The sequence below is a fragment of the Engystomops pustulosus genome, chromosome 2 (genome assembly GCF_040894005.1).
Source record: "Engystomops pustulosus chromosome 2, aEngPut4.maternal, whole genome shotgun sequence".
In the NCBI taxonomy this organism is placed as follows: domain Eukaryota; kingdom Metazoa; phylum Chordata; class Amphibia; order Anura; family Leptodactylidae; genus Engystomops; species Engystomops pustulosus.
The window spans coordinates 128426638-129003353 of NC_092412.1; the positions used below are offsets into that span (position 1 = coordinate 128426638).

Consider the following 576716-nt stretch of genomic DNA (forward strand, 5'->3'; position numbering starts at 1 on the left):
TTGCACTCTGAGACACTTGCAAGTGCAATGCAAGTGCAATGCGTTTTTCACGCATCAATTGCCATAGAAAAGATAGAGCTCAGTCCTGAGTCCATTTCACGCGCGTTTTCTGCGCATGAAAAACGCATTGAAATTGCATTGAAATTGCATCAAAAACGCGCGTGAAAAACTGAGACACTGAACAAACTCTGACTGAAAACTGATTGCACTCTGATGCAAAATGCGCGTTTTTCACTGACCAAAAACTGATCGCACCCTGATCAAACTCTGACGTGAAATGCAACGCGAGTGTGGAAGGGGCCTTAGGTTAATAAATCCCCCCCCATTGTGCTATTAGCTCAGACTATCTTGGATTCTGTTGCATATTTATCATACGTGCGCTGCATTTTCGGAGCGGCATACATCAAGAAGCAAAAGTCGCTGGCAGCAGCGAATGCGCCCTCCGCTTAGCCAGCTGCGCCCCCCTCCCCTCACGCCCCACTGCAGGGAGGCAGGGAGGGCAAAATAATCGCAATTGCTAGCAATAAGCTGTATTGACTGGCTTGCGAGCAGTGTCAGACTGGAGTTCCTTGGGCCCACCAGATAAAATTATCCTGGAGACCCACTGTTCATCAACCCCGAAAAATAAACCCTAGTAGCCTTCAAATTTGATATCTTCTGCCAGACCTCTAGGGTCCTGTATTGGGTTAGAGTCCGGTCCCACCAGAGAATCCAGTCCAGTCCAACACTGCTTGCGAGCACCAAGAACTATTCAAGAATTAGACTACCATCCAATATACTCAGTGCCCTGGTCGACTTGAGACCAGACCCAACAGTCCTTCATTTTACTTTTCCTTTCCCTACTGTTCAAGATACCAGCATCTCTCTCTTATTTTTTATCTTAATTATATTCTATAGCGCTTAATTTCTTATCTAATAGAGGCATATAAAACTGTTTGATTTTACATTTAGTAATTAATCCTTGCACCATAAGGTCCACTATTGGTGGATTTTAGCTTATTTTAATTTCATCAAGTTTATTCGCCGTTATCAGATGTCTAATTTGAAAATATGAGAATAACATACAATTTAAGATACCAAACTCTTTTTTTTCAATTCATTAACCCTTTTACATTTATCACTTACAACTAAATGGATCTTATTTACAAAGGGTTGCGGATCGCAGGGGGCCTGTGTGAGGGAATAGAATCCATTTTCTGTTGTGTTCTCACACTATGTATCTTTACATTGCCTCTATGCATAGTACCATCCCCGCGCACACAGATCATCTTTCAGATACATCCTGTTCAAGGCTATTGGAATGTGGACATGCTCAGTAGGTTCCTTTGTACCAAGAACCTATAAAAACTCTCTCTTGACTAAATAAATTGGAATCCTCTCAAACACTTGTGAAGGTCTGAGTAATTCACCGAGAAGCTCGTACTATATAATAATTTGGACACACATCACATCCGAGAAAGGAGATTTTTCTCCAACAACCTGGTGCCGAGAAACCCGGAATGAGACTGGACCACTGCTTAAAGCTTACCGGACATTTGGGGATCATCCTTTTCAGGACAGACAAATCAAGCAGCTGCACAAATAAAAGGTAATAAGCTTATTCTTACAATTTGCTCTGTCTCTCCTTGTTTGGATTGTCCCACGTCCGGTGAGTTGCATTCCTATATTGCCCAGTCCAAAGAATCTTGTTATTTTATTTGTAAACTCCATTTGATGTGTGGTAGGGTATATGGGTATTGTGTGAGTTTGAACATGTGTGTTTGATAGTGCTTTATTGTGATACTGTACTGTACTGGTTTTAAGAAAGTAACATCCTAGAATAGCCCCCTATCTAAAGAGTCAGCCTTGAACAGTAGTTGGTGGATCGTAATTCACTTGAGACAAAGGAGACTGAGTTTGGACAGTCAGACTTTATACATTTTTTTGTGTGGTAGGATCCCAATCTGCTTGAAGGAAGGGGACTACGGTCATACTTGACGGGCAGTATGGTTTGGGAAAAAATAAAAATAAAATAAAAGTGGTTAAACTGCCCTAAGGAAGAGAGACTGTGAGTGTGTGCCGGCACTAGAGATATATAGAAAAGTATGGGAAAAATTGCTAGGTAGGATGAGAGGCAATTTGGAGGGAAACCAGCAGTACAAATCGTAAAAGAGAAAGAGGGAAAAGAGGCTGTAAAAGGATGTCAGAGAATGTTGGAAAAGAGCAAGTATATCAAAAGATGGTAGTTTGGATGTTAGTAAATGGAAAAGGTTCTTAAAAGAACAAAGGCTGGTTGCATGATAATGATACGATGGAAATTGCAAGTGGATAGAAGAAAGTTACAGAGGAAGTGACCAGAGGAGGTTATAAAGAGACAGCTACAGGAAATTGTGTGTTGTATGAGTGTTATGACGATGACGGACAAAAACGTTGGACAGACAAAAGACTAAGACAAAATTCAGGAAAAGTTCTACCTCCACCCTAAAATGGTGGATGAATTGCATAGTGTATGGAAACAAAGCCCCAGACTGGCAGGAGACATGTGCAGTGTGGTACCTAGACCCAACCCCCACACTGGAATATATCCGGTCATGACTAGATTAGAAAAAGTGCGGGCTCCCAACAAAGAACAAAGAAATAGTCTTCAGATGTTTCTCTTGTAGGGGGCATCTCACTTTGATATACATTAGTAGACCAGTGGTATGGTGAATAATGGATTGCCTAATGATCATTGGATTTGCACCCACAGTCCGCTCAGCTGCATTTAGCTGTATTTGGCTATTGGTGTAACTTTAAAGGACAACTAAGATATAGTAACCAGGGAATAAATGTGGGAGACTGTACCTGCTTATCTAAGAGTCACCTCTCAGAACTTCAAAGTCCAAAAACCCGGGTAGTAACATATTTGTTATGGATCTTGGACATCTGTGGGGAGAGCTCCTGGACGGTTGTGCAGTCCCAATTGGATTCTCTGAGCTGACCCTTGCCAGATACTGTAGATGTTCTATGAGTTTATTCCTTTATACAGTCCTGCAGATTATGGCAAAGATATAAATATGTGTTTTGTCTATATCATGTGTAGTGCTAATGGTATTTCATCAGAGTTACCAGATGTGAGAAAAGTCCAGCACACAATTGTGGACATTGTTCATTGCAGGTTTGGACCTGAGAAGTCCAGTGATGTATGTTTAATAACATCAGATATGTAGTGTAAAACTTTATAAATACACCTAAAGTTTGAAGGGTGTGGTCAAACGTTTTAGTAATTTGTGTACGATGATACAGTGAACTTAGATGTTACAATGGTGTGTTAGATTCCTTCTTTGTTCTCCTGGCATGCTGGGACACGTAGTACTACAGACAGCCCAGGGAGAAGGAGGGGGCTGCCTCCCCCCCTTGTCTAGGACTCAGTGAACACAGGAGGGGGGAGGGGGACGATGAGAATGTGTGTTCATTACTGAGGACTGATAACCCTGATGGCCATAAGCAGATTTTGGGTTTGATTCGCTGCAACTCCTGTAATTGTAATGGTTTAACCAGGAGTAAAACCTCCCTATGATACCATACTATCAGTTCTATTCAGCAGCTATGACTGAGATAATTATTAGGAGCTTTTTAGGCAGAAGCTATAACACCCCTAGAAGCTTCCTACGTCACTGGATCTAGTGATGCTTCTGCTCAGTAACACTGACCCTCAGCATGTGCCCCCAGTATGACTGTATAGTTTTATAATAAGGTCTAAGGAATTTGTATACTGTATGTCTCCTATTATACAGCATTGATACATCAGCATTGGTCCCAAAACTGTTTTTTTCTGGAGTATATTGTTCACTTTCTATTGTTCTCATTTAAGTTTAAGCCAAGAACCTTACTGAGGAGAGGAAACAGGCCAGAAGCTGTGCTGATCGTTTGTAACATGACAACTTGGACCCTTCTTTGTTTTGTATCCTACTGCTGCCTATGCATAAAAAGCTTCTGTAGTAGTTTTGGACTATCCTGATACTATTTCACCTCTTCATAACTAGAAACCTTGGTTATAATGTGCCCTTTTTATGATGTATTACATTGAATCCAGCTCCACTACTTTCGCTAGATTCAAAGGGGGGAGACATGAGGTACACGGATTGTATATAAAATTTTGTATTAACTTAATGATTAATGAACCAGTTACCTTTTAATATGTTAAAATTGAATATATCACTAATCTGCATTTTGAGTTTTTTGTAGATGGCTTTAGAAACCAGGAATGAGGTTAATTCTACATCAGATATGCAGTGGTCACACAACATGAGGTAATAAAAGCAGAACCACTCCTAACCTACCTGTCTGTACAGGAGGCGGAGGTGAAGGCACTGATGGAGTGGTGTAAAGAGGGTAAGAATATGAGTCTTTTGGGATTGCTTATGATTCCTGACGTGATCTAGTAAGTTCATCAACAACTATGAGACTTTGAAATAGCTGATAGAGGCCTTAGTTTTACAATAAAGGTCCATACTAGAAGGTAAAACCTATAAATCTATAACACATGGAGTGACCACTGGTTACTAGAAAGCCTAGGGGAAAGGAGCCTGGATCAGTACAGTCCGTGACCCTCACTGGCGCAGTAGTGTTATCTGTACTCCTGTTTTTATAGAAACCGGCTTCACAGGTGAGGAAGCAAGACTGGAGTAAAACTGGGACCCATGGATGGAGGGTGGACTACGGCAAAGAGGTGACAAGCAATGTCAGCCAAGGGCCCTTTACACTATGATGGTTCAGTGCACCCACAGGGTGAGACACCGGTCTACGACTCTATATGCTCCGTGATGGATAAGTATTGAGTATCACTTAGATTCACTTTTGCTACTGTCCATTTACACAAGTATGTTTATATATGCTTAGTATAATGTAGGTAAAGTAGTGAAAACACCAGTTAAACATACTCCGAAGCCGCTTTACCCCTTCCAGAGGTTGCAGATTGGCTAAGTACAGCTACCAAAGTTAAGTAGCTATGAACTTGTGTGGGTGGTCCTCTTTTCTGGGTAATCTGAACCCTATCCTGTAACTAAAGCAACTGTAAAGACTACAGCCAGGGATCAATGAATATGTTAGTCCACTTACTCTAGAGACTAAAGTAAAAATCTCTATTGGGAGTAATATAGTTGATGACAGCACTAGGGATTAAATAGGCTTTTCACCTACTGAGGTTGTTTTTAGAATTGCCCCATGGCTGAACATATACTTCCCTAAGGTTGTTTAGAGGTGTCATAGAGAATTGGTAGGGTGTCCAAAACCTGCAGAAACATTTTTTCTTAGGTGCATAACCAAGTATCTGTTTTAGTTCCAGAACCTGATAAAGTAGCTAGAGCACAGGACCTTCACCCAGGTGATGAGATGGTCCTGATGTGACTCACCTGAAGAGTCTTTTGAAGGGTCATACCAAGTACCTGTAACACATCAACGTGTAGAAACTACAGGGAGACTACGACAGCTGAAGAAGCAGAGTGCAGGACCCAGAGACTACGGAACATGAACCTGTGTATCTCGATGCTACAATGGACATTGTTACTCTTACCACTTGCAGCATCACTGGAGAAAGATTGTGATCATAATGTCTTGCAAAAGCTATGCAAAAGAAAGCTGTGACAGTGTGTGTGCTGTATACTATGTCTAATAGTACTCAGGGGTTGGTAGGGTGACATGTATAAGGATATAGACCAATAGGATTTAGAGATTCTACCCTTTACAATGGATTTACATGAATTGTGTTGTGATGTAATGTTCAGGATGCTCAGGAGGGAAGCAGGTGAAGTGATCAGATTAGTCCTGGATGTGTGACTAGCACATGTCAATGTACCACCTGAGCAGTTCTTGAAATTATTCACAAAAGGAATTGTGAGGGAATAGAATCCATTTTCTGTTGTGTTCTCACACTATGTATCTTTACATTGCCTCTATGCATAGTACCATCCCCCACGCACACAGATCATCTTTCAGATACATCCTGTTCAGGGCTATTGGAATGTGGACATGCTCAGTAGGTTCCTTTGTCCCAAGAACCTATAAAAACTCTTTCTTGACTAAATAAATTGGAATTCTCTCAAACACTTATGAAGGTCTGAGTGATTCACCGAGCAGCTCGTACTATATAATAATTTGGACACACATCACATCCGAGAAAGGAGATTTTTCTCCAACAGCCTGCCATTTGAAATAATGATGGCTGTGTGTCGTTGAGTTTGATCAGATCACGTTCGACTGAGGATTGAAATTGATCCATAGCAGGTACTCTGGAATTAACCGGATAGAATTCTTTATTAGATGTATATATTGGGACTGAATGTATGTTTCTCTCTGTGTCTGATCTATCTTTCATATTGTTTAGATTCAACAGAACACAATGGTCCCTAAAGTCCAAATCACTGTATTCATTTATCACATGTGGACTAGGATTGCTGAACATCCAAGGGATAGCACCAAAAATTCATTACATAATATATCAGGTGCATCTAGACATTTTTCAAGTATACATTCTGGAGATCTGTCTTCTTTCAGGTTTTTTGGTATAGAAAAAATCTATTCACCAAAAAGGGGTGGAGACAAAAGAAAAATCCTCTTACAAAGGGAGGCTTTGTGGATTTTCCGTTTAGGCACACGTTTGCCAGTAGGTCTAAATTCTAGAACTGATCTCTCTTACTTCTTTTGAGGAATAGTCTATATAATATATAGTTTCTATCATATCATCTTGTGCAGTATACTTACCCTGTATATTATCTTGTACATTATCTCTTATTTATGTATGTGTCACATTAATAATTATTATGAGTACTGTATATATCCTTTGCCATCAGCTTATACTTTTTGATCAAGAAGTATTCTCAGTATGTCCGTTTAGTAGCTTAGGCTGTTCTGTATGTGTAACATCTATCTGCAACCTTTTACGTATTTTGTAAACCAAGAAGCATTTTGATGTAACGATATGGGGAATAATTTTTCAAGATATCGTATTCATTTACCGGTTTCGTGTGTTTTGCGTGCCTCCTTGGATGCGGTTTGTCCCGTACACATTTTTTTCTTCATTTCCGGAGCGTTTGGCTTATTCACGCCATTTCTGGTTTCAGGACGCTTCTCCATGGTGACACACTGTATCACATGACGCCAGCACATGCCCCTTTGAAAGCGCATTGGTAGACGTTTCTTTTAAAGTTTTACTTTGATTCATTGTTACTATGCCATGACTAAGAGCAGGAGACTGCTCGAAACGCGTAGGCGGTAACACGTCTCATACTGCTATGCTTTTAAACTATCTTCAATAAAGCTTCAGGTTTTTATGGGTGTGCCGCGTTTTACAAGTCTTTGAATTTTCACATACTACACCTGCAATCCTGGCAGGCAACGCGATTGCACCCTCACCGTACCGGATTCAAGAGGATTTCATCCTGTGCCTCCACAAAGTATCTGGACAATAAGGACCTTGGAAGAGGTGAGCTGCACGTTACTTTCTCTTTTTCTTGATCCTACTTAAGGACACCCGACTTACAGACAACCCATATTTACAGACGGACCCCTCTGACCTCTGGTGAAGCTTTCTGAATGCTTTACTATAGTCCCAGACTGCAATGATCAGCTGTAAGGTGTCTGTAATGATTATTGATAATCATTGGTCCCATTACAGCAAAAAATGTTTAAACTCCAATTGTCACTGGGGCAAAAAAAAATTTTGTCTGGATCTACAATTATAAAATATACAGTTTCGACTTACATACAAATTCAACTTAAGAACAAATCTCCGGACCCTATCTTGTACGTAACCCGGGGACTGCCTGTACTGCACTTTCAGCTCCTGACATACAACTGACTATAACTCTGGTCTGTACACTCCTGTTCAAGACTGCTACTGCAGCCCCCTGCGGGCTATCCGTGTATTGCCTCCAGCCTCCTCTGCCTTATCGGACTCCTGCCCCCATCCCACTAGTATCGTGACAGGATACTAACACCTACAATGGAGTCCGTTGGGAAAGAAGCTTGGGAGGTCCGCTTCAAAAAAGTAGAAGCTGCCTTGGGTGCGATGTATGTGGAGGTCCAAGATATGAAACAACAATGGGAGTCTTTTGATTAGCAGATCACTGGTAAAATTACTATGCAAAGCCAAGCTCTGCAGGAATTGCAGGAGACCGTGAATACGGTCACCACACGCATTGCTCTGCTGGATACGCAAGGCCTGTTTCCCGCCTCTGTTCCATCTCCGAGATTGCCTCCATTTAGATTCAATGGTGACCGGGACAAATTCAGAGGATCCCTGAACCAGTGCAACCTCTACTTTGACGCACATACAAGCCAGTATCCAACTGAGAGATCAAGAGTGCTGTGCTTTATTATGCTACTAACAAACAAAGCTATTTCCTGGGCAAATCCGCTAATCGAAACCGATGACATCTGCTTAAATAGTTACAAAGACTTTATGAAATCCATGAAAGGGATGTTCGATGACCCCAACAGAACGGTTACAGCAGAGACTACCATATTAGCGTTACGGCAAGGCAGATGTTGCGGATTATGCCATGGAATTCCGAAGATGGATTGTGGATACTAGCTCGAATGACTCAGCAAGATTAGCACTTTTCAAGAGTGGACTTTCTAGCATTATTAAAGATGAATTAGCACGAGCTAAAGCACCCTCAGTTTTCACGGAATTTATTGATCACTGCATTCAGATTGATACTCGTCTGACTGAACGTCGACAAGAGAAATTGGGCTTTGCAAACCGCACAACTGGTCAGCACATCACCACAACACCACTGGGTTTTAAATGGTCATTTGATCAGCAGTCTCTTGAATCCCCACCAGAACCAATGCAAATTGATGCAATTCAGAAACGGGAGAATGCTGAGCGAAGGGAACATAGGTTTAAAGAAAATCTGTGCCTATACTGCGAGAAATCGGAACACTTCCTTATAAACTGCCCAAACCACTCTGCAAATCGCCCTCGATGGCAGCAGTTGTGGATCCTGATGCATCCAATGAGGAGTCTTCTGCTTCAGAGGGGGAACAATCAGTGGGAGAGAGTGTCCATTACATATCATCAGTGACCGCTCAGGTTGAAAAGAAGCCCCTCCCCCCACATACATATAAAACATTATATAATATAAAAAAGAAAAAAAGTTAAAATATCACAACACAATAGGTATCATCTCATCCCTAAATACACAGTTCATAAAAATATTAACACTGTTATTCCCGGCAGTACTCTTAGCCTATAGCAGTGATGGCGAACCTTTCAGAGATTGAGTGCCCAAACTACAACCTTAATCCACTTATTTACCATGAAGTGCCGACATGGCATTTCGAGCAGTAACTTATTGCTACCTGTTCTTCAACATCATTCAATTGTATTGGCTCTCCTAAGGCCACCAATGCAGCTGAAAGAAGGTGGGCACATTCAGACCATCATTGTAGCTTCTTTCCAGGTAGAATGGTGGGTCCAGCTGGATGACCTCCAAAGACAATGCAGTTCAGTCAATACCTTCTCACTTTTCCTGCAGTTTCAAACAGCCAGTGATGTGTCACTTTAAAATATCACTGAGAGCAGTATCCCTTAAGTTGCTTGGGACTGCAGGAAGATTTGGTGGATGTGGTCCTATTTGGTGAAATTGGGGGGATGGCCTGAGTGCCCACAGAAATGGTTCCGAGTGCCACCTCTGGCACCCGTGCCATAGGTTCGCCACCACTGGCCTATAGGAACTGCAGAAGCCTGCCTGTAATTATTAGGGACAGTGGTGAAGCTGAAATATGCATTATGTCATGTTTTCCTTTGATCTATAAATCAAGATGGGAACTTATACCTGTGATGTTTAGTGAGTAGGCCATAATCTATACTTGAAAGGTCTTTTAACTATTTTAAGGGTTGACATGTAATACTCCACTTCATGAGCAGTTGTCACTGTAAGGCTAGAATCAAACATGCATTTATTGGTGTAGTCTACAAATCCAAAACTAACTGTGGTTAAAAAGGGGAATATAAAGTAAGGACCCGTCTTCCTCCATAATTCTTTTTCCTCCTAATACTTTAGACTACAGCTAAAACTAATTGGATCAAAAACTCAATTTCAGCATCTTAAATGTATATTTGTTTAAACCCACCAAAAGCATGTGAATTAAATAGCAAATAAACCACAAGGCTTTACACGTATTTTAATTTGTAAGACTAATGTAATTAAAATGGAAAGCCAATCATAATATATAAAATGTAAATTTTGCTGGAAGTTGGTATTGATTGATAGGCATATAAAGACATGCCATTCTGAATCCATTCATTAGTAAAATGGCAATGAGGATTGATTTTTCCATCATTATAAAGGTCCATTTCAATAAAAGCAACCAAGGGAAGGTTACTACCCTGTTTCCTCTAAAATAGGACATCCCCCGAAAATAAGACCTAGTACTTTTTTGTTCAGGCTTAGAAATATAAGGCCTCCCCTGAAAATAAGACCTAGAAGCAGTCATTGCAGCAGCTACCGCGCCATACATTAGTATTAGGAAATCTTTTATATGCTGCAGAAGGTTGTGACATTGGGAAGAATTCATGGATTCAAGAGATTGGGGCCAATGATTCTAATAGAAATGGAGTCACAAGAAATACAGCAGGAAATTCAGAGTTTGGGGAGTCATAAGGATGTTAGAGAAGTAGATTTTTTGTTCAACGATAAATGTAAATTTTTGTTCATGGAAAAATAAGACAGCCCCTGAAAATAAGACCTAGGGACTCTTTAGGAGCAAAAATGAATATAAGACACTGGGGCACATTTACTTACCCGGTCCAGTCGCGATCCAGCGGCGCGTTCTCTGCTCTGCATTCGGGTCCGGCCGGGATTTATGAATGTAGTTCTTCCGCCGTCCACCAGGTGGCGCTGCTGCGCTGAAAGTCATCTCATCGCGCCGGAATTCACCACCTCGGACCAAGTGAAGGTAAGCGCTCCCCAAGCGACACTTTTTCGGTTTTTAAATGCGGCGGTTTTTTCGTTCGGCCACGCCCCCCGATTTCCGTCGCGCGCATGCCGGCGCCGATGCGCCACAATCCGATCGCGTGCGCCACAATCCCGGGGCAATTCAGGTACAATCGGCGCAAATCGGAAATATTCGCGTAACACGTCGGGAAAACGCGAATCGGGCCTTTAGTAAATGACCCCCACTGTCTTGTTTTCGGGGAAACAGGGTAGGAATGAACCACAAAGTAACCAAGGAAACTAAATAAAGAGATAGATGTGTATAATATACTAAATGACTTCCTATTCATTTGCAATGATCAGAACTTCATTTGTGCAATAGAAAGTTGCAGGAAAACATGCTATCAGTTTGGAATTATTTACAACAGTCAGAAGAATCTCCTCCAGTTTCTATCAATTTTACTGCATCAGGCTTGTGTCTTGGTAACCATGAGTTGCAGCTTTATTTAGGTTCTGTGTGAAGATATCATTTAACCCTTAACGCTCTGCGCCGTAGCTCTACGGCGCAGAGGTATAAGGGATGTATGAAGAGGGCTCACGGGCTGAGTCCTCTTCATACAAAGGTGGGGGTTTTTGCATAATGCATAAAACCCCCACCACTAATAACCGCGGTCGGTGCTAGCACCGATCGCGGCTATTAACCCCCCCGTTGCCGCCGGCAAAGTCGCCGGCGGCATTTAAAAGACGGTGGCGCGCGGGCGCCGCCATCTTTTTTTCGATCGCCACGCCCCCGAACTTCATCGGGGGGCGGCGATCGGTTGCCATGGTAGCCTCGTGTCTTCTTTTGACACGAGGCTATCTGGCAGCTGCAGATTCGTTACAATGAGCCAGTGGCTCATTGTAATGAATGTGCTGCAAAAATGCCATATATTGCAATACAGAAGTATTGCAGTATATGGTAGCAGCGATCTGACCATCTAGGGTTAATGTACCCTAGATGGTCTAAAAGATAGTGAAAAAAAAAAGTGAAAAAAATAAAAAAAATTAATAAAATATCAAAAATTCAAATCACCCCCCTTTCCCTAGAACTGATATAAAACATAATAAACAGTAAAAATCACAAACATATTAGGTATCGCCGCGTCCCAAAATGCCCGATCTATCAAAATATAAAAACGGTTACGGCCGGCGGTGACCTCCGAGGCGGGAAATGGCGCCCAAATGTCCGAAATGCGACTTTTACACCTTTTTACATAACATAAAAAATGAAATAAAAAATGATCAAAATGTCGCACAGACCTCAAAATGGTAGCAATGAAAACGTTGCTTCATTTCGCAAAAAATGACCCCTCACACATTTCTGTGCGCCAAAGTATGAAAAAGTTATTAGCGTCAGAAGATGGCAAAAAATTTTTTTCTTTTTTGTACACATTCGTTTAATTTTTGAAAATGTATTAAAACACAATAAAACCTATATAAATTTGGTATCACCGCGATCGCACCAAACCAAAGAATAAAGTAGGCATGTTATTTGGAGCGAAGAGTGAAAGTCGTAAAAACTGAGCCCACAAGAACGTGATGCACGTGCGGTTTTTTTTCAATTTTTCCACATTTGGAATTTTTTTTCAGCTTCGCAGTACACGGCATGTTAAAATAAATAACATTACGGGAAAGTAAAATTTGTTACGCACAAAATAAGCCCTCACACAGGTCTGTACACGGAAAAATGAAAAAGTTATGGATTTTTGAAGTTGGAGAGCGAGAAATGACCCGAAAAACCCTCCGTCATTAAGGGGTTAAAATTGTAGCAATCTGACAGCGTGATGGAGGGAAGTCTCTCAATACTGTATTTTCAGTCCTTGTGACTCAAACCTCACAGCCATTGCTCTAGTACAGTGGTGGCAAAGCTATGCCACATGTACCAGAGGTGGCACTCAGAGCCCTCTCAGTGGGAACTGGGCTTTTGCCCCATGAAAGAGTTTGACAGACAGGGATCTTCCTACAGTCCCAGGATTTGCCATGCTTAGCATTATTTTAATGTGAAGCATCCTGGCCTACTTGAGACTGCAGGAAGAGAGAGGAGGTATGGACATGGTCAGGTTATCATTGGAGCTCCTTCTGTGTGACCCCTGAATCATCCTATTTAGGAGGCTGTCAAGGGAAGCTCCAGTGGCAATCCAAATGTCTTCTCCTTTTGACAAAGATATTGGTGCCCTCAGGCCCATTGAAAGCTGTGGTACAGCACGGAGCAAGAAGATTGTGATAAGTTACTGCTTGAATTGCTGTGTTGGCAAAAAATATGCAGGTTTTGGGTTGCAGCTTGGGCACTGGACCTCTAAAAGGTTCGCCATCACTGCTCAACCTAACTGGAACCTGTACCTAATGCATCCTATATTAAATAAAATTTTAAATAAAATCCTGCATTATAAAAACTGTACTATCATATCTCCATAACTGTAAATAATTAAGACTTTGTGAATGAAAACAAGTCTTTATTGCACAATGTATTCATAAATTACATCACAAAATACCTGACTAAAAATACCCCATTAAAAAGGACCTAAAAACACAAAGCAAAACAACACGGACAGTGTGAACATTCATGGAGAGGCAACACATAAAACAAGAAATTACATCATAGGCGCTGGTAAAAAGATTTTCCAAAGTACTAAGGTTCCACAAAACAGATAAGCAATGCGGTACCGCATATCAAAATCACTCAAAGAATAATATCAAAAGTACAATCATGTACTTGTGCATCAGCACAATATTGCAAACCTAATAAATAATATGGGACCAAATTAAATACCCACCAGTCGCCATGTGGCCTAACCTAGTCACACCGTCCGACACTCCGACGCGCGTTTCGCACCCAGCTTCGTCAGGGGGTGTACGGACAGTGTGTCAGCCGTACTTTAAATGTAAGAATATCAGGTGGAATCAAATACCTCATGAATGCAATGGCCGCGCATGTCCGGGACTGTCCCTTCATGTTTTAGATCTGGAAGTGTGCAGTGAAAAGTGAGTAGGGAATAATATTGGTCAGTACAAAAATGCAACTGATCTATTTTCTGCTGCACGTCCCAAAGGTCCCACCGTCAATGAGGGTCAAGCAGTGCATGCTGTACTGTGGCTCAGAAACTATCATGGGAAGTGTCACCAGAAGCGCCCTTGCTATATTACAAACACAATTAAATTGAATTAAATTGATGTATTACTTATAACAGAAGTGTATTGGGAATGTTTTGTGAATACAACTGTCAAAACTAAAAACAAGTAAAATTGAAAACATGACACTAGATTTATTGATACTTTGAACAATATCATTTTTTTTTAAATTTTGGCAACATATGACTAAAAAGGAATATATCCGTATTTTTCAGACTATAAGGTGCACCAGATTATAAGGCGCACCATCAATAAATGCCTGCTAAAATGTCTAGGTTCATATATAAGGCGCACTGGATTATAAGGCGCACCTGATTATAAGGATGTATGACCAGCAGGTGGCAGATCTGTGCACAGTACAATGCAGCTGTTGTCTGTAAGTACAGTTCATATATAAGGCTCACTGGACTATAATGCGCACCTTTGATTTCTGAGAAAATCAAAGGATTTTTTGTGCACCTTATAGTCCAAAAAATAATTCTTTCCAAATCACTTTTAAAGTTCTTTCATCAACCTTCTTTTTTTAACTTTCATATAACATGTTGGGAAAGTCTAACATCTGCTTCTCCTAATATTAATATGCTGCCTGATACTGGTTGATCGTCTAATTGAACATTTTTACAATTATCTAATATTAATTACAGCAACACAAATCAAAAAAAAAAATTTTTAAAATTGGGAGCAAATGTCTCAAGGATTATAAGGTTGCTAAATCCATTTGCAAGCCGATTATGCACAGACAGTGGATAATTCATTTATATGAACTCTGAAGATATACCGCGCATGTAATGACTGGAATGAAAATGAGCCTAATTAATGTTCCAGAAATTGAATAGAAATACATTAAGACACATGCAGCAACATTTTCATAGAAATAGGTGACAGATAAGACATTGAACTTTTAGTTAATTAAAAAAGATCTTCTAGGGTGCAGTCACTGTCACTTCCAATCACTGTAGATTATTTTGCCAAATGTTTGTAAAACTTCAAAAATAATAATAATATGATTCCATGTGCTAATAAGGTTCATACAATAGACTTACTCACCTTTGTCCACCCACAGCAGTTTCCATGGTAATTCCACCACTGAAAATATGGCAGTATAGGACATGACACAATTTTTTACCCAACTCTCAAAAAAAAAAAAAAAAAAACCTACTGGAAAACCAACAATAAAATACACTCACCGGCCTCTTTGTTAGGTACACCATGCTAGCTACGCCCCGGAAGAAGCCGTGGTAGCGAAACCCTGGGTCGGGCGAACTAGCGAGTCTGGCGTCCACATGGTGGATTTTATATGCGCATGATTTTATTCTATTTTGTGAATATGTTTTAAGAAAATAAATTCCATATATTTGAACATACTACCCTATCTGCTGCTTAATCTCTTCTATAGTAGCTGTACACTATTTGGCTACAGGATGCAAGAAAACGCAGCTTAAAACTGTCTGAATAGCGATCTATTCCCATCCAAATACCATTTGTGTGGAAGTGTACTGAAGAATTTGGAACATAGTTGGGAAAAGAGTAAAATTGTCGATTTATCAAAGGATATATAAAAGGACACACAAGGAGCTCCGGTCAGACTGTTTTATTTTTACTAATTGCTAGATGTGGGATCCATGTGTGACTGTTTGGCAGCTCCTATAGGGGATAGTGTACATCACAAAAACACTTTTTCTTTTATGCTAGTAACGGGTTGGACCCCCTTTTGCCTTCAGAACTGCCTCAATTCTTCGTGGCATAGATTCAACAAGGTGCTGGAAGCATTCCTCAGAGATTTTGGTCCATATTGACATGATGGCATCACACAGTTGCTGCAGATTTGTCGGCTGCACATCCATGATGCGAATCTCCCGTTCCACCACATCCCAAAGATGCTCTATTGGATTGAGATCTGGTGACTGTGGAGGCCACTTGAGTACAGTGAACTCATTGTCATGTTCAAGAAACCAGTCTGAGATGATTCCAGCTTTATGACATGGCGCATTATCCTGCTGAAAGTAGCCATCAGATGTTGGGTACATTGTGGTCATAAAGGGATGGACATGGTCAGCAACAATACTCAGGTAGGCTGTGGCGTTGCAACGATGCTCAATTGGTACCAAGGGGCCCAAAGAGTGCCAAGAAAATATTCCCCACACCATGACACCACCACCACCAGCCTGAACCGTTCATACAAGGCAGGATGGATCCATGCTTTCATGTTGTTGACGCCAAATTCTGACCCTACCATCCGAATGTCACAGCAGAAATCGAGACTCATCAGACCAGGCAACGTTTTTCCAATCTTCTACTGTCCAATTTCGATGAGCTTGTGCAAATTGTAGCCTCAGTTTCCTGTTCTTAGCTGAAAGGAGTGGCACCCGGTGTGGTCTTCTGCTGCTGTAGCCCATCTGCCTCAAATTTCAACGTACTGTGCGTTCAGAGATGCTCTTCTGCCTACCATGGTTGTAACGGGTGGCGATTTGAGCCACTGTTGCCTTTCTATCAGCTCAAAACAGTCTGCCCATTCTCCTCTGACCTCTGGCATCAACAAGGCATTGCCGCCCACAGAACTACCGCTCACTGGATGTTTTTTCTTTTTCGGACCATTCTCTGTAAACCCTAGAGATGGTTGTGCGTGAAAATCCCAGTAGATCAGCAGTTTCTGAAATATTCAGACCAGCCCTTCTGGCAGCAACAATCATGCCACGTTCAAAGGCACTCAAATCACCTTTCTTCCCCATACTGATGCTCGGTTTGAACTGCAGGAGATTGTCTTGACCACGTCTACATGCCTAAATGCACTGAGTTGCCGCCATGTGATTGGCTGATTAGAAATTAAGTGTTAACGAGCAGTTGGACAGGTGTACCTAATAAAGTGGCCGGTGAGTGTATACGGTGCTGAAATCCATTGTGCTAAGCATACCTTCAAAGCATATGTCTCAGAGACAATGTCCACAATAGCAAAACCATCACTCCAGTGTGAAAGGGAGGGGGAGAAATAATAGATAGTGTTTACCTTATATGCCCCAACCATGATAAGATTTTATAATTTGTGAAGTCACATGATGATAAATTGCCTGACTGACTTCTCTCAGAGTTTTTTTTAGGAATGTTATGTGACATGTGCAGATAGAGGATGATTTTTGCCCACTATCTTATGTTAAGTTAATCATTGAAGATTGAGTACATTTTGGAGAATAATATATTAATATGAGAAAAATGAACTTTTAATATTTTAATTAAAATATGTGCTTACTCATGACCATGCTAACAAGTCAAAGAGACATACAACATAAAGGTGATTATAGCTTTGTATGGTAGAACAAGCACTGTCTCTTGTTGATGGTAATATCTAACTTGGGCTTGTGCCTCTAAAATCAGAGAATTACTGGCCAGTGTATATTACCAAGTCCTGTTACTGGGTTTAATGTCCTTTTTTGCAGCTGCTGCTTGAGGCTAGATCTTGTAGGCATGTTACTACTGTTGCTGCCCCTCAAAAGATAACATAAGATGCTACCTTGCTGCTGGGCATGCTACCACTAAGCTACTATATGGCAGGACATACTAACTGAGTGGCACACTACCATCAAGAGTGCCGTTATCAGTACCATTAGCAGCACTGTACCACTAAGTCTGCTTCTACTCTTAAATGGTGTCACCAAGAGTAAGTGTGCTCTACCTTTAACCCCTTAAGGACGCAGCCATTTTGTAGCTTAAGGCTCAGCCCGATATTTTTGATTCTGACTTGCGTCTCTTTATACGGTTATAACTTTTGAACACTGTTACTTATCAAAGCGATTCTGAGATTGTTTTTTCCCCACATGTTGTACTTCATTTTAGTGGTAAATTTTGGCAGATAAGTTTTGCATTTATTTACAAAAAAAAAGAAAATATGATACATTTTTGGAAAAATTTGCCATTTTCGAAATTCAAAATCATTGCGTTTTTAGGCAGATCGATTTACCACCTAAATAAGTTGCTGAATAACATTTCCCATTTGTCTACTTTACATTTTCATAATTTCTGAAATGTCTGGATAATTTATTTTGATGTCACGCGGCTTACAAATAGAATATCGCTTTTCCGGATTTTCAGAATTGACTATTTTGGGGATAAATACAGTTTGGAATGAAATTTTACATATTTAGCATCAAAACCCCCTATATAACCAACCCATTTTCAAATCTGCACCCCTCAAGCTATCAGAAACAGCTTTTACGAAGATTGTTAACCCCTTGAGATCTTCATAGTAATTGAATCAAAATGGAGGTGAAATTTAGAATGGTCATATTGTTCCCTTATACGTTCATTTAGCCCTAAAATTTACACATTTCCAAAAGATAAAAAGAGAAAACCCACCATACAATTTGTTCTGCAATTTCTCCTGAGTACAAAGACCCCCCACATGTGGCTGTGACTTGTGTTATGGGGGCACAGCGAGGCGCAGAAGGGAAGGAGGGCGCTGCAGCTGCCAGGATTTTAGTTTCCTCATTGGCCCCTTTTGAAGGCTATAAAATTTTCGCTTTTTCGTTATTGGGGCCATGTGATGCCATTTTTTTTGCGGGATGAGATGCTTTTTCCAATGTTACCATTTTGGGGTTTGTATCACCTATTGTTGAAAATTTAGGAAAGTTTTTTGAGGACAGGAGTAGAAAAGCATCAATTCTGTACTGGATTTTTTACTTCTTTTTTTTTTGGTGTTCACCATATAGACTAATAATCATGTTATCTTTATTCTATGGGTCGATACGATTACGGGGATACCAGACATGAATATATTTTCTTACGTTTTACTAAATTTGTCAAACAAAACCCTAATGTGGGGAAAAATCTATCATTTATGTATTGCCGTCTTCCAAGTGGCATAACTTTGTTACTTTTTTGGCTACGGAGCTGGTTGATGGCTTGTTTTTTGCGGGACATGTTGTACATTGCACCAGTATCATGTCGCAGTACATATGGTTTTTTGATCACATTTTATAGCATTTTTTGTGGGATTGAAAAGGTAAAAATCATAATTTTTGGAGGGTTTATAACAGTTTTTTTTACGGCGTTTATCGTGCGGGTTCAATAATGATTTACTTTTATTCTACGGGTTGTTACGGACGCGGTGATACTATATATGTGGGGTTTGTGTTATGATTTAGACTTTTTTTTGAGTTATATGTCTCTTTATATGTTTTGGGAGTTTGGGGCATTTTTAGTGATTTATGACTTTATTTTTTTATTGAATAACTTTTTTTTTTACTTTTTCACTTTTATACCATGGGACATGAAGAAGCAATCTTCTGATTGCTTCTTCATGATAATATTCTGCAATACTCATGTATTGCAGAGTATTATCAGTGTCAGCCTATGCACTTGCATAGGCTGGCACTTTGCCAGTAAGATGACGTCACAGACGCCATCTTACTGGCAATTCTTGCAGGTAACTCTGGGGTCCAGATCGGACCCCAGAGTTACTATAGCAACGATCGGCGCACCCCGAAAACGGTTCGGGGGGGCCGATCGTGGGGGAAAGATCCCCCAGATACATGTTAGATGCCGCGGTCGCGCTGACCGCGGCATTTAACGGGTTAAGCACCCGCGATCGGAGACAACTCCGATCGCGGGTGTTACACTGGGGTGCCGGCTATCAGTCACAGCCGGCACCCCGTCTTTCCCGATGCCGGTTCGGCTCAGATCTTGAGCTGAACCGGCATCAGCTCAGCGTCCGATATATCGGACGCTGAGCGCTAAGTCACTGCGCTCAGCGTCCGATATATCGGACGCTGAGCGTTAAGAGGTTAAATAAGAAGAGGGCTGCAAATTTACAGTCTTATTCTGCATGGTCTTGAACTCACTGAGAAGACCATTATATAGCTATGATGCATTACAAAAAAATACCCCTGAAGAAGAAAGGCTCAGACAGCTATGCATAGGGTCATTCTGTTATGTTATCTCTTTAGAGGCAGTAAAAAGGAGCCCTGCATGGTCTGTTAGGAAATGTTGTCATCTAGATATAAGTGATACTGTTCACTGTTATCCTAGTTATGCTGAAATGGGGTATTAAAGGTTGACATAAATGGGGAACCCTTTTTTATTAAGTATGGAAAGCTGTGGTGTTGGAGCATGTACTTGGGGACATGGAGTAAGTAACTGAATGATAATCCAGCCCCAGTCGCTTGTTTTCAGTTTCTTTCAGAATCTTAAAAGCCTTTGGGTACTGGAAACAAAGCAAAATATATATTATTTTAAAATATTTGACCAACTACATGCAATGATACATTCCTAAATACCTTGAGGCCCCTTTACCATGCTGTAGGCTATGCCTGGGCTGCGACTCAGATGTGGCATAGGTTTGGCTGGAAAAGGGGAGGGCGAGTGCGGATCATCCCTCCCACATCCGTAGGGAGGAGTGAAGGCTGGCCATATGTTTTTCCATCTACAGTATGGTACGTTGAGCAACGTTCCATTCACATTGAAATGAATGTGGCTGTATGATACCCATACCAAAACAGTATGGTATGTGTAGCATACAGCCAAAAATTTCCTTCAGTGTCCAATAGGTGTCTCTGTAACAGATAAAGATGCATACCACGGAAACCTTCCCAGTATTCAGAAATACCTACATTGGGGCAGAGTTGGAGGTGAAGTTTGTGTATATTTAATCTCTGACTGCAGCTTGTTTTTAAGGATCTGACTGTATCCACAGTATCAGAAAATGATACAGTTGATAGAGAGTTAATCATTTTACTTGTGCTATATGAATTTCTAGATGACCCTAGGAAACATTTTTATTCACATAGTAATACATTTCCTACCAAGACCTTCAATAAAAATAAATATAGGAGGGGAAGAATTACAGACAGAATGCAGTTATTTTCTTTCATTCCACTTATTTTGCTCAAGGACACAGAACACGCCAAAACTCTTATTTCCAGAATAACACACCCAAAAGCTGTTATTTGAAAGTTTAATATAGTAGTTCCAATTCAATTCTAGCTCTCAAACCTTCATTACATAATTGGATTCCCAGAGTAGTCGTTTGTTTTATTATATCACAGTTCTATATTTAATGCAAATGGAAATTAATTTTCTGGCAAACAGAAACAGACTCTAGTAAGTATATGGATCTAAGTATTAGTAACTCAAGGAGATCTGTTACAACAAAAAAATTGTCATGAGAAATCATATCAAATTATTAATACAGAAGAAAGAGAAACATAATAATGTGCAAATAACAAATAAGAGAATTAAACTTTAATTAGTTCAATTATCATCTACTAACTATCAGTTTAATGTGAGTAAACTTTGATAAGTCTTATTTCTAAGGCCCCTTTCACACAAACATATTAAAACAACCTTGTGTTACCTCTACCGTACCGTTTTCATACAGGTAGCATATGGCCGAATTCACTACAATGGGCAATACGGTCATGCATTTACATGGCAGTAATGCCTACAGTACCGTACCATGAGTGAGATGTAAAAAGATATACAGGCAGTCCCTGGGTTACATACAAGATAGGGTCTGTAGGTTTGTTCTTAAGTTGAGTTTGTATGTAAGTCGGAACTGTATTTTTTATCATTGTAATCCCAGCCAGAACTTTTTTGGTCTCTGTGACAATTGGATTTTAAAAATGTTGTGTTGTCATAAGAATCAATATTAACACTAAAGCTTCATTACAGACACCTTTGATAACTGTTTTAGCTGATCATTGCAGCCTAGGACTAAAGCACAATAAATTACCAATATCCAGAGGTCCGTTTGTAACTAGGGGTCATATGTAAGTCAAGTGTTCTTAAGTAGGGGACCGCTTGTAGAGCATGTCCCATTTTCTCATGTATTTTAATTCACTTTCACAGATCCCTATTTATAATGAGCACTAATCAATGATATAGGCAGATATAAAAGGGATGATTTACTGTGTACAATTTACTTATTGATGCAATAATATTTAGTTGGTATAAAAGATTCTATCTACCAGCGAACAACCTTTTGTTCATTTATTCCAGTGAGACTTGCTGCTTTCTGTGAACATTAATATTTAAGATTATTTCTTTCACACTGTGCTCTTATCTTTTTCAATATGGCCACCAGTGCAAAACTAAATGTTGCAGTGGCCACAGTTAAAGAGGACCTGTCACCCAGAAATTCGGCACTAGGAGCTGCTTTGTGGGGAGGGATTGTGGGCGGAATTAGGGGGGGTGACTGCCGCATGACGCACCGAGTCAATCACCGTCTAGCTGTGGAGCGAGTAGGCGGTCCAGGGAGGCAGCGCCTCGGACCACCCCCCTCACTTCAGTGGGCACCGATGCAAACTTAGAATGGGGGCCCCCATCCCGCACATAATACTTCAGAATACACACACATGTATATATATTTATTATTATTATATACAGGAGCCATTATTCCCTCACAAACACCCTCAATATATACATATATATGCCACTATTGTGTTGCACACAATCCTTTTGTGGGAAATCTGCTCTAGCTCTAGCCTCCACAAATTAGGGGCCGTTCCAGATCTCAGTCAGACCAAGCGCCGTATTTAACATGCAAAGTCTGTAGCACGCCCTATGTTAAAGGTGCCCCACAAAAAAGTTGGTGAACTCTCTCAGGCCAGTGCGGGGAAGTGCTAGATTTATGATTTCCGGTGCACATTCTTAAATCGGTCGCACCCAGCATTATACAGGGGCAGAGCACATTTAGTGGAGTTTCCGACTTTCTTAGTAAATGTGCCCCGTTATTTTTCCTTTAGTGGAGCTCTAGCCTGTTTTTCTCCAGGCCTAACTAATTAACCTTTGAGTAAATTGGTGCTTTGAGGGCATTTTTCTAAAAAAGAGTGATGCTAGATGTGTGCATGTCCTACATATAAAGCAAAACAGACTCTTTTTTTATGATATACTTACATAACATCTATTGTGAGCAGGAAGAGTTTCATAAATAATGGTGTTTTTTTGTGTAAACATGATACATTTTATTTAATTAACTAATTAGCTTGCCATGCCTTAAGAAATGTTGCATTGAATTAGAACGAGTACTTAAATTAATTGAGTTTACGTCCTCAAGTGATTTTGTAATTTCAGTGAGTACAACGTTGAAATGACTTAAAATGTGAAATGCCAGGGAAAAAAAAGAAAAATAAATAAAATCAGCTATCAATATGACAAAATTTGACAGAAATCATCAGTGTAATTAAGATAAAATACTTAGAAAAGTCATAAATTATCATGAGCTTGCCTGCGTAAATGAGCAGTAAAATATAGATTTAACCCGCTGGCACAAGAGGGGAAAAGGTTGTATATTATAAATCTGTGTGCAGTGCTCAAGCCGCAAGCAACAAGAAATCATAATATTTGCAGCTTGCTTTTTCTTCATGGAAAAGTGACGGCTGGAGTTTGATTAAAAAGAAATCACAAAGGAGAGAATTTTCATCTCCATACCCATCTCAGAATACACATTTCAGCCTCTTATTTTCTCCTATTTCTAGATTTTTCAGTCAAGTATAGGATATAAAACTTCAGATGTAATACATGGAATGGTCATCTTCCAGGCCTTCAACCGACTTTACTGTGTTCATGGTCTAATGACCACAGCATTCATCGCTGCTATTGTAAGCATTATCTGAAGTCAAGACTGAAATCACAATTTTTAAAGCAGGGGTGCACAACCTTTTTTGGCCCAAGGGCTGCATTGTCATGCTACCCTTCATGGGGCCACACTATAAACCAAAAGCCTAGACACGCCAAAAACCAGAGTACAGAGTAAATACCCCCCCGAAACCAATACTACATAATACTACATTTGTATTATAAGTAACATAGACCTCAGAGCAGAGTCCCCTCCCTGCCCCGAGTGCTAGCCCCCCTGCCACCAGTTCTAGCCCCCCTACTGTCCCCAGTTCTAGCCCCCTGCTGCCCCCAGTTCTAGTTCCCCCCTCCTTCCCTCAGTTCTAGTTCCCCCATGCTGCCCCCAGTTCTAGGAACCCCCCTCCCCAATTCCCCTGCTACCCCGAGTTCTAGTCCCCCCCTGCTTCCCCCAGTTCTGGTCCCCCACTCCCCTGCTGCCTCCAGTTCTAGTTCCTCCCTCCTGCCCCCAGTTCTAGTCCCCCCCTCCTGCGCTCAGTCCTGGTTTCCCTCTTCTGCTACCAGTTCTAGTCGCCCTCTGCTGCCCCCAGTTCTAGTTCCCCCCTGTAGCCCCCAGTTCTAGCTCCTCCCTCCTTCCCCTACTTCTAGTCCCCCTCCTACCCCCAGTTCTAGTCCCGCCCCTGCTGCCCCCAGTTCTAGTTCCCCCTCCTGTTGCCCCCAGTTCTAGTCCCCCACTCCTGCCTCGAGTTCTAGTTCCTCCCATCCCCTGTTGCCCCCAGTCCTGCCCCCGCTGCCCCCAGTTCTAGTTCCCCCCTCCTGCCCCCAATTTGAGTTGACCCCTCCTGATTCCCCCCTGTTCTAGTATCCCCTTGCTGTCTCCAGTTCTAGTTCACCCCTTCTGCCTCCAGTTCTAGTTCCCACCCTTCCCTGCTGCCCCCAGTCCTCCCCACCTGCCTCCAGTTCTAGTTCCCCCTCCCCTGCTGCCCCCAGTTCTCCCCCTCTGCTACCCCTCGACAGTTGCCGGATCTATGATGTGCTGTGCCGCCTGGGTTTACCTGCGCCAGGTGTGACCTGGTGTAGAGTTGCACCATAGTGGTTGTAGATAGTAATAAATCACAGTAAATCACAGATTGTACAGATGAATAATAAATAATGATGAATGTGCCCCATACTGCGTATACATACATATAGCATAGCATACACATCATACACACATAGTAGATTGATACACACCATATATCATATACACACATACAGTTTATATAGCATATACACACATATATACACTTATACAGTATATACACATATACACAGCATATATACTCATACAGCATGCATATAAACACATACAGTATATACACATATACACAGCATATATACACTCATACAGCATGCACAAACACGCATATATATATAAGTGTGTGTGTATATATGTGTATATATATCACATACACCCATCTAAAGATAAAATAGGTACATACATTATGGCGTGCTAAGTCAGGTGATGAGATTGGTGGGCGGCTGCCGATTGCGCAAGGGCGCAATCCACGGATGGTACAGGCCGCCAATGAGAGGGGCAGACAGGCAGACAGAACAGAGGGGCCAGGCAGCCACAGATACAACATGCGGCCCGGTGGCCGTGGATACAATATGCGTGCCAATGAGATTGATGATCCAAGTGGCTGCTGTTGGAACCCTCAGGGTGGTCGGCAGCAAATGTAGTGGGCGGCCACAAATGAAGCGGCCGAGTCAGGTGGCCGCAAATGAGGTGGGCAGACAAGAAGGGAGTGACGGCACAGGGGCCCTTATTACTACACAAGGGCATTGGTACAAGTTGCCTTCAGCAAAGTACTATAAAAAAATCTCCAACAAGTTATGTCTCCATAACCAATATTAAAGCTAGTGAAGATTGCGTGAGGTGCGTATTTTGCATTTTGCAGTACTATTCCGTCAAGCTTCTGGCACCAGCTCCGGAAGGGAGGAGGCACCAGAAGCTGTGGGTGTCAGCTGTATATTATAGCCGACACCCGTCTTTCACACCCGCGATTGGAGATTCCCCCAATCCCAGGTGTTAACCCCTTACTCCCTGCGGTCACACTTGACCGCGACGTGTAAGGGGCAACTCAAGTGATTTGGACCCCCATGGCGCTTACCGGGGTGTCTGTTGCCCGGATGGCAGCCCCGGGTACTGCCAGTGCCCCGGCGCTGCGCAATCTTCTTCTGGGAGCCTGGTCCTGCCTTCTAGCAGGACCCGATCGTAGCACACTGAGCATGTGCATCATGCAAAGCATCGCTTGTTTAAGCACACCTGTTAAAAAAAAATTTTAAAAAGTTTAAAACACTCAATAAAGTTTTTGTAATAAAAAGAATTAATTAAATAAAGTAAAAGTCCCCTAAACACAAACATTTCCTATACACATCTAATAAAGTAAAAAACCACAAAATCCTCAAAAACCATATTTGGCATCGCTGCATCCGTAGCAATCTGTACAATAACTCACAAACATTAACCCCTTAAGGACGGAGGGTTTTTCGGCTCATTTCTCGCTCTCCAACTTCAAAAATCCATAACTTTTTCATTTTTCCGTGTACAGACCTGTGTGAGGGCTTATTTTGTGCGTAACAAATTTTACTTTCACAGAATGTTATTTATTTTAACATGCCGTGTACTGCAAAACTGAAAAAAAATTCCAAATGTGGAAAAATTGAAAAAAAACCGCACGTGTCACGTTCTTGTGGGCTCAGTTTTTACAACTTTCACTCTTCGCTTCAAATAACACGCCTAATTTATTCTTTGGTTCGGTGCGATCGCGGTGATACCAAATTTATATAGGTTTTATTGTGTTTTAATACATTTTCAAAAATTAAACGAATGTGTACAAAAACGAAAAAAAAATTTTTGCCATCTTCTGACGCTAATAACTTTTTCATACTTTGGCGCACGGAGATGTGTGAGGGGTCATTTTTTGCGAAATGAGGCGACGTTTTCATTGCTACCATTGAGAGGTCTGTGCGACATTTTGATCATTTTTTATTTCATTTTTTATGTTATGTAAAAAGGTGTAAAAGTCGCATTTCGGCCATTTGGGCGCCATTTCCCGCCTCGGAGGTCACCGCCGCCTGTAACCGTTTTTATATTTTGATAGATCGGGCATTTTGGGACGCGGCGATACCTAATATGTTTGTGATTTTTACTGTTTATTATGTTTTATATCCGTTCTAGGGAAAGGGGGGTGATTTCCCTTTTAGCCCATCTAGGGATGGTCAGATCGCTGCTACCATATACTGCAATACTTCTGTATTGCAATATATGGCATTTTTGCAGCACATTCATTACAATGAGCCACTGGCTCATTGTAACGAATCTGCAGCTGCCAGATAGCCTCGTGTCAAAAGAAGACACGAGGCTACCATGGCAACCGATCGCCGCCGTCTTTTAAATGCCACCGGCGACTTTGCCGGCGGCAACGGGGGGGTTAATAGCCGCGATCGGTGCTAGCACCGACCGCGGTTATTAGCGGTGGGGGGTTTATGCATTATGCAAAAACCCCCACCTTTGTATGAAGAGGACTCAGCCCGTGAGCCCTCTTCATACATCCCTTATACCTCTGCGCCGTAGAGCTACGGCGCAGAGCGTTAAGGGGTTAAAGGACCTGCTCGATGAATGCAGTAAAAACAGAACCCCCAAAACTCGCCAAAAATTACAATTTTTCATAAAATCCCTTTAAAAAATGTTCCCAAAATGTGCACCAAAATGGTACAAAAGGACAGCTGAACACGTAAAAAATAAGCCCAAACCATCTCTGTCAACCAAAAAATATTAAAGTTATGTCTCCGAAAAGATGGCGATAGCGAAAACAAATGAGATTTTCTTTCTTTCTTTATTTTTTTCCCAGTAAAATTGTAAAAATATATTAAAAAAAACTGTATAAATGAGGTATCATGGTAAACATAGTGATCTATAGAATAAAGATAATATAATATACTGCCCCCCAAAAATACAAAAAGAAACTAAAACAAGCCAACGATTTTCTTTTCCTCCATACATTCAAGAGTTATTAAAATCTCATTAATAAGCTACAGACCCACTAAAATGAAGTATTTGTAAAGTGCATCTAATCTTGCAGTAAATGCAATTCCTGGAGTCCAAATGCAGTACAAGAACAATGAGATTATGGTCCCTAGGCATAATCACATAGAGACAGGTTAGCACAGCAATGAACAATCACCATGGGGTGGAGCTAACCCCACCCATATAAGCTCCCATAGGTGCATGGGCACGTTGTAATATTAAACAGCAATAATTTCAAACATATTAAGAAGGGAGGGAGCCTTGTGCTGCCTTTCGTGAGTAAATTCTATCATTCCTGATCGTCCTTAAGGCAGCACAAGAACAATGAGACTTACCAGCAATACCTACTGTGAAGGGTGGGTCAAGCACGCCAACTGCAACACTCTTTTGCCAAACTTAGACCCCTCTGCCACTAATGAGTCAAGCCTGTAGTGACGAATAAATGTAAAGGGTTGGACCAGGTTGCACCCTTGCAAATGTCATCCAGAGGGATATGGCCCATCTCAGTCGCTGTTGACCTGGTGGAATGGGCCCTGATCTTCAAGGGAGATGGAAGCTTCGTTAGAAGATAACATTTTTCAATGGCAGATCTAATCCACCTTGCTAGCGTAGCTTTGCTGGCTTTCTGCCCCTTGTTGGGGCCTCTTAGCTGTAAAAAGAGTGCTTTGGATTTACAGAAGAAATTTGTTCTTTGGATATATATCAGAATTGCTCTTCTGACATCCAGCAGATGCCCTTTTCTCTGTTCCTCATCTTGTGGATTTGGAAACAAAACTGGTAGACAGATTTCTTGAAAGATGGAAGAAATCCTGGCATGGTTCTTAGGATAAGACATTCTCCTAAGTCCCTTAAATATGGATCCTTATTGCACAAGGCTTGTAGTTCACTAACACGCCTTGCTGAAGAGATAGCCACTAGGAAGAGAGTTTTCACTGACAACCACTTGATTGGAGCCTTTTGCAAAGGTTCAAATGGTGCACCTACCAGTTGTTCCACAACCGTAGGCAAGTCCCAGGAAGGGGCTGGAGGTTGAGGATTTGGATCCATTCTTGAGAGAGCCTTGAAAAAATTTCTTATCAAGGGGTTTACCTGAGAAGATATTCTGCAATTGTGCGTTTATCGCATTAAATTGAACCTTAAGAGTATTGATCTTGAGGCCTTTTTGATGTCCTTCTTGCAGGAACTGAAGTACTGAATTCAAAGAATCAGGAGTAGTGGTGTTTTGAGCACACCATGACTTAAACAGAGACCAGACTCTATTGTAGGCTTTCACTGTAGAGGGTCTTCTTGATAATAGCAGAGTGTTTATGACTTCCTTTGAAAAACCTACATTTTTCAAGTTTTACCTGTCAGTCTCCAGGCCGCTAGTTGAAGCATCCATGGGTTCGGGTGAACCTGACCTCTCTGCGAGAGTAAGTTGCGGGAAACCGGAAGTTTGATAAGATCTTCTTTCGAAAGCGACCACGCGAGTGACAACCAGGCCCTGCGTGGGCGAAAAGGAAGGATGGCTATGGCTTCCGCCTTGTCCTCTCTGATTTTCGTCAGGACCCGTGGGATGAGAGCCACCGGGGGAAAAACATATATCAGGTGATGTGACCAACTGATTGATAGACCGTCCAGAGCCAGGGCTTTCGGGGAGCATTCCGCTTGTGGAAGACAATTCCTGCTGAGGCTGTCTGCCAAATGATTCAGACAACCTTTGATATGGACTGCTGTGATGGACGGGACATTGAGTTGTGCCCAGCTCATGAGCTGGTTGCACTCCTTCATCATGGAGCGACTTCTGGTGCCGCCTTGTTTTTTTATATAATAAACCGTGGCTAGGTTGGCTGACTGCACCAGAATCTTGAAACCGCGTAATATTGGCTGGAAATGTAAGAGAGCCAATCTGACCGCCTTCAGCTCTTTGAGATTCAAGGATAGGTAAGAATCTTTCTTCTTCCACTTGGCCCGGAACTGGAGATGATCTACATGGGCACCCCAACCCATGCATCCGTAGTGAGGACCTTCTTTGGCCAGGGAACCATGGACACCCCTTTGAGGAGAGAGGAAGGCGCCGGCCACCAGGATAAATCTGTGATCGTCTGTGGAGAGACTGTTAGATATGACTGAAGATCCTTTTTGCCCCGTCGCCAAGTCCTCAAAAGATCTCTTTGGAGGGACCTCATTCTTGCTCTGGCCCAAGGCACTGAGTCGATTGTCGAGACTTTCATAGCGAATCTGTCCGCTGACTTTTGAGATTGGAGACCATTTGTTGCGAGAGGGTGTGAGGTGAGACTTCTGATGGTTTATGAGAAAACCGTGATCTAGCAATGTCCGTAAGGTTCTCTGAAGATGAGACTCCAGAAGAGCTTGGGATGAGGCCTTGACCAGCCAGTCGTCTAGGTATGGGATGATGCATATATTCTGTAGTCTTAAGACTGAAGTTAGCACTATTACCACTTTGGTGAATACTCTCGGAGCCGGCGAGATTCCGAAGGGGAGGCACGTAAATTGAAAATTATGAATCCCCAGTCCATCTTTGACGGCATATCTCGGGTACTTTCTGTGAGTAGGAAAGATAGGAATGTGTAGATATGCATCCCGGAGGTCGATTTTGGCCATGAAATCCCCTTTCTGTAAAGTCGTCATCACTGAACGAATTATTTCAATCCAAAAAGCCTTCTGGACCAGGAAGCTGCTGAGGAATGACAGATTGATCACTAGTCTCCATTTGCCTTCTGGCTTTGGAACCGGAAACACACGAGAATAAAAACCTGTTCGGAGGGAACTGTTTGAACTCCAGTTGATATCCTCTGCATATCACTGGGGCATCTGACGATGTTTCTGACCATTGACGGCAAGTTTCCTAACCTTGCCCCCACCTTTGGTAAGGGACTCCTGGCGTCAAAGGCCCAACTTCAAGGCAAAGCCGGTTTTCTTACCCAAGGAGGGTTCATTTCCCCTTCTGAAGGAGGGTTGCTTAGGAGGAAGTTTCCCTAATTTGGCTTTTGGAGATTTTCTCCTTTGCAAACGGAAGAATCTAGTCTTTGTTTCTTCTTTTCAGGGAATTTCGCTCCTTTGTTTCCTTCTAGCGATTCCAATATTGTGGATAGCTGAGGACCAAACATCGAGGCCAGCTAAAAGGGTAAATTGCAGAAGTTAATCTTAGATACCACATCACCATTCCACATTTTGAGTCACAGGGCTCTTCTTGCTGAATTTGAGGCTGCTAGGGATCTAGATGAGCACTTGAGGACCTCAAGATGAGCATCAGCAAGAAATTCGACTGCAGATTATCAGCATAGTGTCTGATAACACCTCTCTGGGGGTACCTTCATCAATACTAGTGGTAAGATCACTTAGCCAGACCCTGAGGGTCAGGCTACTGGAATGGAAGCCAGGGAAGCTTTACAAGCGCCCACTGTAGATGTATATGACTTTTTCAAACTAGAATCTGCCTTGCGATCCATTGGATCCGACAAGAGAGAAGAATCTTCTGTAGGGAAGATAGCTTTCTTGGATAATTGAGCGACTGCTAAATCCACTTTGGGGATATTCTCACAATCTTTATATGCAGACTATTCAAGCTTGTAGAGGCTCTTAAACCTAGAACCTAAGTCCATCCTCTTATCTGGCTTAGACCAGTCCCTTTTCATCCAGTCTAACAGAACGGAGTGACTAGGGAGAACCTTGTTTTTTCGACACAGGAAAATAAAACCGTTGTTCCTTTTTGGATTTACATTTCTGTCAGATTCAATTGTATCCTTAACGGCTTTAAGCAAAGCTGGGAACTTATCCTTATTTAATACGTAAAAGTCCTCTGGATCTTCAGCATCAGAGGAAGGTACATTCATATCAGAATCATTGTCAGATGAATCATACAAAACAACTGAACCAGAGGGGGATCTCCCCGTTACCTTTTCCCTTTTTGCATCATTGAATGCGTTCGCAAGTTGATGCTTAAACCATGCAAAGATATCTGCCGATGGTTTATTGGTAGGAGGAGGTGGAGAAATACAGCTGTTACACAAATCGCCATCCATGTCATCTGACAGGGGTTGCTTGCAGTTAGAGCAGAGTCTATGATGAGAATTGAAGGATTTCTTGCGGCTTGTTCCTGAGTTAGAGGCTGACATCTAACAGGAAAAAACAGATAATTCAAGCAGAGATCAATATGCACATATTCACCACTAGAACGGTGCATAGCCCCTCACCATGTACTAACCACAGTAGCAGAGGGCTCCGGGCTTGATGGCAACCTGAGACTAGGCTCGAGTGAGTTTTTAAACTTACCCCACCTCCCCTTACTTCCGGTCATGCTGAGCGTGTGGGACGCTGATCCTGAACCTTTCTGCATTGTCTGCAGGGGAACACATGGGGAGATGCACATATCTGCCGAAACCGGAATTCGCGCGGGGCCGCGCAATGTCACTTCCGGTCTGCCCGGAATACCATCCAGCCTGGCGCTTCAGAGATGCCGAGGTCCCTAGAGGCCAGCCCACACCCGGATGGAATCAGGACTCCCACGGCATGCAACCACCGCAGCCGGATAAGGGAGGAAAGGGGGGGTATTAACCCGTGTGCCCCTCCGTTGCCCAGGAGGAGCACACCTTCAGAGCAAGGGACGCTACTACACAGCGTATACAATCCGGGTGTTAGGGCTCGGAACCCTTACTGCGTCTTACATCTTGTCTCTTGGGAGACCTAGAGAAAATAAAATACAAGGTGCCCATGGGAGCTTATATGGGTGGGGTTAGCTCCACCCCATGGTGATGGTTCATTGCTGTGCTAACCTGTCTCTATGTGATTATGCCTAGGGACCATAATCTCATTGTTCTTGTGCTGCCTTAAGGACTATCAGGAATAGGCCTTTATATTTCCAAATTGCCAAAAAAAAATAAAGATTGTATAGCCAATAAAAAGGGACAATGCATAATCTGCTCTGAATGGCGCAGCTTCCCTTTGATGCCCTGACGTGTGCCCATACAGCAGGTTATCACCACAGTGATATACTCAGTGTTATACTAGAGAGAGATTAAGTATCAAACTTTGTGGAGCGTTTTGGTATTTTATCCACTGAGAATGTGTACATTTTATGAAAAACTCATTCATTTAGCCATTTAGCCTGATGTAACCATTGTCTTGTGACTACATTTCACTCGGGCATGCTCGGGCACAATTTTCCAAAATGGGATGAGGTAACAAGTAACAGTTGTGTCATGGTGACTTGTGTCATGGTGTAGGATGGTGCAGGATGGAGTATAAAGGTCATGTCATAAGACTAATAACTACAACATGTCAAGGGAATATTTGTTTTTGTTTTTTTATTGCAGTCTTAGAGTTTCAAGTTTTTCTATGTTGATATATATATATATTTTTTCCTTAACACCTTCCTAAAATGCAGAGCCGTCTCCATACAAGTTATGGAGACACCTGTGTAACACCTGTGGTTGGTGCTGGCGCAGATCACACGCCTTAACCATTAACTATGGGTATTATCTGACCACCCCTCCCTTTCCTGTGAGGTCATTGGACTTCCAGGCCGGTAATTTGGCCTGATATCTAAGATACCACTAGTAAAGCTGCCATATATTGCAATACTGCAGTATTGTAGTATATGGTGGGGAGCAAAAAACAGAAACACAAAAATGAAAAAAATGAAAGTTGATAAGGGGTTAAAAGAAAACTGTATAAATAAGCAACTATTTAGCTGTCTTCCTGAACCAGACTAGAACTAGAAGAAGAAATATACAATTTATTATACAACAATTTATTACTAATTACTCCTGCCGCTGCAGAGGTATGGTATCAGGTTTTTTTTGGCACAGTTCTGTAGCATCAGCCAATATAAGTAGCTTCTTCTCACATTAGGACATGCTGCTTGTACAGATATTATTTACATATGCATCAGCGGACATTATCTGTGAAAGCAGCATCTACAAATTGGTGTCTTAAGATGCACTTCCTTCACTGTTAGGCAGTGTTCTCTGACAGATGTACTTCATTATCTTGCATTAACTGAAAAGAAAAGTCCCCCCTGGGTGAAGTATTAACATAAAGTGATGAACACAGGGTATTCATTTAATGGCTTTCCTTATTTAGAATCTCAGAAGTTCTAAGTTGAAGGGGAACTTTAATCCATTATTTGCATATTTCCCAACAAGAACTTGATTCAATATTAAGAATTCTGTTATAAGAGTAAGTAAGTGAGCACAACTCACAACATATTTTTGCAGAATTGAGGATATGAAAGGTTCAGGGCCCCAGTACACAACTAGATCTGTATAGACATTCAAACCAGTAAGCCATGTGTCTGCTGTTGGGTAATATCTAGAGCTTTTTCGGCAGGGAATTACAAATTTGCTCTGATTGTCTACCAACGTCCATAAGGTCTGACAATGGCACCCAGTACTAGTCAAAGAGCAGAATGAGGATCATAACCATCCAGAGTGAGCATTGAAGATGAGTAACAAGGAAAATATGGAGAAAAAATTTTGCACTGCTAAGTTGCATTTGTGATTCTACACAGACCTGTAATGGTAGCCTATGTAGTACATTTGAAATACAGGTGCCCTAGAATGGTGGTTCAGTATTAAAGAATGTATTTCATACTACTAACACTTTTGTTTTTATTACAGTAATTTGTTTTCAGTTATACAAAGAATACATAGGTATAGAGATAAAACTGGATGCTTCCGAACAAAGAATACATAGGAGCACAAAAGTACACAAAGTTTTGGTACATTGTTGAATATCTTACCACAAATGTCCATTTATGAGAGGAGTCAAACCAATTGTAAGACAGTACCAACGTTATCAGACAAGTTGAGGCCTTATATACAAAGTTGTGGTCCTGATATATCTTTCCAAACAGTATTTACAAATGTCAAGTAGCATAAAGTTAGACAATAGCATCCAAATAACAATAGTAACAACATCATCAACATACGGGCCCAATAGGGGAGAAAAATATTAAGGGCAAATTAAGGTTTAATGCTAGGATTTTTCTTCCAGGGATCAAGAAGGGAAGGGCTTGAAATGTCCATGACCAGGTTGGTTCCTCACCAATTACACCCAAATGATCATTTCAGAGTTTATCCCAGGGAGCCCAAATCTGGCTACCGTATATTCCGGCGTATAAGACGACCTGGTGTATAAGACGACCCCCCTACTTTCCTGTTTAAAATATAGAGTTTAAGATATATTCGCCGTATAAGACTACCCCTTTTCCAACGCATACAAAACACCGGTAAAAATTTAAAAAAAAAAACATTTGAATTTAACATGGTCCTTTTTTTAATGCAAATTCTTATGACATGCAGGTATATAGCAGGAAAACTGTCGCTCATAAACATAAGGCATACAACAACAACATTACCATTACAGCACAGCCCCCAGTAGTATACAGCACTGCCCCCAGTAGTATACAGCACAGCCCCCAGTAGTATACAGCACAGCCCCCAGTAGTATACCGCACAGTCCCCAGTAGTATACAGCACAGCCCCCAGTAGTATACAGCCTGCCCCCAGTAGTATACAGCACTACCCCCAGTAGTATACAGCACTGCCCCCAGTAATATACAGCACTGCCCCCAGTAGTATACAGCACAGCCCCCAGTAGTATACAGCCTGCCCCCAGTAGTATACAGCACTGCCCCCAGTAGAGCACTGCCCCCAGTAGTATACAGCACTGCCCCCAGTAGTATACAGCACAGCCCCCAGTAGTATACAGCACAGCCCCCATTAGTATACAGCACTGCCCCAGTAGTATACAGCACAGCCCCCAGTAGTATACAGCACAGCCCCCAGTAGTATACAGCCTGCCCCCAGTAGTATACAGCACTGCCCCCAGTAGTATACAGCACAGCCCCCAGTAGTATACAGCACAGCCCCCAGTAGTATACAGCACTGCCCCCAGTAGTATACAGCACTGCCCCCAGTAGTATACAGCACCGCCCCCAGTAGTATACAGCACAGCCCCCAGTAGTATACAGCACAGCCCCCAGTAGTATACAGCACAGCCCCCAGTAGTATACAGCACTGCCCCCAGTAGTATACAGCCAGCCCAGCATTAATAGAAAATAATAAACTTATATGCTCACCCTCCGGTGGCCCCGACCTGCAGCGCTGCTCCCCCGATGTCCGCGTAGGTCCTCTTCTGGCTTCGGCGCCCGTCTTCCGTCTTCTAACTTCGTGCCGGGCGCCGCCATTGTTCTCCCCTGGACGGCGCCTAGTATGACGCGCCGCTGCTGACGTCATACTAGGCGCCGCCCCGGGGAAAAGCATGGCGGCGCCCAGCAGAAGAAAGAAGACTGCGCGGAAGACGATCCGCGCGGTGAGTATGCACCCCGATGTCTTTTTGAGGCCATCGCTGTGCAAACACCCGCGATAGGTGCTAGCAATATGCAGCAAAGACTTACCGGCTATGGAGAGGGCTCAGCCCGTGAGCCCTCTCCATGCACCGGGACCCGCCGTATAAGACGATTACCGGCGTATAAGACGACCCCAGAGAAGACAGAAGATTTTTCTGTCTTCAAAAGTCGTCTTATACGCCGGTAAGACGGTAATTGTCTGGATATGAAGAATCTAAATGCTAAGGCTTTTTTGAAACCTTGTGTTGTTTCAATTCTTGCTATTAGTTGGGCTCCTAACACTTTTAATGTACTTCTGTATAAAAAAGAAGTCAATGCATGATTTCCTATATAAATATATTGCAATATCTATTAAAGAATCTTGAGAAAACAATAAGTTCTTTTCCTGTAGATTTCTAAGAAATGGTTCCAACAATATGAAATTATTGACAAGCTATCATAGTACGCCAAAATCTCTCAAAGCAAAACAAAGAATAAAAATCAAATAGAATCCATTAATAATATATAAGCTTTCCCCAGCAAAATACATCAGAAAGGAGTATACTTCTAAGCCAGTTCCCCATGCTTGTAACATAAAAACACCGTTGCCAAATGAAAAAGGGGAAAAATTGTTCCTTAAAGGGAACCTGTCACCAGCTTTTATACCACTAAACTAACAGCCTCTTAAGGTATAAAATATCATTTCTAGAACTTTAATACAACTTGCCTATTTATCTACAAAAGTCTATACCAAAGTCATATGCTATTAAGCTGACAAGAGGTACATTTTATATGTGATGGGTATCGCTTCAGAGTTTACTTGGACTCTGAAACAGTTAGAACCATGGCTTTCTTACATTTGGTGCTTCATGGCATAAATCTCCTTGGCCAAGCAGTTGCAAACAAGCCCTACAGTATACCACAAGCCCAATGGCAAGTATTAGATGAAGTGGTGCTTGAGTGCATTGTGCCAACTGTAAGATTTGGTGGGTTTGGAATAGTAATTTTGTTGGAAGCATATTTTTGCAATTTCCCATTTCTGTTATTTGCTCCCGACCTTTGAAAATCTTTTGCAGTTTTATTTTTCTCTGTACAGAGCTGCATAACAAATTGTAATTGCTAGTGGCAGAGTTCTTTATTCCATGCCATGAACTGGAAAGTTGGGGGAAAAATCCAAATGACAAAAGACAACCAAAAAAACCAAATGACAACATTTGCGCCAATCACTTTTTTTGTCTTTCACTGTGCACCCCAAATGACACTTCTGCTTTATTATTTGGGTTGGTATGATCAAAGGGATACCACATTTATATAGATTTTATTAGGTTTTAATAGATTTTTCAAAATCAAAACCTTTTATACAAAAAAATATTTCTTCATATCTCTTCCCCATATTCTGAAGTCAATAACATTCTCATACGTCAGTGTATGGACTAGTGTAAGGTGTCATTCTTTACAGGACAAGCTGACATTTTAATTTCTACCTATAATCTCCTATTGATCACTTTTTATTAAAAAAATTTTTATGTGCTGTGAAATGGTAATAGTGGCAAGTGGCGATTCAGACATTTGAGAGCCATTTACAAAATTCATTCCCATTCACCCCTGAGAATTTTTATTCTTTGATAGAGCGGAGTTGTGGGATGCGGCAATACCTAACATGTTTTTGTTTATTTTTATTGGAGTTTTAGGGAAATGGGATTTTTTTTCTCTTTTTTCAATGTTACTTGATTTTAGGGCACTGGTTCTCAACCTGGAGGTTGCAACCCCACTCACAAAGCTAACCCCCGCCCCCACCCCCCACCCCCGCCTCCGAGTCCCGCTACAGGATCAGCTTCCTACTGCTATCTTTCACGTTTGCTTTCTATCTGTGACATGGTGATCCACTCCTAATGTAAGACTGTGCCTGCATGATGAGTATAGACTTTTTGGGGTACAATACCAGCCAGAGACACAGTGCGAGCCAGAGCCACTTAGAGAAGATAGACACTTTGCAAAAGTGAAGAATGCCAGCACTATACCTTCAATATGCAGCAAACAGTCGGGCTCATGTAGAGGACTCTGAGCCCTCTCCATACACCCCTTAACACCTGCCGATGTAAGATGGTTTGTGGTAAGGGGTTAAGATTGGTCAAGGGAAGTAAAACAGCGCTCCTAGGGCAAAACACCCGTGTACACCTGGATTGGTCAACACAAAATAACTTGTGTAGTATAGACATGCTCTCAATACTTTTTTTAGCCTTATGTGAAGAGAGATATAGTCCGGGTGCAGTAGTGTACTGGACAATTGTCTCGTTCTTGAGTGCAAGTAGACATTGTAGAAAATCTTCCCAGGAGATTGGAGGCTGTTTGGCTTTTCATAACATAATATGTAGCGCCATCATATTCTGTAGCATTTTACAAATCATGGGGGACATATACAAATAAAATACTATATTGCAGAGAACAAGCAGTCATATGGAATAATAGGATGGAGGCTCATGGGAACCAGTTTCATATTCTTGCCTTACATTTGCCTTAGATTTTCAATGGGATATCAGAAAAATTCCAGTAGACGTCCCATATTACACTCATTTAACTATTGTCTGTCCAGGCAGAATCTACAGCTACTATTACATAATGACCAGGTTCTAGAACAGCTCCTGACCTGGAGAGGGTGCTATTTGCAAGTACTAGCATGCCTATGTATTGGCAGGGGTGTTGCACATGGTAAAGGTAAAGGTTATAACACCATCTCCAAGCAGCTTGATGTTACTGTGACTACAGTTGCACATATTATTCAGAAATTTAACATCTATGCCAACCTCCCTAAACTTTGCCACAGGAGGAAAATTGATTACAAATCAGAGACAAATAATACAAATGGTAACAAAAGAGCCAAGAAAACCTTCTAAATATATTAAAGGGGAGACTTCAAGCTCAAAGAACTGACAGGAAATGTTAGTTTGCACCCATTGTAATTGTGTGAGCCAAAGTGGAGTAAATGGGAGATAACAAGGAGAAGACCATTGCTGAAAACAAATAATAAAAATACAAGACTGGAATTTGCAAAGCTACATGTTGACAAACGACAAAGATTATGAGAGAATGTGTGGTCAGATGAGACTAAAATCAAAGTTTTATGCTCCATGTTCACAGATGGAAAAAATAAGTATAAGAACACTGTTCCTACTGTGAAACATGGAGGAGACTCTGGTGTTCTGGGGCTGCTTCACTGCATCTGGCACAGGGTCTCTTGAATCTGTGCCAGGTACAACGAAATCTCAAGACTATCAAGAGATTCTAGAGAGACATTTGCTGCCCAGTGTCAGAAAGATAGGTCTCAGACGCAGGTCATGGGTCTTGCCACAGGATTATGACCCATAACATACAGCTAAAACACCCAAGAAGTGGCCTTCTTTGAGCCCTAACCTAAATCCTATCTCTGGAAGGAGTTGAAACATCTGGAAAAGGCACCCTTCAAACCCGACAACTGGAGCAGTTTGCTCATGAGATGCAGAAGTCTCATTCACAGTTCCAGAAATTGTTTGACTGCAGCCAGTTTCATTAATTAAATTTTTTTCAAAGGTTCTGTTGAAGAATGGTTGAAAAGCAATGTCTGCCTTTTATTTGGCTTTTGTCAGATTCAACCTTTTTCTGTGTTCATTGTGGATTTTTCATTAAAGAATGTATTAACAATGTATATTTCTGCATGTCATTTTATCTGAAGATTTATGTATATAAAGGTCTACTAAGGATTAGACGTGTTTCATGTGCACTAAATCCACAGAATTTAAAGGGGTGTAACAACCGGTCGTCAAGTAGATTCAGACAGCGCTATGCAAGGTCCTAGGGAAGTGAGCTGGCATCAAGAATGTGTCAAGGTGAATGCTGTGCAAAATTGTCCTCCCTAAAGGTTTAAACTTATATTTGGTGACAAATTTGGCTTTACACAGGGCAGTAGATTTTAACAATGTAATGGCAGGGGGGAGTATGTACCCCCAGCAGCTTTAAACTATACTAAAATCAATGGCACTCACATCTTTAAGACACGGATCCTGGACTGCCTCTTAGGGATGTTTTTTCTGAGTTTCTGCGGGCACCCTCTCAGTGACTCGGGGAGAATAATGATATAATTGCTCTGCGTTCACCCCCATAAGAACCCAACTAAAAACTGTAAGATAGGTAAGTGACTATATTATTTACTTTATTGGGGGACTGTAAAGATATAAATTAATCGGCACTAGACTTTATATGTGTCAATTTGTTATGGAAGGATGGAACAGAGTAGGTGCTGTGCCTTTGTCTCAAAGGCCAAGATTGCTGGGTTGGGACAATATTTCTGACATCAAGTCTGTATTTTGCTTGCTTACAAATCATTCAATGAAAGCTATAATCAAAATCAAGTATGATAAACCAGCGATACTTACTCACAGACAGGGCTATAATTAGACTTGATGGCACCCTAGGCACTTACAACACTTACGCCCCCTATTGGTGTCATCAGCTTATTGTTTTTTTTGTCTAGCAGCGGCCTCCATTCATTAATAAAATGCCCAGCAGTGGACTTCTTTCACCAATAACATGTCTAGTAGCGGCCTCCCTTCACTAATAAAATGTCCAGCAGCGGCTTTCATTCACTAATAAAATGTTCTGCAGTGCCCTCCCTTAACTAATAAAATGCTCTGCAGTGGCCTCCGTTCCCTAAAAAAATGCCCAGTAGTGCCCTCCCTTCACTAATAACATGTCAAGCAGCACCTTTCCCTCACTATTTACATGTCCCAGCAGCAGCCTCCCTTCACTAATAAAATGTCCAGCAGTGACCTCCCTTCACTAGTAAAATGTCCAGCAGTGGCCTCCCTTTACTGATAAAATGTCCAGCAGCGCCCTCCCTTCACTAATAACATGCCCCAACAGCGGCCTTCCTTCACTAATAAAATGTCCAGCAGCGGCTTCCCTTCACTGATAAAATGTCCAGCTGCGGCCCCCCTTCACTACTAACATGTCCCCAAAGCGGCTTCCCCTAACTAATAACATGTCCAAGCAGCGGCTTCCCCTCACTAATAACATGTCCCAGCAGTGGCCTCCCTTCACTTATAACATGTCCCAGCAGCGGCCACCATTCACTACTAAAATGTCCCAGCAGCGGCTTCCCCTCACTAGTAACATGTCCCAGTAGTGGCCTTCCTTCACTAATAAAATGTCCCAGCAGCGGCCTCTCTTCACTAATAACATGTCCAGTAGCAGCCTCCCCTCACTAATAACCATTATCCCAACTTTTGGGCAAGAGAAAGAGGGACACAAAGCCCCTTCCCCTTTTTCTAAACTATGCCCATTGTCCCACCCACAAGCACAGTATAATATTGAACTTGATGGTCCCCACATGGTACAACTCCCCTTAATTTGGCCCTCCTTCCCGTGGACCAATATAATATCCCCTGATGCAACTCTGCAACATATAAAACCCCTCTTTAATTTTATCCTCCCATTACATTTAGTTTTTGCGCTTTTATTTATTTCCCCAAACTTACAGATAATCCTATCTGTACTCCTACCCCCACCCCGCCTCATATGTTACGTCCTCCTGTCCTCTAGCCTCCTCCTCCTGTTCCCCAGCCTCCTCCAGCCTCCTCCTTCTGCTCCCAAGCCTGCTTCAGCCTCCATCTGTCCTCCAACCTCTTCCTCGTGTCCTCCAGCCCCCACCTGTTCTCCAGCCTTCTGCTATATCCCAGCCTCCTCCTATTGTCCCCCAGCCTCCTCTAGCATCCTCCTGTCCTCCAGCCACCTCATGTCCCCCAGCCCCCACCTGTTCTCCAGCCTTCTGCTATCTCCCAGCCTCCTCCTACTGTCCCCCAGCCTCCTCTAGCATCCTCCTGTCCTCTAGCCTCCTCCTCCTGTCCCCCAGCCTGCTCCAGCATCCTCCTTCTGCTCCCCAGCCTTCTCCAGCCTCCTCCTGTCCTCCAGCCTCCTCCTGATTTCCCAAACTCCTCCTCCTGTCCCCCAGCCTGCTTCAGCATCCTCCTGTCCTCCAGCCTCCTCCTGATTTCACAAACTCCTCCTGTCCTCATGTATACCAAAGTTATGCGTTTTGTAATAATTTCATACTTTTACAAAAATTAAAACCTCTTCATTTTGCCATTTTCTGATGCTAATAACTTTTTCATACTTCAGTGTACGGAGCTGTGTTTGGTGTAATTTTTTGCAAGGTGAGACGACATCTTCAATGTTACCATTTTTAGAACAATACAGTCTTTTCAACACTTTTTATTACATCTTTGATTTTTTGCAAAATTATGGAAAAGTGTAATTTTTTTTACTTTAGGCACTATTTTCCATTATTGGTTTAAACTCTGGGAATAACCGTTATTATATTTTGATAGATTGGGCATTTTCAGACACGGTGATATAACTTTAGAACGCATCAACATATCAAAGTGATTTTAAAATTGTTTTCTCAAGAAACTTTATACTTCATGTTAATTGAAAAATTTTAATCTTTTGTATGTTTTGCGTTTATTTATGAAAAAAACTGATATTTACTGTAGGTTTGGAAAAATTCTCGATTTTCGAAATGCGGTAACGAGACAATTCCAAATATGTGGAATTTTTTCATGACTGTGTTTTTTGTACTTTATTTGGTAGTATAGGGAATTCTGGTGTTTAGTGGACTTTCACTTTAACTCTTTTTATTAAACAGTGTTTTTATTAAGTGTTCTAAACTTACTTTTTTCACTTTTACAGGTTGGCTTAAACAAGTGGTGCTCTGATCGCTTGTTCAAGCTCTTATTCCAATAACACAGTGTAATACAGATGTATTACACTGTGTTACAGCCGAGTCCTGCTAGGAGGTAGGACCCGCAGGGGAATCTCCAGGGTCTATGGCAGGGTCACATAGAAGCCGCTCTCCTGGTGACCCCCCCAGGATGATTCCTCCTCAGCCATCGCGCGGCACAGCTCACACAGGGGGAGGAGCTGGCTCGGGGGAGGAGAAGGTGCTGTGCTGTGCTGGGAGGTCAGGATCTGAATTCACTGCAGCTGTGCTGCTCAGTCTCTTGGTCCGGGACAATGCAGGGCACATCTCACCCTGCCGGGGCGGCAGGACAGAGGTAAAAAAACAGGACTGTCCCGTTGAAACCGGGACAGTTGGGAGGTGTGTAATAACATGTCCAGCAGCCTCCCTTCACTTATAAAATGCCCTGCAGCGGCCTCCCTTCACTAATAAAATGCTCTGCAGAGTCCTTCCTTTACTAATAAAATGCCCAGCAGCACCCTCCCCTCATTAATAACATGTCAAGCAGCGGCCTCCCTTCACTAATAAAATGTCCCAGCTAATAAAATGACCCTCAACTATATAATCAATACAAAATATCAAAATTTTATTAAAACATGATAATAGTACAAGAGCATCAATGTAAGCATAGAAATCACAAAAGCACATATCATAAGGAGAGACCGTAGGACAAATCACACTAACAATGACTGGCTAAAAAATGGGTAGATATAGAAGCTACCACAGCGTGAATGTGTACCTTGCAAGAGACTAGGGCCAAAGGACTATGAGGGCAATACCAGTTATAACATGTCCTCATAGGTGAAGAATTAATAGATAATAATGGCAAAGGTAAAACATAGGACAAAATAATACAACCCTACCAGCATCTGTAACAGCAATAGTCACAGCAATTGATTATATAGTTGCTGTACTCTCGCCCTTTTTTTGGTATGTAGTAGTGGCTTTTGAGCCGAGCGAGTAGGTCTATTTGGGTGATGACCCCCCTCTTTGAGGTTTCTCTTTTCTTTGGTCAGTTAATACAATGACATGTCCAGCAGCACCTTCCTCTCACTAATAACATGTCCAGCAGCGGCCTCCCTTCACTGATTAAATGTCCATCAGCGGCCTCCCTTCACTATTAACCTGTCCCAGCAGCAGCTTCTCCTCACTTAGAACAAGTCCAAGCAGCGAATTCCCATCACTAATAACATATCCCAGCAGTGGCCTCCCTTCACTACTAAAATGTCCCAGCAGCAGCCTTCCTTCACTAATAACATGTCCAGCAGCACCTTCCCCTCACTAATAACATGTCAAGCAGCACCTTCCCCTCACTAATAACATGTCAAGCAGCAGCCTCTGTTCACTAATAAAATGCCCTGCAGCAGCCTCCCTTCGCTGATAAAATGTCCATCAGCGGCCTACCTTCACTAATAACCTGTCCAAGCAGCACCTTCCCCTCACTAATAACATGTCAAGCAGCAGCCTCTGTTCACTAATAAAATGCCCTTCAGCGGCTTCCCCTCACTAATAACATGGCCCAGCAGTGGCCTCCCTTCACTACTAAAATGTCCCAGCAGCAGCCTCCCCTCACTAATAACATGTCCAGCAGCACCTTTCCATCACTAATAACATGTCAAGCAGCGGCCTCTGTTCACTAATAAAATGCCTTGCAGCGACCTATCTTCCCTCATAAAATGCCTTGCAGAGGCCTCTGTCCAATAATAAAAAGCCCTGCAGGGGGGGGCATGTACCTTATTTTTATGGTTGTTTGGGCAACTCTTCCCCAACAGCCATGGATACATAGTCCTTATCCATTTTTTGTGTGGGGGGTTGTGTGTGCCACAATATATACACACACCCCACCATCCGCCCCCAACCAAGAACAATGGATATGTAATATTTATATTCGGGCATATGTCAACCCCTCCCCACTCAATAAGTGTGTATTTATAAAAAAAAAAAAGAGGGTTCTTCCCTAAACCCCCACTCCCTCCTCAGTGCTACCCTATACTCCTTGTCAGAACCCCCTTTATGCTGAAAAGTTGGAATGATGTAATAAAACCTCAGATCTTTATCACAGCACATACAGTGTGACAGATAAAAAACTATCTTGTTGGATTCTTATTGCTGGGGGATACATTTACAAAGAAAACAGTGACACCTAGTGATTAAAATCTAAAAGTGCAAACTGCTAGATACCCAAGGTTCTGAGATAAAAGGTCAGACAAATATAAGATAAAGATAAATAAACAAAACTGAAGGGGGTCTAGGACTTATGTGACACCAGGACACCCACCATTTCTGAGATTTAAGGGGTCTTTTGCAAAGTGCTGATCGTGGTAAGGATTGTGCGGTTCTCTGTATTTGGAACTGCACAAATAATAAGATGATTTATTCAAATGAAATGTCATCTATTTCTACAAATTGATACATCCTCAGAATTACAGTTGTTCACATCCATGCATTACTACAGTTTGTTAGTCCTTTTCGCAAAGCCATTGTAATCTATAGTCGTTAAATGGATGACTTATCGATACCAAATGATGTTGTTAGGCACATAATGAATAGATATTTCTTTATCTAGGTCCTCTACATTCTTTAGTAAGACTTATAAGATCTGGAGGAGTGGTCCTTTGATACAATTATAAATCTAGCCTTAAACCGTCTGCTACAGGGTAAAGGGGGGGGGGGGTTGGAATGTTATGATGTTGTATTACTTTGGTCTTTTGTGTCATAGACTGTATGTTATAAAAAAAAAAAGTGTAAAAAACCACAATAAAAATGTTTTGATCAAATGGATGACTTATTTAACAGGTCATCTCATGAGACTAGCATAGCAAATTTCATGCATTATTTTTTTATTATTTTACCCATAATTGGAATTATGGCCGCTTCTAAGACCAAGTGAGGGGTGCAGCTGCCCAGGGTGCCCACCTGAAGGGACAACAGCAGGACAGAGAAGGTAGGCACACAAATTTTGGCATCCTGTAATTCATCCTCCCTCAAATTTTGTGGTCAGGAAACCTGAAGTAGCCTAGTAATTGGTGGAAATGACTGGAAATAAAATGAATTCAAAGAAGTTCCCAATAGTGTGTCTCCATAACAGTCCATAAAGAGGAGGGCATAAATGAAACACACAATCAGTACAAGGTCAGTAAATACAAAATGAAACAATATGGTGCATAGATCTTTACTGTAGAACACTCATGAAGGCATAATGTGAATACATTTTAGTGAAACATAAAAGTTCATTTTGGATTATAAAATAGAAAGAACAACTAGCAAAGCATTTATTACTGACTGCTGCATAGAAAGTTATTATCTCAAATACCTGATAATAAGAACTGACAAATAATCAAATTTGAAGAAAAAAACAGGCAAGAGCACCTTTCGTTGTTTCTTATACAGTGCATAAAGCAATACTGGCACTTCCGTAAATAAATGGACCCTACTGTAAAGTTCCATTATGTTCTGCCCCAGTTTCCAGTTTTAAAGCTGGGACTTTAAGATGGACTTTTTCTGTTGATATGAATGCTACCTTTTTCTCATAATATGCGGCTTCATTAATGAATGTTGGATAAACTACTGTTTCTCCATCGTAGAGCAAATCTTCTCCATTCATAGTGGTGAAGATAGGATGTCCAGGCTTCAAAGGAACATAATCCTTGTCCTAATTAAGAAGCATCATAAAAGTATTTTACTTATTAGATGTTTGAATATATTAAAAGTGCTTAAAGGAGTTTTACATAGGGGATAGGGGATAACAAGTTGATTGTGAGATTCTGACTGATTGGATGCCCACCAATAATGAGAACAGGTGTCCCTTTATCACTCATGGGTAGAGTGGCAGAAAGAGCATGCGTCCTGACATTCCCTTCAATAGTATGTGTGGGTATCAGAAATTGGCAGAGCACAGTACTTGACCATCTCTGACACTCCATTTCAATGTCTATTTCAGTGTCGGAGACAGCCTGTTGCTATGCTCAGCACTTTCTGACACTCCCATACTATTGAAACAAGCTTATAACAGGACTCTGGACTGCTAGTGGTTCCAGCAGATGGACCCCCCCCCCCCCCCAATCAGATTGTCCCTGACTTGAAAACTTGGGACAACCACTTTAAGCTATATGACATTTATTTAAAGGAAAAACGTATACAAACACAGCTATGACTAGGCTAATGACATACATGCACTTTTATTGCTGATCCCTTTTACTATGTACAGTGTACAGGAACTTTAGTTCATTTCTGTCCATGATAACGTTTGGCAGTTTTTGCTAATTTTCATAGAAAAATCTCAAATCTACTACAGCTATTAAAACTTCATGTGACACATTACTAAAGCAGTCTAAGCCACTATGATGCCCAAGAAGCTCCCAAGACAGTCTAAAAAATTGGCACAAATGATTAATCCCTCCATTTAGCTTTTTCCAGCTTTTAATGAAGAAGCATAAGCACCATACCTGCAGGCCACTGTGGATGAAAGCAGAGATTTCTCCATCAGAATCTCGTGGATAATCCACTCTGGATAAAACTCTGTATATATCTGTTTCAAAACTTGGAAACTCCTTTCCTTAAGGAATTAATATAACAAAAAAAACAACAACATTATACAATAAAAGGAGACAAATCAAGCAGGTAAACAGGTAGGGGGTAAACATGTGCAACACCCCTGCCAACGTAAAGGCAGGGTGGTGGTTGCGAATTGGCAGACTCCCCATGTCAGGACCTGTTAGGGAGATTGATCACCTCTCTAGGAAGTTTCAAGAACTGGGATATTGTGTAATTGCAGTTGCAGTTACTGCCTGGCAAAGCAACAGTTAATTGTTATATGTAATTGTCCAATGATGTTTCTGTCAGTTCTTAGGGCTGTTCAGTCTGTCTGCAGAGTCAAGCCAGAGTGAGCAGCACACTTCAGTGTTACCACAGCCATTAATCCCAGGAACTTCTACTGCCTCAGACCTACTGGTTAGCACCTAGACTTCAGCCCAGAACTGCCACCATCCGGACTCAATTCCTTCTTGTGGATAGGCTCTCCATGACTCCAGCTTAAGGATCTGCTGTTTTATAGTTTTGGCCGTTGCCTGCTGTTCAATAAAGAACTGTAAGTTCATTTGCACAATGTTGCCTCCGTCTGATCCCTGGATACAGGCTGCTTACCACCACGGGGTTGCCCATCCATTGCCCAGGGATTCAACCTACAGACATCTCAGGGGTTGCCCCAGGGAGAAATCATTGCAGCAACCTCTCCCTCCATATTTCTTGCACACCCCACCTGGAGATTTGCCAGGCTGTAGGTCAGCCCTCCGGTCCCCATACCAAGCACCATGACCACAGTGTGCCGGAGGCGGCACTAGCCAGTCACTCTGGTATTCTGGGCAGTGTTAGTGTCTGATAACTGTGGATGGGGAACAAGAGCCAGAAGACTGTAGGCGGAGGGTGCCTGATGGCTGTGGATCGAGGACAAGTGTTTTTCATAGGAAAATTTCCTTAATATTTTGTAATTAGGCAAGTAAATAATATTTTAATTTAGCAACCCTTTAGTTTATCTCCTTTATTGTGTTAACTCTAAAAGTAATTTCCTACCTTGATTAAAAAGGTCAATAAAGTCCAGACCACAATTAACTAGTTCTCTCATCCTAGACAACACATCTGCCCTGGTCACTCCTTGGGGTTGAGGTCCAAGTTCTAAACCTAAGAAGAAAAAAAATACACAAATGCAAATTTAATTCAGTTTTCCAGAGCAAATGTTTTCATCAACACCAGCTATAATTTAGGAGGAGTATAAATGCAAGTTTTTTTTTAAGTGGGTACTTAGAGGCCTTCAATTATGTAAAATGTATTGTGGGTCTAAGGCTATCTGTACATACAGCATAACGGATGTGGAAATCAGCAGATTTTCTTTTATGGGTTTTAGGTGATTTTGTGGTGACGAGGGGGAGGAGCTCAACCTTTTCACTGCTAAGGTTGATTTCCATATCAAGTTTTCTATGTACAAGCACTGAAACAGTTGCAACTTCCGTTGCATGACCAGATATTGCAACTATTTACCCCCTTATCCCAACTCCGCGCCAAAAAGGGCATAAAGAGCTGCTGCAGGGCTTTTCTGCTATAGTGTGTGGCAGGAATTGGACACCAGGCAGGACCTGCAATAGAATTGCTTGGCAGCGCAGCCACCGCTAGATACATTTAGAGTGCAGCTGGAGGGGTGGGGTGTAATTACACACATCAAGGAGGTTTTCTGCAGGATTTTGGCACCATAAACCAACAATTTTATTGCAGCTAGTGTTGGTTTTGCCTAGTGGCAGGGTCGTCCACAAGATGCTGATTTAATGTCTATGCTGAGGACTAAAAGCATTATATCTATAAAAACTGGACTGGACTATTTGGACTATCGAGAAAAACTGCACATGGATGACTATGCCTGATTAAAATGTTTGTCATTTTTTGCATTCCAAATGCTAATGAAAAATCATTATATTGAAATGCCAGTGTGCGAAAGGTTTATTTATATTTGAAGCCAATTGCAAAAAAGTTGAGGGAACCCCCTAATTAATAACATACTTATTTCAAATTAAATTAAAAAAAGTAATTCTCAAAATGTATACGGTTATTTGATTGACAAAGACAAAAGTTTGGTAAATATCCATTGCGGCTTCTTAGTGCATATGGGGGCTCATTTACTAAGGGTCCGTCGGACGCACTTTCGTTGGGTTTCCCGCCAATTTCCATTTTGCACCGAAATGCCCCGGGATTGTGGCGCACGCAATCAGATTTTGGTACATCGGCACCAGATTGCACGCGACAGAAATCCAGGGGCGGGCCCTCGGACAACCCGACGGATTCGGACAAACAGCAGAATTTTAAAACACGATTGTGTCGCAAGATCAAGCACTCACGTGCACCAGGAAGAAGAAGGTGAACTCCGACGTAAGTAAATCTGCCCCATGGTTTAAGAACAGCTAACTCCTAGTTACAAAATTCTCAGCCCACTGTGATCTCTGGTGAAGCTCTCTGGATGCTGGTAATTTACTGAACTTTAGCCCCTAGCAACATGGTCAATATAAGAGTCATCACAGGTGTCTGCAATGAAGGTTTATTGTGAAAGAGTAACTGTCATTTCAGATGAGTTTCTAATATGCTTCATTAAGAAATTCTACTTCTCTTGTAAAGAAATAGGCTGTAATCTGCCCCTTAGTTACAAGGTTAATTCTATGTTGCTATGGCACATCTGTCTACAAGATTGAAGACAGGTTATTTGCTTTATCCCTGGCTGAAGTATGCTATGAGCATTATAGTCAAACATCAACCTGTAAGTGAAGGGGTTAATCCTCCCATCTCAGTGCTGTATAAAAACAGGGAGATTAGATGTGAGCTCATGCAGCTTCCCCAGACACAGGCTATTCAGGCTGGAATAGGCATCTCTATGGGAGGGAGTAGCATATATTTTTTTACAAATTAATCTAAGTTAATGAAGTATATTAGAAAAACATTGACCACATCCCCCCACACACAATATAAAAATTATTATTATCTTAAACAACAGTTACTCTATAACCCCTTAACAACTTGGCCCTTTTTAGTTTTTTCACCTTCATTTTTCACTCCCCACCTTCAAAAATCTATAACTTTTTTATTTTTCCACATAAAGAGCTCTGTGACAGCTTATTTTTTGCGTGACAAATTGCACTTCATAGTGACGGTATTTAATATCCCATGCCGCTTACTGGGAAGTGGTAAAAAGATTCAAATGCAGTGAAAATGGGGAAAAAATGCATTTGCGACGTTTTCTTGTGGGCTTGCATTTTACAGCTTTCACTGTGCGCCCCAAATGACAGGTCTACTTTATTCTTTGGTTTGACGCGATCATGGGGATAACAAATTTGTATAGGTTTTATAATGTTTTCATACATCTACAAAAATTAAAACCTACTGTACAAAAATTTTTTTTTTTAATTTTGCCATCTTCTGGCCCCAATAACTTTTTCATACTTTGGTGTATGGAGCTGTGGGTGGTGTCATTTTTGCAACTTTTGATGGTGTTTTCATTGCTATAATTTTTCGCACTGTCCGATCTTTTGATCACTTTATTGATTTTTTTATATTTTTCAAAATGGCAAAAAAGTGCCATTTTCGACTTTTGGCGCTATTTTACGCTACGGGGTAAAAGGCAGTGAAAAAAACATTATTATATTTTGATAGATCAGGCAATTTCGGACGCGTCAATACCTAATGTGTTTATGATTTTTACTGTTTTTTAATATCAGTTCTAGGGATCTGAATTTTTAGGTTTTTTTATTATAATTTTTTTTTACTTTTACTATTTTACTATTTTTCAGACTCCCTAGGGTACTTTAACCCTAGGTTGTCTGATTTATCCTATCATATACTGCCATACTACGGTATGGCAGTATATGCGGATTTTCCTCCTCATTCATTACAATGTGCTGATAGCTTAGAGAAGGCAAAGATAGAATAGAGCAATTCTTACACAGTGAATGTTTTCCTATATTCTGGAGGTAAACATTATCCTTCTTTGGTATATCGATGAGGTAGTTATAACATGGCATAGATTGACTCCCACTGCTGCTCTAAAATAGAGAGATTTTAATAGAAACTACATAGTTTTTTATGGCTTTACATCACCATCTTGGATCACATGGTCATACAAGTTCAAGTACAATATTATAAATGTATTACATCTTTTTTACTATTATGTGTTATTATTAATCAGTAGATCTAAATAAAAGTAATCATTTACATGGAATTTCAGCATATATAGTGGGAACATGGTCCAACTTTCCATTTAAAAGAATTTACCAGTCTCATATATCTCATAAAGATTTGTGTCAGTGCACGCTCTCAACACAACAAGAAATTGCCAATCACTGACAATTGCAAGTACACATAGTCACTGCAGCTAGTAATTGTTTCCAGACTTTTCCCAGCTTTTTTTCTTATTTGTTGGGACAGAATCTTGGGAAAAGAATGGCTAATTGCTAAAGGAAAAATGTATATATACTTTATTAAATGGTGTTTTTCTTAAATTAAAAATAGAAACCATACAGTACTTCTTGGTTTCTAGCCTCCTTGTTGGGGGTCTTGTAACACACACTCGGGTCACATCCTCTATGTCACAAGTGCCTTAGACTAGAAGGACTAGAGAAACGCGGGAATGGGGAGTTTGTCCCCCCAGACCTCCCCAGAGTTTTCTAAATTTTTTTTTAAAACAAAATTCACATATCATGACTTGATGCACTTCTTTATTAAGAAGCTTATGTACCAGAACCATCCCCCCTATCTTCATACTAGAAGCTGGAGAAGATTTAAACTATAATTTATGCTGTTTACTAAAACATACTATCCAAGATTTGGTGGGTCGTGGGTGTCCATGCACCACCTCTTAAAAGAAATCTACCATAAAAATCAAGCATGATAAACCAGTGACACTCATAGATCCAGGCTTAATGACTGTGGTAATCTTCTTATGTTTGTTATCTATGGCCTCTTTCCTTTTAAAATCAACTTTTAAAATTATGCTAACAAACCTAAAGGGCTCCTGGAGCAGTTTCCAAAGCCCCCCCTCCGACTCTTTCAGCACTTCCTACCTCCATCTGCCTGATGTAATCTCACCACTGCAGAGGAAGTTTCAGCACACAGTGGGGGGGGGGGGGCATTACCGGCATAATGTAAAAGTTGTTTAGAAGGGGGTGTGGCAGGGTAGCTGCCACTATAGTAGTTTTTGGTATAGAATGAATATGTTGCTGGATGGATGTGGGAAAGCTGGCTGTTTGCCACTAATAATGATTAATTTGTATCCAGCTGGAAGTCCTGCATAACTACCTGGTGCTGACTTCTCAGATTGGCTCCACCCTGGGGAAGAGACAGACTACGTCAAAGGCCTGTGGAGCTGTGGCAGTGAACTGATACTGTGAGTTTTTGGGGTGCCTGTTGAGGTAGGGAACCTCGATGTTTAGTTAGTGCCGAAGAGGCTTAGGCTTTATTTTTGCTGTTTTGTTTACTTTGTTTTACTGCCAAATAAAACTGGCTGAGGTCAGTTGCACCCATGTCGCACAGTGTGGACAGTGACATTACTTGTGTGTTGGTGAATTGTGCCCGTCTACCTCGGATAACGTTTTAATGGCATTAGATTTATCAAAATGTAACATTAACATTAACATTAATGTAGAAATGCATATGGAGAAAGAATGTGGCAGGACAAGCAGGGACATTTGACCCTAATCATTGCAAAGCACCTATTGGTAGGTAGTGAGTGACATAGGTATAATGTATTCATATTGTGGTTTGCTATGAGATGATACCGCCCAGCAGGAAGTAACCACATCCTCTCACTGCCTTAGGCTGCATTCGCAGGTTCGCTGCCATGGAGAAGAGGAGTGGTGACCCCTACTCTCTCCGTAGCGATGAATGGCACACTGCGCTGTAACATCTAGTGAGCTTCCTGCTGACCTGGTGTCTTAATGTGATCAATTGTCACTGTCACTGTAGTCCTAGTGCCTCCTGCTCATAGGATATCAAAACGGAAAACCAAAACAAAGGGCAACACCTCCATAGACACACACAATGGGAGGAGTAGAGCAGGAAGGGAGAAAAGACATAGTAAAGAAAGGAAGAAAATGAGCAAATGGATGACAAGAAACCCATCGGTCTAGCCTAAGGCCCCTTAGTGACCAACGTAGAAACCTTGATGGGCAGCCACTAAGGGGTTAAACACGAGCAATGGGCCCCACACGTGCATATATATCTCATATGGGCATCTGGTTCCACTGCCGCTAATGCCTCCATGCGAGACAAAATCAACATCTCCTAAGCCTACTCCTTAATGGTCGAGCAGGCCATGGAGCGCCAGTGCCGAGAGTTCACTGCTCTGGCTGCAATCAGACATAAACGTGGTTACCTGCATACCTGTGATTTGCATATAAGCTGCAAACAGCTGGTCCCTGCACTGCTGGAACACACCACAGGTCCACCAGATATGCAGCATGTGTCCCCACACCGTGCCACAGCACCAGCACAAGTCCAAGACAGGTGGAAAGGCCATGTGGAGTACTGTCGACACCTGGTACTGTATAGATTCCATCTTGTATCCCTTCTCCTGGTACCCATTTCTCGCTCACAGCTCCTGACAAATGGAAGCTCTGATATGTCTGGTGACAGAAGTGAGTAAATCTGCGAGATGACATGTGTTGGAGGGGAATCTGACCAAAACATGCCCTAAAATGCTGTGAGGGGCTCAACTAAGGCCATGCTTGCGCCAGCACAAGCTATATAGGATCTGAGTTGGGAGTATTCAAACCATGATGGCTTACAAGTGTCTGGACGTGAATGGAAATCGCCAAGGGGGGGTAAGGGAGAGCCCTGCAGTATGTCGTAAAGCCTAGGATCCCCCAAGATTCCCCATCCTAAAAATGACAACCTAGACATTACCGGGGGAAACCCAGGATTTCGGAAGGAAATGGGCTAAATTGTCAAGAGAGCCTCCCTTTAGAGATTACCAATCTCCACGTCCTTAGAGTGTCTTGCACAAGTGTCAGGTTCTGTCTTTTCCCTGTGTACTGGGTGCCTATTGCTGTCTTTCGGGACGTATATGCTGCTGCAAACTTGCGGCCATATATGCGTCCCCACAACAGCAGTGTGAATGTAGCCTAAGCTTGATGACACATTTACCATTGTTTCACGCTATCTATAGTTCTCACCTGCAAGTAGTTAGCTAAATGCAATGACATAATGTCCTCTGCTGAGCAGCGTAGAAGTGTGGCCCCCATGTGGGAAGTTGTATTGTGCAAATCAAAGATAAAATCATACAGACACGATCCAGAGCCATATTTCTGATACAGTTCTCTCACTCGTATAAACTCATATGGATCACTCTCCGATTCTGGTGATCTGAAAAGAGAAGACATAAACTGGTGAACTGCTTTTTTCTTACAGAAAATTAGCTTTTAAATAGAAAGTTCCTGCTTACTACAGAAGTGCTGAAGGAGCAGAGGGAGGGTGAGCCTGTATAGCCAGATCACAGAGAGGCTAGGGGCTCATTTGCATAATTTCTATAAATTCTATTTAGAAGGAAGGAGATCATGGATTACTAATATAAGAAGATAATCACAGTCACTGTGCCTGGCTCTATGAGTAAGTATCCCTGGTTTATCATGCTGGATTTTGATGGTAGATTTAATTTAACTCCATAAAGGGAAATGTAGATAATAAATTTGGATTTTGAGACCCAATGGAGTAAACTAAGCACAGAAGAATACTAGAATATATATTGGCAGACACTTTGCATGCACATCAGGTAATTACACAAAGTAGTAAGGTTAAAGTGTAGCTTTCAATAAAATTTTGTAAATGAATAGTGCAGAGGATAATAATGAACCTTGTACTATACTTTAATTAAAAAAAAAAAGTTTAAATTTCTGCTTTTGTAAATAAAAAAAATACAAGGCACATCACCCAAATCTTTCAACTAGCATGAAGTACCATATATACTTGTGTATAAGCCGAGTTTTTCAGCTGAAAATTCTCAACTCGGCTTATACACGAGTCAATAGCCAGCCCAGCAGTTTAAAAAAAAAACTTCACCCTCAGGTGGCCCCGGTGGCCCCTTCTATCTTCTTCTGTCTTCTGCAGGGCGCCGCCATGTTCTTCTCCCGTCATACTAAGCGCCTGCAGGCCGGCAGGCGGAGCCCTGCGGGAGACAGAAGAGGACCCGGGCGGACATCGGGGGAGCAGCGCGGACATCGGGGGAGCAGCACTGCGCATCGGGGCCACCGGAGGGTGAGTATATGTTTTTTGGTGTTTTTTTAGTGCTGGGCTGGCTGGATACTAGTGGGGGCAGGCTGTATACTACAGGGGGCAGGCTGGGCTGGCTGTATACTACAGGGGGCAGGCTGGGCTGGCTGTATACTACAGGGGGCAGGCTGGGCAGGCTGTATACTACTGGGGGCAGGCTGGGCTGGCTGTATACTACTGGGGGCAGGCTGGGCCGGCTGTATACTACTGGGGTCAGGCTGGGCCTGGCTGTATACTACTGGGGTCAGGCTGGGCCTGGCTGTATACTACTGGGGTCAGGCTGGGCCTGGCTGTATACTACTGGGGTCAGGCTGGGCCTGGCTGTATACTACTGGGGTCAGGCTGGGCCTGGCTGTATACTACTGGGGTCAGGCTGGGCCTGGCTGTATACTACTGGGGTCAGGCTGGGCCTGGCTGTATACTACTGGGGTCAGGCTGGGCCTGGCTGTATACTACTGGGGTCAGGCTGGGCCTGGCTGTATACTACTGGGGTCAGGCTGGGCCTGGCTGTATACTACTGGGGTCAGGCTGGGCCTGGCTGTATACTACTGGGGTCAGGCTGGGCCTGGCTGTATACTACTGGGGTCAGGCTGGGCCTGGCTGTATACTACTGGGGTCAGGCTGGGCCTGGCTGTATACTACTGGGGTCAGGCTGGGCCTGGCTGTATACTACTGGGGTCAGGCTGGGCCTGGCTGTATACTACTGGGGTCAGGCTGGGCCTGGCTGTATACTACTGGGGTCAGGCTGGGCCTGGCTGTATACTACTGGGGTCAGGCTGGGCCTGGCTGTATACTACTGGGGTCAGGCTGGGCCTGGCTGTATACTACTGGGGTCAGGCTGGGCCTGGCTGTATACTACTGGGGTCAGGCTGGGCCTGGCTGTATACTACTGGGGTCAGGCTGGGCCTGGCTGTATACTACTGGGGTCAGGCTGGGCCTGGCTGTATACTACTGGGGTCAGGCTGGGCCTGGCTGTATACTACTGGGGTCAGGCTGGGCCTGGCTGTATACTACTGGGGTCAGGCTGGGCCTGGCTGTATACTACTGGGGTCAGGCTGGGCCTGGCTGTATACTACTGGGGTCAGGCTGGGCCTGGCTGTATACTACTGGGGTCAGGCTGGGCCTGGCTGTATACTACTGGGAGCAGGCTGGGCTGGCTGTATACTACTGGGGTCAGGCTGGGCCTGGCTGTATACTACTGGGAGCAGGCTGGGCTGGCTGTATACTACGGGGGGCAGGCTGGGCTGGCTGTATACTACGGGGGGCAGGCTGGGCTGGCTGTATACTACAGGGGGCAGGCTGGGCTGTCTGTATACTACAGGGGGCAGGCTGGGCTGTCTGTATACTACAGGGGGCAGGCTGGGCTGTCTGTATACTACAGGGGGCAGGCTGGGCTGTCTGTATACTACAGGGGGCAGGCTGGGCTGTCTGTATACTACAGGGGGCAGGCTGGGCTGTCTGTATACTACAGGGGGCAGGCTGGGCTGTCTGTATACTACAGGGGGCAGGCTGGGCTGTCTGTATACTACAGGGGGCAGGCTGGGCAGGCTGTATACTACTGGAGGCAGGCTGGGCTGGGTGTATACTACTGGGGGCAGGCTGGGCTGGCTGTATACTACTGGGGTCAGGCTGGGCTGGCTGTATACTACTGGGGTCAGGCTGGGCTGGCTGTATACTACTGGGGTCAGGCTGGGCTGGCTGTATACTACTGGGAGCAGGCTGGGCTGGCTGTATACTACGGGGGGCAGGCTGGGCTGGCTGTATACTACAGGGGGCAGGCTGGGCTGTCTGTATACTACAGGGGGCAGGCTGGGCTGTCTGTATACTACAGGGGGCAGGCTGGGCTGTCTGTATACTACAGGGGGCAGGCTGGGCTGTCTGTATACTACAGGGGGCAGGCTGGGCTGTCTGTATACTACTGGGGGCAGGCTGGGCTGTCTGTATACTACTGGGGGCAGGCTGGGCTGGCTGTATACTACTGGGGGCAGGCTGGGCTGTCTGTATACTACTGGGGGCAGGCTGGGCTGGTTGTATACTACAGGGGTCAGGCTAGGCTGGCTGTATACTACAGGTGGCAGGCTGGGCTGGCTGTATACTACAGGAGGTAGGCTGGGCTGGTTGTATACTACAGGGGGTAGGCTGTATACTACAGGGGGCAGGCTAGTCGGGCTGTATACTACTGGGGGCAGGCTGGGCTGGCTGTATACTACTGGGGGCAGGCTGGGCTGGCTGTATACTACTGGGGGCAGGCTGGGCTGGCTGTATACTACTGGGGGCAGGCTGGGCTGGCTGTATACTACAGGGGCAGGCTGGGTGTATACTACTGGGGACTTGCTGGCAATATACTGGGGGGGGGGGTCTGTGATCAATGCATTTCCCACCCTCGGCTTATACTCGAGTCAATGGGTTTTCCCAGTTTTTGGTGGTAAAATTGGGGGTCTTGGCTTATACTCGGGTTGGCTTATACTCGAGTATATACAGTACAAAGTGTCACTAGAAAATCTAGGTTACTACAAATCTATTTTTCTCATTTTGCTACATTTTTTTAAGTTTTTTTGGCTTGGAATACACATACATTTATATATTATGTATTCAACCACACACAGTTTTAGAGATGTCATTACAGGAGGAGGAAAGGCAATGGAAACATCCACATAGGAAGTAACTACTGCATGCAAATATTTAATCACTGTGTGTATTTTTTATTTGCTGTGACATCATTGTGTACTTTATCCCTGCAATGTGACATCACTAAATTTTAGGAGATCACTTTGTGCATTGACGCTACATTGTGACATCATTATTAACATTCTTCCTTCCCACATGTGGAGGTAAAAGTTCTGTGCTGCATGAAGTGAATAACCCAGACTGCAGAACTATCATGTCCAGCTTCTGGCACCGGCTCACAAGCAGAGCAGGTGCAAGAAACTGCGGGTGTTTCAGCTGCATATTACAGTGGGTATCCTCCCGTAGCTCTCAGTCAGAGATTACCCCAATGCACACCGCAGGCTGCATAATCTGTACGATGTATCCTACCGTCAGATCTCTGTTTCGTACTTACTGCAACTAACTGAGTATGCATTACAAAAAAAATAGGTTATAACCTTTAAAATGTGACAATGCAAATCTGTTATTAATGGCGCTCCTCCACTGCAATACCCTGCCATGTGCCCATACAGTAGTTTACCATCACATATCGAGTACTGGCACACTCAAGATATTGGTTATCAAACTTTTCAGTGACTTTTCTCAATTAATCCATGGCAAATGTGCAATCATTGAGACAAAATGAATGCATTCTCCAAAAAATATTCTAAATTGCACCTCCATTTTGTTTAAACTCCTGTGAAACAAGTAAAGGGAATTCCTAGAAGTTGTTTTATATGTGTTGAGGGGTGTAGTTTCTATCATGTAATTCATGGGGTTTTTGATATTATTTAAGCCACTCAAAGTCACCTGAAAGCTGACCGGTCCCTAAAAACAAAAGATTTGGCGAATTTCATGAAAATGTAAGAAATTGCACCCAAGTCTCATAACATCCTAAAAAAATGAAAGGATGCATAAAAACAATGACAACATAAAGCTGACATTCAGGAAATATTTGTTAAGTTATTTGATTGTATCACTATCTTCCTGTTTAAAATCAAATTTACATTTTTACTAAACGCAGAAGGTATCACATTTTCAACTTAAAAACTTTAAAATTCCATGTCTCAAGAGAAAATAATTTTGCAATCACCATGATATGTAATGGCATTCCATAGTTATAACCACATAGTAACACATGTCAGATTCTAAAAGTAGGGCCTGGTGTGCAAGGTGAAAACTGGCTTTGCTGTCAAAATACAATCTGGGCAGAATGGGGTGGGGCTTGGCCCGATTGCATACATACACTTCAACAGATATGCATACAATCGATAACGATCGCCCAATGTTTTGCCTGTAAACAATGCAAAACACTAGGTGATCATTACAGATCGCATACGTTTATGTTGGAAACATCTGGATTGCGTTTTGAATGCAGCCTGAAACAAGTGAGCAGAGCAGGAGCAGCTGCATGCACTTTTAATTAAAAATATGCAATGTTTTTGCAGGGTTTTCTTGCATGACAGTCAACAGGCAAGTGAAGATCCACAAGAAATCTACCAAAAATGTATATGTATGGGTATTTCATGCAGATATTTTCTGGAAGTGATGAAAGGGAATGAAAAACAATATGCAATACACAGACACAGGACCTGATTTATTTATGTTTGAGTATTTTTAATACATGTCTAATTACTTATTTAAATGAATTGATTATCCAGCCCCTGCAGTTCTTTTACACACCAGATTTTTGGTCAGACTTAAATAGTTACTGTATATTGGTGTGGGGCTCCAATAGCCTTTAACCTTAAAGCAAACTCATCTTATTTTTTGTATGATGAAAAATGATACAATTTTCCAATACAGTTTCGGTAACAATTCCTCACAGTTTTCTATATCTCTGCTTACTGCCATTCTATGGAAGACCTCATTGTTAACTTTAGTGGACAGAAGACTGACCATGGTCACACAGGCGCACGGCTCGTAGTATGACAGGGAGTAATCAGAGCTGTGTGATATAACAAGTTGTCCACCTGTGTGACCATGGTCAGTTTTCTGTCCACTGGAAATAAAGAATGAAGCTTCCTATAGAATGACAGCAAGCACGGATCTAGAAAACCGTGAGGAATTGATACAGAAAGTATATTGGAAATTTGTATACGTTTTCATTATTCAAGCAATATCAATTACTCACTGAAATGGGAATACCCCTTTAACATAATACACAAGTCTGCATGACATGTGTGCAGATATAGTGGACCTATATGAAGGACATTTGTGCCGCAATATGTGATGTAATAAAGGCTCACCTTAGTATTTCCTCTGAAAAGCAGCGATTAAGGTCACTGTCAACGTAACGCACACATTTCTCAACAGCAAGTGGATTTGCAAGGCAAGGTTCAGCCACAAATGTTTTCCTCTGCAACTCCGAAGGCTCTTTTAGCCAGTGTTTAGCCAGAGCCACGCCTGACATCTCATTTCCATGTGTACCTCCAAAGATTACCACACGCGAGACTAGGGAACACTGACAGGCGGAGTTCAACATCTCTTTCTAGAATACAGCAAAGCATGGAACCTATTAACAGGGTAAAATATATGGTATATTGTCTAATAATATATAATAAACTATTGTAATAACATGTTATCTAAGGATGTTTCAAGACATTCTGGGGGAAATTAAATATGGCTTACCGACCCGATTCTGACTTACAAAACGGCAAACCAGAACTTCCACCTCATTTATCACACATTTAGTATAGCTGTGTGGCAAATATATTATTTACCTGCGCCAAATTAACCCTTTCCTTGCCATGTGTTTCTGAAAATTTTGTTGGATTATTGGCGTGCAAATAAATCCAAAATTACAGAATAAAGAATTGTACTAAATCCCAGAGAAACTATATATTTTTAGACAGCAGACACTTGTCCCATTTTCAAAATTGCATTAAGGAGTTTATAGACATAGGCACATTCATGCAATTTTGATTAAATTTGTAAAATTTAACTAAAAATGCTAAATAATTTTTTGTGATAGCAGAAATTACGGTATCCCCCAAACAGGAAATAAAATTCCTTCAAACCTCCTAAATGTTATAGATGAACATGTGTAAAGTTCATAGATATCATATGGTCATTTGTCATAGTCATATAGTCAAATCACAAACTGCAATAACCAAAAATCTGCTCTTCAGCTAAAAATGTAAAGACAGTTACAACCTACTAAATATAGCAATAAAAAGGAAAATGCACCCCAAAAACATATGTATATTTATAAAGCAGATGACCTGATGTCTTGATTAACAGTTGACATCCCATACCACCCTGTGTGACTTACATTTTTTTTTTTAATGCATGAAAATGCAGAGGTTTATACACAAAAGTGGATGAAAAAATTATAAGTTAAAAACAGAAACAAGAATTTACACTCCCAAAAGTGTATGTAAAGCCATGCAATATTCTGTTGTAATCACAAGTGTGGTAACAAAACATACAATGCATAAAATAAAAAAGCTCCTATCCTTTCAAAATATTTTTTTCAGAACACACAGCCCATGTATACAAAAATAAATTAATATTCACCTTTATGCAAATTTTCAGCGAATTGTAATACAATTAAAAAATTACATGAAAATTCAAAATTTACTTTAAAATAAGTACAGGCAGTCCCGTACTTAAGGACACCCGACTTACAGACGGACCCATCTGCCCACTGTGACCTTGGTGAAGCTCTCTGGATGCTTTACTTTAGTCCTAGACTGCAATGATCAGCTGTAAGGTGTCTGTATTGAAGCTTTATTGATAATTCTTGGTCCCAATACAGCAAAAATGTTGAAAATCCAATTGTCACTGGGGCAACAAAAAATGTTTTGCTCGGAACTACAATTATAAAATATACAGTTTCGACTTACATAGAAATTCAACTTAAGAACAAACCAATGGACCCCATCTTGTACATAACCCGGGGACCGCCTGTACAAATCCATACTATTTATATAAAGAAAATGTACTTTACTAAATAAAGTAACAGTAAGATGAGAGGAGTTCATACATACGCCATGTGTATATTCACCAAAATATGCAGCAAAGATAATGTTCATTCCATTTTTTTCTAAAGATTGTAATGAGTTTCACATGAATACCTTATATACTCAAGTATAAGCCTAGTTTTTCAGCACAAAAAATGTGCTGAAAAACCCAAACTCGGCTTATACTCGAGTCAAAAAAATAAATCAAAACTCACCTTTCCGGCGGCCCCCTTAGATCTTCTGTGCGATCCATCCGCTACAATGGTATTGTTGTGCTGCACAACGGGGGGGGGGGGGGGGGGTTATATACACTGGGGCAGGGCCTATCAGGCTATATACACTGGGGCAGGGCCTATCAGGCTATATACACTGGGGCAGGGCCTATCAGGCTATATACACTGGGGCAGGGGCTGGCAGGCTATATACACTGGGGCAGGGGCTGGCAGGCTATATACTGGAGAGGCTGTGACCAATGCATTTCCCACTCCCGGCTTATACTCGAGTCAATAGATTTTCCCATTTTTTTGTGGTAAAATTAGGGGCCTCGGCTTCTACTCGGGTCGGCTTCTACTCGAGTATATACGGTATATCATTTTACACTCGATTACACAACTAAGTCAAACAAAAACGATTTCTCTATAAACCAAGCTAATGATATTTTAGAGAGGTGTGGTGATATGCGCCATTGTATTAGCAGCACGATTACAGAACACCATAACTTAACAAAAACGCCACGTGTGTCACTGGCCTCATGGTACTAAAAGAACGATTTCGCATCCCTGCAATAGCTTCCTTTCACTATACAGACGGTCCCTTACTTAAGAACACCCGACTTACATACGACCCCTAGTTACAAATGGACCTCTGGATGTTGGTAATTTACTGTACTTTAGCCTTAGGCTACAATAAACAGCTATAACAGTTATCAAAGGTGTATGCAATTAAGCTTAATTTTTAATCCTGGTTCTTATCATAACCCAAAAGTTTTAAAATCCAATTGTCACAGAGACCAAAAAATATTTTGGGAGGAGTTACAATGATAAAATATACAGTTCCAACTTACATACAAGTCATACAGTCAGGATTTGGTCCAGGAGTTGATTGAGAGCTGCCAGGGAGAATTGCAGAGGTCCTGAAGAAGAAGGGTCAGCACTGCAAATATTGACTTGCTACATTAACTCATTCTGTCAATAAAAGCTTGTGTTACTCATAATATGATTGCACTTGTATTTCTGTATGTGATAAAAACATCTGACAAACACACATAAAAACCAGAGGGCAAAAGATCACGTGAAAATATAATATTTGTGTCATTCTCAAAACTTATGGCCATGACTGTAAGCTGTGTCATGTATTCCAGGCTCCATTTCTCTTAACCTAGCAGTGGAATTAATTTCATTAGAGAAGCTACTAGATGTTCCGGAGCTCCCTAGGCCACTCACCAGTCTTATGCTCTCCTGCATTCAAAAGTAGTAGACCTTTTTAGAAGTTCTTTCTGCAATTAAAAGATTACATCTCAGACCTCTCTGTTTAGGAATGGAAGGAAGTTGAATCATCCTTCTTTGACTCTTTGGTGAGCACAAGGTACCTGATCCTGACAGAATTTCTCCATCGTATCTATTAGATTCCTGAAAAAGTTAATCATATAGGCATTATGGATAATGACATTTGTTTCCACGGTCAGGCTGCTAGAGACCCCTTTCTTCACTGTGTATGGTCTTGCCACGGGATTCAGCTATTCTGCTCTGAAGTAATGGAATTTCTCAAACCCCAAAGGTTTATCTCCTCGGCATAATGAAAGATCTAGTGCATGTTCTCTACGATAAAATTTTGTTCCGTTTTGCCCTATATTATGCACGTAAGGTGAATGTTATGTCATTGAAGGAACAAAATACCCCTATTTTAAATCAATGGATTCTCCTGGTTAATAAATGTGTCCTTCCTTACTGCACAGTTTATATCAACAGAAGCTGTCCCCAAAAATATGACTTATGGGCCCGTTTGTGTGAAACTTTCCATACGACTGTGCGTCCCTGTATTTTGAATCCACTGAGGCTGGGGCATTTGGGGGGTGGGTTGGTGCATTGTGTGCGGTCGTTTTTTGCTGGTTATGTAATCAAACCACAATATTTCTTTTTGTATTATATTTTAGCAATGTTCTTGCTATTATGCCTTTCTAAAAAAAAAAAACAAAAAAAAAAAAACACAATGCATAAAAGCAAATTATAGATCAAGAGTATTTACACCTCTGGTGGGACATGTGACATACTGACAAAATTACAGAATGGTAGCTTCGACATGGTTCAAATCGACGGTTACTCTGGGTACCAAGGAAGCTTGCTTTGTTGTGCAAAATTTCACTAGTTACCACACTGCTGGCTGATGGAGAGAAATATCAATAACAATCACAACCTAAGTAAACTCTCTTGGAAGGAAGATGTTGGCACAGCAATGTTTGAATCTGACAGTTGCCCCTTTTTTCTTTCCACTCGATTTCCTTGGATAGGATCTAAGCTAAATCCTGACAGTGAAACTACTGAAACGGAACTTCACTGTGCAGTCATGATTCTGTGAAACAAAGCAAACAGTTTCTATCCCTTTTCCATGGCTGATAGCTCTTCTATTCTGTTGAAAAGAGATTTGACATTACCGGTTAACAAAGATGGTACAAACGCTCTCATACACCTATTGATTTTACGCCTCATACCCGGTAAAGGGTCTTCTGATGCCCAGTAGAACCGATAAATAGCAAAGCTTGGCTGGGTCATGATATACAGTACGATTGTTGATCCAAATTGTGCCCAATATTTGCTCCCAAAAAGTCCTGTAAAACACACTCTCGTTTTGTGCCACCATAAGCAATGATAGGTAAAGATGAATTATCAATCCTCCTTGTACTGGTAATTTGCGCTGTCCATGCTGTCCAATGTTGTCAGTGAACACAAAAAGAACAGGTTCTAAACTGACCACTGATCAGTGAATGCAACTGAAGTGTGAAAAAGCCTATTAAAAGAATAGTTTAGTAAGGCATCAGTGATTCCAGGAAGAGAAAAACAATCTGCAGTGAAGAAACACGGATGTGAAAAAACACGCCAATGTGAATACACGCTAATGCTGGATGCAGGCTAATCTATATACAGCACCTTGCAGATACCCATGAAACATGCAATATGACAGCCTCGGCCTCTATAGTAAAACAAACATTGTTTATCTACATTTCTGCTTCAAAGCCTAAATCACTGCATGTACTTCCATGAGCGAGATTTCTGTAATATGATGAGCACACGCCATGCGCTGCTTACCTCTCTCCGTGTCATGCCCTCAGTATTTTTGGTTCATAAGGCAATTGAGGTTTCCAAGTGCATTACTGGGTTACAGACATAAGAGTAACAGCTTCCTGCTTCACTCCGCCTCATCCCTCCCCTATAAACCTTGGACACTTTTCTCCTCAGCTGCAAAAGTGCTGAGTCAGTGCTGCAGTTTATATACCAGATAATCTGACTGAAGTGCTAGCATGCAGCTCACATTACCAATGCATAATACAATGTGGTCATGTAGGAACATTATATAGTGACACGTAGGCCTAGCCAGAGCCACAACACAGAGCAGACAAGAGGTAGGCGACTGTCCGGGTCACCACCATAGCTCAGGCTAGGGAGGGGATACACAGCCTTCATAGTCATCATGAGTGACTGTACAGCCACAGCCTTCCTCTCAATGTCCTGTGAATCTGCTGCCCGCCCTCTTCACTGACTTCATTGAGTCATAGGAAATGAGTGCAGCAGTCAGCACGGTCACCCCCAGGCCTCATCTCCTCCCAGCTCTGCACCACAGTCCCCACACCTGCTATGCCTGCCAGTCATTTTGTATTGTCATGGGCATGAGTTGTGGCCCATGCCAATGCCAGACAGGCTCACAGCCCTTGTATAGTGCCCACAAACAGTTTGTGTGCAGGAGGTCTTAGGCTATATTCACACTGCCGTTGCCCGCCCGTACCGTACCGTAGCGGGCAACGGCAGTGTACGGGGAGAGGAGGAGGAGGTGAGCGCAGCTCACCCCCGCCCCTCTCCATAGCAACCTATGGCGCACGGCCCCGTATTACGGGAAAAGATAGGACAGGTCCTATCTTTTTCCCGGGTACGGAACGGTACGGTGCCGCACGTGTGCGGCACCGTACCGCTCCCGTAGGGTGCCGTGCGCCCATAGGAGTGTATGGGGGACGTATATCGGCCGTATATACGTCCCCCATACGTTCGTGTGAATATAGCCTTAGACACTTTTTATATGGTGTTTAGGACTGCCTTCTCTAAGACGGGCAAAACTACGCTAGGTGTGCAGGTTTTTCAAAATTATGCAGGCACCTCTACGCCCATATGGCGGGGAAGTGGCGTAGTAGCTGTAAGAATCCAAATTCTTGCAATAAACTGGCGAAGAAGCAGTCATAAATCTCTTCCCCCCCGTGTAAGTGTAGGGGCAAAGTATTAGGTAATTTACCAATATACAAATAATAACAGTTCAGCACAGCTTGTAAAGTGAAGCCTCTTAGTTCAGAAAAGCCTTTTACCTCATCAGCTGACATTCCAGTCTATTTAAAAAAAAAAAAAAAAAAAAAACCCCAGATGGAGGGTCATGTGATCCTAACTGTCTGCGGCCACTCATCCTTCCAGGACCTTAAAGGAAATCTACCATCAAAATCAAGCAGGGGACACTTACTCATAGATCCAGGCACTGTCACTGTGTTAATCTTCTTGTATATATATTTTTTTTTATCCATGCACTCTTTCCTTCTAAAATAACCTTTTAAAATTATGCTGAGATAGAAGGGCTCCTGGGGGGTTTACCAAGCCTTTCTTTGCTGCAGAATAACAGGCTATTACACTGTGCTGAAGGGACCAGTAACACCCAATGCACCCCTCTGGCATATTAGCATAATATTGAATGTTGATTTTAGTAGGAAGGCAGCCATGTATAACAAATATAAAACTATTACCACAGTCACAGTGCCTGTATCTATGAGTAAGGTTAATGAGGCTTGACTTTGATGGTAGATTTCCTTTAAGGTGTAACTCCAAAATCAATGATTTTTACCAAACTGTCATACGTGATTACCACTTTAGAAACAGAATGATGTCCATATTGTGTGCCCATAAGAATCAATGCCATCCGCAAAATAACAGATAGCATACAGACGTCTCAAAATGCCCATCTGTGCCGTAAGACTCACATTGGCTCAGTGATATCTCAAATCCGTGATTGTGTTTTGTTTTTTTCATCTTCACTGATGCCTTATTGAACCAACCTGTATGTGTTTAAACCAGAATGGCTTCAGTGGGAAAAACATCCTCATAGTTGTTAACTCATGACCACTATTTTTCCTACCATTTCCTTTTCATATGGACACAATATCAGATATGTCCAGGAATGTTACATGTCTCATGAGTAATGACTGCCAAAGTAAAGATTTGCCCCCACACTGAGAGGGTGCTGATTCTCTGGATCACAACTATCACATACAGCCAGGATCCCTAGGTGATCCTCTGAGTAATCACCATGACGTAAAAGTACATGATTGTGTGTTAACTACCCACACCTGTCAGGAAGAGGTTAAAATTCTCAAATCTCCACCCCCTAGTGGTGGTTAAGGCAATAAAGATCATTTTTAACCCTTTACTTCACAATGTTACTCAGTTTTATTGCCGTTTTAGCTCCTATAGCTCCTAAGGCTGCTTAGTGTAAAATCACAAGGTGTGGGCGGAGACTCTAAGCAGACACATTGGGGCAGATTTATCAAGCTGTGGGAAAGTCAGAATATTACTGGTTGCCCATGGCAACCAATCATAGCTCCCCTTTAAAATATTCATGAGCACTGGTAAATTGAAAGCCGAGCTGTAATTGGTTGTCATGGGCAACTAGAAATATTCTGACAGCTTGATAAATCTGCCCCATTATGATCCATCTAGTTCTGGGAGCTGAAAATGGTTAGATCAGGGTACAGGTTTATATACATTTTTATTTCGCTTCTGAACATTGTTCTAGTATCGAACAAAGATCGGACAGATCAGAGATCCCTGAAATTACACACTGTCAACACATCAGTTCTCCTACATTACTGCTATACCACAACATCAAGATCTGCTGTGCCTTCCTCCCCCGAAGAAATAACACCTGTCTGAAGCTTGCAATTCTCCTCCTGGTGCTTCTGACAGGACGTCAACGTATGTGTCACTGTGAGCTGCATCCTGGACAGCAGGGGGTGGGCTAGAGTGCAGGGAGAAGAGAGGACAAGCTCCATGAAGCCTCAAGCAAAATGGCTGCCGACCCAAAGTCAGAAGTTACAGGGTCGCGTCTAGGGGGGCAACAAAATTGTGTACACCAGGACTGATAATTCCATATTCTGTGTAATGCAGTATTTTTAGTTAACAGTGAATTAGAAGAGAATGTTATTTTATTATCCTGATTACAAATAAGAAACTTGTCTTCGTGGGAATACCCCTGTAAAGGATTCATTCACATATTGTCATACAGTAGCAACTTTTAAGGTAGCGGTCGATCATAATGGGTAAGAAAAGATTTCCCTCCTTTTTTCAATCCACTCCTGGTTTGAAAATAAAACTGAACGTGTTAAATCTGAACAAAATTATAATTATCTACATGTCAGAATTTTAGTGCAAATCCAATGCTATCATGATAGCAAAGGGGGCTTAAGATTACCTGCACACAATGAGGACTTTAGCTAGCCATATTTTCTACAGCTAGCACACATACTCATTCATTTCTATTTGCTCATGTACACAACTCTGAATTTCACAGCCCCATGCATGACACAAAAGAGAGCAGGTCCTATTCCTGCTGGATTTGCATCCCTGGCGTTCATTTTCACTTGTTATCGGTGCATGAGTGGAGCTCACAAACAGATGATTCACAAGATGAGAACAAAGAGACCCTAAGGTCTCCTGCACAGTGTACATTCCAGATGTATATAGTGACTAGACTGGCAGCTTTCCCCAAATAAGACAGGGGCAAGGGTTAATGTAAAACTTACTTGCAAAAAAAAAAAAAAAAAGCTGCAACACAGATAAAGTGAAGAAATCCTTTCATTCATCCAGTAACTTTGCAACACTTGGACTACACACAAGTCTGTCAAACATACTTTAGTCCAAATGTTGTTGTTACTGGATGAATAAAAAGGATTTCTTTATTTGATCTGGAGTTCTGTGGCTTCACCTCTTCTGCTGGTTTACCAAGAATCCTGGCACTGGGATGGTGATGCACATACCATTTCCTTCAGCAATTTGATGCCTGCAACTTTAACCTTGCCACAACTAAACTGTTTAACCTAAATTAGTAAATGATCCAAAACCACAAACAAGAGACATATACAAAGAAAAATATGATGTTTAATCCACAATTTCAATCTGCAACAGTATTTAGCTTTGTTGTTAAAAGCATCAATTTAAGTGCTGTAACAAGAGCACATACCATATGATGTGCCAGGTAAGGAGGAAACATTCACAGGAGGCAGCCATTATGGAGCATGAAAGACCTCTTTACAGCACATAATATAGAATGCTCTTTAAAGTGTCACATTTCAATAAGTTAATGAAAGTCGTATTTCTATCTAGGTCACATTTACTTGAAGTTCTTTGCAAACTCCTCCCCCTTTTTAATAGAAGCCTGCAGCTCTCCCATCGCTTCTGCTACCAGCTTCTCCTCAAAGGGAGAAATTTTTCCAAGACCCAGGTTCTTCTCAATGCCATTTTTCTATTAAAGAAAGGAAAAAAAAAAAAATTAGCATCAGGACAATGCAGAAGCTGTAGAAATAAAAGTACCATATATACACTCGAGTACAAGCTGACACTTAACACACACAAAAAAAAAAAATTATATGTTCTCTGTATTTGCGTCAGTTTCCTCTGGATCCTCACACTCTAAAATTATACTGTTTTGGCCAATAAACCCAGAATGGGATTTACCTGAACAAAAATACAGCTCTTACATTACACAGACAGGCTGCAATAATTGGCAGCTATAGCTGCCCAGCTTTTATTGGAGAGGGAATATGCCAATTGGCAGCAGTTGTTACTTGCACGGATCACGGCAGTTAGTGGCAACTGTCTACTGTATAATACAGCAGATTCCTGACCGCTATGGAGAGGGTTAAAGGGTTTTTCCTACGAAGGCAAGTTAGGCCCTATAAGGATAGGGCCTAACTTGCAGAGAGACCACCACAGATCGCAAAAACCTCTCATCGCTCCTCAGACTAATGGAGAAGACGCCATGCAAGACCATTCTATTCCATTAATCACTATGGAGCAGAATAGTCATGCATGGCCGTCTTCTCCATTAGTCTAAGGAGCGGTGAAAAGTCTGAGAGATCCCTCGTTTTTGCGATCTGTGGGGGGACTCTGCACTGAGCACTGATCAGCAAGTTAGGCCCTATCCCGTTACCTTCATGAGAAAACTGCTAAGCCGGCAAGTCCTCCATTTATCTTAACCTCTTGAGGATAAATATATACTACCAACAGTCGCTAAGGGGTTAAAGAGATTCACACTAGTTTTTAACATAGCTTGGATGTTAAAGCAAGAACATCACTACAGCATTTAATATGAATGTTGACATCCTAGTAATGTTATACATACCCCCAGCAGCAGAGGAGTTGAGAAATATTTGCTCTCAGTCTCTTCAGATCTAACAAATGAACATTCGATGACACCCTCTTTCCCATTCATGGCATCCAGCAGAGAAAAGACAAATCGTGCACCTGCATAGGCCATAGACAGAGTTGCAGACCCTGAAAAGATATAGAACAGCAAGTTTGTACAGTTTTCAATCACAAAAAAAAAAGACTGCTTAAAAACGTGCTGAAAATGCATTCAAAACGCCACCTGTGACATCACCCTTAGCATAAAAGCAATTTCTCAGATCCCAACTCACCTGCTCCTGCTTTCGCTTTGACCACTTCTGTTCCAGCCTCTTGGATCCTGAAGGTCAAGGCTTCCAATTGATCTTGAGGGAATTCTACTTTAGGTGTGCACTGGATAGGAAGGAAGAAATAAAGAAAATAAAGAAACACTGCAGCATAACCTTTTTATATTTAAATTTGCAGAACCATACAAATGCTTGTTATCTGTGGGACAAGTTGTACTTCCTATCGGTTACATTTAATATGCTTTGAAACACGGGCACCTATGCATTTTCTCTTTAAATCATGCCCAAAAAAAACCACAACCCTTTAGCTCTGCCATGAGGTGAGCATGTGGTGCATTGGAAGGAGAGTATGCAAGTTTTTTTTTTTTTTTTTTAAATATACTTTTGTACAAGCCTAGGTGGGGGGGGGGGGGGGGGGTTCTGCACTTTTTCTGCTGAACAACTTGGCTTATACAGCATTTCTATTTTAGGAACCAAGAGAATACAATATGAATCCTGGAGTCTTCTCAGTGATCCCATAAGCAGGGTACAGGTTACAATGAAAGACAAAAATATGCTTATTAGCCTTTGTGCTCTGTGTATGTCACTCAGGGCAATAATTATGAACGTCTCCTGTGTGACATCAGGATCCAACAGGGGATAATGTGCACAGTAGTATAGAACAAGGTGATAAAATAACCTACAATACAAGTGTGAAGTGATTGATGGCCTACCATTAACCATACCAATGTGATGTCTTATCACACAGAGCCTAGAGCAATGACTAGAGCCTCTTCACTGCCATTCCCAAACACACAGTTCACATTCATAGGGTTGGTTCACTGTAGCTCATAGCATGCCAAAAAAGGCAAGTAAAAGAAAGTGCTATGAAGTGCAGATGGACAACAAAACTACTTGTTTTGGTGTCCAAATGAATGGCATAGCACCCTCTCCCCCCTGGTATGCATCTTTTACAAGAATCTTGAATAAAAAAGGAAAAGAATATTTACTGAGCAGAAACAGGCAAGTGCCTCGTTTATAATGGATTTAGCACCACCTGCTACTGCATGAAGCCTTGTTCAACCACATATGCATGTTAAAGAGGGGATGTATAAGCAGTAGTCAACTTGGTGAGGTTCATACAGGACAATTCAGTCATATTGGAAGAAAAGTTTCTATGAAAAATTGCTTAGTGGCATTCATCTTCATATCATCATACCTGGGAGATCAGTGGAATAATTGTTTTGCCAGCATGGCCACCAACCACAGGAACATTAACACGAGCAGGATCCAGTCCCTGAAGATAAATATACATTACAAATATTTTATTAACATATTATAGATAAGTGATATTATTCATGCATATCTATTGATTTAAAATTCTATATTGCATATAATAAAGATGACATTATAAAATATTATGATCTACAATAATCTGCATGATACCATGAAGATCACACTGAAGAAAGTTTAATTGTTACAAAGGGTTGGGCTATTGCAGGGGTACTCAAGCCCAAGTTGAAAGGAAAAACCATAAAACGGAGACAAGCCACATCTACAGTTTTTGTATTTACGATCAACTGCCCCATGGGGTCACATACAAAGGAACGCAAGGACAAAGTATAACTGATACAGTGAAACCCTCTGACCTCCACCTTGACCTAACCTCGAGACTCACAGCCAGTATTCTGTATCAGTCACATGTCCAAGTATATATACTGCAACCTTAATGTCAATGGTCAAATGGAACATATTATATGAATTCAGAGTTTATGCGGTCACCCATGTAAAATATTTTGAAAGAATAAAGGACACATTATATAATTAACAATTACCTTTAGTTCTGCAACAAAGGTGTTGGCCCTTACAATGTCAAGTGTAGTAACACCAAAAATGTGGTTAGGATTATAAACACCATGCTTCTTGAACATTTCCGAAGTGATAGGAATTGTGGAGTTAACCTATATCAGGGAAAAAAAAAAAAAAAAATTTTGACATCAACAGTACATGGCTTCCTCCCTCCATTTCTATGCAAGCATCAAGAACAGCCAACCAAGCATAACTCCCATAGAAATGAATGTGATAACTGCTGAAGATTATGGTGAAGCATTCAATTCACTACAAAAGTACAGAATATTAATTTTTTTTCATAAACTTACTGGATTTGCAATAATGCAGATCATGGCTTCTGGACATGTTTTTGCACAGGCTTCAGTTAGAGTTGCGACAATAGATGCATTGGTGTTGAAGAGATCATCACGGGTCATTCCTGGATCGAAAAGAAAACATAGGCTGCCATATTACTGCAAACTACTATACGCATTATCTGTATCCGCAGTCACATTTGCAATTAAATTTAGAAGCGCAATGCACGTGCCAAGGGGAGGGGCTCAGCCTAATCACATACACATCTCCATTGTAAACGCCTGCCATCAGTAATGAGCACCTGGTGTTTTGTATTGGTTACCTATCAGATGCGTTTCAAGACATACACAATTGGACTAGGATCTTCCCAGTGGCATTTGCACTGCTTTGCGTAGAACTCACCAGGCTTTCTAGGGACACCAGCGGGGATGACTACTACATCAGCACCTTTCAAGCTTTCTGGTAGTTGCTCTGCTCCAATGTATCCTGAAATAATAGGGTCCATTATACAAAACAAAACCTACTGGAAAGAATTATCACTTTGACATTTTAGAAGACAGCCCAATATAGAAGGCCTGTGCCAATGACTGAACTGAGATTTATTAATCTACTAAAGGCAGGTGTACAATTAGTATCTACAAATACATAGGCATTTGTAATGCATACAGACACATTTTAGGAGAGGGGGAATACATGATTGATGTTTTCAGAAGCAGCACCACGGTTTAAAAAAAAAAAAAAAAAAAACCTGATGCAAATATGGCTGAACCTCAACATAAAACTGATAATTGGTCACACCCCGCCCCCCCTTTACAATCCAGGATTTGCTACTGAACGATTACATTTCTTTGCGTCCCATAGAGAGCGATGAAACTGGGCCATCCACCAGAGAGAAGTGCTCTCAGCATCAGAGCCGGCCTAATGGTAGGTTCCACAATCACTTCTCACCTATTAGCCTTTGAGGGATCATTCACCAATATCCAACAGTAATACATTTCTTTAGAATTCCTGCTTATACACAGTCACATTTGTATTTGTCACTTTACCTGTCACCTTAGCTCTGGTTTCAATGTGGCTCAGGTCTGCAGCTACGCCAGGTGTGTGGGCAATATCATAGAGAGCGAGGTTGTTTATTAAAGGACTGTTCTTTAGCAGGAGAGAAAGAGGCTGCCCGATTCCTCCGGATGCACCCAGTACAGCGACTCGAGCATTGTTCTAAAAGAGACAAAATGTTACATTCTGTTACAGGCAGTCCCTGGGTTACAAGATAGGGTCCAGAGGTTTGTTCTTAAGTTGAATTTGTATGCAAGTCGAAATTGTAGATCCAGACAAAAAAAAAAAAAATTTTGGCCCCAGTGACAATTGGCGTTTAAACATTTTTTGCTGTAATGGGACCAATGATTATCAATGCAGCTGATTATTGCAATCTGGGACTATAGTAAAGCATTCAGTAAGCTTCACCAGAGGTCAGAGGCGTCTGTCTGTAACTATGGGTTGCCTGTAAGTTGAGTGTCTAAGTAGGGGACGCCTGCATAATAAAACTCTGCATGAGAGGCATAACAGGGACAATACTGTATCTACCAAGTATGGATTTGTTATATCACCTGCAGTCAGCTAGGTCAGGAGTGCATGGGGCCTGAGGGCAGCACCACATGACCTTCACAGAAGACATTACTGTCACCTTTACACAAATCAATCCAGCAGACTCTGACCCGGGGAATTACTGGGAAGGGACAGGGCAAGTGATGCAACTACCAGTCATTTTATAGCCTACTTTATCAGATCATTACACAAGTTTCTTTTATAGCATTTATATAGGACACTGACCACATTAAGTTTGTTAAGTAGGAGTCTACGTTTAGACACCACATAACAGCCAACCGTCCACAAAGAGCGTTACATAGGAGTTTAGTGGAGGATATAAAAAAAAAAAAAAAAAAAAAAAAAAAATTGCGCTGCAATACCCTACACATCCCATGGACAGTGGTGGCGCTGCACACAAGAGTAAGCCAGGCCTGCCGCATTCGTGGTACGGGATACAACTAGACGCAGGCGAGGAAAGTCATTAGCGGGACATGCTCAGTGACATGAGGAGTAATCCCCGCCTGCACTAATCCCTATATACAGTGTAGTATAGGCCTGGATCACCAGCGCATGCCTGATGTATGGGGACTGCAGGACAGGCAGCTCAGTACCGGCCCTACCGCTCACTACATGGGGAAGTCCTTGTTCAATGTCAGTCTCCGGAGGAGAACACGGTAATGAAGTTCCCGGACACGCCGGCCATCAGCACAGCGCCTCCCAGAGTGTGCACCCTGTACGCGGGTACCTGTGCGCTGGTGGAGAGTCCCCGGATTAGGCCGGACGCGGCGGGTCTTGCGATACGGGAGAACATGATGGTCACAGGGGCAGAGACTACGAGCTGCAGACTGGGCAACCAGTGACTCGAACGACCTCCAGCAGCAGAGACAGCGCACAGCGAGGAGGCGGGGCTAAGCGGGAACGTCTTACGTCACGAATAACCTTCCGTCCGGCGTATCGCATATAAAGGCGGCTGCAGATGAGTGCGCATGCGTAGTGTACTGAATAGAGGCGGTTTTGCGTTCTGCTCTTGAGTCATGTAACTTTATGAAACACTGGCTTCCAGCTAAGGTCTATAATATCGACTCCCACAAACTGTAATGTTACCAATACAGTGTCTTATAAAGCCACTATAAAACATTGAGTCAGTGTCATGTGACGCCGGCGCAGGAACTCCTCCCATAACAACGACTAGGGCGTTCCTAGCGACAGCAGACACAGGGGTAGCTTGTGTCGATATACGAGTGGACGTGGGACCGGTGTAGTGTATCCCACGACGGTAAGTACATGGTTGTAGGGGCTACTGCACACTGAGCCTTGTACTGTATGTACCTCCATTTACTTCCAGATGTATTCTATAATACTTCATACAAATCAAACTGCAATGGTGCATCCTATAGAGCCGTGTATCAGAGGGCAGTGTGCTGGTCAGTGTTTCATCAGTATCTGAAAGCTACAGCAGAGGTGGAGAATAAACATGGAAGTGCTCTCTTCATCATCAGCTTTCTCTGTGTGGGCTCCACTACTAGTTTTGGAATATGCTGATCACTATACTGGAGTCTGATTAGGCTTTAGGATGACCTGTGAGCAGTGAAGGTATTAAGGAAAACTGACACTCTTATTGGGACCTGACAGCAGCTCCTAAACCACATCAGTGCATGGGCATTGTTAGGAGGTGGCAATCGACTACTACAGTATAATCCCTATTATGCCCTTCCAGAGAAGCAGTATATTAAGAATATATTTACAACAACATTTCAGAATATGGTATCCTTGATCAGGGCACTCAAAAGATAATAATAAACAATGTAAAAATTCTTAACATTTCTCTTTACTTGGTGACCAAAATTACTATGTCTTTTTGTTATGGGACCCAGGGGTGTAGTAAAAATGCTATACTCACCATAGGCCTCTGTTTGTAAATATAGAGGCTCAGCATCAACTTGCTCCAACAACAATTGCTTTAACCCCTTCAGGACTCAGCCTATTTTGGCCTTTAGGACGCGGCCCCATTTTTCAAATCTGCCCTGTGTCACTATAAGTGGTTATAGCTTTGGAACGCTATAAGATATCCAGGGGATTTTGAGATTGTTTTCTCGTGACACGTTGTACTTCAAATTAGTTTAAAAATTTGTATGATATCTTTTGTGTTTAGTTATGAAAAAAATGATATTTCGCCCAAAAAAATTCTAAATTCTCTACTTTTGAAGCAGATAGTCATAGCACCCAAATAATTTCATAACTTACATTTCCCAAATGTCTGCTTTATATTGGCATGGTTTTTGTAATATTCCACTTATTTTACTAGAATGTTATGAGGCTTAGAATTTAGGTGCCGTTTTAAACTTTTTTTGAAAAATCACCAAAACCCGTATTTAGATGGACCTGCTCAACTTCCTGTATACACTCAAGTATAAGCCGACCCGAGTATAAGCCGAGACCCCTAATTTTACCACCAAAAACTGGAAAAAAACTATAGACTCGAGTATAATCCGAGGGTGGGAAATGCATTGGTCACAGTCCCCCCCAGTATATAGCCAGCCTGCCCCCAGCAGTATATAGTCACCAAGCTCCCAGTAGTATACAGCCAGCCCCTGTAGTATTCAGCCTGTCCCATGTAGTATACAGCCAGCCACCCCTAGTAGTATACAGCCAGCCCCATGTAGTATACAGCCAGCCAGCTCCTAGTAGTATACCGCCACCAGCCCCCTGTAGTATACAGCCAGCCTGCCCCCTGCAGTATACAGCCAGCCTGCCCCCTGCAGTATACAGCGAGCCAGCCCCTAGTAGCATACAGCCAGCCAGCCCCTAGTATTATACGGCCAGTGTGCCCCCAGTAGTATACTGCCAGTCTGCCCCCAGTAGTATACAGCCAGCTTGCCCCCAGTAGTATACAGCCTGTCTCCATGTAGTATACAGCCAGCCTGCCCCATGTAGTATACAGCCAGCCAGCCCCCAGTAGGCCCCCCGCGGCTCTTCTTCTTTCTTCTGTCATGGATGCAGCCATGTTTTCTTCTAGCAGGCGCATACTATGACGTGGCTGCTGCTGACGTCATAGTATGCGCCTGATGGAAGAAAACATGTACGCATTCATGACAGAATAAAGAAGACAGAAGAAAGAAGAAGAGCCGCGGGGAAGAAAGAAGACGGGACGCACCGACATCTGGGAGCCACGTGGAGCATTGGGCCGCCGGAGGGTGAGTATGTAAGTTTTTTTTTTTTTTTAAGTGCTCGTAATAGACTCGTGTATAAGCCGAGGGGACGTTTTTCAACACATTTTTTGGCTATATACGGTAGTATATACGGTAGTATATACGGTAATTGACTGTGAGAGGCCTAAATACTAGCAAGAATAGTAAATTATCCCATTATGGAAACAACACACCTCAACACACTTCTCAAAAAAGCACTTTTAAGAAGTTTGTTAACCCTTGAGGTGTGTTAAAGGAATTAAAACAAAATGGAGGTGCGGTCTCAAATTGTAATATTTTTGGACAATACATTCATTTTGGGCGGAAAATTAAACATTCGTAACGGATTAAATAAAAAAAAGGCTCCGCAAAATGTAATACCCAATTTTTCCTGAGTACGCAGATACCCCATAGGTGCTGGTAACTGCTGTATGGGCGCACAGCCGGGCATAGAATTCCTTCAGAGCAGATTTGCATTGTCACATTGCACAGGCTATAATTTTTTTTTCTTTTTTAAATGTGGGTTTATTTTTTGCCACATGAGATGCACTTTTCTGGTATGTAATTGTCACGGGTGGTCCCGCGACCCATATCACCCGTGCTGCTCTGCCCCCGCCAGCGCGTCTCACCTGTCACCGACTGCAAGGGCGCTCGCGTGGCAGCTTCTCAAGATTTAAAGGGCCAGTGCGCTGTTAATTGGCGCTGGTCATATTGCCTAATTCTATATAAGCCTGCCTCTTCCTGCAAGCCCTGCCGGAACTTTGTGCCTCACAGCCTGAGAGAAAGCTCTTCTGTGATTCACCTGCGTTCCTGTGTTCCTGAGTCCCTCCGTGTTCCTGTGTTACCTGAGCTCCCCCGTGTTCCCTTCCTGTGTACCAGTGTTCCTCCGTGCTGCCGTCCTGTGTACCAGTGTTCCTCTGTGCTGCTGTCCTGTGTGCTGTGTTCCCGTACCCATCTGCTTGGACCTCCTGTTGCTGACCCCGGATCGGACTCTGACGTAGCTTCTCTGCCGCCTACCCTGACCCTGTGTCTGGACTCCGACCATGAAATTGCCTGCCGTTCCTGTACCTCAACCTTGGCTGCCACTGCAGACAAGTCACGCCTGAGGAACGACCTGGTAGTACCACGCTGCAGCTTGTCCAACCCGCTTTGCGGTGGGCTCTGGTGGAAACCGGGTACCACTTAGACTCCGGTCCCAGGTAGTAATATTGGGGCATCTATAGCTACTTGATGAGATTGTATTAACTCTTTGTCGGTGGAGAAAATGAAAAACATACATTTTTGGTAAGATTTTTTGTTTTTTTGGCCATTCAACACACTATGGGGGTCATCGGGTTACCTGAATATTACCGTTTTGCATCGATGTCTTATTTGCATGTTGTAGTATTATGATTATTAAGGATCAGAAGTTTTACAATAGCATATGCCCTGGAGCAAGGCAGGCACTTCAGCTGTCTCTATGCTGTTTTATATAGTGCTATGGACTGAGGTGGTTATAAACCATTAAAGGGGTATTCCGGGAATATGAACGTCTGACACAAAAACCCATGATGATATAAATAAATGAATACAACAATACTCAATGTCATTAGTCACAAAACGGAGCTTAAATAATTTGATTTTATGATTTACACAATTTATGGCCTCTCTAAAGTAGGTGGAGTTATCACTAAGATGGCCGCCACTGGAAACTACAAGTTCCATGATCCTTTAGTTCTCAGTAACTCCTCCTCCCTCTTATGCTCTGCTCCCAGTGATGATATAACAGGTTTTCTTGCTCTGTTACCATAGTAATGATGTGTAACTGCCATCACCACAACAGAGGCCATACTGGATGAACTGCAACCAACCGACTACAGCCAAACATAGTGGTGATCACATGACCCTGCCCAGGCAGGTGCAGGACATGTGATGTGGACATGTGACCAGCAGCCATCTTCTGTCCTGCAACGGACCGCCCGGAGGAAATTAAAGGGGTATTCCATGAATCGGCATAATTCATATACAAGTGGGCACTCAAAATATAAGCTAATGTGTAATTAGTTGTTATTTAAAATTTTGCTCCCCTTAGCAGAAAATGCTGATGACATAGACTGTAATGAAGAATTAAAATGCTACTGGCCCTTTAATCAGTCCGTTAATTTCCTCCGCGCGGTCCGTTGCGGGAAGAAGATGGCTGCTGGTCACATGTCCACATCACATGTCCTGTACCTGCCTGGGCAGGGTCATATGATCACCACTATGTTTGGCTGTAGTCGGTTGGTTGCAGTGCATCCAGTATGGTCAGTGTTGTGGTGATGGCAGTTACACATCATTGCTATGGTAACAGAGCAAGAAAACCTGTTACATCATCACTGGGAGAAGAGCCTGAGAGGTAGGAGGAGTTACTGAGAACTAAAGGGTCATGGGACTTGTATTTTCCAGTGGCGGCCATCTTAGTGATAACTCCACCTACTTTAGAGAGGCCATAAATTTAGTAAATCATAAAATCAAACTATTTAAGCTCCGTTTTGTGACTAATGACCTTGAGTATTGTTGTATTCATTTATTTATATCATCATGGGTTTTTGTGTCAGACGTTCATATTCCCGGAATACCCCTTTAAGGGACTGATCAAAGAGCCAGTAGCATTTTAATTCTTCATTACAGGCTATGTCACCAGCATTTTCTGCTAAGAGGAGCAACATTTTAAATAACAACTAATTACACATTATCTTATATTTTGAGTGCCCACTTGTATATGAATTATGCTGATTCCTGGAATATCCCTTTAACCGTTTAGATGAGGTAATCAGATTACAGCATCTAAAGAAACAGCTCCCCCAAGTGGATAATGGAGGAAATGTTCCAGTTCCTCAGCAGCCTCATGAAAATAAAATGCATTTTATTTTAGGAGAATCAAAACTCTGATTGATCACAAAAGGCAAAGGGTGTTTTAAAAAAAGAAGTATGTTCATAAAGGCATTCCATTAACTCAGTGCTACTTAATATACTGTGAACAGTGGCAGATTAAGTGTCCCATGGGTCCTTGTTCACAAGGGCCCATGGGACCCCCAGCATCCAAACCAACATGTGCCCAGATGTTAAGACTTAGGTACTACTCTATATACAGACGACCCCTAGTTACAGAAAGATCTCTCTGCCCCCTGTGATCTCCGGTGAAGCTCTTTGGATGCTTTACTTTAGTCCCAGGCTGTAATAATCAGCTGTAAGGTGTCTGTAATTGTTTTATTGATAATCCTTGGACCCATTACAGCAAAACATTTTGAAAATCCAATTGTCACTTTGTCACAGTTCTGACTTCTGACACACAAATTCAACTTCAGAACAAACCTAAAGAACCTATCTTGTACGTAACCACCTGTACTCTATATACTCTATATCCTTAATCTTGTACTGTGCATAAAAATAATTTAATGATTAACTTCAAACATGCTCTTATAACCCATCTATTTAGGAAAGCCAATCACATTCCCAAATGTCAACAGTAGAGCCCCCTTTAAAGAAATGTCCACAGCAGATACCCCTTTACAGAAATGTCCACAGCAGATGCCCCTTTACAGAAATGTCCACAGCAGAGTCCCCTTTACAGAAATGTCCACAGCAGAGTCCCCTTTACAGAAATGTCCACAGCAGATACCCCTTTACAGAAATGTCCACAGCAGATACCCCTTTACAGAAATGTCCACAGCAGAGTCCCCTTTACAGAAATGTCCACAGCAGATACCCCTTTACAGAAATGTCCACAGCAGAGTCCCCTTTACAGAAATGTCCACAGCAGAGTCCCCTTTACAGAAATGTCCACAGCAGATACCCCTTTACAGAAATGTCCACAGCAGATACCCCTTTACAGAAATGTCCACAGCAGAGTCCCCTTTACAGAAATGTCCACAGCAGATACCCCTTTACAGAAATGTCCACAGCAGAGTCCCCTTTACAGAAATGTCCACAGCAGATACCCCTTTACAGAAATGTCCACAGCAGATACCCCTTTACAGAAATGTCCACAGCAGATACCCCTTTACAGAAATGTCCACAGCAGATGCCCTTTTTAATGTAATGTCCACAGCAGATGCCCCTTTAAAGAAATGTCCGCAGCAGATGCCCCCTTTGAAGAAAATGTCCACTACAGAGATCCACCCTATTAACGAAATGTCCATAGCAGGGTCCTCCTGAAAAAAAAAACCCTCTATACTCACCTCCGTCTTCTCCTCTTCCTGCGTGTACACAATATGAGGTCACATGGCTGGACAACACCGTTCGGCTACGAAGAAGAAGCCGGAGGAAAGTTTAGATTTTTTTTAAAGACTTCATAGGTATGGGCGGCCAAAGCCAAAGGTGCCTAACGCCTGCCGATACCACCTATACCCATTGACCCCCATTGTGAAGCCAGTTGCTATTTGGTAAAATAGCTTCTTTTTATTTCCAGAAAAATGGCTGAGGTGATATTATGTACGGCAACAGAACTCTACAACATTCTCAACCAATCGACTAAATTCTCTAAACTTGCCGAGCCAAATTATTTGTGTCTTCTAGGTATGTATCGGAGACTGGTAAAGCAGACTTTTTTTAATCAGAACATTTTTCATTTTTATTGTGGTTTTTTAACATTTTTACAAACACACTGTTACACAAAAACCAAAACAGTAAAAGCATCCCATGACCCCCCCCCCCCCGCCTGATTCCCTACAGCAGACAGATAGAAGCCCGATTTTTGTCATTACGCAAGGACCAATTGTCAGATCTGTACAAAGCATATCTAGAAAGTAAGTGACCTAGTAGTAAAGCAGACTTTTAAGATTATAGATTGTTATTACAAGTTCATACAACCTCCACAGATGCCCCAGTCCATTTGGGACACTATACCAACTATACGTTACTTACTGCCCTGCATCGTATTGTTCCTACAAAACAATAAACAAAAAATTTTACATAAACATTGTGATGGGGTCGTTCAAAGTAACTGATTAAGCAGGGAGATGCCATCCCTGCTAATCAAGTGATCCCAATTTCCACAGGTCAAACCTGCACCAATGTGATATTCATGACCTATCCTAAGGACATATACAACCCAACAAATGTCAGTGTTATTCAGTATGGTATGTATTTTCTTTTTTTCTATAGATGCACGTTCCAAAAGAGAGTACAATGAGAGTCACATAATTACTGCAAAGAGAGCTAAGCAGGTACTATTAAATAATACACTGGGAATTTTCCATCTCACATCTCCTTTTTCTCTTCCTTTGCTCTATACTACTTGATTTTTTTCTGGAAGAGTCGATGGTTATCTGTTTGCTTGTCTGTTTTAGAAGTTCAATGTTGTTTTAACTTCATCACCCACTCCCTGAGTGTAATAGACAATTGCAGATCTTGATTTTTCTGCTTTTCATTGTTTGTTTAAGAGTTGTCTGGGATTTATTTAATTTTTACTATGGGCCCCTGGCAGTATAAATATAAAAACTCACTTCACTGCACTGCAGCATGGCAATGGTAAACAGAAACTAATTGGCCTGCTACAAAAATATCCTTTTTTACCAACTATCGATAGATAGTGATAGTAATAAAATCTTATTAGTATCAACACAAAGGTGAGTTAAAATCACATTTAACTCACCTACTTGTTGATACTAATAAGGTATTGTAAATAGCACTGTATAATATATATGTATATATATATATATATATATATATATATATATATATATATATACGATTATAAATAGTTGGTAAACAAGGATATTTTTGTCGCTTGACTATACCTCTTAGGATTTATTACCATCTGCTATTTGGGTCTACCTCCTGTGATGGCGTTTGTATATAGAGGCAGCGAAGCAGCATTAACAGTGTATGCACCCACCACACTCAAAGGCTTCATTCACGTGGCCGTTTGGTCACCCGGACCGAATTTTGGGTGTAGGATGCAGCCAGGTGGGGATGGAAGGGGAGTGAGCCTTCCCCTCTCCATTGCAAGCCGAGTGCCCACACCGCAAAATAATGCAATATTCCGGTGAGACACTGTGTGCACACCTCACCATGACCGTATGTCATAGACTTCTATTGTGGCTATGATCTGGTCACACAAAAGGCCACAATTACGACTATGTGAATGTACATATCCTGTATACCTTCTTTACACTGCCATTCAGGCTTTGTACCTGAGGTTTCTTTTTCAATTTTTATCATTTATTTCCAAAGGATGAAGATATGCATTTCCTCTTACCAGAGTCTATAGAGTTGGACTGCATGAGGTACTGTGTAGTATATGACAGTCGGACTGATTCATTGGATGGTGATGGTAAGAGGTTGATATTTAATACTTTAATAAAATACTACATTCATAAAATACTAATATTTGAACATTGCCATCACTTCACAGGCCAAGCTATACAATGTGCCAAGGTTATGTCACAAGTCACTCGTCTTCCAGTGCGTGTACTAAAAGGAGGGTATGAAGAATTTTCTGGATATTACCATTTCTTCAGGTCTCAAAAGGTTTTTTGGATGCCCCAGGTAATTGCTAAAGGAGGGTAAAAAAAATAAGCACAACCGGCTATGTCTATATGTACAGGTTACAAGCAGAATCTTCTAGTTCATACTCTTCCTCTTCAGCTGGCTGTTGAGAAACAGGTGTAGGCATAGCAGGCATTTTTGAAGTAGAAGGTTGAGGTTCTGAAACAGATGTTAACTTTTCCACTACATTTGTTAGTTTTTTAATTAGCATCTCAACTTGATAGAAGAGACATAGAGTCTTCCTGACCCACGTTCTCACCCACCCACGTTTTTTTACGTAATTGTTTTTTATATGATCATGATAACACTTTCCTACAAACTCCAAAAAACATACCGGTTGCTTAGATGGGAACAGGGACTGATTTGGCAAGCTCTGTGAGAGCTATATAATGATTTATTATTAATGACACATTTTTAAGAAGGCTTAGGAGCCTACAGGGTATAACAACATAAACAGAAAAAAACGGTTTCAAAATGGTAATCATAAACCTTGTCTCCCAAAGTAATCCAAAAGAGGAGGGACTGGCCAGACCTGGGGCTTCAGAAGGATCTACAGGCAGAGGTACATCAGGATTTCCAAAGGGGTAGAGATGATGACACCAGGAGCAGAGCTACATAAGCAGAAACCTGCTAGTACGCCAGTAGCCTTTTCAACCTCAGGGAGTCCCTCTTGCTGGATCCTGCACCCATGCCTGCCATGTTGGCGTCGGGTATCATGCTTCTTTCCTGCAGGGCTGCCTGCATGTAAGAAAGAGGAAGGCAGCCTCCCTGCACCTTGCAGGTGAATCCTGTAGCTGCTCGATCGTGCCATATCCTCACTACCAGGTTCTGCTTATGCTAAGGGACAGGAAACAAAGACCGGTGAGGTAAAAGGAGCGTCTGAATTTAAAGGGTTCCGGACTATGTTTCCTGTCCCTGGGGGTGAGTTGCCACTGTGGAGACGTGGAGGCGAAATTTTGTTACAATCTTTCTCTGTGCTACAGTCATTTCTGTTCTCCAATTATGTTTTTTTTGCAAAATGAAGGTTCTCTGTTGATATACTTTGGTTATTTTGTAAAACACTGTTCTAGTGGCATGGTATACCCTTTACAAAAAAATTATTCAAATGTTGATCAATGAAGATTACATTATTTCTAAAAAAAATCAAGTAAGCATACATTGCTCTCTAATTTTGATCTCCAGTGAACAAGTGTTTTTATACTTATCTTGGATGTCAAAGAAACACGTTAATAAGCAGGAAGCATCATTTCCATATACTGAGCATAGTAAATAGAAGCTGTAAGTTATATTTTCTTGTCTTCATTTATTACAGGAAATTGATGACTTTCGACCATATCCTATTGAAATTATCCCCGGATTGTTATTCCTTGGTGATCTACAACAAGCAAGTAATAGACACATACAAAAGGACTTGAAAATTAAATCTCATGTTAATGTGTCACTAGAGCCTACAAATCTGTAAGTAATAGGTGTAAAAGACACTACCTCTCACTGGATTGTTGCGCTGTTTTCTCGGATAACAGCAAATGCACTGTACAACAGCAAGTTTACCAGAATTTAGCCCTGTGAGTATATGGCATTGGCATGGGCAGTTTGTTTGTATGACAGATTTACATGTTATATAAAGTGCAGATATAACTGCTATATAGATATAAATAAATATACATGTAAACTATTTTATATAAATTAACATGCACACAGGGACATACTACAATAAGAAAAAGCTCTACCTTTGGATTATTGAATTATTTGATTATATTTAGCTGTTTGAACAGACCGGGTTTTTACATGCGCTGTACATTTTGAGGGTGCGATCACAAAAAAAATGCGGCGGTTTTTCCGAATCCGTCGGGTTTTCATTCGGCCACGAACCAAAACCCCCACTCCCCCCCGATTTCCGTCGAGTGCATGCCAGCGCCGATGCGCCACAATCCGATCGCGTGCGCCAAAATCCCGGGGCAATTCAGGGAAAATCGGCGCAAATTGGAAATATTCGGGTAACATGTCGGGAAACCGCGAATCGGGCCCTTATTAAATGACCCCCAATGTGTGAACGCACCCTGAAACAGTGGTGAAAGCGATTGTAGTGCTGTCCGCCTAACTGCCATCACAAAAAATTGTGTAAGAAAATCGCATGGATCTTTTCCTGACACATATTAGTACTTCACAAGTCCACTAAGGTGGTATTGAGAGGACTCACAGCTAAAAATAAACATATGAAATCATAAACATATTGCTACGTATTGCTGCGTCCTTAAATCCCCGACCTATCCACAAAGTTATTCCAACGTTGAACCCAGTAATGAAAAATATCACCCAAATAACAGCACTTTTGTGCCATCATGCAACACCTAGGTTTTTTTTTATATAAAGGTCATACAGTCCTCAAAATGGTAGCAACGGCACATCTAACAAAAAATTACAGCTTTGTACACCTAAGTATGAAAAAGTTGTTAGAGCAAGAAGTGAAATTAAGTCATTTGTTTGATACATAAGTTTTTAGTTTTTCAAAATGTATTAAAACAAAATGAAACCTTTACAAATTTGGTATCCCGGTGATCCCTCCCACCAAAAATTAAGGAGACGTGTCATTTTGAGTGCACAATAAAATATGTAAAAACATTTTTTTTCACCAGTTTCACAGTATTTGGAATTTTTTTTCCCACTTCCAAGTACATGGCATGGAATATTAAAATCTGTCGCTACAAAGTACAATTTGTTACCTTATACACCTCTTTACACAGAAAAGGCAGAGTGTCAGCCTATGCATGTGCATAGGCTGACACTGTTAATACCCAGCAATACATCAGTATTGCAGAGTATTATCATGAACAAGCAATCGGATGATTGCTTCTTCATGTCCCATGATGAATCAGGTAAAGAATGTTAAAAAAAAAAATGTTTTTCAATAAAAAATAACTTTATAAATCACTAAAAATGCCCATAAGCCCCAAAACATATAAAGAGACATATAACGCTCAAAAAAAGTCTAAATCATAACACAAACCCCACATATATAGTATCAACGCGTCTGTAACAACCGTTAGAATAAAACTAAATAACTATTGAACCCGTACGATGAACGCAGTAAAAAAAAACTTTAAAAACCCGCCAAAAATTATGATTTTTACCTATTGAATCCCACTAAAAATCTAAAAATGCAATAAAAAGTGATCAACAAAACATATGTACGGTACTCCAGAATTATACTGTTGTGATGCACAAATGATAGATTTTCCCCCACATTAGGGTTTTATTTGGCAAATTTAGTAAAACATAAGAAAAAATATTCATGTCTGGTATCCCCGCAATCGTATCGACCCTTAGAATAAAGATAACATGATTATTAGGCTAAGAGTTCCTAAATTTTCAACAATAGGTGATACCAACCCCAAAATGGCAACACTGGAAAAAGCATCTCATCCCTCAAAAAAAACGCCATCACAGCCCCAATAACGGAAAAGCGAAAATGGGCCAATGAGGAAACTAAAATCCTTACAGCTGCAGGGCGCTCCTTCCCTTCTGCGCCTCGCTGTGCGCCAATAAAACAAGTAACGGCTGCATGTGGGGGTGGGGCTCTGTACTCGAGAGAGATTTAATAACAAATTGTATCGTGGGTTTTCTCTTTTTATCTTTTGGAAAAGTGGACATTTTAGTGCTAAATGAACGTATAACCGGCAAAATTTGACCATTCTAAATTTCACCTCCATTTTGATTCAATTACTATGAAGATCTCAAGGGGTTAACAATCTTCCTAAAAGCTGTTTCTGATGGCTTGAAAGATTTGAAAATGGGTTGGTTATATAGGGGGGTTTTAATGCTAAATGTGTAAAATTTTATTTCAAACTGTATTTATCCCCAAAATAGTCAATTCTGAAAATATGGAAAATCGATATTCGATTTGTAAGCCGCGTGACCTCAAAATAAATTATCCAGATATTTCAAAAATTGTGAAAATGTACAGTAGACAAATGGGAAATGTTATTCAGGAAGTTATTTAGGTGGTAAATCTATCTGCCTGAAAACGCAATGATTTCGAATTTTGAAAATGGCAAATTTTTCTAAAAATTCATAATTTTTTCTTTTTTTTGTAAATAAACGCAAAACTTACCAGCCAAAATTTACCACTAAAATGAAGTACTACATGTGAGGGGAAAAAAAATCTCAGAATTGTTTAGATAAGTAACAGTGTTCAAAAGTTATAACCATATAAAGCGACGCAGGTCAGAATCCAAAAAATAGGACTGAGCCTTAAGCTACAAAATGGCTGCGTCCTTAAGGGGTTAAAGGACCAATGTCACTTTAAAAAATCTAACCGGCAGGCAGAGGTCCAAAAGCAGTCATAGAAGTCACAAAGAGTCTGCCTAATGATAAAAATCCTCAGAATTTGCAAGTAGAAAACAACCTGGAACCAATGGAAACATTGAAGTGTTCTCTTCAAAGAGTTGGAACTCCATTAATCTAAGCTGGTGGCCTACCCCTGGCATTTAAAAAACAGCTTTACCTTTAGATGGGGAAAAAAGTCACATGAAAGCTTGCTTCTCTATCCTACTCTAATATCAAATACTGTCTATCGAGGAGGATGGGTGTTGGAGGATCTGAAGGGATAAACACACTGCTCAGTGGCTCTAATTAGGGCTGCACAAGGTATCGAAACCTTGATACTTGTTCAACAATTTCATACATTTAACGGGCCAGCGGCAGACCAGGAACCACGTCATCAGGGAAATATCAGGAACTGGCCATATATGGAGTTTCTATATCTTCCAGGGCTTCCCCTGACAACAAGGTTTCTAAATTATTTTATATTATACAATTAAATATTTTCTTACCCAGACAGGATTTGAACTCACAACCTTCACTCTCTACCATGCCATAGAGATACAGCACCTCCATTCACCAGTCACTAATGACTTATTGGTTGTCAATGGGAGGATTTGATCTGACTAGAGTTTCCATAGAGTAACAAAAGCTCAATGCACTGGTATATAGAGATGGATATTCTCAGAGATCTCTCTATATATTACAACATTATCTTATTTTTTCCATAAAATTAATACAGTTGCATTGAATTTATAAAAATGTATAAGACACAAAATAAATTATACATTTCCATGGCAACCTTCACAATACATATGAAATGTGGTCATAAAATGTAAACACCCTTAACATTGAATCCAGATAATACTTTTATTGTCTTAAAAGTTTTGTATCAGTATCAAGTATTGTATCACACTCAAAATTCTGGAATCAGTGCAACCCTAGCTCTAATACCATACTGCTACCATATTGGTACATTGAAACTTTTTCTTTATAAATAAAAACATATGGAAATTTCAAGAGGCTGTATTTGACAATAACAAAAGAACACCAGGTGTCTTTGTTTTGTTGTAGCTGTTTTTTGTTTTAAATAATTTACATATTTTTGTCAGGCCTCCTCTAAATCAAAACATGCATTTCTGTGTCCACAAACAGGTCCACGGTCTGTTGTTTGCAGCCAGTGTGTCCTCCAATGATTGTAGAAACTGATGCCCGAGCCACAAACAGAAGTATAGGATTTGCTCTTAGTTTTAGGGCTGCAACACACATAGAAATGCATTGGTCCATATGGTAACTGTGAAGTAAGCAGATAGCACATGCATGTAATATATTAATACAAGAACTGTTTCATGTATTGTCCTAGTTTTAACGTTTGCTTTAAACTTGTATTTTCAGTGCTTTGCCAAGTGGACAAGAATTCCACATTCCAGTGCCAGACTCCTGTGATTCAGATCTTCTGCAGTTTTTTCCAAATGCTTGTAAATTTATAGGTACAATATATATTTTATACTACGACTGCCATTTACTGTTGTGATTTTGACAGAATGATAATTTTTATTGAAAGGCTTTGCTGTGGCAGCCATATGAGACACACATAAACCTGGAGATGTATGCTTCATGGCTGCTTAATTAACAGGAAGTAATTGATTGGGCATCATTGAGTATTATAGTCAACAAGAATTGAAATGCATGTGGTGCAACGCAATGATATTGTGATGTCATAAAAACAAATTGTGATGTCACAATCCCCATGGCATTGTGATGTCATAATTGTTGTGGTGTCACAATGGGGTAAGGGGATATTACAATGGAGAAATAATGTGTTACAATGGGGAATTTTGATGTCATAATGAGGCACTATGATATCACATTCGGAAATAGTGATGCAAAAATAATAATAATCTTTATATAGTGCTATCAAATTCCGTAGTGCTTTACAGATTCTGGGGAATATATAAAAATATCAAGACATTACAGAATAATAACAGTCACATGAGACAATAGGAGTGAGGGCCCTGCTTGCAGGGGGTGATAAAAGAGGTATAAGAGCTTGGTCCAGTCATTTTTATAAGGTAATGGAATGAAAATAATTTATTAAATAAAAATGCTGCTGCTTGAACCAGCCATCAGCCGCCATCTTATGTACAAAGTCAACAGTCAGTGGGACCGCAGCAAAGCCTTTTGTCCGTATATCAGAGAAGGAGAGTACCCAGAATTGGTTAATAAATAGTTAAAGTTCCATGCAGTTATTGAGTGCGATAGGCCTGCTTAAATAAATACGTTTTAAGAAACATTTGAAACATTGGGGGTTGGGTAATAGTCTGATAGACTGGGGTAGAGCATTCCAGAGCAGCTCTGGAGAAGTCCTGGAGACGTGCCTGGGAAGTTCAAATTTGCATCCGGTTAGAGTGAGCAAGACCGTTTATAACGGTATAAAGGAGAGGTCAGAGTCCAGCACAACCCCAAGACAGCGGGCCTGCTGCCTTGGAGTTACAGTGACATCACAGACAGAAATAGAGAGATCAGGGTTAGGTCGGTTAGTAGATGGTGGGAAGACAAGAAGTTTTGTTTTGGAAGAATTAAGTTTCAAGAAGAGAGAGGCTGTGATTTTAGAGACGGCAGAGAGACAGTCACTGATATTCGGCAGTAAGACAGGGGGCAGTATAGAGGGAAAAGAGAAGAGGGCTTAGGACCAATCCCTGAGGAACCCTGACAGTGAGAGGAAGAGAAAGGAGATACTTGAATGTGCAGTCAGAGAGATAGGAAGAAAACCAAGAGATTGCAGTCCGTCAGGCCAATGGAGCGTAGCATCCTGTAACAAATGCTGCAGAGATATCCAGTAGAAACAGGAGAGAATAGTGCCTTTTGGAATTAGCAGTGAGGAGATCATTGAAGACTTTAGAAAGAACGGAAACCAGAACAAGGGGGGAGTTAGCAGAGAGATAGCAGTTTAGTCGAGAATAGACCAGGAGTTTGGAGATGAAAGGGAGGTTACAGACTGGTCGGTATTTTGATGTCACGATTAGGCATTATGATGTTATAAATAACCATTGTGATGTCAGAGAAAGATTTTTTTTTATTATTGGAACTTTGATGTCATAATGGGCATTGTGATTATATGACATGACAGTGTGGTGACATAACAATTCCTTATTGTAAGGTCACAATGCCCTTTTTTAACATTGCAATGCCTCTTTGAGACATCACAAGGCCCCATTATTACATCACAATTCTTTCTGACATCTTAATGTCCCTTTGTGACACTGGGGTTGTTCTGATGTAGCCAGTATTGTGATGTCATGATTGAGCATTATAATGTCTTAGAAAGGCCATTGTGATGACCTTCTGATGTCAGAATCTCTATGCATAATCTGTGTGCGCTATATAAAGAATTATTATTATTATTAGGATTTCATCCTAATACGTTGTGTTTCTTTTCTTAGATTCTCATATGGCAACAAACTGTGCAGTTCTTGTCTTTTCCAAGTTAGGGATAAGCCGCAGCAGTGCTCTGTTAATAGCATATTTAATCCATTACAGAAAATGCACACTCCAGGTAATTTGAATAATTGAACATTGCACAATGCTAAAGAAAATATTTAATTCAGTATACAGGCGGTCCCCTACTTAAGGACACCCAACTTACAGACGACCCCTAGTTAAAGACGGACCCCTCTGCCCAATGTGACCTCTGGTGAAGCTCTCTGGATGTTACTATAGTCCCAGGCTGCAATGATCAGCTGTAAAGTGTCTGTAATGAGGTTTTATTGATAATCCTTGGTCCCATGACAGCAAAAAATTTTGAAACTCCAATTGTCACTGGGGCAAAAAAAATTTTGGTCTGGATCTACCATTATAAAATATACAGTTTCGACTTACATACAAATTCAACTTAAGAACAAACCTATGGAACCTATCTTGTATGTAACCCGGGGACTGCCTGTATTTCCATCCAGACTGGTTTAAACACTGATACCTTTCCTTTTGTGTGTGTTGGTATGGAATACTATGTACTATGTATATGTGTTCATCGATCTAATCTATCTATTCTTTGGATTTTTCAGGAAGCTTGGAACCACATTCTTAAGTGCAAAACAAATATGAGGCCAAACAGAGGATTTGTAAAGTTGCTGTCTGAATGGGAAAAAGCTATTCTAGGGCACCAGCTTACCGAAGTAGCTGACCCAACATTTTAATGATCCTGTCATTACAAAAACGTGCTCATTTGGGACAGACATCCCACTTTTCTAGTCACCATTATCTAGTCTATAAAAACAGGTTATAATGTACATTGGATGTAATCAATAACACTATAGAACAAGAAAGAAGGCAATCGATTATTACGTACATCCTGATCGCAGCAAGGCAATGTATAGCAGCAGATTGGAAGACGGCACAAAAATTAAAGTTAACAGAAGTCTGCAATAGAATAAATATGTACAGGCACTATGAGATCATGTTGGTGACAAATTACACGCACCTTCTTAGAATTAAAGATAAATGGGTCTTATGGGAGAAGTCCCCCTTCTTTTTGGACTGACTCTGGGCCCTGAAAGATCCCATAAAGTGTCAACCCATTTTGTAAGATTCCCTAAAGTGCTCAGCCCATCCTGTAAGGCCCTTTAACCCCTTAAGGACGGAGGGTTTTTCGGCTAATTTCTCGCTCTCCAACTTCAAAAATCCATAACTTTTTCATTTTTACGTGTACAGACCTGTGTGAGGGCTTATTTTGTGCGTAACAAATTTTACTTTCCGGTAATGTTATTTATTTTAACATGCCGTGTACTGCGAAGCTGAAAAAAAATTCCAAATGTGGAAAAATTGAAAAAAAACCGCACATGCGTCACGTTCTTGTGGGCTCAGTTTTTACGACTTTCACTCTTCGCTCCAAATAACACATCTACTTTATTCTTTGGTTCGGTGCGATCGTGGTGATACCAAATTTATATAGGTTTTATTGTGTTTTAATACATTTTCAAAAATTAAACGAATGTGTACAAAAAAGAAAAAAAATTTTTTGCCATCTTCTGACGCTAATAACTTTTTCATACTTTGGCGCACGGAAATGTGTGAGGGGTCATTTTTTGCGAAATGAGGCGACGTTTTCATTGCTACCATTTTGAGGTCTGTGCGACATTTTGATCATTTTTTATTTCATTTTTTATGTTATGTAAAAAGGTGTAAAAGTCGCATTTCGGACATTTGGGCGCCATTTCCCGCCTCGGAGGTCACCGCCGGCCGTAACCGTTTTTATATTTTGATAGATCGGGCATTTTGGGACGCGGCGATACCTAATATGTCTGTGATTTTTACTGTTTGTTATGTTTTATATCCGTTCTAGGGAAAGGGGGGTGATTTGAACTTTTAATATTTTATTAATTTTTTTTATTTTTTAAACTTTTTTTTTTCACTATTTTTTAGACCATCTAGGGTACATTAACCCTAGATGATCAGATCGCTCCTACCATATACTGCAATACTACAGTATTGCAATATATGGCGTTTTTGCAGGTCTTACATTACAATGAGCCACTGGCTCATTGTAACGAACCTGCATAAACCATGTAGCCTCGTGTCAAGAGAAGACCCGAGGCTACCATGGTAACCGATCGCCGCCCCCCGATGACGTTCGGGGGCGTGGCGATCGAAAAAAAGATGGCGGCGCCCGCGCGCCGCCGTCTTTTAAACGCCGCCCGCGACTTTGCGGGCGGCGTTTAGAGGGTTAATAGCCGCGATCGGTGCAAGCACCGACCGCGGTTATTAGCGGTGGGGGTTTTGTGCAAAATGCAAAAACCCCCACCTCTGTATGAAGAGGACTCAGCCCGTGAGCCCTTTTCATACATCCCTTATACCTCTGCGCCGTAGAGCTACGGCGCAGAGCGTTAAGGGGTTAAAGAGGTCAGCCCATCTGATGCAATAGAAGGGTCATATCTAGCCCGACTTGAAAATAGTTATTTAAAATACGTGATTAAAAAGATTGCCCCTCCCAGACTGCAACCGCAGAAAGTTTTTTAATGGTGTATTGTTATATGTTTGTAAATGTATTTGTAATTTTGGATGTAGCTAATTGTATTTTTGCATTTCCAATCTTTCTAAAAGCGAAAGCTTTTTTATTTCTCCATTGACAGACTTTTCTGTTACAGAAAGATATATCCACAATGTTTACTAAAATAAGTGGAAACTGAAAAAAGTAATATGCATAAGGATAAAAAAAAAAAAATTTTGAGAAAATCCCTACAAACAAACGATTTCTATAACTCTCAATGAAACTTCTGCAGCCGGTATTTTGAGTTTCAGCTGCAGTTTTATAAAATACAGTACGTAGGACACCCATATGTCTACGTAAAGATTGAAAAAAATGGTTCATTAAGGCATCAGTGAAAATTCACTGAAGTCCGGAAGAGAAAACCAATCTGTATGTGTCCATAAACCATAATGGCTTCAACGCTAATCCACTCTTAGTGAGCCATACCTGTATAAAATATAGTGGGCTGGCAAATGATGACTCAGTCTTGTCCTGCCCCAAATGTTCTGGTCTCTTAGTCAACCCACTCTAAATATGTGCCACCATATGGTTCACGTTCCTATAGACTTCTATTGGGGGAACGGGACAAAGTACAGGCAATAATAAGACATGCTCTATATTTTACGTTCTCTATTTATGTCCATCTCACAGTATGGTGGGCAATACGGCCATTAAAATGGATGACCATATTAAAGTGAATGTGGGATTATGTTACCCATATGAATATGGTACAGTACGGCTGCAATACACTCAAACATATTGTTTTGCCATTGCCATTTCTCAACATCCTCTCCTTTTATAAAAATAGAATTACCAGGTTACTACTGTATCTGTAGGAATTGCAGTAGCTGCTTACCTTCATATGAAAAGATGGGATTACTAGTAGTCATCAACCTTACTTGCCATGTAAAATACTTCATACTTGTTTCTGCTGCCGCTTAACAAAGTCCCATGTAAGTCTAAGTTCACGAAACGTCGGGGGGATTCCGACATGTCCTTCTAATGTATGGCACATATGTATCCCACTGTATGCTTGTACAGTGGGATACATCGCCTGGGGACCCCTCCTCCCCTCTGAATGCAGGGTAAGGAGTGCACAATGGCAACAGCCGGCAATTGTTGCTTCCAATGTGTGGGGTGTTTGCGGTGTTTCTCCAGTGATATCACTGTCCTTATATAAGTACTGACATCACTGGGACCTACTCCTGCTGAGCGACGTATGCAGTCAGCGAGCCTGCTGAAAGGATGCAATATGCTGCATCAGTTCCACATAGGCTTCTATTACCTAAGCTGGTCGCACACCTCCCCCTGCAGGAGGGAGCAGGATGAAAAGACAGAGCTGGCTATTTTTTTTTTAAATAATTTTCTTTATTTGACGAACAACAGAACAGATTACAATAACATTAGTTCACATAGTGTTTCCAGGGCAGAAGCTGTCAAGTAGAAGAAAATCTAAAAGCTAAGTGTCTTAGGATAAGTAATGACTATGGGATATAACACTGAAAGAGGTTTCCGCACATCATTGTGAGGTTTAGAATCAAAGATTGTGCAATCACGTTGAATCTGCCTGTCCATCCGACCATGATTCTCCAGCGAGGGGAGAGTTAGAACAGTAGGCCCCCGTGGCCCCATAGTGGCCTGCCAGGGGCACAAAGAATAAGAAGCAGAAAAGAATAAAGGAAAAGTTCTGCATTTTGCCGGGAAAGGCCGGCAAAGGTGCAGGGGGAGAATTGAATAAGGGTATGGGAGGAAGAGAGAGGTGATAAAAGAGGGGAGTGAGGGGAAAGAAAGGGGGGGGGTTGTCTCAACCAGGAGGGATGAGGGTCACGCAGTGCTTTACAGTAGCTCCCTATATTCGGGAGATAGCTTAAATTGGATCCAGGGTTGCCATGTTTTGAGAAACGTATCATGTGTACCATGCACAGAGGAGGTGAGATCTTCCATATACATCAGATCATTCACCTTCACTGTCCACATTGCCATCGTCGGTGGTACTGTTTGCTTCTATAAAAGTGAGATGCAGGCCCTCACAGCAATGATGAGAAAAACGAACAAGAGATTTCTTGTATCGCTGCACAGACATATCACAATGGTGGAGGAGGAAGAGGGCAGGTTCCAACACGATTGACTCTCCGCACAAGCGGGACATTACATTTCCCAGGTCGAGCCAGAACTATGATAGAACTCTGCAGGACCAGAACATATGTAGGAAAGAGCCCTCCTCCTCACCACATCTCCAACAGATCTCAGAGACTTGAGGAAAAATCGTGTGTAGCCTAGTGGGTACTCTGTGCCATCTTGCCAGTAATTTGTAACCTGCTTCCTGGTAGCGAGAACTGATCGTTGCGTAGTGGCAGAGTTCATAGATCCTGTCCTTTTGTTCGTCCGTCAGTGACATGTCTAGGTCTTCCTCCCAACGCTGGAGGTAAGGAGGACCTGGGTTGTTTGGAATTGACAGTAGGCATGAGTAAGATGAAGATAGTGTATGTCTCAGGCCAGTTGTGTTGCCACATAGGCACTCAAAAGAGGTTTTCTCTGTTGTGTACTGTTCGCAAGGGGGTAAAGATGTCAAGTAGTGTCTAAGCTGTCCAGCTCTCCAAATACCCAGGGGGCAGGGATCTGTTTGTGCAGTCAGTTCCTGGGTTGTGATCCAGGCCGTGTCCTTAGTGAAGTGTTCCGCTCTGAAATTCCCAGACCTCCTCCACTGTTGGAAGACTATTTCTTCACAACCAGGCAGGAAATCGGGGTTACCAAGGATCAGGGTAAAAGGAGATTTCAGTGGCAGCAGTCTCTCTCGAACTAACTTAGACTGGCATATCGACAAAGTAGGGCCAATAGTAGGGTGGCGTTTCAAGGGTAAGGTCTTAGAAGGTTCCAACCAAGGTAAGACCTGTAGGGGCGTTTGAGTAAAGGACTGCTCTAGTTGGGCCCAGGGTTTAGAGTTCTGATTACAGCACCAGTCAAGAACCCTCGCCATGTGTGCTGCATTATAGTAATTCGAAGATCAGGGAGTCCCAGACCACCCGACCTTTTAGGCCTAAATAAGGTTGCGCGACTGATCCTCGCTGGTTTGCCTGCCCATACAAAGCCATGTTGTAGGGCGTTCATCCTGCCTTTTTGGACGGATGCGACGTATAGTGGTCAGACAATATTGCCTTGTCTGCCACTATATGTCAATGTATACGCTAAGTCCATAGAGAAAACCTGATATGAACCCAGCCTAAAATAAAGCTCAATTTTTTTTTTTTAACTTGTAACAAATCATTCAGCTCCCTACCATACAGACTTGTAAAAATATATCCTATCATACATCACTCTGTGCCTGCACTGCTTCATATAGTCCCATGTAAAATACATCACTCCCGTCTTTTTAAGGCTCCCCTCCCAACATAAAGGCCCGAAAGAGGTTAATACACCCATGATACACATATGTTATACACAAATACAGTTTTCTGGTGTAGAAGCAGTGAAAGAATCACAAATTCTTGTGCAGTGAAAAAATATGTGAATTTAACAGCGACTATGGCTGGACCAGGAGTAGCTTTGCCTAAGCCTCTTGATGTACCTGGAGACACGGGAGGGGGGGGGGGGGGGCGTGGCAGCTATCATTCACCTGCACAAGGTATGTACATGTTATTATTACACATACAGTACATATTATATATACACATGTGTACAGTATTGCCACACCAAATACTCACAAACAGCATAAACACACATACATACAGTATATACACACCATACATATAGTACCACATACAGATATACAATAAACACATACAGAAAACATTAACCCCGTATCACCACTAATATACAGTCCCAAGTAAAATCCTGCCCCTGTATCACCACTAATATACAGTCCCAAGTAAAATCCTGCCCCTGTATCACCACTAATATATAGTCCCAAATAAAATCCTGCCCCTGTATCACCACTAATATACAGTCCCAAATAAAATCCTGCCCCTGTATCACCACTAATATTCAGTCCCAAATAAAATCCTGCCCCTGTATCACCACTAATATACAGTCCCAAGTAAAATCCTGCCCCTGTATCATCACTAATATACAATCCAAAGTAAAATCCTGCCCCTGTATCATCACTAATATACAGTCCCATGTAAAATCCTGCCCCTGTATCATCACTAATATACAGTCCCAAGTAAAATCCTGTCCCTGTATCACCACTAATATACAGTCCCAAATAAAATCCTGCCCCTGTATCACCACTAATATACAGTCCCAAGTAAAATCCTGCCCCTGTATCACCACTAATATATAGTCCCAAATAAAATCCTGCCCCTGTATCATCACTAATATACAATCCAAAGTAAAATCCTGCCCCTGTATCATCACTAATATACAGTCCCATGTAAAATCCTGCCCCTGTATCATCACTAATATACAGTCCCAAGTAAAATCCTGTCCCTGTATCACCACTAATATACAGTCCCAAGTAAAATCCTGCCCCTGTATCACCACTAATATACAGTCCCAAGTAAAATCCTGCCCCTGTATCACCACTAATATATAGTCCCAAATAAAATCCTGCCCCTGTATCACCACTAATATACAGTCCCAAATAAAATCCTGCCCCTGTATCACCACTAATATTCAGTCCCAAATAAAATCCTGCCCCTGTATCACCACTAATATACAGTCCCAAGTAAAATCCTGCCCCTGTATCATCACTAATATACAATCCAAAGTAAAATCCTGCCCCTGTATCATCACTAATATACAGTCCCATGTAAAATCCTGCCCCTGTATCATCACTAATATACAGTCCCAAGTAAAATCCTGTCCCTGTATCACCACTAATATACAGTCCCAAATAAAATCCTGCCCCTGTATCACCACTAATATACAGTCCCAAATAAAATCCTGCCCTTGTATCACCACTAATATACAGTCCCAAGTAAAATCCTGCCCCTGTATCATCACTAATATACAGTCCCAAGTAAAATCCTGCCACTGTATCACCACTAATATACAGTCCCAAATAAAATCCTGCCCCTGTATCACCACTAATATACAGTCCCAAATAAAATCCTGCCCCTGTATCACCACTAATATACAGTCCCAAGTAAAATCCTGCCCCTGTATCATCACTAATATACAGTCCCAAGTAAAATCTTGCCCCTGTATCATCACTAATATACAGTCCCAAGTAAAATCCTGCCCCTGTATCATCACTAATATACAGTCCCAAGTAAAATCCTGCCCCTGTGTCGCCGCTAATATACAGTCCCAAGTAAAATCCTGCCCCTGTATCACCACTAATATACAGTCCCAAGTAAAATCCTGCCCCTGTATCACCACTAATATACAGTCCCAAATAAAATCCTGCCCCTGTATCATCACTAATATCCAGTCCCAAATAAAATCCTTCCCCCTGTATCACCACTAATATACAGTCCCAAGTAAAATCCTGCCCCTGTATCATCACTAATATACAGTCCCAAGTAAAATCCTGCCCCTGTATCATCACTAATATACAGTCCCAAGTAAAATCCTGCCCCTGTATCACCAGTAATATACAGTCCCAAATAAAATCCTGCCCCTGTATCATCACTAATATCCAGTCCCAAATAAAATCCTGCCCCTGTATCACCACTAATATACAGTCCCAAATAAAATCCTGCCCCTGTATCATCACTAATATACAGTCCCAAGTAAAATCCTGCCCCTGTATCACCACTAATATACAGTCCCTTCCAGGTAACATTCCTCACTCATACGCCCTCTCTGTCCCATCACTTTCCGCTATCTTGTCCCTCTTCCATAGATACACGTGTAGGCAGACACTGCGCCTCCTATTACATGTGCAGTAGTGTATGAACCGCCGCCCCCTCACAGAGAGGCCCCGCCTTTTCCCGTGACATCACACCTACTAGGAGCTACACGCCGCGGATTGGCTGAGCACTAGGAGGTGTGCGCGACATTGTTATTGGTTCCAAACAATAATCAGGAAGTGGCGTGGTAGCCGCGCACTAGTCTCCAGTGAGGACAGCATGACGTCCGCAGCCCTACCAGACTGTGTGCGGGAGTGGGAAGAGCTGCAGCAGCATTACAATGACATCCAGGTGGGTAACTGCTGGGCCAGAAAGCTCCATCCACTGCGGGTAGTGGACCCTGTGCAGTGTGACACAGGCCCCGCCCTCGCCCTGCAGTGATTGGTGGAACCAGGGAGAGTGAGGTTTTCAATTGGCAAAGATGAGAGCATGTCATCTGAAGTGGTCGCCCTGGTAACAGTCTGAGGTCCAGCCTGAGCACGGCTAATGCGGCTCCTACATGTGTGTGTTTACATTGATGTGATCTGTCTGCGTCATCTGCAATCATGATAGTTCTGGGGCCGCCCAATGTCAGCTCTTATTTGTACAAGATGTACACTTGATCTCTCATCTCTCAACAATACAGCAGGCAAGAAGACAGACGAGAGCAGGTGCTCATGTGTGAAGGTGCACTCAGTTGTGGTTACTGCACACTGCTGCTGTATAATGTCTTTCTTGTATGTGTGAGCTGGCCTTCCTCTTCAGTAAGTGTATGGAAGACCATAGCAGCTAGCCAATATGCTTTCAGGGAAAACATATACACATATTGACCCAGAATCCTAGGTACCCATTTACAATCAGTGTCTTAATTATTGGACCTGTGTTTGAGCAGGGCATTTATTTTTCAGGAACAGGCAGTGCATGATTAGAACCAGGATCATGTGGAAATATTCTCCAGCTAGTGTTCAGCATAAAGATAAGAGGAACTATTACTGATGACTGTCATTGAGTCCACAGCTGTGATGACACAGCATACAACTTTGTACTTAATCTTAAAGGGAACCTGTCACCAGCTTTTACACCACTAAACTACTAGTACCCCAAGGTAGGGTGTAAAATGTACTTTCTAGAATTTCTTCTTTTATGATAAAATTCACCTCTTATACATAAAAAAAAAAATTACTTTCAGGTCATATACAAATGAACTAAAAGAGTCCAATCACACAGGACACTTAGGGACCTCATTTCCTGCAATCTCTGGTGCAAGAATGGCAGCTGCAACAAAAAAACTGCAAAATGTTAATATCTCTGGAAGGAACGACACTGTCCCAAATGTATGAAAACTGGTGTAATCTGTGTAACATGGCGCAAACACTTTATAAATACATCTGCAAGCTCAAAATACTTTATTTTAGTGCAAACTTAGACCCAATAATACATCCGGGCCGTTGTCAGAATCTGCTTTAAAACCAAGAAATCTCCTTTAAAAGCAATACTTGGTTTTTAACACCTCACCTAGCATAAAGGACAAAATAATGACATTTTAAGACATAAAATAGTGACATATTAAGCTGGTTTTAGCTGTCATTTAACCTTTTGGAATACTTTGCCCTCATTGAGACAACTTTTATCTTTTAGTTTCTTATCATGCTAGAAAGGATAGGAGGATGCGGATTAACCACTTCTTGACCTTACTAGCTAATAGTACACTTTAAAGGGATTGGCCACTTTGTTTTATGTTTTTTGTAATGTGTTAGTGTGGGCGGCAGGATATTAGGTAATTTACCAATATACATCTATTAAATGTTCTGCATCACTTTATTGATATGTAAAGTGAAGCCTCCTGTCTTTTATCTCATCAGCCAGACAGTACTGTCCATAAAATGGCCTCGGATGGAGGGTCATGTGATCTCTACCTGTCAATGAACAATCGCCCTGCCAGGACATTGATCTTATATTTATGAATACTATAATAAGGTCCTGACAGGGGATAATGACATGACCCCATTTTATGGTCAGGAATGTCTGGCTGATGAGGTAAAAAACAGATCAAAAAAAGTGGTGCCGAACTTTTAATAGATTAATACTGGTAAATTACCTAGAATCCTGCCCCCCACACTTACACACACATTACAAAAAACATGAGGTAAATTAGCCTTTAAGTTTCAACACTGGAACATGTCTGCTGCAGGCGCCCTTTGCCCTCATTAATATGCAGTTATGTGTAAGACTTCTCACAATGTCTTCACAAAGGGCAGCGAGACTGGCACAGATCCCCTGATATTGGCTGGTCTAGAAAAGTTGTTAAGAAGAGGTTCATCTTACACTTTGACTTTATTTAGCACAGGGCATATTTAGAGGATAATCACCTTATGTCTCATTTTACATGCACTGTTTCTATTCTGTGGGGAACATGTATCATTTGTTTCCCTTTTCCACTTTTTAAAGTTGCCTAAAGTCGGCAAACTTTAGCATTGTTATGTATGTTTCTAAATTTTCTTTTTCGCTGATTTGCTGGGGGTTTTTTTTGCAACTTTTTAGGTGCATGTATGGAACTAAGCATTGGGTTAGTCGTGCTTTGTTTTGCGCCTAAAAAGTCGCAAAATAAAGAAAACATCTGTCTTGGAAAGGTACATTTAGGAACACTGCAACACACTCAACCACCGGCTAACTTCTTAAAACACTGGTATAGTTGCAAAATGCAAAAAACCTGCAAAAAGAAGAAGGAAAAAAATGGGCAGGTAAGCTGCAGATAATTCCATACTTTTGGGGAGATTTATCAGTGCTTCTATGCCAGTTTTTTTAAATAATTGCAAATTCTTGCACAATACAAGAAATTATGATTATTATTGGGAGTACGCCACCTCCAGGCCATGTGGACTTGAAGAGGCACAGCCGCTGGTGAAGTGGGCCTATTCACTTTCTGAATCACTGAATGTTCACAGATTTTTACTCTGAACCTCGCTAGGTCGGACCTGGTGTAGTTTTGTCTGCCAGCGCAGAATGATATATCCGGCAAGGGGTGAAGCTTTATTATGGATGGAGCGCTGGTGTATGATGAATCTCCCCCTATAATTTTAACTCCCTGTATCTCCGTTTCTGTAGCTCTCAGAACCATGGGCCTAATGTGATTTGAGAGATCAGATTATCTTCATTGACATTAAAAAAAATTTCAAATATATATAATATAGCATAATATAACATATACATTTTTATATATGCCTGTGGGGTCTCTAAAAATAATAAAGAACTCATACTTGCCTCTGTTCCTGTGGTGCCAGTCACTTCCGGCTTGTGTGTGTGTATACATAGCCCAGTGGCCACACTCCTGCTTCTGCATGAGTTTCAGTGCAGTAATAGGAGCACGGCTGTATACGTGTGTCACCGCCAGCCTGGCACTGCCATTGGTGAACGGGAGCAAGGGCTGAGGTAAGTATGAATTTTTTTTTTTTTAGAGACCCCCCAGGCATACATTTAAAAAATTCATAATCCTGGACAACCCTTTTAATTTGACATAAGAACCCTAGTTATAAGTACTATGAACTCCAATATATCTAGATGACACTTCTTCTCCAGCTGTAGAGCCTGACTCAACACTGACAAAGGATTTCTGCTTTTTAAACATGACTTTTGAGAAGTGAATTCTAATAAGGGCATTTTATACCCTACATGAGGGTGCTAGTAGCAAGGGCGGATTAAAACTGTCATGGACCCTGGGCTGTATGAAAATTATATCCCCTACTAATTTGGAATTCACTTCCTATATTATGGATGCTAGAATCAAGTTTCTTGTGGAATGGAGGATGCGTTCCTTTTGCCTGCTTTCAATCTGTGGTTTCAGGACCTTTGGAGGACCTTCAGAAGACTTGAAATATGGCTTGTATAAATTTGTATTGAGATCAAGAACAGATGTACAAGGGTTTCATAGGTCCCAGTATAAATTTTTTTGGGTGGTTTAAGAAGCCGTAGGCCCTGGGCTACCACCCAAACTGCCTATATTATAATTCACTACTAGCTGGTAGTTTAGTGGGGTAGGTGACAGGTTCCTTTTTCAATATTTTATTCCCCATCTTTAAAAATCCACGCCTTTTTTATCATTCAGTTTTCAGAGCTGTATGAGAGCTTTTTTTCTGCCCAACAAATTGCATCTACTAGTGAGAGCATTTCATATTCCATGCCGGTTACTGGGAAGGTGAAAAAAAATATTCCAAATACCATGAAATTGTAGAAAAAACACATTTGTGCCAATTTCTTGTGGATACAGTTTTTACAGTACAGTTTCTCTGTACACTCCAAACGACATCTCTAACATATTTCTTGGATCGTTACTGTGAGAAATATCATATTTCTTTCCAGATGCCGTATTGTACACTGTCAGCCATCTCATGATACAGACGACACCATTTTGTGTAAACTGTTCAGAAATACTTTGTCCTTGCTGTTGTTTTCCTGTTGCTTTGATGAGTGGGAGCCTTCACTAGAACATTTAGTGATAAGCCCCTGTTTCCCTCAAGTCTAGTGTTTTTTCCAGAAAAAAATATACATAAAGTTCATTTGGGACAATAGCTTAAAGGGGAGGTTCTGGTATATTCAAGCTATCCTACAGCATTTCGGTATTTTATCACCTTTTCATGCCCTCTGCAAAGCGTTTTCTGCTTTCTATATACACAACTGCCTGGTTGGGATAAAGTGTAATTTGAGTGCAGCTTATGACCAGGTGTCTGTGCCTATTCTGTGCTACGTATCCCAGTGCTGGGAACAATGACCTATTAATTTGGTGATCACCTTACAACTTAGGGAGGGTTTTGTTGGGTCCCTGGATAAAAATATCTAACAGTACAATCACAGGGATACCAATTTTATACAGGTTATTTTAATAGGATTTGAAAAATGAAAAAAAATCTTCATTTTGCATACTTCCGGGTATGGAGCTGTGTAAGGTTTTTGTGAAATGTGATAACTTTTCATTGCTACAATTTTGGGAACTGTATGACTTTTTCATCACTTTTTATTACATTTTGATGTTGCATGACACGATACAAAAGCCACTGCTCCAGGGCCACAAAATCTCCATGGGGTCATTAGGTTTGTAGAAGTTTCTATCAGTATGGATATATTGCAGATAGGAAACGCATCATCATCTCCCTTGGTATACCATTCATAAAAGGGACAAGACTCCTTGTATACCCTTCCAGATAGTCCTCATTTTTATGACGACAAATATACTGGATTACCTTATCACAAAGCATTTGTGAAGATCCAGAAGTTTAAGCAGATCGTCAGCCTCCTCTGCATTGTCTTGTAGTGGCTCTTACAGACACCTTCACACCTGGTGCAGTTGTTGCTTGAGTGACAGCGGCAGCACCAAAAGTACATCCTCTGGTTTCCCCTGAATCATGGGAAGCAGCCATGGCCCCAGATGATGAAGAAGTTTGTCTGCAAATTGAGTTTTGAATACTTTTCCTGTTCTTGCAATTTCAGTTGCTTTCTCACAATATTTATCCATTAGTTCATCCACTGGTACCAGTACATTTTAAATTAAAACAAAATTATAATAATAAAAAAATAATAATAAAAATAAACAATAAAAAAACATGGAATTTTCAAATTAAACTTCAGGGCAAAGCTCCATGATGTCCTCCAAAGGCATCATATGCTCCTGTTATTAATGTGGGCGCTTCTTGGATAGCCAGAACCCAAACTGGTGGCAGCAACTGCACCATCTTTTCTGAACATCATCAACTCTCATGTATAAACCAAAAAACATACTTAGTTCCCCAAAGCATTCCAAAACGGCCTAAAAAAACCCAAAATACTCAGTTTGACATGGGTAATGCTGGTACTGTTGTCCCAGTCAGAAGGAAGCAGTTCCTTACAAATGTCCTGCCATGAGGTGAATATACTCATGGACTATCGCAATCAATTTCTCTATGTCCAGGGGTTGTAGCATTCTTCCAAATTCCCAAGAAAGAGCATCAGGAATGGCAGAGGAATTGTGCCGAAATGTGGCTCAAAAAGCAGAGATCCACTTCCTGGTTTGGTTTCACAGAGGTGATAGGTCAACATGCATTAAAATGCTATTTTTTTTAAAGTCACACATAGATTTGAATGGGCAACTTTTTCCTCAAACTCTGATCAAAGTAGAACATGCTCTACTTTTAACACATCATATCACAACAGAGACGTGCTACATGGAAAAAAATGTGTTTAGATTCTTTGAACAGCTATGTCAGTTTGAAAGAAAAATGCTATTAAAGGAGCTATAAAGGGAAACATTTAAACATTTCTCACAGGTGCCACAAATTAGAATCTAAGGACACCATGAAATTTTTATTTCATATTGTCTATGTCCACATAATTACAAAATATAACAAATCCATCCTTCTCTGTAATATTAACTGAAATGTAACTAAATATAAATATTGCACAATTTCCTCTAGTGCTTCAGACTAAAACCTCATTTAAATGTGGAAATTATGTGCATCCTGCATTTTCAGTTATCTCAAATTAAAATTATTTTAGAAATACTATGTACATTTGTTATCTTGCTAGTTTTTGCTGGAGAAAAATAATAATACTCACCTACCTAAACTCCCCGCAGCAGTCTCTTCGTCCTGTGCTCTTCTCTATGACCCAGGCACCATCCCCAAGCAACGATGGCAACTGGATCGCACATAGGAGTGATCAGTCATCAGCAGCGTGTGTCTTAGAGGCACACATCGCCGATAGCTATGCAAGCCAGATGTAGCCATCAAAAGAGCCACATCTGGCTCATTAGCCATATGTTCCTGATCCCTGGTTTAAACCATGGCTTTTCATTTTTCACTTCCCACATTCAATATTTAATATTCCTTGCCATGTACTGGGAAACATGAAAAATAATCTAAATGCGGTGAAATTGGTGAAAAAACATGTTTGCACCATTTTCTTGTGGGCTTGGTTTCCAGATCCAGAAAACAATCCTTCTGTACAAAAAAAAAAAAATCTTCGCCATGCTAATCACTTTTTCATACTATGGAGTATGAAGCTGTGCCTTTTTTTTTGCAAGATGAGATGACGTTTTCATTGCTACCATTTTGAGGCCTGTATGGCCTTTGTTCACTTTTTGTTACATATTGCAAAATGGTAAAAAAGTGCCATTTCGAACATTTGGGTGCTATTTTCCGTTACAGGGTTAAATGCCGGGAATCGCTGTTATTATATTTTGATAGATTCAACCTTTTGGGACAGTCTCTTGAATGATTTGTATTGTTTACATTTGCCAAATTAAGATCTGAGATGCTTTAAAAACTCTATGAAAATGTATGTCATATTATTTGAGCTGTTGAGCTCCTGCATATGGCCTCCTCATTCATCCGCTGTCTGTATTCAACTGCTGTATTCAACTGTCACATTGGATTTTAGTTACAAAGTTAAAAATTTTGTGTAACTCATATGTGTGCAATTTGTTTATAGGAGGCCCACCGCTCATACAGGCAGAAGTTGGAAGAACTAACAAAGCTGCAGACACGGTGCTCCAACTCCATTACCCGGCAGAAAAAGAAGTTAAAAGAGCTGTCAGTGGAGTTGAAGAAGTATGTAACATCCTTTATCATTGGGAATTAGCATATTGTTCACAACAGACAAAGACATAATCTCTATGCACACCTAGAACACAACACTGTAATAGTAATAAATAGTGGACTCTACTGCTACTGATGCCGAATGCAAAGTGTGCATCTCTAGTTCTTTCTTGTACTTTGTGTAACTGATTTATTAACAGGATGTCCTGGAATCCAGTTTTGGCAGAAAACACTAGGTCAAAAAATGTCCAATACTTTAAAGGGTTGTCAATGCAAGTTAGTTGAGAATGTAACTTTAATGATTACTATCCCTAAGCCAATTGCTAAACCATATACACAGGTTTTCTCCTGGTCCTTGCAGTCTCATACTTTTTACCATCCTTTTATGTGGTACAGTATTGAATGCCTTTAAAAAGTCACACAACATACACAGCCTCCCCCATGTCCAGTCTACAACCTGTCTCCTCATAATTGAAGCTGATTTAATAAGTTTATTTTCATTGAAATACTCCAGTTTAACATCTCCATGGAACACCCACAAGTATTGTTTCCCCACAACAGTTTAGGATTTGATATACATATTCATCTTTTATTATGTGATAGAGATATATATATAATCATAGCACGTAAAGTAGTACAATAAATCTGGAGGAAAATGTTTGTTATTTTATGCTTTAAAGGGTGTCTACCACATTCATTAAGCATTAAATTCTGCTGTTAGTATATTGTATGGAAAGACATTGTTATTTCCATCATACCGTACCTTTATTATTTCTGTCAGTTATGCCATCTGTATGTTAATGATGCAGTTGGTGCTCCAGGGTTGTGTCCCCAGCACCCAGAGAACTGCTATTCCTGTCTGGACCACTTTCCTCTTGTTCCAGTGTTGCCCCATGCTTTTCACAAGAAAAATATCATTTTTATCTGATGGAGAGGGTACTGGTAAAGGCAGGGATAGCAGTGCTTCAGATCAAATTATTACAGATCAAAATGGGAATTTCTCAGAATCGGCATAATGAACAGAAGTAATAAAGATAATTTTGTCTGTGAATGTTTCGCTGCTAACAGATTATAATGCTTGGGGAGGTGGTAAATTCCTGACAAATGCTTATTATTAATGTTTATTATTCTCTTTATCAAGGATAAAGAGCGCAGAAGAAAATGAAAACCAAATTAAGGAAATCAAGGAAACTATTAAACTGCGAGAGAAGGATTTCTTTGAAATGGAGTCTTTTCTCCCAAAGAAAAATGGGTAAGAAATGTGTTTTTAAAAACTCATATTTTTCTTCTTTAATGAAGTCAAGCCCCAATTGCTCAGTTAATTTAGTTTAAATTGTCTTCAGAGCTTGTATGCTGTGTTGCATACGTTAAATGAAATCACAGATGATGTCACCGATTACATCTATTGATCTAGTGCAAGGGTGTAACTACCACTATAAGAGCCATAGTGGCTGTTAGGCCCTGTGTACACAAATGTATGGGGACGGTTGATACAGCTGCATCACAGCCCCTGTAGACATCTATGATACTCAGTCACGGTGCAGCGAGCACACAATGTCTCACCACACTGTGACCAAGCTTGGCGACTGCAATGCAAAATATAGGAGATATCCTATGTTTTGCTTTATTACGGCTCAGCCTTTCATGTTTCAATGGAGAGGGGAGGGGTTAGGAGAGCTCACCCCTCCTGCACACCGCTCTATGCTTGCTATGGCCTGGGTGAGTATACGTTTGTGTGCATGAGGTCTTGCACTGTGCATGGAAAACTTTACACCACAGACCTTCAACAATGTTCATTTCAGCCGGAGATCTTTGATCATAGGTATAGAGGGCTCAGCCACCACTTTTCTGTTAGTTTAGTTGCTTAACAGTGATCTATTTCCTATCATCTGTTACCACAAAATGGAGATGCAGATGAAACTGCAATAGATCTCTGTTTAATACATGTGTGGCAGATGTATTGTGGAAAATGCTTCTCTTATCTTTTTCAGATTATACTTGAGCCTGGTACTAGGCAACGTGAATGTAACCCTCCTGAGTAAGCAGGCTAAGTAAGTAAATGGATATTTGATTGTGATATTGTCTGTCTCTTTCCAAAAACTAGATATAATTAATGTCCCACACAACCAGTCCTTCCACATGTATTTCTTGCTCCTTTACCTATCACAGTGTCCTCCCTGCTGATACTTATACTAGTGAACAAGCAGGGAGAACCTTAAACAGTGAAGCACTTCCAGGTAGAATTTCACAAATTCTCTAGGCAGAGCAGAAACCTACTCCCATGGAGAATCCCATCACCTTATCATATTAGGTAATCCACCATCAGCAGATGGTCAGTGTGACAGAATACAATGAGCATGGTAAGCAGGAGCATTACCAGTGAACTATATGTTTAAAGGGAATCTGTAGCCAGAGTGCTATTTTTATCAGGCGAAGTTGTCATTTATCAAATGACAACTTCCGTCAGCTCTATAATATATTCACTGCTCTCCTGGTCACTCCTGCCCCACATCTTCTCTTTGCACTGATATGTTGGAGGGAGAGATTGTATGCAGTGAGTTGACACGTCATCAAGGGGAGGGAGGGGCAGAAGTCAGGATTGACCAGGAGAGCATTAAATATATTACAGAGCAGACAAAAGTTGGCATTTTAAATTTTTACTTTATTTCAAACAACATATAACACAGACTTTTGACATATACAGTACTTTGGCTATAGCAACCTGTCCACTGACAAAAATAGCACTCTGGCTTTAAGTTCCTTTTAAAGGAAACCTACCACTTGAAGTGGCAGGTATAAGAGGGAACTACCGAGCACCAGCTCAGGCTGAGCTGGTGCCGGAGCTTATTTTTGTTAGTGTTTTAAACCGCAGTATCGCGGTTTAAAACACTTTTTAAACTTTATGGCCGAAGCTGCTTCGGCGCAGGGAGGTACGCGCTCGGCGCACCATGCGCGCGACCGTGCGCACGGCTCTCCTTCACTTCCTATGTAGCCGCGTGCACGGTCGCGCGCATGGTAAGCCCCGAGCGTGTACCTCCCTGCGCCGAACCAGCTTCGGCCATAAAGTATAAAAAGTGTTTTAAACCGCGATACTGCGGTTTAAAACACTAACAAAAATAAGCTCCGGCACCAGCTCAGCCTGAGCTGGTGCTCGGTAGTTCCCCCTTATACCTGCCACTTCAAGACTATAATTAATACAGTTTAATTTAATCAATAAAAATATGACACAAAATAAATTACACATTTTACATTGACAACCTTTAGAATGAAGTAAAGACAATATTTATTTACTGATGGTAGACTGTTCTCACTGTATTGTCCGTTACCTTAGGCTTGTGAAAACCAAGAAAAATACTTGTGAGCCCGAGGCTGGAAAGTGCATTACAGATTTGCTTTTATAATACCTTAGTTGTTCGTTTAATAAGCCTACTTTACCTGGCTCCATGCCGGCATCTTCCTGAAAGTGCTTAGGGCAGTTGAATTTCAAAATGTGATGTCCGCATTATAATTTTATTTCCTCAGTGTCCCGCTTATCTATATTCAACACAAACCTTCCCACATCCTTCCTCTACCCATCCCTCCCCCTAAACCCTGCACTTGCGCGTTGAGCCTATCTCGTCATGAGCAGTGAGCAACGAGGCGGCTTGCTGCGTATTGCTGCTCACTGCGCATGCGTCCCATTCCTGTGCTGTGTAACTAGACTAAGATGAGGTACGCAAACTGCGTAGGAAGTTTGCATCCCTCCACTCTGCCTAGTCATACAGCTTAGGAACAGGACGCATGCGCAGTGAGCAGCAAGCCAGCTTGCTGCTCACTGCTTATGACTGCATGCCTCCTGTACACACATCCTGCTAAGCTGCAGCACAGAAAGGGTGTGAATGATATGTTCGGGAGGCCTGCAGGGAGTGTTTACCAGAGGACAGAGGAAGAATGGGGTGTTGCAGCCTGACTCAGATCAGCTCGTGAACACCCTGCTGACTCAATTCATTGAATTACAATGCAGAGTGGGAAAAGTGCAGGGGTTCATTTTATATTTCACATGCGCCTCTGACTCATTTCAATATCATCATGCAGAGCAACTCACTACAGTAACTGAGATAGGACCTTCATTTTGGGAGGCTAGATGTGCCTGATGGTTTTCTTTTAAGGTGCTATTAAACATTCATCATTATGGTACTTTAACCTTTAAAATTGTTTTACAATCTTTATTTGTAAGGTTTGCCTATAAAGATGAATATGAGAAATTCAAGTTATACCTTACAATGATCCTGATTGTGCTGTCTTTTGTCTGTCGGTTTCTTCTGAACTCCAGGTAAGAATACTGTAGTCAACAGCCGGTGTACCCGGTATTGTATGCATATTTGTGGAGACTTAACTTAAAATGGTATTCTCATCCCAAACATTACAGGGGTTCTCCAGACCCTGTGGTCATGACGACCCCCATAGTTTAATATCTAGTGTGTGTGTGTGTGTTTAAACAGCGAAAAAGAACAAAATATATTACAAATAGTACCTTTATAAAATCCAGGTGTCCTTTTCCTCTCAAGATGGCGTTGCCGCGCCTCCTCGGAACTTCAAGTCCCATGATGCATTGCACATTACCCATGAGCGCAGTGCACTCACGATACACGCTGCTCAGTAATTGGCGGCGTGCCACACGATCCTGAGCGTGCACAATGCAGAGAATTCCAGCTATGCTTCACCATTTCCTGAGCCATCAGTTCGATGTGTGTGGGCGCGTTCACAATTGAAACAAAAAAGCGGCCCCACTGCGCCATAGTCATTACCTGGGATTTAGGTACACGGTGGAGACCTGGCCTAGTAAAAAAATTTTATAATATCTTCAGAGCAATTTGCCATAATTAGAGCCAATTGCTTTATTGCTTGTTTTTAGATTTTAAACCATATGAGGAATTATCTTAATGCCCGGAGAACCCCTTTAATGGCCCGAGGATATGCCTTAAGTGTCCATTGATTGCAGATGTCACCTCTCAGATTCAACCCACCTTATTGTGCAAACGCTTTTACGTCTTATAAAGTGTACTGCGTAGTGTAAAACTGTAGATATTTCGTAACACATGTTTATCAGATTAACATTTATGCATTGAATTTATCTTTCAGGGTGATGGATGCCATGTTTAACTTCTTGCTGGTTTGGTACTACTGCACTCTTACTATCCGAGAAAGCATTTTAATAAACAACGGCTCCAGGTCAGATTATATTGGATTGCATAATTTTTATAATCTGCAGTAGTAGTAAGTAATTATCATGTAATGTTTAACATTATTGTTTGTAACTCACTTTTCATGTAAAATGAAAGAGATTGGAGCTTATTTACTAAGGGTCCCTCAGCCACATTTTTGTTGGGTTTTCCGACTTTTCGGGGATCGCACCGGAGATCGGATTTTGGCGCAGCAGTTCCGGCTTTCATGCTACAGAAATTGAGGGACGGGCTGTTGGTCAATCCGACGGATTCGGACAAACCGCGGGATTTAACTTTGAATTTGTGTCGCAAGATCAAGCACTTACATGCACCGGGAAGAAGAAGGTGAACTCCGGCAGACCTGATCGGAGAAGCGACACATGCAGGATATCGGGCGCACGCTCGTAGTGAATCGCCGCAGCTGTGCTTTGGAGTCAGGGAACGCACCCGTGGATCGCACAGGGACGGGTAAGTAAATCTTCCCCAATGTGGCAGGATCACAGACTTGGGTTCAGGAAGGGAGCCTGCTGGGTGACACTGGACTGTCCTCTGACGGCTGTTTGCCCTCAAAATCTAAGTGATTTTAGCTTCCACCACTCAATATATATATCAGGCTGTCAAGATGCCTTGCATAGAATATGCTTAAATACAATATTATACTCTCTAATTAGGCAATGAATTTAGGTAATGTCTATCTGAGCTAATGGAATCGTTAGAACACAAGAAGGCTCTCGTTAACTCCTTACCAACACGTGACGTAGTACTACATCGCATGTCGGCTGTGGGTGAATGGAGAGGGCTCACCGGCTGAGCCCTTTCCATAGCCAGTAAGTCTTTGCTGTATATTTAACCTGTCAATCGCGCGGTGGCTTGAGAAAGATGGCGGTCGCCATGACATCCTTGGGGACCCGAGGCTGTCTCCTTTTAACCCATTCATTACAATGGGTCAAACATTGTAATGAATGAGGAGGAAAATCCCCAAATACTGCCATTCTGTTGTATGGTAGGGTCAATCAGGCAACCTAGGGTTTAAAGTACCCTGGGGGATCTGAAAATTAGTAAAAAAGTAAAAAATTTAAAAATTTTGTTAAAAAAAATCTAAATGTAATAACGGCTTTTCACTGTGTTTAACCCTGTAATGGAAAATAGCACTCAAAATCGAAAATGACACTTTTTTCCATTTTGAAAAATATAAAAAGTTATCAAAAGACCTTACAGTCCTAAAAAATAGAAGCATTGAAAATGTCATCAAAAGTTGCAAAAAATGACACCACCTAAAGCTCCGTACACCGTACGCCAGAAGATTTAAGAAAAATTTGTACAGTAGGTTTTAAAGAGGACCTGTGTTGTGAAATGGCCAGCTTTTCGAAAGGGGAGTAGATTTAGTAGGTATGTTTGGATGGGGGAACTAATTTGTTGTGAAAAGTCCTCTTTAATTCTTGTAAATGTATGAAAACATTATAAAACCTATACAAATTTGGTATCCCTGTGATCATATCGACCCAAAGAATAAAGTAAACATGTCATTTTGGGTGACAATGAAAGCCGTAAAATGCAAGCCCACAAGAAAACGGTGCGCTTTTTCACCAATTTCACCACATTTGGAATTTTTTTTTCCCACTTCCCAGTATATGGCATCAAACAAACTTGTAGGATCTTGCTTCCATCTTTTCCCTCATAATGTCAAGCACACATCCGTACTAATCATGATGATTCTACTGATGGTAGATGTCCAGCATGACGTTTTTGGGTGCATAAAGAAACCGCATATTTGTTGCTAAAACGACTGACGAAGCATTAGCGCTTCTCAGTATGGCTGGATTTTAATGTATTAATGCCGACCGGTGATGTCAGAGGGCCGGGGCGTGGAGAGTGGGGCGTGTTCTCTCTACTAGCTCCCCTGCCGGGTGCATACATAAAAATCCAGAGATGCCTCAGATTCATTAACAAATGTTTTAAAAGTCATTTCACTAGCAAAAACGCTGTTTCTATATGCACTAAAAAGTGTTCTGATTAGTGCATAAAGAAATGAGAATTTCATGCAGGGGGATCTACATGCAGGGCATCAGTCCAGCTGATGGTAGAAGTCCTTTAAATTTCAGTTAAATAAATATTTATTACATGTGGAAGTTAAACAGAATTTAAAGTAAAACACAGTACATAATAATGTACATCATAGATAACCACATAGTGTATCGCATATCACTGGTTCCCCTATGTGATATGTTACTAAAGTCCGAAAATAAAGCATTATATTCATGTACATTTTGCTCCTTTGGCATGATATACCCAAGAGCATTTCAGTGCATGAGTCTTCAGCAACTTTTCCATGATCGGACAGTGTCCATTTATATAGAAGTTTCTAAAAGATGAGGCTTGGAGAACTACCAAGTGACAGTGCTTTTATTCATGACCCATTGACATGAGTCTACTCTAATTTTGTCTGTTACAGAATTAAAGGTTGGTGGGTCCTGAACCATTATGTGTCCACCTTTCTGTCGGGTGTTATGCTGACCTGGTGAGTTCACAAAATGATGAATGTTTTCCATATTGTACTATGTTACTGACAACTTTCTTCAGTATCTATCTTATCTTTCTTCACTTTGGAAGTAATTTTCATATGTAAATGGACAACCTATTACAGACAAGAAAGGATCATTCATACCGCATGTGAGGGTGCCCTTAAAGGACACCTGTCATCAGGTCTCTGTCACTAGTCCTGTCACCTCTACCTGTTGGAGCAGCTCACAAGGATCCCATCCCAGCCTTTATCTAGTTATTTCATACATTAATCATTGTAAAATCATCTATTCTTTATCATATAAATGAGGCTGGTCACATGGTCAGAGGCAGTGATGTAACCCCTGTTACCCCTCCCCTCTCCTCCCCCTGCTCATGTCTGTGTGTAATGTATATTAAAGCATGGCTAGTGTGTGTGCTGCATCTGCTGACATGCTGCATCCTCCTAATATACAGGTGAGAGACACAGACATCAGCTACACATGAATCTGACATGTTCTGCTGTAACATGGCTGCCTGGAGCTGCTGTATCTCTCCTATATACACACACACATGCACACACAGGCTGCAGGGGGCGTGGCCACCAGCACCAGGAAGCACATCATTATACTGCCTCACATCATTATACAGGCTGTCAGTCATGCACTGGGGGTGTGGCTGTGCCTCCCACTCATGAATAGAGTGGACAGCTTGAATATGCTAATGCTTCATTGGACATTTCACAGGTCATTTGCATACAGCTTTAGGACCTCATTGCTTAGGTTTACAGGCATGTAGAGGGACAATGAAGGGATAGAGGCAATGCTCTCTAATGGCAGTTTATGAAAATATATTTAGTTTAGGGGGTTATTTTGCATGACGGGTTCTCTTTAATTTAGTGTGGTAAAAGAGCGTGACAGGTTTCCTTTAATATAAATGTTCATTGTAATCTAAGATTGTGAAGGGTTTAATGCCAACATCCCTAGTTCATGTGAATGTAGCCTGGCAGCTAGAAAACCACAAGGAATCATACAGAAAGTATATTGGAAAAATTTATAACTTTTCATTATACAAACAATAACATTAATTTGCTGAAATGGGAATACCCCTTTAATGGTCACTTGCTTACAAGATGTCAATCAGGCAAGTAACTCATGGGTCATTAATATTGGATCAATTTGGACCCTACTGTCACACATAGAATATACATTTGATAGGAGATGTGTCATGCAATATAACATACTGATGCCCAGTATCTTTCATTTGGTTAAGTTGCTCTACCAGGAACAGCCCCTACAACCTATACAGCAAAGTTTTAATGGGAACCTATTACCAGGGGATGACAGGTTCCTATAGACACTATACAGTAGATAGCAATAACATTTTTATCGAATGTGTGGCTTACTTTGCTAGCGAAATATGCAGTATCAAACTTTACCTGGCTCCCTGCCACCACCCACAGTAAATTCTACTGTCCGCCTACTCGCTGCATAATTGACTCACTCTAAGCCCCATTTTGCACCCAAACACCCTCCCATATCCTCTTGTGGGCTGTTTATTCCTCTCTCCTGTAGCATAGTTTTTAAAGCAATATGGAATAAAAGACTGATTTTACTTCAACTGCGGTGAGGCTCTTTCTTTCCTCTTGAATGCATTGTTTTCTAAGGGATGTGAGCTAGAGCACCCCCGCACACAGTTTGTTTCCAGATCCTCATTGCCTGGACTGATTGATTTCAAGTTAACGCACTATAAAATCTGCTGTGGGATGTTTTGTTAGCGCTGTGCCCCTCTGTTTTCTTCCTTTTGTGGCTCCCATATCCTCCCTGTCTTGACCCACATCGTAATGATGTCGGCTCACCTATAAGTTCATGCTTGTGCAGTGAGCCTTGTATTGCCTACATGGGCAGTGATTAGTGACGAGGCTCACCACACCTTACTACGGATGCGTAGTTTCCCTACGCACAGTTGCCTGGCAGTGAGGCGGTACGCTACTCATTACGTAGATTGAGTAGTTCTGGCGCCTCACTGACTAGCAACCATGTGCAGGAAAATGACACATTCATAGTGAGATGTGGCAAGTCGTGTTACTGCTCACTGCCCATGTCCGCAATACAAGGCTCACCACGCAAGCATGAAGTTATTTTGTGCGGTGAGCCGACATCATTAGGGTTGGGTCATGACAGGAAGGATGGGGAAGGGGGTTTGGGTGCATCATGTAAAAGGGGGAGCAGAGTGAGTCAGTTATGCAATGAGCAGGCGGACAGTAGAATTTGAAATGTGCAACCCCCGGGACTTCACTGCGGGTGGTGGCAGGGAGCCAGGTTAAGTTTGATACTGTATATTTTGCTAACAAAGTAAGCCACACATTTGATAAAAATGTTATTGCTATCTACTATATAGTGTCTATAGGAACCTGCCACCAGTGAAAAATACCCCTCTGGTGACAGGTTCCCTTTAAGGGGACTAGGCACATCATTTAGCTGATTGACAGGTACTGGGGTCTTATCTCATTGATGGATGGCCTATAATAAAAAAAAAAGGCAATTAATATAAAAACACATAGATAATCATCCAGGTATCACAACAGATTTTGCATTGCACTGTAAATCTGTTGCAGATTTTTGATGTACAAAATGTGCAGCAGGTTTGTAATCTACATTACATGTAAAAAGGCTTCTATAGCTTAGTTCCTGGGGTTACTTGCTACAGGTCTGTGCTGTTTTTTTTCTTTTTTTAGATGACTCAGGACAAGACACTCTGGGGGAGATTACCGTATATACCGGCGTATAAGACGACTTTTGAAGGGGGTCGTCTTATACGCCGGTAATCGTCTTATACGGCGGTGGTCCCGGTGCATGGAGAGGGCTCACGGGCTGAGCCCTCTCCATAGCCGGTAAGTCTTTGCTGCATATTGCAGCAAAGGCTTACCGGTAACGCCCGCGATCGGTGCTAGCACCGATCGCGGGTGTTTGCACAGCGATGGCTGTCGGCAGCCTCAAAAAGACATCGGGGCGCATACTCACCCTCCGTTGGCCCCGATGTCCGCGCTGTGCTGTCTTCAGTCTTCCGCGCCGTCTTCTTTCTTCTGCTGGGCGCCGCCATGTCTTTCCCCGGGTCGGCGCCTAGTATGACGTCAGCAGCGGCGCGTCATACTAGGCGCCTGCCGGGGAAGATCAATGGCGGCGCCCGGCAGAAGAAAGAAGACGGCGCGGACATCGGAGGAGCATCGGGGTGAGTATATGTTTTTTTTTTTTGTTTTTTTTTTAATGCTGGGCTGTATACTACTGGGGGCTGTGCTGTATACTACTGGGGGCTGTGCTGTATACTACTGGGGGCTGTGCTGTATACTACTGGGGGCAGTGCTGTATACTACTGGGGGCAGTGCTGTATACTACTGGGGGCTGGGCTGTAATGGTAATGTTGTTGTATGCCTTATGTTTATAAGTGACAGTTTTCCTGCTATATACCTGCATGTCATAAGAATTTACATTTAAAAAAGGACCATGTTAAATTCAAATCTGTTTTTTTTTTTTTAATTTTTACCGGTGTTTTGTATGCGTTGGAAAAGGGATAGTCTTATACGGCGAATATATCTTAAACTATATACACCAGGTCGTCTTATACGCCGGAATATACGGTAATATATATTTTCACACCATAGAAACAGCAAATTGAAAAATAAAACAAAATAGTATGTACAGGGGCGCACTTGTATGCCATGAATAACCCAGATTCAGCAACCAATTGCCCTGCCTGGTGTACGCCTTAAACAATACCAAGTTATCCCTAGAGCTGATGTACGCCACTTTTCTAGTTTATGCAGAGAACGATACTGAAACATCATTCTCTTTTTCCACAGCTGTGATATGGAAAGAGTAGAATGAGGCTTTATACGCAGGGCTGTGGAGTTGGTAAGTCAAACTACTGACTCCAGCTACAACAAAATGGTCACCGACTCTGACTCCACAGTCCTGGAAGTCTAGCAATGGATTCTTTCCGAGTGCCTTATTCAATTTTTGCAAAAAAATAGAACCCAAGAAACCAAGGAAATATGGGAGGACATAGCCTGCTCCAAAAATACCATATAACCCTGTGTGGGTTGTCGCACCTAGTCCACTGTCCCAAACAAACACTAAATATGCAACCTATTGTACTCCTTATAGAAAGGAGAAGCAAGGCAAGACTTAGACGTCCAAATGAAATAAGATATAATACAAATTTTATTAACACAAATTACAACATGGTTACATAGTTAAAAAAAAACATTAAATTGATGCAGAGTTACAGCAGTGGTATACAGACAAAAGGCAGTCATGCCCGGACATAGAGGGAGATATACAGTAATCAATGTGAAAAAAGATATTGTGTACAATGTGACCTTTACCATATTAATTGAATTATAGTAACACATTAATAGTTATTATATTGTAATAATAGTATATGTATCTATATTATTGGTTTTGAAAAAAAAAATGATTTCCATATATAATACAAAGTACGTTGCATTCACCTGATATGTTATCATAAGGCTTTGTTGTATATTATACATACGTCATTTATGAATTTTTATTTATTTATTGCTTCTCCTTTCTATAAGGAGTACAATAGGTTGCACATTAGTGCCTTATTCCTCTGATCTGTAGCACAAAAGCTTCACTACTGAACAGAGGCGTAACTAGCAAAGGCTGGGCCCCATAGCAGAATTCTTAATGGGCCCCCTTCATCTTAACCATGACATTCGCCACTGTAACTAAATTTATTAAAGCCGTTCCTGCTGAGCTCTTAGTCCCTTCCTCCCCCAATATAACTGCATGTTGCTGCAAAACCTTAAATTACCTATACTACAGAAAAGTTGCCAGTGCTATGTAGCTGCAAAAATCGTTTAAACTAGACTCCAAAAAGTATTTTAAGGTTTTAAAGAAACATGTGAGATATGTGTATGTTATATTTATATTTCTGGGTAGTTTCCATTTAATTTATATGCACATTTCATACACATATATTCATACACTCATATACACTTACATATGTACAGTACGTTTATATATACTCTTATTCATACACACATATATGCAATCATACACACGTATACACTACTATATACACACACATGTATACACTGCTCACACACTTATAGACTACTACTCCAATACACACATTTCTACACCCTGCCTACTTACATACACTGACACCCAGTCCAGCATTCTTCTCATTGCAGCTCTTCTTAAGCTGCAATGAGGTAAAAAAAGCCACATAAATAAGAATGCAGAAGAGTAGCAGCTAGGCTCACGGAAGAGGCAGGCAGCAGGACATTAGAGAAAGCATTCTGGTCACGCTGTGCTGTCGTCCTCTGCACTCCCCTTCACTCGCATTCCTGCACTCAGTGGAGCAGAGTCCGATTGCGCAATAACAAGTCAAGTTCGTAAGGGGCCCGGCCAGGCTCTGGCTTCCGAAACAATATTAAAAGAATCAAGAATGTGCTGCATAATATGTGCGATATCACATATTATGCAGCACAGCACATCATTCATTATTTTGATTTGTGTGGAACCTCTGGTACCTCAGCCTGATCGGCCCCTGAACCCACCGCCCCTGCTACTAAACATGTACATGTACAAGTGCAGCATACATTCATCTTAACTAAAATCCGAGAAGAGGGATGCACAACCCACGGGCTCATTCGGTTTGTTAAGCCATGAGTTGCACCCTGCTGACACTCCAGTAAGTACTTCCATAACTGATGTAACATAATTGAGTGCAGCTAAAAGGTCCTCACTGTTCATGGGCCCTCTTCCGCTGTTCCACTTTGTGTCACAACTCCTGCCACTGGTTGTATGCGTCGGGCTAAAGTACATCTATCACCAGATTACTGGTGATAGAGCGTCCTAAATAGACTGCTCGTTCGGTCTAGGGGATAGGGGGACCGTTTTTAAGACATTTTCTTGCATCCTTATTTGCAAAATATCAACTTTGTAAAAGTGATGGAGGCACTTATGCTGATGGCACCTCTTGACTTACCTGGCTTTAAATTTATGCACGACCCCCACTGCATCCTACTGCTCCCAGCTGGGGCGTGGAGAGAGCGGGGCTGTGCATATTCATATTTCGTAAATAAAGAGGCAAGAAAACTTCTTTAAAACAGTCCTCCCTCAACCCCCAAGACCGAACGAGCAGTCGAATTAGGACACTCCATCACCAGTCATCTGGTGATAGATGTCCTTTAACGACACTTGGCAGCATGGCCCCAGGAGTGTTAAGTAGTATTGTCTGCTATATGGTATTATCAGGGGTGTACCAAGCCTGTCTGCTGCCTGAGGCGAGCCATAGAGAGACCCCCCACCCACCCATATATGTAATATATCAGGGATTGTCAGGACCAGATCCATCATATTGGTTTAGTGTGAAAATAAAGCAATGTAAAATGCATACAGCATGCCGCCATGTAGCAAATACAATGTGCCGCTATATAGTATAAAATGCATATAGCGTACCGCCATGTAGTATAAAATGCATAGAGCGTGCCACCATGTAGTATAAAATACATAGTGTCCCCTCATGTCGTATAAAAAGCATACAGTGTACCACCAAGTAGTATAAAATGCGTACAGCGTCCTCCCATGTAGTATAAAATGCATACAGCGTGCCCCATTGTAGCATAAAATGCATACAGTCCCACCATGTAGTATAAAATGCAAACAGCGTCCCACCATATAGTATAAAATGCAAACAGCGTCCCACCATATAGTATAAAATGCAAACAGCGTCCCCCCCCATGTAGTAAAAAATACAGCGCCCCCCCCATGTAGTAAAAAATACAGCGTCCCCCCCCATGTAGTAAAAAATACAGCGTCCCCCCCCATGTAGTAAAAAATACAGCGTCCCCCCATGTAGTAAAAAATACAGCGTCCCCCCATGTAGTAAAAAATACAGCGTCCCCCCATGTAGTAAAAAATACAGCGTCCCCCCATGTAGTAAAAAATACATACAGCGTGTCGCCATGTAGTATAAAATGCATACAGTGTGTCGCCATGTAGTATAAAATGCATACAGCATATTGCCATTTAGTATAAAATACATACAGCATATTGCCATTTAGTATAAAATACATACAGCATATCGCCATGTAGTATAAAATACATACAGCATATCGCCATGTAGTATAAAATACATACAGCGTGCCGCCATGTAGTATAAAATGCATACAGCATATCGACATGTAGTATAAAATACATACAGCGTGTTGCCATGTAGTATAAAATGCATACAGCGTATTGCCATGTAGTATAAAATGCATACAGCGTGTTGCCATGTAGTATAAAATGCATACAGCGTGTTGCCATGTAGTATAAAATGCATACAGCATATCGCCATGCCAGCCGGCATGCAGGGGGGTGTGCCGGCATGGGCGGCAGCACAGGCGGCCCGGCGGACAGAAGCAGGGGCGGGCGTTCCAGCGGCAGCACAGGTGGACTGGTGGCGGCAGCATGGACAGGCGGGCTTTGTATGCTATGTAACAGCAGGAAATGTACAGTAAACTCTGTTGTTTTTTTAAGTTCTTTTGATGATCACTGTCCAGAGTGTATAAAATTCTGTACATTTTCTATTTTACGGACATCATGTCTGACAAAGAGATCTAGTATTCTCTAAACCTCACTAACAAATAGTTAGCCTCAAAAAGGATTTTCCTGATTTCTTCCAACTTCTTCTGCTCTCTATGGCACAAGTCTACACTATCATACTCTATCTTAAGAATATGTTCTGAATATTAATATTAAAGTGCTAGAATACCTCTTTAAGGCCTAAAATTGAACATCAATAAATAAAAATGGCCATCTGTTTACATAAAGATTTAACAATGTAAGCAGCATAGTAATTGTGTTTGCTGTTTTAGGCCAGATGGATTAATGTACCAGATGTTCCGAAACCAATTCCTTTCTTTCTCCATGTACCAAAGTACGTAAAGTATGCCATGTATTTATTTCTCATATTATCCTCCTGTCTGGGCTTTTGTAAAATATTAATTTTCTTAATAGGTTTTGTTCAGTTCCTGCAGTACTATTACCAGAGTGGTTGTTTGTATCGACTACGTGCTCTTGGGGAGAGGCATAACATGGACTTGACTGTAGGTATGTAGGAAAAACTGGATATTTATCCACGTAGCGTCCTGCATCATGTTAATATTAGCATATTTACCAATAATGGGGCCAACGGAGTTCCCGCAATACGGAGTGTCTGACGATCATGCACTCTGGCGTGATTCACTAAGATCGCGCGCCGATTTCCTGCATGTGTTGTTTCTCTGGTCAGGTCCGCCAGAGTTCACCTTCTTCTTCCCGGTGCATATAAGTTAGTTAAATCCCACGCTCAGTCCCAATCCGTCAGATCGTTTGACGGTACACCCCCTGATTACTGTCACATGAAAGCTGGTGCCAATGCGCCAAAATCGGATCGCGTGCAACACAATCCCGTTGGAAAAACCTGTCGGAAATGCGGCCGTGGGACCCTCAGTAAATAAGCTGCATTGTCTAGCACAGTATTATCATCAGGAATCTATTCTTGAAACACTCAGCAGAACCTTTGCAATCCCTTAGGTCAGTAATTGCAAGCCCTTTAGAGACCGGCTGCCCAAACTATAAGCAAAACACACTTATTTTTCAGCAATTAAGCAGTAACTTAATATTCCCTGGTCTGTCACAGCTTTCACTTGTATCAGTATCCAGAGGACTTCAATACAGTAGAAAGAAGGAGCAGAAATTTGGATTACCATTGTATATTCCCTCCAGGGTCCCCTGAACAGGTACCATCGTGGGGCCCATAGCAGGAGCTCCAATGATATTCCGGCTATGATTCACACCTCCTGCAGTTACAGGCAGCCATGGATAAGTTGCTTTAACATAGCACTGAGCACTGTATATCCTAGGCTGCCTGGGACTGAAGGGTGAAGGTCCTGTCTTGCGAGCTCTGTGCTATGGTAATGGCCTGGATGCCCACAGAGAGGGCTCGGAGTGTCACCTCTGGCACCTGTGCCACAGGTTTGCCACCACTGCCTTAGGTGATTGATCTGGCGCATAATTAAAGAAGTAGAGAAGTTTTGTCTCCGTTGAGACATACTATTTTTAAAGACTAAGAGAAACCATAGGTGATGATAAATCTCCATCTGCCTTTATGACTTTAAAGTGTAGCCATCATTTCAAAAAACTTTTGATATGTTGTAGGGCAGGTAATTTTAAGCACTTGGATTAGTTACCCGAATCCTGCTCCTTCCTCTTGTATTCTGTAGACTTCCCCTAGATGTCAGTGACTGCTCAGATAGCCGTCACTATGGACATTCCTTCTTCATAAAGAAGCCAGACTACGGAACAGAAGACATGCCCCCCTCTCCCTGCAATCAGCTGATTACCTCATGTCTCCCTGCACTCAGTCATGTGCAGGGAGAAGCCCTCACTAATGTAATAACCAAGCACCTGAACTTATCTCTCCTCAGCTTCCCCTACACCTGTATATACACACATAATCCACACAGACACAAGCTGCAGCCCCCCCTCCTCCATCACCTCACACAAGGAAGTGGCAGGAAACACTCTCCAAGCTTTCCTTTCATGTGCTGTGCACTCATGTGGTGTGCTGAAGTTTTACATAGATAGGTAGGTACCTGAATAGATAGATAGATAGATAGATAGATAGATAGATAGATAGATAGGAGAGATATGAGATAGATAGGAGAGATATGAGATAGATAGGAGAGAGATAGATACATAGATAGATAGATAGATAGATAGATAGGAGAGAGATAGATACATAGATAGATAGATAGGAGAGAGATAGATACATAGATATATCTATGATATGAGATAGATAGATAGATACCGTACATAGATAGATAGATACATAGATAGATAGGAGATAAATGGATGGATAGATATGAGATAGATGGATAGATAGATAGGATATGCATTGATAGATAGCTCTGGTGTCATTGGTCAGCAGCAGGCGCTTGTGATGAGGTGACAGGAGGCAGGCCCCGCCCCTCCATCTTGCTAATTGTAGTTTTTTGAGAGCTGGAAGCCCTGGTTGCAGGGACACCTGGAGCAGAATTATGTATTTTAGTTTTTTTTGTTCAGAATGACGGTTACATTGTCAGCATTCAATTTTCAAGGTTAAAAAAGCCTGCTTTACAACATACCGGTTTTAGTATAGTATTTTAATAGGTCAGTTTCTGCTGGTTCTCTTTAATCACGTACAGGAAAAAAGGGAGGTAAAGCATATAAATGTTTTTTCTGGTAGTGCTGTTTTAAATTTCTTGTTATAAAAATCTGTTTCTACGATTTACATGTTTCAGAGGGATTTCAGTCATGGATGTGGAGGGGATTGACCTTTCTTTTACCATTCCTTTTCTTTGGCCAAGTAAGTATCTGCATAGTGGTGAAATACGTTGTGATTATTGTAGTATTTTTGGATAAGGGGAATATGCACAAATTTCCAAAATCAAATTTGAATGGTTTACACAAAACCGAAATACACATGTCCAGTCGGTGTAAGAAAAATGTCAGTAGTGGAAAGTTAGACTAAAAGCTCATGTAGATGAGTAGTGAAGCGTACAAATATTTCTGTAAACTGTCCCCCTTCCGGCAAAGTGACAGGTACCACACCGCTTTAGCTCTGGCATAATGGCATTCCTTTACCCCTCCATCTCCCCAGTAATAACCTAGGTCAGTGGTGGCGAACCTATGGCACGCGTGCCACACCATCTCCCCTGCCGTTTATACATAAATCCTTACAACTCCCGGCAGGCAGGAAAAGCTGCTGATCGCTCTCTCTCACTGAAGGCTACGTCAGTGCCCGCCCCTCCCCCTCCTCCACTCCCCCTTCAGCCCGGGAAAACAAGGAGAGAGACAGGACTGCCGGAGTACACTGCATCAGCCAGCTCCAAGTAAAGATAAGTGCAGCAGGAGGAGAGAGGAGGGCTGGAGCTGCTCTGTGTGTATGTCACAGGCAGCAGGCAGGCAGCTTTGGGACACTAAACAACTATAGGTCCTTATTGTTTAGTGTCCCAAACTGCCCTGTGTGACAGCTATTCATGGCCATATATATATATACTGCCCTTGGCCCAGATCTCTTGTTGCTGTGCCATGCTGCCAGTGACCCTGGGGTGCACCACACTACCCTCACTGACAGCATGGCACAGGTGCCCAGAGCTTTCTATATATGTGGCCACAGACCTGTCATATGTGGTGATTTGATGGCAAATTCACCTGCCTGATTCCCTGTAACTTTGCTATTCCCTCAACCCCCACTCCACCCCACAACACACACTGTGCCCTACGAACCCAAATTGGATTCAACAATCTTTCATATTGCCCCTTTATGTGTCCGTCACTGTATGGCTGTAGTGTCCGTCACTGTATGGCTGTAGTGTCCGTCACTGTATGGGGGTAGTGTTCCTCACTGTATGGCTGTAGTGTCCGTCACTGTATGGGGGTAGTGTCCGTCACTGTATGGGGGTAGTGTCCGTCACTGTATGGGGGTAGTGTCCGTCACTGTATGGGGGTAGTGTCCGTCACTGTATGGGGGTAGTGTCCGTCACTGTATGGGGGTAGTGTCCGTCACTGTATGGGGGTAGTGTCCGTCACTGTATGGGGGTAGTGTCCGTCACTGTATGGCGGTAGTGTCTGTCACTGTATGGCGGTAGTGTCTGTCACTGTATGGCGGTAGTGTCTGTCACTGTATGGCGGTAGTGTCCGTCACTGTATGGCGGTAGTGTCCGTCACTGTATGGCGGTAGTGTCCGTCACTGTATGGGGGTAGTGTTCCTCACTGTATGGCTGTAGTGTCCCTCACTGGATGGGGGTAGTGTTCCTCAGTGGATGGGGGTAGTATTTGTGTATTTATATTTGTGACCTACCTCTATAGAAATACAGGTGGTCTCCTACTTAAGAACACCCGACTTACATACGACCCCTAGTTACAAACGGACCTCAGGATGTTAGTAATCTACTGTACTTTAGCCTTAGGCTACAATAAACAGCTTTAACACTTATCAAATGTGTCTGCAATAAAGCTTATTGTTAATTCTGGTTCTTATGACAACCCAACATTTTTAAAATTGTCACAGAGACCGAAAAAAATGTGGCTGGGGTTACAATTGTAAAATATACAGTTCCTACTTGCATACAAATTCAACTTAAGAACAAACCTACAGAACCTATCTTGAACGTTACCTGGAGACTGGCCGTAGTGATATGAAAATTTAAATATCACATTTTGTAGGGTGAACACTGAAATTAGTATGTATACCAACAGAATTACACTTGATTATGGTTCTTGATACTAACTACATTGTATCATGTTCAACATCATCTGTATTTTTAATCTTACCGTTGATGTTATCATTTAACTCAAATGTTGTATCTGACATTACATTTTAATATGAATTTAATCCGGACTGCTGTGATGGGATCTGTAGCAGACCCATCCTCATAGTACTAGTCATGTTCCAACATGTACACATGACGTAATCACACACACACACACACAAATAAACTTCTAGGGCATTTAGTGTGTTGATGTAGTCATTCGTGTATAAATGTAATCCTGATTGAAATGCTGATGTGTACTAGTCACATCCCAACATGTCCAGACATTTCCACACACAACATGTCCAAACACATTCACCAAGAAAAAGAACATGGGTAGATGCTTCAAAATTCAAGAACTTTATTGAACAAAATATATACATCATTATACAATACACCGTTCATTAACATCATCAGTATTTACAGAGACCAATATATTTACAGTGTTAGCCGTGTAGTTTGTAATAAGGGTAAACTCCCCTGTGTTCTTCTTGTTGCTGCAGTTGGACTAGACTGCCCACTGCGTGTAATTGTGAATGATCTGGATGGATCGCTGTTTGACATTTTTAATTCTTCCAGATTCTCTCCCATAGTTGAATTTCAATACAACAGTTGAATACAACTAGAGGGTAATATTTAATATTTTGTCCCAACCAGTAGGAATTATGTTTGTGGCTTTGAGTCGTACTGCGTATCAAGTCTATCAATTTAGAACCTGGGACAACATGACCCTTGTAAATAAAATCACCTATTCATTCCACGTTGTAATGTCACTGTTTTGGACTGGTCGGTTTAGCTAAAGGTCTGCATTTCTTTTAAAACGTGGATTGACATGACTTGCAGCCTCAAGGACAGCAGCGATTCGATTTTATCAGAGGTCGTATTTGGTACAATGGTCGAATGGTACAAATGTTAATTTTTACAAAGCCTACTACATCAGGTTTTATAATGGCAATTTGCATATACTCCAGAATGTTATAAAGAGTGATCAGCTTAACAGCAATTAATTGCAACGTCAGTATATTTGCCTAGAAAATGAACTTTTTCCCCAAAACACATTTCAACTTCATTGCAGGCCTGCCTTAAAAGGAGCAGCTAACATCGTTTCAGTGATTGCTCCATTAACACAGGTGTGGGTATTGATGAGGACAAGGCTGGAGATCAATCTGTCATGATTAAGTAAGAATCACACCACTGGACACTTTAAAAGGAGACTGGTGCTTAGCATCTTCTGTTAACCATGGTTATCTCTAAAGAAACATGTGCAGTCATCATTGCACTGCACAAAACTGGCCCAACAGGGAAGAGTATCGCAGCTAGAAAGATTGCACCTCAGTCAGCAATCTATCACATCATCAAGGAGAGAGGTTCCACTGTTGCCAAAAAGGCTCCAGGGCACCCAAGAAGGACCAGCAAGCTCCAGGAACGTCTCTTAAAAGTGTTTCAGCTTCGGGATCAGCGGTGCAGAGCTTTCCCAGGAATGGCAGCAGGCAGGTGTGAGTGAATCTGCACGCACTGTGAGGCGGAGACTCTTTGAGCAAGGCCTGGTGTTATGGAGGGCAGAAAAGAAGCCACTTCTCTCCAGAAAAAAACATCAGGGACAGACTGATTCTGCAAAAGGTACAGGGAGTGGACTACTGAGGACTGGGGTAAAGTCATTTTCACTGACGAATCCCCTTTCCGATTGTTTGGAACATCTGGAAAACAGCTTGTTCGGAGAAGACAAGGCGAGCGATACCACCAGCCAACTGTAAAGCATCCTGCAACCATTCATGTGTGGGGTTGCTTCTCAGCCAAGGGAATTGGCTCTCTCACAGTCTTGCCTAAAAACACATACATGAATAAAGAATGATACCAGAATGTCCTCAAAGAGCAACTTCTCCCAACCGTCCAAGAGCAGTTTGGTGATCAACAATGCCTTTTCCAGCATGATGGAGCACCTTGCCATAAAGCAAAGGTGATAACTAAATGGCTCAGGGAACATAACATAGAGATTTTGGGTCCATGGCCTGGAAACTCCCCAAATCTTAATGACATTGAGAACTTTTGGTCAATCATCAAGAGACAGGTGGACAAATAAAAACCAACAAATTGTGACAAAATGCAAGCATTGATTGTGCAAGAACTCTGCTATCAGTCAGGATTTGGTCCAGAAGTTGATTGAGAGCTGCCAGGGAGAGTTGCAGAGGTCCTGAAGGAGAAGGGTCAACACTGCAAATATTGACTTGCTGCATTAAGTCCTTCTAACTGTAAATAAAGCTTTTGTTACTCATAATATGATTGCACTTGTATTTCTTTGTGATAAAAACATCTGACAGTCACACATAAAAACCAGAGGGCAACAGATCATGTGAAAATATAATATTTGTGCCATTCTCAAAACTTTTGGCCATGACTGTAGAGGTTTTTTATTCAAATCCCTGGCTGGGTATAAATGTATTTAATTGAATTAAATAAAGACCTTGGGGCACATTTTCTTACCTGGTCCTGTCGCGATCCCCAATCCGGGCGGTCCGACGATGATGAAGTCGGGTGCAATTCACCAACATCGTGCGCCTGACATCCTGCATGTGTCGCTTCCTCACGGAGGTCTGCTGGTGTTCACCTTCTTCCTCCTGGTGTATGTGAGTGCATGGCTTGCGACACAATTTGCAATGTTAAATCCCACGCGTTGTGAGAATCTGCAGATAGTCCGATGGCCCGCCTCCCAATTTGTGACACGTGAAAGCCAGCGCCTATGCGCCAAAATCCGATCGCGTGCACCAAAACCCCTGTTAAATGCAGCGCAACACTGAAATCGTCGGGAAACCCGACGAAAATGCGATCCGCGGACCCTTAGTAAATGTGCCCCCTTGTGTCTGAGGAAGCCCTGGGAGGTGTGGAGACCATATATGGACAGATGGTGATATTTCCCTGATGCCGTGGTCCCTGCTTTGCGCTAACCCGACACATCTCTCAAAAGGATTCGCTGCCCGATGTCTGTATAAGCCATTCAGTTCTCCTAGTCCTGGCTTCGAAAGTATATACTAGGCGGAACACAGAGCCGAGACAACCCCAGCCAGTGCCGGATCTGGAGGGAATATCTGGGACAGCGGGGCAGAGGCAAAAAAACGGGACTGTGGCGCCAAATCCAGGACGGTTTGTGTAAAGTTCTAAAATCGGAAACTACCCACTTTGGAACAGCACTTCATTTTTGGAAAGTTAGGCTTCCAGATAAAGAGGGTTTGACAGATAATTGGCACCAGGTGCCAGATTTACACCAATAATTTGCACGTATCTGAAAGTGTTTTGATCAGTGTTCTTTTACTATAATCTCATTTACATTTTTATTCTGTGTATTAGAATATATACAATTTTTGAAATAAGTATAAAATACTTTTACTATTTTACTAATGTGTGTATGTATTCAGATACAACTACACTATGACCTTGGTATTTAGTAAATTGAGTGCAATTTTGATCTCTAGTGTAAAAATAAACATGAGTTGAACTATAAGAAAATAAACTTTCAACCCTCTACCAAATATGTGATAAAGCTTTTATAAAATTTGATCAAATTTAGATCAAATAATATATATATTAGATTGCATTATATATCATATGGCATGGTGGCTTAGCATTACAGCCCTGCACCGCTGGGGACCTGGGTTCAAGCTCAGGGTCAACTTCTGCAAAGATTTCGTATATTCTCTCTGTGTGTGCGTGGCTTTCCATCGGGTCCTCCTGTTTCCTCACACACTCCCAAACATCCTGGTAGGTTGAAAAGATTGTGAGCCCCATTGGGGACAGGGACCGATTTGGCAAGCTCTGTGCAGTGCTTTGTAATCTGTGTGCGATATATAAATAAAGGAATTATTATTATTATTAGAAATGATCACATGACATCCATTTACTATGTCATAAGTGATGTCGGTCAGGGAAGAAGATGACTCCTGAAGAAGACTTTGTCATCAAAGTGATGTTGCGCATATTCATTTTATGATACCATTTATGACTTTATATGACATCCATAGACATCTCAAATCATTTCAGTGTGGCCATACAGCACATGAATTAGTGGCATGCATAAAAACTTATTTTGGCATATTTAATGGAGCTTATTTGATGTATCATACAAATTGGTTTACCATCTTTTAATTTTTTAGATATTTTTATATACAGGCAGAGTACAAAATAGGCTCTTTAGGTTTGTTCTTAAGTTGAATTTGTATGTAAGTAGGAACTGGTATATTTTATAATTGTCACATGACATTACAAGTGCATACAGAGCTAGGATGGAGAGGAGTTGTTGGATTCAGCCGAGGAGGCCACATCCACCTCGACTCTCTGTAGCCGTGCTAAGATACCAGGTAAAACTATAAAGTTGAATATGTGGGGATCTCAGGGGAATCATTTTTAGCTAAAAGAAAGGTGTCAGTAAGTTACTAGGGCTCTATGGGAACCTGTCACTACCTGTATTTGTGAAAAATGTGGTGTCATTTTCCCTTTAAGTCAGGGAACCCCTGTATTATAAATACCATTCATGTGATGTTCATCAATACCATATTCTCAAAAGAGTTCTCTTCATTGTCCACTCTTATAAAAGGTAGGCATTTCCTACCATTGCAAAACAAGGTGTTGAATATATATAGTAGGTTCAAGAGATTTCAAAAATTGAAAACCTCAATTTCAGAAAAGAAACCATGTGGGCTGAGTATACTTCCTCCAGTACACTCTGCACAAGTATCCGATAGATGCTATTGCAAATCCTGATATAACTGCCCACTCCATTATTAGCATCTTTAGTGGCAAGTGAGTAAGGACATCCGAGTCAGAGTGGAATTATTGGGTTCTCCTAAGTTTCTAAATTGATATGGGTACAGAAGAAAATAAGTGTTTGTGTCTCTAAACCAGAGGTTTTAATAGATATGCTGTGTTTTTATTGCAGTTCTGGCAGCTCTATAATGCCATCACCCTCTTCCAATTAGCAAGGCATCCAGAGTGCAAGGAGTGGCAGGTAATGTGTCTACTTATCCTGGAGAGGACAGTCTTCTGCTGCTCGTTTATAGCCTTTCAATGAGAAGAAACATTTAGTAAATGTTTGATGTGGGATTTATCTTTTCAGCTTCGATAGTCTAATTATGAATGATTGATTTGGCGTAGTTAAATGTAAACTGTCATCAAGATTTCATATTTTGACCTAATGATCTAGTGAACGGCAAAAAAAAAACCTGATGAAAAAAATAATTTCCACAAACCCCTTCACAAAAATTTTTTTCTAAAAATGTATCAAAAAAGTTCTGTGCAAAATGATACAACTGAAAAGAACTACTCTTCTCAAGAAAAATAAACCCTCAACCAGCTCTGCCAACTGAAAACTAATGAAAAGTTATGCCTCTCAAAAGATGCCAATGCAAAAACAAATGCATTTTTGTTTTGTTCTTAACCAGCACAACTAGACAAATATTACAAAAAAAAAAAATTTTTTATAGAGATATTACCGTAATCGTAGGTATTAAATAACATTATTTTTATGGTGAAAAGGCCTTAAAAAGAAATGCTTAAAATCCAAAGCAAGAAATGATGATTTTCTCTTTCTGGGTGTAGTAAAAGTAAATAAAATCTTATCAAGATAAAGACGCCCCAAAGTATCTGTAAAGAGCATCTCAAATTATTTTAAAAAAAATAAGATTTCATATCCTGTGCAAAGTTAAAATGCAAATCTGCTCTGATTAGTGCTCCTTCCCTTCAATGCCCAGCCGTGTGCCCATACAGCAGTTTACTGCCACATATGGGGTATTGGCATACTTGGGAGAAATTGGGTATCAAACTTTGAATTGCATTTTGACATTTTATCCCTTGTAAATGTCAAAAACTACAATTTCTTAAGTGAATCTCCATTTTGTTTTAACCCCTCTAAAAGTCAATTGAAAGCTGAGCAGGTCCCTCAAAATGTATGTGTTTGTGATTTTAATGAAAATGGAAAAAATCACATCTATTGTTCTAAGCCTCATAACATCCTAGAGAAATAATGGATTAAAAAACCCATGCCAACATAAAGAAGACATTCAGTAACTGTTACTAATCCAGTTATTTGAGTGGTATGACTATCTGTCTGAAAAGCAGAATGCTTATAATTTTAGTCAAATTTCAGGGTTTTTTAAAAAAAAATTAAAATAAAAGCAAGACCTTTCACCCATATTTTTCAACTTATATTGTAAGTACAATGTGTCACAAGGAAACATTCTCAAAATTACCTGGGTTTGTTCCAGTTATAACCCCATAAAATGACACCTCACATTTGAAAAAAAGAGCTTTTGCCCAGAAAGTACAGAAATTTTAAGTCATTGTTATGTCAATTTTCCATGATGATGTTTCCACTAGCCTCTGGCATGTTGATATTAAAAAATTGCCTGTGTGATGCATCTGCATAATTCCAGCGCTTTTTAAAAATTGTTTCTTTAATGTTATATGGCTCTTTGCCAGCAGTGTGTGATGAGTCCCAGGGGAAGGGGTATCTCAAATGGCACAGGTTGTCTTTTCCTCAATTCCTCCTTAGCTCCTCCTCACTCATTGCCCTCCCCCTCTCTCAGCCCCTCTCTTTCTCCCTCCCATGCTCAGCTCACTGCCACAGGCTATTATCATTTGAACTCCCGGGGCCTCCAGGGGGCAGGGGCACCATCATACTCTGGTGCACTTAGCACCAGTTTATGATAAATGTGCCCCTATATCTCTCTTAATATGTGTTATGATACTGATTTCATGGTTTTATTTGCAGGTTATTATGAGTGGAGCACCATTTCTTGTTCACTTCATGGGAAATTTCTTTACCACCCTCCGAGTTGTCCAACAGAAGTTTCAAAAACAAAAAGAAGGGAAAGAGAAAGATGAGTAATACCAGTTTGCCAACGTAGGCAATCGGGGAACATAGCCTTGCCACTGTTTTGATCTGGAAATCCTTCCAATGACTGTACACTCCAATGAACTCTCACTTTTAATCAGCCTAATAGGCTGTTTTACATGACACAGAGAAGATGACCTGAAAAATGGCAATAGTTCTAAAACTTCTTAATGGTCTTCATACACTACACCACTGAATGAAACACATCCATTAGGACAATTCTACCCAGTTATGGTTGTCCATGTTAAAAGGGAAATGAACAATGATATCTAATGTCTGTATTGTTTTCTTCACAGCAGCCACTCAGGTTTTGTTAATTGACCTGTACTTCTTCCGTCCTTGTTTGTACCAACTGGATAATAAATCAATACTCTTTACATAACTGATTTGGATTGTCTTGTTTTTTATAAAAGTGTCAAGGATTGGGAGAAAAAGTTTTCGGTGCCACATCATATATAATTTTATGCATTCGTTATAACCTGCGCAAGTTCCTGGCAGGTTACAGCGCAATTCTATGGCCGGAAGCTTCTACAGAGTAATATATTCATTCTTTAACACCTATCTTCTTTCTTAACCCCTTCCCGCCAATGTCTTTTTTTAATTTCATGTTTGTTTTTTGCTCCCCTTCTTTAAAAATCAATAATTTTGTTTTTTTTTGTGTATAGAGCTTTATAAGGGCTTGTTTTTGTCCTTTTTATATTTAATGTATATTTGTATATTTATATATTTAATTTTTCATGCCATGTACTGGGAAGAGGAAAAATATTCCAAATGCAGTGAATTTCCCAAAAGCACACTTCTATGACATTTTTTTTTTATAGGTCTTTTTTTCCGGCGTTACCTGTGCGCTCGAAATGACACCTGTTCTTTATTCTTTGGGTTGGTGCAATTATGGGGGATACAACATTTTTATATGTTTTATTTGGTTTTAATTGGTTTAAAAAAAATTAAAAACTTTTGTACAAAAAAAATCTTCCTTTTCCAATTTCCGGCAATAATAACTTTTTCATATCTGCCACAATAAAACCTTTTAATCACTTTTTTATTTAATTTTTTATGTGTTGGCAAAGGGACAAAAAATGTGGCATTTCTGAAATTTGGGCACTATTTTCTTTTATGGGGTATTTCTAGGTACTTTAACCCTAGGGGGTCTGAGCACTTATACAATATACATCAACACTACAGTATTGCAGTATATTGTAAATTTACTGGATCTGTAAAAGAACCTGTTGTCAATGGGCTCTTTTACAGATCCTGCTACATCAGCCACAGAACAGACACCAATGTCAGTAGGGGCGCCATCATGTAAGTGCCACCATCGCTTTTCATGGTGGCACTTAAGGGGTTACCAGTAGTGCTCAGTGCCTGCCTGTTGTCTTTGGATCGTGCTTGGCCCACGAGTTCCATACATCGTTAACCGACATGTGATGTAAAGTGGTTAAGATACACCCGTATTTATAAGAAAATCTTTTATTTATTAGCATAATATTAGAATCATAAAGAAAGACAAGAGTCAAAAGCAGGTGACTAGCTATTTGGCACATGTAAAATTCAAATTTAACAGAAACTTACTTCCGGATTTTTAATTATAGTACCATCTTGTAGGTGTACAGAACTGCGATTCATAGGAACAGAATGTCAGCTCAAACTGATACTGCAAATGCAATGAAAACCCCATCTTCTGGCGCTAAAAACTTTTTCATACTTCAGTGTACGGAGCTGTGGGTGGTGTCATTTTTGGCGACTTTCGATGACGTTTTCAATACTGCAATTTTTAGGACTGTACGACCTTTTAATCACTTTTTATAGAATTTTTTATATTTTGTAAAATGGCAAAAAAGTGCCATTTTCGACTTTGGGCACTATTTTCCATTACGCGGTTAAACGCAATTAAAAAAGTTATTATATTTTGATAGAACGGGCATTTTCGGATGCGGCTATACCTAATGTGTTTATGATTTTAACTTTATTTATATTTATATCAGTTCTAGGGAAAGAGGGTGATTTGAATTTTTAGGTTTTATTTAAAATATATATTTATTTATTTATTTATTTTTACTATTGTTCAGACCCCCCTAGGGTACTTTAACCCTAGGTTGTTTGATCGATCCTAACATATACTGCCATACTACAGTATGGCAGTATAAGGGGATTTTCCTCCTCATTCATTACAACGTGCTGATAGCACATTGTAATGAAAGGGTTAAAACGAGACAGTCTCGGGTCTTCGGAAGACCCGAGGCTGTCATGGCGATGGATTGCCGCTCCCCGATGACGTCACCATCTTTTTGAAGCAGCAACGCTGACATCCGCGATCGACGACCTAGCACCCACGATCCGTGCTAACACTGATCGCGGGTGTTACAATATGGGTGCTGCAATATGCAGCAAAGACTTACCAGCTATGGAGAGGGTTCATCCTGTGAGCCCTCTCCATGCACCGGGACACGGCGCGTGTCGGTAAGGGCCATAACTTCCTTTTTTGTGTGAGCTTGCTTAAAAAAAATTTTTGTGCTGTTTTTTTTTTTTTTTTTTGCGACATATAGGGCTAATTAAGACATAATAAAGGTCTAAAGAGTTTTTTCATCTTTTAGTTTTAGTAGGGGTTAAAAGTGGGGAAAAAAGTGTTTTTTTTGTAATTTATAGTACATTTATAATGAATATGAATGTATAATAGGATTTTTTACTAGGAAATTAGATATTTTTTTATGAAACATTTATTAATATTTGTGTGTGTATTACGGAGGACAATTTCAATTTTGACATTTTTTTTTCCTTTTACAAGTTTTCTTTGGTGCATCTATAAAAGCCCCTTCCGAGGGCTTAAAAAAATAGCACACAAACACAAATGTGCTGCAAACCACATTTAAGCCGCAAATGCCATGTAAGCGCAAACACAATGTAAACGTCATGTAATGTAAATACTTTCACATCGCTTTTGCGGTAACATTACACTTAAGTTTTCATCACATCTGCGTTCACATACAGTTAACATCATGTTATTGTCTTTGCATTTACATTGTATTTGCTGTAACATCGCATTTGCTTTGACAGCAAATATGCATTTACATGGCATTTATATCACAATTTCATAACATTGTGTTTATGCATTGTGAACGCAATGTAAATAGAATATTAGAAAATTGTGTGTGAACATAGCCTTAAAATGAGCACAGAGAAATCAAATCTTTTTCTGATATTACCTGCTGATTGGACACTATAATAGAAGATTAGCATAACCCCCCCCCAGCCCCTCCTCTTTGTAAATGCACAGGATAAGAATGGTCAGATACTGGGACTGACATCTCTGCTATCGTGGGGGGTACATTGAGTTGTTTGTTTTTTTAACAGTGTATTTATAGCTGAAGTGTTGTATACATAACAAGATTGAATTTGACACATTCTAGACATTGTTTTTGAAACAAATTTGCATTTGGTGAATGTATATTGTATTATAATTGTTACAAGGTTGTTGTAAACCCACTCTGAGTGTGTGGTGGTGGTGGTGTTATACCTCATGTTGTAATGTCACCCTTTATGTATTACTCCATGTACTTTGATGAAAGCACAGATATAAATAATCACACACTAGCAGTCATTTTAGGTTATGCTGTTGGTGACGTCATGAGAGAGAGATCATGTGAGCTTCAAGGGGTTTTATACCGTTTGTTAAAGAAACCAAACATGAAGTCGGTTCCATTGTATTTTACATTAAGAAGCTCTTTGTGCCAGTGAAATCACCAAAACGTTTGCAGATATCCTCAAAGACGAGCCACAACGAACTATACCATTTTTGTGACTTGTTCTGGATTTTCGACAGTTTCAAGCACTACTTGAGGTTCAGGCACAGTATAATTGTCTGCTTATTTATAACAGTGCCTGCTGGCTGAGTAGAAGATGGGTCATGGAGCGAATTGTAACCTACAGGCTGTTTATGCATGAAAAAGGGCAGGACTATCTACAGCTCGCTGATATAGCCCGGCTTACCAGCCTTTTGTATTTTATAGATTTTATACTACACTTCAATGTACTGAACCATGCCAGAAACCCTTCCAATGCTGCTAGACATTTTCATTCCCAACATCATGGTGATCTCACAGGTTTTTACTTTAGCGGCATTGAAAGGGTTAAACCCAATAAGAGGAGGAGATTTAAGAAGAAAACTGTTAAACCGAGAAGGGCACTAGATTCTAATAAGAGATTGTATTTCCCCTAAAGGTCTCAATACTATTTTTTTGTATTTTCTTGTACCTCGAGAATGATACGTGACGTGCTGATTGCCTGGCACCTGTGAGGAAACTTTCACTTCCGGCTTGCTTGGTTTATCAGACCGTCCTCAACACCCAGGGACATGGGGGATTAAGGACCTAGGGGTCTGAAACGCGTCACATTTACAAGCCTATTGCATCTTATTCTTATACATTGTCTCATTCTGGATGAATAAAGCTGAACATTTTAATGGAGTTTGAGTGCCAATCAACTTTTTCCCTTCAGTTTGCATTCGACTACGAAAGTGGAACTCTCTCTCTCGGACTGAGCACTTGGTGGCGAGCGCACCTGTTTTTCCTTTTGCATTGCTATTGCCAGCAAAATAATATGACAATGAAACAAGTGGTAATTAAAGATTTAAAGGAAAATCCATATGTAACTGTCAGTTTGGCAGAGAAAGGGGGCTCCGTTATAGTCATGGACAGTGACCCTTATCAGAAATGTATTATGCAAATGTTGGAGGATACAAAGGTTTATAATGCATTGTTACATTCACACGAACGTGTGCCCGCTGCGTCAGTTCACAGGAGAGGAGGGAGTGAGTGAGTACTGGGGAAGGATAGGCATGTACTCTCTTTTCCCAGAGTATAGTGCCGCCATACTGCTCCGTACTGTTCCACGCGCCCATTGGCGGCCGTATATACGTCCCCCAATGGTTGTGTAAATGTAGGCTCATAATGTAAAACAGAAGATACTGTCCAGTGGGGTTTTACACAGAGAAAGCTGATTTTCTTGTTTCAGATTCACCCATATGTTCTGAATTTCATGCATTGCTTAAGATGCATAAGGGTGGATGTCTCCTGCCCCTATGCCAGATAAAGACTTGGTACTTGGCTAGATTCACATCTCCATCTTATTGTTAAAAAAAAAAATGCCATGCTTTTTACAAGACACAAAAGAAGAGTTGAAAGCCATGACAGACTGGATGTCTGTGGGTGATGTGTGATGTATACCACATGATAAGGATTTGTTAGTGTTGGAACATCACATGTTAAAGTACACAACGTATGATGCAGATATATCCTGGTAGTTACACATACTTTGCTAACAGATAATTTTTTTCCATTTAACAAAAGGCAATTACCTACAGGTTTAAGGATGCCCGATGGGCACTTGTCTTTTACCATCGCTACCAAATATTTATGTTTCTTGGTGGGAAGAAAGAACATTATATAATACTCTTAACCCTTTCATGTTAATCTGGCGGGGTGAAGAGAAGGATGTTCATTGCATACATGATGGTAACCGGTCTACATTAATAGTACCGTAATTAACCTCTACCCCTAGAGGTGGAGATAGAAACCACAAAGTACAGAATTGGGAGGCACTGTGGATCTTAAATCTGGATACTAGACCTAGAGGGTTAAATAACAGAACTGGCATCATGTATTTGTATTGAAGTGTGTGTCTGTCTATTTTGCAAGTGAATGTTTATTTTTCCGATTATATTTATTTTTCCTTGTATTGTTATTTTCTCTAGAAGAATTGGGATGAGCAATATATGCGTTTACACTTGTTCCACTTTAGGGTACGGTAACACGTGGCATTTAACACATGCGTTATAAATTGCAACACCACAGCTGAAGAGATTTGCATAATAAAATTTCTGTTAACCTTTGTATTTACCAAACTGTTAACACAATGTTAGCATGTGCACTAGCACACTATTGCATTTTTGTGAATGCAAATGTTAACAGCTACAATATATACTCGAGTATAAACCTAGTTTTTCAGCTGAAAACCCAAACTCTGCTTATACTTCAGTAAAAAAAAAAAAAAAAAAAAAATCTCAAAACCTCAGCTTTCCAGCTTCCCCCGCTGCTGGCTATATACTGGGGTAGGTGGCTGGCTATATACTAGGGGGCAGGGTCTGGCAGGCTATACACTGTGGAGGCTGTGACCAATGCATTTCCCACCCTAGGCTTATACTCAAGTTAATAGGTTTTCCCAGGTTTTTGTGGTAAAATTTGAGGCCTCTGCTTTTACTCGAGTATATACGGGTATTTTATAAGGCACTTTTTTTGCTGTGGTATAGCGTTTTAAAATGCATGCATTGAACGTCATATTTAACCGCTCCACAAGGTGTTCCTTTTTGTATTCCCCGAGATTATGATTAAGAACTAAATGTGTGTAGTTCAAAACATGTAGATCCATTGGGGAAATATGTACTTTTAGATTTTAAAGAATTTTTTCTGCAGCAAAATACTAGTGTTTTCTAGTTAGAAACTTGCAGAAACTGACCATTAACTGGTTCATTAACCAGCTAGACAAGCACATACATTACTAACGGCTCATTTTGGTGCAGCCTTGGTCACACCCACTTTCACCCAAGCCACTCCCCTATTTGTAAAAGAGTCCCTCTATAAATAAGGTCCAGTGTCCAGACCCCTTGTTCAGGGTCTTATTGAATTTTCTGAACAGTTCAGAGCTGACTAACCCTCCCAGTTGTTCTTTACCTTTAGCAAAGGCAGCAAGAGGCATATAGAGGTGATGCAAATCTAACACATGGGGGAATTTAAAGGAAAACTATCATCACAGATAAAAAGGGAACCTAAACATCCCTTTGCTCAGATGTAAAATAAGTACAGAAAAGGCAATATGTCGTCACAAAATATGATATTACAATACAAAGGAGGTTGAAACCAAAATGAAATACTTCACCTTTTTCTATGCTACATACTAAGCAATGTAACCCGCTCTACATACCCTTCATGACTTCTGCTGGAAAAGAAGATAAAATAAAGATTGTACAGTAGGTCACAGTAAGGGGGAAGGGAGAGCAGATAACGAAAACATCCCACTTCTTTTGCACCATAGTACAACTACAGGAGGCACTTGAAACTGGGTATTATAATGAAACAATTATTATTTGATGCGAGTCAAGCAAAAAAATGTGAGACAAACAAGTCAGATTATCAGAATAAATTTAAGATGTATATTTTATTTCAATGGTTAATGCATATTTAAAATTATTTACAATCATTAACAATTTTATTAAAAGCTTATTATGAAAAGGAAAATATATTGAAGGCAGTATAACACCTCACCATAGCCATGTTATCTGCAGCATGTTGTAGAGAAATGCACATATACCTTTATTATTTCTATCCATTATGTAGTTTTCTAGTCCATATTTCAATGAGTCATTGCACCAAGGTTGTGTCCTTAGCAACCAGAGCACAGAAATAATAAATGTACAGAAATCACATTACATTTCACTGCAACAAACTGGTAACAGATCATAGCGGTTGTTGGAGGGTGTAGACTTCCTTTAAGCACAATGCACACAGGGAAACAAAAAAGATTTTAAGATGGAACATTGGACATACATTACAAAGCACAAAAACATTGGTGATAAATTGCAATGCAGCCTACACCTACCCTGCCTATGTCTGTCTGGGATCAGGAAATATCCCTAACAGATGAATCTTTCTTTATTGTGACAAGATGAACATCAGAACAGATGACCGGCTACAACACTAATAAAATGATGCCAACTTTGTGAAGCTGCATTCATAACACCACATATTCTGGTCTGTGCATCACCTATGAACCCACCCAGTGTGTATATTTATACACAAGATACACGGACCAACATTGGGACAAGTGTGAATGCAGCCTAAATGAAAAGAAAAATAAAAAACCCAAATATTTTTACCCTTCAACCAAGAGGTCCTGTAATTTCTCCATTAACCAATGATGTCCACCACACTGCAGAAGAGCCATTTACAAACAACTTATATTACTGCTGGGAAATTGTCGAAAGTAACAAGTTATTGAACAGCAAACTGTTTCAAGACAATCTCTGGCAAATGAGGATTAAAAGATCATCCAGAACTATTCCGATTGCAAATTATTATGCAATAAATAAATAAAGTGCGGGGTATCTACAACTGCTTGCATTCTGGAATAATTGCTTACAAAAGCTAACCTAGGAAAACAGTATGGATTGCATTATATATCTGTAGAATCAAGGATTGGAATGAAGAGGCATTTGTATGAAATTAGAGGTCAATGCAGCTCTGCAAGTCATGTTGTATACCCTTGATCACAGTACTCATACATATCTATTGGCTTCATAGCTCAAGGCGGATGTCTATCTTACATCCCAAGAGAAATGAGTACGGTAGATAATACTCTACTGCCCAGGGAAGCTGCTATGACATTTGCACAGGTAATGTACTCTTTAATTACATATGGTAATGTAACAATATCCCCTGATGGAGTCCTATAGGAACTTTAGTTAAGGCACAAAATACAACAGCTTTTCCTGTACATTCCTTTAGATTTGATTTATTGTAGAGGCTGGGGCGTTACAAATAGAAGGTTGCCATTCTACATCAAATAATGGGAGCCCATCTAGATGAAATGGCTTCATATGTAACCATTTGTAATGCCGCACACAAAGAATTGTATATTTTATAGTGAAATTGTAAATAGTGAAAATAGTATAAAAAGTTAAAATACATTAGATGCATCAACGTAGAATATACATTGTTGAATGATAACCGATACATAATAGAAAGCAGCCACATGATATGAAAATAGTGTAATGTGTATAGAAAACTGTAGACCCAACATGTTCAGAATTCTGTTCCTTATTGTACTTCAAGCGAGACTTGAACTCTCCACACTCAGGGCAAGAGAAAAAAACCCACAACAACATGAAATAACAAAGATCTGATTTTTGCTTATGTGCACATCCTTTGACGAAAAAAAAAATTACTACTATGATAAAAGTCCATTTGCATCACACTGATTGACTATGAATAGCCTATTGGACAGGGCAGCTTTTTGACTGGCCCATCTGATAACATTATCTGAGAGGATTATATTCGGAACAGTTCTACAACAGGTTCCTGCATCTTTTATTAGAATTCCTAAAGAAATGGTCTATTCGATTAATGTAAACTGGCTCATGCAGGTCTCCAACAGTAGCTCTAGACAGTCCTCTTGTAGCAGGCTTTGAGTAGATTAACTCCACACATCTTGGGAGTAGCGGCCCTTGGTCATTAGTTTCTTGATGTAATCCACTGCCTGACTGTGCTCCATCTTACCATATTCTTCAACAATGTCATAGAAAGTGTTCTGCACATCACGGGCCATATTACGGGCATCACTGTAGAGAAAATATAAAAGCCAATCAATATGGTGAGCCATGGACTGAAGAGAATTTACACCAAGTATAAACACCATGTAAACCTGTCTCCTTCTGGATCATTTTGGGTTTATATCTCTTGTCGATTCAATGTTATATACCGTAAATCGACCTCTGTAGCCTGAATGTGCACCTATGGTGGCACCAAAATAAAGCAGTTTTAATGGAAAAGTCTATAACAATGTATCAGTAAAAAACTGACTGCACACAGATGGTGACCAAGCACTCCTAACTTGTGTATGTCTTGTGTGTGAAATTGAGAGTTTTATCTGCAAGTACAGACTGTCATTAAAAAAAAAAAAATTTTTAATACAATTATTCTGTTTAACATGTTACTGGCCAGTTGGTTACAAACACTGACATCACATGTGCAGGGACCGCTGCTGTAAAGCAGAATTGCTGCAATGGTAGACATAGCCTTTATGGGCGTTAAGCTCAGAGAAGTATATTTTATTTGACATATGATTATGATGGTTATTATCATTAGTAATGGGCTGTTGTGGCTCTTAAAGAACTATCTATAAGAGAAGATTTCAGGACAACAGTAAAATACCTCATCAAATTACTGGAGTCTGGGAGCTTCCAAAATAATAAAATTGGATATAAATAATAATAATCTTTATTTATATAGTGCTATAATATTCTGTAGCCCTTTACAAAGGGGATGTGTACAAGTTAAATACTACATTACAGAGTACAAAACAGTCTTGTGAATCAATTGTGAGCTCGCAAGAGCCACAGTCTATGAAGGTTTCAATATATTTAATACATTAATGGTTCCAGGTTATCCAATAGAAAGAAGAGATACAGCAAGTGGATATAAAAAGCAAGCAAAAGTAACAGCATGGCATTTAGCATCCACAGGGGTCACATCTTTAATGCATGGAAACCAAGAACCCTGTCTGACCTAAGCAGCCAACAAGTAACAATAACAATGTTCCCTAATGAAACCTGTGGTATGTTCCAACATGTCTAATGGTATAAATGACTGAGCATGTAAAATGTCATCAGTGAAGAAACCCAGGGAGAAGCTATCGTTTCCCTTATTTCACAGTCGTGTATAAAAGACACTTACCCACACACATAAATATGAGCATTTTCTTCACTTATCAGCTTCCAGATATTTTCCTTGTTTTTCTTTAGAAGATGCTGAACATAAACCTGCAGACAGAGAGATGGCTTTATCATATGCTGAAATTATAGCCAAAATTAATTCAAAAAAGTGTGTTTCCCTTTAAATTTGAGAAGCAAAGTCCAATAGTCTATTTATGCATTGTAATAAATTAGGGGTAAGGAGGAACCTTCCCCCCCCCCCCCCCCAGAGGAATTCACATTTGCCTTCTAAGTTAATGTAATAGTGTACAGACCAGGTGCCAAACTGTTTCCGCCCCCCCACCTCCGTGATTTTCCAGTCCCCATCAATAGAAAATGTTAACCGATTTCCAATGTCCCTTAAGGGTGTAGTCACGCGTTGCGTCTAACACATTTGTTTCAAAACGCATTGCAGCAGCTGAAGAAAGATTTGCCCATTTGAACAGCTGTTAATGCTAGCGTAAATGCAAATGTTAACAACTGATTAACTAGGCCGATCTCTCTCCAGCTGGTGAAATTAGTTCTGAAACGCATAGGTTAGATGTAACATGTGACTGCATCCTGAGTGGAATGTTGATTGACCCAGACTGACTCCAGCTTGCATGAGTTTTTGCAGTGTGCCTTAAAATGACTAAATAATAGCCAAATGGCAAAATAAAGAAAACCTTGTCATAAATGAAATATTTCAATTTTTTGTCATCAAATCTGTGATCAGCATCCTCTGATGTGCCTGTGGCCGCATTCACATGTTGCATTTTGTTTTACAAAACACATCGTAAATGTGATGTTAACACATGCGGTTTGTTAAAACATGCGTTAAAACCTACACAGTAATTTAATTAGGTTAATCACCTCTCCTGTTGTAATGAGTTTTAAAACTCAATGAAAACTCAACCAAAACGCAATGTGTGAATGTGCCCTGAGGACGCCTTCCCACGTGGCGGTTTTCTCACATTTTTAAACTCATCCAAAACGAAAGTGGGAGGGGGTTTGGTCAAAACATATATGTGTTTGCACTTTTGTTTTGGATGCGTTTATTTAAAAAAAAAAAAAAAAAAGGGCCACTTGAGAAGGCGCCCTCAGGTGTTGAACGCCAAGGATTTCAGAGTTGGGGAGCAAAGAAAATAGCTATTAGACCATTGGGCCAACATTTCATAAGGGTGTTTAATATTTGTTAATTCATGCTGGGAAATGTGCTGGGCATATCTTCTCCTTAGGAGATCCATGGAAGAAGATATGACATAATTAAGAAATTTAAGCATTATGCCTTTTTTGTATATTAAATTGTCATTGTGGGTCCCGGTGATCATTACAGCATCTAAAAAAAGTGTGTATGTGGGTGTATGTGTGCAGTCCTGGTGTGGACATCTCGTAAGCCGTAAGTGTGATGTAACTGTAAGTGCATGGTGTGTAGTGTCTGGGATTCCGATGCGTTTGGTTTCCCTGACAAAAGTGGTTTGACTGGGGGTGCCGAGCGCTCGAGTGTAAAAATTTGCGTAAGGACGCCATGTTGCGCAAGTGGGCAGAGCTTAAGGGCTAATTAGTGAGGTTTCTGCAGTTGGACTCCATGCATGTCATGAACCCCCCCCCCCCACACACACACACACTGAACGGATATCAAGGCCTTATTCAAAGCGGTTGTCAAGAAAGATGTGGTGCTGATCTTGGTAGTTAGCCCTGGGCAACCTTTTTTATTTTTCTGACCACCAAGCCATGTGGGCCCAAGACATGACAACATGGCAGGGTATTTATTATGAGTTTATGAGTTTTCTTATTAATCAAAAAAATACCTTCATAATTGAGTTTTTAAATATGTATATACATTTTAAAACTCCTTTGGCTTATTTTAGTGTAAGTAATTTACATGTACAGTACTGGAGATTTTGTTCCAACACACACACACTGCTTCCTTCCTCTTAACTTTTTAATCGCTATTAACCCTGTATTGAGAGAGCTGAGCCCTCAGCAGGTGTCTGCTGTAATACACAGCAAGTACAAGTCATTAATACCTGTGATTGGCCAATATAGTGTTCAAATGTTTCTAGAACTGCAGTCCACCACCAGATTTAAAAACTGCACATTTAGGTACTACATGGGGAATAGAAATCTGATCTAGAACTCCCACAGAACGTTAACTCTTTATAGCATTAACTAGGACGTTGCATCTGACTTTACCACAAATTTAACAATGAGTAAACTTTACTCACATTCTTTGATTCTTCATCTGCAATGACACATAGTGCCCTCTACTGGTAATACATACATTAACTTAAAAGGAACAACAGGACTATAAATTCTTTTGCTGTGTCCAAATAATAATCAAGTACATTACCTTTTCTTTTTGGTCCCGAGAGAATGCAACATTCAGCTGGGTAAGGACACCATCTTTATGAAAGTTCTTAAGTTCTTCCTTGTAAAGATAATCTTCATGTTCATGTCGACAGCCATAATACAAGACCGTTTCTCCAACCTCCTTACCTGTACGATATGTGAAAAGGTTACACACAATGACAGTACCAAAGACCTAAGCTCCATTCCTCAGGCTCCATCCACATTAACATTGTTGTTGTGTGTGTGCTACCCATTAATTTCACAATTAGCACAAAAAAAAAAAAAATAATGGACATGGTTCGGCTCAACAGTCGTGTACTCATCACATAGACTGCAAACAATGGACCGTAGATCCATTGTTTGCAGCCTGGGAATGGAACAAGTTTGTGAGCAGATAGCTGTATCATGGAGCCCTGGAAAGTTAAGAAGCGGACAAACAAAAAGTGCTGACACCTTTAGTTTCAGAACCTCTCAAACTAGTAAAACCTCCATCCTTGAAAGCATATTCCATTGTTCAATACTTGAGACATTTGGTTTTATTTTCCAAAGCCAACAGCCACGAGCTGCGATATAAAGATTAAACAAATACGCACAACAAGTTCTACACTAGATCTAGATTCATTATAACAACTGCTCACCTTGCTGCTTTAGCCATTCCCTCTCCTGGATGAATCCCACAAAGGGAGCGATACCTGTGCCAGGCCCAATCATGATAACAGGTGTGCTGGGTTTGAATGGCAGTCGGAACTGAGATTTGCGGACATACATGGGCACAGAGGACTTGTGTCCATTGTCAGTTGGCTGTTTGTTCCTGAGCCAGTTTGTGGCAACACCTTTGTTCTGTCGTCCAGTCTTGGTCTCATACTCTACCACAACTGCACACACATGTACAGAATTGGGATGAACCTACAACAGATTGAACACCGGTTAAAAAAAACAAACTAAACAAACATTGAGCAATAGAAGAGACTCTTAGCGCTCTGCATCCCTCATTTCCCCTGTGGCTTGAATAGTAAATTTTGGAAAACCCCATAAATCAACTAAAATAAAACTGAAATCAATGATGTTATTACACATAGTCCACATACAACTGTTTTACATACGTCCAAAGTCGCCATGATAATCTCCCCCAGCATTCCTTCATGGCCAAATTATAGTTGGATCAGATAGTTTTTATTAACCACTTAACCAATTTTCCATTATCTTAAAACAGATCCAGTACAATCATTACATTGTACAGACATCAATGAGACAATAGTTACCTTTGGAAAATATAAACAGACACGAAACAAACAAAGTACAATCCCCCAACCCTCAAGGCATCTTACTTTTGAAGAGGAAGCAATAGAGTAGTAACGGGCCTGCAGACGTGGCAATAATTCACAGAGATGATCAAGTGGAGGACGCAGTGAAGGTACATCTTCTAGAATTGCCAGAATATTTCTTCTTGCTTCCACAACCCAACTCAGATATAAAGCCTGGAAAAGGTGATATACAATCATGACTTACTTACAGTATCGGACCTGTATAAGTGTAGAGGAGTAGTGGCAAACCTACGGCACAGTTGCCTAAGGTGGCAATCAGAGTTATCTCTGTGGGCATGGAGGCTCATGGAGGCAGTTGCCATAGCAAGCATTTCAGTAGACAGGACTCAAGGCCTCTGCTTGCAGGAGAGACTGGAGGAATATCAAAGTGGTGTTGACTGGGCTGGAATATGATTAGAGATCCTGCTTCAGGCCACTACAATGATGATGGAAGTTCCCCTCCTACTTTGAGTCATATTGGTGTCTTCAGGGCATCAATATGACTAAAAGCTGTGGCAGAGCAAGGAGAAATAAATTACTGCTTGCATTTTCATGTTGGCACATTGTAATAAGTTTTGGGTGTAATATAGGTACTCAGTCTCTAAAAGTTTCACCATTTCTGGTGACTATACAACAGTTCTATAGGTTTATGGTAAAGGTAGATCCCTAATCCATTTACCCATTAACCCTGCATGGCAATATAATTGGTTTGAAAGCAACCAACAGAGGAGTAAAGTATTAATCTAACAATTCACTAGTTCAGTAAGGATAGTTTATTAACCTACCTTGCCGTCAGTTGCAGAGGAGGCCATTTTCCGCAGATTTTCTTGTTCTTTCGCATCAGTAGCATATTGAGCAAGCTCATAAAGTACATTGGTACGAGGTGGATTAGTAATATCCAAGTAATAGGTGAGAGCTGTGCGATAAGTTGTTGGACAAGGGAATGGATGCTTCTTATTTGATTCCTCTACAAGAAGAATAACAAATAAATTTTAAAAAATCAATGAACATACATTCCTAAGTGCAGTATCGGTTATATATTTTTCCAATTCTCTGATAAGTCCAGATAAAAAAAATGTTGTTTTGTCACAAAGCTGCTCAAATACATGTCGTCCATTAAATACATCTGGAAATGAATGCAAGATTGATGCATAGGTTGGTGCACAATTTATTCTCATAGTTTGTGGACGGCACAAATACAATCTATTTCAATCACCATTTTACAGATAAGCCCACTGGCAGGGCATGCATACGTCTGTCGCCATGGAGAGGAGGAAGGGTGACCCATACCCTCTCCATAGATATGCAAATTGTACAGCCGTGCACACAGGGAAAGACAGGACATGTCCTATCTTTTTCCCACGTGTACAGAGCGGTGCCACACGTATCGCTCTATGCCGCCATTGCAAGCTTCGCTCTATGCAGCCATTGCAAGATTTGTGCGTCCGTGTGAATTTGACTTAACACTGCATTTCCAGGCTAATGTGTGACATTATATATTCTGATTAGTTGTAGGCGTGCAGGGCCAAAGTTTACCTTAAACCTGCAGTGCTGTGAATAACTTACCATCAAGGTTGTTCAAAGATATCACAGTATCAAGGTCTACTCCTAGAAGTTCTCCTAGTTTGTTAACAATTGAGGATTCATTAGCTGGATAAACTGCCACGTGATCTCCCGACTCATACCTAAAAAGGAAAAAAACATTCCAACCAATCAGAATTTAAAAAATTAAACATCGGATTTAAAAATAAATAAATAAATAAATAATAGAAGAAATCTGCCCACTGCATCATTTATACGTAATAAGCAGGGTTGTGTAGTTGGAGTCTGTGACAATTTTATTTGAGTCAGACATGATAAAATGGACTGACTCCACAAGCATCATAAATTATTAAAAAAAAAAAAAAAGTCTACATTTCCTTTAAAACGTCCATGTTAAAAAAATCCAATTGTCACTGGGACAAAAAAATTATATATATATATATAACCCAGGGACAGCTATGGAAGTTCTCATTGGACGCTGCCAGCAGGGTGCAGACTGCAACTCATGGCTTGACAGGCTGCATGTGGCCTGACGGAGCAGCTTGTACATCCTCTTCTGGGCTTTTAGTTGAGATGATGTGTGCTGCCCTTTATGCACATGCTCATGAGTGAAGCTCCTCTGCTATAGATTAGAGGATTAAGGCTTTGGGAAGGAATGCTCGCATTTATCTCAAGCACTGCTAAAGTGACCAGGAAAACAGGACTGTGGAGTGGGAGTAATGACCATTTTGGTGGAGCTGGAGTACGGACTCCACAGCCCTGATAATAAGGCTTCATGCTTATAAGAACTACATGGTTCTCTGCTCCATAATGGTAAACAGCTATGGTCTTTGTCATTCCCAGTCATAATTTAGGAAAATGTGTCATAGGTCTAACTTTCTATTATAATGCTTTTGCCACAATAGGGTGGGCCATAAACTCCCCATTTATTTATACACATGTTGCTGAAGAGGCAACCCCTATTCTTGGGATGCAATTATCAGACATCAAGCTGAAGGTGGTTCCTGTCTTTTTTAACATTTTATGTGGTGTAACTTACAAAAAGTAGATGGTATTCTGCACATTCAACGCACAATGTAAAATTTAATTTTACACAGTACAAGCACAACACAAATTACCTGATTTTTGAGCCAGTAATATCAAGTTCCAGATGCATCAAATGTCTTTCTCCACCTTGGTTGAGCTTTCGGTTCACAGTTACATTAGCCAGGAATGGATTTTTAGCATCAAAAGGTCTGTAGAAAAGAATATTGTTCACTCCATAAAGAAAAGCTAAATTATTTCAACTTTTTTTTAATTTTACAGATACTTTAAAAGTCATTGTCCCACATTTATTAAAGCCCCAGCTCCATTTTTTTGTGTGACTTTGCATGTTATTTTCAGTGCAAACTGCTTGACCATGTATTTATACCCTACTTGACACAATATTCTGCACGTTCCGGTGCAGTCTGACCATAAGCCACATTTATCACGCAGTGTCCGGCAGAATTTTGTTGCACGCTCTAAAAAACTGTGTGTACTCCGTCACAGAAGTTTTGGGGGCACCAATCAGGTGTACTCTGCACACTACACAGGGAAATTGCACATAGTGCAGTTTGCACTATTTTTGATAAATGTGGCCCTGTATTGTCAACTACCGGTTAAACCTCTGCCCATAGGCTGGGAACAAGTTGAATCCACCCCAAAGTCTAAGCAGTTTATTCTGAATTAGATAACAATAAATGAATAACACTATTCTCGAAGGATGCTGGGATGTGGCGTGGAGTACAGGAGCCGATAAAGCCACTTGGCAGTATGAAACATAACATGAAGCAACTTACGGTTTTTGAGTCTCATAGCTCTTAAGGCGACCCATTTCCCCAGTGTAGACCTTATTCATATTCTCATCTGTGTGCACCACAAGTTCATACTGACGAATACTACAAAAAAAAAAAAAAAAAATTTAAAAAAGGGAATTTTGTTATTGGGTATCCATTCCAGATATTTGTCTAGGTTGTATCTCTAGAAGTAGATTTATTGATAGCAACAAGTGTGGTATGCCAACATAGACAAAAAAGCTTGCTTTGTGATTTGCCATTTATATAAGCTACAAAGTCATAGAAGAATGGCCAGGCAAATAGCGGTTGTAATAACCTACCTGGATTCGTCTCCTGTTGCTTCTACACCAAAGTGTTCACAAACTGCAGGCCAAAACTGCTCACGCCATGTGATAAAGTCTTCTTCCAGGCTGATAAATTGGAGAGAAGGAAAAAAAAAAACAACAAAAACTCATCACTCATGAAATATATATCATATTCCACAGAAAAACGCCTTAAAAAGGTTGTTTAGAAAAAGAAATTACTTAAAAATTGTCAGAGAAAGGGGAACAACAACAATACCTTGCTAATCCTATTCTAATGCAACTCAAAGCTCCTGTCTCTACTTCATTGGCCTCCCTAAACAAATGACTGCTCAGCCACCCATTGGTATACATTTTGAGAAATCAGTGGATTTTTTTTGTGTGTGTCAAGATGAAAACAGAAAGTTGAGACTAGCAATGACCAGAACAGTCCAATGGTAGTGGAAGGGTATTGGTGTTGTATACACCGTTTCTTTAAAGGAAAATCTACTGCTGGGTAGCTCCAAGTAGGGTGAATACAGTCCAATGTTTATTATTCGATTTTGTCTAGTAATTTTTATTAATAATTAACTTTGATATTTATTTAAATGAAGGGCATGTGCTCTGGAAGGTGTCAATACAGTCCCTATGGGCTCTGGCTATTGCATGCCCCTGGAGCACCTCGCCGCCACCTGGCCTATTCTATACTCACTTGCCATCATCATCTCCCGATCCGAGTTCAAAGATTCTTTGACCTCCAAGCTCTTCCAGTCTTTTATCTACATATTTGCCCATGGCATTAAAGTGTTCATAAGTCTTGTTTCCAAGGCCAAAAACCTAAGAAAAGTGAAAAAACATTGTGAAGTAAATGTGATAAAATACAAAAGACTTTAGAATGGAACCAAAAAGTCCAAGCTTAATACCACTTTGGTACATGTAAATACCTAAAGTCTACAGCCAATTAATTCACATCTGTATGTTTATACCTTGTATGTGTATGCTAGGAGCAGAAAGCAACAAAATACATTCCCATAATTCCTTGATGGTGTCCAAGCACCTCTCTCAATGCCTTCCATGACATGGGATGTGTCCTGCGTCATGTAGATAACCTTAACCTTGTATGAAATGTGATTTGTTCAGCAGTTATGGGAAAAACATAGGATCAGCAGGAAATTTTCAAACAGATATATATTAAAAGTTTTAAGTACAGACTGTGTATAAACAGTAAAACAGTAAAACGTTTCCCACTATATATCCCCTTTAACAATAGCACTCACTGCAAAATTTAGTCCAGAAAGATCAACATCTGTTTCTTGTAACCAATCATAGAAGTCCTGAGCATTATCTGTAGGATCCCCTTCACCATATGTAGCCATGCAGAACACTGCCAGGGAGTTTTCGATCTCTGTAAGCCGACTAAGATCCGCCTGCAGAATGAAAAAAAAAAAAAAATTTAGTATACTGTACAATCAATAAACGCATACTAAATATAATCCCTAAAACCGGCAACATCTGTTATTGAGTAACAAAGGGGGAAATTAAAGAAAATCTGGAAATCATTTGTCAGAAATATTCACAGAAAGGCATGGCATTCTGCATCTTGAATATCATGGACACAATTTCCCTATTCCCAGAATATTAAGACGTCCACAAAATTAAAGATTGCCGGGGAATCAGATTCTGGCAACCATAATGCACATGATTCCCACACCACACCAACGAAGCATGCTAAGGATTTAATAGAGTATGAAGAATGGTCGAGTCTAGCTTCTATTGTCTGGTTGGCTTCTTTAACATGAGAATAGGTGGCTATTGCAGAGCTTCAAGCTGCTTTTAATAATTCCTATTAGCTGGATGCACAGTCCTTTGGAAGAGCTTTGTAACCGATTAAACATGCATTAAGTGGCAGAGGGAAACTAGACCGCCCAAAAAAAAAAAAAAAAAAACCAAAAAAAAAAAAAAAAAAAAAAAACACACATGTCCCCAAGTAAAATAACCATTACACAGGGGAAAATGGTTAAAAGTAATGTACCCGAAGTGCCAAAATTTCCCTGAAATATTTAAGAGTCTCCCATTTAACATAAAATTGTCAACTGGATAACTTCTTCCCCCTTGTTCATATAATACCAACATAACCCAAAGCTCAAATTGTACAAGTCAATTCTGAAGAAAACTAGAAAATTGCTGATGCATAATTGAGTGCAAAACTTTATGAAAGTCACAATAAAATATATAAATAAATATAAATACCCTGCAATTTATTACATCTTTATTAGGGGGGTGAAAGTGTTGGTAAGCAGTTCTGGGGTTATGTACAAGATGGGTTCTTTAGGTTTGTACTTAAGTTGAAGTCGGAACAGGTACCTCTGACAATTGAATTTTCATAAATTTGTGCTAACCTGGGAAGGACTATCAATAAAACTTCATTACAGACACCTTTCAGATGATAATTGCAGCTTGGGACTAAAATAAAGCACCCAGAGTGTCGCCAGAGAGGTCTGTCTGTAAGTTAGGTGTCCTTAAGTCTGGGACCACCTGCATTACATTATGAATGACTTCTTGTAAATATGTTGTAAAAGCATATAATGATACATGTCAAATAACATAATAGGAATGTCATAGCTACGGGCTTAGATTGAATTCCACACTTAAATGATGTGGTTGTGGTCTCTCTCAATGGAAAGAATATCTATGGAAAAGAAAAAAAGACTCAAAAAAGCTTTATGAAGCTGTATTCCCACATGTACAGTTTAAATTGTGTGATCACAATAGTTTGAGTTCATACATATTCAATATTAAAAAGTGCTCAAACTTGAAAAAGATACGGATAAGGCTTCTATTACATGACCAATAACAATAAGCTAGTAGTGAATGCTGGTGCCCACTGACCTACATCGCTGATCAGGTGGCAGTAATATGGAATAAATACCTGCTGAAGAGGAATGATTTGGGTCATGTCATTTACTTACTAGAAAGTATAAGTGGAAATGGTCACAAACTCGCTCCAAACCCTATGAATACCACACTCACCATTTCAAATTCTTCAGGGTCCGCTGCCATACCACGCATACCATAGCGGTGTGCATCCTTCGCAAGTCGATTAGCAAATTCTTCTCCAGTTCCAGTCTGAGAGCCATAGAATACCACTATGTTTTTGCCCTAAAAAAATGGATGTTAAGGGGGTCAAAGACATTAAAGAAAACTATTTACAGCAGATTTAGTCAACAGTTTTTTAGCCGTATATATCTGAGTATAGGCAATATTAAAGGATAAGTTTAGTACATAGGGCATTGAAGTCTTAACGTGGCTCCATTACAGCAGTCTATCTTATCTCTATATTACTATGCTGCTGAATGTTAGCCATTGGTTCCTGGAAAAGGCTGTATCAGGCGGGGAAGATGCTGACTACAAGGTTTCTCAATGAAATTAGAGACAATAGTCCATAATACTATCAGCACTTGTGTCACACCTCAATGTGGTATCTTGTACTTTAGCTACTGACTTCAAAATGCATCATTCCATTAGGGTTACATCTATACATTTCTGTCTTCAAACGTATGGCCACTCTTAAATCAAGCTTCTAACTAGAACAAGCTATAACGTTACGGCTTTCCAGATAAGGATTAGAAGGCCAGTACCAGGGACATGAAAAAGCAGCAGACCAAAATTAATTAATGGGCTCCATTTGGGTAAAATGTACTTCTGTGATGTTAATAGTATAATTAAAAAAAAATAAAAAGATGTTATGAAAAAGCTTACCGTCTTTTTCATCTTTTCCACAAAACTGCTTTCGCGAGAGCTGGATGTTCTGCAAGTAAGAAAATAAAAATTTTAATTGCAGCATTATTTCTCTACAGGAAAAATGTTGCCAACTGCACCTGGCCAATATCCTATATGCAGTGGCCAATGAGCACACAATCTCAAAGGTCATTTTGTGAACACTGACCAATGGATGGCATGGGTGTTGGCTGACCGCAGTCAGCTCTACCTTATACAGCGTTTACCTTATAATCATATGGCAATAGACAGAGATAACGCCACTATACTATAACTTGGGCTGTGAATCAGATTAGCTGCTTGTTTATTTAAAAGGTTCCATCAAATCACCAACCAACAACCATCTACTAACAATAAATGTACAGCCCTACCTACACTGTCACATAACTACTTTTATATTATTGGGAGGAGCCATTGAGATACTTCCAATACTATATCAGATCTAATAGCCCACTGGGACTATCAATTCAATATTAGCTCTATCTGGGATTATTTAAATGGTGCTATTCACTTCTAGGATTTTTGTCTCCATGCATACTGCTGACATCACTATAGGTGTTTACTGATATAACCGGACGTGCTCTTAGGCAATGTGCTTTAAGCTTTATTGACGGAAATAAAACCTACAGAATCTTCATATATGGATAATTACCAATACTCATTCGAGGGTTCATTGTGTTTTTAAAACAGTTTGTTTATTTACCATAATTCCACCTATTTTTACTAGATTATTAAATAAAAGTTACATTTTAGTGTTAGGATATGGGGTAAAATGACTGTTCCTTCAGTCCTTTGGTATAAATGAATTGCTTTAGTACCCTGCTGAACACTGGTATACCACAGAAAATTGGACCAAACATTGGTGTTACACTTTTTGTAACACTAAGGATTGATTTGAAGCCATGAGGCTGTTAACAGAAAAACAAAAGTAAGAAACAATAAATGGTTAACAGTGTAAAAGAATGGGGAGGATGTATGGTTGTGCAGCAGGTGCCACCATCATGGCCACTGCAAATATCCTTATAACCTTGCATAGGTAAGTTGTATGCATCCCTTAGGCTTGTAAGCAGTAAAGAATGCGACACATTACTGGCTGTAGTCTTTCACATTGTATTTGTTCTCCTAGTTCCTATGTAGCTGCAGTTATAAGAGGCCGTTCATTGTAGGAGATTGTATACGTTGTAGAAGGGACAAAAACATTTCTTACTTTGCAGGAACAGATTTTAAAAATAGTGAAAAACTGACACCATCAGTGAACTAGAAAAAATGGAACAAATATACGTGAACATGGTCCCAGAGTTGTAGTTGGCTCAGATATGATAAAAACATGAGAAACGTTGCATGACCATGACCTCAGTTCCTGCATTACATGCTTTAGCTACACTAAGTGTAGACAGAACATGTGTCCCAAGCCTTAGACACTAACAAATTCATGAAAATGCTTCTGTAACAGACTAAAAGCACATTTCTGAAAGTTGCCGACTCGTTTGTCAGATCAGCCAGAACAGCAAGAATAGGCTTGTAGAGGGAGAAAAAAAACCAAACATTATATAAAAGAGAAGTGCAGTGACTGAGCATGTCCAAGCTCAACTCCCTAAGAGACGAAACATGAGACTGTAGTTCTCACGAGCAGCAAGTTCAAATGGAAACAAAACCAAGAAAACCTGTCTCACTCCAACTTTCTGAACCGTATCAATGCCTTCTCCCCACAATCTGCAGTACACAGAGCCACACTCACCCTACTACAATGACCTCCTCTTGTGGGACAGAGCTAAAGCATCCCATCCTTAAAGAGTCCTTCTTGGTTTCCTACTCAGTAAAGGCTAGATGAAAGCAAATGAACTCCTAGATGCCGCAAGTACACGGCAGGGCAGATGTTGCTTCATTCTCAAGCGTTCTGCTTTGTCCAGTAAAATTAACAGCAATCATGAATACAAGATGATTGTTACAGCTATTGACTTGTCAACTGCGAGTATATTCCTCCAGAGAAAAGACTTCTTTGAGAGCAACTCTGGCAGCACAAAAGAAACAGAGGGAAAAAAAAAGAAGGAAAAAAAAGGGAAAAGCAAAAGAATCCTTCACATCTGGCAAGAATGAAAAAAAGAATGGGAAGGGAGAATGAAAGATCCCAAGAACCACTGCTTCTGAGCTCCCTCTCCACCCCTCCTCCTTTCTTCCTCTTCTTGCTCTTTATCTGTGTGGAACAAGTAAGCCCACACTCCCCTTCCTTCCGCCGCCATCTGGTTTCCCAGGAAACTGTTTTGTATCACAGACGGGATCCTCATACTCTTACACACATACTACTTTCCTGACTTTATATCCCAACATTAGAACAGTTAGTCCTTACTTCAGAACAACCCTGTCAGACACAAACCCCATCATGAAAACCTTGGTGTCATCTTCTGTTCAATGAGAATGATGTGTTTAAAGGGAACCCGTCATCAGAAAGTGGTCTAATAAACGATTACCAGTATGTTGTTTAGCAACTTCCAGATAATGTTTCTACCATGGTCCTGCATGGTTCCATCATCCACAAAATCAGAATGAAGGGAGATGTAAATTGGTAGTCAAGCAGGCAGAGAGTTCATGGATGTTAAGCCCTCCCTGCCTCAGAACGCCTCCTCCCCTGTAAATTGACATCAAGTACAGGACTTCTAAAGATCTGGTTCGTGATCCGGGTTCGTGATCCGGGTGCAGATCCAACAATTACAGTGAATGCGGCTTTCTGAGCACGATAGAGCTTGAATTCAGTGTTAAAATATCTGCCTGCTTTACACAACCAATTTATATTCACTCCAAAATTGATTTTCTGGATGATGCAACCACATGAAAGAAATCTAGTTTAGAAGGTATTCAGTTGCTTGACAACATACTGGTAGTGGTTTATTAGGTCAATTTCTGCTGACAAGTTCCCTTTAAAATAAGACTAAAATAAGCATACTACTAAACAAATGCAGCTACAACACCACACAGAATAAAGAAGACCACCTAAAGGTTATAATGTATATTTTATACAGATGCAAAATGCTGACCAAAAAAACTTGGAGCTTTAACATAATAGGATCATTCACAGGTAGTCTATAATAGGTACAGGTCACCTGTCGATATGTCTGTGCCATTTTGGCAACCAGAAGCAATAATAATACACAGACACTTTGTTCATGAGTCTGGTGTATGCACAAGGAGTTGCTCATCACAACACTGTGACCTAAGGCTATCAGCCGTGAGCTACCCGCTAGGTCGTGTGCATGAGGCCTAACTGACTAAGATTTTAGAGCCTTTGTGTTTTTAAGCTTTTATGGGTGACTGGTAGACCAGACCTGTCGCTTTAATATGATACCTTTTCATAGGTCAGCAGAGTATCATGACAGGTCTGCCCTAGGTTCACTCTTCTCTACACTGATAAATAAGATGAAGATGCTGGCCATACCTAACGTTTGACAAGCAAATGTTGGTAACCACCATAAAACAATAAACTAAGCGTTGCTTAACTATTAGATCCCTTGCTGGTTCGGGGTGCTATTTTTGGGTCTCCGTTTATTGCGTTGCAGGACTGAAACACATTGAAAAACTCTTTGGCAGCACAGTAGGCAGTGTCTCTTTTTGGAAAACTTTTCATCAAGTAATTGCAATTTTTAAGGGAATTGAAAGGCATTGAATAATAATAATTGAGACTATAAAAATCTGATGTGATAAAGGAAAGTGAAGAGCTCACTGAAAACAGCATGTGAATGCCTTATAAGCCAGCTTTTAGCATTCCCACATCCTGTAACATGAGCTGCCTTTTGTGAGCCATTTATCCCATTCTGCTCAGAAGTTCACATCTGAACCTTCCCCACTGGGCCTCCTCACCCAGAAGGAATCCCTTACACAAACATCTTAAACAGTTCTGCTCCACGGGAAAGCCAATGCTCCTGATCTGAGGACATGTCTCTGTAACACAAGTACCTTCACAGTTTAAAAGTTTGATAGATGTAAGGGTACACCATACAAGCTGGAAAAGACAGGTAAATATTGCTGTTACACTTATGTTATCTTGGCATGTTACGCGATTTATCATGGCTACAATGTATAGGAGAATGTTTAACAATCTGAAAATAGGTTTACATAGGTTAGAAAAAAAAAAAGCAACTATGGTTTCTATAATCTTGAACAAACACAGTGTCACACATGTCCATGGACCAAGTCTGGTGTTGATGTTCAGTCAATTTCCCTTTAGTAGGCAGAAACCAGGTTTCTAATCTTTAAAGGAAACCTTCCATGTGAAATTGTACTTCTAAGCTTCAAATACCGAGTACGAGCTCAGGGCGAGCTGGTGCCAGAGCATATTTTCGTTATTCTCATAAACCGATGCATTGCGGTTTAAACACTTTTGTCATCTTTATATGTGAAGCTGGTTTGCCGCACCGTGGTACGTGCTCAGCGCACCATGCGTGACGTCACTGGCAATTCCTATTTAGGCGCGCGCACGGTCGTGCGCCGAACACGTACCACCATGCGCCGAAGCTGCTTCACATTTACAAAAGATTACAAACCGCAATGCATCGGTTTATGAGAATAACGAAAATATGCTCCGGCACCTGCTCACCCCAAGCTGGTGCTCGGTATTTGAAGCTTAGAAGTACAATTTCACGTGGTAGGTTTCCTTTAACTATTATATAAATACAATAAACCAAACCTGACAACCAAAGGCTTGGGAATAACAAAAAGAATCACATGAACTTTTGGTCTACATTCAACATTACTGGACTTGGGCTATGATCATGTATTTCAATCATTTAATTTTTGTTCTACAGAACTAGTTAAAACTACTTCTCATACATGTAGGCTAAAAACACTGGGCCAAACACAGTGCCAAGGATGGACTCCTTGTATCAGTATGCTGCTCAGAGTCCAATCCCCTGAACGGTTTTGGTCGGTGAAATCCAGCAGCTGCATTTTCCACGATTTACAGCCATGTGTTGTTAGCATTAAGGGAAATCTACCATCAACATACGTCATGATAAACCAGGGACACTAAGGCTCCTTTCACACGTTCACATGTGCTGGAGAGCGCTGCTCATCCTTCCCCTCTCCATAGCATAGCACGGCAGTAAACATGCTCAATCTTTTCCCTGTGCACAGTATGTGCTACACGTGTGCGTGCACTGTACGGTCATTGGAATATCATGTGTGATTTTGATGGTGCCCAGACACTACCATACCCCACCCCACTGTTGTCTGGCTTTACAGAGTGTTAATCTCACCATACCCTGCAGGAAGAAGAGGGGAGGGCGAATATGCGCAACAGTCTATAAAGTCAGATCACAGAGGGGATAAGGTAGTTCTCATTAGCATAATTTTAAATATTGATGTTGAAAGAAAGTAGGCCATGGATAACAAATATAAGATCACTACGGTCACAGTGCCTGGGTCTATGAGAAAGTGACTGGTATATCACGCTGGATTTTGATGGTAGATTTCCTTTAAACCAGTAAAGGATTACTGATGGTATACTGCCCTTAATTACATGTTCGTTACCAGGATGGCATTAGAGGAAGACTACTTATGTATCCGTCTGGTTGCCAAGGAAGTCTTCTTGCGCATGTGAAAGACTGGTGACGTCACTAACCAAGAGGGAACAATGGGCAAATATTGAGCGGCTGGGGGCATGAATAATTAAAGGTCACCTGTCATCAGGTCTGTGTCACTAGTCCTGTCACTACTACCTGTTGGAGCAGCTCACAAGGATCCATCCCAGCCTTTATCTAGTCAATTCATACATTAAAGGACACCTGTCATCAGGTCTGTGTCACTTGCCCTGTCACTACTACCTGTTGGAGCAGCTCACAAGGATCCCATCCCAGCCTTTATCTAGTTATTTCATACATTATTCATTGTAAAATCATCTATTCTTTATCATGTAAATGAGGCTGGTCACATGGTCAGAGGCAGTGATGTCACCCCTGTTCCCCCTCCCCTCTCCTCCCCCTGCTCATGTCTGTGTATAATGTATAGTAAAGCATTGCTAGTGTGTGTGCTGCATCTGCTGACATGCTGCATCCTCCTAATATACAGGTGAGACACACAGACATCCGCTACACATGAATCTGACATGTTCTGCTGTAACATGGCTGCCTGGAGCTGCTGTATCTCTCCTAAACACACACACATGCACACACAGGCTGCAGGGGGCGTGGCCACCAGCACCAGGAAGCACATCATTATACAGCCTCACATCATTATACAGGCTGTCAGTCATGCACTGGGGGTGTGGCTGTGCCTCCCACTCATGAATAGAGTGGACAGCTTGAATATGCTAATGCTTCATTGGACATTTCACAGGTCATTTGCATACAGCTTTAGGACCTCATTGCTTAGGTTTACAGGCATGTAGAGGGACAATGAAGGGATAGAGGCAATGCTCTCTAATGGCAGTTTATGAAAATATATTTAGTTTAGGGGGGTTATTTTGCATGACGGGTTCTCTTTAATCATTGTAAAATCATCTTTTCTTTATTATGTAAATGAGGCTGGTCACATGGTCAGAGGCAGTGGTGTCACCCCTGTTCCCCCTCCCCTCTCCCTGCTCATGTCTGTGTGTAATGTATACTAAAGCATTGCTAGTGGCTGTGCTTTATCTGCTGACATGCTGCCATTCCGCCTAATACACATCTGTGAGACACAGACATCAACTACACATTAATCTGACATGTTCTGCTATAACATGGCTGCCTAGAGCTGTTGTATCTCTCCTATACATACACAGGCTGCAGGGGGCGCCAGCACATGGAGGAGTCATTACACCATTATATAGTCAGTCAAGCACTGGGGGTGTGGCTGTGCCTCCTAGTCAGGAATAAGCTGGACAGCTTGAATATGCTAATGACTCATTGGACATTTCACAGGTCATTTGCATACAGCTTTAGGACCTCATTGCTTAAGTTTACAGGCATGTAGAGGGACAATGAAGGGATAGAGGCAATGCTCTCTAATGGCAGTTTATGAAAATAGATTTAGATTAGGGGGGTTATTTTGCCTGACGGGTTCATCAGGCTCATTTACATATTTTTATAAAGTTGATTTCTCCGGAATACAGTAGTTCATGAAAAAAAGAAAAAGGCGGCTTCCCCTAGTAAAGGTTACGAGCATGTCAGTGAGGGCAGTCTACCATCAGCAATTCTGATGGTAGATGTCCGTTACACTGTATCCGTCACCAATTTATGAGGCATAGTATTTGTTGTGAGGCAAGTGTCGAGCTTGCCATATCAGTTACTAGGTGGACTAAACCCCAAAAAGCATTTGAAAAATCAGAAGATGAAAAATAGTAAAAGCTTCTGTAATTGATTGCTATAACTAACAAAGACAAGTTACATACAGTCCGTCACATTATCAAGGGTTATCATTATCATAGGCTGTGTGTTCTTCAGATAACATTGCTTTCATGTGGCATGTACAGCAACATAGGCTATAAAAAGCATCACAAAAAAACTGCATAACAACCTTCAAGTGCCCCTCAGGATACTAATAATTTCTACTAATGATCAGCTGCAAACATCTTAGAAGAGCCTCATTAGAACTACCTAGAGGACGAAGATTCTAGCAAATGACTGCCAGAACAGAGGTCCAAAAACATATTCCTACTCTATGACCAATTGTTCCATCAAATAGAATGGAATATTCAGCATGTCCGCAAATTCCAGCATGACCATGGTATCGGTGATTAAAAACTACACCACGCCAGTGACTCCTAGCAGACGAACGCAGTGATGAGGATGGTGATAAACACAAGAAAAGACCAATTAAAATGTTTTCATGTTGTAACCATTTTGGTCACAAATTAAAAAGGATAGTCTCATCCAGTATATATATTAGTGAGGTCACAAGGCGGTACACATGGCCAGACTTTAATAGCTTAAGGCTGCGTTCACATGTGGCAGTAACGAATGCATTTTCAAATGCATCGGAACAGCTGAGAAGAGGAGATTTGCCGATTACATAACTATTAACAATGAGTTTAAAAAACGCATGCGTTAAGGCAGCATTAACAAACATGTGCGGTCTCTTCTCTTCTCAGCTGTTCTGATGCGTTTAAAACCGCACCGCACCCCAAGATGTTATACACTACAGTGTACTTCAATTGTCAGGCACAAGAGTTATCCAGTTAGGAGCTACATTAACTGGAACACCTTACCGTATTTTTCGGCCTATAAGGCGCACCAAAAATCCTTTAATTTTTTCAGAAATCAAAGGTGCGCCTTATAGGCCAGTGCGCCTTATATATGAACTTATACAGAAATGTACTACAGACAAGATGTACTGTACATTTACCAGTGTTTAATAGCTCCATCCCCAGAAATTTCCTGCACCTCCCCACACAGTATACAGGGTCCCTAGCTCCTGAAGTGCCCTGGCACCACAGCTAACATTGTGCCCATCCTGCCCTCCCCTAGCATAGAGAGACCGGAGCTGCCATAGTGCCGACCACGAGGCAATCATCATCATCAGTAAACAATCCCCAATACCTGCCAGCCCTGTAACAGGGGAAAGAGAAGGAGCCACAGGGAATCCCACAGAAATCACACCCTGGCTGAGGAGGGAAGGAGAAGGGGCAGAGGGAGACCGCTTAACCCCTGCTGCATCACCCTGCATTAACCCCCAGCAGCCCATACCTCTGAGATCGAAGCTCTCTGACACGCTGAAGACAAGTTTCCCTGGAAGTGTAGCTGGCTTGTACTGTGCACAGGTCTGCCACCTGCTGGTCATTTTTAGGTACTGCATTTGATCCTGCGCCTTATACTCCAGTGCGCCTTATTTATGAACCTAGATGTCTTAGCAGGCATTTATTAGAGGTGCGCCTTATACTCCGGTGCGCCTTATAGGCCGAAAAATACTTGTGTTGTAATTCTCCAGGATTTGTGTAGACAGGGATAAAAAAAAAAAAAAAAGGTGTAGCGGCCAGAAAGGGACAGATCATAAGGGCTAAACTCTTATACCAGAAGTCCTCCTATTATTTTTTTACTTCTGCAAAATCTTTACAATTTTACGGTCACCAGAATTGTTCTGATGTAGAGAATAAAGGTCATCATGATTATACATTTTAGTGTTATAATGGAGCACTCTTCTCATAAAAAAGGTTAAAATAGTTTTTTTTACATATGCCATTAAAATGCTAATAAACCCTATATAAAGAGCCCTCAGACGGTAGATGTCCAACATTAGATGCCCGTCTGTATGCACTAACTGGGGCAGTTTTTAGGGTAAAAAGTATATTAGCCCAGAAAATAACTGACGTCACCGGAGCACCTCTTGACTTCCCTGGGTTTTAATTTATTCCGATCCCTCTTGCTGTAAGCCTACTGAGGAGCTAGAAAAGAGCGCACGCCCCGACTCTGACATCACCGACCGGCTCCTAGCTCCTCGGCCGGGAGCAAGAGTAGGCTTACAGCAAGGAAAGGGGAGGGAATGAATTAAAACCAGAACCAGGGGAACAAGAGAAACCAGAGAGGAACTAAGTCTACCTCAGCCTTCCTTTATACACCAAAAAAACTGTCCCAGTTCGTACATATAGAAACGGCATCTAATTCTCAGTCAAACTGATGGTACATGTCCTTTAACCCCTTAATGCTGAGACACTTTCGTTTTTCCATTTTTCACTCCCCACCTTTAAAAATCTATAACTTATTTTTCCATTTAAAGAGCTCTGTGACTGCTTGTTTTCTGCGTAACAAATGGCACTTTATAGTGATGGTATTTAATATTCCATGCCATGGAAGCAGGAAAAAATTTCCAAATGCTGTAAAATTGGTGAGAAAAACACTTTTGCACCGTTTTCTTGTGGGTTTGGATTTTACTGCTTTCACTGTCCGCTCCGAATGACATGTTTACTTTATTCTTTGGGTCAGTACGATCACGGGGATAACAAATTTGTATAGGTTTTATAATGTTTTCATACATTTACGAAAATTAAAACCTCCTGTACAATTTTTTTTTCATTTTATGTGGCAATCTTTTCATACTTGTACGGCCTTTTAATCACTTTTCAATGAATATTTTATATTTATATATTTTTTTTTTCAAAATTTTCGACTTAGGGTGTTATTTTCCGTTACGGAGTTAAACGCAGTGAAAAAACATTATTATATTTTGATGGGCATTTTCCAATGTGGTGATACCTAATGTGTTTATAATTTTTACTTATACGACTTCTAGGGAAAGGAGGGTTGAATTTTTAGGTTTTTTTAATATAATTTTTTTTCCCCCCCAACTATTTTTGAGACCCCTCTACTTTAACCCTAGGTCAGTGGTGGCTAACCTATGGCACTGGTGCCAGAGGTGGCACTCAGGGCCCTTTCTGTGGGCACTCAGGCCATCACCAGAGATGTCTCCAGGTATCTTCCTGCAGTCCCAGATAGCCCAGGACTTGCTGTGCACAGAGCTATTTTAAAGTGACAGCTCTACCTGGGACTACTGGAGGAGTGGGAAGGTGTGGACAGATCTGGATCATCATTGTAGCTCCTGCTCCGGCCCTGACAATTCTTCCTGTTTATGGGACCCTGGAATGAAGCTACAATGATCATCCAAATTTCTTCTATTTTCTGCTTTATTGGTGTCCTCAGGGTGCTGGTATCAATTTAAGCTGGGACAGAGAAGGGAGTATAAATCACAAATTAAATTTCTGTGTTGGCACTTTACGATAAATAAGTGGGTCTTGGTTGTAGTTTGGGCACTCGGTCTCTAAAAGGTTCGCCATCGCTGCCCTAGGTGGTCCGATTGATCCTACCATATACTGCCATACTACAGTGTAATGAATTTTCCACCTTATTCATTACAATTTGCAAATCGCACATTGTAATGAATAGGTTAAAAGGAGACAGCCTTCGGAAGACCTGAGGCTGTCATGGCAACTGATTGCCGCCCCCCACTGACGTTACGGAGAGTGACCATCTTTACCAAGATGGCGACCACCATGCCAGTGACCCGCAGCCAACATGTGACGTACTACTATGTCACGTGTCGGTAAGGGGTTAAGCTATGGCTTTGGAACGGGAGGGTGAAACAAAACAAAAAATGCTTGGACATTTAGACCTTCATTGAAGATTATACATATTGTGAAAAAAGTAAAAAATTTAAAAAAAATCCATATTCTGTATGGCTAGACAATTAACCAACATGTGATAGAGAAAAAACACTTACACTGCGGGCTGAACTTTAAATTCAATGGTCTCCTCTTTCTTCTTGCGGAAGAAGAACCAATAAGTCAATAGGCCAACGATAAGCGACAGCAAGAACATGTCCGCCATACTGAACATAGTCTCCTCAGCAACGTTGCTCCCCTCCTCTGAATTGCACACATCTTGGTTAACACAGGAATCACCCATCTTTATGTCAGACACTAGAATGTACAAAAAAACAAAAAACAGTAAGCATGTCATAATAGAAAACATGAAATTCTGAATATAAATTTAGCTCGTTTGTCAGGTTTAAGAAATACAGAAATAGAAAATTCTTTGGAAATACTGTCAGAAAGAATAAGACAATTTTTTTCAAATGCCCTTTTAGGTGATATAGAAATGCACAATTGGTCATAGGCCTGCCTGCTTATTTTCCAACTATGCACAACACAGGAAACAAGTCTCAAGGAACAGGGTTTCAGAGGGAAAAAGCTCCATCAAAATAAAAGCTGATTACAAGCTGATTAGTTTTATAACAATGCTAAAGTTTTAATTTTGAACATTAAGATAAGCGTATTACGTTACAAGGTATTGCCAAATCCTGCCTTATAGGCAATGATCACCATTTTCCATGAAGATTAATTTCTTAATCTTTAATGAAGAGAGAGCTTTGTGTTGTAACAAATGTGTAATAAGTAATATACTTATTGTGTAATAAGTAACAAATCCCCTAATAGCCCGCTTTAAAAAGCTTGTCCTTATCCACCACTAGAGGGAGCAGAAGAGCTAACTGTGTATTGTCAGAATCTCGAGCATGGATTATGTACACATTTGCATTGGAGTATTTGGCATGTGGGGCTAACAGTCATCAAATCCCACATACAAGATAAACTTATTACTTTTGAATTAAATTAAGACAAAATAGACCATGTTGGATTAGAAATTGGCCGCAATGCTTCATTATTGGGTAACAAAATGAAATAATTGATTCAATTTTATTAACAAACAAATAATTAAAAAACAAGAATTAGAAAATACAAACTGGCAGCATATCTCCCCAGAATTTGTAAGTAGAAAACAACCTGAAAACATTGAAGTTGTCGCAGAACCTGAAAACCTGAAACAAAGAGTTGGAACTCCATTAATCTAAGCTGGTGGCCTACCCCCGGCATTTAAAAAACAGCTTTTCCTTTACATGGGGAAAAAAAAAGGTCACATGAAAGCTTGCTTCTCTATCCTACTCTAAAATCAAATACTGTCGATCGAGGAGGATGGGTGCTGGAGGAGCCGATGGGATAAACACACTGCTCAGTGGCTCTAATTAGAGATGGGAGACAAAACCCCCACAAATAAGCACTACGAGGGTCGGAAAAACACAAAATAGGGCGGCTGGACAGGGCATTGGAAACGGACTCTTCTTCACTGACACCTTGCTGACAGCTCAATTTATGGATAAGTTGCTGCGGCCACCTGCCAATCAGCTGACGGCCTACAATACTCTGCCTGGTTACAGCACTGCCATAGATCCAGCTGTTTACCAATAACAGCTGATCTTCACCTTCAGCGAATCAGAAAGCAGCATCTGTAAAACAACATCTGACAGGAAAGCACAGAAAAACCACCTCATAGAAAAAGCAGGAAACGCAAATCTTAACATTACCACAGAATGGCATTAACCCTTCCAATGCCACTTTACAACAACTATTCATAGACCCTCCTCCCGTTCAATAAGTTATCAGGGGCCCCTTGTCATTCACTTTTAACAAACACTATGAAAATGCTGTTTGGAGTCATGCCTCAAAAGGTAGGCATTAAAAAAAAAAATGCACCACTCAGTATACTGTGTAACACACTGTGGGGCTGGCATATTAAGACCTGCACTTTGCAATCTAGCCTTCATGTTGGTGCTCCTGGCACTTCGACTCTTAGGATTCTGACACAGCACTCACACACTGGAATTGAGATCTACACAATCCCAGGCTAGCATACGTTTCAGCCATAACCTGCGCAGGTTAGCGTAAGTGTGGCTCTCTAAGGCGTCCCCACTATAGTCGACTTGTTTCCCACCCACTAGGGCAAACCGAATTATAAAAAGGTAGAACATGTGGTGCAAAAAGTGGCAATTTCCATCTCATACCAGAAATTGCAACTTTTACATCGGCTTTTAGTAATTTTTAGAACAGTAGGCAATTATAGCCTTGCAGGGCGGGGGATCTGGGTTCAAGTCCCAGGGTCAACACCTGCAAAGAGCTTGTATGTTCTCTCCGTGTTTGCGTGGGTTTCCTCCGGGTCCTCACCCACACCAAAACATACTGGTCGGTTGATTATATTGTGAGCCCCATAGGGGACAGGGACACATTTGTACAAGCAATTTGTACAAATAGGCAAATGGTTTGGCAGAATGTGGTGTAGTCTGAGGGAAAAAAAAACACCTCCCTTCCACACATAAAACACTGGTGTTGGTCACATGACAAAAACAAGGTCAAGAAAGGAGTGGATAACTCCGTACAGCCTCCAGTAAAAATGTGTTTCAGTACATTTTACATCACATGCCTGTTTAGATGGACTAAATTTTTTGTGGAAGATTACAGTTATGTAACATGTATTTTTAGGCATCACACATATTGAAGGAGGCGCAGGTATGTTTCAGCGTAGGTAGAATCAAATGGAAAAAAAATACAAATGCCACTATAGATGGAAGGCCTGTCAGTGTAACCAGTTACACACTGGCAGGTTGTGAAATTTTTAAAAGAACAGAGCGAGCTAATTGTGTTCAAGTTCAAGGTAGTCCATGATTTAACAAATGGGCAAAGGTCATGGAACAGCTCAAGAGAAAACAAACTTATGTCAGCCAACAGAGTACAAGCCATGTGAGTCATCTCTTCTTTATGACCAGCATTGCACCATGTCAACATAGACCTGAAGATGGCCGATGCAAAACATATGGACAATCCAATTTTTTTTTTTTTTTAAAAAGTGTCCAAAATGAGGTTGGGGATACAATATAGAACGACTACAGGACCAATATTACACACCTAACGAAGCTTGGAGAACTGACATAAAATTGCTACCTACAGGGCAATATTTAGCACTAACATACAAACCATGGTCTCATGCAATCCTGAAAACACTAGTATTACCATAAGAACAGCATTTACACTTATTAGAAAACACAAATAAACCAGTTCTTACCATATATCGCGGCCAAGTCTGGCTTCACGTAGAGTGACAGATTGGTCACTACACACATCCACATATCACAAATTTGGGCTCATATCCCATGACTCAGCTAAACTCATGCGGGCAAAAATGACTGAATCATGCTGCATCTTTCAGAAAATTGGGAAGGAAGCCATACGACCACAGACCCAACACGCGTTTCCGCCTGACAACGCAATTTTCTATGGTAAACTACGTAGACAAGGATGTGATTTTTCACTGCAATCGTTACTCATCAAAATTGCACTGTTTATACCGAAGCGCAGATTATGGTGTCATAACACTTATGAATTAATATGTCAGTCCTTCCCGAAATGGAACACAGCACTTAAAGGGGACGGCCACTTGAAATATGGTTTAGAGATTATAAAATCATGCAGGTTTTCAAACTCGTGCATTAAAGCATAATTGTCCTTTATAAGTTGGTATCCCCCGTTTTGCAGTTTAGAGTAATGAATCCATGACACACAAACGTGCTTTTCATGAATCTGTGAGGAGAATTACAGTTAGTGGGAAGAGTTACTTATTTTATCCATAGGCAATGATTATTGTAATGTGTGTGGGATATTTATCATTCTTATTGGTGGAGCTTGCCTACAGCAGCATACAGTTACATTTTCCTATACATACATAATATACGAGCACACACCAACAGGTACCATTCACACTCAAGCATTTCACACTAAATTAAATTCACCTTACCTCCATGTGTCTTCAACCAGTCAGTGACCTCAAAATCCATTTTCTAGATTTATAGGGAAAAATTATCTAGAAGCTTAAAAGTCAAGGCTGGCAGCAGGCAGTAAATCACTTTTTTTCCAGGGTCTGAGAGATGCACAATGTCCTTCCAATCCCACAATACAGCGCCACAAAAATAAAGCCCTTCTCCTTCTCCAATATTTATACAGCAACCCAACCTCGGTGTGCCAAGAAGGAGAGACCCAAGGATTACCAAAGACAAATAAAGCCCATGTGCTCCTTGCCAATCTGGCACACCTAAAGAACGGATTTCACAAGCACACACGCATTATACAAGTACTTGGCATGTCCTCTTACATTCCCTTTGGTCCAGAAACACAAACAGGGTAACAATCTGTTTCTTAATAAGTTTATTCAGAAGAGTGATTATGGAGATGACTCAGCAACAAAACTTGCCTTTCAGAACAAGTGGAATTTAGCAAAAATCTCAGGCTTGGCAGACACTCTGGGCAGCACAGTGGTTAGCACTACAGCCTTGTAGTGCTGGGGTCCTGTGTTCAAGTCCCATCCAAGTCATTATTATTATTCTGATAGGCCCCAACCATCATGGTGTACAGGCTGCTGGTCAACTGTTTCAGTTGACACATGTTTAGGTGGCACAAAATTAGTATTATAATGCTGCATGGGATGTTTTTATAATTTTTTTTACTGTTGTGCAGTGTACTCCCAAGGCTCGTCTTTCCCAATATCATATCTGTAATGAATACGGAAAGTACAACTTATAAATACTTACAAAGGAGAGACCTGTCATTCCAGCCAAGCCAGTCGTGCCAAAGCTCTGCTCATTTCAACACTATGGTATGTAGAAAAGCACTGCTAGTGACAAATTCTAGGTCTTATTCCAAGACACTGAATAATATAGCCATCAAGTACCTGGGTAATTATAGACAACAAACCTTGACAAAGTGTACAAAAAGGCATGGTCAAATATATGTACTTTCTACACAGTATGGGAAGAAATATGATTGTGCAAATTGGATGCAATCTGACTGTACAAGCACCACCCACTGTCCTCAACGATACTCTAGCAACACAGTAACAATGCTGCTGCACAACCAGATTCCAGAACTTCTTTACCCCCAAATCAAGTGAACTGTTCAACAGAGCTCTGGGCTCTGGGACCAAGTGGCACTACTTCCGAGATGTAGCATGTCCCTTGATTCTGTATTTCCCCTGTGTCTTGACTATGGTTTACTTTACCTGTTCCCCAAAGCACAGGATTAATAATGTCGTATCATATCAGTTTTATTCCAGCTTATACGCAGAACACATTTCAGAAATTGAACTGAAATGATCTGTTACACAACAGAAAATTGGCAGTCTATCACATTTCTCCACCTCATTGCACAATATCACTTTAGTTCTGACAGATTGTGTGCAATCTGGGTCCTAAACTAAAAAAAAATGGGGAGGGATTTGACACAATCACATATGCGTTTCAACTGAAACGCATGCGATCGGTAATAAGCGCCATAAATTTAGCGTGTAAACATCCCACGTCTGTCATCTATACAAGTCCCTCCCCCACAGCCTTTATGCTGCATTTCAAAAATGCAACCCAAACATGGCATGCGAACACAGCCACAGGGTCTGGGTAACTGAAAAGAGAAATTCTGATGGCTATATATCTGTATCACAGCATCTCCAAACTGGTAGTTCTCCATAAAGCAAACACAGAACAGCCATAGAAGGCTATGATGTCTGGGCAGCAGTACAGTGTATGGGGAAAAGATATAATATGGGTGCCTTGCTTCTATATGGAGAGGGGAAGGTAAGCAGCGCGTGTGTGAAAGTCGCCTAAGTTGGGGGGAAATAGTAGTGGGCACCTTTAAGCACACCAATCACCAGGAATTAGATTTTTAGCTGGTGTCAGTTTCCAATAGCCTATCCTATGCAGATTTTAAAAATGCCTTTGTCAGAATTCTGATTCATATCAGTACTTTATACAAGTTTAATTCACATTACCCGATCCCTGCCAGCAGCATGTGGCGAGTCTCTGGGGTGGAGCAGCTGCAGCTTGTGCCACAGTTTCCTCATGCATTGTTTCTCTACACCATTTCAGTGCCCTCCCCTGCCTGCTCAATGCACATGACGGAGAGGGGGGTGAGACGAACACTAGCACACACAAGCTGCAGCTGCCGCCTCCCCCTGGACTCACCACATGCTGCTGGCAGGGAGCCAGGTAATGTGAATTAAATTTATATAAACAACTGAAATGATTCAGAAAGGCATTTTTACACTGAGTATAGAATAGGCTATTGGAATCTATCACCAGCTAAAAATGACATTCCTGGTGACAGGTTTGCTTTAACTGTTCCCACCCAGGCCCTCTTGTCGCTGGGCCATTAGCGTAGCCGATTCCATGACTGCTGCCACAGACCAATGCAAACAATTGGGTGCAGCAATGCAGCGATTTACATACGGCAGTGCTAGTACCTTGCATATTTTATCCTTCCCATTAAACCTCCCCCTCCTGCGCAAACTAGAAAACCCAAGTGCAAGATTGCAGGACGTTTTATGAGGTTTTGTGGAGTCCATGCCAGAATACAATACTTAAACGGTGGCTTAAGTGTAATAATTAGCATTTTCTATGGATTGGTCCTGCCATAACTTATTACCTTGGTCAGAACACAAGATTAGAAAAAAAAAATCACATATTGGTTTTTCCTTTTGCGGATTGGATCACTGCCTAACTATGCAAGCCTATAACAATTTATCTTTATCTTGAAGATAAAGAATTCATAGTCTTGTTAACAATGGCAAACTTCCCAGGTCTTAAGGCAAAAAAACAACCTCCACCATGATATTCATGAAGTGGAATCCTGTATTTACTTTATTTCAGACACACTGGTACCTATTGACTAAGGGAGTATCCAGCATTAAACAGTGTTTGGTAGCTTGTGAGGCCCTGGACTACAGGTGGTTTCAAAGTTGCTGCTGACAATTCCTCACTAGAATAATAACGCAAGTCTAAGGGGTGCATTCACATGTGTATGTGAATGTTAACAGCAATGTAATTGAGCAAATCTCCTCTTCTCATCTGTTGTATTGCATTTCATAATGCATGCGTTAATGCCAAGTTGTGGGTATTGGGACCTGACAGTTAAAATAAGGTTGGAAATGTAAGAAAGAGAGAAATATGCTCATATCTTGCAGTATCTAGACTAGAGAACCACCTGTTGCGGTAAACAATGTTAAAAGGGATGTTCCATACCCTACATAAGGGTGCCATTTCTTTGGGTTAATACTGGTGTTGTAAACCCTTTAAAGGTTTTCCAGATGCTACATATAGATGGCTTACATGTGATTGGTGATGGTGAAACCCAGCAGTCCTGATGAACAGATGTTTGCAGCACTTTCGGCAGCGTCCACTATAAAGGGAACAGCGCAAGAAGAAAAAACTGCTTATACTATTGTGTAGTGGCTATGTCAGCATGGCTCCCATTCAACTAAATAATAGTTAAAAATGCATTAAGGGGTTTAAAGGAAAGGAACCACACAAAAAAAACACAAAATAAACCTCACTCCGCTCCTCTAGAGCAAACACGCCAGGATCACCAAGAAAATAAACTTATAATTGGCAGCATATAGCACAGGGCGGAGATGTCCAGCGCTCCAGGGTGCTAATTATGCACAACCTCGCCACCTCCCTCTCCAATGCTGAGGGTGCGGTCACACGTTGCGTTTACTGCATGCGTTTAAAAGCGCATTGCTACAACTGAAGGGAGATGTGCCTAATTAAAGAGCTGTTAACACCTGCGTTTACAAAATGAATGCATTAACCGCGATGTTAACGCATGTGTTAACAATCGCTGGCGTTAACCGCGATGTTACCGCATGCGTTAATAATGCATTAACACTTGCGTTTTGTAAACGCAAGTGTTAAAAGCTGTTTCATTAGGCAAATCTCCCTTCAGCTGTAGCAATGCGTTTTTAAACGCATGCAGTAAACGCGACGTGTGACCGCACTCAGAGAGGAAGGTGACTTCACCTCGCTCTCTTATGCTCCCAGCATGGGAGAGGGAGGTGGTGAGGGTGTGCACAATTAGCAGCCCTGAGCGCCGGACATTTCGTCCCTGTCCCCGTGCTCCTAATTAAAATTTTCTTTTCTAGGTGATAAAGCGCTGGCATCAAGATGAAACGGAGCAGGGGGGTGTATTTGTAGGGTTTTTTAATGGTTTTTATGTGGTCAATTTATTGTAAAAGGGTTTAAAGGCAAACTTGTCATCAGGACCAGTGGTGTATTATAATATTTGCTGTCAAATTTATAACTCTCAAGGATTTGCATCCATGAAATCCTCATACATTTGTTCATTCTCTCAATACACACACAATGTACACAAGACCCATTTCAGGACCTCTGAAGGTCCTGAAACTGCAGATTGAAAGCAGCAGAAGGGGCGCATTCTCCATTACCCAAGAAGCTTGATTCTCGAGCTCAATCATTGCATTGCAAAGGGGCACAATAATCAACAGAAACAGCTGGTATGTCATTTATTTGCTGCGGATGAAAATCTGCAGGGAATGGGGTGTATGAGAATGTTATAAATTCCATGCTACTGTATTCCAATACAGATATACTATGTGGCAATTCTCTAATTGATCCCCAGAGATAGAACTTTGATAGCAGTGTGAATACAGCCTTGGACAGTTCAGCCTCATGCAACTCTACACCATATCAGATTCTTTTATACACTCTGGGCAGTTCTGTAAATATTAAAACTCTAACAGGGTTATATGATGTGAATAGAATCATGTCCTTGGCTGCACTTGTAACTCAAGAGTACAGAGAGCAAAAGAGGTGACGTGGGAGAAGATAACAGGTTATCACATGTTAGATCCACATCTCTTCATGTGCACTGCCAGTGGAAACGTAAAGTTGGCCAAAGATGGAACAGAGTGACCCAATAATGACAAGCATTGACAGGTCATTAGGGTTTGTGAATTGAAGGCAATAGATTATGTTCTCCCTTTCATCGCTATGCTCAAAAAAACTCCAGTCTCTCCCTCATTTAAAATACACTTTTAGTAATACAACACAGCACAGGTTGTATTACAGTAGAATAAATAACAGTAGTATAACAGTCCAGGAACCTATGCAATACTAGAACGTCTGTATAAAACCTATAGAGAAGTCAGCTACTTTCAGACATCCTTCAGATCGGGTCTCTACAGCAAGTGGTCAGACTCCATCTGCTGAAAGGGTCTTGGGTATCTTACTGCTACCTGTGTATTGTGGTTACACCGAGCCGTTCACATTTCACACCATAGGTTACTCCACATATAATGTCCCCATCTCCTAGCAGTTCAGACTGTCCCAGTTCTCTGCCTTCACCATCAGACAGCCCCACAGTTACAGAAAGCAAACACTTCCCCACATTTACTGATGTGCTTGCATGGATTAGGATTTACCGCGCTGGGAATCCTATGCCTACCATTGGGAATGTCACTTTGCATTTTATGTTACAAAGGCCATACAGACAATAAATAAACGGTGAAGTCTGCTGTAGTGTGGGAAACTATGGGGGACAATCCCTGCATGTGGTTATATAACTGTAAGCCTAGTGATTCTCAGTATAAGGTGATCACCTACATAGAATACACATATGTGTTTACACACCAACCAGCAGGCCCCTTTACTGTAAGTGCCCTCATCTTGGATCCTCTACTGGTTGGGACTACCATAAAGTGTCGTCCAGAGACTGAGAAGTGGAGAGCTGCACGCTCGGCCCTCATCCACACCTCTACTGTCACCTGCGGGCTCTCTGCTCAATATGGATCAGCCGGTGCTAGGACCCTGCAAGCACACGTGAGAGGTCCCGTCTCCACGACGCCCCTCACTGTAGTCAGCTTCTCTCTGAGTAGCAGGTGTAACTTACCGGTACCGATCTTTTCAGCGGCGCCGCCAGGTAGCAAGAACAACGAGAACTCTGTTCCCCGGCTTGACACCACAGTCACGTCAGCTGACTCCGGGCCGATGCCAAGTATGTAAGCGAGATAGGGTGGGGGGTGTCTGAGAATAGGTCAATCTACAATAAAGGCCTTTGGGTCGTCTTTATGTATGAAACGGAGTAAACATAGCAGACTGAAAACATATCCACCTTATTAATAAGCTCACGCATACAATCTTCTACTATTATAGAAAACGTAGAAATGGGCGAAATTGTACAACCCCGTTTTCGAAGCTCTACGGGTTGGTACAATCCTGGGACAGCCCACTTCCGTGGCCAGTCGTCTCAGGACGTAGAGGGCCTATAGTTGGGGATGCGCTGGGGGAATGGGGCGGTGCGTGTGGCTTACGTCATGTTGGGAGAAGTTGGGCAGAGGTTAGAGTCTTGTTAAAGGGGCCGTGAGTAATGGTAGGCGGAGAGGAGCCGCTGCATGCAATGCCCTGTAATGTTACTGCAGTGTAGGCACTGTGCCCCTCTGCCAGCCCCCCCCCCGCTGGCACAAGGTGGAGAGCAGGGGAACATTCACATGGCAGGATTCCCAATTCTAATCAGAAATTAATCCTAAACACACAAGTTCTTTCTTTTTACGTTGAGATTTTAAAAACTGTAAGATTTTTTTATTTTTACATGGATGTCTCTGCTTGTTTTCAATGAGACAAGTTGTACCTTTTACTTTGACCCAAGTGCTTGCTTCCACAGCACCAGAGTGCCCAAACTCACCTCCATATCAATCCCTGTAGCAGTATGGCACAAATTACCACAACATGTTCTCTGTCCACACTGGAGCCTCCTTATGTAAAAGAGGACCTGTCACCTGTAAAACGGATAATGAGTTAATCCCTTAAAGATGCAGCCGGTTTATAGCTTAACCCCTTAATGACCGCCCTATTGGGATTCTACAGCGGTCATTAAAGGGAACCTGTCATCACTATTTTCACAAATACAGCTAGTGGCAGGTTCCTATAGAGCTCTAGTAACTATCTGACACCCTGCTTGTAGCTAAAAGTAGTTTCCCTCAGATCCCCATAAAATCAGAGTTATAATCGTGCCTGGTAACTATGCTGCTTTGTAGTGAGTCCAGTGGACGTGGCCCAATGTCATGTGACCAGGGTGACCTCATCAAAACAATCACAGCAGCCTCCATGGACTTCTACTCCTCTCCATGCAGGCTGCTGTGATTTCATGTGATACAATATGCTGTGATTTCATGACATATATGCTTAGTGTACTGTTCCTAATGCTACAAAAGCTATAGGACCTGCAATGATGTCACCCTGGTCACATGACATTATAGCAGCATACAGCAATAGGGATGGAGAGAAGGTGCTGGACTTAGCCTGAGGAGGCCACTCCCACCTGGACTCGCTGTAGCCATGCTTAGTTACCAGATAAAACTATAAAGTTCAATATATGGGAATCTCAGGGGAATAATTTTTAGCTACAAGCAGGGTGTCACATAGTTACTAGAGCTCTATAGGAACCTGTCACTACCTGTATTTGTGAAAATAGTGGTGACGGGTTCCCTTTAAGGGTACTTCTTCTGATGCGACGCCTTTCTACGGTGGTGCGTCAGAAGTAGATTTCGGGTACTGATGTCCCGAAATCCCACACAGTGTGTGGCTGTAATGTCACAGTCCAGACCTGGCACTAACACCCAGGATCGGAAAATCTCCGATCTTGGGTGTTTAATCAAGCATGACTGTGGCGTCTAAGCGTTCCCGCAGTGGATCCACCACACCCCCCTCCCCCCGGTTTGCGTACTGGGGGATCCGATCCCTCCTGCCGCAGACTCGGGGTCCAGAAAGTGCCCCGAGGCTGCTGGCTCCTCTACACGCCGGGTTCTGCCTCCTGCCAGAAAAAAGTCTCCTAATCAGCCCAACTACTTATAAAAACCAAATTAAGTATATATAACACACAAATAAGTACAAAATTTGGTATCTCCATGTCTGTATCAATCTGTACTATAAATCTAAAACAGTATTGAACCCGCTCGGTTAACATCCTAAAAAAAAATAAACACGAAAAACTTCCCGTAATATACCATTTTTAATCAAATACCCTCACAAAAATCTTTCTAAAAAGTGATCAAAAAAAGTTACGTGCCCTTATATGATAGGACTGAAAAGAACAACTCTTTTTGCAAGGAATAAGCCCTCAACTAGACCTGTCAACAGAAAAATACAGAAGTTATGCCCCTAAAAAGTTGTTGATAGTAAAAACAATGCGAATTTCTCTAATATTGGTTTTCTCAGTAAAATTGAACAAAGATTAGAAAAACTATATATAAATGATGTATCATTGTGATCGTAGTGAACCAACGAATAAAGATAAAATGTTATTTTTATGTTATGGTGAGCAGGGAAAAAAATAGTGCTAAAATAAAAATGGATACTTTTGTTTGTATCCCACTTGAAATAGTTAATAAAATCTCATGAATAAGCTACAGACCCCCGAAATTAATTATCTATACATTGTATCTCATCCCCCAAATAATAAGCCTCATTTGTTCACATTACCAAAAATAATTAAAATTTTATGGCCGTTACAATGTGACAATACAAATCTGCTGTGAATGGCACTGCATTGATCCTATGCCCCGCCGTGCGCCCATACAGCAGGTTATCACCACAAAAGGGAACAATTGGGCATCAAACTTTGCAGAGCATTTTATCATTTTAATCATTTAGAAAGTGTCATTTTTGGCCTAAATGAATGTATTTTCCAAAAAAAGTCAAAAGTTTCTAAATCACGCATTTTGTTTTAACCCATGTGTAAAACTTAAAGGGTTAATAGACTTAATAGAAGTTGTTTTGCATACATTGAGGGATATAGTTTATATTGTGGGATAATTTATGGGGTCTTACTATAATTTAGGCCTTTCAAAGTCACTTGAAATCTGAATTGTCCCTCAAAATGTGAGTTTTGACGATTTTCATGAAAATTTTAAAAATTGCATCTAAAGTTCTGTACCTCATAACATCCTAGAAAAAGGAGAGGATGGATAAAATATCATTCTAACATAAAGTAGACATTCCGGAAATGTTAGTTATCTTTGAAAAAAAGTTATCTTTCAAAAAAAGTTAACTTTTTTTGAGGTCAGGAGTAGTGTTCACCTTATAGCCTAATAATCATGTCAATCTATGGGTCGATAGGATTACAGGAATACCATATTTGAATATTTTTTCTTGGCAATAATTTGGCAAATAAAACCCTAATGTGGGTAAAAATCTATCATGTTTGCGTCACCGTCTTCCAAGTGCCATAACATTTTTACTTTTTTGGCTTCAGAGCTGGTTGATGACTTGTTTTTTTGCATTTTTTGTGGGATTAACCCCTGTGTGTCCAAGCCATTTTATACCTTTAGGACCAGGCCTGATTTTTAAAATTTGCCCTGTGTCATTATAGGAGGTTATAGCTTTGTGACGCTTTAACATATCCAGGGGATTTTGACACTGTTTTCCCGTCACACATTGAACTTCAAAGTAATAGAAACATTTCGATTATATGTTTTGTGTTTAGTTATGAAAAAATTTCTAAAAATGATTCATTTTCAAAGTTCAAGATTTTCTGCTTTTCAGGCAGATAGTTTTGTGGTTCAATAAACTTTATGGAAAACGAGCAGGAAGCCTACAGAACAGGCACATGTTCGGGTCACAGCCCCATATTTAGTTATGTCATGACGTCATATGCATGTAGGACTCAAGCTCAGAAAGGCAAATAAGGAAATACATATAGTTTAACCAAACAATTAACTAGAAAAAAAGGGGGAGAGTAGGGAAGGAGGGGGAGAAAGGGGGTGGGGGGGAAGACAGATGTTCAATCACTAATCTCAAGGGTAGGGAAAGGCCAACTGCTGTTAGGTTAGCGAGTCTGACTGCTAAGCCTCCTGAATCCAAGGGAGTAGGGCGGGTGAGTTCCTGAATGTCTCCCATTTATACCAAGTTTTATGGAAAACATCAGATTGGTTGTTGTCTAATGCCCTCAGCTCCTCCATATGTCTAAGTCGGTCCACTTCTTCAACCCGGAGTAGTTTAGTAGCTGGGGAGGTGGATTTCCACAACCTGGTGATTACCAATCTCATTGCCAATATAAAGTGACGTAGAAGACCTTTTTTGATGTCTCTAAGACCTCCTGGGAGCATAGACAACGAGGCAATATCAGGTGATATGCTCCCTGTGGAGCCACATAGCTGCTTATAAAGATCCCAAATGGCATTCCAAACTGCTGCCACCACTCCACAATCCCAACAGACATGGAGCATGGTGCCCTTGGCATTTTGACAACGCCAGCAGATAGGAGAGACCAAAGGAAACATGCTGTGCAAGCGAGTGGGGGTCCTGTACCACCTGGTAAGAATCTTAAAACTAGTCTCCTGGATTTTGCTAGACACCGACATCTTGTGCGTTAGGAGGAGGGACTTTTCCCACTGTTCTTTAGTGAAAGTTTTGCCAAGCTCCTCCTTCCAGGCCCTCATGGAGGGCAGTGTCAGGACTTTTGGGGTAGTTCTACTTCCTGTCTGGAATGCAGAACATTTCAAACTTTGAAAATGAAGATTTTTTTCTGAAATTTTGCCACTTATCACTTAAATTTTACGATTATCTTGAAGTACAATGTGTCTCGAGAAAACAATCTCAAAATTACCTGGATATGTTAAAGCGTTTCGAAGTTATAACCAATTATCGTGACACATGTCAGATTTGAAAAATCGAGTCTGGTCATTCAGCTGAAAACAAACATCGGTGATAAGGGGTTAAGGCTCAGCCCCATTTTTTGGATTCTGACTTGCATCACTTTATATAGTTATAACTTTTGAACACTGTTACTTATCAGAGTGATAATGAGACTGTTTTTTCCCCACATGTTGAATTTCATTTTAGTGGCTGATAAGTTTTGCGTTTATTTACAAAAAAATAAGAAAAAAATGATTATTTTTTTGAAAAATTTGCCATTTGCCACTTTTTTTGAGGTCAGGAGTAGTGTTCACCTTATAGCCTAATAATCATGTCAATCTATGGGTCGATAGGATTACAGGAATACCATATTTGAATATTTTTTCTTGGCAATAATTTGGCAAATAAAACCCTAATGTGGGTAAAAATCTATCATGTTTGCGTCACCGTCTTCCAAGTGCCATAACATTTTTACTTTTTTGGCTTCAGAGCTGGTTGATGACTTGTTTTTTTGCATTTTTTGTGGGATTAACCCCTGTGTGTCCAAGCCATTTTAGACCTTTAGGACCAGGCCTGATTTTTAAAATTTGCCCTGTGTCATTATAGGAGGTTATAGCTTTGTGACGCTTTAACATATCCAGGGGATTTTGACACTGTTTTCCCATCACACATTGAACTTCAAAGTAATAGAAACATTTCGATTATATGTTTTGTGTTTAGTTATGAAAAAATTTCTAAAAATTATTCATTTTCAAAGTTCAAGATTTTCTGCTTTTCAGGCAGATAGTCATAGCACCCAAGTAACTTTATAAGTAACATTTCTGGAATGTCTGCTTTATATTGGCATAGGGTTTTATGCACCATCTCTCTTTTTTAGGTTGTTAGGAGGTTCAGAATTGTTGGTGCAATTTTTCTCATTTTTAAGAAAATCACCAAAAATTGTCACAAAGTATTAAATGACGAAAAACTCCACAAAGTTTGATACCCAATTTCTCCCGGGTAAACTGCTGTATGGGCACACGGCCTGGCATAGAAGGAAAGGAGCAGGGCAGATCTGCATTGTCACTTTTACAGGCTGCAAATTTTTTTTTTTTGGAATTTGGACATATGGGGGATTATTATTTTTTGGGGGATGAGATCCACTTTTCAGGTACGTCATTTACAGGGGGTTCCATAGCTAATAATCAGATTTTATTAACACTTTCTTGGTGGTGGTTAAAAAAATCATGAATTCTTTATGGTTTTAGCATTTTTTTCCCCAGACGTACACTGTACCATAAAAATAATGTGTCATCTTTATTCTATGGGTCATCACGATTATGGAGATATTCCTTTATGTGGCTTTTTATGCAGAAAGTTGTTTTGCAGAATATAGAACTCATTTTGTGAGAAATTTGCTTGTTTTTGCATCGCCATGTAACAATGGGCAGAACATTTATATTTTTTTGTTTACGGAGATGTTTTAGAGCTTATTTTTTGTGGGACAAGCCGTACTTTTTCTTGGTATCATGTTGGGGTAAATTTTACTTTTTGATCACTTTTTATGCGGTCAGATATGAAAATGTAATAATTTTTGTGAGTTTTTTTTGTGTGATTACTGCATGGGATGGGACTTCAGGGGACTTTTATTCTTTTTTAATAATTTTTTCAAATTTCACTTTTCTTTTTAAACTTCTTTTTTACTGTTCTATTTTGTCCCAGGGTGGGACATGAACAAGTGATCACTTGTTCATTGTAATATACTGCAATACTAATGTATTGCAGCATTAATTTACTTTAGTAAGCAGCTCTGAGTGCCATTTTTAAGAGTGAGAGATCTTTAACCTTAGTCATCTGCATTGCTTATGTCCAACAGGTTTGGCTGAATATCTCTAATGTACAGATTGATGCGCTTCATATATTGATTTGATAGTGGTTGGTACCCTGCATGTGACTCACTTTACCAGCTTATTACTAGGGGTGGTTTTGATCATACCTACTGTTAGAGGAGGTGTTTTGTTGGTCAACTTTACCTAGCTGAGGAAACCACTTGTATGTTATATGTACGTGGTTCATTTTTAATTTTTTTTTTTTGTGCCTACCATCTCCCTGCTGGAGTTATTTTTTTGTTTGAATAAAGATTTATCATAAACAGGCAGTCCCCAGGTTATGTAGAAGATAAGTTCTTTAGGTTTGTTCTTAAGTTGAATTTGTATGTAAGTCAGAATTGTATATTTTATAATTGTAGATCGAGACAAATATATATTTTTTTGTCCCAGTAATAACTGAATTTTCAAAATTTTGTGCTGTCATGGGAACAAAGATTATCAATAAAACTTTATTACAGACACTCTACAGCTGAAGTAAAACATCCAGAGAGCTTCACCAGAGGTCACAGTAGTCAGGGATGTCCATCTGTAACTAGGGGTCGTCTGTAAGTTGGGTGTCCTTAAGTAGGGGACCACCTGTATGTACCTTTTGTGCCTCATGACACAATCCTTTCCTCTTTGTATAATATGAATTCACGTATTGTGAATCATATATCATATGCTTGATTTGTTGTGGAAGGTCCAATGTTTGGTTGTCATAAATTTCATGATAAAAACCCATATGGCACAAAAAAATTTATTTTGGAAATAGTGGAACATAATTGGAGAGGAGAAGATTACATTAGGGAAATGAGCAAAAGAGAAGGTTATTGGGACTATAAATTAAAAACTCCACCTTCAGGCTTAACAACTGATTTTGAAATTAAATGTTTTTTTTATGAATAATACTATTATGGACATTTTATGTAGTTTGGAAATATCTGCAATATTTTGTATTTTATACCTTAAAAGTTATATATAGGTAGATAGAGAAAAATTGAGAAATTAATTAAACATTAATATGATGCATGAGTCTTGGGACAAATTAATGCACATTTGCACTTTAAATTAGAATTTTTGCAATATTTGTTTCTAAGGGTAACAATTAGGTATATAAAGGTGTCGGAAATAACCAATTGTACTTGATTTGTAATATTACGTACAATGCTGTCTAAAAGTCAGAATATTTCTAGTTGTCCATGTCAACCAATCACAACTCCCCTTTAAAATATTCATGTGCACTGGTAAAATGAAAGCTGAGCTGTGATTGGTTGCCAAGGGCAACTAGAAATAGACTTTTAGACAGCTTGATAAATCTGCCCAATGTGTTTTGATAAATGTGTGCACTTTAAACTATAATGTAGTTTGGTTATATGAATATGCAAGGCAAATTTTTGAGTATAAAAAATCCAAGTATGAATGAATATGAATATGTAAAGAATCCAAGTGTGAATTATATACGCCCGGAAAAAGGCGAAACTCAAGTTTCTATATGACTGTTACTCTGGAATTTTAATGGTTGTCGTTTTTGGAAGGAGATTGTAGTACATCTTTCTAAACACTGAATATTTATATGGGGCAGCACGGTGGCTTAGTGGTTAATATTACAGCCTTGCAGCGCTTGGGTCCTCGGTTCAAGTTCCAGGGTCAACATCTGCAAATAGTTGTATGTTCTCTCCATGTTTGCATGGGTTTCCTCTTGGTCCTCTGGTTTCCTCCTACACTCCAAAACATACTGGTAGGTTGATTAGATTGTGAGCTCCATTGAGCTCAGTGACCGACTTGGCAAGCTCTATGCAGCACTGTGGAATCTGTGTGCGCTATATAAATTAAGGAATTATCATTATTATTTTTATGTTTTTTTATGCTTTAGGCCTTTTCAATTGCTCGTTTGTGAGTATAATAAATACATTTTTACATGATATCTTTACCAGGTCAGTGTTACACTTTTGCGACTATTCTCAAGGAGATATCTGACCTGCGGATATTTTTCAATCAGACTCTGATTCCGGGAGGTATTCTTAGTTGGATGCACTCATACCTGCATCTGCAAAGAGGAATTTGGCGGTCAGAGTGTGTCTCCACTCGAAAGAAGAAAAGACTGTCGATCCCTTCTACTCCATTTCTCTTACCGGGAGGTACTGTGTTTGATCTGCTTTATCTTCCCAATCAATTGGAAGAACGTTGATAGCAGAGGGAAACTGTTCTTTTAGGGTTTTTATAATTTTATGGACAAGACTGACATAAATTTCCTACCCTCCTAGGTCCATTCTTCTATAGTTCTAATTTGTAGGTGGCTGTTGTGCACACACTTTGTTTGTAGAGTATTTGACCATGGTTGGTGCTGGGACTGCAGCTTAGCTGTATAGAAATGAATGTATCTTAAGCTACATTCACACGAACATGTGCCCGCCCCCTGCCGTAGCGTACATGTCTGGCGTGCTGGAGAGGAGGAGGGATGACCCCTCTACATAGAGGGCTGTGCACATGGGGAAAGATAGGACATGTCCTATCTTTTCTCCATGTACGGAGTGGCAAGGCACCATATCGCTCTGTGTGCCTATTGCTGTCTATGGGGGACGTATGTACTGCCGCAAGCTTTCAGGCCGAACATAGATCCCTCATAAGTCCTTCTGATTGAACCCTTAGGCTGGATTCACATCACGTTTTATGTATACACCAAGTGTATACATGCCTGAAGGCATACGCTTAGGTTATACATTGACAAATAGTGGCAGACGGAGGCAAAGTTGTAGCGAGCTACGTTTTTTCATCCCGCAGTCTCTGCCTGAGCGATGTATGCGCCCAATGAAGGCAATGGATGTCTCTCCTCACAGCCCCGCCAAGCCCATATGTTGCTCACCAGGAGCGAGGACCATGTGATGTCACTGTCCATGTGCTGCTGCCAATGTGCACTCCTTCCCCCACGTTCAGGGGGTGGGGGCTCCCCGGTTGACGTATAGGCATACAGTGGTATACATCTGTGCCATACGTTGTGATGACACGCCGGTATCCTCCTGACATGTCCTTAAAGATGTATAAAATAAAAGGTGATGTCGACTTTCGGTTCCGGCATGAGCGGATGCTAGTCTGTGAGCTCCACTAAGTCCCCAGAACTTCAGACCACGGTACCGCCGACTGGCAGTGATTCTGGCCAGCAGACACCTCCAGCTACCTGCTGCAACTCGCAGCACCTGCATGGACCGGCTGCGTTCGGGACCAAAGAAGTGATCTACAGCCCAGGAGCAGATACCTCGTGGAGCAGACTCAATAACTAAGATGGCCGCCGCAACCCAAAGCACGGAGGTGAGCTTTACACAAATAGCAGACACTGCAGGAGGGGCAAAAGTGGATATCTTCGGGGACTCACCTTTAGACATTCGGGCCCTTGCCATTAAAGTAGCCAGACAATTAACCCCTGACATACAGGAGACGCTGGCTGCTACTGTCTCTGCCACTCTACATGCTCTCCAAGAAATCGCCCCCGCCAGACCATTGTGCATTATCTTGATTACTTGTACAAAATGGAAGTGCTGAGAGCGTTTAAAAAGCACAAATCCAAGTTGTCTTATCGATATACATACTTTACTGATTTTTGGGGACTACTCCGTTGAAGTGACTAAGAAACATAAAGCTTTTGCCCTTCTGTGCTCGGAGTTATATTAAAAAAAACATCTGCTTTGCTGTGGAATACCCAATGGTACTATGTTTTTTTTTTTTTACCTGAATGGCGCTATGTCCAAAAATAACTTGCCTCAAGAGGTGCAACCTGCTGTCCATAAACTACTGGAATTTTCTACTGCAGCAGATAAACGAGAGGAAATTAGATCCGCTAGATCCTCTGAGGAAAGCTCTCCAAGACGCTCATCCCTGAAGTCCCAGAGGGCGCACAGACGATCATGGTCACGTATGGACTGACTGCCTATACACTATAGGGGGTCATGAGTAAACCTCATTCCCTTCTTTACAGGAAAGTTGGGTCCTTTACCAGGCACTATTTTGGCTCACATATTTTCTTTTGGAATGTTAGCATTGCTGGTTATAACTTATAATATACACTCACCGGCCACTTTATTAGGTACACCTGTCCAACTGCTCGTTAACACTTAATTTCTAATCAGACAATCACATGGCGGCAACTCAGTGCATTTAGGCATGTAGACATGGTCAAGACAATCTCCTGCAGTTCAAATCGGGCATCAGTACGGGGAAGAAAGGTGATTTGAGTGCCTTTGAACGTGGCATGGTTGTTGGTGCCAGAAGGGCTGGTCTGATTATTTCAGAAACTGCTGATCTACTGGGATTTTCACGCACAACCATCTCTAGGGTTTACAGAGAATGGTCCGAAAAAGAAAAAACATCCAGTGAGCGGCAGTTCTGTGGGCGGAAATGCCTTGTTGATGCCAGAGGTCAGAGGAGAATGGGCAGACTGGTTCGAGCTGATAGAAAGGCAACAGTGACTCAAATCGCCACCCGTTACAACCAAGGTAGGCAGAAGAGCATCTCTGATCGCACAGTACGTCGAACTTTGAGGCAGATGGGCTACAGCAGCAGAAGACCACACCGGGTGCCACTCCTTTCATAGTATCATAGTATCAGCTAAGAACAGGAAACTGAGGCTACAATTTGCACAAGCTCATCGAAATTGGACAGTAGAAGATTGGAAAAATGTTGCCTGGTTTGATGAGTCTCGATTTCTGCTGTGACATTCGGATGGTAGGGTCAGAATTTGGCGTTTACAACATTAAGCATGGATCCATCCTGCCTTGTGTCAACGGTTCAGGCTGGTGGTGGTGGTGTCATGGTGTGGGGAATATTTTCTTGGCACTCTTTGGGCCCCTTGGTACCAATTGAGCATTGTTGCAATGCCACAGCCTACCTGAGTATTGTTGCTGACCATGTCCATCCCTTTATGACCACAATGTACCCAACATCTGATGGCTACTTTCAGCAGGATAATGCGCCATGTCATAAAGCTGGAATCATCTCAGACTGGTTTCTTGAATATGACAATGAGTTTACTGTACTCAAATGGCCTCCACAGTCACCAGATCTCAATCCAATAGAGCATCTTTGGGATGTGGTGGAACGGGAAATTTGCACCATGGATGTGCAGCTGACAAATCTGCAGCAACTGTGTGATGGCATCATGTCAATATGGACCAAAATCTCTGAGGAATGCTTCCAGTACCTTGTTGAATCTATGCCATGAAGAATTGAGGCAGTTCTGATGGCAAACGGGGGTCCAACCCGTTACTAGCATGGTGTACCTAATTAAGTGGCCTGTGAGTGTATCTCCTGGGGGAAGTGGCTGGTCTTCCCACACGTGGAGGTATATGACTGCATTCCATCACAGCCAGTATTGCCTTATGCAGAAGAGAAGTCGTCAGCCACTATTTGTGAGTGTTGAGGTGGAGGCTAGCCCTCCAAGAGGGCACTTTATTCAAGAATTTGCCTAATTATTCTGCACAGTAATAGTTACCTGCACAAACCGATATCCTAATTATGAGTCTTTTGGATTGATTGAGAACATAGGTGTTGTTCAATAATAAAAGTAATCCTCTCAAGTACAACTTGCCTGATAATTCTACACACACACTGTATGTACATGCTCAGAATTGAAGATTATCTGCTATATATTAGAGCAATAAAGTGCTGGGAAGGAATGCCCACATTTATCTTAAGCACTTCTACAGTGATCAGGAAAATGGTATGTAGAAGAGATTCTATTATTTATGGCACAATTATAGTTTTTTTTTCATAGTTTTTATTCTACGTCATTTTCTGGAAGAGGAGAGGACTTCACTTTGTGACACAATTATTTGATAATGGTAGTTTTTATTTTCGATTGTAGCACATATACAAAAGATTTGGGGTAAGAACAGCAATTTAAGATATTATCAATTAGATCATGCTCTCACAATGGAAATGAATAAGCACTTATTTTGTGTGGTTTCTCATGATTAAACGTTTGCCAAATCAGGAATCCTTTCTATAATCTATAAAACTATTCTTAATGTCAGGATCAGGGGTTGTGGACCCACTGTACCACTAAAAGCGATGATGTAAGCCGACACCGAGCGGAATCTAAGTGGAAAGGGCTGGCTACTTCTCAGGTCAGGTGGCCAGCAGCACCAATTGGCAGCACACTGGACCTTGAAATCTCTCAGAACCAGCGCTTGATCTTGGAGAGGTGAGTGAGAATGCTCCTGGCGTGGAGGTGCACACAGAGGAGCATGGGTTGCAGGGGCACCCGTGACAGTACCTCCCACTCCTTCGGCCTCCCCCTTTTCTTGTACTGAGGATATCTTTGAATAAGACTGCAGTCCAGGATGTTGTCCCCGGCTCCCAGGACCAAGTTTGTAGCTGGGTATCTTCAGCTGGACATACCTTGAGGACAGCCACATGGAGAGAAGATCGGAGGAGGCCTGCATTTTTTGTCGGCCTGGGTCTTGGTTCGAGCAGACGCCTGTAGCAAGAAGAGTCTAATCTGATCCCAGATAGAGTTAAGATCTTGGACCAACTCTTCTACGGCAGAAACATCCGAATGCACAGAAAGAGGAAGAGGAGGGTGTGGGTGCTGTATATAGACAATGATGAAGGGAGCAGATACAGCAGATTCAGAGTCCAATAAATTGTAGGAAAGCTCTACCCTCGGCAACAGAGTGGACCATTCGTCCTGACGGGCAGAGATAAAACGATAGAGATAACAACCCAAGGTCTGGTTAACTCTCTCTTCTTGTCCATTGGACTGCAGATGCTTTGCAGAGGAAAAATCCAGTTTTACTTGAAGTTTGATACACAGGGGATCGCCAGGACTGGGAAACAAACTGGACCCCACTGTGCGAGACAGTGTGCAGGAGGAGTCCATGAAGCCGGAAGACTTGGAGGAAGAACAGGCTGGAAAGACGAGGAGACAAGGGTAGACCAGGCAGAGGAATGAAGTAGGACATCTTAGAAAACTGATCCGTTACCATCCAGATGACAGTATTACCGGAAGATAGTGGGAGATCCTGGTATCGGCAATGGCAGGAGCAGACCTTCTACCTTCTACCTGGGTACAGGAAGAGAAGGAGCTCACAAAATTTTGTACATCCTTGTCCAGTAGAAATGAGATAGAGTGAAAGATTTCTGCACCCCAGGGTGCACAGCCACACAAGAGCAATGTCTCTAAGTTAATATCCTCTTCCAAAGAGCTAGTGGGACATAGATCTTGCCAGGAGGAAGCTGCCATAGATCCACAGAAGCAGTGAGAACTAGGCTTTCTGGCGGAACAATGTGTCGAGGAGCAGGTTCTTCCCTTAACATTCTTCTATGCAGGACGGAAATGAATCAAGGAATTGAAGCGAGAGAAGAAGATGGACTAACGAGCCTGTCATGGATTGAGACACTGAGCAGTCTGGAGACATAGAAGGTTTTTGTAATCAGTATAGATACTGATTGGATGACAAGCTCCTTCCAGAAGATAATGCCACTCTTCCAAAGCAAGCTACATGGCCAGAAGCTCCTGATCTCCAATGCAGTAATTCCTCTCTGTGGTTTTAGAGAAGAAGCCGCATGTCAGAGTTCCACCCTTAGGCCCTTTCTGGGTGAGAACAGCTCCAACACCAACGAAGGAGGCATCAACCTTTAACAGGAACGGTTTGTAAGTATCAGGCCGGTTGAGAACGGGAGCAGAGGCAAAGGCAGACTTCAGCTTAGGGAAAACTTCTTCAGCCACCGGAGGCCAGAGTTTAGAGTTGGCGTTCTTCTTGCTCAGAGCCACAATGGGAGATACAAAGGAGGAGAAAGTGGTATGAACTGCTGGTAGTAATAAGCGAAGCCCAGAAATCTCTGGATAGCACAAAGTCCTACTGGGCTAGGCCACTGAAGTACCGCAGACAACTTGGCAGTAATATTGTTCGCGAAACTTTTTCAGCCTTTGACTACATTGGCTTCGTCCATTGTTGCGTGGCTCAATCCATTGCATTTGGCCCGCCCATCACTGGTGCGTGAAATGGTGACAAGATCTGTAGTTTCCCACACAGCGCACACTGCTAAATACACCATGCAATAATACACAGCATTCTTGTAAGGACAGGAAGTGGACAATGAGAGGACTTCCTGTCTGCCCAGGCCGTGAAGAGACTCTGATCTGTCAGTCAAAAGAAGGAGGCATGGTTCACTGGTAGCCAAGGAGAAAATTCAACCATTCAAAGGAAACCTTTAAAAAGTAGATCTGATGGTAGATTCCTCTTGCCTGCCTCTGCCCCAACCTGTAATTCAATAACCCTGGAACCTAACCACACTTGTTAAAAACTTTATTTTAGTAATATGTAAATAAACTGCAGAGGCTACTGGGATGTGTACTAGCCTGGCTGGGCACTGGGAGGTAAGGCTACTCCACACCCCAGTAGCCTCTAAAGTAAATTATTTAAGTAATATGTACATTATTAAATATACTATTATTAAAATGATTAAATTACAGATTAGAGCTTAGGCAGGCAGGAGGAATCTACCATCAGATCTACTTCTGATGGTAGATTCATATGGTAGGTTTCCTTTCCTCTTCTTAATCCATTTGCATATCAGAAAAATTGCTGTAATTAAGGTACAGTGCCTCAGTAGCTGATCTTTTTAGGTGATTAGGGAAGGGTGAGGGGTACTGGTGTGAGGGGTAAAATTGGGATGACAAGTCTTCTTTAAGGTTTTTTTTACCCTTAATACGAGAAAGATAATAAAAACACAAATATTTGAACCCAAGTTTTCTCAGTTCTTAGCAATAATTTAACAGATTATGAAGGCTGTTGTAATTATATTGTGTTACGCAGAGTCAGCAGATCAGTGATGAAATATCCTTGAAATCATCTCTACAGAGGGGAGGCACACACCCTTACCTGCCAATGCAGTAGAATCACATGACTTCCACAAAACATATCTACTCTGACCAGAGTTCATATTTGCTCTTGGTTCATATTGAGTAGAAATGCAAGGAAAGCAGAGGGAGGTATTTCACATGTGTGTTATGGAAGATCAATTACATTTATTCACCTTTTACTTAATGTTATAACACATATACAGAGATTAAAGCACATACTCATCAGGGTGTGAGTGTTTTTGCAATCATTTACTGCATTTATTTGTTACACTCTCCTATTTCAAATAGCTACTGATTCTCGCCCCACAGGTGTGCCTCTTGGGACCCATTAGGGAGGCGGTCTAAGGTCACTACAATATGATATTCTTTAGACAGTAACTCTTCTGTGCTTGCAAGATATTTATAATGATACGGAAGGACCCCAGCAGGCACACTTTACAGCTTTAGTTGCAGTTGATCAATAAAATATGACCTCCTTTTTCAGATTTGGGATCTAGTTAGTTTAAAAAGATATAGACAAGCTGGTTTGAGACTCAGCAATGTAGCTCCATAATTAGCAGCCTGCAGCGCCGGACATCTTGTAATTATAACTTTCTTTTTAAGGTCAACCAAGCGTATCAAGATAAGCAATGGACAGTGCCGGGATCAAGGTGAAGAGAAGCGGAGGTCAGTATTTGGTTTTAAAATGTGTTTTAGATTTAGGTTGATTTCCTTTAAAGCAAGAGGAGGTGCACATCGACAAGAATTTCAGATGTGAGTGTGATGTGACTCCCATCTAGGTAAGTATATATGTTTATTTTTTACATTGCCACACCCTGGAGCATAAAGGCTGTTTTAGGACCCTAAACCACATGACCATACGGACCTGTATTTAGTTTATCGTTCCAAAACTGGTGACAGGTCGTCTTTAAAATTATGCTCATGAACCAGAAGGGCTCTACAACAGTCTAGTTTTACAGATGGAAGAGGAGGGGGGAAACTGCTAGGGGTTGGGGACAGTTTATCAATTGTGAAGCCAGAACATGGAGGGGCTCTGGTAGAACCCCTTTAGTTTATTAGCTTAATTTTAAAAGGTGTTTAGAAGAAAGGAGGCCATGGTCAACAAAAATTAGAACATTACCACAGTCATGGTGCCTGTATCTGTTAGTAAGGTTCTCTGGTATATCATTTTCATTTAAAACCATTCTGTGCACTGGGCTGTAAAGAGATTGTGGACTCCCCAATGGTGTAGAGTTTTTAATCTGATGTTTAGTTTGAAAAAGATATACTGTACATTACCAGAACAAAGATTACTACATAGAAACAGCAAAACTTACTAGAACCAAGATTACTACATACTGTATATACTCAAGTATAAGCCGACCCCAGTTTAAGCCGAGGCACCTTATTTTATCAGCAAAAGCTGGGAATACTCGAGTATAAACCTAGTGTGGGAAATGCATTGGTCACAGCCTCCCCAGTATATAGCCAGCCAGCCCCCAGTGGTATATACCCAGCCTCAGCGGTATATTGCCAGCCAGCCCCCTTTAGTATATAGCAAGCCCACTGAAGTATGTAGCCAGCCATCCCCGTGTAGTATATAGCCAGCACTGTGTAGTTTAAGCCTGCCAGCCTCACCATTCTGACACCCGAGGCAGCTTCACTTCTTTCTTCATGCACAAACTATGATGTCAGCCGCTAGTAACAAGATCACAACATGGATACAAAACTGGGTCCAAGACTACATACTTTAAAAAAAATTAAAGGGTTATTACCATCTGGGCATTAACATTTAATTGAATTAATTTGCCAATAACATTTTTTCAATATATAACCATTTCTTCAATTATTTAATGATCTATTTGTTTAATCGTTTATTCATTTATTTATTTATCTATTTATTTTTTGGCTACTTACTTATTTATTCTTCCACTATTTATTTATTTATTTATTTATCTGCTGATTCGACTTGTTTTCCATTTAAACCCGAATTGCCATATGATACACCATGTTCTGACTATCACAGCTTTCACTGTGTTCATTCATTATTACCCACACATTGCTCTATAGCAATTTTATCCACAAGAAATACGGGTGTATTCACATATACTTACATATATCTACTTGTGGTTTTTAATTCCCATGTATTATTTAAATAATTAATTATTTTAGTTCCCCAATCTATTTACCCATTTTCCATCAATTTTTACCCAATTTATTAACACACACAAACCATCTAGATCATGTATGGCCACTTCATTTACATAGTATACGTCATTTACATATTCTGCAACCTGTATTTTACATCAAATTTTTTTTTTAATTTTCATGTTTATGTTTATGTAATTCCATATTGTATCATATCATACCCCATATATCCTTTGCTAACCAGGAGCCTTTTGTACCAACTCTCATTTATGTACGTGTCTGTACCAACTCCTATTTTTTGTATGTATACCTTTGTCCTCCGTCAACCAACAGATCACCTATTCACTTAGGGGACCACAGATCCCCGAAACGCGTTGTGTTTTTCCGTGTACCCCCCATGATCTAAATAAAAAGAAAACCTTCTGGAACAAATACCCAGTCTTGTCGTGCGCCTCCCGCTTTTGACTTCACTGCACCTATTCTCTGACTCCAGCCGATCTAGCATCTCGTGCCTGGAAAACCCAAAGACGCCGGCTGCACCTCGACCAAAACCCTTTATGCCTATAAGAGAGTTGTGCCTTACTTTGACGCACAACTCATCCAGGTAAGCGACTGTCCAACCACGTCATATTCCCTGAATCAAACGATATTACCCTATGAGTGCTGTTGTGTTTCCTGTCTGCTATCCTTCTACATTTCTTAGATGTTATTAAAAAAAATGTTCCTGTGTGAAGATAATTTCTCATAAATGTAGCCATGTTGTCCCTTAGAAACAAGATAGCTTCCCGGATATGACCACCTCACATTTTGGTGGCGGTGGCCTGACATGCGCTATAGAGTCCTGCCGGACCACCTGGCTTCAGCGTTCATTACCACAGGACGGCTGTGGGATATGCAGTAACTCCCCCAAACATTTCATATACAAATACTCTTTCTGTCTTTGTGCAATCCCTCCAACAGAGGTGGCCGTAAGCAAGGAGTCAGTCTGGTTTCTAAGGGACCAAATGACTAGATTTATGAAAAATTATCTTCACACAGGAACATGTTTTTTTTAATAACATCTAATTGAAGAAATGGTTATATATGGCAGATTAATGAAACTAAATGTAAATGCCCAAACGAGAATACCCCTTTAAGTTTTGGAAGTAAACAAGAGAAACCCAAAAAGAGAAATAAAAACGCTGTGGCGTTACGAGATTACATTTTCACATACCTCATATTTTCATATATTTGTCACAACTTAACATTGTAAATCAACTCCTATTGGTTTTATGATCAAACTATTTATGTCATTAACTTACTTTATCATTATTTTGGGTTTAGTTGCATGTTACTGTTATTCATATCATCTAATCAATACAATGGGGTTGAACACGGACAACTTAGTTTACACAGCATAATGCCAGAAACTTCTTTCAACTCTGCAATCCACATGGAATGTACAAATGATGATTCATTCCCCCCATTCTCAGGGCCAAGAAACTCAAGTCACCTCAGAATTCAAACTCAGAAACTCCAGAAGGACAATAAATGGTGCAAGCCAATTTAGATAAAGGTTTAGCCCAGGCCAAGTCAACTTCAGGTAAATGTATTAATTAAGAATAATTAATTCAGATATAGAAAACATTCATTCATATTACAGGGCATTGATGGAAATGATACATTTTAATGTTATATGTTACACAATAGCTTTTGGCGTGGGTAAGATGCCCATTATATGAGTATACTTGTTTAAAAGCTACTTCAGGATACTGGCACTTCTCTGAGGTCTTCTCTTTTGGCAAAATTACACTTATATTAAACTAACGTCCAAGGTATGTATTATTTCAATCAAAACCAAAAAGAAGTTAGTGCTCTACTCCAATATGCAAATCAATCCGAATTTGATCAACAGAACAGTCTCCCCAACTTTTGAAATGGTTAAAAATAGAGGAGTTCCTCGGTAATTCCTCCTGGCTTTCTGTGAATTTCCTGCAGTAGTCTCGACAGTGGACCTCGTTCCACAAAGATCCTGTGCTGGAAATTTGGTACAGATAGTGCAGATTACCGGGGTAAACAAGTAAAAATGTTTTATTATCTTATACTCACAAAAGTATGTCATTAGACATCAGGCCCTAGAAGAAGCCAGAGTGGGCGAAACTTAGGTCGGGCAAGCTGTTTGGTGTCCGAAAGGACTTTTATGTGATGCACGCTTTTATAAACATACTTTTGTGAGTATAAGAAAATAGGGGCCTAACAGATGCCTCAGTTACTGGATAAATGACCACCTGTGACTGGGGATTGTGATCAGAACTGGATTGTGATCTAATTAGACCCAGCAGCTCTGATTAACCCCTCTAGACCCAACAGTCACGTGACCGCCGAGTCTTTGTAGATGGCAGCCTTGCCGCCTCCACTCCTCTATGCATCGCGCTAATTCAGCGCAATGCTGTGAGGAGCAGAGAAGGGAGAAGCGGTAACTAACCCAGTCTCTGGGTGCCTCTGACACTCGGAGGCCGGGCCCAGCGACGGGTCCAGCAACATCTTTAGACTTCTAAAGTCAGCGGGCAATCCGAATAGCGTTAATGATGTATCCTGTGGTATAATCCCTGCTAGTTTAGACTCTCCCCTATGGATGAGGGGCCCTATAAGAAAATTTGCTATGGGGCTCTGCATTTTCTAGTTACACCACTAATTCCTACTGTTTATGATGCTCGACTGTTAGGGATAGTTGGAATTTTCACTTTAGAATCCCCAACCCTAACTCCTCGATTCTTGAGAAACCATTTCAATTTTAAGATGAGTTCCTTAATCCTTTCAGATTGGCTGGTGACAAGCTGTCTGCACCAGGCTTAGTCCACTCATCTCACGGTAGAGAGCTTTATTAGCATTTTGGCTACTGAACATATGCTAGTTTGGCTCTCTGCTCTAAAATGGGTTGTCCTGGTCTGGTGCAGACAGCCTCATACTGCCTATTCGACAGTAGCAGGTGCTCAGGAATGTTGGGGGCTAGTGAACATATTTCAACTACACCAGAATTTGAGGATGAGGGCCCATTAAAGTATGCAGTTATTTAGTTTGGTGAGAACGGTGAAAGGTTCTCCTTAAAGTAGTAATAGCAGTTTTTGAAAAGTTGAGTATAGTCTATTAAAGAGTAGAAAAATATTGCACTAGTTAAAAAGAAGTTCTTTTAATCTTCTTGGTAGAAGATTCAGTATAACTTGTCATGTATCCATTTATATCTATACTCTACGTTGAAACGTTGGTCGTTTCAGTGATTAAAAGCCACCTGAATGCACAATTAGAAAGGGGTTACTATCTATAACAAGCTGTCTTCTGATCATACTGATTCCCTTTAACCCCTTCCCGACATTTGACTTACTATTACTGCATGGCGGGAGGTGCGTTCCCGCAAAATGCAGTAATAGTACGTCATGCTTCTGGTGCCGGCTCCAGAACGGAGCCTGCGCCAGAAGCTGTGGGTGTCGGCTATATATTATAGCTGACACCCGCCTCTAACACCCGGCACTTACCAGGGGGGTCCGCTGCTCCGATCGCAGCCCCGGGACTGCCGGTGCCCGGGGCTGCGTGATCTGCTTCTGTGAGCCGGGTCCGTGCCTTCTGGCAGGACCCGGCTGTAACACACAGACCGTGCGCAGCATGCTCAGTGTGTTACCTTACACAGTGTAATACATCTGTATTACACTGTGTAATGTGAAGAATAGTTTGAACAAGTGATCAGTGGATCACTTGTTCAAGCTAACCTGTAAAAGTTAATAAAAAATGTTAAAAACACTACATAAAATCATTTTTTAATAAAAAGAATTAATAAAATAAAGTTAAAGTCCCCTAAACACAAATATTCCCTATACACATGCAATAAAGTGAAAAAACCACAAAATCGCCGCGTCCGTAACAATCCGTACAATAACTCAGAAACATTATTGGACCCGCTCGGTGAACGCCGTAAAAACAAAACCCGTAAAACACGCCAAAAATGTAAATTTTTCATAAAATCTCTACACAAAAATGTTCTAAAAAGCGTTATGTGCGCCAAAATGGTACCACTGAAAAGAACAACTCAACTCGTAAAAAATAAGCCCAAAACTAGCTCTGTCAACCAAAAAATATAAAAGTTACGTCTCCCAAAAGATGGCGATGCAAAAACAAATGAGATTTCCTCTATATTAGTTTTTATCCAATAAAATTGTAAAAATAAATGAAAAACTGTATAGATGAGGTATCACCATAATCGTAATCACCTATAGAATAAGATAATATAGTATTTTTAGTGAACGGTGTACGACCCCCAAAAAATATGAAAAAAAAGTAAACCAAAATTGACAATTTTCTTTTCACCCATACATTCAAGAGTTAATAAAATCTCATCAATAAGCTAATGACCCACGAAAATGAATTATTTGTAAAGTGCATCTCATGTCGCAAAAAAAATAAGCCCTTATATGTCCAAATTGCCAAAAAAATAAAGATTGTATAGCCAATAAAAAGTGACAATGCATAATGTGTTCTGAATGGCGCAGCTCCCTTCGATGCCCTGGCGTGTGCCCATACAGCAGGTTACCACCACATATGGGGTATTGTTATACAGGGATTGGGTATCAAATTTTGTGGAGCGTTTTGGTATTTTATCCACTGAGAATTTGTACATTTTTTGAAAAACATATTTTTCATTTAGCCAAAAAAGTTTACTTTCAAAATTGTATCCGATTTTGTTTTAACCCCTGTAAAACAATTAAAGGGTTAACAAACTTCATAAAAGTTGTTTTACGTACGTTGAGGGTTGTAGTTTCTATAATGGGGTAATTTATGGGGTTTTACTTTTATTTAGGTCTCTCAAAGTGATTTGAAACCTGAGCAGGTCCCTCAATAGCAGGATTTTGCGTTTTTTATGAAAATGTGAAAAATCGCACCTAACATTCAAAGGCCCATAACATCCTACAAAAATAAGAGCATGCCTAAAAAACCATGTCCACATGAATTAGACATTTAGTGAATGTTAGTTATTACATTTTTTTGCGGTTATGACTATGTATGGAAAAAGTAGAACATTTTGAAGTTCGAAAATCAAGAATTTTCCAAATTTTCACCAAATATCTGATTTTCTCATAAATAAATGCAAAACATACCACCAAAATTTTTCAACTATCATGAAGTACAAAGTGTCACGAGAAAACAATTTTAAAATCACTTGGATATGTTAAAACATTTCGAAGTTATAACCACTTATAGTGACACAGGGCAGATTTGAAAAAATGGGCCGTGTCAGGAAGGTGAAAAGTGGCTTCAGCGTTAAGGGGTTAATAACTTATCATACATCAGTTCAATTTTATACATTTGTATCAAGAGGATCCCTAATGCACAGAACCACAGTGCACACACTGCTGAATTTTATTAGGACAATTTAGCAGCATGTTGTCCTGCAGGATTCTGCCATAAAAAAAACACTTGAAAATGAGTATTGCTTGCTACCTCTGTCCAGGAAACGCCAAAGTTCTCCCAAAGCTTTTCAACGAGTCACTCACATCTGCAGGTTTCAGTTGAATCATGTTAAGGATTGTATTTGTATAAAGCCAGTCCACAATGCTGGTACTGTAGATTGCATAAGGATAGCCACTGGCAAATTTGTAGCGACTATCCTTTTGCTCTCTCGCCCTACATGTCATTACCTTGAGGTCGCATGCACACAAATGTATTTTGCCATCATTTATGTGTTCCAAAAATATTATATAGTTGGTCTTATATAATATTCTAATTTATTGAGATATGGGTTTTTCTTGGCTGTTAGCCATTATCATCAACATTAACAAAAATAAACAATTGAAAAAGTTCACTGTTTGAAATGACTCAAGAGTTTCACTTTTTGAATTGATTTACTGCTCACCCCTATCCATAGGAAGAAGGGTTGCACAACCATACTCACGGGGGAAGATAGTGGTAAGGTGTGGCCCGGCACAATGGGCAATAAGTTCATCAAAATGGAAGGACGTATTGCCCACTGAAAGGCATGTGCAACCCATACCACAATAATACAATTTAGGTTGCATATGGTTTCACGTGTTCGTAAATGCATTTGTGTTCCGGAGTAACTCCCCCTTATGTACTGTGTTTCAAAACACAGCCCGAGGGTGCATTAACTTGATGTTCTGGTGGCCATTTATTGCAGAGATTTTACACTAGTATATAGTAGAAACAAATTCAAGAAAATCAGCAAATATATTCTACATAAAATGTGTCATAGTAAAAGTTTTTTGCTTATTTTGGCTATATTTACATCATGTTTTTGCACCTTTTTGTAAGGATATGTTGGGAGGAATCTCTACGTATCTTTACCACACAGGGCAGCAGCGTATCCCAATTTATAACTTAAATACAAAGTTTAGGTTGCACTTCACCAGTTGTATTCTAAAAAGTATTATACAGCTGCAGAATCACCAATCCTAGTGGATTTAATATTAAAAAAATTATCATAAAACAATAACCAAAAATATGTAAAAATAAAATACATAGATAAAATAAGCAATAATATATCTGAGGTATAGCAGAATTCATCTTATGAAGATGCTACTGGCGTCAATAACCGCTTCATATATATATTCACTGTTAAAACTCCTTATTCCGTTGCTGACTCTGATCCTGTGCTGCCTGTCCTTACCTGTTGCTACGTCCCCGACTCTAATCCTGTGCTGTCCGTCTTGACCTCCTGCCTGTTCTTGACCACGAGTTTGCCTTACGATTCTGCACTACTCCTTGGCTGCCTCAGCGGACAAAGTCGCACCTGTGGAATGACCTGGTGGTACCACGCCGCAACAAGTCCAACCCACTTTGCAGCGGGCTCTGGTGAAAACCGGGTACCACTTAGACTCCAGTCCCAGGTGTCGGCTTACGTCATTGTCCGCGGTGGTACAGAGGATCTACTACCACTGATCCTGACGGTAAGATCCGGCTCCCTGCGCATTGAACTCATGCCCACACAGTTCATCACTGAACAGTCTAAAGTGGCTTTCATTATCAGCCTCCTCTCCGGGAAGGCTCTGGCATGGGCTACTCCCCTGTGGGTCAGGAAAGACCCAGTCACAGCTAATATCACCACTTTCTTCACCAAGTTCCGGTCTGTCTTTGAGGAACCAGCCCGGGTTTCTTGGGCTGAGACTGCCCTGATGAACTTTTTTCAAGGGGTCTCATCTGTCAGAGACTATGCGGTTCAGTTCTGTACCCTAGCTTCTGAGCTAGCCTGGAATGAGGCCGCCTTGGTCACAACCTTTAAAAAGGGGCTTTGAGGACAAATTAAAGACGCATTGTCTGCACGTGTCCTGCCGTCTCTGGCCACTCAGATCGAGTCTTGAACAAGTGCAAGGTCCGCCGTCTGCCTCACTTGGCTCCTGTCTTTCAAAGTCCGCCTCTGACCCCCTCCGGGTCTGATGCTGAGGAACCCATGCAGGTGGCTAAAGCTCATCTGAAACAACAAGAGGGGCTCTTGACGAAGACAGGAGAATCTTTGCCTCTTTTGTGCCAGCCTGGAACACTTTCTTGAGTCCGTCCTCAAGTGTCCAGGAAACGCACGTACCAAGGGTTCTTGGGAGGGGTGTCCCTAGGAGCTGAGAGCAAAGCTTCACCACAACTGAACTTGCCTGTTTCACTCAGCTCCGGAACAGGTACTCAGTTTCAGGCCACAGCCTTCTTGGATTCTGCAGGAAATTTCGTGGGTGCTGCCTTGGTCTCCCAGTATCACCTTCCTGTGGTTCACCAAGAGAAGCCGCTGGCTATCTCCTCTGTCAGTGGACAGGTGCTTAGTTATCAAGTATATTACTGCACCGGGCTTCTGTCTCAGCAAGTTGGGGCTATGCACAAGGAGAGACTGTTGTTTTATGTGCTTCCCCGATCTACGTCTGCCATTCTGTTGGGTCTCCCGTGGTTACAGCAACATGCTCGAATGGCAGGCTGGGGAGATTCTCCGCTGGGGTCCAGAGTGCCAGTCTCGCTGTCTCTCAATTCTTAGCCCGGTGTCCACCATGTATGCTTCAGTATCCTCCAAGCCTCTGGTGGGTCTTCCTGCTGTTTATTCAGACTTTGCCTACGTCTTATCGGAGACTCTGCGACCACACTGAGACTCTGCCACCTCGTTTCCGCCACGAGGTCGGGTATACCCACTATCTGTACCTGAAACCGTGGCTATGTCAGCCTATATTAAAGAGAATCTGCAGAAAGGGTTCATCCGCAAGTCTTCATCTCCTGCAGATTCTGGATTCTTTTTTGTGGCCAAGAAAGATGGTTCTCTCCGCCCCTGCATAGACTATTGTGGGCTTAATAAAGTTAACATGAAGAACCGCTACCCACTACACTTGATCACGGAACTCTTTGACCGCCTCTGTGGAGCTAATGACCTTCGGGGGGCATATAATCTCATCCGCATCCGTGAATAAATGAAAGACTGCCTTCAACACTCGAGATGGGCACTTCCAGTATTTGGTCATGCCCTTTGGACTCTGCAATGCGCCGGCTTTCTTTCAAGAATTTGTCAACAACATTTTCAGGGACTTGTTATATACCTGTGTCGTGGTCTATTTGGACAATATCCTGGTGTTCTCTACAGACCTGAAGTCCCATCAGACCCACGTTCGACAAGTTCTCAGCCGTCTAAGGGCCAATCGTCTATATGCCAAACTCGAGAAGTGCCAGTTCCACCAGAAGAGTCTTCCATTCCTTGGGTATATCATTTCTGACAACTTAGATGGATCCCTCTAAGTTGTCTGCAGTTCTCCACTGGCTTCGCCCAGTTGGACTACAACCTATGCAGAGATTCCTAGGGTTCGCTAACTCCCGGCACTTCATACCACACTTCTCCTCCCTCATGTCACCTATTGTGACTTTAACAAAGAAAAATGATGACCTCAAGCTCTGGTCTCCAGTGGCTGAAGAAGCATTTTCTAAATTGAAGTCTGCCTTTGCCTCTGCTCCTGTTCTCACGCGGCCTGATATGGAGAGTCACCTGTGCTTTCTTCTCAAAGACTTTTTCTGCTGCGGAGAGGAACTACTCCATAGGTTATCGGGAGCTTCTGGACATAAAAATAGCCTTGGAAGAGTGGCCTTATCTGCTGGAAGGAGCTCTTCATCCGGTCTTTATCTTCACAGATCACAAGGATCTCCTATACCTCCAGACCGTCCAGCGTCTCAATCCTCGACAGGCTCGTTGGTCCCTCTTCTTCTGCCGTTTTAATTTTGTGATACACTTCCGTCCAGCAGGGAAGAATGCTAAGGCCGATGCTCTCTCTCGTGCCTCTGATGTCATTGGGGAAGAATCAGCTCCTCGTCATATTGTTCCTCCAGAGCAAAGCAGAAAAGTAAAAAAGTGAAGTGGAACTCACCGAAGACATTTTCAAGTTTTATTCAGCAGAGTGGCATAGGGACAGACATGCAGCCACAGCAAGCGACGGGCCGTTTCGTGCCACGATTTAGCCAGAGGGGAATGCGCTATATGCTCGCCTCTTGTGACGCGTCCACTGAAAACATTGACGTGCTTCCGGGAGACGTGATTGCTGTCACTTCAAAACATGTTAATACGTGAGGAAGTATTAATAGATCCACTAAGCGAAAGAGGCAATTTTACCCTGTGTTAACGTTGACATCAAGGAACACAATCGCTAAAAAAAGAATGATAGATGAACATGATGATGACGGCGAAATGATCATCCATAAGATTTTTAAACAAAATAAAACAAGATAGTAAATCCTGTGTGCATTTAAAAATAGGGGAAAAAAAGAGAAATTTTAATTGTGCAATTGAAACTGATCCCCTTGACACCTAATTATTTATCGGGCAAACACTGTACCCAACACACTTGCAACCTACAAGATACCACATCTTCTTCCAATGCTCCTTAATTCCTTTTTTATGACATGATCCTAGTTTACATTTTGGACTGGAGGATTAGTCCTTACTTAAGAAAATACTCAAATCATTACGGTCATTGAGGCCCAATTTCCCCATCGCATCAAACCTGATGATGTGTGTACCTTTTCTAGCCCAGCGAATTGCAAGACCCACGGGTTGCCTCCCATGATGTTCTCTATTGTGCTCTATGACCCGAGGGCAGCCATTGCCTGTCTCAATAGATTTACAATGTTCCCTGAATCTAACAAATAAGTTAGATTGCCTATATAAAAACGTTGACACGGGCACCATAAGATATATACCACATACGTATTCCTGCAAGTTATGAAGGAATTCACTCTCCAAAAAACACCTAAATTGATGGATTTTGCCTGACTATTCTGCTTGCAAAAATTGCAAGAGCCGCATCAGTGGTTACCTTTTGGGATGTCTTTTTCTAGCCAAATTCCATGTGGTGTATAATAAACGGCTATTGACTAAATGATTTATGATGGTTTTACTCCTTCTAAAAGAGATAACTGTTTTTTGCGTGGTAACTTCCATTAATTGGGGATCTTCTTTTAGGGTATCCCAATTTCTCTGAATAGCGTCTCTAATAACGTTTTAGTGGCCACTATCCCTAACCACAGCCCAGCCACCAGCAGAAGCCCGGGAAACCAGGTGTAACTCTTATACGAGTGATGGCGAACTTTTTAGAGACTGAGTGCCCAAACTACAACCGAAATCCACTTATGTACCGTGAAGTGCCAACATGGAATTTTAAGCAGTAACTTATTTCTACCTGTTCTTCCACATCTTTGAATTATATTGGCCTTCTGAGGCCACCAGTTGAAAGAAGGAGGGCAAATTCAGATTATCATTGTGGCTTCTCTCCAGGGTCTCTCTGTAGAGGAAGAATGGTGGGTCCAGCAGTAGGACCTCCAAAGATAATGCAGTTCTGTCAAAACCTTCTCACTTTTCCCGCAGTTCCAAACAGCCAATGAAGTGTTGAATAGCGCTGAGAGCAGCATCTCTTAATTTGCCTGGGACTGCAGGAAGATTCAGTGTTTGCTGAACTCCGTCCTGGGGCGATGGCCTGAGTGCCCATAGAAAGGGCTCTAAGTGCCACCTCTGGCACCCGTGCCATAGGTTCGCCACCACTGTCTTATACTATCCCTAACCACAGCCCAGCCACCAGCAGAAAGCCCTGGAAACCAGGGGTAACTCTTATATTACCCCTAAAGACAGCCCAGCTACCAGCAGAAAGCCCTTGAAACCAGGGGTAACTCTTATACTATCCCTAGCATTAATGCCCTGAGGTAGCGTCACCACTGCAGCCCCTGTACACAAACTAAGAGCCGAGTACTAGCAGAGAGGGAGGGAGAAAGGGATTAGCTTATCCTTTACTTCACTGCCCCCACTAGTGATTAGAAATTCCCTTATCCCAGAATATTTCTATGTATTAGTAGGTGGGCCCCCAAAATCAATTTCACTGGTGGGCCCCAGTTACCCCAGTCTGACCCTGGTGGGAGACATGGCTGCAGCTTGTAGTGTTGGGTTGGAGACAGCACCGCTGCGGTAGGGTCTCCTGCATACTTTCATGTATTAATGCAGCCAATTGCTCTGTCAGCATCCTGCATGTTGCTGGTTTAGAAATCAGTATGGTCTGTGTGGGATTGTTACCTCAGGGTTTCATTGTTTTTTTTTTTCAAGTTTCTTTATCCCACCTTTCTTCATGCTCAATGGTCTCAATCTTTAACAATTTTATGGATTTTTGCTACTTGTATCAGTGAATTTCCAGTGTAAAAACATCCCAAAAATGCTGAAATTTGAGAGATGATAAACATTGTGTGACTGGTGCAGTCTATTCGCATAGAGCACACACAGTTGATACTCGCATCTGTAGGTATTTAACACTGCACATCTAAAGATAAATCTCCCCCTGAATGTGTATGCAAAAAAAAAAAAGTTGATGAAAATGTAGCCTTACCTTTCCTCTTTCAAATAGCCAAAATATATTTGCTCCTACAGATTTTATGCTGATAACCATTTAATTCTAATTACATCACACCAAATGCTAACAGGATTAATTTAAGTTGCTGTGTGTTTTGTAATATATTTGCAGCCCTGCCTTGTACAGTTCACAAAGAAAACATAGTGTACAGCAAAGAAACGGATTATAAAGTGGTTCAGCCAGTCTACGTAACTGATCTGTGTTATGTTGGTTGGTGTTTATGGATATGCCACATATTCATTAAAATGCTTTCATGCTCTGCTGAATTCACAATGAAGGTTGAGCAAATATTAAAGTTAACTCCACCCTTTATTCACATTGACTATAAAGGGAATACCAACAGGCTAACTTTATGGACATGATCCCTACTAAGTATCAAGTGCTTGACAATCAGGACCAAAGCCCATCTACCACTGTATACCAAAATACATCATGATTGGCTGCCTATGTCAGGTGACAATACAGTGGGAGCAGACTAAATCTATGTCAAATGAAGAGGTGAGAGGTGAAAATAATCCATCCTGATGATCAAAATGTAATCATAATAATAGTAAATCCACAAAAAAAAACATTATATATTATTGTTTATTCATTGAATTTTCAGAAAGAATATCATTATTGATGATAGTGCTCAATAGACAGGAGGCACTCACTGTTCTCCTGTCCTCTGCTGCGTCGAGTGTTGCTCTGCTTTGCAGACCCCTTTTAGGGGTAATGGATCGCCATCGGTAGTATGGACTCGCCAAACACTGGCAAGTCTGTGCTACATGAAAAAACAATTACGTAACTGATAGACAGAGTGGTGCAGGACAGCACACCCATATGCACCGCTCTGCAGGACACCGCTCTGCACCTCCTGAACATTCACAGATGGCAGCGATTTGCTGCTGTCAATGTTTTTCTTTATTTGGACAATTACATCACCAGGGAAATGGCTTATGTGCAGAAGAGGCCGAGGGGGCATCTACTGTGAACTGCGGGTGGGTGACTGTGGACAGGAGAAGGGGGGACTGACTGTGGACTGGGGGTGGCTGATTGTAGACTGTGGGTGGCGACTATGTACTGGGGGGGAGCTGACTGTGGACTGGGGGGTCCTACTGTGGACTGACTGGGGGACTATTTACATACTGAGGGGACATGCGCTTGGGCTATCTAAACACTAAATGGGAAGGTGCTGGGGCTATCTAGATACTGAGTGGGCACATGCAGGGGCTATCTATATTTTGAGTGGGCACGTGCAAGGTTGTCACGGTGCTCCCGCATTCCTTGTCACGGATCGCGGGTACACCCGTGCCCTCCTACGTGGCGCGGTGTCCCCCCTGCCTGTACTCACCTCTCCAGGCGCCTGGCTCTGCTCGGGTCCCGGCGTGTTGGTCGCACGTCTCCTTCCTTCCAGTTTCCCTAAGCTGTTCTTGAGGAAGAGAAAGCCATCCTGCTTTCCTACCCTTCCTATTTGTCTCCAGTGTTCCCATATAATCCTGGTGTCTCATGTGTCTCCAATGTTCCCAAACGCTCCTGGTGTTTCCTGTTTCTCTAGCGTTCCCATATGCTCCTAGTGTCTCCTGTGTCTTCAGCGTTCCCATACGCTCCGGATGTTCCTGTCTCCAGCGTTCCCAAACGCTCCTGTCCTCCAGCGTTTTCAGGCGCCTCCTGCTGTTCCTTCCAGGATTCCAGTCCTCTGGTTCCTCCAGCATTCCTACGCTCCTCTGGTGCCGACGCTACTGTGTCCTGCATCCTACCTTGACTACCACCGCAGGACTAGTCGCACCTGCAGAACGACCTGGTTTCGACTCAGGCCGCAAAAATCTAGAATCTGCCCTGAATAATATGGCTCCCTGTGTTAGAGTTACATAACGCTCAGTACAATAGAAGGATCAACTCTTATATTGCTTCAAGAAGGCTTTGAACATAATATGGTCCCCCGCCTCCATTTCGGGTAGGTCCAACTAGGAGCCCTCGAAAGTCGAAAACTGAAGGAGAACAAACTTTTTTCAACATCATAAAATATATCTTAAGCATACTTGGAGCAATATGGGAGTTGAGCTTTCCGACTTTAGATAAGATACGAGATGCTATATCTCCACCTGTTGTCTGAAAGTGTAATTGCAGCAGCTAGCTTTAGTTAATATTTTCTTTAGATGAGAATATACGGTAACACTGCGTAAGTAAGTGTTCTGTCAGAACAGGCAGACTTTTGACATAAGATAATTTCAGTAAACGCATGACCCAATTACTGGGAACTACTGTGCTATGGCTCACATTTAACAAAGATGACGCAAATTGGTCATTTAGCGCAATCATAAATTCACATTATAATTTGCATGCATATTTTGCATGTCACAACAGTTTCTCTTTGATCATTTTCTGAACTATTACATTAATCCATTACTCATCCACTAACCTGGCAAACCTGCTGTCATAAGATACAATGGGGGTCATTTACTAAGGGCCCGATTCGCGTTTTCCTGACGTGTTACCCGAATATTTCCGATTTGCGCCGATTGAACCTGAATTGCCCCGGGATTTTGGCGCACGCGATCGGATTGTGGCGCATTGTCGCTGGCATGCACGCGACGGAAATCAGGGGGTGTGGCCAAACGAAAACCTGACATATTCGGAAAACCTGGCGCATTTAATAACCGAAAATGTGTCGCTTGGGAAGTGCTTACCTTCACCTGGTCCGGCTCGGTGTATTCCGGCGCGATCAGATGCATTTCAGCGCAGCAGCGCCACCTGGTGGACGCCGGAGGAACTGCCATCATAAATCCCGTCCGGACCCGAATCCTGTTCATAGAACGCACCGCTGGATCGTGAATGGGCCGGGTAAGTAAATCTGCCCCAATATGTTAAAGTTAATTTTACTTTAAGAGGCTCTATGCAAGGGAAATGAGAAATATTCACCACTTCCCTGATACTCCATTACTGATGCAATGCTTCCACTGCATTGGGTGTCTCCCACCGGGATATCTTGGGGATGCCATGCTATGGTGCATGACTAAAAACAACTCTGAAAAGACAATTAACCCTTCAAATGTTTTTAATTTAATCAGATCACACCATATGAATTATTACTTAAACGATAGACAAAACTTTTGTTTATTAATATCATCTGTTTATTATATATGCATATATGTGTATGTTTTATGTGATTTTTTGTGTAAGCCTGTTTCCCTGAAAATGCTTCACAGGACATAGATTTTGTCACTAAGATGTGCGTTCCGGAGCACAGACTGCACCGGAGCATGCGCCACATTTAACATGTAAAGTCTGAAAGAAGTGTGTTGCATGCCCCATGTTAAAGTTGCACCAAAAATAAAGTAGTTTTACTCTTTCAGGGCAGTGCAGGGAGCACCAGATTCATAACGTACAGGCGCCACAATTCATGAAGATGATGCCCTCTGCACACTACAAAGGCAAACTGCAAATAGTTCAGTTTGCACCGTTTTTATTAAATGTGCCCCATTATATTCACACACATAATGATATGCATAATATACAGTATATACACAATATATACAAATACATATAGAATAAACACACCAAATACTCACATACTGCATAAATATGCAATGCGCATAAAGCGCCCTCTGCAGGTCAGGAGCTGTTAGGGGAGTCGCAAACCCTATATGAAGGTTCTGGAACCTGGTCATTATGTAATAGCAGCTGTAGATTCTGCCTAAACAGGCAATAGTTAAGTGGGTGTAAGTTATTGACCAATAAGTTGGCTGGATTGTAAAGTGGAGTGTGATTGGAGAGGTGCTACCACCTGACCAGGGGGAGTAATAAAACAGTGCAGTGGGAGCACAGGTCTCTAGACCGCATGGTCTGTCTACAGAGACAGAGTGAACAGAGAGAGACAGTGTTCAGTACACCTTCAGTGCTGAAACTTAACCTAATCCCAGGACCAGAGTCAGGAGACTCTAATCCAGAGCTGCAGCTTTCACAGTTTGGACACAACTCCATCTCCATTATCCCAGCATGCATCTACTATAAGGCTGGTGCTTTATTCCTGAGGACCACTCTCCACGACCACTCCAGTACCAGAATCTGCTGCTGACCGTTTAGGCCCGTTGCCGGCTACCTGTTCAGTAAAGAACTATGAGTTAATTTGCACAACATTGCCTCCGTCTGATCCCTAGATACGGCTGCCTACTACCCCATCCATTACCCAGGGACCTATCCTAAACACACTAATGAGGTTCACCAGGGAGAACCAGTACATCAGCCTCTCCCTCCATATTTCTTGCACATACGACCTGCTGGAGATCTGCCAGGCAGTAGGACAGCCCTCCAGTCCCCACACCAAGCACCGGGACATCAGCGCACCCTAGGCCACAACCGCCAGCCACTCCTGTATTCTGGGCCCGGTTGCCTCCAGGCCCCAAGAAAAGGCTAGGCTCTGGTGGGGGATGTTGCATATATAGCATATATACACATACATACAGTAATTGCAGACAGCTCTGATAATTGTTAAAGCTGTTTATTGTAGCCTAAGGCTCCAGTACAGTAAATTAACAAAATCCAGAGGTCCGTTTGTAACTAGGGGTCGTCTGTAAGTTGGGTGTTCTTAAGTAGGGGACCACCTTTATTCTCTCCTAGTTCTACTGGATCTCTCAGCAGTGTTTGATACTGTGGACCACCAGCTCCTTCTCAGGATGCTTCCCTTGGCTTGAAGGATACTGCAATCTCTTGCTGAACTCCCCCTGGGGCATGTATGTGACTACTTGGTAAACTGCCTCTGGTGGCTGGTTCTCAACATTACAGTAATATCTTGAAACTTCTTCCTTAGGTAACGTGATCTTCCCTGTGGGATGGGCTATAAATCTGTTTCCTGAACCTTTAGACTTTGTTAGAGTATTAGGTATCATCCATGTACTCAAGCCCTCAGGCTCTGTTCACTACATGCTTTCTGTGCACCCCAGACCTTTGCATTTGTGACCGCAACACCCTAACTTGATTATGATCCAGTCTCACTTGGCACTCTGCTCTGCCCTCTGCTCGTAGTCTTGTCCTCAGCTTGTACCAGTCACTAACTGTCCAACTTTTCACAACCTGTCACTTCCCTACAGGCTGAGCTTCGGGCTAGTTGTTAGCACTCCAGTACTTTTAAGTATTAAAGGTTGCTGGCTAAGTGAAGTTTCATTCCAGCGAGGCTAGAAACTGCTGCGACAGTGGGAGTGAGAAATGAAAGTGCAAAAATGTAACAGCTTATGAGAGGGTAAGGGTTGCCTAGGAGTTGAAAAACAGCTCCTCACCTGACCATGAATAGTGAATACTATTGCAGCTAATCTCCATTAATTTCTGTACGGCTGAGCTGCAAAACCAGCACAAACCATGATCAGATGTGGCACTGTTTTTGGATGAGAGCTACCTTGTTTTTCAACTGCTGGACAACCCCTTTAAAGTTAGACAGTTATGCCTTCCATTAAAGTAAGACCTTGCTATATCGTAGAGAGAGAATAGAAAAGGGAGGTGGTCAGGAGACTAGCTGCAGAAACTTCCTTGTATTGGTGTCCCGAATACATCTACCTAAAGTAACAAATCTCATAAATTTTTCCCCCTCTACTGTTGTATATTTGGATCCATATTTTTTCACCAGTATGTCTCCTTTTTCATACAGATGATTCTCAAAAAAATTGATTTCATAAGTCACAAATTGGGGCAGATTTACTTACCCGGTCCATTCGCGATCCAGTGACGCGTTCTCCGTGGAGGATTTGGGTCTTCTGGCGATTCACTAAGGTAGTTCCCCTGATGTTCACCATTTGTCGCTGCTGTGCTGAATTCCGTCGGAGTTCACTGAAGTTCACCAAGCCAGGCCTGGTGCAGGTAAGTGCATGTCAAGCAACACATTTAAAAAAAAAATACAGCAGTTTCTCCAAATCTGGCGGGTTTTCCGATGACCACGCCCCCCGATTTTCGCCGCGTGCATGCCGGCACCAATGCGCCACAATCTGATCTCATGCGCCAAAATCCCAGTGGCAATTCAGGGAAAATCGACGCAATACGGTAAAATTCGGGTAACCCGACGTAAAAACACGATTCGGGCCCTTAATAAATGACCCCCATTATCATAGTAAAAAAGGTGAGAAAAAGACTTCAGTCCATCAAGTCCAGCCTATACATTATATTGCGTTTATTCCCCTATATACTCCACATGGTGGCACAAGGAGTGCCTACAACTGCTTAACACGGGACTTTAGGCCACACTTTATGTTTCAAATAACTTGAGAGAATATTATCATATTTACTGATTTACTGTTTTTATGCTGAAATAAATACATATTTTTTAAATTACTGTATGCACATTTCTGATATAACCTGAGCCTAGAGTTAAAAATAAGCACAAAAAACAGACCAGGTTTTGTCAAGTGTCTTTGCTACCATCTACCTAAAAGGACTCACCGTTCAGTGAATAGAGTAAAAGAACAAAACAGATTAAATATCTAAATAAATATTGTGTTTTGTATGTGGATATATGATAATAGAGCCGGGAAATATCCAACCAATAAAGGTCATTATTTGATCAGGTGCCTCAATATAAATGGCTTGGGGACTGCTATTATTATCGATGGCTTGTACATTTTGTGCATCATTTCCTGTAGAGCAGATGAAGCAGCCGGAGCTTCAGTTACATTGAGGATTGCCCTAGCTAAAAAGATAAACATATAACAGCAGGAAGACTGGCAGCCAAATTCACGTAAGTAATGCAGAAAGGGATTGTTTATTATTTAAAAGCATCTTTTCGAAAAAATCCATACTCTTTATGCTTGTTACATAAAATAGAAGTAAATTGCTTTCAATATTTATATGTTTAGCCTCAGAGCTCAGCACATGCGAATCTATATATCAATAAAGTCTCCTTCAGATTGTCTTGAAGGATGGACTCACCCATCCTATATAAAAATAGTAAACTAATTACTTAATACTAGATGTTTCTCACTGCATGCATGTATACTGTATGTGGAAGTAGATCAAAAAGATAAGTTGCAAATTCTTTGGCTTAATTACAGGTAGAAAATATGCAACATTTACATTAGCACAAAATAGCACCAGTTTTTATCAAATCAAATTCACCCATTTAGGAAAATATCTGCCAGGAATCCAAATTGATCTCTGGTGTTGAATGTCCCTCTCCACTACATTCAGTGATTTCTGCAATAGATCTGCAATACAATCCACTTTTGCTTAATATTCCACTGTAAATCTGTAATGGATCTCCGTTTTATGTCCAATTTGTCTATATAAAGTTATTAACCCCTTATCACCGACACTAGTTTTCAGCTCAATGATCAGACTCGATTTTTCAAATCTGACATGTCTCACGATAATTGGTTATAACTTCGGAACGCTTTAACATATCCTGGTGATTTTGAGAATGTTTTCTCGTGACACATTGTACTTCATGTTAGTTATAAAATTTAAGTGATAAGTTTTGCGTTTCGTTCTGAAAAAAAGTGAAAATTTGGCAAAAGTTTGCAAAAATTCTTCATTTTCCAAGTTTGAAATGTTCTGGTTTCCAGACAGGAAGTAAAACTACCCAAAAAGTTTGATAATTAACATTTACAGAATATCTGCTTTATGTTGGGATGATATTTTATGCTTCCGGTCATTTTTCTAGGATGTTATGAGGTGCAGAACTTTAGGTGCGATTTTTCTTATTTTCATGAAAATTGCCAAAACTCACATTTTGAGGGACAACTCAGCTTTCAAGTGACTTTGAGAGGCCTAAATAATAGTAAAACCCCATAAATTACCCCACTATAGAAAGTTCACCCCTCAACATATGTAAAACAACTTCTATTAAGTCCATTAACCCTTTAAGTGTTTCACATGGGTTAAAAAATATGGACCTGCGATTTAGAAACTAGAATTTTTTTGGAAATACATTCATTTATGAATAAATTAAATGATGAAACGCACTGCAACGCTTGATGCCCAATTCCTCCCGAGTGTACTGATACCACATATGTGGTGGTAAACTGCTGTAAGGGCGCACGGCCAAGCATAGAATGAATGGAGGCACCATTCACAGCAGATTTGTATTGTCACATTGTACGACCTATACATTTTTATTTTTTTTGGTAATGCGATCATATGAGGGCTTATTTTTTATGGGATGAGATACAATGTATAAATAATTTATTTTGGGAGTCTAAAGCTTATTCATGAGATTTTATTAACTATTTCAAGGGGGACACAAACAAAATCATCAATTTTTATTTTGGATTGTTAGCATTTTTTTCCCCCCGCTCACCGTAACGTAAAAATAATATTTTATCTTTATTCTCTGGTTCACTACGATTGCGGTGATACCTCATTTATATAGTTTTTCTTATTTTTGCTCAATTTTCCTGAGCAAAACCAATATTGGAGAAAATCGCATTGTTTTTACTATTGACAACTTTTCAGGGCCATAACTTCTGTATTTTTCTGTTGTCAGATCTGGTTGAGGGCTTATTTTTTGCGAAAACAGTTGTTCTTTTCAGTCGTATCATATTAGGTACCGTAACTTTTTTTGATCACTTTTTAGAACATTTTTTGTGATGGTGTTTGATGAAAAATTGTATATTATGGGAAGTTTTTCGAGTTTTTTTTTTACGTAGTTCACCGAGCGGGTTCAGTATTGATTTAGATTTATTGTACAGATTAATACGGACGCGGTGATACCAAATATGTACGTGTTTTTGTGTTTTATTTACTTTATTTGCATTTTATGTGTTACTGGGGAGATTATGGGACTTTTATTTTATTTATTTATTTAATTATATTATAAAAAGATTTAATTTTTTTTTTTTTACTTTTTTACATTTTCTACTTCTTGGCTTGAATAAGCGATCATCCGATCGCTTTAAATAGCAAAAAAGTGCCATTTTCGACTTTGGGCGCGATTTTCCGTTACGGGGTTAAACGCAGTGAAAAACAGTTATCATATTTTGATAGAACGGGCATTTTCAGACGCGGCGATACCTAATGTGTTTATGATTTTTACTGTTTATTTATATTTATATCAGTTCTAGGGAAAGGGGGGTGATTTTAATTTTTAGGGTTTTTTATTATAATTTTTTTTAAACTTTATATTTATTTTTACTATTTTTCAGACTCCCTAGGGTACTTTAACCCTAGGGTGTCTGTACGATCCTATCATATACTGCCATACTACAGTATGGCAGTATATGTGTATTTTACTACTCATACATTACAATGTGCTGATAGCATATTGTAATGAATGGGTTAACCCGAAGTAGCTTCGTGTCTTTGTGAGACCCGAAGCTACCATGGCGATGGATTGCCGCTCCCAGATGACGTCACGGGGAGCGACGATCCTCAGAAAGATGGCGGCGCTGCCACCTTTTTGAAGCCGCCGGCACCTTTGCTGGTGGCGATCAGCAGGAAAACACCCGCGATCGGTAGGTGTTACCGGTAAGCCTTTGCTGCAATATGCAGCAAAGACTTACCGGCTATGGAGAGGGCTAGGCCCGCGAGCCCTCTCCATGCACTGGGACCCGGCATGTGACAAACTAATATGTCAGTGTCGGTAAGGGGTTAAAGAAGCCTTCAGGGCATAGACCTTTTTTTACGTATTTCCCTGCTCATATTCAAAAAGACAATTTTTTTTGTTATCTGACTTGGGTATATGGCTATTTTTTTGTGGTAAAATTTGTGTTTTCCAAAGGGTTAATTTTTATGGTAAAATATAGCATGTTGATTCAAATGTATTAACTTATTCCTGCAATGGAACAGACTAAAACAGCTGTTTTGCCACTTGTTTTATGATTAAAACTTTCACGCAGTTCACTGTACAGTATAATAAATGTGATAAAACTATTCTGTAGGTTACTACGATTATGGAGACACCAAACATGTACAGGTTTTCTTATGTTTTACTATTTAAGCATATAAACCGCAAGGAAACCGCATTTGTCTATGTGTCGCCATATTCTGAGAGCTATAACTTTTTTATTCATCAATCAAAAGAAGGTTATTAGGGCTTGTTTATTGTGTGAAAAAGTGCCAGTGCCAGTGCAAGATGATATATATCGTCCTAATGCGACAACAGTCCTCTAATTAGGATGATCTATATAGTCCTTCTTGACCAGTTGAAGAAGACCTTTCACCAGATTTTGACACCCCTGACTAACAATGCCTACTTACTGATAAAGGCTTACAAGTCCTCCCCATTTCACCTTAAATTAGCTGCCAGTGGGGCACTGTACCTTAATTGCAGATGTTTTTGGGGATATGCATATTAGCTTTTTTGACTGGTGTCTGTGACTCTTCTCCTCTTCCAGGCTGCCATTATTGTGACCGACAGCTCAGTGTCTCTTAAAATTTACTGCTCTGCCTTGTACTTAAGGACCATCTGCTAATATTCAACTACAGACACATAAAGTCATATTTACTTATAGGAAATATTGTGTAAATTTTTTTTACATGGTGCCTTGTTTTACATTCATGTCATGTGACCAGAGTGACATTATCGCAGGTCCTTTAGCCTTCTAAAAGTAGTGAAGTATATACCATGTATGCGATCACATGAAATTCCATCAGTCCATGAAGGATGAGAAGGATGTCCATAGTGGCTGCTGTGACTTCATGTGGTCAGATACATACATGGGGTACAGTTTGTTATTGTTAAGAGGATAAAGGACCTTGTCACAGTCTATGGAAATAGTCCCTTGGGACTAAAGTCAATGGACTCCCTGGGCCACCGCGGGAGATAACGATGCCAGCCGCAACCCGGGAGCGGAGTCTAAGTGGACTCCTGGTCTTCACCAGAGCTGCCGCAAAGCATGGTCTTACTGTGGCGAGGAACCACCAGGTCGCTCCACACGTGCAACTAGGCCCGCGGTGGCAGCCAAGGTAGAGACACAGGGATCATGGGAAGGCAGGACCACGGGAAGGCAGGATCACAGGACCTCTTACGGCAGGACCTCGGATGGCGGGACCTCGGACGGCGGGACTGCCACAGGATACACGGGACCGCCACAGGATACACGGCACCGCCACAGGATACACGGCACCACCACAGGATACACGGGACCGCCTCAGGATACACGGGACCGCCTCAGGATACACGGGACCGCCACAGGATACACGGGACCGCCAAAGGATACACGGGACCGCCACAGGATACACGGGACCGCCACAGGATACACGGGACCGCCACAGGATACACGGGGCCGCCAAATGATACACAGGACCGCAACAGGATACACAGCAAAGGATACACGGGAATCACCACAGGATACACGGGAATCACCACAGGATAACGGGAATCACAGAATACACGGGAACACCACAGGGTACACGGAGGCGTCTGGAAATGCTCAGGGACACAGAGGGCTTTCTCTTCAGTAACAGGACTTGAAGATCCGGCAGAGGATGCTGGGAGTCGCCAGGCTATATAGCCAAGCCGGGAATGCCAGCGCCAATAAGGAGGACAATGGCCCTTTAAATTCATGAAGAGTCGGACGTGCACGCCCTAGCTGCAGGAGCGCTCGGCCTGGAAGTAAGGCGGCGGGCGGACCACACGCTGGGACCCAAGCAGAGCCAGGAGCCTGGAGAGGTGAGTACAGGCAAGGGGAGCAAGGCAGCACATATGGGAGCACGGGTGCACCCGCAACTCCAGATACATGGAGATGATCCGATACATGGATCGCGGGATCACCCGTGACAGACCTGAGATGATGTCACTCTGGTCACATGACATGAACTGTGACCAGTAAGGCATAAGACATGAGGTAATGGGAGGGGCCAGCCAAGCAGGACACGCCCCCTTTGATTGCCAGGTAAAATAAGATAAAAGGTGATTTATGTGGATGTAAGGTAAACAATTTTTAACTGTCAGTTAATAGGGCTCTATAGAAACATGTCACTAGCTGTATATGTGCAAATGTGGTGACAGGTCCCATTTAAGCAACATTTCAGGACTTAGGTCTGTTTTTGTGTTTTGCAAAAACACATAAAAAGATAAACAGATAGTGAACCATTTGGTTATTTTAACTCCTTAAAAACGCAGTCATTTTGTAGCTTAACCGGTTAAGGACCAGGCCCTTTCCTGTTTTTTCATGTCCATTTTTCACTCCCCACCTTCAAAAATCTATAACTTTTTTATTTTTACACGTAAAGAGCTGTGTGACAGCTTGTTTTCTGCGTAACAAATTGTACTTCATAGAGATGGTATTAAATATTCCATGCCATGTACTCGGAAGTGGGAAAAAAAATTCCAAATGCAGTGAAAATGGTGAAAAAACGCATTTGCGCCATTTGCTTGTGGGCTTGGATATTACATCTTTCACTGAGTGCCCCAAATGACATGTCTACTTTATTCTTTGGGTCGGTATGATTAAGGTGATACCAAATTTGTATAGGTTTTATAATGTTTTCATACATTTACAAAAATTAAAACCTCCTGTACAAAAATTATTTTTTTGATTTTGCCAACTTCTGGCGCTAATAACTTTTTTATACTTCCGTGTACAGATCTGTGGGTGGAGTCATTTTTTGCGAAATTTGATAATATTTTCAATGATATAATTTTTAGGACTGTATGACCTTTTGATCACTTTTTATAGATTTTTTTTATATTTTTCAAAATGGCAAAAAAGTGCCATTTTCGACTATGGGCGCTATTTTCCGGTACGGGGTTAATCGTATTGAAAAACCGTTATCATATTTTGATAGATAGGGCATTTTTGGATGCATCGATACCTAATGTGTTTATGATTTTCACTGTTTATTTATATTTATGTCAGTTCTAGGGAAAGGGGGGTGATTTGAAATTTTAGGTTTTTTAATTATCATTTTTTTTTTTTAACTTTTTTTTAATTTTTACTATTTTTCAGACTCCCTAGGGTACTTTAACCCTAGGTTTTCTGATCTATCCTATCATATACTGCCATACTACAGTATGGCAGTACAGGCAGTCCCCGGGTTACGTACAAGATAGGGTCTGGAGGTTTGTTCTTAAGTTGAATTTGTATGTAAGTCGAAACTGTATATTTTATAACGGAAGTTCTAGACAATTTTTTTTCTTTTGCCCCAGTGACAATTGGAGTTTCAAAATTTTTGGTGTAATTGGACCAAGAATTATCAATAAAGCTTCATTACAGACATCTTACAGCTGATCATTGCAGTCTGGGACTATAGTAAAGCATCCAGAGAGCTTCACCAGAGGTCACAGTGGGCAGAGGGGTCCGTCTGTAACTATGGGTTGTCTGTAAGTCGGGTGTCCTTAAGTAGGGGACCGCCTGTATATGGGGATTTTCCTCCTCATTCATTACAATGTGCTATCAGCACATTGTAATGAAGGGGTTAAAACGAAATAGCCTCGGGTCTTCGGAAGACCCAAGGCTACCATGGAGACGGATCACCACTCCCCGATGACGTCACGGGGAGCGGTGATCCCAGGTAAGATGGCGGCGCCCATGCGCCGCTATCTTTTTGAGGCTGCCGGCAGCTTTGCTGGCAGCCATCGCTGTGATAACACCCGCGATCGTTGCTGGCACTGATCGCGGGTGTTACCGGTAAGCCTTTGCTGCAATATGCAGCAAAGACTTACCGGCTATGGAGAGGGCTCAGCCCGTGAGCCCTCTCCATACAGCGCGACCTGACCGCCGCCGTGAATACACGGCGGGCGGTTGCGAACCAGTTAAGGCTCAGCCCGATTTTTTTGCATTCTGACTTGCGTCGCTTTATATGGTTTTAACATTTGAACACTGTTACTTATCTAAATGATTCTGAGATCGTTTTTTCCCCACATGTTGTACATTTTAGTGGTACATTTTGGCTGATAAGTTGCATTTATTTACAAAAATAAAGAAAAAATGATGAATTTTTCACAATCATTGCGTTTTCAGGCAGATAGATTTACCACCTAAATAAATTGCTGAATAACATTTCCCATTTGTCTACTTTACATTTTCATAATTTTTGAAATGTCTGGATAATTTATTTTGATGTCACTCGGCTTACAAATCGAATATCGCTTTTCCGGATTTTCAGAATTGACTATTTTGGTGATAAATACAGTTTTGAATGAAATTTTACATATTTAGCATCAAAACCCCCTTTATAACCAACCCATTTTCAAATCTGCACCCCTCAAGCTATCAGAAACAGCTTTTTTACGAAGAATGTTAACCCCTTGAGATCTTCATAGTAATTAATTCAAAATGGAGGTGAAATTTAGAATGGTCAAATTGTGCCGGTTATACGTTCATTTAGCCCTAAAATGTACACATTTCCAAAAGATAAAAAGAGAAAACCTACCATACAATTTGAGAGACCCCCAACATGTGGTTGTTTCTTATTTTATGGGGGCACAGCGAGGGGCAGAAGGGAAGGAGCATCCTGAAGCTGCCAGGATTTTAGTTTCCTCATTGGCCCCTTTTGTAGGCTATAAAATTTTAGCTTTTGCATTATTGGGGCCATGTGATGGCATTTTTTTTTGTGGGATGAGATGCTTTTTCCAGTGTTACCATTTTGGAGTTGGTATCCCCTATTGTTGAAAATTTAGGAACTTTTTTTTTAGTGCAGGAGTAGAAAAGTATCAATTCTGTACTGGATTTTTAACTTTTTTTTTCTTGTTCACCGTTTAGCCTAATAATCATGTTATCTTTATTTTATGCGTCGATACGATTACGGGGAAACCATACATGAATATTTTTTCTTACGTTTTACTAAATTTGTCAAATAAAACCCTAATGTGGGGAAAAATCTATCATTTTTGTATTGCCGTCTTCCAAGTGTCATAACATTGTTACTTTTTTGGCTACGGAGCTGGTTGATGGCTTGTTTTTTTTTGCGGGACATGTTGTACTTTGCACCAGTATCATTTTGGAGTACATTTTGATCACTTTTTATAGCATTTTTTGTGGGATTGAGCCTTACACCGGTGTGACCGTGGTCTTTCATTCGAAGTAAACATGGAAGCTTTCTATAGAATGACAGCAAGTTGAGATGGAGAAAACCGTGAGGAACTGATTAAGAAAGTTTATTACATAATTGTATAATTTTGATCATACAAATAATAATATTTATTTGCTGAAACAGGAATACCTCTTTAAGTTTAATAACTAAAATGACTGTGGTTGCCTAAGCAAAAACACTATGCCAAATTTTTTTCATCCCTAAATTGTGGAATCCCTCTGTTAACCTATTAGAAGTTTATTTTGAAAACAAATTGACAATTGGTTGTTACCCATTGGAATTCTAAGAAAAAATGGCCCCAAGGTTTGGAGTATAAAAAAAAATGTTTTCTTCTGCTTCCTCTTTATTTCTGAAATGCAGATCTATTTACTCTCCTTCTTAGTACTGTATGCTCATATTGTCATTGGAGAAACACATAGATGGGGAATACAATTATTTACTAAATCATACAATTCCTTTTTAAGGGCTCATGCATATATTGCAATGTTCCCTGACCCTATACAACAGCCATGACCAGATTATAGAATGGGCTACAGAGGCACACGCCCCAGGGCCCCGACCGCTTTGCCCTTAAAAGGGCCACCACCAAGCGTGAATTCTGTACAATACCATACCTTAATGTACCAATCAGTCATTTGCTAACCTATTATGTTACAAAAATCCACAATAACTGTACATTGGATAACCATTGCAGGAGTCTGAATAAGAAAACAAACATCCATCTGCTTGTATACAGGATACCATTTGAAGAAATGACAAATCCAATCTTAGTTAAGTTTATCCAAAGGATAGGATTCAGGACACTCTCTTCATGCCTCACTTGTATTACAATTTTACATTTATACTATGGATTTGTTGGAATAAGATTTGGTGCACCTTGAGTGGTATACCCCTGCTTTAAAAACCTTAGAGTGGCTTGTCGATATTAAACAGGATCAAGGAGACATGCTCAGTTGCACAGTCTACACATAAAACCGCAATTCTGCCACCAAAGACACAAAGGCATGCTCCAGCAACTGTTTGCAAATACGCTTCTACAGCATTGCACTGGAACACCAGTAGACTGGAGAATTGGGTGACTCCCAGACACTGAGTGATCATATGACCATTGGGATCGGAGTTAGGAACGTAATCGAGGTCACAACGGGAAATCACGATAAACACAGAGGACGTAGCAACAAGCTTTCTCAATGGCAACAAGGCACAAAGATCTGGCAGGGAAGACAGGAAGGGGCTGAGAATTTATCAGAATTGTCAGCCAGCCAGAGGCAATTATCGGCCAGAGCCAGTGTGGAAACGCGGAGAGGTAAGCACAGTAGAGGGGGGACTGAGGGCACATATAGGAGCACGGGTGCGCCTGCAACCCAGGTCGTGGGTCACAGGAGCACCCATGACAATTGTGAGCACAACTGCTCTACAATACTATACACTGAAAAGCAAGTGAAGATGAGGTGAAGATAGTTTTCCAAAGCCAGAGTGGAAGAATGATGCCCAGCATCCTCCCACGTTTTTTGGTATACTGAATTTTGAAAAATTTCTCCCACTGTAATATTTTTTCTTGTTTTATTTACTTGCTTGACATATGGCAATTTTGAAGGGACACCACTAAATAGCAACACCCCCACCAAGCAACAACCTGTCCTTTTTTCTGATATTTGGTTGAAAAGCTTTTTCACATCTGACACCTGACAAAGCCTGGATTTGTTCCAGATTGTCTTGAATGAGCAGCTCCATGCATAAAATCAGCTGGTTATATAACAGCTGGAAATGTGCTTCGCAGTTTTGCAACATGTCTTATTTTACACTTAAAACCTAAAACAGCACTCACAAATTAAATATCTAAGTATGCCCTAACTTAACCCAGGTTTCCTTTAATTCTCACCAACCCCTCATGGCTGGTTGTCAGGGGCGGACTGGGAATTTAAAGTGGCCCTGGAAAAAACTGTAAAAGTGGCCCCATTCTGTGGGCGGGGTCAAAACAAGTAGGCGTGGCCTTGTGATGTGGGTGGAGTTACTAAACTCAATGCAAACTGTTAATAGATGGTCTAAATCAACATGTACAACGCAGAGAAAGAGACTATAGTATAAATACTATAATACTGCCACCTATGTACAGGAATATAACTACTATAATACTGCTCCTATGTACTAGAATATAACTACTATAATACTGCCCCCTATGTACAGGAATATAACTACAATAATACTGCCCCCTATGTACAAGAATATAACTACTATAATACTGCCCCCTATGTACAGGAATATAACTACAATAATACTGCCCCCTATGTACAAGAATATAACTACTATAATACTGCTCCCTACGTACAGGAATATAACTACTATAATACTGCCCCCTATGTACAGGAATATAACTACTATAATACTGCTCCCTACGTACAGGAATATAACTACTATAATACTGCCCCCTATGTACAAGAATATAACTACTATAATACTGCCCCCTATGTACAGGAATATAACTACTATAATACTGCCCCCTATGTACAAGAATATAACTACTATAATACTGCCCCTATGTACAAGAATATAACTACTATAATACTGCTCCCTACGTACAGGAATATAACTACTATAATACTGCCCCCTATGTACAGGAATATAACTACTATAATACTGCTCCCTACGTACAGGAATATAACTACTATAATACTGCCCCCTATGTACAAGAATATAACTACTATAATACTGCCCCCATATACAAGAATATAACTACTATAATACTGCCCCCTATGTACAAGAATATAACTACTATAATACTGTCCCCTATGTACAAGAATATAACTACTATAATACTGCCCCCATATACAAGAATATAACTACTATAATACTGCCCCCTGTGTACAAGAATATAACTACTATAATACTGCCCCCTGTGTACAAGAATATAACTACTATAATACTGCCCCCTATGTACAGGAATATAACTACTATAATACTGCCCCCTATGTACAAGAATATAACTACTATAATACTGCCCCCTATGTACAAGAATATAACTACTATAATACTACCCCCTATATACAAGAATCAATTAATGGCTGGCTGTAAGCTAGGTTCATCGATCGGACCGCAATGATACTCAGTGTAGCAAAGCTTTTCAATATTTTCCAAAAAAGCTAGAAATTTAGTGCAATAACTGGGGGAGGGCTAGGGAGATTCTTACATTAGTATGTGCAGCTATTCTGCTATAGTGAGACACGTGTCCTTTAAGAGAGGGAGCACGCTGCATCAGAGCAATGTAAAATATGGAGATTTGGAGTGCAGCAGTCTTGTGTAATTTATGCACAGGGCTGATGCACTTCATTACCCCATATTTTCTGAAGAAATACTGCAGCATGCTCCCCAATATTTCCTTCTGCTTTTCTCTCCATGTAAAGCAGAAACTGTTATCCTTTACACAGCACTGTCGAATTGTAACTCACAGGTGACGATCTACTCCATCGGCTATAGAACTGCAACGTGACACCTCCTTCTCACTTGTTGATGCATTAGTCCCCCTCAGATGTTGTCGGCTCCTTGCATCACATCTCCACAAAGCGATCCTAAAAATACCACAGTCACTTTCACTATAGTGTCACTAGAATAACAGTTATCTCCTAAATAATCATACCACTTGTACCACATCTGAGCACACCCTGAATAAATATTTAATTATGTGTAATATACGGAGCCCCCTTTAATTTACGATAATACATTTACCAGGTAAGTACAAGACCCTAATTTATTCACACATATTGTACTTATCCATTTCTCTGTAGTTTGCAGGAGCTCCAAACTTCCTGTCCAAGGGTTAACATACATTATTGACTGCATGGCCCTACTAGTCCATCCACTGGAAGACAGGAGGCTGCTGATAGTGGTTCACCTGTTACTTTTGCGCTTGACTTAGTAAACTTACTCATTAGTAGTCATTAAGTCAGGAGGGCTGCTTATACTATACATAATGAGGGGATGTAACCAGTAAAATATTATGTACACCACCCATTTGTTAATTATATAAGCTATAAATTGTCCAGAGCCCCCTCTGCATTAAAGGAAATCTACAGTCAGGAATTTACTGTGTAACATACAGGATCGGTTCTTTAGGTTTGTACTTAAGTTGAATTTGTTTGTAAGTTGGAACTGCTATATTTTATTATTGTAGCTCCAGGGAAAAAAAATTGTTCCAGTGACAATTGGATTTTCAAAATTTTGTGCTGTCATGGGAACAAGGATTATGAATAAAGCTTCATTACAGACACCTTACAGCTGATCATTACAGTCTGGGACTATAGTAACATCCAGAGACTTCACCAGAGGTCACAGGGGGCAGAGGGGTCTGTCTGTAACTAGGGGTTGTCTGTAAGTTGGGTGTGCTTTTTATCATACTCTAAATCCTAACTCCTGATTGTCACGGGTGGTCCCACGACCCATATCACGGGTCGCGGGCTCACCCTTGCTCCTCTGCCCCCGCCAGCGCATCGCCCTCACAGCTCACCTGTTCTGGCTCCTGTCTCGCACCTGTCAGCTGTGCGCACGCGCGCCAGCTTCTCTAAATTTAAAGTGCCAGCGCGCCATTTATTGGCGCTGTTCATTTCCTCAAAATTCTATATAAACTTCTTCCTGCAAGCCCTGCCGGATCTTTGTGCCTCACAGCCTTTGAAAAAGCTCCCCAGCGATATTCCGTGTTCCTGAGTTACCAGAGTCCCTCCGTGTTCCTGAGTTACCAGAGTCCCTCCGTGTTCCTGAGTTACCAGAGTCCCTCCGTGTTCCTGAGTTACCAGAGTCCCCCCGTGTTGCTGTGTCCCATGTGCCTGTGTTCCCGTTCCCATCCGCCTGGACCTCCAGTTGCTGACCCCAGATTTGGACTTCACCTTGGATCTTTGCCACCTGCCCTGACCACGATATACTCAAAATATACTCATAATCTGTGCAGTGCCAGTGCCCATCCGTCCCAATCCCCCCCCCCCACACACAATATACTCATAATCCCTGCACGGCCAGTGCCCATCCGTCTTAATCCCCATCCATTCTCTACTGCCCCCCCCCCCCCCCCCATTATACTCATCTGACTGTGGCTGTCCAGCTGTGACACCCCCCCCCCCTTTCAAAGAAGTAAGTAATCGCCTCACAATTCGTTTTATAAATAGTGGTGGCACTGTGGCAGTAATTATCCATATTGGCCACCCCCCTGCGGCTGCCCCGAGTACAAGTGGCTCAGCGCTTGTGAAAAATATAAATAAAAAAGTTAACTTACCTAGCTGGCACTGGCACAAGGTTCCGACTCCCACTCCGCTTCTTCCGGCCGCTCCCAAGCACTCCGCGCGCAGCACAGCACAGCCGTAAATTGACGATTGTGCGTGCCAGCGCGGGACGGCTTCACGCTCCGCACGCTGCTGAGCAGCCTGCGCAATGATGTCATTGCACGGGCTGCGCTGTAGCAGCAGCGTGTGAAGCGGCCGGCCTTGGCAAGGTCACAGCGGCCGGCCTGTGACAGCTGTGTACACCTGTTGCCTGGCAACGGCCGCGTTGCGGCCGCTCCTGTCAGCCGCCGGCCCGACGTGTAGAAGCAGCGCTGCGCTGCCTGCTAGTGCCTCCGTCCTCCTCATCATGTGTAAGTCGGCCCGACCGGCCTCAGACCGGCGGCACCGGCCCCAGATCGGCCCCGGACCTGTCGGCCCACCGGGAAAGTTCCCGGTGGGTTCAATAGCCAGTCCGCCCCTGCTGGTTGTACACATGTTAGCTTGTTCCAACAATCTGTAAACATGGGGGAGATTCATTATGGTTTCTCTGCCATAACCTCCAATTTTTTTTACCCCTGTAAAACACCTCACCAGTTAAAAAACTTCTTAAAGTTGGTTTCTCATACATTGAGGTGTGTAGTTTCTATACTAGGGTAATGTATGTGGTTTTACTAATATAAGGCCTCTCAAAGTCACTTGAAAACTGAGCAGGTGCCTGTAAATATAGGTTTTGGGGATTTTCATACAAATGTGAAAATTTGCACCCACAATTCTAAGCCCCAAAGCAAACAGGAAAAAAAATAGTAGAATGCATAAAAAACCATGCCAACATAAAGCAGACATTCGGAAAATGTTATTTATAAAGTTAATTGCGTGCTATTACTATCTACTTGAGAAACAAATAATTTAGAACTTTGAAAATTGAGAATTTTTCAAAATTTTTGACCAATTTCTTTTTTTTTTCATAATTAAACGCAAAAGATATCATCCAAATATTTCCACTAATTTGAATTTCAATGTGTGACGAGAAAAGAATCTCAAAATTACTTTGATATGTTAAAGTATTTGAAGGTTATAACCACTTATAGTGACACAGGGCAGATTTAAAAAAAAAAAAAAAAGGGCTTGGTTAAATTAAATATGTATGCCCAGATGAGAATGCCGTTTTAAGTCCTCATTACGTACCAATATCTCAATGACACTCAGTGATAATACTTTTTATGCCTGTTTACCCCTTTAGGGGTTTTTAGAAGGGCAATATGCAGGCATTGACTGGGGCTGCTAAGTGAAAAACAGAGAATAAAAAAAAAGCAAGGACAAAAGTGGCTATGTTGTTAAATGGTTAAACTAAAAGTACACTCCTAAATATCAATTTGCCTTTGGTTCTATATCACATACAGGAGTCTGTCAGAATGCTTTGGCTGAGCTAGAGGTTCAGCTTAGCTGGGGGCAAAACCAAGCTTAGCTTGGGGCCTCAACTTCGGTATCCCAATAATACCAACATACAAGAACCATATAGTGGTAGGTTCTATTTTTACTTATAGCTCGGCACATCTTATGAATAATCAAAGTACAATGTAGTGACTCAGTCACTTTGTTTGACAGTGTTTGTTAGACTGTCCATTGAACCAGACATTTTTTTAGATGATATCCTTATACACCTCATGCCACCTCACTCATTTTGTACCCCTAGATACAAACCAGGCTACATTTGGTTATCTGGAGCTGAATAAGTATAACTGCACCCCTGGTTGTATATGACCAGCATCCATAATTTTACAGACCTGGTCCACACCTGAACTCTCTACTCTTTACATCTTTTTGGACAAACTGACCTTTTTAAAATCCGCTGAACAACATACCAAGTTTTTTTTCAACACAGAAAAAGCTTTATTGTTCACATGCAACTAAATATCACACAATGAGACCCAGCTTAAAGAGGACCTGTCACTTGTAAAAACGCCACTAGATGCTGCTTACTAAAGTGTAACTGTCTGTTGTATCACTATGAGATGCTTACTTTAGTAAGCAGCTCCTAGTGGCGTATTAACAGGTGACAGGTCCTCTTTAATTTTTTTACTTGGTATCAGGATTTCCAAAGGGTGTGTCTACTGGCCCAACAAGCTAATTTCTGTGATCCTTGGTGTTTCTGAAGAGATGTTGTTGTTCCTCCCCCACTCCCCATTTCTTCCTCCCTGTTCCCTTTCTTGGCCATGCAGTACATTATGTGGAATATATCATTGCTTCTACACCAGTTTTCAGGCGTAGAAACAGTAAAATAATCACAAATTCTTGTGCACTGCAAGAATTTGTCATTATTTTGCAACTACGCCACATTTTTGCCATGTGGCAAGAAGGGGGCATAGAGGGGCACAAAACTATGTCTAAGCCTCTTGATGTATCCTTATGCTACTCCCACTGCGGTATCACTAATACTTATATCTACTGATTTCTTGAATTGCAGGTCTGTTTGACATTGTATAATTTTATGTTAAAAAAATACAGTGACTAAGGCCCCACGCTTAAAAACCAGGGTACATTTATGCAGGAGAGAAAGAGAAGGTGACCCCTCAATAGAGAAAAGCGGCGCACAGCCGTACACAAGAGAAAAGAAAGAGCATGCTATGTCTTTTCCCCGTACATGGCGCGGAACGGTGCCACTCATCAGTTGTCTCATAGACCGTCTGAATGAGTGTGTGTGCTGGCTGGAAACAACATGTCCGTTCAGGTGAGACATTCCAGCCAAAGGTAACTAAAGGTAACCAGGATGTGTCAGTTCTTTTGCAGATGTTTCTGCATTGTGTTGCTGGAGTGGGGAAGAGAGAGTGGGCCCCACTGCATCCAGACAGTCTGGGTTTTGGGCTGTCCATATTATCAGCCTACAGCTGTGCTGGGTTGATATAAAATTAATATAAAACTGAGTTTACTTCTGTTTATTGTTTGGGAGGCTGTGCGGTAGGCTTAGTCTCTGATAGGTAGGAGGACCTACGTTTAGTTAGTCGCCAGACGGGCCACGGGACTTTATTTTGTTTGTACTTTGTTTTTGCTGCCTTTTCTTTTTTATTTCCTTTTCTACATACCTTCCACAGGTACATACATCCCGCGGTCACAGCATTGATCTAACGGTTAACAGCCGTTCCAATCCGGACTGTTAGAGGACTGGCCTTCCCTGCAGACCTTAGGCCACTTAGTGACCAACGGAGAAATCCATATGGGCGGTCACTAAGGGGTTAATGAAATGTGCTGTTGCTATACTAAGGAATGGGAATCTGTATTTTAGTCCTTGAAACTTCTATAAAACGTTTCACAATTTTGTTTTCCAGCTGATTTCAAATATTCTGTCAGATGGCTTTAATGGCAGCAGTTGCAGAAAATGATGGGGATCGACAATTACTGCACAAGAAGGTATGGAAATAAAATGCATATTGCTAGAAATGGCTACTTGCCATTGTTCTCCTTTGTTTAAAGGAAATATACAAACAAAATCAAGCATGATAAACCAAGGCCACCTACTTATTAATATAGGCACCGTGACTATGGTAATCTTCATATCTAATATATAAATCTGAGTGTATGTGTGAGTGAGTGTGTGTGAATGTATGTATGCATGTCTGCTAAATTAATCTGCCCCGTCGCATTTACGATCACCAAATTTACGATCACCAAGTTTTGAGCTGAAATTTTCGTCCCACGCTTACCAAAATACACTTATTAACCATCATATACAGGAGCCATTTTGTGCTCATGTTGACTCATGATTGGTTGCTATTCTGCCACAAGTCATTAATATGACCTCTGAGTTTTGATTGGTTACTATAGGGAATGAGTATACGACAGCCTATGTGTGAGGTAAGATGGATAAGTATACAGAGATAGGGGGAGATTTATCAGAGATATTTGAGGTAAGACTGTTCCAGTTGCCCATGGAAACGATTCAGAGATCATCTGTAATTTTATAAACAGCTAAAATGCAAAAATGAAACTTCAGCTCTGATTGGTTGCTCTGGGCAACTAAAACAGTTCTACTCTCAGACATTTCTGATAAATCTTACCATAGACAAAGTGACCACGGCGTGTAAGTGTCCCCATCGTGGAGCAGACCCCCTCGGTGTGCTTACCGGGGGATCCGATACCTCCTCCAATTATTATATTTTTTTGCAATTTGCATGGTACTTACTATTTTCTACTAAAGCACATTGGGGTTAAATATTCATGCTCTTTGAAACATCAACATTCACAAGATTTTCCAAATGAACGTTAAAATTCTTCATATTAAAAAGACTACATTATTTGTGTTTTGTAGCAATTAGTGGGATGCATGCATAAATGTTGTTATGCCCTCTCAATACACAATTTTTTCATTGTGCAAATTTTTACAGTGGTTGTCCCAAAATTAAAAAAAATATATATATTTTTTTCATCCATGCCTCCTAAAAGCTTTTGATACAAGATAATGAATTTAAATAAAAGTTCCATGTATCCAAAAACCATACTACCAAAATCTCATACAATATGTGTACCCTAGCCAAAGAATAAATGGTCCTCACAGTGTAGCAAGAAATTAAGATTTCTTACATATAATGTAAAGCATTATTTTTATGTGGTAAAGAGAAAAATATTTAAAACCCAAAAAACAAGGCAAACACGTTTCTCTACCCTCCAAAATAAAGAGATAAATTTGTATGTTCCTCTAAATATGGTACCGTATAGAAACGTAACTGGTCCATTTTTAAAAATTAAAAAATGTTTTGGTCCTAAAGTTTAATTATATTTTATCATCTTCTCTTGCAGTCAAGAACTACATGCTGCAGCTGTTGTTACAGCTGTTGTTCCTGCTGCATTCACTGCCTGAGTGGATTCATTTTTCTTTTGGCAATAGCTGGCCTAGTTTTATGTGCAAGGATTTTTCTGGGTAAGTATGCTGTATTAAATATAAATGGTAGCTTTCACAATTTTGAGATTTGAGTCAGGATTATTGTTCTATGCTGCATCTACTGTTTTATTCTTTATATCTAAATAAAGAAAAGTTATTGTGAATAAAAAAACGAGGAGGTATAAACTCTCATCAAGTGTCTTTTTTAGCAAATAATTATATTCAGAAAGGTACAAATCTAGAGCATCACTTCTTAAATTTAGAGGGGTTTTCCCATGGGATACGGCCTAACTTGCTTAGACCTTCACAGATCATGAAACGAAGGGTCCGACAGAACCCTCGCTGCTCCTCAGACTAAATGAGCAGATGGCTGTGCATGACCATTTTGCTCCAATAATCTCTAAGGAGCTGACGAAGAGGAGCGCGGCGATTGGCAATTTCCGTCAGCTCTATGGAGCAGAACGGTCATGCACGGCCATCTGCTCCATTAATCTGAGGAGTGGCGAGTGGCTTCGGACCCCTCGTTTTCGCGATCTGTGGTGGTCTCAGCATAGAGCCTAACTTTAGTTTGTGGGAAAACCCCTTTAATTTTTACTGTTGGTAGGCTGCCCAAACTTACCCATATATACTCGAGTATAAGCCCTAACTCAGCTTATACTCAAATCTATAAAAAAAAAAAAAAAAAAGAACACTGTACTCAACTTTCCAATGCCCCCCGCATGTCTTCTTCTTCTGAAGCATCTAGTGGATGGCAGCGTCTCTCTTATGTCCCGGAACAGCCGATTCATCTTAAAAAGTCTTTATAAAAATTTGCAGATGAGCCAGAGAACCTCTTGGCTCTGCAGTCTGATAAAATATCTACATTGTGCATTGCAGCCTTATTCCACCCGTCACTCGGTGATGAAAGGAGCTCGATTTCAACAATATAGTAGAATAGTGAACTGAATGTAACTGAACACTTGGCATATAGCTGTTTTATCTGTGTAGGGAAATGAGTAAGGTTAAATTAAATGAATTTAAAAAGTTAGGAATATTTAGGAATATTTTTTGAGTATATGTATGAATACATTTTATTATCAATTTCCAGAGTTTCCAGTAATTCTAAACGGCTTCAGAAGCACTGTGAATGTAACAATGGAGACGATTGATGCGTTGATCTCTGACCCACAGGATTCAGCAAGTTCAACTAACCTTCCTGCTTCCACTAAAACTTGCAAAATGTTTGTGGGCTCCTTTCAATTATTAAATACAACAAACCTACCACAGAACATTGATACATCATCTGCAGACTTCCAGAACATTGTTCAAAGTGTTCAAAGTATGGTAAGTGAAGTATTATTAGACTTCTATCCGTAGGATATGCCATAAATGTCTTGTTAAAGTGGGTCTTACCTGTTGGGGGAAAACTTTCTCAAGGAGGGTAATAACCTTTCTACAGAGCAGTGAATTCCAAGTGCATGTGTGCAGGCTTAATGGCAGACACACTCTGCTGAGCTCTGCTCCCTCTGACGGCCCTGCGGTGATCACGAGCCTTCACAAGCACCGAACGGTGACAGCTAGCTCTCCCATGGGTGTGGGACAATAGATGGCAAAGATCCATGTCTGGGGGGAACCGGAAAAAAGAGACTGGACCTGGTGTTACACCGCCGACTCCAACGCGGGAAGAGACCACGTGTTCCCACCAGACCACGTGAGCAGCATAGCAACAGCCCATGTCCTGTTGCCGGGCAATAGGGGGACTCCGGACTCCCAAGTTACACCGGACATGTTCACAGCCTCCTCCCTGGACCATACCATAGCGGCAGCCATTTTTAGCCAGCAGACCCCTGACTCCATAGTGGACCCACAGCAGACCCCAGAAGCAATACATCCCCTCTATTAGCTCGTTTTCCATATATGCTACAAAGCGAATTAGCTAAAGCGTGCCTGCAAATAACATCTATACTTAAAGGGGACTTTCAATCAATAAGGTCCAGAATAATGGAAATTGAGAGCAAAGTGGAGGAAACTGGAAAAAGGGTGAATCAGAACTGTGATCGTATTGCTGAGATATACACCCAGCTGGAGGAAGACTCCAGAATAGGTCCAGAAAGAGCAATTTTCACGTTTGAGAAGTCCCTCAAACTTATACAGACCCAAACAAGGTGGTCCAAGATCTGTTTCAGCTGCTTATTTTGGACATGCCCAAGTCCTCCTACGATGTTGACAAAGTGCACCGTGCCCTGACTGCACCAAGAGCAGATGCTCTCCCAAGGGAAACCGCATTACTTTACAGTGAAAGAGAAGGTGAAGCAAGCATCTCATGATCTGGAATCTCTACTTATTTATGACTCGGATATACACGTCTTCTCAGACCTGGTCCCGCTGACCATTCAGAGGAGCAGATCACTCAAACCACTGCTGCAAGTTTTACAGCAGCAAAATGTCAAATATCGATGGGCATTCCCCTTTCGCCTGATCTTCCAACACCAAAATCGCTCTTATGGCTTTGCCACTTTTCCGGAATGAAAATCCCTATTATTGAAACTGGGCCTAATCTCACATGACCATCAGAGGCCATCAGCGTCCTCGATTTCAGCTACTGTGGATCCAGATGCTTCCATCCAGCCTCTATGGCGTACCAACACAGAGAGAAAGAAATTACATTATGTGATGACTGAAGGGTTAAGTTTTCCATGGTCACCCACTACCTTCTAAGAATTCTGTCGACCCCAACGGCTAAACCGATGGTTCCTTATCTCTACACCCACTGAAGATTGTTAAATATGTCACATGAGACTAGATACAGGGCCATCAACCCCATTTTTAGATGGCTTTACTAAAAAGTTTCAGTTAAAGATCTCTTTGCTTTATACAGAGTTCCTGTTTGGCCCAAGTGTAGGATATCAACCTTAGGGGTCGTATGCCCTCTCCTGAGATGTCAGAAGGGATTCGTGGCTGCAAGCTGGTTCTGAGCCATGGTTCCCCTGACTTTGGCTAGATCCGAATGCAACTCCAGAGTTTGTCAAACTGGGCAAAGCTTAAAAGTTAGATTACATTGTGTTGTTTTTCCCCTCCCCTTGTCCCTACCCACCTTTTTCCTGTTAGAGAGCTCCTGAGAAATCATATGCTCCTACACCCTTCCCGGAGGGAGATGGTTAAGGAATCATTTACTATACTTACCCACAATGTACAGGAGCTTAACAAACCTGCGAAAAGACGAATGGCGGCTAACTATCCACTTCTGTTCCTAGCACTGGCCAAAGAAAAGCTTTTTTTTTTTTGTCCCCTTTATCCATCATATTACGGTAGCGGACTCAGAAGGTCGTTTCATACTGGTTGCAGGTACCATCCATAAGCAGACGGTTTCCTTTCATAATGAGTATGCTCCCAATACTGACTGCAGTTCTTCCAGCGTATGTTTTAAAAGCTTTCAGCACACCTGCAAGGGGCTATTTTTGTGGGAGGCGACTCTAACCTTGCCTTGGATCATACGCTGAACAGATCTAGACCTCGCTCTACCCTTCATCCCCCTTCGCAGCTTAGTACCGATTTAGCCACTCACCAAGTAGTGGCATAGAAATAGCAAGAACTGACCTGAACCTCTGCCATACCGCTACAGCAGAAAAGAGCTAGAGATGGTCTCAATACCGTTTATTTTCTCAGGGGGACAAGCCATTATTGGCCAGAAACCTCAATCCCTTACCACGATCATACACAGTGAGTAGGTTGCGCATCCCTTCGGGTGCAATATCTCAGCATCCAAAGGAAGTGGTGTCAGAATTTTCTAGATTCTACTCAAAACTATATTGCAATAATAAATGAGGAAATGTTTAAATGCTTTACAATCCCTACCCTATCTGAAGCCCATATGGATAGATAGCCCAATCAAGCTACAAGAAGTAGAGGAGACTATTAAGGCCCTTAAGCCTTCCAAAGCGCTGGACCCAGATGGTTTTACAGGCTTAAATTTTAAAAAGCTTAGCCCCATCCTGGGACCTCACATGGTTAGATGCTTTAACCAACTGTTCGAGGGATGCCTTCCTTTGCCAGATTCCCTACAGGCAACGATCTTGGTTATACCCAAGCCTGATATTGAAGAAGATCATGGTCACCAGGATCAACTTGTTTACAGCGCAATATATACATCTGTAACACCCCTGCCAATGCAGAGGCAAGGTGGTTGTTGCGAATAGCGCCCTCTCCATGTTAAGAGAGACTTATCACCTCTCTTGGAGGTCTGTAAGTACTGTAGAACTTAGTAATTGCAGCTGTAGCCACTGCCTGGTAAGGCAAGAGTTCACTATACCAAATGTTATTGTCCAATGATGTTCTTCTAAGGCAAGCTGGAAGCTGATTGAAGAGTGCTATCACCTCACCAAGGGAGTATATAAACACCTGGTGGGCGATAGCACATGGTCTTGGATTCTAGTCAATAGAGGAGTCGGTCCAGTGTGCAGCTCCTGCAGAGCTGCCCTCCAGACTTCCTGATACCTTAAGGCAAGTCAGGAGACTTAAGCCCCAGAACTGAGGTCCCCATCTGGACTCAACTCCATTCCTACCAGCCCAGCCTGATGTTACTACCAGGCTGAGAATAAACTTCCAGCGGACCAGCTATCTCCCACCAGCTCACTGAATCTGCTGCTACTATCGTTTGGCCATTGCCTATTGTTAAATAAAGAACTGTAAGTTGATTTGCATAAAGTTGCTTCTGTCTAATCCCTGGATAGGGCTGCTTACCATCACAGGCTCCCCATCCATTACCTAGGGATTTATCCTACAGAAACCTCAGGGGTTGCACTAGGGAGAAACCATTGTATCAGCCTCTCCCTCCATATTTCTTGCACATACCACCTGCTGGAGACCTGACAGACTCTAAGTCAGCCATGCCCCATACCAGGCACAGTGACCACAGCTTGCCCAGGGCCGCACTAGCCAGCCACTCCGGTATTCTGGGCCCTGGCTGCCTCCAGGCACCAAGAAAAGGCTAGGCCCCAGTGGGGGATGTTGTACATCCTGATCAGGTGGGCTTCATCCCAGATCGCCAGGCTGGGGACCAAACCCATAGATTGATCAATCTGATCTCTCTTGTTAAGTCTGGGGGAGGGGGGGGGGCTACAAAATAACATCATGTGCCTCTCGCTTGACCTACACAAAGCCTTTGATTCAATAGACTGAGACTATTTGCTGTATACTCTGGGCAGATGAAGATTTGGATTATTCTTCCCCATCCACCAGGGTTAATGAGGCAGGCTATTTATCTCCACCTTTCCTGATATTAATAGGTACAAGCCAGGGTTGCCCCCTCTCTCCTATACTTTTTTGTATTGGCTATTGAACCCCTGGCTCAGCTGATCAAGATGAATAAAAATATTAAGGGGCTGGAGGTGGGGGGAGTGCCAAATAAGTGTGCCCTTTTTGCCTCCTCACTTCCTAATTTATACTAGACTTTAGATGTATTCTCTGTGCTATCAGGCTTGAAGGTAAACCACGATAAATCCCTGGCCCTAAATATCTCCATATCTCCCCCAATGGTTAAATTACTGCAATTGAACTTCAATTTTTCAATGGAGGGAACATAAAATTCCATACCCGGGCATGTTTTTAACCTTATCATTTAATACCCTATTCACAGCTAGCCACAAACCACTCTTCCATAAGCTGAGAGGGGACATGAATAAGTGGGCCAACCTGGGTTTATCATGGATGGGCCGAATTTCAGCTGTAAAGATGAGCCTGCTGCCGAAACTACTGTTTTCAAACATTCCAGATTGATGTACCCATTACTAACCAAACATCTGCAAAAGCTATGAACAGATTTATTTGGGGTACCAGGAGAAGCAGGATTTTGGCGACCACAATGTACACTGCAATCTCCATCAACTCCATAGGTCATGCGGGGCCATCTGCTTCATTAGTCTGACAGAGCGACCAGCACTGGGACCCCCACTCAGGGCCGGCTCCAGGTCTCAGTAGGCCCCTGGGCGACAGCGCCACAGTGGGCCCCTTTGCAGAGAACTCACGTGCCAGCTTTAAAAAAATTCAATAACTAAAAAACTGTCTCCTGTTCCCTGAAATATTCCCCAGTTTATCATCCCAAACAGCCGTGTCACGGTCAGGGCAGTTTTGAGGTCATTTAACCAACAGAGCGAACCTAAAAATGTGTATCCCACCACTCTGCCAAGTAATAAAACTGAAACTTCAACTCAGCTTCTGCGGAACCTCCTAATACGCACCTGAGCTGCTGCGGAACCTCCTAATACACACCTGAGCTGCTGCGGAACCTCCTAATACACACTTGAGCTGCTGCGGAACCTCCTAATACACACCTGAGCTGCTGCGGAACCTACTAATACACACCTGAGCTGCTGCGGAACCTCCTAATACACACCTGACCTGCTGCGGAACCTCCTAATACACACCTGAGCTGCTGCAGAACCTCATAATACACACCTGAGCTGCTGCAGAACCTCCTAATACACACCTGAGCTGCTGCGGAACCTCATAATACACATCACTGCTTACACTGAACCCTCTCTGCTTCTCATGTACATTTGAGATGATTAATATCATTCACACATCCACACATGCAGCAAGACATATATAGAGGCAGATATATACATGCAGACAGCTACAGGTACATGCATACAGCTACAAGTACATGCATACAGCTACAGGTACATGCATACAGCTACAGGTACATGCATACAGCTAGACAAGCATGGAGGCAAACACACACACACACTGACAGACAGATAGAGATACACATGCAGACAAACACATCATTACACATACCATACACTCACTGTATGGATCAGTAATACACATCCATACATGTCACATAACATCACACACCCTGTGCTGTCTGCAGCAGCCCTGGCATCACACAGAGGAGTCTTCAGGCTTCTTCTCCTCCTCCTCCTCTTCGTCCCGATCTCTAAGCTGCCGGATTTCATCTGTACTGCAGCTCCGTGTGAAGAGGTGATAGGGGGGAGGGGGGAGGTTAACCCATAATGTGCTGCACCACACAGGCAGTTCTGTAGATCTTTTATTTTATATAAAAGTAAAAAAACATAACAATACAAACAAAACATAATATACACTATATACAATATCTTACCTGCTGGTCCAGCCCCATTCACACCTAGTAAAAACAATAACTTACAATACACCGAAATGAATGAACACCAAATACCACAACCCCCACCCAACACAAGCCACACCCGCAAATAAACAAAAATGACTATAAATATACATAAACCCACCCTACACCCTCTAATAACAAACCACCCCACACAGATCACATCCCACACCCGTTTTTTTTTTTTTTTTTAAATATATAATACATAATACACACAACACTACACTAAACTAAACTAAATCCCTCGCCCGCACCCTCCCCTTCCCCCCAGACACTGGTCTAACGTCCAAAGTTTGCGTTAAGTAGTCCAGACCAGTGCCCAGGGTCATAGAGTCCAAGGTCAGTTCGTAAATCCCATCACCATCACCCCCCTCCCAACCTAACACTAATCCCAAACCCCACTATATACAATATATACAATATATACAGTATTTACAACACAACATAAAGAAAACAGAATACAAATAAAATCTCAACAACATAAATACAAACCACATAAAGCCCAACTTCGGTGCCTGCAAGCCCCACATCACTACATGCCCAGAACACAAAACAAAAATCTACAGTGTCAGCTTCAGCCCAACACCAGGAGAGGAGATGACAGACTAAGGGACACTAAAGGAGAACCCCCTCCAAAGGAGAGAGGCCCTCCCCGTGCCCAGCCTCTCATACTCCAGAGAGCGCACCTTCACCAGGTCACCCAGAATGTTCCTAACCACCTCATCCACCAGGAGGATTTTACGCTGCGTCGATACTAAACACCGTGCGTTCCACGTGTGGTACCTGACCACTAGGCTAACTAGGAATAACGTGCAGCGGTCCCGGCCACCCAGGCCTCTGAATGCTCCATAGGCCCACTCCGCATAGGAGAGACCGGCCAACCCGGGCCAATGGATGGAAGCGCCCACCCGGTTGTACACCTCTGTGTTAAAGGGGCACTGAAGCAGGAAGTGGTCCATGCTCTCCAGCAGGCCACCGCACTCCTCCCGGGGACAACCCCTTTCCTCAGAGCTCCTACACTTCAGATTGTCCCTCACACACAGCTTTCCATGGAAGCAGCGCCAAGTCACGTCCCAAAACTTCAAGGGGATCCTGATGGAATTCATTAAACTCAAACCCACCCCCAGATCCCGACTTGGGCAATCCCTGAGGGCCAGAGGCCTCTGGAAATGGGCAAACAGAACCCTTTTGTCAAGGACTTTCCTTGACATGGTCCTGATCTCCCACATTCCCAGACCCCACCGGCGAATCACCTTCAGAACCGGGGTAGCGTAAGCCGGAAGATGCCCATGCGGTGTACGGAGATCCTTCACTTGTCCTCCTGTCTCCCATTCCTGGAAGAAAGGCCTAAACCAGTGATGGCGAACCTTTTAGAGACTGAGTGCCCAAACTACAATTGAAAGCCACAAATTTTTCACAAAGTGCCAAATGCCAATTTAAAGTAATGTATTGCTCCCTGCTGTGTCACAGATTCATATGCATTGGCATCCTGAAAACACCAATACAGTAGAAAGATGGAGAAATTTGGATTGTTATTGTAGGTCCCTCTAAGGTCCCTTTAACAGGATGAATCACAGGCCCTGAGAAGGGGCTTCAATGGTAATCCAGTTCAGACCACTCCTCCTTGCTCCTCCTGCATTCTTCAAGTCACTTGGAGTCCTCAATGGTGACCTTTGTGCAGGGTGATGGCCTGGGTGCCCACAAAAAGGGCTCCGAGTGCCACCTCTGGCACCCGTGCCATAGGTTCGCCACCACTGGCCTAAACCATCCCCTACAGGAGTATACCCACGGAGGAGCCCTCTCTTTCCAGAGGTTTGCTACATTGATCTTAAGAAAGGTATTCACTAGGAACACCACAGGGTTGACCATACACAACCCTCCTTGTCTCCTCGTGCGGTAAGTAACCTCCCTCTTGATTAGGTTCAGCCTATTCCCCCATAACAGCTGGAAGAACAGACTGTAGACCCGAGTCCAGAGGGGTTCCGGCAACATGCACACACTGCCCAGATATATCAGCAACGGGAGCAGGTAAGTTTTGATCAGATTAACCCTTTCTCTGAGGGTCAAAGACCAACCCTTCCACTGGTCCACCTTCTGAGCGGCGATCTTAAGCCTGCCGTCCCAGTTTTGCATGGGGTAATCCCCCTGGCCAAATTCGATGCAGAGAACTTTGGCAGAGTCCTGGGGCCCTGGAAGAGTGTCCGGGAGATCAAAGCCTGGATCCCTCTCTCCCAGCCAGAGACTCTCACACTTATCCCGGTTGATCTTGGACCCAGAAGCCTCTGAGTAGCGGTCAACCTCTGACATCACCCATTGCGCCTCCCCTCCCGAGGACACGAAAACAGTGACATCATCGGCATATGCTACCACCCTTAGAGTGGCTTCCGGTGCTGCCTGATCCATCCCGACTCCCACCAACGGCCCACGATCAACCCTCCTAAGGAATGGGTCAATCGCGAACACGTATAAAAGTGGGCTCAGAGGACAACCCTGGCGAACACCAGACCCGACCTCAAAAGAGCGGCCAATCCAACCGTTCACAAGCGGGAAACTCTCTGCCCCTGCGTACAAAACCTTTAGCCAATTGACAAACCCGCCCGGCAGGCCATACCTCAGAAGGACAGACCAGAGGTACTCGTGGTTAACCCGATCAAACGCTTTTGCCTGATCCAAGGACAGCAAGTACCCCTTCCAGTTACCAGCCCTGCCCTGCTCCACTGCCTCCCGGACACAAAGCACAGCACTAAATGTACTGCGGCCTGGAACAGAGCAGTGCTGGGTCCCCGAAAGGAGCCGGGGTGCAAACTGCACCAGCCGATTAAACAGCACCTTTGCCAAAACCTTTCTGTCCGCATTGAGAAGCGCTATGGGACGCCAGTTTTCAACACGAGATCGGTCCTTACCCTTTGACAGGATGATCAGGGCAGACCTCCTCATTGACTTCGGCAGAGCGCCCGAGGAAAGACACTCATTGAATACCTCAGTCAAGAGGGGAACCAAGGCGTCCTTAAAGGTCTTATAAAACTCAGATGTTAAGCCATCCGGACCTGGCGATTTATTGAGGGCGAGCCCTTCAATCGCCCGGCTGACTTCCTCTTCCCTGATCACTTCGGTCAAAACATCAAGAGAGGGGTCTACTCCTGGCTCAGGGACAGTTTCAGCCAGGAAAGCTGACATCACATCCCGATCTAGATCCTTCCTGCCCAAGAGGTGCGAGTAGAAGGATCTGACGACCTCCAGAATCCCTGATCTGGTCCTTTTCAGGGATCCCGTACTGTCAACCAGTCCTGTGACAACTTTACCATTCACTGACATCTTGCAGTTTCTGTAAGGGTCGGGCGAGCGGTATTTCCCGTAATCCCTCTCAAAAACCAAAGATGCGTGTCTATCGTACTGACACCTCTTCAGCAAGGATTTCACTCTGGAGATGTCCTCACGACTACCTCCAGTCGAGACGAGATGCTCGAGTTTCCTCCTCAGGCACTGATACAGGCGGTACCTGTCCAGGCTCCTGAGGCTCGAGAGCTGGCGGAAGAATCTCGCCACCCTTTTCTTGAGCATCTCCCACCACTCTGACTTACTGCTACAAAGGCCCAGCAATGGTACCTGGCTCTGAAGAAAGTCCTCAAAGGATTGTCTTATCTCTGCTTCTTCCAGGAGAGACGAATTGAGCTTCCAGTAGCCTCTTCCCATCCGGGGGGTCTCTGTAACATTCAGAGAAAACAAAATTAAACAGTGGTCGGAGAACTCCACCTCAACAACAGAAACTGGTGAAGAAATGGCTTCCTCCTTTAAATAAAACCTGTCTATTCTAGACCTGCAGCTACCCCTATAATAGGTGAACCCCGCGTGGCCTGGGGTGTGCCGGATGTGGACATCCACCAGGCGAGCCTCACTAGCTATGCTATTAAGAGCGACGCTATCATAAGTCAGCTTGTCTCTGGAACCTCCCCTATCCTGGGACCTCGTGACAGCATTGAAGTCCCCTCCAAAGACCACCTGCCGACTTGTAAAAAGGTAGGGCTTGATCCTCATAAAGAGACACTTCCTGTTCCACTTGGACTGGGGACCATAGATGTTAATTAGGCGAAGTTCTTGTCCCTTCATGAGGACATCCAGGATCAGGCACCTCCCCATTTCTAACTCAATAACTCGTCGGCATTCTACCGGTGCGGTAAAAAGGACCGCCACTCCGTTATACGGCTCGGCCGCAAGAGACCAATAGGAAGGCCCGTGTCTCCATTCCCTCTTAGCTTTAAACACGGCCGCCAAATCTGGCAGCCTGGTCTCCTGCAAAAATAAAATGTCGGCTTCAACACGGCCGAGAAAATCAAAGGCCGCAAATCTAGCCGCATCAGACTTAATGCTGGCGACATTAATGGTTCTGTAGCCTCTACCTGTGCTGTGTCTGTCAGAGTGGGGGAGGAACAGTGCAGGACACAGCTCCTCATCACAGGAAGTGAAGATGTGAACAGCGTGTGTGGGCCCCCGGCAGCTCTCTGGGCCCCGGCACTTGCCCAGGTATGCCGGGTGCTGGAGCCGGGCCTGCCCCCACTGATCAGCAAGTTAAGCCCTATCCTGTGGATAGGGTCTAACTTTAGTTCGTGGGAAAACCCCTTTAAAGTGAAAACTCGCTGCATCCTTATGGGGTTAATAACAATCTAATGTGGATAATGCTAAATGACAAGCTTTATTATCTGGTACAAAATAAAATGTTTTTATTCAATGACACATGGCAGATGTAGCTCACATACCAGTCAAGAGTCTGAACCACGGGACACCATCTCTACTCCCATAAGGACCCCCCTATTTTCCGTTCCCTTCTTCCGTATGTTGTCTACCCTCTCCCTCCTGTCTATTATGTGTGATATAATATGTTGTATAACTAGAATTTATCCAGCAAGTTATTGTTTAGGAACCACAGGAGTGGCAGATCACGTCAGGTTACAAGGGGGTTGATCGTTTTGCCCTGTACTGTGCTACATAGTGCTTAAGATTTGTTAAAATTCTTCTGAATTAAAATCAGCATAAAAACTACAATGGGAGCTTCATGACATGGGTTTCCATGGCTGGGTAACAGCTCTTGCATCTGGTAGTCCAGACGAAAGGTCTAAGTCTAGTGAATTCCAAAATGTTAACAGCTGCACAAACTGTAAATGTTGGTCTTAGAGGGATAATTTTCTCGATTTTTCCATAAGCCTGTTATCCAGTAAAGGTAAACCAAAAGGTTTTCTGACATTAGCTATATTTATCCCTTATCCACAGGATAGGGGATACATATCAGATTATGGGGGTTCTTGGTTGTCGATGGAGCACAGGATTGTGGAGGTCAAATAGTTGAGACACCCCCTAATCTGATATTTATTCCATATCCAGTGGATAAGGAATTATTAAAGATAATGACACAACCCTTATAATATTTCCATGTACAAAGAAATTGGGGTGAATTTATTAATGTGTCGCCAGCTATTTTTTCTTGCACACATATTATTTCCTGCCCAGCCCCTTTTCCAGATATCACAACCCTTTTCCAAAAGCCACACCCTCATTGTCAGACAGGTCTTATGGTCTAAAATTTTTTATAAATATGTTGCAAGGTTTTTTTTGGCATAAATTATGGTAGAAGTCTGGCTAAATTCCCCCATTGTATTTATTTGTGAGAACAGTTTGAGGAAGACCTGTTTCTCTTCCGGCATGGCTGTGCTCCAGTGTAAAGGCAAGTTTGGGCGTTTTTGGTGTGTAATAGTCTGAAACACAAAACCACAACTTTAATCCCATCAAAATACCTTCCACTATGAAGAAATAAAAATGACGCTAGTCCCACAGCCAATATTAGTGGCTGACCTAAAAAATACTCTTCTGCTCACAGTCCAAAATCTTCTCAGAAGTGTGGAAGTATTTTTCTGTAAAGGAGGGAGCAACAATATTGACAATGGATTGAGAATGGGATGTCATTAAACCTCTTGTAGGTGTAATGCATAGATGATACTTTTGTCTGTGTAGTGTATAGTCCATTCTAATAGACCTTCATAAAATACGTAAATGTTTGACAACTAAAGACAGTATTTACTTTCTGAAAATTGCTCAATACTGAAAGAAAATGGATCTTTTGTGCATGTTTCTGGAAATTAATACCAGATTGCAACGATCCCTGCCATAAGCTTTCAGGGCAGAACAAAGAGACCCATCTGTGGAAATGTACCTGGCTATATAATACAGGCAGGTGCATTACACCCTTGTGAGCTCTAATAATCCTATCCAGCTTGTATGAACATAATACAGAACAGGACAAAGGGTACAATGAATAATATCTGGCATGTCTAGAACCAGTCACCTGGCAAACAGTGTATCCAGACTGACATACTTGTTCATTGTTTCAATCTATTTTATGAAATTTCTTTCAGATGAATACAGCGTTAAACAATAGTTCAGTAAAGGTGAGCTACAGAAACGCATCTGTCTTCTGGCCAAGGTAAATTTCCCAGTAGGCATATGCATGGCAGGGCCTGTATGTAGCAGTAGTTGGCTGACCAGTGACTTGTGCCATGTTTGATATTTCAGGCCTGATCCTACAATTGCTTATTTCCAGTTACTGTTCTGTAATAACAACTTCACAATGAGCGGGATTAATGCTGACAATGTTGTGCAGATCCTGAGAAATTATAGCATCAGCAATTCCAACATCAATATATCATTGAACGTCGACAGCCTGGCCGTTGGAGGTAATAACCCATTTTGATATCCAGGAATATTAGAAATAGAAAATGATTATGAGATGAATAACACTCTGCAGAAGCTTCTTTCCTACTTGCTTAAAATACCCAAATCTGTCAAGAATATTAATTTAACAGTCATGAAATTGAGTAGGATGTTGGCAGCAACAGTATCCAGCTCCATACATTCAGCACTGGATTCATACCTCCAAGTAAGGCCCCATTCACCAGGAGTTTTTTTTTTAATCACCGATTTTTCACTGAAACCATTTTGGCTTAGGGCAGTGGTGGCAAACCTATGGCACTGGTGCCAGAGATGGCACTCGGAGGCATCTCTGTGGGCACACAGACTGTCTCCCATGCAGAGTTTGCCAGACATGGCATCTTCCTGCAGTCTCAGGTAGTCCAAGTAGTGCCCTGCTATTGAAAAGTGACCAATCCTGTGCTGCTTGGTCCTGTCCAAAGAGTGAAAAGGTGTCGGATTGGAGCTCAAAGATTCTGGTAGCAATAAGTTTGTTACTGCCTAAATTGCTGGGTTGGCACTTTGGTAAAAGCTAGTTGTTTTTGAGTCTCACTTTGGGCACTCGATCTCTAAAAGGTTCACCATCACTGGCTTAGGGATTATTCAAATGGGTGTGTCCGCTGGGCATCTGCAAAAAATGCATACATGTGATGTCCGTTTTCAGTCCGTATTGTATCTGCATCTGTTGTTTTTCACATCCATATGTTATCCGTTTTTTTCACATCCGCCGAACTAGAAAATGGTTTCTAATCATCTATTGACTTGGATGGAGGTCCGTAATCTGCATGAGAGAAAAAAATAGTGTATGCTGTACATCGGTAAAATTTAAAGGACGGACCCATAGGAATCAATGGGACAGTATGCCATCCGGAAAAAAAACGGATAGCATATGGACATCAAAAATGCCCATTTGAATGAGTCCATGAACACATACTGATTGGTTTTCTCCTCCTGGCTTTAGTGATTTTTCCCAGATGCCTTAAGCCCCTTCTACACTGGCGTTTTTCACGCGCGAGTTCTGCGCGTGCATTTGACGCGCAGAACTTGCATTGCACTCTGTCCCATTGTATTCAATGGCTCTTTCTCCATTAGCGTTGTTTTTGACGCGCGTGCTTGCGTTCGTTTGCACGCGCGTCACAATCGCAGCATGCTCTATTTTTGCGAGTCACGCGCAATTTTCACGCCCCATTCAAGTCTATGGAGATGCATCAAGAACGCATTGCACTCGTAATCATTGCAAGTGCAATGCGAGTGCAATGCGTTTTAAACGTAAGGGTTGCTAGGTGACCAGAATAACAGTATTTCCCCTGCTCGCGAACGATCATTTAATTAAAAAAACACAGTGAAGAACAGTGAAGAATAGAATAAAACCAGTGAACACAGTGAAAACAGTGACCACAGGATCATTTAAGAGAAAAACACAGTGCAGAACACAGTGCAGAATAGATTACAGATGTTCGGCACATCTGCTTACTTGTCGGGAGATACGCGCGGAACGGTGCGGCCAAAATAGCATGTGAAGAACAATATATATGTGTGAAGAACACATTGCAGATGTATTTAAACATCTGCAATTTGTTCTTCACAAACATATATATTGTTCTTCACATGCTATTTTGTTCGCACCGTTCCGCGCGTATCTCCCGACAAGTTTTTCTCTTAAATGATCCTGTGGTCACTGTTTTCACTGTGTTCACTGGTTTTATTCTATTCTTCACTGTTCTTCACATCTGCTAACTTGTCGGGAGATAATATACACGGGGAACAGTGAAGAATAGATCGCAGATGTTTGCAACTTATCAGAAGACATTATTTTTTAATTAAATAACCCATTTTAATCCCAAACCATGGTCCCTTTGAAAAATGCTCGATTCTCCCATTGACTCGCGCGTGAAAAATGCGCCGAAAACGCAAAAAACCGCTAACAACACGCGCGTGAAAAACGCAAAAACGCTAATTACTCCAAGGAAGAATGGAACAAAAACGCAGCCAAAAACGTCAGTTTTTCACGCATTGCACCCTGACGTGAAACGCAACGCTAGTGTGGAAGAGGCCTTACTGAACCATTCTTTTCAACCAGCTTTTTCACACTTCCGTTTTTCTCCTCTTATCAGTGGACAAAAAATGCAGAACCCTGTCCTTTTTGTGTTTCCTGACAACATTGGATTAATGGAAAAAAACTGAAGTGTGAAAAAAGCCCATTGAAAAGACTGGGTCAGTAAGGCAAAAAAATCAATGAAGCCAGGAAGAGAAAACCAATCGGTGTCCATAAGAAAAAATGGGTTCACTGAAAAACCACTGAAAAAAAAAATTGCCAATGTGAAAGAGCCCTAAATAAAAGACCAGGAATTAGAATCATGTGCATTTTTTTTATCTCTGTATTTCACATATAGTCCAAATGCGGTATTAAAAGGGCCATAAACACATTATTGATGTATGGTGGGCCCTATTTACATCATCTTTATTTACAGATTTGAAGGGAAAACAAAACTTTATGCTTTGACTCCCAAAAATGATATATATATATATTTCTGTATAGCTAAAAAGAAAGATTTCATACCTGGCCCAGATGTATGTAACTTTTGTACACTGTGATGGGTGTTTTTTGTGGATTTGAACTTTTACATTACTACAGATATAACTTCAGTTTTTTTAACCCCTTACCGACATGTCGGCTGCGGGTGTGTGGAGAGGGCTGGCACTGACCACGGTTGTTAACCATTTAAATGCAAATAGCATTTAAAAAAAGGGTAAAAATCATAAACATGTTATGTATCGCCACATCCCAAAAAGTCCGATGTATCTAAATATAATAAATGTTATTCCCAGCGTTTAACCACATCACAAAAAAAAAAGCGGGCAAAGTCAAAAAGTCCACATTTTGCTATTTTGAAAAAATAAAAAAATTCAATAAAAAGTGATGAAAAGATTGTATGGTCCTTAACCCCTTAACGCTGAAGCCACTTTTCACCTTCCTGGCTCTATACTGGAGAGCACAGGCTGCTGGCTATATACTGGGAGAGGGGGCTATCTATATACTGGGGCAGGGGACTGGCTACATACTGGGGCTGGGAGCTCACTACATATTGGGGAAGGGGGCTGGCTATATACTGGGGGATAAGGGCTGGTAGGCTATATACTAGGGTGCAGGCGCCGGCTATATTATGGGGGGTTTCTGGCTATATACTAGGGGGCATGCGCTGGCTGGTTATATACTGGGGGGAGGCTGTGACCAATGCATCTTCCCCGTGAACGCACCGACCCAAAGAAAAAAGTATGGAGAAAACAAGCTCTCACACAGCGATTTACATAAAAAATTAAAAAGTTATAGTTTTTTGAAGGTGGGGAGTAAAAAATGGAAATGCATAATGAGGACCGCTGTATTACCATGCTTGTTGTCCCTGTTGTAAAGATTGAAAATATAAAAATTTTAATAAAAATTAAAGTTTAAAAAAAAAAATGGAAATGCAAAAACGAAAAAGGGCCTCAGCGTTAAGGAGCAAGTGATGAATACCAATAGCCGTACCCACTACTCTTGTAACCAATCCCTATACTGATCAAACAATAAATACCAACAAAAGTATACAGGACCAAAAACTGTACTCAAAAAACCATATAGTAAATCAATATAATATAAATCTTTATTAATACACATAAGGGAGATCAACATGGACATTAAAAACACACACGTTAAAATCCACAAGAACAAACTGCATGGTGGTGGTCAATCCATAATATACAGTACCAAGTATCCAATCATATATACATGTAACCATATAAATAAATAAATAAATACAGGATAGGGCTGTGCAAAGTATGCAATTATAATGTCTAACCCAGTAGTACCACAAGTGCCTGAATACCTTGCTTTCAGTAAATAAGCCCCAGACCACCACCACAGCAATCCGACGTACGTTTCGTGTCGCTTCCTCAAGGGGGTGGAAGGAGCAAGTGGATGGTATTTGTTTCCAAATATACAATTGTGCTGCTTCTATTTGCTGCTGGATAGCAGTAGGAAAAAAAGGATAAAAAAATGAAATAAAATCACCCTACAATCCCTGAAATATTTGCAACTCTGAAATCCACGGCAGATTGGAATGGTGGGGTGTGGAGGGGCATGCCCGGCAGCCTCTGTCCTGACATCTTTCACAACAGAAAAGCGGGGTTTACATCATACGCTGGCGCACCATAACGATTCTTCCCCCGCCCCCATTAGGTATCTCCACGTCCCCGCTTTATTAAATAATAAGAAAAATAATCTCACACTGTGAACAACCTAATGGGTAAAAATATCTAAATCTCTGGATTTACACTTTTTGAAAAAAATATTTATAATTATATAAATATTAATATTTATTATATTAAAATATAAAAATGTTTAAAAAACACATTCCACAGCTCTGTACATTGGCTACATATGTGTGATGTAAAAAGTGTCATTAACAGCAGGGAAGGTTTGTGAATTTCCCAGCATTTGAAACATTTTTTGTACAGGCAGTCCCTGGGTTACATACAAGATAGGGTCTGTAGGTTTGTTCTTAAGTTGAATTTGTATGTAAGTCGGAACTGTATATTTTATCATTGTAATCCCAGCCAGAACTTTTTTGGTCTCTGTGACAATTGGTTTTTAAAAATGTTGGGTTGTCATAAGAACCAGGAGTAACAATAAAGCTTCATTACAGACACCTGTGATAACTGTTACAGCTGATCATTGTAGCCTAGGACTAAAGCACAATAAATTACCAATATCCATAGGTCCGTTTGTAACTAGGGGTCTTATGTAAGTCGAGTGTTCTTAAGTAGGGGACGGCCTGTATAACATTTCATGGAGTATTGCATGGTGCCACTAAGTAGTAAATGTTTCACACAAAACACACCTATCGTACCTCCCAACTGTCCTGGATTTCGTACTCTGTCCCTGTCAGCAGAGGAGGTGTGCCCCGAGACATCAATTCTATAGGTATCCTTTATACACCAATAGAGTTAATTATAGTGGTAATGCAGAGAGCTGTCACTATGATGGGGAGCTGGCCTCTCAATGTTAGAGGGCCACAATGTGAGGGGGAGCTGGAGGACACAATATAATGGAGGCCACAATGTGAGGGGGAGCTAGAGGGCACAATGTGTGTGCAGAGTGAGGGCAGATTCCCACGTGGCAAAGTGAAAAAAGATATGGCACATGAAGGACGCTGCTGACATTTTCTTTCTACAGTCAGCCCAGCCTGTTCCCCAACGCTTACGGCATCTAAAATGGAGGAGGTTTGGCCAAATTGCATGTGCTTTTCCAATGAAACGCATGTGTTTCCTGGTTTTGGCCAAACCCCCTACCACTTGCGTTTTGAAATTCCACATGGGTACGTTGGGGCAAAGGCTGGGCGTCCAACGTGTGCCACATCTTCTCCCTTTCGCCTCCACAGATGTTGGGAAGTATGTAACTCTCAAATGGCATTTGGACTGTAGGGAGTAAAAATAGAGGACAAGTAGCCCAATGGCACTGGATAGTAGTCATCCTGTGGGTGCTGCACCCAATGACACACATAACACATGGCCTCTGGCCTCAGCAATCATGGGAGGGGACAGGGACCTAGCTATGGGTGCTACCATGGAACGGATGACAATGAAAAAGTGAGTAATGTCTTTTTTACTTTGCAATCTGTCAAAATCATCTTCTTCGCCTTCCCTTATAATAATTGTGCATGTACGCGGTGTGCATGTTACATGAGTCCTGGGCGCCCTGTTATCTCCTCCTGAGTGACTGCAGCATGAAGTCACGTAGTGCAGGACCGCGGATGTGGGAGAGGGCACTGCGCAGGACTGGACGCGCCACCATGTGGCGGAAACGAGAAGCACAGCCTGTACGCCACGGCTAATGGTTAGGTAATGGAAAGCGTCCTCCCACTAGATGTCTGCTTTATACACCGAGCACCGTGGCCGCTCACTAGCGTGAGGGAGGGATTTCCGGTGTAGGCACAGCTATCAGAACAAGGGCGTAGCTACACACCAGCTCTACCACGCATGTACAAACCAAGCTACTCCTTCACTATTGTATTCAGTACATGGATACCGTTGAGCTGCACGGCACTGCGCGACGCGCGCTCCTCTTTCCACACAGAGGCGCATCCACGAGATTACCTCCAACACGTCATGATTTACCCAACATGCACCGCTCCTGAAGGGAAGAGAGAACTTTGATGTGATTGGTCGGTAGGCGTGTTATATGCAGATTTACGTTAGCTGTGTACTTAGAGCATTAAAAATCTTGGTTATAAAAACCGTTTACCCTCCAGTGCAGTCAGTAGAAAGATAGTTTACTATAATGGGACCATGTTCCAATAATATGTAGACGATGAGTATGATAAAGTGTCCTCTCCACAATATCAAAGGGGAGCTCAGAGGGTGTGGAGTGTCATTGCCGGCAGAGGAAAGTTAAGACTATACTTTCAGGGATCATTTCTATAGTTTTTAACTGCGGAAATGTGCTCTAAAGTGTTCAAACCCAGCAACCATGAGGAGGAGCTGTAGTGATCTCTCCTGAGCGTGAAGTGAGCTCCCAGTTCTGCTTCATTGCAGGGACTGGCTGCTGTTGATGATCGTTCTCCTTCTCTATTACAGAGGAGGTGGAGGGAGAGATCACAAGCTGAGTGGTTGCTTTTATATATTGTTACAAAAATAGATGGAGTAGTGAATACAATATGAGCAAGCAGTGGCAAGTCTACCCCAGTAGTGCCCTTTCTATTAATTATAGAGCATACTGCATGGCACTAAAGTCTAATTGGTAATGGTCAGTGCTGAGATTTCTCACTAATTTTTCTACATGTCTGCAAATCATTAACTTTACATTAAATCTAAATTTGATATCTATATTACTTATGAAATGCATAGCATTTGGCAGCAGTAAAAAATTTTTTTACTAGTCACCAGGTCTTAAATTCCAAGCTCGATGACATTGACAAAAATAAAACACATTTGTGTCGTTTTCTTGTGGGTACTGTTACAATTACTTTTATTCTGTGCTCTAAATGACACCTCCTCTATATTCTTTGGGTTGATACGATCACAGGAATACCAAATTTACATAGGTTTTACTAGGTTGTAGTAGATTTAAAAAATTTTTTTAAATGTTTTGTACAAAAAAATTATTTTCCATTTTGCCAATAACTTTTTCACACTTTGGTGTATGGATCTGTGCAAGGTGTAATGTTTTTGCAGCATGTACTGGTGTATAAACTTATATCAATTTAAGACCTATATGACTGTTGGTGCATTTTTTACATAAATATTCATGGATGGAAAAATGGCAAAAAAGTGTCGATTCAGACATTTGGGCTCTATTTTCTGTCACAGTGTTCATGGCCAGGAATAATCTTTTTTTATATTTTGATAGAACAGGCATTTTGGGATGTGGCGATACCTAACATGTTTGTTATTTTTACTGTTTATTAACTTTTATGTGTGTTCTAGGGAAAGGGGGGGGGGTATTTAAACTTTTTTAAATTTTATATTTTTAATTTTTTTTTTTTACTATTATTTCTGACCCTCTAGTGTACTTCAACCCTGCAGGGTCTGATAGCTCATACTATATACTGAAATACTACTGTAGTGCACCAGGGATGTGGTTACCCCAGTTTTATTCTACAATTTACTTCTATGGGAGATGTAACACTGTGGGTGATGCAGTGTAGTAATGGAAAAAAACAGAAACACCAGCAGACAGACTCCTGGTGTAGCAAAAAGATTATTAGCATCACGATAAAATGGAATGGAAATGGCCTTGGATGTGTGAACAGTCTAACTTACAACAATAATGTGTTTAAAAGGATTCAGACCAACTGCCTTCAGTCCCTGTATTCTAGGTAACACAGGACATTGTGTACACTGGAAATATTTGTAAAGCTAGAGCCACAAATGTTCACTACTTTACTACTTAACTAGTAAAAGCCACAATGACAATGATGTGAGGCCACCCTAGTGTGATTTCTGGAATCAGCTAGCCATTTGTAGCAGTCATTAGACTGTAATTGTACGATTTGCTTGTTTTACAGCGGTGGCACCATGTCCAACATTTTTGAATGTGAGTCAGTCTTGGCCCTGGCGCGTTGTTCTGCAAGAAAACCAGGTGACTTTGTGCAGTGGCAGCTTATTGGGTAGTTTCTGGGTACTGATCACTGCTAGATGTGTCCAAAACAGGTAAGTTTCTATAGATTCTGAAAAATTAAAGTGCTAACAGAGGTCAATTTAGAGCCTTTTCTGGTGGTCATTTTAGGTCTTTCCAGCACCCTGCTAGCAACATACATTGAGCACCAGTATTGTGTCTATTCCCCTGAAGTTGCAATGGGGAACAGGATAATAAGTGTGTTTTTCCCAAATGTAACCAGAATAAGTACTGGAAGGGCTGGGCATACGCAGGGCTATGTCTTAAGGAGGTGTAGACGCACCCAGGACTAAGGGTCCATTTTTTCTTCCCAATACAAGAATACCAGTGCCCTATAAAATACTACACAATTGCAGATGGAATTGCACTGAATAAATAGAGCTCTGTATTATGCCGTCTCACATTGACAATTCTTAGTATAAACAATCGCATGTAGTAAACGTGTTATTACACTCTGGTTCTGATAAAGTTAAACACCACTTATACGAAATATGTTTCCCCTATAGCAGTGATGGCTAACCTTAGAGCCTCAGTGCCCAAACTTTAACCAAAAGCCGCTTATTTATTGCAAAGTGCCAGCACAGCATCTTAAGCAATAATTTATTTCTCCTTGTTCTTTGACAACTTTCAATCATTCAGCCTCCTAAAGACACCAACACAGTTGAAAGGAGGAAGGCAAATTCGCCTATCATTGTACACTCACCGGCCACTTTATTAGGTACACCATGCTAGTAACGGGTTGGACCCCCTTTTGCCTTCAGAACTGCCTCAATTCTTCGTGGCATAGATTTAACAAGGTGCTGGAAGCATTCCTCAGAGATTTTGGTCCATATTGACATGATGGCATCACACAGTTGCCGCAGATTTGTCGGCTGCACATCCATGATGCGAATCTCCCGTTCCACCACATCCCAAAGATGCTCTATTGGATTGAGATCTGGTGACTGTGGAGGCCATTTGAGTACAGTGAACTCATTGTCATGTTCAAGAAACCAGTCTGAGATGATTCCAGCTTTATGACATGGCGCATTATCCTGCTGAAAGTAGCCATCAGATGTTGGGTACATTGTGGTCATAAAGGGATGGACATGGTCAGCAACAATACTCAGGTAGGCTGTGGCATTGCAACGATGCTCAATTGGTACCAAGGGGGCCAAAGAGTGCCAAGAAAATATTCCCCACACCATGACACCACCACCACCAGCCTGAACCGTTGATACAAGGCAGGATGGATCCATGCTTTCATGTTGTTGATGCCAAATTCTGACCCTACCATCCAAATGTCGCAGCAGAAATTGAGACTCATCAGACCAGGCAACGTTTTTCCAATCTTCTACTGTCCAATTTCGATGAGCTTGTGCAAATTGTAGCCTCAGTTCCCTGTTCTTAGCTGAAAGGAGTGGCACCCGGTGTGGTCTTCTGCTGCTGTAGCCCATCTGCCTCAAAGTTTGCCGTACTGTGCGTTCAGAGATGCTCTTCTGCCTACCTTGGTTGTAACGGGTGGCGATTTGAGTCACTGTTGCCTTTCTATCAGCTCGAACCAGTCTGCCCATTCTCTTCTGACCTCTGGCATCAACAAGGCATTTCCGCCCACAGAACGTCATTGGATGTTTTTTCTTTTTCGGACCATTCTCTGTAAACCCTAGAGATGGTTGTGCGTGAAAATCCCAGTAGATCAGCAGTTTCTGAAATACTCAGACCAGCCCTTCTGGCACCAACAACCATGCCACGTTCAAAGGCACTCAAATCACCTTTCTTCCCCATACTGATGCTCGGTTTGAACTGCAGGAGATTGTCTTGACCATGTCTACATGCCTAAATGCACTGAGTTGCCACCATGTGATTGGCTGATTAGAAATTAAGTGTTAACAAGCAGTTGCACAGGTGTACCTAATAAAGTGGCCGGTGGGTGTAGGAAGGTTCTGTAGGAAGATTCTTTGAGTCCTGTCTGGTGAACTTCATGCCGGGGTGATGGCCTGGGTGCCCACAGAGAGGGCTCCAAGTGCCACCTCTGGCACCCATGCCATAGATTGATACTGATTGGAAGAAATCCAGCTGAGCACGAGGAGTCGATGAATAAGTAAAAATAGCAAAATTTATTCAGTCCTTTTTAAAAAAGTAGATTGTACAGCACAGTACATGGAAAGACAAAAACATAAAGGCTTTTTTAAAGTACAATCTACTTTTTTAAAAAGGACTGAATAAATTTTGCTATTTTTACTTATTCATCGACTCCTCGTGCTCAGCTGGATTTCTTCCAATCAGTATCATTCCTCTGTGTGCACCTGTGGCCAAGGTTATCCGTGCGGGAGCCAGTGGAGTCAGAGAAACCGCATTGTCTGGACTTTTTGGTGAGCTGATTTTCTTCTTTATTGAATATTTTCTTCTACATGCCATAGATTCGCCACCACTGCCCTATAGGCTACAAAATATACCTGATTTTTGTATTGAGTGAAAATTCGCACTATTTCAGACCTAGTGTGATCCGAGTGTGGTCCAAAGTCATGCACATAACTAGGTTCTGTAACCTGTAGGTGTAATAGAACATCTGATTTGTCTTTTCTCAGGGATTTCTCCTCACTCACAGTAATGGTGGGAAATGAATATAGCTCCTTAAGTATAGACACAATTATCATCCACCCCAACTTCACAGCCTCGCCTGAATTAAGCAACTTTGCCTTGATTTACCTTTCACATCCAGTATGGTTCTCTTCCACTGTTCTTCCCATCTGCCTCTCGCAAACATCACAGGACCCAGCTATCGGAAGTGTCTGTAGCACCTTGGTCTGGAATGCCTCAGTTAGTAAGTACAATAGACTTCCATTAGTAGAACTATTACAGAACCTATTAGTAGAACCTATGGGTTAATTTTTGCAGTTGTTTATGTATATAACCTATGTTAGCTCAGATTTTTTTGAGGGCTTCATATATCCTAACTAAGTCTGTTCTCTGTTAGTCCGGGTCGTCTTGTGAGCCACTATTGCACTGCTGTAGCACTAGGACTCTTTCAATGGGAAACTATCATATGACATAATGGGGCACATATACTTACCCGTCCGCGGAGTTCACCGAAAGTGCATTGTCTGATGATAATGCACTCTGCCACAATTCACTAAGATCGTGCGCCTGATATCCTGGGTGTGTTGCTTCCCTGTTTAGGTCCGACGTAGTTCACCTTCTTCTTCCTGGTGCATGTAAGTGCATGGGCTTGCAACACAACTTAAATCCCGCGCTCAGTCAGAATCACTCGGATCGTCCAACACAATCCCAGCGCAGACACCTGTTCAATACCTGTCAAAGCCATGCAAATCCTGAAACCTGCTAACAGTCTGATGAAAGTGCGGCCCACGACCCTTAGTAAATAAGATTCATAGTTCCCATTTACTGAAAAACAGGAAAAACTGGGTTCTCACCTGCATTAATGTGACATTAGATGTATTTATAGTTATAATTAATGCAAATAAATTGTAAACAGTTAAATAAAAGCTTATATAACCAAGCACCTTGTCCAAGTCAACTTCTAATTGAGCCTTTTACTCCACAGGCGGCTTAGCGGGTTTGTTTGGGGCTGTGAGCACTGGATTGACGTGCCTCAGTACAGCCAAGTATGAGTCTCTCTACATCCTGCCATCCCTGTCGAATGTTTTATTTAATCAGGTAAATATTTATGTTACAGCAGTGTGAAGCTATAGGACAACTTATCTGATATTTTGGTCTGTTATAGGATCAGCAGAAATGTAGCACTAAGAAATTCTTTGATAAACCACATTTGCAAAAAATGTGCTCACAGGGACATTTATCATAGTTTCCTTCTGTATGGTGCTGATTTGCGCCTGTTTATGTGCTCTTTTCCAGTCATATTTACCAAAGATTTTTGGTATTAGATCCTATTCCTTTTTATTACTGCAAGATATTAAGATGCAAAGCCGTCTCCAGAAAGAAAGTTTAAAAAGGAGTTATATGTGAAAAACAAATCAATCACCTATGTAAAATGACAAATGCTATAAACAGTCCAGGCTCGGTACACAAACCTTGACAAATTGTCTAGGACAACAAAATGTTATCATAACACTGCCAAATGTTTCTGAATATGGAGAGTCAAGCATAAAATCATCAAATTCATTAAAAAAAAAAGGCTTTTAGTATCCTTTTCAATAACCCTTTAGTTACAACCTAAAAACAGATCTGGAAGTGATGCTTGACATTGTTTTTGCCATGAAGGACACCAGTAGTGAGCTGGAGTGTTTTTGTGACTTATTTATCGGATTTGCACCAAAATTGCGACATTTACACATTTCAAACATCTAGAAACTAAAGAGAAATCTGGTGCAACACTGGAAAAAAACATAGAGAACTCTGTAAAACAAAAGTGGCAAAAATGATAGCCTCCCACAGGTTTGAGGAACAGAAGTGAAGCAGTAAATATAGTATATGGGTAAGCATTTTTGCATTTGATATCCCAAGCAGAGGTCGCAATAACATTTTTTTCCAGAAGGGTAATAATACTCCTATTACCATTTTTGGGGAGTATTTTTATTACAATTTGAGTAATACAAATATTTAACTCATGGCCTTATATATAATGTTAATAGACGGATATTTATACAAGAAAATCATCTTAGTATCTTCTGTGCTGAAATAGCAAATTGTGGCAGTAATATTACAGTATACAGTAAAAAATCATGCACGAAACAAGGGGTACACAACCTTTTTCTTAAGTCTTCTCAGAAAGTTCAACCAACAGACTATGGACTTACCCTGTCGCTGGTGAAAGTGGCTAATAACACTAAACACCCCAGACCAAACTGTGGCTCATGCCGCCAGCCCTCCCCCAGACCATCATCCAGACTGTGGATGATGTGGCTGACAGCATATTCACCGTTCACCGCACACGTTCACCATACACTCACTACACACAGCACCTTCACTACACACAGCCCACACACCGTACATTCACTGCACACTTACTCACCGCACACAGCACATACACTATACATAGAGTGCAGTGAGAACAGTGTGGGAGATGTACTCCCTGGATGGGGCTTGTTCTCACCTGGTACTGCTATCCGGTCCTGCCAGGATCACATAAACAGCAGCCCGCATGTCTCGGGGTAGGCGCTCTCGCCCCAGGACTCTTCAGTGATCACGCGGAGCACTGCATCACGTGTCCTGCTGAGAGGTCCGTCACTGTCGCTACTGATATTTCCCTCCTTTGCAGAGCTCGCCGGACTCCTCAGCCTGCGCGCTACAGGGTATAATTGCCAAGCATGCTTTTACACATGGCAATTATTTTGGGGGCCAATGGCGCCTAATCATGCGTCTATGATGCATGGTGAGGCGTTAATGTGACCTCTGATCCCAAGCAATCAATAGAATATCACCAATTCACTTCTTGGGCAAGTAACGATCATTGGAAAAGGGAACCCATGAGCTAAAAAGCTTCCAACTTTTGTGAGGAAAGTTTAAAATGGAGAATTTAACATCTAGGAGTCTGATGAAAATAAGCTGGACATTCATTTTGACATAGAAACAGGCATGTGATTAGCAAAAAAAAAGGCTACTTAGTTTTCTATTAAAACTGGGTCACTGCTTCAGAGTAGATGGGCTGATACCTGCTCTGTAATTGACAGACACAAAACTATTGAAAATTGAAGGAGAATTCCATTGCTGTGACTAACCTGCAGAATTATGACAGCGGTTTAGGAAGCTAGAATTATCCTAGTTTAAAGGACACTTGTCATCAGGTCTGTGTCACTTGTCCTGTCACCACTACCTGTTGGAGCAGCTCACAAGGATCCCATCCCAGCCTTTATCTAGTTATTTCATACATTATTCATTGTAAAATCATCTATTCTTTATCATGTAAATGAGGCTGGTCACATGGTCAGAGGCAGTGATGTCACCCCTGTTACCCCTCCCCTCTCCTCCCCCTGCTCATGTCTGTGTGTAATTTATAGTAAAGCATTGCTAGTGTGTGTGCTGCATCTGCTGACCTGCTGCATCCTCCTAATATGCAGGTGAGAGACACAGACATCAGCTACACAAGTATCTGAAATGTTCTGCTGTAACATGGCTGCATCCTGGAGCTGTTGTATCTCTCCTAAACACACACACACATGCACACACAGGCTGCAGGGGGCGCCAGCACCAGGAAGCACATCATTATACAGCCTCACATCATTATACAGGCTGTCAGTCATGCACTGGGGGTGTGGCTGTGCCTCGACCTCATGAATAAGGTGGACAGCTTGAATATGCTAATGCTTCATTGGACATTTCACAGGTCATTTGCATACAGCTTTAGGACCTCATTGCTTAGGTTTACAGGCATGTAGAGGGACAATGAAGGGATAGAGGCAATGCTCTCTAATGGCAGTTTATGAAAATATATTTAGTTTAGGGGGGTTATTTTGCATGACGGGTTCTCTTTAACTCACTTGTGTGAAACCAGGCTTATGTGTTGAATAGCTGTGTATCAGTATATGCTTATAATCTCTGTATTATTATGCATTGGCACAGAGCTAAATGTAGCATTAATCTTCTCTTCCCAATTTCCTTTCCAGACAGATACAGGGAATGCACTGGTGTGTAAAAATGCAGATGGAACCGCTTATCTTCAAGGAATTCCAGGGTATTCCTCCATCAGCAGCACTTGTCTCAGCTTCACTAGTATTGGAAAAACAATAAACTGGATAAACTCCTATTTACTAACCTGAGGGGAAAATGCCCAATACACTGAATACAGTGGTAACATTGTAACCATTCATTACAGAACATCTGTAGTAAATCCCTGATTATTTAGATGGTACTAGGTTTTCAGTATTCACAAAATATTTAACTCTTTAGTCTCCTTCACATAGGTATATTCAGCCTGCACAATATGGGCATTATTATAGTAGTTTTTCTGAAGCTGGACGATGCCAGAGAACCAATCTACTTGCACTGTAGGCCCTGCCTCTGGACTACTATCTCATACTGTAATTGTTAGAAAAATCTGGAGTCTGTTGAAGAAACCAAACACAAGAGTTTATTTTCTCACACGAGAGAGTGACAAGCAAGCAATACAGTATAATAGTTGTCTGTATTGCATAGGGGAAGCAGGGACTCTACGAATCATAGATGGCGGTGTTGCAAATTGGAATAATGCGATCATGTGTTCTGGACAATGTCCAAGTGAAGGTGGCCTTTGGCACAGTTACATGCTTTATAATATGTGAATATAGAGTACTACAAGATGTAATTTAATCTGTGACCGCACACCCAAAACGCAGATGGTAGTTTTTCCATAAGATGTTAGTGTAGTAATGTTGTTTTTTCCTGTTTTTGTGTAAACTAAAATACCTCTAGAACAATCAGTGGACAATGGTTGTTGTTGATGCTCATTTACTCAGGTCAGTTACCGTGATGAATATTCTGATTTTATGTACCGGAAGAACTGCTTTATATTAATAAGACTTTACACATAAATTGCAGCATAAATTTATATAGCTTGGACATATAGAAATTCGTATTAACTTAAATTGGGTCACTTTGCGGTCAACTGTAATAAGAATAGGACAAAAGGCCTCTGTGAGGGGAAATATGATGAAAGCTTTCTCCACGAACTGAAAGTTAACAGGTGGCTTGGTGGAAGTCATTGATGTACACATTCAGGCCACGTTCATTTTAAAGACTTGAATTGAGATCACATGCTGAGGTTACATTGCGTTTTAGTAAATGCAGTGGAAACGCAATGTAACCTTAGCATGTGCTCAAGGCTGCAGCCTTTGGAATGCGTTAAAAATGCAGCAAAAAAAGTGACACAAACGCATTGTAGGAATGCGCCCTCAAAGACTCCTAGCCGAAGTCAGCCAAGACTCCTTAAATCAAGGACCTTGAAAGAAATCCCAAGTGGAAAAATGTTGGCTGCTATAAACAGCCAGCTATTCTGTACTGTATCTAATGTCGGAGATAGGCATAAGTGTATTACCCTACTAACACAATAGCATGTACACAGCAATAGGTGAACACACAACTACAGGAGGACGATGATAACATTTAAAATATAGAATTTTATTATTAATAATGATGTATAGTCATCAGCATATAAAAATAAAGTTTATCCCATATAAATATTTAAAATTGAAAGGCAATAGAGGGAATATTTATCAATAGAAGTAGTTACAGTTACAACAAAAACTTACATAGCATTACAAAAAAGTCCTTTTTGTTGTGATGCACAGGGGGAAATGGCCTCTCCTGGTACCAATCATTTATACAATTATTGACATTCCCTGTAGAAAGAAAAATAAAAGGTGCACCAGAAGGCACTGCCCCATCCCTGGTACATCAAGAAGCTTATCTGCATAAAGATAGAAACTGAAAGGTTAATGAAATGACAAATCATTTGTAAATACAAAAATATACAATTTTTTTTCATACTTGTGGGTTGAGCTTAGGAACCATTTTCACTGCATTCACAATATTACTGGATGTCATTGAAAACAGAACTAAAAAAAAGGCAACTAAAAAGCAGTCGGTCATTGGATCATAACCCAAATGTGAAGACTACACTTTCCTAGATGTAAATCACAAGAGCAAGAAAGAGCAAGTACTGAGCTGGGTATTTTACCTCTAAAGAATCACAATGTAGAAAGTATACCTGGCTACCTGCCAGCAAACTGGATCAAGTCATGGATGCGTCTGTCATAATCCAGGGTCATCACAGCTCTGAAAGTTCTCCATCCTAACTGCTCCCTCGTCCCTCATGCAGCCCCTGTGCCGAAACAAAATCTACGGCAGCTCATGTCTGTATGAGAGGAGCAGGGAGAGCTCTGAATGCTATGAGAAGATAATGATGATGACACAGGGACTCTGACGCCCCCATGGTGTCAGGGAACCACAAGCTTTTATATACTTGTAAGACTGAATGGAACCAATAATGTTTATTAAAAGAGAAGATTGGTAATTAGTATTAAATAGCACATGGAAACCTGTCAAAATTTTAAATCCCGATGACAAAAACAACTCAAACACGAGGCAGGAAATAGACAAAATGGTCCCTTTAATGACATAAATTGGCATTTTCCCAGCTCATATGGTTCGTGTAAACTCCTGAAAATAATCTTATGCGCTCAAGTAAAAAAGTGATTCTAATGAAATATTGTTAAGAAAAAAGGCACCACAAGAGTTACATCCATTGTAAAAGTAGAAGTTATCAGTGCAAAAAGTTATATTATCAACCTTTACTAACAACAGGGAAAACAAACATATATAAACCACAACATACTATACGAACATACACTAAAGAGCGACCTCATTCAGTTAAAGTCTTTACTGTACTGATATTACTGCTGAGGATACTGAAATATTTTGGTTTAATATTACTCCCCAATGACACATCTAATAGTTTGGAGCCTTCGTAGAAAGAGTAAGGCACATGATTCCACCACCTTTGATAAAATATGTAAACACACCCAATGTTCAGTCAATAAGCAAGAACACATCTATTTACTGTGTCTGGACTTGCTGTAGTTCTGGCTGATCAGTTGTAGACCCAAGATCTTTTTGGGAGAGGAAGTGCATAGTTGGTAAAGAGTTATTAGCATTGCTAGCATTTCCATGGGCTTGTAGTTCAGACGCTGTTCCTGTCGGACATACTGAAGTACCCACAGGAGGCCATGTGCCAGGTGGCTTGGTGTGGTGATATGGAGAGTAGACATTGTTGAGGCCTTGAGGTGGCGTATAATACTGCTGGGTTGGGTAAGATCCTGGAGGTGGGTTGATCCTTCAAGATAAAGTTAGAAATCAGATTAGAAATCCTGTATAAAGTGTTAAATTTGACTAAAGAGGAGAGGTCATTAAAGAACATGATAAATGTTTGGGTGAAAAATTCTGACAATTGGGACTTCCTTCTACCAGTACAGTACAATATGATGGTTTCTAATATGGTCCCTCCTTACTTATCTCTATATCATTAGATAGGCCTACTCTCTGTACTTTCATGTCTTTATCAGTTGGTGACAATATATGGTTCCTGCTAGCTTTTGCCCTTCCCTGAGGTCCTGTGAGTAAACATTTTTAATTTTGTTCTCCTTTTTCTTTTAGGACTGTTTATTGTTGTTTGTATTTGTTTTCCCTCTAAAATGATTAAAGGACATCTACCACCAGATTTAGCGGTGGCAGACTGTCACCAAAGCAAAGCATGTTATCTTCGTCCACGTCTGCTACCCCGAATATAGCACTTTATAAAAATATGCCCATGAGCCGGCAGCTGAGCGCCGTCCTGGCTCTAGCCGATCATAAAATATGCACGCCCCCTTTCATCAGTATTCACTTTTCCGACCGGCCGCAAGTGCTACAGACAACCGGTGACGTCACCGGAAAAGTGAATACTGATGAAAGATACAAACTATTCTCGGGGCTAGGGGTAGTCCCTTTTTAACCCCAATTAACCCTCAACACACACACAAAAAATGACTTGTCAGGTTTGTCAATATTCATAACAAAAATACCTATAGTTCTATATATTTACAACTACAATGAGAAGTTAAAGCGTTGCCAATCATTTTATTAGATAATCATCTGTAAATAGAAAAAGTCTTACTTTCTGGTCTGGGAGGCGTTCCTTTCTGCTGATGTTGCTGGAATATATTTCCATATTGAGATCCTTTTCAATAACCTGAACGGCATCATCTGATCCATATGAGAAAGTAAAGATTCTGAAGGGTCCAAGAAAAAGCAGCCACCCATGCCATCTGTATTCAGGTTAAAGAATGCATACATAAGACAACATGTGAAATACAGTTCATTCAAAGACTTATCTATTTAGTATGAAAATATTTTGACCTCTTCTTGACATATTTTCTAAACGTATGGCAAGAGTTGGATAAGAGTATATGGTTGCTGTTAAACAGTCAACACTTGTCTGCAGCCCCAGTATGAGGGATAACTCCGATCATGAGCCTTTAACCCCTCAGATATTGACAGTTAGCAGCGGAAGCTTGGTCTCACTGATGTTACATGTGGACAAGTTTTGGAAAACATTTAATGTAGCGTAATTTCATACGCATACAATTGATACAGACCAGGTTGTTCCCGACTTGACAAGGTGTAGGGCTCGGTTTAGGGAATTCTCCGATTCCTCTCACCATCAGGAGGTGGAACCCAAAAATTCACTGTTGTCAAAGGTTTCATAAGTCAACCTTTCACTAGGACTTACAAACGAAATATTACAAAAAAATTTACCTACATCTTGCCAGATGAAAAATACCGGGCAGATTTATCATTACCTGTAATCTTACTCCACAACATCTGGATTTACATGATAAATCTGTACTAGGTAGGGAAAAAAAAAGTAGCAAATGTGGCTAAAATGGGGATGTGTGACATATCTGACCTAACTGCAATGATACATCCCCCTTGTGCATTATAGCCATAGTAAGGGTTGGTCCAGCAACATCAGATCACCCTGTAATGGATAGATTTGCCCAGATATAGGCCATAAGGTTACCACTGCATCACTGGAGATATAAGCTGTTTCAGTCAATAATAAAAAAAATGGAAATGACTACCTAGTACCCCAATTCTGATCAACCAATGTCAGTTTTTAGGGCAACTGTCATGCCCACAACAGAAAACTGATCAAAACCTGAAATAGTTCAGATTTTTCTTAATAAAACTTGATTAACGCAACGATTGAGTGAAACCAGACACTTTCCATTTTTCTTTTTTGCAGATATGAAAAACTAATAAACAATATTTGGTTACATTTGACACATAGACTGTAATATCATTCATTCTTAACAGAAAAAATGGATAATATAGATATTTGGTTGATGCAGGCAAATAAACCAAATAGCAGGTGATAGGTTACAACACTTGTTACATAATATCTGCTTATGAAAGGATACAAATAATTCCTACAAGTATACCACATATATTACTAAGGAGAGTGGCATGTGGTATAAAGAGAGCAGGGATAAGAAGTAACACTGGGATCATCTTTGTGGGAACCATGCAGCCAAAAAATATCAGTCTTCGCAAGTGGCTGCGTATTACAAAGATGCTGACCATTGAAAAGGCAACAGATGTAAATCCCTGGACTTTCCCACCAACCGGAATGCCAATAGCAATAACTACCAAATAGAAGAGTCCATTCCATACAGAAAACAGAGGTGTGAGGAAGCAGAACTTCACTGTACCGACATTCTCTTCAAAGCCGCCACCAAAATACCAAATAGTAAAGCAACTGCAGACTAATGTTGGAAGATCCTCATGGTAGTAAATATATGTGATCAATCTGTGGACTGAAATATACAATTATAAGTTATACATGTCAACCTACTGACATTGCAGACACATTAGAGGGTTCAATGCCCGTATAACAGATAATAGCCCCCTATGTTGGGGTACTGCTGGGATCATTCATACATGGATGCCCATTCATTGTATCCCTCATTCAAACTGGTAAATTGTACATGCATTTAATAGTCTGGATTGTTGTTCCAAAGTGAAGCAGGAACTCCTTGCATCATAAATCACTATGATACTAGGAGTTGCGTTAGAGGCACAGATCAAGCCCAGTTGCATGTTTTACTGAGTGCTGTGAATATAGAGTTCAGGAAAGTAGGGTCAATCATAAATGTTTTTATAAATATGTACAATGATATCTTAATATTAAATTGCCAAGTTTCATGCCAACCTGTCTAAAGCATAATGGCGGTTAGCAAATGGTTAAAGTATATTCTTAAACTGTAAAGGAAAAAAAAAAAACATGTCAAACAACAGAAGAACACTGCTTAGGGCCAAACTCGGACAAGCAGACGCGTTACCTAATGCTAAATGTCCCCCGATATCAACAGTGTAGTGGCTGCACACAGCAACAACCAATCATATGCCACCTCACATTTTAAGAAGCCTCAGGAAAATGAAATCAATAATCTAATTTGTTGTGACTGGCAACTACAATTGCAGGATGATTGATCTCTCGCTTATTGTTTTTAATTGGTTCCGGAAACTGCCTTATACATATACTGGCCCCGGAACCTGCCTTATACATATACTGGCCTCGGAACCTGCCTTATACATATACTGGCCTCGGAACCTGCCTTATACATATACTGGCCTCGGAACCTGCCTTATACATATACTGGCCTCGGAACATGCCTTATACATATATTGGCCTCGGAACCTGCCTTATACATATACTGGCCTCGGAACCTGCCTTATACATATACTGGCCCCGGAACATGCCTTATACATATACTGGCCCCGGAACATGCCTTATACATATACTGGCCTCGGAACCTGCCTTCTACATATACTGGCCTCGGAACCTGCCTTCTACATATACTGGCCTCGGAACCTGCCTTATACATATACTGGCCTCGGAACCTGCCTTATACATATACTGGCCCCGGAACATGCCTTATACATATACTGGCCCCGGAACATGCCTTATACATATACTGGCCTCGGAACCTGCCTTCTACATATATTGGCCCCGGAACCTGCCTTATACTTATACTGGCCCCGGAACCTGCCTTCTACATATACTGGCCCCGGAACCTGCCTTCTACATATACTGGCCTCGGAACCTGCCTTATACATATACTGGCCTCGGAACCTGCCTTATATATATACTGGCCCCGGAACCTGCCTTATATATATATTGGCCTCGGAACCTGCCTTATATATATACTGGCCCCGGGAACCTGCCTTATAAATATACTGGCCTCGGAACCTGCCTTATAAATATACTGGCCTCGGAACATGCCTTATACATATACTGGCCTCGGGACCTGCCTTATATATATACTGGCCTCGGAACCTGCCTTATATATATACTGGCCCCGGAACCTGCCTTATATATATACTGGCCTCGGAACCTGCCTTATATATATACTGGCCCCGGAACCTGCCTTATATATATACTGGCCCCGGAACCTGCCTTATATATATACTGGCCTCGGAACCTGCCTTATAAATATACTGGCCTCGGAACCTACCTTATATATATACTGGCCCCGGAACATGCCTTATACATATACTGGCCCCGGAACCTGCCTTATATATATACTGGCCCTGGAACCTGCCTTATACATATACTGGCCTCGGAACCTGCCTTATAAATATACTGGCCCCGGAACATGCCTTATACATATACTGGCCCCGGAACATGCCTTATACATATACTGGCCCCGGAACATGCCTTATACATATACTGGCCTCGGAACCTACCTTATATATATACTGGCCCCGGAACCTGCCTTATATATATACTGGCCCTGGAACCTGCCTTATACATATACTGGCCTCGGAACCTGCCTTATAAATATACTGGCCCCGGAACATGCCTTATACATATACTGGCCCCGGAACATGCCTTATACATATACTGGCCCCGGAACATGCCTTATACATATACTGGCCTCGGAACCTGCCTTATAAATATACTGGCCCCGGAACATGCCTTATACATATACTGGCCTCGGAACCTGCCTTATAAATATACTGGCCTCGTAACCTGCCTTATAAATATACTGGCCCGGAACATGGCTTATACATATATTGGCCCCACTTGTATTTATGCCCGACACAGGCTTCCGTACATGAAACACTCCCCAGCACTCCAGGTCCCAGGTCCAAGCTGCCTTCAGCAGGTCTCTCCCTCGCCACGGCCGGGAGCGATAACGCCAGGGACAGCGCTATAGTGAGGGTGGATCCGGGGGCGAGGTGCACCTCCGGCAGCCAGGACTTCAGCACTTTACTCCACGATCTCCTCTCGGGCTGCTCTTCCTCCATTGTTTTGGAGACTTACTAGCAACTAGTGTGACTTCGGCACAAGAGCCTTCTGACGTCAGGACGTCACGTGATAACTGTGGTCACGTGTTGCGCTGTAGTTCCTGGCATTGACTGCAAAGCAGCACAAAAATGAGTGACTTGTTGTAACAGATGGCATCTGTCATGACAGATGAACAATTCAGAGGCTAAATATCAGGTGTTGCCAAGGCTCACAGGGTAGAGAGTTATCTGCTGGCCCAAGCAGAGCTAATACCAGTAATACCTCCCAACAATGAGAGAGCTCCACTGAAAAACTCAATTGTGCCCTTTCTTATAATAACGACTTTTCTTTTGGCCCCCATTCAAAACTCTCCTTTTCTGCAGCCCCCAAATTTATAATGCCCGCTTTTCTATAGTACCCGATTTATGCCCCCATTCCTGCAGCACCACCATCTATAATGGCCCCATTTTAGAGCCCTCCTGTTGCCACTAGTGATGCGTCATTCATGAACAAACCAGCTCTAAGAGACGGCTCTTTCATGTGAACAATGGGAGCCGGCTCCCTGCAGTGAGCCGATGGCTTACTCAATCCCGCCTCCAATCGGCTCACCACACCCCCTTTACCCTGATAAAATTGGGTTAAAAGTGGTGTGGAGTGGGGGACTGGCTGTACTGAGGCTCCCTATTATATATTTAATAGGGAGCCAAAAGAGACAATGGTCCAGCTCACTAAAAAGAGCTGTAGTTCTCATCACAAGTTGCCACCTTTCCTGTTAGACTCCCTGTTAGAGATTTTATCCAGGGCTACAACCACCCTTCCTCAGTTGTAAGGTGATCTCCAAATTAGTTGTTGTACGGAAAAACAAAATGTCTGCCAGTACTGCAGATGACGGAGTATAACAGAAGACACTCAGGGGTTGTAACTGCACTCAATCACACTTTATTCAAGGAGCGCAGCCTTGTATATAGAAAACAGAAAGAATTTGCATAAGGCGTAACAGATGATAGAATACTAAAATCCTATAGGTTAGCTTGTATATACTTGGAACAGCTCCCAGAAACTCCCCTAGACTATTTTTCCATAATAATGCTGACAAGCTCTATGTTTCATTTTCTCTGAAAAGCAATGTTCTCCAGGGAACAGAAAATTATCACTATCCCACCCACAAATGTACTGTGAAAGTTCCCCAGAAGTCAAAACATGACCTGCAAGCAAAAGCTACAGAGAGACAGAAGCTACCAGGACAAGCTTCCACTGGGAAGATTACACAAGATGGTGGCTGAACATGAAATGGATCACAGTGAACAAAATGGCGTCTGGAGAGAAATATGATATCCATCACACTCCCCAACCCCCTTATTTCCTTTCTCTGCAGTGGTCTTCTTCTGCCCGCTCTCTGTGGTGGAGGGAGAGAAGTGATTAATGTCGTTCTTGTACCATTGTCTGTATATTTTAAAAATAATTTTATTTTCTTAGGGTTGGAAGGTTATGGTTTGTCTCCTAGGGTTTGTTTGGAAGGGTTACGGTAGCAGGTTTGCAAAGTTAAGATTAGTGGGATAGGGTTAGCAGGGTTGTGGCTAGGGTTAGCCGGGGTAGGGCTGACAGGGTTAAAGGAAACCTACCACTTGAAGTGGCAGGTTTCTCATGGAAATACCGGGCATCAGCTCAGGGTGAGCTGGTGCCAGAGCTTATTTTTGTTAGTGTTTTAAACCGCGGTATCGCGGTTTAAAACACTTTTTAAACTTTATAGCCGGCACAGGGAGGTACGCGCTCGGCGCTTACCATGCGCGCGACCGTGCGCGCGGCTACATAGGAAATGAAGGAGAGCCGCGTGCATGATAAGCGCCGAGCGCGTACCTCCCTGCGCCGGCTATAAAGTTTAAAAAGTGTTTTAAACCGCGATACCGCGGTTTAAAACACTAACAAAAATAAGCTCCGGCACCAGCTCACCCTGAGCTGGTGCTCTGTATTTCCATCAGAAACCTGCCACTTCAAGTGGTAGGTTTCCTTTAAGGTTTGTAGAATTAGGGTTCAGATCAGTCCAGTGACAAAGATAGTAACTTTAGCCTCTGTTTTTTATATGAATGCAATAACGTTGCATACTGGCCGACATTTAGTAAAGCCCACTTTGCAGTGCAAACTGCTTGTATATGTATTTATAAAGTGTGTGTACTGCAGCTGCACCTTGCCTGATGCAACACAAATTTCTGCACATAAAGGGGCATTCCAGTGCACTGGACTTTGCGCCAGCCCAAGGAAACCACACCCACCTCGACACACTATAGATATCCCTGGATGCTTGGTAAAGTTATACAGTTGATTATATGGGGATCTGAAGGAGACAATTTTTAGCTAAAAGAAAGGTGTCATTTAGTTATTAGGGCTCTATAAGAACCTGCCACAGGCTGTATTTGTGAAAAAATGTGGTGACAGGTTCCCTTTAAGTTCCTAAAAATGAATTAATCTTTGAAAAGGGGACATTTTATCATCTTTTTGTGGGCTAACTTTATCAGACATTTTTAAGAAGAACACACAAGCGGTGATGCTTTATTGGATCTTGTGATTTATAACAATGCGGAGATTGTCAGAAATGTCAGTGTCTGGGAAACCATCAGGAACAGTCATCATAACATAATTATCTTTCTCCTAAACTGTAAAAAGCAAATATAGGCTGTAAAATAATAAAAACATTACATTTTTTTTATCAATTCTGTTTTTATTAAAATTTTTAACCAAGAATGGATACAGTATACATTGGCACATTGGTTTGTACATTTCAAAGATACAGAGCATACCATGATAAGAAGTCTACTATTAGACGTGGAGGTGATAACGACCTCTTGTGGAGCGAAAGGTATGTTCCATAGTTGGGAGGAATTGAAGTTGTGCTCAAGACATTGTATTATTCAATAACCTAACACAATTTAAACATACTAATGTGAACAAATGTAAACAGATAAGATCAATTAGATCTGGTAGAGTGGTAGCGATAGATAGGGGTAGGGTAAGACAGGGGGAAGGAGGTCAGAGGGAGAAATTTGCTATAACGTGTGTGTGGGGGATGATTGGAAGGAGGTCAGGAGTTTAGATATTTGTTTGGGGAGTGCCATGCTAATCTGCTTACTAGTCGGAGGGCACGTGCTCCTGCTTCTCTCCACGGCAATTCGTCCACTATTAGCTTTTGGCTTTGTAATCTAACCAAGGTTTCCATGTTTTAACAAATTGCTCGTGTGTGTGAGATGCCCAGCTTGAAAGTTCCTCCATTCGACAAATCTGAGCCACCTTCTCTTCCCATGCTGATACTGGTGGTGCACAGGTTTGTAACCAGTATGTGGGTATCAATGCCTTTGCTGCAGCAATGAGGTGTATGCAAATAGATTTTCCATTTAACTTAGTGTCATCAGGCGCCAAGCCCAAGCAAATCAAAGGCAGTGAGATTTGAAGGGAAGAAGAACAAATGGTTCGTATTCTACTTTGTATCTCCAACTAGTATGTTTTGATTAGGGAGCAGGACCACCACACGTGTGTGTATGAACCTTATTCTAGCCCACATCTCCAGCAAACCCCGGTGGGGTGTAAGCCCCAGTGGAGCAAGGATTCAGGGGTTTTATACCACCGCAACAGCAGTTTAAAATGACTTTCTTGTAGCCTAACACAGCGAGAAAAATCATAGGAGTGTCTCAAAACCCAGTTTTTTTGTTTATCTGTAAGGGTAAGGCCCAGCTCTTTCTCCCTTGCTGAGATATAAAGAGGATAGTGAGGTGTTTTCTTTGTTAGCAAGAGATCATGGAGAAACAACACTTTCGTAGCTTTAGGGGCTCCTACAGCTAAAGATATCTCTAGGGGGGTTGCTTCCCTCACTGCACCATGGACCTTTAGGAACTCCTTGCACACTGACTTGAGCTGCATCTTGATAAGTGTCAGACAACCCTTCCCTTTTGTTCTATTCTTAAGTTCAACGTCCTGCAAATTGTCTGCTTTTTTAAGAAATTCCCCTAGTGTGAGATATTCAAACCCCATCCACCAGATGGGTACATCTGCCCAATTCTTAGAGACTGTGTATGGGAGGAGGCTAGCTGGCATTGAAGGGGACGGGAAAGGGGATATGTCAAATCTCTTGTTCACTTCATGCCACATCTGAAGTGTGTGCCTCGTCAGTTTGTCCAGACAATCTAGATTCTGCCCCGTCGATGTGGGAAGTACTGAGGGGCGACCCTGGGATCTATACGCTACACCTCTTGCCGCCTGTGCGGCCCAGTAATAGTATCTCGCGTCAGAGATACTTCTTCTGCATCAGCAGAGTGTGTGCTAACCTAGGGCGTTTCCCTCTCCATAAATAATTGGAGAACAATTTCTTGATTTTGGAAAAGAAGTTCCCTGGTACAGTTATTGGGAACATCGAGAGGGGATAGAGTATTTTTGGCAACACATAGGCTTTTAGAACATTCTTTCTGCCCATCCATGAGATGTTGGGCAGCTTATAGTCTGTCAGCATTTGTTGTATGGTATCTATTAGTGGTGTAAAGTTCAATTTATACAGGTTATGTGGTTCCCTTGCCAGTTTGACGCCCAAGTATTTAATAGAATCTTTCTGCCAACGGAGATGTTGGCTTAATCCTTTTAACCTGGTAATCTGGTAGGGATATGTTCAGGATTTCTGACTTGCTCACATTAACTTTGAAGTTGGCTAACTGGTTAAAGTACTCAAAGTGGCTGCAAAGTATTGGCAAAGCTTCGGTAGGGTTGGTAATCAGGAAAATTAGGTCATTGGCAAATGCAGCCAACTGACACGTGGAAGTTCCCATCTTAAACCCCTTAATGCGTTTGTCCTGTCGTACAAATTGTATCATAGCTTCTAAGCACAATGTAAAGAGGGAGGGGGATAGGGGGCACTCCTGCCTGGTTCCTGGAAGGGTGGGGACAACTCTGATACAGAGGGCGGAGGGCTCACTGTATAATGAAAAGATGGCATCCACAAAACCTGTCGGGAAGCCATATTTTAGAAGGACCTCCCTCATGAAAAGCCAATCTACCCTATCAAATGCCTTCTCGGCGTCCCTGCCGAGAAGGATTAGGGGAGTCTTCGTACAGTTAGCTGAGTGTATGGCTCTGAGAACTTTGGACACTTTATCTTTGCCTTCCCTACTCTTAACAAATCCTGCCTGATCTTCAGATATAAGACGGGGGAGCAGTGATGTCAGTCTGTGTGCCAATAATTTAGCCCAGACCTTTAAGTCTACATTCAGTAGCGAAATGGGGCGGTAACTCCCATGCTGTTCGGGGTCTTTGCCTGCCTTGTGCAAGATAGTAATATGGGCTGAAAGCATAGACAGGAGTGTTCGTTGACCTTTAAGCAGTGCATTACACATGTTTGTCAAGTGGGGGGACAATAAGGATGCTAGTTTCTTGTAGTATAATATCGAGAACCCATCTGGGCCCGGGCTTTTGCGGCATGGTATGGAGGCTATAATCTCCTCCAGTGTCACTGGTTGCATTAACGGATCTAGATCTGCCTCGTCCAGATGAGGGAGCTGTACCTTCCACAGAAACCCTTGTATATCTTCCAATCTATCTCCCCTATCTTGACTACTTTCTTGTTGTCTCAAATTATATAAGCCTGTATAATATTCTTGAAAGACTTTGGCTATGTCCTCCGTTTTAAGTACTCTATCCCCCGTTGATGTTTTAATGGAAGACACAAACGTACGTGAGTGTGCTTTTTTCAGAAGGTTGGTCATGGTCCTGCTACACTTATCCCCATGCGCATAGAATTTGTGTTGTGCTTTTAGGTATATCTTTGCTACTGTGATGTTGAGATGGTCTTTCAGTTGTTCTCTAGCAGATTTTAAGTCATCCTCCACCTGTAGGGCCTTAGAACGCTTATGTTGCCTCTCTAGGTCAGAGATTCTTTTAAGCAACCCCTCTATTCTCGCATTCCTTTTTTTCTTCACCCGTGCACCCATTTCCATTAGAAACCCTCTAGCAACAACCTTCTGTCCTTCCCACAAGGTCACTGGATCTAGTCCAACATTAGCGTTGTCAGCAAAGGATTTGGACATCTTAGTTAGTAGTTCGGCTAACAGAGATTCATCGCCTAGAAGCGCCTCGTTCAGCCGCCATGTCCATTCTTTAGCCGGTAGATGCGGCAAGAGGAAGGACATCAAAAGAGGTGCATGGTCAGATATCGTACCGGGTCCTATCTCCACTGACAAGGCCTGTTCTATTTGGTCTGATTGTACGAAAAGGTAATCTAATCTCTGCCATGTGTTATGAGGGACAGAGTGGAAGGTGTAAGTTCTGTCACCGGGGTGTAAAATTCTCCATGAGTCTAACAGCGAAAGGTCCCCCAGAGCCACCCTAATTCTCTTTAGAGCTCTGAAAGGGCAAGCAGAATGCCCAGTTGAGGAATCTTCTAGTGGGTTCAAGGTAACATTCAAATCTCCACCTACTATTAGGAGGCCTTATGCGAACAGCTTAATTCTTTCTAATACGCTACATAACCATGCAAATTTGCCTTTATTAGGCGCATAGAGCGAAACAAAAGTATACATCACTCCCCCTATTAGACCCTTGACTAGGATAACACGACCCTCTGCATCCTTATGTGTGTCTTTTAATATGAAAGGTACATTCCTATGAAACCCCATAGAGACACCCTTAGAAGCTGCTGAGGGGCTATTTCTGTGGTACCACTGATCATATGATTTAAGTGGTAATTTAGGAATTCTGTTTTCCTTAAAATGGGTTTCCTGAAGTAATACCACTTCAGTGTTGAAGTGCCGCAATAGGAGAAAGAGCTGGGATCTTTTACCAGGGGAGTTGAGACCTTTCATATTCCAGGAAGTGATTTGTAGAGTCGCCATCACATAAGGGAATCAGTCATGGGTGGAGACCACCATAGGGAGTTGCTTCTCTTAACTCTTCTCAGTTGTGTTACCTGGGGGAAAGAGGAAGACCAGGAAAGTGGCGGTAGGGAAGTATGGGGAGAGGCTACCACATTAGTAAGACGAACATATTCTAAGGAAAAAAAGAGATAAAACAGTAAATTAAACACGCAAACAAAAAGAAATGCCCACGATCTCTCCGTGGGTGTTTCGCAATGCAGGCGTACAGAGCTCCCACTTTTGGCGCGCCCACCTTTGTGGAGGAGGCCCATTAACAACTTAAATTGTCAACTAATGACAAGTGATACAACTTTATAACGGTCAGAGGGCATCCTGCCCAATTTTCTAGCGGCTTAATCCTATTGACCGTATCTTATATAAACTAAGGCAAATGGTGAGTGAAAGAATAAACTGTTCACATATTCATCTTGTGAAGGGGTGATAACACTTATTCTAGTTACCGCATGGTGGCTTAACATCTTACTAGAGATGTGAGATAGGAAAAAGAACACAGGTTAGAATCATTAGGAGTAAGGTGAACCTGTCCGGTATGAGTGTTTCAAGTGTCCTCCTTCCTGATTGCTCGCTTCTTCTCTCTCGCTGGTTTCAGCGGCGCTACCAACTGCCAGGGGGTAAGCTTTTTCAACGGAGGCAGCTCAATCTCATCAGCTTCTGGTAGCTAAGAGGGAATGTGGATGGGGTCGATCCCTAGAAGCTTTCACGCTTTCTCCAGGTCCCTCAGGTGTTTGATTACCGTGTGCTGGTTCCCCTTAGAGAATTGCAGGCCAAAAGGGAAAAGCCACTTGTACTGCAGGTTGAGATCGCGTAATTTGGTTAAGAGTGATCTGAAGAGGCGTCTTTTTGCCAGAGTGGATGCAGCTAAGTCCTGATAGAGGGCTACTTTAGCACCTTCAAATTCTAGGTCGTCATGTTCCCTCGCTTTGCTGAGGATCGCTGCTGTGTCGACATAGCTCAGGAGCCCGCAAATTATGTCCCTGGGGGGATCCGATGGGGCTGGTTTGGGTCTGAGGGCTCTGTGAACTCTCTCAATTACCACTTTCCCGGAGCAGTCTGCTCCTAATAACGTAGCAAAAATCTGCTGCATGATATTCGGCAGCGCTTCCGTAGCCCAAGATTCAGGGAGACCTTTCAGCCTAACATTTTTTCGGCGACTCCTATTTTCTTGGTCTTCCATCATCAGGAAGATTTATCTGATTGTCCTTAGCTAGCAGTTTGCCCCTCACTGCTTCAACGAAGCCCACTAGCTCTTCCTGCCCTGATTCCAGGGCCTCCACTCTATGCCCCACGTGGTGTACCTCAGCTTTGATCTCCAATAGTTCTTTCATGACCAGGGCCAGTGCTGACGTGACGTGTTTTTTGCAGCACTGCTTGGGATATCTCTAAGCGTGAGGAGCTGGTCTTGGGGTCCGACGGCATGTCCGAGTGTTCTGAGGCATCAGAGGGTGAGTGACTCGGCGCCATCTTGTGCCGCATGCAAGCGGGAACCTCTGGTCTCGATTTTTCTTTCCCAGCTTTGTGTCCGCTGACTGGCGGGCGATAGGCTTGTTCCCGGTTGCTTCTGGGACCGCTGCCCCCGTATTTCACCATTTGCCCGTGACTTCTGCCCAGTTTACTGCGGGTCTCTCATGTGTAGCGCGCAGAGCTCCAGTTCTATGCTGCCATCTTGCGCAGCGGTCAGCTCCGCCGCCCCAAAATATTACATTTTAAAAAGGCCAATCTCCCAAAATTAAGGGACTGCAATACAGAATATAGACTGGGATCAGATAATTGTCACATGATGCTACAGACAGGGTTCCTGGTCTATGGACCCTCTACCCACCGCGGGAGATGGTACTTCACCAGAGCCTGCCACAAAGCGGGATGGCCTTGATACGGCTGGGTGCCACCAGGTCGTTCCACAGGTGCGACTAGCCCATGGTGGCAGTCAAGGTAGAAATGCCGGACACAGCCCGAGCCCGGGGTAACAGCGGGAAAACAGCGAAGGAAGGAACACGGGAACTCACAGCAGGAACACGGGGCAAATGAGCAGGAACATGGAACAAAGGAACTGGAACGCAGGAACACTGGAAACACAGAGGGGCTTTAACTTCACAGGATATGGCTTGAATGATGGGAGTCGCAGGTTTAAATACCAGACCCGGAAGTGGCCAGCGCCAATCACATGTGTGACTGTCAGGGTTCTGGGTCTGTGGAACCCCTGGACCACCACAGGAGATGGTACTAGCCGACACCTGGGACCCGGAAATGTCCAGCGCCAATCACCTGTGCGCTGGCCCTTTAAATCTCTGAGTGCTGGTGCACCCTAGGGAGCGGGGCCTAGGCCGGACAGGAGCGTGGAGAGGTAAGTTCGGAGAGGGGACCGGGACAGTGCCACGGAGAGGGGCACGGGTGTGCCCACGATCCAAGACATGCTAGATTACATCCCGCGTGGCTTATAGCGACAGTTAAAAGGGCAATAAATTATAAAAAGAGGGCATTAAAAATATTAATTTGACGGGTTATCTGAATCCTTACACTTACAAAAATCTGTAAGAAGGAAATAAAGTCAGCTAAAATGCAAAATGAAAGGCAAAAGGTCGAAAATCAAGGACAAATCCCAAGAAATTCTTAAAAGGAGATTGCTCATGAAAGAAAATTCTCAAATTTCAATCCCCTAGTGATATTTATAGAATAAAGATCAATTTTAACCCCCTACTTTTATGATTTTTGTCAGTTTTATTGCTGTTTTATCTCCTATCACTCAGTGATGGTCAGGGTGTGCGCCGCCATGACAGGTATTTAACTGGGGATTGCGTCGCACACGATCGGATTGTGGCGCACCTGCGCTGGCTTTCATGCGACAGAAATCAGGGGGGCGGGCCGTCAGACTATGTGACTGATTCCGACTGAGCGCTGGATTTAAAGGGAACCTGTCACCAGGAGACCCATTTTTAGCACTCCCCCAGTCCCCACAGAGCATAGTACATACACTGTATTAAAAATTTGTTTTACAGAAAAAAACATACCATATATACCGGCGTATAAGACGACTTTTGAAGACAGAAAAATCTTGTTTTCTCTGGGGTCGCCTTATACGGCGGTAATCGTCTTATACGGCGGCGGTCGGGTCCCGGTGCATGGAGAGGGCTCACGGGCTGAGCCGTCTCCATAGCCGGTAAGTCTTTGCTGCATATTGCAGCAAAGGCTTACCGGTAACACCCGCGATCGGTGCTAGCACCGATCGCGGGTGTTTGCACAGCGATGGCTGCCGGCAGCCTCAAAAAGACATCGGAGCACATACTCACCCTCCGTTGGCCCCGATGTCCGCGCGGCTCGTCTTCAGTGTTCCGCGCCGTCTTCTTTCTTCTGCTGGGCGCCGCCATGCTTTTCCCTGGGGCGGCGCCTAGTATGACGTCAGCAGCGGCGCGTCATACTAGGCGCCTGCCGGGGAAGATCAATGGCGGCCCCCGGCAGAAGAAAGAAGACGGCGTGGAACACTGAAGACGAGCCGCGCGGACATCGGGGGAGCAGTGCAGCACATCGGGGCCACCGGAGGGTGAGTATATAAGTTTTTTTTTATTTTTTTAATGCTGGGCTGGGCTGTATACTACTGGGGGCTGTGCTGTATACTACTGGGGGCTGTGCTGTATACTACTGGGGGCAGTGCTGTATACTACTGGGGGCTGTGCTGTATACTACTGGGGGCAGTGCTGTATACTACTGGGGGCTGTGCTGTATACTACTGGGGGCAGTGCTGTATACTACTGGGGCAGTGCTGCATACTACTGGGGGCAGTGCTGTATACTACTGGGGGCTGTGCTGTATACTACTAGGGGCAGTGCTGTATACTACTGGGGGCTGTGCTGTATACTACTGGGGGCTGTGCTGTATACTACTGGGAGCTGTGCTGTAATGGTAATGTTGTTGTTGTATGCCTTATGTTTATGAGCGACAGTTTTCCTGCTATATACCTGCATGTCATAAGAATTTACATTAAAAAAAGGACCATGTTAAATTCAAATCGGTTTTTTTTAAAATTTTTACCGGTGTTTTGTATGCGTTGGAAAAGGGGTAGTCTTATACGGCGAATATATCTTAAACTCTATATTTTAAACAGGAAAGTAGGGGGGTCGTCTTATACACCAGGTCGTCTTATACGCCGGAATATACGGTATGTTATATTGTACCTTTCATTAGCATCTGCTGTGTGACTAGGCAGTTGCCTTTTGGGAGGAGCTGGAAAGGAGCAGTTTCCCCCCACCCTTGGGGAACAGCTTCTCCATGTGACCTTTTCTAATATATGAAAACACCCATCACTTGGCTTAGCGACGCCCCCTGCTCCTCTACAGCCAATCCCGAGTGTTGGGAGTTATTCATACATTTGAAAAGGTCACATGTTTCCCAAGGGTGGGGGGAAACTGCTCCTTTCCAGCCCCTCCTAATTGGCAACTAGCTAGTCACACAGCAGATGCTAATGAAAGGTACAATATAACATATCTTTTTTTCTGTAAAACCTATTTTTTATACAAAAACACTTTGGCAGTGTATGTACTATGCTCTGTGGGGACTGGGGGAGTGCTAAAAATGGCTCTCCTGGTGACAGGTTCCCTTTAAGATTCAAATTGTGTCACAAGACAAAGCACTTACATACATCGGGAAGAAGAAGGTGAACTCCGGCGGACCTGAGCGGGGAAGTGACACATGCAGGATATCGGGCGCACAATATTAGTGAATCTCGGCAGAGTGCATTATCATTGGATACTCTGTACTTCGTGAACTCCTTTGGACGGGTAAGTAAATGTGCCCTATTATGGTCCATGTAGTTCTGTGTGGTGACAATGTGATTAAATTATCAGGGTATAAGGTTTATATACACTTTTATTTACTTTCTGAACATTCACTGGTATCTAACACATAGTAAGAGAGATGAGACAGAACAGAGATGAGATGATGAGATCCATGAGATGTATATTACATGCTCATCTCTGCTGCATCTCTGTTTTGCCACACACACTAATCAGATCTGATGTGCCTCACTTCCCCCGGATAAAGAACTTATCTGTCTGTTATCTGCTTGTAGTTCTCCTCTCACTGCTGTTTGCCGTCAGGAAGTGAATGTGTATCAGTGAGAGTTCTGTCCTACCAGCCAGGGGCAGGGGGCTAGAGGTAGGTATCAGAGAACAGGGAAGACCTGATCTCAACAGCGTCAGAAAAGATGGCCATCGACCCGGCTGTAACACAATGAGCATGCGCACTATAACTTAATAAAAACACTTTTTAATAAAAAGAATTTATTAAATAAAGTTAAAGTACCCTAAACACAAACATTCCCTATACATTGACATACAAAAAAATAACAAAAGAAGCACAGTGTAACAGTTGTAGAATCTAGTGACAGTAATATTGACCAATGTAGCCAAAGGAAGGCCTCTTACTGATAAACTACAAAATACCAAATAAATAAAAACAAGAGGAAAGGACAAGGCTTCAATGCAACAACATAAAAGGGAAAATCTTTATTTAGTAAACAACAATGGGAATGCATAAAATAGACTGAGAAGCATCTCAGAAAAGATACAAAAAAGCATGCCAGGTAATATGTCCTAAAATACATGAACAAATGTAAAATGTACAATATAAGGGACCCAAACATGTAATGAACGACAATGGGTGTAAAGTAATAATGAGGTAGAGCCCTTATATAGCTAGCAGGTATACTGTAATAATAACAGAGGTCACAGACGCCAAATGATAAACATGGATAAACACATACAAATAGTGCAAAATGAGTGGAAGCTAGTGTGACCAAGAGGAGGACATGATATTACCTGGCGTGCACCCCGACGCGCGTTTCAATCGCAGCAGGTCTTTGTCAAGGGCTTTTTTGTATCTTTTCTGAGATGCTTCTCAGTCTATTTTATGCATTCCCATTGTTGTTTACTAAATAAAGACATTCCCTATACATATCTAATAAAGTAAAAAAACAAAAAATCAGCAAAAAATCCCCCCACATATTTGGTATCGCCACATCCGTTACAATCTGTACAATAACTCAAAAACATTATTGGACCCGTTCAGTGAGCGCTGAAAAGGACACCTCAACATGTAAAAAATTAGCCCTAAACCAGCTCTGTCAACCAAAAAGTATTAAAGATGAGGATACGAAAATAAATGAGATTTTCTCTGTATTAGTTTTTTTTCAGTAAATTTGTAAAAATATATTATATAAATGAGGTATCACGGTAATCGTAGTGATCTATAGAACAAAGATAATATGTTATTTTTATGGTACAGTGTATGGCCCCAGAAAAATCCAAAACAGAAAGGAAAGCAAAATTTACGATTTTCTTTTCCTACATACATTTAAGAGTTAATAAGATCTCCTCATTTAGCTAATGATCTACTAAAATGAAGTATTTGTAAAGTGCATCTAATGTCGCAGAAAATAAGTCCTTAATGTCCTGGCGCGTGCCCATACAGCAGGTTACCACCACATATGGGGTATTGTTATACTCAGGAGAAAATTGGTATCAAACTTTATGGAGAGTTTTGCTATTTTATCCACTGGGAATGTGTACATTTTATGAAAAACACATTCATTTAGCCAAAAAAATTAAAATTTTAAAATTGCCCACAAATTTGTTTTATCCCCTCTAAAACAATTAAAGGGTTAACAAACTTCATGAAAGTTGTTTTACATACGTTAAGGGGTGTTGTTTCTATAATGGGGTAATTTATGTAGCAGAACCACCATTCACATGTATTTTGGCATCTTATGTATAAAACTATGTATGTAATACAGGTGGTCCCCTACTTAAGAACACCCAACTTACCGATGACCCCTAGTTACAAACTGGCTTCTCGATATTGTTAAATTACTGTACTTTTTAACCCCTACGGGACTCAGCCTCTTTTGGCCTTAAGGTCTAGGTCCCATTTTTCAAATCTGGCCTGTGTCACTATAAGTGGTTATAGCTTTGGAACGCTATGAGATATCCAGGGGATTTTGAGATTGTTTTCTCGTGACACATTGTACTTCAAATTAGTTTAAAAATTTGGATGAAATCTTTTGCGTTTAGTTATGAAAAAAAAAAAAATTTGGCAAAAATGTGGCAAAAATCTTTATTTTTAACGTTCTAAAATCTCTACTTTTGATGCAGATAGTCATAGCTCCCAAATAAATTCTAACATACATTTCCCAAATGTCTGCTTTATGTTGGATGGTTTTTTAAGATTCCACATATTTTACTAGAATGTTATGAGGCTCAGAATTTAGGTATAATCTTTCACATTTTTTGTAAAATCACCAGAACCCGTATTCAGATGGACCTGCTCAACTACTAATTGACACTGAGAGGCCTAAATAATAGCGAGACAAATAAATTACCCCATTATAGAAACTACACCCCTCAACATATAAAAAACCACTTTTTTAAGAAGTTTGTTAACCCTTTAAGTGTTTAATAGGGGTTAAAACAAAATGGAGGTGAAGTCTGCAAATTGTAATATTTTTTCACAATACACTCATTTTGGGTGGAAAATTAAACATTTACAATGGATTAAATGAAAAAAGGCTCCACAAACTTTGATGCCCAATTTCTCCCAAATACACCGATACCCCATATGTGGTGGTAACCTGCTGTATGGGCGCACGGCCGGGCATAGAAGGGAAGGAGCCCCATCCAGATCGGATTTGCATTGTCACATTGTACAGGCTATAATTTTTTTATTTTTATTTTATTTTTTTATTGAGATGCACTTTTCTGGTACGTAATTTTGGGGCATCTATAGCTAATTGGTGAGATTTTATTAACTCTTTGTTGGTGGAGGAAATGAAAATCATCAATTTTTAGGAAAATGTTTATTTTTTTTTTGCCGTTAACCATACCATAAAAATAGTATATCACTTTTATTCTATGGGTCACCACGATTACGAAAAGACCTCATTTATATAGATTTTTTATTTTTTCCCATTTTTACTGAATAAAAAGTAATTTGGCAAAAATGTTGTTAATTTTAGCATCACTGTCTTTCATATGCATAACTTTTTTATTTTTCGCCTCACAAATCTGTTTAAGGGCTTATTTTTTGCGAGAAGGATTGTTCTTTTTAGTGGTCTTATTTTAGAGTGTGTAACATTTTTTAATAGGGTATTATTTGAAAATTATATTTATTCAGAGCTTTTTTTTTTTTTTTTTTTTTTTACGGGGTTCACTTTGCGGATCTAATAACGATTCTGTTTTATTATGCAGATTGTTACAGATGCAGGGATACCAAATATGTGGGGGTTTTGTGTATTTTATTCAATTGTACTGAACAAAAACTAGTTTGCTTCTGGTGCCAGCTCCGTTTGTGAGCCGGTGCCAGAAGCAGGACGTTATAGCACGTCCCCGTGCGCTTAGCATCTAGCCGTACTATAACGTCCTGGTGCGCCTAGGGGTTAAATCCAATTGTCAGAGAGACCAAAAAAATTGTGTCTGGGGTTACAATGATAAAATATACAGTTCCGACTTGCATACCAATTCAACTTAAGAACAAACCTACAGAACCTATCCTGTACATAACTCAGGGACTGCCGGTATTGTCTTATTTACAGAGAAGGGACTGACTACATGAGACAACTTCTTTTTGGAAGTCCTCACTGCTCCCAAGTCTACTCCTGCTGCTCTGCGTTTCTTTTTTATTATTATTATCAATTCTGTTTTTATTAAAAATTTTAACACAGTTTTAACACAATAAAGCATCCATTGTAGCGATACAATACAAAGTTCGTGGCACAGTGTACACTGTTTATACATTACAATAGTAGCAAACAATGCCTAATTCAGACCAGCAAAGTCTGGCTTCTATATCGAGGGGCATGCATTGCCGGCCTCTACCAGCTGGTTTCCCACATAGAGGCATACTCAGGAATTCCGCGAGCAGAGGCTCTCCTGAATTGTGTCACATTGGAAGCAATAAGTAAAGTGTGCGCAATGGATACCTGTAGTGGTCCAAACCACAACCACAATGCAAAACTTCACAACCAGGGAGAAGTTGAAGAAATGCAAAGATTACAAAAAATATAAAAAAATACAACATAATGTTAATGCGCACTTGGGAAGGGGGGGGGGGGTTGAGATGGGGTGGGAGTGTGGGGGCCGGAAAGGTAAGGAAAAGTGGGGTGGGAGATGCTTTTGAATCTAGCTAGCTATGGGGTTTGGTGGATAACGGTGAGGTGGGTCGGATGTTCGTCTAGATGTTTGTCCCGACCGGAGCGGATACCAGGTCTTAGTAAACCAGATCTTACTTTCTGTAATCTAACCATGGTCGCCAAATTTTTTCAAATTTCTCATGTGTGTGGGAGGCCCAGCTTGAGAGTTCTTCCATGCGGCATATCTGTGTACCCTTTTCCTCCCACATGGCAATGGAAGGTGCACTTGTTTGCAGCCAGAGGAGGGGTATTAGGGCCTTTGCGGCTGTGATAAGGTGTGTACTAAGGGAATTACCTGAAAGCCTGTCACCATCTGGCGTCAGCCCCAGACAAATCAGAGGTAGGGACAGTTTTACATTTGACATGCCTAAGGATTGGATTTTGCTCTGAACTTCCAGCCAAAAGGTCTTGATCAGGGAGCAAGACCACCAAACATGAGAGTATGAGCCCAGCTTGCGACCACACCTCCAACACTGGCCAGTTGGGTGAAGCCACAGAACACAAGAGCTTCATCACCCAGTAAAGTTTCATTTAGGCACCATGTCCACTCTTTCACCGGTAAGTGCGGCATCAGGAGTGTCATTGAGAGTGGAGCGTGGTCCGAGATAGTGCTAGGGTCTATCTCTGCCGACAAAACTTGCTTTATTTGGTCCGATTGTACAAAAATATAGTCCAATCTCTGCCATGTATTGTGTGGGATGGAGTGAAAAGTGTATGATCTATCCCCAGGATGTAAAGTCCGCGCCATGCGTCTATTAGGGAGAGGTCCCCTAGTGCACTCTTCAATCTCCTTAGGGCTCTGAAGGAGCATGCGTAGTGTCCAGTGGATGAGTCCTCCAGTGGGTTCAATGTAACGTTTACGTCACCCCCCAGCACTAAGACACCTTCTGTGAACATTTTTATCTTTTCCAGTGTGTTACAGATCCAGGTGCATTGACCCTTGTTAGGGGCATATGATGATACTAAAGTGTATGCGACACCTTCTATAGACCCCTTCACTAAGACTAACCTTCCTTCTGCTTCTTTGTACACATCTTTTATTGCAAATGGAATATCTTTATGTAATCCGATTGAGACTCCTCTGGAAGCAGCGGAGGGGGAACTACTATGAAATCATTGGTTGTACTGTGAGAGTGGTAATTTGGGTATCTTATTTTCCTTAACCGGTTAAGGACCGGGCCCTTTCCTGTTTTTTCATGTCCATTTTTCACTCCCCACCTTCAAAAATCTATAACTTTTTTATTTTTACACGTAAAGAGCTGTGTGACGGCTTGTTTTCTGCGTAACAAATTGCACTTCATAATGATGGTATTAAATATTCCATGCCATGTACTCGGAAGCGGGAAAAAAATTCCAAATGCAATGGAAATGGTGAAAAAACGCATTTGCGCCATTTTCTTGTGGGCTTGGATATTACGTCTTTCACTGCGCGCCCCAAATGACATGTCTACTTTATTCTTTGGGTCGGTACGATTAAGGGGATAACAAATTTGTATAGGTTTTATAATGTTTTCATACATTTACAAAAATTAAAACCTCCTGTACAAAAATAATTTTTTTGATTTTGCCAACTTCTGGCGCTAATAACTTTTTTATACTATGGTGTATGGAGCTGTGGATGGTGTCATTTTTTGCGAAATTTGATAATATGTTCAATGATATCATTTTTAGGACTGTACGACCTTTTGATCACTTTTTATATATTTTTTTAGATTTTTCAAAATGGCAAAAAAGTGCCATTTTCGACTTTGGGCGCTATTTTCCGTTACGGGGTTAAACTCATTGAAAAACCGTTATCATATTTTGATAGATCGGGCATTTTCGGACGCGTCGATACCTGATGTGTTTATGATTTTTACTGTTTATTTATATTTATGTCAGTTCTAGGGAAAGGGGGGTGATATGAATTTTTAGGTTTTTTCATTATAATTTTTTTTTTTTAACTTTTTTTTATTTTTATTTATACTATTTTTCAGACTCCCTAGGGTACTTTAACCCTAGGTTGTCTGATCGATCCTATCATATACTGCCATACTACAGTATGGCAGTATATGGGGATTTTCTTCCTCATTCATTACAATGTGCTATCAGCACATTGTAATGAAGGGGTTAAAACGAAATAGCCTCGGGTCTTCGGAAGACCCGAGGCTACCATGGAGACGGATCGCCGCCCCCCGATGACGTCACGGGGAGCGGCGATCCCAGGTAAGATGGCGGCGCCCATGCGCCGGCGGTTTCGGTGGTGCCACCAGTTGCCATGGTGTGCATGTTGTTAGTGTTGGAAGATCAATTTCATCAGCTGCTGGGAGCCATGAGGGGATGATGATGGGATCTATTTCCAAAGTCTTCCAAGCCAACTCTAAATCTCTTGGATGTCTAATTACAATATGTCTGTTTCCTTTGGTAAATTGAAGGCCGGACAGGAAAAGCCATTTGTACTGCATGTTCAGCTCCCTCAGCTTGGCTAGGAACGGCCTGAGTAGACGGCGTTTCGCCAGAGTGGAGGTAGCTAAGTCCTGATACAGGGCGATCTTGGCCCCTTCATATTGTAGGTCGCCATGTTCTCTGGCTTTGCTTAGAATTGCAGCTGTGTCCACATAGCTTAATAGCCCACAAACTATATCCCTAGGTGGGTCTGATGGCGCTGGCTTAGGCCTAAGAGCCCTGTGGACTCTCTCGATTATTACCTTCTCAGCGCGCTCTGCGCCCAGTAGAGTGGAGAAGATCTGCTGCATGATGCGGGGTAGTGCGTCCGCGGCCCAGCTCTCAGGTAGGCCTTTCACGCGTATATTTTTTCGTCGGTTCCGGTTGTCTTGATCCTCCAGCATTAGGAGAGTATGGTTCAATTGGCTATCTTTGGCGTGCAACTTGGCTCTTACCGCCTCCGCGAAGTTTACCAGCTCTTCCTGACCGGACTCTAGCGCCTCCACTCTGTGCCCCACGTGGCGGACTTCTGTCTTTATCTCCATAAGTTCTTTCATTACCGGGACTAGTGCCGCTGTGATGGTCTTATGCAGTACCTCCTTAGCGATTTCTAGCAAGGACGGCCCGGCCGCTTCAGAGTCTGATGTTGCATCAGAGTGTTCCAACGCTTCTGATGTTGGTGAGCGATTCGGCGCCATCTTGGGCCTTGTGGCGACGTGAGACTCCGGTCCACCTTTCTCCTTGCCTGCTTTGGGTCCGCTCGATATCTGCTGGCCGGAGTGTCCTCGTGTGTTTCCTGAGCAGCTTCCACCGTAATTCACCATCTTTTAGCTATTATAACCCAGATAGCTGTGAGTCTCCTTCATTAGGCACACGGAGCTCCTGGTCTAAGCTGCCATCTTGTGCAGCGGTCAGCTCCGCCCCTCCGCTGCTCTGCGTTTCTTGACATTGGTTGTATGCGACAAGGTCAGGACACAGAGCAGAGTACAAAGGAGAGGACCCAGGAGCGGTATGTAGTTGTCAGCTGTACTGTACTGCACCTGGGTCATCTTCCGCTCCTGGTGCACTTTTTTGCCACTTTACTTGCATTTGTTCTTGCCATAATGTAATGTATGTGAACCCCTTACTGATTATACAGAGCCACCTACAAATAGCACGGGTCACGGAGTAGAGCGGCACATAGAGGAGAAGCTGTACTGTGGTGCAGGGAGGATAAAGGTAGAAGGGGTGGTAGGTGGATGGATGGGACATGAATATGCAAATTTTTTATGCGACTTGGGGCGTGGAGTAGCCGGACATGAGGCTACTAGTCGCGGCTACTCCACGCCCCAGTAGCCACGTTACTCCGCCTACAAGGTAATCTTCGGCGCACAGCTCCTGGTAGCTGTGCGCCCTCGTCCGAGTCCCCCGGCTACTGCGCAGTAGTTCCGGCCCCGGAGCCGCGCAGCTGAAGGAGCTGCGTGCCGAAGATTACCTGTTGGCGGAGTAACGTGGCTACTGGGGCGTGGAGTAGCCGTGACTAGTAGCCTCATTTCCGGCTACTCCACGCCCCAGTAGCCGCATAAAAAAATTTGGATATACCTTCTATAAAGTTTTCTAAAAGACACCCGGGACGTGAGGATTAGCCCAAAAAAGGGCTATCATCACATCCCATCCATCCACCTACCACCCCTTCTACCTTTATAGGTAGAATCAGGGTGGTAGGTGCCCTTTAATGTTGAGCAGTATGACAGTGTTGCCCTTCGACCAGTAAATGTTGCTTACGTCTGACCTAAATCCTAAATTCAGGGATAGAACAGACATTCGAAAGAAAATTTAGAAATGTTTATAATTTACTACCATGTTTCCACAAAGATAAGACTAAGGCCCCTTCTACACTAGCGAGTGTGATGCGATGAACTCGCATCACACTCGCAACGCAAGCTGCCGGGAACGCACGGCCCGAACGCTGCACCGCGGGAGTGAACTCAGCATGTTAGTTCACTCCCGCGGTGCAGGGTTCGGGCCGTGCGTTCCCGGCAGCTTGCGTTGCGAGTGTGATGCGAGTTCATCGCATCACACTCGCTAGTGTAGAAGGGGCCTAAGTCTAGGTCTTATTTTCAGGGGATATCTTATTTTCAATGAACAAGATTTCACAATTATTGTTGAACAAAAAATTAACATTTATTAATATACTGTAGTCATTTCATCAGCATAAACATCTGACACCAATTTCTCATGAATCTTCCTTCAATGATCCTATTTCGGTAGCTGCTTGTAGCGCATTTGGCAATGCAACATTCTGTCATTTTATGCCATGAATTCATCACTCATGTCACAACCTCTTGCAGTATCTAAATGATCTACTAACCCTGCTAATAGTGCATGGATTTATGAGTAAGTGCTCCTGGTTTATCAATACTTGATTCTGATGATAGCTTTTCTTTATAGCCAAAGTAAAAACAATATGGCTGGGTTACTCCTTCTGAGTTCAACAAAATGGCTGCCACAACCTTTTATTGTAAACAAATAAAACATAATAACAAATAAGAAATAGAGAAAATAATTTCACTATGACCGGAGCTCCAAATATTCTTCTTCTCCCTCCTTATTCTATCTTAAAACATCGATGAACAGCACCAATCTTCAGTTTCTCCTGCTGAAAGTATGTCACCATTCAGACTAGCACCATCGCACTCTCATTCTCCTCCTTTAATTATATTTGTAGCTGGAAGAAAATATGCAGGCAGATGGTGTGGTACGTTCCAATAAAGTTAAAATTTATTTCAGTTCGTCATACTCACAAGTGTCCATTAAAAATGCGCATATCACAAATTCACATAACGGGACGCTAGCTTTCTATCCGCTCTTTTAATAACTACTTTTTTACCTTCTTCCCTCCTTTATTATTTATGAACATATATTTTGTTGAAAATTCTACGTAAATTACTTTTTTTTTAGTTTGACAAAAATGGTTGTAGTAGTACAGAGCAGGAACCAGGAGCTGTGGCATGTTAGATAAACTTTTTACCCCAGAGGGGTTCTCTAGGTGTTCTGGGAATGACACTCACTGATCCCCCACCATTCCCGACCTGACACTGCTGGAATTCTTGACACACAAGAAATGCTTGTTTAATCAATAACTGGTCTTCAATTTCAACCCACTCTGAGCGAATACCCTGCTTGGGGACCATATTTACCATGTTGTTAGTAGCCACAAATATTCACCACTATCCAAATAGTTTCTAGAAAGAATTAAACTAGAAAGAAAAGATTCTTCCACTCTCTTATGGCTCATTCACATGGCTGCTACGGATTGATCACTCTGCTAGGGACTGAACTCTGTCCATAATATTGATATACCATATATACTCAAGTATAAGCCTAGTTTTTCAGCACAAAAATGTGCTGAAACCCCAAACTCGGCTTATACTTGAGTAAAAAAATATATCAAAACTTACCTTTCCGGCTTTCCCCACTGCTGGCTATATACTGGGGCAGGCTATATACTGGGGGATATGGGCTGGCTATATACAATGGGGCAAGGTCCAGCAGGCTATATAAATGGGGAGGCTGTGACCAATGCATTTCCCATCCTCGACTTATACTCGAGTCAATACGTTTTCCCAGGTTTTTGTGGTAAAATTAGGGGCCTCGGCTTATACTTGGCTCGGTTTATACTCGAGAATATACGGTAATATGTTTCCCCAATATGTAGCAGAACCCACAGTACAGCAGAACTACGCGCATCATATATGAATATGATGCACTCAGATCTGTCCCCAGCAGAGTGATCAGTCTGTTGCATGGCACTTCTCATGTCCATGATCACAGACAACTGCGAATCCAGCCTGAGGGTGATGCCACACATGGCGTTTTTGGTCAGTTTTTGGTCCGTTTTTACCAATTATCTTAATAGATAAACAGGTTGTAAGCAGCCAAACGCATGGTAAACTGCCAAAAACGGACTGAAAACGGATGTTTAAAAACGGACCAAAAACGCCATGTGTGACATCACTCTTACCCATATGTTGTATGTGTTAATGCAGTTAAAGTGGTTCAGTTCGGTTCATTTTGTAAAACAAAAAAATGACTCATTTTCTTCTATTTTCAAGATCAGGGGTAGTAAAATTCAGAAATGGCACTGCAGACATTGCAAGATAAGACTTACCGTATATAGAAAATAAATATTTTCTAGAATGTCTAAAGAAACATCTGGAAGGAGACTGTTGAGACCTGCCACACTTACCAGAATCTAATCATTCTCCAAAACTAGAAATGTTATATTCTTTAGAACTGCATTATGTGGGAGACTACTGTACATTTTCTATGTCTCCTATTATTGATGATATTTTTCACATTCGCGTCATTTTTTTACATCAGTGATTTTGTACTGCAGCCATTTTGGCTTATGGCACATACAGATTGTTTTTCTCTTTCTGGATTCAGTGATGGGCATATATGTTTTGTATATAAATAACGCAAAACATGTGGAGCGTCTTCCCGTTTCTCTAAAAACGCATCTGTGATCGGGCAAGCCGCTGTCTCGCAGCCTTTGTGTTTCAAAACACACCACAAATGCTGTGTGTGAACACAGCCTAATTGATCGCATGCGTTTCATTTTCAAGCCAAATGCAAAGCCATGTGGCCTGCAAGGGATTCATGTTCACTACCTAGCCATTAATATTTGCTGAGGGTTTGAGTCTCTTTTTTCTGTTTATAAGGACAGTGTTAACTAGATTATGTTGGAATTGCCTGCTATTACAACTCTTTCCACCTGGTCTCATTCAGGTGTATTTAGACTATGAACAGTAACTACTCGAACCTGGATTTTACCGCTACTTTGTCCGATTAATGTTTTGTGGTCCCGGATACTGCGCAGTACGTCGACCGAAAAATCATATATTTTTAAAATCTCGCTTTACGCCTCTTTGCGACGCACATAGAACATAACCACGTGATGAATATCCCCGCACGCTAGCTGACGTCACGTGTTTCCTTCCGGGAGTCTTGTACGTGACAAGCATTACGCCTCCTCGCGTGGGGACGTACGCCTATTTCGCGCCGTTCTTACGTTCTCCGGCGTGACGTAATTCACGGGGCTGAGCGCAGTGCTGTTTTTCTGCTCCTCAGTGTCCTCCATATCGCCGCCATCATGTCAGGTAGGGAGACGGTGCCCAGCCGCGTGTTGCGGGTGCTTTTCCACGAATTATCTGTATCTGGGTGATATTATCAAGTTCCGGGTGCTCGTGGGGCTTGTAGCAATTCGCAGATCTCCTCGTGTCCTCATCTAGGGCGCAGTGTGGAAGGGTTTCTTGTGACGGCGCACATGGCTTATCTCCACACATCTATGTGGCCTCTGGAGGTGGCAGGGGATACTGTATTTTATCCTCAATACCCCTAGTCACATATTGGTAGCCATTACCTGACCCAATGGAAATAATGGGGCATAATGCCTCTACTGTCCCAAAAGTTTCATGCACACAAAATATTTCACCCTACCAATACTCTTTTTCTTTTATGCCAGTATCTATGCTTTTATTCTGCTAGTTTGTCCCAAAACCACATGGACTGTGATGGGGTCTGTTGGGGCATTGGTTATTTTACCAAACATAAAATTCCTGCATTCAAAATGCTTTTAATTTTTATCAGAATCTGCAAGCTGTGAACCTAGCCTTATTTATTATTTACCATGTGTGAGGAAAAACGCACATGGAAGTAACTTTGCACACCTATGAAAAACTGTTCCTTTGGTTGCATGCTACAAGCCAACCTTGTAACCCCTCCCCTCTCCATTGCGATGTATGGCTTCGTAACACTGGGAAAGATGGGACATTTCCTATCTTTTCCCCATGTACTGAAGTGGTACAGTACCGCACCGTATAGCTCTGTGCGCCCATTGCAGTCTATGGGGTCTAGGGGCCCCAGCCATTTTCCCTTCTGCCAATATCAGTAAGATTTTCTGAAACCCTATTGTATGGGGAGTCTTATAAGGTTCTGATTGCTAGGGGTTCATTGCTGGGACCTCCTGCGTTTATTGGATCAGGTCTCCTGAATAGTTGTGATAACAGTTAACGTGCTCCTTTTGTCAATGCGCACTGAGTAGAGACATCTCACTGTGCATGGCCAAAGGCGCAGGTGATGTCAGTGGTGAGCCTGTGGTAGGGAAAAGGGACTGAAGCATGTGGGCATGGAGGAGTGATCCATTAACTACTGAGATTATGTTCTGACTGGTAAATCCTGCACCTGCCCATAGTAAATTTTTCAGAACAAACTTGCTCTTGTACAGTTGGCCCTAGTCTACCCTTTGCAATTTTAAGCTATTGCCAATGAAATCTGCAATAGGTTTTGAGCTTCAGGGAGCCTTCCATACATGTCTTGTTTGAAATAAAGATTTTCCGTATTTGGTTTATATTATATTTCTGTATCTAAAGGGCATAACAACAATACTAAGTGTTTAACCTCTTAGCAAAATATATCGGACGCTGAGCTAATGCCGTCCCGGCTCTAACACCTGCGCTCGGAGTGGGCTCTGATCGTGGGTGTTTAACACGTTAAATGCCACAGTCAGCACGACCGCTCCATTTAACCTGCCTTTAGGGGGTCTTTCCTCCACGATGGGGGAACACTTAATAAAGTATAAAAAACACAAATACCCACATATTTGGTATTGCCGCGTGTAATAATCTGTATAATAAAACAGAATCATTACTGTACCTGCAAGGTAAACGCCTAAAAAAAACTGCAAAAAATGTTCATTTTTAATTAATCCCTTTCAAAAAATGCTCTGAAAAGTGATAAAAAAAAATGTTACGCCCTCTAAAATAAGACCACTTAAAAGAACAACTCTTGTCGCAAAAAATAAGCCCTTAACCGGATTCGTCAGCCAAAGAAAAAAAGTTCTGCATATGAAAAGATGGTGATGCTAAAATGAACAAAATGAGTTTTTATTCAGTAAAATTGAATAAAATACACTAAACCCCCACATATTCGGTAGCGCTACGTCCATGACAATCTGCATAATAAAACAGAATAGTTATTGGACCTGCTAAGTGAACCCAGTAAAAAAAAAAAAAAAAAACCCTCAAACTCTGAAAGAATTTTTAATACCCTTTAGAAGTGGTCTCTAAAATAAGACCACTAAAAAGAAAAGCTCTTCTGGCAAAAAATAAGCCCTTAAACAGATGTCAGACGAAAAATAAGTTATACATTTACTTTTTATTCACTAAAATCTATATAAATGAGGTATTAATCGTGGTGACAACTTTGCCGGCAGCCATCGCTGTGATAACGCCCGCGATCGGTGCAAGCACCGATCGCGGGTGTTACCGGTAAGCCTTTGCTGCAATATGCAGCAAAGACTTACCAGCTATGGAGAGGGCTCAGCCCGTGAGCCCTCTCCATGCAGCGCGACCCGACCGCCGCTGTGAATACACGGCGGGCGGTCGCGAACTGGTTAAATTTCACTTCAAGGTTGATGGAAACACACTGGGCTATGAAAGAAACATGATCTGTAAAGGTGACCTACACGTCACGTTTTTGGGCCGTGTTAAAGCATGCGTTTTCAGTCCATTTACAAACTTGTGCATTTTGGAATATTTACCTTGTGTTTGGCTGCTTTGAACCCGTTTATCTTCATTTCTTGAAGTGTAGGTAGCTGTAAAAACATTAAAACCAGCCAAACACTTGGTAAACGTACAGAAAAGTATGCGTTTTTAAATGGACTGAAACCATGACGTGTGGCATCACGCTAGGCAGTGATGGCAAACCTTTTAGAGACAGTGCCCAAACAACAACCAAAATCCACTTATTTACCGTGAACTTATTGCTACCTGTTCTTCAGCATCTTTCAATTGTATTGGCTGCCTGAGGCCACCAATACAGTTGAAAGGAGGAGGGCAAATTCAGACTCTCATTGGAGCTTTTCTACAGGGTCTCCCTCTACAGAAAGAATGCTGGGTCCAGCAGGAGGACCTTCAAAGATAATGAAGTTCTGTCAACACCTTCTCGCTTTTCCTGTAGTTCCAAATGACCAATGAAGTGTCACTTTAAAATGGCGCTGAGAGCAGCACCTTCATGTTGCCTGGGACTGCAGGAAGATTCAGTATTTGGTGTACTGGGGCGATTGGTTGAGTGCCCACAGAAAGGGCTCTGAGTGCCGCCTCTGGCACCCATGCCATAGGTTCGCCACCACTGCCCTAAGGTGTAAAGCTGCTAGACAACATACTGGTAGTAGTTTATTATTCCAGGCTCTGATGACGGGTTCCCTAAAAGTGAACTGAACCTCAGCTTCTTACACCATAAAGTACCTTGGTATAAGATTGAAGTATTAAATATAATTCATAATGCATTCCTCTTGAGGAATTAAAATATCACAATTTCAATTAATCCTTTTTTTTTTCTCCCGTTTTTAGATCCTAGCAATTATGGCAGTTACGGAGGGCACGGTCAACAAGGGTATGTATTAGCATAGCAACATCTACTGGAAGACCACCAGTACAATAAGCTGTCTTAATAGCAAGAACTGTGGAAGATTTTTTTTCCCTCTAGGCAATTTAATTAAAGGGGTTGTCCCATCTAAACAAGTTAGACCCTCTCCACAGGATAGTGCCTAAATTGCTGATCGGTGCTGTTCTCAGTGAATAGGGCATCAGAAATGTGGGCATTACCAGTTAACTTTTTTTTTTTTAATGCTGCATACTGACTGCGCTGCATGTGCAATAAACAAGGTTATTTAAAAGTCTTAATACAAGTGCATTTGTCTTTGCAGCTATACTGGATATGGGAATCCTGGGGGTCAAAGTTCTGCACCAGCAACACAGGTAAATAAAATGTTACTCTTAAAAAAAATAATCCAGGATTTAAACTGGACTCAATTGGGCTGGCTGTAGTCCGGCTATGCTGGGAAATTTTTTTTTTTTATATTTTTTATTGGAAAAAGGTATATACAAAAAGATGAGCAATAGGGACAATAAAAGTGTCTTTCATATTGTGGAACAACCCAAGGTTGACAGCAATAAATAAAACATTCCAATATACATGTAACCATCAAATTCTAAAACATCAACCCATTGTGTTTCCTATACCGTGAGTGTCTAACGTCTTCTTTTAGCCAGGAAAGTGTTTTGTCCATGGTAACGCTTTTATACTCAAAAAACATACGGGCAGCTCTTTCCATATATCATCCTGCGTGTAAATTTCTACAATTGATGCTGAGAAGACTTTCCAATATAGGTTTTTCAGCTGGCGTTCCGGTGCAGTATCTAATTATGTTCTCATTACTATACTTATCTAACGTCTTTCTAACATATACATGTGTTTGACCATACAATCCCTGTTAAACCCAAGATCCAAAATTTTTTACTCTGGTATCCCCCACTAACCCCATCCCCCCCCCCCCCCAGAACCACCCCTTTCCACCCCCAACCCCCCTGATTAGTGACAAGCATATACAAAACCAATTGTGGAAAACCTCTTTCACAATATGAGACAGCATGTGACCATCTGTATCTGATGGGCTATCCGGTGTGCTCCCAAAGACCGGTCTCCCAAAAAATAAAAACTCTATGTATTCACTTTACCGTGTATATCTGATGTCTTCCATAACAATACATACAGTTTTTCAGGAAATCCGCTTATACAAAAAAATAACCTAACCACGACCTCCTACAATGTAATTCTATATAACCGTAACAACAATCCATAATGATTCTTTCCAATGTGGATTTCACAACCGGTCTTACGATACAATAGCTCATTGTGTCGTTATATTCTCTTTACCATGCATGTCACTTATCTTTCTTATAGGTGTATAGAGTTTTTCCTACACTCTTTTATTCCCAAGTTCCACAATTTTTAATTGTATGATCCCCATGCACTCTCCCTACCCCCCCCCTTCCCCACCCCCTCGCCCCACAAACCTAAAAGACAAAAACAAAAACAAAAAACCAACAAAAAAAAAAAAAAAAGGATGGATCTCTCTCTCCCCTTAAGCCTTACCTCAGCCATCTCGTGCACCCAGTATCCTATCTTCCTCTCTGGAAAACTTGTTATTTATCCATGGTCGCCAGTCAGCTCGTATTTTTCCTACCCCCAAGTCCCCACTCAACGCTTTTGCAAAACCATCCACTAAGATAGTATTATTAACAACTCTCTGCCACATTCTAATTGTCGGAGTATCTTTAGTCATCCATTTTCGAACAAGACAAAATCTTGCTGCAAATAATAATTTTTTCGCAACATATGGTTTAATTGTCTTGTAACAGCCTGCGTCTAGAATACCCAAGACACAAGTCTGTATTGTATCGTGGATAGTGATATTAAAGATCTCTTTTATCTCCGCCAATACCCCCCGCCAAAAGGCCCTGATCTTAGGACGTCATGGATGTCATCTGCCTTTTCCATACCGCACCTAGTGCAGCTAAAGATCTTGGTCCCAAATCTTGACAATGTTTTTGGTGTATAATAAATTCGGTTTAAAATAAACAACTGGGTCTGGCGATGGGCGGGAATAGAAAAAACCCTCCTCACATCTAGGAACACCCTTTCCCAAACCTTGTCCTCCAAGATCCCCACCTCACTGACCCACCTATTTATTATTCTCTTTGAATTATTATCTTTCTCATTTGCGGGCCAACATCTTAGCAACTTATGGCTTTTAAATTTGGTGCCTAACAGGGCATTAAGACATTCCATGAGTGGGTGTAGTTCCTCTGGGGCACTCACTGACTCATCCAATGTTTGATTTGTAAGTATGTGTAGTAACCCGAGGAACCAATCCCATACTCCTGTTGCAGTTGCTGAAAGGGTTTAAATGCCCCATTGTCAAAGAATTGTTTAATATATTTTACATTATGTTTTAGCCATGGTTTTGCATTTGTATCTGGCACCTTCCACCTCCTATTACCCCACATAGGGGATATTGATAGGATACCTATATTATTGGATTGGAGCTTAAGCTCTTTCCATATTTCCAACATCAAATGTAGGGTAGGGGAGATGGTCTCTATTTTGGGTACTCTCCAGATTTCTGTCTCCAGAATTTCCAGGACATTATATCCATAGATCTTTAATTGGGGACTGCATACAAATGAGAAGGGGGTTTTGTCCCAGACCGAGATATACTTTGCCTGAGAGATAAGGAAATACTTTCTCAGATCTGGTAATCCAAATCCCCCCCTCTCATACGGCTGTTGCAGGATCTCCTTAATTCTGGGTTGTTTTCCCCGCCAAACCAATTCTGCAAGGAGGCTTTCGATAATTTTAAATAAAATTATTTAAAATTGGGGAAGCCGCAAGTGCATATAGCAACTTGGGAAGAATTATATCTTGATAACTGCAACCCTACCCATCATATTAAGGGGCAGACTTTTCCATGTTTTTACCTTCTTCCTAATTTCTGCCACCTTTGGTAGAATATTATTCTCCACAAAGTCTAAGATATTGGCTGAGATGTTAATACCGAGGTATTTTACTACTCCACCCTTGGGAATGGTAATGGTAATAAGTGCCTGTGGGGCAGGATCATCAGATTCATCGAGGGGCAACCATGCAGACTTGTGCCAGTTTATACACAGGCCGGATACTCATACTCCTCAAAAATCTGAAACACTCTGGACATAGACCCATATTGACCGAGAAATAACAGAACATCGTCGGCATACAAAGAGATCTTCTCGTGGGCTTCCCCCTGTCTGAAACCAACTATATCACGATCCCGTCTAATCCTACAGGCCAGGGGTTCCATTGCGATAGCAAACAAGAGTGGTGATAGTGGACACCCCTGGCGGGTACCCCTATTCAGTTTAAGTGATCTAGATACAACGCCATTAATCATTACCCTGGCCGACGGGTCGGCATATAGGAGTCTCACCCAGGAGATGAATCTCTTCCCGAACCCCATCTGGGACATCGTGTGCCACAAGAACCTCCATTCCAGAGTGTCAAAGTCCCTAGAGGCGTCCAGGAGAAGCAGAGAGCGCTGCCCAGGACTGGACGGCATGAGCTGCATGTTGAGGAAAAGTCTACGGAGATTATCGAGAGTTGATCCACCTGGCATAAAGCCATTTTGATCTGTGTGAACTACCTCTCTAATCACCTTTTTTAATCTCTCCGCCAGTACCTTGGCAAGGAGTTTATTGTCAACATTAATCAAAGAAATGGGACGATAAGCGTCTACCTTTCGGATATCCTTATCTGGTTTGGGTATTAAAATAATTAATGCTTCCCTCATAGAAGGTGTTAACATGCCTTTATTAAGTGAAAAATTCCATGTTTCTACTAGGTGCCCCAATAGCTCTTCCCCATACATCCTATAGAATTCAAAAGGAATGCCATCCAGTCCCGGGGTGCTACCCCCCGCCCCCCGTGAAAGCGCCTGTCGAACCTCTTCAACCCCTATATCTTTATCTAGCATGTTCTTACTTATCTCAGTTATTTGAGGAATAGATCCTGCTTCCAAAAATTCCATTATTTCCTCCAGAGGGGGAAAGTTGCGAGAGGTATATAGTTCCTCGTAATATTTAGTGACCACTTCCATAATCTCCTCCGGTTTAGTCGTGTAACCACCATCGTGTGTTTCGATACATGAAATATGTGCTTTCTCCCTATTATCCCTAATTAAATTGGCCAACATTTTCCCTGAGACATTTGCCTGCAGGCCACTTTTTCTAGCCTGAGCCGAGATTTTCCTGTCTGCCTGATTTTTTTAGCACCTCAGTATAGCACTGCGAGGTTTCCTCCCACGCCTGTCTATTAGCTTCTACTGGCTGTCTAAGGAAAACCTCTTCTAATTCCTTAACCTTACTTTCCAATTCCTGTAACTCCTTATTTAATTGTGATTTGTAGTAACATAATTGTGCTTTATATTCCCCCCTAGTGAAAGCTTTTGCCGTGTCCCAAACTATATCTTTCCCTGCGGAATCCGCATTACGTGAGAAAAAAAGTTTCAAATTATTAATAAATCGATCCTGTCGACCCAATACCCCTAACCACGTGGGCGAGATCCTTATCTCATATGATTTTTTTTATGTGTCCCTAGATTAATAAAGACTATCAGTGGTGAATGGTCCGAGACCCCTCTAAGTCCAAATGTAATTTTTTCAATTAAATTTAGGGCCTTGCTATTAGTTATCGCCATATCCAACCTAGAAAAGACCTGATGTGTTACAGAATAGCATGAATATTCCCTTTTTCCTGGGTTTAAGATATGCCAAGTGTCAAACCAATTAAATCCACTAATCAGTTGAAGTGATGAATTTTTGTGTGTAGACACCCTCCCCATCTTTATTTGTTGCGTGTCAATGTGGTAATCCATAACAGTGTTAAGGTCCCCTAACAGGAGTATGCATGGGTTCTCAATAGTGGCCCAAAAGGTATAGAACTTAATAATTACCTCTGGGGAATAGGGTGGCGGTAGATATATATTTGCTATCGCCCACCTCTTCCCTTCAAGCACCCCTGCAAGGAATATAAACCTACCCTCAGAGTCTATTTGGGCCCTGTCCTCTATGAAGCCGCAATTACGATGTATCAATATTGATACCCCCCTAGAAAATGAAGTACCATATGAATGGAATATCTTGCCTATCCAGGGTTTTTTCACCACATCACTCTTCTCCCTCACTAGGTGGGTTTCCTGGAGGGCAATTAAGTCAGGTCGATGTTTATATATAAGATCAAATACAGCCACTCTCTTAGACGGAGATCCCAGACCTCTTACGTTCCAAGACAATACTTTCATGTGACTACTGTGGAGATCCAGATGAATCAAGAAGGCGGGATTCAAGTGACCCTCGAACATCCGATCAGATGCCGGTGATCACCATCTCCTAGCAGCCAAGGACACCACAGGATCCCCTGTCACGGGTGGACCTCTCGCGTTCTTCTTACCAGGCTCCAGCGTTATGTTCGACCGCAGCTTTTGACCAAAGATGTAAAAAAAGGCTACCATATCCTAGAGCATCCCATCCGTTCAGCCTAAGGGTTCAACGCTCCCCGGTTTGCGGCCACCGCTATAATCAAAAATCATGGCTGTAGAAGCCTCAGGGCAGCGCGGGCATCGCGTGTAGCGTGGTCCCGGAGGCGCGCGGGGAAGCGGGCTGACGTGACATCACGTCCGCTCACATGCTCCTCCTGCCGGGTGTCCTATGCTGGGAAATTTGACAGTTTACATGTGTCTGCACTTTGATTCAGATGTCTTCCATTGTAATGTAATTGCCTACTAAATCTGCAATGGTTTTAAGATTAGGCCTCTGCACCACAATTTGTTTTACTGCACATGAATAGGTGACTGTAAAAACCCATTCATATTTTGTACTGTTCTTTTCAATTTGCATAAGGCTCACCTTTGTCCTTGTAAATTGTTAATGACTGCAATGCCTGTTAGAAGTGTTATTAGATTTTTTTAATTAAACCTTTATGGTGTATTGAAATGTAATCTGTTTTTAATTAGGACTACTCTGCATATGGACAGGCACCAGATTCATCGTCATACGGACAGAGCTATGGCGCTTACAATCCTGGATATGGTCAAAGTCAGTCAGGTGTGTTAACAAATGTCCTCTCTTCTATAATTGCATAGATACCCTGTTTCCCCTGAAATAAGACATCCCCTGAAAATAAGATCTAGTACAATTTTGTTTAGGCTTAGATATATAAGGCCTCTCCTGAAAATAAGACCTAGCGGCGGTCATTGCAGCGGCTCCCCCGTACCTTTTAGTATTAGGAAAACTTTCAGATATTGCAGAAGGTTATGACATGGTGAAGAATTCATGGAATTAACTCACAGGCTGTCGTGCTGCAAATGTGAGCCTAGCAGCCACCAGGATACTAAGGGTCATTTATGGAGAGAGTGGGGCCAATGATCCTAATAGAAATGGAGTCACAAGAATTACAGCATAAAATTCTGAGTTTAGAGAGTTATAGGAATGTTATGGAAGTTGATTTGTTGGTCAACAATAAATGTAAATTCTTGTTGATGGAAAAATAAGAAATCCCCTGAAAATAAGACCTAGTGCCTCTTTAGGAGCAAAAATAAATATAAGACACTGTTTTATTTTCGGGGAAACAGGGTAGCAGTGTCATGGCTATAAGACAGAGACCACAAAGTCCCTACACTGCAATGAAGGTGATGTTTACTTTTGGGTTTCTCTTCCATCTGCAAATCATATCACACTGCTTCTTATAAGGTGATATTCATCAATAGGGAGTTACATTCTTTAAGCTAGCCTCTGTATGCAGACAAAGGCCAGCAGTAGTAATAAGCAGAGGCACAGCTAAACAGGATAGGGGAGTATAAGGTCTTATTTGTACCCCTCCCCTCATCCATATATATAAAGAATTTAGTGTTCCCAGACAACCCTTTCAATGAGTTTGATTTCCTCTCCTTATCTACTGCATTTCTCAGTGTTGATTTGAAATTTTTAATCTTTAATTTATTGTGTCTATTACTGTGAATGTAATACTTGGCTTTACTTTAAACTTTTTGTGTACACTTTTTAGGATATGGACAGTCTTCTCATGCACCCTATGAAAGTCAGCAATCTTATGGTGGTTATGGACAAACTTCTGAGTTGCCAGTAGCCAGGTTAGACTTCTTAATTCCTTTAACCTTTCTGCAATGTGCCAAGAATCTGGTGAAAATTTCCATATGCAGTGAAATTGTCATAAAGCACATCTCTACCATTTTCTTTTATTTGGACTGCACAGTAAAAAAAAAACCAGTTTCAAATCCCTTTATTCCTGGTCAGTAGTATCAAGGAGATGATAAAAACCTATATAAATTTATGTTTTACACCCTTTTGAAGAATTCTAATCTTTGACATTGGGGGAGGGGTACTTTTATTTTGACACCCATTGCTTTCTTTCACCTATTGCTCTGTGTTTTGGATAACCTCCCCACCCCTTCCTTCCAGACCCACTGTAGTATTCATAACTTGCTTTGAGAGTGGTCTGACGTTTCCATTGAATTCCGCAGCGGTGTTAGATAGTGTTATCGGAGGTTTCTGATAACGCCATCATTGTAATACCGCTACATTAGTTTTAGCACTAGGAGCTGCTTACTCTAGTCGAATTTCCGGGTGACAGGTCCTCTTTAACCCCTACACACTCCGTGACATATATATCCGCCACGGAGCTATGAAGGGTTCAGCCCTCTATACAGAGATGGGCTTCGCTGCATATCGCGTTGAACGGTTGCCATGGTACCCTCGGGTCTTCGTGAGATCCGAGGCTAAATGGCTTCTGAGGATTCGTTACAATGAGCAAATGGCTCATTGTAATGAATCCTGTGCAAAAATGCCATATACTGCGATACAGTAGCATTCCAATTTATGGTAGGAATGATCAGACCATCTAGGGTTAATGTACTCTAGATGGTCTAAGAAATGCTAAAAAAAAAAGTTTAAAAATGTATAAAATATTAAAAGTTCAAGTTCTCCCCTCCTTTCCCTAGAACTGATATAAAATATAATAAACAGTAAAAATCACACACATTGGGTACCGCAGCGTCCCAAAATGCCCGATCTATCAAAATATAAAAAGTGTTACAGCTGGCGGTGACCTGTGGAACGGCAAATGGCGCCCAAATGTCCGAAACGTGACTTTTAAACCTTTTTACATGACATAAAAAATGATCAAAATGTCGCAGAGTCCTCAAAATGGTAGCAATGAAAACGTCGGCTCATTTCGCAAAAAAATTACACCTCCCCCAGCTCCATACACCAAAGTATGAAAAAGTTATTAGCGGCAGAAATGTTTTTTCTTTTTTATACACATTAGTTTAATTTTTGAAAATGCAATAAAACCTGTATAAATTTGGTATCACCGTGATCGTGCCGAACCAAAGAATAAAGTAAAGTTGTTATTTGGAGAGTAGAGTGAAGGTCTTAAACTGAGCCCACAAGAATGTGAAGCACATGCGTGGCTTCCCACTACATGGCAGGGAATAATAAATAACATTACGGGAAAGTAAAATTTGTTACACACAAAATAAGCCCTCACACAGCTCTGTACACGAAAAAATTTAAAAGTTATTGATTTTTGAAGATGGAGAGCGAGAAATGAGTGAGAATACCCTGCATCCTTAAGGGGTTAATGCTAAAATACTTTGAGAAAGAACACAAGGCATCATGGGATATGTGGGCCGGCTAGCTGGCCTCGGCCTGAGGGAATAGACTGACAGACCATAGTCTCCGCTCACATCACTTCTAGTAATAGAGATTTTTGTCAAACACTTTCAAAACAGAAAATGCCACAACTTTGAAAACAAAAAGAACGATGTCTATTTTGTGCTGCTCTTCCTTTTTTGATTTGACATTGAGTTTTTTTTTTCAATTTATTTTTATTTATATTTATACATAGAAAACCTCAAACATTCGTATTCTCGGTATACCCCTATGAGACTGCAGAATGTGCCCATCACTAATCAATACCCCCCTCCATCTTTATATGGTTTTATTAGGTTGTCATTACTGTGTCAGCATTTGATAGATTTCCCCTAATCGCATAAATTGTCAATGTCTAGCGGCTACACGTCCTTAGCCATAAAGAATGTTAATTCGCCGTACACGGTTATAGTCTTCCTATAAATGTTCCCTGTGGAATTGGAGCGTGTATCTTTTCTCTCGCACTGCTTATGTGTTCAGGCTTTGTTTATAATTTAATGATGCTTCATATTTGCCTTTTAGACCGAAGGACCATTTGTTTATGTACTGTTATATAAAGCCATATTGTTCATATTGTGTACCTTCCTATATTTCTCATGGTGGTTTGTACTAAAGAAATGTTTCCCTGTTAAAGGAAACCGTGCTTCTAAGCCACAAATACTGTGCACCAGTTCAGGGTGAGCTGGTGCTGGCACTTATCTTCCTTATGTTCTTAAACAGATGTAAAGCGATTTAAACGCTTTATTAATCTTTATATGGGAAGTAGCTTCACCCCACCGTGGTACGCGCTCAGCGCACCATGCATCTGAATAGGAAGTGGTCACCCGCAGGGTGCGCCGAGCGCGTACCGCGGTGCGGTGAAGCTACTTCCCATATAAAGATTAATAAAGCGTTTAATCGCTTTACATCTGTTTAAGAACATAAGGAAGATAAGTGCCGGCACCAACTCACCCTGAACTGGTGCACGGTATTTGTGGCTTAGAAGCACGATTCCAAGTGGTAGGTTTCCTTTAAAGGGAGCCTACCACCACGATTCTACCTATAAAGGTAGATTGGGTGGAAGGTGGATGAATGGGACGTGAGGATAGCCCTTTTTTGGGCTAATCCTGATGACCTGCTATCTTTAAGAAAACTTTAATCGGGGGATATGTAAATTTTTTAAAGCGGCTACTGGGGCGTGGAGTAGCCGGACATGAGGCTACACGTGGCAGCTACTCCACGCCCCAGTAGCCTTTTTTCTCCGCCTACCATTGCATCTTCGTCACGCAGCTCCTCGTAGCTGCGCGCCCTTGTCCGCATACGCAGAACGCACGCCTGCCGGTGTGCGGCCACAGCTCCGAGGCCAGAGCTACTGCGCATGCGCAGATACCGGGTATTCGGACGAGGGCGCGCAGCTACGAAGAGTTGCGCACCGAAGATGCATTGGTAGGCGGAGAAAAGAGGCTACTGTAGCCGCTTAAAAAAATTTACATATCCCCGATTAAAGTTTTCTTAAAGATAGCCACGATGTGAGGATTAGTCCAAAAAAAAAGGGCTATCCTCACATCCAATTCATCCATCTACCACCCTATCTAACTTTATAGGTAGAATAGTGGTGGCAGGTGCCCTTTAAAGAGAAAAATAGCTGCGTGTTTATAACAGTAATGTTTCTTGCACGAGCTTTCATTTGCAAATCTCGATTTCCTTGTACAGCAGCAAAGGTTCATCACATGAAAACCAGTCTGGTAACAGCCGACCGCAACCTCAAGATTCCTATGATCAACAAGACTATGGACAAAAGCAACGGTCAGGTTATGGACAACCGCACAATCAAGGATCCTATGAATCATCAGGATATAGTGGGCAACAACAGTCCTACTCCTCCCGGAAAGAGGGTTTTAGCCATTCCTCTCAAGGTGAAGTTTTAAAGAGAACCTTTCAGGGTGCTTTGGGACACTAAATCAATTACAGGTCCTTATTAACACCTGGTTTACGGTCCAAATTGCTTTTCTTGAGATCTCTACATGGCCTCTAGATGCTCATCCAGCCCTTCTCAACTAAGTACAAGGAGGCAGTGCAGTAATTTGAAGAGACGCAGAGCTGTCAGTCACAATAATGGGGCGTGGTTCACTGTCAGCCTGGCATGTTAGGAGGCATTGTTAGTAAGGGTGGTCAAAATCTGGTGACAAGTCCTCTTTAAGACTAAATTGCTGGCAAACCTTCCTCTTCCACGCTGTTAGCGTAGTATGTTCATAACATTCAAAGTTTATGCAATAAAATTTATACTCACAAACGATGATTAAAAATGCGCATATAAAAAACTCTACGTGGGACCTTAGTTTCTTGTTACTGCCGGGCGGAGAGTTTTTTATATGCGCATTTTTAATAATCGTTTGTGAATATAAATTTTATTGAATAAATCTTGAATGTTATGAACATACCACGCTATCTGCATGTGAATCTCTTCCAGCGTAACTGCTAAAAAGGAAGGTGTGAACGAAGGAGGATACACTGAAAAACGCAGCAGTAGATGTTTGAATTTATTCTAATTGGAGGATTTTGAGATTTGGACTGGAAGAAGAATATTAACTGTTTTACTGAAAAGGGTTGACTGAGAAACATTGGAGGAATTTCAATTTGGAGCTCCGGTCAGATTTGACTTTCTATTCTTTGAATTTTCTTTGGCTTATATTTGATCGGTCCTATGACTGTGAGTAGCTCCCAGGGACAAGTGTATGATACGTAATTAGTTTTTTTTAATTGTGTTTTTATTCTCCTCTGAGTACTGACGCTGGTTGTATGTGTCCGGCATCTGGAGCAAGAGAGGTCTCTGTAACGATAAGTACGGCTGCTCCGCTCTGCGTCCGGGTTCTGCTGCTTGGCAGAATCTCAAGCAGTGAGCACTTATGTTCTTACCGCTACCAGGACCCCTGCATAAACAAGCAATTCCACCACTGACCCTACTCTGCCAAGTGTGGCCCGTGGGATTCAGATCTCTCCCCAAAATATAACATGACTAAAAATAAGTTTTTTTACCATAGGGACTGCTTTTAAGATGTTGTAGCTGCACCAGCCTCTGTGCTGTTATCTGTCTGTCCTCCACACCATCCTTTCAAGGCTGATGTGCCTTTTGTTAACACACAATGCTAAAATGCTCAGTAGTTATTATATACAGTATACTAAAATAGTGCCACACTTTCATCTGGGTGATGTCAGAATGGAATTAATTGATAGAATACATTTACCTACTATGTAATCATCCCCTATGCTAACGAGCATCCATAATAGGACACTCTAACACAGATAATCTGGCAGTAAATGGCCTTTAAGCCTTCTACAATCCAGTGGTCCACATGGGTATTTCCTTATCTCAGCCAATCATGTGACTGCATCTGTTGCATTGTTGTACCTGCTTGGGTTTAGCTGCAGAAAAATAGAGCAGCAGGGATTTTAATTGGAGATTTTTTTTTTAAACATATTATTTCTCTATATAGATGATGACCGTCGTGATTATGGCAGGTATGGTGGTGATCGAGGATTTGGTGGACCCCAAAGTTTTGGTGGTGGTAGAGGTCGTGGTGGCCATGACTCGGATAGACAAGCTGGGATGAGGTTAGTGAATATCGTGGTTTACATTTTGGAAGCCTCTTTTGCTGTGTGTGTGTGTGTGTGTGTGTGTGTGTGTGTGTGTGTGTGGTCTGATTTATGAAACTCTCTGAAGCAATTAATCAGTTTTCATATTTTTTGCCACTAAGGGCAAAGATCTCCAAACCCCAGACAGTTTCATAAACCAGCTTCGTAATCCATTTATAGAAACCATGTTACACTGTAAAATGTGTTGGGAATGAAATATAGTGCTTAGTTTAAAACTCTTATTGCGTTTACTTGAGTAATGTACAGTATCAGTTTTACTGAGTTTAAAGGGCACCTACCACCAGCATTGTATTTAAATGAGCCTGAGCGGCCCAGGCTCCATATGTGTTGATGGAGGCTGTAGCCTCTCAGGGTCATTTGCAATACAGTCTTTCATCCTGGTGGTAGATGTCCTTTTAAAGAGAACCTGTCACCAACGACCCCACCCCACACAGTTTTTATACATGTTCCACAGAAGCCTCCATCCATGGGATTAGAGACAGAATTTTTCAAAAAAGATTTATTGATGTCCTCAGTTCCAGCCAAGGAGGAGTGAGATCTATAGAATGCAGTCCAAGAGAATTCCTGAGGGAGGGATGAGGAGGAGTTTGAGAGGTTCTGGTTGACTCTGCTCTGCTACATCATTAACCACTCCCTCAGGTAGGAGGGGCTTGAGATGCACTGACTGTGTGAAAAGAAATCAAACTTCCTCCTCAACCCTTCCTCAGGAATTTTATTAAACTTAACAAAGTGTCTCTCACAACATCCTCATTCATGAGGGAGGAGGGGGGTGGAGGAGGTGGTTATCAGTTATCAGTAATCTAGGCCAGTGCGGGCAGGGTACCTTGACTGTATGCAGGAGCTACCCTGTTTACATGACTAATCTTTAGTAACCCAGGGAATCCAAGTCATTTTTAGAAGAATGGTGGCTCTAATGCCATGGATAAAGCCATATAGAAGGTACTGTGTGTGGTTTGTTGGTGTGGGGGTACCCTGGTGACAGGGAAAGGATGACTCTAGAAATGTGCAAATGAGGCAGAAGTGCTTTGTTGGCTTTTAGCAGTGCACCTTGGGACTCCAGCTCCACAGCAGTAACATTACCCCTTGCTGCTCTTCCAGAACTGTCTCTCATTATTCCCCTATTAGCTATGTCACTCCTGGTGGAAGAACAGCAATGGGCGATGTTACTGCTGTGGAGCCGGAGTCCTAAGGTTCTCTCCCAAAGCCCTTCAGCCTAAGCTGCATATTTATAAAGTGCCATGGAAGGAGTAGCTGGAAAATAAAAACAAAGGTATGGGTGTCATTTGTGTGCATAGCGCTACATGACCTAGAAGTTTGGATTTGTCAATTGTGATGGATTTGCATTAAAGTTGCAAGGGCAATGAAAATTAAAAGGTATTTACCTTGCTCCCGTTTCTGCAGTGCAGCCCTCTGGTCTTTTGTTGACATGCCCACACTGGGCCTCAGAAGTCACAAGTTTAGAATGTATTTGCCAAATCCTACAAATAGAACTTTTTTTTTTTTTAACAAAGTATTGTAATTCCATACCTATTGTCAGCTATTACTGACAGTTGGAGTGAAAACTTTTCCTTAGAAATCATTAAGTATGCATTTAAATAATTGCATTTAATTACACTATAAGCAATAAGTTTATTTAAAAACTATTGTGAAGAGATGGGTGCATTTAAAAAAAATCCTTGCCGCTTATTGGGCAAAAAGATTGTTTCAAAGTTTATATATGGGCAATAACTTAAAACAAATTAAAGTCCTTTGAATTTGTTAAAATGCTGGTGTTTAGGTCCCAAACTATAAAAACAGTCCGGTGATAGTGCACCAATGTATTGTAGAAGATATCCAAATTACATACATTTCCCACTTTATAAACAAAATGACTCGCTACACAAGAAAATGGTAACTATTGAGACAATTACAATTCTATGGAGAAAATTACATTTTTGCCTGAAATTACCAGTATGGAAACAAGACACACAATAATAATTTTACTGGCCAAAGCAAAGGTTATTTATAATGGCATAAAAATACCTGTACGGTTCTAGTTTACCCCCAAATTTTACCACTCCTACAAATGTTTTGAAAAAAAAAAACTTGTGATTTTTGGAACTCGGGGGGGGAAATAAAATGCACTGGGTTAAATATATCAATCTGTCTACCCCAAAATACTGGAGTAATTTGCCTCTAAATTGGGGGCTCCACATTTATTGAAAGTTGTAGACCATTTTAGGCAACTAATCCAAAAAAGGTTGTGGTCTTATTGGAAATGGTCCCGTGCAGCCGAAATGTCAATATTTTGGCTCATTAACTAGACAAACTTACCAGTGTTCTACTGTACCGGATTAATCATCCAGCATTAGACACAATGACGCACCTGAGCACTATCAAGTTCTACTCTGCACTTGTCTTAAGGCCGACATGTATACATCTTCTCTGCGGGTTTTTCCATGTTGGATATTTCCTATCAACCTCTGAAATCTCAACCCTTGTGAGAAGAAAAGGATGATGAACTTGTGTCTCCTCTTGAATGTAATGGTGGTCAGACTTGCTCGCTCTTAAATTGTCGGTGCAGAAAATGGCATAGGGCACTTGGCTATTTTCACTGCTCCAATTGACTTGAATAGGGAGCATGGTCAAGCCCTTCTACCACTCATTTCAGGAAGCTAGTGAGCCTGAGGTCAACAGCATGTAATGGGTGTGGGTCCCAGAGATGTAATTTGCACCTATTGGGGAGGATGATGACCTATCCTGTGGATGTCATGTATACCTCATACTGAAAACCCCTTTTAAAGACTCAACTATTTGTTTTTGCTGCATGCTGTATTTTCTTTTTGGGGCTGTGTTTTATAGCTTTCACAATAGGGGAAATGTATTAATGTGTGCACAGTAGAACTAGACAGTTCTCTGCTGCATCAGATTAAGATGGCTGATACTGATTAACCCCTTAAGGACCAGGCCATTTTTGTTTTCATTTTCACTCCCCGGCTTTAAAATTCTGTGCCTTATACAGTGTCATTTTTTTCTGTGAGATGTGATGACGTTCACATTGCTACAATTTTGGGGACTGTATAAACTTTTGATCACTTTTTTTTTTTAATTAAAACTTTTGCTGTTGCAAAATGGAGGGGGAAAGTAGCATTTCAGACATTTGGGCGCTATTTTCCATTGTGGGGGTTGAACTTCCATTTTAACTTCTTAAGATTCTACGAATATTTGACACATAGTAAAAGAGATGTTCATCGGAGAACAAACTGAGCAGACTGGAAGACCTGCCTGACCAGTCAGAAATGCCAACCAAAACCCACAATATCAGTACTGATAGGAACAGGTTAGAATTGTATAAGTGACATGCTGTTAATAACATCGACTTACAGAATGTTATTTTGCCATCCTCAATAAGGGGGGGGGTATTCACACAGAGAAAATTCTTAAATAAAAAAAACACTATGGGGCAGATTTATCAAATGTGTCTTATAGGGAACCTGTCACCACATTTTTACAAATTCAGCTAAAGACAGGTTTCCATAGAGCCCCCATTAACCGAAACCTTTTTTTCCAGATAAAATTTGTTACCCTTGCATCACCATGAAATCAACTTTATGTGATGCTACTTGGCATCAGAGTTGGCATATCCTACTTGTCCGACCCCTCCCATCTACTCCTCTCCCATGCCTAATGCCCCCTTAGTATTCAAAATTTTATGTCAATGTACCAGGGTGATGTAATGTATGATCCCATTTCCCTTTACATTTGCAAAATGTACCCCATGCATGTAAGTATCTGATCACATGAAATCACAGCATGCATCCATGGAGGATGGGGAGGAGTAGAAGTCCATGGAGACTGTTTTCATTTGATCAGATACATACATGGTGTACATTTTGCAAATATAAAGGGTGTAGGACTTAAGATGACATCACCCAGGTCACATGACATGTGTAACACAAGACAATGTGTATTAAAAAGAAAAAAAGTGACGAAATTAATTATTAGTTTGTGTAGTTGAATATTGATGATGGTCCCTAAGTACAAGGAGGCAGGGCAGTGAATTGAAGAGACAAAGCTTTCAGTCAAAATAAGTAGTAGTTCACTGGAAGCCCGGGAGAAAAGTCATATCTTTGAGTCAAGTAAGCTAATTTGCATGTCAGAAAAATGTCTCTAAGGTGTAGCGCCTCATTGGCAGCTACTTTTAAGTCATATTGGGAGTACTTGTAACCCTTGACCAGCAGGCATTGTTGGTTTGGGGGTAAATTTATTGTCGTTTAAATTTAACTGCATGTCTTGCCTTAGACAGTCTTACATCAGATTTATCACTGTCTGATGCTGGATGATAAATCCTTTTAGAAGATAAAGAACCAGGAGGGGTTTTAATGTTTACCATGTGTAATATCTTGATTCAATAATCAGTAGAACAGGCATATCAAAATTGGAAAGTTGGATTCCAGCAAGCAAACTGTCAACTCCCGATGTGGCAGAACTTCGGCAGGAGAAAACTCAATACTGAGAAAGAGAGGCTTGCCGGCACTTGCGGGATTCTTCCAAACTTGGATAGGTTAAAAATAATTAAAGGAAATCAATATAGAAAATCGCTGAGGCACCGCAAAGTCACTACACATCAATCTCTTTGGACCCAAACAATGGCATCGGGAAGCGTGGCAGCAATGGCAAACAATAAGCAATCCCCGGTGGTGCTCAACTCTCAACCAGAGTAACCAAACGCACATGAGTAGAAAAAAGCAGTGGCACTTACCGGTCAGATGAAATAGGAAAAGAGCTTTATTGTTCCACGATGCAGTGCGGGGAGGATGCTGAACACAGCAGGCAACAGGCCGTTTCACGCAACTATGCCCTTTCCCAAGCCTAGGTCTTAGGCTTGAGAAAGCGCATAGTTGGTGAAACGGTCCGTTGCCTGGCGTGTTCGGCGTCCTCCCGCACTGCATCATGGAACAATAAAGCTCTTTTCTAATTTCATCCGACCGGTAAGTGCCACGGTTTTTTTTTTTCTACTCTGTCCTTCACTAGTCTTGACACGCCACGGTCGCCTAGGAAAAAAAAAGTATAATTACCACAACGGAGCGACACGCTGTCCTGCGCTCCAGACTGCTAATTATACAGGCCCCTGCACCTACCTTTCCCATGCTGCGAGGGGACTCAATTCAGGCCTCTCCTTTGACGTCAACTCCCTCCCATTTTCCCAGCGTGCGTAGTTAGCAGCCCGGAGCACTGGACATATCTAAGTCTTTGTTTTTTCAAATCTGTGTTTTTGTTTTTACTAGTAGTTCTATTCATAATGCGTCTTGGGCCTATTGCCCTTTTTTAAAATATGCAAAAATATATATTTTCTATATATGTATAGAAATTTCTGTATGTTTTCAACTGTGGCTAGCTTACATGTTAGAAAACTTATGTGAAAGTTGTTCCAATGAAGCCAGTTAGCTCTGACTTTTCTCATGGACTAACGCGAGGATAATCCATCTGGTGCACAGTATCAGTCCAATTATAGTGCGCTGGAATGAAATATAATCCAGATTAGGCCTGACTTAGATTTCAACTGTTGTCTGGGAAGAAATACAGCAACAATCCTGATGATATGAAAGATTGCCTGGGTGCTACACACTATGGAGTCTGAAGGCCCTGTGCAGCCTTTAACTTGATGCATCTCTGGCAAAATGACTGCTCTTTGCTCATTTGCATCTAGACTTTGAAGGGGCGGTTTTACATAAAATTCTTGAGTGGACAACTGATACCCTACCTTTGGGTGCTAGTAGTTTAATGGGGTAACATCTGGTGGTGATGTGCAGTTGCATAGTTTTAGACTTTATTTACTGCAGACTAATTCACTGCTTCATCATACAGTAACATATGGAATATGGTTATGCACTTAGATATATTCCACAATGTTTAAATCGGGCTTGTTAGTCTGACCAGCAAAAGTGTTCAGCTTGGGAATATGGATGTCTGTACCCACCCTTATAATCTGTGTCTGAGTGTTTGGTAACTATAAGAATATCCACCTTCTGCACTTTTGCAGCTCAGATTGTACAGTTTTCCCTCTACTCTTCCAATTGAACGATTTGTGGTACAGGCAGCTCTATCTGCAGGCTGCATGTAATTGATATTGTAGTGTACAGGGTCAATTATTCTTGCGTTCAGAGGTTAAATGAAGATTTTAAGTACTTCTGGATATCCTACTATACCTAGTCTGTTCAGTTCTTCCTGCTGAATCACGTGCCGCCTGAAGATAGACTGCATTTGTCAGGTCATAGGTTCCCTTTAAAAATGTAAAAAAGGTATAAAATCTGTTTTTCAATAATGTTCGTTATTAAGAGAAAAGCTACTCTGAGCTTGACAGCTTCTTTGGGTTTTTGAGTTCAGCAGCCCTTAATGATAAAGGGGGGCAAAAAAAATCATGTCTCCACTTTTTCCTCCGCAGCGGTGGCGACCGAGGTGCCTTCAAAAATTTTGGTGGTAAGTGCCAGAAAATAGATCCTTCGAGTGGAATTCCTGTTGCATTGAACAGGACTCGGCTTGTTTCAGGCCAGTAATAAATGCTGTCATATATCTGCAAAGATGCATTCAAAAGGCAAGTGGTGCTCACTGCTTCTAGGGTAAGGACTATGAAGGTAACACTCCAGGCCCTGAACGTTTTTTTCACTACTTTGCTTTCTTAAAGTCCCCTACTGGATTATTTGCCGCTTAAAGCAAGTTCCCTTAAAGGACATTTATCATCATTTTTACTAGCAGGTCCTGCTGACCAGTTCCTGAGGAACTTTTTTCCCCAGGACTTATTATAACACGTTATGCTGCGATTTAGCCCCTTACGATCCAAGTCTTCCTGTCCACATTGCGTGGAACAGGTAATGGACGGGACTTGTGTGGTAATGAGGGAGTAAATACATTAAAAGATGAGGCGCTCCTGTGATTTAGCCGGAGTGCCCAAGACTGTTTAGCTTAATTTTTATAATTCTATATTGCCGTTATCTCTGCGTTTGAGTTATAATTATAATATACAGGCGGTCCCCTACTTAAGGACGCCCAACTTAGACGGACCCCTCTGCCCACTCTGACCTCTGGTGAAGCTCTTAAGTTGGAAGCTTTACTGTCCTCCTAGGCTGCAATGATCAGCTGTAGGGTGTCTGTAATGATGGTTTATTAACAATCCTTCTTCCCATTACAGCAAAAAATGTTGAAAATCCAATCGTCACTGAGAAATTTTGTCTGGAGCATCAATGATAAAATATACAGTTCCGACTTGCATACAAATTCAACTTGAGTACAAAGCCAAGGAACCTATATTGTACGTAACCAGGGGACTGCCTGTAATTATAATCAAAGAAGTCCTGAGGAGCATAGTTCCTCAGGTGCTGGTTAGTGGGACACATCTACCATAAGTAAAACTGAAGCTAGATATCCTTTAACTACTTGGTTATTGCAATAAGAGGAAAAACATCCTGCAGTATTCTATACAGGAATGAAACGGTGGTGGTGGTTTGTCTAACTCATTGAAATAACAGATGCTTCCTAATATAAGCTCTGAACCACATAGAGCTTGTCACACCACCCTCACATCCACTGGGGCAGAATACTTTTATGGCTTTTCATACCCAAGTCTCTTCTTAAATCTCCAATTATGTGTTATGATTTGAATTATTGGTCAAACCATTCAATTTACACTAATACTATGTGCATAGTATGAAAATTAAAATTAACAATTTTTTACAGTTGAACTTTTTGTGAGTTAAGTGTCTTCTGGATATACGGGTGTCAGTGGTATTTACACTTTGTATATGCAGCAAACTGATATTATTGGGCTACGTATAAACTGAATCCCGCTTGCACTTCAACATATGCACCTGGAACATCCCTGGTAGATCAGCAGCAAGTTTAAAAGCTTAAAGCCGCCAATGCAAGAGCTCCATAAAATGGGGCCAATTTTTTTCTGTTTTGTAGCTGTGGAGTGTCACAAGTTTTATACAGCTTTAAACCTTTACTTTGCATAGATGTGATGGGTAAAGCTATGCTTTGTTTTTAAAACTGGGGATTACAGATCCAACATTCAGATCAGTTGTGAGATCTCTCTCTCTATGCCTTGATCGGTCAGTTTGCATCTGTTATTTCTTCAGGTTTTTTTTGTTTTGTTTTTTTGCATTCGTTTTTGTGAACTAAAACCAGTAGTAGAGACTACCCAGGACAAGTGCACATCTTTCAACTTTACTTCTCTGTGTAGTCTCTACTCCTAGTTTGGCAAAAAATGATGAAATGACGCTGATAATTGCCTTCCCTAATGGCAATTAATGGCCTATACGGATCCATGTGTTTAAATGTATGGGTGGAATACAGTATAAAAGTAGCCTCAATAAGTTGTGAAGTCCTCTTCATAAAACAGTTTGCAAAGGGATTCTGTCAATTTCCAAAGGATATATAAATATTTTGCCATGGTTTCTTTTATTTGAGGATAGATTAAGATTCCCTAAACCTTTTTTATTATGTAATCTGTTTTATTTTAGGACATTACTGGGAACCTATCATAAGTTTTTTTTTTTGTTGCCTTGCCTTGCTGGAGTCACACCATGCTATAGTACTTGAGGACGCAACTACTGTTGTTTTACTTTCCATTGGCCTGGGTCAAAACTTATTCAAGGCCTGAACCAGACCCCTAAACTTTAGGCGATAGGAACAAATGGAAAATTAGTTTGCCACGCTGTCTGACATGTTTTCTTGTGCACAGAGGGCACACAACCACTCCAAACCCTGTAACAGCCCTAGCAAATAACGCTTTTTGTCCACTCCATGCACGGCAGCTAATATCCCACAAGCTGCTCCCCTTTTGAGCGAGGCAGAATTTTAATACATTGTGCACACAAAGGTCATTCATAGGTCCTAAGGCAACTGCAGTACTAGGGTTCAAATGGATAGAGCTAGGTGGTAGTGAGTGGCAGAACAGTGTAACAGGCTGTCCTGTAAGATTTAATCTAGCGGCGGATATGGTCATAACATTTGACAAACCACTTTATCCATGGCTTAACAAGTGAAATGGGTTGCAGGACCATAGTAAGCTCTGACTGAGCTTAACCCCTTAACGCTCTGCGCCGTAGCTCTACGGCGCAGAGGTATAAGGGATGTATGAAGAGGGCTCACGGGCTGAGTCCTCTTCATACAAAGGTGGGGGTTTTTGCAAAATGCATAAAACCCCCACCGCTAATAACCGCGGTCGGTGCTAGCACCGATCGCGGCTATTAACCCCCCCGTTGCCGCCGGCAAAGTCGCCGGCGGCATTTAAAAGACGGCGGCGCGTGGGCGCCGCCATCTTTTTTTCGATCGCCACGCCCCCGAACGTCATCGGGGGGCGGCGATCGGTTGCCATGGTAGCCTCGTGTCTTCTTTTGACACGAGGCTATCTGGCAGCTGCAGATTCGTTACAATGAGCCAGTGGCTCATTGTAATGAATGTGCTGCAAAAATGCCATATATTGCAATACAGAAGTATTGCAGTATATGGTAGCAGCGATCTGACCATCTAGGGTTAATGTACCCTAGATGGTCTAAAAGATAGTGAAAAAAAAAAGAAAAAAAAAAGTTTAAAAAATAAAAAAAATTAATAAAATATTAAAAGTTCAAATCACCCCCCTTTCCCTAGAACGGATATAAAACATAATAAACAGTAAAAATCACAAACATATTAGGTATCGCCGCGTCCCAAAATGCCCGATCTATCAAAATATAAAAACGGTTACGGCCGGCGGTGACCTCTGAGGCGGGAAATGGCGCCCAAATGTCCGAAATGCGACTTTTACACCTTTTTACATAACATAAAAATTGAAATAAAAAATGATCAAAATATCGCACAGACCTCAAAATGGAAGCAATGAAAACGTCGCCTCATTTCGCAAAAAATGACACCTCACACATCTCCGTGTGCCAAAGTATGAAAAAGTTATTAGCGTCAGAAGATGGCAAAAAATTTTTTTTCTTTTTTGTACACATTCGTTTAATTTTTGAAAATGTATTAAAACACAATAAAACCTATATAAATTTGGTATCACCGCGATCGCACCGAACCAAAGAATAAAGTAGGCATGTTATTTGGAGCGAAGAGTGAAAGTCGTAAAAACTGAGCCCACAAGAACGTGACGCACGTGACGTTTTTTTTCAATTTTTCCACATTTGGAATTTTTTTTCAGCTACGCAGTACACGGCATGTTAAAATAAATAACATCACGGGAAAGTAAAATTTGTTACGCACAAAATAAGCCCTCACACAGCTCTGTACACGGAAAAATGAAAAAGTTATGGATTTTTGAAGTTGGAGAGCGAGAAATCGGCCGAAAAACCCTGCGTCCTTAAGGGGTTAAAAAGGTATTGTGTAGAGTTGTTGTTGCTGTCCCACTGAACATTTGTGCTAAGCCCTGAAAGTCTGTCTTCATAAATGCACTACAGTACAGCAGGTCTGCACAGACAGAAAATGCATGTACAGACAGAAAATGCATTGAAATGAGTTCAATGTGCAATAGTTTTGACTGCAGTAAGGGACTTGTCATATATTAAGAGGACACTAAGTGATGCCAGAGGTGTCCATTTCCATTAGGAATAAATGGGGATGGGTTGAAGAGAAATGCTCAGTAACTTGCAGCTTAGTAACATACCGCTTCACTACTTGGGTAAAAAGGCTGTCAACTTTAGAAAGTTCTTTATATGTTGATTATGTAGAGATTAACAGATCCAACACCCCATCAGTCATGTTGCTAGGACAGTTTAAATGCCAGATTGGCTGTGCAACAGTCAATCCTACAATATGTCCAGATCGCGTGGGGCGCACCAGAACGTGAGGTTAGCTTCCGCTCCTCTACGTAGATGGTGTGGATGTAAAAACTAATGGGTTCTCCCAAAGATTTTTTTTTTTCTTTTTCCCCTGCACAACCATTGAACTGCAGTTATAATGGTAGGCAGGTTAGCTTGTCAGAAATAATTTGTTCCGTGTTCAGGCCTAGGCTAAAGCTTTAGGTTGATTTTAGTCCTAGTTTTTGTTTTTAGTTATAACTTTATATTAAGTTTTTCATTGTTGCACTTATCTTTGCTTTAAAATGTTCCCAATACTTTGTTTTGTACTTTTTCAGGATCTAGAGATTATGGTAATAAACCTGAGTCAGGTAAGATACTGTTACACACACACACACACACACACACACACACACACACACACACACACACACACACACACACACACACACACACACACACACACACACACACACACACACACACACACACAAGCTAATTATTTATTTACAGTTATTAGCTCAACTTTCATTTTATAGATGATCAGGACAATTCTGACAATAACACAATATTTGTGCAAGGACTTGGTGAAGATGTATCTCCTGATCAAGTGGGTGACTTCTTCAAACAGATTGGCATCATAAAGGTACATTATGCTGTTGCAAAATGGGAGCCTTTTCAAGGGCTTTTCCATTACTAATGCTTTATCGCATTAGTAGATATCAGCAAGATCAGTCTACTTACTATTTTTGCAGATTAATAAGAAGACTGGAAAGCCTATGATAAATCTTTATACTGACAAGGAAACTGGCAAATCTAAAGGAGAAGCAACTGTTTCTTTTGATGATCCTCCTTCAGCCAAAGCAGCTATTGAATGGTTTGATGGTAAGATTTGTTCCAACAAGTACATTACATCTGCTTCTTGCAGACTGCTTTGTCATTTCACAGCTCCATTAGGATTTCAGTTACCATATATACTCGAGTATAAGCCAAAACCCCTAATTTTAACACACTAGAAAAACTTGAGTATAAGCCAAGGGTGGAAAATGCATTGGTCACAGCCCCCCCTTAAAGTCCCCTATAGTGTATAGCCTGTCAGCCCCTGCCCCCAATGTGCCTGTAGGAAAAATAAGTGTGCTCACCTGACGAGCCCTCACAGAACAGTTATCTCTGTAAGTAGCTGCACCGGTTCTGGTTTTTAAACCACTCCTGGTTTTGGCGTAAAATAAGTGAAGGAAATTACTGAAACAGATGTGAACTAGCCCTAAGGTAGCTTTCTGTACTTTTTACACAGGAAAAGAATTTATGGGTAATGTTATCAAAGTATCCTTTGCTACACGGCGTCCTGAGTTTATGAGAGGTGGAGGAGGAGGCGGTGGTGGTAGGCGAGGAGGTGGTGAGTAATAGAGTTCGAAATCTTTAAAGCAAATGTGTTTTTTTTTTTGTTTTTTTTTCCCCCATTTGTTTCCACCCCCCCCCCCCCCTTCACTTGCCCCTTCCTGTTCTATGACTTAGAGAACCTGCCACCAGATTTTACCCCATTAAACAACCAGCTCCCTTTAGTTAAGGGATCATATGTCCTTTCTATCATTTCCTGTTTTATGTGAAATCTTACCCATTTACCTGGAAATGAAATCGCTCCCCCCCCCCCCCCTCCAAGTCAGGCAAATCTGCCTCTTCTCATTTTCACTTTAGTTTTCTGTTCTATCATCTATCTCATGTTTTTATGCTACATCAGGCTTATTGCTTTATGAGCTACAAAACCGGAGATACAGGCAGCTAAAGACAATTTCAAATTCAAGCTACAGATAGATCTAATTGCCGCCTATTTTTTACCTTTAACTGGGTGTCATCGTGCAGTAGTAGTTTATGCACTTTGCCATGCAACCCTATCAAGTTGATAAAAGTTGAAAATATTGCAAACAAATCTCCTCTAAAAGTTTACAAGTTAATTTGTCCCAAATGTTTTCTTGCTAATCTCTTATCTTAAATTATTTTCTTAGGTCACAGGGGCGGTGGCGGCGGCTTTGGTGGGGGCCGCGGTTCTTTCAGAGGGGGTAGTGGTGGTCCTCAAGGTGGCGACTGGTTGTGCCCCAATCCGTAAGCCTTTTCAATTATTTAAAAAAAATAATCATGTTTAAAATTTGCATATTTAACGTCTACATTGTCTCGGTTATTATAGTTCTTGTGGAAATGTGAACTTTGCCAGAAGGGATTCTTGTAACCAGTGCAGTGAACCCAGACCAGAGGATTCTAGGCAAAGTGGAGGTTTGTTTCCTTCTTTTTATAGGAAGCTAAATAACGTTGACCCCTTTTGTTTTTAGATTGGCAAGAGAGCAGCTTATCTAACCTTTCCACAAACTTCAGAAATCAGTGGAACTAATGTTACCACTTATATGGAGACTGGGCCAGTCATTAGCCTTTATTTACCAATTATTCGCAATTTTTAATTTAAAAAATTCAATAAAACGTACTAAAAACCTGCAAAATGTCCGCATAGTAAGACAACATAATCAGGACATATCTTAATGACATAAGATCACGGTGATCCATCATAGCACCCTCTCTGGACTTCATTTATAACCAAGTTGAAAAGATCACTGACATTTATTCTTCTTAACATTACCAGTTTATATGATAGTCTCTTTCCATTCTCCCAAAATCTTCTCAAATTTCACCATTACTTTACTTTTCAGAAAGATCCCTTTCTTGAATTTAATTCCGGCAGGCATACTTAAGAAATAAATATAAAAAATATACATGTATGTGTGTAATTTTTTTTATTTTATTTTTTTTTATCCAAGATCGTGGAAGAGGTGGCTATGGTGGTGACAGAGGCTATCGAGGACGTGGAAGAGGTGGTGACAGAGGAGGTTATGGAGGAAAGATGGGTGGCAGGTAATTTTTAAACTAATATATTTTTCTATCTGCTATCATGTAAAATAAGCATGTAAACAATAGTCTCTACAAACACTCAAGATGAACTTCAGTCAAATGAACTTTTTTCTTTTTCTTTTTTTTTATTTTTTAATCAGATGTACCAAAAACAAATGTCTTAACATTTTAATTCTGTTGATGGATCCACAGCAGGAGATCGGCTGCTACATACAGCCTGGACCCTGCTGCGTATGCCTGACATGGAGATTGCTCCGTGCTGGGCAGTTTAACTCCTTCGCTGCCGCGTTTGACTGCGAACGTGGCAGCGAAGAAGAGAGATGGAGGGAAGAGGGTTTCCTCTGTCACTCCCCCGGCCCCTCGCAGCATAATTGAGGTGTGCCAGGGGATTGCCATGGCAGCCAGAGGTCTGACAAAGACTTCTGTGTCTGCTATGTGCAGTGGCCTATGAGATCCAGTGCAAGACTGGATCTCATAGGCAAAATGTCGGTAAAACACTGACAAGCACAATAAATTGCAGTACTTCTGTATAGGTGATTATGGTTTCCCCAGTGTAAGTTCCCTAGTGGGACAGTAAAAGATTCAAATAAAGTTTAAAAAAAAAAAAAATACATAAATAAAAGTAAAAAAAACCCTCCCATTTCCCTATATACACTTGTATATAAAATAATTAAAATTACCTAAACTTACCTAAACACAAAATTGGTATTGTCAAGCCCGTAGCGACCTTGTCCAAGCATCTATTACATTATTATACCTGTATTGTCAGGTGTCTAAAGAATAAAAAACTTAAAATTGCAATTTTTGTGCTTCCTACCTCCCAAAAGCATGTTATATCAAAAGGTCAGATGTACCGTATATACTCGTGTATAAGCCGATTTTTTTCAGCACAAAAAATGTGCTGAAAAACTTCACTTCGGCTTATACACGAGTCAAGAAAAAAATTAAAAACGTAATACTCACCCTCCGGTGTCCCGATCTTCAGCGTGAGGCTCCCGATCCTCGGCGCGGTACCAGACGGCGGCGGGTCCTTTTCTCTCTCCTGTAGCCGGCAGATCGCGTCCATGTGATCTGCCGGCGGGCGCACAATAAGATGCAGCGGTGTCGCGGCTGATGACGTCATCAGCTGCGACACCGCGGTATCCTAGTGCACGCCCGCCGGGAGATCACATGGACGTGATCTGCCGGCTACAGAAGAGAGAAGAGGAGCCACCATCGCCGCCGCCTGGTACCGCGCCGAGGATTGGGAGCCTCGCGCTGAAGATCGGGACACCGGAGGGTGAGTATTACGTTTTTTTTATTCGCTTGGCAGGGGGCAGGCTGTATACCACACGGGGGCAGGCTGCATACCACACGGGGGCAGGCTGTATACCACACCCTCGGCTTATACTCGAGTCAATAGGTTTTCCCAGTTTTTGGTGGTAAAATGAGGGGTCTCGGCTTATACTCGAGTCGGCTTATACTCGAGTATATACGGTACTATAATAGGCCTAGTACCCTAATAACCCTCTTTTTATTGAGGAATAGTTATAGCTCTTAGAATATGGCGACACTTAGGAAAAAGCAGTTTCCATAAAAAGGCATTTTTATTTGCAGAAGTAGTAAAATATAAGAGAACCTGTACATGTTTATCTCAACTGTACTAACCTAGAGAATAATTATCATGTTTGTTATACTGTATGGTGACCTGAGTAAATGTTTAAATATAAAACAAGCAGCAAAACAGCTGTTTTATTCTGTATGGTTGCAGGGAAGAGTTAATAAATTTGAATCATCATGCTATTTTTACCATAAATACAAACCCATAGGAAAATGCAAATCTTCTCACAAAAAACAAGCCCTTATATGCCCATGTCAGAAAAAAAAGTTATATTTTTTGGAATTTGAGCAATAAAAAAGTAATAGTCTGTCTCCTGAAGGCCATTTTTGGCCGTGTCTTTAAGGTGGTACAGTAATTGATCCTTATATTGGCTTCCTGGCGAGTGTAAACTTCTGTTCAGGAACCAGTCTCAACTAGCAGAGCTGCAGTGTAAAGCTAAAAGGAATTGCAGTACAGAAATCCCATAAATTGCCTGTGGCCGTTAAAATTGCAATTTGGTCCTTGAGCTGAGCTTAAGTATCAGAAATCATTATGCCAAAATACAGACTTTATTATAGTTAGACTTATTTCTGCAATCTCTGTTTGCTTGAAAAATTATTTATTTTCCTTGTAATGGTGGGTTCCCTGAGCTTTACGTTTAATCAATTACTTTTCTGTTCTCGTTCCAGGAATGACTTTAGAAATGACCAACGCAACAGGCCTTATTAGATGAGTTTCTTTCTAGTTTACTGCTTAACATGGCACCGGATTGCATAGAATTAAGTTACATGGTTTTGTTTTTTGTTTTTTCTTTTTTTTTTTTTTCTCCCCAGAAATGTGAGGTATTTTTTTTCCCTGAAATCCGTAAAATTACAGAGCTTTGTCCTGATTTCCTCAATTCGACAAACTAAAATATGAAATATTGCCAAATGTTTTTGTAATACAATAAAATGACTTCTTTTTATCTGCTTTGTTTTTTTTTTTTAACGTTATTTACTCTGAACTGAAGTTAGTGGCTCAATATGGTGATTTTGGAGAGTAGGTTTGCTTTTATAAGTTGAAACTAAATATAATTTAAAAAATAACAATTTTATTGCTTTCTATCAAACAACATAAACAATATACAGAGGAAAAACTTGGTGGTACCAAGTGTGTGTTTGTTAACTGTAACACGGCAATCTCCATCAGCGCCATAGAGATGAATGGAGCAGAACGGGCATGTGCACCTGCTCCGTTCAGGAAGCAACAAGACCCCCACGTTCAGCAAGACCGACCACATTTTAGGGATACTCATGGGTCAGCATGTAATCATGGCGGCATGCACAGGACTTCCATCCAGCCACAACACGCTGGGAGCCACTTCAACTCCACGGTCTGTGTTCTTGTGTTCACAAGCAGCATGGGAGGTGGTTCTGCAGGCTACTTGGGATGCGGAGTAGCTTTAGCCACAGCAGCTCACAGAAGCTACTTCATGCCATGAATAGTTTCTCTAGGTAATTTTGCAAATCTATCAAATACAATGCATTCTAGAAAATAGTACAAAAGGTATAGGAAAAAGTTAGATACGGCAGTCCCCCGGTTTACATACAAAATAGGGTCTCAGGAGGTGGAAAAACATGGCTGCAGTCTTCCAAAAACAGCACCTGACCATGTTTACTGCCAGTACTGCAGCTCAGCTGTATAGAAATGAATGGAGCTTAGTTGCAATACCACACACTACCCATGGTCAGGTGAGGCGCTGTTTTTAGAAGACTGCAGCCATGTTTTTCCACCTCCAGAGAACCCCTTTAAGTTGAATTTGTATATAAGTCGGAACTGTATATTTTATCATTGTAGCCCCAGCCAGGACTTTTTTGGTCTCTGTGACAACTGGATTTTAAAAATGTTGGGTTGTCATAAGAATCAAGATTAACACTAAAGCTTCATTACAGACACCTGTGATAACTGTTATAGCTGATCATTGTAGCCTAGGACTAAAGTACAATAAATTACCAATATCTAGTGGTCCGTTTGTAACTAGGGGTCATATGTAAGTCGAGTGTTCTTAAGTAGGGAACCGCCTGTATAGGCAATCTACCTATGGATCTACAAAGATAAAGTTGATTTCCATCAAGGGGTGGCGTTTGCATCAGCCAATCATTAAAGCAGAGTTCAGTTCCTGTGTACAGGCTTCTTTCTCTGTGCCCCCGAAGCCCAATGACCTTGGGGAAACCCTTCAAGAAGAATACCATGCTTCAGCAGACAATAAAATGACTTTTTAATGGCATGATATATTTTTCTCAAGCTCTAACTATGCTGAAAGCAACATGGCTAGTTGTAGAGACATTGACATTTTTAGGAGACCCATTTTTAGCACTCCCTCGGTCCCCACAGAGCATAGTACATATGCTGCCAAAGTGTTTTTGTATTAAAAATTGGTTTTACAGAAAAAAAAGATGCTATATTGTACCTTTCATTAGCATCTGCTGTGTGACTAGGCAGTTGCCAAATGGAAGGGGCTGGAAAGGAGCAGTCCCCCCCCCCCACCCTTGGGGAACAGCTACTCCATGTGACCTTTTCAAATATATGAAAACACCCATCACTTGGCTTAGCGACCCCCACTGCTCCTCTACAGCCAATCCCGAGTGTGGGGAGTTATTCATATATTTGAAAAGGTCACATGTTTCCCAAGGGTGGGGGAGGACTGCTCCTTTCCAGCCCCTCCCATTGGGCAACTGCCTAGTCACACAGCAGATGCTAATGGAAGGTTCAATATAGCATCTTTTTCTGTATTAAGTGGATTTAGTCATACCACACCGCAACGTTTAAGCCTCTACTGAAGCCTTTGTCAAGCTTCCCTTACAAAGATCAATTATATAAATATAATCATAATTGCAGATTTTACAGTGAATGCCTATACAAAATTCTATAATTCATATTTTTTAATACATATAGTGATAAAAACGAGGGAAAAAAAGTGGATTTCAACAGAGTGGGTAATATAGATGAACAACTTATCCATTCTTAGCTCAAAAAACTAAAGCCACAAAAATCTTTCCTCCATCAAATAGGATGTTTAAAAATAGACCTAAAATGCAGATATGAAAGTAACAAATACAGATAATACACCAAATATGTGCATGTGATGATTTTAACCCCTTAACGACCTGGCCCTTTTTTGCTTTTGCATTTCCATTTTTCACTCCCCACCTTAAAAATCTATAACTTTTTACACATAAGAGCTCTGTGAGGGCTTGTTTTTTTGTGTAACAAATTGCAATTCATAGTGATTGGTATTTAATATTCCATGCACTGGGCAGCAGGAAAAAATTCCATATGCAGTGAAAATGGGGAAAAAATGCATTTTTCGTTGTTTTCTTGTGGGCTTGGATTTTACGGCTTTAAGTGTGCGCCTCAAATGACATGTCTACTTCATTCTATGTGTCGGTACAATTACGGGGATACTAAAGTTGTATAGGTTTCCTAATGTTTTCATACATTCAAAATTTAAACCAATTTTTCTGGGGATTTTGCCATATTCTGGCGCTAAACTTTTGTTTTTTATACTTTGCTATATGGAGCTTTGGTTGGTGTCATTTTTTGCGACTTTTGATGACTTTTTCATTGCTACCATTTTTCGGACTGTGTAACCTTTTGATCACTTTTTATAGAATTTTTTTAGATTTTTCAAAATGGCAAAAAAGTGCATTTTTAAAAAGTGGATCACACCACCCAAACGCTGCAAACCAAAACTGAACTGACATGCTGAGTTCAGTTCCGGTTTGCAACGTTTGGGCCGTGCGATACGGGCAGCACGCGTTGCAAGTGTAATGCGAGTGAGAGATGCCTTAATGTGCACAATCAATTATATAATCATAAAAGTAAAAATGTCATTAATATGTCAAATTAGCAACATATTCATGAATATTTTAAATTGACCAGTGGGGGGCAGTAAATAATGTAGTTTTCATTCTCAGCAAGTCTGTACACTTGTTTCCGAACTGTATATTGTCTGTTGTACTCTTATTTCCCGGGGGGGGGGGGGGGGGAGGAGGAGGAGATGTCAGGAGAGATCTGCATTATTTCCCTGATTTCAGAGATTTTGTATAAGTGTGGGGGGCAGGGATATTAGGTATTTAGAAATGTAAATCTATTAATAGTTTTGCCCAGTTTAATTGATACATAAAGTTTAGAAATGTTGTTTACCTCATTAGCTGCCATTCCTGTCAATAAAATGGCCACAAATATAATCCTGTCCATGACCAATCTGTCTAGGACCTTATAATCGTGAATACGGTCCTGGAAGTTAGCAGGGCTGATTCTAGCATATTTGCTGCCTGAGGCGAATATTAAAATGCTGCCCCCCCCCCCTGCTGCTCCCTGTTCAGTAAATTCTGAAAACTTTACTAACAATTAAAATCCCCACAGACAGCTCCCTGACACTGTGTGACTGACTACAGGTTCTGGGATTCATTAGTGGCATCTGGTGCCTTATAGATGACAATCTCTTCCATCAGGAGGACTTTATTCCAGGTTCTCCAATCCATGGTGTATCACTGCTGAATTCACTACCAGATATCTTCAGCTCTGTGCAGCACATCTCCACCCGGCGTTCCTAAAAATACCACAGTCACTTACAGTATAAAGTCTCCTGGATAACAACACTGTGCTCCTAAATAATATATACCCCTCACAACACAACTGACCTCACTCTCCACACATATAAAACATCCCTTCATTATATATATATATATATATATATATATATATATATTCTACTGAAATTATAGCCTGCACAGCACCAATCAATATACAACACCCCTAATTTATTAATACAGACCCCTAACATTTGGTCTACATGATGCAAAGTAATCTATTGTATCCTATAACTAATATATCCCACCCTGTTATTATATTACATATGATTTTACATACAGTGCTCCCCTCACCAATGTAAATATATAGCACCCCCTAATGAATATATACTGTATATATACAATTTATTTTTATAAAGCCCTGCTCTCATATATTTCATGACCTTGTTGTTCACCCCCCAATTAAATTATATACAGCTCCCATATACAGATCCTCTCCAGTTTAGTAATATACTGTACTGTAATCTGCCCCCATATAAATATATACAACCCCCATTATAAAAGGATTATGGCCCCATATAAAATGCACAGCCCCCCCCAACAAAAGGATTATGGCCCGATATATATAAATATATAGAGAAAACTTCCTAACCCCTACACAGTTATATTAACTATATAATCCTATATTCCCCACATTTAATTAGTAAGGGGACATCAAAAATAATAAAACTTATACTTACATCCGGGCAGGGTGCTCCCACGGCTCCCATCTTCTCGCTGCTCTCCTGTCAGTTGCGGCTCTGATCAGAGACATCATCAAACGGCAATTTGCTGCACATTAGAGCGGCGAATATCGCCGCCCTTTACAGGGATCCGCATTCTTCCGCCTGAAGCAAGATTTTCATCTCGCTTCATGGCACATGAAGGTCATATACAGTAAGAGATCAGTAAGATCAAGTGTTGAGCCCTCTCCATACCAGGTGGGTGTTTGCTGCATAATGCAGCAAACAGAACTGCATTATCAGAATTAACAGAACTGCATTATCTATGGAGGTCATCCTGCTGGAACCACCATTCTTCCTCTACAGGGAATCCCTGGAGAGTAGCTACAATGATAATCTGAATTTGCCCTCCTTCTTTCAACTATATTGGTGGCCGATCCAATTGAAAAATGTGGAAGAACAGGTGCAATAAGTTACTTCTTAAATGTTGGCGCTTCAGGATGAATAAGTGGATTTTGGTTGAAGTTTGGGCACTCTGTCTCTAAAAGGTTCACCATCACTGCCCTAGATGGTCTAAAAATACAGTTAAAATTTAAAAAATGTTACAAAAACCTAAAATCTATGAAATCAGCCTCCTTTCATACTCATGTAACATACACTCACCGGCCACTTTATTAGGTACACCATGCTAGTAACGGGTTGGACCCCCTTTTGCCTTCAGAACTGCCTCAATTCTTCGTGGCATAGATTCAACAAGGTGCTGGAAACATTCCTCAGAGATTTTGGTCCATATTGACATGATGGCATCACACAGTTGCTGCAGATTTGTCGGCTGCACATCCATGATGCGAATCTCCCGTTCCACCACATCCCAAAGATGCTCTATTGGATTGAGATCTGGTGACTGTGGAGGCCATTTGAGTACAGTGAACTCATTGTCATGTTCAAGAAACCAGTCTGAGATGATTCCAGCTTTATGACATGGCGCATTATCCTGCTGAAAGTAGCCATCATACATAAAGGGATGGACATGGTCAGCAACAATACTCAGGTAGGCTGTGGCGTTGCAACAATGCTCAATTGGTACCAAGGGGCCCAAAGAGTGCCAAGAAAATATTCCCCAAACCATGACACCACCACCACCAGCCTGAACCGTTGATACAAGGCAGGATGGATCCATGCTTTCATGTTGTTGACGCCAAATTCTGACCCTACCATCCGAATGTCGCAGCAGTAATCGAGACTCATCAGACCAGGCAACGTTTTTCCAATCTTCTACTGTCCAATTTTGATGAGCTTGTGCAAATTGTAGCCTCAGTTTACTGTTCTTAGCTGAAAGGAGTGGCACCCGGTGTGGTCTTCTGCTGCTGTAGCCCATCTGCCTCAAAGTTCGCCGTACTGTGCATTCAGAGATGCTCTTCTGCCTACCTTGGTTGTAACGGGTGGCGATTTGAGTCACTGTTGCCTTTCTATCAGTTCGAACCAGTCTGCCCATTCTCCTCTGACCTCTGTCATCAACAAGGCATTTCCGCCCACAGAACTGCCGCTCACTGGATGTTTTTTTTTTTTTCGGACCATTCTCTGTAAACCCTAGAGATGGTTGTGCGTGAAAATCCCAGTAGATCATCAGTTTCTGAAATACTCAGACCAGTCCTTCTGGCACCAACAACCATGCCACATTCAAAGGCACTCAAATCACCTTTCTTCCCCATACTGATGCTCGGTTTGAACTGCAGGAGATTGTCTTGACCATGTCTACATGCCTAAATGCACTGAGTTGCCGCCATGTGATTGGATGAAATTAAGTGTTAACGAGCAGTTGGTCAGGTGTACCTAATAAAGTGGCCGGTGACTGTATATAGAAACAAATACAATCATAAACATGTTATGTATCTCCACTTCCCAAAATGCCTGATCTATCAAAAATTAAATAAAATTTAGTGCAGATTTCGCTTTTGCCCTTAAACCACATTTTACAGTGTGGAAATATTCACTTTGTTTTGTTTTGTTCCATAGTTCCATATTTCCTGCATCCATCATTATTGCACTCAGTTTAGCCATCCCACAGCATAATGCTGCCACCATGATGCTTCAATATGTGAGTGGTATTCATGAAGAGATGAGGAGTGTTGGGTTTTCACCATAGTTTTTTCCCATGGTAGCTGAACGTTCAGCTTCATCTGCACACAATGTGGAATAGCTGCAGAAAATACACGTCAGTACTTGTGAAGCTATTGGTGCATCAAAATCCAGTTGAAATGTTTTTTTTGCATGCATTTATTTTTGAAGATTTTTTGAAGAATATAAGGGAATTGGGAAACAATATAAATGTACAAAAATAAATTTGCAGTATTAAAAGTATAAACAGAAATTCTGAACTGTATATACTGTATAAACCATTTTGCACATGTCAAACTGTAGAATAGTAGGGGGAGGGAATAGTGTCAGAAAAAGGATAAAGAACAGGCCCCTTTAAGGAGCTTTTTAGGTTGTGTTTTAGTGTGAAAATAGAGAAAATGTACAATCTTGTACATGTACAAGATTGTATTGTCAAGTATCAATCAAAGTCTCTGATGTAAACATACGTTTTCAAAGTATTCTGCGTGTAGTACACCCGAGTTTCTCAAAAGTGCTTTTTACTTTCATGTAACCAATCCATAATTTTCGGGACTGTTTGGGTCTAACCATGCTGTAGCTATCACAATTTTGGCCACTCCTAGTAAATTCCTTTTTTATTAAAGAGTTTTAAGTTATGCCCGAGATTTAAAGGAAACCTACCACTTAGAATGGTAGGGGTAAGCTGTAAGTACCGAGCACCAGCTCAGGGTGAGCTGGTGCCGATACTTACTTTCGTTAGTGTTATAAACCGCGGTATCGCGGTTTTAACACTTTTTAAACTTTAGAGCAGAAGACGCTTCGGCGCTGCGTGCCTCCATAGGAAATAGCGGAGATGTTGCGCCAAAGCCCCTTCTGCTCTAAAGTTTAAAAAGTGTTAAAACCGCGATACCGCGGTTTATAACACTAACGAAAGTAAGTACCGGCACCAGCTCACCCTGAGCTGGTGCTCGGTACTTATAGCTTACCCCTACCATTCTAAGTGGTAGGTTTCCTTTAACAGAATTAACCTGTCTGAGAGTTGAAATGTGGTTTGAAAGAATTTATTTCGTATATTTTGTAGTGTGTTCCAAAAAGAGTGACTACAAAATGGGGGTCACATCATTAACTCCTTAACGCTCTGCGCTGTAGCTCTACGGCGCAGAGGTACAAGGAATGTATGAAGAGGGCTCACGGGCTGAGTCCTCTTCATACAAAGGTGGGGGTTGTTGCATATTGCAGCAAACCCCCACCGCTAATAACCGCGGTCGGTGCTTGCCGGCATTTAAAAGATGGTGCGGGCGCCGCCATCTTTATTACAATCGCCGCGCCCCCGAACGTCATCGGGGGCGGCGATCGGTTGCCATGGTAGCCTCGGGTCTTCGTTTGGCTCATTGTAATGAATGAGCTGCAAAAATGCCATATATTGCAATACAGAAGTATTGCAGTATATGGTAGGAACGATCTGACCATCTAGGGTTAATGTATCCTAGATGGTCTAAGAATTAGTGAAAAAAAAAGGAAAAAAAAAGTTTAAAAAATAAAAAAAATTTATAAAATATTAAAAATTCAAATCACCCCCCTTTCGCTAGAACTGATATAAAACATAATAAACAGTAAAAATCACAGACACATTAGGTATCGCCGCGTCCCAAAATGCCCGATCTATCAAAATATAAAAACGGTTACGGCCGGCGGTGACCTCCGAGATGGGAAATGGCGCCCAAATGTCCGAAATGCGACTTTTACACCTTTTTACATCACATAAAAAATGGAATAAAAAATGATCAAAATGTCGCACAGACCTCAAAATGGTATCAATGCAAACGTCGGCTCATTTCGCAAAAAATGACACCTCACATAGCTCCGTGCGCCAAAGTATGAAAAAGTTATTAGCTTCAGAAGATGGCAAAATTTTTCTTTTTTGTACACATTTGTTTCATTTTTGAAAATGTATTAAAACACAATAAAACCTATATAAATTTGGTATCACCACGATCGCACCGAACCAAAGAATAAAGTAGGCGTGTTATTTGGAGCCAAGAATTTTTCAACATTTGGATTTTTTTTTTCAGCTTCGCAGTACACGGCATGTTAAAATAAATAACATTACGGGAAAGTAAAATTTGTTACACACAAAATAAGCCCTCACAAAGCTCTGTACATGTAAAAATGAAAAAGTTATGGATTTTTGGAGGTGGAGAGCGAGAAATGAGCGAAAAAACCCTGCGTCCTTAAGGGGTTAATTTCTGTTTTACATCTCCAGCATATGTGTGATGTGTTATTATCTTTCTTATGTAACTTTTCAGGTGTGAATTTTTTGTGACTTTTGATGAAGTTTTCAATGCTACCATTTTCAGGACTGTACGACCTTTTGATCACTTTTTATAAATTTTTTTATATTTTTCAAAATGTTTAGATTTTTAGGCTCTATTTTCCATACGGAGTTAAAAGCAGTGAAAAACTGTTATTATATTTTGATAGGACTGGCATTTTACTGTTGATTTATATTTATATCAGTTCTAGGGAAAGGGAGCGAATTAGAATTGTCATGGCAACAGATCTCCGGTCCCCGATGAGTAACGGGGAGCGACGATCCTTGGCAAGATGGCGGCCCCCAAGCATGTTAGGGGGGGTTAGCCGTTGAGCCCTCTCCATGCACTCGCAGCCGACCCGTGACTTGCTATTACGTCACGGGTCGTGAAAGGGTTAATGGGGCCACCATCAAATGTGGGTGATTCAGGCAGTTGCATCACTGCCTGCAATACCCACAGTATGTAGAGGAACAATAAGTTTTCTTCTCAGCCTGACGCTAGCGATGCAGTGACATCACACACTGCACCGCCAATGCCAGTATGCTGACACCGAGAGGGGCTAGAACAAAGCGGTCAGCATGCACGGGGGAAGGTGAGTACAATTTGGTTATTTTGCCTAGGGCTGTATATAGTTATTATAGGGGGCTGTATATATGTATTATAGGGGGCTGTATATAGTTACTACAGGGGTCTGGATATAGGCATTACAGTGGACTATATATAGTTATTGTATGGGGGCTGGATATAGTTATTATAGGGATTGTATATAGTTACTACAGTGGGCTATATATAGTGATTACACTATATAGTGGGCTGTATATAGTGATTATAGGTGGGCTGTATATAGCTATTACAATGGCCTGTATATAGTTATTATATGGCGGTTGTATAAAGTTATTACAGTGGGCGGTATATAGTTATTACAATGGGCTGTATATAGTTATTATAGGGGGGCTGTCTATAGTTATTACGGTGGGCTGTATATAGTTATAAGGGGGTTCATATAGTTATAACGGGGGGGCTGTATATAATTACAGTGTACTGTAAATAGTTATTATAGGGGTAAAAGTATATAAGTTTCTTATCTGACCGGAGCTTCAAATGTTCTCTGAAGTTTTACTTCCTTTTCAAATGTTCACAGTAATTACTTTTACTCGTCCTTCATTACGTTCACAGCACAAATCCACAGATTCTCCAGATAAGAGTAGCCCACTGTGCAGACCAACACGAATGCGATTTCGTTCCTCCTGTTGCCACCACCGTTCAACACAGCGGACCACTAGAAGAAACACGCACTCAAATCGTGTAGAATGTCTTAATAAGAAATAATTTAATAAAATTGAAAACTATTTACAAACATTGGTAAAAATGCGCATCAAGATTCCACAGACTTTAATACAGATATATCAGATGGAGAGATATCCAATAATATCCAGCCAGTTAAACAGACATATGTGAACGGTGCCCAAGCACAAACATACAAGAAACAGGGTCACCAGCAGCAAAAAAACCAAGTGGGTCTCATCAACAAAGCACCTCCAGAAAACGTAACCGGCGAGGGGGGAAGAGACACGGGAAGAAACCAAAACCAATATCCGAATACAAGGAAATACAAGACGGCGAGAAAGTACAGGACATAACAGTTGTGAACCTTTCAGCCAACATATTGAATAACAACCAACTGAGAATACTACAAAAAGGATTAAAATTTGCGCCAGCAAGAAGATTTAACTTTTACAATACCCTCTTTGATGTCAATAAATTCATCAGGGCGCTTACTGTAAAAAGACATTTTTTACAAGAAAACAGTTTCCCTGCAGCAAATACAAGGATGTACACCATACATGATAATGAATATCAAAAATACAATTTTCAAGACCAATGCAATATGATACATCTACAAGAGCTACAGGATTTGAATGAACAAATACCAAAAATCAAAGAAGAGGACTTACCACCCATAATGACAAAAAACCCGGACTTTTATCCAGTTATGTCCCGAACTATAGAGATGGACAATTTCCAACATTTAGTGGAGAGAGATTTGAAAACACTATCTCTAACTCGAAAAAATGTCAAATTTAATTTAACAAAAGGAGAACATAAGGCACTCAAAGATTTACAACAGAATAAAAACATAATTATTAAAAATGCAGATAAGGGGGGGGCAGTGGTAGTTATGGACAGCATATTATATGAAATGGAAATAAATAAGATGTTGTCGGATCAATCAGTGTACAAAAGAATAACCAAAGATCCCACTGGGGATATTGTAAACACACTTCAAGGTATAATTAGGTGGGGAGTATCTTTGGGTGTGCTAAACCAGAAGGAATCTGAATTCTTGATTCCCAAACACCCTAAAATACCCATTTTTCATGCCACCCCCAAAATACATAAGAACACTTTCCCCCCTCCATTACGCCCCATAATCTCAGGGATAGGATCCATCACAGAACGCATTAGCTCATGGGTAGACAGACTACTCCAACCAATAGTAAAGAGAACACCAGGCTTCCTTCAAGATTCTAAAACGGTTATACAGATTATGTCTGAGATGGGATGGTCAGAGCATTACACCTGGCTCACATGTGATATTGCTGCCCTCTACACATGTATACCACACAATAGGGCATTGTCAGCATTACAATATGCTATTAGAAAATATACAGACTATACACAGAATCTGAGCGACTATATCATTACAGTAACTGAATTTTTATTAACCAATAATTACTTTTCGTTCAACAATACCTTTTATTTCCAAATACAAGGTTGCCCCATGGGCTCGTGTTTCTCACCGTCTCTTGCAAATATATATGTCTCCATGTGGGAGGAGAGCTTCATGTACTGTGCGGACAACCCCTTCCAAACCCAAATTCTATGGTATGGAAGATACATAGATGATATGCTAATTATATGGCAGGGGTCCGCACAGTGCATGGAGTCTTTCATCCGGTACACTAACACCAATCACTTTAATTTGACATTTACACATAATACAGAAAACAGTGAGGTACCATTTTTGGATATCCTCCTACAGGGATGTAGTGCCACTAACTCAATTAATACGTCCCTATATAGAAAACCCACTAGTGGCAATTCTTTGCTACATGCGGAAAGTGGCCATCCAAATCATGTTGTATGCAATTTGCCACTCGGGGAACTCATAAGGGCAAAACGCAGTTGTAGCAATGAACATTTATACAAAAAAGAGGAAAAAAATATAAGAGACAGACTCACAAGTAGAGGATACCACAAACAAATATTGGATACAGCAGCAAATAAAGTAAACAAAATGGATCGACAAACATTAATACATCAACAAAAAACAAAAACGAAAAACGATAATTCCGATCAGCTAGTCTTTTCTACACCATATAGTAATGACTATCAGGATATCGTAAAAATAATTAAGAAATACTTACCGGTCCTTACAACTGATGACAGATCATATGCTATACTTGACAAAGGCTGCCGTTTCGTGGCACGTAAACCTAACACCATAGGTGGTATTACATCACCATCAGTATACACCAACAAACCGCATCAATCACTAACATGGTTAACAACGAAAGGTTCATACCCATGTGGAGGAAATAGATGCAACCTATGTAAATATATGGCCCCCAACAAACATTTCTCATCATGTCATAATCAAAGAGACTACAATATTCATGCCATCATTAACTGTAACTCTAAATATGTTGTATATCTAGCCACATGTACCCAATGTAATGTACAATATGTAGGCAGCACCATACGTCCATTAAAAACAAGAATAGCAGAACATATACGAGATGCTACCAACACAAAAGAAGATGCTGGCCTTAGAAACATATCGTGTCTATCCAAACATTTCACTCATATACACGCAGGAGATATCTCATACTTACGCATCACAGCAATAGAAAAGGTTACGGCCCCGTTACGGGGGGGAGACAGAACACATAAACTAAGGAATAGAGAAATACACTGGATTCTCAAATTAGATACGCGATACCCACAAGGTCTCAACAATAGATCAGATACCATGTATTTCTACTAAATCAAGAATTTGATTACATTTGGTTATTATTTCTAACCTAACATATCCTCCTTTTTCGGACATACGCCTTCTCCACCCCATTACCTATGCGCATGTCTTCATTAGCGCCTAACACTATTGCACCTGACACTTTAGCATAAGAAGCACGCTTCATCCCAAAGCAGACAGACCATGAATAAGGGCAACAGACTAAGTTACGCCCGAAACGCGTAGGTCTGCTACTATGCACTTTTTAACAGGCACTATAATATGCACATAGCACTTTTGTGCATTCCATGATTTTTCCGTTAAGCAAAATATTAGATTTTTACATTTTTGTAACCAATAAAGTATATGCCTTTTTAATCAACTGGATCCACAAAATTTCCTTCCAAAAATGCGCATATACATAGAAAGGACACCAGCCTCACAAAACTGCCCGACCCTAGGTTTTGCCAAAGTCTTCTTCCGGGGGGTCATTAGGGGGCTGTATATAGTTATTACAGGGGGAATGTATAATTATAGGGGGTGAATATAGTTATTACAGGGGGCTCTATATATTTATTATAAGAGATCTATATATAGTTATTATAGAGGGCAGGATATAGGTATTAGGGGGGCTGGATAATTTTGAGGAGCCTCCACCACCCTTATTCCATCTCTGTACAGTGTTCTTGTTCTGCAGGGATGCAGGAACTGCTTGCTTCAGGTATGACAGCGGTGCTTGGAGTCCTGTCCCCTGAGCGGACCAAACACGTTCTGATGAGTAAGACCTTAATCTCATGTTGCCGATTTTTTCAAATTTTTGAAGAGAGTCAGCTCTTAGATCACCTCCAAGTAAGGCTTCCTGTTCGCGGGCCAAAAACAACTGTTATCGACTGAAATAATAGAAAAAGACTGCCCGTGTATGAGCTGACTGACTCGCACCCTGGACTGTAAAAACAGCACCTAGCACACGTTGAAAATTCATATTAGCGGTCAAAACTTTATAGACAGTGTGTAGACTAGGCCTTTTGAAGCCTATACAGGCAGTCCCCTACTTAAGAACACCCGACTTACAGACGACCCCTAGTTACAAACGGACCTCTGGTAATTAGTAATTTACTGTACTTTAGCCCTAGGCTTCAATGATCAGCTGTAACAGTTATCAAAGGTGTCTGTAATTAAGATTTATTATCAATTCTGGTTCTTATGACAATCCAACATTTTTAAAATCCAATTGTCACAGAGACCAAAAATAATTCTGGCTGGGGTCGCAATTATAAAATATACAGTTCCAACTTACATACAGACTCAACTTAAGAACAAACCTACAGAACCTATCTTGTACGTAACCCGTGGACTGCCTGTAAATGTACAGTTTTTAAAGTATGATCATATCAATGTACTCTGATTTAAGATTTAACACTTTAAGATTATCGCAAAAAACAATATTGGCAGTCATATAAGGGTGTTTGTTTTTTAATTTGGTCTGTTCTCAAGTAGCTTATATTTAATGTTTTAGACATTTGAAATTAACTTCAGGAGTTTTTTATAAATACAACCTAGATGGAAGGAACATATTAGAACATATTAAATAGTTTTGTAGGTCATAATGCAGTATAGCAAAGAAGACATTGAGAAGCAAGAAAGGGGTTAAGAAACTTTAAAATGATTCACTATATAAGCAGAGGAGAAACAAGTGAGTTTCCTGTGACTGTTCTCCTCCTGCTGATGACTAGCAATGCTGCTTTCACATGGACTCCTCCTGGCAGGGAGGTGCCTGGATCCATGTAATCTGTAAAGATTGTGTAGCTGCATATCCCAGCAGAGAACACAACTCCCATGCATGTGGATAACAGCTGGCAGGACTACTCCTCATCTCCTCTTTATGAAACAGATGACTGCAAGATCATGCCGGCCATTGTAACTTTACTAGATATGTGGTGATAGAGAAGGACTGCTTAGAAGATAAAAGGAACTTAAAAAGATGGATGTATGTTTCCAAAAGAAAAGGACACGTTTATGGGAATAATAGCAATGGACAGAAATCACTTTGGGAGATAGTCTACTTTGAAGAGTGGATAAGTGATAACTACAGATGTGATGGTATTAACATAAATGTGTTGCCTGGATCCCTGAGTCGTGGATGACCCATAGGAGAATGATAGCTGAAATTTGCTCTCTACTTCTCATTATAAGTCTCTGCTCCTGCATGGATCTAGGTGCTGAGGATGATTTGCAAAATGCTAAGGTAAGTCCAAACATTTGCATGGCCCTTCAAGGAGAGTTGTACCAGGCCAGGTGCTGACTTATTTCAGTGTAATTGTATATGACCGTCAAGGTACCAATACTGTCCTGAATTTTGTCATTACTTGGCCGACTGACTTTCTTACGATGTGAGGGGAAAGAAGGATCTTTGCAGCATTTTAATGCCCAAGCCTTTTGCTCATTGAAGACAAACCTCGGCCATTCATGACAGATGCCTGCTTGGCCAGTGAGTATGAATTTAAGCCGAATCTTAACCCATTGGTGCTTGGTATACTTGGATCCCACGATCCGTGCTCAGTGCCTTATTAGTACAGCACCAACCCACCCTGTGACATGTTGATATCGCAATGGGACTCGGGTAACGGAGGCAGGAAAACCTCTTTCTGACGTCACACGGTCAATCAGATTGGTCCCAGTCAAATCTGTCAAGTCTGATTGGCCAATTACAGTATTTTGGGGCAGAAAATCGAAGTTTTATCTTCTACCTCCTCCCTCCAGCGGCATCATTTTGGTTTGTTATCGTTGAAGAGAGGAGCTGAGCGTTTCTGTTACACCAAAATCACTATTACCATTATCTAACTTTTTCAGTGTGCCGGCTAGGGAGTTTATCCGTGTAGTTGGGTGCACATTATCTAATTTTTCTGGTGCACTTTATCCTATTTTTCTGTGTACACGTACACCATGTTAGAGGCATGCAATATATTGCCCTCTGACACAGAGTCAGCTAGTGGGGATAATGTCCCCTTTTACCTCTCATCTTCCTCATCTTCCAGTGACCTGCAAGAACCACCGAGAAGGCGCCGTAGGGTTTATGCTGGAGAAGTGCCTGAGACTTCTAGGGGAGAAGTGTCTGGGGCTTCCACTGACCCCACATGGGTAGTCCCAGATAATTATACCCCTCAGGTTCCAGACTTTTTCGGCCAACCTGGAATTAAATTTGATACGGAAGAGCTCAGAACTGTGGACTTTTTAAAGTATTTTTTTGATAAGAACCTATTGAATTTAGTTGTAGCCCAGACCAATCTCTACGCTGCACAGCATATTGCCCAAAACCCCACATCATTTTATGCACAACCCCACAGGTGGACCCCTGTCACTGCAGAAGAGAAGCATTGGGGCATAATACTTCTTATGGGGATTGTAAAGTAGCCATCGATCATGGACTACTGGAGCACAGACATTCGGTACCACACCCCAATGTTCTGCATGGCGATTACCAGGATGCGCTTTGAAGCCATCCATCAGTTTTTGCATTACACTGACAACACACAGTGCCCACCCAGAGGTGACCCCAATTATGATTGTTTGTTTAAGGTCAGGTCCAAATTAGACCATTTAAGCACCAAGTTTTCCCAGGCATATACCCCCGGGAAACATGTGGTGATAGACGAGTCCCTGGTACATTTTAAAGGGAGACTTCAATTCCACCAGTACCTGCCCGATAAGAGTGCAAGGTATGGCGTGAAGATGGATAAGCTGTGCGAAAGTACATCAGGGTATACCTACAAGTTCAGGGTATATGAAGGGAAGGACTCCACTATAGTGCCCCCAGAATGCCCCCCCTTCCTGGGTATTACTGCAAAGATAGTGTGGGATTTGGTGCACCCGCTGCTGGACCAGGACTACCACCTCTACCTGGACAATGTCTACACCAGCACTACACTGTTAAGCAGCCTGGCTTCTAGAAATACTGCGGCATGCGGCACTGTACGCAGAAATCAGAGAGGTCTCCCTAAGTCGCAAAAACTTAAAGCATGAAAAGCAGGGTACTATGCAGCGACTCTGTATCGTGTGTTAAGTACAAGGACAAGAGAGAGGTCCTTGTATTAACCACAATACATCGGCACACCACCACCCCTGTCCCAGTACGAGGTACCAGTACAGAAACCCCTAAACCTGACTGCATACTGGATTATAACAAGTACACGGGAGGGGTTGACTTGTCGGACCAGGTGCTTCAGCCATACAACGCCATGTGCAATTCAAGGAAGTGGTACAAGAAGCTGGCTGTGCACATCATGCAGATAGAACTATGTAATTCTTACATGTTATATCGATGTGCAGGCCAGAGGGAAACTTTCCTGGAATTTCAATAGTTGGTATATTCTCTTTGGAAACCAGGAAGGGGGGAAGTGCCAGCACTTCTGGAAGCGAGGCCACACGTACCAGGGCAGCACTTTCCAGGAGAAGTTCCCCAAACTGCCAAGAAGGGAGGGATACAAAAAAGGCATTCGGAAGGACACCATTTAACATTGTGAAACCAGCTCAGAAAAACCAGGACTATGTATGAAAGAATGCTTCCGTATTTATCACACATCCCTGGACCTTTAGATGTAGATTTTACCCTGATGTACTATGCACAGCTTATACATCATGCAGCACCTTCCCTTCTAAGCCCTGCTGTGCGCCCAGCCTGTAGATTAATGCCCCATAACGGGTTATTGCCGTACACGGGAGAACACATATCATGATTTTTGGGGTGTTTGTCTCCCGTGGCAGGAGCTGGGCACAATATGACACAATGGATATTTTTGACTATGCACTATCCATTAAGAATTTTATTTGGGGTCCACCTGTGGGGTTAAAATGATAACTATACCCCTGGATTAATTCACGGTGGGTGTTGTTTCCAAATTAGGGTCAGTTCTTAGGGTTTTCTACTGTACAGGTCCCTATTGACATCTACAAATGCTTAAAATATGTAAAATGTCTGTGCTCCAAATGCTGTGTCTCCATCCTGCATATTATTGCCAACCGACCCCTCGTCGCTCCATAAGAGTAATGGAGCAGATGGCCGCGCATGACCATTTGCTCCATTAATCTCTATGGAGCTGATGGAAATTGCCGGGGCGCTGCGCTCCAGGATCTCCGTCAGCTCCATAGAGATCAATGGAGAGGACCAGTCACGCGCAACTGTCTGCTCCATTAGTCTGAGGAGCGACGAGGGGTTGGTCGGACCACTCTTTCTCGCGATCTGCAGGTGTCTCAGCACTGAGACCCCCACTGCCCAGCAAGTTAGGCCCTATCCAGTGGGAAAATCCCCTTTAATTTTGAATTCAATATTTAAATTAGAAAATGACCCACCTTGTTCATTGATGTACTAGTCTTTATGTATTAAACCTAATAGGGCTGATTTATTGCTTCATTTCTGGTGTTGTTTTGGTGCATCTTCACAGACTCGCAAGAATCATGAAAGATAGGATTACCTCATGTATCTCACACGTTCAAAACTGGTGTACGACTAATGTCAGTGAACGTGTTGTCTGCACATTAAAAAACGCATTGAAATTGCACTGAAAACACCAAAAAAAAGTGTGAGTTTGTTCAATGTCTCATGAATTATCACTGAAACAGATTGTACTTTTATGAAATACAATGAAACATTTATTCACATATGCAAAGACAAAGGCCAATGCATTTCGGGGACGTATGACCCTCATCATCTGCCCTAAATTGGCTGATTCTGTAATAAGCAGCCCAAAACCTGCCTTCCACCATCACTAGCGCACATTGTAATGGCACAGAATATGTTATTAGCAAACACGTCAGGCTCATCTAGGGATAGCTGATAACTTTTTTAAACTTTGTATTTTACTGCTCTGTGCTGTTTTTAATTCTCGAAATATTTGAGGGTTTTCCTGGATTGCGATCTGTTTAGTGGGGTACAACACTCGCTTAAATAGAAGGACTAACTTCTTTCAATGAATCAGCTGATCAGAGTGAGAACCTCATGAAATGAAATTTTGGACCTTTCATATGGATAAATTATCAATATAACAATCCTGGAAATGCCCTTTGATATCTATGATTCTTCAAATACTGGTTTAAGTTTGGTCTTTGTTCAAATTTTATAGCACTATGCATTAATGGCAAAAGGCTAAATGCTGGTAACAATATTGACTTAGGGTATTAAAAAGTTAAATGAGATAAAAGGAAATACAAAAGTCTTTGGCAGACTTGGTATAGGTTTTTGCAAAACCTAGCCAGGCATGGGTTTTCTTCTTTGGAAGAAAAGGTTCCTTTCCTGCGGTCCTACAGGGCACAAACTATACTAGCCAGAAATTCCTGCAGTTGCTTTAACTGCACATGCAGTGGGATGGCTTCTGAATTTACACAGTGTTAAGTAGAAGAACAAACCACCCAAAATCATCTGATTTATGTCGCGGGTTTCATCCAATATACTGCTACTATATAACATTGAGTACTAAAATCCATGCAGAATACTCGTCAGGTGGACTGAATGTTGCTGTAGGTCTGTTGGCAGCTTCTCACATACATTTACTCCTCGTCTTTTCAAAAACTTCTTAGTCTGGGTTCACATTACGCTCAGCATATACGTTGGGAAAGCTCCTGATGTATACACTGAACATACTGATTGACATATACTGGCAGACAGAGGAATAGTTGTTGCATCCATCTGACCAGTTTATGTTGCATCCAGCAAAAAAGGCAGGATGAAAAGATGAAGCACGCTATGTCTTTCCATCCTGCTCATTCTGCTGACATATATGCTCAGCGAAGGGAAAAGAAGCCTATGAGAAGCAGATGAAATGTATTGCATCCCTCACCACAATCTTCTTCAGTGTGGTCAATGGAATACGCAATGCCTCTTAATGTTTTATTTACCCTTCTCCTGACTGATACCCTTTAACAATGAGATCCCTTTGATTGCATTTACTGATGCAGGAAAATGCTACAAGAATAGCTGAACCATTAATGGGGTTAATCACCTTAACTAATGGCAAATTATGTATACAACACAACCATATCCCCAATAATAAGAGGGTGTTCACACTTATACAACCACATTAATTTTGTTTTATTTTAATTTGCCCCCCTTTGAATTATTGTACTTTGTTATCCAACAGAATTATAGAAGTTTTTGGTCATATAATTTTCTTATATTTGAAAATTTGACCCTAAGACTTACTTTTTTTTAAAGTGACAAAAAACTGACATTTAACAGGGATATGGAGACAATTTATATCCACTGCACATATTCATTATGTGATATTTCAGTTTTTATTTTATAATAAATTAGCAAAAATATCTGTATTTCAGTTTTTTTCTGTCAAGATGGGGTGCGGAGTGTACATTAATGATCTTACCAATTGGCTTCAATGAAACAAAGAGTAAAAATTTAAAGGGGTCTGAATACTTTCCATACCCAATGTATCTCCAGTTACAGGCATCTGAAGGGACACTCGTCCTCTAGTCTTCAAAAGTGTCTTATCTGAGGCAATAAATGACTCTTCTCATCTTATTTGTATGAGTGTTTGAGACATTTTTTTTAGGTACACAGGTAAAATTTAACATAAAAGAGGGAATACTAGAAAGGATATTTTATGCCTTTGCTGAGGATGCTAGTAGTTTAAAAGGGTTTTCCCACGGAAAAGTTAGGCTCTATCCACAGGCTTTACCCCCACAGTGGCTATATTAAAATATAACTTTTAATTAGGTCAAAAGATAAAAAAAGTGAGACATACAGATCACACACACAAATAACAATGAATGACGCCGCTCAGCTATAGACCACCATTACTCAATAGAATGTAATCGTGTACAACCAGAACAAGAGTAGCATAAATTAGTACTCATATAAACAGGACACAGCTAGTTCAGCCATTTCATGAGATAATACAATCACACAATGCTCTTACAAATGTAATCGTGTATAACAAATGTAATCGTATATAACCAGAACAAGAGTAGCATGAATTAGTACTCATATAAACAGGACACAGCTAGTTCAGCCACAGGCACCGTTTATATGAGTACTAATTCATGCTACGATCTGGTTATACACGATTACATTCTATTGAGTAATGGTGGTTATTTGTGTGTGTGATCTGTATGTCTCACTTTTTTTTATCTTTTGACCTAATTAAAAGTTATATTTTAATATAGCCACTTTCTGCTTTTCAATATCTGATTTATAGTGGTCAGTACTTTGCAATCATTTGGTATCCACTAAAGTACTATTTTAGGTCTATAAACTGCGGTACCAATTGGAGATCACCTGGTGCATACAGTCGACTGTTGACCGTGGTGTCTCCTTAGAGGATTGTTTTTGTTGCTTATATTGCTTTACCCCCACAGATGACAAGAAGGAGGGGTCCTATAGGGCCCAAGGTAACTCTGTCAAACCTCCGTGCTCGGCAATCTCTGTCAGCTCCATAGAAATGAATGGAGCAGAATGGTCATGTGTGGCCGTCTGCTCCATTAATCTCGGGGAGCGACGAGGGGTCTGACGGAGGTACCTGGGTCCACATCGAACCCCTTGTTCTCGTCATCTGTGGGAGTCTCATCACTCAGACCCCAACCGATCAGCAAGTTAGGCCCTATCCTGTGGATAGGACCTAACTTGCTTAGTGGGAAAACCCCTTTAATGGGCTATAAAATCTGGTGACAATGTCCATTTAATATTAGCAATCAGAAAATGTTATAAAGCAGTTCAAAGAGGAACTTTGTCTTCTCAAAGTTCTTGTGGGAAATTTTCATTAAATAATTCTGTTGAACAGACTGACAACATGCTGAGCTTCTGAGTTCCTCAGTTTTAATGTGTTTAATGTTTATTGTATAGGGCTTATTCAGCAGGAAGTCTTTCATGTTTTCAATAACTGGGCTTTCTTTCAGGATTGTGGACCAACTGGGAGTTCAGTTTTCATTATTATTTAGAAAAGCTTTGTACACAGTAAAAAGCACAAACACGACTTACAAGAACAACAAATAAATCCTACTATGGCATGACTGAAACCCAGTAGAGGCAGGACAAGAAATGAACAGTTAGTGCATGCTAATTACATTTTTGCTTGCAATTTTGGTTGTTGATTGATCAGAATTTTTATTGATATTATATTTTGTGTTTAAGTGACAAAAGGAAATGCAATATATTCCTTGTCGCTTCTTAATTCCCTTCACAGCAACCAACTTATGGTTGCCATATTATTCCAGTTAACATTCTTGGAAGAAGCTAATTTAAAATATAAAAATATGTCTCCAATACTTGTTATTACTTTTCCAGAAATAAATCCCCAAAATTGAAGGTATTAACCCATTAAACTCAGATCCATGAAACACTGCTGGACAGTAACACAATTTATCCTACAAGAATGCCCACAAGATTCTATGGTCCCAATTTCTACTCATTTGGCAATTAAAGGGCACCTACCACCACGAATCTACCTATAAAGGTAGATCGGGTGGTAGGTGGATGTATGGGACGTGAGGATAGCCCTTTTTAGAGCTAATCCTCACGTCCCCGCTAGCGTAGCATAAACTTTATTGCCCTAAAATGTAAATTTAATTAAGCGGCTACTGGGGCGTGGAGTAGCCGGACACGAGGCTACACGGCGCGGCTACTCCACGCCCCAGTAGCCGCTTTCCCCGCCTACCCTGTGATCTTCGGCGCGCAGCTCCTGGCAGCTCGGCGCCCGAGGATGCGCGATCTCGGGAACGAGGCCGGAGTTACTGCGCATGCGCAGAACTCCGGCTTCTCGGACGAGGGCGCTCAGCTGCCAGGAGCTGCGCGCCGAAGATCACAGGGTAGGCGGGGAAAGCGGCTACTGGGGCGTGTCCGGCTACTCCACGCCCCAGTAGCCGCTTAATTAAATTTACATTTTAGGGCAATAAAGTTTATGCTACGCTAGCGGGGACGTGAGGATTAGCTCTAAAAAGGGCTATCCTCACGTCCCATACATCCACCTACCACCCGATCTACCTTTATAGGTAGATTCGTGGTGGTAGGTTCCCTTTAAACTTTTTACTTTTACCAGTCCCCTTATGTCTTCTCCCCAAATCAACTTCTTCATCAAAGATGCATTTCAGTTCTTCAAGAATTTCATTATTTTATCAGATGTTGGTTGCTGGCCAGCCGAGCTAATGCAGTTTCACTCTTGATGAATTTATAATTACTTTTCAAGAAAATCAAACAAGGAAATGTGATATTTCCCAGACACACATTTTACAAAAGAGAAGAGGAGACCATATAAAGGAGCAACAGAAGACCTCTAGCCATATGCCCAATTAGGACAACCCCATGACATCATTTTAAAATTCTTGCTTTAGTTTTAAAGTCTTTGGTTTTTAGTCTTTAGTTTTTCAACATTTATACAGCAAACAGTTGAATCATCAACTCAAAAAATAATAATAGTTTATATTAAAATATAAACAGTGGAATTCCATACCAACCCATGATCCTTCATCTGTTTTAAGAAAAAAGCAATTGTCAAAAGCAATTGTCAAAGCAATAGAATATAGGTCCAGCCATGAAAAGGTTGTAAAGAATGGCATTCAGTGTTTTTAAAGCTATTATGTATGGAGTGCTATGTTTGTAATGATAATTTTAATGAACTGTTGGCAGGCTATAAGACAATAGGTAAGTTGTGGACCTATCATGTTCTAATTATAAGAATGGAATGACCAAGGAAGTGTAATAGCAAGAGGTTTTACAACTAATTGGCCACTTTACATAGAAAGTTTCTGGCTGTATGTTTATTACTGGTGAAACATGCTAAATAAATACAGAAAAGTAAAAACCGTGGCCTACACAAGCATGTATAACTAAGCCAAATGACACATTCCAATATTTTTCTCATAGACAGTTGCAAACTTTTCGAAGTTGTATGTACATATATTACATGTCATAATGGCTTACAACTTGCTTTTATGTCAGTTATGCTGTAATGAACACCAGGATATTATCCAACATGTATTTTAAAGGCAACTGTTTTATACACATACCACAAAGATGTAGGGTTTTCCTGGCATCCTCCAGAGGAAATTGTGCTCTTTGTTTTATTTCTTGCATAGACACAAACAAAACAAACCCACATTGAACTATTTCTTGGCTCCCCATTCATTTTACAGGAAAATCCTCATTTCCCTCTGTCTTTACCAATATCCTGCAAAGTGGCTAGTGACATTAAGCTACTTCTGTTGTAATTGGCATTAGACACAATGAAACAGTTCAGCAAGTGTGAAAATCTTTTCTTTATTGTCTTAATCTGTTGAAGGGATGAGGCTATTGTGGTATATATTACTAGAAAAGATAAAACTGGTCACAGACGTGACATCAGTTGCTGTTAATAAGGGCTGCCCTTATGGTACATCCTCAAGTGACAACAGGATTATCATGCCGGATTTTATTTTAAATGGCTGTTCCCATCACAGGAAATAAAAGTTTTTCTTTGTATAAGGCCTATTTCTCACAAACAAATCTGATGCCATGCCAGTTCAGTTACGGTCGCTAAGCGTTTGGGCCGGACATTCCGACAAGCACTAGTTGCAAGTTTGATGTGAATTGGTTGCATTAGACAAGCTTGTGGGCAGTAGGCATAATGAAAACTTATACAGTTTTCTGGTATCCTTTCTCTATCAATTCCCAATGATTTTCTAGATCTCTGCTTGCTGTCATTCTATGAGAGGATTCATTGTTGACTAAAGGAGCATGGCTTGTTATAACTCAACTCTAATTATTCTCTGTGATATAACAAGCCATGCACTTGTGTGATATCACATGACCATGGACAGATCTCTGTCCACAAGAAGTAAATGATGAGGCTTCCTATGAATAATATTAAGCAAAGATCTATAAAAAAAAATATATATTTTTTTGCTGAAATGGGACAGCAGTCTGCTGCTACAGCACATACAAAGATATGGTTACTGCAGTGCTGTCACTTTTGTTCAGTGTATTAAAGCTTTCATAAGAGGTTCTGCAGTAGATGAGTTACATATACAAAGAATACATTACACACATAGATATACTTATCTATGGTATGGGTTTAAAAGCTGTTTTTTTTCTTTTGTCTAGGCATTTCTTGTGAAATATGGTTACCTTGAAGATGAAAAAGACTATAGCAAGACCCAGCTAGCTGCTGCAGTGAGGTAAACATAGAACATGCTGACTGCATAGAGGTGGACATTTATGTAATTAAGACGATGATGGAATCAATATCAGCCACTGCAACATAACAACTCTATTCCTGGAGTTCATAACAATTAACACTTAACTTTTCTACATTGAAATTTTACTTCTTATTGGCCAACATTTTATCATTTACAGAAATTGTGAAGAGACCCAAAGAATTTTTGGCTGGAGCTTTTATATTTTTTTTATATTTTCATACCTTCCCTATCAGTGTTTCTCATTGTGTACAGTCCAATTGGTCATACATTAGTTATCATATGTCAGCCTTCACTGTACAGCAAATTTTCTTCTAACTTTCATTCCCGACAATCACTCCCACAGTTTTCTCACATTCCAGCTGTCTCACTGCTCTGGCATTTTGCTTTTGCCATTCACTCGGTAACACAAATAAGTAAATTATTGCACCATCTCTTATACTTTGGTGTTGAAGTCCTAAAGTATATAATACAATTATACCATCTTTAGTGGTAAAGATTTATGCGAAAACTACAACTTTAATTTCCCTGGACAAACTGCAGCTACAGCTAACCTAAGCTTGCCAATTTTGTCCCCAAAAATTACTGAGCTCTATATTGGAAGTCATTCAAAAATACTAGCCATAAAGGCATAGGGTTGCACACATATAAAATTAGTGGCCTTTAATGGGACCCGTAACCAAACCCCAAAACAGCATAACATTAAAATATCTGCCGGCCAGTAGAATAACATACAGCTGGCAACTCTAATCCCTGCAGAATGCATATGCTGTAACTGTATGCAATATTGATTATAAACCAATTCCATATCTGACCCACATCCACTAACTCTGCTTCTTTGGAACTGCTAAGTTAAAGTCTGCAACACTGACCTAAAGCAGTACAATATTTACTCTCCCCTTTACATTCTGACATATGTTATAAAACACATATTGCATAGATCACATAAGTTTTGTGCATATGTTGAGAGTCCACAGTTATGGACACTTACAATTTTATGGGTGACTTCCTGTAGCAACAATGGAACTGTGTTGTACTGCTGTAGGCTGGCCAGCATTTTATGAGCAGAATACTTTGATTTGAGCACAGAGAACAGACCAGCTGTTTGGATCTGGCACAATAAAGGGCATTCATTGAGCAGCTGTGTATGAGCGAAGAGGCCATAGGTAGTCTTGAACACTTACACTAAATTTAGTGTGTATGTTTCTAAATGATCCTATACTGACTCAGATTTTCTCTAATATGATTTTGATTCATATAATGATTCATGCATGATTCAGTAACATGCTAATTACTCTGTTCTGGAACATCCTATGATTATAACCATAATCTCCCATAATATGCCTTATTATATAGTCAGAATTATGAAAATACCCATATATGCAATAGGTCTGGCTGTATCTCATACAGATATAAATATGTCAGAATATTATATGTGTTGCAATGTTAAATAATGGCAAGAAAAGGAGCGACTGTTGGGTGGAATCAATATGGAGTAGTTAGATATACTAAATCACATTAAAGGGCCCACTGCATATCAATGAAGTACTTTCTTTCTTGAAGTGCTTTCCTCTGCTATGCTATGACTTTTTTTTCTGCTTTATATTTATCATAGTGATACATAGAACTCTTTACTCAAGCTTTATCATAGTTATGTCCTTAACAGGGCCGGATTGAGGGTGGTGGGGGTCCCTGGGCGCATACTGGTGGGGGCCCTTCAAACAATATTTTTGGAAGTATATAGCCAGCACCTGTAGTATATAGCCTGCCAGCCTCTGTATATAGCCTGTCAGCTCCTGTAGTATATAGTCAGCCAGCCCCCTATAGTATATAGCCAGCAAGCCCCTGCAGTATATAGCCTGCAGCCCCCTGTAGCATATAGCCTGCCAGCCCCTGTAATATATAGCCTGCCAGCCACCTGTAGTATTTAGCCTGCCGCCCCCCACTAGTAAATAGCCTGCCAGCTCCCTGTAGTATATAGCCTGCCAGCTCCCTGTAGTATATAGCCTGCCAGCTCCCTGGAGTATATAGCCTGCCAGCGCCCTGTAGTATATAACCTGCCAGCGCCCTGTAGTATATAGCCTACCAGCCCCTGTAGTATATAGCCTGCCATCCTCTTGTAGAATATAGCCTGCCAGCCCCCTATAGTATACAGCGAGCCCCTGTAGAATATTGCCTGCCAGTTCCTGTAGTATATAGCCTGCCAGCCCCCTGTAGTATATAGACTGCCACCCCCTATAGTATACAGCGAGCCCCTGTAGAATATTGCCTGCCAGTTCCTGTAGTATATAGCCTGCCAGCCCCCTGTAGTATATAGACTGCCACCCCCTGTAGAATATAGCTGCCAGCCCCTGTAGAATATAGCCGCCAGCCCCCAGTAGTATACAGCCGTCAGTCCCCTGTAGAAAATAGCCACAAAATAGTAAACTTTATACTTACCTCACCTTCCCTTCCAGTGATCCTACAATGCTGCTGGCTCTTCCTCGCTCTTTGGGCAGCCGCCGGCCACTGGAGACACAGCTGCCATCAATGGGGGAGATCGCCGATGCACTGTTTGGGCGGCAGCATGTAGTGATCGGACACCGACAGCGTGACGCCATCACTCGCTGCCAGCGTCTCATCACAACCTGCTGCCACCGAATCAGTGCATCCTCGGTCTCCCCCAGTGATGGCAGCTGTGTCTCACTGACACAGCTGAGTTCCTAGACCCCTATGTGCGACGCAGGCGGCCACGTGCCGCTGCGCATCGCACACAGAGACAGTCAGCAACTCAGTCGGAAACTGGTGGGGGCTCCTTTAAAATTGAAAGTGGTGGGGGCCCCAGGGCTCGAATCCCGGGAGCCCCTCCTTTAATCCAGCCCTGGTCCTTAATATTTTGTTTGGTTCAGGGTTTAGTTCATCCATTCTCCCCTGTAAAGGAACTTCAATTTTGATCGGCCTCAATAAATCCTGAACAGAGAAACATTCGTTAATAGTCCTCTGACCCATTATATTAATAAAGTGAATGTTATACAATGCAAGCCCTTCTAATTTAGTTATTTTTGAACATGTAAACAAAATGTGACAGTTTTAAATTCGACAACCCCTGCCATATACATCTTTGCCAAAACACGAGAACACTAAATTTGGTTGTTAAATAATCAATGAAAAACAGTTTGATTCATTAGAGATCATTTGATTTTTTTCTTAGAGATTTTCAGTGGACTGCACATCTCCCAGTCAATGGAGACCTAAATGATGCCACAGTACTTCAGATGCATTTGCCAAGATGTGGTATGAAGGATGTGAGTCAAACAAAATGGCTGCATGGAGGTCCTTTTTACACAAATCACCGCAGGAAACGCTATACCATGAAAAGTAAGTAGGACAGAAGCCTCATTTTCATTCTAAAAAGGGAAACAACAGATCTTCAAACTTGTACTCTGCTCCTTATAGGAAAATGGTAAAAATAGATTTGATGCAAACATAAGGGTGTTAGTTTTTCCATTCTTTTATTAATTCAGTATTATGGTCGTATATATGGTGTAGTGTACTGCAGACACAGGAACCATTCAAAGAATTTATATTATGTAGGAAACTGAATACCCCCCCCCCCCCCCCCCCACATCTGCACTGAGAATTCTAAGGGGTTTTATTCTAAGAACTACGATATATTTAATCTATCACATGGCTGACTTAATTTGGTGCCAAACATTTTCCTTTGACGTATAATGTGGTCTTGTTTGGTCTCTGAATAATTTTTCTTTTAAATATAATGGAATTTCTGAGGGATCACTTGGGAACACAGTCCTAGAACAATATAGATGCCAGCAATTTTTACATTTCTGTATTACATCCCCAAATTCCATTAATCCTCAGTAAAATGACCCACAGTAGTAGAATTATAGGAATATGTGCTGGTCATCGGATGCATTTTATTCCTGTTTGCAGACATAAAGACCCTATTATGGTCTTAAAGGATTATGAGTAGAGATGACTGCCTATGTGCCAATGTGTCCAAGTTGCACAGGACGCATCTGATCCCTGAATCTGGACGGCAAGTGGTGGTTCGCTCATGTCTAATTATTAGCAGATATATATCTTGGATCTTTCACATGGAATTCAGACAATTTTGATATTAAAAGTGTTCTATATTGTATGCAGTAACATGATAGAATAATCAGTAAGAAGTAAACAAGCTTTAAAACAAACCAACAGGACACTTTACCTGTACAACTTCTCTACACAGTGGTCTCCCTAACAAAAAGCTAATTAGCATAAAACATAATTTCCTGTCAAATGCCTTGCAAAACAGGTATGATATTTTTTTTAACATGAACTACTCCATTAACTGAGAGTACAAGAAAATCTTTAGTTAGAGGGTTTAGGCCCACAAACCACCACCAGTTTACACAATGAGATAGAAGAGAAAATAGCACTCACCATGCAGTCCTTCTTCTTTAACCCCATATCATCAACACTAGTTTTCAGCTCAATGACCAGACTCGATTTTTCAAATCTGCCCTGTGTCACGATAATATTGGTTATTGGTTATAACTTCGGAACACTTTACCATATCCAGGTGATTTTGAGACTGTTTTCTCGTGACGCATTGTACTTCATGTTAGTTGTAAAATGTAAGTGATAAGTTTTGCGTTTCGGTCTGAAAAAAAAGTGAAACTTTGGCAAAAGTTCGTAAAAATTCTTCATTTTCCAAGTTTGAAATGTTCTGCTTTCCAAACAGGAAGTAAAAAAAAATGATATTTTATGCATCCTCTCATTTTTCTAGGATGTTATGAGGCACAGAACTTTAGGTGCGATTTTTCTCATTTTCATGAAAAACTCACATTTTGAGGACCAACTTGGCTTCCAAGTCACTTTCAAAGGCCTTAAATAATAGTTTAACCGCATAAATTACCCCAATATAGAAACTTCACCCCTCAATGTATGTAAAACAACTTCTATTGAGTCTATTAACCCTTTAAATGTTTCACATGGGTTAAAACAATATGGACCTGCGATTTAGAAACTTTTGAATTTTTATGGAAAATAAATTAATTTAGGCCAAAACTGATGGTTTCATAATAAATTTAATGATGAAACGCTCTGCAACATTTGATGCCCAATTTCTCCTGAGTGTACTGATACCCCATATGTGGTGGTAAACTGCTATATGGGGGCACAGCCAAGCATAGAATAAAAGCCGCGCCATTCACAGCAGATTTGTATTGTCACATTGTACAAGCTATAAAATTAAATTTTTTTGGTAATGTGAACATATGAGGGCTTATTATTTGCGGGATGAGATACAATGTATAGATAATTATTTTGGGGGGTCTTAAGCTTACTCGTGAGATTTTATTACGGTAACTATTTCAAGGGGGACACAAACGAAATTGTTTTTTTAGCACTTTTTTTCCCCCGTTCACAGTAACGTAATTTATTATCTGGTTCACTATGATTACGGTGATACCTCATTTATTTATGTTAAGTATGGATAACTCAACATGCCACACATCCCTGGCAGTTATACATATTCAAAAAAGACAGATGGGATGTGCAAAGAAAACGGCTATATTCAGTGGTATGTAGCAAAAAAGATAAATTTTATTTGAATAATACACTAAACACTAACATTTAAAAACATCTAAAAATGAGCACTTTAAGAGGTAAAGTGCTATCTACAGTGCATGACAATAACATGTGCTGTTCTCCCCCTACCTAAGATAATGTAACATCTTAGCTTGGTGTTTATAAACAAAATGATACAATCAATCATGGACTGTGCATTGACTACCTATGCGATCATAGTATAAGCAGTGTCCTAAAGTCAATATTTGAATGATACTCCAATCGGAACAAGCAATGCTACTTAGTCTAGTGAAAAGTATGCATAAAAAAATAATATCACCAAGTGGTTGGGTGGAGGAGATATCGCGCGATATCTCCTCCACCCAACCACTTGGTGATATTATTTTTTTATGCATACTTTTCACTAGACTAAGTAGCATTGCTTGTTCCGATTGGAGTATCATTCAAATATTGACTTTAGGACACTGCTTATACTATGATCGCATAGGTAGTCAATGCACAGTCCATGATTGATTGTATCATTTTGTTTATAAACACCAAGCTAAGATGTTACATTATCTTAGGTAGGGGGAGAACAGCACATGTTATTGTCATGCACTGTAGATAGCACTTTACCTCTTAAAGTGCTCATTTTTAGATGTTTTTAAATGTTAGTGTTTAGTGTATTATTCAAATAAAATTTATCTTTTTTGCTACATACCACTGAATATAGCCGTTTTCTTTGCACATCCCATCATCCCATCTGTCTTTTTTGAATATGGATACCTCATTTATATAGTTTTTCTTATCTTTGCTCAATTTTACTGAGCAAAACTAATATTGGAGGAAATCACACTTTCTTTTTTTACTATCGACAGGACCATAACTTCTGTATTTTTCTGTTGTCAGATCTGGTTGAGGGCTTATTTTTTGCGTAAAGAGTTATTCTTTTCAGTTATATCATATTAGGGAACATAACTTTTTGTTATCACTTTTTAGAACATTTTTTGTGATGGTGTTTGATGAAAAATTGTATATTACGGGAAGGTTTTCTTTTTTTTTTTTACGTCGTTCACCGAGCAGGTTCAATATTGACTTAGATTTATTATACAGATTAATACGGATGCGGTAATACCAAATATGTACTTTTTTGTGTTTTTATATAATTTATTTGCATTTATTTATTTATTTTTTTTACTTTTATACATTTTCCACCTTTTGGCTTGAACAAGCGTTCATCCGATCGCTTGTTCAAGCCTTCACACTGCAATACACTTGTATTGCAGTGTATAGTGTAAGTAACTGAGCATGCTGTGCATGCTCAGTTACATACAGCCGGGTCCTGCCAGGAGGTGGAACACGGCGGGGACAGAAGCCGGCAGCCTCGGGTCACTCGCTAGAACCCTGGGCTGCAGCAGGAGGGATCGGATCCGATCCACGCATGCTTGACCGCGGCTTGTAAGGGGTTAAACACCCAGGATCTAAGTTTTTCCGATCCCGGGTGTTAGTGCCGGGTCTGGGCTGTGATATCACAGCCCGACACTGGCACTATACTGACCCGATGTCCCAAAATCATCTTCTGACACGCCGCCATAGAAGAGCGCCGCGTCAGAAGAAGTACCCTTAATGACTGCTGTAAAAAGCCAATAGGGCGGTCATTAAGGGGTTAATAAGTAAAGCATAAAATCACAAAACACTTTGTGAATCAAAGGGGGAGATGATGGGGTGAGGCGGGGGTAGCGCCACCACTGGGCATACTTGCACAAGTGCTGGGCCCAGAGCTGCTTGAGGGGCGGGGGGGGCCCAGATAAGGCTGTACATAACCAATCCATGGGGGGTGAGTGGGGCTGTATCTAAGGAATCCATAGGGTGTGAGAGGGACTTTAAATAATATGAAATAATCATGAGGGAGCTTTATGATATGATAAACTAGGCTATATTTTAGGTTATAGTTTCAGAATTTTTAATGCTGCCATGTCAGTTCACTGCAAAGGGTCCCACTGAGGCGCTGTCGACCAGGGGCTTACTGACACATGTAGCCGGGTGAGGACATGGCTGGGCTGCCTTCAGCAGCGGTGATGGCCATTTCACACTTCCTCAAACTTCATTTGGCCCCAAAGTTGAAGGCTGTATGAAGTGGATGAAGTAGGACATGATTGGGATTATGTAACTGCCTTTTGTGAAATATTGTTATTCTGATTTATAGCCCTAGTCCTGTATGGCAGAGGTCATGCCTTTAGAAAAAAGTTTTTGTGGTATAAGCCATCAGAATACATTTTTTTTTATGTGAGCTTCATGGACCAGATGACAAACTCTCATTTCTACCCTCAGTGACCTTTTGCCAGTTTCAACAATTCCTTTCTTTATCCTAATTGCGTTTGTGTGGCCATGTAAAATGAGAAGCAGAAAATCCTTGTTTCAGACATGGTGACGTCTTGACCTCGCTGCAGAAGTTTACATCTCATTCCAGTGTGCCCCGCAACAATTTATTGGTCTCCTCTCCAAATAATACTTCAGTAACGTGAATTTTACCCACTCCACACATCTAGATGCTGTTCTCTATTCTTTAGCCTGATATCTATCATTGGTGGGGGTTATATATATGTTCTACAATTTGGGTTGTCCTTCATAAAATCTGATAGAAATCTTTTATTTATATATGGGGTCTCTGGAACCTTACTCACATACTATAGAAACATTTTATAGCAATTGTTGGCTTAGTTCAATTAAATGGCTTATGCAGATCCAGCTCACCTATCTTAGCCGACATCGGGTGGCAATATAGGATTTTTACCAGCAGTTCCTTCAATGAATATGTGTTGGATTAAAGCCATCATGTGTGAGGCATATAGTTTTAACTAAGAAAAGGTCTATTCCACATTTAGATCTATATTGTTTAAAGTATATTATATGTGGATGACGCTTACATTGTGCCAATAACGATAACGCTAGTGCCATTTTTCAGGGTGACAGGTCCTCTTTAACAAGCATAGTGACCAGGCTGAAACTCCAGCAAACATTGCTTTGTCACTACCTTCATAAGTGCTTGTGTCAAGGTGGATTACACAAAGATAAGACATGGAGATGTAAGAATTATCTCAAGTAGTAACAGAAAATTGAGCTGCATCAATGTTTCTCTTTTTCATTTGACATTTTCGAAAAAATCCAAGAACATTATGGCAAATATGCATCCTCAAATGACAACATCCAGTACATACAACATCCATCCATCCATCCATACAAAGCATGTTATTGTTGGGGCGGGGTGCAGTGAGTGGTCCTAAAGGCAATGAAAAAGAAATGGTTACATTTCACTCCAAAGCCTTCACTCCAATGTTTAAGGATCAGTTCCCTGGAGGCTTTGTAATTGCTGTCTGTTTTATCTGTCCTCCAGATGTTACACAAATCATAAAACATAGACTGGGTTTTATAGTGAACCATAAAGGTTAGGCTTTGTATTATCGTGGCTGGCTCTGGTGAAAACCGGGTACCACTTATGTCAGCTTACGTCATCGTCCGCAGTGGTCCAAAGGGTCCACTTATCCTGGAGCCTGCCAGTACCAACCCAAGGAATAAAGGGAAGGTGTCATTTGGAACGAAAAGTGAAAGCTGTAACTAAATAACTTACAAGAAAGTGGCACAAATGTGTTTTTTCATAAATTTTACTACCTGAATTTTTTTCCGGCTCTCAAGTACACAGCATGGAATATTAAATACCATAACTGGAAAGTACAATTTATTACACAAGCCCACACACAATACATGGAAAAAAGTTATAGATTTTTGAATATGAGGAGCAAAAAGTGCAAACTCGACAAAAAGAGGGCCAAGTCGCTAAGGGGTTAAAATAAGTAAATAATAAAATGTTTAAATTAAATGTATTAGAATTTTTATTGACATTTAAAGTCCATTCTGTTTGTAATCATTGCAGTCTCTCAGTCTCCTCACAGGTCATAGCTAAGTTTCCCAGATAGAGATGAGACAAGATGGTTGCTGCAATACAATATTTATTAACGGAAATACAAGACCCACCAGAAGAGATGAGTAGAGATGGGCTCTTTAGTTCTTTGGTCATTATCTACTGTTTGACAAAGGAAGGTCCAATATGGTTTCCATATTATAAATATATCAGTCCTTCAGCGAAAGCAAGTGATGGCCATTTACAGATTCTTCTTCCTTACACTCAATTATAACCCCACGGACTAATATATGTCTAATATGCTAACCTCTTTAACATGTGCCAACTAATCCAGTTCTGGAGCATGTATAATACCGTGCTTTCTCTTGCCACAGTGGCAATACAAATTCTATCCATACTTTGTACTTGAATAAGGAATTAGAAAAGTCTTTCAATGGCTTCAAGTGGCTTCAATTTGTGGTACCAAATATACTGGTTCAGGGGAACTAGTAACTGAGAAAAAATTCTTATGAGGTTCTTCCACTACAACTTCCTCCAGGCCGACCTACTCCAATCAGGTTGATCAGGTTCCTCCATGTTGTCCTCTGTCCGTTTATTAGCCCGGTGAATTTCGTAGCTGTGATTTGAAGGGAAAACTATTAGGTACATTCACACAAACTACTATTCTTTCCAGGACAGCTTAAAGATGGCAGAATACATGTTTGCTAGAGAGGGGTGGAATTAACTGATACTTTTCTATATGGATTCACTTTGATTCACTCAATCATTGTCCCCTGTTAATTGAACATCCAAAAAGGAGGTACTTTTGCGAACCCTATGTCTTATAGTCACTTCGAGGAGCAGGACCTTGCAGGATCAAGTGTCTGATTTCACTGCCTGTATATAGAGCTGAGCCCTCTCTATACTCTCCATCTTGTAAAAGGGTAATATTTGGGCCAACACCTTTAAGTACATCCCAGATAGTAAGGCTTCTATGTTTAAAGTTTGCTATGTTTGAAAGCTGTTCAACTAATCGACAATATACTGGTAGTGGTTTATTAGGCAAATCTGGGTGAAACAATATCCCTCAAGTCTACCTAGAGCAGACAGCAGATGCCAGAGGCTTGGTGTTTTCCATGTACAAGGCGATAATCCAGACAATCACTTCAGTGATGGGCAGCACGGTGGCTTAATGGTTAGCATTACAGCCTTGCAGCCCTGGGGAGCTGGGTTCAATTCCCAGGGTCAACATCTGCAAAGAGTTTGCTATCAAGCTGGCCTTTATTTTCTATATGCATATGGTTATGTATTTCTTATATGATGTAAGGGAATATAATACAACAGCATATGGAGTCCCAGTAGCATAAAGGTAGAGCCTTAATAATAATAGTATTAAGTATGATTCAGATATGTAAGCATACACAGCTGGCTTTGCTTAAACAGTAACATATAGTGTATGTGTTAAAACAGGTCCAAGTATTTAAGTTTTCTTTGTCAGCTGTTCAGTGTTGCTTTTAAACTACCTGCTTCAAACAGCCTTTTGTCTCAACATGAACTGAATAAACCGCACCCTGCGGCTTATGGGAATGCTCAGAAATGTTGAGAATTTTATCTGGAGCCTGAAGAGGATGACAGGGGTTTAGTGATTAATGTTTCCCAATGATAGAGTGTGAAGTCATTGCATAAGCTGTCTGTCATAGTCTATTCAGCCTAGGGAAACTGCAAAATACCAGACAGAGGAGAGTCCCTGGCTCTGACATATGTATCAAACGTCAATGTTACTGCACTGTAGATTCAATAGTAGCTGCACATACGTACAACACACACTAAAGTTATTAATTATTCATTTCAATACAGAGTAGAAAATGTATTGATTGCCACAGAATCATATTACCACATGATTATATCTTATCTGCCGCTAAACTTCCTATTTTACTGAGAGCTACCAGAAGAAGTCTGCGTATAGGACCAATTCTGCAAGCTCTGTGTAGCCCTGCATAATCTGTCTGCGCTATATGAATAAAGGAATTATTATTATTATAGGTCGAGTTCACTTTAGCTCTAGCATTCTTTTGCTTCTTGCCTGCTTGAGCCTAAATTGGTCACTAATATTTACGCTTTGGTGGAGCCCTTTAAGATTGACTACACTTTCTATGACGGTATCTAAGAGATATCTCTATGTAAGTGATAATAGGGAAAAACCATATAAACCCTAAAGTACTACAAATTTAATTCACATTGCTGAAATCCTCTGTTAAAGGGAAGATAAAAATAGTAAAATAATTTTAATGCTTTCATGCAGGATATAAATATAATGCAGGAGAGTCATAACGCAGTGTGCAGTAGTTTTTATAGTATATATGTAAGTTACAAAGATGCTTGAACAGAACATGTCAGATTCTTGCGCAGCATCCCCCACTGGGGCCTAGCCTTTTGTTGGGGCATGGAGGCAGCTGGGGCCCAGAATACCAGAGTGACTGGCGTTTGTGGCCTAGGCACACTGATGTCACGGTGCTTGGTATGGGGACTGGAGGGCTGTCCTACAGCCTGGCAGGTCTCCAGCAGGAGGTGTGTGCAAGAAATATGGAGGGCGAGGCTGAGGTGCTGGTTCTCCCTGGGGCAACCCCTTAGTGTCTGTAATATATGTCCCTGGGTAAAGGATGGAGAGCCCATGGTGGTGATACAGCCGTATCCAGGGAACAGACGGAGGCAACGTTGTGCAAAATAACTCACAGTTCTTTATTAGAACAACTGCAGGCAACAGGCCAAACGGTCTTGTTACAGATGCCGGATTACATGATGATTCCGGATTACTGGTAGTAGATGCAGGTTGGGATGTAGCTGTGTCCAGATGTGAATGCTGCAGCTTGTCCTGGGATTAGTTGTGTGTCTCTGCTAGTGGTTCACAGACACCGTCTCTGGTCACTCAGTGTGTCTTGTGGAAGATGTGCTCTCTGAGAGCTGCGTTCCAAGAGGTGACCTCTCTTGTAAGAGAGGTGTCTGGCATTAGGCCTTGCCCCTTCCTGTCCAGGGGTTTTTGTTAAACCTTGGTCAGTCGGTGGCTCACTCTCCAGTCACATTCCAGTTCACATGAAGGAATACAATTGGACAATAACTTTGGAAAGCTTAACCCTTGCCTGCACAGGCAGTATCCACAGCTGCTAATTACCTTAATTGACTGCATTACCCTAAAGGTGAGTTGATCAGACACCCCTAGAGGGGTCCTACAGGTAGACGGCCCTATTCGCAAGCATTCCCTTGCCTATACGTCGGCAGGGGTGTTACACTTATTTATCTTTTCCTTTACTTGGGCCAAGGCTGCCAAGCCTTGTATCTAAGTACTGCAGCCAAGGCAGGGGTGTTTATGACTTGAGAGCCTCAAGTAAGTGCACTCATTGCTCTAATTATAAGAAAAAAATTAAGTCCATGATCCATGACCTACCACCACATTTTTCACAAATACAGCTAGTGACAGGTTCCTATAGAGCTAAAATTTGTTTCCTTCACATCTCCAAAAAATCAACTTTGTTATCTTACCTGGCATACAGTCAGCTTAGCTGCTTAGCTGAGTCCAGCAGCTCTCCCCCATGTTCCACGCCTCCTTCTCACCATTCAGCACTTCATGTCATGTGACCAGAGTGCTGTCATCTAAGGCCCTTGATGCACTAACATATGCAAAAACTACCCTATGTAGGTATCTGATCATATGAAGTCACAACATGCCACCAAGGACTTCTACTACTCCCCATGCTACCATGGAGGCATGTGGCGATTTCATACGATCAGCTACGTACATGATGTAGATTTTGCAAATGCTAGTTAGTAAAGTAGCTTAGAAGACACGGTCACATGACCTGAAGCTCTATTAACAGGTTCCCTTTTACACACATAGACCTAATGCTTAGTGTTCACTTACATGGAGTATTATTTTGAAAAAGATAAAATAATAATGACAAATGTTTTTTCTTCAAGTTCCATGCTTTTTCAAGATTGTTCACAACAAAGGTCTATGGGCAGGGTGAGCTGGACTTGCCTTACATAAAGCTACATGTCTTTAAGTATCTTTCACATGAATGATCCATGCACTTATTGTTGATTTTTGTCATTTTTATGTAATTTATCAGAAACATTTCAGCTGTTGTACTAATCTACATCACTAACATACAGATATACATCACATACCAACACCTGTATGTACAACATCAAAAAGAGACTGTTCAGAATAGCTATGGGAAGGACTAAGCAATAGCTGTTAATTACAACGTGTATGATAAAGGGTAGTAATAAGTCCTTTAGATAAATGGGTGATAAACATTACCTGAGGGATCACTAGCCCACAGCAGGTTTACAAGCTAGCCCTGCGCTATGTATATTCATTGACAATCTACTGTAGTAGAGTTGGTTATTGTAATGAAATATATCCTATTTAACCCAAAGTTCAGTAACGCAGTGGGACCTTGTAACTGTCTGTTTCCTTGTGACTGACTGTCTGTATTATAAGATATGGATATTTACAGAACAAATTACTCATCAGCATTATCTCATTTTGTAGTGTGACCGAATTTCCTGTCTTACAATATTTAATATAAACAAAAATAAGATAAAACATAGATATTATGAAATACCATTATAATTTAAATCTAAAAATACAATGTATTTTTTTTTTATTCACAATAAAGAACTATTGATAGTGTTCACATAGGGAGATCAAGTATGCTAAATATACTTGTATATTCTTATATAACATCCAATTGAAGAAATGTATGTACAGTACATGGAAAATTAATTATATTAAATGTGAATGCCCTGATGAGAATACCCCTTTAATCATGAATTAGTTACTATGAATTACATAACTTTTGTTAATTTTTTGCATATTGTATTTATGACGAGACTAGAATAATATTACCAATTACATTACAATTTTCCTTCCTATGGTTTTTCCAGGCAGTTTGCATGAAAGCCTATGTACCGCAGAGCTTCCCCTCTAAATTTGTCAGTAAGATTCAGTTAGTCACCTCCCTCTCTCCCCTCATTCACAAGCCTCAGCTACGAGCTTCAGCAAGACAGATAAAATGCATCTTCTCATCACACTGCAGTCTAATAAAACTCAATCCTGCTGCTTTCTTTCCTCAGTCCAACCCCTCTCTGTGTGTAACACCCACTCACAGCTCCGTCTTACCTCTCCTATGTCTAGCAGTGTGAATGGATACAAGACTAGATCTTTTCATAAATGTCTTTCTGAACCGTTTTCACCCACCTGTGTGTATAATGGAAGTTAATGGGTCAATGAAAAAATTTACGATACACCCTTCAGAGTCATGAACCAGATATACAAAAATACAAAACTGAATCCATTTTTATAGGTTGCTTCTTTTACAATGAAATTGTATGAATATTTTTTTATTCTTGTATGAAAACTACATGTGTACAATTATACAGTAGAATAGTTTACCATATATACTCGAGTATAAGCCGACCCGAGTATAAGCTGAGACCCTTAATTTTACCACCAAAACTGGTAAAACCTATTAACTCCACATCATAGTGTGCGCCCGACAGCAGATCGCATGGACGCAACTCTGCCGGCTCGAGAGTAAAGAAGCCAGAAGCCACCGGGAGCCGCCGCCGGGGATCGGGGCACCGGAGGGTGAGTATTACGGGGTTTTTATATTGACTCGTGTATAAGCCGAGGTGAGGTTTTTCAGCACATTTTTTGTGCTGAAAAACTTGGCTTATACACGAATATAATAGTTTTCCCATAATTTAGATACGCTGGAAAGCTGGAGCTACTAAAGGCATGTTCTGCTTTCTCAATTGCTGGAATGACACTATTACTGAAGCTCATGTCAAAGTATGTCATGTTTCGTCATAGTACATGTGTCAAAAAGTATAGCCAAGATCTTAAGATCTTCAGTTGCTGTGACCAGACATGAATCATATAGAAGGATTAACTTTCTAATTCCATGCAACAGAAAAAATATTTATTTATGCAATATACCGTAATATGTTGAAAATGATTCAAGATTTACTAATTCTGTGCTAATAGAAAAGAAAATGTAAAAGCAACAGATTGATGAAAGTGATGCTGCATAATAAATCTGGTGCATATTTATACAGGCTAGTATAAGTTTATACCCGCTAATAGTTAGACCCCACCTCTGTGGAATGAGAAAAACAAACCAATGGCCCATATTTATTAAGGGCAGTGCGCCAGTTTTCTGTCTGACTTTGCCTGTTGTTTTCAGTGCAAACTGCTTGCACTGAGACACATTTCTGGTGCACGCTGCACTAGGCATCATGCGACACAAATTAGGGGCATTGTGGCGTTCAGTTGAACCGTGCGCCAGATTTAACATGCAAAGTTTGTTGCACGCCCTATGTTAAAGGTGTACCACAAAAAAGTCAGTGAACTCTGTCGGGCCAGTGCAGGGAACCGACAGATTCATGATTTCTGGTGCACGTTCTTAGTGAATCAGGCGCATCCAGCATTAAACACGGGCAGAGCACTATTAGTACAGTTTCCCACATTCTTAATAAATGCGCCCCATTGGGGCAGATTTATCAAGCTGTCTGAAAATCAGAATATTCTTAGTTGCCCATTGGCAACCAATCACAGCTCCCCTTTGAAATATTCATGAGCACTGGTAAAATGAAAGCTGAGCTGTGCATGGGCAACTAGAAATATTCTGGCTTTCAGACACTTGATAAATCTGCCCCAATGGGGCTCATTTACTTACCCGGTCCAGTCACGATCCAGCAGTGCGTTCTCCAACGAGGATTCAGGTTCTGCCGGGATTCACTAAGGTCGTGCACCCCATATATCCACCAGGTGTTGCTTCTGCGCCGAGATCCGCAGGAGTTCACCTTCTTCTTCTCGGTGCATATAAGTGCTTGATCTTGCTACACTTTTCGTTTGTTAAATTCCGTGGTTTTTCCAAATCCGTCTGCCGATTTCTGTCGCGTGAAAGCCGGCGCCAATGTGCCAAAATCCGATCACGTGTGCCAAAATTCGGCGCAAAACGAAAAATTTGGGATCCCTTAGTAAATTTGGGATCCCTTAGTAAATGAGCCTCAATGGGGCAAATTTACTTACCCAGGCCATTAGCGATCTCTGCGGAGGATTCGGGTCCGGCTGGGATTCACTAAGGCAGTTCCCCCGTGGTCCACCAGGTGTCGCTGCTGCGCTGAAGTTCGTCGGATTGCACTGAAGTTCACCGTCCTCCGCTGGGTGCAGGTGAGTTTTCCGAATCCGTCAGATTTTTTTTAACGGCCACGCCCCCCCGATTTCCGTCGCGTGCATGCCGGCGGGGATGCGCCACAATCCGATCGCATGCGGCAAATTCCTGGGGCAATTCAGGGAAAATCGGCGCAAATCGGAAATATTCGGATAACTCCTCGGAAAAACGCAAACCAGGCCCTTCGGAATTGACCCACCATGTGTCTATAGGTTGCTAAATGTTGTGTAAGCACTTCATACTCTTTGGTTTAAAAATGGACACCTAAAAGGAATCTACCACCTCCCGCCTCAATTAAAAACTGCAAAAACCTTTTCATCTTTATGCAAATTACCTTCTTCGTGAAGCAATTTAGGGCAGTGTCTGATGGTGTTCTTTATATGCCTTCTTTATGCATGGGGTTGTCAATGATTATGTAAAGGGATTCTTATGCTCATTGCTGGGCAATGAGAAAAGAAAACTGATGCGTCAGCAGAATTGAACTTGAAAATTATTTTGGTGGGCACGTATTTAACTGAGGATAAAGCCGTCTGGTATTACTAGGGAGAACAAGATCAAACAAGATAAATGATAAAGTTGAATTTTTTTAAAACAGAAAGATGCAAATCCATACCAGCTGTTGTCAGGCATAGTAAAGCTGTTGACAACTTTCTTCCAACATTTATTTAAAAAGTTGCAAAATCACTGAAGATTTTAACTCCTATGTATTTAAGGCAAAACTCTTAAGACTCATTTGACCAGAAGATAAAAAAAAAGGCCGGAGCACACAGCCAAAACATAAGTACATGTGTCCTATTGACTTGTACAGTACTGAATTGTGGGATATATGTGTTTGGCTTGTTTGGAAAAAAAAAAAGAGAAAATACAAAAAACTGTTTCATAATTAAAATAATTTCAGAGAATTTTAATAGGTAAGAACTGCATTAACCAGCAGAAAAGAAAGCTAAATTCTTGTATGTATTAATATGTCACAGCCTTTAAATCTTCACTTATCCTTTCTTTCTCTGCCCTACAGGTAAGTGGTACAAACGTCATCTTACCTATCAGATTCTGAACTGGCCTTGGTATCTGTCCTCACGTCAACTTAGGCACGCAGTTAAAGCAGCATTTCAGTTGTGGGGCAATGTCTCTTCCCTGACATTTTCAGAAGCAGCAGGAGACTCAGCAGATATTCGGCTGGCATTCTTTGATGGAGAGCACAATGATGGTGCAAGGCATGCATTTGATGGACCAGGTGCTATACTATTCCTTCTTGTAAGATTGGTTTATAAAAGTGTGTATTGTTATGTTTTAGTAGTATGTCTTACCGTTATATGTCTTCTTACATACAGTTCATAGTTTTAAGATATGGATACACGTATATGTATACATATGGATGCATGTATTAATGTCATTTTGGTGTAGAACACACTTGGAAAGATTCATTATGGCTGCTCCGCTAAAAAACTGACTCTCCGTCTTCACTCCAGTTGACGAGATTCTCCGACCCGCACGCCACTCTGGGCATTTCAGGGCATAGACCAGGTGGGGAGCAGTAGCAGGTGGAAGGTGGCCCGTGTTGTGAACGCGCAGCCCATCACATTTACTTTAGTCTCCGCAAGAAAGCCATAGAGACTATAGTAGAAAACTCTGCCAGTTCTGACCTGGTCTAAAGATCGGAACTAGCAGAGTATGCGCCCACTAAGAGGCCGGAGACTAGCATTTAGAACGCCAGTCCTAATGAATCCCACTCCCCACTGTTTTTTCTAACCTCACCTTTTAGACTTGTGTGAAAAGACACCAGTCTTGATAAATGCTCCCCACTGAATCATGGGCACCATATGGATCAGATTTCACTGTATTGTAAACATCTAGAATTTTTGCAGGATTGTAACTTTGCTTATTAACGGGTTTCATGTTTTTGTATAGGTGGCGCTTTGGCACATGCTTTCTTTCCAAGACGAGGAGAAGCTCACTTTGACAATGCTGAACATTGGTCCTTAAATGGAAAGGGCAGGAATCTTTTTGTTGTCTTGGCACATGAAATTGGGCATACACTTGGACTTCAGCACTCATCCTTCAAGAATGCCCTTATGTCTCCATATTACAAGAAGTTAGGCAAAGAATATGTGCTAAATTTTGATGATATCTTGGCGATCCAAATGCTTTATGGTAAATTTTCAGAGCCTGACAGACTATGTTCATATATGTGTTAGAGGCTTCATCTATTACAGACTCAGTCCTTCCACTTTGAGAGCTATTGAGACCAATAGATTTAATGGAAAACTACCATTAATAATAACACCAAAAAAAACATACACATACTAACCTGTCCTCCTTTTCATCCTGATGCTGGTTGTGGTCTTCTTTAATGTGGGATCGCCTGAAAAAAAAGGGCTAGAAAAATCAGGCCGGAGCACTGGGATGTGAATCCGGTGCTCAGGGTTGCAAAATTTTCATGCCGGATGCGCGAATAATTAGCAGCCCAAGACGCATCGACACAATGTCTGGCCTGCTTTTTTTAACTCTTCTTTTCAAGGCGATACCGACATGTCAACATTAAAGAGGACCACCGCCAGGATCCGCATCAAGTGGACCTTAGGTGACTATCTGTAGTTTGTTTTGCGTTATCCTTACTAATAATTTTCCTTTAAGATAACTAAAAGCTGAATAACTTGCTTTGTCATTAATGAGGCCATACTATTCAATTTTCTTTCCTTTTTGCTGTCTATTGCTGATCTTAGCTACAGAAGGTAATGATCATATATTTTATTGGCATAATAAAATCTTACAATATGCATAGTATATGATACAATATATATAATAGATATTATTATTATTATTGTAAAATATTGTTTTTGAAAATTCACACAGCTTTAAATTTTAAATGCAATTTGTCCTTTCAGTTTACAAGTAGCTGTTCTTGGTGAAATCGAATCTCTTATAAATAATCATTTGCTTGTCATCTAGATACAAGAACTCATTGGAGGTCATGTAGCAAGGATGGCAATTCTACCCCTTTGCCCTGGCACAGCATGTGCTTAATTGTATCCTATTAAGGTGGCATAGCCGCAAGAGTATTTTTACGAACACACAAGTGGACCAAATGCTACGCTTACAGTAGTCCAAAACTGAGCAAATATATGAAAACATTACTTATATTGATAATTTATAAATGGGTGTATCAAATTAATTTGAGAATACCTAAAGGAGTATTAAAAACACAAGACGTGTTTGACCACTGTAGATATATTTTACTGAGAAACTTGTTAGAAGTAATGTGTGTTAGTACACCACTCACACTCAAGTCACCACTAATCTAAATTAATATGTAAAACAGTGGAGGATAAGTATGTATCAATGGATGTGCAATTTACATCTTCATTAGTGAAATTGGTGTATCAATGTATCAATGGAGTAGCTGCTATATGTTTTACATATTATTATATCTCAAATGAAATTGGCTTGAGATTATGAGAATGTTTGCTACTGCAGTTTACACACACTGGACTAATCCTTTGCTCAAATAATGTCACTATTATAAATTGTGCCTCAGTGATATCAGGACCCTATTACTTATACAGAGTTAGGCTCATTTCACACAACCGCTCCATCTTTCCGTTCCTCCCCTCTGTCAAAAAAGTAAAGAATAAAGGTTTAACAGAGTTTTTACGTATCACTTAAAAATCCCATTGACATCAATGTAAATTTTATGTCATCCTTTATGTTCCGTTTAGGCAGGGATCCATTATCCATGCATTTTTTGGACAGAATAAATTACAAAGTCAACAGTACTTTTCCTCCGTTTAAAAAAAAAAAAAACGCATGGATAGCAGAACTGACCATGACAGCTTCCACATAACCTCCATTCTTCACTTTTTAAAGAAGAAACAGGAGGAATGTAGCTCTTGGGATGTAAAACAACTTTGCCTAATATCTTTTTTACCTATATGCAGTAGCGTCTTTGCTATCCCCCTTAGATTACCTCAGAGTTGCAATAGCTGCATCCTCTCCATACTCTCCTGGAGTCCATAGATTTATTTATCTGATGTTCATCAGACAGTTTCATGGGAGAGGAGGAGCTGCTCCCTGCTCACAGGGGAGGAGGTAATGTGACAGAGCTCTCTCTGTGTATGAAACAGAGCTGGATATGTGAATACAGATGTCTCCTGCACAGAATAGGGAGGTACAAGATCTCCCCTGTTCCCTATCAGTCCCTCCATTCCAGTCTGTGATTCTACAGAACTATCTCTGTCTGTCTATGCACCTCATGCTGCTCCCATCCTCTACCTTGTCATCAGATAGATAAACAGATAAGCTATTAACCCTTAGTGCTCACACAGCACAGGCTATGTGCATCATGTACTCATAATTTCTACCACTTATTCTCTGCTCCTCCATGTGATGGAAGCTGCCAAGCTAGTCACCATATACATCCTGTGCAGTGTTCAGTGAATTAACTTGTGGGAATCTAAATGGATTTAATGCTAAATTACTTTGAGAGAGAACACAAGGCATCATTGGATCTCTGGGGAAGCTCACTGGCCTCCGCTTGAGGCCATAGACAGACAGACATTAGTCTCCGCCCACTTCACTTCTGGTGAGAAAGATTTTTGTCAAACACTTTCAAAACAGAAAATGCTATAACTTTGGAAAGCAGAGAACAAGCAGCACAAAGTGGGCATCGTTCTGTTTGTTATCAAAGGAGGAATCACATTTAGTAATTTGGTAAAATCACTATAACTATATTGTTACACTTTACAACAAGTTACAGTATGTGTTTTAATCAGCAAGCATGTTAAGCTCACTCCTATAGGATATCCAGAACAGTATCATATAGGAGTGAGCTCATAGGGAGATGAACTTGTTTTATAGTCTTCCTATAATAATTCCAATCTTCATATATAAGGCTGCTGAAATGTGAAGCTACTTTTTCAAGACGGTACATTACTGCCACCTGCTGTTGGTTTGTGGAGTCTGATCCCTCTTTATTGACAATTTAAACTATAAATAATGTTGCACACTTGCTCTAATCAGATGATTAAAGGAAACCTACCAAGACAGATCGATCTATCTATCTAATGTATGTAAGGATAGCCCTTTTTAGGGCTAATCCTTTACTCCACTCTATCTTTTATAATCTTTTATTGGGGTAATATGCAAATTTTCTAAAGAGGCTACTGGGGCGTGGAGTAGCCAGATCTGAGGCTACACTGCGCAGGTACTCCACGCCTCAGTAGCCTCTTTGATCCTCCTACCCAGATATCTTCAGCGTGCAGCTACAAGGAGCTATGCGCACTTGTACATGAAGCCGGAGCTCTGCGCATGGCTTCAGAACCGAGATCGCGCAGTTGCCGGCCTGTGTTGTGTGCATGCCAAGAACTCCGGTTTCGTGGACGAGTGCGCACAGCTATGAGGAGCGGAAGATATCTGGGTAGGAGGATCAAAGAGGCTCTTGGGGCGTGGAGTACCTACACCGTGTAGCCTCAGCTCTGGCTACCCCACGCCCCAGTAGCCTCTTTAGAAAATTTGCATATTAGAGTGGATTATCCCTAAAAAGATGCACCTACCACCCGATCTACCTTAATAGGTCTTAGTAATAGGGTTCTGATATCACTAAGGGATTAGTCCAGAGTGTGTAAACTGTAGTAGATAATCTCAAGCCATTTTAATTTATGAGATATAATAATATGTAAAACATATATCAGCTACTCCATTGACATATTAGAAATACAATGTCACAAATTTGACTAATGAAGATGATGTAAATTGCACATCCATCGTTACCCCTTTTTAGGATAATACATCCTTATCTTCCCCTACTAATAAATAGCATATTAGTGTATGACTTTAGTGCAAGTGGTGCACCGCATTTGTTGTACTAACACACATTAGTTCTAACAAGTTTCTCAGCAAATTATATCTACAGTGGTCAAACACCTCTTGTGTTTTTAATACTCCTTTGTGTATTTTCACATTTATTTGTTACACCCATTTATAAATTATCAAATACAAGTTATATTTTCATATATTTGCACAGTTATGTAATCGCAATTTCTTGCAGTTCACGATAAATTGGGATTATTTCACTGCTCCCACGCCAGAAGCACTGCTAAATCTCCACCATAATGTCTAAAAGGTTATCCGTAGCATTTCTTTGCCCAATGTTTGTAGTTATGGAATTGGATGTACAGTATGTCATATTATTTGATGTCTAATGACTTATAGCATAGTGTATATGAAGTGTGTAAAAAATACATTTTGGTCTCTTTTGAAACAGGGGCTCCCTCTAATGGTAAACTTGTGCAACGCCCTGGAAAAGATTTTTCTATGTTTGAAGACTGGAGTACAGAGAATAGTGAGTCAAGCACTAAAAAGACAAGCTCGTATTGCCAGTCTATGTTTGATGCCATTATGTGGGGTAAGAAGTCATTTAATTATATACATTGATGTCAGATTGTATCAGCTATCAAGTATAAACAGTAATATTAAGTTGTCCTGCCCTCAACCACAAACAATACAGCAGATGTCGGAAATGAACCATCTACCTTTTCCGTACATTGCGGTCTCCTGACCGATTCCCATCTCAGTTATTTCATCATTTTTTTTAATTGTAAGCCAAAACCAGCATTGATGAACACATGGAACTGGAGTAAATCTTTTCATTTTCCTTATCTCTATGTATCCTCTATAACTTGTACAAAATAATGGAGATGTGAACAGACCTTTACCTTATTTTACATAAAATCACTTGTAGTTTTCCCAGAATATGCAAGACTATGTTCTGCTTGCTGTATTGCTACATGACTGAAAATATTTTATTCATTTTGCCTAGTTTGTTAATTTATACACAATCTATGCACTTAGAAGCAATTTAGAAGTGCTTTTCCTAGACCATCTTCATATTCTGATTAAATGTCCTGTATAAGGTTTTGCAACAGACCTAAGTGTAATGATATTGGTTAATAAATAGAGATGAGCGAGCACTAAAATGCTCGGGTACTCGTTATTCGAGACGAACTTTTCCCGATGCTCGAGTGCTCGTTTCGAGTAACGAGCCCCATTGAAGTCAATGGGAGACTCGAGCATTTTTCAAGGGGACCAAGGCTTTGCACAGGGAAGCTTGGCCAAACACCTGGGAACCTCAGAAAAGGATGGAAACACCACGGAAATGGACAGGAAACAGCAGGGGCAGCATGCATGGATGCCTCTGAGGCTGCTTAAATGCACCATTATGCCAAAATTATGGGCAACAGCATGGCCATGACAGAGTGACAGAATGAAGCTAGATAGCATCTAAAACATCCAATAATTGACCCTGACATGCAGGGGACGGCATGCAGAGGCAGCGGCAGCAGCGGAAGGCTAGAGAGTGGCATGGCGACATACCCTAAATGGACTCAGGCTTCAAACCAATGGGTAGCAGAGAGGAACCAAAGGAGGTGAGCAAGAAGCGCTCAAATAATATTGGTACATGATAAAAGTTTGCCAGTATATTTTGTGGATTACACAGCAGGGTGGCGACAAAGTTAACATGGAAGCCATGAAAACAATCCAAAATTCTGCCTGACACAGCTCGTTTGATAAGGGGACGATGTATGGAGGCAGTGAACTAGTAGTAGATTAAAGGTGCTGCAGTTAAAACTATGTTAGTTGGTTCTTGGCATGGAGCTGGCGCTCCGCTGCCAGGCGAGCTTTCGCCAATCCAAGCCCCTGTCTCTAGGCTACTCCCCAAACAGCACTTCTAAGAACCTTTCGGATAAGATCAAGTGTAGTAGCGTTCTTATAAGTTTGGGATATGGCGGGTGAGGGGAATGTAAACATCTGCGCAAGAAGCGCTGAAATAATATCCGTAAATGAAAAAAGTTTTCCAGTATATTTTGTGGCTTACACAGCAGGGTGGCGACAAAGTTAACAAGTTTGATGTGGAATGCCCTGCAATAGCTCTTGGGCGGTGTGCCTTTTATCACCTAGGCTCAGCAGTTTGAGCACCGCCTGCTATCGCTTAGCAACGGCACTGCTGCTGTGCCTAGAGCTACCGACTGATGGCGCCATGCCCACGGATGGTAATTCGGAGGAGGAGGAGGTGGAGGAAGGGTGGGAGGATTTGGAGGTATAGTAGGCCTTTGAGACCTGGACCGAGGTAGGCCCCGCAATCCTCTGCGTCGGCAATATATGACCAGCCCCAGGGTCAGACTCAGTCCCAGCCTGCACCAAGTTAAGTGTAGTAGCGTTCTTATAAGTTTGGGATATGGCGGGTGAGGGGAATGTAAACAGATGCGCAAGAAGCGCATGATGCGCATGGAGCTGGCGCTCCGCTGCTAGGCGAGCTTTCGCCAATCCAAGCCCCTGTCTCTAGGCTACTCCCCAAACAGCACTTCTAAGAACCTTTTGTATAAGATCAAGTGTAGTAGCGTTCTTATAAGTTTAGGATATGGCGGGTGAGGGGAATGTAAACAGATGCGCAAGAAGCGCTGAAATAATATCCGTAAATGGTAAAAGTTTGCCAGTGTATTTTGTGGATAACACAGCAGGGTGGTGACAAAGTTAACAACTTTGATGTGGAATCCATGAAAACAACCCAAATTTCGGCCTGACAAACCTCGTTTGATAAAGGGACGATGTATGGAGGCAGCTATATGGACGACTTTTGGAGGTAGCAATGGAGACAACGTGTGGAGGCTGCTATGGAGACAATTCAATTTGGATAGTGCCTGTATGTGGCAGTCCAAAAAATTTTTCAAACCAGAGGAGCAGGTAGGTGGCCCTCCAGAAAAATGGAATAGATTGAGTGCCTGTATGTGGCAGTCCAAAAAATTTTTCAAACCAGAGGAGCAGGTAGGTGGCCCTCCAGAAAAATGGAATAGATTGAGTGCCTGTATGTGGCAGTCCAAAAAAGTTTTCAAACCAGAGGAGCAGGTAGGTGGCCCTCCAGAAAAATGGAATAGATTGAGTGCCTGTATGTGGCAGTCCAAAAAAGTTTTTAAACCAGAGGAGCAGGTAGGTGGCCCTCCAGAAAAATGGAATAGATTGAGTGCCTGTATGTGGCAGTCCAAAAAAGTTTTTAAACCAGAGGAGCAGGTAGGTGGCCCTCCAGAAAAATGGAATAGATTGAGTGCCTGTATGTGGCAGTCCCAAAAAATTGTTTAAAACAGAGGACCGGAAAGGTGGCCCTCCAGAAAAATTGAATAGATTGAGTGCCTGTATGTGGCACTCCCAAAAATTGTTTAAAACAGAGGACCGTGTCGGTGGCCCTCCAGAAAAATTAAATGCATAAAGTACTATACCTAGAGCCAGTGGGCCCTGTCAAAAAACAGCCAGTTTCCTCTGCTTTACTGTAGAAAGAGGAGGAGAAGGAGGAAAATGAGGAGGAGGAGGAGTGGATAAATTATTCAGGTTGAGCTTCCTTCACCTGCTGGAGATTTGAAATTAGGAGAAATCCATGCTTTATTCATCTTGATAAGCGTCAGCCTGTCAGCGCTGTCAGTCGACAGGCGTGTACGCTTATCGGTGATGATGCCACCAGCTGCACTGAAAACCCGCTCTGACAAGACGCTAGCGGCAGGGCAGGCAAGAACCTCCAAGGCGTAGAGCGCCAGTTCGTGCCACATGTCCAGCTTTGAAACCCAGTAGTTGTAGGGAGCTGTGTGATCATTTAGGACGATGGTATGGTCAGCTACGTACTCCCTCACCATCTTTCTGTAAAGATCAGCCCTACTCTGCCGAGACTGGGGACAGGTGACAGTGTCTTGCTGGGGTGACATAAAGCTGGCAAAAGCCTTGTAAAGCGTACCCTTGCCAGTGCTGGACAAGCTGCCTGCTCGCCTACTCTCCCTCGCTACTTGTCCCGCAGAACTACGCACTCTGCCGCTAGCGCTGTCAGAAGGGAAATACTGTTTCAGCTTGTGCACCAGGGCCTGCTGGTATTCATGCATTCTCACACTCCTTTCCTCTCCAGGGATGAGAGTGGAAAGATTTTGCTTGTACCGTGGGTCCAGGAGAGTGAACACCCAGTAATCGGTGCTGGAATAAATTCTTTGAACGCGAGGGTCACGGGATAGGCAGCCTAGCATGAAATCTGCCATATGCGCCAGAGTACCAACGCGTAAGAATTCACTCCCCTCACTGGCCTGACTGTCCATTTCCTCCTCCTCCAACTCCTCCAACTCCTCTTCTTCTGCCCATACACGCTCAACAGTGTAGGACTCAACAATGGTCCCCTCTTGTGTCTCGCCAACATTCTCCTCCTCTTCCTCCTCATCCTCCTCCACCTCCACCTCCTCCGATATGCGCTGAGAAACAGACCTAAGGGTGCTTTGGCTATCAACAAGGGAATCTTCTTCCCCTGTCTCTTGTGAGGAGCGCAAAGCTTCCGACTTCGTGCTGACCAGAGAGTTTTTCAACAGGCCAAGCAGCGGGATGGTGAGGCTGATGATGGCGGCATCGCCACTGACCATCTGTGTTGACTCCTCAAAGTTACTCAGCACCTGACAGATATCAGACATCCACGTCCACTCCTCATTGTAGACTTGAGGAAGCTGACTGACCTGACTACCAGTTCTGGTGGAAGTTGACATCTGGCAGTCTACAATCGCTCGGCGCTGCTGGTAAACTCTGGATAACATGGTCAGTGTTGAATTCCACCTCGTGGGCACGTCGCACAACAGTCGGTGAGCGGGCAGTTGGAGGCGGCGCTGCGCTGCCCTGAGAGTGGCAGCATCTGTGCTGGACTTCCTGAAATGCGCACAGATGCGGCGCACCTTCGTGAGCAAATCAGACAGATTGGGGTATGTCTTGAGGAAACGCTGAACTATTAGACACATGGCACATGTGTCAGTCTGCCGAGTTGCAGAGCCGCCACCAGGTTATGGCCGTTGTCACACACAACCATGCCTGGCTTCAGGTTCAGCGGTGCCAGCCACAGATCAGTCTGCGCCGTGATGCCCTGTAATAGTTCTTGGGCGGTGTGCCTTTTATCGCCTAGGCTCAGCAGTTTGAGCACCGCCTGCTGTCGCTTAGCGACGGCACTGCTGCTGTGCCTAGAGCTACCGACTGATGGCGCCATGCCCACGGATGGTCGTTCGGAGGAGGAGGTGGAGGAGGGGTGGGAGGAGGAGGAGGCATAGTAGGCCTCAAACACCTGGACCGAGGTAGGCCCCGCAATCCTCGGCGTCGGCAGTATATGACCAGCCGCAGGGTCACACTCGGTCCCAGCCTCCACCAAGTTAACCCAATGTGCCGTCAGAGATATATAGTGGCCCTGCCCGGCAGCACTCGTCCACGTGTCCGTGGTCAGGTGGACCTTGTCAGAAACGGCGTTGGTCAGGGCACGGATTATGTTGTCTGACACGTGCTGGTGCAGGGCTGGGACGGCACATCGGGAAAAGTAGTGGCGGCTGGGGACCGAATACCGAGGGGCGGCCGCCGCCATGAGGCTGCGAAAGGCCTCGGTCTCTACTAGCCTATAGGGCAGCATCTCCAGGCTTAGCAATCTGGAGATGTGCACATTAAGGGCTTGGGCGTGCGGGTGGGTTGCACTATATTTGCGTTTCCGCTCCAGCGTCTGGGGTATGGAGAGCTGAACGCTGGTGGATGCTGTGGAGGATCGTGGAGGTGACGATGGGGTTTTTGTGGCAGGGTCCTGGGCAGGGGGCTGACTATCAGCTGACACAGGGGAAGGAGCAGTGGTGTGCACGGCCGGAGGTGAACGCGCTTGTTGCCACTGAGTGGGGTGTTTAGCATTCATATGCCTGCGCATACTGGTGGTAGTTAAGCTAGTAGTGGTGGAACCCCTGCTGATCCTGGTTTGGCAAATGTGGCACACCACAGTCCGTCGGTCATCCGGTGTTTCCTTAAAGAACCTCCAGACTTCTGAAAATCTAGCCCTCGCCGCAGGAGCCCTCGCCACGGGAGCTTCACTAGTTGACACATTTGGCGCTGATGCACCAGCTCTGGCCCTGCCTCTCCGTCTGGCCCCACCACTGCCTCTTCCAACCTGTTCTGGTCGAGGACTCTCCTCCGTCTCAGAAGCACTGTGTTCACCCGGCCTCTCAACCCAGCTTGGGTCTGTCACCTCATCATCCTCCGATCCCTCAGTCTGCTCCCCCCTCGGACTTCCTGCCCTGACAACAACTTCCCCACTGTCTGACAACCGTGTCTCCTCATCGTCGGACACCTCTTTACACACTTCTTCCACTACGTCAACAAGGTCATCATCACCCACAGACTGCGACTGGTGGAAAACCTGGGCATCGGAAAATTGCTCATCAGCAACCGGACAAGTGGTTTGTGACTGTGGGAAGGGTCCAGAAAACAGTTCCTCAGAGTATGCCGGTTCAAATGGCAAATTTTGCTGGGAGGGGGCAGACTGGGGGGGAGGAGGCTGAGGTGCAGGAGCTGGAGGAGTGCCGATTTCGGTGACATGGGTGGACTGCGTGGAAGACTGACTGGTGGACAAATTGCTCGAAGCATTGTCGGCAATCCACGACATCACCTGTTCGCACTGTTCTGGCCTCAACAGTGCTCTACCACGATTCCCAGTAACTTCAGACATGAACCTAGGGAGTGTAGCTCTGCGGCGTTCCCCTGCTCCCTCATAAGCAGGTGGTGTCTCACCCCGCCCAGGACCACGGCCTCTGACCCCTGCAGTAGTTGGACGCCCACGTCCCCGCCCTCGTCCTCTACCCCTAGCCCTCGGGTTAAACATTTTGAAAATGAGAGTTATAACTTGTATTTTTTTTTTAACTTTTTTTTTTTTTTTGTTTTTTTTTTGTGTTTTTTAGTTTTTAAAACCAAACGATGCTATCCTATTGCTATGGCTATTTTCTAGCCAAGTATTACAGCACACTACTATGCCAGATGAGATGACGCTGAGTTATGAAAAAAATAAACGTAAAATAAAAAAGGAAATGGCAGACTGTGCCTAGTTGAAATACAACCCCGGGCCCTAATAAATTTTCCCACTTCGGTCTTTGCGATGGATATGTGCGTCACTAAAACACAGTGGTCGCAAGTCTGACTCCAAATTGCTCCCAATTTGATAGTAGATGCACTGCAGCAAGTACAGCCACCAGCAGATCAACCAGAAATCAAATATATATAACGCTACTGTAGGCGTAATTAAGACGTTTGTATTCTCCTATGGCTATTTTCTAGCCAAGTATTACAGCACACTACTATGCCAGATGAGATGACGCTGAGTTATGAAAAAAATAAACGTAAAATAAAAAGAAACTGGCAGACTGTGCCTAATTGAAATACAACCCCGGGCCCTAATAAATTTTCCCACTTCGGTCTTTGCGATGGATATGTGCGTCACTAAAACACAGTGGTCGCAAGTCTGACTCCAAATTGCTCCCAATTTGATAGTAGATGCACTGCAGCAAGTACAGCCACCAGCAGATCAACCAGAAATCAAATATATATAACGCTACTGTAGGCGTAATTAAGACGTTTGTATTCTCCTATGGCTATTTTCTAGCCAAGTATTACAGCACACTACTATGCCAGATGAGATGACGCTGAGTTATGAAAAAAATAAACGTAAAATAAAAAGAAACTGGCAGACTGTGCCTAATTCTACTCAAACCCCTAATAAATTTTCCCACTTTGGTGTTTGAGGTGGATATGTGTGTCACTAAGAGCTAAACACAACGGTAGCAAGTCCCCCTGCTAATTCCTCACAATATGGTACTAGCTGCAAATAAAAAAAAAAAAAATTATAACGTTATTGTAGCCCTAAGAAGGGCTGTTGGGTTCTTTTAGAATCACTCCTGCCTAACAGTAAGCTAATAGAACACCCTAACGCTTTCCCTGAGCAGCAGCAGCTCTCTCCCTAGCGGCATCCAGACAGAGAATGATCCGAGCAGCGCGGGCAGCGGCTAGTCTATCCCAGGGTCACCTGATCTGGCCAGCCAACCACTGCTATCTACGTGTAAGGGTACCACGTCATGCTGGGTGGAGTGCAGAGTCTCCTGGCTTGTGATTGGCTCTGTTTCTGGCCGCCAAAATGCAAAACGGCGGGAGCTGCCATTTTCTCGAGCGGGCGAAATACTCGTCCGAGTAACGAGCAGTTACGAGTACGCTAATGCTCGATCGAGCATCAAGCTCGGACGAGTATGTTCGCTCATCTCTATTAATAAAGAATGCAGGGTTTTGAAGTACTTACATATTCACCAGATACTATATACAGTGGGAACGGAAAGTATTCAGACCCCTTTAAATTTTTTACACTTTGTTTCTTTGCACCAAATTAGTAAGATCTTTTTTTGCTCATTAATGTACACTTTGCACCCTATTTTGACAGGAAAAAAATTGAAATCTAGATATTTTTGCTAATTTATTAACCCCTTTCTGACCTAGTTCATTTGTGCCTTGATGACCAACGCCTATTTTTCAAAACCAGCGTGTGTCACTTTATCTGGTAATAACTTTCGAAGGCTTTAACCAAGTGTTTTTTTTTTTGATCGACGCAAATCCCTATTATTAAGGGAGGCATTCTCGATTTCCAGTTAGCTACCAGGTCCCCCTCAGGTATAAATATCAGAACGGATATCTTTTTTTTTTTTTAATTGATCCTTGTATGCTCACATGTTTACATTTAATATAATACATATACAAGTGCGTTTCGATATTTATCTAAGTGGACCTTGCTATTTTTTCATGTTGTTCAGCCAGTGGCTTAACTAGGAGAAGCAGGGCCCCACAGCAGTCTTCTGCATGGGGCCCCTCCTTCTCACTTAATAAAAATATACATATTTGTATACTCACATATACAAGTTACATTCACACATTTATACATATAGAGCATACACTCACCGGCCACTTTATTAGGTACACCATGCTAGTAACGGGTTGGACCCCCTTTTGCCTTCAGAACTGCCTCAATTCTTCGTGGCATAGATTCAACAAGGTGCTGGAAGCATTCCTCAGAGATTTTGGTCCATATTGACATGATGGCATCACACAGTTGCCGCAGATTTGTCGGCTGCACATCCATGATGCGAATCTCCCGTTCCACCACATCCCAAAGATGCTCTATTGGATTGAGATCTGGTGACTGTGGAGGCCATTTGAGTACAGTGAACTCATTGTCATGTTCAAGAAACCAGTCTGAGATGATTCCAGCTTTATGACATGGCGCATTATCCTGCTGAAAGTAGCCATCAGATGTTGGGTACATTGTGGTCATAAAGGGATGGACATGGTCAGCAACAATACTCAGGTAGGCTGTGGCATTGCAACGATGCTCAATTGGTACCAAGGGGCCCAAAGAGTGCCAAGAAAATATTCCCCACACCATGACACCACCACCACCAGCCTGAACCGTTGATACAAGGCAGGGTGGATCCATGCTTTCATGTCGTTGACGCCAAATTCTGACCCTACCATCCGAATGTCGCAGCAGAAATCGAGACTCATCAGACAAGGCAACGTTTTTCCAATCTTCTACTGTCCAATTTCGATGAGCTTGTGCATATTGTAGCCTCAGTTTCCTGTTCTTAGCTGAAAGGAGTGGCACCCGGTGTGGTCTTCTGCTGCTGAAGCCCATCTGCCTCAAAGTTCGCCGTACTGTGCGTTCAGAGATGCTCTTCTGCCTACCTTGGTTGAAACGGGTGGCAATTTGAGTCACTGTTGCCTTTCTATCAGCTCGAACCAGTCTGCCCATTCTCCTCTGACCTCTGGCATCAACAAGGCATTTCCGCCCACAGAGCTGCCGGTCACTGGATGTTTTTTCTTTTACGGACCATTCTCTGTAAACCCTAGAGATGGTTGTGCGTGAAAATCCCAGTAGATCAGCAGTTTCTGAAATACTCAGACCAGCCCTTCTGGCACCAACAACCATGCCACGTTCAAAGGCACTCAAATCACCTTTCTTCCCCATACTGATGCTCGGTTTGAACTGCAGGAGATTGTCTTGACCATGTCTACATGCCTAAATGCACTGAGTTGCCCCATGTGATTGGCTGATTAGAAATTAAGTGTTAACGAGCAGTTGGACAGGTGTACCTAATAAAGTGGCCGGTGAGTGTATATACATATATATCACATATATGCTATTTATATGTTATGCTGTACAATGTGCAGCATAATATGTATATAATGGTGCATATCCTCCACTCTTTAGTATGTCAGGTAGGATGACGGGGCCCCCTAACACTGCGGGCCCCATAGTGGCTACTATGGCTGCTACCACTGTAGTTACGCCCCTGTGTTCAACAATGTCCTTCTATCGCTATATTTGTCCGGTCATTATAATCTTATACTAAAAGGTACTTGAATTGTTTATTTATGTATCAAAGACCATATTTTGCTTGAAAAGAAGGGTGTGTAATTATCCAAACATAGTGTTATACTCACCTGGGTGATGTATCAATTTCTGTGTGTTTGTCCACAACCCCTTTTCTTCCAGCGTCTGGATTTGTCTGTTACCATGAAATATAATGACAGTCCCGAAACTGAGGCATATGTCCTGTCTTAAAGTGAGTTTCCTGGAGAAGGAGGATCTGTGCCCTCTGTCTGTGCATCCCATATGTAATCTGCGCCCTCTTCTGGAGTAGGGGTTTGGACAGGCAGAGAGGGAGAGCGAAAATAGCTCAGGGAAAGGAAATAGATAAGGAAAAGTAAAGAGGAAAGTGTAGAAAATTGAGATAAAGTGAACACAGATAACCTAAAGTGTCGACTAGGCACAAGGCCAGAGTAGACAGCACCAGAAAAGTGGGGTAGGACTAAAACAAGTTACCTTCAGGGCATCTGACTGCAACACCCTAAGGGGACAGTGAGTTTCCATGGAAGTGGCTCCCGGGGCGGGGCCCAGAAGCTACCGGCTGGTGGATCTGGAAGAACTGCTAGAGGATGAGAAGTTATAGACAAAGTGGTATATAATTAGCAATATGCACAAGTTAGCAATAAACATGTATATAAATACTGAAAACAAGCAAACAATAAAAATAAGTCTATAAGAGGGGTCTGGTGACCACCGTGGAGCAATCTGCTACCTGTACAACACCTCTTGGTCGGGGCAGGAGCTGCATCCTCTGGGTGCTGTTGGTCATGTGAGCGCCTGTGTTGCTGATGTCTTGGATTTCTCAACAGGTTGCCCCTGTTAAGTTTCAGGAACAAAGATTGGCCAGTCATGAATCTCTCTGGTGGCATAAAACCAGAAAGCAACCTTTTTGTTTCACCTGTAGGCGAAAGGGAAAACCCCAAGAATATGCCAGTGCTTTCTAGTGAAGAAAATCCAACAGGAGCACTTGGTTCTGTGCCGCTGGTTGGCTGAGGACTGTGAACCGGCTGAGAGGAGTGGGGGTTTCTCCGGAAACCCTTATTGCGTCTTGCGCCTGTAAAGGAGATGGTTTTAGTGTTAGTAAGCGTGCCAAATAGCAGGTTTTCTAGGCCCAGTGCCAAACCATGCTGCCTAAGTCTGAATGCTTATGATATGTGATATTTCAGTTTTCTTAATAAATTAGCAAAAATATCTAGACTTCTGTTTTTTTCTGTCAAGATAGGGTGTAGATTAATGTCCAAAAAAGGACTTTTTTGATGCAATGAAACAAAGAGTGAAAAATTTAAAGTCTGAAAAATACTTTCTGCCTTTACCCATTGTAAATATAGATTGCCCCACTTCATAATTATGTGAATGTTTTTTTGCACAGATTTGAAGCAAACATTGTACATCTTCAAGGGTCGCAATTATTGGATGATTTCCCCCAATGGCAATGTCTCTGAGCCTCAGCTTTCACAAGAAAGGTGGAAAAAATTACCAGCGTTCATTGAAGCTGCAGCTGTGTCAGGATCAGATGGAAAATTCTACTTTTTCAAAGGTTAGTAAAACATCTGATAATTGAGTGGGATTTTAGTTAGCAAAATGTGCTAGTTTTCTATTGTAAATTTTAAAGTTAAATAACATGAATGTGTTAGGGGGCAGCAAACTGGGCATTTGCCCAGGGCTCCCTGTCCTAAAGGGGCCCCCTGCATGTGAACTACCTATTATTTATCTATCAGTCAATCAATCGATCCATCAATTGATCAGTCTTTTATCTCTCATATCTATCTTATTTCATCTATCTAGCTATCTGTATATAAACTACTTATGCATCTATATTTCTATCACATATCTATAAATCTATATCACCTTTCATATTTATCTTCTATCATCAATCTACCTATTATCTGTCTATCTCCTATAAAATTCTCCTACTGTCCCTTATTACAGATTGTCTTACCATACTATGGTTTGTAACACTACAAAGTGTTATTATTGTTCAGGACTAATGGAGCCTCTCACGGAAAGTGACTGTTCATAAAATAGTTTTACTTTGGGGTCCCACTTCTAGTTTTGCCCAGGGCCCCACCTTGTCTATGACCAGACCATTTGGTAGCCAGATTTCATGGACTGAGCGCTCTGTGCATCACAGTGATATGAGATACCGTTCTTTTCTGCAATACTGCAGCGCTGATCTGTTATCTGTTATTATGATTACATCTGTGGTGATGTTCTTCTAGGAAGAAGACATTCCTTGAATCATACATCACTATGATGTTCAGAGTCCAGTCCTTGGCACTATGTCCTGTCCAAAAGAGTGACATGTGACATAAAGTGGTGAATCGAGTCGGCCCCCCCTCGGCTATCCTTCTGCAACATGTGTTGCAGCTCAGGGCTCAGCGCTGGAGCATATCTTAGTTATTTCCATAATGCGCTATAATGCTTTTAAACACTTTTCTAATCTTTATATTCGAAGCAGCTTCAGCGCACGGTGATACGCGCTTGGCTATCATGGTAGGTTTCCTTTAATCCCTTTCCGCAAATGCATGTAACTGTACATCTGTTTTTCAAGTGCCCTGGCTCAAATGCACCTACAGTTACAAGCAGCTTCTGACACCAGTTTATCACAGCTGGTGATATGGTCGGTGCTGCCTCTGCAGGTATTAACCCATTATACACTGCAGTCAAGCATGACCGTATTGTGTAAGGGGTTACCAGCTTGCTTCGACTAGTGATCGAACGACACTGTTCGATCAACTTATGAGGGCATCCGATTCTCTTCATGGTAGCCCAGGGATCTGATGAGTGCCCCAGGCTGCCCGATCACTCCCACAGTAAGTACCTTTCCGGGGCTGACTGTAAACTGTCTGCACATGAGCTTGCATGCTCAGGCAGTTTACAAAGCTCAGCAATACATTAGTATTGCAGTGCAGTGACTTGCGCTTCAGAGCATTGCTGGTTCAATCCCAAGTGTAAAGTAATAATAAAGTGAAAAAAGTTTAAAACATGAATAAAAATAAATTAAAAAACATACAGCAGAAGTCCCTGTATAAGTATGAAAAACACAAATAAACAAAACCTTTAGTCTTTGGATTTTAAAAAGTCGCAAATTCACTAAAGTCGCTAAAAGTTTCCAAAAGTTGCATTCAGTTCCCAGCTAATTTCTACGGATGGTCAAGGGCCTTTTTCAAAAGTTGCAACTTTCAAATCTGGATTCAGGTGATAACTCTTGGAACTGCAGAAAACTAGACAATGTTGAACTTTGAAAAGAAACTATTTTAGGCGCAAAAAAGTCGCAAATGAATACATGCAACATGAAAAGGAAATCTACTATTTGTTTTTATGCATTGTGAACCAAACACACCTTAAGAATGATGTAGCTACACTGATGCAAAAACATATCTTGTTTATCCCTGTACCAAGTGGTTTTGTCAAAATACAATTATAAAATTCAGAAAAGCTTGGGAAAGCTGGGTTGCATGCAGGCTGAACTGTCCAGACAGGACTAATCAACCTGAGCTGGATGATTAATACATAGCAGCTGGGGATGGTGTAGTGATTCATCACTTTTTTACAACACAGTGATTACATCATTCTCTGAAGCAGTGCATAATTGGGGTAAGAGGAGATGCGCCGGGCCAGTCACAGGAGCGACAGAGCCTCATTATGATAATTTTATAATTGTTTTTTGAGCAAAAGTTCAGGGATGAAACAAGTTAGGTTTCTGCATCAGTGTAGCTACAGCATCCTCAAGGTATGTTTGGTTTATAATGCATAAAAGCAAATTGTAATTTCCTTTAAAGAAAAAGGCAAGCCAAAAGTTTGATACATTTGTCCCAATGTGTCACATTTTTTTGTTTCATTACTTGGCATTCATGGATCATGGCATTCACTTGGCATTACATGGGTCATAAAGAGATTTGTTAAAAACGCAGGCAAAAGACTTTCACACCACTTATGTAGGGATATATCGGGAGGATTCCGGACATATTGGATTGTATGCTCATACAGTGGAATACGTTGCCCGGCTCCATCCCCTCCCCCTGAAATCGGGAGTAGGAGTGAACATCGACAGAAGACAGTGATGGACTACTGATGGTGTTCAGGGTTGTTTACCCAGTAATGCAAATGTTGCTATATGGACAGTTACATCAATGGGGATTCCCATAGTGTACCCTCAGTGGAGGCCTGGGGTGGATGCATCTGTCCCCCATACGCTGAATGTGTCCATATAACTTTGTGGGGTGTAGATTAAAAATTTTGCATGCTGCCTGTGACAATTTTGTATGTGCTTTTGTTGCAGATTGTATCATATAATACATTGATGAATCATCTTTTGGTTTATTTCTATCACATTAGTGATTAATAAGTATAGTTTGGGTTGATTTCTGAACTTCTGCTCCTTCACAGAACAAGCTCACGCATAAACACAGAGAAAGAATCACTCATGCAGACCCTATGCACACGAGACACCAGCCACACAAGACCAAAGGGTGCTGACACCAGTAAGAAAAACATTAGGTGTCATGGGAACCAATCCTAATTTTACTTTCCCTGAGAGGTCTTTGTTGTGGTCACCAGGAATAAGGAGAGTCTATTGTGTGTATGAAATTAGGTCGGTGTAAGAGATGTCAAAACTATTGATATACCACTCTCACAGTAAATGCAGATATCACACAATTTCTTTGCCTGCGTGTGCATAACCCAATCGTAATTGTAAAAGTTGTGTAGTAAAGCACACACAGTACAGGTAACAATATACATTAGCTATTTATCTTAGCAATAGAAATGTGCCTTTAAGACACCCCTGATTTTGTTTGTTTAACTTTCCAGGCGGAAGATGTTGGCGATATAAAGGTTCCAGATTAGAGGTTGGCTTTCCTCGTAAGTGCAGTGATGATGGACTCCCACGCCACCCTGATACAGCTTTATATTTTAAGCCACTTGGACATTTGGTCATTTTCAAAGGGGACAAATACTATGTTTTCAATGAGAAATCACTGACAGTGGAGCCATATTACCCACGAAGTCTTCAAGACTGGAAAGGTGTTCCTCACAACACTAATGCAGCTCTAAATCATCCAAACGGCTTCATCTACTTTTTCAAAGGTGAAAACTACTGGACTTTTAACCAAGCAAACCTGAAAGTTTCTACATCTGGGAAGTGGATGCAAGATTTATCTTGGCTTGGCTGCCAAAATTCTTGATATATCATAATTTGTAGGTAGTGAAAGATAAATTCCAAACACCCTATGTTACATTTAGATTGACCATCCACAAAAAATATACAATAAAATCACAATGGTTACATTTCCTGAAAATTTCTTTTTAATTTTTATGCTTTTGCTGATAAATTTCGAGCGGGTTGGTTGAAATTGTGGTTCAATGGGGCACATTTACTTACCCGGTCCAGTTGCGATCCAGCGGCGGGTTCTCCGACGCTGATTCAGGTTCTGCTGGGATTCACTAAGGTCCGTGCGCCGATATTCACCAGGTGTCCGCCGAAGTTCACTTGCTTTTTTCTGGTGTATGTGAGTGCTTGATCTTGCGACACAAATGGCTTTTTAAATTCTGCGTTTTTTCCGAATCCTTCGGGTTGTCCGGTGGCCACGCCCCCCGATTTCTGTCGCGCGAAAGTCGGCGCGATTGCGCCAAAAATCGATCACGTGCGCCACAATTCCGTGAAATACAGCGCATAGCGGAAATATTCGGGAAAAACCCGACGGATTCGCGGCTGCGGACCCTTAGTAAATGTGCCCCAATGTGTTGGTCTGAATTTCACATTAAAATTCGGTTCGTGACTTGGACGTCATACTGAACTTTGGGCCAAACATGAACTCCATTGAAGTTAATGGGGACCTGGGTGTTACAAACAAACACCGCAGTGTAAGAAGGATAGCGTTACCGGAAACATCCGGTAACGCTATCTTACACTGTGGCGGAGTGCAATGTGGTTAGGGGCGTGGTTAGGGGCGGTGACTGCGGCATGAGGCGCGGCAGTCAGCGCCACCCTATGGAGCGAGTGGGGCGGTCCGGGGAAGAGGCAGCACCTCGGAACGCCCCCCTCATGAATACATCTGACCGCTTTGCGCCGCAGTATTAGATAGCATTACCGGAGGTTTCCGGTAACACTATGCTTCTAACACTGCGGCGTTTGTATAAGCACTAGGAGCTGCTTACTTTAGTTTTATGGGGTTTTACTTTTATTTAGGCCTCTTAAAGTGACTTGAAACCTGAGCTGGTACCTCAATAGCGTGATTTTGCATTTTTTATGAAAATGTGAAAAATCGCACCTAACGTTTAAAGCCCCAGAACCTCCAGAAAAAGGAGAGAATGCATAAAAAACCATGTCCATATAAAGTAGACATTCGGTGACTTTTTTTATTATTGGGTTTTTTTGCTGTTATGACTATGTGTGGAAAAAGTAGAACATTTTGAATTTCGAAAATTGAGTATATCTATTCCAGAAGGAGCAGATTCCCAGCACTGTTTTGATCTGGTTGGGTCTCTTTCCTACAGTGTAGAAAACTTGTTTTGCTGTGTGAGAGGCTATTGACTAGGGTCAGGAAGTTACGGAAGTCTTATGGAGACTGACAATTAAAGGCTAAATGAGGTTTGGTTTTCCTTATCCCATTTTGGAAAACTTATTTCCATCTTTTCCCAAAATCTCCTAGTGGAGCGTCAATGGCTATAAGCCTCCACATACCTACAAGGTGACCTTAATTGTAGGCAAGGGGTGTATTGTGGGAAAACCTCTTTAAGTAACACCTGTGCTCTTATGAACATCGCTTTGGATAATACTAGGCCATTTAAAGACTAAAAGGGTTGGCCACTTTACCTCAAGTTTTATGTAATGAGTGTGTAAGGGTGGGGTAAGTATTAGGCAATTTAATACATTTATTAAGTGTTCTGCACCGTTTTCTTGATATGTGAAGTGAAACCTCCTGTCTCTTACCTCATCAACCAAACATTCCAGTCCATAAAATGGCTGCAGATGGAGGGTCATGTGATCTCTAACTGGCAATTGTTAATGGACAGCTAGAGATCACATGACCCTCCATCTCCAGCCATCTCCAGAATGTCCGGCTGATGAGGTAAAAGACAGGAAACTTCACTTCACATATTAAGAAAGTGATGCAAGACTATTAATAGATGTATATTGGTAAATTACCCTACCTCCACACTTACACATTACAAAAAAAAAGATTTACATTGGCCAACCCCTTTAACTTTAATACAAAGAATATATATTTGTTCATGTTTTATGAATAGTGAAAGCCTGTATGTACATACCTGTCTGTAGGTGCACATAACTGGTTTTGACAGGTATGTTCAATATGTTACTTAATCAGTTTTATGCAAACAGAGAAATGAACGGATATGGAAACCAAAGTAATGTCAAGTTACTTGTATGTAGAAACAAGTGTTTGTAGACTGTAGGGCAGAGATTTAGCCAACAATACATAGGCAAGCTTAGGCTTTTCTTTCTTTGAACTATAGCAGTTTGTTAGATCAAGATATAAAGCTTGTCTTAGTGAATGTTTTACCAATATGTTTAGTAAGCATTACTCTTTCAACTTCTCTTTTGTAATTCCAGACAGGTATGTGGCCATTTTAATAGGCTGACATCTAATCAATCAGCACACCATTTTACAATCTAGAGACTGTCATATGAGTCTACAATAAACCATGGTGTAGAAAATACCATAGCAGCTTCATTTTATTAAAACTTGCTACCTATGTTATATTAAATAAGCAAGATAAGGTTATATCTCACATAAAATTATATACATACAGTGCAATAGGCTATTGGGAGTATAGCATATAATTTACGCCTTTTTCTTCCCCTCCTAAATAACAAACCTCTTTATAAGAGGCCTATATGTGCCCTGAAAGTTCCCTCACATTGATAATTGTTGGAAACCATATCCCACTTAATGACTCAGTCCAAAGGGTTTTTCACATTGGCTCTATTTTTCACATCTGTGGTTCAATGATTTCCATGGATGCCTCACAAAGCCATTGTTTTCAATGCGTATATTCACATTGGCTTGTATTATCACAGAAAAAATTCTGAAACATGTCCTATTTTTTCATGGATGCAGATCACGGAAGGCAATAGAATTCTATGGGTCCGCAAAAAAAAGGAAGAAACATCTGTTTTGTTCATTGATGAGGATGAAAAACCAGGTGTGATGTTTTCAAAGAAATGTTAAACTTCCATTTTTTTTGGGGGGGGGGGGGGGGCGGACACAGAGACAAAAGGTATGCATCACAGAGAGAAAACAAAAGAAAAACGGAGACACAACAGAGACAAAACGGTATGGATGTGTAACTGAAGCTGAACGTCAATGCCAATATGAAAGAGCTCTAAATGTTCTTTGTCTACTTTGGCTGTGTGAGATGGTGCTCTTGTTCTGTGTAACTTTTTTCCTTCCAGGGGATACTAAGGATTATAGGATTATTAAATTGAATTTCACAGTGCGGATGAAATATGATGTGATAATACTGTTCTATTGCCATAGGAACAGAGGAGTAGTGTACAAGCAAGAGCATATCCAGTGGTTTGCCTCCAATGACGGTAGACCATGCACTCTCTATGGGGCCCGCTGACCTGATGGGTAGGGCGGAAACACTAAACATACAAACCTTTATGGCAGGTCCATACTGTGTAAAGAATCAGTGGTTTAGAGAGTTGTTCAGCAGAGAGACATCTACCTGCACCTTTTCTATTACACAGACGGCCTAATTACATCATCATACCAACTGTGTTTCTCTATAAAAGCCACTTAGAAGCACAAAGTGTTTTTATTGGGTAAGGGGTTTGATATGGAGTGACTTTATATTTAATTGCGCCACAAGACATGGTGGGTTCTCCCGGAGAAGTGCAGATTCATGAAGAACGTGTGACACATTTTATGAATCTGTCACACACTGCACCCTCTACAGTGGTCTCAAATCTTTTTGTATTCGGGTCCCAGCCCCCATTGCTGATTGCACTAGTTTTGATAAATGCGGACTAGTGTGTCCAAAACTACAGGAGAGACAGACTAAGGAGCTATAGCCAATGAGAATAGAGGAATGGGGCATGAAATATATAGATGAGGGAACACAGTGCTTTGTAGTGTTTAGGAGTTTGAGCATATTGCATAATATATACTAGGAGTGGTCAAAGTTAGATATAAGACATAATTTTTCAAAAGATTGTGAAGTGGGAGCTGTGACCGATCTCCTAGAGCCTTTTACTACATGAATGACCCGGACACAGAAGAATTTCTGTGAGAGACTAGGGGCTCTCAAAAAGTAGTCAGTGTGTTCCAGCTATGATGCCAAGTCTCTGACAATGGACTTGGTGAGAAAACTGGGACACCCTGAACATGGATCTAGCAGGAGAAATGGCAGGTCTCAGTCATGAGATCCTGTTTAACCTCCTGGTGTCCTCTCCGGTAAAGGCAGGGGCCTTATACTGGTGGTAGTAGAATTTCTGTGAAGAGCTGGAGGATCCCAAAGAGTAGCTGCCCTTCTGGAGGTCCTCTTGCTCCAAGCGGAAGGGTGCCACTTGGTGGAAGCTGTGGCCATCTTACTGTAGCCTTGACCTGGCTTCTCTTTGATAGCCTCACAGTCCTAGCATAAATTCTGCTGCAACCAGAATGAAGTTCCAGGCCATGCCAGAAAGGGCTTCAAGAGGGCAGTCGGAGCCTCCAAGACTCAGACTTCATTACCATGAAGCTGCCGGAAATTTGGATCCACGACTATTCAACTTTATCATGAAATTCATAGTGAATTCCGCTTTGTCATATGTGATTCTCTACTCATAGTATAATACGGTGGGGAGATCCTGTGACCACTAGATGTATAAGAAAATTAGACATGTGTATGTTAGTTGTGTGAGAAGGGGTAATCGGGTGGTATTGGTTGTATAAATAATAAGATGACCTGGTGGTGTCTGCTGTGTGATCAGGAGGGGGATATGGGGATGCTGGTTTTGTGAGAAGAAGAGGAAATGGGAGTGCTAATTGTGTGAGGAAGGGAATCTGGTGTGATAGCTGTATGAACAATAGCAGGAAAAGAGAGAGTTGGCTGTGTGATAAAGAGAGGGGCATAAGGATGTTGGGTTTGTGGGAAGCAGAAAAGGGGGTACTGGCTAAAAAGGATGGGGCATGGGTTTATTGGCTATATAAAGAGGAGGGAGACCTGGGATGAAGGGGGGGGGGGTGGATGTGAGGATTCTGCATGTGTGAGGAGGATGGAGTATGGGAGTACAGTTGTTGGAGGAAGAAGATCTCCCAATCAATAATCTCCTTCCATCCCTAGAGAAAAACCCCCTCATCCTACCATTGATATCTCTCATACTGTATATGCAATATTCCCCACCAGGGCCTAGCTTTTTTCGTGGCTTGGGGGCAGATGGAGCCCTAGGTACCTGAGTGGCTGGTGGAGTGTGGCCTAGCACTCTTCTGCAGTTGCAGTGTTGGGTACCAGGGAACAGAGGCCATATCCACAACCTTGTAGGTCTCTGGAAGGTAGAGGTGGGAGAGGCTGAAGATGTAGGTTTCTCACTGAGGCAACCCTGATGCATGTGTAGGGATCCTTGGTGGTGGTTAATGAGATGCCTGTGGTGGTAATGCCTTATACAGGGATCACTCAGAGGAAGAGTTTGTAAAGCATTTAACCTACGGTAACAGCCACAACAGCAGAAACATCTGCAGAAGGTGGATGTCTGCTTGGGGCTTGGTTCCCCACTCACACCAAGTGTGTCAGGGCAGTGTGCCACAGACACATTTGCTCTCAGTCCATCCTGGGCAGTAAGAGAGCGAGCTTCCCAGCCACAAGGGGTTTTATAACCTTCTTTTGTTTGATTAGGCTTTTGCATTGATTAGGCTGTAGAGAAAACCCTATTGAATAGAGAAGGATGTTGATATCAGTCACTAGGTTAACTCTGCATTGGCAGGAGTGTTGTATATAATTTGCGGCTCAGGCATTTCGCTCATTTCGGTCCATTGAATCCAAGACCATGGGCATATCCCATAGCAGAAAATGGAGACTCCCAGAGCAGAAAGCTGATGATATTGGAGACTACCAAACAGACAAATAAACGTGGAGACACTCAGATCAGACAAATAATATTGGAGCAGAGCAGGCAAATAAAAGTGGATATACTCAGATCAGACAAATAATACTGGAGCAGGGCAGGCAAATAATACTGGAGACACCCAGAGCAGACAAATAGTGCTGAAGACTCCATAGCTAATAATGGATAAAATAGAACAAAAAACAAAAAAATCATCTCTTGTCGCTCCCATCCTCATCACTCTGAACATGAATCTATACTCCAGGTGCTGCCCTGCTCTGCCTCCTGATGCTGGTTTTATGCTCTGGCATCAGGAACGGCACCATTTCTTTGCTGCTCCAGGCATGACTATGCTCTGCTTTCTGGATCATATTTGTCACATTAGGTAATGTGTGGAAAATATTGAGGATGAGGAACTCCTCATAGCAACTCCTCCTGCAGAGCAATAAGTAGATATAGTGTACTTTATACAAAAAAATTGTTATCAGTTACATAAATAATTACAAAAACCGTCTTGAGACGGCATAGAAGAGCCCATATCCGGACAATAGAGAGTGGCAACTAAAACTTAGCTTTTATTGTTATATAAAATAAATTATAGAGTAACCACTTAGTGCTCAATTCAAGAGATATATATTAAAAACCTAGATGCCCCAGGTAGGGTGGGCTTCAGGTGTTGTAACTTGGGACTGTGTCAATATGTCAAAATTGGCTGGAAAAACTGCCCCCAGTAGGAGGAGGGGGGAAGGGTTAACACCCTAACCAATGCGAGTGATGGAGTAATAGGTATGGTGTTTCAATAACTGGTAAAAAAGTATTTGCTAGTGCTAGGAAAATACAAACCTGAACGCAATGAGTTATTATCATTTAAACCCATGCATTGATTTCTGTGGTATGGGATCAGTCCGATCCCAACCTTGTACAGAAACCTGTTACTACTCCCTCAAACGTAACCCTAAATTTAACCAGCCAAATAGATGAAAGTCTCACCCCAAACTGGGTACACTGCAATTTAAAATGAAGATAGAGATTAGCCCCCCGACATGTTTCGCCAGTGACCTGGCTTCATCAGGGGTCGGGCTAATACTGATCGGCGGTGCTGTCACGCCGGGTATATAACAGTCATAGTTCCTCCCCTCGGGGAGTATTTTGCCCAATGGATGGAGTTGCTGGTGACCATCTCCTACTGCCCCGGTTAAATTGATATGTTGCGGGGGCGGAGAGGCGTTGAGCAGCTGGTGATGACACTCACCAATCGCAGTGAGCGCCGTGATCGCCCTCGAGTTGGTATCAACTAGTCACATGCAGGCTCGGCGGCAAAGGTGACTGCGCATGCCCAGGCACTCTGTCTCCGAATGCAGCCCTACAAGCAAGTCAATGTACGCACATCTGTTGGATTGGGTAAGTATGCTACAACGATCATTACTGCACATTGCTCATGCACTTGTACTGTATGTTTTGGTTACCTACTGCTATTTGTATCTCAAATTGTAAATGCAACTAAATAGTCGTAATGTAATTATGGAGGTAACCATAAGCATCAAGGGCGATGGGAAAAATACTTTTAATCTCGGTGAGTGTATTTCTAATAGACGATAGTGGAACCTGGATAATGCATACAGTGAGTGATGCATATGTAACCATGTTCCTTTGACATTACCAGCCGCCTACGCCATTCAATTGGTCAGCAACTAAAAGGATGTGCTACATCCAAGATATCCTTTCTATATTAGATAAGATCAAGATGTTCCTAGCCAAATAAAAAGGTACTATGATAAGGGGAGGGGTACAGAATTCTGATTTCTTGATTCTTGATGAGCATGAGGGGTGGTAGTTGGCAATGATTTTATGAAAAAGTAAACAGTTCTTCTTTCTAGTATAAACAGCGAGGAAGAAAGTTAAAGTGCACGTATATGGCCCATTAAAGAAACGCTGCAAAGGTAAAACCTTCGTTTAGACCCAATGGGCTTAAAGATTCAAGTCGGTGGATCCACCTGGCTTCTAACTGTAGAAGCTTACGGTCAATATTTCCCTGTCGGGGTCCCATCTGGACCTGGTCAATGGCCCAGAAACATGTCTAGAGATCGGAGTATCCTTACTTGTCGTGATGGAACTAATGTGGCTGGAGATCCTCCTGCGGAGCTGTTGGACTGTTTTGCCCACATACAAACGCGGGCAAGTACATTGCGCCACGTATATTACAGCTGTACTTTTACAATTTAAATGGTGTTTAATCGTATAGGTGGTATTATCCACTGGATTAATGTATGTCTTGGTTTTTAACATAAGGGGGCAAAAAGAACAGGTCCCGCAGGGGTACGATCCATGTACAGTGTTCCTTGGTCTCTGGACTAATTCCGAAGTTTCTCTAAAGTGACTATGCACTAAGAGATTTCGCAAGTTCGGGCCTCTGCGATAGGTGATAGTAGGTCTTGCTGTCAGTTTTTATTCCAGGTCAGGGTCTGCAGTAAGTATTGGCCAATAGCGAGGCATGATATTCCTAATGGTCTCGGCGTATGCATCATATGTTCCGATGCACCTGACAGTCTGTTTGGTTGGATCTCGGTTTCTTTTGGTAAACAATGTATCTCTGTCAGTATTTTTGGCTCTTGCATATGCTTTGTAAAGGCATTTTTTAGGATAACCCCGACTCCTGAATCTACGGTAAAGGTTGTCACATTCCTTTTTAAAGGATATTTCGTCTGAGCAGTTTCTGCATGCCCTTAAGTACTGTCCTATCGGGATGCCTGACTTAAGTGGTTGCGGATGCCAACTTTGCCACTGCAGAAAATTATTGGTAGATGTCGGTTTACGATATATATCAGTTTTGAGACGTCTCAAAGAGTCTATGCTGATTGTCAGGTCTAGAAAGCAGATCTCACTCTCATTGATTTCTGATGTAAATTTCATCCCGATCTGATTACAGTTAAACTGGTTGACGAATTCCTAAAAAAACCCTGCCTGACAATTGGTCCAACCTTTGTAAAAATTGATTATCAGTTACATATAACGTCTACTACCAGTCCTTAAGTCAATTGTTATCAATCATTTTGTAAACAGACATGAGCTCTGCCACTGTCACCTACGGGAAAATCATGAAAGATAACCTCAGTACATTCTTTGTTCATTATGTAAACATAGCCATGTGACAAGCAATGTGCTATAGCAACTACTGTTAGTAAAGAATATATTGCCTAAACCTGGCATGGGATGGGTAAAAAGTTGGCAAATACAGTATTATTGCAAAATGCCTATGTACTCTTTCAAAACGCATACTAGTCAATATATATTTTATAACACACATATATTATTGCATTTGCTAATTGAATGTCAGCCTATTGTGAGCATTCTTATAGCAAGTGGAAGATTTTGAATATTATGGTCATTCGTGTTTCATATACTTGTTGAAAGGGCTTGTAGTAATAAGTAAACATACAGGGGGCCTTTATTATTTTTGGTGCTAGGTATTTATTGGCTCCAGATTTTAGCAGTGTTTTGCACTGCTTATATTGCGGCACACTGATGCAATGTGAGAACACATGAATGAATGACAAGCTACATTTATGAATGGATTTAGAAGTTGGTAGACTTGCTGTTCGTTGGTGTCAGAACTGACTGACAAAAAAACAGGTGACTGATAATTTGCAAGAGATTATATTTTTGTTATGTCACACTAACACAGACCAGGCAAAGTACTGCATATACTGGAGTATAAGCTGACCTGAATATTAACTGAGGCATCTAATTTTATCACAAAACACTGGAAAAACATATTGACTCGATTATAAGCCTAGGGTGCGAAATGCATTGGTCACGGCTTCCCCTCACTAATGAAATTCCCAGCAACCTTCCCTCACTAATGAAAGACCCAGCAGCCTCCCCAATAATGAAAAGCCCAGCAGCTTCCCCTCGCTAATGAAAGTCCCAGCACCTCCCTCACTAATGAAATGCCCAGCAGCCTCCCCCACAAATGTAATGCCCAGAAGCCTTACCTCACTAATGAAATGCTCAGCAGCCTCTCCCAGTAATAAAATGCCCGGCAGCCTTACCTCACTAATGAAATGCCCAGCAGCCTCCCCAGTAATAAAATGCCCAGCAGCCCTACCTCACTAATGAAATTCTCAGCAGCCTCTCCCAGTAAATGCCCAGCAACCTTACCTCACTAATGAAATGCCCAATAGCCTCCCCCAGTAATAAAATGCCCAGCAGCCTCCCCCAGTAATAAATTGCCCAGCAGCCTAGTCTAAAACTAGATGACAGTTATCAGATATCTGTACACACCGAGGAGTGAATTCATTAAGTTTTAAATGCAAGTCTTAATATTCCCCATGCTAAAGCTCTGGTGTCCACATTTATTAAGTGGCTCTGGCGCGTGTAGATACAGATGCAAACTCCGACAGTTTTGACCTAGTAAGCTTCTGGTGGCGTTCATGCTCCCCTTCAGCTCCTTGCTCTACTCTGTATCCTGAAGGGCAGGCATCAGAACGTAGAGTAGAGTGGCACCCTCGAGCGATGAGTACATCTGACCAGTACTCACCACTCTCGTGTCCTCTCCTGCTTTGGGTGACACTCTGCTCTGGATTCCAGGGCATACAAGCAGCATCAAGAGATCAGCAGAAAAAGGACCAATGAGTACTTACATTCAGATGTGTACACACCGCTACTGATATACATACTCATGACTGACACATGCACTATATACACACTATATATATATATATATATATATATATATATATATATATATGTACACACATATAGATATATATGTATATATACATATATATTTATATACACACATAACTGACTCGTGCTCTACATACTGCATACACACACATACATAACACTGACACTTGCTCTATATACACACGACTGACACATGCTCTACATACACACACACCAGTTTTCTGGCAAAGAGTATCCCCCTGTATATATGTACACATACACTCACACATACACACATAACTGAGAGCACACATGCTCTCTATATATAGATATGTATACATACATACACATTACTGACACATATTTTGCATACACACAAATTACTGACATATGCTCTACATACACACACTATATATAGGTATATATTCACACACATTACTGACACATGATCTATATAATTCTGTTAATTGAAAAAATTATAGCTCTTGGAATGTGTAGGAAAAACAAACGTACAAAAATTTACATTGGTCTCTTCTTTAATGAGTAATTTCAAAACAAACTGAAACAAACTGAATTTTGATATGTGTTGCATTACAGTGAATGGGAATCCCACTTACAGAAGATGACAATAATTATTTGTTTTTATGACAAAGTTTTTTAAAGCAACACAAAGAGAAGAAATACAAAATAAATTGAGAGAGGAATAAAAAGATGAGAACTTATGTCAATTGTATATGAACTTATGACAAATCACTGCACTTTAGATTACAAAGAAATAAAGCCCCAACCGGTAATGAATACTTAAGTAGGTGATCATTCACTTAAGCATCTTACTTATACAGACAGAGACTGTAAATGCTGGTTACACTTTACAAGCTTCCTTTTAGTTTAGGGCAAATTGTTTGTTCCCATGCAGAACTGCAAGGCGTGTGGCTCTATGAGGGTTAAAAGGGAGTGTTTGTAGCAAGCTTTTTGTCACCAAGGAGAAATGTGTAAGCTATTGGTAAGGAAACAAAACACTTAGAAGATCCTTCAGAATAGCCATTTCCCCCCACTGTCTGTTAGGGGAATACTGACTGTATATGACACTACAGAACATCCTCATGCTCAGCAGAAGATGACTTGCAAGCTTCATAGACTGGATACTGACAGGTGGTCTGTCCAAAGAATCATCAGGTTTGTATCCCATAAGAAAATAATTGAAGTAAGCATTGGAAAAAGTCAGAAATAACATAATTGCTCAAAGAAAATATTACCAACTACTTTATTTAAGTTAGTAATAAATCTGTAAATAATAAGTGTTAAAAGTTTCTCAACTTTGCATTTTTAGTTTTAAGTACTTTATTGTTTGGTACAATAGTGAAGGAGAGTTTGCAGCATACACTAAAATATAATATAAATGAAACTATCTTACAGATATTACTTTCTCTCTATACAGTCTGCAATTACATAGGTAAATATATCAGTGCATAAACCCATCCTAGTGGAAGACCATGTTAATAATCTATAAAACTTGTTTGAATGCAGCCTTGCTTTCCAATGCACTATGGTATAACTAGAATAAACCAAGATATATTTGTCCATATCGGAGACACACACATTAGAAACCAAGCATTAAATATAAGGAAAACAGATGCTAATATATGCATCCAGATATATTTATCACACTAATTCTGCATTGTGACAGTGCTTACTTTGGAACCATTGAGTATCCTATTACATAAAATGTTATATCTTATATCAATTATGAATGTATTGGTTTTCCACTTATGCATATTCAGTTGAAGTAGCCTAAACTATAATATACAGTGAACAGAAAAGTACAAAAAAAAATCAGGAAATACTATTCACAGAATCAGTCAGTATGTGAGATAAAGCACATATTTTTCTTTTTACTTTAACAATGAGAGCCCATAATTAGCTGACCCTGCCAATTAGAAGGACTGGAAAACAATCCAATGCAGATTTTTGTCTAACACTTGTCTAACATTCATATTTGACCTTAGTTGGGGGTAGAAGGATTGGGTATGCTACACTTTTTTGTAGGATAACTAAAAGTGGTGGTTAGTTATCCTTTATTGTTATATAGCCTTTTCTTGACCTACTTCACAGGTTGAGTACAACTTCACATAAGAATTGTTTTTGTGTTTCAGATATTTCAAAATGGCTCTGCAATAGCTTCTGAACCGCCATCCACTACTTGATAAAATGCTTAAATAATCTTTGGAATTATTGTGTATGTGACCTACAGTAGCATCTTTTGGATGGATACCTTCAGAATGTCAGCCCATCAAGGGGGCAGTGTGCGCAGCATCCGGCCCTACAAGTCCAGTGAACAGTACCTGTATGCAATGAAAGAAGACTTGGCAGAGTGGCTTAAGGATATGTACAATTTGGATATAACAGTAGAGAATTTTATTGAAGTCTTGGAGACTGGAACTTTACTTTGTTATCATGCCAACAATGTGACTGAGACAGCACACAGATTTTCTGCAGAATATCCTGACTTGATCAAAAAGTTATGGCTACCAAAATCAGGAGTAACCTTCAATGCCTCAGCCCAACCTGGAACATTTTTGGCAAGGGATAATGTTTCCAACTTCATTCAGTGGTGCAGGAAGGAGATGGTTATAACAGGTACCGTTAAATCTGATATCATCATGAAGATACATGGCAGAGCTAAACTAAAACTAGATAATCTTATATCCTGTTGGGCCTAGTCTAGCTTTGCAATCCTGTATTAGTTTTACAACTGAAAGCTCCAAAATATGTGCACTGTAGTTTAGGCCACACCCACTTTTTTGTTTCAATTATTTTGGGGGATTTTTTAAAATTTTATAAATATGAATTAGCAAGATAAACTTGCAAGGTATATTTAGTCACAAAATTAATAGAAAGAACAGCAAGTCAATGTCACATCACACCACACTGTGACTGTAATAGGAGCATATACTACATCTAGTAGTACAAATCAGACAATCTGGTATTGCTACAAAGCAATAACTTGTTAATATATGATTGAGCCAAATAATTTACTGTAGTTAACTTAGATAAAACAAAACAAGGAGGTAGAAAAGTCAGGGGTATACAATAAAACATAAGGTTAGTCAGCTTGGTCAGATACATAGGTCTAAGGGGGGGTTAGAGATGGCCGTACAGAAGAATGATCATTTGTTAAATCCTTAAGAATGCTGAATAATGTGTCCAAGCTTCCCATATGTTAGAAAAGTTTGTCATACTGCAATCGCCCCACCCAATTACTGTTGCATAGCTATATGTGATATTATTCTTCTGCTGTAATATTTCTATGCCTGCTTGGATTGTATATGCTAAATTTTAACCATTTCCAAATAGCTTTTAACCCAGAACTTGAAGAGACTATCAGTACCCACACCCCCCTCAAGAGGCCATGCCTTTTTGCTATTGGGTTTAAACGCCTCTAAAAATGTAAACATTTAAAAAGGTTGTGTAAAGCATAATATACTGTTTTTTTAGTGTAAATGATGTCAGAATTCTGGTGTAAGTATCTTAGTTTAGTACCCCTATTATATACAAATAATTTACATGGATTTTGTACTATACCCTTACAAATGATAAAGTATGGTGATAACAAGTTCACATAAAGACAAATATGAAGACTTACAGTAGGCATTAAAGTAACTATACACTTTATAAAGTGACCATGGGGCCCCCATAAAAAATCAATTACACCCACCAGACTTTGGATAAAATTTAATGTTTTGACATTGAGTGCAAAAAAAGAACAAAAAATACATGGATGCCTTGTAACTGTTAACATTTCTTTCACATGTGTGCTGAGCAGCGTTACATTGGTTTGCTTTGGGCTTATGCTCCATAACCCCTTAAAAATAGACTCTGTAAACCTTTAAATTGGGTTGTTGTCAGTCAGACTCCTAGGAACTTAATTATGTTAGAGTCAGTCCGACTAGACTGGTGCAATAACCCTTATGTTAAACAACCAGCCTCTCTTTAATATGTAATAATATGTAAGCATTGAGGGAATTTATTTCAAGTGATTGAAACTGTAAAAGCCTTAAATATTTTTCTGTTTCCTTTGTTTTTTGTCCCTACTGATGTATCAAGAAAAACATATAGGCCCTTAAGTCAGTGTTCAGCAATAGTACAGTGCATACAGTGGGATATGCTGCTGCCATCCGTTACAAAAGAGGAAATAAAACGAGATATGAATTTCTCCAAAACAACATTTAGTAATATTTATCAGATACTTCTGTTTACAAAATTTCTTTAACTTTATGATTTTTTTCAAACAGGGGAGGAGGTATGGCAGAAAGGGATACAGTTGTTGAAAATTAATACTAATAATTCCTTTATTTATATAGCGAACACAGATCATGCAGCACTGCACAGAGGTTGCCAAATTGATCCCTATCCCCAATGGGGATCACAATCTAATCAACCTACCAGTATATTTTGGAGTGTGGGAGGAAACCGGAGGACCCGGAGGAAACCCACGTAAACACGGAGAGAACATACAAACTCTTTGCTGATGTTGACCCTGGGACTTGAACCCAGGTACCCAGCGCTGCAAACAGCCTTGCTAACCACGAAGCGGCACCGTGTCACCCTACTAAGCCAGTGTGCTGCAGTAAGGCTTAAAGAGGGTTCCAGCTTTAGAGAGAAAAACAAAAAAAATCCTTAATGCTTACCTTCTCAGTCACTGCTGTGTAAAACAGGGGCACAGCAATGACAGGCAGCAGCGCGGGACAACAGTCACCCCCAGACGGATATATAGCTTGTTTTAAAGGCTGGACAATCCCTTTAACATGAAACATTGGGAAAATGTTACCATACACAGCATCTCTCTGTGCCAGCAGATGATGAAGCCCCTCCCTGGTGAGGTGGTTGCGCTATTCTGCTATTGCTGGCAACCTTTCAGCCGTGAATGGTTGTGCCAATAACAACTGAGTTGATATATGTGCCTACTGATATCACTGTACTGGGATTATTAATGTATTGGTAAATGAGAGTACTATACACAGCAACAATGTTTTTTTTAGAAAATGCAGCACAGTTAAGGAACAGTGAATAGATAATACACATTGATAGAATGGCTATGCAGGCTTTCCAAGGTATAAGGCTCACTATACTTATGCCTCTGGCAATCTGCCTCTTCTCCTTTACAGGTAATGTACATTGTAAGGCCATGTTGAGACTAGCCTAAATAGCAACACACATTGTCAGTGTGACAGCATATCTATCAATCTGTTTATGAAAGAAAATCTGTCAAATTTGCCACATTTATTCTGTGTGTTAAATTTTTGGTTGTTACAGTTTTTAGACAATACAATAAATACAACAAAAGGGTTGTCCAACTTTGCACCTCCTAATAGTTGGCTTAGGTTACAACATTTTAGACAGAGTACCTGTGAGTAGATTTGTAAGATGGTACATGGAATAATTTCATATCAGATTTCAAATTAAAAACATATTTTCCTAGAATTGAGTGGAAACAGTAATACAGTGAAGCCTCACATTCTTCTTAGGTGATCTTACCTGACTACACTGACTACAATTTATATCCATTTCTATAGCATTTCTACCCATTGTAAGGGAAATTAAACTTAGTTAATCAATAGACTTGTGTTTTTGCAATAGGTTTTGTTTTGTAATGTAGAATTGTGTAGCTGGCACTGTCATGCACAATCGTACTACTACAGCTGCCTCTACATATAGAATAGTATCAGATAAAGTGAAGTCTGATACATTTAGAGAATCTCTTATATCATTAAAATGTGTTTTATTTAAAGGAAATCTACATGAAGCATGTATAAACCAGGGGCACTTACTTAAAGACCCAAGCACTGTGACTGTGGTAATATTCTGTTACAATGGAAGAACATGTCTCCTCCTGCCCTCTCCCCCATTCCTTTGGCTATGTCATCTAGAAGCAGTAGGAAGTTCAGGGGAAGAGGAGACCTGCTCTGCTCATTGTAACAACCAGTGAAAAGACTCAGACTCATTAGCATAATTGTAAAAGTTGATTTTAGAAGGATGAAAGCCATGGATAACAAATGTAAGAAGATCACCGCAATCTCAGTGCCTGGATCTATGAGTAAGTGTCACTGGTTTATCATGATGGATTTTGATGGTAGATTTTCGTTTAACACTGGAAAAGAATATTATAGTCCAAATGCTACAAAAAAATATATGACATCACATCAAAATAACAAAATAAAAACAGTCATTAGTTTATACAGAGCTGATAAAGGGTATGTATGTATATATATATATATATATATATATATATATATATATATATATATACATATATACATATATATCACAGAGTGTGGCAGCACTCAAGATACGGCTGAGAACAACTCAGGTGCACATTTCAGGACCTAGACCAGGGTCCATCCACATACAAAAACATGAAAAAAGGGCAGCACTCCGAGATTCAAAATGTGGCAAAAAACGTACTTGTTTATTCATACATGTGTAAAGGCTACATTTCGGCTCCTTACACCTGGAGCCTTGAGAAAGGCCCCCTCCTGCTGTGCCGGATACATCATGAGGCTTAGAGCTCATGATGTATTCGCTGGTCGTTCTGGCTGTCGGACAAAACTACGCCAGGTCCGACATGTCGTAGTTTTCAGTAAAAATCAACGGTGAAGGTTTTCAGATTTTTAAAAATTGTGCAGGCACGGGGAAGAAATGACTCATGTTTTATCACTCCATCAGCAGCTGCACCTGCAAGTGGCTAATCACTGTAATCATTGCAATTTTTTTGCAGTGTGCAATTGCAAAAAAAAAAAAAAAATTATGTTTATTCCAGAGTCTGTTGCGCTTCTGATTCCCACAAAGTTTTGCAGTACTCACAGATTGTGGCTTGTGTCCTCTGTAGTAAATAGGTATGCCGGATGATATATGCCTCACTCAGAGTCCCAAGTGTCGTATGCCGGATCCAGAAGATTTTATTTCATTATTTTAATTTAATATGGGTGCCTTTATATCACCAAAACCTAGAATGTATACAATGTTCAATATAGATATTATGGGGGAACGTAAATCTTTAGTCAAGACATTTGTGCTCTGTTTGTGTATTTTGGACTAGTTTAATTTATCTAAGAGGGTAATAGATCAGGCATGTGTGGCAAGTGATTTTTTTTTACTTTTGTTTGCATCTTTTTTTTTAAAAAAATATTTAAAGTCCCACAAAATTTGTGAATTCTCCTGCAACCCCCTCCAGAACTTTTGCCTATGCCTGCTTGGGACCGGAATTTATTTGCGGCAAAATTGTGATTTTTTTTTTTTTAAAACGTCTTTATCTTGCTTTTAAAGATAAATCAGGAGCAACACTGGAAAATTCTTGCATGTCTTACTTTACTAATTGAGTGGTGAAAGCACAAATTTTGTTGTAAATATGCAAATAAATACATAAACATAAGAGGAAAAAAAGAGACACCTAAGATAAATTACCCCCTATAAGTGTCACAAGCAAACCTAAGCCTCCATGAACCCACAGCTCTACACAGAAGCCATTATTGGGAGATTAAAAGGTGTCAGATATAGTGGCTAACCCAGATGAAATCGTTTTTGCTGTGAGCATTACTTTGATAAGAGCTGCTGGAATAAGGGAGTTTGCTGGACACTACATATAACGTGTATAAGGAGGTTCTATGAGTATAATTCTGTGTCGCATACATGTGTAATCTCAAGTGTAATTTGCGGGACAGGGGTGGTACTGAGAGTTTAGGTATATGGGGGCCCCGACCCAAAGTGGGGGCCCAGTAGAGTCTTGTTACACCACTGAGTACCAGTGTTATTTATATTTGAATCATACCATACTGTGTTATAGTACCAGTGGTCATACTGTTTGCATCACATATACATTCCAGCTTTATAGTAACAGGATTATTAAGTGTCGGCACCACCAGTTTTAGCAAAGCCACAGGGAAATGGCTACAGGCCAGAAACATATTTGTCTGGGCAAAAGAACACACACCACTGGGGTGCTATGGACTGTGATAAGGAGTAAAGAGATAAGTGGTTGTTGCCACTGAACCTCTAGCCCAGCAAGGTGGAGTGCAGCAATGACCAAAACCTAATGGCAGCTTTTGCCTTAAATATGTGCAGAACTGGTAGTGCAAAGGTCACTGGCCAACTACACAGACCTGCTGGAGTCGGTGAATATGGTGCGTGGAATTTTCAGCATTTACACCCTGCTGCTGCTCACCCATCTGGACTTCAGAGGAACTTTGGCATTCCCACCCACCGCCTCATATGTGATGTAGCGAGTAGGTGGAATTCCAGCATATGCTGGAAAGGCTGTGTGAGCAGCACCAGCCGCTTGTTGTTTTCCAGCTCCAGAACACCAAGGTTAATCCAAGCAGCGACCAATAGCACTTTACCACTAACAACTGGGCCTCCATGAGGGACATTCAGTGTTGCCCTGCTTCCATTTTGCCACCAATATGCTTCAAAAAGCGCTTCAAGCCATGTGGCACATGAGAAAGAAGAAGAGGAACAAATCCCAGGCCAGTCCACACTAGGCTTGCAGGGTGGGTTGCTGGAGCTGTTGTCAGGTACTGCACAGACCAGCCAGAGTTTTCCTCCAAGCATGGTGGCATCCAAAGCACCTCACGGACGTCACTGCAGTGTAGCTGGGTAGTTGCAGAGGAGGAGACACCTCCCACCGAGGGCAGCTTGTCCTTGCCTCTGGGCAGCCTAGCTCACATGACCCTCTATAAGCTTCAGTGCCTGCACAACAACACCCAAGCTGCCCAGATACTCAACAGTGCCAGATATGGGTGGCTGAATCAACGCTGCAGGGATAGTGTAGCATCCTTCATTCCACCACTAGAGATTGAGAGAAAAATTACAGTACAAGTACAAGCGTGCTTTGGTGGACGCACTACTGGTGGAATTCCCATCTGACATTGAGAACACCAGCACCAAAGCAGGAACACCAGCACCACCTCAGGAGGGACAGTGAGCATAGTCACCATGTGAATCACCATGTTTATTTCTCCTCATCCTTCCCCACCTTTGGATATGGCAGACTGTTACACACATGGTAGAAGATTATCTGCCCACAGGTCTCCTGGTACTGAAGGATGGGTCTTTGAATTTCTGGGTGGGAAAATTGGACACATGGCCATGCTTGCTCTCTATGCCTTTGTGCTAACCAAACGCATGTTCAGCACCACCGGGAGTGTCACAACTGACAAGAGGATCTGCCAGTCCACAGCCAATGTGGACATCCTAACTTTCATTAAAATGTAGAAGGTATGAATCCCATGAGACTTGGTTATGCCAGCACCTGAATGTGCATCTGAATAGGAGTCCAATCAAGTCAAATTCCGCATTCACTAAAAATTCTGCATTTGCTGGATTCAAAATTTAAACTAATAAAAATTCTGCATTCGCTAGATTCAAAACTTAAAACTATTAAAAATTCAGCATAAGTTGGATTCAAAATTTTAACTTTTAAAAATTCTGCATTTGTTGGATTCAAAATTGAAACGGTCAAGTACAGCAGTAGCTGGACTTTAACTACAGTGAGAGGAAGGGTTCATGGTTTTTGCATTGTTTCTTTAATCCGCTATGACCTGAATTTTTCACACCCAAAAATGGCAGAAAATGGGGGTTTGTTAGACAAAAATGGGTAATGGAAAGTACTTAACATAACATTAAAATTTAAATAAAACAAAGAAATTATTATTAAAAATGTATAAAAAATAAAATGTTGTTAATCTCAATAAGGCTAAAGGCACTCTGGGTGTTCAGACCCAATATCCTGGACCGTGATCTCCTGCAGAGATTCCTCCTGCCCAAGAAGAGGGGGAGGCCAAAGGGGGGATACTGTCACGGGTGTTCCCGCGACCCATGTCTCGGGTCGCCGGCTCACCCGTGCTCCTCAGTGTGCCCCAGCACCCAGCATTTCGTATTCACCTGTACTTATTCTTGCCTCTGGCGCATGCTTCCCCATCTCCTAGGGCGCACGTGTTGGCTTCAGAAGTTTTAAAGGGCCAGCACACCGTTTATTGGTGCTGGCCACTTCCTAGAATCATTATATTCCAGCCTCTCCCTGCACACCCAGCCGGATCTTCGTGTTTAGTGCCACTGAAAAAGCTTGTTCCCTGATGCCCTGCATTTTTAGTGTAATTTCCAGCTGTGACCACAGTTCTGTATTTGACTTTAATCCTGTTCCACTTGCTCAAACCTGTCACTTTGTCTCTGACTCTGATTCCGTGCTGCCCGTCCTGACCTCCTGCCTGTCCCCAACTACAATCCTGCTCAATGTCTGTAAACCTTGCCTTGGCTGCCACCGCGGACAAAGTTGCACCTGTGGAACGTCCTGGTGGTAACACGTTACAACAAGTCCAACCTGCTTTGCGGCTTGCTCTGGAGAAAAATGGGTGCCACTTAGATTATGGTCCCAGGTGTCGGCTTAAGTCATTGTCTGCCATGGTCCAGTGGGTTCATTACCCTGGACCTGAAAGGTATCATCATAATCATAGTGATTTATAGAATGAAGATAATGTATTATTTTTATGGTACAGTGAACGGCCCCAAAAAATAGGAAGCCATAGTTGACAATTTTTTTCCCTCTATACATTCAAGAGTTAATAAATACCCATAAATAGCTAAAGACCCAATAAAAAAAAAAATTAAAAAAAAAAGATTATTAGCCTTTAAAATGTAACAATGCAAATCTTCTCTGAATGACACAGCTTCCCTCCCATGCCATGGTATGTGCTCATACAGCAGTTTACCACCACATATGGTGTATTGTTATAATCGGAAGACATTGAGAATCAAACTTTGTGGAGCGTCTTAGTATTTTATATACTGAAAATGTATAATGTTTTTAAAAAATACATTTATTTAGCCAAAAAAATTTACATTTCAAAATTGCACCTGATTTTGTTTTAACTCATGTAACAATCAAAGTTAAAAAACTTCAGAAAAGTTGTTTTAAATAGTTTCTATAGGGGGAGGCGGGGCTTGCTGATGGCTGAGTGAGGACGCACTTCAGCAGAGCTCCGGCGCCCATACCACTAATACACCCTACTGTAGGCAGCAAATACAGACCGGTGAGCAGACATGGGTCCTCGGAAGCCAGGGAACCGCCGTCTGAACCTCAGAGATGCGGTCCGCGGCTCGATCGTCCAGTTTCTGGACTCCACACAGGATCCCGGACCGGCCGCGCATACAGCCAAGATGGCGCCGGACCACGAGGCGCCGGTCACCCCGCGCTGTGAGAGGGAGCCGGGACCAGCGCCCGTGCCTATGCTGAGCACCGCAGGCACACCAGATCAAACCACTCAACAACACCCTCGACCCAAACACGCGAAAATTGAGGAATACTTATCCAACCATGGGCCCAAACCTATATCACAAGACCATTCTGAGTTATTAGAACAGGATTTCAACGAGCATGAAATTAGAAGGGTCATAAAAGACTTGAAATCCGGTAAGAGCCCTGGGCCAGATGGCTTCACGGCTCGGTTCTTCAAGCTATTTGGAGAAGACATCACGCCTATACTCCTGCAGGTGTTTAATGCAGCAGCTAATGGTACCCCCTTCCTGGCTCAATCCTTGCAAGCAATTATCACAGTCTTACCCAAACCGGGGAAATCCTTAACCACATGTGGGGACTTTAGACCCATATCATTACTAAATGTGGATGTAAAATTGTTTGCAAAAATGATAGCCTATCGCCTCCAATCTCATATCCCAAACCTTATACATTTAGATCAAGTGGGCTTTGTTCCAGGAAGGGAGGCAAAAGACAATACGGTAAAAACAATCTCCCTGATAGCGAGAGCGCGAGCAATTGGTAACAAATTATGCCTTCTCACAGTAGACGTGGAGAAGGCTTTTGATAGGGTGCGATGGGATTTCCTGATGGGAGTTCTTAGGAAGCTCGGTCTAGGCCCCAGGACCATGCAGGCCATTTTGGCATTATATCGTGATCCCACAGCCCTAGTCCGAGTTAATGGCACGCTATCAGATCCACTTCGCATCACAAATGGTACGAGACAGGGTTGCCCCTTATCCCCCTTTCTTTATCTTTTAGCAATGGAACCCCTGGCTAACGCTCTGAGGTCTAACTCTGACATTCGTGGTCTTCTAGTGGGCGGGAAACATTGCAAACTTTCACTATTCGCAGATGATCTATTATTATACATCACCTCCCCGAACACGTCCTTACCCGCAATAACGAAGGAATTCAGTGTCTATGGAGCGGTAAGCAATTTTAAAATCAACACACATAAGTCAGAACTTCTAAATATCTCCCTCCCCGCAGTTGAACAGGCATGGTTACATCTAACTTCCCCTTCAAATGGGCGACTGAATCTATACACTATTTGGGTACACACATCTCCTCGGACATGTCCTCGCTTTTTGACCTCAACTATAAGCCTATGCTCCATACCATTGGAAAGGACCTAGAAAAATGGGCACAACTCCCCTTATCGTGGTTTGGCAGGATCAACGTCCTAAAAATGGAGATACTGCCCCGAATCTTATATCTCTTCCAAACTATACCCATTCCCCTTCCCAGGTCATACTTTGATAAGCTCCGACGCATAACTCAAAATTTTGTATGGCGACATAAACTTGATGGGGGAACAGGGCTCCCAGACTTCCACAGCTACTATAAGGCAACAATTGCCACCTATATCCTAGACATCTTCCACAAGCGTTCCTCAAAACTCTGGGTAGAGATGGAAATAGAGCAGAGTCCCACACAAGCTCTGGGAGCATTCTGGTGGTCTTCACTGCCGCCTAATACAGACTTTTCTCCTCTTCTTACACTCATCCTGACCTCATGGCAGAAATTTGCACGCACCTCAGGACTAATCAAAATCCCAGGTCCGCTCACTCCACTAATTGGTAATCCAGCTATTGCTGGACTCTATTCATTGACACAGGCTGGCCTCTCATGTTTCCCTAGAATGAGAGACATTGTCACAGACACAGGAATTAAGACCCAGAAGGAGGTGACGACCTTACTTGGCGTCCCACCCAACAGATGGCTTCTATATTTCCAGATTCGTGACTATGTCTCTTCACTGGGAAAGGTGGAACAATTATTGACCAACACCTCATTTGAAGACATTTGTCTTTCAACCTCTGCACCTCCACACGCGATCTCCTTGGTCTATTCCATGCTGACACGGCTGGATCTGGCGGACACCCGCCCGGTTTGTGCAGGAGCTTGGGAGAGAGAACTTAACAAATCCTTCACTCCTGCACAATGGCAAAAAGCGTTAATATTGACGCATAAGTCGTCCATTTCCTGTCGTATGCAGGAACTGAATTACAAAATTTTAACCCAATGGTACAGGACTCCAGTAAGGTTACACAAAATGTTCCCCTCTGTCCCGGACACATGTTGGCGATGTGGAGCGGGAAGGGGCTCCATGCTTCATATTTGGTGGGAGTGTGGCCCCATCCAGGATCTCTGGCGGGCTGTCTTTGACCTCTACAACAGTATATACAAGAGAAGTATCACTCCAACTCCTGAGGTGGCGCTTCTGTCCATGTACTCTGGAACTATCGCAAAATATAAAAAAAGAGCTTTGCGCCACTTTTTTATGGCCGCACGTCAAATAATTCCTAGGCTTTGGAGATCGACTGAAGCACCGACCAGGTTGCAATGGATAGAGGCGCTAGATGTAATCAAACAAATGGAGGAATTGAAGGCGAGTGATGAAGGTAGATATGACCAATTCAATGCCATATGGTCTGCTTGGATTGACTACCGGGACACCCCGGCTTTGCGTGATTGGTTAACCTCAGGTAACAAGATACACGTCCCTTAAACTTAGGTGTATGTCGGAAAGTGCGGTACGCCCCTCCCCTCCAAATCCCTAAACCCTCGTATGTGCAGTCTTGTATTATGTTTGGCTCCCACTCCCAAGTTCTTCTCCCCAATTACTCTTGACAGGCCACATGGTCGTCTTAGCATTTGTTGATGTTCTGATGTTTCTAAAAAGTTAGCTTTTTTCACCAAATATGACGTATACCATCATAAAAGTACATATGCACCAATGATACAAATGTATACACATTTCTACTTGTTACAAACCAAATAACATGTTGCTACACTCTGTATTTTTATGTAACAGTCAATAAAGTTTGATGTTGAACCATAAATAGTTTCTATAGGGTGTAGTTTCTATAATGGGGTAATTTTGGGGATTTTACTATAATTTAGGCCTCTCAAAGTGACTTGAAATCTGAGCAGGTTCCTCAAAAGTATAATTTTGCTATTTATGAAAATGTGAAAAATTACATCTACAGTTCCTAGCCTTATAACATCCTACAAAAATTAGAGGATGCTTAAAAAGCATGTTAACATAAAACAGACATTCGGTAAATGTTGGTTATCAATTTATTTTGCTTAGAAAATGTTGAAAATTTTTAACTTTTCCAAATTTTTGCCAAATATCGGGGGGGGGGGGGGGGGTTTGCTGGTCACTCTCAAAAGACAAATGCTCTATCGTTAATCGCTTCAACTCTGCAGTTAGAATTGCTCACCAGTTCAGTACCGAACAAGGTAAGTATCTGTTTTATCATACAGTATCTCAATGTTTTAGAGCATTTGGACTAAAAGCCCACTTTGCAGTGACAAAACCTCTCATTAGTAGAATGAATCAAAAGGATTGATTCACCTTTGCTGAGGAGCATGCTGTGTGGACAGAGGAAAAGCGGTCAACCCCACTAAATTACAAAATTTTTGTAATTTTTTGGGGTCTGATGGGAAACTTTGGGGGTCATTTACTAAGGGCCCGATTCATGTTTTCCCAACGTGTTACCCGAATATTTCAGATTTGTGACGACTTTCCCTGAATTGCCCCAGGTTTTTAGCGCACACGATCAGATTGTGACGCATCGGCACCGGCGTGCATGCAACGGAAATCGGGGGGCGTGGCTGAACGAAAACCCGACGGATTCGGAGAAACCGCCGCATTTAAAAAAAAAAGTGTCGCTGGACACGCGTTTACCTTCACCAGGAATAGGATCGTGAACTCTGGCGGACCTCGGCGGACTTCAGCGCAAGCGCGACACCTGGTGGACGTCGGAGGAACTGCCTTAATGAAGACCCGAATCCACCGCAGAGAACGCGCCGCTTTATCGCAACAGGATCGGGTAAGTAAATCTGCCCCACTATGTTCATTGACAGACTGGGAAAGATTGTATGCAAAGTATGTAAAGATGTCTGTGAAAGGTGCTAGAGGAAGTGTCATGGTTTGAAGAATGTTTGCTGCTGCGGGAGTTGGAGCTCTCATACAGCTACATGGAAGAGTGAATGCACGTGTGCATTAGAACCTTCTTCAAAAATATGCGGTTCCTTCCTTGTGTTCATCAATCAGCCATCAATTTTTTGAAGGGCAATTGCTCCCTGTCACATAGGAAAATGGATACAGTGGTTCCTTGAAACAGAAAACATTGAAACTATGAAATGGCCACCCCAGAGTCCTGACCTAAACCTTGTGGAAAATCTTTGATGACAAAGTTATGGCCAAGAAACCGACAATAGACACAGAATTGTGGAAGAGACTGGAATCACAGCAGAGCATTGTGAGAGACTAGTGATGTTCTAGTGCTGCAGATGTGCTAAATTCATTCAAAGAAAAGACTTGTACAGTTCCTACTGATTGGTGACTGTTGTAACCTTCAGAAAATTTACTTATAATCTTTCTCTGTGCTACAGTCATTGCTGTAATCTAACACGCTCTAATAATCAACACTTTTTTTTCCAAAATAAAGGTTTTATGTTGATCTATTGGTATGGTGTACCCCATACGCAAATTCTTAAAATATTGGTCAATGTAGATCATACATTGTTTTCTAATTTTTATTTACAGTGTATAATTTAGCTACCAAATAGAAAGTGATGTATGTCCTTTATGAAATATTTATAACATTTTAAATATTTCATCTTTTCAGATGTCCTAATGTTTGAGACAGAAGATTTAGTTTTACGGAAGAATGAAAAAAATTTTATTCTCTGCCTGTTAGAAGTGGCTCGACGGGCATCTCGTTTTGGTATGAGTGCCCCAATGCTCATCCAGATGGAGGAGCAAATTGAGGAGGAAATCCGTGAAGAACTGGAACTGCCACCAGTAGAGATCCCTCTCCCTAAACCTCCAAGCCAAAGAAAGCTTTGTGACTTAAAAAATTTGGACCAAATGGTGAGTTAGTATCTTACTATAAAGATATCACATAATGACTATATGTTGTGTATAGGGCAAAAAAATGTAATCTACATGTGACAAAGTCATCACCAGATTCTGTATATCTTGCATTCCTGTTTCAATATAATGAGGATGCTTGTGATACGGACACATTGATTAGAACTACAACCCATTATAATATGATTCAAAATAGTTATGAATGGTGTAATCTAATTGATGGCCATAAACAGGTATTGATACCAAGGGCCAACATTCATTATTTACAGGCGGTCCCCTACTTAAGGACACCCGACTTACAGACAACCCATAGTTACAGACGGACCCCTCTGCCCCATGTGACCTCTGGTGAAGCTCTCTGGATGCTTTACTATAGTCCCAGACTGCAATGATCAGCTGTAAGGTGTCTGTAATGAAGCTTTATTGATAATTCTTGGTCCAATTACACCAAACATTTTGAAACTCCAATTGTCACTGGGGCAAAAGAAAAAAATTGTCTAGAACTTCCATTATAAAATATACAGTTTCGACTTACATACAAATTCAACTTAAGAACAAACCTCCAGACCCTATCTTGTATGTAACCCGGGGACTGCCTGTATTTCTATTCTTTCTATCAACACTGACAAGAAAAGGGTGACGATGTCTTGGACTTTTGAGTTTCAGGCACTATATCTCACCTTCCACTGCAGCTTTGAAGGTGATAATACCATCATGTTATAGACAAGCATCTTGGATATATCTTACATAAATTAGACTTTAAACTATTTAGCATATGCTTAGTTATGCAGAGGATTGTATGTAACTGTATTGACTTTCAACATTGCCAGAATGGGTAAGCTCTCGACCAGATTCCAGCATGTCTCGGCTGAAATCTGATACCATATCTATGCTACACACTCTTATTATTGGCTATACATGGCCATTAGTGGATTATAATATAGGTGGTATTGGGGGTAGCCCAGGGCCCAAGCCTTCTAGTACATCTCCTTGTACATATGTTACTGCTTTACTCAAGAGACATTTCAGGACCTTTCACAGTCCTTGAAAAGTCCTGAAATTGCAGACGTAAAGCTGGCAGAAGCTTCTAGTACAATATGAATGAAGTGAATTCTGAAATTGTAGGGGTAATAATATTCATACAGCCCAGGACTCATGGCAGTCTTAATCTGCCCCTGTATAAGGCAATGGACACTGTTTTTTTCTCTACCCACAAGTTTTGATTGGGGTGAACTTTAGGGATTGTGGGGGCAATCCATTAACAATTCTTTAATGTCATTGAAGCATTTCTTCACCGGTCACATAATGTGCTTCTGTTGTTGTCGATTTCATAATACAGGTGGTCCCCTACTTAAGAACACCCGACTTACAGATGACCCCTAGTTACAAACGGACCTCTGGATGTTAGTAATCTACTGTACTTTAGCCGTAGGTTACAATAAACAGCTACAACAGTTATCAAAGGTGTACTTAAGCTTTACTATTAATCCTGGTTCTTATGACAACCCAACATTTTTTAAATCTTATTGTCACAGAGACAAAAAATGGCTTGGGTTACAATTATAAAGTGTACAGGTCCGACTTACATACAAATTCAACTTAAGAACAAACCTACAGAACCTATCCTGTACGTAACCCGGGGGATGCCTGTACTTGAGTATACAAACAAACTCCTCTTGCAGCAGACTCACATATAGCAATGGCTTGCGACACAAATTTAAATCTTAAATCCTGCACGTAGTCTGAATCCGTCGGATCGCCCGCCCCCAGATTTGTGTCACATGGAAGCTGGTGCAATTGCAACACAAAACAATCACGTGTGACAAAATTTCCAGCGAGATCCCCAAAAAGTCAGGAAAATCGACGAAAATGCGTCCGCTGGACCCTAAGTAAATAAGCCCCAATGAGTTATTAGGGAATATGAGAAGAGGTTGTAAATTGTAGAAGAAAATAATTGCTCCACCACCAATAGCAAAGCGGTAAAAATGCAGTTACATGACAAGAATCTATATAACTAAGCATATGCTAAATAGTTGCAAGTCAAATTTATGTATAAGATAGCCAAGATGGTTGTCTATACAATTATGGTAGTTTCACACTCAAAGCTAGCTGGCAATCTTTGTTGCATACACACTAGTCACAAAAAGTTAGCGAATTTAAGCAGATCAGGTTTATTATTTTATTGTTTGTCAATTGGTGAGAGTTTGCTATGGTTTAAGATTAAATATAAACAGGCATTTCCTTTGGTGCTGCAAAATATCAGTGCAGAATTATTCTCATATTTATGAAGGATAAGATGTCATTAAAGTCATTTATTGGCTAAAGTTGAGATGATATATTATATTGGTACTCAGTGCCTCTGACCACAAGGTAGTTTTAATTGAAATCTACCACTAGCGGGTAGACATATTAAACTTCAAATACTTACCTACTCTCCTCTTGATGTTGATCCCGCCGGTGTCCTTTTCTAAGCTTGACACGCCGGGATCACCTAAAATAGAAACTTATAATTAGCCTGCAGCACGGGGACGAGATGTCTGGTAATTATGCATGCCTCCTGCGTGATGTCACCTCCCTCTCCAACATGGGAGAAGAAGGCATCTGCCATGCAGGAGGCATGAATTCACGCCTCTCACGTGACCTCACCAGTTGAAATTTACAAACACTATATAAAAAGACACATATGCATGTTTTTCTCACTATCTGACTTGAAATCAGAATAATATTTTCCCATTTTAGATCAATTAGAATTAACAAAATTATTTATATATGCCAAATGTCAGAGAAATGAGAGAGATCATTTTTATTACTTTCTGCAAAGTCAAAAGTTTACATACATTAGATTACTATTTGATACTACTACCCTTTAACTGTATGATTATGATTTGGATATCCTTCCACAAGCTACTCACAATAGTTGGTAGGAATTTGGGCCCAACAGAACTGGTGTAACTGAGCCATATTTGCATTGAGCTGCAGGTGCAGCATTTGAAGACATTAATCTGGCTTTGTTATGCTTCTTCCTTCCTGGCAGAGTGGCCATTCAGCTGATGCTGATACAATACATGTTTCACTGTGGATAATGACACTCTCTTACCAGCTTCAGCCAGCATTGTCACAAGGTCTTTTACTTTTGTTCTTGTGTTGATATGCTCATTTTGTACCAAATCACTTTAATCTCTGAGGCACAGAACATGTCTCCTTCCTGAGTGGTGTGATGGCTATCTTGTTTGTACTTACATATAATTGTTTGAACAGATGAACAAGACACCTTCCGGTATCTGGTGATTGCACCCAAGAATGAACCAGACTCTTCCTGATATCCTGTCAAATTTCTTTTGATTTTGCCACGATTTTACACAAAAAAACAGTGTGGTTCAAGTGTGCCTTAAAATAACCCTACAGATGTGTGTCCAAATAACTTAAATTTTCCAATAAATCAGAAGTGGCCAAAATAAATTTAGAAACACGCCATTGTCATATGGGTTGTCCCAAATTAAAGTCATAGTAATCACAGTATCTGTAAACTTTTGATTTTAATGAAAGTAATAAAAATGCCTAAAATTATATCTCTCATTATTCTGGCATTTGGCAAGCATAAATAATTTTGGTTGTCCTAATTAATCTTAAATAAGAAAGGTTTATTTTGATTTCATGTCAGATGAAAACATGCATATGTTTCTTTTTATATAGTGTATGGAAACTTCTGGTTTCAATTGTATTATATTTGTGTTCAAGTCTTTATCTGGATGTAAGCAGTGAGGGTGCATAGGTATGCATCTATTTCATCAGATTATATGGATATATTAAGTGTGTGTATATTGGTTTAGTGAATGATATAATGTACACAGATAAAGATAAATAGACAAGGAATAATGGAAATACTTGTACCAGTTCTGTGTATATGGTTAATCAAGGTTTTGGTTAACAATAATTGATTCAGAAAAACAATGATATAACTGATACTTAAACTGCCATTGTATTGTGCTCCTCTCCTAGCTAAAATCCTACATATACCCATATCCATCTACGGTATATGAGCCATATTATGCATAATCAACCCATGCACTTCATATACAAATCTTGTACTTTTTTGTCTTTTTATTAATAATTAATGTTTCCCATTTGACTCAATGTAAAAGGTGCAGCATTTGGTAAGCAGATGTACATGCCCAGTGCAATTCTGTATGATTAAAGTCTCTGAAGGAAAATACAGAGTTGGAGAATCCAGCACTCTCATCTTTGTTAGGGTAAGTGTTAATTAAATTTTTAATATATACTATATTTATATAAAAACAACTTTTAAGTGGCTGTAAATTATGATTCTATTCTACAGCTCACAGCTTGTTTATAGTCACAGCTTGTTCATAGACTCTCAGGATTTTCAACATTTTGTAGGTCAGTGAACAGAAATACTTTTATTCCACAGACAATGGTTGAATTCCAATCCTCACCTTAAAGGAAACATACCACCAGGAATCTACCTATTAAGGTAGATCGGGTGGTAGGTGCCTCTATTAGATGTGACGATGTCTCTTTTAAGGGCTAATCCTCACGTCCCCGCAATATTTTTATAACTTTTATTTGCCTAATATGCTAATTTTCTAAAGAGGCTACTGGGGCGGGGAGTAGCCGGAGCTGAGGCTACAAGACGCGGCTATTTCACGCCCCAGTAGCATCTTTGATCCTCCTACCAGCATATCTGGCATGCAACTATGAGGAGCTGCTGTTTAGCTTGCATTATCCTGGAGATTTGTACCTTTAAAATACCTATCATCTTGACAATGCAATTGTGGTTACAAATAAAGACAAAACAATAGTGCGATACAATTCAAAACAACAAAAACATTATTGAGACTTTCACAATAGAATTATGTGTAGACAAAATTTACTGTGGCATTATCAATATGGAATATTGCTGTAAGAACAATAGTGACGTCTTCATCTGTCCAAAAATAAAGATAGATTTAATTATGATATTATAATCTAGTCTATGTTTAAAGGTAAAAGCTATTGTGACATAATCTGAATGGAAGTTCACATGATAATGGGATTTTGTTTGGCATAAAGCCAAACTGTTTGTCACGGGTATTCCCAGATCCATGTCGCGAATCACGGGTACACCCGCGCTACGCAGGCTGCCTGTCCCTGTCCCCCTGCCCACAATGGTTGGAATTATATCTGTGAAATGCTGTATTTTTGTTAATAACATTAAATTAGAGAATGTATTATTTTGTTATCCTGAGTATATTTCTTGTCTATATGGGAATACCCCTTTAAGTGCTGAATAGACCACTAGTGCCGGGCAGAACCATTTCTGTCTTGTGACAGTTGGGCACCTGTTCTAACAGTTAGGATCGAGAGGGAGATCCGATCTGGACTGCTTTACCCATTTAAATGAGGGGGGAGATTTATCATTAAGTTTCTGAGGTAAAACTGCTCTAGTTGTCCATGGAATCCAATAAAATTTCAGAGTTCAGATTTAATTTTATAAACAGCTGTGGGAAAATTTAAGCTGGGCTCTGATTCGTTGCCGTGGGCGACTAGAACAGTTCTGCTCTAAGAGACTTATGATAAATCTTCCCTGAGGTGTCTATTAGGTTGCTTGTAACTCTAAAATACACTGCAAATTACATGTATTATAATATAATATACAAGCCACCAAATGAATGCACATAAAATTGTGGGAGTAAAAAGTTTACAAATTGCGGTTGCCCTATACAAAATGGATTTTTTATTGTAAATGTAAAGTAAAAAAAATATTTGGTATTGCCATAATCACATGAACTCTGAGAAAAAAAATATCTTAAAGAGAACCTGTCACCAGGTTTTACCCAACTTAACTACAAGCCCCTGAGGTAGGGTATGAATGTCCTTTGTAGAAATTCTCTCCTTTATGTGTTATCTCACTCATTTACCTATAAAATATCTCCTCTGCAGTAAGGCAAATATGACTCTTCTCACCTAATTTTCACATGAGATTAATCAAATTTAGTGGTTGCAGGGGTGGTGTCAATTCAGAAGCCCTATTTTTTTGTCTAATTTCCAGAAACATAATATATGTGTTATATTATATATATAAGGATATAATTTTCAGGCACAGTTTGCACTTAAATAATCTGCAAACTGATTGCACATAATATTTGAGAAGGCCAAGAAAGATGATGCGTGGCTATCGCAAAATATCAATTTTATTTCAATACAACATTAAAAAGATGAATAAAACAGTGTAAAGACAAACATATTTAACAATTGGTGAAATGTATAGACCACACAGAGGAATAAAAAACATGTGGCCTACGCTTATTTGTCATACTTTCTTTTTTGGTAAACTGATTGCACATGTTTAAGTGCGATCAGTACGTTTAGGGCGGCCAGATAATTGAAGAATGTGCAGACTAATGATAAATCTGGGCCATAGTTGGAAATGTAATTTGCAGATAAAGTTCCAGATTAGAGATGAGCGAGCACTAAAATGCTTGGGTACTCGTTATTCGAGACAAACTTTTCCCGATGCTCGAGTGCTCGTTTCGAGTAACGAGCCCCATTGAAGTCAATGGGAGACTCGAGCATTTTTCAAGGGGACCAAGGCTCTGCACAGGGAAGCTTGGCCAAACACCTGGGAACCTCAGAAAAGGATGGAAACACCACGGAAATGGACAGGAAACAGCAGGGGCAGCATGCATGGATGCCTCTGAGGCTGCTTAAATGCACCATTATGCCAAAATTATGGGCAACAGCATGGCCATGACAGAGTGACAGAATGAAGCTAGATAGCATCTAAAACATCCAATAATTGACCCTGACACTATAGGGGACGGCATGCAGAGGCAGCGGCAGCAGCGGAAGGCTAGAGAGTGGCATGGCGACATACCCTAAATGGACTCAGGCTTCAAACCAATGGGTAGCAGAGAGGAACCAAAGGAGGTGAGCAAGAAGCGCTCAAATAATATCGGTACATGATAAAAGTTTGCCAGTATATTTTGTGGATTACACAGCAGGGTGGCGACAAAGTTAACATGGAAGCCATGAAAACAATCCAAAATTCTGCCTGACACAGCTCGTTTGATAAGGGGACGATGTATGGAGGCAGTGAACTAGTAGTAGATTAAAGGTGCTGCAGTTAAAACTATGTTAGTTGTTTCTTGGCATGGAGCTGGCGCTCCGCTGCCAGGCGAGCTTTCGCCAATCCAAGCCCCTGTCTCTAGGCTACTCCCCAAACAGCACTTCTAAGAACCTTTCGGATAAGATCAAGTGTAGTAGCGTTCTTATAAGTTTGGGATATGGCGGGTGAGGGGAATGTAAACATCTGCGCAAGAAGCGCTGAAATAATATCCGTAAATGAAAAAAGTTTTCCAGTATATTTTGTGGCTTACACAGCAGGGTGGCGACAAAGTTAACAAGTTTGATGTGGAATGCCCTGCAATAGCTCTTGGGCGGTGTGCCTTTTATCACCTAGGCTCAGCAGTTTGAGCACCGCCTGCTGTCGCTTAGCGACGGCACTGCTGCTGTGCCTAGAGCTACCGACTGATGGCGCCATGCCCACGGATGGTAATTCGGAGGAGGAGGAGGTGGAGGAGGGGTGGGAGGATTTGGAGGTATAGTAGGCCTTTGAGACCTGGACCGAGGTAGGCCCCGCAATCCTCTGCGTCGGCAGTATATGACCAGCCCCAGGGTCAGACTCGGTCCCAGCCTGCACCAAGTTAAGTGTAGTAGCGTTCTTATAAGTTTGGGATATGGCGGGTGAGGGGGATGTAAACAGATGCGCAAGAAGCGCTGAAATAATATCCGTAAATGGTAAAAGTTTGCCAGTATATTTTGTGGATTACACAGCAGGGTGGCGACAAAGTTAACAAGTTTGTTGTGGAAGCCATGAAAACAACCCAAAATTCTGCCTGACACAGCACGTTTGATAAGGCGGGCATGTATGGAGGCAGTGAACTAGTAGTAGATTAAAGGTGCTGCAGTTAAAACTATGTTAGTTGGTTCTTGGCATGGAGCTGCCGCTCCGCTGCCAGGCGAGCTTTCGCCAATCCAAGCCCCTGTCTCTAGGCTACTCCCCAAACAGCACTTCTAAGAACCTTTTGTATAAGATCAAGTGTAGTAGCGTTCTTATAAGTTTAGGATATGGCGGGTGAGGGGAATGTAAACAGATGCGCAAGAAGCGCTGAAATAATATCCGTAAATGGTAAAAGTTTGCCAGTATATTTTGTGGATTACACAGCAGGGTGGCGACAAAGTTAACAAGTTTGTTGTGGAATCCATGAAAACAACCCAAAATTCTGCCTGACACAGCACGTTTGATAAGGCGGGCATGTATGGAGGCAGTGAACTAGTATGTCAGGATCCGAACCCAGAACCTCTTGTATCCCAGGCAGTAGCTCTTCCCACTGAGCTACTGGCCTTCTGGACAGCTCCAGTTCTGAATCAGTTCCACAGTTTTGTTCCTTGATCCATGCCTTGATTACCTAATTGACCACAGCCTTGAACTGCCTATTTAGTGAAGCCTTGACACTCCCTCTTTGCCAGATTATTGTGCATCCAGCCATAGTCCAGCAACTCTCCTGAGCCTCCTGCAACTGCTATGTTTATCTGTGTACCGAACCTGGACTGCTATTGACTACGCCTCTGCCTTATCCTTTAAACTGCTCTGCTTATCTGTGTACCGAACCTGGACTGCTATTGACTACGCTTCTGCCTTATCCTTCAATCTGCTCTGCTTATCTGTGTACCGAACCTGGACTGCTTGTCCACGCTTGCTTCAGCTACTCTATCTGCTGGATTGTCAGCCACTGGACTCCCACCTGCTTCCAGACCTTGGCGATTCCACATACAGGTGAGCAATCGTATTAATATCCTTACAGAATAATCTGGCCAAATTATGGAGTCACCTATCAAGAAAAATTTTCTCAGTTACAAACTGTGGTACATAGCCAACAAAGAGAGATTATTGAATTAAAACGACAAGTGTTGGAGGTGCGCAACTCAGCTGGAGACCCTCGTATGCCATTGCCATCAAAGTTTGGTGGTGATCGTCGTCATTTCCGAGGTTTTCTTAATCAGTGCAACATATATTTTGAAATGCAACCTACCCCATTTACTACTGAGAAGAAAAAAGTGCTGTTTATTATCAATCTGCTGACAGATGAAGCTCTTGCATGGGCCTCTCCATATGTAGAAAAGGAAAGTGATATTTTAAGCAATTTTGATGACTTTATTACTGCTATGAGTCAAGTTTTTGATGACCCCAATCGATGTTTCACAGCTGAAGCCAAACTGCATAATTTGAAGCAGGGAAAACGTTCAGTTGCTGAATATACGGCAGAATTTCGTCGATGGGTAGCTGATACTACATGGAATCCAGCAGCCCAGAAAAGTCAGTTTCGGCGAGGGCTTGCTGAACAAGTGAAAGATGAACTTGCCAGAGTGGAAAATCCAGTAGATTTGGAGAAATTTATTCAGCTGTGTATCAATATTGATCAGAGACTTACTGACAGAAGAAGGGAAAAATTGTGGGCATTGGAGAATAGACCTGCCTATTCCTTCAGTCAAACTACCCAGCGAAATACAGAATCAATACCTGAACCAATGCAAATTGATGTTATTCGAAAACCACTTTCTATGGCGGAAAAGGAGAGACGATTTTCAGAAAATCTTTGCCTTTATTGTGGAGGATCAGGGCATTATGCATTGAAATGTCCAAACAAATTCAACAGAACGATTGCTGTCACTGACATCCAAGAACAAATCAAGTCAGAAATCTCTAATCAATCAGACTCAGGAATAAATTCTATTTCTCCTTTAGCACTGAATGAGGACAAAATATTAATACCACAGTCTCATTTTATTGTGCCAATTCATATCTGTACGGAAACTCAAGAGATTTCTTGTTCTGCTTTGATAGACTCTGGGGCTGGTGGAAACTTTATGGACGTAACCTTTGCTCAAGATAATAATATTTCACTGTTAACAAAGTCAGCACCTGTAGACATGGAAACGGTTGATGGATCACCACTGTCGTCTGGACCTGTTACTCATGAGACTGTGCAACTTCAAGTTTTCTTCAAACCTGATCATCATGAAAGCATTCAATTTTCACTAATTGCTTCTCCAAAGTTTCCAGTGATTTTGGGTATCCCTTGGCTTTCTATTCATAATCCAACCATAGATTGGAAAACACACACTATACAGTTCCACTCAGAATTTTGTCAACTAAATTGTTTGCCTAAACCTAATTATTCATTGCCTGAAAACTCCTCAATATCTGAACTTTCCACTAAAGATTTGCTACCCCCATCATATAAAGAATTTCAAGATGTTTGTGATAAGAAAAATGCAGATAAGCTACCTCCACATCGTCCATACGACTGCCCAATAGAACTGTTACCTGGTGCTAAAATACCTTTTGGTCGTATCTACTCCCTTTCTGAACCAGAACTGAAGGCATTAAAGGAATACCTGGATGAAAATTTGGAAAAAGGATTTATTCGGCCATCCACGTCTCCAGCTGGGGCACCATTGTTCTTTGTGGAGAAGAAAGATTCCACCTTAAGACCCTGCATTGATTATAGGGAACTTAACAACGTCACAGTTAAAAACCGATATCCTCTGCCTTTAATCCCAGAATTACTTGAAAGGCTTCGTGCAGCTAAAATATTTACCAAGCTCGATCTAAGAGGGGCATATAACCTTGTTCGAATCCGTCCAGGAGATGAATGGAAAACTGCTTTCAGGACACGTTATGGACACTTCGAATATCTTGTAATGTCCTTTGGACTTTGCAATGCCCCAGCCACCTTCCAACACTTTATCAACGATGTTTTTAGAGACCTACTTGATCAATTTGTTATTGCTTACTTGGATGATATCTTAATATTCTCTGAAAATCTGGAGCAACATCGTAAACATGTCCGCGCTGTACTTCAACGACTTCGAGAACACTGCTTATATATCAAACTTGAGAAATGTGAATTTGAGCAGACGACCATTCAATTTCTGGGGTACATCATCTCACCAGAAGGTCTGAGTATGGATCCTGGCAAAGTCAAGGCTGTTGTTGATTGGCCAATTCCAAGGAATGAAAAAGAAGTTCAGAGATTCATTGGTTTTGCTAACTTTTACAGAAAATTCATCAGAAATTTTTCCAAGATCATTGCACCAATTACTGAACTCACAAAGAAAACAGTCCCCTTTTCTTGGACTCAAAAGGCCGATGATGCTTTCACACAATTAAAGACTCTCTTTATATCGGCACCAATATTAATTCATCCAAATCCAGACTTACCATTTACTGTTGAAGTTGATGCGTCTGTTTCAGCAGTAGGAGCTATCCTGTCTCAGAGATCTGGAGATAAGATGTTGCTTCACCCCTGTGCTTATTTTTCTCGTCAAATGTCTTCAGCAGAAAGAAATTATGACATTGGAAATAAAGAACTTCTAGCAATCAAATGTGCATTTTCTGAGTGGAGACATCTATTGGAGGGATCTCCTAATCCTGTAACTGTATTTACTGATCATAGAAATCTGGAGTTTATCCGTGGGTCCAAAAGACTGTCCTCAAGACAAGCTAGATGGAGTTTATTCTTTTCTAGATTTAACTTCATTATTACTTACAGACCTGGATCAAAAAATGGTAAAGCTGATGCTTTATCCAGGATGTTCGCAGAGCCCACACAAGGAGATAAATGTGAAAGCACCATCTTACCTGAGAAGAACTTTGTTGGGGTTACACATTCTAAGGAGTTCCTGAATTTACTTAAGGATGGATATGCAAATGACGCAGTGCTAAGTCACCCTCCAAGGAATATTAACCTCTGCTTCACAAATGGATTCTGGAGAAAAGACCACCAGTTATACATACCAGAGAGTGCACGACTTGCTGTTTTAAGATTAGTTCATGATTCTAAGCTGGCTGGACATTTAGGCATCAAGAAAACTCGGGAACTTCTATCTCGTTCCTTTTGGTGGCCAACCTTTAGGAAAGATGTCAGGAAGTATGTTTCATCATGTTTAATTTGTGCTCAAAATAAAACTCCCCGTTCTTCTCCGTTAGGGTTGCTGCAACCACTTCCTGTACCCTCTCGTCCCTGGGGATCAATCTCTATGGATTTTGTGGTTGATCTACCTCCTTCCAAGGGAATGACCACCATCCTTGTTGTTGTCGACCGTCTTACAAAGATGGCCCATTTCATACCAGCTAAGGGAATACCTACTGCGGAACAAACTGCTGATCTTATGATTCGGGAAATATTCAGACTGCATGGAATTCCTGACAATGTGGTTTCTGATCGAGGTGTGCAATTTACCTCTAAATTTTGGAAAAGTTTTTGCTCTGCTCTAGGCATAGGAGTAAACTTGTCCTCTGCCTTTCATCCTCAATCAAATGGACAAACGGAAAGAACCAATCAAAGTCTTGAGCAATACCTTCGTTGCTTCATAACGTATCTTCAGGATGACTGGACTGATTATCTACCCACAGCTGAATTTGCATACAACAATTCTGAGCACAGTTCAACATTACAAAGTCCTTTTTATGCCAATACAGGGCTTCATCCAGTTTTCATTCCAGATTTACCAATTTCAACCACACTTCCAGCTGTAACCGAACGTCTAACTCTATTGCAGAAGGTTCAAGAAAAGATTGTCGAGAACTTGCATGATGCACAAAAACAATTTAAACAGGCTGCTGACAAACATCGAAAAACTACCCCTATTTTTCATGTGGGGGATAAAGTGTGGCTCTCTACAAAAAAATTTAAAGCTGCAAGTTCCTTCTCCAAAACTTGGCCAGAAATATATTGGGCCATTTCAAATATCCGCTCAAATTAATGACGTCACCTTTCGATTAAAACTACCTGAATCTATGAAGGTCCATCCTGTCTTCCATTGTTCACTCTTTAAAGTTTATAATGAAAATACCTTTCCAGGTCGCGTTTTGCCTCCTCCACCACCAGTAACTGTGCAGGGTGAAGAAGAATATGTTGTTGAAAAGATCTTGGACTCGAGAATTCATCGAAATAAGCTTCAGTACCTAATCAAGTGGAAGGGATATGGCCTTGAGGAAAATTCTTGGGAACCAGTGGAAAATGTTCATGCTCCTAGACTTGCCAGAGAATTTCATCAAAGACACCCTGACAAACCAGACCCTAGGATGCCCAGAGGTCATCCTGGAAGAAGGGGAGTACTGTCAGGATCCGAACCCAGAACCTCTTGTATCCCAGGCAGTAGCTCTTCCCACTGAGCTACTGGCCTTCTGGACAGCTCCAGTTCTGAATCAGTTCCACAGTTTTGTTCCTTGATCCATGCCTTGATTACCTAATTGACCACAGCCTTGAACTGCCTATTTAGTGAAGCCTTGACACTCCCTCTTTGCCAGATTATTGTGCATCCAGCCATAGTCCAGCAACTTTCCTGAGCCTCCTGCAACTGCTATGTTTATCTGTGTACCGAACCTGGACTGCTATTGACTACGCCTCTGCCTTATCCTTTAAACTGCTCTGCTTATCTGTGTACCGAACCTGGACTGCTATTGACTACGCTTCTGCCTTATCCTTCAATCTGCTCTGCTTATCTGTGTACCGAACCTGGACTGCTTGTCCACGCTTGCTTCAGCTACTCTATCTGCTGGATTGTCAGCCACTGGACTCCCACCTGCTTCCAGACCTTGGCGATTCCACATACAGGTGAGCAATCGTTTTCCAGTATATTTTGTGGCTTACACAGCAGGGTGGCGACAAAGTTAACAAGTTTGATGTGGAATGCCCTGCAATAGCTCTTGGGCGGTGTGCCTTTTATCACCTAGGCTCAGCAGTTTGAGCACCGCCTGCTGTCGCTTAGCGACGGCACTGCTGCTGTGCCTAGAGCTACCGACTGATGGCGCCATGCCCACGGATGGTAATTCGGAGGAGGAGGAGGTGGAGGAGGGGTGGGAGGATTTGGAGGTATAGTAGGCCTTTGAGACCTGGACCGAGGTAGGCCCCGCAATCCTCTGCGTCGGCAGTATATGACCAGCCCCAGGGTCAGACTCGGTCCCAGCCTGCACCAAGTTAAGTGTAGTAGCGTTCTTATAAGTTTGGGATATGGCGGGTGAGGGGGATGTAAACAGATGCGCAAGAAGCGCTGAAATAATATCCGTAAATGGTAAAAGTTTGCCAGTATATTTTGTGGATTACACAGCAGGGTGGCGACAAAGTTAACAAGTTTGTTGTGGAAGCCATGAAAACAACCCAAAATTCTGCCTGACACAGCACGTTTGATAAGGCGGGCATGTATGGAGGCAGTGAACTAGTAGTAGATTAAAGGTGCTGCAGTTAAAACTATGTTAGTTGGTTCTTGGCATGGAGCTGCCGCTCCGCTGCCAGGCGAGCTTTCGCCAATCCAAGCCCCTGTCTCTAGGCTACTCCCCAAACAGCACTTCTAAGAACCTTTTGTATAAGATCAAGTGTAGTAGCGTTCTTATAAGTTTAGGATATGGCGGGTGAGGGGAATGTAAACAGATGCGCAAGAAGCGCTGAAATAATATCCGTAAATGGTAAAAGTTTGCCAGTATATTTTGTGGATTACACAGCAGGGTGGCGACAAAGTTAACAAGTTTGTTGTGGAATCCATGAAAACAACCCAAAATTCTGCCTGACACAGCACGTTTGATAAGGCGGGCATGTATGGAGGCAGTGAACTAGTAGTAGATTAAAGGTGCTGCAGTTAAAACTATGTTAGTTGGTTCTTGGCATGGAGCTGCCGCTCCGCTGCCAGGCGAGCTTTCGCCAATCCAAGCCCCTGTCTCTAGGCTACTCCCCAAACAGCACTTCTAAGAACCTTTTGTATAAGATCAAGTGTAGTAGCGTTCTTATAAGTTTAGGATATGGCGGGTGAGGGGAATGTAAACAGATGCGCAAGAAGCGCTGAAATAATATCCGTAAATGGTAAAAGTTTGCCAGTATATTTTGTGGATTACACAGCAGGGTGGCGACAAAGTTAACAAGTTTGTTGTGGAAGCCATGAAAACAACCCAAAATTCTGCCTGACACAGCACGTTTGATAAGGCGGGCATGTATGGAGGCAGTGAACTAGTAGTAGATTAAAGGTGCTGCAGTTAAAACTATGTTAGTTGGTTCTTTGCATGGAGCTGGCGCTCCGCTGCCAGGCGAGCTTTCGCCAATCCAAGCCCCTGTCTCTAGGCTACTCCCCAAACAGCACTTCTAAGAACCTTTTGTATAAGATCAAGTGTAGTAGCGTTCTTATAAGTTTGGGATATGGCGGGTGAGGGGAATGTAAACAGATGCGCAAGAAGCGCTGAAATAATATCCGTAAATGGTAAAAGTTTGCCAGTGTATTTTGTGGATAACACAGGGTGGCGACAAAGTTAACAACTTTGATGTGGAATCCATGAAAACAACCCAAATTTCGGCCTGACAAACCTCGTTTGATAAAGGGACGATGTATGGAGGCAGCTATATGGACGACTTTTGGAGGTAGCAATGGAGACAACGTGTGGAGGCTGCTATGGAGACAATTCAATTTGGATAGTGCCTGTATGTGGCAGTCCAAAAAATTTTTCAAACCAGAGGAGCAGGTAGGTGGCCCTCCAGAAAAATGGAATAGATTGAGTGCCTGTATGTGGCAGTCCAAAAAAGTTTTTAAACCAGAGGAGCAGGTAGGTGGCCCTCCAGAAAAATTGAATAGATTGAGTGCCTGTATGTGGCAGTCCAAAAAAGTTTTTAAACCAGAGGAGCAGGTAGGTGGCCCTCCAGAAAAATTGAATAGATTGAGTGCCTGTATGTGGCAGTCCAAAAAAGTTTTTAAACCAGAGGAGCAGGTAGGTGGCCCTCCAGAAAAATGGAATAGATTGAGTGCCTGTATGTGGCAGTCCAAAAAAGTTTTTAAACCAGAGGAGCAGGTAGGTGGCCCTCCAGAAAAATTGAATAGATTGAGTGCCTGTATGTGGCAGTCCAAAAAAGTTTTCAAACCAGAGGAGCAGGTAGGTGGCCCTCCAGAAAAATGGAATAGATTGAGTGCCTGTATGTGGCAGTCCAAAAAATTTTTCAAACCAGAGGAGCAGGTAGGTGGAGCTCCAGAAAAATTGAATAGATTGAGTGCCTGTATGTGGCACTCCCAAAAATTGTTTAAAACAGAGGACCGGGTCGGTGGCCCTCCAGAAAAATTAAATGCATAAAGTACTATAGGTAGAGCCAGTGGGCCCTGTCAAAAAATAGCCAGTTTCCTCTGCTTTACTGTACAAAGAGCAGGAGAAGGAGGAAAATGAGGAGGAGGAGGAGGAGTGGATAAATTATTCAGGTTGAGCTTCCTTCACCTGCTGGAGATTGGAAATTAGGAGAAATCCATGCTTTATTCATCTAGATAAGCGTCAGCCTGTCAGCGCTGTCAGTCGACAGGCGTGTACGCTTATCGGTGATGATGCTACCAGCTGCACTGAAAACCCGCTCGGACAAGACGCTAGCGGCAGGGCAGGCAAGAACCTCCGAGGCGTACAGCGCCAGTTCGTGCCACATGTCCAGCTTTGAAACCCAGTAGTTGTAGGGAGCTGTGTGATCATTTAGGACGATGGTATGGTCAGCTACGTACTCCCTCACCATCTTTCTGTAAAGATCAGCCCTACTCTGCCGAGACTGGGGACAGGTGACAGTGTCTTGCTGGGGTGACATAAAGCTGGCAAAAGCCTTGTAAAGCGTACCCTTGCCAGTGCTGGACAAGCTGCCTGCTCGCCTACTCTCCCTTGCTACTTGTCCCGCAGAACTACGCACTCTGCCGCTAGCGCTGTCAGAAGGGAAATACTGTTTCAGCTTGTGCACCAGGGCCTGCTGGTATTCATGCATTCTCACACTCCTTTCCTCTCCAGGGATGAGAGTGGAAAGATTTTGCTTGTACCGTGGGTCCAGGAGAGTGAACACCCAGTAATCGGTGCTGGAATAAATTCTTTGAACGCGAGGGTCACGGGATAGGCAGCCTAGCATGAAATCTGCCATATGCGCCAGAGTACCAACGCGTAAGAATTCGCTCCCCTCACTGGCCTGACTGTCCATTTCCTCCTCCTCCAACTCCTCCAATTCCTCTTCTTCTGCCCATACACGCTCAACAGTGAAGGACTCAACAATGGTCCCCTCTTGTGTCTCGCCAACATTCTCCTCCTCTTCCTCCTCATCCTCCTCCACCTCCACCTCCTCCGATATGCGCTGAGAAACAGACCTAAGGGTGCTTTGGCTATCAACAAGGGAATCTTCTTCCCCCGTCTCTTGTGAGGAGCGCAAAGCTTCCGACTTCATGCTGACCAGAGAGTTTTTCAACAGGCCAAGCAGCGGGATGGTGAGGCTGATGATGGCGGCATCGCCACTGACCATCTGTGTTGACTCCTCAAAGTTACTCAGCACCTGACAGATATCAGACATCCACGTCCACTCCTCATTGTAGACTTGAGGAAGCTGACTGACCTGACTACCAGTTCTGGTGGAAGTTGACATCTGGCAGTCTACAATCGCTCGGCGCTGCTGGTAAACTCTGGATAACATGGTCAGTGTTGAATTCCACCTCGTGGGCACGTCGCACAACAGTCGGTGAGCGGGCAGTTGGAGGCGGCGCTGCGCTGCCCTGAGAGTGGCAGCATCTGTGCTGGACTTCCTGAAATGCGCACAGATGCGGCGCACCTTCGTGAGCAAATCAGACAGATTGGGGTATGTCTTGAGGAAACGCTGAACTATCAGATTTAACACATGGGCCAGGCATGGCACATGTGTCAGTCTGCCGAGTTGCAGAGCCGCCACCAGGTTACGGCCATTGTCACACACAACCATGCCTGGCTTCAGGTTCAGCGGTGCCAGCCACAGATCAGTCTGCGCCGTGATGCCCTGTAATAGTTCTTGGGCGGTGTGCCTTTTATCGCCTAGGCTCAGCAGTTTGAGCACCGCCTGCTGTCGCTTAGCGACGGCACTGCTGCTGTGCCTAGAGCTACCGACTGATGGCGCCATGCCCACGGATGGTCGTTCGGAGGAGGAGGTGGAGGAGGGGTGGGAGGAGGAGGAGGCATAGTAGGCCTCAAACACCTGGACCGAGGTAGGCCCCGCAATCCTCGGCGTCGGCAGAATATGACCAGCCGCAGGGTCACACTCGGTCCCAGCCTCCACCAAGTTAACCCAATGTGCCGTCAGAGATATATAGTGGCCCTGCCCGGCAGCACTCGTCCACGTGTCCGTGGTCAGGTGGACCTTGTCAGAAACGGCGTTGGTCAGGGCACGGATTATGTTGTCTGACACGTGCTGGTGCAGGGCTGGGACGGCACATCGGGAAAAGTAGTGGCGGCTGGGGACCGAATACCGAGGGGCGGCCGCCGCCATGAGGCTGCGAAAGGCCTCGGTCTCTACTAGCCAATAGGGCAGCATCTCCAGGCTTAGCAATCTGGAGATGTGCATATTAAGGGCTTGGGCGTGCGGGTGGGTTGCACTATATTTGCGTTTCCGCTCCAGCGTCTGGGGTATGGAGAGCTGAACGCTGGTGGATGCTGTGGAGGATCGTGGAGGCGACGATGGGGTTTTTGTGGCAGGGTCCTGGGCAGGGGGCTGACTATCAGCTGACACAGGGGAAGGAGCAGTGGTGTGCACGGCCGGAGGTGAACGCGCTTGTTGCCACTGAGTGGGGTGTTTAGCATTCATATGCCTGCGCATACTGGTGGTAGTTAAGCTAGTAGTGGTGGAACCCCTGCTGATCCTGGTTTGGCAAATGTGGCACACCACAGTCCGTCGGTCATCCGGTGTTTCCTTAAAGAACCTCCAGACTTCTGAAAATCTAGCCCTCGCCGCAGGAGCCCTTGCCACGGGAGCTTCACTAGTTGACACATTTGGCGCTGATGCACCAGCTCTGGCCCTGCCTCTCCGTATGGCCCCACCACTGCCTCTTCCAACCTGTTCTGGTCGAGGACTCTCCTCCGTCTCAGAAGCACTGTGTTCACCCGGCCTCTCAACCCAGCTTGGGTCTGTCACCTCATCATCCTCCGATCCCTCAGTCTGCTCCCCCCTCGGACTTCCTGCCCTGACAACAACTTCCCCACTGTCTGACAACCGTGTCTCCTCATCGTCGGACACCTCTTTACACACTTCTTCCAGTACGTCAACAAGGTCATCATCACCCACAGACTGCGACTGGTGGAAAACCTGGGCATCGGAAAATTGCTCATCAGCAACCGGACAAGTGGTTTGTGACTGTGGGAATGGTCCAGAAAACAGTTCCTCAGAGTATGCCGGTTCAAATGGCAAATTTTGCTGGGAGGGGGCAGACTGGGGGGGTAGGAGGCTGAGGTGCAGGAGCTGGAGGAGTGCCGATTTCGGTGACATGGGTGGACTGCGTGGAAGACTGACTGGTGGACAAATTGCTCGAAGCATTGTCGGCAATCCACGACATCACCTGTTCGCACTGTTCTGGCCTCAACAGTGCTCTACCACGATTCCCAGTAACTTCAGACATGAACCTAGGGAGTGTAGCTCTGCGGCGTTCCCCTGCTCCCTCATAAGCAGGTGGTGTCTCACCCTGCCCAGGACCACGGCCTCTGACCCCTGCAGTAGTTGGACGCCCACGTCCCCGCCCTCGTCCTCTACCCCTAGCCCTCTGGTTAAACATTTTGAAAATGAGAGTTATAACTTGAATTTTTTTTTTAACTTTTTTTTTTTTTTTTTTGTTTTTTTTTGTGTTTTTTAGTTTTTAAAACCAAACGATGCTATCCTATTGCTATGGCTATTTTATAGCCAAGTATGAAAGCACACTGCTATGCCAGATGAGATGACGCTGAGTTATGAAAAAAATAAACGTAAAATAAAAAAGGAAATGGCAGACTGTGCCTAATTGAAATACAACCCCGGGCCCTAATAAATTTTCCCACTTCGGTCTTTGCAATGGATATGTGCGTCACTAAGCGCAAAACACAGTGGTCCCAAGTCTGACTCCAAATTGCTCACAATTTGCTAGTAGATGCACTGCAACAACTACAGCCACCAGCAGATCAACCAGAAATCAAATATATATAACGCTACTGTAGGCGTAATTAAGCCGTTTGTATTCTCCTATGGCTATTTTCTAGCCAAGTATTACAGCACACTACTATGCCAGATGAGATGACGCTGAGTTATGAAAAAAATAAACGTAAAATAAAAAAGGAAATGGCAGACTGTGCCTAATTGAAATACAACCCCGGCCCCTAATAAATTTTCCCACTTCGGTCTTTGCGATGGATATGTGCGTCACTAAGCGCAAAACACAGTGGTCGCAAGTCTGACTCCAAATTGCTCACAATTTACTAGTAGATGCACTGCAACAACTACAGCCACCAGCAGATCAACCAGAAATCAAATATATATAACGCTACTGTAGGCGTAATTAAGCCGTTTGTATTCTCCTATGGCTATTTTCTAGCCAAGTATTACAGCACACTACTATGCCAGATGAGATGACGCTGAGTTATGAAAAAAATAAACGTAAAATAAAAAAGGAAATGGCAGACTGTGCCTAATTGAAATACAACCCCGGGCCCTAATAAATTTTCCCACTTCGGTCTTTGCGATGGATATGTGCGTCACTAAAACACAGTGGTCGCAAGTCTGACTCCAAATTGCTCACAATTTACTAGTAGATGCACTGCAACAACTACAGCCACCAGCAGATCAACCAGAAATCAAATATATATAACGCTACTGTAGGCGTAATTAAGCCGTTTGTATTCTCCTATGGCTATTTTCTAGCCAAGTATTACAGCACACTACTATGCCAGATGAGATGACGCTGAGTTATGAAAAAAATAAACGTAAAATAAAAAAGGAAATGGCAGACTGTGCCTAATTGAAATACAACCCCGGGCCCTAATAAATTTTCCCACTTCGGTCTTTGCGATGGATATGTGCGTCACTAAAACACAGTGGTCGCAAGTCTGACTCCAAATTGCTCACAATTTACTAGTAGATGCACTGCAACAACTACAGCCACCAGCAGATCAACCAGAAATCAAATATATATAACGCTACTGTAGGCGTAATTAAGCCGTTTGTATTCTCCTATGGCTATTTTCTAGCCAAGTATTACAGCACACTACTATGCCAGATGAGATGACGCTGAGTTATGAAAAAAATAAACGTAAAATAAAAAAGGAAATGGCAGACTGTGCCTAATTGAAATACAACCCCGGGCCCTAATAAATTTTCCCACTTCGGTCTTTGCGATGGATATGTGCGTCACTAAAACACAGTGGTCGCAAGTCTGACTCCAAATTGCTCACAATTTACTAGTAGATGCACTGCAACAACTACAGCCACCAGCAGATCAACCAGAAAACAAATATATATAACGCTACTGTAGGCGTAATTAAGCCGTTTGTATTCTCCTATGGCTATTTTCTAGCCAAGTATTACAGCACACTACTATGCAAGATGAGATGACACTGAGTTATTAAAACAATAAACGTAAAATAAAAAGAAACTGGCAGACTGTGCCTAATTCTACTCAAACCCCTAATAAATTTTCCCACTTTGGTGTTTGAGGTGGATATGTGTGTCACTAAGAGCTAAACACAACGGTAGCAAGTCCTCCTGCTAATTCCTCACAATATGGTACTAGCTGCAAATAAAAAAAAAAAAAAATTATAACGTTATTGTAGCCCTAAGAAGGGCTGTTGGGTTCTTTTAGAATCACTCCTGCCTAACAGTAAGCTAATAGAACACCCTAACGCTTTCCCTGACCAGCAGCAGCTCTCTCCCTAGCGGCATCCAGACAGAGAATGATCCGAGCAGCGCGGGCAGCGGCTAGTCTATCCCAGGGTCACCTGATCTGGCCAGCCAACCACTGCTATCTACGTGTAAGGGTACCACGTCATGCTGGGTGGAGTGCAGAGTCTCCTGGCTTGTGATTGGCTCTGTTTCTGGCCGCCAAAAAGCAAAACGGCGGGAGCTGCCATTTTCTCGAGCAGGCGAAATACTCGTCCGAGCAACGAACAGTTACGAGTACACTAATGCTCGATTGAGCATCAAGCTCGGACGAGTATGTTCGCTCATCTCTATTCCAGATCCTATTTTTAACTGCCTATATGTCAAGTTCTGTACCTCACAGAACCAAAACCCTGATGTGAACTGAAAGATGAGATTCTTATCTTTAATATTACACAATAAGCCAATGCATAGGGTGAGGTAGGTGTTGCAAAATTGTCCCACTCCATGGCAGGAGCTGTCTAGGGAGACTGATCACTTCTCTACGAGGTCTTCAAGGTGGAAAACTTGTGATTGTAGCTCTGCCTGGGAGGTTAGGAGTTTATTGTTCTAACTGATCATATGCTCTGTAATTGCTATGAAGGAAGGAGTGTGCTGGCTGGACAAGTTCTTTCCACCTCATAAGGTGGAGTTGATAAAACCCCTTGTGGGTGGGAGTACATGGTCTTTCTCAAGAGGTCTTTCTCAAGGAAAGTTCCAGAGGTGCCCTTGGTCAGAGTATTCCAGAACCTAGTCCAGTGTGCAGCTCAGAGCTGCAGAGTCTGTGTTCCAGACCAGGAAGCAGAGGTGTCTCAGGCAAGCTGCCTGACACCTTAGCCAGTCAGGAGACTAGGGTAGAGCAGAGGTCCACCACCAGGACTCTGATCCATCTTTACTAGCCCAGCCTGAAGCTATTAACCAGGCTGTAAGCAAACACCTTCCTGCGGACCTGTACTCCGATCAGCAATCTCACTTCAGCTGATGTTTGCTGCTATTAAGGCTGTTGCCTGCTGTTTGCTGTTCAAATAAGGATCTGTAAGTTATTCTGCACCAGTGTGATCCCTGGATTAGGCTGTATCCCTACATACACATCAGAGTTGCCCCAGGGAGAAATCTACTGTCAGCACCTCCCTCCATTTTCTTGCACACACCACCTGATGGAGACCTACCAGGTTGTGGATGAGGCCTCCGCTACCGATACCAAGCCCCATGATCATTCTCGTGTGCAAGGCCGCATTAGCCAGCCACTATTATTTTTTATAAGTAAACAGGTAAGATTTCACATAAAACAGGGAATTTAGAAAGGACATTTCATACTCTACCTGAAGTAGTTTAGTGGGGTAAAACCTATGACATTCTTTTAAAGAATAAAAATGTTTTCTGAGTGTTGGATGCTACAAGTTATCATAAAAAATGGCAATAAGATTGTTGCTGTTTTTCCTCATTTCTCCACAGAAAGAGTTACTAAATGTATCTGTAAACCATTGCCCAAAGAATAAACCCAAATACAGCTATATTGATGGAAATATAAGAAATGTATTGCTCTTGATGTGCTACAAAGAATAACTGCAGAAAAGGGACTTGGTCATTAGGGCCCAAAATAGACTGGTCACTAAGGGGATGAACTTAGTGCTGGCTATTGTGACCAGGATTTGCTGAAGGTTGGATGTTGCCCTGGGCAGAACCTGACACTTTGTGAAAAACAAACAGGCAACATATCCACTTAAGGTCTAACTTTGGTATTAACAACATATTAGACATTTAGTAAAAACTGAATTTGCACTACCTACATACATTTCAGACTCTACTGGTTAATATGTTGGGAAATGCAAATATGACATTGAAGAAGTATCGAATAATGTACTGCTCCTGTGTATTCAGGACCTTGAAATTAGAGGATCAATGAACTTTTCTAATGTAGTTGCTTGGATGAGTCAAAAATCACAGAAATTGCGTTTTTAATTTATTAATTTTTTTACAGATTCTGCGCAACCATGTGATGGTGAGAGTTGGAGGCGGTTGGGACACACTGGAACATTATCTGGATAAACATGACCCCTGTCGCTGTACATCATTGTGTATGTAACATTATTCTGTATATGCTTGATTGAGCCTTACTTGATATCAAGGAATGATTGAAAGTATAAGGAGCCTCCATTTTAGCATCCATATTATTCCTAGAACATCCATAGTTCTCAGACAATGTACAGTCTATTGTGGACATAATATAAACAAATAAAGTTGTCTGTATTCACACTGGTACCAATACTTAACCACTATTGATCTGTGTGTATTAGAAAGGCTCAAACATTATAGCCCTAAAGGCTTTATACAGCCCTGGCTATAAATATACCTATATCAAGCTGTGTGTAGCAAAGCCAAATTTCTTCACACTTTATCATTTGGATTGATGGTATAATTTATTATGGTAGTCTTGTATTTATTATGACAACAAATGAAACATTGTCATATAATTTTCATTTACTATTCAAGCAGACTGACAAAACAGTATTCTTTCCTTTCAAATGACAAAACTACTTAAATCAGGAACCCTCATGCGTAGGTGATATATATATATATTTTTTTTTTTAAAAGGCCCAAAATTTGCAACTTTTACAGACAAACCCAGCAATTACCTGCCAGAGTCTTTGAAAATCAATTACTTCAGCTAGGTCATTGTTGTGCGGTAGTAATGACAGTGTGACAGGTTGCTTCAGTGAGCCCATCTAACCACTCTCTAGCATCAGTCACCTGAAATGCCTCATTTCATTTGCACACTACTGCTGTCACTCACTCCGCACTTGGAAGGCTGCCAGCAGCAAGCTCTATTCTGCTAGAGAAGGTACGAGAGACAATCAAGTCTCTGCATGGTCCATTACCTCTTTACTGTAATGTCACTTGTCCCTGATACTTGTGACATTAAGTCTGCAGTATTCTATTTTTATCTTTTGTGAGACATTAACTGCCTGTCCGCTGCTCAGGTTTATATAATATACAGACCTTCTGTCATTGCCAGATTTTCTTTTTCTACAGCATGGAATCTTGTTCTGGCTCTCTGTATAATTAAAGTAAATCAACCACTTGGGCAATGTTGTTGCTTATATATCAGCATCTTAATGCTGATAAGGATTCTCATTTTCATTAGTCCCAAAACTCTGCCATTGTAGATGCCATTGTAGAAAGAAAACTCTTTGTAAAAATATGCAAATTAGTTTTCGGCACTCAAGGGTGTCACAGACACGGTGTTCAGTGTTCCCTCATTACATAATTGTGCACGCCTCTTGCGTGTGCTTCTTCCCTTCCTCTGAGAGCGTGCTAGGGCTTTCACCTGTGCATGCACCAGACTTTCAGACAGTCAGCTGATGTCACTGTCTCTGGCAGGGGTATGGGAGGGAAGCACATAACACCTTATCGGACACACCCTGGAATGCCAGAAACGAAAGGATCAGTGGTAGTGGATCCACTGGATCACCGTGGATGATGACATAAGCCAACATCTGGGACTAGATTCTAAGTGGTACCCGATTTTTACCATAGGCCGCAGCAAAGCAGGTTGGACTTGTTGCGGCGTGGTACCACCCGCAACCAGGAACACCACAAATCGCATGAAATAAATTTTTTACAGGCACTAGGCACAAATATCCGGCGGGGAATGATGGGATAGGCTGTCTTTTATCATTTCCCAGGAATGTCCAATTAGCGGTGCGCTGGCCCTTTAAATCTTCGAGTGCTGGCGCGCACACATCCCCATCTCCCGCTGGGCTGCCGGACCAGGAACGTGGACAGGTAAGGCAGAGAGGGGAGCCGGGGGCCGCGGAGAGGTACGGGTGTGCCCGCGACCCCGGATGTGCGTCATTGAGGCACCTGAATGGCAAGGGGCAGGGGTGTGCCCGTGAGCCACAACGTGGGTCGCGGGGGCACCCATGACACAATGGCACAGTTTTGGGGCTAATGAAAATAAAAACTGTTATTAGTATGAAAACTCCAATATGTGAGCTCAGCTTAAAACAGCAGTGCCCAAGTGGTTCATTTCCTTTAAAGTGGAAACTAAAAAGAAATTCTAGAAAAAGAACTAAAAAAACAGAATAAAATATAATTAAAGGATTTTATATATAAAAGGATGCCATTTTGAAATAGCATGGTCTGGCTGTATAACCTGCTTACCTGCTATAAGAATATCAGAAGAAACAGAAGAATAATTACAATAAAAAAAAACAAGCTTACACATTCTAATACAGATTCTTATTTTTGTATTGGCATAATGGCAAATGAAGAGCTAAAGTGTTTGTGTCAAATGTCAATGTGTCACGTGCGCAGGGGGAGGGGAAGCAGGTTTAACATCATGCGCTGGCATACAATCCTCCCCTTTGTGTTGATAAAAGTTTCTATTTATTCCCATGGCAACATCCAAGGAGAGGGTGCATGCAAACAGCTAAATAACCAGTAGTTACAGATGGAAAAGATGCCAGAGCAAAGAGACTTTTACAGCTTTGTTGTGACCATCTATAATTATTATTTATAATAGTTTAGCAAAACTCTGTGGCCAACATGAATCGAAATGAGATATTATACACAGGATGATGAATGCACAAGATAATATTTATTTTAATGACACTGTTATGCATAATTAAAATGTATCTATTTTAACATTTCCTCCGGCAGCTCACAAACAAATTTCCAAATCAGGCCATCAGCAGAAGACAATAAATCCAACTCATGAAATAAAGACTCTCTTAACACCTCGATCTGATGATCCTAGTAAAACTCAAACAACATTATTAGTGAGCAGATCTCAAAGTCCACTGCCCCCTGTTGATTGGAGAACATACACATCTAGCAGCAGTAGAACCTATTCCTTATCATCCAATAGCCCTGAAAGTACAGACAAAAGTGCTGCATACAAGACCCCTGCTGGGCAATCTGACCTCAAAAGGAGTTTTGCTTTCAGGTAGGTGACATCATACATGTATATTCTTACATGCTTAAATAGAATGTCATCATTTAAAGAGGTATTTCCACAAATAGAAGAATTTTAAATACCGTATACTCAGAATAACAAAATAACACTCTGATTCAATGTTATTAACAAAAATACAGCATTTCACAGATATGATTCCAACCTGTCTATATCAGTTCTGGTGTTTACATTTTGGTTGGCCCTAGATATGACCATAAACTCCTGATTGTGGTTACTATGGCTGCTCTTGTACTGCAAGGGGAAGGGGCAGGAGGCAGAGAGCACTACAGACAGAGGCACTTCCTGACCAGTAGCAACATGCTTTCACACTTTTCTCAGCAATGTGTAGAGGAGACTGAAGCAACTCTACAGATAAGATAAGGTCTTGATCTGAGGAGAGAGGGTGACATGGTAGTGTTGACTGTTTGGTATATATGTGATGTATGATAGGGGAGTGTGTTATTGTGTCTTATATCCAATCTCATAATCGTCATAGAGGACCATCACACAAAATTCACAGTAATATAATAGGGCAGATTTACTTACCCGGTCCATTTGCGATCCAGCGGCGTGTTCTCTGCGCTGGATTCGGGTCCGGCCAGGATTTGTTAAGTTAGTTCCTCCACCGTCCACCAGGTGGCGCTGCTGCGCTGAAAAGCATCGGAACGCGCTGGAGTTCACAGAGCCGGGCTGAGTGAAGGTAAGTGCAAGCTCCGTGACAGATTTTTTTTTTTTTAAATGCGGTGGTTTTTCCAAATCCGTCAGGTTTTCGTTCGGCCACGCCCCCCAATTTCCATCGCGTGCATGCCAGCGCCGATGCGCCACTATCTGATCGCGTGCACCAAAATCCCGGGCCAATTCAGGGAAAATCGGCGCAAATCGAAAATATTCGGGTAACACGTCGGGAAACCGCGAATCAGGCCCTTAGTAAATGACCCCCAATGTGCTAAACACATGAAAGAAGCGTATGCAAAATGAGAAAGACCATGTGTCATGTAGCAAAAACTGAACAATCATTATTGAAACAATATACAGAAAACATGTGCATATACACCAGACAAAAAAAAAGGTAAAAACAATTAAAATGGATCCCCCACCCCTCGGAGGAAACCACACAAGGTGGCGATACGCTCCATCAGCCTCTCCCACATTGTCCTCTTTATATGGTTGGTATAATATAGTGGTTGGCATAATTATGGTCACATTTCTTACATCTATTGTTGGGCTCTGTCTTTTTCAGATGTTATAGGACCAAAACAGCAACAAGACTGAGTACAATTGTAAAGTGATGAATTGTAGGCTTGTACTGGGGACCTAGCTTTAGGTGCCCCCATTTTAGTGTCCAGTGTGTGGGAGGTTGGGGGCTTTACTGTTAAATAATACCAGAATAAAAAACAGCTTGTGGAAGCATGAGTATTCTTTTTTTCAATGCTCTTCTGTTCCTTTAATTATATTGGTTTACCCTACAACAATTTTTAATAAATAATATGTATGCCTCTGATTACTAGTGCAAACTAGCAGAGATCCCATCGCTCCCACCCACAAAATTCAGCAGATGTGATTTTTAAGTTGTTGAGTCTTTCTTTTGGTATTTGTTGCAATGAATATGTGAATATTAATTTGTGAATATTATGTGTTGCAATGTAATTTTGTTTTATCTTCTTAATAGAGGGCAGGAACGACCAGTTACACCATCTAGGAGACAACTGTTAATGGAAGATGGTCAAACTAGACAGCAGTTTCCCTTTTCACAATCTAGCCGTGATAAACATAACTTTTCCCAGTCTTCTACAGTATCCCATGTTACTGAAAGTGAAGACGGCAATTCATATTCTTCAGATGTCTTTATTGAGAGTCACAGAGGAGGACAAGAAGTAGGAAAGAGTCCTGCATCTCATAGTAGAGAGGCAATGATGAAAGATATACCCCAAACTCACATCTACAATACTAATGTAAAAACACATGCAGAGACCGAAAGAGACTACATTCAGAATGATTCAAAACCTAAAACTCCTTCTCGCTTTTTAAGACCACCTAGTCCCTCTAAGTACCTGCTATACAATCAGCAAAATAAATTATCTGAATACCATCCTAAGAACACTTCAGATATAACAACCAGATCATGTTCTCCAACTAAACAACTCAGCACACGTTCTTCATCTCCATCTAAACAGATTTACACACGTTCTTCATCTCCATCAAAACAGCTCAGCATACGATCTTCATCTCCAACTAGACAATTAAGTGCACAATCTTCTTCTCAACCTAAGCAACTGAACAATCGGTCTTCTTCTCCAACTAAGCAACTGAATATCCGGTCTACTTCTCCAACCAAACAATTAAACCAGCCAATAAAACAAGAAGTTAATGGTGTCAAACTAATGTCTACTTTAAATAGGCCTTTTACTCCTAGTAGGGCTTACCATGATGACTCAGAATACAGAGATAGAGGTAGATCAATAGGAAATTATCTCAACAATCCTCACAATAAACTTACTGCAACAAGAAGTGTTCCTGCTCATATTGAACAAAGCAAAAATATAACAAATGGTAGAAGTACTCCAACATTCCAGCTTCATAGAAATGGCACAGTGATAAAAGAAAATAGTTCTGCAAAAAAAACACAATCCAATAATGCCAGTTCTTTGGAAGCCTCAATTTTGGCAGATAATTTGGAATCCAATTATAGATATAAACCATCACCAATTGGTCCAGATCAAGAAAAAGAGTTGTTTCAAAGTCTGGAGGATGAAATTCTTTCAAACATAAAGGTTCTAGAGGGAGATTCAGATGAAAATAGCAACCATGAAAAAAGGCGCAGAGACTTTACAGATAGCATTGCAAGTGACGTTGCTGTTCATGATTTTGACATGAAAAGGACATCAGTATCTGCTTTATCTTTAGCTCGAAGCAAATTAAAGACACCTGATGGAGAGGTAGAAATACCCAGAAGTGGTGTATATATAAACACCAAATGGCCATCAGGAGGAGGAAACTTTGATGATGTCATCACAGAACTAACAAAGAGTCCTGTAAAACTTAATAGGGTGGATGTAGAAAACTGGATCTCAAGAATACCTCCAAAAGCTAGATTAGGAAGAGATACAAAAGAAAACAATCTGCCTCAACAGACTGCAGAAACTAAGGAAAAGAATGAAAAAACACCACAAATACAGAAAATTCATAAAGAGACATTAACTTCTGTTGCAAACAATAATAAAAAAATGAAACAGCTGCCATCTCAAAGACTGAGGCAGCAGGCATTAGAAGCCAAAAAGAAAACTTTACAGGCTATAGATGACAACCAAGATTCATCAGTTTCAACATCTAAAACAGAAGATGCTCAAGAACAGTCCAAGTTACCACAATCATCTAAACCAAAAAGGGCTCTGAAGAAACCAGAGAGAGTCCCATCAATCTATAAGCTCAAACTAAAGCCAAAAATACGTCCCCGAAAAGATAACAGACCAGAAAAGAAGCCATCCAAAATTCCAACACCAGTGTCATATCGACAAGGACAAAGCAAAACAAAAGCAAAAAAGAAAACTGCCACACAACAATCTGGCAACCGAAGCCTAAATGAGTCGCAGAGTACAGTTGTAAGTACAGAAGATTTGGATACTGATGAAGGAACATGGTCCTCAGAACTATCCTTGTCCTTGGAAACCTCTAATTCACAGAAGAAAGAAAACATTGATACTGATAATGTTAGGACTGAAGAAGAAAAACAACATGAGGCAGACGGAGTAGAGGAGGATAATGAAGAGGAAGAGACATGGGTTTAAGTATTTTAAATGTGAATTTCTGAAGTACATTAACTTTGTTACAATATTTGAAAATGCTGATCGTTACAATGGCCCACATAAAGGTCAAATACATACAAATTTGTTGTGCTAAAAGGAATGTATTTATTCAATTTTGTCTATTAAATTAGAAAAGAATGCGCAAAGAAAAGCAGGTACGCTGCACTCAGCTTGAGACACTATTTTCACTTGCTTTTTTTCACAAAAAATAATGTCAATTACTGTATGTATAAAAATAAAAGGCTACTGCTGATTTTTGTAGGTATAAGTTCAATACATAATCTTTTTATTTGCTGTGTTATGTCTGGTTAGTCTATAAAAGATTTGTGGATTTGTGACCTGTCCAACAAAAAGCCTCTCAAATCTGCTGATATCAATAGCAAAAACACTCGGGCAGATTTACTTACCCGGTCCATTCGCGATCCAGCGGCGTGTTCTCTGCGGTGGATTCGGGTCTTCCGGCAATTCACTAAGGCAGTTCCTCCGACGTCCACCAGGTGTCGCTGCTGCGCTGAAGTCCGCCGAGGTCCACCGGAGTTCACGATCCATTGGTGGGTGAAGGTAAGTGTGTGTGTTCAGCGACCCTTTTTTTCTTTTAAATGCGTTGGTTTCTCCGAATCTGTTGGGTTTTCGTTCGGCCACGCCCCCCGATTTCCATTGCGTGCATGCCGGCGCCGATGCGCCACAATTCAATCGCGTGCACCAAAATCCCAGGACAATTCAGGGAAAATTGCCGCAAATCGGAAATATTCGGGTAACACGTTGGGAAAACTCGAATCGGGCCCTTAGTAAATGACCCCTATTGTGTTTGGTGCCAGAAGTACATGGCTCCAAACAATGCTAAGTGACTGAGATGTGTTATGCTAGTTCAAGTACCTTTCAGCCACAACACAGAAAGCAGATCCGATTGCTTCTAGTAGCTGCAGATGTTCCGTGGTACAGGTACTGGGTGTCTCACCCTCTCCAATCTGCTATTGTTGACCTGTTAAAAGTATTTAATATAAAATCTAGAAAAACTCCTGCAATAAACATTTAGACCTATTAATGCACTCTAAAATTTAATGATAATAAATTGATTTCTCATAGAAAATCATTGCCTTCTTAAAATATTGATGACTGGAAGCAGGAAAACATACGCAGCGCTGTACAGCGATTGCCACATCGGTTCCTGTCACCAATGGGGCTCACAGTCTAATCAATCTACCAGTAGGTTTTGGAGTGTGCGAGGAAACTAAAGGAAACCCACACAAACACAGAGAGAACATACAAACTCTTTGTGGATGTTGACCTGGATTGGATTTGAACCCAGGACTCCAGCGCTGCAATGCTGTAGTGCTAACCACTGAGCCACCGTGCCGCCCATTAGAGTTTTGTAAACCACAACAGCTCCACACCATTTTAATTCCATAAGAAGTACACGACAAATCTCTTGAAGCCTCCCCTTGGCTTTACGCATATCACTGGTGATGTTAATCTTCATAGCTTTCAGTACCGTTACTGGTGGGAAAGGCTAAGCTTGTCAAGTAATTTTCTTATTCTTATTTGGTTTAAATCATTTAAATTTCTCTATTCACAAAATGTGATAAAATAAGAACAAAAAAAGCTTAAATCTTCATTTAAACTTTTATTTTTAAACTGAACCATTACTATATCATATGAATGATTATTGTTGTCTTCAATAAGAAAAACTTTGGAAGTCTTATTATAAAACTAAAATAAAATCAAGTGTATGTCACATATACGACTGTGTTTCCTACTTTCATAAGAAATAGAAAATAACTGTATTTCTAAATTTGAAATTGGAGGTGCAGTATAAAGGACATGTCTGCTCCACTTACATTCCATCAGAAAAAAACCTGTGGAATTTAGAGTATTCTGCAGAATTTAGAACTCACATATTTTTGAATGACATATTATGGCTCTCTTATTCATCTGCTTCAAAGTGTCCAGACCTATTCACTAAAAAGGGAACCCACTTTGTAGAAAGTTCCCCTGTCTTCTAAAATCTTTCAGAGCACTTGTAGGAATAGTTTTGAGGGTGGCAGCGATCCCTATAATCTTTATTAGCTTTATGAATGAATGAGGTACAGCATCGCTTTGCTATTATTGCAGGTACGCTTGAACATATTACATTGCTTAAACATGTTACGTCCCTGCGTAGATAAACATATATGAATTTTTACTATTTGCCAGGCTGCATGTGTACTTGACACAGTAAGCCTATTATGGCAATTAGTAATAAATTGCTTGCCTTTACGTGGCAAAAAAGGATAATGGACACAGCTCACCGGATGTAGACAGCAGCATGGACGCAGGCAGCCTGCAGAGAAATGAGAGACCCCGCATGGAGCAGAAGACACTGGGGCAGATTTACTTAACTGGTCCATTTGCGAAGAGCACCGGAACGCACTCAAGTTCACTGGCCTATTCCTAGTGAAGGTAAGTGCAAGCTCCGCAACACATTTTTTTTTTTTAAAATGCGGTGGTTTTTCCGAATCCGTCGGGTTTTCATTCGGCCACGCCCCCCATTTCCATTGCGTGCATGCCAGCGCCGATGCACCACAATCCGATCGTGTGCGCCAAAATCCTGGGGCAATTCAGTGGAAATCGTTGCAAATCGGAAATATTTGGGTAACACGTCGGGAAAATGTGAATTGGGCCCTTAGTAAATTACCCCCACTGAGTTGCTTCAGGTGAAAGATCCAAGGTTCCAATGAAGAAAAAAGGGGGGTTGCTCCAGCAGGTAAGTATAAAAACAATGACACTTATCTGCTGGAGCAAACCCCCTTTTTTCTTCATTGGAAGCTTGCTTGCCTTTACCCCTACAGGGATTCTCCTTTCTTAATGTTTTCTACTTTTTTAATATTTAAGTGCTCTCAATCAGATTACATGTTTAACTCTATTGACCAATCCAAAGCAAAATGTGTCTTACTGGAAACAATGGACATCTTGTGATTATAGTTTAGGCAACACAAGCTTATTTTTTCTGCCTCATCTTGGTAGTAGTATCTTTTCACATTGAAAGTAACAGTCAGTACTTAAGCAGTCTTCTAAAATGTAACCAGCAGATGGCATTGTCCAAAAGTAAAATAGAAAATATAACCATGATATCACTGTCAATAGAATAAAACCTTAGTGCATAAACATGTTAAATTCTCTTTTTAATAAATCAGTAGTTCTGGAGTTTGGAAAAGAGACTAAAACCAATGTTGTAATTTTTTTCAGCCAAATCTTATAGCTCAATAGTGCAGAAGAAAATAGTAAACTTTGTAATATACATTATTAAAGGAATATATTTATTCCCCCCTCTTCATCCTTATTTAAGCACTTTGTGTAAATCAGCTTTTTGTTCTGTACTCAATTGACAGCATGAGAAATAAAGGAATCTGATAAAAATGTCTTATGACTTAAAGGGGTATTCCCATAAAAACAAGTTTCTTATATATACTCAGGATAACAAAATAACACATTGGGGCAGATTTACTTACCCAGTCCTGTTGCGATCCTGCGGTGCGTTGTCTGCCGCGATTCACTAAAGTCATGCGTCCAATTTCCTTCATGTGTTGCTTCCGCGATGAGATCCGGCTGAGTTCACCTTCTTCTTCCTGGTGCATGTAAGTGCTTGATCTTGCGACATAATTACGTTTTAAAATTCTGCGGTTTGTCCGAATCCGTTGGGTTGTCTGATGACACCCCCCCCCCATTTCTGTCACATGCAAGTTGACGCCGATGTGCCACAATCCAGCGGCAAAACCCGGGGCAATTCGGCAAAAAATGGAAATATTCGGGAATCCTGACAGAATCGCGGTCCGCAGACCCATAGTAAATGAGCCCCATTGTCTAATTCACTCTTATTAGCAAAAATGCAGCATTTCACAGATATAAGTCCAACCTGTCTCTATCAGTCTTGGCGTACACAATTTCAGTTGCCCCCTAGACACGACCCTGTAACTTCGCAGGGTCGTGCCGCCATCTAGGATTTCTGTGTGAGATCGTGGAGCTGAGATTTTTGTGTCTCTCTGCTCTGAGCCTGTAGCCCTGCCCCCTGCACGGAGCTCACAGACACTCACTGATTAAATTCCTGCCAGGAGATTGTGAGCAGAGAGAGGCTGCAAACTAGAAGCTACTAGTAGATAAGTGATCGGGGGAAGGGGGAGGCAGGCACATATCGGCGAGATGTAGCAGAGCTGAGAGTATAACAGTGTAAAAGTCTGCAGCCTCTGTCTAATCTCATGCATCTCTGATCTGTCTCATCTCTCTCTCTATGTTTCAGTGTGTTACTACAATGTCAGAAGCCAGATGAAAGTGTATATAGACCTGTACCCTGATAATGTAACCACATTGTCACCCCACAGATCTAGATGGATTATAATATGTCTGCTTAGAGATGCCCCGCCAAAACCCTGGAATTTTACACTGAGCAGCCTAGGGAGTGATAGGAGCTAAAACAGCAATAACACTGAGTAACATTGTAAAGTATGGGGGTTAAAATGATCTTTATTGTGTTAACATCACTAGGGGATTAAGATGTAAGAATTTTCTTTTGTGGGAAAAACCCTTTAACTGTTTAAGCACAATCACTGGATCGTCTTATCACAACAGAGCTAAATCATCAAGTGATATATTTTCTGGGCATGGAAGAGTTAAAAATCCTGCCTGAATTGGACAGACTTCAGAAGGCTTCCATATACACTGTTAACTAAAGGAGAAAAAAACTGAAACCAGACAGAGGTGTTTTACCTAATGAATTCTGTTAAAAATTTACTATGATGACCTGCACCATTAATTTCTGAAATTTTAAAATGATTCAAAGGTTTAGTTATATAAAATCAATTAACTTAGTAGTACTGCATGTACACTTAATCAAAAGTATAGAACAAACAGGCTAAATGCACCTATACACACATGAACAAAAGCAAGACCCACAGTGGTCACATTTTCTATGAAAATTACTGTATATGCTCGTCATATACAAGCCGAGTTTTTCAGCACAAAAAGTGTGCTGAAAAACCTCTCCTTGCCTTATACACAAGTCAATAAAAAAACGTGGCTCCTGGCGGCTCTTCTATCTTCTATATGCTGTTTTAGCCGGCAGAGACGCGTACATGCTATCTGCTGTCCGGCGTCATAGTGTATGTAATACAGCATATAGAAGAGGAGCCGCTAGAAGCTGCGCTGAGGATCGGGAGCCGAGCGGAGCATCGGGGCGCCGGAGGGTGGGTATGTAAGTTTTTTTTATGTTCTAGGCAAACAGTGGGCTGGCTGGCTGTATACTACATGGGGGCTAGCAGGATATATACTACTGGGGGCTGACTGGCTGTATACTAATGGGGGCTGGCTGGCTGTATACTATATGGGGCTGGATGACAGTATCCTACATGGGGCTGGCTGTATACTACTGGGGGGTGACTGGCTGTATACTACTGGGGGCTGGCTGTATACTACATGGGGGCTGGCTGGCTGTATACTACATGGGGGCTGGCAGGATGTATACAACTGGGGGCTGGCTGGCTGTATACTACACGGGGCTGGATGACTGTATCCTACATGGGGCTGGCTGGCAATATACTACATGGGGCTGGCTGGCTGTATACTACTGGGGGCTGACTGGCTGTATACTACTGGGGGCTGAGTGGCTATATACTACATAGGGGATGGCTGTATACTACATGGGGGCTGGATGTATACTACATGGGGGCTGGCAGGATGAATACTACAGGAGCTGACTGGCTGTATACTACTGGGGGCTGGCTGGCTGTATACTACATGGGGCTGGCTGGCAATATACTACATGGGGCTGGCTGGCTCGATGCATACTACTAGGGGCTGGCAGGCTCTATACTACATGGGGCTGACTGGCTGTATACTACTGAGGGCTGGCTAGCTATATACTGGACTGTGACCAATGCATTTCCCACCCTTGGCTTATACTTGAGTCAATAGGTTTTCCCATTTTTGGTGGTAAAATTAGGGATCTCGGCTTATACTCGGGTCGGGTTATACCCAAGTATTGTGCTACACAAATTAAATGTGCTAGTCAAAATAAATGCTTTTCAACCATGCTTCAACAGAATTTTTTGTTAAAAAATAAAAAGCCATCATGAAACGAGCCTAGGCATAAATGATGGTACCCCTGAAATAAATGACATAAATAAATATAATTTATTCCCTGTTCCAGGGAAAGCGATGCCATTTGCTTATGTGATGCGCTTGTGATAATTTACTAACCAGTGAACATTACTTCTCATTTCATAACTAACCAAGCCCAGGTCCTGTTCCATTAGAAGTTTCTGTGTAATTCTTTGTGACACAAATAAAGCATCTCACATCTGCCTAGCCTTACATAGCACCAGGTTTCCATTATACCGCGTCCGATATATATCGGATGTTGAGCGCAGTGACTTCGTGCTCAGCGTCCGATATACCGGGAAACACGGTGCCGGCTAAAAACAACTCGTTAAATAACCCGTTTAACATGCCCTCCCTCCATACCCCGAGACATTTTTTGGAGGCAACGATCGTTGCTAAGGCAGATGATTGCTGGTGGAAATCATAGAAAAGTGTAAAAAAATAAATCAATAAAAATGCCCATAATCCCCACAACATATAAAGAGACATATAACGCAAAAAAAAGTCTAAATGATAAAACATAAGAAAACGTAAGAAAAAATATTTATGTGTGGCATCCCCGTAATCGTATAGACCAGTGATGGCAAACCTTTTAGAGCCCGAGTGCCCAAACTTCAACCAAAAGCCACTTATTTATTGTAAAGTGTCAGCACAGCAATTTAAGCAATAATTTATTTCTCCTTTTTCTTTGACAACTTTCAATCGTTTAGCCTCCTAAAGACACCAACGCAGTTGAAAGGAGGAGGGCAAATTTGCCTATCATTTTAGGAAGATTCTGTAGGAATCAACCCAACCCCAAAATGGTAACACTGGAAAAAGCATCTCATCCCGCAAAAAAAATGCCTCACATGGCCCCAATAACACAAAAGCTAAAATTTTATAGCCTACAAAAGGGGCGAATGAGGAAACTAAAATTCTGGCAGCTGCGGGACACTCCTTTCCTTCTGCGCCTCACTGTGCACCCCTACAACAATTGACAGCCATATGTGGGGGGTCTCTGTATTCAGGAGAAATTGTACAACAAATTGTATAGGGCTAAATGAACGTATAACTGTAAAAATTTGACCATTCTAAATTTCACCTCCATTTTGATTCAATTACTATGAAGATTTCAAGGGGTTAACAATCTTCGTAAAAGCTGTTTCTGATAGCTTGAGGGGGGCAGATTTGAAAATGGGCTGATTATACAGGGGGCTTTAATGCTAAACATGTAAAATTTCATTCAAAAAAATGTATTTATCCCCAAAATAGTCAATTCTGAAAATCCGGAAAAGCGATATCTAAGCCGCGTGGCATCAAAATAAATTATCCAGACATTTCAAAAATTATGAAAATGTAAAGTAGACACATGGGAAATGTTATTCAGCAACTTATTTAGGTGGTAAATCTATCTACCTGAACGCAATGATTTCGAAAATGGCAAATTTTCAAAAGATTCCTCATGTTTTCTTTTTTTTTTGTAAATAAACGCAAAACTTATCAGCCAAAATTTACCACTAAAATTAAGTACAACATGGCAGAATCACTTTGATAAGTAACAGTGTTCAGAATCGCAAGTCAGAATCCAAAAAATGGGGCCGAGCCTTAAAGTGGTATTCTCGTCTGGGCATTTACATTCAGTTTGATAAATCTGCCATATATAAACATTTCTTCAATTAGATGTTATTAAAAAAAAAATTTCCTGTGTGAAGATAATTTCTCATCAATTTAGTCATTGTATCCCTTAGAAACGAGATGGCTTCCCCGGATACGGCCACCTCTGCCTGACAGATCGCACACATAAACAAAAAGGTTTTGTATATGAAATGTCCAGGAGTTACTGCATGTCCTACACCCGTACTGTAGTCATGATTGCTGAATCCTGGTGGTCAGGCAGGACTCTATAGCGCATGTCTGGCCACCGCTGCCAGAGTGTGACGTGGTCGTAACCGAGGAAACCATCTCGTTTCTAAGGGACAACATGGCTATGTTTATAGGAAATTATCTTCACACAGGAACATTTTTTTTAATAACATCCAATTGAAGAAATGTTTATATATAGAAGATTAGTGAAACAATGTGAATGCCCAGACGAGAATACCCCTTTAAGCTACAAAATGGCTGCGTCCTTAAGTGACAGAAATTATTTGATTGTGCAACAAAATATTAACTTAAAGGGAACCCGTCACCACTATTTTCACAAATACAGGTAGTGGCAGGTTCCTATAGAGCTCTAGTAATTATCTGACACCCTGCTTTTAGCTAAAAATGGTTCCCCTCAGATCCCCATAAAATCAGAGTTATAATCTTGCCTGGTATCTATGCAGCTTTGGAGCGAGTCAACTGGGGCGTGGCCTAATGTCATGTGACCAGGGTGACATCATCAAAGGTCCTTGAGCTACTTAATATGAAAACTATACCCCATGTACATATCTGACCACATAAAACAATCACAGCAGCCTCCATGGACTTCTACTCCTCTCCATGCAGGCTGCTGTGATTTCATGTGATAAAATATGCTGTGATTTCATGACATATATGCTTAGTGTACAGTTCCTAATGCTACAAAAGCTATAGGACCTGCGATGATGTCACCCTGGTCACATGACATTATAGCAGCATACAGAGATAGGGATGGGGAGGAGCTGCTGGATTCAGCCTGAGGAGGCCACGCCCACCTGGACACGCTGTAGCCATGCTTAGTTACCAGATAAAACTATAAAGTTGAATATATGGAAATCTCATTGGCATAATTTTTAGCTACAAGCAGGGTGTCAAATAGTTATTAGAGCTCTATAGGAACCTGTCACTACCTGTATTTGTGAAAATAGTGGTGACGGGTTCCCTTTAAGAGTTTAATCATTTCTGCCTAGGCCTGTATCATAAGTTTTTTTTTTTTTTTAATTCTATTGAATCATGGTTTAAAAGCAATGTCTGCCTTTTGTTTGTTCATTTTCATTGAAATTTAAATTTTTATTTTTTTCAGATTCAAGTTATGTCTGTGATCATAGTGGGTTTTTCCTTTCATTAAACGAAGGGTACCAACAATTTTGTCCATGTGTGTGTATGCTATGGCTATAAAAACAGCTTCTGTGTACATTGGAAGGTGGTCACCACATGCATCTGTAATCCCCAGCTATGAAATTATCTATACACAGGGATCACAAATCTGTGCACAATCTACACCAGTGATGGGCAACCTTTTGAGCTTGGTGTGTCAAAATTCGTCAAAAAACCGAGCATAACTCGGGTGGTGTGTCACCTTGACAAAAAAAACATAATTTTGTTATATTTATAGTTTAAATAACTATATGTATGTAATATGTATAATTATTTAACTTCTAGGGTTCTTTAACCCTAGGTAGTCTGATTGATCCTACCATGTACTGCCATACTACAGTATGGCAGTATATGGGGATTTTCCACATGATCTATTACTATGTGCAAATTGCACAATGTAATAGATTGGCTACAATCAGACACGTGTGGAATTGCTTAGTAACCTGCAAACTTTCTGTCATGAAAGTTCACAGGTTATAGCGAGGGCGCAGGCGCCGCTGTCCACATCTCCTTCATGAGGAGCAAAATTATCGCAATGTCTGGCGATTTGCAAGGTGTTGCGATTATTTCAGGGCTTGTACATCACAAAACTGACACACAAGCCCTGATGACTGTCTTTCATCATACAGTACACTGACATTACTCACTGTATGACTGGAGTGGTTGTCCTCCCTCATCCCTGCTGTGAAGATGGTCAGTGTAGCGGTGGCAGAGGTACAGTGAGGTACAGTGGCAGAGGTACAGTGAGGTACGGTGGCAGAGGTACAGTGAGGTACACTGACATTACTCACTGTATGATGGGAGTAGTTGTCCTCACTGGTCCCTGCTCTGGAGCTGGTCAGTGTAGAGGTGGCAGCTGCTGGGACATCACACACGGCAGCAGCAGTGTAGCCTCTGTCTGTGCTGCCACCCTCCACAACACAACTAGGAGCTGCAGGGGAGTCTCCTATGGCCAGATCACCTCTCCTGCTGTGCCCCGGGATGACACACAGCTCACACAGGGGGGAGGAAGAGGAGGAGGAGGATGGGGAACAACTAGGAGCTGCAGAGGAGTCTGCTATGGCCGGGTCACCTCTCCTGCTGTGCCCCGTTCTGATACCTGGAGACACGAGGCACAGCTCACACAGGGGGGAGGGGCCGGCCCAGGGGAGGAGGAGGAGGAGGGGGGAGTGCTGACAGTCTCTCAGCCTCCGCTACTGCACCGCTACTCAGCGGTGTAGGAGCCGAGGATGAAACTCCCGGGCGGCCGCGTGTCAGTGAAAATGGCTACGCGTGTCAGCACTGACACGTGTGTCATAGGTTCGTCATCACCGATCTACACTATTCCTTTTTACTTTCTTCAAGACAAAGTGTGACAGATAAAGCTATAACATCAACAAGCTGAATAGGAATCTAAGAAGTCTCCAAGAAGCACCACCAGAGTATAAATGTAAGTGATGTATTATTATTTCATGGCCTGATATTCAAAAAAGGCCAAAGGCCAAATGACAATAAATGTGTTTTTCAGTACTCATTTGCATCAGCCTTTGCTACTGCTTTTTCCACAGTACACTGTAGATTTGCTTGCACACTGTAGGGGGGCTCCTTCCCCTATAAAACTATACATATTTGTACACTCACACTTTTATACACACATTTATATGCTTAAATACACGCACATACAGTTCTACACTTATACAAACGCATTTATACACTATTACTCTCATGCACACACATATGCATATCATATAGACATTTATACACTTATACATACAGTATATACACAGAGCAAATATACATTTATTATTATACATAAGCTAGCTTTCTCATTTTGGCTTGTGGAAATAAATGGAGTTTAAACAAGTAGATTTTGTGGAGATAAGTGCCTTGCTAGAATTTTTCTATTTAAATAGCTTTTTTTCCCTTTCTTTGCGGGGTCTGCTGAGGAGGAGGGATTCATGTCCAAAGGTGATAAATTAAAGGATAGCAACTCAGTTTTGAGATTGCTCATTTTGGCTTGTGCTTTTAAGTGGCTTGTGGAAATAAGTGGAATTTAAACAAGCAGCATTCGAAAAAGAAGGAGTTCACAGAACTGTAAGTGCAAAACCCCTGCCCATGCAAAGGGGTTAATAGGTGTTGCGTACTTATCCCTCTCCATGTCAGTAGCTTGCTGGTTTGACTGATCACCTCACTAGGAGGTTGTTAGCATGGGAAACTTGGTAAATACAGCTGTAATTCTCTGCCTGTGAGGTTAAGTGTTAATTGTATTATCCAATTATATGCTCTGTCATTGCTGCGAGGAAGGAGTAAGCTGGTTGGACAAAGGGTTTTCTACCTCACAAGGATAGGTTATAAAACCCCTTGTGGGTGGGAGTACATGGTTGGTCTAGAGCAGTGGTTCTAAACCTTTCTAATGCTGTGACCCCACAATACAGTTCCTCATGCTGTGGTGACCCCAAACCATGCAACTTGCAGTAAAAACACAGTAAAATTGCGGCTCTGAGTAATCTTCATTTTAGATCTCTTGAGTTAAATACTCTTCAATGTTTTGTAACTAGGATATGGCTAGCAAGATTGGTGGAAACCCCAGGACATGCTCTACCACATATATACATGCTGCAGAATTGTTTCCACTTAATCCATTCCCTTCCTTGGTTGAACCTGATGGACATGTGTCATTTTTCAACCATATAAAACTATGTAACTATATACACACCATATCTCTACATGTATACAGTATTAACACACCACATACAAACATACAGCATAATCATACGTACTTACATTAAATACATACAATATCTACACACATACATACAGTACCATATACAGACACAGTAAACACATACATTATATACACACAATGAACTATATACAAACATACAGCATATACATACAAGATATATACATCAATAAATTTATACACTCATGCACACATATGTATATACTCTACTTCATGCAGCCCAGTAGCTGCATAATGTGTGGGAAAAGTAGACTGCAGAAAGTAGTAATGAGAGATTCCTCACCCTTTTGTCCTCTCCCCCTCCTGAATATTCTTTTTATCTTGGCTGTGTACTGTGGAACATATGCACTTTTATAACAGATCATGCTGTGCAATATGCTGCATAATGGGGATCATCTACTAATTGCTGCGTGCTGCACTTTTGTCGGATTGTTCACCTTTTTTCAAGCCTTACATGGCTTGCACAGGTATTTAAGAAGTGTTTGCGCTGGAAATGTGGCGCACAAGATCCTTTTGTGGTACAGCTGTGCTGGCTTCCATGTGACACAAATTAGGGGGCGTGCCATCTGACTGTCTGACCGATTCAGACTGAGTGCAGGATTTAACTTTCAAATTCTGTCGCAAGCTCAAGCACTTAAATGCACCACAAAAAAGATGGTAAACTCCATAGAACCTGAGCGGGGAAGCGACACATTCATAACTTCAGGTGCACAATCTTGGTGAATCACCACATACTGCATTATAGACAGACAATACACTTTCTGTGAACTCCAGCAGCAAATTAAGTAAATGTGCCCCAATATGTATATAATGGTGCACATTCTACATTCTTTAAATGTGGCAGTTTGGGTGGCCGGGCCCCCTGACACTGCAGGGTCCCATGGCAGCTGATATGAGTGCTATGCCTGTAGTTCTGCCTTGTCCTTTGACTGCTTTAATTATAGAACTGTGTAATCATCTGTGAGCAGTTATGGCTAGTGCCCATGGGGATTCCGAGGTAGGCTGAGACACGCCATTGCTCATCATTGGTTCAGGTTTCAGTTTTTCCAATCCCTGTAAAGATTAAAGATTGTTGAGGTAGTCACTTGACAGGCTCTTCAAGAAGTCAGTTAATGGGGAATATATATTCAATGCATTATAGTGAAAACTATTAAACCATTGAAAAGAATATTATAAGCTATAAAATTGCACAGATAATATATAGTGGCACGTTGACCCACCGTTCTTTATGACCGAGGCGCCACTGCCTAAGCAATGACGCCCGCGGTGAATGGGTTGCACAAAGGACCCAGGCAGTAATAACATCACAGCCTGGGTCCAGTGATCAGAGCTGTGTGTGTCCTAGTCGCACACAGCGCCGATCACTATTAGGCTACATTCACACGGACATATAAAAACGTCCGTATACGTACCGTTTTTTTACGGGTTACATACGGCCACATTCATTACGTTCAACCATTTATATTGCCGTTTTTGACACTGGAGCTTACCGTATACTAGCCATATAAAAATATAGAGCATGTCCTATTTTCTCCCGTATTTCAGTTCTGTATGCCCTAAAAGTCTATGGGCATGTATAAAATACGGGTTAAATACGTGCTGCATACGGATGAAAAATGTCACGTATATACGGGCTCATATGGCCCGTAAATACAGGACTGGAGAAATCATACGGTCGTGTGAATGTAGCCTTAAAGAATTGTCTCTGAGCCAGATATTGCCATCTAAAGAACCAAATCAGGCTCGTGAGCCATATTTTCCTGACCACTGGGCTAAACATAACATTACATTAACATTGCTTTTAATCTTATGTTGATAGAATAATGGCACTAATAACAGAGGGCAGATAGATGACATTAGACATTTCCTTAGAACTCTTTTCATAGAACTTAATAAGAGACCCTTTGATCCACCACTATTAGATCTGGTCAGATATGATTGTCCTACTGATGCGCAAAGGCCATCTGATATGAGATTGAGCTTTTAATAAAATGGACTGTGATCTAGACTGTACAGCACTTCATATGGCTGGAGACTCATGTTGTGCAGAACAATTAGCAAACAAGAAACCACAATGATGACATATAGAAGCAATATCTACATATAATGGTAGACGCTCGACTTAAGTCAGAATTAGTACTGAGTGGATCACTGCTTTGGCAGTGATTCCAGATCTCACGTGCCATTTATTCTGATGTATGTGACGTCAACACTGGAGACCAGGAGCTTCTACTGGATCCAATGAGGTGGGGGGGGGGCTCCCAAAAGGTAGTAAATATATTTTGTTTTTTTAAAAATAACGGCATAACTGGATTTTTCCGAAAACACTATTTACCCAATTAGGAGAAATGGGTTTTATAGATCTTGAGATTGTTGTGCAATTATCCTCATATGTAGATTACTCTTTAACTGTTTCTGATTTGTAATAGTGGGTGGTAAGAGAGAGCCGAAATATCGTACACAAATACAGTTAACAAAGGACCAACATATTCCACAAATACAAGGGATTGTACTGTTATAACCAGGGCCATTGTAGGTCAATTACAAGGCCTGGCTATGAAAGGTGGCTTTATTTTGTTGTGCTAATACAAATTATTATACATATATATTCTCTACAGGTGACCGTAAGAAAAAGAAACAAAATACAAATAATTTCACCACAAATGAGCCCTCTGCTGCCAAACGAACTGTAAAACATCTCTTAGCAATGTTCTACCTTATCTCTTGGCAAAGACAAGACTACAGTGTAACAAATACAATAACAACAAGATTTGTCTACTGGAATAAAAGTTAACCTATTAAATGCTGATGGTTTCCATGAACAATGTTTTAACAAAAAAAAAAAAAAAGTGATGCAAAGTGCAAAACATAACCAATCATGTTATATAGGAGACATTTATGGGGGTAATTTTAGCGACTGTTGTACAATGATATGTACTGTACCCTGTAAGAAGAAATGGAAGAGTGAGATCAAAACAACAGCACAGGTAGCCAGAGATATTACAGAGACCCAAGAACAATGGTCTATCTGCCTGAGGTTTAATATTTAGCTACAAGTGGCTTAGCTTAAAAAAAACCTTCTTTGAAGTCAATGTTAGAATCTATTCAAATTGGGACATAAAACCCAGGCTGGAAGTTAATCTGAGATTCACTATATTGAAGGTTGCAATTAGCAATTAAAACACATATCATTCCATCTAGGTTCATAGGTAATCTTGTGTCAAATGAAGAACTAACCAAGGATTATGCCACTATTAATCTTGTTATGAAAAGGGGAAAGCTGGTAGTCACAGAAGAGGTCATTATATCCCCATGTCCCACTAAAAACAAGCAAGGGAGGACTATGCTATCAGGTTAATGCACTGAATGTGGCAAATCTCAGGATCCAATCACTGGGACCAGAGTCAATATGGTCTTGTTGGACAAGTGGGAAATGTTCATTTATCCCATAACAAAAGATACTTGACCAATTATTATTGGATTTCCATGAAAGTGAATGCTGTGCCATCACATGATAGAACACCGGTTGCGACGTAGTGCTCCTTGAAAGCGTATAGCAGCATGTACATGCTTGCATCTTGCACAGCCAATGCTCTTAAGTAGTTCACTGAAAAGTAGCAATATGTGCCAGTTATACTTGGCAGAGCATTCAATGTAGCCACATTTCCAGGTCTTCTTCACGAGGTGGGACACATTCCAACGTGGGATAACACGTCCTCTTTGCAAGTCACGCTTATTCCCAACAATAATAATTGGAGTTTCAGATGTGCCGATCACTCTGTAAAACAAATTTACACAAATGAACATGGCTACAAATTTCCTTTAACTTCATATATTCACTATAAATCCATCCATGTCAGTCAATAGACTTATCAGGTTAAAACATGAACAATTTGTTATTCAGTCCGTAGCAACAGATCAAAGGTATCCTTGATATATAAAAATCTCTTCCAATCGATAGAAATCTGTAGTTGACACAAGGCAGAAGGCCTTTGTGGAACAGTTATGGATGCTTTTATTTGGCACTTTTCAATTATGCTGAAGGTTTTCCCAAAACTGATTTCTTAAAACGAGACCAGTTACTGTAGAGTCACGATTGTTTTTCCATGATATTGCCAATAGGTATGTAGCCAGGAATATTGTTGCCTAGCTACACTATTAGACTTTAATAAACAACAAAGAAGATGTGGATATGAATCTATGTTGCTATAATGCAAACATACACTTAAATATCTGTAGAATAATAATGGGAAATAACACACACACAGTATGTGATCAGATCACCATTTGGCTACATTTCTTATAACAAACTTATAAATTTTACTGCATCGGAAGAAGTCTATTTACTATTGCTCCACATATAGGAAATTATACAGAACCATGCATAAAACCTGCAATCTAGAATAAAAATTTCAAATCAACAATATGGCAAAGTAATCGATTCTTGTGGAGGTTGTATGGTCTCCAAACTGTCCCCAAAAAATGTATCAGCGCTGTATTAGCTTTTTTCAATAAAATTGCTTTATTTCTTATAAGAGTAGGTTATCATAAAATCAATAGATGATAACAAAAATCAATAAGAGTGATTACATAATATAAAGACTAAAAAATGAGTTTAGAAGATGGGATCAATACACGTTTCAAGTCCTTTCCTGGACTCTTCCTCAGTTGCTATCGACAAAGTAACAAGAGTCATTTTAAAGACATTCCACTTCTATCTAAATGCCAAGAAGATTCTTGGTGCAAAGGGTCCATTTCCATAAAGCTGGTGAACAGTTTTTCTTCTTAAAAAATATTTAAGTGCCCTACTCAATTCTGTTTTCACCGTAAGGGTATTTTGGCAGTTGGTTTTCCATTGACATTGCATGGGTGAGGGGATTTGGGAGCTGGTGGACTCTTCATATGTTCTTTATCGCAGAGGTGCCTAACTGCTGGACTACAACTGCTTCCGATTAAACCCATCCAGATGTATGGAACCGATTTTCAATATCCGAAATTTCTACAAATCTTACCTTTTAGTCTTACAATGGGACTGTTGGTTTTTTTTATGCTCAGAAATAAAAGAAGCCAAACACCAACCCGCAGGTTCCCTATTCCCGCAGTGTGACTTCTGATCACCCTGTTGATGTTCCCAGCATGACTAGTAGTCACTATATCACCATTATAACACAGGTTGCCATTTTACAGCAATACAGTACAGTCCCCCAAATGGTAGCAAAGAATATGGTGAAAGAATACATTTTTAAAAAATCTCTTAAATCATAATAAAACCTATATACATTTCGTATCTTTGTGATCATAGTGATCCAAAAAACAGAAGATGTCATTTAGACTATTTTCTTACTAAAAACATTGGGGCACATTTATCAAGCTGTCTGAAAGTCAGAATATTTCTAGTTGCCCATGGCAACTAATTACAGCTCCCCTTTAAAATATTCATGAGCACTGGTAAAATGAAAGCTGAGCTGTAATTGGTTGCCATGGGCAACTAGGAATATTCTGACTTTCAGACAGTTTGATGTATCTGCCCCATTGCATTTCATCTCAGAAAAATATGGGACCAATTGCTCTTGATTACTGTGGATGCAGAATAAATTTAGACTGCACTGAAAGCACTGGAGTGACACCTACTGAAGAAAGCAAAGAGAAGATGGTGACAGTGATATAAAAAGTTTTAAAAAGGCATATGTGTCATAGTCTATATGAAGATTAGGTTGTTAATGTATATTTATATATGACACTATTTTCTTGCATATTATTGACCCACCTTGTTTCCAAGATCTGTTGCCTTATGGTTTTGATGTATTCAAAGCTGTCAAAGCAACAAATGTCATAGACGAGGATGTAAGCATGTGCACTTCTGAGTCCCCGACAGCAGGAATCTGCCCACTCCTGTAACATAGAACATCATGATATTTTTTAGCTGGAATAGCAGGGCACAATATATTTTTCCAGGTGATGGTACCACTGTAAGTTACTATGACAGAAATAGCTAAATAATTCATAGATTCAGTATGAAAGTAAAGAGGTTTTTTGTGTTTTGTTATTTTAGAGTAAAATGTATATTTGCAAAAATGATTGATACAAGTGCCTGAAATTTCAACAAGAATTTTGGGAACACTTTCTATTGCTTGGTCTATTTTCTTCAATTTAATAAACATTTCTAACCACTGCCTTTCTTTTCCATTATTTAAGTTTGGGCCCTTTAGTTGTGACACATTATTGACACTATAACAGACACTGCATGTCATCTTGGACAGATGCAGAATGGAGTGGAGTTAGAATCCGTCCAGCAGGTCTATGCCGTGTTACATAGATGCTGTGCAAATAGGCACTAAGAATTAGTGATGGGAGTTCATCACTAGTCAAACAATGTAAGGCTACATTCACCCCAACGTGTCAAAATGACTGTATATGTGGCCATATATACGGGTACCATATGAATATGGCCATATGAATGGTCGTATTGTGCACCGTATAGTTTTTGAGCTGTATAAAAATATAGAGCATGTCCTATTTTCTCATGTATTTGCGTCCGTATGCCCCATAGAAGTCAATGGGAACGTATAAAATACGGGCAGCATGCGGTTGTGCATTGTATGCTGTCGTATATACATGCAGTACCCAAAACCAGAGGGAGGTGTATTCTGTCAGTCAGCCAATAGTCTGCCATCCATTTTTATATGAGGAGAATTTATTTAATCCAGAATAAACTGTATAGCAATCCAACAAAAATTATTTGGAAAGGAGAAAGGATTGCAAGGTATAAGTAGAAATGGAGAGGAGATTCCGCGTTATAACCACTGGAGCGCAGGTGGAAAGGAGGAAAAGCGGTGTGCTCATGTCTCCAGCAGGAGCACCCACTTTTCCTCCTTTCCACCTGCACTCCAGCGATCATAACATGGCATCTCATCTCCATTTCTACTTATACCTTGCAATCCGTGCTTGATGAAGGTCTGAATTTATAAACCCAAAACTTTGCAAAATAATAATTTTTGTTGGATTGCTATACTGTTTATTCTGGATTAAATAAATTCTCCTAAATTTTTAAACTATAGTTATGCCAAGTTATCTTTTCTCTATATATATGATGTAGTAACCTACTTGTGCACCCATATACTCCGAAACATTGAGTGACGTGTATTTTTTTTCCCAATCCATTTTTATATGGACACTGTGCCATATTTGGACATACGGATGAAAAATGTCACATATATACGGATTCATACAGCAGGGAAATACAGGACTGGAGAAATAACACGTTTGTGTGAATGCAGCCTAACAATGATCCAAAATAACCATCTGTCAAGACAAATTTTCATTCTATCAGTTTATGAAAACTATATACTGTGTTTACTTTAAGCAGTTATTATTTCTAAAATAAATAAAATGGATTTTGAGTGCAGCCTGGCTAGCTCTGAAAAGCTGCTATAAGAATTAGTATAACTGTTGCAGTAGACAACGTAGTTACATGTTTGGCTAGAATATGTCATATAAACTGCACATTTATTTTAAAGGACTGTGGTCCCCTGTATTTGTAACACATAAGGCTACCTAGACCGGATCTCACCTCCAGCACAGACTCATAAGACCTGCTAGAGCAGATCATTAGATTTTTCCATATTATTCAGCCTTGCAATTACAGAGAGTGTCCTACATCATTCTTTTCTTCACTCACTCCCCCTGTCACTATATCCCACGCACTCCTCCTTAACAGGCATGCTGATGAGGGAAAGGGTCATCCCTGCTGCCTCAGGGTTTGTAGCACACACATCTCAGCGTGGGAAGTTGCTGAGGGATAGAGAAACGGGGGTGGCAACTTCAAAGAGTGTGATGCGACATGCCTATGGCGGGATTCCCCCTGTCTGAATCTGCAAATGTTATGTAACCAGTCAGATCATAGACAAGCTAGCTTAGGAAAATATTACAAGGTGAGCAAGGATGGGAGGGGGTACTTGAAAAAGAAACGAAGATATTTACTATGAAAAAACAGAGATGTGTGGTGCGTGCACACAAACTTGCGGGATGTGTCAGCTTCTACACTGTGATATTACATTGGGGGGAAGCAGAGATGAATGATATTATTATACTCTACACACCTAGTTTCTAGCTCACTCGAGCACATCTTTTTACAGAATAGTAAAAAGAATGTCACTTATGTAACATCTCATAATCAATTTATTTTGGTTCAGACCCGATACTACATTTTCTATTTGCTAGGATTTTATATCATCATTTATATTAAGTCTCTATTATCTGCATAAGATTGTAAGTTCTTGTGAGCAGCGCCATCCAATTTTTGGACTGATTATTTTATTCTGTAATGTGTATTTTCGTTTATGTACCCTATGATTTGTAAAGCGATGCAGAAAATCTTGGCACTCGATAAATAAAAACCATAGATTATTTTCAGACTATTTAGAGAATAGAGAATGCGTTCTATCTTTCTTCCGGTTTCCCATTCCCTTTTAATTCATTCCTTTTTTTAACTCAAGAAGTGTGATTCCTGATACTATTTTCATTTTGTAAAGGTATTTTTAGAGCCATCTTTGAAGTTCTTTAGTGAAGTCTATGGATAAAAACCATCATGGAGCAGCACGGACCCTCAACATAAGAAAAAGCTGTGAATGTTGGAATATGTTATTACCGACTTAAAAAAAATGTTTGGTAGCAACAATTAGAAACTGTGCTTGCACACCGCTAAATACTCTCCAAGAGCCATGGAGTGGCCAAATCCACTGTACCATTACAGTGTTACTCCGCCTACCAGGTAATCTTCGGCGCGCAGCTCCTGGTAGCTGTGCGCCCTCGTCCGATTCCCTCGGCATCTTTGGCCTTCTGCGCATGCGAAGTAGCTCCGGCCCCGGATCCGCGGCCGCGCAGCCGAAGGCCTGCGTTCTGCGCATTCCCAGAAAGCAGGGGACCCGGACGAGGGCGCGCAGATACCAGGAGCTGTGCGCCGAAGATTACGTGGCTACTGGGGCGTGGAGTAGCCGCGACTAGTAGCCTCATGTCCGGCTACTCCACGCCCCAGTAGCTGCATAAAAAAATTTGCATATACATGCAATAAAGTTTTCTAAAAGACACCCGGGACATGAGGATTAGCCCAAAAAAGGGCTATCCTCACGTCCCATCCATCCACCTACCACCCCTTCTACCTTTATAGATAGAATCGGGGTGGTAGGTTCCCTTTAAGCTTGTACTAACAAGTTTGGTATAAGGGTGCATGCACATGGACGTATGGGGGGCGTATATACGGCTGCAAATTTACGCCCGTATGTCTATGGTGCCCGGGCTCGGTACAGTGAGCACAACGTGTGCTCGGCGCACTGTGCTGTGGCCGCAAAAAAAGGCGGTGTGCCGCTATTCACCACGATTCACCATTGCGCCACTATTCTGTATTCTCCTCCTCTCCAGCGTGCCGGCCGCAGGTGAATGGACACACGTTCGTGTGTATGCACCCTAAGATTGTAATCAGAAGTTTACTTCAACAGTAAGTAAATTGTTACTCTAATCTATACTATAAAGCAACTACATACATGATTGTTTTAATATGACACTACTTTATCACAAGTTGACTTCGACCTCTAGGGCACCCAACGATTAAGAGAATGGACTCACTGTGAATGTGCAAAACCCCAGGTATGGAGCTACCTCTGCAGAAAATTCAATCTCAGCATCAAGGAGGTCCCAGAGGTCATGAACACATAGAATATCATATGCCATTACTTAGGAGGAGATTAGTGCAAAGGACCTGTAACCAAGTCCAAAATGCTGAGTCACAACACTCATTAGATTCATGCTGTACACTTGATAGCAAGAGCTAATTTACATAAACTTGGGGTGGGGCAATCTAAGTAGAGTGAATAAATCTAAACTATATAACAAAGAAAAACACCTCAGGTTTCAAAATTGTTATAGATATATGAAACTGTTTCTGTTGATGACAATTACTCAATAACTAGCCCAGGTTACCAAACTTACTTGAAGGGTGTTGACTGGAAAAGATGATATGGGAGGGAAGTCCATGATTTGAAGTTCGTGGACATGGCCATTCATGACAACAGCTGGTAGGAAGACACGACGAGATTTGGTGGGGACACAGGTCTCGCTGAATTCGTTGTACATAAACTGACGCACAATTGCACTTTTCCCCACTCCTTGGGCTCCGAGTACCGCAATCTTGAAGGTCGTAACCATGCCTCCCTGGGCCGGTGGTGGGTAATTCCCTCACACGGTCCGTGGCGTTGGCAAAATGGTTGCACTGCGGCATATTCCAGAGGCTGCAGGCTCAGCCACATTCAGGAAGCATCTCCTTGAAGAAAAGGAGGCTATAAAAGCAATAAAAATAAAAACAATAATAGAATTATGCTAGGGAATAGCAGTTGCATTTTATACATTACCAGAGCAGGTGTTGGACCTCAACCTGGGTGTTTAACCCCTTGCTCATTTTGGTAATTAATAGACCTCTGTCGCCCATTGGCATGTTAAAGCAATGATACAGCGTTTTTTTGTATGACAGACTATACTAGTGTGATACACTAAACTAGAGAAGTGTTGCAGTGTATTATTTGAGCAATCACCTGATCACATGTGAGTGTTTGTGGGACAAAGTAATTGCGTTATATTACAAAAATAGGTTTTATGTAAAAATAAAGTTTTTTGTAAATTCCACTATATTTAGATTTTTTCCAGCTTCCCAGTACACTGCAAATAATATTAAATTGTACCACTAGGAAGAAATATAATTTATAATATAATAATAATATAATAATAATAATAATATTATAATGCTATAAGTAATCCTCCACAAACTGAGGATGATGAAGGTAGTATCTACGACCGAAACGTCACTTTTTGGATGTTTGCTATGGGATTTCAATAGAAGATCCACTTTTTGCATAACAGTGTGACTTCAGTTACATATTCTTCTATAGTACAAAGGATTTGGTCCTGTGAACTTTCTAAAAGCCATTGTGCAGTGAAAACCCTATTTCACCTTTCATATTAGTGTGCTGGATGATAAATCTGTCATAATTTCACATGGTCTAGTTGTAATTTGCACCGATTTGTTGGTTTATTTTTCGCCAGAAAACCTGGACAAAATTCTGTTGAGTCAGCGTTATTTTTTCACAGACTACACCCCTTTTGTCGAACGTGAACAGGAAAGGTGTACAGTGTAGCTGCTCTACACCCTGTTTAACATGATGGGGCTATGAATGTAAGGAGTTCAAAAGCGATACAGTCAAAAGGACCGGTCGATGGATCATATTTGACATTTTTGTTTATTTACATGGTTTTAGGGAAAACAGAACATGTGATAATAGGTGATAAGTGAATTACACTTACGATCAGTCTATTGTCTTTCGGTCTCTATTGCTCAAAGCAGGAAATGTCTAATAATTCTTCAACGTATTCAAATTGAAATCTGCCTCTCCTTCCCAACCTCTTAATCCTCCCCCTTCCATTCACAAATGAATTGTAACTCGGAGATTACAAACTGCCAAGGGCCCTAGGCTGTATGAATATTATAGCCATTTTAAGGCCGGATACTAGAATCATACTTCTTGGAGAATGGAGGATGTGTCCCTTCTGCTTGCTTTCAATCGTTGGTTTCAGGACCTTTGGAGGTCCAAGGTCCTGAAATAGCTCTTGCGTACACGTGTATTAAGAGCAGGAACAGATGTACATGATTTCATGGGTAAAGGTTTATTAAATTATATTTTAAAAATTTGGTGGGCGATTTAAGTGGCTATAGGCCCCCTAGAAGGCTTGGGCCCCAGGCTACTGCCCCACCTCCTACATTATAACCCACGGGAATGGCTAGTGAGGAGTGTCCACCTCTTACCCTCGGGAAACCCCTCTGTAATGCATTGATTTCAAATTTTAAAAAAACCTTCCATGTCACCCATATCTCCTCCTTCCATCACTTCCATCTCAGGACGACTGCCCACTTGTCACTGGCCACTCCCATGGGACTAGAGATGCAGCTCTGCATACAGAAAGGTAAACTTTGATCCAACCTTTCTTTTGTTTGGAAAAAGCCAGTTTTACTATAAAAACTATTTGGCAATGTGCACACTATTCTCTATGGAGACATGGGAGAGCCAGAAAAAGGGCTCCTGGTGACAGAATACTCTCTTACACTTAAAGGGAACCTATCAGTACTCAGAGTCTCAACCTACATATTAGTAGTACTGCATCAATTTCCACTGTATCAGCTAAAATTACACTCTGAACTGCACATCATTTTCTGCAAGTTTGCCCAAAGGCGAGCACCTACTGCTTGTGCGCAACTGGAAATCCTTTCCTGATCACTTAAATACAGATGAAGAAAATGGCAAAGATTTAATGATAGTAAAGTGTTAATTTTAAAGTGTTAAGTAAAGTGTTAATTTTATTTTGTTTTAGGTGTTCATTTAAGAAGAAAACAAAAAAATGGTAGACAATACCCAGAGCTAACGTTAGGAGGGCATTTGTCCAGGGCCCACTGCATGTGGACTTTTGTGGGCAGAGGATGTAATTGCTCTTTTAATAACCCTTGGTTGAATGTCCCAGGGAAGATGCCTTTCATCCTGTCTATATATATACATTCACCGGCCACTTTATTAGGTACACCTGTCCAACTGCTCGTTAACACTTAATTTCTAATCAGCCAATCACATGGCGGCAACTCAGTGCATTTAGGCATGTAGACATGGTCAGGACAATCTCCTGCAGTCCAAACCGAGCATCAGTATGGGGAAGAAAGGTGATTTAAGTGCCTTTGAACGTGGCATGGTTGTTGGTGCCAGAAGGGCTGGTCTGAGTATTTCAGAAACTGCTGATCTACTGGGATTTTCACGCACAACCATCAGAGAATTGTCGGAAAAATAAAAAACATCCAGTGAGCGGCAGTTCTGTGGGCGGAAATGCCTTGTTGATGCCAGAGGTCAGAGGAGAATGGGCAGACTGGTTCGAGCTGATAGAAAGGCAACAGTGATTCAAATCGCCACCCGTTACAACCAAAGTAGGCAGAAGAGCATCTCTGAATACACAGTACGTCGAACTGCGGCTACAGCAGCAGAAGACCACACCGGGTGCCACTCCTTTCAGCTAAGAACAGGAAACTGAGGCTACAATTTGCACAAGCTCATCGAAATTGGACAGTAGAAGATTGGAAAAACGTTGCCTCGTCTGATGAGTCTCGATTTCTGCTGCGACATTCGGATGGTAGGGTCAGAATTTGGCGTCAACAACATGAAAGCATGGATCCATCCTGCCTTGTATCAACGGTTCAGGCTGGTGGTGTCATGGTGTGGGGAATATTTTCTTGGCACTCTTTGGGCCCCTTGGTACCAATTGAGCATCGTTGTAACGCCACAGCCTACCTAAGTATTGTTGCTGACCATGTCCATCCCTTTATGACCACAATGTACCCAACATCTGATGGCTACTTTCAGCAGGATAATGCGCCATGTCATAAAGCTGGAATCATCTGAGACTGGTTTCTTGAACATGACAATGAGTTCACTGTACTCAAATGGCCTCCACAGTCACCAGATCTCAATCCAATAGAGCATCTTCGGGATGTGGTGGAACGGGAGATTCGCATCATGGATGTGCAGCCGACAAATCTGCGGCAACTGTGTGATGCCATCATGTCAATATGGACCAAAATCTCTGAGGAATGCTTCCAGCACCTTGTTGAATCTATGCCACGAAGAATTGAGGCAGTTCTGAAGGCAAAAAGGGGTCCAACCCGTTACTAGCATGGTGTACCTAATAAAGTGGCCGGTGAGTGTATATCATCTGTCTAATCTATGAATCTATATCATCTTTCATAATTACCTTTTATCATCAATCTACCTATCATCTACAACTCCTATAAAATTCTCCCACAGTCCCATATTACATATTACAAACAGTTGTATGGTAGGGTAAAGTGTTATTGTGCAGGGCTAAAGGGAGCCTCTTACTGAATGTGACTGTTCATAATATATAGTATTATTTTGGGACCCCACTTTGGTGATTTTTTTTTTTAGGGCTGGTTTTGGACAAACAAAGAAATGATCATAGCCGTAAATAGACAAAATGAACATTCAGAAACAAGAAGAAAATGAACTCACCATTACAAATATTACTGTATACTTGCAACAATAAACCAAGATTGTCAGCCAAAGAACGTCTTGTAGAGATTGGGAAATTCTTAGCAAATATGGCAAAAGGATCTTGCTGTCAAATCAGAGCAAAATGTTCTCTAATTTCATGAGGATTGTAATCTCTCATACAGGAGACTTTCAGTTTGACTCAAAGGATGAAAAACCCCAAATAGCTCTATATGACAGCTCGAAGCGCAATAGTATAGTCTTCACACATATTTCCAAGCGTGTTGCAGCAATACTTCTTTCTCTCTTCCCAGTCCTGACATTGATTCTCATATAGATTTGTTCCCTTCGTACTTTGCAGGATTTTCACATCCAGATGTATCAGATAATTCAATACTTCCGATATGTATTGTTGGAACAGAAACCAGTCCAAACAGGATGAAAGACCCTCTATTTTGCTGAGGAAAGAAGAAACATTATTTCAGACATGGGTACAGACAAAGCCATTCAAATAGCTGTGTATGACACTACTGGTAGACTTCTACTGTCCTGCTCCACTAGTATTTTATGCATGCATAAAACCGTAATGTAGGTCATCTTTATTTTAATTTTAACACTGAACATCCTCCATCCATAAGTACAACTTCATTGTATGTTGCTTTGATGGATTTACTGGTGGTGTATACACAACCTCCATTGAATTGTCTTGTAAATTGATTATTAAAATGTCCACAATTTCTCCTTAGCAATCCAATGTATTATCAGAAGAACATGAATACCAAATAAGTTAGTACAGAGTAGCATGGCAAAGCAATATAAAGTATTACAGAGCAAATTGTTAAAAAGAACTTCCTTCAAATTTAACTCTTTAAAAAAAGACACTGCTATTTTGATTCTTGTGGACCAGCCTTCTCCTGGTAACATACAATGATGTCACAGAAAAGGCATGGAGCATAAGGAGAGAGGTGGGTGGCACTGGAAAACAAGAGCAATGGGAAGGCATTGTAAAGCTGTGCTAAGGGATCACAAACTAGGAGATTTGCATATGGCTACAAAGTTCTTTTTCTGGCTAATTCCTGGAATCTGAGTAGGGGCATCTACTTCACAGGACTGGTAGCAGTATAATTTGCTGAGGAGGTGGTAGACAACGTTTAAATTGTCAGGATCAGAGAGGACTTTGATACCAGAGGTTAAACCCCTTCGATAATGAGGTCAATGTCGACTATGACATACATATGGTTTACAGAGGAAGCCCCTGCTCTAAACTTGACATAAACCGCTTGATAGACTGACAGACAGCACGTATGTATTTTACAATGGTATATATATTATTAAAGCTATGCCTGACTCTCCACTTCAAACAAAGATCCAGATGGTTTTTATGTCCATAAATTTCCATGTAACCTAATTGCAATGGTTTTGGTAAACAAAACATTAAGAAGCATTACATACAATAATTATTACCCAAGTAATCTGGAATTATAGATGAGAGCGCTTCCACATTAAACAGATTCATTTTATAATGTATCATCTGTGTGTGCTGTAATATTTCTTAAAACGCTTTGTAATCACTAGAAACACTGTGCTGAGTGGGATATTAATATGTTGGAAATTACATATACGGCTTTGTCATCCAATAAACACCACATTCTGGGCTCTGTTGTGCTGGCAAACTATGGAGTTGGGTCACTGGTGGCTGATGCCAGGTCACTTAAAGTGAGATGTGACAGCTTTTCACAGTCACAGCTCAAAGCCCACGTAAACGTAAGAACATGATGATTTCATTATAGGCTGAAGAAGAGCCAAAGCGGAACACAAACTGGAAGTACACAACAGTTGGTCTGCAATTCTTAATTGGATTTTGGTGGCTAAGCTGAACTGACATTTTCAAGCTTCTAGTACTAACAGGACGCCTGCTGGATGTTAACCTTATTCTCTTGTCATTTTAAACTATTAGTTTTGGAAAATATAATTATATTTTATTCTCACAGCAGCTTGGAATGATTACAGAATGCAGAGGACTATAGCTCAACTCTTCATATACTGCTGCAGGCTGCTACTTAGATAGAAAGATATCTATGTCTATAGATCTTAATAGGGCTCGCTTTAGGGAGAATGCACACAGCAGAGTTTAAAGTGGGAAATCCAACACCAACCAGAGAGAGCACAGCTACCTTTATAGTCACATGCAAGTTTTAGATATTTCAATGGTATCCAAAATGGAACATTGCAGCAGTATATAACAACGTAAACAATAATGGAAGCATTGATCTCCAGCAATAGGTAATCTGCAGGGGTCCTATCATTTCTAAGAAGTCAGATAACCCCTTTCCAGGATAATGCATGGAACATGCATTAATTGATATAGGCATTCTATGGACTCATCCTTTTTTCAGTATTACTATCTGTGAGTTTCACACGTAGCATACTAACATTTTATTTTCTATATACCCATTCATGTCCATTTTTTCCAAAGACCTGGAACAGCATTGTTTTAACTTTCAAAAGAAGAGTCTGCAGTCTGCTTTTCCCTCAGGTGGGAAACCCAGTGTTTTTTAAATTTCCTATTTTTTTTTTTTTTTTTTTTGCAGATGTGGAAAAAAAAAAACCCTGACGGCTGCCATATAGATAAGAAAGAAAGAATGGTTGGGGACACAATACTGACACAAAACAGACTACATAAGTTAAATAAGAATTTTCAGACTGTCCATTGACGATAATAATAGGCAGAAAATTGCTTAAATTCCCCCTTCCATTGATTCTACATGCCATTTTTCTGTCACATACACATTTGTTTTCTCTTCTTGCCTTACTGAACCATTTGTTTTTCATACATTTTTGTGGTCAGTGGAAAATAAATTTAGTAGCCTGTCCTGTTTTGTTACAACATTTCTTTCTTTATTGTTCTTTTCCTAGTGCATTTTTGGCAGGGCAGCTATCCAGTTCTAACCCCCATTTTGCAGGCCTTTACCACTTACTAATCTAATTTTAGAACCATTTTTGAGTGTTAAAATTTGGGTCCACTTGATTTTAATGGGGTTCAGGGCCAAGTTTGGGTCAAGTTCTTGACCACGCTAAATTTTGACAGACCCACTCATCACTAACTGTGCCAAACAATAGTATATACACTTGTGCAAATAGATGTAAATAATTCTAGTGTCAAATGTCAACAGACAATTATCCAGCTTTTATTTTCTTAAATAATGTTAAATTTCCCATTCCAGGATCCATATTTGGCCTAGTAGTAGACAGAGCCTAAATCAGGTATAGCCAAGTTCACACTACTGTTCAAACCTCGGTTCCTTAACTCCATTATAAAAAGGTTTACCGTATCAATTTAAATTCCCATTGACATGAATGTAAATTTTATGTCATCTGTTATTTTCAGTTCGGCAAGTAACCATTATACGGCTTGACGAAGCGCAGGAGTGCGCGAAACGGCCCGTCGCCGAAGTTTTTCTTGTGCTGCACCTCCCTGTCACATGCACAACGCAGAATAAAGAAGATTTCTGGGTGAGTGCCGCTATCTTTTGTCTTTATTTGTATCAAGTAACCATTATGCATGCATTTTAATCAATACTTATAGGAATGCTGAGAAACGTACATGTATAACTCAGCTTAGAATAAACCCAAGGATTTTAACACTAAATCATGTACCCAACCAAAGAAATCCAAGACAGCACACAAATACATTGTCAGTAAAAGTACATGTTTATTTGATAAATCTAGAATCACATTGAAAAACACATGAAAAAGAGGAACAACGCACAGAAAATACAGGGCCCACAAAGTCAAACAGAGCTGAGCAAGAAGACATTATGAAAGTATATGAATACAGACCAAAGGAGCCGATCCCAGACACGCCGCTTTGTCAAGGCTATCTTGCATTTTTTTCAAACAAAGAAAAAGTACTACAGTCAGACATTTTTTCCTGTAAGAAGAAAAAAAAAAAAAAAAAATGCATGCGATACCTGCCTAACTGACTATAACGGATGACATAAAATTTACATTGAGGAGATTTTTAATTGATAGGTTTAACCTCTGTTACTTAATTTTTTTGGCAGAGGTAAGGAATGGAGATTTGAACGGTATTATCAACTTAGCCTAAGTGTTTTGATATGCACGTATCACCTCATTCACATTGCACATGAAATTACAATAGGAGACATCTTTATTGCGTTATTACTGACAATAGGCGATGTAACATCTTATTTACAGAGAATTTCTATAAAAAATAGCTCCAGATTATTGCTACCAATGGCTATGAGACTTCTGTTATGACCACATGCTGCTACTATAGCTCAAGAAAGAGGAAGGCCTCCGTGGGCATTGATAGGAAAAAAAAAAAAAACAGGAAATAAAAATGGATAATAAAAAAACTGATACATTTTTCTATATAGTAATAATTAATCAGTTAAAAAATTAGCCATAGATTCACTTTATGTAAATTTAATGTTATGTCCTTGCTTCTTCCACAAGAGCCATACTGCCCCCGCCATGATCTGACAGTGTGGGAGATGCTATTCACTTTGGTTAATAGATGAGAAAGAAGCATCTAGGAATCTTTCTAGTAAGTTGGTGCTCATTTCTATCCAAAACATTGTTCCCCTAAAGGACATTTACCATAGATCAGTGATGGCTAACCTATGGCACTGGTGCCAGAGGTGGCACTCAGAGCCCTTTCTGTGGGCACTCAGGCCATCAGCAGAGATGACTCCAGGTATCTTCCTGCAATCCCAGACAGCCCAGGACTTGCTGTGCACAGAGCTATTTTAAAGTGACAGCTCTACCTGGGACTATTTTCTGCTTTATTGGTGTCCTCAGGGTGCTGGTATCAATGAAAACTGTGACAGAGAAGCGAGTATAAATCACAAATTAAATTTCTGTGATGGCACTTTGCGATAAATAAGTGGGTCTTTGTTGAAGTTTGGGCACTCGGTCTCTAAAAGGTTTGCCATCACTGCCATAGATGAATCTTACTTCGTTTATAATAACTATGTAAACGCCATGATTTTGCAATAAAAAATATGCTAATTAGTCTGGGTTGCCTTGGCTATGTCACCGGAGTGCCTTGTCTTATTATTTACTTACACCCCCTGTTCGGATACAAGTCCTGCCCGTCCACAGTGCATAAAGCAGGTGACAGGCCGTAGTGTGGGTGATAAATGTATCGGAACAGGGGGAGTGAAAAATTAAAAAGAAGAGGTGCTCCAGTAACATAGTTCAAGCACCTGATTAGCATAATTTTTATAACTTGGGCATCATGGTGGCTCTGTGGTTAGCACTACAGCCTTGCAGCGCTGGGGTCCTGGGTTCAACTCCCATCCAGGTCAACAAGAGTTTGCATGTTCTCTCCGTGTTTCCGTGGGTTTTCTTCGGGTCCTCCGGTTTCCTCCCACACTCCAAAACATACTAGTAGGTCGATTAGATTGTGAGCGCCATTGGGGCCAGGGACTGGTTTGGCAAGGTCTGTGTAGTGCTGCAGAATATGTGTGCACTATATAAATAATAATAATAACAACAACTATTGTGGCGTATAGAGTAATAATAAAGAAGTCCTGAGGAGCACAGTTCCTAATGAACTGATTGGAGATGTCCTTTATATGTTTACAACTTTTGTAATTTCCTTAACCCCTTAAGGACGCAGCCATTTTGTAGCTTAAGGCTCAGTCCCATTTTTTGGATTCTGACTTACGTCTCTTTATATGGTTATAACTTTTGAACACGGTTACTTATCTAAACGATTCTGAGACAGTTTTTTCCCCACATGTTGTACTTCATTTTAGTGGCAAATTTTGGCTGATAAGTTTTTCTTTTCTTTTTTTTTTTTTTTGTAAATAAACGCAAAACTTATGAATTTTTAGAAAAAGTTGCCATTTTCAAAATCATTGCGTTTTCAGGCAGATCGATTTACCACCTAAATAACTTGCCAAATAAAATTTCCCATATGTCTACTTTACATTTTCATAATTTTTTAAATGTTTGGATAATTTATTTTGAAGTCACGCGGCTTACAAATCAAATAGCGATTTTCAGTATTTTCAGAATTGACTATATTGGGGATAAAAACTGTTTTAAATTAAATTTTACATATTTAGCATTAAAGCCCCCTATATAATCAGCCCATTTTCAAATCGCACCCCTCAAGCTATCAGAAACAGCTTTTTACGAAGATTGTTAACCCCCAAGATCTTCATAGTAATTGAATCAAAATGGAGGTGGAATTTAGAATGGCCAAATTTTGTTGGTTATACGTTCATGTAGCCCTAAAATGTACACATTTCCAAAAGATAAAAAGAGAAAACCCACCATACAATTTGTTAAGAAATTTCTCCCGAGTACAGAGTCCCCCCACATGTGGCCTGGATTTTTTACTTTTTTTTTTTTTAATTCATGTTTACCGTATAGCCTAATAATCATGTTATCTTTATTCTATGGGTCAATACGATTACGGGGATACCAGACATGAATAATTTTTCTTATGTTTTACCAAATTTGTTACATAAAACCCTAATGTGGGGGAAAAATCTATCATTTTAGCATCGCCGTCTTCCAAGTGGCATAACATTGTTACATTTTTGGCTACAGAGCTGGTTGATGGCTTGTTTTTTGTGGGACATGTTGTACTTTGCAACAGTATCATTCTGGAGTACATATGTTTTGTTGATCACTTTTTATTGAATTTTTAGTGGGATTCAATAGGTAAAAATCATAATTTTTGGCAGGTTTTTAAAGTTTTCTTTTATGGTGTTCATCGTACAGGTTCAATATTTATTTAGTTTTATTCTATGGATTGTTACGGACGTGGTGATACTATATATGTGGGGTTTGTGTTATGATTTAGACTTTTTTGAGCGTTCTATGTCTCTTTATATGTTTTGGGGCTTATGGGCATTTTTAGTGATTTATAAAGTTATTTTTTATTGAAAAACATTTTTTTTTTACATTTTTTACTTGATCCACCATGGGACATGAACAAGCAATCATCTGATTGCTTGCTCATGATAATACTCTGCAATACTTATGTATTGCAGGGTATTAGCAGTGTCAGCCTATGCACATGCTTAGGCTGACATTGTGCCTTTAAGATGACGTCACAGACACATCTGGCTTCAGGCATCTCTGGGGTCCCGATCAGACCCCAGAGATGCAATAGCAGTGATTGGCACCCCTAAAAACGGTGCATGGGCACCGATCGTGGGGGAAAGACCCCCAAAAGGCAGGTTAAATGCCGCGTTCGGAGCGGATTACCGCTGACATACTGCGACCCCCGATGCCGGTTCGGCTCCTGTGCTGTACTGTGCTGAGCGCTATTCGCAGGACTCAGCGCAGTACAGCAACGGCGCTGAGCGCTAAGGGGTTAACGAGAATTCATCAAATTCACTTTTGCATTGTAAACTGCAATGGACATTTTTTCTAAAGAGACACATCTTCAGACTTGTTCTGTTACACATCCCTGAATATATCGAGTGAATATGTACATCTTCTAGAGCAGCAAAAATATGCTAGTGTAGAACACTTCACACAACAAGATTATGAGATAAGACTAGACATGTTATACAATCTCTCTAAATCATCACCACGTACTGAATCCCTGTTGTCTGCTTATAGGAACTGTTCAATGAATATAACAACCCCTGTTAGATAAAAACACATGAGCTGGTCTAACAGGAAAGTGAGTGAACTGCATTGCTCTCAACTAGAAACCGAATGTTGTGCTTGATGGAAACCCTGAAGGACAGAATAATTCATGGCTTACACACTATATGACGTTAGTAGAACCAGCCTGATGAATTAGGAAAGATTATTTCTCCTCATCCTATCACTTCCCTGCACTCTTCTTTATTACTTGTCAGCCCTGAATCACAACAGAGATTATTGTTCTGTAGTAACTCATTCACTCCTGCAAATCAATGCTGATATCGTACATATGCTGAGCAGCAGGGGTATAACCAGTAACTATGGGGCTCCATAGTACAATATGGAATGGGGCTCCCCACTATAAGATGACAAATCTCAGCAGCACATTTTAAAATGCTTAGATTATGTATACTGTGTATGCTGTGATCTCACAGAACAGAGATTCTTAAGACACTGGAGTAATAAACAGGAATAATAAACACCAATATCATAGTACAAGGATATAATAAAATATAACTAACAGTACATAGGTAATAAACACTGCAATGTGTTGGCATATGTATTTTATATTATCTATTTTATACGTGCAGGTTTAGATACATTGATCTAAAATGGAAGGATATTTTAGCATTATTACAATCACCTAAACTTATGTAACATCCTTTGATTTGGTTTACAATGGATAGTTATTTATGACTGCTTACAAGTGGTGTTGGATGTAAATAGGAACAGGAAAAGATAACATCTCCTTGAGAGGATGCAAAGAGTTAGCTTTAAGACTACCTCCAGCGAGTGGCTTAAATAGGAGAAGCAGGGCCCCACAGCAGGCTTCTCTAAGAAATATACATATTTGTATACTCACACATTCAAGTTACAATCACACATTTATACACACAAGGAGTGTACATTGGTCAATGAATGGGTTTCCCCCAGTGATGTCACTGTCCTAATAAGAACAGTGACAAATCACTGGGTCCTTCCTCCTGCCAAGCGACGTATGCTCTTGGAGGGCCTGTGGGGAGAGATGCAATACACTGCAGATGCCTCCGATGTTCATTGCCTCCGCTGAGTGCATAAGTTGCTCAGCCAGATACTACATGATGAAAAGGCGATGCTTCCTACGTCTTTCCATCCTGCATTTTTTTGACAGAGAGGTCGTATAGTGAACAGAAGGAGGCAACAACTATGCCTCCGTCTGCCAATACGCTAAGCGTATACGTTGGGTGCTTTCCCGACATATGCTCTTGGCGAATACAAAAAACGTGATCTGATCCCACAAGGATACTGAGGTGAGAAAGGAATGGATGCAAGACTGAGGCAAAGGAGGGCTGATTGCTATGTGGGTCTGAATGGACAATCTATAGATGAATGGAGGTATAACATCCAGGTATTGTGGTACATTCATCTATTTCTGCAAGCCAGAGCTATCACGATTGTCATTTTCTGGGCCTGAAATCTAATAAAGGACGTTTCACCTCTGTAGAAAGAGGCGAGGTTGTCTGTCGTGGATTATGACCTGGTTGAGTGGTATAAAGTGGGCTGGCGATTCAACCTCATAATCATCATATTATTATTATTTATTACAACACAATTTAACATTTCAGGGATGATATACCCAGGAACATCACTGTACAAAAATAATGCTTGCAGATGTTACAGTACTGAGATAAATAAAAGTGATGTTAAAGAGATAATACACATAGTGATGTCACAGTACAGGAATGTTGCCCTCGGTGATGTCACAGTACAAGTTATTTGCACACAGTAATGTCACAATACATCAGTGATACAACAGTCACACCACAGGCATAATCTGCACCATGATAACAGATCTCTGAAATGATGCAGAAAAGAAACTGTTATACCTAACTGCTTCCTATTTGGGTGCTGGTATGGACCCTTGGTTGGTAGGCTCCACAGCTCTGCCCTGCTACCTGGGTAGTTACTTAAATGCTTGGTGCACATTATAAAGAAAAATTGCACAGCAAAGGTTTCTAACATGGCAGCTTTAAATGGCATATCATTTTCTAAACCAGCTTTTAGGACCCCTCTGCTTGATAGTGATGGGAATAATGAAAAAAAAAAATTATTAAATATTTCATGGATAATTTAGATTTCAATACAATTTAACCTTCCCAATGCTTAGAAGGGCGTTGTCATTTATCATTAGATTGTAAGGACCATTGGGACCCCCACCAATCACCAGAGCAAAGGCTGCAAGGCTGCAGTGACAAGGCTAAAGATTTGAATGTAGGTATGGTAGAACATGTACATTGGCACCACATTCAGTTTAGAAATCTAGCCTATGCATGTTAACATTTATTTGAACCCTCGCCGTATTGATAAAGAACAGATGCAGTTATTGCTTTTGTACTGTAATTAGTGTTGTGGACTAATTATAACAAGTGATGTTCTTTGATCATTATGGTAAATGGCACTACATATTGTTGGATCCTGTGCAAGTGACACCGAATAATTCAAAGAGGTCAAACAAATTAATTATCTGTGTGATTCATGATCTTATAATAAAGACAACAAGTGCGCTGCAATGGATCCACATAACTGCTGCTGGAGCTTTTAATTCTGCATCAGTGACTCACACTTGTTGTGTTGACACCCTGACACAAATCCATACCCATGATCATGGATTCCATCACTAAGTGTGACTGTATCCTGTCCTCTCACAAATGCTAATGACGATGAGAAATAGCTCAGATGGAAATGCATGTGACTGCTGTTCCTTTATCTACATGCAGGCCACCAATCATCAAGTTTATTTGCTTGATTCTTAAAGAAAATTAAAGGAAATCTACCATCAAAATCAAGTATGATAAACCAGGAACGCTTAGATCCAGGCACTGACTGTGGTAATCTTCTTATATGTGTTATCCATGACCTTTCTCTCCAAAATAATAGGGCTCCCCTAGTCCCTACTTGATCTGGCTTTAAAGGCTGTTAGATATAAAGAAGCGCATAGCAGAACGTCAAAATTGACCTGAACATTCAGGCACCAATGACCATCAGTAACAAAGGGGGTTAATCTACACTATTTCTGACTATAGTACATTCCCTTACAGCCTACAAGTTATTGAATGGCGTTAGACAGTTTTGACATTTAAAGAACAGGAAAAATAAATAAATAAAATACAAACTACAGGGTTAATATTTCTCTAGTAGACAGGTAACCAAGTAACTGAAATGAGAAATCCAAGTACATATAGATCAGCCTGCATTCAGCAGAGGTTATGCCTTCCCCTATGATTCACTGGCAAATAATTGCTTTTATGATATACATGTATATCATCATACAGAAGAAAAAAAAAATGTACGCTGGTACAGAGATTGCGAGACTTCTATAATATTTTAACCTGACTGTGCACTTATCCATGACATGATAACAACGAAGCAGAAGAAAATTGTGAATATATTCATTTTACACTATTTTATTGTTTGTGTGCATGTCCTGGTTTATAAACCTTAACTTTTTTCTTCCTAAGTGCTGTTCATAAAACATTTGATTTTTATTTGTTTTCATTTTCTTTATGCATAGTACTATGATTAGTAGTTCTTCCAAATGACACTAAAGAATTAGAATGGGTTTCCAGTTTTGCTTATTTGATTTGTACAAGACTTAAGTAAGAAACTTGTGCTGTGCGTTTGTAGAGTATGTTTTTACCATTTTTATGTGTATTTTCTTTAACGGTTTTAAACTTGATACAAAAAAAATGTATTTTCTTTTTTTCCTTTTTTTTTTTTTAAACAAAGTTTAATATAAACAAGTTGCCATAGATTGTCAACATGACATCACTGCTGAATCTCAAAACTTTGCAGTGTCCCCGCAACAGTCTTTGGCTGTGGCATACATCAGAAGACAATTTGAATTGAATCCAGGGTGGCCATGTTTTGTGGAACCTGTCATGGGTCCCATGGACAGAAGAAGGGAGGTCTTCCATGTACATGAGGCCATTGACTTTTGCCTCCCACATTTCCATGGTTGGTGGTAGTTTGTTTCCACAGCAGCGAGATGCACGCTCTCGCAGCGATGATGAGGAACCGGAGCAGTGATTTTCTTGTATCGTTCAACAGACATATCACAATGGTTAAGGAGGAAAAGGGAGGGCTCCAATCTGATTCTCCACACAGTCGGGATATAGTTCTGCCCAAGTCCTGCAAAAAAGAGGACAGGACGTTGCAGGACCAAAACACATGTAGAAACGAGCCCTCTTCCCCACATCTCTAGCAAGTATCCGGAACCTTCGAGAAAATTGTATGTAGTCTGGTAGGTACCCTATACCATCTTGCCAGCAGTTTATAGCCTGCCTCTTGGTAGTGGGAGATAATGGTTGCGTAATGACAAAGCTCAAATATCCTGTCTTTTTGTTCAACAGTCAGAAAATGCGCTCAGGTCTTCCTCCCATTGTGAAAGATGGAGAGGGCCCAGGTCGTCTGGGATTGACAGTAAGCATGAATAGGTTAAGGATAGCGTGTGTCGTAAGCCATTTGTATTGCCACATAGACACTCAAAAGTAGTTTTCTCCTTTGTATTCTATTCACAGGGAAATAGGGAAACTAAGTAATGTGTAGCTGACCTGATCTCCACACTCCTAAAGGACAAGGGTCCGTAAGCTCAGTCAAATCTTGAGACGTCATCCAAACTGAATCTTTGATGAAGTGTTCCACTCTGAACTTACCAGATCCTCTCCACTGCTTGAAGACTAGGTCTTCTATACTAGGAGTAAAATCCGGATTACCAAGAATCAGAGTGAGAGGAGACTTTAAGGCCAGGAGTCTTTCCCGAGTTTGTTTAGACTGGCAAATTGAGAGTGTGGGACCAATGGTAGGGTGGCGTTTCAAAGACGCAGTCGTGGAGGGTTCCAACCAGGGCAAAACCTGAAGAGGAGTTTGCATAAAGGACAGCTCCAGTTGGATCCAGAGCTTGGTATTTTGATTACAGCACCAATCCAAGACTCTTGCCATATGTGCTGCATTGTAATAATTCCAGAAATCAGGAAGTCCCAGTCCACCAGTCCTCTTGGGCCTGAACAAAGTATTGCGGCTGATTCTTGCAGGCTTGCCTGCCCACACAAATCTATGCTGGGCGGTGTTTAAGGAGCGAAAGAAGGCCGTGGGTAAATGGATTGGGACAGCCTGGAACAAATATAGTAGCCCTGGAAGGATGTTCATTTTGAAAATGGCACATTTCCCGAACCACGAAAAAAGACCCTTGGACATCTTGAGCAGTCTCTTTGAACATTTTGAAAGACGGGTGGGAAGTTCAGAATGTATAGTTTGGATAAGTCCGCCGGGAGGAGAATTTCAAGATATTTGATATTTCTGTTAGCCCAGGTAAAACTTGCTTGTAACGTTTCTTTAAGAGAAGCTGGCAGGGATACATTCAGGGCTTCCGACTTCGACTAGTTAATTCGAAAGTTAGATAGCAGAGAGAACTGCTGTATTTCCCGCATGAGGTAGGGCAAGGAGATCTGTGAGTTTGAGATGAAAGAGTCGGTCGTCTGCATAGGCAGATATTTTGTGAATTGACCCTCTAACGAATAATAGAATAATAGAGGGGGCAGCCCAATCGGGTGCAATTTTTAATGCGAAACTGTCAGACAAGATGCCATTCACACGTATCGAAGCCGATGGAGAGGAGTACAGGGACAAAACACAGGCAAGCATGCGGTTTCGCAGGCCAAAATGGCGAAGAACTTCAGACATAAATAGCCAGTTTACTCTGTCGAATGCCTTTTCTGCATCTGTAGAAAAAAGCATTAGAGAGTTTTTCTAGGCGAGCCTTCTGTATCATATTTATTTCCTTAGTAGTGTTGTCGCTGGCTTCTCTCCCCAGTATAAAACCGTCCTGATTTTAGTGGATGGTACATTTCCACAGGGGGGCCAGTCTTGTCGCCAATATCTTAGAGAATAGCTTAAGGTCCTGGTTTAACAATGAAATTGGTCGGTAGCTAGAACACCGAGTCGAGTCCTTCCCAGGTTTAGCTATGACAGTAACTGTAGCTTGGAGAGCTTCGCTTGGAAGTGCGGAGCCAGAGGCTGTAGAGTTAAAGGCCCTTGTTCAGTGGGGTTCAAGTAGTTTAGCAAACATCTTGTAGTATGGCAATGAGAAACCATCAGGGCCAGGGGCCCTGCCGGTCTGCGTCGCCTGCAAGGCAGTCTGGAATGCAAGCCCCGTTATGGGGGTCTCAAGGGCCTCCGCCTCCTTGTCTGACAGGGTCGGGAGTCTGGATTCAGTTATATAGGACTGCATTTTTTGTTTGAGTTCTTCCCTGACGCGTCGAGATGTTGGTTGAGGTAAATTGTATAAAGACTGGTAAAAGTCTCTAAAGGTGGCTGTTATGTCTCGACTGAGATGTAGGGTCGTTCCTGTCGGGGAAGTAATTTTAGGAACATAGGTATGGGATCGTTGTTCCCTCAAGGCTCTGGCCAGGGTTCTACCGCACTTATTACTGTATTCGTAGACAGGTGCTTTTAGCCTTATCCATCAGGAGGGATCGCAGAGATTCCCTAGCCGAAAGCAGAGCAGACCTGTTATCAGATGTGGGGGATCTCTTATGAGAGAGTTCCAAAGAATTAATGTGACTCAGTATAATCGGTAACGCCTTGAGCCCTTTGCCTCTTACGGCGTCTACCATGGGTAATCAAGATGCTGCGTACATTAAATTTGTGTCCTTCCCACGCTATACAGGGATTAACGCCCTCAGCTGTGGTCCTATCAAAGTGAGAAGATATCGAACTTTTAATGTCGTCTAATAATAGAGGGTTCTCTAGGAGGGAGGCATTCAGCTTCCACTGCCATTGAAAGTCGGCAGGGTTCAGAAGAGATACCTAGATAGAGATCAGTGCGTGGTCAGAGAAGGTGATGTGGTCTATGGTAGCCTCGTAGAAACAAGTAGTCCAGTCTGGAGTAATTGTTGTGCGGGGTGGAGTAGAACGTGTAGTCCTTGTCAGAGGGGTGCATCAGTCTCCATGTGTCTATTAACTTGTGGTCATGCAAAAGGCTTTTTATTCTGCGCAAGCTAGCATGTGTCAGGGCCGAAGACCCCGCTGATGTGTCCACTACAGGGTCAAGAGCTGCATTAAGGTCCTCCCAGTTACCACTATGCCCTCCACAAATTCATCCACCATTTCGAGGAACAAACTCATAGCCTGAGCTTGCCCTGTGTTCGGAAGGTATAGAGAGGCAAAGGTGTATACACTGTCTCCTATCTTGCCTTTTACCATAATTAAGCGGCCATCACCATAGCTGCGAGAGTCCATGAACACCCACTGAATCGTATTTGATATAAGAATGGACGTGCCTCTGGACCTTGCGTCATCTGAATAGCTATGGTAGGTATGTGGAAACCATCTGTTCATAAAATTGTAAGGTCTCGTTTCAGTAAGGTGGGTCTCTTTAATGAAGGCTACTTGGATCTGTCTACGTTTAAGTAGATTGAACAAGATAGAGCACTTTTTGGGACTATGAAGCCCTTTTCCATTGAGGGAGCCTATGGTCAATACGTCCCACCTTCTGCCCAGAAGAGACATCTCAGCCACCCGTGAAGGGGAAGGAAGGGAGGGAGTGGGAAGGGAACAAGGGGGCAAGTATGGGGGAAGCGTGGGAAGGTGTAAAAAGTCAATAAAAGGAACGAGGGGTAGAGTAAAAGAGAAAGCACAGAGAGTAGAAGAGGAAAAGTCACGTATGCAAGGGGAGCGAACCCCTATATCCCAAATGAGTACACAAGGGAACACCTAAAGTTGGTGTATGTGGGAAGCATAGAAAAGCATGAGCAGAGCTTACGAACTAACAGGCAGTAAATATCAACAACAAACAGATAATGTGGCCCAGCAACATCATACCCATGTGTGCAACCTATGTGGGAACATATCCGGGAGGAGGAGGGGGAAGTTCTAACTTAAGACACTTTCTCCGTGGAGGAGGACAACATAATGGCAAAGGAATTCATATTAAAGGCATTTTCGGTAAGCATTAATGCCCGATTTAGAAACAACTAACCAATTTGACCAAGATTATGTATGAATGTTTAATGGGCAGGACTGGGTCCTGTGCTGGCTTCGCACCGGAAGACCACCAGGGGGCAAACATCACACCAACTCATCTGACCGTCAGAGAGACTGGTGGTTTAACCCAAGGGGTCGATGCAACCCCAGTTCAGGCTCCCATACGGCCCATGCTAGAATGGAAACAAGTTAGATACAATTCTGTAATTACGTTAAAACAAAAAGAAGGATATCATAACGAGTAACCTTAAAAGGGCTGTGGCCAAAGTCCTATCGATGAAGTGAAAGAACAATCTAGACCAGGCCTGAACAGGAGAAAAACCATGTTTGTCCAACAGCTCCGCAGGAGAACCGAGCCGTATTAGAACAGGAAGGAGGTTGATAGCAGGAATCGCTTTCTCAGGCTTCCAGAGGGAGAGGCGCAGATAGATCTGGTCCCATCGTCGTACCGTTTTCCGTCCGTTCCATTATAGTTGGAGCGAGTATGGTGGCAGGAGGTGGAAGTCTTCTCAAGGAGGCTTTCCTTCTGACAGGCATGGGGCCTAGTCGCATGTTGTCGAGACTGAGCCAATTAGGAACTTCAATAGGAGGCATGTTTAGGAACAGAAATAAATCTGGGAGGTCTTCTGGCCTCAGCAAGAAGAAGTTATGGTCATCGTGTCTCACAATTAGGTGGAAGGGGTGACCCCAACGGTAGGTAGCCCCTAGCTCTAAGATGCCGTGGAGCAGCGGTTGCAGTGAGAGTCTAATGTTTAAAGTGCGGGTGGAAACATCCGGGTGTATTTCAGACCCCTCTATCTGGACAGTATCCTCAGACCATGCCGCTCAGATGATCTTTTCTTTATCGGAGAAGTAATAAAGGCGACAGAGTAAATCTCTGGGCATTGGAGAGGCCGCGGTCGTCATCCTTGTCACTCTATGAATGTGGTCTATAAGTAACTCTGGGGAATGACAAAGCAATTTGTTGAAGATGGATGTTGCCCTCTCTGATAAGTTATCATCAGGTAAGCTTTCAGGGAGACTTTTAATACGATATTATTTCTCCTGCCTCTATTTTCCTGGTCGTCTAAGAGGAGCGCCAAATGCTGCATGTGTTGTCTTGAGTAGCTGGCTTCCCGCTCAAGGGCAGAGACACTCTCATTTAGGGAGACAGAAGCATTTTCAGTGTGCACAGTACGGGCTGTAAGTGTCTCAATATCTCTAATGTCCCCTAGGGCCTGCTGGTGCGCGGCCTCCACCCTCTGGATCACAGAATCTAAGTCCTGCCTTGTGGGGAGAGCCTGTATCAATTCTCGGGGGAGGAGCTGAAACTCAGTATAAATTGTGCTCCCTTATGCATCTGTGGGGGGGTGGGAGCAGCCTGGACGCTCTGGGGGCTCCCATGTCTGCTTACCCATCCTGGGCTTGGTGACTGGGCCGGCTCCAGAATTGAAGGGGAGCTTGGGCCTTCATATGAGGCCGACATCCTCCTGCCCTCTGCGCTGCTTCTGGCAGGGACGGGCGCCATGTTGAAATAGGGCAGTGGGTCCGGATTCTCCCGCCACCCGTGCTGGTGACCTGCCGCTGTGCCTGACGGCTCCTGAGGGTGAGTGGAGCTGCATAGAGCAGAGGTGTCTCCACGGCGGTCACCTTTGCCAGCTCCGCTGGGGGAGAGACGGGCGCCATGTTGGAGATGGCAGGTGGGTCTGACGTCTCCCGCGGCTGGTGCCGAAACCTGTCCAGGCTCTGCTCCAGTGCAGGGTGCTGCGGTGTCGTGTTCCCGGTCCGGACCACACTCCTTCCCCTCCTTCCCGACATATTTTGAGCCGGGTATTAGCGCTGCTGGGCTCGTAAGGGCACCTGTGAGAGCGGAGCTCCTGAAACGAGCGCCCTCACTCCGCCAAGTTTAAGCCACGCCCCCACCAGTAATCTAATCAGGGGCGTTGCTAGGGTGCTAAAAGATCTGGGGCACAGGCCCCAATGCATGTCTATTTCAGAAATGCCCACTCCTGTACATAACCCCTCACATTTGGTTGTGCCAATAACAACGTTACTTCTGGTATATACAGCTACAGAAAACACAGGAGAAATTCCTACTTGTCCTACTTGTCACATCCAGTGCCTGCAGGTGACCTCCATCTTCCCCATTAGCACATCACCACATCTTATGTTCCTCATTGTCCCCATCTTCAGACTAAAAGCACACATTTCATATCCCCTAAGGCAGCAAATCGTTAATGTGTATATGCTAGTGATCAATCAGCCCTATCCAGAACAACACGTTCTTGTGTGTAATAATAGCATCGGCATTACCTTTCATTATTATTTATCTATTATTTATTTATTTTTATTTTTTTTCACACACTACTAATATATAAAATACATACTCACATAGTTAAAAGCAGAATTTTACAGACACTATATAAAAAGATACATCAGCAAACATACATATATTTCATATAGCTGACATGAAATCAGAAGAAACGTTTCCCATCTTAGTCAATGAGGAGTACCAAAATTTGTTATATTTGCCAAAAGCTAGAATAATGGGAGTGTTTCCAGGAAGAAGCCTATACCCCCATAAAAAAGAGATTAATGTTTGCAAATGTACAAAGGAATAAAAAAAAGCTAAATATTGAAAGACATATCCTGAGGTCTGACCAAACTAAAATCGGCCATAATGAATTTGGTTATATGAAAATACCATTCCAACTGTGAAACGCTGGAGTGGCTGCATCATGTTTTGGGGTTGTTTTTGCTGCAGGAGGGACTGGTGCACTTCACACAATAGATGGCATCATGAAGAAAGAACATTGGGGCAGATTTATCAAGTGTCTGAATGTCAGAATATTTCTAGTTGCCCATGGCAACCAATCACAGCTCCCCTTTAAACCATTCATAAGCACTGGTAGAATGAAAGCTGAGCTATGATTGGTTGCCATGGGCAACTGGAAATATTCTGACTTTCAGACACTTGATAAATCTGCCCCATTATGTGACGAAATGTTGCAACACTTCAAGACATGCAGCGCTCACCCCCTCCTCCTCTCCCCGGCCTAATGTTTGCCCACTGTGCTACGGTGTGACGAGCACAACGTCATGTGAATATAGCCAAAGGCTGCATTCACACGAATGAATGAAAACATTAATTTCAATGGAAAATACTTCTGACCATTTACATTTCCTTTGTTTATACCATATCGTACCGTATACAAGCTGTTTAAATATATAGAGCATGTCCTATTTTATCCCGTATTTCAGTTCTGTATGCGCTTAGAGGTCTAAATACGGGTTAAATGCTGCATACGAATGAAAACATCGCGTATATATGGTCTCATACGGCATGGAAATACGGGACTGGAGAAATGACACGTATGTGTGAATGCAGCCTTAGGGCAATATTACAAAATCCTAATGAAATATAAGCTTTTTAACTTTGCAGAAGGGCAGTGCCAAAAAACTGTCTCTTATCTCAACCTATCTCACACCTCCCTATTTATATGGAGGAGGCCTAAAGGTAAATCCAAGCATAACGTTTCTCAAAAGTAGTATGAACTTGAAAGTGCTATACAGGCAGTCCCCGGGTTACATACAAGATTCTGTAGGTTTATTCTTAAGTTGAGTTTGTATGTAAGTTGGAACCGTATACTTTATTATTGTAACCCCAGTCAAAATTTTTTTGGTCTCTGTGACAGTTGGAATGTTGGATTGTCATAAGAACCAGGATTAATAATAAATCTTAATTACAGACACCTGTGATAACTGTTATAGCTGATCATTGTAGCCTAGGGCTAAAGTACAGTAAATTACCAAAATCCAGAGGTCCGTTTGTAACTAGGGGTCATATGCAAGTCGGGTGTTCTTAAGTAGGGGACCACCTGTAATTATATAGCAGAGTAATAATAGCATCGGCATTACCTTTCATTATTATTTATCTACAGGAGCGGTGTGTGTATAATATATATATATATATATATATATATATATATATATATATATATATATATATATATAGCTCTCAGAGGAAAGAAAATAAAATAATAAAAAGCTTGTAGTCAAAAATGACGTTCTGAACCCCTTCCGCCTTCGACAACACACCCTCTTCCCCTGCTGACAACATACAATTTCTCCCTCCCCCACTGACAACACTCACACACAATGCTTCCCCACTGAAAACATCCAAGAGATCCCACATTGACAGAATACAAGCTCATCTCTCCCCCTTTTCAAACACACACACTCCCCCTTCCCCCACTAACAACCAAGCTTACCCTCTCCCCAATAACAACTCCTACACACCCTCCCCCACTGACAATACACACTCCCTCTGCCCCCAATGATAACATACTCACCCCTCGACCCTGAAAACACACAATTCCCTTCCTCCACTGACCACACAACCCACTGTCACTGACAACAATGAAGCTCCCCCTCACTGACACACAAGCTCCGTCCTCTCCCGCTGAGAACACACACGCTACCCCTCCTCACTGACAATACCGACGTCACTGGTTTCTGGTTTCTCTCCATATGCTGGGCAGGTCTCTTGAGGCTGTGCATCTAGGTTGAGATGGTGCTGTCAGCCCTGCTGCGTCAATCCAACTTTGGTCCCCCCCACAGGCAGAGCTGAAATGGCGCCCTAGGCGATTTCCTACCTCTGCCCACCCACCATTCCGTCCCAATACCATTCCAATAATTTTCATACCATGTCTTCCCGAGATGGGAGAGTCTCAGGAATTAGTTGCAAACCACCCGTTCTACATTCAAAAGTAGGATGCTGCTTGGCTTTGATGCTAAAAGGTCAATTTTATGCAACAGTTTTTCTAAGGAAGTATTGGGCACTCTATTTACTAGTAGGAAGTCTGTGACTTAAAGTATATACCTCAGGACGAGAAATCTATTTAAGAGGCTCTGCAGTTCCAAAATTTATGATTTACTTGCTTTACCGCAGGAGAGCGCAATAAAGGGTCTTTCCCTAGCCACTAATATTCTGTTGCAGTTTTCACTGCTCGTAGGGTATAGTCCATCCCACTGGAATAAAATTCTCAGTTTCAGACTGGCCCATTGGAGGATCCTCTGATGGACCCCGACACTGAATGTTTATGTAACCATTAAAAAATGGCTTAAAAATTCTCTCATTATTGTGGCATTTGGCAAATATTAATAATTTTGGTAATTCTAAATTGACCTACAATAGAAAATGTTTATTCTGATTTCATGTCAGATAGTGAGAATTACCTGCATATGTGTCTTTATATAGTGTATGTGAAAAACCTGGATTTAATTGGATTTTATAATTATAAAAAATAAACTGAAATGTGGGTCATGTAATATTATCCGTAATATTATCTGTATTTATTATCCATATAAATACACCTGCTATGTGATAGTCTCAGGGTTCTGCTTAAAGCACACAGAGCATCATGAAGACCGAGGAACACACCAGGCAGGTCTGTGATACTGTTGTGGAGAAGTTTATAGCCCGATTTGGACACAGAAAGATTTCATAAACTTTAAACATCCCTAGGAGCACTGTACAAGCAAACATATTGAAATGTAAGGAATATCAGACCACTGCAAATCTACCAAGACCTTGCCGTCCCTTTTCTTCAGACTGGGATGGAGATTTGGCTTCCAACAAGACAATGATCCCTGAATCCAATTGAGAATCTGTGGAAAGAGCCAACACAGACGCTCTCCATCCAACCTCACTGAGCTCAAGCTGTTTTCCAAGGAAGAATGGGCAAGAATTTCAGTCTCTCAATGTGCAAAACTGATAGACATAACCCAAAGAAACTTAAGGGTGGCCAAATAATATTGCACGCCCCTTTTCAGTTTATTTTTTTTTTTACAAAACTTTAAAATATACAATAAATTTTGTTTCACTTCACGATTGTGTCCCACTTGTTGATTCTTCACCAAAAAATGACAGTTTTAGATCTTTCTGTTTGAAGCCTGAAATGTGGCATAAGTTGTAAAAAAGTTCAAGGGGGCTGAATATACCCTTCTCTATAGTTGAGCGATCTTAGGAATAACATGACTTTTTGTACTGTCCGGAAGTCAAAACCTTACTTCATACATGATGAAACAGCAGAAACGTGTAACATACAGCTCCTATCATAGCTGATAGAGAGCCAGTTATAATAAAGAAGTTTAGTTTGACTGTATACCAACGGACTGCAAGACCTGTAAGAGAATATAGTTGACAGGTCCTCTAACTCTGCAAATGTTGGTATATTACTATTATCATATGCACTATAAATTTATAAAATTTGGTTGAAAGTTTAGTTGCACTTAAAATTAAAATGCTAAGGAATTTAAACTGTCCTTATTTGCGGATGACATCTTACTTACCATAACCCAACCTCTAATCTCTTTACCCAACTTACAGGCACGGCTGCAGCAGTATGGTCGTCTTTCTGGCTATAAAGTAAACACTTCAAAAACGGAGGCCTTGCCTCTTAATCTTGACCAATCACTGGTAGACCAACTGAAAACCACATTCAGATATAATTGGAAAGCAGATGCCATTAAGTATTTGGGGATATTATTGACCCCCTCTTACAATACGCTTTATGTGCAGAACTTCCCCGGCAGTTTCCGGGAAATAAGGACTCTGCTTGACAATTGGAATAGTCTTCCCCTCTCCCTTTTTGGTAGGATAGCAGCGATTAAAATGACCATCTTGCCCAAGCTGCTTTACCTCTTTGAAACCTTACCAGTCCCAGTCCCGTTGGGTTCTCTGAGGTCTCTGCAAGCATCAATAGTACACTTTATCTGGGCAAAAAAGAGACATAGAATCTCCAAGACTGTCCTCATCGCCCATAAATCGAAGGGTGGCCTATCGGTACCGGATATAACCAGATACTACTGGGCAACACATTTACGGCGCATCCCAGCATGGTCCAACTTGCTGGCATTCTCCAAATGGATGGAGATAGAGAAATTGTGGTTGGCTCCTTTTCACCCTAATTCTTACCTTTGGCCTAAAGAGACGCCTGCGTTACCTGACTCCCAATTAGGTCCCATCTCATTCACAATTAAATTGTGGAGGGCCTGTTTGGCCAGGTTCCCACTGGTCTCTCAGTGCTCTCCCATGCAATCTTTCTTACACACCCCCCCTTGCAACAGGCAGGAGCTGGGCAGGAACTTAAACCCTGGCACGAGAAGGGATTGTTTAGGTTTGCAGATATTGTGGACTACCGAGACAGGAAGATATTACCTTTCACTGCATTACAGGATAAATTCCATCTCCCGCATACGGCAAACTTTCACTACATTCGAATTAGACACTTTTTACAGTCCCTGAACAGTACTGAGATGGTTTCGATACCCACCACATTTGAGCATATTTGCAAAATTGCCACCCACACTTCTGGCCTTATATCTGACATCTATATGATCCTACTACACCCAAGCTAGGATAAACCTATAGCACACCCGTATATGGCCAAATGGGAGAGCATAGTGGGGAGGCCAATATCCCAAGACACATGGCAATTGATCTGGAATAGAGCGGCCAAAACCTCCTTGTGTGCTACACATAAGGAGAATCAGTACAAACTAATGTTGCAGTGGTATCATACCCAGTCCTTGTTACACAGGCTATTTCCAGATACACCGGACACTTGCTGGTGATGTGGCTCGAACGGGGGAACTCTTCAACACATCTTCTGGACGTGTCCATTGGTGCAGCCTTTCTGGCAGGAGGTTAAGTCTCTCCTCTGGGAGGTTGTAGCGGTGGACATCCCACTCTCCCCACTATGTTACTTGCTGAATGTCTTTCCTCAACCCATGGCCAAGACGGCTACAAAATTGAGCCTGCACATACTCACAGCCGCAAGGTGCCTGATAGCACAATTCTGGAAAAGGCAAGCCCCCCCCCCTCCCGAATGGACCTTCTCTCTAGGGTGAGGGAGACTCGTAGTATGGAGTATCTGACTGCCTCTCTGAATAATCGTATCCCCTTATTCGATAAGACTTGGGACCACTACTGGATAGAGGAGCGAGCAGGGGAGGAGAGTGATATGGTTATCCCCTTCTTGTTTTTACCCAATTGTTAACTGTTGTCATGGCGAGTTTGTAGGACTGTCTCGTTGATATCCCCCCCCCCCCCCCAACCCACCTCAACCGATTAGACGTAATGCAGATGTCATCCTGGACAAATGTTTAAATACTAGAAAAATACTGCACGGTCAGGCTTAGTGTCCTGATACACCAATGGAAGACCCAAGCTGTTGATATCTTTTGGGACAAAACTTGTCTTTCGGTTGTATTGTTGTTGAAAAATTTTATTGTAAAATATGTACGTGTTAACTTTTCTGTTACATTTCTTTGAAAAATGATAATAAAAATACAATGATATAAAAAAAAAATTAAAATGCTTGCCTGCTACAAATGTACACCTGTTGTTGATTATCATGAGAAACTTTAAAATATTCTACTTTTGCCTCTGTAGTACACGCTGTTTAAAATTCTAGATGAAAAAATTTCAAAACTCCACTTTTTAGTGATAAACACCAAAAGGGACCCCTCAAGAGTCAATAGGTTTTTGATGTCCATTGTGTAATCAAACAGTTTCCAGCTATGTTTCTATGATGGAACAGTAAACCAGATGTAAACCTACCCGTGTGTCTAAAATCCTTACTGGCTGTAACCTACTCCTTGACAAATTCATCAAGGGTGACACTGTTAAAATAAACTTTTATGCCATTTACAGAAATTTAAGTGACACTAGAACCAGATAACAAAAATAACAACCTATAATGTAAACCTATAATCGTACATTCAAGAAAAATTAGTAGGTGCTGCAATATGGCGTTACATGTGTCCGTCTCTAATCTTTTAATTTCCTTGTTGTTCCCATCTCTGTATATCACATTCAGATGGTTACCTATCAGAATTGTGAATCAGTCTCCAGGGACACACTTTCTTAACTAGTATCTTGGAAGAGCTACCTATACTTAGACTACTGCAATAATTGCGCCAGGACTGGCTTGGCTTGTAATGCAGCATCATGTGATCTATAGCAAAGCAGGGAAGTCTAAAAACGTAATTTTTTTAATTTAAAGGCAATAAACTCCACTGTAAAATGTACCGTATATACTAGAGTATAAGCCAATCCGAGTACAAGCCATGGTCCCTAATTTTAGCACCAAAAACTGGGAAAACCTATTGACTCGAGTATAAGCAAAGGGTGGGAAATGCATCGGTCACAGCCTCCCAGTAGTATACAGCCAGCCCCCTTTAGCATATAGCCAGCCCCCAGTAGTGTACATCCATCCCTCTGTAGTATACAGCCTGCCCCCAGTTTGCCCAGCACAAAAAAAAAAAAACTTACAGACTCACATTCAGGCGGTCTCAATGTTTGGCACGGCTCCCCGATGCTCGGCGTGGCCCCTCTTCTGTGTTCTCTGCGATGCTCCGGTCCCCACGGCTCCTCTTCGGTCTGCTGTAACAGCACACAATATGATGCGGCCGCTGATGATGTCATAGTATGCGCCGGCCGGCATAGGGCATCGAGGAGAAAACAGAAGAGGAGAGAAAAAAAAAAGGGATCCAGTAGACGGCACTCCTCACACCATAATTAGCAGATACATTTGGCAGACAAATAACAGGAGACTAGGTGTTAGGCAAGTCCAAGCAGCCAAGGTGCACATCCAGTATACACAGTCCAATGAAGCAGAAAAAAAAAAAATGCGTACACACGCGCTTTCAAGCCTTCACAAGGCTAGAGAACGCGTGTGTGTACATGCGACACGGGCCGTCGCCTTGGCGAGGCAGCTCCTCATTCTCTTCTGTTACCTCTGCTACAATAAAAAGAAGTTTGTCACACACTACTCCGGTGAAGACAGAAGAGGAGCCGCGTCAATTGTCGGGGAGCCGGGTCGAGCATCGGGGGTGTTGAAAGGCGAGTATGTAAGTTTATTTTTATTGACTCATGTATAAGCCAAGGTGAGTTTTTTCGGCACATTTGTTGTGCTGAAAAACTCGGCTTATACACGAGTATATATGGCAAGTTAATATGGTTTACAGTGGAATATGGGACGTACGCATAGGGATAGGTGGGTTTCCTTTGGAGGTCTTTAACATGGAAGGAATTATCTTGTGCTATTGCAACATGTAAAAAGTTATTTATTAGTTATTTTGCTGTTACTAAGTTTTAGTACTACGTTTTTTTCAGACTCTCACTTGTGTATACCGCTGCATAGAAACTTTGGAATTGCATTTACCCACTTGAGTGAATAATAATGTTCAAGAGTTAGATTTTACTCTCTCTGATCTATGTTTTCCTCACATTTTAAGGAGGGATCTAATCCTTTTTATCCTACATAAACACAGCATATAGAACTAGATAGTATAAGGTACCTTTTGCTTGAAACATGTTTTATGCATTAAAGGAAATCAATCACTAGAAACAAAAAAGGGCAACCGCTCCTCTTCTCCTGGATCGCAGAATTGTCTGTCGCTAATCATCAACTTAATCGTCAACTTAAAACTTAAACTTTTATATCGAACAACTTAAAAAGGTTTTCCTTTGTGGTTGGGGAAAGGGTTAGAGAAAATATGCATACTTACCTTATTCTGGATCCTAGTTCAAATGTTGCTTCAATACTTCTGAACACAAGAACGTTCTGTTCCACCGAGTTTTCTCCTTGGAGATTTTTCCGTGGACAAAACACGAAGTGCCATTGAAAACATTACAGGTATCCCATCTGAGGAGGCCTCTAATTTGATGAAGTGGGTCAAGTGAGCCCCAAAGAATTTCTGGTGGGGCACAGTGCCTGAAACCTAAAGTATTGGAGTGACACAGAAACCAGGATTCAAAGGGGTTAAGTATATTGCTGGGGGGGTTTTCTTACCCTAGTGGCGGTCCCACATAAATACAGAAAACCCTTTAATATAACAACTACAACTAAACCATATAGATATAAGCAGTAACTTGGCTTGCAATTATAATTACAATTTACTAATGTGAAAACTCCTGCAGAAGTATAAACAGCTCTTTATGAATTAGATCGCCTGATCAGATAGAATAAGAGAAGCGGAACACAATGGTGTAAAACAAAAAAAACTAAGAAATGCAGAAGCATAAAAGGACAGGGTTACAAAACAAAGAGATGAAGCTGAGAGAGGGAGATAAAGTGTAACTGGGAGAGATTTGTGCTGGCATCATTAGGCTCTGCTCATCGGGGATAAACTAGATTTCCTAAAATAGGACCATTATAATGATATCAAATTAATGTTGTGTTCACCAAAATATTCCTATGAAAACAACTGAAAATAAGCTCATTAGAAAACGATAAAAAATAGCTTTAGGTTGAAAGTGAAATCTTTCCATCGTGTGCAAATACCTACTTTAATATTTATTGTTACACTCATTTACAATCTGGAAACTGTTTTAGCAATGCAATTGAAAGCATTAAATATATTATTTTTGGACAGTAAAATTGAATATCTTTTAAGTCTTACTGAAATAACACTATATGCTAATTAAGATCACAATGTTAACCATAAGGAGAATTCATACTGAAACCTACTATTTGCTACAGTAATAACCTAACACCCTGCAGCAATACCCATACACTAACAGGTAGGTGGAGGGACCAGTCATAGGGACACCAATATTACACAAGAGTCTTAACAAAAACATTTTTAAAAAGGCATTCTCATTATTGCATTTATTGTCTAAAGGTGGGAATACAACTTTAAGGAATCACTACACAAAATGAAGTCCAACAAAATACTTAAAGTCAAATACTACACAACTAAATCATTATACCCAAAAGTAGCATAGACACAAAAATAATAAGCAAGTTGCAAAAGCATAATGGTTTACAAACGCAATTCCATCTTTATGGATACACATGTGGTAGTGGTCAAAAACACAAAAGGGTCCCATTAGAAATCCATATACTTCATATAACCATAGAGTATGCCCTGGTATTGAGGATTTAGGCCTACAACCAGTTATACAGACCAATAAACAAAATGTGTGCAAGATTTTGTGTTACCCCATAGCAGCAGAAAGCTGTAAGTAGACCCCCGATTCTATCACTTATAATGGGAACCACAGTTTTTGGGATGGATTCTGTACGATTTGGGGACACTAGAACAAATATATTATAATATGTTCTAAATGACAAAATCAGGTACATAGATATACTGTACATGCAAAGCTATTTGGTGCACTTTAAGAAAAAATTTCAATAAAAGCAAGACAGCAGCTTTCACCAGATTAGAATTCAAGAGAATTAGTTACATAACTGGATATGCCATGTGACATTATAATACACTGGCCTAGATATGTGGAGTTTTCAGATAAACATCCTTGTCTGTGTATCAAGCTTCATTGGTATAATAGAACAAAGTCATCAGAAGGCATAGACCATATATAGTTAAAAAAAGCTACCGTATATTCTTTCAGTTATATAAAATACAGCATTAGAAGTTGCTCTCTGGATGATTGCATACATGCCATGCCGGATAGTTTTATAGAATACTGACATTTATTAAAGGGGTATTCCTATCTGGACCATTTCTTGCCATAAACGTCTGATAGATGTGGGGCACATCCCTGTCATACAGCTTTCTTGTAGAGGGTACAATAAATCCCTTTTGTTGGTAATTCTGAGGATAACCGTGTAGTGTGGCTCAGCCACTCTTAGAAAATCTATGGAAATTCAGGAAGAGAACTGCATATGCACAGCCACTCACTGCAGTAACTCTTTAATGTACAATAGACTAAAAATGTATACCAATGAGAAATTATTTGAACAATATGGATACAGACAAATTATTACACAGAAAAGAAAAAAACTAAACAACATGCATGGATACAACACAAAAAGTATAAAGAGGAGATGTGGGGGGAGGCGTAGATTCTCCCAGTTCAGAACTGAGATATCTTTTAGTCCAGCAACACATCCGGTGATATTGATTGCTTTGTGTGCTCCATTGGTATAGAATCGTGCCATGCAACGGGTATCCTGTGTTTGTGGCTGTAGACTTAAAAGGGAACCAGTCAGCAGAAATATACCCAATAATCCACCTTCCAGATCATATTTCTTTCAGGACCCAGGGTGGTGGCATCCTCCAGAAAATCACCTCTGACGTGAGTGTAAATTTGTTGTATGAAGTTAAGGAGGCTGAGAGTTTAACACTGAATTTAAGCTTTTCCTGTCTAACAATGCCCCCTTCACTGTAACCGATGGTCCTACACCCAGAGACATCACTAACCAGATCTTCTGAATTCTGGAGCATGATGTAAATCATGGGAGCTACTGCTCAGAGACAGGGAGAGCTTGATTTAGATGTTGAAGTCTCCGCCTCCCTGACTTTATACAACCAGTTTACATTTCACTTCAAAGTGGATTTTCTGGATGATGGAACCATCCTGGGCTATGAAAGAAACATGATCTGTAAGGTGTAAATACGACAGGTTCCCTTTAAATTTCTATAGGCATCGGTTTTGCCAGACCTAAAAAGGGAGGCAGCATTTCCCCTATTGTTTCTAAGGCCCTCAAAATGACTTTAGTAAGCATGTTTTTTCCATACCATTCATGCCCCATCCCTCACAGAATACAGCAGAAAAAAAGGACACTTGCCATTGCGGTTTCAGTATTTTGAAACATGCTGAAACGACTTGAGCCTAGTTAACCCCTTAGCACTCAGTGGCAGATATATACGCCACGGAGCTGATGCTGGCTCGGCATCTGGATTGAGCCGAACCGGCATCGGGAAACACGAGGTGCCGGCTGTAACTAATAGCCGGCAACCCAGTGTAACACCCGCGATCGCGGCTCTGATCACAGGTGTGCAACCCATTAAATGCCGCAGTCACCGCGGCAACTAACATGCCTCTGGGAGGACTTTCCCCCACGATAACCCCCCCCCCCCGAAACTTTTTGGGGGGCCGCCGATCGTTGCTATGGAAGTGCTGGGGTCCGATCTGGTCCTTAGCACTGCCTGCTAAGTCTGCGACGTCATCTTACTGGCACAGTGCCAGCCTATGCACATGCTGATACCCTGCAATACATAAGTATTGCAGGGTATTATCATGAACAAGCAATCAGATGATTGCTTGTTCATGTCCCATGGAGGAAGTAGTATAAAAAAAAAAATAAAAAAAAGTAAAAAAAACAAATGTTTTTCAATAAAAAAATAAAGTAATAAATCACTGAAAATGCCCAGAAGCCCCATAACATAAAGAGACATATAACCCAAAAAAAAAGTCTAAATCATAACAAAACCACCACATATATAGTAAAATCATTATTGAACCCGTACAATGAACGGCGTTAAAAAAAAAAAAAAAAAACACTGTGGAAAACCCACCTAAAATTATCATTATTGCCTATTCAATCTTACAAAAAAATGAAATAAAAAGTGATAAAAAAAAAAAAAAATGAACTCCAGAAAGATACTGGAGCAAAGTACAACATGTCCCACAAAAAACCAGCCATTAACCAGCTCTGTAGCCAAAAAAGTAAAAATGTTATGCCACTTGGAAGACGGCAATGCAAAAATGATAGATTTTTCCCCACATTACGGTTTTATTTGACAAATTTAGTAAAATGTAAGAAAATATTTTTAAGTCTGGTATCCCCGTAATCGTATCGACCAATAGAATGAAGATAACATGATTGTTAGGTTAAACGGTGAACACAAAAAAAATAAAAAAGTCAGAAATCCACTACAGAATTGATGCTTTTCTACTTCAACCCTCAAAAACGAGTTCCTAAATTTTTAACAATAGGCGATACCAACCCCAAAATGACAACACTGGAAAAAGCATCTCATCCCGCAAAAAAAAAAATGCCGTCACATGGCCCCAATAACGAAAAAGCAAAAATTTAATAGCAAAAGGAGGCAACGAGAAAACCAAAATCCTGGCAGCTGCAGGGCGCTCATTCCCTTCTGCGCCTCGCTGTAAAACAAGTAACACATGTGGGGGTCTCTGTACTCGGGAAAAATTGCAGAACAAATTGTATTGTGGGTTTTCTATTTTTATCTTTTGGCAATGTGTAAATTTTAGGGTTAAATGAACGTATAACCGGCACAATTTGACCAATTCTAAATTTCACCTCCATTTTGATTCAATTACTATGAAGATCTCAAGGGGTTAACGATCTTCCTAAAAGCGGTTTCCGATAGCTTGAGGGGTGCAGATTTGAAAATGGGTTGAATATATAGGGGGTTTTGATGCTAAATATGTAAAATTTCATTCAAAAAACTGTATTTATCCGAAAAAGAGTAAATTCTGAAAATACGGAAAATCGCTTTTCGATTTGAAAGCCGCGCAACATCAAGATAAATTATCCAGACATTTCAAAAATTATGAAAATGTAAAGTAGACATATGGGAAATGTTATTTAGGTAGTAAATCTATCTACCTACATGAAAATGTAATGATTTCGAATTTCAAAAAAGTGAAATTTTTCAAAACTCATTTTTTCTTCTTCGGAAAATAAACGCAACACTCATCAGCCAACATTTACCACTAAAATGAAGTTCAACATGTGGGGAAAAAACAAACAAACAAACAAACAAACAAACAAACAAACAAACAATCTCAGAATCGCTTTTATAAGTAATAGTGTTCAAAAGTTATAACCATATAAAGCGACGCAAGTCAGAATCCAAAAAATGTCACACCAAAATAGCCCCCCACCAAAATGGGCCCCCCCATAACCCTCTCCCTAGCCCCTTTCTCCCCAGCAATTTTTTTTTTTTTTTTTAAATCTATGGTCAGAAACGTGGTTTTAACAGATCCTCAGATCTGGTGAGCTGCAGTCGGCTTTATTCATAAGGGGGCCGACCGACACTCCCCCAGAATACCCCCTGTCACCTAGGTCCAATAGGAGAAGCCGGCAGCATGTATTACGTAATCGTTGCCGTCTCTCCGCGATGTGGCCGCACCGGCTGCAGCCGTGCCGGGTTTATCGACAATGCCAAATTGATATATATATAACATTCGGCCGGCACTGTGTATCAACATTACAGAAGACCAGTGCCAAGAGAATAATAAATTCCTTTATTTATATAACACAGATTACGCAGCGCTGCACAGAGCTTGCCAAATCGGTCCCTGTTCCCAATGGGGCTCACAATCTAATCAACCTACAAGTATGTTTTTGGAGTGTGGAAGGAAACCCCACGCAAACATGGAGAGAACATGCAAACTCTTTGCAGATGTTGACCCTGGGACTTGAACCCAGATCCCCAGGGCTGCAAGGCTGTAATGCTAACCACTAAGCCCCAGGTGCTGCCCATATTGGGATGAAGAGGACAATAATAATTCTTTATTTATATAGCGCCTACAGATTACGCAGCGCTGCACAAAGCTTGCCAAATTGGTCATAGGGGAGTATGTTTAGCTTAATTTTACTGTGCTGGTAGATTTCCTTCAAAGAATAACGGTTATTTCAGATTATTTTGGATATTGTGAGGGATCGGGGGGGGGGGGGGGGTGAGGGGAAGTGTTGTGAATATTTTTCTAATATAGTTAATTAAGAAATCCTACGTATGGCAAATCTGTCTACCAGATTGAAGATGGGTCTCGCTCTCCGCTCCTGTTTGTTACACAGCTGTGAGAATTAACCCTTTCTCACTCCCGGGTTGCAGTATATTATGAGCAATATTTCAAAGATCAAGCTGAAAGTGAAGGGATAATCTCTTTAAGTACTGCCAGAGCTGTTTAACCAAACACAGGGAGCGTAGAAGAGAGCTCATGCAGCTTTCATAGACACACACTGTATAGGCTGGAATACAGACCACTATGGGAGGGAGTAGCTTGAAATGTACTAAGAGAATTTGTTAATGAAGTATATTGGAAAAATGTTTACCACATCCCCTTACATACAGTATAAAAATATTTTAAATGACAGTTACGCTTGACTATTTTTCTACATATCAGGGAAGTGCATTGAAATCTATCCAAATATCACGATACTTGGTCACTGTAAAAAAAAAAAAAAAAAAAATTGTTCAGGTCATGTTTTTTAATTTTCAGATTTAGTCGGTGATAGTTTTAATGAGTATGACAATCACACAATATAATCAATGTCAGTTGACTCACTTGATATCTGCACCTGCTTCTTGCCATAAAACATCATTTGAAATCAGTAATCGCACGTCTCTTGGGAACCAGTGAGCAAGAAAGTGACACTTAATGAAAGTAGTTGTCATGTCTGCAGGAAAGCTGCCTGTTATCTAAATGAAGCCACCCACACATAACATGATGTGTAAGTCACCAAGGTCAGTTTAGTCATGGAGTAATAAAACGCATTTATACCACAGCACAATTATCTTATTGAACATTTACCATACCAACTGAAAAACAGAAGTATATGGGTTTATGTAAGAAAATGTGATACATATATACAGTACAGACCAGAAGTTTGGACACACCTTCTTATTCAAAGAGTTTTTCTGTATTTTCATGACTATAAAAATTGTAGACTCACACTGAAGGTATCAAAACTATGAATTAACACATGTGGAATTATATACCGTATATACTGGTGTATAAGCCGAGTTTTTCAGCACAAAAAATGTGCTGAAAAAGTCACCTCGGGTTATACATGAGTCATACAGTCATAAAAAATATTTAAAAAATAATAAACTTATATACTCGCCCTCCGGTGGCCCTGACGTGCAGCACTGCTCCCCCGATGTCCGCGCGGGTTCTCTTCTGGCTTCCGCGGCCGTCTCTGTCTTCTCTAACTTCGTGCTGGGCGCCGAAAAGACTGGCGCGGAAGCCAGAAGAGGACCCGCGCGGACATCGGGGCCACTGGAGGGCGAGTATATAAGTTTATATATTTTTTTTTAATGCTGGGCAGGCTGTATACTACTGGGGGCAGGCTGGGCTGTGCTGTATACTACTGGGGGCAGGCTGGGCTGTGCTGTATACTACTGGGGGCAGAATGGGCTGTGCTGTATACTACTGGGGGCAGAATGGGCTGTGCTGTATACTACTGGGGGCAGAATGGGCTGTGCTGTATACTACTGGGGGCAGGCTGGGCAGTGCTGTATACTACTGGGGGCAGGCTGGGCAGTGCTGTATACTACTGGGGGCAGGCTGGGCAGTGCTGTATACTACTGGGGGCAGGCTGGGCAGTGCTGTATACTACTGGGGGCAGGCTGGGCAGGGCTGTATACTACTGGGGGCAGGCGGGGCAGGGCTGTATACTACTGGGGGCAGGCGGGGCAGGGCTGTATACTACTGGGGGCAGGCATCTGTGACCAATGCATTTCCCACCCTCGGCTTATACTAGCGTCAATAGGTTTTCCCAGTTTTTGATGGTAAAATTAGTTGTCTCGGCTTATACTCGGGTCGACTTATACTAGAGTATATACAGTACTTAAAAAAAAAAAAAGTGTTAACTGAAAATATGTCTTAAATTCTAGGTTCTTCAAAGTAGCCAACATTTGCTTTGATTACTGCTTCTTTGTACACTCTTGATGAGCTTAAAGAGGTAGTCACCAGAAAAGGTTTTCACATCACATGTGTGCCCTGTCAGGTTTAATAAATGGGATCAGTTGTGTTGTGCAGAAGTCAGGTGGATACACAGCTGATAGTCCTATTAAATAGACTGTTAGAATTTGTATTATGGCTATAAAAAAGCAGCTAACAAAAAAGTAAATCCGAAAAATTGGGAAAACTTTGAAAGTGTCCCCAAAAACCATCAAGCGCCAAAAAAGAAACTGGTTCACATGAGGACCACCCCAGAAAAGGAAGACCAAGAATCACCTCTGCTGCGGAAGATAAATTCATCAGAGTCACTAGCCTCAGAAATCTCAGATTAACAGCAGCTCAGATTATAGATCTGGTCAATGCTACACAGCGTTCTATCAGCAGACACATCTCTACAACAACTGTTAAGAGGAGGCAGCAAGTCTTCATGGTAGCTGCTAGGAAACCACTGCTAAGGACAGGCAACAAGCAGAAGAGACTTGTTTGGGCTAGAGAACACAAGGAATGGTCATTCAACCAGTGGAAATCTGTGTTTTAGTCCGATGAGCCCAAATTTGAGATCTTTGGTTCAAAACACTGTGGCTTTGTGCGATGCAGAAAAGGTGAACGGATGGGCTCTTCATGCCTGGTTCCCACCGTGAAGCATAGAGGAGGAGGTGTGATGGTGATTTGATGGTGACACTGTCGGGTATTTATTAAAAATTGAAGGTATACTGAACCAGCATGGTTACCACAGCAGCGCCCTGCTATTCCATCTGGTTTGTGTTTAGATGGATCATCATTTATTTTTCAACAGGACAATGACCCCAAACACACCTCCAGGCTGTGTACAGGGTATTTGACCAAGAAGGAGAGCGATCAGGTGCTATGCCAGATGACCTGGCCTCCACATTCACCAGATCTGAACCCAATTGAGATGGTTTGGGGTGAGCTGGACCGCAAAACAAGCAACAAGTGCTAAGCATCTCTGGGAACTCCTTCAAGACTGTTGAAAGACCATTTCAGGTGACTATTTCTTGAAGCACCATGAGGGTGCAAAGCAGTAATCATAGCAAAGGGCGGCTACTTTGAAGAACCTAGAATATAAGACATATTTTCAGTTGTTTCACACCTTATTGTTAAGTATATAATTCCACATGTGTTAATTCATAGTTTTGATGCCTTCATTGTGAATCTACATTTTTTATAGTCATGAAAACACAGAAAACTCTTTGAAAATCATCACTACAGTAACTTAAAGGGAACCTGTCAGGGCAATTTTGGGACACTATACCAACCACCACCTTATGTCCTATATTCTGCCATATACGCCACATGGCTTTTAAAAGGAGATTAGGGGGGTGAGGAGCACTCACTCGCTTCTCCGCTGGCTGTGTGCTACACCTGTGAATTGGCTCAGGCGAGCACAAGGTCATGTGAACGAGACCTAATCCACAGGTCCATATGGACCTGTAATTGGTTTAGGGTCCCAAATCAACCTGACCGGTACTCTTTAATTGACCAGAAGTGCTAAAATTACAGTGGAGAGTATGACAAGTATGACCAGAGTACCCAGCAACCCACTGGAAGTCTTCTATTGTAGCTGTGACCTTGCTGTCCATCTCCTTTCTAACTATTCAATGCCCATTAATGATCCTTCTCTGGGCCCTACAGCTCCTCCACCACCACCTATCATGGGTTAATTGAAGCCTGTGCTGTATCTGCTACAAGAATTCTATTTTACTTTCACATTAGTTTAATTTAAACACGTCTACTGTGTTTGTTAAACCTACATTTCGTGTTCATTGAACCCTCCTATTATACGCATATGTGAATTTGTATTTTTCTACTTACTGTTGTTCAACAATACTGTTATGTTGACTTTTCGTAATAGCTCATCAAAAGCATAGAATTGTATGATGCTTCCTATCCTGCAATCCATATATCTACTCTGTGAAAGGCTAGCTGCTGTATTGTAAAGAGCCAAAAAGCTGTAATGCACCTATGCATTATGGGTATGCACATTAGATCATCCAAAAAAAAAAAAAAAGGCAAGCTCTGTAGCAGTATCTATTGGAAAGTATTTACCCTATAAGTCAATGTCAACAGGTCTTGCAACATAGATCACTTAAAAGGAAATGAGCCACATAAAAAAAAAACACCTAAAAAGTACTTACCTACACTCCTCTTCATCTGGGAGCACGGGAGGGTGAGGTGACATCACATGAGAGGCGTGAATTCACACCTCTAGTGTGACATCGCCCCCTCTCCCAGCATGGGGGTAAGAGCTGACAAGGGAATGCATAGTTAGCAGCCTGGAGTGCCGGACATCTTGTCCCAGTGCTCTGTGCTGCTAATTATAATTTTTTTTTCTAGGTGATCCCGACATGTCAAGATGCAGAGGAATGGAGGAGAGTATTTATAGGTTTTTTTTTTTAATGTTTTTTATGTGGTTGATTTCCTTTAAACAAAATTCACAGCAATGTAATATTTCGTGTTTAAAAACAAAACATCATGTGATTCCAGATTTGTAACAACTTGTAAACCAGTGGTATTTTTAATGTACAGTATCTGCCAGATCATGGTCCCCATAGACATCTATCGGACCCGATCACTGTGCGGTTAGCACACGCTGTCTTACCACACTGTGCCCGGGGCAGGCGGCCGAACAGGCGAATTTAGGACATAAATTATATTTTGTCATATCACGGCAGTGGGCATTTGGCTTTCAATGGAGAGCGGAAGGGTTAGAAGCGCTCACCCCTCCACCCGCTTGTATGTTTGCCGGGGCCATGGCCCAGGATGAGCATTCGTTCATGTACATGAGGCACAAGAATAGCCAAAGAATAAAAATTTTTGCAGGGTTGTATTCTACAGTTCTATAAATTGTCTTAAGCACCTCCTTGTATTGACTGCAGGCAGTCCGAGCTTTATCATTTATAATGTAAAAAAAAAAAAAAAAAAACACCAGACATCAGTTATGTAAATTATTTTAGAAAAGGGCTGTGGGGACCCCCCTATGGCACTGATTTTGGAGGCCCAAGGGAACTACTCCACTTGCAGTTAACAAGACAGACCAGCGTGGAAGTCACAATACTGATCATACAGCGCAGGTTGTATAGGCCCAAGATATCTTTCATACTTTCTTAAAGATCTTCTGAATGTTTGTTCTCTTGAATGCTTCCACTTGAACATGGCTAAGCACAAACACAACCACTAATGTTTCCCATTTATCCTTCAATCAACCTTTTGTGTGTCATCCAACTCCACATAATACACTGGAAAAATATAAGAGGATTACTTGCGCAGCAGCATTTTAGTCAGTTTGCCCTAGTTTTTTCCTCACTTCTGCCAAGCACTAAAACTTAATACGGCTTCTAAAATGTACTGAAAAAGCTTTATGTTAGCTGCTGGAAAAATAGTTAGCATGAAAGAGTATGAAAATACAAACTATGATTTACAGTTAAAATGAGAATAGCCAAATTGGGAGGAATTTATTAAGACTGCGGTATTGGATACAGATAACGGCCGGGACTGAGTATGTGCGGCATGACGTAACACGTCGTGCTCACGGAGCCGCCTCCTCTCCCCTTGTGCTGAAGAACGCCGGTCACTATGTGCGGACGCTCAACTACTGGACCCCGGGACAGACTGGACGGATCCCACTGAACTTTTTCCCCGTCCGGTGGCTGCTCGTCGCGACGTCCCGCCGTGGCTCGGAGGCCTCCAAAACCGGGCTGAGTAGCTGGCGGCAGGGCGCGGAGGACCAAGGTGGTGCCCAGAGGCGACGGCCCGCTGTGGAGGCAGAGGTTGGTGGCCCGCCAGGGAGGTCACGTTCGGAGGAGACTGCTGCTGCCCGGAAGACTCGCGTCCGGCTGACCCGGGATTTTCTGCAGGGATACAGTGAACATAAGCGAGTCCCTCCTGGGAAAAGTACAGGAAAGTTCCGCTGCCACTCTGGTCGAAAAAAGCCCGAAGCCCAGTAGGGCAAGCCATAACTGCCCTTTTGGAGGTGACTGTGGCCCTCTGTGGTACCCTGTTAAACTCTTGCTTGTTTATTGTTGTCTGAGGACCTATAGTTTGTTAAGCAGCATGTGGTCGCTCCTAGAGCTCTTTCCTATGTGACTTTGACCTAGGAACTGTTTGAGGGAATTGTTCCCGCAGAAAACACTCTGTTGACCTGTTGGCATCCCCTGGAAAAACCATACGAGGGGTTTCCGTTTGCTGTACCCCTCTGTACTGCACCTTTTGTAGGGGTTGCCCCGCCACAAGAGGAATAGAAAGACGGCACCTTTGAACAAAAGGGCTGCCCTTTGATTTAATATTTGTGTGTGTTTGCCCTTCCCTTGCTTTCATAACCATCTCCCTAAGCTGTTAAGGGATAGAGGCCCTCCCTCTACAGTGTCTATCCGTAAGTTTCAATCATGGTGGATGTGCTGGGAGCAGACTAAGCTGTATATTGCTATTTGATGACCAACGGTTTGTTAAGCAGCTTGTGGTCGCTCCTAGAGATTTTTCCTGTGTGACTTTAACCTAGGAACTGTTTGAGGGAATTGTTCCCGCAGAAAACACTCTGTTGACCTGTTGGCATCTTCTGGAGAAACCATACGGAAGGTCTCGGTTTGTGGTATCTCCCTGTACTGTGCCCTCTATGGGGGTTGCCCCGCCACAAGAGGAAAAGAAAGACGGTGTTCTTGAACAAAAGGACTGTTCTGTGATTTAATATTTGTAGTTGTTTGCCCTTACAATCATCCCCCTAAGTGGTTAAGGGATAGTGCCACCTATGGTGGATGTGCTGCTGGGTTAAAAATTTTTGTAGCTCCCCCATATTGACTGACCTATTTGTCTGGTCCATTGAGGCACCATGCCGCCTAAGAGTGCACATAAATCTGGGGGGGTTAGGTCTCCTAGAGAGAAAAATACATCTAATCTTGATAAATTTTTTAAAAACCCCACCAGGCAAAAATTCTAAAAATCCTAAGGACCCAGAGCTAGGGTCGAGATTCTCCACTCTCGAAGCAGAGGGAGAAGAAAGACGCGAAAGTACCCCGGCCATTTGGGATGAAATACTTGCAGCCGTTAATAAAACTAGAAACAAGGAGGAAGTATCCTATAATGGGTCTAAAATATCAGCCTATCCAGATTTCTCCAGGGAGACATTGATGAAGAGGAGAGGGTTCGTAGATCTAAAGAAAAGGTTAGCTGAAAAAGATGTTTCTTACGCATTACTGTATCCTGCCAAGTTGCGAGTAATATATCAGGGGAGAACTGTGTGTTTCTCCACCCCGGAAGAAGGGTTTCAATGGGTAGAACTAAAGGGATTGTAATGATCCTCTATGTTGTCACTCTAATTTAGCATTGTTGAGGTCCCTTGATTTTCGTTGTGATCGAGGGGATGAGGTGGCTCTGTGAGATTGCTAGGGGAGAAGAGTATCACAGGGTACTGTATACATTTGGGTTGTGGGGAGGATGGGGAGGGACTTGGAGGTTTGGTGGTCTGCCTGGGGGGGAAGGGGGCTGTTTGGGGTTTTTTTTTTTTCTTCTCGTTGTGTTTCTTTTATGGGTCTTGCTCTCATATTCCTTTTCCTCTCTTCGCTATCCAGTTTCCCGGTCCCCCCTTTTTTTTTTGCTACAAATACAACCATAAATGATTTCCGTGGTCACATGGAATGTGCGGGGACTGGGGGATAGGATTAAGCGAAGGGTAGTATTTGATATAGTTCAAAGACACCTACCTGCAATAATATGTTTATTAGAAACCCACTTGGATAGGGAAACTATAAATAGGATCAGTAGGAAGTGGGCAATAAGGGAATTTCACTCAGTATTCTCCGCTTATTCAAGGGTGATTAGTGTATTTATACACAACTCAGTTGATTTCCAAATAATTTCAAACCGACCCCGAGGGCAGATATATCTTTCTATATGGGAAAATGAGTGGAATGATGTGCATGTTTGCTTTTGTTTATATCCCCCCTCCATTTTCCCTTCAGGCATTGAAGGCCCTGTTAGCATTTATGGAATCAAAAGGTGGATGCCCACTTTATATTTTTGGTGACTTTAATTGTGTCATGAACCCATCCGTAGATAGGGTTAGCGACAGTAGAGTTTGTGACGTGAACACATCCCCACTCTCTAAATTTTGTACTGAAATGCATCTAAGGGACGTTTGGTGCATTAAATACGGAGACAAAAAAGCATTCTCCTGCTTCTCAAAATCTCTTAGGGTAATGTCTAGAATTGATTTAATATTAGTATCTGACAGCGCCCTTCCCTATATAAAAAAAAAAAATGAAATATGAGCTGACCAGTCGTTCGGACCACGCCATGATGGTTCTAGAATTGGAAATTGTAAACGCAAATAGGGGGAGACCCCCGAAGATCAACCCCCATTGGTTCACACTTCTAGCAAACGACCAAGAGGTGAGGGATGAGATCCAAAATTTTTGGAAAGACAACAGTGGGTCCACTAGTGTCGGAATGGTTTGGGACGCCCTTAAAATGCACATGAGGGCATGTTGGCAATATAAAATTAAATGTAAGAAGAGATCTTATCGCTTGAAAGAAGAGGCACTTAAAAAAAAAAATGGAGAAAGCACAGGAAGAATATAATAACTCCCCCTCAGAGAACAGAATGGAGGCGCTCAGGAATAGTAGAATTGATTATGATAAATATATAGGGAAAAAGGTACAGCAGAGGGTGTTTTTTCAAGGACAAAGGCATTACATTGAGGCAAGAAGACCAGGAAAGCTACTTGCCGAACTGGTACAAAACCAAGGCGAAAGCAAACGCATCTACCAGCTGCGAAATTAGAAGGGTCAGTTAGTAAACTCAAACGAGTCTATCAGTGAGGTTTTTGTGGAATTTTTTTTCCAGCTTATACGCTTCTGAGTAAAAATAGAACAAATCCAACTGGAGGAGTATGTTGCTAAAATACCTTTACCTCAAGTTACAACAAAAAGGGAAATATTAAATCGCCCATTTTCATTGGAGGAGATCACTCTCACCGTAAAATCCATCTCAGGTAACACTAGTCCAGGGATTGATGGTTTACCATTTGAGGTATATAGAAGATATAGCGATACTCTACTCCCGTTATTTTTGGAAGTATTAAACACCAGTATTTCCCAGGGGAAACTACCTAAATCCATGACGGAGGCCTTGATTGTCCTTATCCCTAAAAAAAGGTAAAGAAAAAATAGAAAAAGAATTATACAGACCGATATCCCTATTAAACACGGACGCTAAAATTTTTGCCAAATTATTAGCAATAAGGCTAGGAAGAGTGATGAAGGATCTCATTCACCCGGACCAGTCAGGATTTATCCCCGGGAGAGTCATCCATGACAACTTGGATAGGTTGTTCTTGAATATCCAGTTGGGCTCAGGGGTAGGGGGGCGCTCCATCCTGTCCTTGGATGCAGCCAAGGCAAAAAATAAATAAAAAAAGAAAGAAAAATCAAGGGGTAAAACCAATCGCATGCGCCAAAATGTGGCGCAAAAAGGAAATCATTGGGGAAACCCGATGAAAATGCGCCCCGCGGACCCTCAGTAAATGAGCCCCAATGTGTGCTCACCGCACAGTGAACAGGTGATGGGGACCAATATGCAGTCACAAATGGTGCGGCCGCATATCAGTACCCATTACGTTTGTGTGTTTGAGCCCTTATATGATAAGGCAATCATCTACTGCACTATTATGGTAAAATGATGTACACAAGACCAAAAAGAATAGGTAAATAGCAGTTGAGGTAAATGTGTGAGGCAAATGAAGTATTGATAATACTAGCTTGCATTAAGAAAATAACGAAATTTCGCACAATGCTCTAAGAAAAATAGCCCATTCAATTTAATGTCATTGTATGCTACTAATTGCACAACATTCTATGAACAATGTCACTAAAGCTAAAGGCATCATAATGGACACATTCCACAATATTTACTAAAGAATAAGAAGCCAAGTTATGAGGAAGGCAAGTACTGTACAGCACTCTAGTGTTCACAAAGATAACATGTACAGATGAGACTCAACCTCACAATGCCGACAAAGGCTTAGCCAGATTTACCTGCCAACATAAAAGTGAAATTTACAGCAGGTGGATAAAGAAAAAGATCTACAGCTGCTTCTTAATAACATAAGTGACACCAAAATATCCCAATGACTTTGAAAAGAACCACCAAAAAAAAAAAAAAAAAAAAATAGTAGAAATAGTAGAAACCCCAGTAGTGTGAACATCTGACATATAAATAATATGCTCTTATATGCATATATGTTATCAGGCTCATCCCTGATGTGCATTCTTTAAAAATATAATGTTAAAAAAACAAAACCACTTGTTTTATAGTTTTAATGAGACAGCCAAACTGCAGTTTCCATGGTGACCTGGAAATATTCTCTCGTGACTGGAGAAGTGGCTTGCAGTGGACTGAACAATACAGTTCTCTTTGACCCCAAACAAAACTGTTCTTTCGAGACTTTAAACCCAAGAGGAAAACCATAAAAAAAAAAAAAAAGGCAATAAACTTAGCAGTGGAGAATTTGTCAAGAGCAATGCAAAATTTTTAAAAAGGTCCACACAAAAATAAGAGTGAAAAAATTTACATTTACTAGGCCATTGTCTTTCCAAATGTAACTCCATTGAAACTACAACATTACAATAAGTGAAAAATAAACCTTTTTTTTTTTTTTTTTTTTTAATTCAACAAATTTAATTGATTTTACAATATAAGGAAGTGACAAAAACACATATCATTGAAATAACCAACTGGCAGGTGAATACAACAATTTTAACCACATACACAATGCACAATGAACTGGACATTTTCACTGCCCCAAGAGAATAGTTAAGTACAGTAAAGTCACAAAAATATACTAATACTTTATATTTTAACCACCCCCATTCTCATTCTCGCATATAACTTCATGTGTTTCCATAAACTACAAGAATCCCTAATCCCCCCCCCCCTTTCTGGTTCTATACTTTCTATATCCACAAAAGACTCACTCAGTATCATGTACAGTGTTGGACTGGCCCACCGGAGGACCGGAGAATCCTCCGGTGGGCCCCCGATACCTCCACTACGGCAGGGGGCCCTGCCAGCAAGGCTGCACTGGCCCACAGTAGACCCCCGATATCTCCCCTCAGATTGGGATGGAGGCCCCTGCCAGTGAGGGATAGCTCTGGTACTCGATGCGGGCGTACGCGGCCACTCGAGTACCATCTTTGATGTATTAAGCAGCCGTTGCTGTGAATTTGCGACGCGGCCGTTTTTTGTCTCTGCCCACGTCGCACTGTGACCCCTGATGCGCGGCAGCGCGATGATGCACTCACGCTGCCGTGCGCCTTCTTCAGAGTTCCTCTGTCACCGGCCGACGTGGAGGACGTGGGAGCGCTGCAACAAGTAAGTGAATTTTATTATTTTTCCTCTTCTAGACTTAATATATCATAGGGGGTCACAGTGGTAAGGGAAAACTTATAATAAGGGACTCCAAGGGGCCACTAGAAGACTATATACAGGGGTAACTAGGGAAAATATACAGTATAGAAAGTGGGCACAATATGTAATAAGGGGGGGCAGGAGGTATTGCACATATACAGGATAGGAGTAGTAGTACTGTGCTGTGTCCATATATACAGGATAGGAGTAGAAGTACTGTGCTGTGCTCATATATACAGGATAGGAGCAGTAATACTGTGATGTGCCCATATATACAGGATAGGAGTAGTTGTACTGTGCTGTGTCCATATATACAGGATATGAGTATTTATTAGGACTTTTATATAAAATATTTGATAAGAGGAGCACTAAACAGAAGAAGAATAACTAAGGAGAGCATTATTTAAAACATACTAAGTAGGAGCACTGCAAGACTGTATAGATGAAATGATTAATTGGAAATGATATATTATGTAATTAAAGGGAATTATGTCCAATTTAATTTATTAGGTGTATCATATTATTTACTCAGGGGTGTGTATTGTAATATATTGAGGAGGGCATTGTAATATTTGATTTATGGAGCGGGGGCAGTATGGTTTTTGTTAGGGGGTATATTTGATATTTTTGGGGAGCACAGTGGGGTCAGTTTTATTCTGAGTGGTAAATATTATTTAGGAGCACAGAGTAGGACATTGTTGACATTATGCTGTAGTGACGGTGATACTTTTAGTTCCACAGTGTGGAGATGTGCCATACACAGATGAAGGTATCTGGTGGAAAATTCTCTATTGTTAAGAAAAAAAAAAGGAGCGGAAAGATTTGGAGACACCATACATGATAAATTCTTAGCAGTACATTTAATCATACCCAGGGAATCATCCCACTCCTCTTCTGATATGCCCGGGATATTCTTTTCCCATTTTTCATAGCAATATGGTGCATTTCTTATTAACATTCTACTATCTAGTACTTGACATAGTTTGGACAACATACCCTTCAACTTATTTTGCGCTCTTATTACATTAAGAAAAGGATGTTGCACTTCCCTAGCTAATGTCGCAAAGGCACAACCAAGTTGGGCACGCTGCAGCCAGTCCCCCTTTCCAATCCCAAATTGTGATGACAGTTCCTCTAATGTTTTTAACCTATTATTTTCTACTATTTGATATACAAATTTCACCTCCTTTTCCCACCAAAACCTAAACCCCTCAATCGGGCTAGTGTCCAATCCCCTTCTCTCCAAAGTGGTGTTACGTGCAGAAAACTTTGCCAGCCTAGATCTATTATTATTTTTTCCCAAATCCATTGCATAAAGGTAAATAATGAATAGTGCTCCTTAAATTCTTTTTTAACCATGACCCTCGTCTCCAGTAGTCTCCATATATTCAAACCTTCATAAAAATCATAATTGTGCTTAAGAGTATATATGATTTTACCCATATCACAAATCAGTGATAATCTGTGGCTGTGCTGCCACAAAATATTTACTAAAATAGGGGACAACCAATCTTCCTTTTTCAAATGGTGCATATAACTTGTTAAGACTTATTCGTGCCCACTTACTCGTCCATATGAAATCCCTTACTACCTTTTCTAGTGACTTAAACCTTTATTTTGACATTACTAATGGGCTATTTTGCAAAACAAAGAGTACCTGTGGCAGTATCACCATGTTGCATAAAACTAGCCCGGCTGCCATCAATAAGTTCATTTTTTTCCATATGCCCATGTGTCTAATTTTGGTCAGTATAGGCTTGAAAAGTAAACCTTAACCGGGCTCTCTCCTATTTTTTCATTTCCATTTTTCACTCCCCACCTTAAAAAATCTTTTTATTTTTACATGTAAAGAGCTGTAGAGGGCTTGTTTTCTGCGTAACAAATTGTACTTCATAGTGATGGTATTAAATATTCCATGCCATGTACTGAGAAGCAGGAAAAAAATTCCAAATGCGGTGAAAATGGTGAAAAAAAAACGCATTTGCACCGCTTTCTTGTGGGCTTGGATTTTACGGCTTTCACAGTGTCCCCCAAATTACATGTTTACTTTATTCCTTGGGTTGGTACAATTACGTGGAAACAAAATTTGTATAGGTTTTATAATGTTTTCGTACATCTACAAAAAATTAAAACCTCCTTCAGGCGCTTATAACTTTTTTATAATTTGTTGTACGGAGCTATGGGTGGTGTTATTTTTTGCGACATTTGATAATATTTTCAATTATATCGTTTTTAGGACTGTATAACCTTTTAATCACTTTTTTTTGCGTTTTTCAAAATGGCAAAAAAGTGCCATTTTCGACTTTGGGCGCTATTTTCCGTTACAGAGTTAAATGCAATGAAAAATCGTTAGTATATTTTGATAGATCGGGCATTTTCGGATGAGTCGATACCTAATGTGTTTATTATTTTTACTGTTTATTTATATCAGTTCCAGGGAAAGGGGGCGTTTTGAATTTTTAGGTTGTTTTATTAGAATTTTTTTATTTTTCTTTATACTATTTTTTCAGACTCCCTAGGGTACTTTAACTGATCGATCCAATCATATACTGCCATACCACAGCTGATAGCACATTGTAATGAAGGGGTTAAAATGAGACTGTTTTCAGAAGACCCGATGCTGTCACGGAGAGCGACGATCCTAGGCAAGATGGAGGCAGCTTTGCCGGCAGCGATCACTGGGATAACACGGCGGGCGGTCATGAACCGGTTAAAGAGGACCTGTCACCCACAAATTTGGCACTAGGAGAAGCTTATTAAAGTGAGTGCTCATAGTGCTAAAACAAACGCAGCAGTGTTAGGGGCGGTGACACGCGACAGTCACCGCCGATCTATGGAGCGAGCGGGGTGGTCCGGGGAAGAGGCAGCGCCTCGGATCGCCCCTTCATGAATACGCCGGACAGCTTTGAGAGCGGTCCGGCGTTTCTATTGTACTCCACAGCGGTTTTAGATAGCGTTATCGGAAACCTCCCATAACGCTATTTTCGTAACACTGCTGCGTTTGTTTTAGCAAGCTCCTAGTGCCGAATTTATGTGCGACAGGTCCTCTTTAAAGTTTGTGCTTACAGATTTAAGGATATCTTCCAGCAGGATGAAGGATTGTAAACCAAGCACACTGACATACTGGTGTGTGCCCCCTCTGGCAGGATCTGCTCTGCTTTTACCTTCATACACCCTTACTTTTAAGAATAGAAGGCTTAAAAAATTATGCAAATGAACCCAAAGAGCTCCAGGTTCCGTTAACACCTATGGAGCCTGGAGCCCCTCAGACTAATTTGCATAATGTTTAAATCCCCCCCCCCCAAAAAAAAAAACAAAAAACGGGTACAAGAAGGTGAAAGAAGAGCATATACACGTCCAATTTTATGTAGTTTTGGCATACTGAATAAGGCATATAAAAGTTATAGTCACACAGAGCAGATCTGTTGTAGTCATGCATGAGCCTTCAAAAATCAGTAGTAGCAACCTCATCCATATTATTTTAATTTATATATAGTGTTTTTTAGGAGGTGCCTTTTGGTTTTTACTGTAGGCATGCAGGTTTGGAAACTTATGTTGACATCTATACCTGGATACATTTGAACTACAGTGCACTCAGACATTCATGCCAGAAATAAAGGTGAATATCACCTGCATAATGTCCAAGCAAGTTAAGATATGGCAAGTAAGCAACAGGTAAAACATCCCCAATACACAGAATAAGACTATGGTTATAGAAGGCTATCAGGTTATATCCACCTATGCCACCCAATATCTTTTTTTTTTCCTTCTGTGCCAAAATTTTAATTTAGAGATATTCAAAGGCTCCAAATCCACAGCAATTACAACACCCTCTGTAACTCTTCCACAGCCAAGCACCTTCTCTCATCCCCCCTCCACCAGCTACATCACTCCTGGGTCCAGTGAGCTTGAGTTGAATTTGTATGCAAGTTAGAACTGATATATTTTATAATTGTAGCTCGAGACAAAATATTTTTTTCTTTACAGTGACGATTTTGAACATTTTCAACATTTTTTGCTGTAATGGGAACAAGGATTATCAATAAAACTTCATTACAGACACTTTACAGCTGATCATTGCAGCCTTGGACCAAAGTAAAGCATCCAGAGGGCTTCACCAGAAGACATGGTGGGCAGAGACATGGCCGGCGCCAGCACCCGGCTTACCTGGGCACGTGCTGGGGCCCCAGAGGTTCCACAGCACACATTGGCAACATAAGAAAACTCAATTACATTGCCATAATTGTCGCCGATGTAATTGAGAGAAGCCCCTCACTCACAGTGTGGCGCGGGTAACAGGGGGGCAGTGCCACAAGCAGACCCCCACAGAACATAATAGCATCTGCGTGGCCGATGTATTTCTGTTGCAGAGCGTCTACTACAGTGCAGGACACTGGCTGACGTGAGGACTTAACAACGCCAGCGTACCTCCTGCTCTCACTCTGAAGATGTAGCAGTGTGAGATGCGTGCACTTTGAGGTAAGTTAGCATTTATTAACCTTGGGGGTATATTAAATAATGGAGCCTGGCTGGGGAGTGTATATTTATAAATGGAGCCTGGAGGGCTGCATATCAATATTGATATCTTTCGGTTTTGCGTTTTTAATGCCACCACATGAGTTCACTGCTAAGGGGCCCAGTGAGCCACTGTCACCCAGGGGCCTACTGAAACCTGGAGCTGGCCCTGGGCAGAGAGGTCTTAAAGTAAGGGACCGCCTGTATGAGGATTAGGGACCCAGAGTCCTTATGACTAGTTCTTATAACACATTAATAAATCACAACCTACTACACTACATACCCAATTTCCATTGCAAGGATCCATAATATGACACCCATAGATAAATATCAGGCCAAGGTTTACATTCATACAAAATATGCAGATAAAAATTGTATTCATCTAATAACAATCACATGTACCCCTTACTCCTTTTAAATCATGCTATCATTTCTGTTATGTCTGAAAAGTCATGTTACAGGTTTCATCATCTTGTAATACACTTCAAAAGTACATTGGCCCATTATCCACTTTAATTGATGTTTTTGCTATCATCATTTTCTCAACATTACAGATTGAATATAAAGTTGTTCAGAAGTCTGTGTAATGTAAATGGCTTAAAAGGATCTGAAATGTGTCCGACTGCCAGGCTTACAGTACAGCATAGGTCATCAGTAATTTATTTCCATTCCGGCAACAGCTATGAACTAATTATAAAACCATCACATACATTTAATATGATATCATAACACAATTTGGGTAGAAGACCTATAATTTGAGTCACTTTGTTAATGGGCTTTTGAGAGAACACTAATCTACATGCCCACATTTTTCAGCTGTCACATCCTATGTTCTGTGTGACTACAGTGCCATAGAAAAGAGAACTTACAATGGCTGTTACTTTCATTGACAGGCCCAGGTGCATAGCTGCAAATTATTGGCAGAGTCAAGCAGGTTCCCTTCCTTCAATTCATTTGACTGGAAGCCTAAAAACTGCATGCAGCAAGACTGATTCTGATTTTATACAGGCAGTCCCAGGGTTACATACAAGATAGGGTCTGGAGGTTTGTTCTTAAGTTGAATTTGTATGTAAGTCGAAACTGTATATTTTATAATGGAAGTTCTAGACAATTTTTTTTCTTTTGCCCCAGTGACAATTGGAGTTTCAAAATTTTTGGTGTAATTGGACCAAGAATTATCAATAAAGCTTCATTACAGACACCTTACAGCTGATCATTGCAGTCTGGGACTAAAGTAAAGCATCCAGAGAGCTTCACCAGAGGTCACAGTGGGCAGAGGGGTCCGTCTGTAACTATGGGTTGTCTGTAAGTCGGGTGTCCTTAAGTAGGGGACCGCCTGTACAAGGTTGGATTCACACTAGTGAGCATGTTGTATATCTGTTCTCCTGCTTTCTGTCCGCATTACGTCCAGGGTCCATCCGTTGTTGAGAATTTTTTTCACGGACGGGGGGAAAAAAAAAAAAAAATCCCTTTACAGCACAGGTCCATGATAATCTTAAAGGACACCAACCATCAAAATCAAGGGACACTTACCATATATACCCGAGTATAAGCAGAGTTTTTCCACACAATTTTTGGGCTGAATATTCCCCATTAGGCTTATACTCGTGTATATAAAAAATAAAATGAGTACTCACCATTCGGAAGTCCTGGGAAGCGCCTCTTCTTTCTTCAAGTGCGCTGGCACGGCAACTAACAGCTGGCATAGAACTGTGATGTCAGCATCAGCTTAAATTCGAGTCAATAGGTTTTCCCAGTTTTTGGTGGCAAAATTAGGTGCCTTTGCTTATACTCTAATGTATAGGGTAATCATATTTATACATCTTCTATTTTTTATCTGTTACACATGATGTGGGCCAGATCCTAGGATCTCGACATTGCGCCTGTGGAATCCCAGTTTGTCCCATCTGACTATCCGTACTGAAGGTGACATCACCAGTACCTCTGTTCAAACAGATTCAGTGGAGCTGCCGGCCGGGACTCTGTAAACTAATCTGTCACCGCGTGGACTACAAGAAGCAGGAGCGCTAAATAGCGCGAACCATTACCCACAACAGGAGTTGCATCGCTGTCTCTAGTGGTCCACTCACAGGGGTTGACCAAATAGGAACACGTTTGGACATCGGTCTTGTGAAAAGAAAGTGCTGCCCGATACAGGTTAGTACATTACACGAACGAACATTTAGACCACGATAGCATAAGGTTCTTTGCATCCAGGTTTCCACGCTATATCCTCAGTCAGCGCAGATACACAGCAACGTTTTTCAGATCCTACGATATGCCTACTAGACATTAATGAAATGGAGTAGGTGGACAAGGTGACTAAGCAATGCATATTAAAACTATTATACCTGGTCCATAAGGCTATAGCGGGCAGGTGGATCCAAAAAGGAATTTGTAGAAAAGGTCAATAACATGATTAGACTGGGGTGTGTATTTAAAACAGAAATGCCCAAAAAAAGTTTGAAAAATTGTGGGGTAGATGGATGGATACGCCAGGCCAACCGAGTAGGGTACTTCTAGATCTGCGTGGAGGTCTTAGCTATCATCTGTCGACTTCCGGCCAGTGAATGGTGACCCTTGTGTTCTAGGAAAAGGCAGAATTGATAGATATATATGTATGTGTCTTTTCCCAAGAACTGTCACTCTTATGTTAAAATTCTGGACCAAACTGTACATATGCATTTATATCCTGCCATGTCGCTCTACCTGCACAGTTAGGGTGAGGGAAGGGAAGTTATGTCTATTTTATGTACCTTGGAATGAATGTGTTTTTTTGTCTTGTGTCCACGAGATTTTAAAAGATTAAAAAAAACACTGTAATAAAAATTTTTTAACAGAAAAAAAAAGGACTGCCAGGAATCCCCAGCTATAATTGCTGGAAATAAAGAACATTTTTTTTTAGCGACTCCCAACTTTTGCACATAAAAGACCAGCTTGTAGCTTGAATAATACAACATTATTCATATGTTTGTCTCTCATTTGAATTGTGCTGTAGGACAACAGGATATCTAGTCATAAGCATACATTTTTACAGAGTCTGAGATTCAGATATAATATGGAATAATATAACCGTTTCTCCTTTGAATAATCTCAAAATAGCTCATTTTTCACAACTAAAAGCAATACAAAGTCCAATAATGTGCATTTATAGGATAAATGCACCTGCACTGTACATAACAAAAGTTTTCCTTGCAAGCTTCTCGAATGTTGTGCCAGCATACAAGGCTTATTGAGATAGAGGACAGCTGTGCGTGCTCTTGCTGAGAGCAGCTTTTGTAACCCAACACATTATCCCAGCAAGTAAAATGGCTGCTTTGTGCATACAAATATATATCAGTAACAAAATGTAAAAGGCAAAATGGACTCTAGTTCAGCTCTATTGAGAAGTATTGATAACCTTAATGGGAATAAGATGTTATCCATAAATTTATACAGTATATTTTGTACAGTATCTGTAGGAAACGCATATATGTACACACACTGGAGATCAAAACTAGAGAACAACACAATTTCTTAAAGAGGACCTGTCACCCATAAAAAGTAAGCAGCTCCTAGGGTTACAACAGATGTAGCAGTGTTACACTGCTAGCGTTATCGGAAACCTGCCAGCGGCAAAGGCTGCCAGCGGCATCAAAAAGATGGTGGCGCATGGGCGCCGTCATCTTGCTGACATTCGTCGCTCCATGTCGTGATCATCTTCAGAAGACCCGAGGCCATCTCGTTTTAACCATTTCATTACAATATGCGATATGCACATTGTAATGAATGAGTTGGAAAATCCCCATATACTACCATACGTAGTATGGCAGTATATGATAGGATCAAACAAACAACCCAAGGTTAATGTACCCTAGTAGGTCTGAAGAATAGTAAAAGTAATTATTAAAAAAAAAAAAAAAAAAAAAAAAAATTTAAAATCACCCCCATTTCCCTAGAACTGATATAGATATAAATAAACAGTAAAAATCATAAACATATTAGGTATCGCCACGTCTGAAAATGCCTCATCAAAATATAATAATAACGTTTTTTCATTGTGTTTAACCCTGTAACGGCTGAAGTTGAAAATGGCACTTTTTTGGCATTTTTTAAAAAATATAAAAAATTCTATAAAAAGTGATCAAAAGGCTGTACAGTCCGAAATATGGTAGCATTGAAAACATCATCAAAAGTCGCAAAAAAAAAAATTGAAACAATCCACAGCTCCATTCACCAAAGTATAAAAAAGCCATTAGCTGCAGATGATAGCAAAATCCCCTCCAAAAAAAATTTGTACAGGAGGTTTTCATTTTGTAAAAATTTAAAACACAAAAAGCTCTGCTACATCCCATTCCCGGTATGTAATTGGATGACCTGATGCATGTGATTAATTACATGCTTATGACATCACTGCAGGTCCTGGATCACGAGTGTGCATATGCTAGTAACCCCATCCAACAACACCCACCCTCCTCTCCTCCGTCTAACTATGGATTCACAAGGCAACCAACGAGAGGCAGTGAGAGAGATAAGGTAACTGCTAGTTTCTAGCCTTTTAGCTGACAAATGGCTGCAAATTAGAGAATTGCTTATTTTGCCTTAGTGCTGAGTAGGCAAAAGATTTTATACTTTACAACTGTACTCTGGGCGTCAGAGGCACCCGGAGATCCTAGGGAGAAGAAAGATGCGGTTCCTTACCACTCCGCTCTTCTCTACTCATTACAGCATCGTGCTGAATAAATGCAATGCATAGAGGAGTGGAGCCGGCCCAGTCACAGGTGGTCATTTCCCCTTGTGACTTGCTAAGGAGCTAAGGTAAGGGGTTAAAATGATCTTTATTGTGTTATCACTATGGGACTGAAATGTGAGAATTATCTTCCTTGGGAAAACTCCTTTAAACGGCGTGTTACGAAAATTTACTAAAAATACCTGGTCTCTATAACCTTTTCAGGCCACGTCACTAAGGGGTTAAAGAGGTCTGCATACTTTTGGTACCAACTGTAGACTTTTCCTGACCCGAGTAATGTCACCACATAAAGAATGAAGGGCCCCGGAATATTCAAGGTTACATGAATATTACCAAACACTATCTGCCACAGGTCAACCTTTCTCTGACCTTCAGAGAAACAATGAAGTAAGACTTCCTTGCTAGATCAATATATAACAATAACACTTTTATAGATGGTCTCGGAGCGCCATAACCTGGTGCAGCAGTGGAACAATGGGCCTCCAGAGACTATGCCAAGGCTCTGTTTTTAAATGCAAGAATGAGAGGTGAATTATTCATTGATCTGGGTTCAATATTGAGAGCTCTATAGCAGGACTTGTCGGAGATGATTTAGGTTTTGCAGAAGAAAATAATCCCAGGTGATAAAAGACTGTAAAATAGGACAGTGATCAAAAGATGTATATGTATCTAGTACCGCCATACACATTTATATAGCTTCCGTTAAAACAAAGACTTGTACGGCCAAGGCAATAGTCAGTTCTGTATGCAGCTTTTAATCTTTACAGTCTGCAATGACATACCCCTCCTTGCTATATAATATATCAAGATGCTAAAGGACACCTATGCTCCCCTCTGCATAACCCTTCGTTGTTTTACCATGGATACTACCTGAGCTATTACTCAGATTTCCTTTACCTGGAGAACCTGGTAGTGAGTCAGCAACTCTCTGGCAGTCAGCATGTGAATCACCGTGCACAGAACTTTCATCCAATGAAGACATCAGATACAAAAAAGGAAAGGACTCCCAGCTCAGACCAGAACACATACAGTGTATACATTATAGTGAACACAAATAAATGGAATTAATGGTGTTATGCATATGAAATATCGTATATACTGTATAGGAGTTCTTCAGCACAATATTTGTGCTGAAAATTCCCCACTTGGATTATACTCGGGAATATATAAAAATAAACGTAGTACTCACTATTTCGGTGCTCCGGGCAGCTCCTCTTCTCTCTTCATGTGTGCCGGCTTCAGGTCAACGACAGGTCCGTGCTGCAGACATTATAGTTTGTGTACCGGCCAGGCTGTGTGCATGGACCTATTGCTGACCTGGAGCACATGAAGAAAGAAGAGGAGCTGCCCGGAGCGTTGGAATGGTGAGTACTCAATTTTATGTATTTATATACCCATATCTTTCTTCATCTTTGTGCTGGTCATACTGGGGGCTGGCTATATACTACAGGGGGCTGGCTGGCTATATACTGGGGAGGCTCTGACCAATGCATTTCCCACCCTAGGCTTATACTTGACACAGGAGTATTGTAGCTACATAACTTAACCTATTGTGACATGAAATTGAGAATTAGTAGCTACCATTAGTTTAGTTTCCATGAGTAGCCCATGATGGCCAAGCTGAAGGAGGAAGAGAGGTTTAAAGGTCCCTCCGCACTTCCTCCCGCTGGGGACTCCTGAATAACAACAACGGGAATAGGTGAAACACCATTTCATTTAGTATATCAACAGTCACACACCAAATACAAAAGGGAGGAAATGTATAGGCTGTCATTGGGGACTAATGGAAACAGAATCTCTGGTAAGTACTAGTCCTCAATTTCTACTGCGTCCCCCATGACGGTCCACCTGGAGATTTAACAAATGAAATGGCATGATTTTAGGAAGGGATGAAGAAAGCCTGAATAATTTTTTGGATGAGGATGACTAGGTAGCTGCTTTGCAAATCTGGTCGAGTGCTGCCCCTCCTTTGTCCAGCCAGGAGGTTGATATGGAACGGGTCGAATGAGCCTCAAGGTTAGAGTGGATTGGTCTCTGTTCAGTGTGTAGCATTTGGATATGGCATTTTTTTGCCATCTGGCAATAGTTGCTTTTGACACCTTCCACCACTTATTCTTTCCCAGAAATTGAATAAGAAGTTTATGCTCTTTTCGATTCAGTGACCTGCAGATATTTTAGAACCACCTCGATCGAGGTCTAGATGAAAGAGTGATTTCAGGATGCCTGTGAAAGTTGGATGCCACCTTGAGAATAAAACTAGGATAAAAAGTTTGCATTACTTAAAGGGGTATTCTCGTCTGGGCACTCACATTCAGTTTCATTAATCTACCATATGTAAACATTTCTTCAATTAGATGTTATTCAAAAAAATGTTCCTGTGTGAAGATAATTCCTAATAAATGTAGCCATGTTGTCCCTAAGAAATGAGATTGCTTCCTTGGATACAGCCACCTCTGCTGGAGTGAGTGCACAAAGAAACAAAAGGTTATTGTATATAAAATGTCCGGGAGTTACTACATGTCGCACAGCCTGTGATAATGATCACTTGAACCAGGTGGTCCAGCAGGACTTTATAGCTCAAGACTGGCCACTGCTGCCAGAGTGTGACGTGGTCGTATCAGAGGAAGCTATCTGGTTTCTAGGGGACAACATGACTACATTTATGAAAAATTATCTTCCCACAGTAACATTTTTTTTATTAACATCCAATTGAAGAAATGTTTACATAAGGCAAATGAATTTAATTAAATGTAAATGCCCAGATGGGAATACCCCTATAATCTTCTAGAATCCTTATATAGGGTTCCTTCAAATCACTGGCTGCAGTTCTCCCAGTCTAGAACCAGAGAAAGATCCCAATTCAGAACATGTTTTAGGATCAGGGGTCTGATCCTCGTGCCTGCAGTAATAAATACTTTGACCACCTACAGTGCCTTACAAAAGTATCTCCCCCCCTTAAGTTGTTCTACATTTTATCACATTTTAGGCTACAATTACATAAATTGTAATTTTTTGGTAAAGAATCAACAACAAGTGGGACACAATTGTGAAGTGGAATGAAATTTATTGGATATTTTAAACTTCTGTAAAAAACAAACTGAAAAGTGAGGAGTGCAATATTTTTCGACCTATCACAACAGGCAGGTCTGTGATACTGTTGTGGAAAAGTTTAAAAGTCTGATTTGGATACAAAAAGATTTCACAAACTTTAAACATCCCAAGGAGAACTGTACAAGCGATCATATTGAAACAGAAGGAGTATCAGACCTCTGCAAATCTACCAAGACAGAGCCTTCCCTTTAAAAAATGTAATCTCAAATAAGGAGAAGACTGATCAGAGATGCAGCCAAGAGGCCCATGATCTGGATGAACTGCAGACATCTACAGCTGAGGTCTTTCCATAGGACAACAGTCATACACTGCACAAATCTGACCTTTATGGAAGTGTGACAAGAAGAAAGACATTTCTCAAAGATATCCATAAAAAGTCTTGTTTAAAGTTTGCCACAAGCAACCTGGGAGACGCACCAAACATGTGCTCTGGTCTAACTTTTTGGCCACAATGCCGAAAGATATGTTTGGCGTAAAAGGAACACAGTTCATCACCCTGAACACACCATTCCCTCTGTCAAACATGGTGGTTTGGGCCTGCTTTTCTTCAGCAGGTTTGCAGACCTGAAATTTAAGCTATAGAAAGGCCAGCACCATGTAATATTTAGCTCAGCCTATACTGCTCGTTTTAAATCAATACAGCAAATAAGAAACAAGAAAAAAAAAATGTATGGGCAAACTACTATAGAAAGTACATTTTATTAAAATATACAGCAATACAATACAACTAAAAACAATTAAAAAGGGGAATCACAGTTTTAACACCCCATCCAAGTATCAAAACCAACATGGAGACAATGCTCGTCTCACTGTTGATCATACCAAACACCCACCCCCCTCAATAAATTAGCATTATTCTTACCATGACAATTAGAGCATATTTCCAATGTAAACTGTTCAATACAGAGTATATAAAGAATACACTGTGTAACAAATTGTGATCCAGACCTGAATCCAATTGAGAATCTGTGAAATAAGCTGAAAACTGCTGTTCACAAACGCTCTCCATCCAACCTCACTGAGCTTGTTGTTTTCCAAGGAAGAATGGGCAAGAATCTCAGTCTCTCGATGTGCAAACTGATAGAGACATACCCAAAGCAACTTGAAGCTGTAATCGCAGCAAGAGGTGGTGCTACAAAGTATTAACTTAAAGGGGTATTCTTGTCTGGGCACTCAAATTTAGTTTCAGTAAGCTGCAATATATATTACACACAAACATTCATCTATGTGAAGATATTTTCTCGTAAATGTAGTCATATGGTCCCCTTAGAAACAATACTGTGTCATTTGATACGGCCACCTCTGCTGGGGTGATCGCACAAAGAGTTTTTTGTATATGAAATGTCTGGGAGTTACTGTGGTCCCAGAGCCGTCCTAATGATTGCTGAAGCCAAGCCGTCGGACAGGACTTAAAAGCGCATGTCTGGCCACTGCTGCCAAAATGTGAGGTGGCCGTATCCGAGAAAGCCATCTTGTTTCTAAGGGAAAACATGGCTACTTTTATGAGAAATTATCTTCACACAAACATTTTTTTAATAACATCCAATGGAAGAAATGTTTGGCAAATTAATTAATTTAAATGTGAATGCCCAGATGGGAAAACCCCTTTTAACCTAATATTTTACAGGTTTTGGAGTTCCTGCATTCTGGTATGGACATGGGCCTAACAAAAAGTACCTTGAAGGTCCAGGTATCTGCATCCTTGATCATCTTTCACAGCGCCTTGTGAAAGTATTCAACCCCCTTGAACTTTTCTACCTTTTGCCACATTTCAGGCTTCAAACAGAAAGATATAAAACTGTAATTTTTTGGTGAAGAATCAACAAGTGGGACACAATTGTGAGGTGGAACGAAATTTATTAGATATTTTAAACTTTTATAAAAAATAAACTGAAAAGTGGGACATGCAAATTATTTGAGAGGTTTATCATTACAGAAGGAAACAAATGTCTACCAAATTTTATGGTAAATAGCAAAAGTGACTTCTTGCCTTTAAAGTCTTAATCACTTTTAAGGAAAGGCTTTTCGATTTCAGGAATTCATCCATCCAGGATGGCATCAAAGTTATGTGCCAAAGACAAATTCCCCTGAGAAGGAGACTCACAATTTCAAGCAGATGTCTCCTCTCCGCTGTACAACTTGAAGTATTTGTTAGGGCTCCTTTTGCTGAAAACCTAATGGATTCTGCAGAAGCGTCCACAAAAAAAAGCAGTGGATGTTTTAGGAAGAGGTGTATTTTCTAGAATGTTTTCCCTTGGAGAGAATTAAATTTTCTGTCTATTGGGTTAAAGAGCTGGGCCTGATCTTCAAAGGGGAGGTCCATCTTCTTTACAATTATGGTGTCCTACCTTAGGACAGGAGTCCCATATTTTGAATTGTTCAGCATCAAACAGTAAACACTTCCTAAAGTTTTTGGAGACGGAAATCTTTTTGGGGTTGAGTCAATTATCTGAAATCAATTCCTTCAAGGTGGCATTAACTGCAAACACATGCTTAAACTTTAAACCCCCAAACAATTTGTCTTAAAAAGACATGATGGGATAACTTGTTCAATAGGTTCAAAGGCTGCTTTCAGCTTATCCAGCTTCTCAAAAGGAAACAAGTATTTTGTATAAGAATCTTGAGTAGATTCATGAGGCATCTCTTGTCCATTAGGGTGTTTGAAGGAAATGGAGGGCGATTCAGATACCACATCAGAGCCTGTGATGGCTTCAATGTGTGATTTTAACATGGAGGAGTCCGATACATTTATACTACCCTTAGAGGAGAAATATACATGAACTGTATATCCGTATACTACCTCCAGCACCAACATACAGACACCAGATGGTGGAGAGGGGTTATGTTTGCCTCATCCGCCATAATCACTGTCGGGAAGAAAGGTAGCACATTGCACAGCCACCATGAGAATCAAAGACCTCAGGTCAACAAGATTTAAAAAACTGAATGGCGAGCCTATCCCCCTGCAGTCGACCAGAAGTCTTTCTACAGGGACTCGAGCAACATAATAAGTTGAAGAGATGCAAGAACGAGCCCAGGGAAGACAACTAGCCCCGACCAAGGACTGCACCCAGCCAGACTTAGCTTCCGGTAGGCCCTGTGACCATCCCAACCACTCCAGCACCTGGAGAAGAGAAGACCTCTCTTGACATGGCCAGTGCAGGGAGAGAAAGAAAAACACTAACAGGAAGATGCAGGGAGGGACCTTTTAACCTCTCTTCTTTCTGTCCTACAGAGGTCATGGAAGATGCAATGAAAATATAAAATGCCTGTTTTATCACCAGTAAATTATCTACATTGATCAGTCCTTATGATAAAATACATTTTTACCATGTGCATAGCAACACATTAAGTGGCACATATGATGGATGCATGACAGCTACAGACAGGAATGAATCTGGTAATGGAGTCATAACCCAAGGTATCAGCACTACTAGCTATACTACATCACAGGATAGTTCATTCATTACTTTACAAAATGTATAGAATACTGACCTCCTAGATCCCCATTATAGAGTGTAGTAATATCTGATATATAAAAAGACTGAGCCAAGAACCCTGATTAGTCTTAAAAGCTACATTTTCAGATATATTTAACTCCATCATTGCTGAAGGTATTTTATATACAAAACACACCCACTTGCCATTTACATGGCTTGATTATGATCGAGTCAGACCCATTGTTAAGAGTGGACATGACATACGATAAGGTGACACTTTGCTATGTGGTAGTCATCCCCAGATGCCTCTGACAGGTAAGGCTGCACATGTCCTGCGGAGACGGGTGTATCGGCAGATCATCTCCTGCAGGGGATTACACATATAATACTCTTCTAATCTCCCTCTCACTGACATGATCCGTGATGGATGAGCTCAGGCTCGTAGCTAACCACTGACCCCGACAACAGTATATGATGCTGTCAGAGCCTATGTAAACAATTCATCCAGAGGATGCATGCGGGTCTACAGTACTCTAAGCACCAGATGTCATCTCTCAGGTGATCGCTGCGATGATGACTATGTGACAGGTTACATGTCCTGCTCCAGCCCAGCAATGTGTGCGGAGGTCCCTCCAGCAGCACAAGGGTTACACCACTGCAGCGCCACTCCACATACCTCACCACTACTGCCGGGGTAGAGGCACACGCAGTATTCCCATTTAGGTTGTGCTGCCAGGGAATGAAGGGGTTAAACTCGCTCTTACCTGGAGCCGTCACATCAGCCCAACTGCAGCCGCACCTGCTGCCTCGGTGTCTCCTCAGCCATCTAAGCCGAGTCCCCGCCCACCCCCGAGTAAGAGGCGGCCAACGGAGCATGTGACCAGCCCCCTCTGTGGGCGGAGCCACGCCTCAGGAGAAGCGCGGGGAATAGAGAAACTTCTTCATCGTAATCTTTGTCTTTATTCTAGGCTTTGTACAACACTGAAACATACAATGAGCGGGAGGGATCAAAATATATCATCGTGCATCTATTGGTATCTAGCTAATATAACATTGTATCAAGTTACTTCTAGGTCCACAGTGAATGAAGGGGTAACAGAGGAGCACCATCATAAGATAATAATACCATAGCCCACAATTGGGAGGAGAACAGGTAATGTATAGTACATGCTGCTCTAGGTATAACCATCCTAGATACAGCTGATGCACATCACTAATAGGAGGAGGCAGAGGAAATACACGGCTGCTGCTCACACTACTCTGCAGAAGGAGGAAGGAAAGTGTCATGGAAACAAGACGCTGGCCACACAGTAGGAGGTAACAGCTGAGGGAAGGGGAAGTGCGACTGCTATATGTCAGGAGTACAGTCATGGCCAAAAGTTTGGAGAATGATACAAATGCTAATTTTTTCTACTACATCAGGTTTTATAATGGCAATTTGCATATACTCCAGAATGTTATAAAGAGTGATCATCTTAACAGCAATTAATTACAAAGTTTTTTTTCCCCAAAACACATTTCAACTTCATTGCAGGCCTGCCTTAAAAGGAGCAGCTAACATCGTTGCAGTGATTGCTCCAGTAACACAGGTGTGGATGTTGATGAGGACAGGGCTGGAGATCAATCTGTCATGATTAAGTAAGAATCACACCACTGGACACTTTAGAAGGAGGCTGGTGCTTGGCCTCATTGTTTCTCTTCTGTTAACCATGGTTATCTCTAAAGAAACACGTGCAGTCATCATTGCACTGCACAAAACTGGCCTAACAGGGAAGAGTATCGCCGCTAGAAAGATTGCACCTCAGTCAACAATCTATCGTATCATCAAGGAATTCAAGGAAAGAGGTTCAATTGTTGCCAAAAAGGCTCCAGGGTGCCCTAGAAGGACCAGCACGCGCCAGGACCGTCTCTTAAAAATGTTTCAGCTTCGGGATCGGGCTACCAGCAGTGCAGAACTTGCTCAGGAATGGCAGCAGGCAGGTATGAGTGCATCCGCACGCACTGTGACACTGCGGAGACTCTTGGAGCAAGGCCTGGTGTCAAGGAGGGCAGCAAAGAAGCCACTTCTCTCCAGAAAAAACATCAGGGACAGACTGATATTCTGCTAAAGGTACAGGTAGTGTACTACTGAGGACTGGGGTAAAGTCATTTTCTCTGATGAATCCCCCTTCCGATTGTTTGGAACATCTGGAAAACAGCTTGTTCAGAGAAGACCAGGTGAGTGATACCACCAGTCTTGTCTAATGCCAACTGTAAAGCATCTTGCAACCATTCATGTGGAGTAGTCAAGGAGTAGTAAGAGGTAACACCTGAGTGCAAGGGAGGTGCATGTCAGGAGTAGTAGGAGGTAACACCTGAGTGCAGGAGAGGTGCATTTCAGGAAGCAGTAGGAGGGAACACCTGAGTGCAGCTGCTGTATGTCAGGAAGCAGTAGGAGGTAACACCTGAGTGCAGCTGCTGTATGTCAGGATGCAGTAGGAGGTAACACCTGAGTGGAGGGGATGTGCATGTCAAGAAGCAGTAGGAGGTAACACCTGAGTGGAGGGGAGGTGCATGTCAAGAAGCAGTAGGAGGTAACACCTGAGTGGAGGGGATGTGCATGTCAAGAAGCAGTAGGAGGTAACACCTGAGTGGAGGGGAGGTGCATGTCAGGAGTAGTAGGAGGTAACACCTAAGTGCAGGGGAGGTGCATGTCATGAAGCAGTAGGAGGTAACACCTGAGTGGAGGGGAGGTGCATGTCAGGAGTAGTAGGAGGTAACACCTGAGTGATGGGTAGGTGCATGTCAGGAGCAGTAGAAGGTAACACCTGAGTGCAAGGGAGGTGCATGTCAGGAGTAGCAGGAGGTAACACCTAAGTGCAGGGGAGGTGCATGTCACGAAGCAGTAGGAGGTAACACCTGAGTGGAGGGGAGGTGCATGTCAGGAGTAGTAGGAGGTAACACCTAAGTGCAGGGGAGGTGCATGTCAGGAGTAGTGGAAGGTAACACCTGAGTGATGGGTAGGTGCATGTGAGGGAATAGAATCCCATTTTGAATCTGTTCTTCTAGTTCCATCCCCCCCAAGTATACAGATCATCTTTCAGAGGCTATTGGAATGTGGGTATGGTCAGTAGGTTCCTTTGTCTCAAGAACCTATAAAAACTGTCTGCAACCTAAATAAATTGGAATTCTCTCAAACATGTGAAGGTCTGAGTGATTCACCGAGCAGCTCGTACTATACAATTATTTGGAACCACACATTACATCGAGATATTTTGGATATTTCCCTGACAAAACTTGGCGCTCGAACAGCGACATGGGTTTGCATGACGCATACCGGAGAATTTAGGGATCATCCTTTCAGGACAGACAGACCATGCAGCTGCACAGCTGCAAAGGTAAGAAGCTTTTTTCTTACAAATTGTTCTGTCTCTCCTTGTTTGGATTGTTCCACGTCCGGCGAGTTGCATGCCTATATTGCCCAGTCCAAAGAATCTTGTTAGCTTATTTGGAAACTCCATGTGATGTGTGGTAGTGTATATGGGTATTGTGTGAGTTTGAACATGTGTGTTTGATAGCGCTATTGTGATACTGTACTGTACTGGTTTTAAGAACGTTACATCCAGGAATCGCCCCTACCTAAAGAGTCTCCTAGACAAGCAGCTTTTGGATCGTAATTCGCTTGAGACAAAGTAGACTGAGTTTGGACAGTCGGACTTTATACATTTATTTTGTGTGGTAGGTTCCAGAGCTGCTTCAAGGAAGGGGACTGCAGTCATTTCTTGACGGGCAAACGGTTTAAAAGAAAAAAAAAATGTTAGAATTAGAAGTGGTTAAAACTGCCCTATGGAAGAGTGACTGACTGGGAGTGTGTGCCGGCACTAGAGATATATAGAAAATTATGGGAAAAATTTGCTAGGTAGGATGAGAGGCAATTCAGAAGGAAACCAGACGTACGGATCTTGAATGAGAAAAGAGGCTGTAAAAGGATGTCAGAGAATGTTGGAAAAGGACAAGTATATCAAAAGATGGTTGTTTGTATGTAAATGGAAAGGTTCTTAAAAGAACAAAGGCTGGTTGCATAATAATGATATGATGGAAATTGCAAGTGGATAGAAGAAAGTTACAGAGGAAGTGACCAGAGGAGGTTATAAAGAAACAGCCATAGGAAATTGTGTGTTGTGTGAGTGTTATGACGATGACGGACAAAAACGTTGGACAGACAAAAGATAACATTCAGAAAAAGTTCTGCCTCCACCCTAAAATGGTGGATGAATTGATGTATGGAAACAAAGAAACAGACTGGCGGAGACATGTGAATGCAATGTGGCACCTAGACCCAACCCCCACACTGGAATATATCTGGTCAAGACTGGATTAGAAAATGTGCGGGCTCTGCACAGAACAAAGAAATAGTGTTCAGATGTTTCTCCTGTAGGTGACAGATGTTTCTCACTTTGATATACTTTAATAGAGCAGTGGTATGGGGAATGATGCATTGCCTAAAGATCTTTGGATTTGCACCTACACTCCGCTCAGCTGTATTGCTGTAACTAAAAAGGACAACTAAGATATAGTACCCAGGCAATAAATGTAGGAGACTGTGCCTGCGTATCTAAGAGTCACCTCTCAGAACTTCAAAGTCCAAAAACCCGGGTAGTAACATATTTGTTACGGATTTTGGTCTTCTGTGGGGAGAGCTCCTGGATGGTTGTGCAGTCCCAATTGGTTTCCCTGAGCTGACCCTTGCCAGATACTGTAGATGTTCTATGAGTTTATTCCATTATACAGTCCTGCAAATTATGGCAAAGATATAAATATGTGTTTTGTCTATATCATGTGTAGTGCTAGTGGTATTTCATCAGTTACCAGATGTGAGGAAAGTCCAGCACACAATTGTGGACATTGTTCATTGTAGGCTTGGACCTGAGACACCTTGTGATTTATGTTTAATAACATCAGAAATGTAGTGTAAAACTTTATAATACACCTAAAAGTTTGAAGGGTGTGGTCAAAAGTTTTAGCAATTTGTGTAGGATGATGGAGTGAACTTAGATGTTACAATGGTGTGTTGGATTCCTTCTTTGTTCTCTTGGTATGCTGGGACACGTAGTACTACAAACAACACAGGGAGAAGGAGGGGGCTGCCTCCCCCCTTGTCTCAGTGAGCACTGGAGGGGGGGGGGGAGGGGGAGCACATGTTGGAATGTTAAGAGAAGAAAGAGAATGTGTGTTCATTACTGATAACCCTCATGGCCCTAAGACCAGGAGTAAAACCTCCCTATGATCCCATACTATTAGTCCTATTTAGCAGCTATGACTGAGATAATTATTAGGAGCTTTTTAGGCAGAAGCTATAACACCCCTAGAAGCCTCCTACGTCACTGGCTCTAGTGATGCTTCTGCTCAGTAACACTGTCCCTCAGCATGTGCCCTCAGTATGACTGTATAGTTTTATAATAAGGTCTAAGGTATTTGTATGCTGTATGTCTCCTATTATACAGCATTGGTACATCGGCATTGGTCCCAATACTGTGTTTTTCTGGAATATATTGCTCACTTTCTATTGTTCTCATTTAAGTTTAAGCCAAGCACCTCAGAGGAGAGGACACAGGCCGGAAGCTGCTGATCGTGTGTAACATGACAACCTGGACCCTTCTTGGTTTTGTATCCTACTGCTGCCTACGTATAAAAAGGTTCTGTAGTAGTTTTGGACTATCCTGAAACTATTTCACCTCTTCATAACTAGAAACCTTGGTTATAATGTGCCCTCTTTATGATGTATTACATTGAATCCAGCTCCACTACTTTCGCTAGATTCAAAGGGGGGAGACATGAGGTAGACGGGTTGTATTTAAGATTTTCTATTAATTTAATGATTAATGAACCAGTTACCTTTTAATATGTCAAAACTGAATATATCATTAATCTGCATTTTGAGTTTTTTTTAGATTGCTTTAGAAACCAGGAATGAGGTTAATTCTACATCAGATGTGCAGCGGTCACACAACATGAGGTAACAGCAGCAGAACCACTCCTAACCTACCTGTCTGTACAGGAGGCGGAGGTGAAGGCACTGATGGAGGGCTGTAAAGTGGCAGAGTGTAAGAATGTGACTCTTTTGGGATTCCTTATGATTCCTAACCTCATATAGTAAGTTTATCAACAACTATGAGACTTTGAAATAGCTGATAGAGGCCTTAGTGTTACATAAAGGTCCACAGTAGAAGGTAAAACCTCTAAAGCTATAACACATGAAGTGACCATACTGGTTACTAGAAAGCCTAGGGGAAAGGAGCCTGGATCAGTACAGTCTGTGACCCTCGCTGGCCCAGTAGGGTTATCTATACTCCTGTCTATATAGAAACAGGCTTTACAGGTGAGGAAGCAAGACTGGAGTAACACTGGGACCCAATGGATGGAGGGTGGACTATGGCAAAAAGGTGACAAGCAATGTCTGCCAAGGGCCCTTTACCCTATGATGGTTCAGTGCACCCACAGGGTGAGACACCAGTCTAAGACTCTTTATGCTACGTGGTGGATAAGTATGGAGTATCACTTAGATTCACTTTTGCTACTGTCCATTTACACAAGTTTATATATGCTTAGTACAATGTAGGGAGAGTAGTGAAATCCCTCATATATACACTCCGAAACCGCTTTACCCCTTCCAGAGGTTGCAGATTGGCTAAGTACAGCTACCAAAGGTAAGTAGCTACGAACATGTACTTGTGTGTGTGGACCTCTTTTCTGAGTAATCTGAACCCTATCCGGTAACTAAAGCAACTGTAAAGACCACAGCCAGGGATCGAGGAATATGTTATTCCACTTATTCTAGATACTAAAGTAAAAATCCCTATTGGGGTAGTAATATAGTTGACGAGAGCTCTAGGGATTAAAAAGTCTTTTCACCTACTGAGGTTGTTTTTAGAATTGCCCCATGGATGAACATATACTTCCCTAAGGTTGTCCAGAGGTGTCATAGAGAATTGGTGGGGTGTCCAAAACCTGCAGATACATTTTTTTCTTAGGTGCATAACCAAGAATCTGTTTCAGTTCCAGAACCTAAAGTAGCTAGAGCAGAGGACCTGCACCCAGGTGATGAGATGGTCCTGATGTGACACCTGAGAGTCTTTTGAAAGTCATCCCAAGTACCTCTGACATATCAGCGTGTAGAAACTACAACGAGACTGTGACAGCTGAAGAAGAGAGCTGGACCCAGAGACTGTTGAACATGAATCTGTGTAGCTCGATGCTGCTATGGACATTACCACTCCTACCACTCCTACTACAGTGTGTGCGCTGTACTATGTCTAGTAGTACTCAGGAGTTGGTAGGCTGACATGTATAAGGATAAACACCAATAGGATGTAGAGATTCTACCCTTTACAATGGATTTCCATGAATTGTGTTGTGATGTAATGTTCAGGATGCTCAGGAGGGAAGCAGGTGAAGTGATCAGATAAGTCCTGGATGTGTGATTAGCATATGTCAATGTACCACCTGAGCAGTACCTGAAATTATTCACAAAAGGGAGGAATTGTGAGGGAATAGAATCCCATTTTGAATCTGTTCTTCTAGTTCCATCCCCCCCAAGTATACAGATCATCTTTCAGAGGCTATTGGAATGTGGGTTCTGGTCAGTAGGTTCCTTTGTCTCAAGAACCTATAAAAACTGTCTGCAACCTAAATAAATTGGAATTCTCTCAAACATGTGAAGGTCTGAGTGATTCACCAAGCAGCTCGTACTATACAATGATTGGGAACTACACATTACATCGAGATATGGGGATATTTCCCTGACAGTGCATGTCGGGAACCAGTAGGAGATAACACCTGAGTGGAGGGGAGTTGCGTGTCAAGAAGCATTAGGATTTAACACCTCAGTGCAGGAGAGGTGCAGCTGCTGTACATCAGGAGTAGTGGGAGGTAACACCTGAGTGGAGGGGGGGCGCATGTCAGGAAGCAGTAGGAGGTACCTCCCACTACTCCTGACATGCACCTCCCCTGCACTTAGGTGTTACCTCTACTACTCCTGACATGCACCTCCCCTCCACTCAGGTGTTACCTCCTACTGCTTCATGACATGCACCTCCCCTGCACTTAGGTGTTACCTCCTACTACTCCTAACATGCACCTCTCCTGCACTCAGGTGTTAACACCTAAGTGCAGGGGAGGTGCATGTCATGAAGCAGTAGGAGGTAACACCTGAGTGGAGGGGAGGTGCATGTCAGGAGTAGTAGGAGGTAACACCTAAGTGCAGGGGAGGTGCATGTCAGGAGTAGTGGGAGGTAACACCTGTGTGATGGGTAGGTGCATGTCAGGAACCAGTAGGAGATAACACCTGAGTGGAGGGGAGTTGCATGTCAGGAAGCATTAGGATTTAACACCTCAGTGCAGGAGAGGTGCAGCTGCTGTACATCAGGAGTAGTGGGAGGTAACACCTGAGTGGAGGGGGGGCGCATGTCAGGAAGCAGTAGGAGGTAACACCTGAGTGCAGGAGAGGTGCATGTTAGGAGTAGTGGGAGGTAACACCTGAGTGGAGGGGGGGTGCATGTCAGGAGTAGTAGGAGGTAACACCTGAGTAGAGGGGAGGTGCATGTCAGGAGTAGTAGGAGGTAACACCTGAGTGCAGGAGAGGTGCATGTCAGGAGTAGTAGGAGGTAACACCTGAGTGGAAGGGAGGTGCATGTCACGAAGCAGTAGGAGGTAACACCTGAGTGCAGGAGAGGTGCATGTCTGGAGTAGTAGGAGGTAACACCTGAGTGCAGGGGAGATGCACGTCAGGAAGCAGTAGGAGGTAACACCTGATTGCAAGGGAGGTGCATGTCACAAAGCAGTAGGAGGTAACGCCTGAGTGGAGGGGAGGTGCATGTCAGGAGTAGTAGGAGGTAACACCTAAGTGCAGGAGAGGTGCATGTCAGGAGTAGTGGGAGGTAACACCTGGGTGATGGGTAGGTGCATGTCAGGAGCAGTAGAAGGTAACGCCTGAGTGGAGGGGAGGTGCATGTCTGCAGTAGTAGGAGGTAACACTTGAGTGCAGGGGAGGTGCATGTCAGGAAGCAGTAGGAGGTAACACCTGATTGCAAGGGAGGTGCATATCACGAAGCAGTAGGGGGTAACATCTGAGTGGAGGGGAGGTGCATGTCAGGAGTAGTAGGAGGTAACACCTAAGTGCAGGGGAGGTGCATGTCAGGAGTAGTGGGAGGTAACACCTGGGTGATGGCCTGGATGTGTGATTAGCATATGTCAATGTACCACCTGAGCAGTACCTGAAATTATTCACAAAAGGGAGGAATTGTGAGGGAATAGAATCCCATTTTGAATCTGTTCTTCTAGTTCCATCCCCCCCAAGTATACAGATCATCTTTCAGAGGCTATTGGAATGTGGGTTCTGGTCAGTAGGTTCCTTTGTCTCAAGAACCTATAAAAAACTGTCTGCAACCTAAATAAATTGGAATTCTCTCAAACATGTGAAGGTCTGAGTGATTCACCGAGCAGCTCGTACTATACAATAATTTGGAACTACACATTACATCGAGATATGGGGATATTTCCCTGACAGTGCATGTCAGGAACCAGTAGGAGATAACACCTGAGTGGAGGGGAGTTGCATGTCAGGAAGCATTAGGATTTAACACCTCAGTGCAGGAGAGGTGCAGCTGCTGTACATCAGGAGCAGTAGAAGGTAACACCTGAGTGCAAGGGAGGTGCATGTCATGAAGCAGTAGGAGGTAACGCCTGAGTGGAGGGGAGGTGCATGTCAGGAAGAAGTAGGAGGAAAAAACCTGAGTGGAGGGGAGGTGCTTGTCAGGAAGCAGTAGGAGGTAACACCTGAGTGCAGGGGAGGTGCATGTCAGGAGTAACCTGAGTGCAGGAGAGGTGCAGCTACTGTATGTCAGGAGTAGTAGGAGGTTACACCTGAGTGCAAGGGAGGTACATGTCAGGAGTAGTAGGAGGTAACACCTGAGTGCAAGGGAGGTGCATGTCAGGAGTAGTAGGAGGTAATGCCTGAGTGCAGGGAAGGTTCATTTCACAAAGCAGTAGGAGGCAACACCTGAGTGGAGGGGAGGTGCATGTCAGGCAGCAGTAGGGGGAAACACCTGAGTGCAGGATAGGTGCAGCTACTGTATGTCAGGAGTAGTGGGAGGTAACACCTGAGTGGAGGGGAGGTGCCTGTCAGGCAGCAATAGGAAGTAATACCAGAGTGAAGGAAGTTGCATGTCAGGAAGCAGTAGGAGGTAACCCTTGAGTGGAGGGGAGGTGCATGTCAGGCAGCAGTAGGAGGTAACACCTGAGTGCAGGGGAGGTGCATATCACGAAGCAGTAGGAGGTAACACCTGAGTGGAGCGGAGGCGCATGTCAGGCAGCAGTAGGAGGCAACACCTGAGTGGAGGGGAGGTGCATATCAGGCAGCAGTAGGAAGTAACACCTGAGTGGAGGGGGGTTGTATGTCAGGAGTAGTTGGAGGTGACACCTGAGTGGAGGGGAGGTGCATGTCAGGCATCAGTAGGAGGTAACACCTGAGTGCAGCTGCTGTATGTCAGGAAGCAGTAGGAGGTAATGCAAGGGAGGTGCATGTCAGGAGTAGTAGGAGGTAACACCTGAGTGCAGGGGAGGTGCATGTCAGGAAGCAGTAGGAGGTAACACCTGAGTGGAGGGGAGGTGCATGTCACGAAGCAGTAGGAGGTAACACCTGAATGGAGGGGAGGTGCATGTCAGGAGTAGTAGGAGGTAACACCTGAGAGGAGGGGAGGTGCATGTCACGAAGCAGTAGGAGGTAACACCTGAGTGAAGGGGAGGTGCATGTCAGGCAGCAGTAGGAGGTAACACCTGAGAGGAGGGGAAGTGCATATAGAATATCAAATACTTCTAGGGAAGGATCTGCGTACAAATACATAATTAATATATATATATATATATATATATATATATATATATATATATATATGGAAAATTGACATTTCAGGATGTCAAAAGTGTCATACTTGGATATGATCTATAATTTTAGCCAAGCACTTCACAGCTATGAGGTGGAATAATATTGCTGTTATGGCATCGTGGCAAGCTGACGCTGTCACAAGGATAATACAGTATATTACAACCATGTTATTCCAAGGCAGCATTTGTAGCATTATTTATTTTTTGGCATTTCTTTGATCAGTATCTAAATTCTCAAGCTTACATGCCATTTTCATCTTGCACAGTCAGTTCTTAAATGCTTGAAAAACATCTGGCAAGAAGCTCATTGGATAGCATTTGTAGTAGTCATTGCTTGGACCGTTTCCTCTTTGAAAGAAAGATGTCATGAAAATTTCCTGACTTGAAATAGCACAGCTGCTTGACGTGATGCTGATATGGAAATGAGACAGCATTAAAACCAATTTTTTTACTTCAGTAATTTTAAGTCCTTTCCCGCGATCAATTTGTAGAAAGCAGTGGAATATTCACAGTGGATTATCATGAATATGAATTTCTCAGGTGTTTTTTTTTCTCATCAATCATTAATTGTATGGATTCAATCAGCATTCCTGTATAGATAAAGTAAATTGCTGTAACAATGCTAATTGAATGAGAAATATGCATGCAGCCATTTATGCCCTCAACATCCCGGCGTTGAATACCCTTTATCATGCAATATGGTAATCCCCCTCATATTGGGACCTCTCACCTTCCCCTCATATTGTGGACCTTCATTTTCTCATTCTCATATTGTGGCCACTCTCATCTCTCCCTTATATTGTAACCCCCCTCTTACCCCAAATTTGTGGGCCCCCTCTTATACACCCCATATTTTGGACCCTTTCATATGCCCTATATTTTCCCCTCTCATAACCACTACCATATTTTGGCCCCCTCTCATATCTCCCCATAACGTGGGCCCCTCTCATATCCCCCATTGTGTAGGCCCCCCTCTCATATCCCCCTATATTGTGGCCCCTCTCTTATACCCCCATATTGTAGGCCGCCTCTTACACCCCCCATAATGTGGCCCCCACTAGACTACTTTTTCTTGTTTAAAATAATTTAAAAACAAGTAAACACCACATACTCACCTGTCCCCATTCCCTAGCAGCTCTCCTCATCCTCTGTGCTGTGATGCCGGAAGATGATGACATCATCACTCTGTGCCTGCTGGCATCACAGCTATAGGGGAAAAGTGATGATGCAGAGAGCTAATAGCTAATACCTGTAATTCAACTCTATTTGTTCCCTCTCTAGACGCAGATAGAATTGAAGTCCCAGGGGACAGAGTTAGCGGTGACAGGGCCGGAGTCATCATGCAGCAGGGACAGAGCTAAAAGGAATCGGGTCCCACCCGTATTTACAAAAAAAAGTTGGTGCACACTGTCAGAGCAGTGCAGGAAGTGCCAGATTCATGTAGAATGTGCGCCAGAAACCCTGAATCTGGCGCACCTTGCACACTGCACAGGCAAACTGCATTTAGTACAGTTTGCCCTGTTCTTGGTAAATGTGCCCCATTCTGTCTAGTACATATACTTATATATACAGTATATACACATACCATACTACTACACACCATATAAGCACATACTGCATATACATATATATAGCATACACACACATGCATACAGTATATAGGCATCATGCATACAGTATATACACATACAGTATATCCTCCTCTTTGCTTGCGTGTGCAAGGGCATTGTATGGACAGGGGCACAGACAGGGACAGATCGAGGGATGTTCCCGGGCAGCATAAAATTAAGAACAACACTCCCTCCTCCCCTCTGCCGGGCCCCTGCAATGAAGTTGTGCCGCAACACATGATAAATGATGATTCACTCATGCTCCACTGTATCCTGGATTTTGAGGGCCCTGTAGCAGCAGCGACCGCTGCAATGGCTGTAGTTACACCCCTGATCTGCTACATGCTACGAATGGCTAGAGTTGCCTTGCTACCAGCTGCCTGTGAATTGTCTCCACAAGCCACGGATCAGTGAAACCTCCACCGGGAATTGTTTCTATAAAACCCAAGATAAAGACATGAACATTACAAACTTTGTCAAGCTTGTCAAACTTTTTGATGTCTGGTCTGATAGTTAGCTATAGATTACCCTTTTTATAGACGAATCGAGGAGGTTCGGTCAAAAGTCTACCAAATTTAGGTTTGCATTTCAGGAGATTCCAATGTTTTAAAATAGTTTGATCGTATCTGGAAATAAACAAATGATTTTTCTTTTCTATTTGTTTCCATTTAGTTATTCACAGTTCTGTAACCCCTTAAGGACGGAGCTTTAGGGTCAGTTCCATTTTTTTGATTCTGACATGCGTCTCTTTATATGGTTATACCTTTTGAACTCTGTTACTTATCAAAGAGATTCTGAGACTGTTTTTCCCCACATGTTGTACTTCATTTCAGTGGTAAATGTTGGCTGATAAGTTTTGAGTTTATTTACAGAAAAAATTAACCATTTTCGAAATTCGAAATCATCGCGTTTTCAGGCAGATAGATTTGCCACCTAAATAAGTTGCTGAATGACATTTCCCATATGTCTTCTTTACATTTTCATCATTTTTGAAATGTCTGGATAATTTATTTTGATTATCCTATTCTATCGTCACCTATTCGGTGACTTCCTCAGGTGACGATACGCGTGGGGTCGGCCTACCCCCCTCTCTCTCTGCCTACACCTGCCTGCCTTTCTTTATTGTGTCATTCTACGACAACATGGTATTGTATATGTTAGGCATGTAGGGATCAATGCATCAGAGCTTTGTTACATTGTTCAAATTGCACTTTTCATGCATCATTTTTTGCACTTTAGCTCTATATGGTTATTCATATTCTGGTCCTTATAGTTCTACTATTGGCAGACTGTAGTAGGGGGTTTCTAGGGCAACTTGGCCCTTGGCAGCTTTGTACATCCCTCTGGTGTACTTTTTAAGTGTTTTTATATTTATTGTTGTCCCGTCTTGATAGTGTTTAAAATTGTTATTTATCCAATAAACATTTTTTGTTATTTCTGTCTAGCCTTGTGTACGCATCCCACCTTTTTCTTGTTTTGTTTGGATTGTATTGCAGGGTATCAGCATTATACTGATGTATTGCAGGGTATTAGCAGTATCAGCCTATGCACTTGCATAGGCTGACACTGTGCCTTTAAGATGCCGTCACTGACGCCATCTTAATGGCAGTGCCTTCAGGCATCTCTGGGGTCCTGATCGGACCCCAGGGTTGCCATAGCAACGATCAGCGCCCCCCCGAAAACGCTCAAACCCCAGGTGTTACCCGGCGATGTCAGCCGTAGATTACGGCTGACATCCCTTGACCCCGATGCCGGCTCGGTGCAGAGCCGAACCGGCATCGTCTCTGCATCGTAGCTCTACGGCGCTGAGCGCCAATCACAGGACCCAGCGCCTTAGAGCTATGGTGCGGAGCACAATTGTACCCTTTTTCTTCAAATTCTTTTCTTCATATTTGTTTATGCTTATTATATTCATTATTAGTGTCCCAAGTACATCTGACACGCGATAAATTGATCCTTTGGAATGCCATTAAATATTTTTGGGCTATGATAGCCGTTTCTATTTAGCAAATTATTTCTGTCTGTGGTCTCTGTAAAAAGTGTAGTAGTAACATTATTAGAGTCAGATCATTGCACAGTTACATCCAGGTAATGTATTTCATTATAATTAGCTTCAACTGTAAATTTGATTTGTTTGTGTTGTACATTTAAGAAAGAAACTGTAATGGCAGGACACCAACAAGGACAGTGAGCCCTGGCACTGAAACCCCCAATCTGTCCCTAACCTACTTATTGTGTACCCCCCCACGTAACAGTACAGACAAAAAAACACAATAAGGCAAGGTATACAATCCGAGTCGGAAACAGCGGGGAATAACAATAACCAAATCACAATCCAAATAGAATATTCAAGACACAGGCAAGAGATCAGAAACCAGAAAATGCAAGAGAAGCTAGAAACACAGCAAGATAGCAGTGGATACAGAGATCAGACTGAATAACCAGTAAGGTCTGATGGGAGTAGGTAGGTATATAAGGCAGTTCCCGGACATGCCTCCTGCAGCAGACTTCAGGCTGAAATGCAAGGAGCAGGGTGTGGCTCGGTTAATCCAAGCACAAACACTAAGTCACAGTTCACACACAAATTAACGCCACCTATTCTGCCAACTGCGGATAGAAGGACGTTTTGACACAGACGTAACAGAAACCAATTCATTTAGTGCTAATTCTGTCCCTCCCCAAGCAACAAACATGTCATCCATGTATCTTAGCCATAATTTAACGTGATGACTGTGTTGGTGGAGGGGGGAGGCATTTTTCCTCAAATGCTGACATGAAAATATTAGCTAGGCTAGGGGAAACAGGGGACCCTCATATGCAATACTGGACAGCGATAGGAGTTCAGTACTAACCATGTATATATATTTCTCTAAATACTCTATTGCTGAACCTTTTAATGCCAAAGTTGTATTTCATTTGGTCATGGTAGATGCATATATTTATGTTATAGGAGGTGTAGGAAAAACCTTTATTGCTGGAATCAGCGGCATTCAGCCACTGAAATACATTTGTTATTTTTGTATGGCTGTAGCTAATTAGGGACAGTTTTTTTCTGGAGCAGTGGAACAGTGTGGCACACGTTCCCCTTAAAAAAATATATACATATTTGTGAGACCCACATGGCTGCTGCAGAAAAGCATGAGCGAGCAGAGGCTGCTTAATTATGTAAACAAGCAGAAGCTGCTGAACATTGCGAACAAGTGGAAGCAGAGGCTGCAGAACAGAAACCGGTGCATGAATGCCAGCTGCAGATGCTCCAGCTATGACGGTCTGCTCCAGCTAGTCCTGAGTTGCCGGCGGAGAACCATGTCCCAAAGCTGCGGACTGGGTACTTTCCCCTGCTTGATAAAGGTACTCACCTGGAAACGTTCTTACTTGGCTTTGAAAAAACTTGTCAGCAGTACAATGTGTCTAATAACCAATGGGTTCAGTACCTAACCCCTCGTCTCAGAGGGAAGGCCCTTGAAATATTTGGTTATTTGTCTATAGAGACCACCCTGGCCTATGAGGACATCGGACAGGCTCTGGTCCAGCAGTACAGCCTGACCCCTCTGAGTCTTACCAGAAGAATCTCCAGAGTTTACAGCAGAGGTCTCAAGACAGCTGGAGTGACCACATAAGGGCTCGCCTAAGAGCAATGGACCTTGGGGCTGGGACTTAAAACCTTCCAAAAGCTGAAGGAGCAAATTGCCATCAAGCAGTTCTTGGGGAATTGCCCCCAGGATTACAGAAGCACCTTCATGACCGGAGGACAAAGGAGGCTTTGGAAACAGCTGGCCTGGTGGATGAGTACACCAACAACCAGACTCTGGAGGTCAAGAAATCTGCTGGCTAGAAAGGGTGTAAAACCAACACCATCATCTATGTAAACAGCCGGGGCACTTCAAAGCCCCAGTGCCTCAAGTGCATGGTACAATTTCTAAAACCGCCCCCGGTTTTATGTGCGGCTCATGGTGGTGGGATGTCCCATGATACCTTGCAGTCCGTTACCATAGTCCAGGTGTGGCCATAGGACTGAGAGACACTGGGGCTGAGATGACCCTGGTACAACAGGATTTGGTACACAGGAAAATTGGTGACTAGGTTGGACGTGAAGCGTTAGTGGTTGCCACTGTCACACAGAGTCAGAGCACTGAAGGCCCTCTGGGACCAGACGACTTCCTCCCTTTTGACCCAGTGGTTGCCAGGTGAGATGGAGGCCCGGAGTCAGAACTCAAGGACAGACCTCACCAATGTAGTTGCCCACCTCAGTTGATTGGATAGACTAATGCAAGACGGCCTTCCGAGCACTGAAGACTGTGCTGTGTAAATTCCCAGTGCTACAAGCTGCCGACTTTTCCCGGCCGTTTATAGAGCAAACCGATGCCAGTGAGTTTGGCCTCAATGCCGTACGCTCTTAGGTAAATTCAATGGGCCACGAGCAACCCGTTATTTGACTGATACAGAAGCTCCTGCTTAGGGAGGTATCTGGTAATAGTGGCAGGTTGCTATTCTGGAGACTCGCGCTCCAACAGTATGACTTTGCTATTCATCACTGGAATGGTCATGAACATGGTAACACAGATCCAGGCGAGGCGAGATAGCTGAATGGTGTGCAGATGAACACAGAAGAGTGCTGCCTCCTAGTGCCCTCTAACCCCATGTGATGAATAATAGGAATATACAAGGACAAGGTCTCATGCCAGGTTTTACCATGTTCATCAGGGCATCCCACATTTCCCTCACTTCAATCTAGCCTTATCTTGAATAACCTAATGAACTCTCTGTAAGGCCCACTTCAACTAACACCTCGTTAGTCTTAGTGACTCCAAGCTCTCCTTAGAGTTCCCTCCTCTTTCTAGACAAAGGATCCTAAAACAAACACATGTATTTTGTATGACTAATATGTCAGTTAGGGACAGTTATGGAGTCAGGATCCATCCCCACCTAAGGACAAATGCATATTTGGAATCAGTACAGCAAAGGAAAACGCATACCTCTGTCTCAATTTGTTCTAGCATCCTTGGACACATGGATATAAATAACTCTCAATGGGAGCATAGTAAATGGATCATGTCTGGTCTCAATGTAATCCAGGGAATCATCCAGATCCCATAAGGCCACAACCCTGACCATATGACTTCTCATTGAGAAGCTGGAACTCCTCCATGGTCCTGGAGCTGATCCATGGTAGGTGGGATCCTGAACCCTCCTATGGGTGTGAAGGGGTGTGTCTGCACCTAATATAATCATGGCACCACTTATGTAAAATGTCTTTTTCCTGGGGAAACTTTTACCATCATCAAGAGCAGGAAGGATCAACAGGTGCGGATTAACCTCTTTCCCCAATTAGTACAGCACAAACTAACGGAATTGTTTGTATTTGTAGTCCAATACTTTTATACTTTTATGTCCAGGGCAGCACTACATATAAAAAAACACACACAGGTGCAAAGCTAACAGAGTCCAGAAAAAAACTCCATATAATATATCCAACAGAAAAGCAGCACTCCAGGTTCAAAAATGGAAATCAAGTGGATTTATTCATACAACACCGCAACGTTTCAGCTTCAACTGGAGCCTTTGTCAAGCATTTACTATGTGTTACACACAAACTTATATAGGAAGTGCCTTCAGAATACTTAATTATCCAATCATATAGATATATCTCATAATGTCATTGTCGGACCTCTGGACCACCGCGGGAGATGTAACTAGCCAACACCCGGAACCGGAGCCTAGCGGCACCTGGTATTCACCAGAGCCCGCCGCAAAGCGGGTTGGACTTGCTGCGGCAGGATACCACTAGGTCGTTCCCAGGTGTGACTAGCCCACGGTGGCAGCCGAGGTCGAGGTACCTTAGCGGATGACAATCTCGTAGACAGGTCCAGGCACAGGGTCAGGGCAGGCGGCAGAGATGCAACGTCAGGTCCAAGTCCGGGGTCAGCAACAGGAGGTCCAGGCAGGTGGGAACGGGAACACAGGCACACGGAACACAGCAACACGGAGGAACTCGGGTAACACAGGAGCGGGAACACACAGGAATACACGGGAACACAGGAATACACGGGAACGCAGGAATACACGGGAACGCAGGAATACACGGGAACGCAGGAATACACGGGAACGCAGGAATAATCGCTAGTAAGCTTTCTCTAAGGCTATGAGGCACAAAGATCCGGCAAGGGTAACAGGAAGAGGCAGGCTTATGAAGAATTGGGCAATATGGCCAGCGCCAATTAACGGCGCGCTGGCCCTTTAAATTTGGAGAAGGTGCCGTGCGCGCGCCCTAGCAGTCGGGGACGCGCGCGCACAGCGGAGGGGAGCAAGCCAGGAGCCGGGACGGGTGAGATGCGCTGGCGGCGCGCTGGCGGGGGCAGGGCGGCACGGGTGAGCCCGCGACCCGCGATGTGGGTCGCGGGACCACCCGTGACAGTACCCCCCCCTTCGGCCTCCCCCTCCTCCTAGGCTGGAGGAACCTCTGCAGAAGACTACGATCCAATATGTTGTCCTCTGGCTCCCACGACCTTTCTTCAGGACCGAACCCCCTCCAGTCAACCAAGAAGAACCGCTTCCCCCTCACCGTCTTCATGTCCAAGATCTCTTTTACCTCATAGGTGTTGGTAGAGTCCGCCACTGGAGTAGGAGGAGGATCTTGCTGGGAGAAGCGATTCAAGATGACAGGCTTGAGCAGGGAGACATGAAAGGAGTTTGGGATGCGCATGGTGGGAGGAAGGCGCAGCTTATAGGCCACAGGGTTAATACGCTTCAGCACCTCAAATGGACCCAGATAGCGAGGGCCAAGCTTGTAGCTGGGAATCTTCAACCGGACATATTTTGAAGACAGCCACACTTTATCCCCTGGAGAGAAGATGGGAGGAGACCTGCGTTTTTTATCGGCCTGAGTCTTGGTGCGGGCAGAGGCCTGAAGCAGGGACTGACGAGTCTGTTCCCAAATAGCTTTAAGGTCCGTTACCAACTCTTCCACAGCAGGAACATCAGCAGACACGGAGAGAGGTAGGGGTGGACGTGGATGTCTTCCATATAGAACAAAGAAGGGTGATGCACCAGCAGACTCCGAATCCAGGGAGTTATAAGAGAACTCTGCCCAAGGTAGCAAAGTGGACCAGTTATCCTGACGGGCAGAGACAAAGTGACGCAGGTAACAGCCCAAAGTCTGGTTAACTCTTTCAACCTGTCCATTAGATTGAGGATGGTACGCAGAAGAGAAGTCCAGTTTTATCTGCAGTTGATTACACAGGGCTCGCCAGAAGCGGGAGACAAACTGGACCCCTCGGTCCGAGACGATGTGCAATGGAAGTCCATGTCGGCGAAAGATGTGGGTGAAGAACTGGCTGGCAAGGTGTGGAGCAGATGGCAGGCCTGGCAGAGGAACAAAATGAGACATTTTGGAAAAGCGGTCGGTTACCACCCAGATAACGGTATTGCCAGATGATGGTGGCAGATCTGTAATAAAATCCATAGCCACGTGAGACCACGGGCAAGTAGGCACGGGTAACGGCAACAGAAGACCAGCTGGTTTTTGTCGTGAGGGCTTATTACGAGCACAAGAGGTACAGGACCGCACAAAATCCCGAACGTCCTTGACCAAATCAGGCCACCAATAGAATCGGGAAATTAGGGCCACAGAGCGCTGCACCCCAGGGTGCCCAGCCACACGAGAGGAATGTCCCCAGGTCAGAATCCTCTTTCGAAGACCAGGTCGCACATAAGTCTTGCCGGGAGGTAATTGCCGGAGGTCCACCGGCGCTGCCAGCACAAGTCTCTCAGGAGGAACTATGTATCTCGGGGCACAGTCCTCCCCCATAACATCCGAAGCACGGGACAAGGCGTCAGCCTTGATGCTTTTCTCGGCAGGGCGAAAATGGATTTGGAAGTCAAAACGGGAAAAGAAGAGAGACCACCGGGCTTGACGCGGGTTCAACCGCTGAGCCGACTGTAGGTATTGGAGGTTCTTGTGGTCAGTGTAGATGCTGACTGGAAATCTGGCTCCCTCCAACAGATGACGCCACTCCTCCAAGGCAAGCTTGATGGCCAGAAGCTCACGATCTCCAATAGAATAATTCCTCTCTGCAGGGGAGAAAATTTTGGAGAAGAAGCCGCAAGATAGAGTACGGCCCCTAGGCCCCTTCTGAGTAAGGACCGCTCCAGCTCCTACGGAGGAGGCATCAACCTCCACAAAAAATGGCTTCTCGGTATCTGGTCTGGTAAGGACAGATGCAGAAGAAAAAGCAGACTTTAGTCTCGTGAAGGCCTGGTCAGCCGCTGGGGGCCAGGCACGAGAATTGACACCTTTCTTCGTTAGCGCCACCATAGGAGCTACCAGAGTCGAGAAGTGGGGAATGAATTGTCTATAATAATTTGCGAAGCCCAGGAATCTTTGAATAGCCCGTAGTCCCACAGGGCGTGGCCACTGAAGAACCACAGATAACTTATCAGGATCCATTTGCAAGCCTTTATCGGAAATAATGTAGCCGAGGAATGGAAGGCTTTTTTGATGAAACAGGCACTTCTCCAGTTTGGCGTAGAGATGGTTGGCCCTGAGGCGGCTGAGCACTTGCCGTACATGGGAATGGTGGGACTCGAGGTCAGCAGAATACACAAGGATGTCATCCAGGTAAACCACAACACAGCGGTACAATAAGTCCCTGAAGATATCGTTGACAAACTCTTGGAAAACGGCTGGCGCATTACAGAGTCCGAAAGGCATAACTAAATATTCAAAATGCCCATCACGGGTGTTAAAGGCGGTCTTCCACTCGTCGCCCCTCCTGATGCGGATAAGATTGTAGGCCCCACGAAGATCCAGCTTGGTAAAGACTCTCGCACCCCGTAGGCGATCAAACAGCTCCGTGATCAGCGGCAGAGGATAGCGATTCTTAACGGTGACCTTGTTAAGACCGCGATAGTCAATACAGGGGCGGAGAGAGACATCTTTCTTGGTGACAAAAAAGAAGCCGGCGCCTGCCGGAGAGGAGGATTTACGAATGAAGCCTCTTTGTAGATTCTCCTGGACATACTCGGACATGGCGGCTGTTTCAGGTACCGAGAGCGGGTACACCCGACCCCGAGGAGGAGAAGATCCAGGCAGCAGGTCGATGGGGCAATCGTAGGGACGATGTGGAGGAAGGGTCTCAGCTTGTTTCTTGGAGAACACATCCGCGAAGTCCTGGTATGGAGCGGGAAGCCCCCCCAAAGGCTTAGGAGACAAGGTAGAAGTCCCGACAGGGAGCGGATGTAGAACCTTCATACAGTGTGATGAACAATCCGGACCCCAGCGGAGAATCTCCCCAGAAGACCAGTCCAGAACAGGGGCATGATGTTGCAACCAGGGAAGGCCCAGCAGGAGAGTGGAAGTGCACTGGGGCAGCACAAAAAAGGACAGTCTTTCTCTATGTAATGCTCCAACTTGCAGGAGCAGGGGTTCTGTGCGAAACCGGATGGGCACGGAGAGAATTTGGCCACTGACCGAGGCAATGGACAATGGCTTCCTGAGACGAACCACCGGGAAGTGATGCTGGGAGACCAGGGCAGCATCCATAAAGTTCGCTGTAGAGCCCGAATCCAGGAAGGCGGAAACTTGGATCTGGGTGCCAGTGCCAACGCAGAGGAGTACGGGGAGAGTCAAGCGTGGAGAAGCTTTATTCTCACCTAGGGACGCTTCTCCTAAGAAGCCTAGGTGCTGGCGTTTCCCGGACGTTGGGGGCGGACAGGACAAGCCCCGACGAAGTGCCCTGGGCTGGCACAATACATGCACAGGTTCTCCAGACGTCGCCTGGAACGCTCTTGTAGAGAAAGCCGGACTCGGTCCACCTGCATAGGTTCATCAGCAGAAGATTCAGCCGGGGGCTGAAGCGGCTTTTGGAATACAGGTGCCAGGCGAGGAAGACGTCTAACACGGCCTTGGGGGTACTCGGAGCGTAGTTCCTCAGCGCGCTCCTTAAACCGCACATCAATTCGAGTGGCCAAGGTGATCAGACCACTCAGAGTTGACGGCAGGTCCCGTGCTGCCAGCGCGTCCTTGACCTGCGCAGAAAGTCCTTTCTTGAAGGTAGCAATGAGGGCCGCATCGTTCCAGGCAAGTTCAGAAGCCAGGGTGCGGAACTGAACCGCGTACTCTCCCACAGATGAGTTACCCTGGCGCAGGTTCAATAATGCAGACTCCGCAGAGGAAGCTCGGGCCGGTTCCTCGAAGACTGACCGGAACTCTGCCAGAAATTCCGAGAGGGTAGTGACAACCGGGTCATCCCTGTCCCAAAGAGGAGTAGCCCAGGCCAGGGCCTTCCCGGAAAGGAGGCTGAGGACAAATGTCACCTTGGACCGCTCTGTGGAAAATTGCGACGGCATAAGTTCTATGTGCAGGGAGCACTGGGTGATGAAGCCCCTGCACATCTTGGGATCCCCGTCATACTTGCCGGGCAAAGAGAGACGTAGCCTGGGTTCAGCAGCAGGGAGATAAGCCGGGGTAGCAGGAGTCGCAGCGGCCACCTCAGGAGACTGTTGCTGATGCTGGGTAGCTAGCAGCTGTTGCAGCATGGCGGTGACTTGCTCCAGTTGATTCCGTTGTGCAGCAATCTGCCGGGACTGGTGGATCACGATGTTGGCGAGATCAGGCTGACTGGGAGAAGGAGCCTCGGCGGGATCCATGGCCGGATCTTACTGTCGGGATCAGTGGATCCTCTGGACCACCGCGGGAGATGTAACTAGCCAACACCCGGAACCGGAGCCTAGCGGCACCTGGTATTCACCAGAGCCCGCCGCAAAGCGGGTTGGACTTGCTGCGGCAGGATACCACTAGGTCGTTCCCAGGTGTGACTAGCCCACGGTGGCAGCCGAGGTCGAGGTACCTTAGCGGATCTCGTAGACAGGTCCAGGCACAGGGTCAGGGCAGGCGGCAGAGATGCAACGTCAGGTCCAAGTCCGGGGTCAGCAACAGGAGGTCCAGGCAGGTGGGAACGGGAACACAGGCACACGGAACACAGCAACACGGAGGAACTCGGGTAACACAGGAGCGGGAACACACAGGAATACACGGGAACACAGGAATACACGGGAACGCAGGAATACACGGGAACGCAGGAATACACGGGAACGCAGGAATACACGGGAACGCAGGAATAATCGCTAGTAAGCTTTCTCTAAGGCTATGAGGCACAAAGATCCGGCAAGGGTAACAGGAAGAGGCAGGCTTATGAAGAATTGGGCAATATGGCCAGCGCCAATTAATGGCGCGCTGGCCCTTTAAATTTGGAGAAGGTGCCGTGCGCGCGCCCTAGCAGTCGGGGACGCGCGCGCACAGCGGAGGGGAGCGAGCCAGGAGCCGGGACGGGTGAGATGCGCTGGCGGCGCGCTGGCGGGGGCAGGGCGGCACGGGTGAGCCCGCGACCCGCGATGTGGGTCGCGGGACCACCCGTGACAGTCATATTTTACAGTTAAGGACCATGGTCATATAAATGACCATATTCCATATTAATTAATGCATTTGTGATTTAAAAAATGACATATAAATCTATACTTTGAACCAAAGAGAATATGCGCTACCAATAAATAGTTAAAAATATCACAGGTGTACATATTTATCGTATTTACATCACCTATATTGTTCCTAGGAGATCCTCCATAAATAAGCCAGGTTTGGCATTCCATTACAGTTACTGCGGCTGTCCGGAAGCTCTTCTGTGTCCAGAAACGCTTTATATTTTTTGTAACATCGGCCTTTTAGTCGGCCTGAATAACTAAATAGCTCTGCACTAGTACGTACGTACAACTAAATAGCGCTCCACGAATAGGCACGTGAGGCCTATCGGCAAAATTTCAAGAGACACGAAGATCTATCCTTTTTTGTCTAATTTTGTGCTGAAAATCCTCAACTCGGCTCATACACGAGTCAATACAGCCAGCCCAGCACTTTAACCTCAATACAGCCAGCACCACAGGCGGCCCCGATGCGCAGCGCTGCTCCCAGATGTCCGCGCGGCTCCTCTTCTGTCTTCTTCTGTCATCTGTCTTCGGTAACATCCTGCAGGGCGCCTAGTATAACGTCAGCAGCAGCCACATCATACTATGCGCCTGCCGGCCGGGGAGGTCTTGGCCGCGCCATGTTGCCAAAGACAGAAGAAGACAGAAGATGGGCGCGGAAGACAGAAGATGAGCTGCACTGACATCGGGGGAGGCGAACTACGCTACGGGGCGCCGGAGGGTGAGTATATAAGTTGTTTTTTTTTGTGCTGGGCTCGCTGTATACTACTGGGGGCAGGCTGGGCTGGCTGTATACTACTGGGCGCAGGCTGGGCTGGCTGTATACTACTGGGGGTAGGCTAGGCTGGCTGTATACTACAGGGGGCAGGCTGGGCTGGCTGTATACTACAGGGGGCAGGCTGGGCTGGCTGTATACTACAGGGGGCAGCCTGGGCTGGCTGTATACTACAGGGGGCAGGCTGGGCTGGCTGTATACTACAGGGGGCAGGCTGGGCTGGCTGTATACTACAGGGGGCAGGCTGAGCTGGCTGTATACTACTGGGGGCTGGCTGTATACCACTGGGGACTTGCTGGCTATATACTACTGGGGACTTGCTGGCTATATTCTGGGGGGGTCTGTGATCAATGCATTTCCCACCCTCGGCTTATACTCAAGTTAATAGGTTTTCCCAGTTTTTGGTGGTAAAATTAGGGGTCTCGGCTTATACTCCGGTCTGCTTATACTCAAGTATATATGGTAAACAAAAATAGTTATTATGCAGGATCAATGACAACAATGACAGTATAAATTCACAACTTTTCTCCTAGTATTTCTCCTAAATTTTCCAATTTTTTTGAGACCACACGCAAGCCTTATTGACATCCAATCGACGTGTACAGTTATAACACATCAAAAGATTCCAGCATCAGTATACTCAGTTAAATCAACCTCCTCAATTTTGTGCAGAAAATCAGAGGTGTCTTGAATATATGATTGTCCAGTGATTGCAAAATACCTCAATGCTTTATCCAAGAAGCCACTAGCCACTATTGGTCTACCATGGGGAATCAATTAACCTATTATGAATTTTCGGTAAAACATATATTACCGGGGTAATTAGATTCTTTACAGTAAGATATGTATACAAATCCTCATCTATCAATTTTTCAGTCCTAGCTTTATCCAAAATCATATTTAAATACGTTTGAATCTCAAATTTGGGATCTTTATTCAGTCTAACAGAGACTGTCACTTAATTTCAGCCAAATAGGGTTTATCAGCGGGTTTGATGGTTATGTCATCATCATGGACAAACTGCTTCAAGGCCAGAAACTTATCAGTTGTCATATGTTGGAATTGTTCCCCCTGTATATCTATCCTTAATTGTCTAATTTCTCTTTGCAATGCATTACTGAAGGATCCAACACATAGATTAACAGTTGCAGGTACAAAATTACTCTTATTGAATAGCTGAAAAATTTTCAAAGATAACTCTTCACTTACAGGTTTTGACTCAATTGTTTTATCATGAAATCAACATTTTAATTTAATGCTTCTATATAACCTGTTAAGATCTAACTGAAACCAGTGTACATGAGAGGTCAGACAATAACCCTTTATTCAATACTGCTATCTGTGTCTCTATTAAAGTCTTAGACGAAATGTTTACCGTAATATCTTTTTCCTCTGATTTGTTGCTCTCAGAGGTGTTTGTCTGGTTCTCTGTGGTTTGCTTGAATCTGATGTCATTTACCTCCTTTTCGGGTTCTTTTTCTCTTGGATCTGTTTGTCCTAAAAAAGGCTTGTTTAGCTAGAGACTCTGGGGGTCATTTACTAAGGGCCCGATTCGCGTTTTCCCGACGTGTTACCCGAATATTTCCGATTTGCGCCGATTGTACCAGAATTGCCCCGGGATTTTGGCGCACGCGATCGAATTGTGGCGCATCGGCGCCGGCATGCGCGCGACGGAAATCGGGGGGGCGTGGCCGAACGAAAACCCGACGTATTCGGAAAAACCGCCGCATTTAAGAACCGAAAATGTGTCGCTCGGGACCCGCTTACCTTCACTCAGACGGCCTCGGTGAATTCCGGCGCGTTAAAATGCTTTTCAGCGCAGCAGCGCCACCTGGTGGACGGCGGAGGAACTGCCTTATTAAATCCTGGCCGGACCCGAATCCAGTGCAGAGAACCCGCCGCTGGATCGCGACTGGACCGGGTAAGTAAATGTGCCCCTCTCTCTTCACTTGTAGATTTCCCTGACGTCTTATGACGTCTCTTAACAGTGTCCTTCTGGAATGAGGAATTGGATGTCGGATTATTATATACTTGCCAACTTAGAACCAAAAACAAGGGGACGGCACAGCAATAAATAAATAAGTATCTGTGGCAATTGCAGCAAAAAGGTACTATAAACATACAAAAGAAGAAAAAAGGCGGTACAAATGTATGGCCGTAACAATATATTTAAATTTTATTATGACATGACAACAAAATAGTGAGACACAACCTATAAACTTATACGCACACATTTATGCACTCATATATACATTTATACACTAATACGTACAGTATATACAAACTCATACAGAATATAGACAGATATAGAATCTACACATCCATATATTTATACACATATACTGTATATACACATCAAATTTGTATACCTACAGTATAGGGCATGCACATTATATACATACATATAGTATGTATACATGATATACTAATAAATACAGTATACACTCACCAATTATACACATACATGCAGTATATAACACACCATATCCACACACAGAAGGTCATTTATCATATGCTGGTGCTCATGCACCAGCGTATGATAGCCCTTCCGCTACTCCCGGGTTCAGCCGGGTATATCAAGAGGCAGGATCCTGGGCAGAGCCTGGTGTAGAAATAAACACAGCTGGCGAGTACATGTGAAAATTCACTGGCTGCAGGGATTGCGCAGGTGCTGGGACAGGAATGCCCCTTGCCAGCCCACTTCTCGTCAGACTCGCCCCACTGGCGTGCAGGAGGGGATTGGGGACAATAATAGCAAGTGCTAGCTATAAGGGTACATTCACACGCCGTGCAGGCATACCGCTGTGTGCTGGAGAGGAGGAGGAGGCGGCCCCTCCTCCCTCCATAGAGAATAGCGGCGCACGGCCGCACACACGCCAAAAGATAGAGCATGCTCTAGCTTTTTGCGGTGTGCGGGCCGGATCGGTGCCACACATGTGTGGCACCGCATCTGCGCCGCGCCGCTATTGCCGTCTATGGGGACGTACATGCGGCCACAAATTTGCGGCCGCGTGTACGTCCCCGCAGACGGCCATGTGAATGTGCCCTAAGCAAGTATTTGTGATAATTTAAGGGCTTCTATGCTGCCAATACTGCAAATATACATACACTTTGGGCTAGGAAAGTACAGTTGGATGTGCCAGCCAGCGAGAAGGACGATGTCCCGGCCAGCAGGAGGGGAGACATGCTGGCCGCAGGGAGGGAGGATAAAGAGGACTGGAGACAGGGAAATTACGTGCCAGTGGGCGGGAGGATCTGAGGGCGGGAGACTGCATGGCCAGCACAGGTGGGCAGCTCTGCGTTCCGCACAGCAGGCAGGACCCCGTTACTACTGTGCTGTTAGCAGGGAGAGAACGGCACTAATAAATTTCGGTTTCAGTGTCCATGCCGGGCATATATATATATACATATATATATATATATATATATGCTGTGTGAGTGTATATGCTGTATGTATGTGTATATATGCTCTATGTATATGCAGTATTGGCAGTGTAGAAGCCCTGAAATATAGCTAGCACTTGCTATTATTTTCACCAATCCCCACCTTCACGTCAGTGGGGCGAGTCTGATGAGGAGTTGGCCAGCAAGGGGCATTCCTATCCCAGCAACTGCGCAATCCCTGCTGCCGGTGAAGTTTCACATGTGAAAATTCGCCCCCTGTGTTTATTTATATGCCATGTCCTGCCCAGGACCTCTGCTCTTGATGTATCCGGCTGTGGCGGAGCAGCGGCAGGGCTGTCATACGCTGGCACACAAGCACTGACATATGATAAATGACCTTCTGTGTATGTATATGGTGTGTTTTATACTGCATGTATGTGTATAAATGGTGTGTGTATACTTTATGTATTCGTACTTAAGGACACCCGACTTACTGATGACCCCTAGTTAAAGATGGACCCCTCAGCCCTCTATGACATCTGGTGAAGCTCCTTTTCTTCAGTCCCAGACTGTAATGATCAGCTGTAAGGTGTCTGTTATGAAGCTTTTTTGATAATTCCTGGCCCCATTGCAGCTAAGAATTTGAAAATCCAATTGTCACTGTGGCAAAAAAAAAATTTCTGTCTGAAGCTACAATTATAAAACATATAGTTTTGACTATAGATACAAATGCGACTTAAGAAAAAACCGATGGACCCTATCTTGTATGTAATTATATTATATGTATGTATATAATGTGTATTTACTATACAGTAGGTATGCAAATTTGATGTGTATATACAGTATATAAGTATAGTACATATAAGTATAGTATATAAAAATGAGTGTATGCGTTTAGAACACATGTGTTTGTATATAATATAAATGTGTATACATGATTCTGTAAATGTGTGCTATTGTATAAATGTGTCTGCACCAATATTTATATATATATGTATATATTTTTTTATGGGGAAGGTGGCCCCATGCAGAAATCTAGGTATCAAATGAATGAGCTAAAGTCAGAGTGCTTTGTCAGAGGTATGCCTACAGAGAACTCACTAATGACTAAATACCCCATGGTCACGCCCCAAAAAATAAGTACATCCAATAAACAGTATTAATACATACGCAAACACATGGAAAAGTGTGCAATGAATATGTGGTCCAAACTGGAATTGAGTTCATCACACTGACAAAATACTCTCACGCTAAACATGTTTCCAGAATTGGCTCCAACACTCCGTAGATATGATACTGTGCTCCTCTGTTGTACTGGCGCCCATGGAGCTCACCACATCCTGCTGGCAGGGAGCCAGGTAATGTAAATTCAACTTAAATAAACTACTGAAATAATTCAGAATGTGGACAAAGGCATTTTTAAAATCATAATAGTATAGGCTACTGGAACCTGACACCAGCTAAAAATCCCAGTCCTGGTGACAGGTTCGCTTTAATTATACTTAGTGTAACCTCTGTTCTTTGGATTAGGTTTAGTCTGACTTAAAATATATAAAAACTTTACCATGATATCACAAAAAATATAGTAATGGAAAAAGTCTAGCTAAGGATAGCCAAAGCTGTCACTAACTGCTTTACTGTTAAGGAAAACTTGGCTACATCTGTTTGTTGGTTAAATAAAAGAAAACTTAATGTAATAGATTGGGTGGTTAAAAAAATGTCCATATCGTCTATAAATGGATGGTATATGAATACAAATCAGCTGTAAAAAAAGAGACATTTTACATGGTCAATTTGCATCTGTTGATTTGAATGGACATAATATACAGTAGCTTTTTCACCAATGTGATATGCAGTCATTAATTTAACAGTAACTCTTTCACAACCCAGCCTAGAACCTGGTTTAGTATGTTCATATGTATTCTATTTATGGAAGTGCGCATGCACATTGATCTGTTTACTGTTGATAGGTGAGGATACCAACAGAAATGTCTTTATATTGAATTGTGTTAGTGCTGTAATGGACATGGAGAATGTGATTATTCTGCTTGAGCTGACAGATGTGTTACAATTATATTAATGTCTCGAGACTGTCCTCTTGTCACGCACTACTTTCTTCCTGTGTCCCTTATGGATTGAGTCTTTAATTTGCAGTCTGAACTGTGATCTTTACGAATTAGCATAATCCAGATGCACAAATGTATCTGCAGTATTTGAGATCTATATTTGGTTTTGATTTATGTCAATTTTGCTCCAACATCAATATACAGTATTTAGAAAATCTGGTGCAATGTTATACACAGTGTTTGAAGTTTATGTAAATCGATCATTTGATGTTTTATGTAAATAGTAAGACTATGTTTGTGCGGAATTTATTCCTATTTTAAATATTATGAGTATTTTATGAATGTAGTTGAAGCAACACACATACTTAATTAATCTTAAATATTCACATTAAAAGAAAACAATATTCTATGTGAAAATGAATCTTTTACTTACATATGACTGGTGTCCAGTTTGATATATATAGATATAGATATATATACAAGTAAAGAGGCAGCACTCCAAGTAGTGTTGAAAGGGGGTGAACCTTTATTCCATGAACTGCGACGTTTCGGTGTGAGTTTACACCTTTCTCATGGGTGTAAACTCACACCGAAACGTCGCAGTTCATGGAATAAAGGTTCACCCCCTTTCAACACTACTTGGAGTGCTGCCTCTTCACTTTGATATATTTGGGATTCTCCGCCAAGGAATCACCGGCTACTGCACTCACTGCTTCAGCTGTGCTGTTCAGGACTCTCCCTTGTTTATATCTATATATAGATATATATACTACAAAATTTTGTGTTCTCCATGAAAATACTTTTATTTTTCAATGAGTTGAAGAATGAATAGAAAATATTTTTTATTTAAAATAATAATTTTCTCCTTCAAACTTTTCTTCCATCACAGAATGCTTCCTTTGCAATTCCAACATTGCAGACCTTTGGCATTCTAGCTGTTAATTTGCTGAGGCAATCTGGAGAAATTTCACCCCGTGCTTCCAGAAGCCCCTGCCACAAGTTGGATTTGCTTGATGGGCACTTATTGCGTACAAGCTGCTCCCACAACAGCTCAATGGGGTTGAGATCTGGTGGCTGGACTGGCCACTCCATTACAGATAGAATACCAGTTGCCTGCATCTTCCCCAAATACTTAATGCATAATTTGGAGGTGAGCTTTGGGTCATTGTCCTGTTATAGGATGAAATTGGCTACAATCAAGCGCTGTCCACAGTGGTATTCTCATCTGTGCATTCACATTCAGTTTCATTCATCTGCCATATATAAATATTTCTTCAATTAGATGTTATTAAAAACATGTTCCAGTGTGAAGATAATTTCTCATAAATGTAGTTATTTGGTCCCCATTTGCTTCCCACACGGGACGTTCTATAAAGTCCCACTTCTGGCACCGGCGCATGAATTGAGCCAGCACCAAAAGCAGTGGCTGTCAGCTGTATATTACAGCTGACACAGCGCTCTGACACTCGCAATCGGAAATGGCAAATCACGAATGTTAATCACTTTCACGCTGCGGTCAAGTATGACCACGACATGTAAGGGTGTTCCCCTTATAGATCGGAGCCCCCCATGACGCTTAATGGGGGATCCGATCCTCTTCTGGGTAGCCCCGAGGTCTGCCGAAAGCCCTTTTCGAGTCGGACTGTAAACTTTTTGCGACCCATAGAATAAAAATAATATATTATTTTTATGGTATGGTAAATGGGCAAAAATAAAAATGTTCCTAAAAATTTATGTTTTTCATTTCCTCCACCAAGAGTTAATAAAATCTCACCAATTAGCTATAGATGCCCTAAAATTATGTACCAGAAAAGTGCATTTTATGTGGCAAAAAAATAAGCCCCTATTGGTTCACATTAAGAAAAAGAAAAAAATTATTGCCTGTACAATTTGACAATGCAAATCTGCTGTGAATGGTGCCTCCTTCCCTTCAATTCCCAGATTTTTTTTTTAAAAAATGTGTCGCTTGACACGTCCTTACATGCACCCAAGATAGGACATTGAACTACGACAAACTCTGGCGGACATCGGGGCACTACCTTAGTGAATCGCCGGAAGACCCGAATCCTCGACTGAGAACGTGCCGCTGGATCGTGACAGGACCGAGTAAGTAAATGTGCCCCATTGTTTTTCATTTATCCATAGCAAATGTTTAATTTTCCACCCAAAATGAATCATTGTCAAAAAATATTACAATTTGTAGACCACACCTCCATTTTGTTTTAACCCCTATATAACATGTAGAGGGTTAAACTTAAAAAGTGCTTTTTCATATGTTGAGGGGTGTAGCTTCCATAATGGGGTATTTTACAAGTCTAGCTATTATTTAGGCTCCTCACAGTCATTTAAAAGTTGAGCAGGTCCCTCTAAATTAAAGTTTTGGTAATTTTCCAAAAAATGTGAAAAATGGCACCCAAATTCTAAGCCTCATAACATTCTAGTAAAATATGTGTAATGTTAAAAAAACATGGCAACATAAAACAGACATTTGGGAAATGTGAGTTATGAATTAATTTGGGTGCCATAACTATCAAAAGTAGAACATTTAACTTTGAAAATAAAGAATTTTTCCACATTTTTGCCAAATTTCCATTTTTTTTATACACATAAAAGATATCATCCAAATTTTAAAACTAAGTTGAAGTATAAATCTATCAGAGAGGAACAGCAGACGGTAGAGGCACCTCCATCAACCACCAAATATGTAAAACTTCGCAGAAGATTGGATGGCAAATTATCTTGCGGGTGTTTGCAGTGGTCAGGATGGTTGTGGTGCCAAAATCCCAAAGAGAGTCAGTCCAGGTAAATATATATACATAGAAGAGAAAGGACGGCACTCACCCAGATCCTGTCAGGTTAAAGTTCTTCTTTATTAGGAATCAAATCCGATCATCACAAAAGGGGCATAATGGGGAGGGAGTGATGCATGGTGCTCATAAGGAAGGCTACGGCCGTTTTGCACGTGTGGGGATTAAAACAACATGCAAGGTTATAAGCTCCTCGGGTGGGAGGAGAACTTTAATCTGACAGGATCTGGGTGAGTGCCGTCCTTTATCTTCTATATATATATATATATATAATTTGAAGTATAATATGTCACAAGAAAAGAATCTCAAAATCTCCTGGATATCTTATAGCGTTCCAAAACTATAACCACTTATAGTAACACAGGGCAGATTTGAAAAATGGGTCTGCGTCCTGAAGTCCTGAGTCCTGAAGGGTTAAACAACTGGAGTGGTGGTTGATGGAGATGGGCATATATACACCTATGTAGATATTGCATTAAAAATCAGATGTTTGCAGCTAGAATAGTCATTTACAACATTAACATTTTATAGTGTGTATTTTTAATTTATTTAATGTTAACCTCATTATGAGAAAATTTGCTTTTCTTTCAAAAAGAAGGAAATTACTAAGTGACCCCAAACTTTTGAGTGGAAGCAGAATTGTGGCAAGGCACAGATCTGGCCAAGGTTACAAAAGAATTTCTGCAGGTTCCTAAGAGTCCAGTGACCTCCATAATCCTTAAAGAGGGCTTGTCACCAGATTTTGACCCCCCTAACTAACTATGCCTGCTGATAAAGGGTTACAAGTCCTCCCCAAATCACCTAAAATTAGCTGCCAATGGGGGACTGTACCTTAATTACAGACGGTTTTCTGATATGCAAATTAGCTTTTTGTGACTCATGTCTGGTGTCTGTGTCTCTTCTCCTCATCCAGGCTGGCAGTGAAGCGCACCCCATTATTCTGACTGACAGTTCTGTGTCTCTTCAAATCCTTGCTCTTGGGGACCGTCTGCTAATATTCAGCTACCGACATATAAAGCTCTATGTACATATAAGAAATATTGTGTCAATCTTTTTACATGGTTCCTTGTGTTAAATTCATGACATGTGAGCAGTGACATGATCAAAGGTCTCTCAACCTTCTAAGAATAGCAAACTGTACACCATGTATGTGATTACATGAAGTCACAGCAACCTGCATGAAGGATGGAGAGAAGTAGAAGTCCTTGGATGCTGCTGTGACTTTATGTTGTCAGATACATGCAAGGGATACTTTAAGAAGCTAAAGTACCTGTGATGATGTCACTCTGGTCACATGACATGAACTGTGACCAGTAAAGAGGCATGGGGCATGGGGAGGATTAGAGGGCCAGACAAGCAGGACACACACCCCTCTGATGCCAGATAATATAACACAATGTGGATGATTTATGTGGATGTAAGGGAAACAATTTGTAGCTAAAAGAAATGTGTCAGTTAGGTTCCTATAGAGCTCTATTAACTATCACTGGCTCTATATGTGCAGATGTGGTGACAGGTTCCCTTTAAATGGAAAAAGATTGGGATGACCACAACTCTTCCTCAAACTGGCTGTCCCAAACTATCAGAAAGAAGATTCTTTAGTCTTATGAGACGAAGATTGAAAATGTTGGTGTTAATTCTAAGTGGTAGGAATGGAAGGAAAGATGAATGCGGCCAAGTACCGAGAGATCCTGGATGAAAACCTCTTCAAGAATGCTCTGGACCTCAGACTGGGATGAAGGTTCACCTTTAGAGATGAGCGAACATACTCGTCCGAGCTTGATGCTCGTTCAAGCATTAGCGTACTCGAAATTGCTCGTTGCTCGGACGAATACTTCGCCCGCTCGAGAAAATGGCAGCTCCCGCCGTTTTGCTTTTTGGCGGCCAGAAACAGAGCCAATCACAAGCCAGGAGACTCTGCACTCCACCCAGCATGACGTGGTACCCTTACACGTCGATAGCAGTGGTTGGCTGGCCAGATCAGGTGACCCTGGGATAGACTAGCCGCTGCCCGCGCTGCTCGGATCATTCTGTGTCTGGATGCCGCTAGGGAGAGAGCTGCTGCTGGTCAGGGAAAGCGTTAGGGTGTTCTATTAGCTTACTGTTAGGCAGGAGTGATTCTACAAGAACCCAACAGCCCTTCTTAGGGCTACAATAACGTTATACTTTTTTTTTTTTTTATTTGCAGCTAGTACCATATTGTGAGGAATTTGCAGGGGGACTTGCTACCGTTGTGTTTAGCTCTTAGTGACACACATATCCACCTCAAACACCAAAGTGGGAAAATTTATTAGGGGTTTTATTTCAATTAGGCACAGTCTGCCATTTACTTTTTATTTTACGTTTATTTTTTCATAACTCAGCGTCATCTCATCTGGCATAGCAGTGTGCTTTCATACTTGGCTAGAAAATAGCCATAGGAGAATCCAAACGGCTTACTTACGCCTACAATAGCGTTATATATATTTTATTTCTGGTTGATCTGCTGGTGGCTGTCCTTGCTGCAGTGCATCTACTAGCAAATTGTGAGGAATTTGTAGTGAGACTTGTGACCTTTGTGTTTAGCGCTTAGTGACGCACATATCCATCGAAAAATCCGAAGTGGGAAAATTTATTAGGGGTTGGATTTCAATTAGGCACAGTCTGCCAGTTTCTTTTTATTTTACGTTTATTTTTTCATAACTCAGCGTCATCTCATCAGTGTGCTTTCATACTTGGCTAGAAAATAGCCAAAGGAGAATCCAAACGGCTTACTTACGCCTACAATAGCGTTATATATATTTTATTTCTGGTTGATCTGCTGGTGGCTGTCCTTGCTGCAGTGCATCTACTAGCAAATTGTGAGGAATTTGTAGTGAGACTTGCGACCTTTGTGTTTAGCGCTTAGTGACGCACATATCCATCGCAAAGACCGAAGTGGGAAAATTTATTAGGGGTTGGATTTCAATTAGGCACAGTCTGCCAGTTTCTTTTTATTTTACGTTTATTTTTTCATAACTCAGCGTCATCTCATCAGTGTGCTTTCATACTTGGCTAGAAAATAGCCAAAGGAGAATCCAAACGGCTTACTTACGCCTACAATAGCGCTATATATATTTTATTTCTGGTTGATCTGCTGGTGGCTGTCCTTGCTGCAGTGCATCTACTAGCAAATTGAGAAGAATTTGTAGTGAGACTTGCGACCTTTGTGTTTAGCGCTTAGTGACGCACATATCCATCGCAAAGACCGAAGTGGGAAAATTTATTAGGGGTTGGATTTCAATTAGGCACAGTCTGCCAGTTTCTCTTTATTTTACGTTTATTTTTTCATAACTCAGCGTCATCTCATCAGTGTGCTTTCATACTTGGCTAGAAAATAGCCAAAGGAGAATCCAAACGGCTTACTTACGCCTACAATAGCGTTATATATATTTTATTTCTGGTTGATCTGCTGGTGGCTGTCCTTGCTGCAGTGCATCTACTAGCAAATTGTGAGGAATTTGTAGTGAGACTTGCGACCTTTGTGTTTAGCGCTTAGTGACGCACATATCCATCGCAAAGACCGAAGTGGGAAAATTTATTAGGGGTTGGATTTCAATTAGGCACAGTCTGCCAGTTTCTTTTTATTTTACGTTTATTTTTTCATAACTCAGCGTCATCTCATCAGTGTGCTTTCATACTTGGCTAGAAAATAGCCAAAGGAGAATCCAAACGGCTTACTTACGCCTACAATAGCGTTATATATATTTTATTTCTGGTTGATCTGCTGGTGGCTGTCCTTGCTGCAGTGCATCTACTAGCAAATTGTGAAGAATTTGTAGTGAGACTTGCGACCTTTGTGTTTAGCGCTTAGTGACGCACATATCCATCGCAAAGACCGAAGTGGGAAAATTTATTAGGGGTTGGATTTCAATTAGGCACAGTCTGCCAGTTTCTTTTTATTTTACGTTTATTTTTTCATAACTCAGCGTCATCTCATCAGTGTGCTTTCATACTTGGCTAGAAAATAGCCAAAGGAGAATCCAAACGGCTTACTTACGCCTACAATAGCGTTATATATATTTTATTTCTGGTTGATCTGCTGGTGGCTGTCCTTGCTGCAGTGCATCTACTAGCCAATTGTGAGGAATTTGTAGTGAGACTTGCGACCTTTGTGTTTAGCGCTTAGTGACGCACATATCCATCGCAAAGACCGAAGTGGGAAAATTTATTAGGGGTTGGATTTCAATTAGGCACAGTCTGCCAGTTTCTTTTTATTTTACGTTTATTTTTTCATAACTCAGCGTCATCTCATCAGTGTGCTTTCATACTTGGCTAGAAAATAGCCAAAGGAGAATCCAAACGGCTTACTTACGCCTACAATAGCGTTATATATATTTTATTTCTGGTTGATCTGCTGGTGGCTGTCCTTGCTGCAGTGCATCTACTAGCAAATTGTGAGGAATTTGTAGTGAGACTTGCGACCTTTGTGTTTAGCGCTTAGTGACGCACATATCCATCGCAAAGACCGAAGTGGGAAAATTTATTAGGGGTTGGATTTCAATTAGGCACAGTCTGCCAGTTTCTTTTTATTTTACGTTTATTTTTTCATAACTCAGCGTCATCTCATCAGTGTGCTTTCATACTTGGCTAGAAAATAGCCAAAGGAGAATCCAAACGGCTTACTTACGCCTACAATAGCGTTATATATATTTTATTTCTGGTTGATCTACTGGTGGCTGTCCTTGCTGCAGTGCATCTACTAGCAAATTGTGAAGAATTTGTAGTGAGACTTGCGACCTTTGTGTTTAGCGCTTAGTGACGCACATATCCATCGCAAAGACCGAAGTGGGAAAATTTATTAGGGGTTGGATTTCAATTAGGCACAGTCTGCCAGTTTCTTTTTATTTTACGTTTATTTTTTCATAACTCAGCGTCATCTCATCAGTGTGCTTTCATACTTGGCTAGAAAATAGCCAAAGGAGAATCCAAACGGCTTACTTACGCCTACAATAGCGTTATATATATTTTATTTCTGGTTGATCTGCTGGTGGCTGTCCTTGCTGCAGTGCATCTACTAGCCAATTGTGAGGAATTTGTAGTGAGACTTGCGACCTTTGTGTTTAGCGCTTAGTGACGCACATATCCATCGCAAAGACCGAAGTGGGAAAATTTATTAGGGGTTGGATTTCAATTAGGCACAGTCTGCCAGTTTCTTTTTATTTTACGTTTATTTTTTCATAACTCAGCGTCATCTCATCAGTGTGCTTTCATACTTGGCTAGAAAATAGCCAAAGGAGAATCCAAACGGCTTACTTACGCCTACAATAGCGTTATATATATTTTATTTCTGGTTGATCTGCTGGTGGCTGTCCTTGCTGCAGTGCATCTACTAGCAAATTGTGAGGAATTTGTAGTGAGACTTGCGACCTTTGTGTTTAGCGCTTAGTGACGCACATATCCATCGCAAAGACCGAAGTGGGAAAATTTATTAGGGGTTGGATTTCAATTAGGCACAGTCTGCCAGTTTCTTTTTATTTTACGTTTATTTTTTCATAACTCAGCGTCATCTCATCTGGCATAGCAGTGTGCTTTCATACTTGGCTAGAAAATAGCCATAGCAATAGGATAGCATCGTTTGGTTTAAAAAACACAAAAAACAAAAAAAAACACAAAAAAACACAAAAAAAAAGTTAAAAAAAAATTAAAGTTATAACTTTCGTTTTCAAAATGTTTAACCCGAGGGCTAGGGGTAGAGGACGAGGGCGGGGACGTGGGCGTCCAACTACTGCAGGGGTCAGAGGCCGTGGTCCTGGTCAGGGTGAGACACCACCTGCTGATGAGGGAGCAGGGGAACGCCGCAGAGCTACACTCCCTAGGTTCATGTCTGAAGTTACTGGGACTCGTGGTAGAGCACTGTTGAGGCCAGAACAGTGCGAACAGGTGATGTCGTGGATTGCCGACAATGCTTCGAGCAATTTGTCCACCAGTCAGTCTTCCACGCAGTCCACCCATGTCACCAAAATCGGCACTCCTCCAGCTCCTGCACCTCAGCCTCCTCCCCCCCAGTCTGCCCCCTCCCAGGAAAATTTGGCATTTGAACCTGCATACTCTGAGGAACTGTTTTCTGGACCCTTCCCACAGTCACAAACCACTTGTCCGGTTGCTGCTGAGCAATTTTCCGATGCCCAGGTTTTCCACCAGTCGCAGTCTGTGGGTGATGATGACCTTCTTGACGTAGTGGAAGAAGTGTGTAAAGAGGTGTCCGACGATGAGGAGACACGGTTGTCAGACAGTGAGGATGATGAGGTGACAGACCCAAGCTGGGTTGAGAGGCCGGGTGAACACAGTGCTTCTGAGACGGAGGAGAGTCCTCGACCAGAACAGGTTGGAAGAGGCAGTGATGGGGCCAGACAGAGAGGCAGGGCCAGAGCAGGTGCATCAGCGCCAAATGTGTCACGTAGTGAAGCTCCCGTGGCGAGGGCTCCTGCGGCGAGGGCTAGATTTTCAGAAGTCTGGAGGTTCTTTAAGGAAACACCGGATGACCGACGGACTGTGGTGTGCAACCTTTGCCAAACCAGGATCAGCAGGGGTTCCACCACTACTAGCTTAACTACCACCAGTATGCGCAGGCATATGAATGCTAAACACCCCACTCAGTGGCACCAAGCCCGTTCACCTCCGGCCGTGCACACCACTGCTCCTTCCCCTGTGTCAGCTGATAGTCAGCCCCCTGCCCAGGACCCTGGCACAAAAACCCCATCGTCGCCTCCACGATCCTCCACAGCATCCACCAGCATTCAGCTCTCCATACCCCAGACGCTGGAGCGGAAACGCAAATATAGTGCAACCCACCCGCACGCCCAAGCCCTTAATGTCCACATCTCCAGATTGCTTAGCCTGGAGATGCTGCCCTATAGGCTAGTAGAGACCGAGGCCTTTCGCAACCTCATGGCGGCGGCCGCCCCTCGGTATTCGGTCCCCAGCCGCCACTACTTTTCCCGATGTGCCGTCCCAGCCCTGCACCAGCACGTGTCAGACAACATCATCCGTGCCCTGACCAACGCCGTTTCTGACAAGGTCCACCTGACCACGGACACGTGGACGAGTGCTGCCGGGCAGGGCCACTATATATAGCTGACGGCACATTGGGTTAACTTGGTGGAGGCTGGGACCGAGTCTGACCCTGCGGCTGGTCATATACTGCCGACGCCGAGGATTGCGGGGCCTACCTCGGTCCAGGTCTTTCAGGCCTACTATGCCTCCTCCTCCTCCCACCCCTCCTCCACCTCCTCCTCCGAACTACCATCCGTGGGCATGGCGCCATCAGTCGCTAGCTCTAGGCACAGCAGCAGTGCCGTCGCTAAGCGACAGCAGGCGGTGCTCAAACTGCTGAGCCTAGGCGATAAAAGGCACACCGCCCAAGAACTATTACAGGGCATCACGGCGCAGACTGATCTGTGGCTGGCACCGCTGAACCTGAAGCCAGGCATGGTTGTGTGTGACAACGGCCGTAACCGGGTGGCGGCTCTGCAACTCGGCAGACTGACACATGTGCCATGCCTGGCCCATGTGTTAAATCTGATAGTTCAGCGTTTCCTCAAGACATACCCCAATCTGTCTGATTTGCTCACGAAGGTGCGCCGCATCTGTGCGCATTTCAGGAAGTCCAGCACAGATGCTGCCACTCTCAGGGCAGCGCAGCGCCGCCTCCAACTGCCCACTCACCGACTGTTGTGCGACGTGCCCACGAGGTGGAATTCAACATTAACCATGTTATCCAGAGTTTACCAGCAGCGCAGAGTGATTGTAGACTGCCAGATGTCAACTTCCACCAGAACTGGTAGTCAGGTCAGTCAGCTTCCTCAAGTCTACAATGAGGAGTGGACGTGGATGTCTGATATCTGTCAGGTGCTGAGTAACTTTGAGGAGTCAACACAGATGGTCAGTGGCGATGCCGCCATCATCAGCCTCACCATCCCGCTGCTTGGCCTGTTGAAAAACTCTCTGATCAGCATGAAGTCGGAAGCTTTGCGCTCGTCACAAGAGACGGGGGAAGAAGATTCCCTTGTTGATAGCCAAAGCACCCTTAGGTCTGTTTCTCAGCGCATATCGGAGGAGGTGGAGGTGGAGGAGGATGAGGAGGAAGAGGAGGAGAATGTTGGCGAGACACAAGAGGGGACCATTGTTGAGTCCTCCACTGTTCAGCGTGTATGGGCAGAAGAAGAGGAGTTGGAGGAGTTGGAGGAGGAGGAAATGGACAGTCAGGCCAATGAGGGGAGTAAATTCTTACGCGTTGGTACTCTGGCGCATATGGCAGATTTCATGCTAGGCTGCCTATCCCGTGACCCTCGTGTTCAAAGAATTTATTCCAGCACCGATTACTGGGTATTCACTCTCCTGGACCCACGGTACAAGCAAAATCTTTCCACTCTCATCCCTGGAGAGGAAAGGAGTGTGAGAATGCATGAGATTGGAACCACACAAGCTGAAACACTATTTCCCTTCTGACAGCGCTAGCGGCAGAGTGCGTAGTTCTGCGGGACAAGTAGCGAGTGGAGAGTAGGCGAGCAGGCAGCTTGTCCAGCACTGGCAAGGGTACGCTTTACAAGGCTTTTGCCAGCTTTATGTCACCCCAGCAAGACACTGTCACCTGTCCCCAGTCTCGGCAGAGTAGGGCTGATCTTTACAGAAAGATGGTGAGGGAGTACGTAGCTGACCATACCATCGTCCTAAATGATCACACAGCTCCCTACAACTACTGGGTTTCAAAGCTGGACATGTGGCACGAACTGGCGCTGTACGCCTTGGAGGTTCTTGCCTGCCCTGCCGCTAGCGTCTTGTCCGAGCGGGTTTTCAGTGCAGCTGGTGGCATCATCACCGATAAGCGTACACGCCTGTCGACTGACAGCGCTGACAGGCTGACGCTTATTAAGATGAATAAAGCCTGGATTTCTCATAATTTCCAATCTCCACCAGGTGAAGGAAGCTCAACCTGAATAATTTATGCACTCCTCCTCCTCCTCATTTTCCTCCTTCTCCTCCTCTTTGTACACTAAAGCAGAGGAAACTGGCTATTTTTTGACAGGGCCCACTGGCTCTAGCTATAGTACTTTATGCATTTAATTTTTCTGGAGGGCCACCTACCCGGTCCTCTGTTTTAAACAATTTTTGGGACTGCCACATACAGGCACTCAATCTATTCAATTTTTCTGGAGGGCCACCTACCTGCTCCTCTGGTTTGAAAACTTTTTTGGACTGCCACATACAGGCACTCAATCTATTCCATTTTTCTGGAGGGCCACCTACCTGCTCCTCTGGTTTGAAAACTTTTTTGGACTGCCACATACAGGCACTCAATCTATTCCATTTTTCTGGAGGGCCACCTACCTGCTCCTCTGGTTTGAAAACTTTTTTGGACTGCCACATACAGGCACTCAATCTATTTCATTTTTCTGGAGGGCCACCTACCTGCTCCTCTGGTTTGAAAACTTTTTTGGACTGCCACATACAGGCACTCAATCTATTCCATTTTTCTGGAGGGCCACCTACCTGCTCCTCTGGTTTGAAAACTTTTTTGGACTGCCACATACAGGCACTCAATCTATTTCATTTTTCTGGAGGGCCACCTACCTGCTCCTCTGGTTTGAAAACTTTTTTGGACTGCCACATACAGGCACTCAATCTATTTCATTTTTCTGGAGGGCCACCTACCTGCTCCTCTGGTTTGAAAACTTTTTTGGACTGCCACATACAGGCACTATCCAAATTAAATTGTCTCCATAGCAGCCTCCACACGTTGTCTCCATTGCTACCTCCAAAAGTCGTCCATATAGCTGCCTCCATACATCGTCCCCTTATCAAACGAGGTGTGTCAGGCAGAAATTTGGGTTGTTTTCATGGATTCCACATCAAAGTTGTTAACTTTGTCGCCACCCTGCTGTGTTATCCACAAAATATACTGGCAAACTTTTACCATTTAAGGATATTATTTCAGCGCTTCTTGCGCATCTGTTTACATTCCCCTCACCCCGCCATATCCCAAACTTATAAGAACGCTACTACACTTAACTTGGTGCAGGCTGGGACCGAGTCTGACCCTGGGGCTGGTCATATACTGCCGACGCAGAGGATTGCGGGGCCTACCTCGGTCCAGGTCTCAAAGGCCTACTATACCTCCTCCTCCTCCGAATTACCATCCGTGGCCATGGCGCCATCAGTCGGTAGCTCTAGGCACAGCAGCAGTGCCGTTGCTAAGCGACAGCAGGCGGTGCTCAAACTGCTGAGCCTAGGCGATAAAAGGCACACCGCCCAAGAGCTATTACAGGGCATTCCACATCAAACTTGTTAACTTTGTCGCCACCCTGCTGTGTAGTCCACAAAATATACTGGCAAACTTTTATCATTTACCAATATTATTTCAGCGATTCTTGCGCATCTGTTTACATTCCCCTCACCCGCCATATCCCAAACTTATAAGAACGCTACTACACTTGATCTTATACAAAAGGTTCTTAGAAGTGCTGTTTGGGGAGTAGCCTAGAGACAGGGGCTTGGATTGGCGAAAGCTCGCCTGGAAGCGGAGCGCCAGCTCCATCCCAAGATCCAACTAACATAGTTTTAACTGCAGCACCTTTAATCTACTACTAGTTCACTGCCTCCATAATAATAATAATAATAATCTTTATTTATATAGCGCCATCATATTCCGTAGCGCTTTACAAATCATAGGAAACAAATACAAATGTAATGTAACAGAGCACAACATTTGTATGGAACAACAGGAGTGAGGTCCCTGCTCGCCAGAGCTTACGGTTTATGAAGATGATGGGGTAACACGAGGTAAAAGAATATTTAATGGTCAAGCCATTCTTCTTAGGGAATAGAACAAAATATAATAAATGGAATTGCTGTCGCTTGAACCACTCAGCCGTCATCTTATATACCAGGTCCAGGGTGAATGGGACTGCAGAGAAGTCTGGTGCCTGTTGGTTGCTGGATAACAGATGGGAGGACGACACAGGACGGGTTAGTAGAAGAGTTAAAACTTCATGCAGTTAATGAGTGTTATAGGCTTGCCTAAAGAAATGGGTTTTAAGAGCATGTTTGAAACTTTGGAGGTTAGGTATTAGTCTGATAGTCCGGGGCAGAGCATTCCATAGAATTGGTGCAGCTCTAGAGAAGTCTTGGAGACGCGAGTGGGAGGTCCGCACTAGGGTAGAGGTTAATCTAAGATCACTGGCGGATCTAAGAGCACGGGTTGGGCGATAGACTGAGATAAGAGAGGAGAGGTAGGGGGGGTGCAGCATTATACAGAGCTTTATGGATGAGGGTTATTATTTTAAACTGTATTCGAAAGGAGACTGGCAGCCAGTGCAGCGACTGGCATGAACTGTAGGCATACATGGTCCCCTTATCAAACGAGCTGTGTCAGGCAGAATTTTGGGTTGTTTTCATGGCTTCACAACAAACTTGTTAACTTTGTCGTCACCCTGCTGTGTAATCCACAAAATATACTGGCAAACTTTTATCATTTACCAATATTATTTCAGCGACTCTTGCGCATCTGTTTACATTCCCCTCACCCGCCATATCCTAAACTTATAAGAACGCTACTACACTTGATCTTATACAAAAGGTTCTTAGAAGTGCTGTTTGGGGAGTAGCCTAGAGACAGGGGCTTGGATTGGCGAAAGCTCGCCTGGCAGCGGAGCGCCAGCTCCATGCCAAGATCCAACTAACATAGTTTTAACTGCAGCACCTTTAATCTACTACTAGTTCACTGCCTCCATACATGGTCCCCTTATCAAACGAGCTGTGTCAGGCAGAATTTTGGGTTGTTTTCATGGCTTCCATGTTAACTTTGTCGCCACCCTGCTGTGTAATCCACAAAATATACTGGCAAACTTTTATCATGTACCGATATTATTTGAGCGCTTCTTGCTCACCTCCTTTGGTTCCTCTCTGCCACCCATTGGTTTGAAGCCTGAGTCCATTTAGGGTATGTCGCCATGCCACTCTCTAGCCTGCCGCTGCTGCCGCTGCCTCTGCATGCCGTCCCCTATAGTGTCAGGGTCAATTATTGGATGTTTTAGATGCTATCTAGCTTCATTCTGTCACTCTGTCATGGCCATGCTGTTGCCCATAATTTTGGCATAATGGTGCGATTAAGCAGCCTCAGAGGCATCCATGCATGCTGCCCCTGCTGTTTCCTGTCCATTTCCGTGGTGTTTCCATCCTTTTCTGAGGTTCCCAGGTGTTTGGCCAAGCTTCCCTGTGCAGAGCCTTGGTCCCCTTGAAAAATGCTCGAGTCTCCCATTGACTTCAATGGGGCTCGTTATTCGAGACGAGCACTCGAGCATCGGGAAAAGTTCGTCTCGAATAACGAGTACCCGAGCATTTTAGTGCTCGCTCATCTCTATTCACCTTCCAACAAGACAATGAACCTAAGCACAAAGCTAAAACAACAAAGTAGTAGCTTCAGAACAACTCTGCCCATTCTTGACTTGCACAGCCAGAGTCCTGAGCTAACCCCAACTGACCATCTCTGGAGAGACCTGAAAATGACTGTCCACCAATGTCACCATCACCATCCAACATGAAGGAACTGGAGAGGATCTGCAGGGGAGAATGGCAAAGGATCCCCAAATCCAGATGTGAAAAACTTTTTGTGTCATTCCCAATAATACTCAAAAGGCTCAAAAGGTGCTTCTACTGAATACTGAGCAAAGAGTCTAAATACTTTGACCAATAGTAATGACCAAGGGATAGCACAGTGTACATTACAGGGCCAAAAAATAACTTTTCTGATCTTACCAATTGGCTGCAATAAAACAGGGAGTAAAAATGGAAAGGTGTCTGAATACTTTCCGTACTCACTGTATGTTCAATATATTTTTATTTGAAATTGAAAATTACAACCAGTAATAGTTTAGTGGTTGTAATACATTACTTAGAGTAAAAAAATAAGTGGCATATGTATTATGGTAAGGGTAAACACAACTGGTAGGAAGGGGAAATTTCATTCAATTGCCCTGTACAGCCTCCGTGTACTGTAAAGTACTGGCACCTAGGTGCTAAAATTTGGGAAGTTGCGAAAAGTGACACCAATTTATAGGACATCTACCATCATAATCAAGCATGATAAACCAGGGGCACTTACTCAGTGTTAGGGGAGGATTTAATATATCCTCTTTATAGTGTGTCAATTGTTGTGTTTCAAATCAGTTAAATGCATTTGCGCAAGGAAATGACTCAGACAACTGCTTATGCAAGACTTGCTAATGCTATTGCCCTAGGCAAAAATCAGCACTGCGCAAGTACTATTTGTACTATCAGTCTATAACGAAAAGCAGAAAGTAGGAAAGGAGGAGCATACAAAGCATAACAATATCAAACATATTCTCTTGATTGGAGAGTTTTCTGCTGTCACGTTGAAGTCGCACTCACATTTTTTAGCTTCGAAGGTTGAGCTGCGGTGTAATATCTCGGCGCCATCTTGAGCTCATTGTTTCTATTACAGTACTTGACAGGACAGTGGTAATATCTTATATTTGTTATCCATGGCCTCCTTCCTTCTAAAATCAACTAACGTGCCAGAAGGAGTCAGGCGGATGTTACCAGAGACCCTCTGTTCTGCAGA

The 576716-nt window shown here is 41.7% G+C and overlaps 11 protein-coding genes and 1 non-coding gene across 33 annotated transcripts; 7 read left to right on the plus strand and 5 right to left on the minus strand.

The window, feature by feature from the left end:
• Positions 1-43423: 43423 nt before the first annotated feature.
• On the minus strand, positions 43424-65843 carry LOC140118437 (N-acyl-aromatic-L-amino acid amidohydrolase (carboxylate-forming)-like). Of its 8 annotated transcripts, none has more exons than XM_072136352.1 (9): positions 65509-65843; positions 63795-63834; positions 63649-63701; positions 60491-60732; positions 54503-54692; positions 51277-51376; positions 48372-48479; positions 47249-47358; positions 43424-46455 (listed from the first exon to the last, which is right to left on the minus strand). In XM_072136352.1, the coding sequence occupies exons 3-9, from the start codon at positions 63667-63669 to the stop codon at positions 46234-46236; spliced, it is 993 nt and encodes a 330-aa protein (XP_071992453.1). In that variant the 5' UTR covers positions 63670-63701; positions 63795-63834; positions 65509-65843; the 3' UTR covers positions 43424-46233. The 8 variants fall into 8 exon arrangements, with proteins under 8 accessions (XP_071992453.1, XP_071992455.1, XP_071992452.1 ...); XM_072136354.1 differs by lacking the exon at positions 63795-63834 and adding an exon at positions 61872-62027 and having other exon boundaries at positions 65509-65842; XM_072136351.1 differs by lacking the exon at positions 63795-63834 and having other exon boundaries at positions 65509-65842.
• Positions 65844-69583: 3740 nt separating this feature from the next.
• MDH2 (malate dehydrogenase 2) lies at positions 69584-383475 on the minus strand. Of its 2 annotated transcripts, XM_072136377.1 has the most exons (9): positions 75589-75773; positions 74306-74474; positions 73662-73745; positions 73274-73383; positions 72950-73075; positions 72334-72411; positions 71142-71241; positions 70847-70998; positions 69584-69967 (listed from the first exon to the last, which is right to left on the minus strand). In XM_072136377.1, the coding sequence occupies exons 1-9, from the start codon at positions 75652-75654 to the stop codon at positions 69836-69838; spliced, it is 1017 nt and encodes a 338-aa protein (XP_071992478.1). In that variant the 5' UTR covers positions 75655-75773; the 3' UTR covers positions 69584-69835. The 2 variants fall into 2 exon arrangements, with proteins under 2 accessions (XP_071992478.1, XP_071992479.1); XM_072136378.1 differs by lacking the exons at positions 73662-73745; positions 74306-74474; positions 75589-75773 and adding an exon at positions 383468-383475.
• On the plus strand, positions 75824-93213 carry STYXL1 (serine/threonine/tyrosine interacting like 1). 3 transcript variants are annotated; one of them, XM_072136381.1, is made up of 9 exons: positions 75824-76106; positions 82461-82567; positions 83156-83217; positions 84227-84326; positions 84408-84541; positions 85854-85999; positions 90257-90351; positions 92305-92417; positions 92926-93212. In XM_072136381.1, the coding sequence occupies exons 2-9, from the start codon at positions 82465-82467 to the stop codon at positions 93055-93057; spliced, it is 885 nt and encodes a 294-aa protein (XP_071992482.1). In that variant the 5' UTR covers positions 75824-76106; positions 82461-82464; the 3' UTR covers positions 93058-93212. The 3 variants fall into 3 exon arrangements, with proteins under 3 accessions (XP_071992482.1, XP_071992481.1, XP_071992480.1); XM_072136380.1 differs by having other exon boundaries at positions 75824-76119; positions 84227-84541; positions 92926-93213; XM_072136379.1 differs by having other exon boundaries at positions 84227-84541; positions 92926-93213.
• On the plus strand, positions 100786-135540 carry TMEM120A (transmembrane protein 120A). Of its 3 annotated transcripts, none has more exons than XM_072136361.1 (12): positions 100786-100969; positions 108113-108231; positions 109361-109471; positions 110211-110270; positions 112436-112531; positions 113341-113430; positions 115876-115941; positions 123814-123875; positions 123956-124048; positions 126262-126326; positions 133202-133270; positions 135032-135540. In XM_072136361.1, the coding sequence occupies exons 1-12, from the start codon at positions 100898-100900 to the stop codon at positions 135146-135148; spliced, it is 1020 nt and encodes a 339-aa protein (XP_071992462.1). In that variant the 5' UTR covers positions 100786-100897; the 3' UTR covers positions 135149-135540. The 3 variants fall into 3 exon arrangements, with proteins under 3 accessions (XP_071992462.1, XP_071992463.1, XP_071992461.1); XM_072136362.1 differs by lacking the exon at positions 100786-100969 and adding an exon at positions 101094-101179; XM_072136360.1 differs by lacking the exon at positions 100786-100969 and adding an exon at positions 101194-101344.
• On the minus strand, positions 142345-177920 carry POR (cytochrome p450 oxidoreductase). Of its 4 annotated transcripts, none has more exons than XM_072136365.1 (16): positions 177736-177920; positions 167901-168099; positions 156708-156756; positions 155979-156107; positions 154226-154375; positions 153661-153785; positions 152988-153077; positions 152671-152769; positions 151969-152085; positions 150875-150993; positions 150094-150275; positions 149333-149482; positions 148643-148910; positions 148006-148151; positions 145657-145742; positions 142345-144542 (listed from the first exon to the last, which is right to left on the minus strand). In XM_072136365.1, the coding sequence occupies exons 2-16, from the start codon at positions 168083-168085 to the stop codon at positions 144398-144400; spliced, it is 2040 nt and encodes a 679-aa protein (XP_071992466.1). In that variant the 5' UTR covers positions 168086-168099; positions 177736-177920; the 3' UTR covers positions 142345-144397. The 4 variants fall into 4 exon arrangements, with proteins under 4 accessions (XP_071992466.1, XP_071992465.1, XP_071992464.1 ...); XM_072136364.1 differs by lacking the exon at positions 177736-177920 and adding an exon at positions 171800-171971; XM_072136363.1 differs by lacking the exon at positions 177736-177920 and adding an exon at positions 171071-171149.
• On the plus strand, positions 177766-264986 carry LOC140118441 (uncharacterized). 5 transcript variants are annotated; one of them, XM_072136369.1, is made up of 12 exons: positions 177766-177840; positions 193785-193847; positions 196781-196890; positions 230694-230775; positions 232162-232282; positions 233331-233566; positions 245768-245835; positions 245925-246085; positions 254141-254285; positions 256818-257053; positions 257795-257907; positions 260814-264986. In XM_072136369.1, the coding sequence occupies exons 4-12, from the start codon at positions 230716-230718 to the stop codon at positions 260964-260966; spliced, it is 1293 nt and encodes a 430-aa protein (XP_071992470.1). In that variant the 5' UTR covers positions 177766-177840; positions 193785-193847; positions 196781-196890; positions 230694-230715; the 3' UTR covers positions 260967-264986. The 5 variants fall into 5 exon arrangements, with proteins under 5 accessions (XP_071992470.1, XP_071992468.1, XP_071992472.1 ...); XM_072136367.1 differs by lacking the exon at positions 177766-177840 and adding an exon at positions 178157-178182; XM_072136368.1 differs by lacking the exon at positions 177766-177840 and adding an exon at positions 178171-178215.
• On the plus strand, positions 252527-252744 carry LOC140120137 (small nucleolar RNA U3). The gene has a single exon (XR_011853542.1). It is a non-coding gene; the product is annotated as a small nucleolar RNA U3 (small nucleolar RNA).
• Positions 263740-269044, minus strand: RHBDD2 (rhomboid domain containing 2). The gene is made up of 4 exons (XM_072136372.1): positions 268842-269044; positions 266142-266537; positions 264836-264986; positions 263740-264016 (listed from the first exon to the last, which is right to left on the minus strand). The coding sequence occupies exons 1-4, from the start codon at positions 269032-269034 to the stop codon at positions 263740-263742; spliced, it is 1017 nt and encodes a 338-aa protein (XP_071992473.1). The 5' UTR covers positions 269035-269044.
• Positions 292480-324496, plus strand: TAF15 (TATA-box binding protein associated factor 15). Of its 2 annotated transcripts, none has more exons than XM_072136375.1 (16): positions 292480-292656; positions 295909-295951; positions 296265-296316; positions 301947-302037; positions 302996-303080; positions 306355-306554; positions 308133-308250; positions 314717-314751; positions 319397-319429; positions 319598-319704; positions 319814-319943; positions 320353-320454; positions 321062-321158; positions 321241-321326; positions 321863-321956; positions 324222-324496. In XM_072136375.1, the coding sequence occupies exons 1-16, from the start codon at positions 292650-292652 to the stop codon at positions 324259-324261; spliced, it is 1320 nt and encodes a 439-aa protein (XP_071992476.1). In that variant the 5' UTR covers positions 292480-292649; the 3' UTR covers positions 324262-324496. The 2 variants fall into 2 exon arrangements, with proteins under 2 accessions (XP_071992476.1, XP_071992475.1); XM_072136374.1 differs by having other exon boundaries at positions 292481-292656; positions 306352-306554.
• On the plus strand, positions 338984-387659 carry MMP28 (matrix metallopeptidase 28). Its single transcript, XM_072136376.1, has 8 exons — positions 338984-339497; positions 349329-349402; positions 352611-352777; positions 367122-367340; positions 368015-368257; positions 372366-372506; positions 383740-383907; positions 387183-387659. The coding sequence occupies exons 1-8, from the start codon at positions 339393-339395 to the stop codon at positions 387554-387556; spliced, it is 1491 nt and encodes a 496-aa protein (XP_071992477.1). The 5' UTR covers positions 338984-339392; the 3' UTR covers positions 387557-387659.
• An 11445-nt stretch (positions 387660-399104) lies between these two features.
• On the plus strand, positions 399105-446504 carry GAS2L2 (growth arrest specific 2 like 2). Its single transcript, XM_072136383.1, has 7 exons — positions 399105-399261; positions 400239-400722; positions 414037-414281; positions 418424-418531; positions 437991-438087; positions 440672-440957; positions 442636-446504. Exons 2-7 carry the CDS (start codon positions 400350-400352, stop codon positions 444749-444751), a joined length of 3225 nt encoding a protein of 1074 aa, XP_071992484.1. The 5' UTR covers positions 399105-399261; positions 400239-400349; the 3' UTR covers positions 444752-446504.
• A 12662-nt stretch (positions 446505-459166) lies between these two features.
• Positions 459167-530966, minus strand: RASL10B (RAS like family 10 member B). 2 transcript variants are annotated; one of them, XM_072136384.1, is made up of 5 exons: positions 530841-530966; positions 470768-471204; positions 466644-466990; positions 462427-462551; positions 459167-460437 (listed from the first exon to the last, which is right to left on the minus strand). In XM_072136384.1, exons 3-5 carry the CDS (start codon positions 466857-466859, stop codon positions 460167-460169), a joined length of 612 nt encoding a protein of 203 aa, XP_071992485.1. In that variant the 5' UTR covers positions 466860-466990; positions 470768-471204; positions 530841-530966; the 3' UTR covers positions 459167-460166. The 2 variants fall into 2 exon arrangements, with proteins under 2 accessions (XP_071992485.1, XP_071992486.1); XM_072136385.1 differs by lacking the exon at positions 530841-530966 and adding an exon at positions 495734-495755.
• Between the last annotated feature and the right edge of the window lie 45750 nt (positions 530967-576716).

Coding starts and splice junctions, on each gene's coding strand:
- LOC140118437 (XM_072136352.1), bottom strand. CDS start 63,669: ATGCAGGAGAGCATAAGACTG. Junction 60,733..63,648: donor TGCAGGAGAGCATAAGACTG/GTGAGTGGCCTA, acceptor GCTGTATTCTAG/AAAGAGATGTTGAACTCCGC. Junction 51,377..54,502: donor ATTTAGCTAACTACTTGCAG/GTGAGAACTATA, acceptor TCTCTATTTTAG/AGCAGCAGTGGGAGTCAATC.
- MDH2 (XM_072136377.1), bottom strand. CDS start 75,654: ATGTTCTCCCGTATCGCAAGACCCGCCGCGTCCGGCCTAATCCGGGGA. Junction 73,384..73,661: donor TGGTGTCCCTAGAAAGCCTG/GTGAGTTCTACG, acceptor TTTTCGATCCAG/GAATGACCCGTGATGATCTC. Junction 70,999..71,141: donor CAAAGCGAAAGCAGGAGCAG/GTGAGTTGGGAT, acceptor ATATCTTTTCAG/GGTCTGCAACTCTGTCTATG.
- STYXL1 (XM_072136380.1), top strand. CDS start 82,465: ATGGCTGAGGTGATATTATGTACGGCAACAGAACTCTACAACATTCTC. Junction 82,568..83,155: donor AAATTATTTGTGTCTTCTAG/GTATGTATCGGA, acceptor TTTTTTCTATAG/ATGCACGTTCCAAAAGAGAG. Junction 84,542..85,853: donor AGGTTTTTTGGATGCCCCAG/GTAATTGCTAAA, acceptor CATTTATTACAG/GAAATTGATGACTTTCGACC.
- TMEM120A (XM_072136360.1), top strand. CDS start 101,246: ATGTCAGCTCTTATTTGTACAAGATGTACACTTGATCTCTCATCTCTC. Junction 112,532..113,340: donor CGGTTTCTTCTGAACTCCAG/GTAAGAATACTG, acceptor TTTATCTTTCAG/GGTGATGGATGCCATGTTTA. Junction 113,431..115,875: donor TTAATAAACAACGGCTCCAG/GTCAGATTATAT, acceptor TGTCTGTTACAG/AATTAAAGGTTGGTGGGTCC.
- POR (XM_072136363.1), bottom strand. CDS start 171,134: ATGTGGATGTGTGTAGTGACCAATCTGTCACTCTACGTGAAGCCAGAC. Junction 149,483..150,093: donor CCTCTGCAACTGACGGCAAG/GTAGGTTAATAA, acceptor CACCTTTTCCAG/GCTTTATATCTGAGTTGGGT. Junction 148,152..148,642: donor GGAATGGCTAAAGCAGCAAG/GTGAGCAGTTGT, acceptor CATATCGTACAG/GTAAGGAGGTTGGAGAAACG.
- LOC140118441 (XM_072136369.1), top strand. CDS start 230,716: ATGGCTTTAATGGCAGCAGTTGCAGAAAATGATGGGGATCGACAATTA. Junction 245,836..245,924: donor GCATCTGTCTTCTGGCCAAG/GTAAATTTCCCA, acceptor TTGATATTTCAG/GCCTGATCCTACAATTGCTT. Junction 246,086..254,140: donor CGACAGCCTGGCCGTTGGAG/GTAATAACCCAT, acceptor CTTGTTTTACAG/CGGTGGCACCATGTCCAACA.
- RHBDD2 (XM_072136372.1), bottom strand. CDS start 269,034: ATGGAGGAAGAGCAGCCCGAGAGGAGATCGTGGAGTAAAGTGCTGAAG. Junction 266,538..268,841: donor AGTGCTGGGGAGTGTTTCAT/GTACGGAAGCCT, acceptor TGTATATTTCAG/TCCACAGATTGATCACATAT. Junction 264,017..264,835: donor AACGCCTCCCAGACCAGAAA/GTAAGACTTTTT, acceptor TTTATCTTGAAG/GATCAACCCACCTCCAGGAT.
- TAF15 (XM_072136374.1), top strand. Junction 296,317..301,946: donor GTTCTGCACCAGCAACACAG/GTAAATAAAATG, acceptor GTTTTTAATTAG/GACTACTCTGCATATGGACA. Junction 321,159..321,240: donor GACTGGTTGTGCCCCAATCC/GTAAGCCTTTTC, acceptor CGGTTATTATAG/TTCTTGTGGAAATGTGAACT.
- MMP28 (XM_072136376.1), top strand. CDS start 339,393: ATGACCCATAGGAGAATGATAGCTGAAATTTGCTCTCTACTTCTCATT. Junction 349,403..352,610: donor CAGCTAGCTGCTGCAGTGAG/GTAAACATAGAA, acceptor TTTTTTTCTTAG/AGATTTTCAGTGGACTGCAC. Junction 383,908..387,182: donor AAAATTCTACTTTTTCAAAG/GTTAGTAAAACA, acceptor TTAACTTTCCAG/GCGGAAGATGTTGGCGATAT.
- GAS2L2 (XM_072136383.1), top strand. CDS start 400,350: ATGGATACCTTCAGAATGTCAGCCCATCAAGGGGGCAGTGTGCGCAGC. Junction 418,532..437,990: donor GCACTCTCATCTTTGTTAGG/GTAAGTGTTAAT, acceptor ATTTTTTTACAG/ATTCTGCGCAACCATGTGAT. Junction 438,088..440,671: donor CTGTCGCTGTACATCATTGT/GTATGTAACATT, acceptor TTCCTCCGGCAG/CTCACAAACAAATTTCCAAA.
- RASL10B (XM_072136384.1), bottom strand. CDS start 466,859: ATGGTTACGACCTTCAAGATTGCGGTACTCGGAGCCCAAGGAGTGGGG. Junction 462,552..466,643: donor TTCCAGTCAACACCCTTCAA/GTAAGTTTGGTA, acceptor TCTATGTTACAG/GAGTGGGCAGATTCCTGCTG. Junction 460,438..462,426: donor CAACAGATCTTGGAAACAAG/GTGGGTCAATAA, acceptor TTTGTTTTACAG/AGTGATCGGCACATCTGAAA.